This window comes from Eretmochelys imbricata, chromosome 1 (assembly GCF_965152235.1).
Source record: "Eretmochelys imbricata isolate rEreImb1 chromosome 1, rEreImb1.hap1, whole genome shotgun sequence".
Classification (NCBI taxonomy): domain Eukaryota; kingdom Metazoa; phylum Chordata; order Testudines; family Cheloniidae; genus Eretmochelys; species Eretmochelys imbricata.
In genome coordinates, this window is record NC_135572.1 from 100,912,818 (window position 1) to 101,489,533 (window position 576,716).

General features: G+C 41.9%; 6 protein-coding genes across 14 annotated transcripts in view; 4 read left to right on the forward strand and 2 right to left on the reverse strand.

The window, feature by feature from the left end:
* Positions 1-12,008: 12,008 nt before the first annotated feature.
* Positions 12,009-18,983, reverse strand: LOC144262756 (G-protein coupled receptor 183-like). Of its 2 annotated transcripts, none has more exons than XM_077812964.1 (2): positions 18,725-18,983; positions 12,009-15,650 (listed from the first exon to the last, which is right to left on the reverse strand). In XM_077812964.1, the coding sequence occupies exon 2, from the start codon at positions 15,637-15,639 to the stop codon at positions 14,572-14,574; it is 1,068 nt and encodes a 355-aa protein (XP_077669090.1). In that variant the 5' UTR covers positions 15,640-15,650; positions 18,725-18,983; the 3' UTR covers positions 12,009-14,571. The 2 variants fall into 2 exon arrangements, with proteins under 2 accessions (XP_077669090.1, XP_077669079.1); XM_077812953.1 differs by having other exon boundaries at positions 12,009-15,653.
* A 78,561-nt stretch (positions 18,984-97,544) lies between these two features.
* Positions 97,545-161,695, forward strand: TM9SF2 (transmembrane 9 superfamily member 2). The gene is made up of 17 exons (XM_077812990.1): positions 97,545-97,792; positions 105,512-105,579; positions 106,844-106,937; positions 107,995-108,122; positions 116,686-116,815; positions 123,923-124,047; positions 125,227-125,338; positions 131,343-131,422; positions 131,523-131,631; positions 139,886-140,018; positions 140,304-140,423; positions 141,758-141,815; positions 142,460-142,619; positions 144,176-144,327; positions 145,343-145,454; positions 146,056-146,227; positions 160,319-161,695. The coding sequence occupies exons 1-17, from the start codon at positions 97,574-97,576 to the stop codon at positions 160,384-160,386; spliced, it is 2,040 nt and encodes a 679-aa protein (XP_077669116.1). The 5' UTR covers positions 97,545-97,573; the 3' UTR covers positions 160,387-161,695.
* A 17,875-nt stretch (positions 161,696-179,570) lies between these two features.
* CLYBL (citramalyl-CoA lyase) lies at positions 179,571-410,326 on the forward strand. Of its 2 annotated transcripts, XR_013345626.1 has the most exons (10): positions 179,571-179,636; positions 231,166-231,246; positions 304,411-304,600; positions 380,124-380,312; positions 383,823-383,924; positions 385,875-385,968; positions 387,403-387,570; positions 392,804-392,928; positions 399,189-399,331; positions 409,685-409,820. XR_013345626.1 is itself a non-coding variant. In XM_077813002.1 (9 exons), exons 1-9 carry the CDS (start codon positions 179,572-179,574, stop codon positions 409,778-409,780), a joined length of 1,110 nt encoding a protein of 369 aa, XP_077669128.1. In that variant the 5' UTR covers position 179,571; the 3' UTR covers positions 409,781-410,326. The 2 variants fall into 2 exon arrangements, 1 of the variants encoding a protein (XP_077669128.1); XM_077813002.1 differs by lacking the exon at positions 399,189-399,331 and having other exon boundaries at positions 409,685-410,326.
* Positions 410,327-453,023: 42,697 nt separating this feature from the next.
* ZIC5 (Zic family zinc finger 5) lies at positions 453,024-459,869 on the reverse strand. Its single transcript, XM_077807048.1, has 2 exons — positions 458,642-459,869; positions 453,024-453,469 (listed from the first exon to the last, which is right to left on the reverse strand). Exons 1-2 carry the CDS (start codon positions 459,867-459,869, stop codon positions 453,024-453,026), a joined length of 1,674 nt encoding a protein of 557 aa, XP_077663174.1.
* Positions 459,870-469,820: 9,951 nt separating this feature from the next.
* Positions 469,821-473,209, forward strand: ZIC2 (Zic family zinc finger 2). 2 transcript variants are annotated; one of them, XM_077807050.1, is made up of 4 exons: positions 469,821-470,820; positions 472,486-472,649; positions 472,925-473,114; positions 473,154-473,209. In XM_077807050.1, exons 1-4 carry the CDS (start codon positions 469,821-469,823, stop codon positions 473,207-473,209), a joined length of 1,410 nt encoding a protein of 469 aa, XP_077663176.1. The 2 variants fall into 2 exon arrangements, with proteins under 2 accessions (XP_077663176.1, XP_077663175.1); XM_077807049.1 differs by having other exon boundaries at positions 472,925-473,209.
* A 37,251-nt stretch (positions 473,210-510,460) lies between these two features.
* Positions 510,461-576,716, forward strand: part of PCCA (propionyl-CoA carboxylase subunit alpha) — a 387,356-nt gene continuing 321,100 nt past the window's right edge. Inside the window, exons 1-7 of one of the 6 annotated variants that reach the window (XM_077813033.1) lie at positions 510,473-510,573; positions 511,888-512,049; positions 521,636-521,713; positions 523,707-523,754; positions 523,843-523,911; positions 558,780-558,893; positions 563,040-563,093. In XM_077813033.1, coding sequence (XP_077669159.1) covers positions 523,864-523,911; positions 558,780-558,893; positions 563,040-563,093 — 216 coding nt within the window. In that variant the 5' untranslated portion in view covers positions 510,473-510,573; positions 511,888-512,049; positions 521,636-521,713; positions 523,707-523,754; positions 523,843-523,863. Of the gene's footprint in view, positions 510,574-511,887; positions 512,050-514,839; positions 514,930-521,635; positions 521,714-523,409; positions 523,596-523,706; positions 523,755-523,842; positions 523,912-531,117; positions 531,166-558,779; positions 558,894-563,039; positions 563,094-576,716 lie in introns of those variants that run through there. The other 5 variants (XM_077813018.1, XM_077813024.1, XM_077813058.1 and 2 more) reach the window with 5 other exon arrangements.

The following is a 576,716-nucleotide window of genomic DNA, read 5'->3' on the forward strand; positions in this document are numbered from 1 at the left end:
GATTCTGAAGCACAAAATTGCAGCATGGGAGAGGAGTCAATATGCTACCCCACTGCATAACGGCCTAGTTGAACCCTACCTGTTGCCATTAACTAGTCACCTTTGCTTCCTCACCTAAACAGGATAACTCTCAGGTGTATTGTATAAAAATCAACTGCCTGTCTGTCAGTCACTAGTGAAACATCCCAGCTCTAAATTAATTTGATCAGATGACAAAAAAGATACTCTCTTTCTTCAGCCTTCTGCCTAAATAGCTATAACACCCTCTTGGAGGCCCTGTGGTACTACAAAGTACTTCTTGCCATTGTAATTTCTCCTTAGGTAGCCCTCAGTTTTATATTTCCCTCCATGACCACAAAGATTTTGGAGGGTCCCAACTTCTTTTTCCTCTTTTAAAAAACTCCTTTTGCTTCATCTGCTAGTCTACCATGCATGAGTTCGTTAAGTCATCTTTCATTTTAACTGTATCAAAGCAGTACAAATCATGTAACGCTGAAATGCCTCTTCGAGCATGAATTCCTCCAATGCGTTTGACTCCTCCTCATTTTCAATTTCATCCTATGAATACTGAGAGTCTGGTCAAAAACAGCACAAATGCTACATCTCCCTGCCTTAAAGTCTGTTCTGGATTGGTGTCTAAAAAGGCCAGTGAGAAAGCCAAACTGGATCTGCCTCCAAGCAACTTACTAGTTGACAGCTTCTTACCGGCTTTGCTGTCATGGTTGCATCAAGTGCAGGAAAAAGATCAGGAAACAGTTAGATTTATGTTGTGTTTGAAGTTGTTGGTGCATAAGAGTCATGCACGTGGACTCTCTCTGCGCAAATTTGCTAAAGGAAATATCAATTTGCACAATGTGTGCATATAAAATATATACAATTATATACGTCTATACACACACCCAAAAGTCTATGCTCTAACCTAATTTGAAAAACTACAATTTTTTCCTTCTTTCTGTTAAAACACAATTTAGTATTACAACAGGCTAGATCCTAACAAGTTAGTTTAGAAATGTCCAACTGCAACTGCAATATGACTTTATAACTTACAATTGTAAATTAATCTTAATATGAAAGTCATCAAATATCATTAATAATTGTTAATACTTTTTGAATACAGACTAGTAAATTTTAAAATTAAAGGGATACTGTCAACTTTAAAAATCACATTTTGTAGGGAGATTTTCAATAGGGGAATATTTATAACCTCAAAAAAGGGAAAGTGGTTGTAAAATCACAAATTTAGCAGGTGGAAGGTCTAATATCTGAATCTACTTTTTCTCTCTCTTTTTTTTAATTTCATTGACTAGATTTCATGTTGATGGCATGCCTTTTAAAACTCTTTCTTTTTTTGGTCATATTCTTGTCTGGATAAGAATTAAAGTTGATATAATTGGGATATTTTCTGGATGTGAGACCTGGGTTCTTTACAAGTAAATTTTGCAGTCTGTTCCATGAAAATCATGTTTAAGATATTTTGAATTCATACTGAGTAGCAATCATGGTTTTGGTAAGAACCTATTTTTCTGTCAGATTGCTATGATTAACTGTAAATTAGCAATTTTAAAAATGTTAAAAGAAAATGTACTCTGCATTCTCCAGTTAAAGAATTCTACTGTACTGTGCTGTGACTTAAAAGATTCACGCATGACCACTAGGTGGCAATACTGTTTTAGGGCTTAGTTCTGGAGGCATTGAAACATACAAATAATAGTTGTACTTCTATTTCAGGTTCACTACCTAGAAAAAACAAAGGTTTTAAAGGTAAACTGATATCTATATTAGGTTTTAATTAGCTCTTCCAGCATTCCACTCCCCATTCACCTTTACACATTGCTTCAGACCTTTGCAAAGCATACAAGCTTACAAGAAATGGAAGATTGGACAAATGACCAGGGAAGAGTATAAAAATATTGCTCGGGCATGCAGGAGTGAAATCAGGAAGGCCAAATCACACCTGGAGTTGCAGCTAGCAAGAGATGTCAAGAGTAACAAGAAGGGTTTCTTCAAGTATGTTAGCAACAAGAAGAAAGTCAAGGAAAGTGTGGGCCCCTTTCTGAATGCGGGAGGCAACCTAGTGACAGAGGATGTGTAAAAAGCTAATGTACTCAATGCTTTTTTTGCCTCTGTCTTCACGAACAAGGTCAGCTCCCAGACTGCTGCACTGGGCAGCACAGCATGGGGAGGAGGTGACCAGCCCTCAGTGGAGAAAGAAGTGGTTCGGGACTATGTAGAGAAGCTGGACGTGCACAAGTCCATGGGGCCGGATGCGCTGCATCCGAGAGTGCTAAAGGAGTTAGTGGATGTGATTGCAGAGCCATTGGCAATTATCTTTGAAAACTCATGGCAATCAGGGGAGGTCCCGGACGACTGGAAAAAGGCTAATATAGTGCCCATCTTTAAAAAAGGGAAGAAGGAGGATCCTGGGAACTATAGACCAGTCAGCCTCACCTCAGTCCCTGGAAAAATCATGGAGTAGGTCCTCAAGGAATCAATTCTGAAGCACTCAGAGGAGAGGAAAGTGATCAGGAACAGTCAGCATGGATTCACCAAGGGCAAGTCATGCCTGACTAATCTAATTGCCTTCTATGACGAGATACCTGGCTCTGTGGATGAGGGGAAAGCAGTGGACGTGTTGTTCCTTGACTTTAGCAAAGCTTTTGACACGGTCTCCCACAGTATTCTTGCCAGTAAGTTAAAGAAGTATGGGCTGGATGAATGGACGATAAAGTGGATAGAAAGTTGGCTAGATTGTCGGGCTCAACGGGTAGTGATCAATGGCTCCATGTCTAGTTGGCAGCCGGTGTCAAGTGGAGTGCCCCAAGGGTCGGTCCTGGGGCCAGTTTTGTTCAATATCTTCATAAATGATCTGGAGGATGGTGTGGATTGCACCCTCAGCAAGTTTGCAGATGATACTAAACTGGGGGGAGAGGCAGATATGCTGGAGGGTAGGGATAGGCTACAGAGGGCCCTAGACAAATTGGAGGATTGGGCCAAAAGAAATCTGATGAGGTTCAACAAGGACAAGTGCAGAGTCCTGCACTTAGGACAGAAGACTCCCATGCACCGCTACAGACTAGGGACCGAATGGCTTGGCAGCAGTTCTGCGGAAAAGGACCTAGGGGTTACAGTGGATGAGAAGCTGGTTATGAGTCAACAGTGTGCACTTGTTGCCAAGAAGGCCAATGGCATTTTGGGCTGTATAAGTAGGGGCATTGCCAGCAGATCGAGGGACGTGATCGTTCCCATCTATTGGACATAGGTGAGGCCTCATCTGGAGTACTGTATCCAGTTTTGGGCCCCACACTACAAGAAGGATGTGGAAAAATTGGAAAACATCCAGCTGAGGGCAACAAAAAAGATTAGGGGACTGGAACACATGACTTATTGGGAGAGGCTGAGGGAACTGGGATTGTTTAGTCTGCGGAAGAGAAGAATGAGGGGGGATTTGCTGCAACTTGAGACCATTACTCCTCGTTCTGTCATCTGCTACCATTGAGAACAGTCTAGAGCCATCCTCTTTGGAACCCCCTTTCAGGTAGTTGAAAGCAGCTATCAAATCCCTCCTCATTCTTCTCTTCTGCAGGCTAAACAATCCCAGCTCCCTCAGCCTCTCCTCATAAGTCATGTGTTCTAGACCCCTAATCATTTTTGTTGCCCTTCGCTGGACTCTCTCCAATTTATCCACATCCTTCTTGTAGTGTGGGGCCCAAAACTGGACACCATACTCCAGATGAGGCCTCACCAATGTCGAATAGAGGGGAACGATCACGTCCCTCGATCTGCTCGCTATGCCCCTACTTATACATCCCAAAATGCCATTGGCCTTCTTGGCAACAAGGGCACACTGCTGACTCATATCCAGCTTCTCGTCCACTGTCACCCCTAGGTCCTTTTCTGCAGAACTGCTGCCTAGCCATTCGGTCCCTAGTCTGTAGCGGTGCATTGGATTCTTCCATCCTAAGTGCAGGACCCTGCACTTATCCTTATTGAACCTCATCAGATTTCTTTTGGCCCAATCCTCCAATTTGTCTAGGTCCTTCTGTATCCTATCCCTCCCCTCCAGCGTATCTACCACTCCTCCCAGTTTAGTATCATCCGCAAATTTGCTGAGAGTGCAATCCACACCATCCTCCAGATCATTTATGAAGATATTGAACAAAACCGGCCCCAGGACCGACCCTTGGGGCACTCCACTTGATACCGGCTGCCAACTAGACATGGAGCCATTGATCACTACCCGTTGAGCCCGACAATCTAGCCAGCTTTCTACCCACCTTATAGTGCATTCATCCAGCCCATACTTCCTTAACTTGCTGACAAGAATACTGTGGGAGACCGTGTCAAAAGCTTTGCTAAAGTCAAGAAACAATACATCCACTGCTTTCCCTTCATCCACAGAACCAGTAATCTCATCATAAAAGGCAATTAGATTAGTCAGGCATGACCTTCCCTTGGTGAATCCATGCTGGCTGTTCCTGATCACTTTCCTCTCATGCAAGTGCTTCAGGATTGATTCTTTGAGGACCTGCTCCATGATTTTTCCAGGGACTGAGGTGAGGCTGACTGGCCTGTAGTTCCCTGGATCCTCCTTCTTCCCTTTTTTAAAGATGGGCACTACATTAGCCTTTTTCCAGTCATCCGGGACTTCCCCCGTTCGCCACGAGTTTTCAAAGATAATGGCCAATGGCTCTGCAATCACAGCCGCCAATTCCTTCAGCACTCTCGGATGCAACTCGTCCAGCCCCATGGACTTGTGCACGTCCAGCTTTTCTAAATAGTCCCTAACCACCTATATCTCCACAGAGGGCTGGCCATCTCTTCCCCATTTTGTGATGCCCAGCGCAGCAGTCTGGGAGCTGACCTTGTTAGTGAAAACAGAGGCAAAAAAAGCATTGAGTACATTAGCTTTTTCCACATCCTCTGTCACTAGGTTGCCTCCCTCATTCAGAAAGGGGCCCACACTTTCCTTGGCTTTCTTCTTGTTGCCAACATACCTGAAGAAACCCTTCTTGTTACTCTTGACATCTCTTGCTAGCTGCAGCTCCAGGTGCGATTTGGCCCTCCTGATATCATTCCTACATGCCCGAGCAATATTTTTATACTCTTCCCTGGTCATATGTCCAACCTTCCACTTCTTGTAAGCTTCTTCTTTATGTTTAAGATCCGCTAGGATTTCACCATTAAGCCAAGCTGGTCGCCTGCCATATTTACTATTCTTTCAACTCATCGGGATGGTTTGTCCCTGTAACCTCAAAAGGGATTCCTTGAAATACAGCCAGCTCTCCTGGACTCCTTTCCCCTTCAAGTTAGTCCCCCAGGGGATCCTGGCCATCCGTTCCCTGAGGGAGTCGAAGTCTGCTTTCCTGAAGTCCAGGGTCCGTATCCTGCTGCTTACCTTTCTTCCCTGCGTCAGGATCCTGAACTCAACCAACTCGTGGTCACTGCCTCCCAGATTCCCATCCACTTTTGCTTCCCCCACTAATTCTACCCGGTTTGTGAGCAGCAGGTCAAGAAAAGCGCCCCCCCCAGTTGGCTCCTCTAGCACTTGCGCCAGGAAATTGTCCCCTACGCTTTCCAAAAACTTCCTGGATTGTCTATGCACCGCTGTATTGCGCTCCCAGCAGATATCAGGAAAATTAAAGTCACCCATGAGAATCAGGGCATGCGATCTAGTAGCTTCCGTGAGCTGCCGGAAGAAAGCCTCATCTACCTCATCCCCCTGGTCCGGTGGTCTATAGCAGACTCCCACCACTGCATCACTCTTGTTGCACACACTTCTAAACTTAATCCAGAGACACTCAGGTTTTTCTACAGTTTCGTACCGGAGCTCTGAGCAGTCATACTGCTCCCTTACATACAGTGCTACTCCCCCACCTTTTCTGCCCTGCCTGTCCTTCCTGAACAGTTTATAACCATCCATGACAGTACTCCAGTCATGTGAGTTATCCCACCAAGTCTCTTTTATTCCAATCACGTCATAGTTCTTTGACATCACCAGGACCTCCAGTTCTCCCTGCTTGTTACCAAGGCTTTGTGCATTTGTATATAAGCACTTGAGATAACCTGTTGATCGCCCCTCATTCCCAGTATGAAGCAGGAGCCCTCCCCTCACTTCCTTAGAAGTTTTTAAGGTCAGGCTTGACAAAGCCCTGTCTGGGATGATTTAGTTGGGGATTGGTCCTGCTTTGAGCAGGGGGTTGGACTAGATGACCTCCTGAGGTCCCTTCCAACCCTGATATTCTATAATTCTATGATTCTATGAAATAAGATAATAAAATGCTCCATTCATACTGATTTTGCAAAAGGATGCTTACAGAGAAGAAATTTCTCTCTAGCTCCATCAAACCACAGCATAGGGAATGTAAAAAATGATTGGTGGAGGGTTAGACTGGCAGCTTATAAAGTCACTTAGTGAGTAAGGTGGCTGGGCACAGGTATTTAGACTTTATAAGTATGGTATGTATCTTGTTTTAAAACAGCTCAATTTTTTTCCCTGCAAGTGTGGGGTTTTTATATATGTATGCTATACATATAACCCTGTGGTTTACAAATTCCGAACATTGTTCTTCAGATGTTATCTCTGTGCTGCTTTAGTATGAGTGCTTTTGTATGCGTCCCTGTGCAGGTATCCTGTATCTAATCTCAGAATCTCAATGGTAATTTAAGGTATGTTTGCACTGAAAAATGTCAGGCTCAGAGCAAAAGCAGAAGAGATTCAGTTACATATAGTGGCTGATAAGAATAAGGATTAAATCAATTCTTAGTAAATATACTTACCCTACAAACTGAATAGCAGGAAATAGATTTCCACAGAATAACTGTTGTGCTAATGTGTTAACTGATTACACATTTTATGAGTGAATTATGACATATGAGGCAGATGAATGAAATACAGAAAAAGTTTATTGTGCCTAAAATTTTGTATACTCTTTACTATGTTGTTTTAAATTAATTTGCAACAGGATCATTTTTAATTTAAAAAAAAACCAAAAACACGTGGGCTGAAGCAGACCAATTGAAATGCAAAGGTTTTGTACAGGTTTATGTTGAGGCTCTATTATAGACAAGAGATCCCTCTTACCCACCAAAACATGTTCCAAACAGCTATTTGGGGTGGCTGAATCTCTTCCTGGACTACCTGAAGTCCACAGCAGGATCTAGCACCACTCACTACAAGGAGTTTTTGTTCTCTTTCTGCATAAAGATCAGCTGCAAGGGAGCAAAACACACAACTTTCACAGCAAGGACCATGGGACTCATTCCTACAAGATATATGGAGGAGCAATTTATGTATACACACACACACAGGCACACAACATACCAATTCGTTCACAAAATCCATGCACTAATCAATATCTCTCTTCTAAGAAGTGGAAGGGAAAGAGAGAGAGAGATGGTGATTTCTCATTTATGCATTTCAGTAGCTGGGAGGAGCTTAGTTGCCATGCAGCTGGAGACCGGATAAGTACCTCATTAGATATTTTCTGCTTTCCTGGGTGAAAACTATAATTTCTGGACATGACTAGAATGCAAAAAGTTTACTATATAAGTGTCAAAATGTAAACCTCCCAGTCTTTTACTTAACTGACGCTGAACTGCTCTGTTCACATTAATAACTATTGTGTGATATAAGAAATTGATCCCTCCTCACTCAGGGAGGCATTTAACATATTTATTAGTTCATTATTATAGAGGCATTTACTGTGGCTCCTTAGTTAGGGTTGTGTCCTGAGATGGGCTTAATATGGGTCATAATTTTAAATGCCTGTTTTTCTTTACATGGAGGTAGCCCTTCAGTGTGAAATTTCACCTAGTGTTAGCGTTTATGCCCTTTTGATTTTGCAAGTATTGTTTTTCTGATTTCTTTTCATAAACTTTTAATAAGATCTGTTTGAATTTGGTCTGCTGTTGAAATTTGTCCATGTTAGGTTGATCCTTTCCCCCCACTTTTTTATCCACTGATATATTCTAAAAAACTTTGCCTCTCTGAACACAAATGGACATACAAAAGAACCTTGAGTAGATCTGGTACACTTAATAGTCTTTGAGTAGAAATTATTAGAAATTAAATGCCTTTTTTTGCTGTTATTCAACCATTGAAAACTTATGCACCATGAATACCCAGTGCATAACATCATAAAAGCTGCATTCTTCTGTCGAATTTTATTCTACAACAAGAAGTTTTATGTTCAGCTTCTGACAAAGGAGATTTTAGTTGTTAAAGAAGTGCAGCTGCTGATGGATAATGTCTTTTTTTCCATCAGCTCACACACTTTTCCTCCTAGGCAGGGGATGGGAGAAAGGACAAACCACAAGTAACAGATGTTAGCTACATTGATTATGTCATTTCTGAAGGTGTTCAGATACCACAATGATGAGAGCAATAAAAGAACTTGAGTCAGATAAAATAGAATAGAGAAGAGCAACAAAAATGATCAAAGGTTTAAAAAACCTGGCCTACGAGGAAAGGTTAAAAAAACCTGGTTTTGTTTAGTCTTGAGAAAAGAAGACTGAGTGGGAACCCAGTAATAGTCTTCAAATATGTAAATGCTCTTATAAAGAGAACAGTTAACGATTGTTGTCCATGTCTTCTGAGGGTAGGATAAGAAGTAATGGTCTTAATTGGCAGCAAGAGAGATTTAGGTTTAGGAACACTGTCTAAGTATAAGGGTAGTTAAGCTCTGAAATAAGCTTCCAAGGGAGGTTTTTAAGAATAGGCTGGATAAACACCTGCCAGGGGTGTTCTAGATTTACTTGGTCCTGCCTCAGCCCAGGAGGCTGGACTTGATGGCTTCTCAAGGTCCTTTCCAGCCCTACATTTCTATGATGCTATACTTCTGTGGCACAGCTTCAGAACCAACCTCCAGGGCACCAGGGTCCTTTGTCGAGTCCCTCACAAGGCATTTGTAGACACCATAGGAAGTTAATACCTCAAGTGATAACAGCTTTTCATCATGTCCTCTACCAAACTACCCTATTCCAAGATACAAAAAATCTACAACTATTAGTGCTGGAAGGGCGTAGTTTGGTAAACGGAAGTGTGCAGGATGCATGCAGAATTGCGAGACCTGGGTTAAGGTTGTGCTGCATGCTTTTTGGTGTATGGTCGTTGCGGTAATGGTAAGAAGTATTGTGTGTCTGTGGGTGGAGTAGAGGATATGTACAGTTGAATGGCGTAACATTTCTTGGGTTTGTGGGTTTGTGCCAGGTATGTTATGCATGTAGCCACCTTGACTGCTTCTCAGCAAAGTGTTTTTGTACTTTAGTTATTTATTAGTTATTTGTTGAGAGCAGACCAGGATGGCAGTGCTGCGTTACATTTTTACAAATGAAAAAGGAAGACACAGCATGAATCCCAAAGCTCGTACCATCTAAACAGAGCTGGCTCTTGAATGGAATGATTTATGGAACTGATCCAAAGCCAATCTTTCCATAGATTTCAGTGAGCTTTGAATCAAGACCTAGGATTAAATTGTGATTACTATGGGGTAATCTTTATATTTACAATATGACAGGACAATTCATTGTGTTATCACACCATTATGTTACTTATTGTGGCCAATGTAATACCTTGAACAGGTGACATGTAGTCTATGTAGTATTCCTATCCCTTTCCTTTTGTCTGTTTGAATCTGAGCTCTTTGGGGCAGAAATAAATAATAAATAGGTGTTCTGATGTTATTGACATAAACTGTGACTGTATAGATCATTGTTGCAACCACTGTTATATATTTGCAGCAAATATTGTACAAAGGTTGTCATGTGAGGTGTCTATGGAAAGGTTATGATTTGCTGGTTATGATTATGCTATCTGTATGTGTGTATCATTTTTGTAGTTGAAGTTATTAATATTGGCTATGTACTTGTATCTCAATGTGTTTTGTGTTTTAAGTAGCCTCGGTGAAGCATTTGGTCAGCTTCTTCAGAAAGGAATATTCTCAGTAAGTGCCCAATCAAGAAATGCTTAACTGACAGTGAACTTTGAGAGATACTAATCCACATCTGAGCTTTCCTGGGAACGTTCAAACTAACATGTAAACAATGGCGTCGGCGTGTAAAGAACTGAGTCATGCATGGACATGTGACTTGCCCATGTGACTCAAAACTCCATCTTGTAGCTGTGATTCTGCAGAGGAAAAAAAGGGGTTTCTGCCCACAAGAGAGAGAATATAAAAGGCCAGGGAAACCCCTCAATTTTGTCTCCACCTGTCTCAAAAGATAGCCTCTCCACCCCAAAGAGATGCCTGAAAGAAACTGGAACAAAGGACAGTAACTACAGGGGTGTGAGTGATTTCTGGACCCAGACTAGGAAAGAGTCTAGTCTGTGTGAGAAGCTTATTGGAACATCTCTGAGGGTGAGATTTACCTGCATTTAGTTTCCAACTGTATTAGGCTTAGACTTGCGTGTTTTTGTTTTATTTTGCTTGGTAATTTACTTTGTTCTGTCTGTTATTACTAGGAACCACTTAAATCCTACTTTTTTATATTTAATAAAATCTTTTTTTTTGTCGAGTCCCCCGCAAGGCATTTGTAGACACCACAGGAAATTAATACACACCTCTACTGATGACAGCTTTTCATCATGTCTTCTACCAAACTACCCTATTCCAAGATACAAAAGATCTACAACTATTAGTGCTTGGAGGGTGTAGTTTGGTAAATGGAAGTGTGCAGGAGGCATGCAGAATTGAGAGACCTGGGTTAAGGTTGTGCGGCATGCTCTTTGGTGTATGTCTCAAGAATAACTTGAGACAATGAAACTGCTTTTGACCATTTTGAATGGGACAGAAATAGGGACCTGTTTTTTTTCTGAAAACCTTTAAATTGTGTTAAAATATTCCACACTTGACAATCCAACATATGCTTAGCCCCTAATATTCAAAATAAATTTACAATCTTAGACTTGAAAGTAGAATGAAAACATTTAGCTCCCCTCATGTCCAAATTTCTTTTTTTAGCAGCTCCTCACTGCTAATTATTAGATTACATTCACTTGTTACAGGAATTGTTGTGGCCAGTTGCAGTTCTGATTTGTCTTTTTCCACAGTACAGACATATCAAGCCACTAGGTAATCTGAAAAAAGAAAAGGAGTACTTGTGGCACCTTAGAGACTAACCAGTTTATTTGAGCATGAGCTTTCGTGAGCTACAGCTCACTTCATCAGAGAATCAGGTAATCTGAGAAATTTTGCTTATTAATTAACCCAGAGCAAGTATTAATACCTGGGGGAGCAAACAGCTGTGCATATCTCTCTATCAGTGTTATAGAGGGCGAACAATTTATGAGTTTACCCTGTATGAACTTTATACAGAGTAACACTGATTTATTTGGGGTTTGGACCCCATTGGGAACTGGGTATCTGGGTGCTGGAGACAGGAGCACTTCTTAAACTGTTTTCAGTTAAACCTGCAGCTTGTTGGGAGACGTAGTTCAGGCCTCGGTCTGTGTTTGCAGCAGGCTAGCGTGTCTGGCTCAACAAGACAGGGTACTGAAGTCACAAGCTGCGAGGGAAAACAGGCTCAAAGGTAGTCCCAGCACATCAGGTGGCAGTCCCAAGGGGGTTTCTGTGATCCAACCCGTCACAGGTGTGTTGTAATCTCAAATGTTTGCTCCAAAACAGGACATTCAGCTGTAACAAAACTCCAATGACTCCATCAGCAAGGTACAAAACACTTGAGGAGGAAAGTGCTGTCCTTACCTCACTGATTTTATGAGCTGAGGCTCAGTCTTGCAAGGTGCTGTTAGCTTCACTTCCCGTTGACTTCAGTGAGAATAGAGAGTGCCTCTTGCACAGGGTAATCATCACCTCAGTTTGGTTTGGTTTGTCATTTAGATCATGATCCTCTCAGGTGCTGATTGCAATTAAAAAAAATAAGTGTGTAACAGTGCTTCTAATTTAAGGGGATTAAATTTAGTAGGTTTGGTGGAAGAAGTGCATTTTAAGGAGGGTTTTTGTGCAAGAGCAATACATGGACACCAGATCTAACTACTGTTCCAACAACTGAGATCATTTTAAGAACACCTGGAAGCTTTATTACATGCAAAAATAAAGTTTACAATTCACAAGACAAAGTTTTTATTTGAAGAAGAAAATGCAATGAAGAACAGAACCAGTCTGAAAGACAAGGCTTCTTCTGGGGAAAAAAAATATTATCCTACTCATCACAAAGAATCATGGGGCAAAAGTCTTGTTTGACAAAGGAAAGTGTGTGTGAGGTTTTCCAAGAATTTTTAAAAGACTCTTTATTCCCTCAGCCTTCTTATAGTGTGTGTATGAGAGAAAATGGGTGCATTGGTTTGTGCTCTCTGTTGTACCCAACTATTTGAATGGATTTCCAAAGTAATTTAGTCACCAGATCTTATACAGAATCTGAAATTTCTAATGTAAAGTCTTGAAAAGCAGCTAGACATATACATTTTTAAAATATTGATGTTTGATAAAAATTGTAATGTTAATCTTCCACCTCCTCAGGAGAATGGTCATAAACTAACTCTATGGAGGAACTTCAAAGATCTCAATCACCCTCCTCCTTAAAAAGGTTAAAGATGGGCAATGTGCAAAGCATAAACTACTATCTATCCTCCTCTGTTCAGATTCTGAGATTGGGCCAAAATCTTTCTAGGGGGCTTATCCTCATAATGGGCATTTTAACCGGATTAGTTTAGACTTGGAAAAAAGACTGAGTGGAGACCTGATAACAGTCTTCAGATATGTTAAAAGGCTGTCATAAAGAGCACAGTGATCAATTGTCCTCCATGTTCACTGAAGGTTGGACAAGAAGTAATCTGTTTAATCTGCAGTGAGGGAGATTGAGGTTAGACATTAGGAAAAACTTTCAACTATAAGGATAGTTAAGCACTGGAATAGGTTACCTAGGGAGGTTGTGGAATCTCCATCATTGAAGTTTTTTAAGAACAGGTTAGACAAACTACCGTCAGGGATGGTCTTAGTATACTTAGTCCTGCCTCAGTGTGGGCTGGCCTCACTAAGTCCCTTCCAGACCTTCATTTTTATTCTTCTTCTGTTAATGATTATATACGTCTAGAACCATACGTAACCCACAAACTCTTTGTCTCTATTTCTTTGTCATAACTCTCATTTGCAAAGACATTTATAGCTTAAAATACCTTCCAACAAAATTAGCTGGCCAGTTTTACACCAAACAAAATGGAAAGTTATTCTGTAAGGTGAGCTCCTATCTTTGATGAATCCGTGACTCCAAATAATTTATAAAATCTACATTCTTCAGAATATTGCACTATGTTACCTCCTATTACATATGGTTTGTCTAAAATAACTTGAGACAACGAAACTGCTTTTGACCATTTTGAATGGGGCAGAAATAGGGACCTGTTTTTTTCTGAAAACCTTTAAATTGTGTTAAAATATTCCACACTTGACAATCCAATATATGCTTAGCCCCTAATATTCAAAATAAATTTACAATCTTAAATTTGAAAGTAGAATGAAAACATTTAGCTCCCCTCATGTCCAAACTTCTTTTTTTAGCAGCTCCTCACTGCTAATTATTAGATTACATTCACTTGTTACAGGAATTGTTGTGGCCAGTTGCAGTTCTGTTTTGTCTTTTTCCACAGTAAAGACATAACAAGCCACAAGATAATCTGAGAAATTTTGAGTCAGTTTCAGTTTTAAAATATACTGTAGATACTCTGGGATTATACAGATGAGGTCAGACTTTTGAAAGAGGGACATTCCTGCTACTGATTTCAGCCATCTCCCAGAGTCCAGTAGATGCTAATAAGTACAATTTCAATCACAAGACAGGAAAATGGAAGACTGGCTTCATGTCAAATAGCTATAGAACACTGGTGCGATTAGTTGTTTCATAGTGCTGCTTCATCACTTTAATTGAACTGGATTAATACCTGAATATTTACTATTTCAGAGCATCATTCCAGATTTAACAAACATACAGACTTTTTACCATTTTCAAGAAGCTGTGCTCTGTATAAAGCACAGTTTTGTGCATGCCATTTCCAAAGGACTATGAATATGTTTTAATTGTTTATTTTAATGACTATTGAGAAGATGAGGATCTCACTCTGTCCATTTGTTTGTACAGTTTGTACACCTACTGAATTCCAAGCCATAAACTTCTATAAGAAATACATGTTCAAATTGTAATGAATTTCTAATACCATGCTGTTATAACAAGTTTCAGAACTCATAAAATGGTGACTGCTCAGACTTCTGATATTGTGTGTGTGTGTGTGTGTGTGTGTGTGTGTGTGTGTGTAAAAATATATATCTTGGTCTAAGACCTTGTCGATACCGAACTCTTTTCTTAAGATTTCGACCCTTCTCCTGCCACAGGGTCAGCTCCATTGAATGGTGAGAGTATAAGTGTGGAAGAGGTGCTGGTGGTTTTACTACCATGCCATCTTGTTCTGGCGAGTGTTAGATGATACAGTGGCAAAGACACCAGCAACTTGTCTGTACTTATGCTCCCACCTTTGCTGCCACCTATGGAATTTCTCCAGTGCAACAATGGGTAATTTTAAGATAAGAACTCTGAGTAGACATGGACAAATTGAAAATGTTATAGCTAAGCTGAGGATGAGCAAACTCCTTGGTTGTGGCTGTTGCTGTTGCTTTCTGAATATGACTTTCCAGTGGAGGAGGATGGAACGGAGCCACTGGTTCTAAATAGTCTTAGGAGTCTTCTCTTATACCCTCTAAATGCAAAGAAGTAAATTATTGGATCAATGCAACAGTTCATGTTCATAAAAGCCACTGTGATTTGAAGAGACATCTTGAAGGCTTTCTGTGCTGAGCAAGATGGCTGGTATAGTATCTTTCTGATCATGAACTGAATGATATTTAAATGGTAAGGACTAAAGCAGATCACAACTGCAAGGAGCACAACCAGTATGATTGTGAAAGCCTTTCTGTGGTGCCCATTCTTATCTGTCAGGGGGTTTTCTTTGGCTGCTCTGCACAGTTTTAGGTTGATCTGCACATAACAAACTAATATAATCCCCACTGGTAGGCAGAATCCAATCATGCAAGCCCCCAGAAGGATAAATGGCAACTTAGGAATTTCTTCAAAGTTGAAATATTCCATGCAGGTCAGCTTATCTCCTATCTTCTTGGTCATGGGCCTGAAGAGTAATGATATTGTCTGCAGGAACACAATGAACCATATCAGCATGCAGATATACTTCACTCTGCTCACTTTCCTAAATCTGCCAAGCCGCCGGGTGTGGACCACGGCGATGTAGCGGTCGACACTCACACATGTCATAAAGTAGATGCCCACATACGTGTTCATGTAAAAGATGAATGCCGTCACCCTGCAGAACCAGTCTCCAAAAGGCCAGTTGAATTCTAAGATGTAATAAGCAATTCTTCCAGGCAGAGCAAGCGTGAAAAGGGCATCTGACACAGCAAGGTTGATTAAGTAGAGATCAGTTGAGTTGATTTTCTTCCCTCGGTGGAAGGTGACATAAAGGGCAAGGACGTTTCCACAAGAGCCAAAGACCAGCAGGACAGTGTAAAAGAATGAAAAAATTACTTTCGCTGCAAAGTGGTGGTTATACACGTCGCAGCTGCTTTCATTGCTGTAAGTGAAGACCGTTAGCTGAGATGCAACAGTAGCAGCAGTGGTAGCCATTCTGTGGACTTCTCCTTGGCAGAAGAAAAGACATGACATTAGCAGCTTACTAATAATGTGCACTATCTGTTTTGACAGATAACAAAACTACTTAGGCTTTGTACTTTAGTAGACTCTCATACAAAAGAAGTGAGAGTTCTCATTTGAACAGCGAATTTCCACACTCTGAGTATGTTCTGAGCCAAGATGAGCAGGTTTAGTCATTTGGGAAACTCAGTTCCTAGTGATCTTAGTGTAACATTCTGAACAAAGACTGTGACTTATTTTTTTCTTCAGAACCCTTTAGCTTGGAAACTAATAGCAGGGGGTGTTGTGTCACAGTGTGTCAGAAGTTGTTGCTGCCTGTTAAACACGTTTGGTGGATGAGACATGGTATCATTATAGAGAGGGAGATGTGGAATTTCAAATAGAAAATTACATGATAGAGGAGGGGAAATTTAGAAGGGGAAGGTCAATAAAATATAACTTTCTTTTGTTTTGACAGCCTGTGCCAGAAAAGGGAGCAAGGAGAAAAGTATCCATTTGAAGAACCATATCTCTGTATTTATTTGTGGCTGTTTAAAAACCTTTTACAATTACAAACTGTAATAGCTATAGATTATATCAACACTTTTCCTCAGGTGAGTGTATATGGCCAAATCCTGAATTCTCCACTCAGTTTGAATGCGGTCCTTACTCACCCAAGCACCCCAAGACAATAACGTTGTTCTGTAAACACAAGTCCCTGATTTCCCATTTGCTGCGCTAATACACCAGGGCTCCAGGTTGGCTTGGGAGTCAGTAGTTCCTACCTATACTTTTAGGCGTCAAATAAAACTAGTTGTTATCATTTTTCCAACACATAAAGGTAAGGAGACAAATTCAAATGTTGGTTACACCCAGTCTCCTATTGCTGCTAAAACATAATTACTGTAATTGCCATACTGCAGGGATATGTATTTTTTTGGTCCTTAACAATTGATTGGGTCCCAAGCCCACTGGAAAGGGGCAAACTAGTCATTGAACAAATTATCTTATATTGCATGTGCTTTCGCCTTGTGTTCTCAGTAGGCAGAGAGGGGATTGAACTGAAAACCTACAGCTAACCCCTCCCCCCCCCCCCCCGAATTTTGGGCCAGCAGTGTTCAGAATCTGAACCCAGATTTTTCACAACTCTTTTATCTTAGTAGTGTGCTAGCTCAAAACTCCAGATCTGTGCACCCCAAACTCTGAAGGTTGTAAATCCATATCCCAGTTTTGTAAGTTCCGCCCATCTCTAATTTTATGGGAGCAAATGTGAGGCATTAATATTGTTTTGTTTACTGTTGTTACTGCTACAGGAGGCAGCAATGTCAAGTGTATTGGGCACAGGATGGGGAGTCTTGCTACCTGAGTTCTTTTCTTGGCTCTTCCACTGACCTGTTCCCAGATCTTAGGGAAGTGGGTCACTTCGCCACTCTACACATCTGTATCTCCTCCCAGCATTGGTTTGGCTCATCTGTTATCATGACCACAGTGTCTTTGGGCCAGAGACTGTCTCTCACTACGTGTCTGTGCAGTATCTAGCACAATGGATCTCAGTTGGAACTCTAAGTACTATACAAATAAATACGAAAAATAAATCATCTTTCTGAGTGCCTCCGTGGGTGCTAGAAGGGTTGTTTCTTTGGTTCCTTCTCTTTAGCGCTGTTTCCTTATCTTTCTCCTTTTCAACAGGGAACTCTTAGGCACCGCTATTTTGTTTGTATTTACCCTTCATTTTATTCTCTCTCTCCTGCCTTTTTATATATTTAAATGTTGTCTCCTCAGTACTTATCTGGCATGTTACATAATATTAATGCTCATAGCACCCGTCCAAGGTAGGTAAGTATTATTTCCAGTTTCCACACAGGGAAACTGAGGTACACAAACTTGCCCAATGCCAAACAAGAAGTCTATGTCAGAGAAATGCATCTTTAAACTTGAATTCCACCCTTCGCCTCCCTCACTGTGCCAAAGCACACCGGCTTTACAATAGCACGTGTCTTTAGAAACCGTGTCTTGTCACAGAGGGTCTGTGCAGCAAAACATGAGCTCAGTGTGGAAGACGATACACAGAATGTGACCATTTCCTGACTTTGGTGGGATTAAATTAGATCCTTTTATCATGTCACACTTGTGGTTTGGTTTTCTGGTCTTATCACTTGCTAATGGTGCCGCACAGGGCTGCTGGGAAGCACCTCTGCAGCCAGGATGTCTGCTGCTGCCACTGCCACTGGCGTAGTGCATCCTTCCTCTGCCCCCCTGCTCCTAGCCTGACTCCACACGTAGATGCCCCAATTCAATCAATAGTGAGTAGGTGTGTACGTAACAGTGGCTAGGCATAGCAAAGGTAGGCGCGGTGCAAGCTAACCACACTGCTCTGCCAAAGCAACAGCCTCTCCAGAGCAGAGCTGGTGAATCGTGCTGAAGGCTATCGAACTCGATGGTTGTGAGGTGTGGACAAATGTTCAGACCATCCTGAGATGGAGCCCTGTACAGGCCTCCAAAGCCGACTGAAAATTCCCTGAAACATTTTGAAAACACGGCAGATCAGAGCTGACACTTTCCTGGTTACTTGGGAGGAGCAGTGTTGTACAGTAATTCACTTGCACTGTGGAATAGCACTCAAACTTCTTTCAATCCACATGAAGAAAAAGTCACTCGGAAAAGACAGAGCGTGCACACACACACACACCTCCAAGCAAAGATCAAACTGGGAGAAATGCTCTAGCAAAATCCCATGTATTCTAGCCTGTCCAAATGGAGCAGATTAAACTTTCCAGCAGTGTTACATAAATCATTTTGTAGGTAAATTTACCTCTTAATCGCAATGGTTACAGTACAGCCTAGTAGAAAACTTGTTTAAAGACATTCATTCTGCCGAAAATAGACACTGTACTGTCTTATTAAAACTAGATCTCTGTCTGTTCCCAAAAAAGCTAAAATACAATTAGTTAATTAGAGATGCTTTTCAGATAAGGTCCTATTTAAACAACCACTTAGTCATTTTTTTCCTTGCACTGCCAAATTCAGTCTCTGAAAGCACAACAACTGTAAGAAAATAAGACAAGGAGAGCTGGCTTACCAGGGGCTGATGAGGTGGTGGCCAAGAGGTGGTGGTGGCTGTTGAGAAGCTCTTGTCTCAGCTCTTTCTCCTGTGCTATATTAGTGGTACATTTATTAAATGTAATATTCTTCTAATAGTCCCTGAAAAAATCCCCTTCTAGTGCTTCAGTAAAAACCCTTCTGTGCCTTGCAGCGAGCAGGAACAGAGAGAGAAGACCAAAAACGAAGACTGCTCTGCCTTTCCTAATCTAGTCAGCATCGTATGGGTGGTGACTGAATGAGATCCATGTATCACTTGTCAGCCGTGAGATACCTGCTTCCTCCAGCAAAAAGTAGCTTCGTCTGTGTACTCCCCTTCCGCTTCATGCTGTGCAGAGGGCTGCACCTGACGAGGCAAGGTGGTGCTCTTTCATCTGGCTTCTCTTTGTAGCACAATAACATTTATGCAGTTCTTTGTTTGCAATTTGAGAAAGGAATGAAAAAACCCAGCAAATTCCCCAAGCTGAATATTTTGAAGATCTCACCATTCCCCCCCACTCCCACCTCCTTTTTCATATATTACAAGAAATAGATTTCGTTCTTGCTCACTAGTTAAGGAAGTGATTTATACCAGAACACTAAACCACAAGTATGTATTGTTTAGGGTGAGCAGACAGCAAATGTGAAAAATCGGGACAAGGGGTGGGGGGTAATAGGAGCCTATATAAGTAAAAGACACAAAGATCGGGACTGTCCCTATAAAATCGGGACATCTGGTCACCCTAGTGTTGTTAAAGGCTTTAAACTCACCAAAGTGAGAAAAGACTAAAATACTACATGTTATCTATAACACTGCTTGGGTTTTGCTTGCATGTGTGCTGTGTAAGACAATGATTGGAGACGTGCTGTATTTAGAAGATCAATGAACTGAATTAAAGGTGTAACTTGTGCCTTTATGCTGAATTTTCTGATAGTTGTGTTCTTAAATCACACCCTTAAATGTGATTGCCCCTAGAATTCCCTGATTCCCCTGACACTGCTGTGAGATGCCATTAGGACTGTGAGTCAGTAGAAAACTCTAGTGTTACACCAATGGAAAACCTGTGTGAAGAGAGAATCGGGATCAGTAGCTCTGGTTTAATCTGAAAAAATGGAAGAAGCACACACATGTGCATGTCCTTCAGATGCAATTGGGTTTGAGGTTCTTTTAAGGGATTCAAGTATGTTAGTAATTTTCCTGACTATTCGTTCACAGCACAAGACCACTACAGGGTCCATTCTTTGTACTAATAAAAGTGTGCAGTCTGTATTAACTTACTACACAGTGTGACAGGCATTTAGCTGCAAATGGTGTAGCGTTCTTGACGTGAATAACTTTTTGGGAAATAACTGTGCTTGCCCTGTAGTGGCCTTTAAAATCTGTACATCTTAGCCATTTTTTATTTTGAAGATACCAAAGGATGTCAACATCGTTCTTTGAGTGCTTGCTCATGTCCATTCCAGTGTGTGCATGTTAGAAAGTTTTCCCTCATTGGTAGCCGTTGGGTTGGTTTTGGTGCCCTGTGAAGTCGTGCCCTCATAGCACTGGTATATTGGGCCCTGCAGACCCATCTCCCCCTCAGTTCCTTTTTACTGTCCATGATAGTTGCTGGAACTTCAGCTTGTCCTTGTGTTCACGCAAGTATTTCTTTAAGTGGACTTTAGTTTTCTCTACCTGTATATAGTTAATTATAGTGGTTGGAATTTAGAATTTAGTTTGTTTAGTAGATTGGAACCCTGCTTACTGGGGTTCCCACTTACCCAGCATCAGGGTACGCCTTGGTCCTTGGAGTTTAAACTGTGTGCGGCTTGCCACAAGCCCAGGCCCATTAGTGAGCCCCATTCTAGCTGCCTTTGAGTCCCATTGACCGGCATGCTGCAGGATCTGTAAGGAGTTCAAGCCCCATACCAAGGACAGGGATCAAAGACTCAAATTCCTTCTTACGGAGGCAGCTCTCCATCCCCCCTCAGAGCCGAGCCATGCTGACTCAGCACTGAGCGCCTCCACCTTGGTGAGACGCTCTCTGGTTTCTCTGAGGGATGCACAGACAGTGCAGCTCTGCCAATCCGGCACCGAGGAAGGACTCTTCTTCCACGTCCTGGGACTCTCAGCATCATCAGGCATTTCCGGTGCAGAGGAGGTCCACACTGCAACGAGACTCTCAGCCTGCTCCCAATCATCGGTGCAGAGGAGGAAGCAGCAGAAGATGGACCGGGGTTGCTCACCAATTCCAAGGTCTGCTGCTCACAGGGAAGTCAGCTGAGTGCAAGCCATGCCAGGCCACTCAGACTCAACAGCTGCCAGCATAGTACCATTGACTCCAGCCCCAGGAAGAGACCGAGCCATCGGGATACAGCCCTGGCACTACCATCTATGCCAAAGGCAATCAAGGCAGCAAGGGAGCTACTATTACACCCGGTACTGCCATCCCCCAGGCATGAACTGGCACCAGAGGCAAGATCTCCTGGGGCACCGAGGCCTCAGGTGCCGTCGACAGGGAAACCAGCAATGATGGCAGAGAGCGGGTTGCCTCCCCCTGCTCTCCAGCACCGGCCAGTACTGGTCCACCATAGTCGCCAATAAACGACTCCTCTCAGTCAGACTCCGAGGCGGAGTCTTATATTTCCCACAGGAGCCAGCATTGATCTGACCGCCATTATCTGATGGCTGACATGAGCCAAGGGATCCCACCAATGGCCTGGCCAGCACAGTGGCAAATGCTGGTGCAATGTGGCCCTTCTTGAACCCCTAAGTATTTCAACCAGCTGAGGGATCACATTGGAGGAAATCGTACTCTATTGTTTTGGCAATGTGACATGGTTGTCACATTTCCCCCTTCAGTGATCACCACACTCCTTTGGTGGTTGGACCTGAGGACAGTAGGTGCAAGTATCCCATTCTCAAGACCACATCCATCAATATCTCTAGTCACCGACACATCTGCTCTGGGTTGGGGGTGCTCATCTAGGGGTACTCAAAACCCAGGGCCTCTCATCCCAGGCAGAGCTCTAGGTACACATCAATGTGAGGAAACTCAGAGCAGTGTGCCTTGCCTGCCAAGAGTTCCAGCCCCGCCCTGGAAGGCAAGTGCGCGTCGGCTCTTACTGACAACATGGCAGCGATATTCTATATAAACAGACAGGGTGGAGTGTGCTCCTCTCACCCATGCCATGAAGCCCTTCACCAGTGGGAATTCTGCATAACCCACTCAATCTACTTTGAAGCCTCTGATTTTCTGGGGGCACAGAATGAATTAGCGGATTGTCTCAGCAGATCCTTCTCCAATCACAAGTGGTCCATTTGCCCAGACATCGTGAAGGATGTTTTACAGAGGTGGGGAGCTCCCCAGATAGATTTGTTCGTGACGAGGCACAACAGGAAATATCTGCAGTTCTGCTCCTTCCTGAATCACAGCCCAGGCTTGCTCAGAGATTCATCTCTTCTCTCTTGGAAGGACCATCTCTTTTATGCATTCCCTCCCATTCCACTTTACACAAGGTCCTGCTGAAGGTCAGAAGGAACGAGCCTGATCATGATAGTCCTGGCCTGACCAGGTCAGCATTGGTTCACCACCCTTCTGGATCTCTCGGTGGAAACACCAATCAGCCTACCTCCATTTCCAGATCTGATCTCCCAGGACCACGGCTGCCTACGTCACCTGAACCTCCTCTGTCATGAGTCCCTTTATCTCATAGCCTGGACGGTCCATCGTTTGAAGGATCCCTTTTAGTGAGCAGCAAGGGCTGTCGGTGTTCAATCTATAGTCGTTTCCTCACGGGCCGGGACAGGCTGTATCCCCAAGTACAACAACCAATCCCTATTATCCAGGCTCATGGGTCCCCCTTTCAAACCTTTGGCAATGTGCTCTCTCCTCTACTTGTCTGGATGGTGCCTTTCTGGTGGCCATTACTTTGGCTAGAAGGGTCTCGGAGACTAAGGCCCTTACTTCAGAACCTCCTTGCATGGTATTCTTCAAGGACAAGGTCCAGCTGCGTCCTCACCCAGTCTTCCTTCTGAAGGTGGTTTCACAATTCCATTGTAACCAGGACATTTTTATGCCAGTCTTCTATCTGAAACCAATGCCTATAGCCAAGAACAGAGACTTCACTCACTAGATGTCAAATGAGTTCTTGACTTCTACGTAGAAAGGACTAAATCATCTTGGAAAACTACTCAGCTCTTTGTGGCAGACAGGATAAGAGGTCTTCCAATCTCATCCCAGAGAACCTCATTGTGGATCATTTCTTGTATCTGCACGTGCTACGACCTAACAAAGGTCCCTGCCCCAACCCTAACGGGACATTCCACAAGGCCACAAGCATCTCCAGCTGCATTCCTGGCACAGGTCCCAGTCCAGGGCATCTGTAGAGTGGCTACATGGTCGTCAGTCCACACGTTTGCATTGCACTATGCCATCGCTCAGCAGGCCAGAGATGAGGCTGGATTTGGCAGAGCAGTGCTACAGTCTGCTCATTAATGAACTCCAAACTTTACTCCTAGATCTGCTTGAGAGCCACCTACATTTGCATGGACAGGAGCAAGCACTCGAAGAAATAAAAACAGTTAATAACCTTCCATTAATGTTGTTCTTCGAGATGTGTAGCTCATGTCCATTCCAACCCCACCCCCTCCCCCACTGGAGTTAGCCAGCAAAAAGGAACTGAGGGGGAGGCGGTTCGGCAGGGCCCGATATACCGGTGCTATGAGGGCATGACTCCAGGGGGCACCAGAGCCAACCCGTCAGATGACACTGAGGGAAAACTTTCCGGCAGCAGTACATATGGCAGGCGCACACCTACATGGGAATGGAAATGAGCAACACATTTCGAAGAACAACAGTTATGGAAAGTTAATAACAGTTTTTTACAGGCTATTCAACTACAATATTTAACTTAAAAAGAAAGACATTTTTGAGTAAACTCTCAGCTGATATAAACTCACAAAGCTCCCTGGAGGATCTGGCCCTTTTGAGTACATGTTTGGGGATTGAATAATGAAAATGTGTTAAAACCCAGTCAAAATATTTTTAGAAAATGTAATAAACATAAACGAATGGCTGAGAATTTTTGCATGCCAAGTTTCACCCTGGAGAATATTTTTAGCAAATTGCAAACTCCTGAAAGAGGACTTGTAATGGAAATACCGACAAACTGTTGAGTATTAGGGGATCATAACATCTCTTTCCAGTATTACGGTGAAATGTATACCCATGCAAATAGTCAGCACAAGACTTGTGTACTACCTAAGTCCCATATAAGTCTTCAAAATAGGGTTTCAGTGGGATTTATCTGCTAAGTAAGCCTTGGCACTAGGCTACTTTCTTCAGTTATTCTAGTCCAATTGCGGTTACTCCTAATTATAGTGAAGCTAATTAGTGCTTCAGTTTCCCCATCTGTAAACTGGGGATAATAATCCTGACCCCTTTGCAAAGCGCTTTGAAAACTACTGATGAAAAGTGCTAGATACACGCCGGGTGTTATTAATTTTATTATTTTAGGAAGTGTGTGTCATCAACAGACCAAAGCAACCAGTACATTCAGAATGACAGGTAGCAAAATATGTTAGAGAAAAGAGAAAGAAGCAGCTAAAAGAGGCCGTGCAAATGGAGAGGAAACTTCACACAGCACTAAGTGGGCACTGCACTGTCCTGTTCACATAGAATAAATCACTGTGATGAGTGGTAATTCTTCAGAAATAGGACATGCTTTTGTGTTCCAAGGGAAAATTGACTTTGATTTGACAATTCTATTCTGCATAGGAGCAGAATGTTTGCATGTATGAGTGACAGCATGGTCTACTGGCTAATACATTAGACAGGAAGTCAGGAGACTTGGGAGGTATTCCTGGGTGTTCTACTGAACTGCTATTTGAGCTTGAGTAAATCACTGCACCTTTGGCTATTTTCCTTCCCACACTTAGTCTGACTTGCCTATTTAGATTGTAAGCTTTCTGAGGCAGGAACTGTGTCTGTGTTCTTTTGTACTGGACCTAGCACAACAGGGCCTGGATCTCTAGGTGCTGCCATAATACAAAAAAATCAAAATAATTTGGAGCAGGGCTTGTTGCTTTACTAATCATTGTCTCATTGCGCCCAGGGTTGTGGCTAATTTATCTGTGTAGTGAAAATTAAAATAATGAGGGGTTGGAGGGGCTGCTGCACATTGTATAAGGTGCGTGGAAGCTGAGGTGTGAGCTCTGAGGGCACTTCAAGAATGCTATCTTTAGGAACTGCATATCCTTTAAGGGGCAAGGGAGAGGATTTCTGTACCATTTATAAAAAGAAAAGGAGTACTTGTGGCACCTTAGAGACTAACCAATTTATCTGAGCATGAGCTTTCGTGAGCTACAGCTCACTTCATCGGATGTAGCTCACGAAAGCTCATGCTCAAATAAATTGGTTAGTCTCTAAGGTGCCAAAAGTACTCCTTTTCTTTTTGCGAATACAGACTAACACGGCTGTTACTCTGAAAAATGTACCATTTATAAGGCAGGCTGAAGGGAGACATCTTAGGAACCTGAGGCACCTTAGGACCTTTCCAGCTGAGGAGAGCACTTTCCACAGTTGTATACCTGTGAAAGTTTGCAGGAGAAGAAATCTTCCCCTTGGCTATGCTAAGGTGCATGCGAGCCGGGCATTCATGTGATGGCTAGCGAAATACTGCGATTCTAGAATTCTTGACAGGTCAGCAGAACTTTTGAAATTCAAACGAGTAAAACGCCTTCTCTTTATGTTTGTCTTATTTCTGTCCTTTGTCTTTAAAATCCTCCCTGCAAAGTAGGAAATTCTAGACAAAAAATTACATGGAGAGAACATTACGATTGCATGGTAAATACTCGAGTCATGAAATGTCAAAGTGAAGATTACAAATGCAACCTTCATTCTGCCCTTTTGTGCACATACAGCATGATACAGTTGTTAATTATATGCTCCACATTGCGTTTCTGAAATGCAATATGTCATTTTATGTACAAACTTAGATGCCTATATGTAACGTCTTTTACTACCAAGTACTAATCTGTCTATGCCAGGATCCATGAGTCATTTATATAAAAACTGAACAGTTAATGGTATTCGACACAAATTAATACAATGCAGGTTATCTGTTACCACTCAGAGTAATATCGAAAATTTGCTGCAGTGTATATTGCATCTACTTTATCTTCCTAACTAAGATGTTTTTGTAGTTAAATGCCTCATCATGGTATTGAATCTAAGAAAGAGTCTGCTGGTGGTTGATTAACTGCTGACTAAATTCTGAAAAACCCATATCTTAGTGAGAAGGAAACTTATCATATACAAATTCTGTCAATAAATATATTATTGTTTTTATTTGTACAGTGCTGTGATGTGTGAGAGACACTTTACATGGCAATGACAATACTGTAAGATAGAAGGATAAACAATTACAATGATGTTGTATAATAAATTATCTATTAGATTATATTTCAGAAGAAATCTGTGATATGATAACTAAAGTCTATTTTATACCGTACACACCCACCAGGAAACAGAGCTATGGGTGCACTTGAAACCATAACTTTGGCACTTACTGATTATCAGGTGATTAATTGTGCAGCGTTAATGTTTTGTTCACATAATGTGTTTTCAAAAGGTTGAAATTCTGGCGCCACTGAAGTCAATGTGGGTTTTGCCATTGACTTTGATACAGCCAGGGTTTCACTCACATTTCACAGCATAAACTGTGCTTTCCTTACTCAGGCAGTTAACGTTGATGGAGTAAAGAGGTTTGGTTCCATAAGTCAATGGGAGACAAGGAGTCTCAGCAGCTTACAAAAGTTGCTCAGTACCTTGCAAGATTGAACTTTGAGTAATGACAGCATGATTTCTCTTGCTCTCTGTAGAATATATAACTTTCATTTTGTGATACTGTGCAGTGGTAATTCGTAGTAGGAACTTTCTTGACATATGAAACCTTCCTGTTATAATTCAGTTATTCTGTGCACAACTAATATAAGAAAATATGTTTTTATAAAAGATTGCTATAAACCTGTGACGAGGAAGACCTGCTCACATTGTAACAATATTGATGTTAAACAAAAGCTCGTAAAGTTAGACGTTTTTAAATTAGCAGGTCCAGATAACTTGCATCCAAGAGTTTTAAAAGAGCTGATTGAGGAGATTACTGGACCATTAATGTTGATTTTCAATAAGTCTTGGTACACTGGGGAAGTTCCAGAAGACTGAGAAAAGCTATTGTTGTGCCAATTTTAAAAAAGGGTAAACAGGATGATCTGGGTAATTATAGGCCTTTCAGTCTGACATAAATCCTGGGCAAAATAGTGGAGCGACTGATACAACACTCAATTAATAAAGAAGTAGAGGAGGATAATGAAATTAATGCAAATCAACATGGGTATATGGAAAATAGATCATGTAAAACTAACTAGATATCTTTTTTTTATTTATGAGGCTACAAGTTTGATTGATAAAAGTAATAGTGTTGAAGTAATATATTTAGACTTCTGTAAAGTGTTTGAGAAGGTGCCACGCAACATTTTGATTACAAAACTAGAATGATATAAAATTAACATGGCACACACTAAATGGATTAAAAACTGGCTAAATGTAACTGTAAATGGGGAACCATCATTGAGTGGGTGTGTTTCCAGTGGGGTCCTGTAGGGATTGGTTTTTGGTCTACGTTATTTAACATTTTTATCAATGAGCTGGAAGAAAACGTAAAATCATCACTGGCAAATTTTCAGTTGATACAAAAGTTCGTAAATAATGAAGAGCACAGGTCACTGACTCAGAGCGATCTGGATCATTTGGTAAACGGCGCAAGCAAGCAATATGATTTTTAATAGGGCTAAATGTAAATGTATACATCTAGGAATAAAGAATGTAGGCCATTCTTACAGGATGGAGGACTCTACCCTGGAAAGCAGTGACTCTGAAAAAGATTTGTGGGTCGTGGTGGATAATCAGCTGAACATGAGCTCCCAACAAAGTGATATGGTGAAAAGAGCTAATGAGAGACCCTGGGATGCATAAACAGGGGAATCTTGAGTAGAAGTAGAGTGGTTATTTTACATCTGTATTTGGCACTGCTGGAATACTGTTCTGGTATCCACAACTGAAGAAGGAGATTGATAAATTTTAGAGGGTTCAGAGAAGAGCTATGAGAATGATTAAAGGATTAGAAAACATGCCTTACATTGATAGATTCAAAGAGCTCAATCTATTTAGCGTAATAAAAAAAAAAGAATAAGGGGTGACTTGATTACAGTCTATAAATTTCTGCATGGGAACAAATATTTAATAATGGGCTCTTCAATCTAGTGCAAAGATGTAACATGATTCAATGGTCAGAAGTTGAAGCTAGATAAATTCAGACTGAAAATGAGGGTAAATTTTTGACAGTGAATGCAAATGGCCATTGGAACAATTTACCAAGAGTTGTAATGGATTCTCCATCACTGACCATTTCTAAATTAATATTGGATATTTTTCTAATAGCTATGCTCTAGGAATTATTTTGGGGAAGTTCTATGGTTTGTGTTCTGTGGCTGGAGGTCAGACTAGATGATCACAATGGTCCCTTCTAGCCTTGGAATCTATGAATCTTTGATCTATGCTGCTAGTGGTATTGTTTAGTCCCACAATCACTGATTACTGAAAATGCCCCTTTGTGCTTGCTGAACACCACTGTGAACATTATGCTCTGTAGTACCTCTCTTATGGAGCGGTGTGCCTAGATCAGAAATCAGATGAAGATAAGATAGCAGAGATGAAATTGTGGTTTTAGCCTGTATTTATGAAATGCTTTCCTTTCAACAGGTGCAGGAGCAAAACAAGTTATCCATGTTTCAGATGGTATGGGAGGCACCTTTGTCAAGGGCAAGGAAGGCCCTAAGGCTCATGTGTTTGGGAACACTCAACCTAGAAAGTAGAATAACGAACTAAATGATGAGCAGAAGGAACTGTTCACGAGCACGTACACATACAATGTTGCCAGGCACTGAAGTAAAAGAGGAATTGCAAAAAAAAAAAAAAAAAAAGTTTTCTGCTTTATTAAAAAAATAAAGCAAGTCAAAGGAAGTGGCTTCTTCTTTTGAACAAAACATGGTCCTATGTGCCGATCAACAGGTACTTTGTTATAATAGTGAAAGTAAGCTCCACCTATTTGTGGCAGCCTCGCCAAAGTTCATAAAGTAAGGAGCACGTCTCATCATGAATAAACTTTGAGATATGTTACAAAAGGGCCAAATTCGGAGCTGGTGTAAAAAGGGTCAGTAACACTGTCTGACTTTTGGAACAGCTATTTGCACATCTGATCCTCCTGCTTGTGGTGGGTCACTCACTGAAAAGTGATGCCATCTATTATACTGTGAGAAGTCCTATGAAGGACACTGTAAGTCAGTTTCCAACCAATTCAATACCAATTTATCATTAAAAGAACTTCAGTGGAGATGATGGGATATGGCTCAAGATGATGGCCATGTACTCGGGTATTATGCAATGGTCTGACTGTTAGTGATCTGAACCTTTTGCCTCCAACTAGTTTTATCCATGTTCCAATTACTCTGATCTGATTTTTTAGCCCTTCTCTGAACTTGCGTAAGACAGTTACATTCTGCTACCTACGTTTTTTGTTGTTTCAATTTAGTGTGTGGTGTATTGAACACTGTGTTAGACGTATAAGCTATATAACTTTAATTTGTAGGAGTCCTGTTTGCAGACTATGGAATTCTGGGAAAGCCATGTGATCTGTATCTGTCTGGGGCATGGGCAGGCTGGAAAGAGCCAGCCTGGAGCAAGGTGAATTGCGTTGTGCCCATCTACTTTAGGCAGCAGCCAGCTACGTCTGTCTCTCTGTTGTGGTTGTTGTGGGTTAGGGTCCAGGATTCTAAGAAATAAAGTAATGCTATGTTGCAACCTTCCAGAAGAGTACTTTGTTCTATTTTCTCTGTGTGTATGCTGTGAACATAACATAATGCAATATTAACTGTTGCTGTTGTTCATCGCCTGTGGCTGTGCTTTATTGGTGGATGAAGAGAGTTTGTATAATCAGCTAGAAAAATATATAAAGTGCTTTGAGCTCCATGTGTACTGAAGACTAAATGTAAACATAAGATTAGCTTTATTGTACAAGTGGTTCCAGGCTGTAACTGTTAATATCAGAGTTGGTCCAAGGTACCATGTTGAGAAACAGATAAAGACTTCCCCTACATTTGGATGTGTTTTGACCCAGAATTTTGATTCAGACGACAGTGAATTAGTTCAGACCATTGTAGTGGGCAATCATGAAGTTCAAACAGGATTCCCCAAAACTCAGCGGTATTTTGGATCTGGGGGAATTGGCTCATACTCATCTCTAGCTAACTTGTCAAATACTATGGTAATACTGTGTACAAGAGACAGCTGGAAGTATGTACAAGATATTTTCCATCTTGGGGCATGGCTACACTTGCAGACCGCAGCAGGGAAAGCGCTCCCATGTGTTCACACTGTCAGCTGCAAGCACAGTGGCATGGCCACATTTGCGACACTTGCAGTGGCATTGGGAGCGGTGCATTATGGGCAGCTATCCCACAGAGCACCTCTTCCCATTCTGATGCTGTGGCTTGTGGGATGGGGGTGTGGGGCATTCTGGGTCCTGTCTCAATGCCCCGTGATGCATCGCTTGGCATCCCAGCAATCCCTGTGCTTCCGTCCATATTTGGCGCCATCTTTCAACGTTTTTTGTATTGCGCACTCTGTCTTCCCTTTCGGTCTGCAGGAATAGAGACTGAACTTGTGAGGAATATGCTGATGGGTCTCTCCAGCATGTCACAAATTGCAGTCAAGTTACTCCTTAAGCTACAAAGTGACAGTGACGAGTCTGACGATGATGTCAACTTGCGTAACTCATATGACACGAGATTGCTTGTGGTATTCACGGACATGCTCACCACCGTGGAACACCACTTTTGGGCTCGGGAAACAAGCAGTGAGTGGTGGGATCACATCGTCATGCAAATCTGGGATGAGGAGCAGTGGCTGCAGAACTTTCAAATGAGGAAAGCCACTTTCATGGGACTGTGTGCTGAGCTTGCCCCCACCCTGCGGCATAAGGACATGAGATTGAGAGCTGCCCTGCCAGTGGAGAAGCAGTGGTGGCTATTGCAATCTGAAAACTGGCAACTCCAGACAGCTACCAATTGGACCATTGGAATCGCGTTGATGTAAGTTTGCAGGGCCATTAATCGCATCCTGCTCAGAAGAACCGTGACTCTGGGCAACATGAGTGACATTGTGGCTGGCTTTGCAGAAATGGGTTTCGCTAACTGCAGAGGGGCGATAGATGGGACGCATATTCCAATTCTGGCACCAGACCACCGAGCCTCCGAGTACATAAATGGGAAGGGGTATTTCTCTGTGGTTCTCCAGGTGCTTTTGAATCACTGTTAGCATTTCATGGACATTAATGGAGGCTGGTCCAGAAAGGTGCATGACGCACGCATCTTTCGGAACACAGGCCTGTTCAGGAAGCTGCAAGCCGGGACTTCCTTCCCAGACCAGAAGATCACCAAAGGGGAAGTCAAAATGCCCATTGTGATCCTTGGAGACCACACTTACCCTTTAATGCCATGGCTCATGAAACCCTACACAGGGAGCCTTGAAAGCGGCAAAGAGCAGTTCAACAACAGGCTGAGTCGGTGCAGAATGACTCTTGAGTGTGCTTTTGGCCATTTAAAGGGCCACTGGTACTGTCTGTATGGGAAACTGTACCTGGCCGATGACAACATCCCCACGGTTATCGCCGTGTGCTGTACCCTCCATAACATTTGTGAAGGGAAGGTTGAAAGCTTCACTCAGGCATGGACCATGGAGGTTCAACACCTGGAGGCTGAATTTGAACAGCCAGAAACCAGGGCTACTAGAGGGGCCCAGAGCAGGGCTGCAAGGATTAGGGATGCCTTGAGGGAGCAATTTGATGCTGAAAGCCATAATGTTTGGTGCCCTGCATGGGAGTGAAGTGCAGTGGTTCCAATGCTAGTAGGCATTTGTGTTTGCTACATATGATGCACTGACTTGCAGTCCTGTTGCTTTCCTGGGCTACAGTATCTTTTACTTAGTGCAATAAAGTATGTTTTCAAAGCCAAAAAATTCATTTATTGAAACGAAACACAACTGCTTGGAAAATAGAAAGGGCATGACACATCTGTGCTGTGTGGGAGGGGGAAGGGGGCGGGGTGGGGAACGGGACAATCACAGATTTGCATATGTCCTGTTATCACACTCAGCCTTCCTGTCTGGAGTGCCGTGCAATGAGTGCTGCACTTCAGGCTGGCTATACTGCATGGTGACGGGGGTGGAGTGAAGTGGGTAAGGGTTGTAGTTTGCAGGGCTGGGTGGTGAAGCTACAGGTGTTGGAGGCAGCTGGTGGTGATAAGAACCCGGATGTGGGGGAAAGTGGGTTGGCGGTGACATGGGGGCACAAGGGAAAGAGTTTTGGGACAAGGGCTGTGGGAGTGGGGGGCGGGGGCGGATGTGCTCCGTCTGCAGTGCTACGAATGCCTGTATCGAGTCTGCTTGGCACTCCATAATGCTTAGGAGCCGCCCTGTGCTTTGGTGCCGGCGATCCACATTCTGCTGGCAGAGCCTCCTTTTGGTCTCCCGCCACTCCTGTACTTTTTGATTTTCAGTAAGGGAGTGCTGCATGGCTGCGTGACTTCTTGCAGCAGGTCCTCTTTGGTTTTTCGCGGACGCTTCCTGATTCTTTGGAATCTTTCAGCCATTGGTAACAAGGACTGCTGGGATCTCAAGGTTGCACCTATAAAGCCAAAATGCAACACTTAACAGAGGCAGCATTGTTCACATCAGACAGAGCAATGATTCCCCCATACTTAAAGGCAAGTACAATATACACAATAGCAGAAATTGCCCGTCCCAAAGCGAGTGCACATAACCCACAGGAGCCCCAAAATGGTGAGTAAGCACAGGGGCAAGGGGGACTGATTGTTTCATGGCTGTACTGTCCTCTGGGTTTCTGTGCCTTGGGGAGAGCTAACAGGGGGCCCCTATGCTGAACACCGTCCCCACATTTTCCACAGGAGTTTGTCCTGGAAGATATCTCGCTGCTGAGAGTGACCTGGGAAGCAAGGGAGGGTCTTCTACTACAATGCAGCTTCCACCCTGGCCCTTATGCCTCACGGCACAGTGGCGTGGACATGTTAGCCTGGGACAAGGAGCACAGTAGCTCTCCCAAGGAACTGCGCAAGGGCATTGCCCAGCTTCTGCATGAGACCTTTGAAGAGATCACTGAGGCCCAGTACCACAATGTGAGAGAGCACATCAATGCCCTATTCTGCATCTAGGCATGCATGCAGCCCTAACCCTTCTTTCTGCAACTCTCCTTGCCCCAAGAGCCCACACCAAACAACTATCTTCCCAAAATAAAAGCCACTTACCGGGCACCTCCTCTGCTGTTTGTTCTTCCCCAAGCACCGTCTGCTGCGACTGGCTACCTTCCTCCTGGCATGAAAATAGCTCCTGGCTGCATGCATCTAGGGATGCCGGGCTGTCCCCCTCCTCCTCAGCACCTTCGCTCCCGCTTTCCTCCTCCTGCCTTGTTGAACTCTTTGCTGCTACGGCCTCTGAAGTGTCCATGGTGGTACTCGGAGTGGAGGTGGGGTCACCCCCAAGTATCGCATCCAGTTCTTTGTAGAAACGGCAGCTCACGGGGGCAGCACTGGAGCACTGGTTTGCCTTGCAGGCTTTGCGGTGGGCATTCCGCAGCTCCTTCACTTTAACCCTTCATGGCAGTGTGTCCCGGTCATGGCCCCTTTCCATCATGGCCCTTGATATCTGCCCATAGGTATTGTAATTCCTATGGCTGGAGCGCAGCTGGGACTGGACAGCTTCTTCCCCCCAAACACTGATGAGGTCCAGCACCTCGCCATTGCTCCATACTGGGGATCGCCTGGCGGGTGGAGGCATGGTCACCTGGAAAGGTTTGCTGAGAGCACTCCACACCTTGCTGAGCAAACAGGAAGGGGATTTTCAAAATTCCCAGAGAATTTAAAGGGCAGGTCTGATGGTTGGTCACCTGAGGGCAGGGCAGTAGAGTTCAAAGTGATGACCAGAACGGCTAGAACAGGTTGTGGGATGCTTCTGGAGGCCGATCAGAGGACACTAACAGACCAGGGTGTCCACACTGGCACTGCAGCGCTCCAGACGGGGCGCAGCAAGCGTTATGCTTCTTGTGGAGGTGGAGTATCAGGAGTGCTCCAGCCGCCGAGTCCAGGCGCTCTACGTGACTTGCCAGTGTAGACACCTCAGGAGTTAGGGTGCCCAGGGCTGACTTAATATGCTCTAACTTGCAAGTGTAGCTAAACCCTTAGCCTCGTCTCTTCTTTCTCTTCCTCTTTCACTTTTTTACTTCTAACAAAAAACTTTTGCAGTAAATCTGGAGACTGGCCAGAATCAGAATCTCAAATCCAAATATTTTAAATTTCAAAGGGAAAGGACAAGGGTTTATCAGATTTGAAATTCTGGATCTGTGACAAAACCAAAACTCGAAGGCAGCTGTTTTTCAGATCTAGTTGGGACATTGCAGAAATAGTGGGAGGACAGTATCTGAGAGATTTTGGCTCAAGATAGTGGAAATTTCCCAAGAACAGCAGCTCTCATTGCCATTTGCTGACAAAAATCCCACTCGAACAGCTCCTGGGATTTTGGCACCATTGAAACCTAATCTGGATCCGGATCCAAATCCAAACATCGCAGCCTTAGACCATCTAGGAATAAAACATCTAAAATAAAGTTTTAAAAGTTGTTTCTATCCATCCTTTCTTTGTGTTTGCAGCAAAACTCTGAAAATTCTGATCAAAATCACAAGATTCAGCACCCTGCACTTTAAGCAGGGAGGGTTTTGTCTGGCTGGCCGGGAGAAGAAGGCAACAGCTTTCTGGTTTACAGGGGGAGGGGAGAGGTAAAACTCCTGGAAGAGCAGTCGGTGTGGTGGATGACTCACCACCCAGGAATGACAGGTTTCAGAGTAACAGCCCTGTTAGTCTGTATTCGCAAAAAGAAAAGGAGTACTTGTGGCACCTTAGAGACTAACCAATTTATTTGGATGCATCCGATGAAGTGAGCTGTAGCTCACGAAAGCTCATGCTCAAATAAATTGGTTAGTCTCTAAGGTGCCCCAAGTACTCCTTTTCTTTTTTCACCTAGGAATGAGGGGTTTAAAAGGTCAGTCTGGGGCTGGCCCCTCTCCTCATCCCTCGGAGCGGGCTGGGCCGCAGGCACCCAGGCTCCCTGCCTGGCTTGCTGCAGGGCCACGGGGAAGCCGATATGTGAAGCAGCCTGGCTCCAGAAAAGCAGCAACCAGGCTTGTGAAGCAGCCTGGCTCCTGCAGGGGCACGGAGAAGGGTGAGCTCGGGAAAACAGGGGGCTGTTACCCCCCCGGCCCCAGAGACAGGGAAGGGCAGGCAGAGGCAAATTACACAGAAAGGGGACAGTGGAAAGAAGGGGAACTAGCACCCCCCTGCCCCAGGTACTTCCACCCGCGGGCAGGCTGGAAGCTGCGATCTCGGGGGAGGGTGAATTTGCCAGCGATGCTAGTCAGCGTCTGATCCAGCCAAGGCGCTGGGGGGGGAGTGAGGCAAGGGAATGTCACTGTTACATGTACCAGCCACGCTGCAAGTGGCTGTATGAGGGGTTGCCGTTCTCTCGGGCTCAGGGGTTGCCGCTCAGGTGTCTGCACCTTTCCTGGAAAGGGGACCAGGAGGGGCAGCAGCTGCAGCGCAGGGCAGTCCCAGTGGAGCCCAAGGGCTGGAAGGGGACCCAAGGCAGACCGTACTGCAGCAGGAGCAAAGGGGGGCTCGCAAGTCCGGAGGCCGCTACTGCCCGGGGCGGTGGGCTTAATAACCCAAGGCATGATGCAGGGCAGCCTCATGGACTGAGGGAGGCAAATGACCGAGGGGAAGGGGGGGCAGGCTGTGTGCGTTAACGGGGTCGTCAGCAGAGCTGCGCAGCAAATGGTCAGTGAAGTTGTTTCTGAGGTTTTCTCCTCAGCATTACAGCGCTTCCAAAGGGCACAAGGTCACCTAGAACCAGGATGTTCTCTTCCACCGAACACAGGGGATGGCGGTAATGCCGATCCCAGGAGTGAGTGTGATCTGACCCACACAGAGATTGGGGGCATGGGTGGCACAGGTGGTATCTGGCCTTCCAGCCTGGCAAGGGGTGGCAGTTGCAGGGGCCACTGCCAGGTGCAGGGACTGTGCTCAACCAGTCACTCAGTGACTTCACCTGAGGGGGACAGGAGTCAGCTTATTGGGGTAGTAAATACTCGGGGCCCAGGAGTGGGAGGTCCAGAAGCCTGGGCAGACCCACCTTGGGGTGGCACCTTCAGTGGGGGCACAGATGGTATTACACAGCTGCTGCAAGCTTCTTTGAATTTACTACAGCAGCTTCAGGCAGCTAGGTGTGCGGGGTCTGCACAGGGTCACAGGGCAGGCCTAGCCTGGGCTCAAGTTTGGGCAGCAGGACAGGGACAGGCCTGTGGCAAGGGTAGCTAAGTCCGTATTGGAAATGAAGCCCCTGGGTGCATGGGGACTCATTGGCCACCAGGGCATGTAACCTCATGGGACAGAGTAGAGACTCCTGGGGGGCCGATGGGGGAGCAGAGCTCTGTGGAACTCCCTCCGTGCAGTCCTAGTACGGTTATGCCAGGGTGGCTAACCCATTGGGAGTTCACCTACTCAATACAACTAAATATAAAATCCTGAGAGGCGAATACATGGATATATTATCCCAAGTGCACAGGGAGGTGTTAATAGACAGTAAACATGGGCAAGGCAAGCAAAATAGCAAACTGCCCAAGAGGCCAAGGGTGCCTAGAACATGAGAAAATTGGGAGCCTGCCTTCCTCATCTATGTGGTGTTATAGTACAGGCCTCCCCACAGAGGAGCCCTGCTTTGGTTAAGTATATGGATATAATTAGGCGGCCACGCAATATGTTTGGGAGCATGTCCTGGTTTAATTATAATTAGCAGTTTTATTAAGGGCAGCAACACAAACTGGGTTAAGGTGGCATCACACGCTGTGGTTGCAGTGCATGAACACCAAGGGCGCCAGGGGTTTGTTCATACCGCAACAAGCTCAGGAAGGGCCCCAGGCACGTAATAGTATTTGCTGGGCATTTAATGATGGTGGTTGTTTTCGCAACCCCTGTAGATACAGGCATGTTTGCAAGACGACGCCTGCCGGCAATTCTGTTTCGACAAGGCTACACCCATGGGCTGTTCAGTCTCCTGGGCAGCTTTTCAGTAATTCTGTATAATGTTGCACTGGGCAGTGGTGCGGTCAGCGGGACTAAACCAAGGAGTGCATTATTTGGATAATTTTTTTTTTTGTTCACCTGGGACACCCTGAACTTTGCTTGCAGGGTTGTTGCCCAGTTTTGTGCCCGGCGGGCAGCAGCAATGGCCGGCATAGCCAGGTCACGCCATTGCATACCAGTCACTAGACGTCTGAAGGAACACGTGAGGGGGTGGAAAAGTTTTTGAGTCAATTTAAAGGGGTATCATTGTGGAGGTGGCAATGGTTATTACAAAGGGCATTAAAAATACACTCATGTGGCAGGGAGTGCAGGTTTTGGGGTGTTTTATCAAGGCAAATGGTGTGCACAAAATGGCCCACCACCTGGACACAAAAAGGGATTGTGCATGACATGACCTCCTTGGAATTTTTTCCCATTTTAGTTGCGGTGGTCATTTGGGGATCAGAGCTGGCTAATATAAGGGTGCACTTCTGGTGCAACAACCTGGCAGTGGTTCAGGTTATCAGTCGCCAAACTTCCAGATTGCACAGGGTTCTGAAGTTGGTAAGGGCGTTCTACAATGTTTAACCTTCAACATCTGTTTTTCTTCCAAGCACATGCCAGGCATGGATAATGGCATAGCAGACGCCTTATCTCATTTCCAGTTTGACAGATTTTGTGAGCTTGCAACAGGGGGCTAGCAGTGAACCCGAGCACATGCCTTGGGCTCTCTGGAACCTTGGAATGTGATGTGGTAGGCGGAATGGAGATTTTCAGCTCCAGCTTACAAGTTGTTTATTTCATTTACTTTTAAGGAGTCTTGTCAGCTCAAGGATCTTGAGAGTGAGTCGCCTATGCAGCCCTCCATGGAGGGAGGTTATTCCAGTACCGGGTCAAGGACAATGCAGCTGCTGGTGCCCCTCAATGATCACACATGAGACAATGGGTTCTTTCTCCCCAGTAGGGCTGCTAGGCAAAAGACCATTTAGAGATGTCTGGGAACCCGGCTGGGTGTGCGGAGGAGGCTGCCAAGCTAATGGCTGGCACCTCCTTGTGGCGGATGTTCAGTGCAGGTACTCCTTATTAAGGCAGAAAAGAACGGAAAAATGGCTTGGAAAAGGAATTAAGGAGAGGTGCTTGGTGACTGAGCAAGCTGGGGGCAGTTGTGGACTCCTGTGATTGGTACAGCAGAGCCAACCTCCCCATCATTATAGTCCACCTTAACCCCTCCTACAAGGGGGGTGGTTGGTAAAGTCCCTGCAAGAAAATTGCTGGAGGGACCTGGATGAAAAGGGTGGGGGGGGGAGCTGGTGAAAGTCATGGCAAGGAAATTGCTGGAGGGACCCAGATAAATGGTGAGGAGTTGTGGAAGGCCTCCCTCCCCCACAATTGGCTGGAATTGGTAAGGTCCCGGCTGTGACTCTGCTGGAGGGACATAAATTTTACACCTGCACTGAACGCATTTGATCTGCCGGGTTAGTCCCAGACATCTGTCTAATAATAAAGTTGCGGCCTGATTATAACCCATATCTAATGTCTCCTGCTGCAGTGCAACTCAAACAGTTTTACAATGTGGCCCTTAGCCTCTCTCACCTTTAGTACAGCTGTGTGGGCTGCAGAGAATGCAGGTCTGTGTTCTACCTGAGCATTAGCAGATAGGCATTATTGCATACTGGGACTTGTGATCTCCTTGCCTTTGTATTAGATAAAGGTGGCTGCAGTTGGCTCCATGTTATGCAAATTAGTGGCAGCCCTTAGTTAAGTAAAGTTTGGGCACCCCAGTTGTAGAAATACCAAAGACATTCATGTTATGAAATAACTTCTTCCTGTGAGCATGAAAGTTAGTCATTCCTGCACTGCAATAACACTTAGACACTCAGTTTTGATTCTATAGAAATAAGATGAAAGTTTCTCATTATCTGATTCCTGTGGTTTAAAAAATAGTTGAACCCACCTTACAAAGACAGTTAAATGCTTATTAACGGTGGAGGATTGAAGCCCTGTCTATACTAGGGGATTTTTTTTTCCCACCAGTGCTGTGTGCCCCGTATATGTATATATTACATCCAAAAAACTACTTTAAAAGCAATCCCAGGATGCAAAGGCAAGAATTCAAAATGCCAGTATTAAGGTCATCCCTGTGAGATTAGGTGGGATTATACCCATTTTACATCTGAGGAACAGAAGCACAGAAAGATGAAGATCAACACTGCAAATGTGTCCACTAATTTTGATTGCCCAGTTTGAGACCCCTAGAGTAGGATATTCCAGAGTACTTAGCATTTTTATAGCACTTTATATGTATAACTCCAATTGATTTCAGTTGCAATTGTGAGTGCTCAGCAGGGCTGGATTAACCCATCCTGGGCAAACAATGTTTGGGCCCCTACCTTCTCACGAATAACAATGAACAGTCATACAGTAACTCTCTGCGCCGGGACTGGCCTTGGTGTGAATCCGACACAACTGGCTGCTCTTCCTTCAGCTGTTCAGGGCGCTGCTCTCCATGACAGAGAGGCAGCTGGGCCAAACCTGAGTAGTGATGCTGCGATGCTGTGTACCAGGTTGTTATGCCATGCACTCAGATTTGGGGAATGTGCTCCAGTGGTTATAGACCGTTCTGCCCCTGTGGCCCCTATCTGTTCCATTCTTCTCCTATCTATCTGACCCATCCCAGCTCCTGACCCCTCTCCCTATGCTTCTGTCCCTACTTTGCTTTTGTGTGTCCCTAGTCTACCTACTGCCTCCTTCCCTGCTCAGTTCCTCTCCAACCATCCATTTTCGGGCACCAGACTCCCCTCCTCTTCTCTTCTCTTCTCTTCTCTTCTCTTCTCTTCTCCTTTCCAAATTCCCATCCCCTGGCTCCTGCCCCCTCCCCTTCCCGCTACTCTTGTCCAGCCCCCTCCCTCCACTGGCTCTTTCACCCCTCTGACCCTTGCTCGCTGGCTGCTACCCTCCCACTGGTTCCTGCCCACCCTGTCCCCATTCCCCACATCATTTCTGCCCCACCCTCATTTCTCATGTGTCTGCGTTTCAACCAGGCTGTTTTCTCCATTGCCTCCATGCTGCCTGAGCAGCAGCAGGAGAAGCACAAGAGAGACATTGTTCTTGCTCTCAGTTCCTGTGCCTGGCATCAAACCACTGCCCCCTCCTGCCCCTGCAATCACGCTGAAAGTCCTGCTCAACCTCTGAAGCTCTAGGATGGAGCTTGACTTTACAGGTGGAATCTTTGGGGAGTTAAACTGCCAAACTTTAACAAACTGTACCAAGCAATTTTTGTGAGCCTTATTACTTGGCCATGTTTGTGTTCACAGCAGGGGTACCCCTGCCAAACGTCAAGTCCCCGCATCAAAGCATAGAGGTGCAATATTTTCTCAAAAAATGGTTGGACAGATTTTTTAACCTGGATAAAACATTGTATTTCCCCCTAATCTTGGTCTCAGAAGTGGCTAAATAATTTTAGTGAAACTTTTCAAAAACATTCACCCTCAGGCATACACCCAGCACAGAAAATTTCAGCACATGCAGTCAAAGTCTGGCAAAGTTAGACACAACTGAAAACAGGTTCTTCTAATGGAAAGTGTTGTGCAATCTTAACAATAGGTGGTCCTATTAGTGTCACCTATAATGCTCACCAGAGTAAAATGGGGCATTCACAAACATGACTTACATGGAGCAAGCCCCATTTTGGCCAGGAGCAGTGGATCTACAATAGGGATTTACACTGCTATATCTACATGGGGACAAATTTCCCTAGTCTAGACAAGCACTAAGCATATGTTGGAAATGGAACAGAATCCACCATTTTAAAAGTGAACTGAAGCAAACTGAAAATCCAGTTAGACACAAAGTTTTCTAGGTACCAAAAGGATTTTGCATGGGAAAACTGGAATTAAAGTATTTTTCTATGCTAAATGGCTAAGAAACTACAGCTCAGAAATCTCCCACTTGTCATTTTTGCTTTGCAGTTCATACCAAAAAAAATCACTTCAAGAAAGCAAAGAAACTACTTGGCAGTTCTGCAGTCTGACTTTTCTGGGAATGTTAGTTTTATTTTGTTTAATATTTTTTCCAGTAAACTCTAAATAGGTTGGTATTCCTTTGTGTCTTGGAAAAGTTATTCTTACCTCTCCTTTTTCCTATTCACTACTGCAGTGAGCGACGGAGATCAAAATGTTTAGCATTCCTGATGGTACCAAAGCCTTAATTAGTTGTTGTCTCTTCTTCATGGTCCCTTGTTCTTCCACATCCCCCACTCCTCTCTGAGCCAGTCCTGTCCTTTTACTTCTGGCAGAACCTTTGTTCTGGTGTTTCCTCCTACCTCTTGCTTTAGGTCCCAGTGGTCTGCACCTTCCTCCAGCTTCCTCCTTTTACCCTAGCATCATGCGCCACTGAACTCTCCCCACAACCTCCCATGCTTTGCAGCTCCCTCTGAGTCCTCCTCTTTCCCCACTGCCAAACAGCAATCATATTTGACCCTTTCTCCAGGTTGCCTGTTCCCCATCCAACTCTCCCCACCTTCCCACTTGAATTTCACTTCCCATCCCATCCACCCCTTCCTCTCTGTTTCCCAGCTGCCACCTCATCTCACTCTCTTTCCACTTTTGTTCCACATAATCTCTCTCTCGTCCTCCAAGTTGTTGCTGGAGTCTAGCTCCTTGTTCCATTGCAATCAACAACCCTCCTGCTCCCCACCAGCTGCTATTTCAAGCACATGGAGCACACAGACATATACACTCCTGACTTATCAACCCCCTTCCTGCACTGACCTAAATGCACTTTCTCTGAGCTTTGAATGAATTACCTATAGCTATAAATTTCAGGCTTTTAAACATCAACTGGTTCCTTAAGGTCATCATCATTACTCCCCCCCGTAAATGTTTATGTACTGTAGCCATCTTCTCTATCTTCTGGTAGCTAACACCAGGGTCTTGTCAACGTGAAACACATTGCATCAATTTAAGTAAATTCATTTCAACTTAATCTAGTTAAACCAGTGCAACTGGTTTGACCCTGGCTTATAATCGATGTACTTTAATTCCATATTTTACCAACACAAGATAAACCAGCTTAAGTAAGAGTTAAATGATTTCAGAGCACCTTCATAGGAAGCTTGTGCCTAAAATCAGTTTAATTAAACTGGTGCAACTTTCTTGTATATACAAGGCCAAGGACTGGGATATGATTTACTGAATACAAACCATTAAAAAGTGATGCTTTAAATTACTGTATTGTACTGTCTAAGCAAACATTATAACAAACTATGCCTTTTAGGGCTCATTCATAAAGATGGCTTCAGTGGGATTTTAACTAATCTTAAATATCCAGGGATGTTATGGGAATTTGGCTAAATATTATGTTAAGACATGTCTTTACTCCCCCACTCTTATGTTCTGGGGCCTGGAGTGTTTTTTGGTCTCCCTCCTGATACTCCCAGAGCTTTAGCAGCCAAATTATGGGTGTTTCCGCCTAGGTTCCATGGGGGAAAGTAGTTTCCTGAGCCTGTCGTCACTTCTAGTGCACTCATATAGGGTGGCCAAATCTTAGCCCCATATTATTATTGTTGTGGGTTGGGTTAAACCTTGTTATTGTGGGGTGGGCTAAACCAGACCTTTTACTGAGGCTGACTGTAAAGAAGTGACTGAAATAATGTGACTGAAAGTGTAGACAGAAGCAAGACAGACTGAGATAGATACAGATGCAATGTGGACAAGCATGGTGTGTGACGTGAGAGAAGCCTGGTGAAGGGGCTTCTGAATCTGGTGCTGGCTAAAGAGGCTTGGGGCTGTAAGCAAAGTAACTCTCTCTCGTTGTTCTGGTTCCTCCTGTGTTTAAGGAAGCTGGACTTTGTACATTCTTTGTCAATAAACAGGACTGCACCAAAAGGGAACTGTCATATTACTGTAATCCCAAGCAAAGAAATTTCTGAATGCCCTATCAAAACTATAGAAGAAAATTGTAAGAGCCCCTGCATTGACATTTTCCTAGCATGTGACAGTTGAGAGAGATGGTTCTAAAGAAGAATGCAAAATTCAGCTTTTCTTGGTTGCATGAGCCTATGTTCAGAGAAGTGGAGCTGCACTCAGAAATCAAAACCACACAATATAATAAAACAAGGAACCCACATCCCATTCAGCAACAATGAAAAGCTGCAAACCTGACGCTGCAGTGGCTATGCAAGCTGAACATCCATTGACTTCAGTGGGAGCTATCAGCACGGAGCAGTTGCAGAGTCAGTGTTAGAGAGCTTATTCCTTCACTCTCCTACTTCCCTGATCCTTCTCGCATGAACAGAGAACAACAATACCCGAAGTCCAAAGGTGCAAACAATTAGATGTTTATTGGGGTGAACTTCCAGCAAGTTTAAATCCAAGTTCCTTTTTCCTTATTTTCGAATCCCAACTTACTTCCTGTTTGCCCCTAATTTATATAGTAATATTCTTAGCTATATCTTAACCAATCATTCTACTGAAATTTACCTAACGAATCCTAACATACTGTAACATGATTAGCTAACCAATTATATCCCACCACCTTAATTAGTTTACACCCAGCAAAATTAATTATACAGCAGACAGAAACAGACAGAGACCATGCAAATAAACAATAGCAAAGTGGGAACTATAATGACAAAACAATACAGAAGTGAGGATTTCACAACTACATCTATAAAGACATAAGGGTTTCCCAGCTGTGTCTATTGATAAGTGAGTTCTTACCAGACAGAAAACTAACAAACTAAATTTCCTTTTACATCTTCTAGGCTCTTCCCTTTCTCTGGAGATGATAGATCGGATCACCTTGCTAACAGCCCCATATTGACTAGTTTGGAATGTGAGGATATGACCATTCGCTTCCCAGCTGCTTAGCCAAAGGCATTGGCCTAAGAACAGGACCTCAGACTGTCACAGTGAGAGAAGGCCCTTACACAGATTCTTTTTTGTATACCTCTATTACTAGCTAAATGATAAACATATACCTAAATTCTTAAAGTATAGGCCTTTACAGGCAGGCCTGAATATCTATATCAGGGGTTGGCAACCTTTCAGCAGTGGTGTGCCGAGTCTTCATTTATTCACTTTAAGGTTTCACGTGCCAGTAATACATTTTAATGTTTTCTGGAAGGTCTCTCTCTCTAAGTCTATATATTATATAACTGAACTATTGTTGTATGTAAAGTAAACAAGATTTTCAAAATGTTTAAGAAGCTTCCTTTAAAATTAAATTTAAATGCTGATCTTACGCTGCTGGCCTGCTCAGCCCGCTGCCAGCCTGGGGTTCCGTTCACCTAGGCTGGCAGCAGGCTAAGCGGGGCTGGCGGCCGGGACCCCAGACTGGCAGTGGGCTGAGCGGCTCAGCCTGCTGACACTCAACCCGCTGCCGGTCTGGGGTTCAGTCTGCCGGCTCCTGCCAGCCAGGGTTCCAGCTGCTGGCCCTGCTCAGCCCGCTGCCAGTCTGGGATCCCGGCCCTGCCCACATAGAGTGGGTACCTGCCTTCTCCCTGGTTCTAGCCCATTCTCTTCCTCTCTCTCTGCACTGAGCTGAGGGTGGGAGTGCACTGAGCACAGGGCTGGGGGTGAAGGAGCAGGCTGGGGGTTGGGGTGCAGGGTCTGGCAAGGAGCTAGAATGAGGGAGGGGGCTCAGGGTTGGGGCAAGAGGTTTGGATGTGGAGTGCTTACCTGGGCAGCTCCCATTTGGTGTGAGGGGTGCAGGTGAGAATGTGGGGGGGGGTGCAGGAGCTCCTGTTTGGTGCTCAGGGTGGGAGTGGGAATGTGGGGGGTGCAAGAGTCAGGACATGGGGTTTGAGGGGGCTGGGTATGTTTGGGGGGGTGCAGGAGTCAGGGCATGGGGTATCGGGGGGTTGGGTATGTGTGGGGGGTACTGGGGTTGAAGGGGGTGCAGGGGTCAGGGCAGGAGGCTGGGGTGTGTGGGGGGTGCCGGGGTCAGGGCAGAGGGCTGGATGTGGGCTGGGGTCGTTCGGGTGCTCCCAGCCCCCTGCCCAGAGCGGCTCACAGCATGGGGCTGGAGGGGATATGCCCTGATTCCACCCGCCCTTCCCCAAGGCCCCATCCCCACCTCTTCTCTACCTCCTCCCCGGAGCAGCGAGTGCGCTGCGGCTCCGCTTCTCCCCCTCCCTCGCAAGGGCCATCAGCTGATCAGCGGCAGGGAGGGAGAGGAGGAGGGGCATGAACCCAGCACGCTGGGGGAAGAGGCGGGGGAGGGGAGAGCTTGCCTGCCCTGCAGCAGCAGCCACCAGGACCAAGTTTCTTCACCCTGCCGGAGGGGTGGGGTGGGGAGGAGGCGGAGAAGAGCGGGCCGGGGCGGTCAGGATTTTTAGTGGCGCACTGCTGCCTGCCAGGGTCCCGGCCTGGGTTCAGCAGCGGGCTCAGCGGGGCCAGCGGCTGGGACCCAGCAGGCAGAAGCGTGCCATTAAAAATCAGTTTGCATGCCATCTTTGGCTCACGTGCCATAGGTTGCCGACCCCTGATCTATATCCTAACACTCCACCCCTTTTTTTTAATTTTGGGATCCTCCTGCCCAGGGATCCGTGGAAAAGCATAGGACATAGGGCGACACACTTCCTGATAGGGCCAGGCATCAAGGTGGAAGGTGTTGATGCTCCATCTGTCCCACTGCCCCTTGTGTAGTACCGTGCTCTGCACCTTCTCTCACACGGGCATACTACACCTATTCCAATTCGTGTTCCAGACTTCCCATTATAGTGGGCCTGAGAAGGTTGGGTCCAGGTTGTCTAATACACTCCAGGGGGTGTTATAGGTTATAATTAGTGGCTGTTTTCTAGGGGGTTGTGCCCCCTTGATCGTTTCCATATGCAACGTAACACAAATATAGTTAACAATACACCAGCTGCTATGATAATCCACAGCAACACCGAGAGTCCTGACCACTGCAGTATGGTCCAACATCCTGGCCACCACCAAAAACACTGCTTCTCCTCCTTTGATAAGGTTAACATTTTGTCAGCGCCATCCTGTAGTGTTTTATTGTAAGTGTGTCCAACTGTTGGCGCTTGCAGCAAGTTGCTCTTGTAATCTTTGTGTACTTTTGTCCATATTGTGTGTCCATTGAATATCCACAGTGAAATCTGGTATTGTCCAAACCAATTCAACTACTTGGTATGGCATGGGGTAGTAGGTGCTGGTTCGATTGTTTACAACGATTAAGTCCACTGATCCATTGGTGCACCATAGTCCAGGTGGCAGTGTATAGAAGTTCATAATTTGGTCATACACTGGAAGGATTTTGCCTTCTAGTGTTATATTGCAGGATTGCATGCATTCCCAAGAGAATACACCATACCCCATATGCATTACCCCTAAATGCCACCCCTTTGCAATAGGCAATTGATCCTGCTCCTCCATAGTCTTAGGAGAGGGGCACATCCATATTCCTCCTCTGGATATACAACTGCTTAATGTGATGACAGTCCAATTTACCCCATTCCACCCCTCCCCCACCTATTTGCTCGAGGCTCCCAACGTGCTCCCTGTTCCTTAGTTACTCCCATAGGGTTCAAGGGAACCACCTTATTTGCATTTCCTTCCCATGGTATCATAGTAAGAATTACACAAGAACTGTCCCCACAGGTCGGGATGTTATTTTCCAGGTAGATGGGTATGTTTTTGCAATTGTGGATAAATATGAGCTAGCCTCCCGATTTAATACTGAAGGCCATTGTTCTGACCAAGCATCTCTCATAATATCCATTAACATTAACTGAGCATTTTGAATACCTACGCACACTTCTCCCCATGTTAGTCTTCTGAAGCCATCCCCAACCCATGTCACCAGGTCCCCTGCCCAATGAGTTAATTGCAAGTTTACCTCTACTGCTGTCCTCCATCCTGTGGCAACTGCCGATACTTGCTGTGCCATTAATTCATTAATTTGTTGTTGAAATTTCACATTTTGGCTTACTAATTGTTTGGTTACCCACTCGTCCCCCAGATTCCATGTACCCAGCATAGTGTTCCTCGCTGCCCACAATCCCCTTTTCTGACAACGATTCCAGGTGTGTCCCCTTACCCACCCATTGAATTGTTGTTTCAATCCTTTTATGTACCTACTACAATTAGGGTGAATTTGGTCCACCCACCATTCCTTGGGGCGTACCACCCATGTAATAGAGTGAAAGGACACGTTAAAAAGTGCTGGCTGCACCTGCTCCCACAATGGCTCCCATACATTTGCACGTCAGGGAATATTCTCGGCTCCAGGCTGTGGCCACTTTAAATTTGGATTCTTCCAACTTGGCATCCATATCACCTGTAGGGTTACATTCTGTAAAATGGTTAACTCATCATACACCCAGCGTCCCAAAGGGGATTTTACGCCTAATGTAATATGTACATAACAATCACACCTTCAGGGATTAACTTCCATGGAAGTACCATTGTGGTTACATATGGTAACATCACACCCTAAATGTGGGCCCTATTTTCCCAAGAGGGTTCATTTGCTCCAGGAGACCAGAGGATTATATTCTTTGGACCCTCTGTAACAAACCACATAGCTGGGTAACTGTGTTTTCCACTATCGTTAATCATGGCAGCACCTAGGGAGTACCATGCAATATTTTCTGATAAATTTGATATTCTCCACCTGGTTGGGATTCCCCTATCTAATCCATAAACCGGCACTGCCAAATTCCTGTTGAAGTATTAGTGGTACATCTTTCTATGGGGAGATTCTCATAGTCTTCATTAGCTTTATTACCACAGGTTGCATATGTAGCTGTCCATATGTTTCCTCCTTTTGACACTTCACATCGTGGAATCTGAATAGAATTTGTAAATGTGACAATTGTGATTAGCACTAGCAAGTGTTCCATCCAGGGCCAGGGAATTTTCATCCTTTTCTCCTTTTTGAATTAACCTGTAATACACACATAACAAAATTTACATGTCCCCTTTCCCCATCCCCTGTTTGTACCTTTTTATTTGCATGCAGTGAACCCACTCCCGTCCTCCATTCTCTGTACCCAGTAATAGCAGACTGGGTCCTAATTGGTCAAGGACAAGATAGGGGCCCTTCCATTTAGGAGCTGGGAATGGATGGTGTTGACCTGGAATCTTGTACATCACTAGATCTCCCACCTTGGGTAGATCACGCTCCCCAGGCAGGTGATACCATGCTTTGACTCTTGCTGCTCCTTGCTCGTCTCGCCAGGCCACCGCCTGCTGTACTTGTTTTACATGTTCGATGAGAGTTAAAATCCATTCTTGTGTTAAGCCGTGTGTAGTGACTTCCCCAGGTACTGGGGTAAGTAGATTTTCCCACCGTTCCATGGGCTTTCCCATGAGAGCTTCATATGGAGAAAATCCTATGCCCTTTGATTCTCGGGCCCTTATTCTCATTAAGACAAAGGGCAGTAACTGTGACCAGTTTTTTCCTCCCATTTCCACTCCCTTTCTTAGCTCACTTTTAATGGTGTGGTTCATGCGTTCCACCTGCCCCGCAGCCTGGGGGTGATAAGCAATATGGAACAACTGTGTGATTCCAGTGAGGGCCGAAAGCTCCCCTAACAGATCTGACCAAAAAGCAGCTCCTTGGTCTGAGTCAATCACCTTTGGGACCCCACAGCGAGTGAATACCTCATTTACCAGTATTTCAGAAGTTACCCGGGCAGTTTGATACTTTGTCGGGAAAGCTTCCACCCACCTGCTGAAAGCAACCACTACCACCAACATGAATCGGTTTTTCCTGTGATCTGGTGGTAGGGGTCCTGTGTAGTCAATTTGTATTCTTTCCCATGGTCCCCTTGGGGCTTGTCTCATTAATTCTCCCCTTAGCACCTTGTGAGGTGGGCTGTGCCTGGCACAGTCCAAACAACGTTCCAGATGTGATTTTAAATCAGCTGCCATTCCTGGCCACCAGCACAACCTTTTTAAAGTTCCCAGTGCCTCCTCAAACCCGGGGTGTCCCCCTGCCAAGCTCCCATGCACCCAACTTAAGAAAGCTGTCTGGCTTCCCTGAGGGCACAGCATTACTGGTCCCTCAGCTGTTAAGCCACAGCAAACCCCTTCCATTAGTTCCACCTTTGGCACATGCCTGTCCCCAAGTTTCATGATGCCTTCCAGTCCTGGGTCAGATTCTTGCAACTCTCTAATTCGCCTTCCCCGATCTGTATCCACCCCGCTTCTTGTTAACACTGCTACCGGCACACTCTCTTCTGGCTCCCAGGGCCATGGGGGTGCCTCTGTTGCAGCCCGCTTGGCCTCTACATTGGCCAGATTATTTCCTTTGCTGAGGGGTCCTGTTTTCTTGTGTGCCTTTACCTTTACCACATTGATCCGTGTAAAACAGAGACTGAGCTCCTCCACTTGCTTCCACCAGGTAGCATTGATTGTGGAGCCGTCTGTTGCCCTGAAATTATTATCTGTCAACCGTCTTAGTTGGGGATTGGTCCTGCTTTGAGCAGGGGGTTGGACAAAGCCTTGGAAACAAGCAGGGAGAACTAGTGGTCCTGGTGAAGGCAAGGAATTATGACGTGACTGGAATAACAGAGACTTGGTGGGATAACTCACATGACTGGAGTACTGTCATGGATGGTTATAAACTGTTCAGGAAGGACAGGCAGGGCAGAAAAGGTGGGGGAGTAGCACTGTATGTAAGGGAGCAGTATGACTGCTCAGAGCTCCGGTACGAAACTGCAGAAAAACCTGAGTGTCTCTGGATTAAGTTTAGAAGTGTGAGCAACAAGAGTGATGTAGTGGTGGGAGTCTGCTATAGACCACCGGACCAGGGGGATGAGGTGGATGAGGCTTTCTTCCAGCAACTCGCAGAAGCTACCAGATCGCACGCCCTGGTTCTCATGGGAGACTTTAATTTTCCTGATATCTGCTGGGAGAGCAATACAGCGGTGCATAGACAATCCAGGAAGTTTTTGGAAAATGTAGGGGACAATTTCCTGGTGCAAGTGCTAGAGGAGCCAACTAGGGGGGGAGCTTTTCTTGACCTGCTGCTCACAAACGGGGAAGAATTAGTGGGGAAAGCAAAAGTGGATGGGAATCTGGGAGGCAGTGACCATGAGTTGGTTGAGTTCAGGATCCTGACGCAGGGAAGAAAGGTAAGCAGCAGGATACGGACCCTGGACTTCAGGAAAGCAGACTTCGACTCCCTCAGGGAACGGATGGGTAGGATCCCCTGGGGGACTAACGTGAAGGGGAAAGGAGTCCAGGAGAGCTGGCTGTATTTCAAGGAATCCCTGTTGAGGTTACAGGGACAAACCATCCCGATGTGTCAAAGAATAGTAAATATGGCAGGCAACCAGCTTGGCTTAACGGTGAAATCCTAGCGGATCTTAAACATAAAAAAGAAGCTTACAAGAAGTGGAAGGTTGGACATATGACCAGGGAAGAGTATAAAAATATTGCTCGGGCATGTAGGAATGAAATCAGGAGGGCCAAATTGCACCTGGAGCTGCAGCTAGCAAGAGATGTCAAGAGTAACAAGAAGGGTTTCTTCAGGTATGTTGGCAACAAGAAGAAAGCCAAGGAAAGTGTGGGCCCCTTAATGAATGAGGGAGGCAACCTAGTGACAGAGGATGTGGAAAAAGCTAATGTACTCAATGCTTTTTTTGCCTCTGTCTTCACTAACAAGGTCCCAGACTGCTGCACTGGGCATCACAGCATGGGGAGTAGATGGCCAGCCCTCTGTGGAGAAAGAGGTGGTTAGGGACTATTTAGAAAAGCTGGACGTGCACAAGTCCATGGGGCCGGATGCGTTGCAACCGAGAGTGCTAAAGGAATTGGTGGCTGTGATTGCAGAGCCATTGGCCATTATCTTTGAAAACTCGTGGCGAACGGGGGAAGTCCCAGATGACTGGAAAAAGGCTAATGTAGTGCCAATCTTTAAAAAAGGGAAGAAGGAGGATCCTGGGAACTACAGGCCAGTCAGCCTCACCTCAGTCCCCGGAAAAATCATGGAGCAGGTCCTCAAGGAATCAATCCTGAAGCACTTACATGAGAGGAAAGTGATCAGGAACAGTCAGCATGGATTCACCAAGGGAAGGTCACGCCTGACTAATCTAATCGCCTTCTATGATGAGATTACTGGTTCTGTGGATGAAGGGAAAGCAGTGGATGTATTGTTTCTTGACTTTAGCAAAGCTTTTGACACGGTCTCCCACAGTATTCTTGTCAGCAAGTTAAAGAAGTATGGGCTGGATGAATGCACTATAAGGTGGGTTGAAAGTTGGCTAGATTGTCGGGCTCAGCGGGTAGTGATCAATGGCTCCATGTCTAGTTGGCAGCCGGTGTCAAGTGGAGTGCCCCAGTGGTCAGTCCTGGGGCCAGTTTTGTTCAATATCTTCATAAATGATCTGGAGGATGGTGTGGATTGCACTCTCAGCAAATTTGCGGATGATAGTAAACTAGGAGGAGTGGTAGATACGCTGGAGGGCAGGGATAGGATACAGAGGGACGTAGACAAATTGGAGGATTGGGCCAAAAGAAATCTGGTGAGGTTCAATAAGGATAAGTGCAGGGTCCTGCACTTAGGACAGAAGAACCCAATGCACCACTACAGACTAGGAACCGAATGGCTAGGCAGCAGTTCTGCGGAAAAGGACCTAGGGGTGACAGTGGACGAGAAGCTGGATATGAGTCAGCAGTGTGCCCTTGTTGCCAAGAAGGCCAATGGCATTTTGGGATGTATAAGTAGGGGCATAGCGAGCAGACTGAGGGACGTGATCGTCCCCCTCTATTCGACATTGGTGAGGCCTCATCTGGAATACTGTGTCCAGTTTTGGGCCCCACACTACAAGAAGGATGTGGATAAATTGGAGAGAGTCTAGCGAAGGGCAACAAAAATGATTAGGGGTCTGGAACACATGAGTTATGAGGAGAGGCTGAGGGAACTGGGATTGTTTAGTCTGCAGAAGAGAAAAATGAGAGGGGATTTGATAGCTGCTTTCAACTACCTGAGAGGTGGTTCCAGAGAGGATGGTTCTAGACTATTCTCAGTGGTAAAGAGGACAGGACAAGGAGTAATGGTCTCAAGTTGCAGTGGGGGAGGTTTAGGTTGGATATTAGGAAAAACTTTTTCACTAGGAGGGTGGTGAAACACTGGAATGCGTTACCTAGGGAAGTGGTAGAATCTACTTCCTTAGAAGTCTTTAAGGTCAGGCTTGACAAAGCCCTGGCTGGGATGATTTAATTGGGGATTGGTCCTGCTTTGAGCATGGGGTTGGACTAGATGACCTCCTGAGGTCCCTTCCAACCCTGATATTCTATGATTCTATGATCTCAGCATTAATGTGGCACCACGAAATACATAATCTGAATCTACCACTACCCAACATTCTGGCTCAAATTTGGGATCCACTTCATTTAAAGCTGTTAGCAAGGCTGCCAGTTCTGCTTCCTGAGCTGACCTTGCTTCTAGTGAGAAACCAATGGTGCTGACTGTCTCATTTCCTCTGATTCCAACAACAGCTTAGCCTGCAGTTTTCTGTCCCCCTTGATACCTACAACTTCCATCCAAAAACCATACCAGTGTCCCCTCCTTTACCTGATTGGGGTTAGCCGCCCGAAACACCTGATTTTGTGTTTTACCTGGGCTGGCTTCACATTGGTGTGGGGTGCCAGCCAGATGTAATCCAGCTACCCAGACTATGGGTTCCTTTAACACTTCTGCTTTAATGTTTTCTGCCTGTAGAGCCAGCAACCATTTGGCAATATGCTGCCCACTCACTTATCCCTGTAAGATAGCAGGCTCAATGTTTAAAACACTCAGTGTTGTGTTCGTCCCAGGTAGGGTGACCGTACATCCCATTTTAGCTGGGATGGTCCCTTTCTTTTAAGCCCGTCCCAACTTTTTTTTTTTTCTTTTTTCAAAAGCGGGCATTTGTCCTCTTTGCTCTGGCTGACTTGATCAGTTGGTGAGAGCAAACAAGACAAATGCCCACTTTTGTCAAAAAAAAGCGGGGTGCGGTGTGGAGGAACGTGCGGGGGTGGGGGTGAGTGGAGATGCTAGCCTCGGGCAGGGCCGGGGGGGGGGGGGGGGGGGCGGGAACAGGACTTGGTGGGGAAGCAGCGTTTCAGCATGCAGGGGGCCGGCAGGGTTCCAGCGACTGGCAACAGCCTAACGGGGGAGAGGGGACACTCAGGCAAGCAGCTAGGGGTGTCCCGTTTTCCCTTTGGGAAATATGATCACCTCAGTCCAAGGACATTAGAGAGACAAGGTGAGGGAGGTAATATCTATTATTGGACCAAATTATGTTGGTGAAAGAGGCAAGCTTTCAAACATAGAAACAGAAGTTGGTCCAATGAAATATATCAGCCCCCAGGCCCACCAACCTTGTCGCTCTAAAAAACTCAGCGCAGAATACTGACACTGACCTTGTTCTGGCAAGTCTATACTTACATGAGTACTCCTTATTATGTGAGAATTGCAAATGACTTCAATGACATTACTCACATGGGTAAAGAATATTGACATCAACCTGCCTAAGTACTTATATGGCATTCATCAGTATCATATCTGTGACGGGTTCAGTCACAGAGACCCCCTCGGCACTGTCACCTGACGTGCTGAGACTACCTCTAAGCCCATTTTCCTTGCCAGCTTGGGACTCCAGAACCCTGCCTTGTTGAGCAAGACATGCTAGCCGGCTGCAACACAGACCCAGGTCTGGGCCACGCCCCCAAAGCTGCAGACTTTTAACTAAAAACTGCTCAGCAGGTTACTTGACTCCAGCACTCAGACACTCAGCCCCCAATGGGATCCAAACCCCAAATAAATCCGTTTTCCTCTGTATAAAGCTTATATGGGGTAAACTCATAAATTTTCCACTCTCTATAACACTGATAGAGAGATATGCACAGTATTAATCACTTACTCTGGGTTTACTAATAAACAAAAGTGATTTTATTAAGTATAAAAAGTAGGATTTAAGTGGTTTCAAGTAATAATAGAGAGAACAAAGAACTGGTCCTATTGAGCGATTTACAAACTTTTTTGAAGAGATGTTTTTCTATGTATTTGTTATTCAACAGATATCACGGTCCGTTAAACTCTCCTATTAGCCCCATGTCCTGTGGTTTAGAGCACCATGGAAATTAGTTCAGGATTTTTGTGTTCTTGCTGTCTGCCAGCATTCATATTCTGTAGCAGATGTCCATGGTTGCTTGGCTACTATAGTGATGCATGACTAAGAAATATTCAATCAGATGGTTGTTTGTGCTTTATTTTTCACTCGTAGTTTATTCAAAGAATTTCACCACCAGACTCTCCAATATCAGAATTTAGCTTGCTGACATTGTAAATACTCTTGACATACAGACCCACCCCTTCACATCTAGTTCTGTTTCTATCTTTCTTGTATTTTCTCTATAAAAACAATTCCTTACTACAATCATATTTAATGGGATGTAACACTTCTGCATCTGGTCTAGTAACTTACATTGTTGATCAACCTCAAATGCATTTCAATAATTAATATTTGACTAGTAACTCTCATATTATATTTAGAAACCTTTATTAAAAGTGTGTATTATTACTGTCCACACTTGTTATCACCATTTAAAAAAAGATGTACTCACTCTGGAGTATCCAGATGTCCTTATTAGTCAGTGTTGGAATGAGTCATCTATTATCTCATAGAAAACGGGCATACAAAAAGACAAGCAGCAACGGGTAATGCTTTCACAGGTTGAGGTAAACGCAAAAGCCCCAGAAATTTCCCATCTCTCCAGTGCACTAGTCATCTGACTACTTGAACTGACCTTAAAAAATCATTTATTTAATCAGTTTCACTAGAGATGACCCAATTGTCATGATCTTATTAGATTTAAAAGAAACCATTCAACTGAGTTAACTGTAACTATAGATTCATTATCCTCAACAGATCTGACTTAAATACCAACTGCAAGTCAGTAAAAATAGCGTTTACTAGAATGGAGACAACTGTAGATTTCAATGGTTTAATAGCTAGTTTTGCTGCTATATGGAGGTGTTAGATAAAGATGCTTATTATATCCCCTTCTTTGACTTTGCGGCTGAATATTTGCAATCAGAATAAGGCCTACCTGAAACTCTTATTTTATTTTCTCCTCTTCTCTGCCCACCCTGCTGATATAACCTATAAGCTTGTCCTGGGACAGCCAGAGCGTACCTAGAGCCCCATTGCCTAGGCTCTATACAGAAATCCAGAGGCACAAAGAAGTTAAGTGACTTGTCAAAAGTCAAACAGCCGGTTAATTGCGGAGCCAGAAATAGAAACCAGGCAACAAGACTCCCAATCCACTAAATCCCTTTCTGCTTTCTTTTCCAGTACTATCAGTTTGATATCAGCCTCTCTGTGGTGCTGTATATCCTGCATATGAAGGGAGATGGACCCAGGGATCTAGCAGCACTTTCTCATCTCCAACTCTAACTTAGCACATGGTAAAATGTAAGATTAGATTAGTCTAAACATGCATGTAGGCTGTTTGTTTTTTAAATCATTTTCTCTAAGGCTCTGTTCCCTTTACTAATAAACATACTTGTTGTTAGAAGGCTGTTCATCACTATATAGCTCTGGTCACAGGCTCCTGAAGGGAAGAAATGTGGGTGTCAAGTTGGCTCTGCACAGTACCAAGTGGTTGGTATAGAGGGGGTATTGTATCCAGATCCTGGTCTGAGAGAGGGAGAATAGAAAAAACCCACCCCAAGACAGAGAACACCTAACCCCTGAGCACGTGCACTCAAGAGAGATCAGAAAGGGGACAGAAATGCGAGTAGCCTGTAACCATGACAAATATTAAAACAGTCACTGCCATCAGGCATTTAAAATGTAGAGATCTCATTCTTCTGTCACACTAGTTTTATAGGAGTATGTGGTAGTGGGGATTGTGCCTTTCAGGGCTAAGTTTCCCAGCCAGAGTCACGGCAGAGTGCTATGAAGCTTGTGGTGTTGTTACGCACAGCTGGTTGAAACCGTACACAGAATAAACCAGCTATCTTGCAAGCTCCTTAAGCAATGCACCAAGTGATCACTGAATATCACACAGTATCACCTCCAGGGATTGCAATAGAGTTATTCCTGATTTACACCGTCTCACCATATAGTAAGAGGCACATTAGCTTATAAGGGGAAAGCCATATTTCCTCCCTCTTGCCACCAATTTTGCCAACCTCAAAAGATCAATAATGAGATCCCCTCAAAATCATGAGAATTTTGTTTACAAAAATATTATGTTGTGGTTTTTAGTCTGGTTTTTTTTTTTTTTTTTTTACTTTTGTGCTCCCCCTGCCCATCCCAGTATGTATGTGTGACAGTTAGGGCTTGGCTACATGGGGATAAAGCCTGGACTAGCTAATGCAGAATAGCTATTCCATACTAGCTCTCCATGAGGACACTTATTCTGCACTAACTAGCTCTGCCCCTTCTGGCCGAGGCCCTGCCCTTCCACCCCGCCAGCGCAGCCCAGAGCCCCCCACTGCAGCTGCCAGCCTCTGCCCCAGGCTAGCGACCCCAGCCCCAGAGCGGCCTCAGTCTTGGAGTGCTGGGAGGGCGGGTGGCATGGCCTCCGCCCAAGAGTGCCAGGCAGGGGAGTGGGTGGTACGCACAGCCCCAGTGCCAGCCTGAGCCGGGGCCACTGCACAGTGGACCTGGGAAGAGAGGGCCAGAGTGGGAAGCAGGAGGGGAACTGGGGGCAGAATGTGGGCAGGGGCCATGCCTGGCTGCTTCGGAAGGCACAGCTTGCCTTGATAGCCGCCACCCATGCCCTTGTGTAGATTAGGTTAATCCATTTTGGCAGTGGATTATACTAAACCGCACATGGGCACTCTTAGTGAGGAATAAGAGCATCCAAACAGGGAGCTAGCACACAATAGCTATTGTACTTTAAATTCACAGCTTAGCTATTTTGTTTTACCTTCCCCAGGAACTTCCTGTGTACACAAGCCCTTAGAGCTGAGGAACACATCACACATGGAGCTGCACAAAACTTCACTCCTCCCAAACGTCAATGGCTACTGGTACTCCTGTCCCTCCAAAAAAAACAGTTAGTGTCCCCCTACTTTCTGTGGGCTCCGCTTCTGTCCCTGAGCCCGCTGGTCTCCTGCAAGAAGCCCTTGGTCAGTCAGCTAGGAAAGTCAGTGTCGGGGATTCCCTCAGCACCATGGGTTACCCCTGGAGGGAATCCCCACCCTGCTAAGACTGGGCTTTCCTGGCTCTGTCTTTAGCAGGCTGCGGTCTAGAGCTCAGCTGGGTCAGAGTGGGGGCTGGTTGTGCTGGCCCAGCAAGTGCAGAAGGGCCCCTCCCCAGTAACAAAGCTACTACAGTAGTACCTCAGAGTTACGAACACCTCAGGAATGGACGCTGAACAAAACATTATGGGTGTTCTTTCAAAAGTTTACAACTGAACAGTGACTTCATACAGCTTTGAAACTTCACTATGCAGAAGAAAAATGTTTCTTTTAACCAGCTTGATTTAAATGAAAGAAGCACAGAAACAGTTTCCTTGCCTTGTCAAATCTTTATTTTTAAACGTTCCCTTCATTTTTTAGTAGTTTGTTTAACGCAGTACTATGCTGTACACTATTTGCTTTTTGGTTCTGGTTTTGTGTCTGTGCTGCCTGACTGCGCAATTCCAGTTCCAAATGGGGGGTGTGGTTGATCCGTCAGCTTGCAACTCTGGTGTTTGTAACTCTGAGGTTCTACTGTATATCAGATTGGGGGGTCAGTGGTTCTCCTTGATGCAGAGCCATAACTAGGCATTTTGGTTGCCTGGGGTGAGCAAGCATATTTGCACCCCCTACTCGAGGTGATGAGTGGGGCAGGGGCACAAGTGCCCCCTGGATTTTTTGGTTTTACTTCCCCCAAGCCAGATAGGCTGGGTGGCCCACTGAGGTGAACCAGGGGGTGATGGTAGTGCTCCCTCCCCAAGCCCTGCCAAGCAGGGCTGCCTGGCCCCACCAAGCACCGGCACCCTGCCATGGGAGGCTGGTCTGACCAACCCCCACTGCACTGCTTGCCCCACCCTGGTTAAAGCCCTACAGGTGTCTCCCCACGGAAAGATGGGCATAGGCACTCCCAGAAGCGTACAGAGAGGAGGGGAGCATGTCAGTACCAACAGGCCCCCTCCAAGAAGGCTCCAGTGGATGGCAGGAGCAGTTTGGGGGTGAGGCAGGGGGGAGCTAGTGGGAATGGGGTGAGACAGATCCTGTCATAAATATAAAGGGAAGGGTAAACATCTTTAAATCTCTCCTGGCCAGAGAAAAAACCCTTTCACCTGTAAAGGGTTAAGAATCTAGGATAACCTCGCTGGCACCTGACCAAAATGACCAATGGGGAGACAAGATACTTTCAAAGCTGGAGGGGGGAGAAACAAAGGCTCTCTCTATCTGTGTGAGGCTTTTGCCGGGAACAGAAAAGGAATGGAGTCTTAGAACTTAGTAAGTAATCTAGCTAGATATGTGTTAGATTCTGTTTTGTTTAAATGGCTGATAAAATAAGCTGTGCTGAATGGAATGTATATTCCTGTTTTTGTGGCTTTTTGTAACTTAAGGTTTTGCCTAGAGGGATTCTCTATGTTTTGAATCTGATTACCCTGTAAGGTATTTACCATCCTGATTTTACAGAGGTGATTCTTTTACTTCAATTAAAATTCTTCTTTTAAGAACCTGATTGCTTTTTCATTGTTCTTAAGATCCAAGGGTTTGGGTCTGTGTTCACCTATGCAAATTGGTGAGGATTTTTATCAAGCCTTCCCCAGGAAAGGGGGTGTAGGATTTGGGAGGATTTTGGGGGGAAAGACATTTCCAAGCGGGCTCTTTCCCTGTTATATATTTGTTAGATGCTTGGTGGTGGCAGCAATAAAGTCCAAGGGCAAAAGGTAAAATAGTTTGTACCTTGGGGAAGTTTTAACCTAAGCTGCTAAAAATAAGCTTAGGAGGTTTTTCATGCAGGTCCCCACATCTGTACCCTAGAGTTCAGAGTGGGGATGGAACCTTGAAAGATGCTCTGAGGGTTTAGAGGAGCAAGTGGCTGCAGGAGGTGGGGAGGGCTCAGGGCAGCCAGTACCTTCCTGGAACCCAGAGTGGGGAGGGAAGGATCTGGGTAGTAGGGACCTGTCAGACCTGGTGGGGAGTGGTAAGGGTGGAGAGCAGAAACTGAAAATTGGGAGCCGGTATGGCTTGTGTGGAGGGAGGGGAAGGTAGCAGGTATCTGTCAGGGCTGGAAGTTGCATGCAGGGAGGTCTTAGAGCTGTGGGAGAGATGGGATGGAATTTAGGGGCCAGGTTTCGGGCATCTTCCTGGGCTGGGTCAGTGAGATGGAAGGGAGAGGAGAGAAGCAGAAGTGCTTGGGAGCTGGAGGGAAAAGACCATGTAGCCAGTACCAGCTGGGGCTGTAGTGCAGCAAGAGGACTAGGGGGAGAAGGAGCTCAAGGGAGCCATGAGTAGGGTGAGCTGGGGGCAGGGAAGCAGCTACTCACTGGGAGCAGGGAGGAGGAGGAGAGCAGATGGCTTCTGTAAACAGGCAGAGGGGAATCAGGTGGTTGCTGGAAGTGGGTGAGAGGAGCATGCAGCTACCTCCTCCCAAATTATGTGAGTGCAGGTGCTCTTCCTATCATCAAGAGAGCTCTTGCAGTAGGGGGCAAAATCACGTGCTTTTCAAGAGATGGCAATACTTTGCCATCCTTGTGGCATCTGGCCTTCTTGTGTATATTGCACCTGAGTACCCACTAGACAATGAAAAGTTGGCTCCTTCGTCGACTTTTACAACTTTGTGCTGATTGTGTGATAACTAACAGCTTCAAGCCCTGATCCAGCGAAAAGCTTACTCACCTGCTTTACTCTGAGCATGTGAGTGGTCGCATTAAAGTCAATGGGACTACTGACAGGCCCAAACTTAAGCATATGCTTAAGCAGTTTTCTGAAACAAATCCATGTTTCTTATGACCGTTACTTTTGCTCGACTTGTTTATGTTTGGGTGTTATGACAAGCTGCTGTCAACATTCCTTTTTGCAGATTCATGTTGACAGTGGGGAGAGGAAGTGGTTGCTTTGATCTGTCAATGATCCTCTGCAGGGCAATTATATAATTCTGTAGCGCAGCAGCACAAGACCGGCACTTTATAAATGTAGGGGGAGGGGAAGCCAATGGACCAAAATTAAATGAGCCAAACCAATTTTGTGGAAAAGAAGTATCCCATGTTAGGTGAGGATTTCAACCAGGTGTAAATGATCCTGGTGGCTTTTTACTGGGTACTGTTACACGCCCCCAGTGCAAAACCTAGCCATCAGAGAGCTCTATAATCTCTCTCCAGCATGAGAAAGGGACGTACTGCCAGAGGTGAGAGGGGACCCCACTCAGGAGGGAGCTCGAGGCTGCTGGTACTATCTGTAGTACTGGGACAGGTGGTCTATGCCCCCCATAACTAAAGGCCCTGCCCCCTCAGCTGGGGGGGAGAAACCACAAAGCCCAGATTACACTTAAGTTCTTGGGACAACACCTGAAAAAACAGGGGCTGGAGTGAGGTCAGGGGTTAAAAATGAGGAAGCCAGAGGGGGGCACCAAGCAGAGAACCCTAGACAGCGCCCACTGTTCCTCAAAGCCATCTAAGGAGTCGGTGGATAACGCCCAGAAGAACACTGCCTGGAGATGTGACTGAACCAGGGACTGGGGATAGACCCCATGGTCGCAGAACACCCCACCCCCCCATCCAGCTTCCTCCTCTTGGTATGATGCTGGCCCCTCTTGGCCAGAGCCAGGAGGAGGTTGATGAGGAGGTCCCCGGACTTTGTGGGGCCATGACTGGGGTGCTCTAGGATCAGGAGGTATGGGGAAAAGCACAGACAGATGCTCGTTGAGAGGTTCTGGGGGAGCTGGAAGAGTGGATGCAACTTGACACACCCTATGTAGAAGTGTGCCAGGGTCTCCTTGCTGCAAAAGGGACAGGCGTCGGGGGAGTTCATGAACCGTGCCAGGTACACGCCTGTGCTCACAGCTGCATGGAGGAGCTGCCACCTAATATCCCCTGTGGGCTGTGGAACCAGAGAGGAATGCTGGCTGACCTACTGGGGGTCCTTGCCCTCCTCAGATGGCAGCAGGTCCCACCACTTGGTGTCAGCACAGGACATGAGGGTGAGGAAATGGCTGGTATGCAGAACAAGAACGTACAGATGTTGTCTGGGCATGGTTCAGAGACGGAACCACTGGATGTCAAGCAGCCAGCTCACGTGGTGTGTCAGGGGCAGCCAGGGAGGTTTGTGAGGCAGGGGCCTGATGAGGAGCCCCAGAGGGCCAGGGTTAGGGGTGGGCAGGGAGCACCCTCCCACAGGTCCTGCTTGAGGAAAGCAAGAGAAGCAGGCAGCAGGGCTGCCCTCACCTTTGAAGCACATAACAGGGGTTGTGCAGGGTAGGCTGCCGGTGAGCAGGAGCAACAGGCCAGAGATAGCAGCCTGGGAGTTGACTGGAGGGGAAAAGGCTGAGCAGTTTAGGAGCGTGGACTGAAGAGCCAAGAGATGGGAAGCAGCCTGTTGCTTGCAAGGGAGCCATTGGCAGCCATGGCTGACGGAGTGTCAGGAGTAGCCTGCAAACAGGGGGGCTGAATGAGACTACAGGTGCCAGACATGGGAACTTGACTCCGGCTGGGGATCTGCAGGGCAGTGCATAATTGCCTGTGGGAGAGGAGTGGCTTGAAATGCGTATCACGGGTGCTAGGCCTGAGGACCTCTGTCTTCATACTCCCATCCTGAACTGGCCCTACGGGCTGAGTTAGGAACTGTCGGTTCATCATTTAAAGTCATCTTGCCTTGGGTAATTGCAATGTTTCTTTCTGGCAGGGCTAGTAAAGCAATCCTTGTTATTCCGCTGCAAGGAGTATTTAGGGGAGTCCACCAAAGGCTACAGCCTGCAAGGTCTAGTGCTTGAAGCACCTACACCGCTTGCCTCTGAGCGTGTGGTGCATCCAGAGTGGTACCAGCCAGCGACGGGACTGGTGTAGCACAGCACTCTCAGCGCTGCTCTCCTGTGGGGTCATTTACACAGGCTTGAGACCATCCACCCCCACCCACCCACAGAGGCTTTATAGTGTAGTATTAACAATCTTAACTGTTGTGGTACATCCAGTGCTGCTATAAAAATCTGTGGCAATCACAGGTGCAGGAACTAGGGGTGCTGCCATACCCCCTGGCTTGAAGTGGTTTCCATCATATACAGGGTTTACAGTTTGGTTCAATGGCTCTAGCACCCCCACTATTAAAACTGTTCCAGCAGCACTGGTTGCAACTGATATAGACAACAAACAAGTATTAATTAAACACCAGATGTTACTTTTAAATTCACATTTAAATATGTAAAATTCCTAACAGTAGATGACACGCTTATTATACATGTTTTTGAAAAAAATTAATTTTCCATAAACATGTATTCAAAGGAATCTGACCCTTGCACTCTTCTGTTTGCATATGTCTGAATGTTGTTAACCTCCAGCTACTGGAAGTGTAATGTTTGAGTCGTGTGTAAACCATCCAGGGGCCTGATTTCGCCTGCCACGGAATACCAGTAACTTCCATTACTGTACTTCTATCCTGAGCCAGGAGACTAGAGACCCAGATCTTGGTCAACTGGTTCCCCCATGACATGTTTTCTTTACTGTAGCAGATAACAAAAACATTCACTTCTCATCTGTATTTTATCATTATCTTACACTGTTTTGTGTCTATAAATACAACAAATTGTTCAGTAAGCTGTGTGACCATTTCAGCGTAATATTTTGTGCCTCAACTTTTGGGCAGCAAAAGTAAAAATAAAGCTCTTCCCTAATGCCACCAGAGCTCAGCATTTAAACAAATGATTGTGAGTGAAATTATGCAATTGGTTCCACCCTTTTTACAGGACTAAGGCTACAGAAATACAAAGAAAAAAAATCTATAACAGCAGGAAATAAATAAAATCTGTAAAATATAGAATCTCTTCTCTGTTTAAGTGCAGGACTTTTAACAAGTAGGGGCATATCCCCAATCTTTACAAATACTTACTCTGTGACTGGGCTGTTTAAATAAACATGGGGAGTAAGTTATTACTCAGTATGGTTAAGGGAGGCAGAACTGAGCCTTTATATTGTAAATTATTTGAGACCAGGGGCCTTATCTCCTCATTGTTCTTTACAGAGCCTGGTATGATTGGTGCTCAACAATTAACAGTCATTAATAGAGCTGCACAAACAAACAAAACCTAATTCTACTCCCCTGGTTGGAGATTTTGTTACAGATTCAAAACACAAACCAGATTCTCTGAACTTCTCAAGCCTGGGGCAACTTAAGAATGAAGGTAGGCCATTTTGTGGTTTGTGGAGGAAAGCCAAAAAACTCCTCTTCTTCTGCCACAGCCCCTAGCATCATCAGCTTTTCAAAATGTCTGAGCACTATGGAGTTACCAGCTCAAAATTGCTCAGTGTTCATCAGTTCTAATTGACAACAATGGGCACTGAGCACTTACGGAAATCTGGCCACTTCACTCAAGCACCCTGCCCCTTACTATACAAGGAGTGAGTTAAAATAAATGAAAGCAATACAATCATTAAGATATGCACCTGCTTAAAGAGGGTAAGTGTGTGATCATGTTGTTAGTTTTGTTTTACCTTATCATTTCCCCCCCCCTTACTTTTGTTTGTTTATTACTCTCATTTGTGCCTAAAATTTAGGTTGTAATCTCTTTGGGTCAGGGACCTGACATTTCCTTATTCTGTAAAATGCCTAACCTTTTTTGGGTAGTGTACAAATAAAAAAAAAAAAATTAAGTGACCGTGATAGTTTCAGGTAAGTTTCTACTTTGAATTTCAGGGTTAGGTCAAATGAACTCAAAACGAAACTGAGAAAAAAGTGTGGACTTGCCCCTATGAACTTAAACCTCGGACTTTCACACAGCTCTGCTAATTACTAGAACAAAATTATTCTAATACGTAAAGGGTGAGGGCCAAATCCTGCTGTCAGTGTAAATCTGGAGTAACTCCATTAACTTCAGTGGTAGAACTGAGATCAGAATTTGTTTTCAGGGGACTTACTCCACATTTACTGCGGTGGAAATGTAAACAAAATTTGATCTTCACGCTTAAACCACATACTCATTTTCTATATATTCATTCTCTTTCTCTCTCTCTCGCCTTAAGCTGTAATAGTGCAGGAGCTGGTTTTCTGCTTGGTAATATCGAGCGGTCTCTTTCTCACACAAGAACTTCTTTATGAAAGTGTAGAATTAAAGATCACCTTAAAGAAATATCTGGGAGGCTGGGGAGTGCTTGAAGAGCAATGGGAGCAGAAAAGGGTGGACTGGTTTGGGCAGTGTCAGAGAGAGCTGAGGGTATAACCAAGACTGCTGAGAAACCAGGGAGCACTCCAGAAAGCCAAAGAACAAGGAGGGTTGGGGACAAATGAGCAAGAACTAGTCCATATGATATGAACAGTGGGAAGCTGGCAGTGAACTGACTAAATCAGCGTGCAGTTAAGGAGTTCTGTACCTGTAAGAAGTCTCTTAGGAGGGTCCTTTCTTAATCCTGCATACAAAATGGCTTCAGAAACTTGGCTGGGTTCTATAAGTAAATGCTAATATCTGCAGTGCTGGTAAGCAAGACCCTAGGTTTGGGATGCATAAATCATTTTCCCTGTTATGTGGCCCATTAAGAAGTTGCACTGCTTGCATCACATTGGAGCATTTAAAGGGTGAGAGTTTTTTAATTTAGCAAATATTTGTTTATCCAGAAAAGCTTAATTCAGATGCAGCGTTCGGTTGTCATTGATATCTTTGTTTTTCACCTAGTTTCTCAGCTGAGTTGACTCAATCAGAGTAGGATAAGTTCAACTGTCTGGCCAAGGTCATACAGTTCCCACACTGGCGGAGTGTGTCAACCTGGATTAGAAGAGCCCAGTGTATGGCAGTCCTCACTCCCTTGGCACTAACTGTTGGACTGAAATTCACTGCTCAGCAGATTGGTCTAACAAATCTTTCTTAAGGCATAATGCTCAGCAAGTAGTGATCAGTTACTCAGAAGTAAGATGCTTATCAGGATGGTCACCACATAGTCACCTCCAGCAGCGGACAACACACTGCTTCAGCTTCCCTTAGTTTATGCTGAGCTATTTATAACTTTGTTATCTTTTCTCATTCATGTAGATTAGTTTCTCATTTTCATATCACTTCTCCACCTGTCAATAGGTAAGTTTTGTGCTCGTTCAAAACAGGTTTAGCTTTATGATTACTTGATCTTTTTGTTTTCCCCACAAACATGATTACTCTGCAATTTCTTACATATGCACAGTTGTTTCTACTTAAGCTTAAGCTGATAAACGTTATCAGAACAGACACTTAAAATCACAGCTGGCTTTTGTCCTATGCCTTGGATCCAAACTCTAACTACGAAACAACACAGCATCCCCTGGACTCTGCAAACGCTTCCAGCATTAATTTGCAAAAGTATTTGCACATGTATTCTTGAGCCTTGCTTTCTGGACACATTGTATCAAACAAACAATCACTTGCACAAGTGGTCTGGGAAACCAAAAAGTGGGTTGTGAATATCTCTGAAATGAATTCATGGTTTTTATTCATATTTTACTTTTTTGTAGTATTTGCCCAGATATTATCTTGGTGGTTATTGTGGGAAGGTTTTATTTGCTACTTCTGGGGCAAACATAAAGCTGCTGATGCACTTTCTATTAAGTATTATTAGAGGTTTTCAGTGTTGCAAAGATGAAAGCAGTAGCGTAGGCTGTAAGTTGAAAGAAATGTAGTCCTATTGACAAGCCAGATGCTTTCAGTATGTCAGCATGTTACATGAATACTCATCCATTTTCAGAATTCATGTGATCTTAAAAATAAAAGTTTACAGTTACAATAAATAGTACCTTTCATTCTAGGCACTTGACATTTTGCAATCATCATGAAATACTAATTATGTCCATTTGACAGATGGGAAATTTAATGCATGGAGAGATTAAAGCCTAGAATCTTCCCTTCTCAATATTTTATTCAGCAATTAGGTCCCAATTCAGAAGTCCATCTGTATTCATCCAAGCATTTAAATATGTGCTTAAATGCTTTGCTGAATTGGGGCTTTAGTCCTGTTGGTTTCAATGGGACTGCTCATGGAGTGGGTGCTACCTAAAGTGAATAATGGTGGCAGAATCTGGCTGTAAGCGACTTGGTTAAGGTCACACAGATTCAGTGTCAGAAGTGTGAATAGAACCCAGAAGTCTTGAACTCCAGCCACCTGTTGTGAGCAGCAGACCACATTTTATCCCCCCTTCCATGCTTAAAAGTAAGTTTCCTGCAGAGACTCAATAAGCAAACCTTGATAATAAACACTGTGTTTGATAGGAATAAACAACTTAGTGCAGCTTTATTGCACCGTATGTCAATTCAAAAAGATCTGTTTTTAATCTCCTTCTAAAGACATGTGACTAAGTAGATGAAAAGCAGGCTAGAAGAACTAGGAATGAAAAACCGAGCACAACTGGGGGACCTACTCCAGTATGGTAAAGGTAGGTATTTATTAGAGACTGTAAACACTTGAAAATAAACAAGAGGACAGAACAACGTGTGGAAAATCTATTTCACATAGAAATAGTATGAGAGGATGAATTGTTACTGACATAAGATTTCTTCTTGCACAAAATAGATACATCAGGTCTCTTTCACACACTGGCTGAAGTACAACAAGGCATGATTTGGGGGAGTATTTTACAGCAAGTGTTCATGTAGAGCCAGGTTCTGCATTCTTCTCACTTTCAGCTTTGTTTCACTCCTGGCCATAACATTGACAAGCAGTGTGGCAAGATTAAAGAAAGGGGAGGTGAGAGCGAATGTTTGTATGTTTTCTACCTTTCAAGACTTTAAAGTGAAACCTGGAAACCTTTAGTCTAGGTGTAATGCGAAATATTTTCAAAAAACCTTGAAATTACAAACTGGTCAAAGCAAATGTATGTAATAAAAATGCAAGAAATACCATCATCATATAGAAAGAGCAATGTGCTGGGAACATGTCACCAATGAGGTGAGGCAGTTGGCAGGAGAAGTTCCTGCCTTGCATGACCCATGCTAAGAGAAACAAACAATTCACGGTAAGCCATTGTTCGCAACCTTTGGAATGACGACCCCAGTGCAGGTCAGAAGACTATTTTTTAGGGATCACCAACATCTCTATAAAATCTAAACTTCCATTTATTACACACAGAAAGAAAGAAGCATTCCACCCCTTTGGCTTGCAGAGATACCTTTCCAAATGAAAAGCGCTTCAGTAATTAGAGTTATTGAATCTATTGTACTAGGGAATGTGCAGTTCATGACATTTTCAATAAGACTGTATGAATGTAAATTCCTCCTTTGGCAATCTATGTCAAAATGCACTTTTAAAAATTGACCATTTTAAATGTATTTATATTTTAATTTTTTTGACTGAAACAGTGCAAAAGATTCTAGGATAGAGACATCCAAGGATCTGGCATATTGGGTTGCAGAAGAAAATATAGGGTGGTTTGGGATCACAAAAGAAAAAAGTGAGTTGTCTGGGGGTTGTGGGTAGGAGAAAAAATAAAGAAACCATGAATTAGAGAAACCTTATTAGTAAAACCTGATTCTTTGGTCACCAAATTAAAAAAGGTTTCAGAGTAACAGCCGTGTTAGTCTGTATTCGCAAAAAGAAAAGGAGTACACAAGTACATCGGATGAAGTGAGCTGTAGCTCACGAAAGCTTATGCTCAAATAAATTGGTTAGTCTCTAAGGTGCCACAAGTACTCCTTTTCTTTTTGCAAATTAAAAAAGAACATTGATAAATTTGCTTTTATTTCATGGGTTTGCTCTCATTTATGTCAATGGAAGTTTTGCCATTGACTTCAATGGGAACAGAATCAGGCCCTTTGTCTACTCCAGACCTGGCTGGTTTATATTTTCTTTAGAAATATAACTTTTTAAGATGCACTTTTCTCATAAAATGTTAAAAAGTAGAGCAAGTAATTACATGAGGCTATATTTGAAGCTCCAGAGAAGTAATACAAAGGCTGCTTGGCTGGAGACAACTCTTACTATGACATTTTTACTAGTACCATATGCAGCACGACTTTACCTACTTGTTTCATTTAGGGAGCTTGCTTTTTTTTTTTTTTAAAGGAACATTTAATATATACCTAAAAGATACAGCTTCAGAGAGTGAGAACCAGCCTTGTGGCCCATGTGGTCATTGACTCGTAGAAGTTAGAGATGGAAAAGAGCTGTTAGTTCACAGCCTATCCCTTGCAAATACAGGATTGCTGCAGTTTTTCATGCTTTGTTCAGTGGTTAGTGCTGCTTAGTGTCATGTGAGAAAGACATTAAATCAGATTTCCTGTGTAATTCTGAGCAATTCCTATAGCCCAACATGGAGTGATTTTGAAGAGGTCAAAAAGACTCGCCCAGCGAACCTTGGCCAAGGGAAATTGGGGGTGAATTTGCTGAGCCCACAAGGGCAAAAGCTGAGGAAAGAGGTTTTTCTGACAAAAGTGAAGCTCCGATCCACATGAAGAGAAATTCTATCACCTGAGAAGATATAAATACATATTTGGCACCATCTAGAGATTAAACTAACAAATGCTTCACATAAAGATCAAGCCCAGTAATTATAACATATGTGTTTGCCTTCCCATTGTCTTTCACAGTGTTTGTAAGCATTGCATGTAATTGATTGAGCATCTAAGTTACATAGAACCACAAGTGACCCCCAATTATCTGTATTTGAGTAGACCCAAATAAAGCTGAATATTCTTGCATTTGTGTCTGCATTTTTCATAAGCTTACTGATGGTTTGATGGGCAAATTACAAAGTTAAAATAACCCTAGACATGGACTGTCTATGGAATTTTTACTCCAGGAATTTAAATATTGTGGTAAGACTAGATCTTGTATTATTTCAGTTCCATAACTGACCACCTGAAGCATTAAAAGTCTATGAAACAATGTGAATACAAATATCTGAAATAAAACCCCTAGATTTCATGCCTGCTCCTAGGGGAAATGCTACTGCCATAAGGACCACATTTTTCAAAACAATCTCTAAATTTGTGTACTCAATTTTGTGTACTAAAACATCCATACTGCTGGACCTCACTGTAACTTTTAAAACCACTGATTCTCCCCAAAACCTCCTGTGCCGCCACCAAGAAGCTTCAGTGGTGAACAGAAACACCCTGAAATAGATTAGATCTTTCCTCTAGGTATCTGAATATGTATACTTGGGAGAGTTAATGGCATAGTGAAACCCTGTGTTCTCTTGCTTCTTTGATTCATGTTAGAAGCTCAGCTTAACTGAAACACACAGTTTTATGTGCTCATTTCCTTTATAGTTTAACTCTTACTGTATGTTGCTCATTGATGTCGAGGGTGTACATGTTATAATAGGCTGATTTTTTTTTCATTGTACAGGTTACATAAGTTTAACAATTACAAATTACTTGCACGCTTTAGGTTTTAAACTTTTTTATAATGAGTCTGGAGGGTACTTTACATAAAAATAGTGACTTTATCTGGAAAGCTCTTTCCATCTTTATTAGAAATGTGGTTGACTTTACCCAGAGGGGAAAAAACAAGGAAACATTCAGCCTTAAAGTCTAGGGAAGTAGTTGCTCATGCAGTCAAAGTCCATAAATTTTAACTACATATAATTTATAAATTGAAAACATAGTACACACCAGATTTTTAAAGATTATTCTTCACAATTGGAAACTCGGCATAGGTGCAAGGTTCTCACTTGGTTTTTCTATCGGCATAAATTGGGTCTTCATAACTTGCTCATGCTCATTCCATGTTCTTGGCTAGAAGAAAAAAGAAAAAGAACTGTTTTTAAAAACTTTAAAATCTTTGAGTCTGATGTTTCTTAGTTATTAAACCAAACAAGATTTGTTTTTAATCTAGAATTTTGATCTAGAATTTCTAATGGTGAGAAACTTGTCCTTTCTGGAAACATCTGTTCTGGGATTAAATGCTGAGCTTCTTTCTCTGCAGCAGTATTAAGAGCCTGATTCTAATCTCGCACAATATCAACTCAGGACCAGCGGTTTAGAATCTATCCGAGCTCAGGGGAGGGTGGGAGGAGAGAAAGCTGCCCTCTTTCCCCTTCGACTCCAAACCCCCTAGCTGTTGATCCAGTCCTCATGAGCAACTTTGTTGGGCTAAGAGTTGTACAAGTTTATGAGCTACAATGTTCCCAAGGACAACTCCTACAGCTAGGATGGCTGGAGCTCAAGGATGCTCTGTCTGTGTCCACCAGGGACAGCTGGGAGGGGTAACACAGGAGCTGCTAGTCCTATACCACCCAGGGATTCCCCTATGGATGCTACGGCTGCCTTATGCCAATACTTTAATGGAGCCCATTGACTTCTGCAGAGTTACTGCTGATTTACGCTGGTATGAGATCAGGGTAATGAATCTGACACCTGAATATTATTTTTCAGAGCTGTTTAAAACGGGAATAAGTTTGCACTAAAATAAAGCATCAAGACTGCAAAACAAACACTTGTAATGATGCCTTTGATATTTTACCACTGAGTTTTCAAGTGTCTATGGACCAATCCTCCTGGCTTCTTTTAAAATAAGGACTCATTCCTGAAGTCCTTATTCATGTGAGTCATACAAATAGCTCCTCTGACTTCAGTAGGAGGGATTTCCAAGAACAGGCCCTAAATTAACTCTAAGTTTCAAGGTCCCCCCCCACAGTTATTTTTTTAATTAACAATAATTTTTACATTAAAAAATGATGTCAGTGGCACGCTAGCTGGTTCAGATGCCATACCTCACTAACAAATCCCTTTCAGATCTGAGAAGCAGCACATTCTAAGGAATTGAGCTCAGATCTAGAGCCAGATATGCCCAAATCCTGGCTTTCTCACTGTTTGCTGTGTGGCCTTAGGCAAGTATAAACAAAGACACTAATGCCTGCTGGCCTATGGGGAGTTGTGAAGTTTTGTTAATGTGTGTAAAGAGCTATCCTGTATTACTTGTATTTATTAAGTAACTGGTTTAAACATGGCCCAGACTGTTGGTGTCTGAGGCTGTGTCCACACTACAGGTGCTATAGTGGTTTAGCTACGGTGCTGTCATTCTGCTGCTGTAAACTGACAGCATAGTTGTAGCCTACAGTGCTGAAAGGGTTTTTTTTACCTCAAGTGACGATAGCTAGGTCGACAGAAGCATTCCACACCAGAGGTTAGGTCAACATAGCTACAGTACTCGGGAATGTCACACACACTGCTGAGCACCATAGCTATGTCGACCTACGTTTTAAGTGTAGACCAGACTTGAGGTTAGGTCTACACTATGGAGGTGATGCTGTAGCTATTCTAGCATAACCCCATGGTGTAAATGCCACCTACACTGACAGAAGGGGTTTTCCCGTCGGTGTAGGCATATCATCTACCCAAACAACACAAATTAAGTCTGCGAGAACATTATTCCATCAACATAGCTATGCCAACCTAACCCCCAGCGTAGACACATCTATGTCGGACCGGGTTATGGATTTTTCACACCCCAACCAACAAAGAGGGGCCTGAAAGTCACTATTATTTACTGGCAGTGTGGCACTCTCTGAGAAATGAGTTTGGAGTCTAGGGCTTGGTCTACACTTAAAATTTAGGTCAACATAGCTACAGCAGTCAGGGTGTGAAAAATCCACTACTGTAGCTATGCCGACATAACTCTAAGTGTACATGTAGTTTCCATCAAACTAGCTGCTGCCACTTAGGGAGGTGGTATTTCTACACCAACAGAAAAACCACTTCTACCACTGTGTTCTGTATTTATGCTATGGTGTTATGCCAGCATAGCTATGATGCTGTAACTATGCCCTTATAATCCCCGTAGTGTAGACATGGCCTATTTCTTTGAGTTTGTCCATAAGGTGCAAAATGGTAGCTTTAATTGACAATGCAGATGAGAAACCTAGTTGAGTGACCATGGAAATCAACCCAAGCTCCTCTTTCAGCTTCTCTTGCATATGTGCATATCTACACTTGGAGCTGGGAATCTCCCAGCTCCAGGAGACAGATTGAGCTAGCTCTCATCTTGCTAGTGTGCTAAAAATAAAGTTAGCCATGAGAACACAAGTGGTGGGATGGGTTAGTCGCTCTGAGTACCTAACCATCCAAGACCCCAGGCATGTACTTGGGGTGGCTAGCCTCTCATGCTGCTGTGGCTACACTCTACTTTTAGTATTCAGAATTGTCAGTCCATCACCTTTCATCAGCAGTAATTATACTTCACAGTTTTTTTTAAATACCAGAAAAAAATGGAGCAAAAATACAAGAATGATTTGCACACTACAAAGTTATACCCGGAACAGGCTGTCTAGCCTGAGAAATGTTGCTAACTTGCAAAAATTCTGGAACAGAAAGCCTTCAATTTGTTCTTTCCTTATCTCATTGTACTGTATGACATTTCTTTTCATGTGACAGTAAAACTGGCAAATACGGTTTTCTCTTTCTAGTCTGTTCAGGGTAACTTTTACAGATCTAAACCTTATATGAGAGAGTTTTTAAACCACAAGATTATCCTTTTACACATCTTGAGATTTGCCTGGCTAGTAGGATACAAACAAATTAAAGGATCATGTGAGATACTTTTAAACTACAGCCTCTATTTTCTGCTTCTTCTACCCATCATCATGCATTATATGTAAGCAGAAGCCCCAGATTTACTTTGTTTTTCAAAATCAGAGTTATCTCCATTATAAGAGCCATTATCATGTTGCAATATCCCCTCACCACAACATTCCCAAAGGTTTTCCATAGGGTTTGCAGCATTTTGTGGTGCGTGCCTCCCTTCCCTGTCTTATTTAAATACCCCACACTCATTCCCCCTCACCCAATTACCCTCCCCCCAACCAATCCTCTCCAAACGGTCAAATTCTGTTTATTTATAACCTGCACAATCTGATTTTGTGGGGTTACACCTGGTGTAAATCAGCACACAATTTAGTCCTATATATTAAAAGCCTGCAAACGTTTCCAAGATCACTTTAGTTTGTAATGAATTTCTTTAGTTAAAATGAATAATAATTGCTTTAGTTTTCTAATTACTATTTTATATAAAATCATGACATTCAAATTCTATGGGCTGTTTGGATTAAGAATGAGATCAATCCTACCACATTAATGTTTGGGACAAATTGGCACAAGATTTCTCAAGCCTGTAAAATAATGGCTGGAACAATGTCTCAGACCAGGTCTTACACACAAAAACCCAAAACACAAACTCTGCTTCTGGTGTATTTCTGCCTCCAATTGTCTAACTGGTGCTAATACAGTACTTTGGTGGGGTCAATGTTCACACCCAGCGAAGAGGTTTAGTGGTTTGCAAGAGGGCACACTAACCTGATCTAAACCATTTTCAATAGCATTGTTGGAACAGAATAACCATCAACTGTAAAAGCCAGAGAGTACATCCATTTTAAGAGTACAGTACCTCTTTAATTTAACAATTTGTTTTGTTGCTTAGAGATCTAATTTGTAGATTATTAATACTATCATTAAAGACAGAGAGATCCTCATTATTGATACAGTTTTCTGTTATTCTGCTTGGTTTCCTCACTTGTTTGGGTGAACAAAGAACTTAGTGCAAAGTTTTTTCAAACCTTTTTCTTAGTGTAGGCCTGTGATGTTGTATGATTAAAATATGACCACGTAGATTATTGTTGCTACCACTGTTATATAATCACAACAAATCTTATACAAACTGTGCCATGTAAGGTGTCAATGGAAAAGTCATGATTGCTTAATGTGATTCTATTTGTATGCATGTGTCATTTTATATCTAAAATTATGAATATTGACTGTAAATCTTTCTTTCAACAGTGTTCACTCCTGTGGTCACACCCACAAGGCAGCTTACTTCTCGTCTGGCCAGCACATTGTGAAGGGACTATTCAAGTTCATTGGCCCATCAAAGAACACTTAACTGACAGTGGATCATAGAAGAGGTGCATCCCTACCTGATGGACCTTCTTGTGGACATTCTAGCTAGAATATGGGTAATGGCCTCTGCTGTGACTCATCGAAGCATGCAAAGGCATGTGACTAGATCATGTGACCCAAAACTCCATGTTGTACCTGTACTTTCCCACAAACTGGGCTAAGAACTTTCTTTGGAACAATGAGTTTCCCTCCACATGGTAGAAGCTATAAAAGGACCTGGAAGCATCTCCATTTTGCCTCTTTCCTGCTCTAATCTCTGGACCAATGTTCCCTCTAATTTTTGACAGGCCGTGTGTGCAAAAAATTTCTTCTGTGCAAATTTTTGAAGCAAAGTTCAAATTTGTGCACCATCAGGCAAATGTGCCCAAGCAAGTAAAATGCTTATAAATTTAAAAATTTTAAATTTGCAATTAGTGTCAATTTATATGGGTTTTCAGACAGAGACATCATAAGTAAAAAAAGAAAAACAAGAGTTTGTGTTTTAAATTTAAAATTTTCCGAAAAAATATCAATAAATGATTATCAGACAAGAATAAGATATGTAATTACAAATGCATTTTAATTTCCATATTGGTCGAAATGTCAAAGGCTGCTAAACTAACCTTACTGTTTTTCCCTGCAATCTTTTTAATTTGCCCATTCAATATAAACTCTGTCCAGATCTGTCAGTCCTCCATCCAGCTGGTAACTCTTAATACACATGAGCATGACCAAATGATCTACTTGTAAACAATTCCGTAGTTTGTTTTTTAGAGTGTTCATTAAGCTAAAGCCACGCTCACAGTCTGCACTTGATGCTAGGAATGTTCCTCCAATATCCATCAACTTTGCAAGATCCTGAAACTGTTTGTTCTGATGAGCAAATGTCACCATATCCGGGAAACTTAAAACAAATTGGCTTTTGATTCTTTCGGCTACTGCAAACTTGAAGTCATTGTACTGACTGACTATAACAATCTCTTCAGCAAGAAAGTCTTTGTATTTTGAACATAGGGATGAGGCCTGATGAATTCCAAAATTGAAGTCACACTTAACTATTGCTGCACAATCAAAAGCGGACCACTCCTGGACTTCATCCTCTGGAAACCTGCCTGCCAAATGTGCACACAAGATGTTTATGAAAGTTATTATGGAACTGATATCAATTTCATTATTTTCTTGAGAGCTCATATCTAAGAGAGCCTTAACTTTGTCACTCCATAAGACTGAATCTCCAAGGTACTGTCTTCTGATCTTGCTCAGTTTACCTCGGGCAAGGTGAAATGCTTCAAGAGGTGTAAGGCTCCATTTCCGGAGCAGCGTGGCTACTGAAGCCAGCTCCCACAAAACATCATTCAAAACTTCTAATGTTATTTGGTATTCCATGGTATTCAGCTTTTTGTGGCAGTATTTAGAAACTGGATCAGTATCTTTGTCTTGCTCAAAATATTCCAGAAGACGATTATAGTTGCGAATAATTGCTCGAAGTGCAAAGTGCCTAGATAACCAGCGCACTTCATTGAGTGGCCTGAAAGCCACTGACTCACATTCAGAAGCATCCACTATTTCCTGAAATTTGCATTTTCTCCTGGATGACTGACAGAACACTGTGTAGGCAGTTCTCATTAAGGTTTCGATGTGTCTTATCAGCTTGACCTCTTTCCATGCATCGGAAATCTTCAAGTCTTCCTGGTGTGCAATGCAATGTTGCTGGACTAAGTGTGGAATATCACGTTTCAGCTGAGCTGCCACGCCATTGAGTTTGCCCCACAAAGGCATCATCAGATGTGAACATCACCATTTTCATTAGATCAAGTTGGTCTTTTTTATAAAACTCTTTGATTGCAGACACTACTGAAACAGCATCACATTCTTGCAATCACAATAGTCCACCAAAAGAAGTTTTATAGTTTGCAGAATTTATGGATCTATATTTAAAGTAGAGTATCCAGTAACTGTTAATAGATATATCAGTGCTTTCATCATCAGCTAGAGTATGAAACATTGCCAATGCTATTTCATGCATGAGGTCATTTTGAACAATGCAGTTGATAATTTCAAGAAATTCAAAAGCATAATTTTTACTTCTCCAGCTCGCTGGAGTATGCGCACATATTTTTCCATATGGTCTTTACTATCCTGAACAGAAAGCACTGAGCTGTTCATTTTAATAGCCAATAACACACTGTCAATAAGTGCCTTAATTTCTTCTGGGTTTGAGCGCTTGCGTTCAAGATTAATTTGCCTCCTCTTCTTTTCAGCTGGACTTTCAAGAATCATGCTAAGCAATCCGCTCCGTAACGTAGGATTTTTGTTTCTAAGTCTTGTTACACCATCTATATGAGACTTTCTTGACAGATGACGCTTTAAGAAATCCAACTTCCATACATCGTTCTACATTCTTCCTGTTGAAAATTCTTTCCCGAAGTTCTGGCATCTCAACAATATACACAAACCACTCTGTTGTCCTCATCATATGTGAATATTTCACGAAGTTTAACAGGCATTACCCTATGTGACTTTGGTGTAACCGTCTCCATAGTCTCATCCAGCCTTCCAGATTTAAATGAAGTCACTCGGGGGGAGGAACAGAGCCACACAGCTCCCCTGCCTTATACCCCCTGAACCCACTATACCCAGAGCCCCCCCAACCCTCCCCCCACATTTTCACCACAAATGCACAGTGCTGTGCACACCACCACCCCTGCCCAGTGCCCCCTGCCCACAGCCCCACCACAGCTGCCCAGCACCCCACACAGAACCCCCCGACTCGCTAGTTTCCCAATACACACAGATTTCTCTCCCTCCCTCCCTCCTTCCCAGTGCCCTTCCCCACAGCCCCACCACCACAACTACACAATGCCCCACACAGACCCCCACTGCCCAGTACCCTGACCCACACAGATCTTCCCCACTGACCAGCACCCCAAAACACACAAACCTCTCCCACTGCCCGGCGCCCTCCACACCCTTACAACCCAGCATCCCACCACAGACTTCCCAGACACTCACTCCATCTCGCCCTGCCCCCTTCCCTGGCCGCACTCACCAGCCCTGCTGGGAGGTCTCTGGCTTCTAGGGTCAGAGCGGCGAGGGTGGGGGTGTGTGTCTCCAGACTCTCCATGTGCTGTGCCCGCCACAAGTGAGAGCAGGGAAAGGCGCCGATGAGACCCTAAGAGCCAGCAGGTTCCTCTGTCTCCTAGGGTCAGGTTGGGTTGAGCGGGGGATTGGGGGCTGAGAGCTCTCTGCCTGCCGCTGGTGCCTGCAAGCCCCTCCCCTGCAGCTCTGATTGGGCAGGAGGGAGCCAGTGCAGCACACTGAGACCCGCTCCGTCTCTGTGCCTAGCGGCCACCCGCACTATAAGCTTCTGCCAGCGGGCGGGCGGGTGCGCCGCCGGGAGCTGCCCCAGGAAGCGCCACCATGCCGGCCCTGGGACTTTGGCGGTGATGGTGAGAGGTCCCCGATATCAGGCAAAGGGCGTCCCGACTGATGTGCAGTCAGGACGCGGGACAAATGTGCGTGCGGTGTTTCGCTGTGTGCGTGGGGTTTAGGATCTGTGTGCGCGCACACACGTGCACAGCTTAGAGGGAACAGTGCTCTGGACTATGGATTTATACTATTGGGAGCATTCTAACCAAGGGACTGAGGACCTTCCAATCATTGGGAGAAACCAGAGACTTAACTTAAGCCAGCAGTTTATGCCATCACTGCTTTAAACCTGATCCAAGAACTCTTCAATTATTGTATGTATTTGACCCGTTTAACCAATTTTGACTCTCACCCCTTTCTTACTTTTTATAAATAAATCTTTAGATATTAGATACTAAAAGACTGGCAACAGTGTGATTATTGGCTAAGATCTGAGTTATATGGGTATGTGGCTGATCCTTTGTGATCAGAAAAATCCTTTGTTTGACTAAATTGGTTTTAAATAACCACTCATCATTGACTTTAGTGTCTGTGTGTTGGATCTAGGACTGGAATACCTAAGGAGGCTGCATTTCTGACTTCTTGTTCGCCAGTGTGGTGAGACAGAAGTTTATTTTTGTTCCTGGTTTGGTATATCTTATGGAAGAATAACCACCAGTTTTGGGATGTGTCTTCCCTATTTCTCAGCAGCTAGTCCTGAATTTGGTATTCTCAGTTGTGACCCACTGAGGCCACATCCACATTTAATTGTCTTGCTTCCTTCCCAAACTCCCATTCACAGTCACACAATTGTTATTGTTTCACATAAACATTAGGCAAATATTGCTATATTTATTGTTAACTATGATAAGTGTTTTGCCCTTTTGGGAAAAAAAATCACACTATCTCCTTTTTGCTCTTCGTTTCATCTTCCCTTGCCCATATGTTCTGTTTCTCTCTCCTCATCTGTCCCTTCCGCATGCTTGTCTGTTTCCTGGTCTCTTTCTCCACATTATTCCTGCCCATAATTCCCTACCACGTTCCTCTGGTTTTCTCCCCATGCACACGTTGTTCAGCCCCTCAGCTGCCTAGTTCCCTACTACCCACTTCCCTTGACATTGCTCTCTCACTGGTGGCTTTGGTTTCATTGTCAACTCCTACTTCCTCTGGTGTAGATGGCTCCTGGGAGTAGCTGGCAGCTCTAGTCTCACTTCTAGTCCTATAGGGTATGTCTTCATTGCAGAGTGTACTTGGGTCTGTGTGCCCAGACATTGGCACCCAGGCTTTCCAGGCCCATCTGTAGAGCCACACATGACTCATTACTGCATAGCGGTGTCCACACTGGTGCTGCAGTTACCTAGGTTTGGTGCTAGGATTTCTGGAGGCATATCCTAGAGTTCTTAACATCACTTACCTGAGCCGTCCTAAGAATTATTTCATAGTGTGTTGTGGAAGAATTTGTCTGTCCTTCCAAGTACCCATGCAGGAGTGTTCCTAGTTCACAAACATATTCAACTGAGATGCTTCCAGCTCTGCATGTTCCTCACTTCTGTCAATTCCAGCCAGTGTCAAGGCATTGATCCAGCACAGGTTGGTGAGCTGTTCCTCCTTTGGGCTGCACTGTTGTCATGGCTAACTTGGAAGATAATTTCCTGACATTCTGAGTACATGTATCTGCACATGGCAAACTCACCATTTTCCTTGAGGACCTGATTAACCTCTTGAGCTTTTGGCGCTCAGGACTGTGACCCAGATAATAACAGATGTTTAAGACTCACTACCTAGCAAATAAAATCCTCAGCACACAACACATAAGAGTCCTACCAACTTACCCATTTTTGTCAGGTAAGAGCTTTAAGATACTATTTCAAATGTTTAAAAGAAGAATAGCATTTATCTGTTAGATTTTGCTAAACAGAAATCTTCTATACCCAGTTCCTTTAGTGGCTCAGGCCCTAACTTCGGTACAGGCAGTTTTCTCTTAATGTATAACATTTCAGACAGACCCCAGAGACAGTTAATATACTGAAGCAATAATTCTTTACAAACATTATGAATGGAATTCTCAAAAGTGTTCAGCTTGACCTAACTCTCCCATTTAATTCAATTCACCATTGACATGGCATACATTGAATTCAATGGAAGCAGAGTTAGGCCAACACTGAGTGTGTTTGAAAATTCCACCCTATATCACTCTGATTTCAGGAAGACAAATTTGGTCTTACAATTTGCATTATACTTAGTAATGCACTGCACGACGATCAATATATGAAAATACCTATAAGTTAGTGATGGGCTAAACCCAGTTATTAAAGCCAGTTATTTATCCATTCTGTTCCTCTAACTTTGAAATTTTGAAGGTTTAGATGAAATGGAACCCACATTTAAACCATCCTTGTTGTTGATTTTGATAACTAAAAGTAAACCAATCAAATTTTGCAAAATGAACACCACCCCAATTTTGATGATCCTTCAGTAGGGACACATAGGTGTAACTTGTCCTTCAGCTGGCATCCAATAGACAATTACTTAAGTAATTGGAGTTAAATATGCAGATGTATCTAATTTGGGGGGTTTTCATTTCTGGATGCCAAACTCTGGGTGACTATCACTGAAGTCAATGGGAACTGTGGATCCTTGACATCTCGGAAAATCACACACATTTTCACAAGTTTGGCACCAAAAACCTGAGGACTTCAAAATTAGTGAATGCTTCTGAAAATGTTGGCTGTAGAAAAATAGTAAAAAGGAATTTCTTATCTGGTAATTCCATCAGAGGCAAAGACATTGTTGTCCCTACTTGGCCGAAAGTGGAGGAAACTGTACTCCCTCTTCTAATTATGATCATGTCTTCATATCTTAATTTTAACATAAAATGCATTTTGGTAGTCCACTGAAACTTAATTCTAGGTGTACAATTCCACCAACGAAAGGGAGATATATGTTTTGGATTAGACATATAACAGGTACTGTATGGGCACTGGATGAGCAACCTTACTGTTTACTGTCCTAACTGTGCCTCAACAGTAATTTTGTGGCCAACCCCTAGAGTTTATAGGTCAGTTTCCAGGTCACTTTAAAGTGGTGTATTGAAATCTGTATTAAAATTATAAACTATCACTTTAAATGCTCAGGCAGTTTTCCTGGTCTTGCTTGCAGGCTAGGGCACTCTGTAGTGAAACATTTAATCTGGGCATAGCAGAGTGAGTCTGCAGACAGGCAGTTTAGAGCAAGGTGGGGTGAGTTGTGTGTTTTAGGGCGTAGCCTGCTTTATCTCTCTCTGTTTTGGGATTCTTATGCATTATCATTCTGAACTCTAAGAAACAAAGTAGTATTACATTACAACCTTCCAGAAAGAGTATTTTATGAGGTTTTTTAAAATCTAACTTCCCTGTTTGTATGCCATGAAACATAACAATTAGCCTCTTAGATAACAAAAGTGTCCACAAATGCTAATTATGAAAGTGGGTTTTTGGACACTTGTACACTGGGAAATGAACTGAGACTATTACATTCATTTCACATAGACTACTAAAGAGTTAACAAATGGCAATTAATTTTGGATTGTTTTAGTGCCTGGACAAAACAAAGCTTTCCCCTTGTCTCAGCCAAAAAAATACTCCACTTTCCCCTGTAAAAAATGGTTTCTTTATTTCAGTCTCATACTGCTGCTATTAATGCTAATTAAAATATAATTATAATATAATTGACATGCCCTGAGCTAAACTATCTCCAGGGTATGGGAAGAGTCAAGCAGAACAAGCAACATTACAGCCATCTTCCCTCCTTCTTGTTCTATGGTGGCAATGGCAGGTTTAAAATCCCCCCGAGACTCCACAGAAACCCTTCAAGTAGAAGCTGCTTAGATGATGCATTAATTCAGCACATCTTGTGAAGATGACTACTCCCCAGCCAGAGTCACTATTTTTTGGTCTGGATTAAGTTGTGTAGCTTGCCTCCTCCGCTCTGTAGGAGCAGTCACTGTAGCTTTTTTATGCCATTTCAACTTCCCCTTTGACATCTGACTTTGTGCTTTGAGGGCTCTGAATCATCATCTCCATGACAGGAAGCCAGCATAGGCCCTGGGGTGAATTTAGCCCTAAATATACAGCAATGGCAGTGTAATCTATTTATCACCTTTTTCATCTTCTTGGATGTAATTTAGCATCAGGCTTCACCCAACACAGCAGCACCTAGTTTGATTTGTCTGTTTTATTTAGATAGTCATTTCTCTTTTCTTCTCTTCTACATTTGGCATGTCAGATGGTCAGATGTATTACAGAATTCCAGAGGTGCATGAAGTAATATAACATAGGAAATATCCCTCGGCTTTTGTCTACTCGCATCCAAAACTAAATATAAGTAACGAGGTTAAATATTCATTTGAAGTCAGTCATAAACTTACAGAGATTCTGAATCATCCAACTGAACAAGGATTCATAAACCAATGGTGAATGCCATAAAACTACGCTAAGAAAAGTGACATTAACAGTTTGGTATATGTATGCTGCCTGACTCATCCAACTGGGCACAACTAATATTTACCTATTGAGTGAATGCAAAGTGCTTCTATTCAAAAGGACATGCTTCCCCTAAGTGGGTTTGAATACTATAGCAATGACAACAGTACACTTAAAAGCAAAAAAAGACATTTAGCCTTTCAGCTGCCACGACTTTATTTTGTAATATTGCTTTCCACTGCTTGGGGATTCTCTTTTGAGCCTTTGAAACCTTATCCTGTGAGGGTGCTGTGCAACCTCAACTCCAAATGAAATTCTCATAGACTACATGGGAAACTGGAGTTTCATGTTTGTGGAATGTATGAATTGTTGCTCTAATTTTCAATGTTAAAATTTTCCTGCAAAATAAATGCAACATATTTTTGCACTCTGACAGTGTTAAATTCCAGTCCTCCATTAAGGTATAATATTGTATCAGAGACTGATGCCTGGCATCAGTTAGAGCAATATGTAAGGAGAAGGAATACTTACCCTCCATCAAAACCAGCAGAGAGGATGTGGAGTTGCAAAGTGGACGCTGCAATAGCCTAACACTTGTCCCTTTGATTGTTGTGTGTGTGGGACAAGGACAATAGAATCTGTGTAGCAGCAGATTCTCTGGCACTGCTGCTATCTGCCCTTTGCGTGCTGATATGCAGAAAGCCACCATACTGCTGAGCTCTCCACAAGTTCTATATGCAGCAGAACTACATCAGTTCCACTGCCAAGAGAACTTCAGTGAAACTGGGAAAAGATGTCTCTAAGTGCCTGATTTTGATCATCATTAATGTGCCCTCATTGTGCCATCATTAATGTACCTTTACAGAAAGGCCAGTGGGTCCAGTGAATGGGATGATCTGTAATTAGAATACATCCAGTTTACTTCTGCTGTTTGCCAACAGTATTGTATTTCCAGAAATTTTCACCACAAGCCATCTAATTCTATAGTTACCAAATGCCACCATGCAATAAGCTGTGAGGGTTTGATTCCACAGCCTATTGGCAACTATCCTCATGGACTCTTCTGAGCAGCTGTTGGACATGCCATGAGGAGTGTATGCCCATAACATCATTTTCTGACCTCAGGCATTCAACTGCCATAATCTGAACTGATCAATGTTCAGGGGTCTCAATCTGATTTTTGTCATGAGTTCATTTCTCATTTAACCGCAAAACTCCTGAATAGACCCAGGAGTAATTTGTCTACACTGAAAAATTACATTATATTAGAATACAGACTTGAGCAGTCATAGTAACTAACATGAAATTAAACACTCAGGGTAGACAGGGACTGTCATGTTTAACATCATGTCACCAGGTCATGTGGTTGACCCTAGAGCTCATGACTGAGAACTACATTCTCTCTAACATTGTGTCAGTTACCACTACTCCTCAAGATTGCATGCTAACATGATATAATTTTCCAATGTAGACAAACCCTATGTGCGAGGAGAGCCTGGCTTTGTATTCCTTTCTCTACCAAACTTGTACAGTATTGTCAGCTCTTGTGATTTTATCAAGAGCCTTGCAATATTTGTTGTTTTTCTGTAAGTCCCAGATCTTGGAATCATAAGTATCTCAGCTTCCATTTAAAAGAAAGTTTCTGGCCCTCCTGGTTGCAGAGAAAAGCTGAAAACCATGAACCATGGGTATTCTGAAGGCTCAAAAACAAGAAGGCAAATAAAAAGAACCCAACATTTATTGTTTTTAAAATATCATAGGTATGGAACCAATCTGATGATTTTCTGAGGTTTTGACTCGTAACGATTTTGGAATGCTTGGGGCTGGTAGTACTGTTTACTTTTCAAAGGTTACAAGTTCTCATTAATTGAATCTCTTATATTCTTCTGCTCTCCTCATTTTCTTTCTATTGGAGTTTAGGGATTATCATTCTCTTTCCATCCTGTGTATGGTATAGTCATATATAGATATGTGGTACCTTTGCAGTATTTGCTGAGAATAAGAGGGATGGTTGGAGTACTCTCTGCCAAAGTTAAATCAGCTGGGAGCGGTTTTATTTTATGCCAACTGTTAAGACACTTTTCTACCATCATGCACTACCTCTAATTACTCCATTTTCATTCCCACCACTTACACACTACCTGTTATATGGGCTTATCCCGCTCTTATCCCAGTTATGTCAGTTCTGCCTCCTGTTTTTATACCTTGGCCCCACCTACATGAACATATGCCAGAAGGTGCACTCAATTGCACTAGCTCTCAATGTGGCCCTATGTTTGTATGATAAGAAGTTCCAGGGACTTTACACCTAACCTAATCTTACCACCACCTAATTAAGAGCCTGTTCCAAAGCCTAGTGAAGTCAATAGGAGTCTTGCTGTTGACTTCATGGGCTTTGGATATATCCCTAAATCAAGTATATATGTTAGTGTACATATTCCTGCAGGTGCAAACTGATGAAGCCCTAAAATCCATCTAATCTGACAACTCAAAATACAACCAGACAACTGTAGATTTTTACACAGATGTTTGACTCCTGAAATAATAACCAAAGGGGATAAACCTATTATGGGCCCTTCTGAAACAGCTGCGATGAAGGGGTATTCAGAAGATGACCTAATGCATAAAATTGGGTAATCCCCATCTGTGGTAGATGGGGATTCTCAACTATTTAAAGGAAAAACAAGAACTGAATATGAAGATAAACCCAATGCTCTGTCTAGAAGATCTCAAAAACCTCTCAAGCTTGCAAGATACTGTAGTCAGATACTCTGCAGTATGTTAAGTCAGTTGTTCAATGAGCTGCTAATGGAACAGAAGGTTTGGCTGTGCTCCTTTTTTAGGGAATGGTGAATTTGCTTGATAGAATACATAAGTTTGGCAGGAATTCTCTTCTAAAACCATCAGGACAGTCAAAGATTTCAAGCTATTATGCAGCAAAATGGTAGCACAGCCCATGAACTAAATGGAAGAAATGAGGAAATGTTATAGTTTGTAAAAGTACTTTGACTCTGAGCTTTATTTTGCATTGTTTTCTTTATTGTTCTCCATATACTTATATAAACTTCATTCTTAGAGACTGAACCTGTAGTGTTTGTACTGCAGCTAGACAGCTGACATCTTTTGTAAGCAGCAAATAAAATCAGTAGGTCATAAAAAAAAAAACAAACTTATGACTTGCCCATTACTAATGGGGTACAACTTCTAATATTGTTGAGGTTTTTTAGTTCTTTATATGTCCTTTATTGCCATATTAACTAGATTAAAATTTGTTTCCCCATGGAGAGACTGGAGATAAGCCCAGTGATTCCCAAGGTAGGCATAAACCAATAAATCAGGAGGTAATTGAAATGGCTTACAAAAAAGGAATAGTAAAAGTCAATCAGAAGAGTTTATAATAATAAAAAGGTAAATATTAAAACATTTTCAATTAGCTGAATTCTTCAGGTTTTTTTGGCCACTGTATGTTCTTGTTTTATGTATTTTATTACAAGGTTCTCTCATGAATAAATCTCAGGTCGTTCTTTTGCATTAGTTTCTGCTGATTTCTTCCATTTTGGAACAATAACATTTTCTGTGTTTTTATTTCATGTTGTTTTGTATAACCTTAAAGTCTCTCCTGATAAAGCCTGTGAGGCTTGTTCTGTTTGTTCTATAAAAACTCCTACAGACTTAGGACTACATCATAACCTCTGCTGTGAAACCCACAACTGGGGACTCTGAGAGAAAAATCATCAAGAGGATTCTCTGTGCAGATCCTCACTAATTGTTCCATGCAGGAAGACCGGTTTGACCCTTAACAGAACAAGCTGTAGACAGAGCCACCCAGGCAACCTGTGGATTCTGAAGACCATGATCATCTATTGGAGTTGCAATATTAGGGATTCCCATGGTGTGGCTTCCCAGGGGAGAGTGGCTGTATTGAAAAATATAATATAACCCATGAATTCTGCCTCAATTTCACAGAACCAGAGGAGGTGAGTTATGATGTTCAGCATAACGTTCATGGAAAACATGACACCTTTTTACTGGGTCTCCAAATTCTGACCCTTCTTTCACAGCAGAAATTTACAGGTTCTTCTTGGGTCAGGGCCTTTTGTGGTTGTAGAGGAAGGGGTAGGATTTGGCCCTACTTAAATCACAAAACACAGTAGCCATTAATAGGCACACCTGTTGGCAGTGTCAGTGGAGAGGCCAAGGACTAAATGGGCATAGAGTTTGAAATATCCTTTCATACAGAGAAATAGCAAGATTCATTAGTGGGATAATGTGTGGAGGCTTGCATGGCTGTTGTTGGTAAATTTATTTGATTGGAAAAAGAAGTCTTTAATCACCAGGGTTGTCAAGCCAGTTCCTTTCAAAAGCACTAAATTCACATAAAGAAAGCTTCTGTGAAAATATCATACAAGTATGATTTTTCCTGTACATTTTTCTTGGAATATTTTTCTGTAGGTGCTCATAAGACTTATGTATGACACTGTGTCATAGCATCTCAGGCTTTAGGATCTTCTGTAGTGGCACAAAGTTATCCTTCTGTTTACATCACATTGCAGCCATTTCACCAAGATAACAGGCTGATTGGCTTTATGAAGTAGGAGAAAGAGCTCAAGGAAGGGAACAGAAGAGGTTCTGAGCGTAAACCAGCCAGAAAAAAAATTTGGGCAATGGCCTGCATTGCCCTGTTTGTACATATGGTTCTCCCTTAGAGTGGTTACTTTTTTTATTTCTAAAGCTACAAAATATAAGGAAAGCCCAGAAAATAGATGAGTTTTCAATAAGAATCTTTCTGGATGTACTGTGTGGGAACCACACCCATTCAGAAAGCCACATTATATTGAACAGGAAGTCAATAAAATCCTCTCTCCTCCTTTACAGCTTCCTGTTAAGTGATCTTTATCAAAATACTGCAATCATTTTGTGAAATTGTAAACTTTATTCCTCGCAGTAATATCCTTGGGATTCCAGGTCTTTGACTAGATAATGTATAATACAAAAACTATTCTTTTACGATAGAGTAATAGACAGCAACTAGAAATGAGTCGTCCTGGTTGCTCTGAATATTAAGTATTAAATAGACATCCACTGCTAGACTGGGTATTTAACTACCTAGCCTACTATTGGCTTAGTTTAATTTGTGACCATCACAAATGGCTCTTGACTGGTACTCAGTTTCTAAACAACCCTAACTGCTGTCCTTAGCAAAAACCTTAGAGGGGAGAAATCAGAGAGAGAGAATAATTATTAAGCAGAGGCAGCCTTGTCTGGTTAGAAGTCAGGAAACCTGGATTCTACTCCCAACTCGGCAACTAGTTTGCCATGTGACCTTCAGCAGATGCTGTACATCTGTCTTCGAAAGGCAAAGCAGCTGAAGCATATAGGTGAATTTTGAATGTAAAGAGCTCCATTCACTACAAGTGTACCTTCTTGTGGTGAGGTCTGGGAATTAACTTTCATCCCATATGGTACCCCCTCTTGTTGGTTGCTCATGCTATGGTCCCCCTCTCTCTTGATGACTCAGCTGTCCAGCCAGATCACTGATACTCGGGATGAGGGAACTGTATAAAGTTCCACCAGAGAAGCTGTCCAGATGCCACCTCAGACAATCTTGCAGTCTGCCTCTAGCGCTTGTGCCACTTCCCAGTGGCTGGTAGGGAAACCCAGGCCCACTCACAATTCTGGGTTCCAGCCCAGGGGCCCTATGACTAGCAATCTAGCTCAGCTCATTCTCTGTTGTTGTTTCCCTGGACTCCTTCCTACCCAACCTCTCTATCTCTCCATTTACCCCTGGAGCGTCCTTTGCTCCCCATGCCTATTTTAGCCCCTCTCAGTCTTTTGCCAGACTCCTTAATATAGGGCCGGATCCCAGGGCTTACTCTTCCCCTGAACTTCCTTCTTGTCCCTCACCACCTCCCTTTCTCTCTAGAGAGTGATTGCAGACCCCTTCTCTGTAGCTTCCTCTTTTTTCTTTTTTTCGCACAGCAGCCTCATCATACGAGCCTACGACCAGCACTTTCTTCATTCATTTTAGCCAAGATGATGATTTATTATTATTATTAATTTTTTAATATCCTTTCACTTAGTCTAGTATCCTGAAGGAAATTAGCAAAGATCTTTTTGCACTATTCCATTTCCTGACATTCTCACAAGTCCTTTTAGGGAAAAATCTTTGATTCCAAGCCAACTCAATTTTTCAAAAATAAACTTTCTTTTCCATAGCATATTGCCCACAACGCCATGGAACATGATCAACAGTTTCTTTGTTGGAGGACAATGGAGGAGTTAAGAAGACTGCTAACTCAGCAGCAGCACAGCTCTGCTGAAACCTAGAGGGTACTAGCAGAAATCTGATATGATTTTCCCCAAGGCTTGAGGGACCAGCTTAGGAAATGCCAACAGGAGTTGGACAATGTAAGAACCTCACTGCGGAAAATCATCAGCGAACTTGTCTAGGTGGAACAAGAGTTGGCCCAGGAGGAATTGGCCCAGGAAGAATTGGCCAAGGTCCAGAGAGGGAAAACTCAGCAGGGACCCAGACAGAACCCCAGGCTACTGTGGGAACCCAAGTTGGACTACCCATTGAACAAGCTAGCAGACAAGACCTCTCCAATAGAGAGAGGCCCAAGACGGGGGCTGAGGCAGGCAACAGGACCCCAGGATGGGGAAAGAGGTAGTGCGGGCTTATTTTTATGGCCCCCCCTCCTCGGGGTTGACGAGCAGACAGAGTCACTGGAGTTAGCAGAAAGTGAATTGAAGTTACAGAAAGGATAGTTGGCCACAGATTTCTAGTTCACTGAGCAGGAAAAACAATGCTTACTCCTCATAGTTCATGAACTTGAGACTGAAGTAGAGGCTCTGTATGCAGGGGCGGACAAACCTAGGCATGCAGAGACCTCAAAGTCCAGGAGACTGAGATGAGGTGAAGAGATTGTTAAAAGCTCTCCAGGCAAGAGAGGCCTGAGCGAGAAGACCCTGGTCAAACCAGGACAGAAACTCGAAAAGGTCTCCAGGCAAGAGGGGCCTAGGAGAGAGACCTTGACTAACCAGGATAGAGTCTGAATAGCTCACCAGGTAGAGGGGCCTGGGAGAGAAGACCCTATCTAAGAAGGGCAAAAGGCTTGATAAAAGGAGATATAATCCTCACCAGAACCCTGTAGTGTGGCATTAGCCCAGCTCCTGAAAAAGGTAGGCTGATTGGCAAAGTGGGTGTGGCTGCAGCTGTGGCCAATCAGGCCACAGGGGGCCCTGGTAAAAGGGGCTGAGGGTGGAGCTGGGTTAAGTCTCTCTCTATCCTTGGAGGAAGGAGGACTTGGCTGCCTGGGAGCTCCGGGAACGGAGTAGTGCTGGGAAAAGGCAAGAGGAGCTGGGGAGCTCCAGCCTGGCAAACCCCCAGGCTGCAGGCCTTGAGAAAGGCCAAAGCAGATAGTGGGGTTGCAGAGGTGCAGCCTGGGGTTAGGCAGAGGCATCTGGTCCAAACCCCCCTTGCCAATGATGAGTGGCCATTACATTGCAGTCCCCCCCAGGGAAATGGGGGGGCTAGATGACTGGCAGTAGCCACTGAGGCAAGGTGGGTGTAGAGGGTTGGGGGTTCCCTTGGAGGGGAAACCCAGAGAAAGGGGGTACTGCTGGGGGCAGAACCCTGAGGTAAAGGGGCACCGGGGTCTGGGAGGGACATGGGGCCTTAGGCAGGCGAGACACTGGCCAGCAGAGGGTGTTCTGAGGCTGGAAAAGGGCTAAGTCCCAGATGACCATCAGGAGGTGCTGCACCAGTGAGTTGCGCTTCGCTGCAAACCCCCACCCCGAATCCTTTCTGCAATTTAGTTGGGGGGTGTTTGAGTGACCACAGCATCTGCTTGTTTACTGCTTGTCACTAGCATGGCATTGTAAGACACAGCTCAGGGAGGAGTGTTAAAGGGGCACAGGAGTCCCACAGTTCCATGCTGTACCCCAGGGATCCATCACAATCACCTGGATTCTAATGGCTGTAGCAAGAGATACCACTGCATAATGCGAGGGCTAAGATCCTTCATTGAGTTCAGCCAGGAGAGAGGTGCATGGTCAGTTATTAGGCAGAAGAGCTGCCCACACAAGTAATATTTTAGGTTAGAATCATAGAATATCAGGGTTGGAAGGGATCTCAGGAGGTCATCTAGTCCAACCCCCTGCTCAAAGCAGGACCAATCCCCAACTAAATCATCCCAGACAGGGCTTTGTCAATCCTGACCTTAAAAATATCTAAGGAAGGAGATTCCACCACCTCCCTAGGTAACGCATTCCAGTGTTTCACCACCCTCCTAGTGAAGAAGTTTTTCCTAATATCCAACCTAAACCTCCCCCACTGCAACTTGAGACCATTACTCCTTGTTCTGTCATCTGGTAGCACTGAGAACAGTCTAGATCCATCCTCTCTGGAACCACCTCTCAGGTAGTTGAAAGCAGCTATCAAATCCCCCCTCATTCTTCTCTTCTGCAGACTAAACAATCCCAGTTCCCTCAGCCTCTCCTCATAAGTCATGTGTTCCAGTCCCCTAATTATTTTTGTTGCCCTCCGCTGGACTCTTTTCCACATCCTTCTTGTAGTGTGGGGCCCAAAACTGTACACAGTACTCCAGATGAGGCCTCACCAATGTCCAATAGAGGGGAATGATCACGTCCCTTGATCTGCTGGCAATGCCCCTACTTATACAGCCCAAAATGCCATTGGCCTTCTTGGCAACAAGGGCACACTGTTGACTCATCCAGCTTCTCGTCCACTGTAACCTCTAGGTCCTTTTCTCCAGAACTGCTGCCGAGCCATTCAGTCCCTAGTCTGTAGCGGTGCATGGGATTCTTCCGTCCTAAGTGCAGGACAGCCCATTTTACTGCCAGGGCCTCCTTCTCAATGACCAAGTAGGCTACCTCCTGTGGGAACAACTTCCTGCTAAGATGGAGAGCAGCATATTCTTCACTGAATTCCTGAGATAACAGTGCCCTGAGTCTGACATCAGAGGCATCTGTTTGGAGAATAAAGGACTTCAAGAAATCTGGCTAGGATAGAACTGGTTCCTGGGTCAACTGGTCTTGAAGTGTCCTAAATGCCTCATCACAGCTATTGGTCCACCAGACACTTTTGGGGCCATCAAAGGGGCAGTGATGGTGGTAAAGTTTGGGATGAATAACCGATAGTACCCCACTAATTCTCAAAACTGCCAGTCTTGCCTCTTGGTGGAAGGGATGGGGCAGCCCACTAGGGCATGGACTTTGTCCACCAAAGGTTATAGCTGTCCCCATCCCTGAGCATGCCCTACACAGATGATGTGATGTTATCTGGTTAAAATATGACCATATAGATGGTTGTTGCAACCACTATTATATATTTGCAGCAAACCTTGTACAAAGGTTGTCAAGTGAGGTGTCTATGAAAAGGTTATGATTTGCTGGTTATGGTTATTCTATGTGTAAGTAGATTCAGAATGAGCTCTACCCTGACAGCTGGTGGTGAGCTGGGAAACTACTTCAGGGCTGATCTCGTTTGCATGGGCACACCTACCCTGCCTGACATGATGAACTGCCTGTCCAAATGGTCACTTTGGCTGCTGTGGGATTCCCAATCTCTTTGTTATTGGGACAGAAGTAATAAAGGGTTGTTATGTGAATCAAGGACAGTAGAACTGTACTTTAGCATTTTATGATGGAGGGACTCTCCCTCAACTAAGCAGCACTCGCTAGGCAAGGGACATGGGTTCCAAATCCCAGTGAATTGAGAGAGGCTGGGGACGGGTGGGTGTGTACGTACGTACATACATACGTACGTACACACACACACACACACACACACACACACACACACACACCTAGTAGTGTGGACCTGCTTTTGAGGGCCCTAAACACTACTTTAACCTCTTCACTGTGTAATAGAGCTAATTTTGGCTCTATTAGGAGTCTTGTTACATGCTGGAGAGCTGAAATCACTGATACCTTGGTCTAAGCATTAGTACCTACCAGCACTGAGGCTCCCCTACTACCAGCTTAAAATCATTGAGAGCTGTGTTAAGGGGGGCCATGAAGACAAGTTGGTGAGAGGACAGCAGGGCAGGGGTGGAGCAGATAGCACGGTGGCTGGCAGAGAGGTGCAGCTGGTGGTGAAGACTGCAGCAAAACCCCATGGAGAGGCGTGGCACTTGGACATTGACCCAAGCAGCAGAGCATATAAGATACCTCCCTCCGCTTCCACCCAGGCTGGGAGGTAAACTCTGCAAATGAACTTCTGAACTCTGGGGGGCTGCACTGAGCAAGGACAGAAATTGGGGTGGGGGGTGACTTTTGGGTTGCTGGTCTTAAGACCTTGAGGGGAAAAGGACACTGCCAAACTTACTTGGGGGTGGGTCTTTTGCTCATGCTTGGTGTTATGAATCCTGTTTCTGGTGTTTCCCCAACATAATTCCGCATTGTTTCCCTCCTTTATTAAAAGACTTTTGCTACACTCAGACTCTGCTCTTGCAAGAGGGGAAATATTGCCTCTTAGAGGTGCCCAGGAGGATGGTTTGTAATTGTCCCAGGTCACTGGGTGGGGACTTGAGCCGGTTTTGCATTGCGTTATTCAAACGGAACCCCTAGATACTGAACCCAGCCCTTGTTGCTGCCAACTCTGACGGGCAGAAGGGTTACATATGCATGTATCATTTTTATATTTGAAGTTATAAGTATTGGCTCTATAACTGGATTTCAAATGTTTGCTTCTGGGGTAATGCCCACAAGGTAGCTAGCCAGTACATCTTGGAGGGACTATTCAAATTGAGTGGCCCATCGAAAGAACATTTAAGTGACAATGGACCATGGGAGATGTCTATCTATACTTAATAGAATTTCCTGCTGTGACTAGGCAAAATGCATGGACATGGGACTTGCCAATGTGACTCCAAACTCCACTGTGTTTCTGTAATTTTCCACAGTAAGAACAATGGGAAGCCCTCCACATGGCAAAAGCTATAAAAGGCCCTGGAAACACCTCCATTTTGTCTTCAATCCTGCTTCTTACCTCTGGAGGAACTTTGCTACAACCTGAAGTTCTGAATAAAGGACTGAATGACCCATCCAAGTTGTGGAAGTATTCCAAAGACTTGACTTAAGCCAACAGTTTATTCTATCTTTGCTACAAGCCTGAACCAAGAACTTTGCAATTACTGTATATAATTCTTTTAACTAATTTTAACTGACTTTTCTCTTTATAAATAAACATTTTAGATACTAAAGAATTGGCATCAGCATGATTTTTGGGTAAAATCAAAGTTATATATTGACCTGGGTTTGTGGCTGGTCCTTTGGGATTGGAAGAACCTATTTGATCAGACTGGTTCTAAACAACCACTCATCTCTAAATCCAGTGTTTTTTGGTGGTGACATAAGAACTGGAATGCCAAAGGAAACTGCTTTTATGACTTGTTAGCCAGTGTGGTGAAACAGGAGTTCATTTTTGTTGCTGAGAGCCATCGTCTATGGGGGATTAGCCACCAGTCTTGGGGTGTGTCTGCCCTATTTCTCAGCAGTTTGTCCTGAATTTGGCATCCTGAGTTGTGACCCACTGAGGCACGGTTACAGATGACTTCTTGGGTGGCCAGTCAACACTTCCTTGAGTTGTCCATCAAACCTGCCTCTCTGAAAACCTGCAACATTGCAGCCATATGCTTCATATATTTTTTGGTCCAGCTCTTGCTGTAGATGATATCATTGTAGGTGGCTGCGTATATGCCATGTGGCCACAGCACTGAGTCCATCTGATGCTGGAAAGTGGTGGAAGCTCCATAAAATCTAAAGGGCCTGGTTTCAAACTGGTATAACCCCCACAGTGGGGGGAAGGCAGTTTTTTCTTTAGATTTAGGTGTCAAGGGGATTTGTCGGTATCTCCATCAAATCGAGGGTGGATATATACTTAGCAGCCCACAGTTTTTTCCAGTAGTTGGTCAAATGGCATTCATTTTCCAGAAGTCAATACAGAACAGTATTAACGCATCTGTGGATGTGCAGAATTCATTTGCTTCTCTTATGAACAACCCATGTATTCTCTCTCAGTGCCTCCGGAGTATATTATATCCTGGTATATTGAACACAGTTTACTTATCCCACACTTCTTGCACACACTACATCAGGCTTTATCTCCATTTCAAAGATGGCTTTCTTAAATTTCTTGTCCATGAATTATTAAACCTATATGCATTCCAGTAAAGGATCATTAAGACCATGTTATTTAAGATGTATTATTGCTTTCATTTAAAATGGTGTGAATGTGGTCTATCTTCAGATATATTTCTGCTGCTTTTGCTACAATTTTAATCATTTCATTTTTCCCCATCTGTAAGGTGCAGTTACTTTTGTAATGACCACTATGAGTTTCTCTTCAAGTAACACAGCATTTCCCATTCTACTCAGTCTCCTTCGTGACCAGAAATGTTTTCTGCTGGCCGGAACATCATTTCTCTTATTGAGTATTTTTTTTCTTCTATTTTCTGCAGTGGATATCTTATGGTAGCCTCCACATAGGATACCTTTTTGAATGCTAATTTTTTAAATTTCTGTAGCTTCTGCTATTGCACATTCTTTATAAGCTGCACTGTGCTTTCCCCCCCCCCCCCCCGCAATTGGTACATTTAGGTTCTGTTCCATCTCTGCACAGTTCTCAGAAAAATGATTTATTTTTCCCCCCTCCACAGTTACTGCCCCCACTGTTCCCTTACAAATGACTGCTGCATGTCCAAACCTTTGACAATTATAGCACTTCACAGGAGGAGAATATATGGTTTCTACCAGAAAGACTAGTACCTCATTTGGACCCTATCCAGCAGTGTCCCACCTTTAAGTATTATCATACAACCATAGATGTCTGGTTTTCTCCTCTCTCCTACTAAGTAGAGGGTTTAACAAACAATACTTTATCTTCCCTTGTATTCTTTTTTGATCTCCTCCTCAGACAATCCTAGTAGCACTCCCTACATAGCCCTTCTTGCTTCTGTCTGGAATTTAGGCAGTTGACAAGCAAGTTTCTTTTTCCCGAAAAGATACAAAAAGTTAAAAGAATGCAGGATGAAGATCTAGTGATTGAATGTACACATAAGGAGCAAGCTGGAAAAAAACTTGATAAAATTGTATGTCCCCAACACTGCTTTAATCCGGTCTGTCATTTTCAGGGGGTTAACATCTCCTATTTTCACATCTTTTGTCACTGATTTGACAACTTATAAAATGTTGACTTATCTTTTTTTATTATTTTCTATGTATTCCCTCAAATCATCACATATCAAGTCTTCCCCTTCCCCCCCCCCCCCCCGTCCAATCTGAGATCATGCCTCAGTCCCTGCTTCTTCTCTTTCATTGTCCAAGGCAACTTTCTCTTTCCCCCCCCATGTCAACTGGCAGTTTGCATTCAGTCTTGTTTCAACTGGGGGCAGTTGCAGCCAGCCCAGCCACCAACAGCTACGTCTCTGACCAGCCACCCCACTGGCTTCCAGCTCAGTCAGGTCAATTCAGCCTCCGCTCCAACTCAGCTGGTCCTCTCAGCCCAAACAACCCAAGTGCCAGTCAGTATTCTTTTCAGCCAGCCTCAGACCAGTTTAGCTCCTACTGCTCTCACTTCCTAGTTTTTATAATCTGTGTCAAGCTGTCTAGAGTGGCTAGGAGTATGAGTACCACCTCAGGACAGACTGTTTAAAAAATCATGGCACACCTCAAATTGATTGTGCATCTATACTTAGATTTTACCAACCAAGAATCAAGTGTGAATTCTTCAGGCACTACAACAGCCTTAACATGAAGTCAGACAGTCCCTTTGGGTAAGCTTGCCTTTCTGATCGATGGTCCCTTATCCCAAAAATCACAATATTCAAGTCACTCCCCCTACCAAAGGACCAGTCATTTACTCAATCAGTTGCACCTCAGATCTAACACCAAAGATGATGCTTGTAGCCAATTGGATAATAAATTAGTTAAATAATTAGTTAAGAAATTACCTGCTATAACCTAGTAAATAGCTTAACATACACACACAAATGAGTTACAGCCTTAGGTTTCAAAAGGTGATAGTAGCTCCTGGGCCCTGCAAGCTGTGTGGGTCCTTTAGGGCTAGCATAGGTTACACAGCTGGGGATCCTTTGCTTATACTTAGAAATCTTTACCACTCAGACTCCAAGCAACATAAAGAGATACAGTTCCTTCTTGTCAAGGATTTTTATTCCCTTTCCTCAGAGGTCAAGCTGATGGCATCAACCTGTACATCTCCCTTTCCTGGGCATAGGGGAAGCAATCAAGAAAATCTTTTGTCCTCTGATGCACCACAATGTCTTGTGGTGTCTATGGGCCTCCTTTTGTTGGGCAGATGACACCATATGGAAAACCATATTTCACTCTTGGTAATGCTTCTCTCCTGGCTGTAGTGCTTTACAGTTTCAGAGAAAACACTTATATCTATATTCCCATGGAAAGAAGTAGTATTTAAGTGAGATTAATGCATGCAGCAATTTACAAGCATTTCATAAAGTCTAAATGCATTTTTTATAAATCCAGTACCTATTTTAACAATACTAACACAAAGGTGAACCAGACTGGTTTCCAGCTATACCTTTGTCACTATTCAGTGAGCTGGCCTGAGCTGGTACCTAATCTGCCAGTGTCACAATTCTATCCTAGCTCCTGGGATTCTTCTAATATTGGGCATCATCAATTCCTGGCTCCTCTCCAGGTGCAGCATGTAAGGTTAGTTGCCCCTTTTGCACCCCATAACACTATGGCAATATGTTAGGTAGTGTCCTGCAAAATCTTTGGAAGATCTGATTTATGTATGATTGTAGGCCAGGAATTGTGTGTAATTCCTACAGGGAGAGTGTCCACAGCTCCTCCAGGAACTAAGAAGTGGGGAGCGATCAGGCAAATTCTTTCGGGCTGTAACACCTTCAGAGAGGTACCACCACTTGCAGAAACTCTGCTTCAAACTAGATTCCCCAGAGACCCACAAAGGACTTTTAGATTAAAAAAAAAAACCTGACTTTAAACTGACTCAGGGTCTTCTTTCTAATCCAGCAAATGCACAGGACCTTTTGTCCATGGGGGCAATCCTTATGGAAGGCTTAGAAGGACTGACCCCTGGCAGAGCTCAAGGTTGGAGCTGGGGTGATCTCAGACAAAATTACTCTTCAGAAGACAACAGGTTTCGTGAGTTGAAATCTCAAACGGGCCTGGGACGACGAATATTAAAACGGGCTCCGTGGAAGTGCCCTCCTTTATTTATGCTAAACTGTCTTTAGGGACCGGCTGCCCCATGACATCCCAGTATTAGGGGCTTTCTTATGTATGCAACTGTACCCCTGCAACCGTACCCCTGCCCCTGAAAAGCGTCCGGGTCGGTCACGCTTGCTTTCTGGTCACCCCATCTTGTTAATTGGCACTGGGCGTGACGCAGAGACAGGGAACGACAAACAGTTCAGTTCCCTCCTCCTTCTCCCCCCACCCCGGGGAGACACCGGCACGCCCAGGCAGCCGCTCCGCTCTTGCGCGTAATAACGGACAAGCCGAGCAGGGTGACAAGCGAGCACCAGTAAACGTCACCGGCCGCCCGGCTGCCCCGCCCCCCCCAGGGTGTGAGCGGCGGGCGGGATGAGCCTGTTACTATGGTAACTGGCGGGGACTGGGTGTGACCCGGAAGTAGTCTTTCAGCCCCCACCCCCAATGAGGGAGGGGCCGGGAGGTCAGCGCAGGGTGACGTGTCTGAGCCGGAAAACCGGAAGTCGCGGCTGCTGAGGGAACTGAGCCGCGATGCCGCTGCAAGGCCCACTGCAGGCTGCCCGGCGCCCCCGCCCTGCCCGGCCACCGCCGCTGCGTGTCCCCGGGGCCATGGGTCTCCCGCGACGGTGGCTGCTGCTGCTGCCTGTGGCGCTGCTGGTGGTGTGCGCGCCCCGCGGCGGAGCCTTCTACCTGCCGGGCCTGGCGCCCGTCAACTTCTGCGAGGAGGGCAAGGCGACTGCCGAGTGCAAGGTGAGCGGCGGGGCCGGTGGGAAGCCCGGGCCGGTCTCGTCTGCGCCCCGCGGTAGGGCTGAACGTGGTTCGCCGGCTGTGGGGCTGCGGCTGGGGCTGGGTATCGGGGATCGCTCCCCTGGCCTTGCCTCCTGCTAAGCGGGGCGAGGCGAGGCTCCCGCAGGAAACCTGCTTGGCCCCCGCCAGTGTTTGGGGTGGGGCTAGGGTTGCCAATCCTCCAGGATTGTCCAGGAGCCTCCAGGATTAAAGATTAATCTTTAATTAAAGATTGTCATGTGATGAAACCTCCAGGAATATGGACAATCAGAATTGGTAACCCTAGGTCTGGCTGAGGTGGCCCCTTGCCAGGTACTACTTCTCCTGAAGAAGAAAAGGAGTACTTGTGGCTCCTTAGAGACTAACCAGTTTATTTGAGCATGAGCTTTCGTGAGCTACAGCTCACTTCATCGATGAAGTGAGCTGTAGCTCATGAAAGCTCATGCTCAGATAAATTGGTTAGTCTCTAAGGTGCCACAAGTACTCCTTTTCTTTTTGTGAATACAGACTAACACGGCTGGTACTCTGAAACTTCTCCTTGAGGAGGGTCTTAATGAAGTGTCAGGCTGGTGACCGCCTGTGTGCTGGGGGGCTCCTGCCAGGGCCCTTGGGTGCCTCTGTGTCAGCCACATATAGGGTGGCATCTAATTTAGAGCTAGACTCCTTGGTAATTGCCCCTTCTTGGTAAGGGTTAATTATTACTTGCAGTTAAACTAAACAGTACAGCCTTTGAGATCTCCCCTCATTTCACTGCAGTGCCAGTGGAATTGGTGGTGCACTGTGAGCTCTCTGGATGATTGATCCTGGCGACCTAATGCTTCCTGCTGTCACAGCTCTGCTGGGGTGTGAGATTTTCCCCCCAGAAGTTCCTGTGATCCATGTCTTTTGTAGATTTTTTTTCTCTCCTTAACATGCTGTCTCTACTTCATTAGTATTTCTTCAACAGTAATGTTGTGCTAGGTGTGCTGCAAGACTGCTTTTAGGGTTGCCTATTCTCCAGGATTGTCCTGGAGGTTGCAGGACTACATCCAACCAAAACAGGCAACCCTACTAGCTAACCAGCGTACAATCAGGTGCAATGGGAGACAGCATTTTTACTGGCATAGATTAGTGTTTGGGCTTTGCAGTATTTGTGAAATGATAAGCAGACATACAATGCAGGAGATGTGGCTGTCACCACCTTGATCACTTTGATTGCATGGAATGAACTGCAGATTTTTTTTTTTTAATGAAGCCATTTTATAGCTGCTAGGAGTTCAGGCAAGGATGATTATGATGGGGGGAATATGTGAACAGCTTATTTTTTCTGTTTAGCTGTATAAATGTCAATGTTGTATTTCATATATATATATGTGTGTGTGTGTGTGTGTGTATACATATTAAAGATTTTTATCTGTCAAATATCAACACCGCAGTGGGGCTGTGATGGAAATGGTGGTACCATGATAAGAGTGAACAGATGGACTACTACTTCAGTGTATTATTCAGGAATATATTTTCAGTTCTGCCTGGTAGTTACTAATTTATAAGGGAATTATGAAACTTTCTTTTTTTTTTAACCATTTTGTTTTTCTTGATTTGTTTTCTCCAGCTGTCCTACAGACTTGCAACAAAAATTAATAGCATTCTGTATTATTATCCATTGAATTCTTTTATGCATTCCCTTCTAAACTAAATCTTAACAGAAGTTAATAAGTTAGTGACTTTTTTTTAAAACTGGAACTTTCTAAAATACATGCTTTGTCTCTTGAGTTCTAACTTCAAACTAACATCTATTATCAGTGATCCTCTTTTTGTAAAATTTTTGTTTAATCTGTGTCCAATTGTAGGGAAGAGATTTATCTTTATTACAAGTTTATGGTGATATCATGAGTTGAAATTACACTGGTCTGTGTTTTGAGACTAGAATAAGCAGACTGAGGAACCAGTATAGGCCTAACATAGTTTTAAGGTCTTGTATCTTACAAAGTCTCAGGGTTGGAAACTATTGTTTCTTTCTTGCTCGGGTCTCTGCTTTCTTATAGTATAAAGCACTAGACCATGGCCCTGTAAGGAAGCAGGCCTGTTATTTACAACTGCAATTCTGATTAGCATCTTTTACATCAAAAAAAATGTACATTTATTTGATCCAGTTGCTGCTGAGTCAGTGGATCAGGGAACAAACACATCCCTAGTTGAAGTAACTTTGACGTACCAAAATAGAATATAAAATTAAATTCATATGGACTGAGTAATTATCACAGAGGTGTAGTAATTTTATATTGTTGATATGCTGTAAAATACAAGCCATTAATAACCAGTTCATAAGGTCTAACAGGTACTTCAATATTTATCTTTTGTAGCATATCTTAGTTGTCAAAATATGGTAGGTCCTCTAAATATGTTGCAAAGCAGGACTGTGCCTTGAAGAGTTTACCATCTAAGACCCCAAGCTTCTAAATAACTCTCTAGGCAGACCCCTTTATCATAATGTGGACATACCCAGACACCCCTGCCGAGCCTCACCCAGTAGATCCTGAACCCCCTTAGCCCTCCTTACCTGAACCCCCACCCCACTGAACCTCAGCCCTGCCTCTGGACCCACCCTGCACCCAGGCGCCCTGCCTCCGGACCCCCATCCCTGCACCCAGACCACCCCCCGCTGAGCTCCCTGCACTCAAACCACCACCCCTTGCCCCATCCTGAGCTTGTACACCCAGACCCCTATGCCACTGCCCCCAACTAGCTGCATCCAGATCTCCACCCCACCAAGCTCCACACCCAGACCCCTCCGCTGAGCCCCAGCTACTTTCACCTGGAAGCCCCTGCTGATCCCAGTGCCCCTGCACCTGGAACCCCACAACGAGCCTCTGTGCATCCAGATCCCTCCACACCAAGACCCCCAACTGAGCTGCCTGCACTTGGATTGTCCCACACACAATCTTCTCACCCCACATCTGGATCCCCCCACACTTGGATCCTGCCTACCCCACACCTGGTGTGCCTGGCGCAGAGGGGCAGGGCCCCAGGGTGTTTCTGGGGCAGGCCCAGGCCTTGTGCTATGTCAAAGTCAGGTGCATCCTCGCAGCTGAGTCGGTGTCCGGGGGTGGAGGGGCTGCAGGGTGATCTCCCACCTTCGTGCAGCCAGTGGCCTATGCTAACCACTGCCATGCTGGAGCCTCTGCATTTATTTATTGACAAATAAAACTTTCAGAATTTTAAAATATTGTTCGCAGAATTTTTAATTTTTTGGCGCAGAATGCCTTCAAAGTAATTCTCCAGATATGGTGCATTTGCAACACTATACTTGAAATTGCTAATAATTGTACCCTACAGCAACATTATAATATTCTTTCATTTAGTTTTATATCTGTTTACCACACACTGCCCATTTGTTTATTCCTTTCATTCCATATTACATAAAAAAAACCCTACCCTGAAAGCATGTTAAGGTTGCAAAGTCAGGTACTCAGCAACTAGCAAGTGCCAGAATTAAGGCTGTTTCCAACTTCTATTCAGCTCCCTCTATGTTTGCTTTCTGATGCAGTCTATAGTTACAGAATTGTTACTATTTTCCCCCCACAGGACTCCTGCTTCATTTAGTGAATGGGTAGCTATTCAATATTTCTTTAGTCTCCTCATTCAGTGCATGGTTCTAAGCCTAGTTTAATGCAAACCCTGTACTGAATACAGAACTATGAATTTCCTCTAGGATGTTTCTCAGGTGCTGTCACCACACTGTGCTTCACAAACATTAGTACGTTTATCTTTCCTGTGAGATTCGATTGGCGTATTCCCATTTTACAGGTGGGTACTGAGGCTCAGCGAAATTAAGGTCAATATTGTCAAAAGTGTCTACTAATTTTGGGTGCCCCCGGTGAGACACCTTAGGGCATGGTTTTTCAGAGTACTTAACATTTTTATAGCACTGCGTGTGTTTAAGGCATAGCTACGATTGACTTCAGTTGCAGTTATGAGTGCTCAGCACTTGTGCGTATCTAATGCTTGGGTATATCAAGGTGGGTATGCAGAAAATGAAGACCATGGAGTTAGTGGCCAGCTGTGAACATTTTGGTTTGTGAGTGTCCCAACATCACATAGGAACTCTGCTTGTTGCAGGAATAGAATCCAGTTCCCCAAAGTGGCATTCAGCTTCCTTAACCAGGAGGCCATCCTTTCACTTACTGTATTCCCCTGTCTCATTCACTACACATCTTCCAACTTCTGCAGCAAATGAGGCTGATGTCCTACAAACAGCCTAATTCACTATCCAGCTATTCATTTCCAGAGTGTCATCTAATCTGTACGCTGAATGAGGCAGGGATACAGGCTGGATGGGTATGTGGTTATGTAATAAGACTGTATCATTCATACAAGGGAGTGGAATTAAGGGTGCACAGGCAACCTTAATTTTGGCACTTCCTACCTTTTTTGAGTTCTTGACTTTGCAACCTCAACGTTCTTTTAACATAGTCTGTCTACGTTGCCCCTCAGTTCAGACTACAAGGTGTGAATAGCAGTGTGCACCTCAGTGCTGCGCTATAACTCTCCCATGCGGACGCTGCGAGTGCAAACGTAAAGGTGCCTTGTTCACGCTAATGTAGTTGTGTTTGAAGAGGCGGAGTTCACATGAGGGATTTACATCTCAGCACTTCGGTATGTGCCCTGTAATCTGAACTGCAGAACAGTGTAGACATACCCATCGTTTCTTGTTTTTGTGAATTTCTGAATTCAAAACAAAACTGAAAAACAGAAATTCTGTCTTGTGAATACCCAGCTTGGGTCATCAGCAGGTTTCAGGTGTTCAGATCCACAGCATAAATCCCTAACTGGTACCATTAGTAGGCTGCTATCATCTATGTGGATGAGCACTAGAGAGGAGATGTGACACACTTTGCCTGTGAACGTCACAGCTATTTGCTGACCGCAAAGAAATATTGAGACTCTCTCCTGGGTTCAATTCCAGATTCTGTATGGGGGAGTGTGCTCTAGTAGCCACCCACCTTTCTGCTTCTACCCTGTCTCCCCTCTTAACTATTATCTCTCCAGCTTCTGCCCATGCTTTCCCTCTATCTTGCTTCCCAGGCTTAAATTCTTGCCGCTTTGCATTCCAGTGTGGTTGCTTTCTCCTCATCTTCAATGCCTGGGTGCCAGCTGGAAGAGCATTCAGAATATAGGGTAGAGCAGGGGCGTGCAAACTATGGCCCGTGGGCCGGATGCAGCCCACCAGCCATTTTATTCTGGCCCTCGAGTGCCTGCTGGGGAGTGGGGTCTGGGGCTTGCCCCACTCCGATTCTTGGGTTGGGGGCTGCTCAGCATGTGATATGACCCCCTCCAGCTCCTACATGTAGGGGCAGCCAGGGGGCTCTGTTCCGCATGCTGCCCCGCCCCAGGTGCCGCCCCTGCATCTCCCATTGACTGGGAACCGCAGCCAATGGGAGCTGCAGGGATGCCTGTGGATGGGGCGGCTTGCAGGCAGAGCTGCCTGGCTGCGTCTCCACGTAGGACCCGAAGGGGGGACATATCGCTGCTTCCAGGAGCCAATTGAGGTAAGCGCTGCCCCGAGCCTGGAGCCCTGCCCCACCCCCAACCCTCTGCCCCAGCCTGATTCCCCTCCGAACCCCTTGGTCCCAGCCTGGAATGCCCTCCTTCACCCCAAACCCCTCATCCTCAGCTGGAGCCCTCACGTGCTCTCCCCTCCCCCTCCCCCCGCTGCTGCCTGGAGCCCCCTCTTGCACCCTGAACTCCTCATTTCTGGACCCACCCCAGAGCCCATACCCCCAGCCAGAGCCCTCACCCCCAACCCCAATTTTGTGAGCATTCATGGCCTGCCATGTAATTTCTATACCCAGATGTGGCCATCAAGCCAAAAAATTTGCCCAACCCTGGGGTAGAGTCTCTTTGGCACATGTGAAGTCTGCTTAGTGTGTAGGAGCTGTGAGGGGATGGAGCATGGTCGGTACAGATGGAATCTTCAGAGAATTTAGCTGCCATGTTCTAACAAACCTTTACTGTGTGTGAGATCTGTGATTCTCACACCCCATCCTCCAGGGGCTTCTAGCTTGGCCAAACTTGGGGGAGTGTTCATGGGAATGGCAAAAAGTGCAACCCTCCTAATAAATTTGATATTCCTGCTGCAAAGCAGCTTTTCAGTGAAACTTTTGTAAGAATTTCTTTAACGTGGGCAAAACAATGTACTTTTTCTGTGCCACATTCTTTGAAATGTCTGGTGCTAAGTTGAAACTTTAAACAAGCAGGAAAAACAAAGCCCCAATCTCTGCCTCTTGCAGGCTCCTGGAATGGAAAATTTTAGCTCAAGTGGTTAGTTTGGCAAAGTTTTATACGGTAACTCCTCACTTAACGTTGTAGTTATGTTCCGGAAAAATGCAGCTTTAAGCGAAACAATGTTAAGCGAATCCAATTTCCCCATAAGATGAATGTAAATGGGCGGGGGTTAGGTTTCAGGGAAAATTTTTTTTGCCATACAGTACTATAGTTGGGAGATGCCCCCCGCCTTACCCCACACAGGCACAGCCCACTGGCACTGGAGGACAGTGAGGCAGGCAAGGCGGCTGAAGGTGCTGTAAGCTAGGAGAACCATGTTGCGCAGCAGCAGCTTCCCCTACTCTGCAAGCACCAGGGGTGGAGGGCTTAACCCTCGGCCTACCACTCCACCCTTTCCCCCAAGCCTGCACCCTTAACCCGCCGCCTCTTCTCCCCCGCCTTTACTTTGCATGCTGCTTCCTCGCTCCTGCCCCCTCCTTCCCCCTGCCTGCTGCCAGTGGCAATCAGCTGGCTTGTGGCGTTCAGGGGGTAGGAGGAAGGGAGGGAGGTGCGAGGACTTGGCGCGCAGCCTCCCCCTTCCCTCCCCTGCCTCTTGCCCGCAGCAGTCAGCTAGTTTGCGGGGTTCAAGAGGGAGGGGGAGCCTGCGTGCTGAGTCCTCGCTCCTCCCCCTCCCTCCTGAACGCCGCAAGCCAGCTGATTGCCAGAGGAAGGGGGTAAGGTGCTAATCCTCGGGGTCTGCCGGCGGGCGAGAGGCGCTGTGTGTGGGGGCTTAGGAGAGTTGATGTGGGGGCTGTCAGCTGTGGACAAAGCAGGCAGCCAGATGACATTATAGGAAAACATTGCACAACTTGAAATGGAGCATGTTCTATAATTGAGCAGGGACATAAGATCGAAACAACGTTAAGCGAGAGGACGTTAAGTGGGGTGTTACTGTAAGTACCTGAAAACAGGGTCTTATAATGGAAAGTATTGGGCAGCCTTAGCTATGGGCAGTGCTTCCAGGTCAGTCTGTAATCATGCGTGTTCTTTTAAGGCTTTATTCAGCAAAAGTTGTCTTTATGTTTGCAAATTTTGCTTCTTCCTGTATTTTGAATGTAATTTGTTAGTGAGATAGTAATAGTTTAACTAATCAGTTAAATCAACATGTATTTGTCATTCTAATTCAGAGGTACCACTCCTGAGCATGATTTTCTGCTCCCTTGAACTTTGGGTAGTCACAGCTGTGCAGAGTGGATATGAAATGCTATCTTTCTGTGATATTGGAGAGCTTTACATTCACTTTGGGCAGGTGTAATTAAATACAAAGTGCAAGGCAACTTTTTTTTGTAACTTTGATAGTGGTCATTAAACTTAACCCCAAGTCATACCTAGTGATATAATTTTAGTGTAATTTTGCTAATTGTGTCTTAACTTTTTCAGTCTGTGATAGAGCTGTTTGTGAACAGACTTGACTCTGTGGAATCTGTTCTTCCCTATGAATATACTGCGTAAGTGTACTAAACTTTGTTTTATGTGTAACTTCATTTGCCAACTCTTGCAAAAGGCAGTCTCTGAATGGTTTTCTTAAAACATTGTGAACAGAGATCCAATTTCTAGCATTTCTCCAGTGCATAGAAACCATTTATTCTGTTGAACAGGTTCCATTTGTGAGTATTTTGTAACCTAAACTATATTTGTGAATACCGTTAGTTAGAAAAGAATTTTTTACTTTCTAGTGCTAGTAGTAGTCATTGTGTAGGTCAAAGCACTGCTGCTGTCTTGATTAGCCTGCAGCCAGATGAATTAAAATTGTAATAACAAATGATATGGGATGGGGGATAGCAACAATTATTTTAACGAAGTATTAACTTTAAACATTTCCGTGCTATGTATCTTAGTAGTACAGGATGGAAAATGTGTGCAAACTGTGTTAATGCCATCACTTCAAAGAATGCTGCAGTGATTATTCATAGAATCATAGAATATCAGGGTTGGAAGGGACCCCTGAAGGTCATCTAGTCCAACCCCCTGCTCGAAGCAGGACCAATTCCCAGTTAAATCATCCCAGCCAGGGCTTTGTCAAGCCTGACCTTAAAAACTTCCAAGGAAGGAGATTCCACCACCTCCCTAGGCAACGCATTCCAGTGTTTCACCACCCTCTTAGTGAAAAAGTTTTTCCTAATATCCAATCTAAACCTCCCCCACTGCAACTATTATCGAAGGGGGTTAAGTGTTAGTTAGTTTTTGCATTTTAATGGGTGCAAGTATGGTGCATTGTGATTCAGCCATGGCAATTCTGGGAATTTCCCAGTTAAATCCAGGGGTCAATAAAAGCATAATAACCTTGATTTTAATTGGTTCCCATGTGCCAAAGGGGTCCTCCATATATATATTTTCAAGTAGCAGTCCAGTGTTGTCCTTTTCTTAAAGCAGTTATAGATTTCTAAATGTGTAGATTTAATAAATTCCTGGCTAAAATCCTAATGTGTACACTGATCTTCCAATGCATTTAAGTAAGTGTATTATTAAAGTATCTGTGTTTAATTTAAACTGAATTCTGAAATATTTGAAAGAGGCATTTTTAAAATAGCAGGTGTTGATTTTACACCTAGAGTCGCTCAGATTTTGGTAAGAAAACACTGAACTCTGACCAAAACCAAAAAAAAACCTGCAGATGTTTGTCTTAGATTTGGCTGGATGGGAAGATTAGGCTTTGTTTGTACTATGTTTACATTTCAATCCTTGCTACAGCTTGCATATTCTCTAATTTAGGTTTGATTTTTGCCAAGCAGCAGATGAGAAACGTCCATCTGAAAATCTTGGTCAAGTATTGTTTGGAGAGAGAATAGAACCATCACCATATAAGGTTTGTGCTCGGCTAAAGGGTTTTCTGCAATAGAAAACAGAAAATTTGAAAGTCAATAAATTAAACAATTGTTCCTGATTTTAAGATACGTAATAGAAATTTGTAAACATAACATAGAATTAAAATACATGCTTCTCTTTCTGAATGTTTTTTTAAATAACATGTGACAGAAGGTATAATGTGTCTAACGGTGTAGATAAAATTGAATATGTGGGGATCTCCGTTACACAATTCTGTAGCTGTGGTATTCATTTCTTGTGTTCCTGAATCTATATAATTAATTTTTTCTAGCCCTTATGGTTGTAGAGAGAATCTTGAAAACTTGAATCAAGTGTCAACTGAAGCGATGTTGTCTTCCTGTATTTTCAGAGAGCGTGAAACAATAGTTTTGATGGCTGTGAACAGTTTTGTTAATCTCTGGCAGGGTCTTGTGGCTGCCACTTTTGTTGAGCTGCAGAATTTGGCAAATTCCTGAGACCCCGAGTGCAGGCTTTTTTTTTTTTTAATTTGTCATTTTGTTGAAATGTCTCCTTTTCCTGCTGGGTCCTGCCTGTATCTGACTCTTGCTCTCCAGCTTTCCTCAAAAAGCAGGAGTCCTGCTTGAAGCTGTAGAGTGGATAAACTATCAGTGTAGGTTCCGACCTACCTGCTCAACATTGCCACTGCTCAGATCCATGGAACATTTAAATAAAAAGTCTAAAATCATTGATGAAAACAGTCAATGAATCTTACATCAATTTATATATTTCAGTATTGAGGGTGTGTGTCTGTGTCTGCGAGGAAGGTAGAAATAAAATATATTATTACAAGGAAGTCCAGGGATTCTTGCTGTAGAGTACACAGAACCTGATTATATTATATTTTTAAAATAGTATGGGATAATAAACATAGACATACAAAATACCAAGGTGTTAGGGTTGTCTGCTTGTGGGTTAACCACATAATTATAATATGTTAAGTTTTTATGGGATATGTTTTGTTTAGTTTAATTTTAGTATAGAACAATACAGATTCTGTTGAAAGACTATTCAACTCAAATCCTGTCTCATTTTCTTAGTTTACGTTTAAGAAGGAAGAGAAATGTAAATCTGTTTGCACAAAAGTGTATGACACAAAAAAATCAGAGGACAAGCAAAAATTGGACTTTCTGAAAAAAAGCATGTTGTTGAACTATCAGCATCATTGGTAAGTTAACTTTTTTAAGATTTAAGAGCAAATTGGTTTATTTATTAACAGTAATACAATTGTATTAACTATTGTAAAATGATGGTGCAAATTCAGCACTTCATGTTAACTGATGGAAATGGGAATTCTTCTGGTCTGTTCTCATGCAGGGTTGGGGTGAGGAATTAATGTCATGTTACTTCCTCTGCTTTTATTGAAACATGCCACTCATAAATAGAATAGCTCAGCTGTAAAGCTTATGGTTCTCACTGTACTTTCTGTCTGAAGTCTTCATGCTAAAACAGCGTGATTGTTAGATATGATTGTTGGTTTAAACCTGCAGCACTGTATGCTACTCTATGTAGAGGTCATGTTCCCTCTTTCTTGAGGGAAAACTTTAATTAAAGGACCTCCATGCTCTTTCTGTGGCTCCCCTTTTGTCCTGGTTGGGAATACTTGTGCTGGAATCCATGTGTTCTGGAAGGAGTGGGTTCTGTTGAGGGGATGAACAGGCGGAAAATGTAATTTGTAAACTTTAATGCAGAGGTTCTCCAACCAGTGGTCCGTGAGCTCCATTCAGGTGGTCCGCAGATAGTTCCCTCTAAGGTGAGCTCCTGGGCGGCTGCACACAAGACAATGAAGGGCCACCACCTAATTAGTGGAGGCGTGCACATGTAAAGTGAGGTGGTGGCCTCGGGGGGGGGGGGGAAATAGGGGGCAAGTGGGAGGGGGGTAGTGGGGTGAGAAGAGGGGGAGGGGGGAATTTGGGGTACACAGGGCTGTGGCGGCCAGAGAAAGAGGTGACTTTCCCCAGCTCCAGAGTTGCGGCTGCTAGGGAGAGACGGCCCTCCTTCCCAGCCTCAGCTCTGTGGCTGCTGTTGTGGGGGAGAGACCCTCTTTCCCAGCCTCAGCTTGGGGGCTGCTGCGGTGGTGGAGAGAGGCCACAGCCATCGCATTTGAAAGGTAAGACTACTGATATTAAAATATGAGTTTTGTGCTTTTATTTGTAGAACAAAAAATGTTTATTAATCGTTTCTTTTATATAGCACTTTCCATCCAAAGCGCTTTACAGTAGTTAACTAACGGTACAAACAGCATTTGGAAAGATCATTAAGTGGTCTGCTGAGACCCTCAGCAATTTTCGAGTGGTCCATGGAAGAGAAGTTTGAGAACCACTGCTTTAATAACAGGAAACGTACAGCCAGTAAAAGTTAAGTGACAGATGGTCAATGAAAATTACAGATTTATCTTTATATTCTATAGTTTGGAGGAAGAAGGAGGATCTCTGACTTGGGACAATCACATAGTCTATGTAGCCAGTTGTTTCACCCTTCAATTCCCTCTGTTTATCTATCTATTTTTCTCATTGTGTGTATTTCCACAGGATCTTAAATGATAGGCCCATGACCCGAATGGAAGCCTCTTGGTGCAACTGTAATAATAATAAAAAACCCCTATGCATTGCAGCTATCAAAACACTTTTAAAAATTTATTTATTCGTTTTTACAGTGAATAGGAAAGAGTACACTATAAAAGTAGTGCATGAACCTAATAATTAAGGCTACGATTTAGTTGCAGAAGTCACAGAATCTCATGACTTCCAGAATCTCAAACTCTGTGACTTCAATGGTTGGGAGGTGCAGGGTCCCCTGCAGGGGCAGGAGCTGTGGCTGCCGAGTTGTGGGGGCTGCCAGAGGTGGTGGGGGCACTCCTGCGCAGCTGCCCCACTTCAGGCAGTGTGGGGATCTGCGGATCCCCATTTTGTCCCAAATATTTTTAGTAAAAATCAGACAGGTCACAAGCTAAAAAGAAAAATTCACGAAAACCATGACCTTTCTTTTTTGCCTGTGACCTATTTTACTAAAAATATCCGACACAAAATCTTAGCCTTGCTAATGATTACATATTGCTTACCTGGGTTCAATAGTGCCTGCCAGACTCAGAGGTCCTTGTCTTGAGGAACTTACATGGACATATTAACAAAAGGGCAGATAGTGTTAAGAGTAAATGTTACAGGTGTGATAGTAAGCATGTTTCTTGTTCCTTTATTATTGTATTTTTTTTATTATTTTTAAAAGGCTGAATCCAACTCTTAATGAAGTGAACAAGAGTTTTTCAGCTGTGTTCGTGGGAACTGGGTAGGGCCAGTGGGGTGGAATAGGACTTACAGAAGTTAGCTTTTAGGCAATATTTGAAAAAAGGAGTAGGTCAGAACATGGTGGACCAAGTCAAGGATGGGTGCCACATGCTAGTGCAAATGAACTAGGAAGCATACATAAACTGTGAAAGACAAATTAATTTTATGAAGACTGAAGTTTTACATTTGTAAAGTAAGAGTACCAAGTAAAATTTGAGAGGGGGTTTAATGTGACTTGGTACTTCTAAATCTGAGTGTAAATTTGGTGTATGTTTAATAATATTTGCAGTCTGGATCTTGCTTTCAAAACTTTGTAGGACTGAATTATGTTGGTCTGGCACAATCAAAGATGCAGCCTGGAAAAGTGTGTGTCTTCTGTGTCTAAATGAAAGAGTTAATTTTCTGGGGCTGTCATTCTAGCACTTTCTAAAACATTAAATTCACTTGTTGCTAAAACATTTTCAAGTGTTGTCATTTGAGCCATAAGAATGATGAGCTACTAAGTGTAATTGCAGACTTTCCTTTTTGCAACTTCAGAGTTAGTTAGTATAATTAACTACTCATTGTTCATGGAATCTGAAGTAGGATTGTTTAACAAACTATTTTTCAAATTTGAATGCAGTGGAGTGCTTCCCCCCTCAAATTAAATATTTGAGTAAATTAACCTGTATTTTTCAACTGTAGTGCTGATATCACCAGTACGTTTGATGGTACAAATAATTTGGTAGAATTTTTTTAGCCCAAACAAGATGCAGCTCCACGGTTCAGTAAAATTTTTCCTTTATAACATTATCCTCTCTTTTTTTTTTTTTTTAAATTGTCAGTTTAGTCTATTTATTGCCTGTTACTAATTAGTCTGCGGGCCTAGTTCAACCCTCTGTCACTGTCTTAGAATTGCAGGGAAATTCACCTGGATATCTCTCATGGTAGTGCAAGGTGCCCACAACTACAACTCCACAAAAATGGCTAGTGCAGCTTCAAATGGCAGTGGCACCAGCAATGAACAAGGCGTGACCAGGGTATACAACTGATGTGGAAGCTGCACAGGAAATAAACTGGATTAGCATCAGCACTGTTACCTTTATCAAACAAACCTGTAATCTCATCAGAGAAAGACATTTAAGTTAGTTTGATAGGATCTATTTTCCAGGTTGATTTGCATTAATATTAATAGAGTCCCATTTCAGCCAGGCCATTTTTTTTGCACAGGACTGTTGTCAGGCTGACAGGACTATAATTATCCGGGTCACTATGTTTACCTTTTAAAAATATTGGCACAACATTAGCTGTCTTCTGGAACTTCTCCTGTGTTCCAAGAGTTATTGAAAATCAGTGTTAACAGTCCAGCAAGCGCCTCAGCCAGCTCTTCTAAAAACTCTTAGATGAAAGTTATTTGGACCTTCTAATTTAAGTATCTAACTTTAGTAACTGCTGTTTAACACTCTCCTGAGCTACTGTTGGAATGAAAAAGGATATCATATTATATGACTACATCATCTGTCTTTTCCAAATACAGAGGAGAAATATTTATTGAACCCTTTTTTGCTTTTCCTGCATTACCAACAATTTGGATATCCATTTAATAATGGACCAGTAGCACTGTTGAGTCGTCTTGTTTTTCATACACTTAAGCAACCTGCTTTTTGTCATTACCTCTCCTGGTCATAGGTTTCTCCTTGTGTCCTTATGTTTCCCTTATCAATTCTCTACTTAAGCTCCTTCTGAACTCTTGGATGTATACCGTCTGGGCCTACTGGTGTAGTGTTTTTTTTGTTTGCTTGTTTTTTGTTTTTTGAAATAAATTTGTTTCAGTATTGCTACTTCTGATGCATCAATCTTTGATGGTACTTCATCTTTATTACCAGAAGAAAGTTAGACTACGTCATCTGCAGGAAAAACTGTTGTTTCACTTATCCTAGCCCTTTCAAGTGAGGGGAAGAACAAACTAAAGCATAATCTGATTTCTAGCATTGAGGGTTGTGAAGATAACCTAACCTGCCAAATGTGAACAAAGTGTAGGAAGATGTAATGTTGTCTTCTGAGGTCTGTAAATGGATCACTTTTAATCATTTGCCATTGATATCTGCCCAGCAGCAACAACATGGTGAAATGAATAGGACTCTGGTCAGTTTCACAGCTGCTCTTCAGAGCCCTGTGGGAATCTGGAAACTGTTCACAATCCTGCCAAGTACATGTTGTTGCTGTAGGCATTAAACGTTTACTTGCGGGGAAATAGGACCACCCTAAAAGCACTCCTCTTCCCAGTATCTGGGGCAGAAGAGGGGAAAGCACCTTGTTGCTCCACAACATTGGTGGGTATCCCACCCTTGTTCTGGCCAGAAACTGATAGTAGGAGATAAGGTTTTTTGGTTTTGGTTTTCCCCGGTCCTGGCTTCCTACCTACTTACTGTTGGAGGTTATTCTCCAAGCTGCTAATGGTCTTTTGGGGGTGGGAGAGATATGCTGGCTAGTAAGAGTCCTCTTTTGCTTCTGCTCTGTGTCAACATCAACATGGAGCTGCGGGCTAGAGACTTTCCTTTATACCTGAGATCAGAGAGAGCAGGATGGGAAGAAGAACCTGCTTGGTCTGCTCTTAGGAATGGAGGACTGTGTAGCAGTGAAGAGGAACCTGCTAAGTGATACAGGGAGAGAATTAAATTGATTTATTGAGATGTGGTTTTGGGGAGGGCATGGTGATGCAGGAAATTTTCTCTAGGACTTTTAGATTTAGTGCTTGGGTGAGTAGGTGTTGGTGACCCTTTCTTTTTTTCCTCCCTCATACCCTGATTACCTGACTTCTCAGGTTGGAGCAGCCAGTTTCTGGTGCCTTGGGAGCAGCAAATTGAATCTCCTGATAGCAGTCCATGGGTGAATTAAACCTTAAGTACTTTTTTTTACCCAAAATGGTTTAATGTCAGTGTAATGCAAAGAAAATATATGGAAGATACTAAAGCATATACCTATTGTATTGGCTTTACCAGGGCTTCCTGGAGAATTGGTCCATGAAATCTCTCTTCCATAACTTTTGTTTTACTGGGTATCTTGGGACACTGTGTTTGTTAACATTTCTGGCCCACTAACAATAAGACACTTAATGGTAAAGGTGATTCAATAACTCAGTGCATTTGTACCAATATGTAGCATTAAGACACAACAGGACGTTTTATTTGTCCAGTGATGCAAATAAAGTGACTGCAGCCTTGTGTCTTCAGCCACTTAAGACATATTAATGGACCAGTAAAACGTACCCTGGAGTGTTTTAATGGTGTTCTAATTACAGCTATTGAATTTTTTAAAATTCTTTTAAATGATTTCTTTTTGGACTTATCCTTCCACTATGGAAAAAACTTCATAGTGGAAAGAGGGGTGGTGGTAGACAACTTTTTTTTTAAAATGTATATTTTTGTTGTTGACATTTTTCGTTTCCATTTATGTTAGCTCTCCTGCCATATCCTGCTGTCTTGTCTTCTCCTCCTGCAGCTCCTCACAGGGGGCTGGGCTGCTTTCAAGATTTATCTATTAAGCCTAAATTGGAAACTTACTGTGCTCTTGATTTTTAGCCTTTTTAACAATAAAACAATCTTGTGAAGAGCTGCTGGAGGGAGGTGTGAAAGCAGCTGCTTTTCACCTAACTATAGTAGCTCTCAACTTTTTACCCCATGTAAACTCACTAGTTAAAATAGTTCCTACCATCAGGGAAGCACAGTTGAGCATGGTGGTCAGGAATGCACTTCAGTAAGGAAAAACACTGCCTACTCTGAGCTGCCATACTTTTTTCCATTTAACTTTAATAGGACTTCCTCATTTGTGGCAGTTTTTTACTAGAAAAGCTGATGCTGAAGTGGGAATTCATCTGAAACGCTCAATTCAGCTTTCTTTAGAAAGTAGAAGTTGAAATGTGCCAAGGAAGCCCTATTGTGGACAGTGAGGAGGGGGAAAAGATCCATGGGGAACAGAGTGACGGTTGTGCATCGTGTACTGTGGTAGTGATAATGGCAAGGTTTGTGTCTGAGGGTATGTCTACACTACGGAATAAGGTCGAATTTATAGAAGTCGTTTTTTTAGAAATCGGTTTTATATATTCGAGTGTGTGTGTCCCCACAGAAAATGCTCCAAGTGCATTAAATGCATTAACTCGGCGGAGTGCTTCCACAGTACCGAGGCTAGAGTCGACTTCCAGAGCATTGCACTGTGGATAGCTATCCCACAGTTCCCGCAGTCTCCGCTGCCCATTGGAATTCTGGGTTGAGATCCCAATGCCTGATGGGGCTAAAACATTGTCGTGGGTGGTTCTGGATACATATCGTCAGGCCTTCGTTCCCTCCCTCCCTCCGTGAAAGCAAGGGCAGACAATCGTTTCGCGCCTTTTTTCCTGAGTTACCTGTGCAGACGCCATACCACGGCAAGCATGGAGCCCGCTCAGGTAACCGTCACCCTATGTCTCCTGGGCGCTGGCAGACGCGGTACGGCATTGCTACACAGTAGCAGCAACCCATTGCCTTCTGGCAGCAGATGGTGCAGTACGACTGGTAGCCGTTCTCGTCGTGTCCGAGGTGCTCCTGGTCACGTCGGCTGGGAGCGCCTGGACAGACATGGGCGCAGGGACTAAATTTGGAGTGACTTGACCAGGTCATTCTCTTTAGTCCTGCAGTCAGTCCTATTGAACCATCTTATGGTGAGCAGGCAGGCGATACGGATTGCTAGCAGTCGTACTGTACCATCTCTTGCCGGGCAGGCAAGAGATGAGGATGGCTAGCAGTCGTACTGTGCCATCTTCTGCCGAGCAGCCATGAGATGTGGATGGCATGCAGTCCTTCTGCACCGTCTGCTGCCAGCCAAAGATGTAAAAGATAGATGGAGTGGATTAAAACAAGAAATAGACCAGATTTGTTTTGTATTCATTTGCTTGCCCCCCACCCCCGTCTAGGGGACTCATTCCTCTAGGTCGCACTGCAGTCACTCACAAGAGAAGATGCAGCGAGGTAAATCTAGCCATGTATCAGAGGCCAGGCTAACTCCTTGTTCCAATAAGAACAATAACTTAGGTGCACCATTTCTTATTGGAACCCTTCGTGAAGTCCTGCCTGAAATACTCCTTGATGTAAAGCCACCCCCTTTGTTGATTTTAGCTCCCTGAAGCCAACCCTGTAAGCCGTGTCCTCAGTCGCCCCTCCCTGCGTCAGAGCAACGGCAAACAATCGTGCATCTGAGTTGAGAGCGCTGTCCAGAGCGGTCACAATGGAGCACTCTGGGATAGCTCCCGGAGGCCAATACCGTTGAATTGTGTCCACAGCACCCCAAATTCGAGCCGGCAAGGCCGATTTAAGCGCTAATCCACTTGTCAGGGGTGGAGTAAGGAAATCGATTTTAAGAGCCTTTTAAGTTGCAATAAAGGGCTTCATCGTGTGGACGGGTGCAGGTTTACATCGATTTAATGCTGCTAAATTCGACCTAAAGTCCTAGTGTAGACCAGGACTGAGTGGAGAAGAAGGTATGTAGTGTAAGGTGACTTCATTCTTCTTGTGTGTGGGGGGGTGGGTTGTCAGGTGTGTAACTGCTTCACTGCAAAGTTCTTTCGTGTACTACCTTCCGAGTGTGTGTTAATGAGTAAGCACAATTGAGGAGGTCTGGCAAGGTAGAAGTGAAGCTGCTGCTACTTTTGCCCTTAGAAGCCTTCTTTGTGAGATGAAATCTGACCGAAAAATACAGACTTCATTGGAGGAGGTTTTTATCAGATGGAGATGACTTATGTGCATGCAGGAGGCTTCAGGCTTAACTGATGTGTTATACACCAACTGTTACGATGAATACTAGCTAAAACTAACACAATTATTTTCCCAGAAACTTACATATTGCACCCGGTCTATTCAGGATACACCTGTCTACCACATTTTGTGAAGAAAGGCAATTAATGTCCTTGGCAATATAGCCTAATTTCATGAAAGTCCAATTTCAAGTGACACATTAATTTTTACAAAGAGAAATAAACTAAATTACACAGAAAATTCAAAGGACACAAAACTAATGCTGTGTGAAATTTCACAGCAGTAGGCTTTCAACTTCTAGAGAAACTGAAAGTTCCCTCTTTTTAGGATCTGCTTTACCTGTACGGCTGTCACCAGGCACCTCCATTATCTGGAAATTGAGTTAACTGTCCTTGGTGCAATCCCAGCAGTTAAAGTCTTAAAGGAATGTTATTGCTACTTTCACACTTGTATAATTTCCAGGAGGAACACACAATAGTCATGTTGTTCTTTTTTATAAAGAATATGAATCCTTCAGAATTCTAGGAATTTAAAGTAGTGTTGAAGATGCAATCTGTGTTCAGTGACTCCCCCTCCCCCCCCCCCAAATGCAAATAATTACTGCAGGTTAAATAGATCTAGGACTTTTATTTTTATGTTACTATGAGCTCTGTCTCTAATTCTATTAGTGTTTTGTTTATAGGATTGTGGACAACATGCCTGTAACTTGGTGCTATGATGTTGACAACAACCAGAAGTTTTGCAATCCTGGATTTCCTATTGGCTGTTTTACTACAGAAAAAGGTCATCCAAAGGATGCCTGTGTCATTAATGTAAGTTTAAAGTATTTTTTACTGATGTGTCAATTTCTGTATTGAGTGATTATCCATATGCATGTTCCATTAATGGTAAATGTGCATCCCACATGCTCGTTTTCTGAATCTTTTGGTCAACAGGGTCCATATGGTATGTATCCACCCTCAGAGTCCTTGTGCTCTGTACAGAGGACATAAAAGGACAGAGCAGCTCAACTGCTGCTCAGTTTTTATCACTGCCTCTTGGCTTTGAGAGAGAGAGAGGCTTGCTGTCTGTGCTTTCACTGCTAGCAATCTCTTGTTCTTACCACTTCTTTTAACTAGTTGACATTTCCTTTAAATTTTCAAACTGTTCTGATTTGCCCAAATTAGACTTCAGGCTCCAGGGTGGCCTCTGCTTTTGTCCTCCAGATTTAAATATTGACCCTTGTGTGAGGAAGCTGTGCCTGTGAATGGTCACTTCAAATGACAAGACTGCCTGGGGGTGTCTCACGTTTTGGAAAAATGTGACCTCTGCAAGTCTCTCACTTCCAGAACCCAAAAAGACAGTGACTGCAGTTATTCCTCATGAACCAATCCATGAAATCAGCATCTGACCCAGCTTCTCTGTGTCTCCCTGAACATGGCCCCAAAAGGTGCAAGCACTGGTTCAGTGACTCATAGAGCCTCCTCTTCAATCCTGGCACTGAGATGGACCAAACCCATTAAGAGACCATCACCTGAGAAGGTACAGGGAGTGAGGAGTTGCAGTGGTAGATCATCTACCACTAAAAATCTCACCTCCAGCACCACTTTTCCTCTGAGATTTCACAGCCCTTGTAGTTCCTGCCACAGCTCACTACCTCACTTCTGTGCCTCCTCAGTCAGGAACTTGACACCTTCAACTTCCTGCTCTGCAGCCTCTGGTATCACAGGCCGTGGCACTGTCCTCCAGTCTGGTGCTTGAATTCTCACCATTGCTTACTGAGGTTTTGGCACTGTTTTTGCTATCCATTTCACAACACCAGCTGGGACCGATGACATTCGGGGCACTGATCGACTTAATGGTTTTGCAGGAGCTGGTATCGCCTTTGATAGTCGCCTCCATTTCCCTAGCTATAGTGGAACTTTCCTTTAGCATGCATCATATACTTCTGTAACCTTGCTGGTTCCACCGACGTCAAATACACCACCTAATGCAAAGTCTAATGCTCCTTTAATTCAGCCTCATCATTAGCATGAAATAGTAGCGGGGACTCAGAGCACCAACATACATACTCCCCAGAACATTTGCACCACCTGCTTCAACCTCATAAGGAGACTGAGCCTCATTCTAGAACAGTTATTGGGATGTTTGCCAGACAGGACGCACGCTTCGCTGACTTTATGGCCCTCGGGACCATATTTATCCATGCAGATGTGGCCATAATGTGGACCATGGTCCACTCAAAGTAGAGTCAACTACCAGGATAAATCTCACCATCTTAAAGTGCCTTTCCTGATGGCCTCAGCTACCCAGGCTGTCCCCAAACCTCCACAATAGCACAAGGATAAACCAGAAGATGTTTCACCTCTGTGGAGACTTTCTAGGGCCTGTGGCACTCTCATCATCCTCACCTGAGGAGGTAGTTATCCTACTGTCCCCTAGTTGGACAACTTTAGCGGTTTCCAAGAGCTCCTCAAAGAATTGTACAGGCCCTGCAGGTTCGAATGGAAGAGGTCCAGGTGTAGACCCACCAATTTGTGGATCTCTTACAATTCACCTCACCAACTACCAGGCCTTAATGGCCAGTTATGACTTTCAGATTGACAAAAACTCATCTTTCACCAACAGTCTTCCACCTTTTATCTCCAAGGACTGATTAATGGCCTAAACTGGCTTCCAGCCTGCACTGGATGTGGCAGACTGTTTATATTTTGATGGTCACAAGGCGATCTCTGTGGCTACAGAGGTCAGGCTTCCTTCAAAATACATTTGATGGTAGAGGGCGTGCCCTTTGAGGGGTGGTAATTATAGTTCAAAAATGGATGAGGCCCATTGCACACTGACGGACTCCAGAGCAACTGTCCAATACCTTGGGATCTACATGATAAATCCTAAAAGGAAATGTATCAGTAGTCATATGACCTACGTAGGTCAGATCCATCGCTGTTTCTCTGTGAAAGCCCTGCTGAGCTTCAGGGAAAAAAAGAGGCAACGCTTCCACAGATGGACACAGTCCACTGCTGTTGCCCACTCTTCTCAATTTTCATCAGTCCAGTAGCACTCTTCTAATGGGACTCTGAGGCAGTTCAGACTCTCTCCTGTGACACCATACCTAACAATCTGTTCCATTTGGGAACTGACGAGCCTCCATCACCATGGGTCAGTTGGTCATAAACATAATAACTTCAGGATATTGCATCCAGTTTCACACAGTGCCTGCAACCAACTGCCTTTTCCCCTCCTCTTCTGGGATCCTTCTCATGAGAATCAACTATGGCAAGCGATCCTTGTTTCTTTTTTTCCAAGCAATAGAGTCCCTCCTCTGTATCATGGTAACAGGTTTTAAAGCAAGTACAGTAGAACTCCATTTGTCTGACTTTCCCTTAACCAGCTCTCCACATTTACCGAACAGCTGGGACTCCAGGGCCAGAAGCAGACGATCTTTCCTGTGGCTGCTAGATAGCACTGCAGCATCGCGTTTTCCCATTCTCCAGTTTATCTGGAGGTTTGATTATCTGATCTGGCCCTGGCCCTGGTCCTGATCCTAATTAGACTGGAAAATGGGGCTTTACTGTACTTCCATATTCCTAAAAAGAAATGAGGCTGGCGATCCATCCTGAAACTGAGGAAACGTTCATATGCCGTTGAAGTTCAGGATGGTGTGACAAAGTTCCTGCTCTACCTTGGTGGGTCTTGTGCTTATTGATGGATTTGCTCGCCTTGGAGCTTCACGGCAGCCATCAGCTTGGCCATTTTTCTGAACCCACAGTCCAGGTTGACTCCTCCTGTGTCTGACCAGGAGTTGGGAGGATTTGGGGGGAACCCGGGCCCCCCTCTATTCCGGGTTCCAGCCCAGGACCCTGTGGAATGCAGCTGTCTAGAGTGCCTCCTAGAACAGCTGTGCGACAGCTACAACTCCCTGGGCTATTTCCCCGTGGCCTCCTCCCAACACCTTCTTTATCCTCACCATAGGACCTTCCTCCTGGTGTCTGATAATGCTTGTACACCTCAGTTCTCCAACAGTCCGCGTTCTCACTCTCAGCTCCTAGTGCCTCTTGCTCCCAGCTCCTCGCATGCACACCACAAACTGAAGTGAGCTCCTTTTTAAAACCCAGGTGCCCTGATTAGCCTACCTTAATTGATTCTAGCACCTTCTTAATTGGCTGCAGGTGTTCTAATCAGCCTATCTTAATTGTCTTCAGAAGGTTCCTGATTGTTCTGGAATCTTCCGTGTTACCTTACCCAGGGAAAAGGGACCTACTTAGCCTGGGGCTAATATAGCTGCCTTCTATTACTCTCCTATAAGCCCTCTGGCCCGACCCTGTCACAGTGGTCACCCTCACCTTAATTCCCTTTCTAAATTCAAGGTACTGGATTGCATCTCTCGCCCTCAAGATGCATACTTCAACATATATTGATGATCCCATCCTGCAGGAAGTACCTTAGGTTCATGGTAGGCCTGACCATTACCCTGAAGAGTAGAGCCCAATACACTACTGAGGATATTCATTAACATGCATGTAGTAGTGGTAGAACTCTTAAGGAAATCTTGGTGTGTACCCTGGCATGGAAAGTTAACTGGTACTGAGGAAATATTGTCCGCTCTCAAAATCTGTTCATCACATGCTTGATCTGCTCCCTAAGCCTGAAAGTCACTAGGCAGAAATCCAACTTGACTTCTGTCCATAGACTCAAATTGATTGGAATGGTTCTGCACTCCACCAAGTCTGTGGCTTATCTTCTCTAGGATAGTTTTGAGAATTCTATAGCTCTTATTATACAGTTGGAGTCAAGTCTAAGCATCACGGTAAGGACTTTTCTTGCTCTGCAAGGATGTGAGGCTTCATGCACCTTTATCATGCCTCGTGTCAGACTACACCTTCAGTGCATACAAGACTGGCTAAGGCTGGTGTACACCCTGATTTAAGCATCATGTGGACGTGCCCTTCTGGATGCCTCCATTAGTACTGTTACCTCTGAAATGGTGGAAGGACTCTTCAGATATCTAAAGCGATGTGCAAAAGGAACTCCTGCTGTCTAAAACTGTAGTGACAGATGTCTTGTTCTTGGGGTGGGGAGCTCACATGCAAGATCTTCAGGTGAAAAGCCTTTAGACAACATGAGAAGTATGGATGCATATCAATCTCCCAGAATGCAGAGCTGTGTGCAAAGCTTACGAGTCCTTACTGCATTGCCTCAAGGAACAGATGATCCAAATCAGCAATACAATTGCCATGTTCTATATCAACAAACAACGTGGGGTAGAAGTCTTCTCCCTTATGCCAGAGGAGGCATGAGCCTAGGTCTCTCTCAGATAACATTTTAATCTTGTGGACAAAAAGGCCTGGTGCGTGCCTATGCTGTGGTTCCATTGCTGCCCAGGGTGCTCTCCAAGATCAGGAAGGACTTGGACAAGATGATTTTGGTTGAAATTTAGAGGCAAATCTTAATTTTTTTTTTCCCCTCTCCAGAGGAGAAAATGCTAGTAATCTTTCTCTTCACCATTCTTTCTTCCTCCTGAATCTGTGTTAGGGAACCACTTGCAGTCTCCCATAAAAGAAACACGTTTGTAATTTCACTTAAAGGACACCGTCAACTTAAATTGCACTTGTCTAAGCGTTGTTTAGGGCAATATAAAGAGAACTCTTAAGATTACTGTAATTGAATTATAGAAAAGAGCTCTCCATTTGTTTGTATTTCATTTTATAGTGCATTCTACTGTTTTCTCAGTATAGTTAGCCCTTTTTTTGGTATATGGGGGTCTTTTTTAAAAAAAAGGGGGGAGAGACATTAGATTTGGAAAATGTGACTGCAAAAATTAGTACCTGGTATGACTTCTAACTCTCTGTAACTGACTAATTTTCAAGTTGATGTGTGTCCCTTCAGCAGTAATAGTCACTGGGGTTACATTCAATATTTTTTTGAGTGCTGGCTGCGATGCATCCTTTGGCATCAGTGGATTTGCATATCTGAGCATGTTCCTGTCAACAGATGGCAGTTAACTACATCCTCTGTTTTGGAAAAATGTTTTGGGGCTTCTAGTGTTAATCCCACCACATTTGTGCTCACACAAACTGACCATTTTAGGTGCAGTTTTTCAGACCGTTGAGAGATTGTCACTGCCTGCCCTGTAACACTGGGTGCTTTAAATGCTCTGCTGCTGTTGCTGACAGCCCAGACACCAACAGCCAGCAGACAAGCATGTGGTTTCCCGAGCGTGTCTGTGCTATTCAGCCCTTGCTCTGTACTCTGACCCCAACAGCCTCCCTACAACACAGTATCCCCACGCTAGTCTACTCCAGACTTGGTTACTATTTACAGGGTGACCCAACTCTCTTAGTTCTGAATTTTCCCAAAACTGTCTGCTCTGAAGTGTCCAGGCCTCTCCTGGAACACTCAGACGTAATAAGTTTCATTAGAGTACATTGGGATGTTCAGACCAGCTGAAACTCACAGCTACGTATCAGGGTGTTCCTTGCCATTGGGCGCTGGGGTACTCGTAGGGTCTCTTACGCTTCCATGGAACTGTAAAGACTCTCTGCTGCCTCCCATCCATCAGTTTAGTGATGTCATACTTAACTAAATATTGAGAGACTTTCAATGTCTGATAAATGACTCCTCTCTATAGCTGGGTATCAGCAAGTCCAAAAGAGAATTTTAAAGACCATCAGTTTCAGCTTTTGCTTCAGTATAATCAATTTATTACATTTTTATTTCACTTCAGTATTAAAGAAATTGTTATAAATAAGGCTTTCTACTTCATAGCCAGCCCACTTCTTGAATGAAATAAAAATATTATTCTTTAAAGCTGCCATAGTGCCTGGATTTTAAAATTCTGCAGTGTAGACCTCTCCTAAGCCCCGGTAACTGGTCTCTGAATGAGTCTGGCCTGACACTGTCTCTCAAAGGGTGAAAAATCTCTGAAAGCTAGGGGAGTCCCAGTCTCTTGCCTGGAGAGTGGAGATCCAAGAGTAGGAATCCAGTCAGAGAAGCAGAACTACAGGAGGACATAAGTATCTCTTTCTGACTTGCGTTCTTTTCCAATAGCACACAAATAGCTATGATATCAGCACAGTGGTATTATTGGGTCAGTCAAACAGGAGAAATGGGATGCCTGGATAATAGTTAAAACACAAATGTTTTCAAAATATGAGTACTACAGAGAAAAATAGAGCTGTTTAAATTTGTATGTATTAACACACCACTTCTTGATGATCTTTGAAATTGACAACTATGAACAGCAGTAAAACCTGATATTAACTAAATAAGTTTTTGATCCTGTTGAAACACCACTAGCAGTTGGAGGCAGCTGTATACTGTCATATGAGCTCTGAGAGCAAACAGCTCTTTGAAAGAGACATTTTGAAACCAACTGAAAATGGTCCATTCAAGGTTTCTCTCTAACAGTTGAACCAGGCATGGCATTCAGTTCCGTCATAATCTGTGGGAGGGATGTGCAACTGATGTTGAATTGAGGTGGTGTTTGTGAAGCATTTGTTTAAAAATATTTTGGTTGTGTGTTCTCAATTGCTGTCACAGGAGTTTATTTAGTTTATTTGTTCCTGTATATAACCTCTTTGTAAAATTGGTCCACTTGGAAGTCCCCAATAGTCCAATATTTTTCTTCAGTTAAGATTCATTTGGGAATGGTGATCTGGATACTTTGTGTAAAGCTCACATACTCTTGAAGTGCTCTGTGCAGTTCTTTAAGCTTTACTTCAGTACCTCCATTAAAAAGGTAACACAGGAAAAAGTGCTTGCTTATGTATTCCCACAACCCTCAATATATGTTGTAAGAGAATTTGGGGACTTTTAACTTTGGCAGTATATCCCTTTAAAAAACAGTGAATACAATTCTGTATGAAATTCAGTTTTGAGCTTCTGTTTTTTAAATTGTAGAATAGTCATATATCTTTTGTTTCTTGTATTTTGGTCCACAGGCAGAATTTCGTGAAGAAGATACCTTTTACATATTTAACCATGTAGATATTAAGATATTCTACCATGTTGTAGAAAAGGAGGCGGTAGGAGCAAGACTAGTAGCTGCTAAACTTGAACCGAAAAGGTGAGTGCATTTAAAATGGATTTTAAAAATTACTTGTTAAACAAATGATTTAGGGCTTATAACAAGAACTAAGTCAGTGCTCTAGTCCAGTTTGTGTTTAAAACTGGGCTTGTTAAACTTTGAAATCCATAGCAAATCCTGAGTATCAACCACAGGAAACTTATTCCACATCGTGGACCTGTTATAGGTGCAGGACGTGTGTGTGTTTGTATATATATATATCGTTCAAATTGGCTTTCTTGGTAACCAAGGTGACCTGACCTAATGTGTTTTAACTGACTTAGTGTCATTCTACTGACAAGGAACCTTAATTTGCTATTTCTGTCTCCAGTGTATTGAAGATATCTGATGGTAGTGGTATACTCCCAGTGTGGGATTCTCCATTTGCCAGTTGGGGGGGTGGAGGGGGGGAACAAGGTTGCATTTTATTGTATGATTGAACACATTACCCCTGCCCTGGATGCTGGTGAATCAGTATAGTTCAACTTTTGACGTCATAAGTGTTAGATATTCTAATATAGTGGTGCCTCCTCTAAACTACTTTAAATTTCTTGTTTTCTATGAACAGCAGTATGAAGAAGCATGTATTTCAATTCTGTGACCCTCCAACAACTTAGTGTTCTCTTCTCCTTCTTCCCGTGGTGTATTTTTGTTGCTTTCCTTTTCCCTGTTAATATAATGGAACTTGCTGCCTTGTAGGTCAAATCCTAAAAAATTTTTTTTTGTTTTTGTTTTTTGTTCTGGGCCACCTAGCTGTTTTGACAGCAAAGTTAGGAAGTCCTATCTTGTACAACATAACTAAGTGACCTTTTCTTTCTATTTTCTATTCAGAAAAATAAAATGTTTTGTAAACCTTACTCTTTCACAGAGTGTAGGTTAAAGAAATGATGGCTTGTAGTCTTAAAACTTTTGAATCAATTTAACAAAACAGTTTTTAGGTAGTAAAAAGTACCACACTTGTGTATGTATGTACTTGCTCCTTGCATCTGCTGTAACTTTTTTTTTTAATTTGGTTTAAAATCTGATTCAAAAGAAGAATCCTAAATGAGGTTGATAATTGAATGTCTTTAAAAATACAAAATATGTAACGTTAAATGAATGTTCTTGTAAGACTGTTGCTAATTAGATTAAATTTATAAGAAGTTACATAAATATCTGTGTATATTTTTCTTCCCACAGCTTCAAACATACGCATATAGATAACCCTGACTGCTCAGGACCACCTATGGGTATAAGTAACAAGGCTAATGGGGAGATCAAAATTGCTTACACATACTCAGTTAGCTTTCAGGTGAGTGTTTGTTTTCTGTTTTGGAGACCACACTCAGATTGCTTACAATGATATTTTAGGAGCTCTAAAAGATGAGTGTCTAAAATTACTGCAAAATATTATCAGGCTCTTTTTAATAGCATGGTTCAAAAATAAAACTCCTTTCAGATTAGGATCTTGTGGTCTTTCATTGAGATTTTCATAGCTGACATGGGGATTTAGCTACCCAACTCCCATTAATTTAAATGGGGATTGAGAACTAAAAGTGTGGCAGATATGTCAGGGCTGATGGTTCTCTTCTCCAGCTAGCTCTTAGGGCAGGTCTATACTACGGGGTTAAGTCGACATAAGTTACGCAACTCCAGTGACATGAATAATGTAGCTGAAGTCGACGTAGCTTCGGTCGACTTACTGCAGTGTCTGTGCTGCTCTGGGTTGACGGGAGAGCGATCGGCGGTCGATTTTTAGCAGTTCTTCACTAGACCCGCTGAATTGACCCCCGGTGGATCGATCGCCGCAGCGTTGATTCACGGTAAGTGTAGACAAGCCCTTAGTTTTCTTTCCTCCCATGCCTTTTCTCACGTGTACAACTACAAAGAATCAGGCAACTATTTTGTGTTACCTCTGCTCTCCTTTTGAGAGCGCAAGTCCAGCCACAGGAATGTCCTTGATGGGGGCAGGGTGATGGCACAAGACATGGCTTTTGATGTAACCTATTGAAGGAAGGTTCCTCAAAGTATTGGAATGTAAAGGATTTCTAAGGTCCCTCTTACTGTGGTGTGTAAGAGCTAATAAAATAGAGAGGGGTTGCTGGGAAGACTGGAGATCATCCTTATCTTCACATATTAATCACCTTAAGTAGGCACTTGTCAAGTTTCATTTTTCTAGCCTTAAATTCCTCTGTTTGGACTCTTCCCAAATGCATACACCTTTATGTATTCAAATGAGCAACTATCACTGTCATGCTGTGGATATCTATTTTAGAATCTTGGAAAAAATAAGAGGAAAATTTTAATTTTTGTATTTTCCGCTATTAATTTTTTAAAAACTAGCTATACCAAATTTATTCTAAGAGCAGCATAATACCTTGGTATATTACACCATTGCCTGATTGAACAAATGTGCTTGAATAAATTCCTTTAAAATTTACACAGCTTGTTGCAGGGTTTAGTTCCAATATAGTAAAATGAAGCTGTATATGAAAGTGAGTCCTTATTCTTTAAAATTTAGTTGAAACATGGGTTCTGTACCCATTACACACACCATTTTCCACGAACTTCATGGAGATACATATATAATATATATTAATAGTCTAATAATATTGTAGAAATACATGCTCTGTTAAATGGCCACGTTGGAAATAAAACCCACAAGAACTCTGAAGATGAGGATGAACACTTGGCTTGTAAGAGTACAATATAAACAAAAGTATTGGATCACTCTCACCATATATGTAAACATTCTGATGTTCACTTGGTACAGACTGTAAATGGACATTCAAACTGAACTTGAAGTAAATTTTATGCTTATTGAAAAAAGCTGAAAAACATATTTTCTCCTCTGTTCCTAAGGGTTTTAAACATTTGGCCAGGAATGCTTGATCAGAGCTGAAATTTAACATATAAAATTGTCAATGAGGCATTCTCAGACTTTTGCTGTTAGTATGGCTTCCCTTTTTTTGTGTGTTTTTTTTTAAACAAAGGGGGTTTTTTAGTGTCAAGAGGTACATGTTTTGAACTCATTACAAATGGATAGTTTTAAGTTTCGTAGGATTAGTCCATAATACTGTTTCTAAAATGTTCAGTTCATTGTTGAAAAGCTAACTGAGATGCTAATTACTTTGAAATTTGTAAGTGAGACAAGTAGATGTATCTGGTGTATTTTAAATACATACCATGGATTAAATAAGATTGGTCCCAAGACCGATCCCTGAGGAACACCACTACTAACCTGCTTCCAGCCTGGCAGTTCACCTTTCAGTATGACCAGTTATAGTATAACCAGTTCCTTATCCACTTTTCAGTTCTCCTATTAATCCCCATCTTATCCAGTTAAACTAAAATTTCCCATGTGGAACTGTATCAAATGCCTTACTGAAATCCAGGTAGATTAGATCCACTGCATTTCCTTTGTCTAAAAAAAAAGTTATCTTCTCATAGTAGGAGATCAGGTTGGTCTGGCATGATCTACCTTTTGTAAAACCATGTTGTACTTTATTCCAGTTACCATTCATTTCTGTGTCCTGTGATAGGGTCAGGCCAGATGGCTACAGAAGGCAGATACATTAGTCCCAGATTAAGTAGATCCCTGTTCCCAGGATAAGGTAACAGGGGCAGTTCCAGAACAAGGAGGAACTTGCTGGAACCAGTGAAGGCAGGCAGGCTAATTAGGACATCTGGAGCCAATTAAGAAGAAGCTGCTAGAATTGATTAGGACAGGTTGGCTAATCAGGGCACCTGGGTTTAAAAAGGACCTCCCTTCAGTTAGGGAGAGGCACGTAAGGAGCTGGGAGTCAGAGGATGTGCTGCTGGAGGGCTGAGGAGTACAAGCATTGTCAGACACCAGGAGGAAGGTCCTGTGGTGAGGATAAAAAAGGTGTTGGGAGGAGGCCACAGGGAAGTAGCTTAGGGAGTTAAAGCTGTTACGTAACTGTTACAAGAGGCACTCTAGACAGCTACAATCCATAGGGCCCTGGGCTGGAACCGGGAGTACAGGGCAGGCCCGGGTTCCCCCCAAACCTCCCAGACACAAGAGGAGTTGACCTGGACTTTGGGTTCCACCAGAGGGGAAGGTCTCTGGGCTGTTCCCTGACCCACATGGTGGATCAGCAGAGACTGTGGGGGTTGTTCGTCTCCTTTTCCCCATGCTGGCCAGTGATGAGGTTGTCTGAGCGAACGGCAGATTTAGCCACAAAAGCAGCCAAACTGAGGGCTGCTGTGAATCTCTGAGGCGAGCAAATTCACCAGTAAGCACGGGACCCACCAAGGTAGAGGAGGAACTTTGTCACAATCCTTAACAACTTTTTCTTTCAAAATTTGTTCCAAGACTTTGCATGCAATTGAGGTCAAACTAACTGCCCTGTAGTTTCCTGGGTCACTTTTTTCCCTTTCTTAAAAATAGGAACTATATTAGCAATTCTCCATTCATAGGGTATGACCCCCAAGTGTATAGATTCATTAAAAGTCCTTCCTAGGGTTTGCAATTTCATGTGCCAGTTCCTTTAATATTATTAATGGAGATTATCCAAGCCCCCTGAGTTAGTCCCATTAAGATGTTTGAGCTTGACTTCCACCTCAAATGTGATAATTTCTATATCCATATCCTCATTCCCATTAGCCACTCTGCCTCAGTTTTCAGTAAGATTAATTAAGATCTTGAAGGTAGTGACAAAGTATTTGTTTACGTGTTAGGCCATGCCCGGATTATCTTTAATCTCTACCCTGTCTTCAGTGGTTAGCAGTTCCACTTCTTGTTTTCTTTTTATTTATATGCTATGGAACCTTTTACTATTGGTTTTAATTGCCTTTGCAAGGTCCAACACTGCTTGGCATTTGATCATCATAATCTTGCCTTCATTCTTCCTCTCTAGGAACAGGCAGAATCCCACTGAAATCACTTGACACTCCATTTCCTTAAGTGTTTTCCACAGCTTCCCTTGATACGTTCCAGAGAGAATTTAGCTGTATCATTTGATCCCACAATGAAGGATAATCAGTGGATTCTTTCCTGCTCCCATTAGGATCCTCTTCAGCCTCAGGTCCACATCCTGTATCTTAGCTCCTAGCAGATAGCACACCCTTCTGTTCTCCGGATCAGCTCTGGTGACAGGCCTGTCTGTTCTTAGGGAGTCTGCAATCACGTAGACCTGCCTTTTCCTGGTGATGGTGTGATTCTCCGGCCTTCCTCCTGTTCTTTCTGGCTGCAAGTTCTCTTGTCTTTTATTCTCCCTTGCAATCTTCTGCGAGTCTTCCTGTATCATGCTAGGGCCCTGAACTCTGGGTATCTCCATTGGCTCTTCTTATAGAAATAGCTACTTGTGACGGTTTCCACCCAGCTCCACCTGGGGCTGTGGTACCATTGAGCTCGCTTGACCCACCAGCCTGGGCTCCCTTTCACCCTGTAATGCTGTGGCTTGCTGCAGACACGCTCCTAGTCTCGCCTTTCACCAGCATACAGGTAGGGAGACACCCAGCTGCAGAAACACAGAGACTGAAATCAGCTCTACATGGGAAGGCTCAGCTAAGGATTTGCCTAGTACTCAAGTGCACACACCCCTCTAGAGAATAAACCCAAAATTATACCGTCTTGCACTGCACAGAGAACTATACAGTGCAAGCTCATGAAATTCACCACCTCCCAAAGCGTGGAGGGGAATATACACAGCTTTCTGCCCTAAGTTAGAATTTCCACACACTAGTTTAACACCAAACAAAAGCAAGTTTATTAACGACAAAAGAGAGATTTTTAAGTGATTATAAGGGATAGCAAACCAATCAAAGATTACACAGCAAATAAAACAAAACAATCTAAAATTAATATACTAAAGAAATTGGTTACAAGTAGCAAATTCACACCCTAAATGATGTTTTAGGCAGATTGCAGAGACTTGCTTGCAGCTTAAAACTCCAGATATTCCTTTCACAGATCAGACACCTTCTAGCCTGGGCTCAGCTCTTTCCCCTCCCACCCCCAGCTCAATCTCTTTGTTCCTCAGATGTTTCCAGAAACCTTCTCTCTTGGGGAGGGAGGTAGTGATGAATGAACCACGATGATGTCACTCCCCTGCCTTAAATAGTTTTTCCATATAGCAGGTATCCTTTGTTTCCCAGTTTGATCCTCACCATTGGTCAGTGGAAAAATACTAGTATTATCATGGAGTCCAGTACCAGGTGACTTGGTCACATGACCCTGCATCCATAACTCAGAGACTTTTTATAGTGTCCCCAGGAAGACTTCTCAGTGGGTGATTAGTATCTTCAAAGGCCTATTGTTTTCACGAATGGCTCTTCCTAGTGAGACATCTAGACTGATTGCATTCTGCCTAGTGGGCTTTCCCCAGTTGTAAACAAATTTGCAATAGATGCCTAGACAATATTACTAACTTCAGATACCAAAATGATATGTGCATACAAATAGGATAATCATATTCAGTAAATCATAACCTTTCCAATGATATATCAGATGCCTTATTTAGTATAAAATACATCATAATTATGCCATAATCATAACAATATCTTTATACAAATATGGGGACATAATACCACATCACTTCTCTTCTTTGTTCTCCCACCTTCTGTTACTGCCTGCTGTGCCCCTTCTTCATTCTCCAACTCAGTAAACCTATTCCTGAGCTCTTTCTCCTTCACTTTGCTTGGTTCTCATAGTTACATGCTTTCACTAGCCACTTTCCTTACCCAGCAGTCTCCCCTCAGAGTTCTTCAGTCCAGCTTGCATCTGCAAGTCTTGACTTTTTTTTTTCTCTTCAGCCTTCTCCCTCACCTGCTCGAATCCCCTTCAAAACTCAATCACCGGCATCTCTAAAACTCAGGTCTTCTCTTCCATCAGCTCTGGCAGGTGGCACTTCATACAAACAAAGCTTTTTTCAGGTACCTGCTCCAGGATCATGTTCATCCCGCAGCTTCCACATCTGGTCATCTTCATTTTCTCTTCCATTGCTTGGGTCACTACCACTGCTGCCTCTGTGTCTGTCCTAGCCTTCCCGCTTAATGTCCTCTCAAGGGGGAAACAAAGGAAAAAAACCAAACAAAACCCAAGCAACAAAACCTTGAATAGAAAAACAGGTGACTTTGTACTCGGAGCTATAAATTGAAGGTTGTATTGGTTATGGCTTGTTAGATAATTTATATAGCAACCTATGTTTTATATAGTTCTTTTCAAAAAGTGAAACTCTTTGATCCCCTGAGGACCTTATGGTGCTAAACATTCAATCAAAATGTTCAGATGAAGTTTATTAGGAAACACATTTGTTTTCTGTGTACAAACTTACATAATGTTTCATTTTCAGGAAGAAGAAAAGATAAAATGGGCATCCAGATGGGATTACATTTTGGAATCTATGCCACACACCCATATTCAATGGTTTAGGTGAGTAGAAAGTTTTAGCCTTCAAATGCTATATACTGGATCGTTTTTTAGGAGCACTAGATGTTGGTTTTTGACAGAGGATTTTTTTTCTTTTATGTAGCATCATGAATTCCCTGGTGATTGTCCTTTTCCTATCTGGGATGGTAGCTATGATCATGTTAAGGACACTGCATAAAGACATTGCAAGATATAATCAAATGGATTCCACTGTAAGTCTGGCCTTTCTAAAAATCACTATTCTATGGCGGGGGTAGGATGTAAATTTTTAGAGCTTGAATTTCTTCTATTGAGTGTGTAACTGCTGTGTTAATACCTGTCATTCTTGAATTTATGTGTTAGCTAGTGTTCTTCTAGGATTCTTGTGTGTGTATATGTGTATAAGACTTTAAATAACATAGGCTCAGTCTTGAGGAATCATTTGCTGTTATAGCATTTGAGATTGGGGTTGGAACTTCCACTGCTCCAAGATACAATCTTGTAGATGAAAGTTAGGCCCTTCTCTGAGAGACTGCAGCTTGTTTGAGTCATGTTGCCTTCCTTGTAAATCTTATTTCTTCTTCTAGTGCTATTCCCTATGTATATTTGACACATGGGTATGCCTGCACGACATGTGCTGAGTCTGGAAGTTTTTCCAAGTAGTATCCGTTGACCCACACATGCACGGTATCTTTCCTCATGTTTCCAACCGAAAGTATAAGGGACCATGGTGACACCAATCCAGTTACCTCTTACTGCCATGTGACCCGAGTTGGAACCCTGTCCTCATTCACTCTTCTTATCTGTATCCCCTATACAGTGGTGTCAGCAGTGCACCTTTAAGTATGAGCCATGGAGCAGAGCCATCAGCACTGAAGCCCCAGGACTCGGGTTACAGGGCACCCCATGAGAGCAAGGGAGACCCTTGTAGGCATAAGGGCAGATCCCTACAGTGCCAGATTGGGTGAGATGTCGCATATGGATTCCACAGAACTGGTGTCAAAGGTCCCCCGGCTGGAGAGTAAGGCAAAGGAGAAAAGGGATCTCATGATACCAGGGCACAAACAGGTTAATTCCATCCACTAGCATGGGCCTGGATGTACCATCAGTACTACCTCAAATATATGGAGACTGGTCAGCTTCAGTGGTCACACCGTGTCCCTCCAGTGTCTTGATGGGAACCCTGCAGACTGTGGCCATATGGAGACTTTTCTGGCATCAGAAGAGGTCTTCCTCCCTTTCCCGCAGCCTCCACTTCTGTAGGGCCCAGTGGTTCTCAGGGAGGTTCCTACCCTGAAAGATGAACCACTGTTGCAGGAGAGGTCCCTTGCCTATCCATCGGGCAGGGGCCTCTTGGTACTGACAGTACCACTGTTTCCAAAGACATAATCATCATACTCGGAGGAGTCAGAGGAAATAGCCCCACTGATGTCTACGGTACAGTACAGGGTTGCTGCAGCTGTCTGTCTGGGCTCCCATCTGCCTGGCTGTGACACCACCCCCTCCCCCGTAGTGATGCCTGGTATTGCTTCCTGTGGGGACCACTGTATCCAATGGATCCCTCTTTTGGACATACTGGGCCCCTGGGACGATTATAGCAGGTGCCTGGCATCATTGCAAGAGTCCTACTGCGCTTCCTCTTCTTGCCAGCCAGTTCCATTGGTGTACGAGGAGGAAGCTGTTGAGCTGGTAATGCTGGTTCCAGCCGGAGCTGCCTCATCACTGGATAATGCTGTCATTCTCTTGCCATCCCGCCAGCCAAATGAGCACTGGCGCTATCAAGATCTACTCCAGTGGGTGGCTGGTTACCTGCAAATTTCATTGGAGAAGGTACGGGACCCTCAACACCATCTCCAGGACATCTTACAGCCACAGGGATCATACAGGGTGGCCCTTCCCATAAATGAGGCCATACTGGAACTGACCAGAGCAGTTTGGCACACACCCGCATTGTATGTCCCAACCGTGAAGCAAGACGAGGGACTCTATATTTTGTGCTGGCCAAAGGGTCCAATTTCATCTTCACTCACCCTGTCCCTAATACACTGGTGGTGCAAGCAGCTGTAGAGAGGGCTCAGCAATACCCACAGAAGTTCCAACCAGATAAAGGGTTGGAGAGGCTGGATCTCCTGGACAGGAAGGTCTTCTCCTCCACAGGCCTTTATATAGCAAACTACCAGGTATTTAACTTTAATACCTACACCTGGCTGGTGGAGTTTAAGACAAACTTCCTGGGGAAGATCAGGTCCAGTTCCAGTCCCAGTCCTTGGTGGACGAGAGGAGGCTGGTGGCAAAGGTGGCTCTCCAGGTTGCGGTGGATACTGCGGTGATACTGTATCCCAGTCGTTGGCTACAAAGTTAGTCCTGCTCAGAGATTCTTGGTTCCTCTCTTGGGAAACCCAATGACTGGTCCAAACTACTATTCAGGACCTCTCTTTCAACAAGGCCAATCTGGTCAGTGACCGAATGGATCAGTCTCTGAATTCCCTAAGGACTCGAGATCCACCCTGTGGTTCTTGGGGATCTACACTCCAGCCCAGGGCCGTCCTCAGGATTTATGAGGCCCTATGCATTATTAAACTGGTATCCCTATGCCCGATGGCAGCCCAGCCTCGCATGTGTGTTTTAGATAAGGGTGGTCTTTTGAAGGATTTATTTAAAAAAATCCTTGCACAGATTTTTAGATGCACAATCTGAGTATTGATCTTTAGCCTTAAATGCTTGGATCTTCAGACAGTTTTTTAGAGATGTACTTTTATAATCTTCAGTAACATACTAATGACATATTTTTAAAGCAAATTTTAAACTAAGGTCCTGTAGACTAGCATGTTCTGAGTAAATATTACAATAATGCACAACTATTTTTGTCAGTAAAGTCAGAAACTGACAGTATATATTTGGGGGTTAGCAAATGACTGTTAAATGGTTTCATTACCACTTGAATGGCTCTTTAACAGTTTGTGTTGTGCTAATAGGTCTGGTAGGCTGGAAGGCTTTTTCACTTTTAAGTTCTAAATCCCCTCAGAGGAAGGGTCACCAGGCTGCAGCAGCCAGCTGTGGTGGGAGCCTGCAGGAAGGGTCAGAACAGGGATAGGAAGAGGCAAGAGGGTGGACACTAAGACCCAAGGGTGCCCCAAATTTTTGGGTGCCCTACACAGTCGTGTATGCGTAAGGATGGCCCTGCTCTGGCCCCCCACAGAGAAAACAACATAAAAAACCAGCTCTTCAGACCGTGGTCATCTTCCTCCTTATCCCTCCTACTACCAAAGTCCACTGGAACCTCCTTGCAAGTGACCAGGATCCCAGAGAGCCTGTTTCCCAGCTCCAACCGCAACCATATCTTCCATGCACTCACAGCCACTGGCCGAAAGCCACTTTTCACATATAGTCAGAGACCCAGGCACCACCACCAATGCCATCTACTTTGCCACACATTATCTTTGGCGACCGCTTCACCACCTTTGCTCACAGTTGGAGCAGGATCACCATGGACAGTTGGATTCTGGAGATTATCTATCACAGATACTCCATAGAGTTCCTTTCCTCCTCACAATCCTTCCTCCCTTCCCCAGGAACCCTTCCAACCCATTGATTCTTCAACAGAAGCAGACTCCCTACTCCTCAGAGGTGTGATAGACCCCTGCCTCAATAACAGGGAGGAGGGTTCTACTCCCCATATTTCCTCATCTTAGGGGAGAGGCCTATCTTGGACCTTTGACAGCTCAATATTTTCATCAGGAAGCTGAAATTCAGGATAATTACAGTGGCATCCATATTCCCCTTCCTTCAGAAGGGAGTGTGGTATGCATCTTTCATGTCTAGAACTGCAAATTTTCCATGTAGACATTCAGCCATCACGAGGAAGTTCCTATGGTTCAGAATTGGACAGCAGCACTACCAGTTTCGTGTCCTCCCCTTTGGTATTGCAACAGCACTAAGGACTGTCATAAAGCTGTTTGTGGTAATAGTGACCCAGATGCGACGTCAGGGACATACAGTGTTCCCATATTGGATGACTGGCTTCTGGTAGGACAATCCCAACAAGAAGTTGTCTTCACAATAGTCTCTTCAATGCCTCCTTTGGCTACTTAGGTGTTTGCATAAATGAAGAAAAGTCCATTTTGTTGTCCACACAGACAACTACATTTCATGGGAGTAAGGCTTGACTCTGTGGACAGATTTTATACTATGGGCATCCTGATCGCTTTCATTACCCGTAAGCCCCGCACTGTGGTGTGTCAATTCCTTTCCCTCTGGGGTCATATGGCCACATGCACCTATGTGTCACCTTTCTCCAAGCTTCAGCTGCGATGCCTACAGTTCAGGCTCCATTTGACTTACGGGCCAACCAGTGACTTCAATTCCAGAATCACCATTCTCTTAAGAATTCTCACTTCTCTTGCTTGGTAGTCCAACTTGACCAAGGTCATGGTGAGGACCCCATTCAGCCCTTCCATACCGAGGGCCACTTCAGTATGTGGTGCCCACTTGGACCGCCACAGAGCCCAAGATACATGGATCACACGGGAAGCCAGGCTGCACATAAATGTCCTGGAGCTCAGAGCAGTCCACCTAGCCCTCAAGGCTTTCCTTCCTTCTCGTATGTTCCCTCCGCGTGCAAATCCTATTGGACACTATCACTATGGTGGGGTGTGTGTGTGTGTGTGTATATGTGTATATATAAAAAACAAGGAAGAGCGATTATTTCATCCTCTCTGCTTGAAGTCAGTCAGATTGTGGAACTGGTGTGTTAGAAATCTGGTTACCATACAGCCCTCATACCTCCCAGGTACTCAGAACAGACTGTGCAGAAGTCTGCATAGACAACAAATGGGAAATACACAACACAACATCTTTGTGCAGTGGTGTACTGTCCTATGAGATCTTTGTGTCCCAGACAGTTTCCCATGTGCTGCTCCAGGGGGCCATAGGCAGCGACTTCCAGGGCATATTATCCTGCTTCCCTGGATGGCCAAGCTCTGTTATGCCTTTTCCCCCCCATTCCCCTCAGACCTCTAATTCTCAGGAAGATTTGCCAAGACAGAGCCTCCATCATCCTTCTAGCACCCTGTTGGCCCTGACAGTGTTGGTTCTCTGATCTCCTATGGCTGTCTGCATGCCTACCCATCAGCATCCGCCCATTCCCCAATTTTCTAACACAAGACCACAGGAGGCTCAGGCAGGCCAACCTGACCTCACTCTGCCTCATGGTCTGGTATTTGGATGGGTGTTGGACATATAACACTTCTGCTCTGTCTAGGTCCAGGAGATCCTTAACCAAAGCAGGAAGGAGTCAACTGGAACACGGTACCAGGCTAAATGGTGCCACTTCTCAGCTTGGGTGCACTGCCACCATCAATCATTCCCTTGCCATGGTTCCAATTATTCTCTAATATCTTCTTGCCTTAAAAACATTGGGTTTAGCCCTGAGCTCTCTTTGTGTACCCCCAGCAGCACCTTCCCCTGGCAGAGGAACACTCATTTTTATGCACCCAGTAACAGTTTGCTTTATAAAGGGCTTGATCAGGACCTTCCCAGCAGTCATAAAACCCATGCCCCACTGGGATCTTCACCTCGTCATGTCAACTTTCACAGACCCGCCCTTTGAACCTTTGGCACCATGTGCCATGACCTACTTCTGTGGTGTTCCTAGTAGATATCACTTTGGCCAGAAGGGTCAGTGAGTTTGCAGCCATGATGGCAGGCCCTCCTTACACAGTATTCCACAAGGAGAAGGTCTCCCTCCAGCTACATCCCAAATTCCTCCCCAAAATTAGCTGATACGGAATTCAGACAATCAATTCACTTGCCTGTATTTTTTCCCAAAACCTCATGCCTCTCCTGGGTACAAGAAATTGCACTCCCTTGACATCAGACATGCCCTGGCGTTCTACCTGTAGCAAACCAAACCCATTAGAAAGTCTCCAAGAGTCTTTGTCACCATAGCTGAAAGATCGAGGGGCCAAGCCATATTCTCATAGAGAATTGCTAAGTGGGTCTCAGGATGCATTCTAGAATGCTATAAGAGAGCAAACCTTCGCCCTCCTGGGAGTGTTACAGTTCATTCCATGCAAGCACAAGCAGCCTCCATGGTATCCTTATTTGACGTCCCGCTACAAAACATTTGTAAAGCTGCAACTTGGCAATCTGTGTATACACTTTCGGCACATTACACCGTGACTCAAGTGAGAGCTGTGAATGCAACAGTAGGAATGGCTGTATTACAAATAGCTCTGCTGCCAGCCTCCGCACCTAACTCCACACTGATCACTGCTTGCAAGTCACCCATGTGTGGAATACACATAGGAACTAGCACTTGAAGAGGCGGTTACTTACTGTAACTGGAGGCTCTTTAAGATGTGTGGTCCCTGTCTGTATTCCACTACCCACCATACTTTCCATCTGCTTTGGTTACAATGCTCTAAGAAGAGGAATTGGAGTGGTGTCAACTTGCACGGCCTCTTATTCCCTTTGTTGGGAACACAAGGGAAGATAATGTGCATGGGCGGGTCAACAGCTGCTTCTTGAAAAAACTTTCGGATTCATGCGCATAATCCACATGTGTGCCCACCCAGATAAGAACTACACCTGTTGCAAGACCTTCAGTTACAATAAGTAACCTCCTCTTTTATGTAGGTGTCAGAGGACTCTTACCTTTGGACTTTTCCCTTTTGAATTATACGTTTTTCTTTTCATGTTGCTGTGCACAACTTTTTTAACCAAATAGCATATTTCCAGTCCAAATAATTCAATAACTCTATGGAAAACCATTAATTGGTAAAAACATTACTATAAAGAGTGTATATACTACCAAAAAAGTACAGAAATTAAATTTATTTTGAGATGCTTATATTTAAGATTAATTTACATAATTTGCTCTTGTTTTTAGGAATTTGCCTATTAAAAATTTTAGATTAATTTTTAATCAAGGAGACATTTTCTCAACTTTGAAAGAAAATATAAGATGCAACTCTTAAGCTAGACAACGATATTTAAAACTTTTAATTCTCCAGTCATCAAGGGCCAGAGTCTAATATTAAATATGACACTAGTCATGATGGCACTTTAGCAGATTGAAATCTAAATGATATACCAGTTTGCTGCCTTGGCTATGTAATTTTTTAAACAGACTAATAACCTTTTTGTGATTTCAGATACGATAGCCAGCTCACTGAACTCATTTCAGTTGAGATGGATCAACCTCGACTCCATTAATGAGGGTGGAAGAACAAAATAACTGAACTATTTTAAAAAGAAAAGAGAGGTCCTAGGAAAACAGACTTCAGTAAAGCATAAATATTTAGAAAATCTTGCCCTGTTGTGTCCTTGTCTGTTTTTGCTGTAGCTGAAGTTTCTTGGTTTTACATGCTTTTGCCAGATCCCTAACATTTTTTTTTTCCAATATTGCTGCTGAAAATCTGGCTCAAAGACATTCCACTGTTGTAAATTATGTAAAATGTTGTCTCTTTGGGGTTTAACACACTTGAAGTTTATTTGCAGAATTGCTGCCTCTTATTACAATATTGCAATTCTAGGGGAACTGCATTTCAAAACCTCTCATGATTTGGACCAAACTTGTAAAATTTGCCTTTTTCAAAATGGCTGCTCATTTCCATTACTTATAAGGGCTGGAGTAGCAATGGGTCTTCAGTCACAATGAACATCACTTGCACGTTGCAGAAAGGATACCTGTGGTAACGATGACTGCTGTCTACCATTATTTCCAATGGAACTGAAGCTAGACTGCCTTCAGCAAAGATGGCTGCTTTTCTGGTCTTTTTTGGAACTTGGTATTGGGGAATGTAGAGGAACACAGTGTAAAGACTGTAGGTAGGGGAAGGAAGTGGCAAGGATGGGGGCAAGTGAATGCAGAGTGAAGAATAAAAGCTGTGTGCTGAAGCCTGCAGGGAGAATGTGAATGGGGATGGAGACTAGGGTCCTAATCCTGCAGTTTGGCTACAATAAGTCTGTTCATGTGAATGCAGCTGTGAGATTGGGGCCTCAGTGGGGCAGGAAGGAAACACAATATTGATGTGTGCGGTTGGAGATAGGGTAGAATGTCATCTGTCCCCAACCCAGTGATAAGAAAAGTTTCCTCCCAGGTAACTAAGGGGAAGGAGTGCATTTTTTAAGGTTGAATTTTGAAGCTGAAATGATGCATACAATTTAGTTAGGGGTGAATGACTTCCCCCTAAATAGTCAAATCAAAGGGCAGATGGAAAAACTATATAATCTTTTTTTAATCTTTCTCTTTTAGGTTGCACATGACTTTTTGAAGGGGGTCTGACTTGTGACTTTTGAATGCCCGCACATGTTCACACTGTATTTGTTTTTTGTGTTAGCACTAACTAGTACAAATTTACTATGTATTAATAGCTTATGTTTCTTAGGTATCAAATACAATTTAGACAATTAAATATTTTTTTAACCAAATAGCATTTTTGAAAAGGGATTTAATGCATTAAACTGGCTATATTTCCTTTTCAGGAAGATGCCCAGGAGGAATTTGGCTGGAAACTGGTTCATGGAGACATATTCCGACCCCCAAGAAAAGGAATGCTACTCTCTGTTTTTCTAGGCTCTGGGACACAGATCTTAATTATGACTTTTGTTACTCTGTGTAAGTGGTGGGGAGTGGGGGGAAGAGTAAATTTCCCAAAAAAAAACCAAAAACAAACCCTTAACTTCTAATTGCATAAAACTAATTAAGTGGAGATGAAAGAAACATTTCTAGATAACATTTAAAAAACTGGAATTGGAAAACCATCTGTATTTCCTGGTTGGTGTATACAGTCAATATGGACACTAAGCTGTATAAAGTTACAGGAGATAAATTATACATTAGCTGTAGAAAACTCAGATATAATTTTAAGAACCTTCTAAAATTGTGCATCTGTGCTTGTAGTTTTTGCTTGCCTGGGATTTTTGTCACCTGCTAACCGAGGAGCATTGATGACCTGTGCTGTGGTTTTGTGGGTGCTGCTTGGAACTCCAGCAGGTTACGTTGCTGCAAGATTCTACAAATGTAAGTAAAAGTTACTTAAGGTGACAGGTCTTAAGTTCATTAGTTTAAATTATCATCACAGTAGTGGCTCTCCCCACCCCCTATTGTTCGGTATCTCTTTCCCCTCAGGACAAAACAAAAAACTGAACAATCTAACCATGTTCATGTTCTGTGTTCTGAAGCCTGAGAGTAAGCTGCTTAAAAATATTCTCAAAGCAGGTATCCTGTGAGTCTTTTCATAATGTGAATTAATTTCACTTCTATACATTTACAGGAAGGGTTAGGGTTAGGGTAGAAATGTAGAGCTATATACAGTTTAAAAATATGAACTAGACATTGTTTAAATTAATTTAATTAGAAGACTTGAGCCCAAGCTGAGACTAGTTAGTGTTAATAGACTCTACCAGTTCCTACCAAGATACTAAATAAGGATGGAAACTTAATTAGGACAATCTAATTGTAATAGTACCTGACTCGTGAAATAAAAAAACTATTATTATTATGATGATGATGATGACAAAGCTCAGATGAAATTGCCATCTTCGCTGTATTCAAACAAGAAGTTTGGCGCGTATAACTATAATTCTTATAAATTTGGCACACCTTTAAGTCCGTCTAAACCAAGCTGATTTAGTATTTGGATATCACTCTTTTCTTATTATTTCTAGGATTCATAAGGAGCACTAATGTTGGCTCTTTAATCATTATTGGTAAACTCTCTATCCAAAATTTTAAACTCATATCTTTTTAAAAGATTCCTATCTATAAGTTTTGTTTGCATCAGTATGGTTGCAAATATGTAAAAATACCTTGAATCTGAATTTATATTGCTAGTTTATTTTAATCAAACTTTCATCTGAATGTTAAATAAGCTAGTGTAAACCTTGAGTGATCAAAAAGTTTAATTCTCTAAGATGACTTGAGTATGCTGCAAATCAAGCTCCCTTTTTAACATAGTAAATACACTATGGATGACTAAGCACCTAATTCTGCTTACCTTACTTATGTGAGCGTTTCTACTTCACATCGAGTTTGGCATTTAGCTTTGTAGGGCAGAGGGGAAAAATGTGTATATATAATATAATTTGACCCCTACTTTATTTTCATTTTCAAGATGTAGTCTTAAATATTTCTTTTGATAGGAAGGTGTGTAATTGAGGAGCAAAGCAATAAAGCAAAATCAGTTTTCCATAACTAAATATTTTTAGTTTAATGCTTTAATCTTAATTTAGTAGAGTTGAAATAATGTTCTGCTGGCCTGCTTAAGTATAACTGTTAAATAATATACTATTAAAATAAACTGTAATCTGTGCACTTAATGCATATTTTGATAGTTATCAAATATTTTAATACAGCTTTTGGTGGTGAGAAATGGAAAACAAATGTCCTGCTGACATCATTCCTTTGTCCTGGGTAAGTTAAATCTCTAAATGACTATTCATACTTGAATTAAATTTCTGACATAACTAATTTTTAAAGCTTCAGTTATACCTATAAACCTACTACATCTTCTTTTCATGGCAGAAGATGCCACGTGAACAGCAAGGTGCATTTGACAAAGACAAATGTGCTAATTGCGCACACTATCTTTTTCTGTACATTTTGTTTTCTCTCACCATGTGAAAAGGTTGATTATGTAGTAGTAGCATGACAGTAGTAAGTTTTTGAACAGGCACACTTTTTTTCATGTATTTGTTTTTACTCTAGGCTGTTTCTCAGACCACACTGTAGTTGGTCTTATATGGTGTCATATATTGTACAACCCTTGTGTAAATTTTTTCTACTTAATCACAGCAAGCAGTCTTCCCTGAAGTGCAATTACGACAGGCATATATTTGAAACTGGTTAGTTGGAACGTCAGCTCCTGCTGGAGTTGAATCCCACTAGGCTACGGAAGAAAGACTAGCTTGATCTCTTCATTTGATATTTTCTGTGTCAATTGATTTTAATGTATATTAACACTAAGATATTAATACAGTAATATGGTTTCAGTAATGTTAATATAAATATTATTGAGCATTTCTGTTTCTTTTTTAAGCATGTTGTATATTTTTCAGAATTGTGTTTGCGGATTTCTTTATCATGAACCTCATTCTTTGGGGAGAAGGATCTTCAGCAGCTATTCCCTTTGGAACTTTGGTTGCTATTTTGGCACTTTGGTTTTGCATATCTGTGCCATTGACATTTATTGGTGCCTACTTTGGTTTTAAGAAAAATGTAAGTGATTATGTGGGTGTAAACTGCATGTATTGTGGCTGTTGAGGTAACAGGATCCAAAAGTTCCATCGGGATATAAAACATGATCTACCTCCAGCCCTGTTCAGTTTCTTTAGCATGATCTTGAGATTCCACTGACAATTTCTCAAGTCCCTTTAGACATTTGATAATGAATAGGGGTCTCTTAGTTTCATGTTTAGTGTTAATTACTCTGATCAGTGCATTTGACTCCCGAGGCTTCTTTAGATTTAAGCAGTGGTTTGGGGCATTCTGGGTGTTGATGGACCTCTCTATAATTCCTAGTGAGTTTTGTTGATTGAATCAGATATGAGGGTAACCACTTACTGGATTTCCTTAATTATTCCTTCCTTGCCTTCCTCAGATTCTGAAATGGAATTAAGAACCATGGGAAGAAAGCATGAGGCCTGTGATGGAATCTTTTTGTATTCCACTTCCCTAAGTGAGACACTATGGAAGGCCATTTCTCATGTGGCAAAGATAGATATCTTAAAAAGGAAGACTTCATGGGCTATAGAGCATAATCATTTGTGTTGCCTTTATTTTTATGTGGATTTATGCAAAAATAAAAAAGAACTCCTATCCAAAACTGTTGGTGCCCTTGATGAGTTAGTTACAAGAACAAAAATTAAACTAAATACCACTCAACCACCCTGCAAAACTGTCCTCACCCTATGCAGACCTAATTCCTACAGGCCTTATTCTCAGCAGCTCCTACTACCAAAGTCTCCTTGCAGCATGCCCTGAAAGTTGACCGAACAGGGCTATTTTAGATTGGGAAGAGCAGTTTATTCCAGAGCTGAGAGTTCCTCTCTCAAATCAAGGGGGTTCTCTTTCAGTGCCTGAGCTGATAAAAACTGTGGCAGTATGAGACTAGGAGAGTAGCAAGTTGCTACATCTTCATTAACAGTAATCTTTCAAGAAGTCTATTACCTATTTTTTTAGGGCTGTCAATCGCAATTAACTCACTTGATTAACTCAAAATTAATCACAAATAAAAAATTAATTGCAATTAATCACTGTTAAACAGTAGAATACCAGTTGAAATTTAATAAATATTTTTGGATGTTTTCTACATTTTCAAATATGTCTGTTTCAGTTACAACACAGAATACAAAGTATACAGTGCTCACTTTAAATTTTTTATTACAAATGTTTGCACTATAAAAATATTTCTTTTGGCTTTTTATAGTGTAAATATTTGTAATAAATATAAAGTGAGCACTGTACACTTTCTATTCTGTGTTGTAAATAAAATCAATATGTTGGAAAATGTAGACAACATCCAAAAATATTTAAATAAATGGTATTCTATTGTTTAACAGCATGATTAATAGCTATTAATTTTTTAATCGCTTGACAACCCTATTGTTTTCATTTGCTCTGAGGCTGTTGGGCTGCTAGAAACAATGACCGCATGGTACTAAGCAGCCACCAGTTTGTTAAATACAAATTTATGTAGATTTTTTTTTCTACTGCTAGTGTCAAATGTATTTAATTATTACCTATTTAGGAATCTATCTTTCTTTTCTTTAAAGGCTATTGAACACCCAGTTCGTACCAATCAGATTCCTCGTCAGATTCCTGAACAATCATTCTACACAAAACCATTACCTGGCATTGTCATGGGAGGGATTCTGCCCTTTGGGTGCATCTTCATACAACTCTTCTTCATTCTAAATAGTATTTGGTAAGTTAACTTATTTGAACTCCCACAACATATAAGCTGTAATTTTTCTCTTTGAACCTTTTCTTCTCTAGAGAGCTTGACCCTGCCCGTAGTGTTTTCTAAAGTATTGATCATTTCACAAGAAATGAAAATGTTCGTCATTTAATATTCTGCTACTCAGAAAGCACTCCATGCTTTTATTTTTGCCCATGTGTGTAGAGAAATAACTCATTCTTACCAGCATGCAGCTGACCTGCACTAAGTTTTATGCACTACACCTTTGACTTCATAAAAATGCCTCTGAAACTGACATTATGGTAGATATTTGAAAGAAGTGAACAGTATATTACATTGGATTTATTAATTTAGCCTTTATAGAACAGTATTCTTGCTTCAGGAAAACAGATTTTTTCCTTTTCCCAAATCTTCATATAGGCATTAGGAAGTAATTCCTTTAACCATTCAAAATAACCCACTAAATACTCGTCCAGCATCAGTGAATTCAGATGTGTACTCTGAGTATGCTAACAAATTACTCTACTATGAAAAATCTGCCATCCTTCTGGCACAATCTAGTTATCCAATCTCTCTAAGCTGTTTCTAAAGTATTGACACTTTTTTACCACTCTGCCACTTTCTGATTGAAATGTTGAGTAAAATCCTCGCTCTACTGAAGTCAGAGGGAGCTTTGCCATTCAGTGGACTTCAGTGGAGCTAGGATTTCGCTGGTGATGTGTTCGGTCGTCCTAAACCTCCAAATCTGAGAGAAATTTTAGGTTTTGAGCTTCTTTGCTTGCCATTTTAGAGTAGAGCTGCTGAATCATGCATTCCTGTTTGAAAAGCAAAGGACGAGTTAACTTCCATTTGTGTCTGCACCAATAACACTCTACCCTTGTGAGAAGGAGAAAATGTTGTTTAAGCTTCAGACTATACTAAAAATGAACATCTTGTGCTAGTGCTGCTTTTTCATATTGAGAGATTTATTTTGGAGGAAAGTGGCATTTTATCTTATTTTAATCCTCTGGTTTGATTGTAGGTCCCATCAGATGTATTATATGTTTGGCTTCCTATTTCTTGTGTTCATTATTTTGGTCATTACATGTTCTGAGGCCACTATACTGCTTTGCTATTTCCATCTGTGTGCGGAGGTAAGAAATATTCTTCAGTATTCACACTTTATACAATATCCAGGACATTTTCACAAAATCCAACTTCTATATCTGGAAATATTATCATTCCAGAATTTATCCAGAACTACTAGGATAACTAAGATCTTATTAAGACCAACTTTAAAATGTCATTGCTCCTTTCTGATAAGGGTTCTCATTACAAATATTATTTTGAATGCGTTTGTACCCAAATTCAGTACCAGTAAGATATAGCTCATCTTCATTTATCCATCTCACTATTTTCAGTAGAAGTCAGTTGATTAGACAGACGCTTTTGCTTTGTCAAAAGTATTTTCTTTTTGATGCATGTGCTTCACCTACACAAGTTCATATTTGCATGTACCCTTAAAAATGTGGCTCTTGTTACTTGGGCTTGTAGATTTTTGCCTTTGTGGTGTAGATCTTTGACTTTCTGATTCATGGTATGAACTGTGATTAAGTGATCCAAAGTAATAAAATTTTATCTTTAGCTGTTTAATGTTAAATACCCAATAGGAAAAGTTCACTTGTAATTTTGCATCTAGTAATTAGCCAAGTTCAGGTTTCAGGAAATATTACTTAAGTTTTTCTTTTCTTCTAGGATTATCACTGGCAGTGGCGTTCATTCCTTACCAGTGGTTTTACTGCAGTTTATTTTCTGATATATGCAATACACTATTTCTTTTCTAAACTGCAAATCACAGGAACAGCAAGCACCATTTTGTACTTCGGTTACACCATGATAATGGTTTTGATCTTCTTTCTTTTCACGGGTAAGTGTATTGAATCGTTGGTTCTTGATATTGCTAGCTCTAATTTTAGTTGCATCTGCAGTGGAACGCTAAAAAGATCATAAATAGAAATATCTGAATCTTTCTGTGAAACCATAACTGAACGTTAAATCCTTGATTTCAGGTCAGCTATTATGCTAATGTATTTTGCTATAAACTCTGTGTTGGAAATCTTAGCCTCTGACTTCAAAGGATTAAAATAGTATCTGAAGACTCATAGGTTAGTTGTACCTAGTACGATACACTAACAAATTATTTGTATTTACCTAATATTGCTATTGGTAACTCCTGCTGTTGAAACTAGGCTGCATTTAAGCACGTGCCTGAAATTGTCTTCCAAACATTTAAGGTTAGCTATAGTTGTGCAAATTGTTTAATGTGATATTACATCCCACTCACAGAATGATACATACATATTTAACAGAGTTTAAACTGAAGGACATAAGCTGGAAGCTATGAAAGGGTCCATGATCACATGAGTTCTAAAACATGCTTTTATGCAGAGGATAATTGAGACATGGAACTACCAAACGTAGTCAAAAATTGTGAGTGTAGGCTTAAATTGCAGCAAGGGTGGTTTAGGTTGGACATTAGGAGAAACTTCCTAACTGTCAGGTTAGTTAAGCACTGGAATAAATTGTCTACGGATGTTGTGGAATCTCTGTCATTGGAGATTTTTAAGAACGGGTGAGGCAAACACCTGTCAGAGATGATCTAGATAATACTTAGTCCTGCCTTGAGTGCAGGGGAGTGGACTAGAAGACCTCTTGAGGTCCCTTCCAGTCCTATGATTCTATGATATAAGCATATTTTAAAATGTTAAACGGAGGGGGTGCATTGCAAGGTATAAATGTTATATGGGTGGTCAGGTGGTCCTAGATTGAGCTGCAGAGCAGAATTTTAATCCAGAAATATTACTGGACTACAGGTGATGATGGTATGTTCTAGAAATAAAGATGGTACTATGGTGTAGTGGGTTTTGGTTTTTGAAGTGTGATGTTCTTGCAAAATTTGAAGCTTAAAGTATTGAATATCCTGCAGATAGTTCTGTTGCCCGAGTGTTACCTTGTTTCTTGGAGATGTGGGCTTTTCAGAGCAGTGTTGTGATGAAGTCATATTAATAACTCCCTTGTAAGACTACTTCCATTATAAGCTTTACAAAATTGACCTTTTTACCTATTAGGCTTCAGTAAGAACTGAAAACAAGGGTTTAGGTGTCTTTTACAAAGATGGAGTTTAATCTTTGTGTTAACTTCCATGAGGTCTGGTGCTCATTTACATACACCGATGGGAGAAGCTCTTCCATTGTTGTAGGTAAAAAGAAAAGGAGTACTTGTGGCACCTTAGAGACTAACCAATTTATTTGAGCATAAGCTTTCATGAGCTACAGCTCACTTCATCGGATGCATACTGTGGAAAATACAGAAGATGTTTTTATACACACTAACCATGAAAAAATGGGTGTTTATCACTACAAAAGGTTTTCTCTCCCCCCCCACCTTACTCTCCTGCTGGTAATAGCTTATCTAAAGTGATCACTCTCCTTACAATGTGTATGATAATCAAGGTGGGCCATTTCTAGCACAAACCCAGGGTTTAACAAGAACGTCTGAGGGACAGTGGGGGGGGGGGGGAATAAACATGGGGAAATAGGTTATTTTTTATAATGACTCAAACATTCCCGGTCTCTATTCAAGCCTAAGTTAATTGTATCCAATTTGCAAATTAATTCCAATTCAACAGTCTCTCGTTGGAGTCTGTTTTTGAAGTTTTTTTGTTGAAGGATAGTCACTTTGAGATCAGAAATCGAGTGACGGGAGAGATTGAAGTGTTCTCCGACTGGTTTTTGAATGTTATAATTCTTGACATCTGATTTGTATCCATTGATTCTTTTACGTAGAGACTGTCCAGTTTGCCCAATGTACATGGCAAAGGGGCATTGCTGGCACATGATGGCATATATCACATTGGTGGATGTGCAGGTGAACGAGGCTTTGATAGTGTGGCTGATGTTATTAGGCCCTGTGATGGTATCCCCTGAATAGATATGTGGGCACAGTTGGCAACGGGCTTTGTTGCAAGGATAGGTTCCTGGGTTAGTGGTTCTGTTGTGTGGTGTGTGGTTGCTGGTGAGTATTCGCTTCAGGTTGGGGGGCTGTCTGTAGGCAAGGACTGGCGTGTCTCCCAAGATTTGTGAGAGTGTTGGGTCATCCTTCAGGATAGATTGTACATCCTCGATAATGCGTTGGAGGGGTTTTAGTTGGGGGCTGAAGGTGACAGCTAGTGGTGTTCTGTTGTTTTCTTTGTTGGGCCTGTCCTGTAGTAGGTGACTTCTGGGAACTCTTCTGGCTCTATCAGTCCATTTCTTCACTTCTGCAGGTGGGTATTGTAGTTGTAAGAATGCTTGATAGAGATCTTGTAGGTGTTTGTCTCTGTCTGAGGGGTTTGATTATCATACACATTGTAAGGAGAATGATCACTTTAGATAAGCTATTACCAGCAGGAGAGTAGGATGGGGGGAGAGAAAACCTTTTGTAGTGATAAACACCCATTTTTTCATGGTCTGTGTGTATAAAAACATCTTCTGTATTTTCCAGAGTATGCATCCGATGAAGTGAGCTGTAGCTCACGAAAGCTTATGCTCAAATAAATTGGTTAGTCTCTAAGGTGCCACAAGTACTCCTTTTCTTTTTGCAAATACAGACTAACACGGCTGTTACTCTGAAATTGTTGTAGGTAGTGTCTTCACGAAGTGGTACAGCAGTGTAAGTGTAGACGTACCCTAAAAAAGGTTTGAAATGTGGAGGGCTTTCCAAGCTTATAAGCACCAGAAGTTGTGCTGGAGGGAGAGGCTTAATACTTCCCTGTGGCTTGTGATATGGATCTGCTTTTGGCGGATACAAGTTTACAGGCCCAAGGGCTTCAGAGAAATTAAACTCCCCGCCATCAAAATTTTTAACTAAAGTTGTGAGCAAAGTCATTTCAGCTGTATTTGACTTAAATGAGCATGGCTGGTGGGGGGAAATCTTTTTTGCATTTTAAAAAGAAAACTAGGGAAAACAAGAACCTAAGTTTCAGAATATTGTCCTTTTAAAATCGTAACAATATTAGTTACAAAAAAAAATTAAAAACCTTCATCTATTAACTGCACATTTTCTGCATTTGTAACCTGCTATTCCCTGCCACCTGGAAGTTAAATACCTTCACCTAATCAATATGTATTTCTGTAAATCACAATTTACTACTTCAGTATTCATATTCTATATACTAATAGGTTAATCACTCCCAACATACAAGCTAGAAGTTCTGCTCTCCTTTATTCTGCCATCCTGCTTCTAGACCATGCATGAGGGGTAGAGACAGTCAGCATCTCAGACTGAGATAGAGAACTCTAAGCTTGGTTATATTAGAAAAATTGCATTGCTCTAACTAGATGTAATTACATTGATTTAAACTCCTAATATAGATGCATTTACACCTGCTTAAGCCTTCCTTAGATACACTGATTTTTAAATTAACTCTTTTTTTAGTTCAAACCAGACCTCTGTCTGTCTTAATGATATTGTAATGGCCAGAAACTAAAGGATATGAGCTTCTCTGATGGTCTAGAGAAGTCTTTTAACCAGTCCATTCTAGTCATGCTGTTTATAGACCCCAGAATACGGCATACAGTCAGGTAGGGACTTTACTTCAGCTCTCTTCTCCATGGAGGGAAGAGGATTTAGTGTAGTAGGCCCAGCATAACAGCCTCTTTGCACCTCAGGCAACATGCATCTGCCGGATTCCACTTGCCCTCCTTCCCTCAGGTCAGTTAACATGTCATAAAATGTAATCTGAGGGCATTAAAATATATCCAGTGCATCTCCTGTTCCCTTGCCCACTCAGCCTGGGTCATGAATGTTGCACCAGCAGCTGACTATCAGCAATCGGCTGTGCAGTGTCTGATGACAATTATGGGCTCAGGACAGAAGATACAAGTATCTTACCCTTTATCTGCCATGACACTGTCGCCACTAGCCCTTCGTACCTGATACTGGGCTCAAGGGTATGTGAGTTATATTAGACAACTAAAATATACTTCTGAAGTTCATGTGCTTAGTTTTATGTGGTACTTGGTCAGTGTCTCTAACTTGAAGTTCAGTGAGGATACAGGCAGAGTTAAAATTGGTATTGAAACTTTAACTGAACATTTCCTGTTTATAGTGTTCAGATTTTCTGAAACTATATAATCCTTGAATGTTGTAAAAGGACATCAAACAACTCAACCATATTTCTAAATTCACTCTTGGTCTCAGAATAACATCCATACTATAACAGATTTCAGTTTGCTGTTTCTTCCAATAATTAGACGCACTTTAAAGTCTATGGAGTTACTGAAATATTTTAGGGATAAGTGTTTATATAAAGAGGGCGAGTTAAGGGATATGTTCCTCTCAGAACTCTTAAATGAAACAGCTATTTACCAAAATCTGCTCCTAAAGGCAAGTAGCTTCCTGTGCCAAGATGATATAGAAGCTAAAAAGAAAAAATTGTAATTGTTGTATCAAAACTGTTCTGCTACTGCTTACTCATCCGTTAAAAATTGTCACTATCAGGAAGGGTTTTGACGGTGCCCTGCTGCTATGTCAGTGTAACACATGCTTCAGGCACTTGCTTCCATGCTGCATTCCAGGTCACTGATCAAACTCAGTAGGCAGGATACTGGGAGCCACATGACAAATCTTTGTGATTCACAGCTGGGCCCACAACTACGTATCATAGTAAATGAGTCAGTTAAACATCACTAGTTTAGCAAGCGTGAAAAAAATTACCATGATATCATTCATGATTCTTCACAGGATTTTACAGCATATGAGTTATTTGCTGAATTTCGATAATGTTCCTTATCAAAACATGTTGTCTTAAATAATTAGTTATTGGCCCTTACACAAGTTAAAGCTACAATAATACTAGGTATAGTAAGGCAAAATCAGCTATCTGCATGGCTTTTGTGCTGGCCTAATTTTTCTGGGAAACAAAGGTTCTCATAACAGATGCTATGAAAGCCATCTATATGAACCATTTTTCTGATTTTTAGCTGTAGTTTGAAGGAATAATGTTAACGTGGTCAGTGTAGCTTCATCAGCATAGCTTTTGTGCCCATCAGTATATTTTTGGTATATCTCTCACACCTCACCAGAAAAGGATGGACAGAACTATTCTCAATGTCAAATGAAAGAGCTGTCTCCAAGAAATCAAGGAAGCAATCTTTGTCTTTAAACTTCAGTTCAATTGTGTCTTGATAATTAAACCTCTTTGACTGTATGATTAAACTATCTTTAAAAATATATATTTGTTAAAGCATGTGGCATGAAAATATTTCTACCATCGCAACTTTGGCAAAGACTGAAATTATATAAACTTGTAACTTGCTTAAACAGGACTATACCTGTGACTTTTGGGTGCCTTTTTAGTCTTCAGTGTCTCTGAACATTTTTAACATTATAACCTTAACAGAACAGCAGTTAAACTTAAATTCTGAACTACAGTGTTGAAAAATCCAAGCCACGTTTTTGAATTACAGATGTTAAACAATGAGCTATGAAATCCTTAAGTGCACTCAGGAAGTAGGTGTCAATTAAGAGTTTTGTAAATAATCCTTATTTATATTAGATCAGTAGTGTAAAAATCCACCCTGCTTGATGTTCGTGTCCTGTATAGCATACTTAAATTCTGCAGAATCTAAGCTGCCTCTTCAAGTGGAGTGCCCAGAGGGATACTACTTCAGGCACACATGCACCCTGTGTCTTGACTGGAGATTTTTGGTAGCAGTACCCGTTCGGACGGTGCATTTTTCCTACGCTTCCTCATGCCCCCTACAGAGGTGCTATAGGGCTCTTTCGGTGAACCACCCTCAATTCCTTTTCAACAGCCTTCAGCCAGACAAGGAATTTCATGTGTGCCTGTTTTCTCTTTAGAGTTAAAATAGTATATAGGGTTAGTTCTTTTGTACTTTATAGTTGTTGGAATGGAACAGTTCCTGTTTTCTCCCCCCTTCCCCACCCCCCCCACCCGCATATTTAGGGGTCTAAATTTGTTTATTGGATCTGGGATGCCAGGCTCCCTGGGTGTTAAAAGGTGTCTCCAATGTCAAGAAGCAATTCCCATCAGCAATGGGCATTCTTCACAGATATGTTGCTTGGGAGACTCACATATTCCCAACAAGTGCAAGATTTGCACTTCGTTTAAGGGAAGATCCCCTAAAAACAGAGGAATTAAGTATGCACTATTGATGACGGAGGAAGCCTTGTGACCAGCTTTGGGTCTGGGTACAGAGAACCCCCTGTCCAAGTGACCCTCTTCTTCTGTTAATGCCCCTTCTACAATGAGATCAGTCACAGAGAGCTTCCAAGGTGAAAGCAGTGTCAAGATCCCCAATGCTCTCCATGCGTGAAGTACCTATAACGCTGCCAGTGGTACTTAGAGCTTCCCACTCAAAGATGGAGGGGGATAAGAGGACCAGAGCAGAGTTCCTCAAAGAAGATTCAGTACAGGAGACCTCAGGCCCGAAGAGGACTGCTATTGAGTCTCCGAATACTTTGGGTATCATGAAACAATCTAAGACTTCATCTGAGTCCCATATCTTGGTGGTAAAGGTAACGAAGACCACTACTGCCACCATCAAAGGAGCGGCCTCATTGGAGTTTGTGGTACCCTTGGTACTGGCACCACTGCCTCAGACAGCAGCATCAGGAGCAACCTTGAGGCCCATGCCAAGTTTTGTTGTGCTCCCAGTACTGCAGGAGGTTCAGAATCTTAAAGACCTCATGATACTGAAGGAGCCTCCTTGCAACCTCCGGACACCTCTCCATACCAAGATCTGCTGGATCACTGACTACTCATGTTGTAGTGAGATCTACCACTTCTTCAGCTCTTACCATTCAGGAAGATGGATTGTCATCTGTACAATACCTAAAGGAGCATTTGGACTCAGAGCTTTCAGTTCAAGGCTCTCCAGTTTACTCCAAGGAGACATGCATTTCCTCTGCAAATGCAAGAAAGGCAAGATTACAAGACCTCTGCCTCTTAAAAATTGGGATGACCAACAATTGCTACCTCTCTCCCAATGCTTATGGTCCTCTTCCTTTGCCTTATTGTGATCCATGGGCAGTGTATTGCCAGCTGTTTTGAGGGTACCCAGTGGAATTTCATAAAGAACATAAGACCTTGTTCCCTGGTACCATCCATTCCTCCTCTCCGCTCTGAATTGGCAGCGGCAAGGAGGAGGCAGTAATGCCGCCGCCACCACCATTGTTAGCTGATGACTTTTGGCAGTTCCAGGACCTGATGAGGCAAGTCGCGGACACACTTCAAATTCCTCTGGAAGAAGTCCAGGATTCCTATCACAAATCCCTTGACGTATTCATAGAATCATAGGACTGGAAGGGATCTTGAGAGGTCTTCTAGTCTAGTCCTCTGCACTCAAGGCCAGACTAAATATTATCTAGATCATCCCTGACAGGTATTTGTCTAATCTGTTCTTTATATTGCATACCTCCATTTCAGCATGGGTGGTATTGCTGATTAAAGATGCTCTTCTTGAGGTAGCTAAGACCAGCTGGCAAACTCCAACAGCAATCCGTACATGCAAGCATGCCGATTAAAAAAACAAAACAACAAAAAACCCTACGTTCTGGCCAGGGATTCGAAAACTTTGTTTTCACATCCGGCACTAAATTCTCTGGTTGTGGACACAGTTAATGAAAGGGGGAGCGAGCATATTAAGAAAGCTACCCCACATAATAAGGACCAGAAGTGTCTGGGATCTTTTCAGTCATAAAAACTAGTCTTCATGGATATTACATTTCAGGATAGCTAATCACCTAGTGCTGGTATCAAAATAGGACTACCTGAACTATGAGAACTTTAATGCTTTTATTGACCCTTTATCCCAGAAATATCAGTTTAGTGCCATAATAAAGGAGGGTCAGCTCTTGAAGAAGACTTATTTGCAGGCTTCACGTAATGTCGCCAATGTTGCAATAAAAGAGAAGTTAGCAAGTCTTGGTCAGTGCAAAGATTCTGTCCTGCTCAATTTTCCACCTTCTATAGGCCATCTGAACTACTGGCTAATAAGTCAAATTTTTTTAAAAAGAAACCAATGACTACCTCAGCTGCGTCATCCCAGCCATCAACATCTTCCAAATGCCAGTTCAAGTCATGTCCTTGGAGCACCCATAGGGGGACACATCTTGAAGAACCACAGTTACTGTACAGGGTGAGTAACCTTTTTTTTTTTTAGTGGTTTGGTCGAGAGTCTAAACCACCTGATAGTCAGGGTTTCTCAGTTGCACTATACTACCCCTCTTCCTCAATTTGTACACCGCCTCTCTCTATCCCAATAGGCATGGGAGGCTATAACATTGGACAAATGGTATTGGAGGCCATTACTTCTGGTTATGTGATACAGTTTACCTCTCTCCTGCCCACCCCGCCCCTTCCTTGTCCCACTTCAGGGAGCACCATCGTGATCAATTCCTGAGACAAGAGATCACATCACTCTTAAGTCTAGGTGCATTGAACTAGTTTCACTTCAACACAGAGGAAAAGTGTTTTATTCATGGTATCTTCTGATACCCAAGGAAATGGGAGTAGGAGGCCAATTCTAGATCTCTGACAGCTGAACAGCGCGTCAGATATCTGAAATTCCAGGTGGCATTCCTAGCAGGTGTAATTTCCCTCCCTGGAGTCCAAGGACTGGTTTGCAATTCTTGACCTCAAAGGTGCTGCTTCCATGTAGCAATTCATCGCGCTCTCAAAAAGATTTTTTTCACATTTGATCACAATCAAGACCAGTATTGGGTTCTACCTTTTGGCCTTTCTTCCACCCCAAGGGTTTACTCAAAAATCATAGCAGTTGTAACTGCCCACCTCTGTCATCTAGAAATAAATCTTTCCGTATTTCAGTGACTGACTCCTCAAGGATCAGTCTTATTGGGAGGTGCTGTCAGCAGTTCAGACAACTTATTCCATAGTTTAGTCCTACAAATAAATATCAAGAAATTGGCTTTGACCCCTACACAGTGAATAATTTTTATAGGAGTTTTTTCTGGATGCAATGACTGGCAGGGCTTATCTCCCTCCTGTCAGGTTCCTCGCTCTAAAGAACCTTATCCAGAGAATGCACCTCAGTCCTCAAATTCCAGCAAGGATGTATCTGCAGCTTCTGGGACATAGGGTAGCTTGTGTTTTTTGTAACAGAAAATGTCAAGTTACATATTTGATATCAACAATTTACATACCCAACACAGTCTGAATAAGCGGGTGTCCGTATCCAGCCGGGTCTGACAGTCACTCACATGGTAGAAGGTTTTGAAGGAATCCCATTCATTAAGAATCCTCCTAAGATCATAACATTGAATGCTTCCCTCTTGAGATGGGGAGCACAACTAGGTCCTCATGCAGCCCAGTGCAAATGGGAATACTTGCATATCATTCTGCTGGAGTTAAAAGTTACCAGAAATGCTTGTCTCCACATTCTTCCCCTAATCAAAAACAAGTCGATCAAGATCATGATAGACAACATACCTTGTATATATTATATCAGTGGTCAGGGAGGAGCCCATTCCCCCTCACTCTGCATCAGTGATAGAGCTCTGGAATTAGTGCATCGGTCATTTTGGCTTCTTACCTCCTGGGTGTAAAACACCATGGCAGACATTTTTCGCTAAATTACAAATGGGAGTTGGACTCTTGAACCCACGCAAAAAATTTTTTGCTTGGGGATTTTCTGAGGTCTGTCCTTTCACCACTGCAACCAGGAAGATGTGCACAAAATCTTCGTCCAGAGGAGGACTCGATCCCCAATCTCTAGGAGATGCCTTTTTCATTACGTGGACAAAGGGTCTTTTTATGTATATCCACCAACTCCATTGCTTTCAAAGGTTTTAAACAATATCAAGCAAGACCAAGCCAGGGTCATTTTGACTGCACCAACTTGGCCAAGACAAGTTTGGTTTCCTTACATCATCAGACTCACCTCTCTCCCTCTGTCGCAGCTCCCAGTCAGTTTTCAACTGTTGTCTCAGAATGTGGATTGAACACTTCACCCCAATCTGAATGTTCTGCAACTCCAATCATGGCTCCTCAGTGGTTCTTGGGACTAGAAGCATCCTGTTCATTTGGGAGTAAAACATGTGGTGTTAAATAGCAGGAATTTACAAGACACACCGTCAGAAAGGGAAAAGACTTCATCTTTGATGTAATCACCATAATCTTTCACCTGTCCAGTTATCTCTTTCCATAACCTTGGATTACCTGTTGGAATTGAAAACATCCAGTCTCTCTCTGAGTTCCATCAAGTTTCATTCAGTGTCAATAACAGCTTTCTACTTGCCAGTACACAGTTTCTCCATTTTCGCACATCTGAGCATGATGAGTTTCCTGAATGGTCTTACGAAACTTCTTCTGCAATTTAGAGCTCCTATTCCACTTAGGGTCTCAACCTTATTTTTAACAGTCTCCTGAGAAAGCCTTTTGAGCCACTAGCTGTGTGTTGTCTGTTACATTTTTCTATGAAGATGGTCTTCTTGGTGGCTTTCACTTCTGCACAAAGGGTTGGGGAGATTGGGGCTCTGATGGCATGCTCTGTATTTACTGTGTGCTCCACGGAGAATGTATCATTATAATCCTATCCAAAAATTTTACCTAAAGTTTCTTCTGAGTTTCATGTTAACCAGACTATTTACCTTCCAGTTTTCTTTTCTTAGCTGCATCAGTCTACAGAAGAAGAGACCTTCCATAAACTAAATGTTAAGAGGGCATTGGCCTTTTACTTGGACAGAGCCAGAGCATTCATGAAGTCCTCTAGACTTTGTCCCTATTTTGGATAGGTCTAGGGCAGGAGTGGGCAAACTTTTTGGCCTAAGGGCCACATCTTGGAATAGAAGTTGTATGGTGGGCTATGAATACTCTCAAAAATGGGGTTGGGAGGGGGTGAGGGCTCTGGTTGGGGGTGTGGGATCCAGGGTAGGGCCAGAAATGAGGAGTTCAGGGTGCAGGAGGGGGCTCCGTGCTGAGGTGGGATGCAGGGCAGGAGGCTGGTGATGAGGAGCTTGGGATGTAGGAGGGTGCTCCGGGCTGGGACTGAGGGGTTTGGAGAGTGAGCAGGGCTGGGGCAGGGGGTTGGAGTGCAGGCTCTGGCTGGGGTTGTGGGCTCTGGGGCTGGGGATGAGGAGTTTGGAGTGTAGGAGGGTGCTCCGGGCTGGGACCAAGGGGTTTGGAGGGCGGGAGGGGGATCAGAGCTGTGGCAGGGGGTTGAGGCATGGGGGGTGAGGGCTCCGGCTGGGGGTGCGGGCTGGGGATGAGCGGTTTGGGGTGCAGGAGGGTGCTCTGGCCTGGGATCAAAGGGTTTGGAGGGCGGGGGGGGGGGGATCAGGGCTGGGGCAGAGGGTTGGGGCGTGAGGAGAGGCTCAGGGGTGCAGGCTCTGGGTGGCACTTACCTTAAGGGGCTCCCAGAAGCAGCAGTATGTCCCTTCTCCAGCTCCTACAGAGGCGTGACCAGGCAGTTCTGTGCGCTGTCCGGTCCGCAGGCACTGCCCCTGCAGCTCCCATTGGCCGCAGTTCCCAGGAGAATGGGGGCGATGCTTGGGGCAGGGGCAGCATGCAGAGCAGAGCCCCCTAGCTGTCCCTATGTGTAGGAGCCGGAGGGGGGCCATGCCGCTGCTTCCAGGAGCCACGTGGAGCAGCCCCCGACCTTGCTCCCCGGCTGGAGTGGGACAAGCCCCAGACCCTGCTCCCCAGCGGGAGCTCGAGGGCTGGATTAAAACAAGCTGGCAGGCCGGATTCGGCCTACGGGCCATAGTTTGCCCACCCCAGTCTAGGGGATCATGAAAAGACACTCTCTCTATCGATCTGTGTATATATTACCTGTTACGGTTTGGCTTATGCTCAGCCTCCCATGTGAGTGACTGCACATTCTATCTACTAGATCAGTCTACATCTGTAGCCCTACTCAGGGATGTTCCAGTTGCTGAGATCTGCAAAGCTGCAATGTGGATTTCAGTGCATACTTTCTCCAGGCATTGATTATGCTTTGGTTCACTCTGCTAGATTGGAGGCTGCAAGAAGGCAATACCATTCTCTCTTCAGTGCTGGACTCTGTTCCGAACCTCCCACCTCCTTAAGGGGATCACTGTTGGGGAGTCACCTGAAGTGGAGCACTCACAGGGACGCTAATCAGAGAAGGAGAGGTTACTCTGTTACCCACACAATTTAGGGTTCTCTCACACACCCCTTTGGGTACTCAGGAAATAAGGGAAGCAACTCTATCCTTCCGTGGGCCAACACCCATTCCCAGTGAACTCAGGGCTGTAAAGGTCTGTAGGGCCTTTTACCAGTGAAAGAGCCTTACACAGTAATATCCTTAACCTCTATTAACAGTTACCAAAACAGAATACGCATGCTAAGCATACAATGCTCACCACTCCCAGTAAGGCAGATGAACTTTTCTTGATGGCTGGTCAAGATTAGGTCATTCGGAGCTCCAGCTTCTGCACGGTATTATCAGCAGGGTGTTGAGGTCTGGCAGCTCTGATCCTGGGCTGTGTCCTGGTGTTAGGGTCCAAAGAACTTCCCTTTGAACCCCAGTTCATATAGTTAAAATTTGGGTCCTGCTTAGTTTTGCCTAACTAATCATTTTAAACTAAAGTGCTACAATACTGTTTTTCACCAATCCTAGCCGATTTTACAAAACTATAATCAGGCCCCACCACCTTCATTGATTTAAACTTTGAAAAATTAAATATGCAACAGACAAACAATAAAGAATCAGACAGAGACCATACAGATAGAGAAGTAGGGACCATAAAGGCAAAACAATATAGATTTCACAATCACAACTGTTAAGTGGTTTCTTGCGAGACAGAATATTAGCAAAGTTTTCTTTAAACATATTAGGATCTATTGCTTTATCTGGTGATGGTAGATTCTGTTAGAACAGGCTCGCCTTCTTAACAGCCTGATAGGACATTGCTTTGGTGCAATAGATGGAATGTGAGGATGTGACTCTGCAACTTAGTACATGGCTGCTGTTTCTCACTCTGGCTGCTGCTTTTACTGCAGAAAGAGGCCTCAGACCTTACAACTCACCTTGTGTAGTAACAAGTTCTTTGAGATGTGTCCCTCTGTAGGTGCTCTGCTACCTGCCCTCCTTCCCCTCTGCTTAGGAGTTTCCTACTATGGTAGGGAAGAAACTGAGGCCGATTCGCCCAGGCAGCCCTATGAAGCCTGAGTGTGGGGCACAAGGATGTGTGGGCTGAACGACCAATGCTACCAAAAATCGGTGATCAAAGGCTTGGGTGCATGTGCACCTGAAGTGGAGCACCCATAGGGGGACACCTCTCAAACTCCAGTTATTGCACAAAGTGAATAACCTCTCCTTTCATTTAAAAAAAAATCTTTCTACCGCTTGCTTGCCGAATTTGGAAAGGGTTTTTAATGTGTATGTAAATCAGTGCAGTACTATCTTCCTAAGTTTGCCCACAGTAATTGAGGTGTCAACTGAACAGTGTAATGACACTATTAATGTCATACATAGCTGATCACTTGAGCGGATGCAGTTGGGAAAGGTGTGGTTGTGAACCTGATAGGGAAATGCTTAAAGGAGGGAAATGAAAGACTTGGGGTGGAGATGGCAGGGGGAGAGAAAAGAGAAACAAAGAACAGAAATAGCTCTGGTCTTAAAGGTGAGTGATTTCTTCCACTGAGTGATGCTGAATGTAATGAAGCATTAATAAATAAAAATTTGATTAAAGTTCAGTTACTATATAAATACCATATTCTATCTTTATGTAAACTTTCCATTGACACTGGTAGGTGATCAGCTGTGGAGGGTAATATGTCGTCCTAAACTTATATCCTGGTGTACAGAAAAATGTAATTTGGTCCTACACACAGAGAGAGTTTCTAATTTCTGTGTTAGACCCTATACTAGTTGTGCTAATGTGTAACTCTTTGTTTTGAAAGAAGAATTCTGTCTACGTGTACATTTCCATATTTGTGAATCTTTTTGAAAAAAAATTTTTTTTTTTATAGGGACAATTGGATTCTTTGCATGCTTTTGGTTTGTGACCAAAATTTACAGCGTGGTGAAAGTTGACTGACTAAAGAAAACCCAGTGTGTGAAACTTGGCACAGAAGAGATTTAATCTTCATTAACATAATTTAAAGACCTGTTCTTGGTGGTGAACTTGAGCTTTATCAGAAGTAATGACATCTTGTTCCTTGGGAATGATACTGAATATACACCCTCCTCAAAACACTTTTTGTATTGTGATTTAACAATCTGTTTTCATTCAGATCTTCTTAATGAAGACCAGAGTTAAATATTGTAAGCATTTGTAAATATAACTATACTGAAATAGAAACATTAAATTCTAATGGCAGAATAGAAGTGGCTGTAATACACAATTTGATACTGCTGAATAAAGTACAATTGTAAATAGGATTTTCTAGGCTTGGTAGGAGGGATGAATTATTTTTCTTTTGAAGGAAATGAGAACTTTTTATCATGCTAACTTTAAAGGATGTCTCCAAGGTGGGTTGCTGTTTTGGATGTGGTTTTTATTTCGTACTAGTGATATGTCCATAAATATTCCAATTTCTGTGACTTCATTGGTTTCAGTGTTGTTGGCCTTTTAAACTATGTGCCTCTGAGTCTTTGAATTTATAAATTCATAATCTTGTTGTAAAAATGTCTTCAGTGGGTCATTACATATTAGACGTTTATGAAGTTATGTAAATACAAATATATTGACAAGGGCGGTTTTAAAATTATGTGGAGTCTTTTATTGCGTTTTACTGTATTTGGTTAATGTATATTGACACTCCTTTTGATCTGGGAAAAAATCAGTTATTTGTCCTAAATGACTAATGCTTAAAATGTGATAGTGGTGCATGAGAATGAAATTAGACATTACACGTATGCACTACAGGATTAATCCAGCCCTTAACCAAGCTACTTTTTCTGAGACTAAATCATATGTGGAGAAGATCTTAATATATGTGCAGCATTCACTGCTGATCTTTTTTTAACTGATCTTAATGATGCATATTCCATAAAGCAACTGTGGCTAGATCTATTTAAGCAAAAAAAAAAAACCACTGTTTTTGCCTCATGTTCAGAGAAACTATCAGTTCCAGGTGACTAACTGACTAGAATTAATTATTCCACAGTACCTGTGAACAAAATTGAAATGTTACCTTGTTCAATAATTTAGATTCATAACTGTTCATCTGTCAACAAGGGCAGCATGTTTCCCACAGTCTGATAAAATTTTATTAAACTGCATGTACTAGTTGTCAGTCATAAATTAAATTTCTTTTGTCTGATTTTTCTAATGGTATGCTTTTCTAAAAGACCTTAATCTAATGATGCTCGAATACTGAATCAATAAAAATATTGTTGGTTAAGGTAACTTGTCATTATTAAGATCTCCAAGCTATGTAAAGTACTTACTTACATCTCCATGCATCTGAAGAAGTGAGGTTTTTACCCACAAAAGCTTATGCTCAAATAAATCTGTTAGTTTTTAAGGTGCCACCAGATTCCTTGTTACTTAAGATAAAGCACTTTTCCAAGTTTTTTGTTCAAAAACAGAAAAACACAAGTTTGGGTAACTTTTGTATTCTTGGTTTATCTGGTTAGAGCTTAATTCTGAACTCTTAACTATTCAGACCCCCCAAAATCTTCATTTATGAAACTGGATATATTTGCAAAGTGACAAGTGTGCATACCTATCACATCTACAAAACTCAGACATTTTGATTCAGTGAAATTGGACTCTGCCCACAACAATAATCAGTATTTACTTAAAAGTATAAATACTTGGCTTGTCACAACATAATCCTAACTCTGATCCCTGGATTGTTTATGTATTTTGTTACTTTGATTTAGGTATATTTTAAATGGATAATTTAAAAGTATTAATGGAAAGATTTTTTTCTAAAATATTTAAAAGTAGAGCCCATCAGAAATTTGCCAGTGAAACCAGTTTTCCATCAAAAATGCCAGTTCATCAAAAGTAGTATGCTTCTGTGGAACCCAGGTCACTTTCACCATGCTATGTGCACCATACAGGGGCAAATCTGTCAAATCATGTCAATTTCAGTCTGGACTAATTTACACTACGGTGCTACATCAGCGCAGCTGCACCGATGCAGCTATGCTGCTGTAGTGTGTCTGCTGAAGACACGCTATGCCTGTGGCAGAGCATCTCCCACCAACATAGTGCAATGCAGACACCATTTTAAGTTGATGTGACTTATGTCACTTGGGGGATGGCTTTTTCACACTCCTGTTGACTTAAGTGGTAGTGTAGATGAGCCCTGAGTAGCTGCAGGGGATCCTACAGAGCATACCTTACTTTGGAAACAACGCCATGTTTGGTTGTTTTTTAAAATGAAAATCTCATGGAATTTTGAGTTCAGGGGAAATATCAGAAAAATTGTTTGGTCTGAATTAAAACAAACTGAAATGTTAAAATTTGCTGCAAAATGCAAACTCCCAAGTTTTGATCAGTACTACTTATGATTGGTTTTTCTTGAGAATTTCAGTTTAATGGAAGTGTGATGTTACAGTGAAGTAATCTTGACAGTATGTATGCAGACACTGTATTTGCGGCTGATCACTATAATTTTTTTCAGAATAGTATAGTTTCCAAATAACAACCTCTTAAACCTTTTACTACTCCTGCTCTTAAAAGTCCATTGTATGACCTAATGCCTCTGTGTGTTTGATGCTACAATCAATGCCTTACAATGTGCAATATGTGTTTTAAAGTGGAGACTGCCTGTAAAATCAGTTTCAGACTTTGAAAACTTGATTTCAGTGGACTAATAAGTCCCTCCCAAAAAAAGTTAAATGCATCACAAGTTTCAAAAAAAGCCATTTTAGAGCTGTATAACCTCAAGACTTAACTTATTCCAAAGTTCAAAACAAATTCTACATCTCAATGTGATTAAGTCTAAATAACTGAAAGCCGACGCTATGTTTTGGAGTTACAGGGCATCAAAATCGCTCTACTCTAGTGAATATACCATGTCTCCCTAATAACATACTTGGAAGAACTGGGACTAGAACCCTTGTCCACTGCTCCAAAATATTTGGTTCTGCATGTGAGACAACGGGAGATTAGTTCACGGTTATGGAAGTGTCTCTGTTGGGGTAGCTGATCACAGGTTAGAAAAAACAGTGTGCTCATACACCTGTACCTACTGAAGTAAACAGCAAAAAAAACCTTACTCTTTATGCCACTTGGAGTAGCATTCGTGCCGTAACTGCCATTGAAATTAGGGGGAACAGTATGTGGTCCTCACTTATCTACAACAACAAAAATTCAAATTTGCTTAATGTCAGGCTGTTTTGAAATGTAGCCAATGCATGGGTTCCCGGGCAACTTAACTGAATGGAAAGGTTGAAGGAGTAGGAACAAGCTAGTGAGCTATCACAAAACAAAGCAATGTTGGACAAAACTCAGTTTCAAATCTTTGTCAAATTGTAGTGAGGTGGGCACAAACTGATTCTGTGAAGCTTGAAGGAAATACAAAATTCTCCTTTGAACTCTGAAAGCAATCTTCAAGCCAAACCCATTTTTCAAGCCGGTATAGGGATGGTTAAAATAGAGTTCCATAATGGAAACTTGTTCTGCTCTGAATTAGAGAGAGGCTACTTCTACATCGAGGTAGTTTCTCTGTACAGTTTTCAGGTGTATGTTTTGCTTGGTATTTTGATTCTATATGTCCAGCTACATATAAGCAGCCACAGGTATCTTAATCTGCAACCCACTATCTCCCACAGTTCTGAACATCTGGGCTGCTTTCCTTTCTGTGCAGCTTTACAGAGAGAGATCAGTTGTTTGGATCTGCGTGTTCTGGCCACCCCCACTCTGCTCCTACTTATCTCCAGATTCCCAGCCTGCATGACAGCAAACAGTGGTGGGATCCACAGAAAGAGTCCTTACCCTGCCATGTGAACTGTTTCAGCCCAGCTTTTGGGCAGGTATGAGCAGACCTCTCCCTCTCCAATGTTTCTCCTCCCTTGGTCAGTTAACCCCTCAGGTGTATAACCCTCCCTCTGACTCCACTTCAGCATCTCCCTGTGGGCCCCTCTGTTCCTTGCAGACATAGAGCAGCCAAGAAGGCACAGGGTTAAATCCTCCCTATGTGGAAGGCAGCCTCCTAGGCTTTCCAGAGGGTGAGTTGTGCCCAGCCTGCACCCACCTTCCTTACCTGATTCTGGTATGGTACGGTAGCTGTGAGAGAGACAGGCAGCTGGGGTCCCCACCCCACCAAAGCAGCTGTCACTCCAACGGGGGGGAAATGGGTTAGGAACCCCAGTACTCTACTCGTTTCTGCCCTTTCCACTACTGAGGTATGTGGACCAGAAAATAAGATGAGACCAGGCAACAGTAATTCTTATAATTCCTCAGTGGCCAAGGAGACCTTGGATCTCTGACCTGTTGGAGCAGAAACTGGAATTCCCCGCTCCAGCTTCCATGGCGACTGGACATCCTCTCACAAGGTCCTCTTCTTAATCCAGCTGCAAAATGGCTTCAACTAACGTGTATTATTCATTCACACTATACCCTTTGGATGCTTGCAGAAAAGGGTGTAAAAGAGGTATTGCTACACAGATACCTCTCCCCTGGTAAATCTCACTTAAACACTACCCTTCCCTACAATCCATCTCCCATTTCCTTTCTTTTCTTTCAACATTCTGCTGTCTTCCTTATACCATACCCTGTGTGACTGTCTATTCCCTGCTTGTCGTCTGCTTACCACCACCTCCGGAATTCATTGTCACCATCATCACCTCACTTGGTCTCTTATACAAGGCTTTTATGGGGAGTTCGCAAGAAACGTTTCCTGTGGACAGATTGTTCTACAGTTGTCCACTATAGGCTTCCTTTCATTTTTATCAGAAGCACTGGGAACTAACCCCTGTTGCAGAGAGAATGTGGTAGTCTCAAATCATGTGGAAGTCAGACATGCCACAAAATACTGGAATACTATAAATTAAACTTGTAGGGTTGAATTTCAGTTCATCCTTCCAGCCCTACGGTATTCCAGCACTTGTTAAAAATGCGCAGCTTAGATTCTGTCTTATCCTTAACCAAGTGCTCTAGCATCACCTGTGGGCAAAAGCGCTTACAAGTTAGTATAAACCATCGGAGCAGAGTTAACTGTTTCCTAACTTACCAGAACTTTCTGTTAATGTAGATTTTTACCTTCAACATATTTCCTTTATACGCTGAATTACTACTTACTATAGACACTACATTTTTGAAAATATTTTTAACCAAAAATCTCTAACTACCAAAGCTAGCAACAACTAATTTGTAACATCATGGCTGAACTATCACTTATGCTGGGTCTGGGGATACAGCTACACAAGAGCCCGTTTGTATGAAATATAACTTTCACTCTTACGGTGTAGCTTTAGTACAGATTAAGTGTTCTGCTAACCTGGTCTACGTGCCCATTGTCCATGTTTTCAGTTCACAAATAAAAGGGTGGGTTCAGAAGTGGACCTGCACGGAGTTCTGAAGTGTTTGCAGCCCTGGCTGGGTGACTGGCTGAATGCAGCACATTCACTGCTGCCGGGCTTCTGGCTCTTAGAAGTGTCAAGGCCTCACTCTGTAATAGAAAATCAGTTACCTGAGATTTACTACAAGTTTGCTGCTTTTTTTTTTTTTTTTTTTTTTAACCTCAATAAAGAAGGGCCCATAAGTTTACTCTGAATTTTCTACTTGCAGGGTATTTTTAGGCAGTCCTGTTATCTTTTTCATTATTAAATTAATTGAAATATTACTTGTGATGCTTTTCTATTTTTATTTCTCTCTGCAGTCTGTCCTATCATATTTATTGTGATTTGTCAAAAACCACCTGTTTAAATTCTGGGCACTTATAGTGTCTATAAGAATATGTAAGTCACCATAAATGTGATTGTCAGGGTGGAGTGAGGAAGTGACCTTCGTGAGCTCCCACTTTCCCCTTCCTTAATTACCAGTGTGTGTGTTTGTGTTTGCTTCTTGACTGAAGTATGTAGTGCAGTCTGTTTGTATGGGGGACCATGTGCTGAGCCTAACAGTCTGCTCCGCAAGACTGAGAGCGTCTTAATGAGGCTTTGATCCCTAAGCCCTTTAGCACCCTTAACCACGGGGTGGGGCTACTAAGGGAGAACAGGGGTTTAAAAATGTTATATGGGGATTTCAGAAGTTTAAAGTATCATGAAAAGTATGATACAGTGGTGGGTATGCCACAGTTACTCCTCTAAGGCTTCTTCAAATGTCTCTTTCATTTATCCTTATGTTACATCAAAGCAAGTATTTTACAGAGTGTAATGATTTGAAGCTAGCAGTGGCTGTACTCAAAATGCTAGCAGCGTAGGACTAAATTAAAAGGGTTTAAAAATGAAGAAAAGTTAAAAACTAAGTTTTACAAGCTTTTAGTTTAGGATTAAGTAAAAACAGGAGTATTTCTTGAAAGTCCATCTTAGAAAGCTGTGTGGGGATAAGTACTAGTCAAAGTTCACAAGCTTTATTCCAAAATTTTCGTTCAAGTTTCAGAGACCTGATTGAGTCTTCGAATACAACATCCTTCAGAGCTTAACTTCAAGACTTTCAACTATCTTTCCACAATCCCTACAGACCTACAACTTAAGTTTAAAAATATTAATGCTTCCATTTTGAAAACCACTATCTGGCAGCTGAGTTTGCTGTAGAAGTGGTCATAATTTGCAGGCAGAACAAACATTTCAGAATGTAACTCATCTCTGTATTTGGAGTATTGCTTCACAGACACATGGTGTCACAACTTCTACAAGTTGTGCCCATCTGCATCATGATTTCATAAGCTTCTTTAACAGGGCCTCCAGGATGGCAGGGAAGGGGCAGTTTGCCCCGGGTCCCCCATTTGCGAGGGCGCCTTAAATTGAGTGGCATTGTGACCTGGAATGCAGGGTTGCAGCATTACTCAGGTTTGGCCTGGCCATCCCTGCATCTTAGTGGGAGGGGCAGCTGGGCTAAATTTGAGTGAGTGGTGGTGTGACCTGGCATGTGGGGTGATAATGCCTGGCGCACTCACGAGACAGGAGTCACTGCTGCGGGGGTTAATGCGGGTGGGCTGTCTTTCCAACCCCTCTCCCCCTTCTCAGCCTCCCCTCAGTAGTAATATTTTTTGAAAGGGTAGAGACCTCAGTTTCCCATTTTGTGTCGGGCCCTCAAAAGCATCTGTGCAGCCCTGTTCTTTAGAAATCACATCATCAGATGCACAGGCGTTAAAAAGATGTGGGAAGTAGATCTTCAAACTTGCATACGTCAGGGCCTAATGAGATGAGGTATCGTCCAACAGGAGAGAAATTTCTAATATTTTAGCTTTCACAGACTTAATTTTATTTACTTTACATAGAACTATCTAGACCGCAGTTAGCCTTTCCAGTATAAAAGTATGTCATGTGTGTAATGGGAAAGTGAACCAGGGTGGACAATGGTTTTCAACAGTAAGTGCGCATGGAACGGGAGTTGAAAACAGCTTAAGTGTTAGTGTAAGACCGAATACAACTGATTTCAATGTCATTTATAGCATGGCTGAACTTTGGTTCTGACAAGTTCCTTCTTGAAAAAAATGACTTGATTATATCAAATCTCTATCAAGCATTCTAAAATGTTATTGCAAATGACTGTGTTCTCTTCACACTAGCACTTAAACTGTTTTTATTAATGGTTGAGCAAGAGTTCAATTTCCAGATAGAGACAGGGCTTTAGAAACAATTATCGGTGGCAGACTTGTAAACAAAACCAAGTGACACATCTATACCTTTTATATGAATGCCGTTCCCTGCCCCCCACCCTCTTCCATCTCATAAACAGCTTCTGGCTGCAGATTTGGTCCTTCATAGAAGAGATTTTGAAGATCCCAGCTGACATGTACAGCAGCCTGGTAATCCTCTAATCGTCTGTTCTCTGAACTAGTCTGGAGATGTCACTGAAAAGGCTTGTTGACAACCTTCTGTCTATAGCATTAAAGATAATTCTGGCAAAACTGTGACTATCTTAGTCAGCTGGACTTTAACACATGGCTGACATGTTGTGGTGACAAATTCAAAAAGACCGTTGACAGAAAAAAAATTGCATGGAAAAATACTTCTGTTTTCCAGTTCGCTCTGGGTTAAATTGACTAAATCAGGTTACTGAATAAAACTTTGTAACCTCTTTTTAATCTATTTCCAATTTTTTTTGTGTTTTTTAAAACAATGTCTTATTGTAAAGAGTTATATACACACAATTGTACTTTCCATACCGATTGCTATGCTCTATGCTATTTTCGTATATGTGTTGAAATATTATTTCTTGTATAAGTGTATATTCATAAATACTGTAAGAAATAATACAGATTTAATCAGTTTAACTTTTCGCAGACACAGTTATAGGCTTTGATTTGACAGGAAACAAAATGGAAATGCAATGATCAAATACATTAGTAAGTGTCTTATAAGTTGTTATATCAGTTTCAAGCAGTCCTTGCTAGAATAGTTAAAATGTTTTTTGTATTGTAAAATGAATACTAAGCCCAACTACACTGTTTTGTTACATATGGAACATAATCTGATCCTGAAGAGCTGCTTAATCCACTATTTTAATAATAGTAGATTAAGAGATCTATACTCCACAGTGACACAATATATTGAGTTAAAGATCTGCAGAGGAACATTTATATGATCCATTGTAATAGCAAAAGGAAACATAATGTTGCAGTGTCAACAGTCTGAAGATTGCCTGCACTGTTTCAATGCATGCGACAATGAATCAAACCTTAATGAGCACCCTTAAATTTAAAAGCATTGTAAAATTTACTGAAAGAGAGGTATCTGGAATAAAAGGGGAGGGTACATAAATACAAATTAACATTTCAACAAAATGTAATGTTAAAGACCTAGAATGAATTATGTTTAAAGGTGTTAAAATAATGTTTGTGACACAAGCTAAAAAAGCCAAAGTATTCCAAATTAAGACCCCCTCACCCAAAATGGTATTTGCAGTTTTGCAAGCTAACATTATTATAAAAAGACCCTCAGACTTCAGAACATGGGAGTCTCAAGCTTTTTCCCTGCAACTCCCTCTCCCCCCAACCAACCCTCTCTTGTCCTCCTCAACTACTAAGCACCCACGTTTTTTATCTTGTGGCCCCAATTCTCACTATCACAGTTGCCACAAGTACTCCAAATAGTTTAAAAAGTAATCAGTATGGATTGTATAAATCAAGATGGATTGCTTCAAGGAGGTTTTAATCTGTTTAGAAGAAAATAAATTTTAAAAAATCAGCGGAATACAGGATGACTTCACTGACACAGAAAATTCTAAACCAAACCAAGAAACATCAATTTCTCTGACTGCCATAAAGCAGATCTCTGCTCTTCTTGGCTGGTGAGAGACCAACCAGACCCACCACTAACAATCAATCAACATTTCTTTTATGTGAACCTGCCAGTGTCAGGTCCTGAAAATAGCTAGCCAACCCTGAAAACAATTCTTGATGCAGGAAATCTCTACAACTACTGCCCAGTCCCAAACCCTCTCTCATTAGGTAGATGACTTAGAAAGTAGTGACAAAGGATCTAAAGCAACAAATAACATATTCTGACATATTGTGTCATTTGTTATTAGGATTTAAACTGGATCATGGTACAGGGACATCCAGAGTAGCATTAATGGACAACTTCCTCATGAAGAAAAGGAGTACTCGTGGCACCTTAGAGACTAACCAATTTATTTGAGCATGAGCTTTCGTGAGCTACAGCTCACTTCATCGGATGTAGCTCACGAAAGCTCATGCTCAAATAAATTGGTTAGTCTCTAAGGTGCCACAAGTACTCCTTTTCTTTTTGCGAATACAGACTAACACGGCTGTTACTCTGAAACTTCCTCATGGAAACAGGTAATGTTCAAATCTCAGTGATCATAACAGGACTGACTGCAGCTTTCAACATAAATGAAATTCCTGGGGTCAGAAGAAAAGTACTGTCATATATTACAAATTGGCTAAGAGACAATTGTATTCCTATTTTTATTTAATTTCTTTAAATGTATGTGAAAGTACAAAAGGGAGCCATCCCAGGTTCTAGGTGCCCCTGCTATAAATAATAAAAACAAAGTATTAAATTAAATGGGGAACAGAACACAAATTCCCATTCCCACATTTATAGCCCCATTAAAACCAATCCAACCATGCAGATAGATGCACCTTACAGCATTCCATGAAGGTAAGCAAAACAGGGCTATTTTGGGCCCATGGGAGATGGGTGTGTGGGGGGAGTTTGTTCCTGAATTGACAAGCCCTTATCGAGAATGAATACTCCACTGCCAGCCCCCTTTCCCTTAAATCAAAGGGATCCAGGTCAAGCACATCCACTGATTACAACTACAGCAGAATGGCACGAGTAGGAAACTCACTCAAATAGGTTCTGAGCCATTTAGCATTTAAACTAAAACCTTAAATTCAGTCTGGAAACTGATAGGCAGCCAGTACAAATCATGGAGCAGACCTGTGACCTTCTGCCACTGAGCATTGCTTGATAGGCAAAGAAGTAGACCTGAATGATAAATTTTCAACATGGCAAAAGGTTAACACTGGGGTGTCCCAGGGACCTGTATTAGGGAATGTGCTATTTATTACATTCATCTGTGATATGTGAAAGGGTTGGACAAGGACAGTTCAAAATTGCAGGTGACATAATATTATTTAGAATAATCAAGATCAGAGCTAAATGAGGTGGATGGACACCACAATTCATTTTATTTGTTTTCTTTAAACGTTTAATATATGATGGGTGTCTACTCAGTGCCCTGGGTGCCTACCCTATACATTACAAACCACAACATAAACATAAATGAAGGGCTGCCCAAATATATAGATAGCCACATTAGCACCCTCCTCAACAGCCTTAAAGCAAAGGAAAAGATGGGTTTTGTAGCATGCCTGGATTTTGTAGCTGTATCCCCACACTTGTGCTGGGTGTGGGGATACAGCTACACAAGAACAAAAATATCTTTAATTTGATATTTAATTTAATTTAATAATTTAATATCCGGTGTCAAGTGGAGTGCCCCAGGGGTCGGTTCTGGGGCCGATTTTGTTCAATATCTTCATAAATGATCTGGAGGATGGTGTGGATTGCACTCTCAGCAAATTTGCGGATGATACTAAACTGGGAGGAGTGGTTGATACGCTGGAGGGCAGGGATAGGATACAGAGGGACCTAGACAAATTGGAGGATTGGGCCAAAAGAAATCTGATGAGGTTCAATAAGGATAAATGCAGGGTCCTGCACTTAGGACGGAAGAACCCAATGCACAGCTACAGACTAGGGACCGAATTGCTAGGCAGCAGTTCTGCGGAAAAGGACCTACGGGTGACAGTGGACGAGAAGCTGGATATGAGTCAGCAGTGTACCCTCGTTGCCAAGAAGGCCAATGACATTTTGAGATGTATAAGTAGGGCATAGCGAGCAGATTGAGGGACGTGATCGTTCCCCTCTATTCAACATTGGTGAGGCCTCATCTGGAGTACTGTGTCCAGTTTTGGGCCCCACACTACAAGAAGGATGTGGATAAATTGGAGAGAGTCCAGCGGAGGGCAACAAAAATGATTAGGGGTCTGGAACACATGACTTATGAGGAGAGGCTGAGGGAACTGGGATTGTTTAGTCTGCAGAAGAGAAGAATGAGAGGGGATTTGATAGCTGCTTTCAACTACCTGAGAGGTGGTTCCAGAGAGGATGGTTCTAGACTATTCTCAGTGGTAGAAGAGGACAGGACAAGGAGTAATGGTCTCAAGTTGCAGTGGGGGAGGTTTAGGTTGGATATTAGGAAAAACTTTTTCACTCGGAGGGTGGTGAAACACTGGAATGCGTTACCTAGGGAGGTGGTAGAATCTCCTTCCTTAGAAGTTTTTAAGGTCAGGCTTGACAAAGCCCTGGCTGGGATGATTTAATTGGGGATTGGTCCTGCTTTGAGCAGGGGGTTGGACTAGATGACCTCCTGAGGTCCCTTCCAACCCTGATACTCTATGATTCTATGATTCTATCTGGGCGCTGACAGACTAAGGTGGGGGAGTGCATTCCAAAATCAACCCCTGAAGAACAGTTTACACTACTCATCTGTATTGCTGGGTGTTAAATGAAGAGTTCGCACTCATGAAAAAGATCTGTGCCTCACAGTGTAAAATTCAATGAAAACATCTGCACAGTGTACAGTAGAAGTCCAAAAGCAAACAAAATGTGAGTATGTATAAAGAATGAGGTAGAAAATAATACAGAAAATATTAGGATGCCACTATCTAAATCAGAGGTATACTCTCGTCTGGAATACTGTAGTCAATTCTGGTCATCAGACCTCAAAACAATATAACAGAAGTAGAAGTGGCCCAGGGATGGCTGATAAAAATAATTAGAGGCATGGTAACATTTCTGTATGCGGAGAAATCAAAAAGATTGAGATTATTTAGTTTAGAGAGGAGGTGAATAAAAGGAAACATGATATAAAATAATGAATAGTCTATAAAAAGATAAGTTTACCCCATTTATCCCTTCTCATAACACAAAAACCAGTTTAATAAAAAAACCGTTTCAATTATATTGAAAGGCAACATTTAAAATTCATAAAAGGAAATATTTTTATACAACATAAAATTAACCTGTGGGACACATGGCCATTGGACATTACTGAAGCCAAGAACTTATTAGGATATTTTTAAAAAAGGATTATTCATGTAAGGGTGGGATTTTCAAAAGTGCCCTGAAGTCAATTCACTGAAGTCAATTGGAGCAGTTAGGCCAATGCTAAGCACTTTTGAAAACCTCACCTTTATATAGATAATGAAAACACCCACAATTACATCATTATAACTATAACGAGGGAATAGAAATCGTCCAGATCCAGGACATAAGCCTGACTTGTAGCTGTTTGCTACAGGGTTTCTTGCACCTTCCTCTGAACCAGCTGGTGTTATTAGGGTCCTACATTATTTTATTCAATGTTTTATGTGTAAAATGTGTACTGTATAACCTGTCATTGTAAAAAGGGACACTGTTTAGGTGAAAAGAGCATTGTCATAGGCAAGTGTGGTGAAGTTGTAAATGCATCCCCCTGCTCCCCTCTTATTCCATTATTTCTTACGGGGAAAAAATTCCCCAGGATATGTTGTTTTGGTATCCATTGCCCTTTTCAAGAACGCAACCCCAGTGTATACAGGGGAACCCCTGTAAGAGGTAACAGAATTATTATTTGTCTTACAATAGTAATGAGAGACCACTCAAGCAAACTCAGAGTGACACTGTGCTAAGCCCTGTACAAACACATGGTAATAGATAGTACTTGCCCTAAAGAACCTACAATCTAAATAGACAAGACAGGCAAAGAAAGCATGATTATTCTCTCTTTACAGGTAGGCAACTCTAGCTAGAAGGAGCAGAAGAAACCAAAGCCCCAGGAACTGCTGTACGAGAGTGAGGGGGCAAAATGGGGGCCAGTCAGAGCCATCTTTTCACTCAACTCCCCCTGGAGTAGGGAGACCATTTGTCCAGCTTGGAACAGGATAGAGCTCTTTTGCAGTGGTTTGGCCCCCGTCTGGTACAAGGAGAAGTGAGAAAAATTGTTCTCCTTAACCTCTGAGATTAGGACAAGAAGAAATGGGTTTAAATTGCAGCAAGGGCAGTTAAGGTTGAACATTAGGAGAAACTTCCTAACTGTCAGGTTAGTTAAGCACTGAAATAAATTGCCTAGGGAGGTTGTGGAATCTCCATCATGGGAGATTTTTAAGAGAAGGTTAGAAAAACTCCTGTCAGGGATGGTCTAGATGATAATTAGTCCTGTCTTGAGTGCAGGGGACTGGACTAGATGACCTCTCAAGGTCTCTTCCGGTCCTACAGTTCTACGATTCTTTGTCTGTAGTTCATGATTCTCCGCCACACAAGTACTTATACTGCTGCCCAGGCAGAGTGGAGAGCCGCAGTTGCTGGCCAGTTGCCCAGCTCCGAAGGCAGTGCCATATCAGCAGCAGTGCAGAAATAAGGTTGGGGTGGTAATTTGAAATATGATATTTGTCAATATCACTTTTCACAGCAGACTTAGCACCCCATTGCTACCTTTACTTCTGCACTGTTGCTGTCTCCCTGATGCTGCCTCCAGGTGAGGGCTTGAGGTGGGGGCGGGGGAGAGGATGGCCCAGCTCAGGCTGCCTCCTGGTGAGAGACTGAGATGCAGGGAGGGAAGGAGAACCCAAGCCTGGACAGTGGGGTTGGACTGCCAGCCCCTGGTGGCAGGGCTCCGGGGTGTGCGCGGCCCTTCTGCATGAGCCCAGCTGCCCGGGACTGACAACTGGAGCTCTTTAAAAAAAAAAAATGCACACAGCTCACACCTCCCTTGACACATTCCCACTCCTCCCCTGGGAGGCCCGCCCCGCTGGTTTAGATCAGTTGTCTGGAGAGAAGAGTAAGTTGTGCGTATTCTAGGGAGTGGGGGAGAGAGTGCCTCACTGCCTGTTCCTTCTTCTTCTACCATCATTTAGTTTTTATTAGAAGTTCCCAGCAGTGTTATGAAGTCACATTTGTCTAAAACTGCAGGGATATTCCAGTCCAGTAAGATGGTGGTAGAGGGGGCTCCTTTCCCTACAAGTGGAGAAGGATGCATTCTGCTATTGCAGGCACCAAGTTGCAGGGGCTTGAGGCTCAGGGAGATGGCAGTAGTGGTAAGAGAGGGTTCCTTGTTTTATAAAATGACTGATAATATGCATCCTTCAGAAGGCTTCATTTTAATTTTCCTCCTGTTTTCTACAAGCAACCTAACTTAAGCTGATCATGCTGTATTCCTTTGCAGTTAATACTCTGCTCACTCATGGGGCTCTGGCTTGGGGCAGAGGATGGGAGGAAAAGATCATTACAATAAAAGACATGTATTGTTAGCAGCCAGAATCTGTAAAAAAAGAATAAGAATGCAGCTTAATTTTCATAATCATTGCTGACCTAGAACTGAAAAGTATGGGAAAATATTAGCATTTGTAAACTGAGCAAATCATGTAAGTCAGTCAATGAACTTGAAATCTTCCATGTGAAGAGGTCATTCTTAAAAGGGCCCAATCCTGCAAGGTGCTGAGCACCCTCAACCCCCACTGAAGTCAATGGGAGTTGAATGTGCTCAGAAGTTCATGGAAACACTCTGCCCCTTACAGGATCAGGCCCAAAGTTACATTTTCACCAGAGGAAACTTTAATGCCATTGGCCATCAAAAGTGATTTCCCATCTCAGGGAGACACACAAATATTTCCAGGATTGATGTAGACAGATATCTATTTCCCAATTTCACACAATAAACCAAGGACAGCATCCACTTGTATCCAGAAAATCAAAATCAAAATCATCATTCTTTGACTGCTAAGAAATCAAAGTAAATGAACATCAAGAGGTCACCGATATGAAGTAGCCTGAAGTCATCCTAAGGCAGCAAGAGGTCATTTCTTTTTATATTCAAAGCATGGATTCCTATAAAAAACAATTTACTTTTACCTCCAATGGTCATTAACAGTTCTGTATTATCTCAATAGTTTTCGGTCAGTCCCCATAACCCTTCTTTACAGTTGTACAAATACCTTATTCCTAGTGATATAGCATTAATATAATGTTATGAGACCTGAGAAGTGCAAAACTGCTCTCTATCCCTTATTTTGCATTATTGCTCGCACTGTTTCAGCTGAACCAGTGTTATCAACATTAGGAGCTCAGGTCTACATTAGTGACGTTTGCCAGTAATGGCGGTTAAGGGAATGATTTTGTTCATGACATTGCTATACTGGCAAGGGAGTGGAATCCCCGTCATTGGCGGGTTTTAAGAACAGGTTGATCAAACACCTGTTAGGGATGGACTACATATACTTGGACCTGCCCCAGCAAGGTGGGCTCGACTAAATGGCCTCTCAAGATCCCTTCCAGTCCTGTATTTCTATGGCCACGTCTACACTACCCACCTGATCCGCAGGTAGTGATCGATCTATCGGGGATCACTTTATCGTGACTAGTGTAGACGCAATAAATTGATCCCCGATCTCTCTGCTGTCGACTCTGGAACTCCACCAGGGCGAGAGGCAGAAGCGGAGCCAACGGGGGAGTGGCAGCCGTCGATCCCGCGCCACGAGGATGCGAAGTAAGTGATTCTAAGTCAATCTAAGATACGTCAACCTCAGCTACGCTATTCTCATAGCTGAAGTTGCGTATCTTAGCTCGATCCCCCCCACCAGTGTAGACCAGGCCTATGACTCTAAGCCCTAGCCTGGATGCAGCTAAACTGGCATAAATCTGCCAGTATAGCTTATTTTACTCAGGAACAGGTATAAGCTATCCTGGCAAAAACATTTTTGCCTGTGTAAACTGCGCCTATACTAGTGGAGTTTGCCAGTATAACTAGTAAACCTTTTCTGGTGTAAACTAGGTTTGCCTGCAGACACCTTTTTCATCACCATTATGATTAGCTGTACTGCAGTAGAACCTACAGGCTCCAGCTGAGATCAGGGGAGAAGTTAGGCCCAGCTCAGACCCAAGCCCAGCCGACCCAACCAAGTCATTTTCTGACCCGACCAAACCCTTCCCCTTGAACCTGAGTCAGTGCCCCTGCTGCCTCCTGCCCATTGTGTCAGTACAGTGGTGGATTCATGACCTGCTCGTGCTGTCTGCCATCCCCTGCTGCACTGTATATGAGCTGCAGAGTGAAGGGCACTGCAACTTCTCAGCACATTCACTCTGCAGCACACACAGAGCAATGAGCTGGTGGCAGCTGGGATGAGTGGGTCACACAGCCGCCACTGTGCTGACCCCATAAGCAGGAAAGCCGAGCTGAAAGGGGCCAATTGCTTTCCCATGCAACCTGGACCTGACACTTGTAGTCAGGTCCTATCGGGTTTGGGTTGGGTTGCAGGGCTCTAGATCATGGCCCCTTTATTCTAGCCTCTGTACATACATTTAAGGGCAGATTTTTTCACCCTTATTCATGCCCTCCTCCACAAATGGCCCCAAGAAGACTGCTTGTGGAGCCATGTGCTACTAAATGTTAGTAACAGAATCTGGCCCACAGTTAAAAGAATCCCTGCCCCAAAGAACTTCCGATTTAAATAGTCAAGACAAGCCAAAGATGGGGAGAAAGGACATAGTATTATCCCCATTTTGCAGTTGGGAAACTGAGGCTTGGTCTACACTAGAGTTAGGTCGACATAAGGCAGCTTACGTCGACCTAATTATGTCAGTGTACACACTACAGCCTTGCTCCCGCCAATGTAAGTGCCCTACTACATCGACATAATAAATCCACCTCCAGAGAGGCATAGGGCTTATGTTGGTGTAGTTAAGGCAACAGTGTCCGGGTAGACTGTGTACACTGCATTACTTACATGAGCTGTTGGCTGTCATTCTTTTCTATTTCAGGACTCTATGCATGGAGCCATGAACTTGACAAGAGAGCTGTCCCCAGGGCAGGTGGGGGACTCCAGTTAGAGCCTAGTTGACCCTGGGTTCCCTGCTCCAGCTGGGCTGGGCCCAACCCGTTCCGAGCCTGGCTGCTCCCTGGCTTCCAGCCCAGCTGCTGCCTGGAAGTCCAAGTCTGACCCAGAATGGGGCTTCCTTGGCTCCCTGCTGACAACAGGGCTGCTGCCTGGAGGCTCCCCGTGTGGAGTCCTGGTGCTGCACAGATGCTCCTTGCCACCAGGAGCCCTGCTGCACCCCAGGCTCTTGGTTCCATGCCTGGAGTTTGGGTGGCTGAGGGGAGCTGAGAGCCTTGGGGCAGCCAACAGGCTCCCAGTGGGGATCCCAGGCCACAGCCTGGCTGGGAGTAGGGAGCTGGGCAGGCACATCCCGGTTCAGAGCTGGGAGTGAGTTCAGCGACTGCACTGAGGTTCCCAGGAGCTGCCCGGACCATGGACGCAGACCTTGCAGCTGGGAGCAGAGAGCTGGGGGAGGTCAGCCGAGGTCCCAGTAGTGGGGAGCCAAGAGCTGGGGAGCAGTCAGGCTCTGGGCAGGCTCTCAGCTCCCCGCACTGCCCCTCTAAGTCGGCGGAAGCATTCCTCGTGAGGACATGCACCCTCGACAGAAAGAGAGTAGCGTGGACATGAATCACTGCAGTAATTAGTGTGGTGTTGTAAGTCGACCTGAGTTGGAAAGATTAAGTGACCTCCCCATGTCATCCAGCCCCAGGTCTGATTCACACGCTGCAGAAAACCAGTAGCCAACTACAATAGGGCTCCTAATAGTGGTTTAGACAAAGCCTTTGTTTCTCCGCTAATTACATGTTGTCACTGCAGGCCTGTCTGCAGCAGGAAGCAGCGCTGCTTTGAGGGGGGTATTGTTGAAGCAGCACAAGTCCTGGGAGGGTATAGCTGTACCCACCACCATGCTTGCTATTGCCATGAAGGCTGGGAATAAGCCGTGGCTCATAAGGGCATGTCACCCCCTGGAGCTGTGTCCACACGATGAGGCGGGGTCAGGGGACCCACTGGGAGTGGCTCAAACACCTCTACAAGCTCCAGATGAGGGGCCAAGCCAGTGACACGGTACCAAGGTGTGAGTGGACCAGGCCTAGCAGCACCTGCTTTGTGGCCGCAACCTCAAGGGCACCAAGGGACCCACCATCAGCCCCACAGCGCTGCCCCTTCCCGCTGCGTGTTTCCCCACAAACTGAAATTGTGGGGCGGCTAGAAAACGACTAACTTAACAACACTAGTAACTAGTTGACACTGGGGGGACGGGGGAGTTCGGGGGATGGGGGGTAGGGAAATCCCGAGGGGCCTAGGAGACCACGGCCAGGGGGCCCGGTTCAGGCTTGGGGCTCGCTGCCCCGCTCCTCAGGGGAGGCGGCTGCGGCAGGAGGGAGAGCCATGGCGCTTCCGGCAGGCGACGGTGGGGGGAGGGGGGGCAGCAGGGAGCGGAGCAGGCCCGGCCCGCCGGCCGCGCAGAGCACAGCGGGACCCGAGGCGCGCCCCTGGGCCGGCCAGGGGCAAGGAGCCCTGGGGGGCGGGGCGGCGCGGGGCCCGGCCGGGGGGATTTGTCGCGTTCGCGGCCCAGGATCCTGTGTCCCAACCCAGAAAGGCAAAGAGCCCCCAGAAGACCCTCGGGCCCACGTGTCGGGCAGAAGCGGGACCCACGTGACGACACCGCCCCCTCCTACGAGCCAATCAGCGCGCGCGGGCGTTTGCGCTGTTTCGTTCGGAGCTCTACTTTTGGGCCAATCGGCGGCGGGGGCGGGGTTAAGACGACGATGGCGGCAGCGGCAGGGGCGCTGCGGCTCTTGCTGGCTGGGCAGGGTCTGAGGAGGCGGAGACTGTGAGTGACGCTACTGAGCCGTGGGGGAGGGGGCGCTGCGCTCACCCCACCGCCCCCACAAGCCCCGCCCCGCGAGAGCGAGACCCCGGGGCGCGGGCGCCGCCGTGCTGCGCTCACAACCCCCCACCCGCCCCTCCCCAACGGCTCCGGAGTGACAGAGCCACACAGGCTCCGCAGCGCCCGTGATCGGCTCCCCTAGGGCCCCCGCCCCTCCCCTCCCCTCTAGTGCCTCCGCCTAGCCCCGGCCCCCTACAGCCCCCCACTCACCCCTAGTGCCTCTGCCTAGCCTCCCCCCCAAACCCCCCCCCCTCACCCCTAGTGCCTCCGCCTAGCCCCGGCCCCCTACAGCCCCCCCTCACCCCTAGTGCCTCTGCCTAGCCCCGGCCCCCTACAGCCCCCCACTCACCCCTAGTGCCTCTGCCTAGCCCCGGCCCCCTACAGCCCCCCACTCACCCCTAGTGCCTCTGCCTAGCCCCGGCCCCCTACAGCCCCCCACTCACCCCTAGTGCCTCTGCCTAGCCCCGGCCCCCTACAGCCCCCCACTCACCCCTAGTGCCTCTGCCTAGCCCCGGCCCCCTACAGCCCCCCACTCACCCCTAGTGCCTCTGCCTAGCCCCGGCCCCCTACAGCCCCCCACTCACCCTTAATGCCTCTGCTTAGCCCCGGCCCCCTACAGCCCCCCACTCACCCTTAATGCCTCTGCTTAGCCCCGGCCCCCTACAGCCCCTCCACTCACCCTTAATGCCTCTGCTTAGCCCCGGCCCCCTACAGCCCCTCCACTCACCCCTAGTGCCTCTGCTTAGCCCCGGCCCCCTACAGCCCCCCCACTCACCCCTAGTGCCTCCGCCTAGCCCCCCCCCTCCACTCACCCCTAGTGCCTCTGCTTAGCCCCGGCCCCCTACAGCCCCTCCACTCACCCCTAGTGCCTCTGCTTAGCCCCGGCCCCCTACAGCCCCTCCACTCACCCCTAGTGCCTCTGCTTAGCCCCGGCCCCCTACAGCCCCTCCACTCACCCTTAATGCCTCTGCTTAGCCCCGGCCCCCTACAGCCCCTCCACTCACCCCTAGTGCCTCTGCTTAGCCCCGGCCCCCTACAGCCCCCCCACTCACCCCTAGTGCCTCCGCCTAGCCCCCCCCCCTCCACTCACCCCTAGTGCCTCTGCTTAGCCCCGGCCCCCTACAGCCCCTCCACTCACCCCTAGTGCCTCTGCTTAGCCCCGGCCCCCTACAGCCCCTCCACTCACCCCTAGTGCCTCTGCTTAGCCCCGGCCCCCTACAGCCCCTCCACTCACCCCTAGTGCCTCTGCTTAGCCCCGGCCCCCTACAGCCCCTCCACTCACCCCTAGTGCCTCTGCTTAGCCCCGGCCCCCTACAGCCCCTCCACTCACCCCTAGTGCCTCTGCTTAGCCCTGGCCCCCTACAGCCCCCCCACTCACCCCTAGTGCCTCCGCCTAGCCTTGGCCCCCTACAGCCCCTCCACTCACCCCTAGTGCCTCCGCCTAGCCCCCCCCCCCACTCACCCCTAGTGCCTCTGCCTAGTCCCGGCCCCCTACAGCCCCTCCACTCACCCCTAGTGCCTCCGCCTAGCCCTGGCCCCCCACAGCCCCCCACTCACCCTTAATGCCTCCGCCTAGCCCCCCCCACAGCCCCCCACTCACCCTTAATGCCTCCGCCTAGCCCCCCCCACAGCCCCCCACTCACCCTTAATGCCTCCGCCTAGCCCCCCCCACAGCCCCCCACTCACCCTTAATGCCTCCGCCTAGCCCCCCCCACAGCCCCCCACTCACCCTTAGTGCCTCCGCCTAGCCTCCCCCACTCTCACCCCTAGTGCCTCCGCCTAGCCCCGGCCCCCTACAGCCCCTCCACTCACCCCTAGTGCCTCCGCCTAGCCCCCCCCCCCACAGCCCCCCACTCACCCCTAGTGCCTCCGCCTAGCCCTGGCCCCCTACAGCCCCCACTCATCCCTAGTGCCTCCGCCTAGCCCTGGCCCCCTACAGCCCCCCACTCACCCTTAATGCCTCCGCCTAGCCCCCCTACAGCCCCCCACTGACCCCGAGTGCCTCTGCATAGCCCCATCCCCAGAGCCCCCTGCCCCCAACCTCTCCTTCCCCCACACTCACCCCTAGTGCCCCACATAGCTCCGCCCACTTTGCCCCCACCCAGCCCCGCACTCACGTCCAAAGCCCCCTCTGCCTCCACACAGACCCCCTGACTACCCTCACAGCCCCCACTGCGTCCCAACCCTCCACACAGCCCTCCAGAGCCCCCTGACCACCTTTGCCTACATACAGCCCCCACTCACTCCCTAAGGCCCCCAGTTCCCGCTCCCTGACTGACCTGACCCCTCCTGCTGCAGGAACACATGTGAGGACTCTCCTTTCCGTCATTCAGAGCTGCCCTCTCATTCAGGTGACAGTCAGTGACGCCCCCACCTTCAAATTTAGTGTCCTTCCAGGTTCACTTGCAATAGCCCCCACACAGCTACCTTCTGGCTGCAGCACCTCTGAGGGCGAGGAGCGTGGCTGCTCTGATGTGCTGTGACTGAGATTTGTCAGTTGGTCTGTTTGCAACTTGTAAGTTTGAAAATCCCAGCAGCAAAACTGGTCTATGCAACTAAAAAGAAAACATGTTTACTAGCTAACCAGGTTTATTTCTCAGTAAGCTGATGGTTGTCACTGAGGCAATCGCTCCGGGCCCTGCGCTTTGCGCGGCCCCATGCTTCAGGGGGACGTGGGGTCCAGGGCAGCCTGAAAGGTTAGTGGGGGGCCTGGTGTCAGCAGCAGCAAGCGACCTGGCCCCAGCCCGCCCCACTGGCTCTCAGCGTCGCTCAGGGGAGGAGGTGGAAGCCAGAAAGGGGCAGGGGCTTGGGGAAAGAGGATGAATGGGGGCGGATCGGGGGTGGGCTGAAGCTGGGTCACTTGCTCCTGCCGGCGCCAGGCCCCCCACTAACCTCCCAGGCTGCCCTGGACTATAAGATGGACTGGGGTAACTGCCCCCACACTTTGGGGGTCCCACGCTTCAGGGGGATGCAGGGTCCAGAACAGCCTGTGGGTTTAGTGGGGGGCATGGTGCCATCAGCAGCGAGTGACCCATCCCCATCCTGCCCCTGCTCCCATTCCACTCCTTCCCCCAAGCCCCCACCCTGCCTCTTTCTCGCTTCTGCCCCCTCCCCTGAGTGATGCCGGGAGCCAGTGGGGTGGGCTGGGGCTGGGTTGTTTGCTGCTGCCAGTGCCAGGCCCCCTGCTTATCCCCTAGGCCGCCCTGGACCCTGCATCCCCCTGAAGTGTGGGGCCCACCCAAAGCGCAGTAAGGCCAAATATTAGTGGAGCCAGGCCCACATTCCTAAATATTAGTGGGGCGCGGGCACCATGGGCCCATATAAGTCGCTGCCTATGCCGAGTGGTGGGATTGGATTGTGGGGTGGGATGGCAAGTAGTAGCTTCAGAACTTTAGAACTCACCTCCTGCCCCGAAGTGCAATGACACGAAAATGAGAGCTGCTGTAATGGTGGAAAAGTGTGTGGCAATCACTTTGTGAAGCCTGGCAATTCCAGACTGCTACTGGTCAGTCACAAATCAGTTTGGAGTTGGAAAGTCCACTTTGGGGTTGCGGTGATGTAAGTGTGTAAGGCCATTAATTTCTTCCTGCTATGAAGGACTGTGACTCAGTCTCTGAGCAATTTGCAGGTAATAATAGATGTCTTCGCGACAATGGGATTCCCTAACTGCAGTGGGATGATAGATGGCACGCGTATCCCAATTTTGGCCCCAATCTTGCAACGGAGTACATCAACAGATAGGGCTACTTCTCTATGGTATTGCAGGCACTGGTGGATCACTGGGGTCGTTTCACTGACATCAGTGCAGGATGGCCAGGGAAGGTGCATGATGCAGGCATCTTCAGGAACACGGTCCTGTATAGAAAGCTGCATACAGGAATTTTCTTTCCAGATCAGAAGGGCATAGGCACTGACTCTTAGAGTGCTTTGGGGCTGGAGCAGCCACAGGAAAAAAATAGTGGATGCTGAGCACCCATCAGCAGCCCCACCAATCAGCTCCTCCCCTCCCCCCACAGCGCTTCCCATCCACTAGCAAGCCCCGTCGATCAGCTCCTCCCTCTCCTTCCCAGCGCCTCCTGCCTGCCATGATCAGCTGTTCAGCAGTGAACAGGAGGTGCTGAGGGAGAGGGGAGGGGGTGTAACAAGGCAGGAAGAGGTCAGGGGGGTGGAGCTTGGGGGAAGGGGTGGAGTGGCGGCTGGGCCTGGGACGGAGCGGGGGTCGAGCACCGCCCAGGAACTCACAAAGTCAGTGCCTGTGCAAAAGGGGATGTGGAAATACACATAGTGTTCCTGGGAGACTCAGCCTACCCCTTACAACTGTGACTCATGAAGCCATACAGTAGAAATCTTGTGAGCAGCAAGGAGCGCTTCAGCACTGTAGAATGACTGTAGAATGTGTGTTTGGTAAAGGTTTGCTGGTGCTGCCTTTTTGGTAGGTTAGACCTCACTGAGGAAAATATTCTCATCACAGTCACCGACTTTGTGAGTTCCTGAAGCTGCTCAATCCCCATCCCAGGCCCTGCCCACACTCCACCCCTTCCTCCAAGCACCACCCCTGCCCTGCTCCCACCCGGCTTCTTCCCATTTTGTTCTGCCCCCTCCCCTGAGCACGCCCCGCTCCTCCTTCCCCCACCAGTGTCTCCTGTATGCTGCTGAACAGCTGATCATGGCGGACAGGAGGTGCTGGGAGGGTGGGGGAGGAGCTGATTGGTGGGGCCAGCCAGTGAGTGGGTGGCGCTGCTCCAACCATGGAGCACCCACAGAGTCAGTGCCTATGATTCTCATGGTCACAGCAGCCTGCTGTGCTCTGCATAACATTTGTGAAGCCAAGGTGGAAAACTTTCCCTGGGGTGGAGCATTGAGGTGGATTGCCTGGTGGCTGATTTTGATCAGCTAGACATCCCATCCCTTTGCCTGTGTACCCGGTAGCTGCTGAACTGCGCTTAGAGAACAGGGGGATCCTCTCTTCTGTTGCTGCTGGCTCAGGAATGAGTCCTGCAATGTGTTCAGGCTCCTGCATGCTCTGATTAAAGAGACAGCACTCCCCAACATGCACTCAGTCGCAAACCAAAATCTGAAATGGCATCCCTGGTGAGCCAGGAGTGCCCAGAGGGCTGGGGGATGGCTATGGGCTCTGGCAAGATGCAGCTCCCATGTGACAGCACAGAGCCCACCTTGAGCTGCAGGCCAAGTGCCAGGCACAACAAGCTGCAGCAGCACAGAAGTAAGTAAGTAACATCCAAAAATATTTAAATTCTGTTATTGTTTAATGGTGTGATTAAAACGGCAATTCATCGTGATTCTTTTTTTAATCTCATTTGACAGCCCTATATATCAGTATTAAACCCATTACAATTTTAGTTTTTATTTGTAGAACCCTAAATTACTTTACAACTCTACTGCCTTTATGTAACCACAATTTGAATATGTAACTAAAAATGTGTAATGTGGAATGCATTAATGAAACAATTTTTAAAATAGATAATGCCTTAAACTGGGACTAACGAGTTTTTCCCAGGGTCATAAAAACCTTTATAAATACCATGCTATCCGTCCTAAATCACTACCAATCTGCAATGGATCAAAGAGGGGACCTAGAAGTGAAAGGTCCTGTATCCCATCCCCTGGGCCATCCAGTCCCAGGGTTTTGGGACCAGGCTGAAAACAGACCTTTAATTTATGCCTTGCCTTTATGGAGCAGGGCTGAACAGATTAATCAGATATTTGAATGGATTTGAGGGATGGTTAGCCTTCTCAAAAGCCTTCTAAATGAGCTGTAGACATATTTTCTCAAACACCTAACAGAAAAGGCCCTCACATAGTAGGATAGTTAATTTTAATATTTTTTACAGACCTTGCTTTAGCAAACCTTGGAACAGCACTTATGGAAGGCAAGCAGAGTTTTAGCACCAGAGTGGGATAGGTAGTCAAGGGTCAATTGACTTTAATAATTAAAATTAAAAATACTTGCAGTTCTGTCTGAGAGCATAATGCAGTAAATATTTTAAAGTTTATTAATGAAAGAGTGTGCAATACAAAAGTAATTGAAACCTAGAAGGTTATATGAATGCACAACAGGGACTCTGGTGCTATTATGGTAACTACAAGAGCAAAACTAGAGTGGTTTGTGCTGCACAAGAGAGAAATGCTATGAACTGACACAGCCAAAATTAATCCCTTGTAGTTTAAGTAGCATTGTCCTAAAGAAAACCCAGGAGGACGCTTTCTATACTGATCCAGTAACCGTGACTTTTTCAACTTCTACTCCCTGTTTCAGAGAGGGCAATAAAACACTTTTAGTGTGCAGAACTGTAAATGCCAAGATTTCGAACAGCCAAACATGAAGGGTTTGAGTATTTATACTGTACAATGAAGGGGTCAAAAGTCCACTTGGAGGCTGTAAGTTTATAAGCATGAACCAATTGATGAAAGAAGTCTATAATATTTGTAGGCCAATAGCAATACTACCATGGGCAGGCCAGGAGTTGCTCTTGCCTTTATCAGCCTCTTCCTACCCCTGCATCTGGGCAATGAGGCTCCCTCACTTGACTCCCTCAGCCAGGAGACCAGTGACCAGACTTATTCAGTCCCTAAACCAGCACTAAAGTTTTGTTTAAGCTAGCAGCAGTAATGCTAATAAATAACATACAAGTCCCTGAAAGGGACACAACAGCAGCTCTGGGAGTTTCTTATTTACTCCATCACTACTTTCCTGTCTCTGTTTACACTAGGGCTTTAACTTAATGTTCTTTTGGAAAGGAATCCTCCTTCCTATCTATATTGTGCCCTGTACTTTTTTCATTCTTGCCTCAGCTGATTACTGGGTGCTTCCTTTCAGCAAGGTGCATATAAATGGTCAGTCTCTCCTAGCCAGCAGTGACTCCCTCCAGCATCCTCTCTCTAGAGCTGCCTGTTTCTAGGGCAAAGACTATTCACTGCTAGATGAACTGCATGGCATAGCAACTGCTGGGAATGGCAGAAAAATTGAATTGAGCCTTGCATGGAGAGGGCTTAATCCAAGGGGAGTCAAGAGCTAGAAGGAAAGACCCTTTTAGTGGGGCTAGAGGTGAAGAGGTCTTCTAAGCCATTGTTGCTGAGATGAGCATAGGTAGAGTTAATGGACCTGATTCAGCTTGCTAGATGCCCCTCCTATTGCTGAGATGAAAGGGTGGTTTTGCTAAACTTGAGAGACAAATGTTGAGCCCAGACTGCTCCCCAAGATCTGATTCAGTACAGTTGACTGATGTGGAGGAGCAAAAAGTCCTTGCTGTGCAATAAGTTAGCCAAATGGGAGTGAGAAGAGAAAACAGAGGGACAACTTAAAAAGTGTACAGTCCATGCATGTGTTCACTGAATTTAATTCCATGTTTCCTGGTCTTTGTTTAATGGGAGTCTGTGTAGTTGTGGAAATAATGATAGCAGGTGCTTTATGGGCTTTCTGCATAATGGCTGTCTAGAATTTTTTCAGGAAGTGGCAGGGTAAGGCTAGGTGCTCCTGGTGATGAATAAGGGGTAAATGCTGAACTGGATGGTCGGGTTAGCAGGTTATAGAGAGTAATTTCTTCTACAGACACGGGTTCTTCTGATCTGGTGGCATTCTTTTCAGCTGTCACAGAAACTGTTCTTTGTGTTACTGTGACATCATTGCATCACTAAGAATCTGCTTTTTAGAGATGCCATCAGAATACTAAGGAATGAGGGTATCTTTATGTACATAGGAGGAGACCCTGTGTTCAGACCTGCAAAACTATTTTTACCTGTTTTCTCTTGTTCATAATGTTTCAAAGCTTTCATCTTTTGGACTGGAATTTTCTATAATTGGTATCTTCCCAAAGATGATTTTTTTTTTTGAAAGTTTGAACAAAATCCTTCTAAATATTTTTTCGAATTTGGCTAAGGTAAACTATGTACTATTCGTGTTTTTAAAAACTTTAACACCACCTTTTTAGGCAGGGTTATAGTGAAAACAGCTGGCGTTTGAAGCTTGGCATGGACGTAGTCCTTGTTGAGGGCTAGTGCATTTGCTTGGTTTGAAGAAAAAATTTAGTTTAACCCTTTGAAATTGTGTACTAAGCACATCCCACAGGAAATCTCCTTTACCCTCTATATTGCACCTTTAAACATAGATGAACTGCATTTGACTGCTCAGCTGTTTGAGAGCCCATTAACTTTAAGGATGTGTGTAAGTGTTTTCAGGATTATGGCGTAAACCTGTTTTATATCAAGTGCACAGAGTCAGATCAGTTTCTCTATCAATAAAATGCGTGTAACAGCATATGAAGTGTTGTGAGGCTTAATAAGTGTTTAAAAGTGGCATAGGAGTGTAAGCTATTACTTTTGTTAATAATTCCGTTTCAGACCAAGTATACTTGGTCTAATACTTTTACACTTGGGATAAGACTAATTTATAGCATTGAGGGTTTACTCGTTTTTTAGCTCCTACTTATGCTCAAATAAGTTGGTTAGTCTCTAAGGTGCCACAAGTACTCCTTTTCCTTTTCTTTTTGCGAATACAGACTAACACGGCTGTTACTCTGAAACCTGTTCTGTATCTCAGTGGTTCTCAACCTTTCCAGATTACTGTACCCTTTTTAGGAGTCTGATTTGTCCTGTGTGCCCCAAGTTTCACCTCAGGTAAAAACTACTTGCTTACAACATCAGACATAAAAATACAAGTGTCACAGCACACTATTACTGAAAATTGCTTACTTCCTCATTTTGTCTGTATGAAATTTTAGTTTGTACTGACTTTGCTAGTGCATTTTATATAGCCTGTTGAAAAAGTAGTAAAATATCTAGATCAGTTGATGTACCCCCTAGAAGACCTCTTCATACCCCCAGGGGTATGCATGCTCCTGGTTGAGAGCCACTGCTCTATCTCCACGGCAGGAAAGTGCTGCATCTTTACTGTTTGTCAAGAAATGCAGGTTTGTGGCTACTTGGAAACTATTTCCCCATGTTTATTTCCACTCCCCACTGTTCCTCAGACGTTCTTGTCAACTGCTGGAAATGGCCCACCTTGCTTATCACTACAAAAGGTTCCCCCCCCCCCCCCCGCTGATAATAGCTCACTACAAAAGAAAAGGAGTACTTGTGGCACCTTAGAGACTAACCAATTTATTTGAGCATGAGCTTTCGTGAGCTACAGCTCACTTCATCAGATGCATACCGTGGAAACTGCAGCAGACTTTATATATACACAGAGAATATGAAACAATACCTCCTCCCACCCCACTGTCCTGCTGGTAATAGCTTATCTAAAGTAATCATCAGGTTAGGCCATTTCCAGCACAAATCCAGGTTTTCTCACCCTCCACCCCCCCACACAAATTCACTCTCCTGCTGGTGATAGCCCATCCAAAGTGACAACTCTTTATACAATGTGCATGATAATGAAGTTAGGCCATTTCCTGCACAAATCCAGGTTCTCTCACTCCCTCACCCCCCTCCAAAAACCCACCCCCATACACACACAGACTCACTCTCCTGCTGGTAATAGCTCATCAGCGAATACAGACTAACACGGCTGTTACTCTGAGCAGGAGAGTGAATTTGTGTGGGGGGGTGGAGGGTGAGAAAACCTGGATTTGTGCTGGAAATGGCCTAACCTGATGATTACTTTAGATAAGCTATTACCAGCAGGACAGTGGGGTGGGAGGAGGTATTGTTTCATATTCTCTGTGTATATATAAAGTCTGCTGCAGTTTCCACGGTATGCATCTGATGAAGTGAGCTGTAGCTCACGAAAGCTCATGCTCAAATAAATTGGTTAGTCTCTAAGGTGCCACAAGTACTCCTTTTCTTTTTGCGAATACAGACTAACACGGCTGTTACTCTGAAACCTGTCACTACAAAAGGTTTTCTTCCTCCCCCCCCCCCCCATTGCTGGTAATAATCACCTTAAGTGATCACTCTCGTTAACAGTGTGTATAGTAACACCCATTGTTTCATGTTCTCTATGTATATAAATCTCCCCACTGTATATTCCAGGGAATGCATCCAATGAAGTGAGCTGTAGCTCACGAAAGCTTATGCTCAAGTAAATTTGTTAGTCTCTAAGGTGCCACAAGTCCTCCTTTTCTTTTTGCGAATACAGACTAACACGGCTGCTACTCTGAAACCTTGGAAAGCTAGTATCAATGTTGTTTTTCTTAGACTGGACACTGGAGGGTGCTAACGCAATGGGAGCCGAAATTATCCTAGGAAATTAAAAGGTTCTCCCTGTATAGTTTGGTACTTTGTTGCAACATTTATGTGAGCATGTATAGAGTAATTCCTCACTGGCAGCAAATTTTGTTGATACGTATTGTTTTTACAATCTTAACTGAAAGCATCAGTGAAGTGTTAAGAGTATCTGTGCAGATGAGGTATCCCTTTCCTAACCCTTTAGTGAAAATAACTAGTTCTGGGTTTTTCAGATTTTTAAAATGTTCTGTTCAGGATTCGGGGTTGAATTGTGTTTGCAAGTGTGATTTTCTAATGGCAAAAACATTTTAAACTGGCAAAACAGAGAATATTCACTTTTACCATGTTATTTTGATCCATTTAAATTAATTTTATCACAAACTGGAGATGGTAAAAGCCACATAATGGTTCATTTTGGGGAAAATATTTTTAAACAGCTGTAAATACCGGTAATGGTCCTGAGCCTTTTACTGTATTTTTATGCTTGGATCTTTGTGCCTCTGTGGAGCCAACTGAAGTCAAGACACAAAGGGCCTGCCCAGTTGGATCCAGTCGCAGGACCGGCGCAAGTATTAATAATGAAGATGGACAGAATTATGGTAACCATATTTCCCTATGCTGAATATGGGACACCTGGTAAAATTACTTGTATTCAAGCAAATTCAATGTCAATCACTCAGAACTATACAGTACAAATATTCAAATTAACATCAAGTTGACTGAGCCCCTGTTAAAAAGAAATGTTGCATAGTTGGATTCTTTTTATTTACCTTTTTATCTTTAAGGCTTTATGGTGCACATGGGGAGAGGTGCACACGCACGCACACTCCCATACACCCCTCTCACATGGCAGGGGGGTGCGGTGCGGGCGGTGACCAACTGACCCTCCCGTCCCTGCCCGGCGCTCTCCGCCCTCCATGCCTGGCTGGGCCCCCAGGATGATCCCGCCTCTTCTGGTACCTGGCATCATGTCTTCCCCAGGCAACACGTGGGGGGACATGCAGGGTCACATGCCATCTCTCCCCAGATTTCTGCCAGGGTTCACACCAGAATGTGGCCAGCAGCAGCCCTTTAGCACTGTGTGGGAGGGAAGGGATGGGAGCTGCTTCCAGCTGCAGGGGAAAGGGTGGGGGGGAAGGGATGACTTGGCCTTTGTCTTTGCAGAGCTCATCTCTTCCTCTCACCCGCCCCCCCACCGCTCCCCGTCGCAGGAAGCAGATTGTCCCTTCCTGCCTGCACAGCGTTGAAAGGCAGCTGACATCTCCAAGCCACCGGCATAATCCAGCTGCCTCCTGTTCCCCAGCTACAGCATGGGCAGGAAGGAGTTAAGCCCTAAAAATGCATTGTGCACCAGGGCCCAGGGAACCTGACTGCAGAGGCTTCAGCGAACCTGGCCAGAGAGGTGGCTCAGCAGGGGAGCGTGCCTAGGGGATAGAGCAGCCCCATGCTCCCTGGCGGTAGGACCCACGGAGGGAGGGGCAGGTGAAGAAGGTGCTAAGCTTCTCCCTGGGAGGCTGCTGTGGAGTCTGCAGGTTTGGGGCAGGAACAGGCTGGAAATTGCTTCCCCCCCCCGCCCCCGGCCACTCCAGAGGTTAGCTGAGGGTGGAGAGGCTTCCCCATGCCTGTGCAGGGTGTGGGCACATGCAGGTCTTGGCTCCTCCTGGCCAGCATCCCAGGCCGGAGGGTCTTGGGTTTTCCTGAGGCGCTGGCCCAGCCACAGGTGGGGAGATGGGGAGGAAGGAAGGAGCCTGCCAGCTAGGCTCCAATGAGGGACTGGTTCTCCCCACAGCGCTGGGAGTGAGATGCATCCTGCCAGGGAGAAGGGAGTATGGAGGAGCAGTGGGGCTGGGTGGTGGAGGGGTAAAGAAGGGAGAGGACAGCAAGAGGGGGAGCATGTAAAGGGCAGATGAGTGGGCAGCAGAGGTGACACATAACCAGCTGCCGCCTGCCCATACTCACCAGCTACTGCAGCTCACAGTGTGCAGCCAGCGCTGGTGTAGCGGCACAAACTGCTCCATGGCAGAATTTCAGGATAGCAAAGGATAGCAAATTGTATTGGGTAAGCAAAGAAGGACATCCTTACATGGTGGTAACTGCTACTGGTGGGAAAATGCTGGTTGCAGTTTGTGCCACTTCACCGGCCGGAAACAGGACAGAGGGCAGGACCTCCGAGAGCTAGCACACAGCGGGGGCCGGCCCCCGTGCTACAGCTTTCCCCTACCACCAGCCTTGCACACCCACCCCCATTGTTGGCCAGTGGACTCCCCGCACCCCCCACTCACCACTAGTGGGCAGGTGGCTGGTGAGCAGGGATCTGGCAGCAGCAGGACCTGCCAGTACTGATTGGGGGCGGGAGGAACAGAAAATATGGGACACTTTGCCTGTTAAGAAAAAGTCGGGACACCTGCTGGAGGGCTTAAATATGGGGCTGTCCCTTTAAAAATGGAACATCTGGTTACCCTACCCAGAATGTGTCTAGATTAAGTAGAATTTTGTACAAATGCATTTTCCCTAACCAATTGTTCCCAACCTCTTTTTTTCTTTTCTCGGGGTGTGTGGGTGTAGTTATGGGGTTGGCATAAGAACATAAAAACAGCCATACTGAGTCAGACCAATGGTCCATCTAGCCCGGTATCCTGTCTTCTGACAGTGGCCAACACCAGGTGCTTCACAGGGAATGAACAGAACAGGTAATCGTCAAGTGATCCATTCCCTGTCACCCATTCCCAGCTTCTGGCAACTGGGTAACTACTTCTCCCCTTCCCAAACATGTCTTCCTGCTGTGTCCTGCATTGTGATGCCAAACAGTTTTTCAGTTCAGTTTGTGTAGTTTGTGCCCTCTTTTATCCTGAGAGACTTTGCACTATTACGTGCAACCCTGTTAAACTCAAATATTATAGTACCTTAGAGACTAACCAATTTATTTGAGCATGAGCTTTCGTGAGCTACAGCTCACTTCATCAGATGCAGCTCACGAAAGCTCATGCTCAAATAAATTGGTTAGTCTCTAAGGTGCCACAAGTACTCCTTTTCTTTTTGCAAATACAGACTAACACGGCTTTTACTCTGAAACCTGTCAAATATTATAATTGCCTATTGTATGGTGGATGAATGGGCCCTATAGCAAATATACAGGATCATATTGAGTTTGATCCTACAGGTTGCTGAGTGTCTTATGCAAGTACAAAGTACCCTCTATTCTAGTGACTTCAGTGGAGAAGGAGGGCCCTAAATTCTTCACAGGAAGTGCTAAGCACTACAGCTTCTGGGATTGAGCCTCAAGCCTGTGTTCTTTGCACTGGTTGTTTGTAAAGTGGTGAACTGATTTTAAGTCCACTCTGTAGGTTCTTAAATCCCTTAATGGGAAGCACTGGGCAATATTTAGAAGTTCCCTGTAAGCTGCATCCTGGCAGGCAAATGTGCCCTGACATTTGCAACTTTTTAGGAGTTCCACTTTTGATCAGAGGGTAATTGAGTTTCAGTGTCTGCTCCTCAGCTTATCCCTCCCTACTTGTAAGTAAAACATATGAACACTTTCTTTTTTCTGAGGTGTTTTTAGTTTTAACCTCCCTCGGTCCCTGTGCAGGACACCTCTCACTCACCCCTTTCTGAATTAAGCCACCTTGGTTGGCATGTTAAAATGTTTTATTTAGCATTCTTGTGTTTGTTTGAACAGGACCCCAAGCATCTCGGTGGGATGGCAGCAATTTCTAAATATTATTAGAGAAAAGAATACTCTTCCCTCTTCTACCTCACATGGATGTGAAGCCTAAGAAGTTTGCAGAATGTCCACACACAAATAGCGGTGGAAATTGACTTGCTATTATTGACCCCAATATGTGCTAAACTTGAACTGAAGTCCCCTGTTAATTTTCCCCTCTTTTCCTTAAACACTGCTGTATTATCTCACAGTTCTCCTGTAACCCCTTTCGCCTCTGACTGTAGCTAACATAAGTTTGAATTACCTGTTATCATGGGATAGACAAGACTCTAGTGATCTCTGTCTTCCCTTGTTTGTCCCTACAGGACTGGATCAATGTACTACCATGGACTGAGTAGCTGAACTTCCTTGCCTTTATTCTATTATTTTAATTAAACACGGTTAGCATCAGGAGCTCTGCAGTGATGAAAGGGAAATGATGAAACTTTGAAGAATTTGGGATATAGAGTTGATCTCTAAATTTTAATGTACTCTTTGCATTAAAGTAGTTAATAGCTACATTTTATATTGAGCTTTCAGGTGACCTAATTTCCCTTAGTACTGTACATTTAGCTTTACACATCTGCACCTAATTTGTAAAAAGGACTTAATGAGAAACTTCAAACAGTTTAAATGTCAATTACAAAGAAAGCGAGGTTTTAAAGTTCCAGTAATCTGTCCATATTGGTCATCGAAACATGATCCCAGGTGGATGTAATTCAAGACAGACGGCATTCCAGAGGCACAATTACAAAGAGCTTATATATTTTCAACACTAACAAGCTGTCATGCTATGTTGTAGCTACACTTGCAGTACTGTATGACTACAATTACTGTTTTATCTGGTGTGGACTTGATATTAAGAGTTTTAATTCACCACTCCTTAAACCAGCGGTGTCCAATAGAAATTTGATGCTAGCCACACTGCTAGCTACACTTGTGGTTTTGAATTTTTCTTATTAGCCACATTATAAAAAAGCCACATGCATTAGCCACAATTCAATAGCCTATTAGCCACATGTAGCTAGTGGCGAACATATTGGACACCACTGCCTTAAACCGTCAGTGGGTGTTTTAAGGTGCACGGGGCAGGGAGGAGAAGAATATTTTGTAGGATTAATTTAGATTGATTGGTCCTGTTGTTATCCTAAAAGCTGTTATGCACAAAAAAGGGAAGAAAAATGGAGCATGTATTGGAAATTTTGTTTTATAAACTAGCTCATCACAGAATTATTTTTATTTCCTTTTATTTCCAAATTATTGTATTTGTATTGATTCCTAGGAAATAGCTATGAAGAATTGCTAAAAGTCCACAACATTCAAGATGTTTTCAGATTACTTTTCTAACTGAGAACCTATGAAATAAAGCTCCATTTATTTGGAAAAATAAAGCTAAAGGGATTGATTATTATCACTTGCACTGGTAAATCAGAAGTAACTCCTACTGAGGTAAATCTGGAGTCACATGCCCAATGTGTAAAGTTAGTTTTGAATTATATGTAAGGTTGAGGTTGGACCCAAGTTTTAGGGCAGAGCTAATCATACTGAACAGAAAATAAATGAAGGATTTATTTTTGATTGAAATCATTAGCTGTGTGCTATATTCTTAGACATTTAAAAGTTATAAAATTAAATATATTTAGCAGTTTAGACAAATTAATTTTGTGGCCCTTAGTACTGTCCAATAAAACATGACTGCCTATATAATTTTCATTTGCATTGTTTTTTGTTTTTGTTAGCATTGAAACAAGGAAACAAAAGTGTTTAAACCGCTAATTAGAATTTTATTTATATATGACAGGTTTCAGAGTAACAGCCGTGTTAGTCTGTATTCGCAAAAAGAAAAGGAGTACTTGTGGCACCTTAGAGACTAACCAATTTATTTGAGCATAAGCTTTCGTGAGCTACAGCTCACTTCAGCTCACGAAAGCTTATGCTCAAATAAATTGGTTAGTCTCTAAGGTGCCACAAGTACTCCTTTTTTTTTTTTAATTTATATATGATTCTCTTTAAGGTTTTATAGAGTATTAGTGGTCAAAATTTAAGATGTCTTCCTGCATTCAGACTTTTTTTTTTGTTACATTAAACATACAAACACACATACAGCAGAACCTGTGAAGGGGCATGTGTATTGAAGAACACACATTTTATTCTAATTCAGCTACCTCTCAAGTAAGAATGTAGAGGAATGGAGAAGGGCTAAGATGCTTGTTGCTTGAAATGTCTGATTTAAGTGGTGAGCTTTTTGCCCATTACTTTTTAAAAAAATCAAAGTATGTTGTAAAATGTTCTCAAAACATCTTAATCTGTTTTCCTGCTTGGAAAAATGCAAGTGCTCTGTTGACGCACAAAGCCCTCCAAGAAACAAGTTGGCCTTCAGAGCCATACTTGAAATAAAACACCAATTTTACTAGTTTTCCCATTTTATGTAGTGGCATTTGAATGGCCTCTAGTAATTGGTTTGTTTTTTTTTTTAGCAAAAAACCAAAGCTCATTTGCACTATATTTGGCATGTCATGAATCATTAAATCTTTATATAAATTCAGAAGTAATTTGTAGCATACAAAATCCTCTGATATATATTTCTCCCTCATCTGGGCTGCTGGGTTGTGATCAGTTTTCAAAGCATAGCATGTCAGTTCCAATAGACTGTGAACAAATACTTGTTAGTTCAGAAATTGTGTATAATTCTGTGGGTGTAGAAAAATTCTTTTCTTATTGTGGACATTGTTCAATATAGAGGAATTCTCCCTCTGACCCACTCCCAGTCTTTGTATGGGTAACATACTGTGGTCAGGTTTCAGAGTAGCAGCCATGTTAGTCTGTATTCGCAAAAAGAAAAGGAGTACTTGTGGCACCTTGGAGATTAACCAATTTATTTGAGCATAAGCTTTCGTGAACTACAGCTCACTTCATCGGATGCATTCAGTGGAAAATACAGTGAGGAGATTTATATACACACAGAACATGAAAAAATGGGTGTTATACACACTGTAGCTCATGAAAGCTTATGCTCAAATAAATTGGTTAGTCTCTAAGGTGCCACAAGTACTCCTTTTCTTTATACTGTGGTCATATGTTTGAATCAAGCTTCACTTTAAGACTTAAACTAGTCATTAAAGACTGAGTGGGAAAGTTCCTTGCACCTGGGAAATTAGGAGAGCAGAAGCAAGAGACATGTCCGCATCCTTTCCCTGGTGGTTCTTCACCTGTGAATTTGAACTGTGGTGGTAATAAAAGTTTTCTGGACCTCATTTTATGTGAGACCATTAAGCAACATGAGAATTTGAGACTAGCTACCCTTCATATTTCAGGACACTGAAAGGTGCCATTTATAAGTTGAAAGTGCCTGCAGGAAGGCAAAACAGGCTTGTAAACTTAAACTCTAGACTCCAGACGGTAACAGGTTTGTAGTGTGGGCTACATACTTAGATTATCAAAATTGCAAATGTGCTTTATGGTGGTTTTTTTTTTAAATTGAAAAACATCTGCCTATAAAAAGCTATATCCACTTTTTATACTTCTCACTGGTGGTGTTGCTATCTCTTATGTCATAGAAAACACATGATTGTGAATGGCCCTGCTACAAACCCTAAATTGCTGTTACAGCACCAGCTGCCAGAGCTTAAGGCCTGTTATCATTCTCATTATAACCTACTATTTTGCTGAGCTACTAATTTAGCTATTCAGATTTGTTTCTGAAAGATGGGGAGGAAGTTGATCTGTTTAGGAATATTTTGCAATCTTGAAGCTGCTTATATGGAGGTGGCCTTTTTGTATATTTATATAAAAATATATTTATATTAAATATTTCAAACTTTTTTATTGTTTGAAAATTAACAGTGTATGTATAACATTTTCAATGATTTAAGTATGATTTCTGTATTAGTATTGACAATGGTCTGCAGTAGAGCAACATACTACGAAGTTAAATGTCTATCCATGCAATAGACTCTAATGATTCTAAAGTAGTGAGCACAGTCTACTGAATAAAGAATATTCTGAGTTTTTGTAAGTGAATTTAGAGACCATGAAAGATGCTAGAATGGCAGCCAAGGGAAACTGAAGTTCACTATTTGTTTACAGAACAGGTATAGCTTTCCCCACCGAGCTCAACCATTATACTTCAACCCAGACCTTGTGGGTGCTATCACCTCTAGAATATGATGGAAACTTGTTCTTGCCCTGTGCTAAGCCCCTCTCTGGGACTGTCAGTTTTGATGGTGATTTTTGTGATTTGATCCACTGAGCTCAAAATTTCAAAATGCCTAAAATTAGGCACTTGAATCTATATTTATTCACTTAAATAAGTGGGACATTTTTCAAAAGTGATGGGAACTCAGAGTTCCCATTAGTTGTAATTGACTACTCTCAGCTTCCATTGACTGGATTGAGATTACTCATGGGAGTAAAGTTACTCAAATGCATGTTTATAGGCTCAGACCCGAAATTTCATGGACAACAGGAGGCCTGCACAGGAGTAACTGGGAGTAGAATTTGGCATTTATAATCTTTATTCTATTTTCTAAGTGCAAGGGGTTAATTAAATACTTAGATGAGTCTGCCTGATTTAAAATAAGGGTGATTATGAATACTTTTGTCAGCAGTTACTGATGGGGGTATTTCTAAAATAATATAATTCAATGTGTAAACCAGTGTCTAAGGATATAATTCTTCTAGAGGGTCTCAATATTAAAAACAATAATGATTCAGAAATTATTTTCTCACTTGGCTCTGTCTTCCTGGAATTTTTCTGTTGTTACATAGGTTGATCCACTTGGTCCCCAATCCTGCATTGAGCTGGATGTTTGCAGAGCTGATTGCAGGATTCAGACCTTGATATCTACTTTTAAAAGTCAGTTGTGCGACTGTTTATGTTAGAGCCAGCTGCTTTGATGCTGTAGATACGTTGCTAGTTGACAAGATTGAAATTATTTTTCTTTATGGTCAGACTGTGTTACCCTTACTCATATTGGGTAGTACCTTACTCTTTACAAGTTGACTCATTGACTTATGTGGACTACTCAGTGTTTCATATTAATATCACAATCTGCCTCTCAGTGTGTTGGCTTTTCAGTATTTTGTAGCGACATGTATATGGTAGCTGTCTTGCAGAGACATACAAAAATAAACTATATTTCCCTTGTAAAATAAGTACAATTTCTAGATGGCATTTAATAAATAATTTAAAATTTCTTTACTTTTGTCTTTTTTAACTTTAAACCTAAAATCCGTAATGATATTTCATCGTAGTCTCTTTGTGTTAATTTATCTAGCCTTTAAATACAAACTTATGTGTTTAGGATTTGTGCATTAAATATGGGGTGGTGGGTTGTTTTTTTTTGTTAAATCTGCAACTTATTACTCAAAGCATTTAAAATTGTTGGGTCAGTGCAAAATATTGACTTCAGCATATTGAAAGCATAAAAACTCTTTTTTGTTGGTAACTACTCTTTGGAGAAGTTGATAGATGTGAAAAACATTTAGCAGTGTTTTTTTTCCCCTTCCCATGAAACTAAGCTACTGAGGAAATCTTCCTACTGCTGTATGCTGCAATATGTCAGAAACACCGTTACGTTATAGATGCATCATCATCTAAAAGGAAAAATTGAGTGTGGGTTTGAAGTCGACAAGTGATGAAAGTAGCCCTGAGGTTGTCAATTAGAAAGCCAAGGCCTGGAACTGATAAGTTAATGGGCATTCCCCCTCCCCACCTCTGTTCCACCTCCTCCGCACCCCCCCCTCCTTTTTTTTTTTTCCAAGTCTGCAAGATCTTTATGCTCAGGATATAAAAAAAGTCATGTTGGTCTATGTCCCAAAAATATATCCTCCTAATAGTATTCACTTAAATACCTGTTGCCTTTGTTTGGCTTATTACAAGTTTCTTCATATAAGTAGATGAGCAGTGAGAAATGGAAACATGGCAAATAGAAAATTATCCCTCTCTCTAGTTGTGTTCTATGCTGATTTTTTTTTTTCTTTTTAACATTAACAGACCACTCCAGGGACCATGTAATAATGTTCAACAGTGTTGCAGGATTTGTTTTCTAGCATGTATTTGCTTGCAGGTTTTAAGATGTGGAATTTAATTTTTGAGTCTGAAAATTATGTCTTCCTCTGGAAAGGTGAAATGGCAGCATATTGTTTTCTTCTTGAAGTGGCTATTAGTTCTCCAAACATGTTTTTTAGTATTAAAAAAGTTTAAATTAGTTGATTTTATCAGTTTATGCAGATTTTAATGTTTTTAGGTTAAGGAAGAGAACAAGAATAAACAAATGAAATCAGTTTTAAAGTGCTAACAGATGCAGACTGCAGCTGAGACTTGCACTCTTCTGTGAAGAAGAACTTTTAGTCCATTTTTATTTTTTTAAATTAACATTTGTGTAACTTTTTAGCATTTGTAAAAGGTTTCATATTGACAGCCCCAAAGTCTGGAGTCCTCTATCCATAGCACAGCTACCACAAGGGCAGTATCAATACAGATTTTCCACATAACCCTGCCTCACACCAGAACAGAGAGAGTAATTCTAAGCGTGAGAAGGTAGTTCAGTCTCCATACATGTTCAGTCCTTGATCTCCTCTATTTAGACTACCAACAGCTATGATATTTCTTAGTGATCGCTGCACACCTGTTGAAGGGCAATGATTTGCAGTCACTACTCACCTGTGGCCATCAAGTGCAATGGCGAGTTCTTTTTAAGAACTGATGGCATGATATGACCTCCAGGTCTGAATTTGGGCTGGTGACATGGAGCTATAATCAATAGCTTGAGCTGCTGCCTTTCCTCTCCTCTTCCACCCCTGATTTTTAAGAAAAATAAAATACAGCTTAATTGAAATAATTCACACCAAAAATTGAGCTGAAAGATATGTTACTGTGTAATGGATTTCACTTAGAACTATTCACCTGATAGATTTATTAATTTTCCCTGACATGGTGAGCAGTAGCTCTTGTCCAATATTTTCTCAGAAGTTTAGACAGGTTGGAGACTTAAACCTTAAATAATCTTCTGTTCTTCCCACACCCTATTTTAACTTGTTTCCTGAAATGGTAGTGTCTTATAGTTTTATCCATAATAATGAAAATACACCATTGATGGAATAGTGTATCCTGTTGCACAACATGGCTGAAATGCTGACCTGTTATAAGGAAAATGATGTCAAGGAGGTGTAATGATGATGCTCTTGGGCTAGTCTGTAATTCTTTTTCTACTCTCATTTCACCTCTTCCAAAATAGCCTAATCCCTGTATGTTCTTTGGAGTGGAACCTTTACCTCAATTGAAATCTTACATTTATGGGAAGAAGAAACTCTCCTTTCTGTGCATCCCTACTACTACTACTGACAGTCTGTGAATCCACTGAATTTATTTCCTGAATGTCTTTGTGTAAAGCCAACAGACCCTGGTAGTCGGCGGGTGGGATTGAATTTGGGACCTCTGGAGCGTAGTGTATGAGTTTCTACTGCATGAGTTTAAAAAGCCACGTGCTTCTGAGCTAAGGCTGTAGAGCAGACTCATTAATCTCTAAGTGGTCTTGGTGCCACTAAAGGGGACAGAGCACCACACCCAGGAGGTGTGTGGGTTACACTTGCACAAGTGTATCATGTCAAATCAACAAAGTACATATTTCAGGAAAATGGTTATATCTTTCCAAACTTCTTTATTTCTTTTTTACATACTTTTTACATCTGTACATGTACCAGTCTAGCAGCACTGTTGAGCATTATGCCAGATGGATGCAGTTTAGCTAAACCACTTTAGTGTTTACAGTCACTTTCACTGTAAAAGGTAGACTTATGCAAGAAATCCCCAAACTGTTTGTCAGTTTGAGCAGCAGCATGTTGCTGTCTTCTCTTGTCTTTGTTAAACAACTTTTCTTCACTGTTAGTAATCTTGCTTGTGTCAGCATAAAGTCTGTAGCTCTGTCCCAGCCAGAGAGTGGTTTATGGAACTGATACTTTTGGCAATTTTTAAGTACACCTCCCTCCCTCCTCCTTGTGAAAGGAGCCTTGCCATTTTTGCCATTTTTGCCATCTATTCACCCAGTGTATGGTGGTTCAGGAGAAGTGATCTGTACCACTTATTTTGCACCACACAAAATTGCACTTAGTCTCCTATGCTTTGGTCATCTATGTCCAAGAACTGATCTGGGGAGACTGCCAAATGAAGGTGGTATGGAGCCCCACAGAGAGATCAATGACATTTTTCCGCCTTCCCACAATTCCACTCACTTTGTAGTACAAGACTTCTGAATTGAGGGAAGCTTCTCACCTCCCAACAAGGCTAAGTCTAAAGCAGGTTCTTCTTATAAAGTCTGCCACACATGTAAATCTAGTCAGCACTTGTATCTTTCCCACTCTAAACAAATAACAGCAAGAGGTCAATCTATATTTAAATTAAATGTTTTTTCTCCCTACTATCTGCCTTGCCTCTCATGGCTAAGATAACAGTGACAGCCCCTCTGTCTTTTCTAGAAGTTGTCATGAGCATCCTCTAGCTCGGATCTTTAATATTTAAAAAAACTGAACTAAGAGAAAACAAGCAATAGAAAACTATAAACGAGTATAGGTTATTCTCTAAAAGATTGTGAGTTCTCATAATTGTGTGGCTCTTCAGATGAGGAGTCTGAAAATAAGGGGAGCAGCTTGTTCAGCTTTGATGACTTGGAATATTTTAGTTCTAAAAGATTCATATGCAATAGAAATCAAGAAAATAAAAGAAAAATCTCTGACCTGTTTCAAAGACTCACTGAAAGTGAAGTGTGGCAAAGAGGTCTAGGTATTCCCAGGTCTTGAGTCCTTAAAAGAAATACAGTAGTGGACTTAGGCTTTACACCGATAAGAAAGGTCTGTTAAATTAATTATACAGGACTCACTAAAGTCAACACAGTCCCTAAAACACATTATCTCAGCCTTAACTAAAGGACTGTCATCCTGCTGGAAAAAGCAGCTGTGCTTTTCCTACAGGAAAAAAACAACTTGAATGTGTCAGGAAAAGGAAGCATTCCTTGGGACAGCCATAGTCTATTTGTCAATCTCCGTGGCTGTCCTATTCAGGCAAAGCATCTACTAGTATTAAAAAAAATGGTAAGTTCAGAGAATTGAAACAATAAAGACATTTAGCATTAGCAGTAACATCCTGTAATTACATATATGTGTACATACATGTGTTACTGAATGATAGTGTTGAATTAAATGCTATATAAAATAAAATTCTGTATTCTTCCCAGCTGTGTTCTAACAGTTGGAGTTTAGATGCAAATACAATTTCCGTGAGACGTGATCTAGTCACCTCTCAGTTGAATTGTACTCTTCAGAGAAACCCTAAAAAAGGAATAAAAGAAGCAATTGACTTAACCAAACTATAGCTGCTCTTAGACAAAACAGAGACAATTTCAAACCAAATTTAGATTATTCTGGAAATCTAACAATCCTTTGGGTGGTCCCTTTTGATACTCTAGGCCTCAAAGCTATTTTGAGGGGTTGCTTCTTAGAGGACCACCTGAATGCGCCCGCTTCCTGACTCTCCCATTCTAAACAAATAACAAGGAAGGTCTACAGGTGGGAAGGGGAGATTAGTAAGTATGCTCATATCAAGAGCTGATAAAGGAAGCAGTAAAAAATGTTATGAAGATTCTTTGCCAGTTGTCTTGAATTTTTCAAAATTTAATCAAAAAAGTTCAAAAACATAGCAGTGGGGAAAAATCTGAAATAAAAAACCTGACAAAAAGTCTATCCAGAATCAAAATTCGCAAATTTTTTTGCATCTCTATTCACACTAATATGCACATTGCAAGACCAGGTCACTAGGAAAATAAAATAAAATCTTATCATGGGCCAATCCACAGTCAAGGAGCTTATGTCTCTGACAAGCGACAATAAGGCTTCCATGGGTGAAAAACATACGTATCTCAGTCACATGTGTGCAGTGCAAACTTGACAAAAGGGTCCACAGATTCAGCCAAGAATCCTGGAACCAAGCCAATGAGAAATCAGATTCTCTCTCCTGTCCATAAATATTCAGCATATGGGACAGCACACAGTAAATTTAGTTTTCTCTTCCAACAGATAAGAAATTCCAGAAAAGTTGCTCCAAGTACTGAGAACGTAAGGTATAGAGGATGCACTCCCCTATCATCTCACTACTGAGAAGTCGACTTCCATGATTGGCTGATAATGCCAGCCTCCATCACTCACTTGTTAAATTTTCAGATGCTTTCGTGCTTTCTCCCATGCTGCCCCTCGTGCTTTCTCCCATGCTGCCCCTCATGCTTTGCAGGAACTTCTTGTAAACGTCATCAAAACTAAAACATTATTCTCTTTCAAATCACCCCTTAAAACTCTCTTTGCCATCATGCCTACAAAAAACTTGGCAACAGTTAGTCTACTGATGTGCTGAGGCCACTACTTATCATGCTGAGCAGTACTGTCGCATTGTTTCTTTGTACTCCCCTGTCTGTATCTATCTGTTGTCTCTTGTCTTATACTTTGATCATAATGTTTTTGTAATCTTTTTGTTCTGTGTTTGTACAGCACCTTGAACAACCTAAGGACCCTAGACATTGCAGTAATATTACTAATATATAATTTTCAGAGACATGCATTGGGGCATGGGAATATGCCTCCTTCGCTCCCTCATCAAGGCCCTGATTAGTGCCCATTGACATCAGTGGGAATCTTACCATTGACTTCAATGGGTTTTGTATAAGTTCCTTAGCCAAGATAGCCTGAGTGTTGAGCAAGACCAAGGCAAATTAATTCTCTCCATATTACACCAGCCATGCAGATGATACTTCATTTAATTGAACCCTCATCCACAGAGCCAGTTATCTCGTCATAGAAGGCAATTAGATTAGTCAGGCATGACTTGCCCTTGGTGAATCCATGCTGACTGTTCCTGATCACTTTCCTCTCCTCTAAGGGTATGTCTACACTATGAAATTAGGTCAGTATAATAGAAGTCGATTTTTAGAAATTGATTTTATACAGTCGATTGCCTATGTCCACACTGAGCTCATAAAGTCGGCGGAGTGCGTCCTCACTACCGTGGCTAGCATCGACTTACGGAGTGGTGCACTGTGGGTAGCTATCCCACAGTTCCTGCAGTCTCCGCCGCCCATTGGAATCCTGGGTTAAGCTTCCAATGCTTGATGGGGCAAAAACATTGTCGCGGGTGGTTTTGGGAACATGTCGTCAGTCACCCCTCCCTCCATGAAAGCAACGTCAGACAATCGTTTCGTGCCTTTTTTCTGTGCGGACGCCATACTGCTTTCAGCAGACGGTGCAGTAGGACTGCTAACTGTCGTCATCCACCGCTTCCGCTGCAACTTTGCTGCGATTGTCTCAGTAGCGAATTTCTCCATGTTGTCTGTCATGGGCTCCCGGGTACATGTGTTCTTCCTCGGGAAATGTGTGCGGTGCTAACTGTCATCATCCACCACTTCCACTACAACTCTGCTCTCATGAATCCACCTCGCAGGTCCTCTCATTGTTCTCTATAAATATCTATTCTCGTGGCACCCATTGTCAGCCACTGCTTCCGCTGCAACTCTGCTCTCCTGCAGACGCCATACCATGGCAAGCATGGAGCCTGCTCAGATCACTGCGGCAGTTATGAGCATTGTAAACACCTCGCGCATTATCCTTCAGTATGTGCAGAACCAGAACCTGCAAAAGCAGGCGAGGAGGCGACGGCAGCATGGTGACCAGAGTGATGAGGACATAGACACAGACTTCTCTCAAAGTACGGGCCCCAGCAATTTGGATATCCTGGTGGCAATGGGGCAGACTCATGCTGTGGAACGCCAATTCTGGGCCCAGGAAACAAGCACAGACTGGTGGCATTGCACACTGTTGCAGGTCTGGGATGATTCCCAGTGGCTGCAAAACTTTTGCATGCATAAGGCTACTTTCCTGGAACTCTGTGAGTTGCTTTTCCCTGCCTTGAAGCATAGGAATACCAAGATGAGAACTGCCCTGACAGTTGAGAAGCAAGTGGTGATAGCCCTGTGGAAGCTTGCAACGCCAGACACCTATCGGTCAGTCGGGAATCAATTTGGAGTGGGCAGATCTACTGTGGGGGCTGCTGCGATCCAAGTAGCCAATGCAATCACTGAGCTGCTGCTGTCAAGGGTAGTGACTCTGGGAAATGTGCAGGTCATAATGGATGGCTTTGCTGCAATGGGATTCCCTAACTGTGGAATCCCATTGCAGCAAATGAAACGCATATCCCTATCTTGGGACCAGACCACCTTGGCAGCCAGTACGTAAACCACAAGGGGTACTTTTCAATGGTGCTGCAAGCACTGGTGGATCACAAGGGATGTTTCACCTACATCAACGTGGGATGGCCAGGAAAGGTACATGACGCTCGCCTCTTCAGGAGCTCTGGTCTGTTTGAACAGCTGCAGGAAGGAACTTACTTCCCAGACCAGAAAATAACTGTTGGGGATGTTGAAATGCCTATAGTTATCCTTGGGGACCCAGCCTACTCCTTAATGCCATGGCTCATGAAGCCATACACAGACACCCTGGACATTAGTAAGGAGCAGTTCAACTATAGGCTCAGCAAGTGCAGAATGGTGGTAGAATGTTCATTTGGACGTTTAACAGCGTGCTGGCGCAGTTTACTGACTCAGTTAGACCTCAGCGAAACCAGTATTCCCATTGTTATTGCTGCTTGCTGTGTGCTCCACAATATCTGTGAGAGTAAGGGGGAGATGTTTATGGTGGGGTGGGAGGTTGAAGCCAATCTCCTGGCCACTGATTACGCGCAGCCAGACACCAGAGTGATTAGAAGAGCACAGCAGGGCCTGCTGCGCATCAGAGAAGCTTTGAAAACCAGTTTCATGACTGGCCAGGCTACGGTGTGACAGTTCTGTTTGTTTCTCCTTGATGAAAACCCGCCCCCTTGGTTCACTCTACTTCCCTGTAAGCAATGTTCCCTCTAATTTTTAAGAGGCCGTGTGTGCAAAAAATTTCTTCTGTGCTGCTTCCGAAGCGCAAAAAAAAAAAAAAAGCTGCCACCGAGGCCAAAGTGTGCACGGTGTTTTGCTGTGTGCGTGAGGTTTAAGATCTGTGTGCGTGTGCACAGCTTAGAGGGAACAGTGCCTGTAAGCCAACCACCCTCCCCCCTTTGATCACCGCTTGCAGGGGCAATAAAGTCATTGTTGTTTCAAAATTATGCATTCTTTATTAATTCATCATACAAATAGGGGGATAACTACCAAGGTAGCCCGGGAGGGGTGGGGGAGCAGGGAAGCACCGGATCGGGTGGTGGATGAGGGGAGGAGGGAGGGACAAAGCCACACTGCACTTCAAAACTTATTGAATGCCAGCCTTCTGTTGCTTGGGCAGTCCTCTAGGGTGGAGTGGTTGAGTGCCCAGAGCCCCCCGCCCCACATTCTTGGGCATCAGGGTGAGGGGGCTATGGAATTTTGGGAGGAGCATGGGCAGCGGTCTGTGCTCCTGCTGCCTTTCCTGCGGCTCCACCAGCCGCCAGAGCATATCAGTTTGATCCCCCAGTAGCCTCAGCATTGCATCCTGCCTCCTCTCATCACGCTGCCGCCACCTCTCCTCTTGCTCCCGCAACCTCTCATCTTGCTCGTCCCTCCTGTCCTCATGTTCATTTTGTGCTTTCCTGGACTCTGCCATTGTTTACCTCCACGCATTCTGCTGAGCTCTTTCAGTGCAGGAGGACTGCATGAGCTCAGAGAACATTTCATCGTGAGTGCGGTGTTTTGTTTTTGTTTTTTGTTTTTCTTTTTGCCTTTTAACTGCGCTAGCCTCTGGGACAGATGATAAGGGGAGCATTGAAACATTTGCAGCTGCAGGAGGGGAAAAAAGGGAGAGTAGTATTTAAAGAGACACGAGAACAATGGGTAGATTCTTTCACGGTGAACCAAGCTGTTAACATTACATAGCACGTGCTTTTGGTACAAGGTTGCATTTTGCCTCTTATATTGAGGGCCTGCCAGTTTGGTGTGAGAGATCACACACACACAGGGCCGGGCAACAGAATTCGGCTTGCAGGCAGCCATGGTAAGCCACAGTCTTTCGGCTTCTTCAACCTTCATAACATGTGGGAATGGTTTCAAACAGCAGCACCCTTCTTTCCCATACCAAGCACCCATTGGGTTGGCCATTTAAAAAGAGAGGCTGCAGTTTTCGGTTTAACGTGGAGCACAAACCCAACTAACCCTCCCCCGCCCCCAATTCTCTGGGATGATCGCTTCACACCTCCTCCCACTGTGTGACTATTATCAGGGAGGATCCCTGTCAGCCAAATGCAAACAGCTCAGTGTGAACGCCCCGTCCCCAACCACGTGGCTAAAAGCGGGGATGATTTCTTTTCAGCCACAGATAAACAGCCCAGCAGGAACGTCCACCTCTGAGTGTCCCCTTAATAATGTCCCTGGAGGATTTCCGCTCCATCCCCAGACACTTTAACAGACTTTTCCAGTAGCTGTACTGGCCACAAATGCATCCCAAGTCTTCAGGGCAAATGAATAATTAAACACGTTTGCTTTTAAATCATGTATTATATTTACAAAGGTACACTCACCAGAGGTGCCTTCTCCAGCTTCATGGCCCGGGAGCCTGCCTTGGGAGGGTATTGGCTCCAGGGTGATAAACAGTTCCTGGCGGTCGAGGAGAACAGTTTCTCCACTTGCCTGTTGTGAGCTATCCTCCACCTCCTCCTCCTCATCTTCCTCATTCCCAAAAACCTCATCCCTGTTGTGTGAGACCACCCTTGCAGGTGTCCACGGACAGGGGTGGGTTAGTGGTCAGGGCACCCCCTAGAACTGCATGCAGCTCATCATAGAAGCGGCATTTCTGGGGCTCTGACCCGGAGCAGCCATTTGCCTCTTTGGTTTTTTGGTAGGCTTGCCTGAGCTCCTTAATTTTCACGCGGCACTGCTGCAGGTCCCTGTTATAGCCTCTGTCCATCATGCCCTTGGAGATTTTTTCAAATATTTTGGCATTTCGTCTTTTGGAACAGAGTTCTGATAGCATGGATTCGTCTCCCCATACAGTGATCAGATCCAGTACCTCTCGTTCGGTCCATGCTGGAGCTCTTTTGCAATTCTGGGACTGCATGGTCAACTCTGCTGATGAGCTCGCCATGTTGGCCAAACAGAAAATGAAATTCAAAAGTTCCCGTTGCTTTTCCTCTGTACCTGGCTAGTGCATCTGAGTTGAAAATGCTGTCCAGAGCGGTCACAACGGAGCACTCTGGGATAGCTCCCAGAGGCCAATACCGTCGAATTACGTCCACACTACCCCAAATTCGACCTGGCGATGTCGATTTCGGTGCTAATCCCCTCGTTGGGGAGGAATACAGAAATCGATTTTAAGAGCCTTTAAGTCGACAAAAATGGCTTTGTCGTGTGGATGGGTGCAGGGTTAAATCGATCTAACCCTGCTAATTTCGACCTAACTCATAGTGTAGACCAGGGCTAAATGCTTCAGAATTGATTCCTTGAGAACCAGCTTCATGATTTTTCCAGGGACTGAGGTGGCTTGTCATTCCCCAGATCTCCTCCTTCCCTTTTTTAAAGATGAGCACTACATTAGCCTTTTTTCAGTCTTCCGGGACCTCCCCCAATCGCCATGAGTTTTCAAAGATAATGGCCAATGGCTCTGCAATCACATCCGCCAACTCCCTGATGCAGCACATCCGACCCCATGGACTTGTGCTTGTCCAGCTTTTCTAAACAGTCCTGAACCACTTCTTTCTCCACAGAGGGCTGGTCACCTCCTCCCCATGCTGTGCTGCCCAGTGCAATGGTCTGGAAACTGACTTTGTTCATGAAGACAGAGGCAAAAAAGCATTGAGTACATTAGCTTTTTCCACATCCTCTGTCACTAGGTTGCCTACCTCATTCAGTAAGGGGCCCGCACTTTCCTTGACTTTCTTCCTGTTGCTAACATACCTGAAGAAACGCTTCTTGTTACTCTTGACATCTTTTGCTAGCTGCAACTCCAAGTGTGATTTGGCCTTCCTGATTTCACTGCTGCATGCCTGAGCAATATTTTTATACTCCTCCCTGGTCATTTGTCCAATCTTCCACTTCTTGTAAGCTTCTTTTTTGTGTTTAAGATCAGCAAGGATTTCACTGTTAAGCCAAACTGGTCGCCTGCCATATTTACTATTCTTTCTACACATCGGGATGGTTTGTTCCTGTAACCTCAATAAGGATTCTTTAGACTCTGGTTATGAGACTCTGGCTGCTGTTAATGTTATTATCCAATTACATAAATGCTTATTGAGACAGTAATCCCTACTATATAGAATTGACTACATAACTAGATATGTAGACTGTTTTTATAAGCATATGGAGTAATATATAGTGCATGCATATTAGTTATCACTTTGTAAAGTAAAATATTATGGCACATTCCTCCCCACCCCCATCACAGCCTGAGGATTCTTTCTTTCTCTGCTAAAATGCTGAGAATCTTGTATTTTTGGAGCCCCATGTCAATCACACTTTTTCCTGCTGTAGACTGAAGAGGACATCCTTCATAGGCCATCAATTCTGCTTCTTAATTGGCCGGAAGGTTAACTATTGAATGAGGCAAAGGGTGCATAATGAGTGGAAAAGCTAAAACAACCTTTCTTATATATAAAATGTAATTATAGGGGAAAATACCCCAACAAACAAACAAATTTGGAATTAACATAATTTGTTCTGTGCCACCCAGGCAGCCCCACGGCCTTTTTCTGTGTGTTCCTCCAATCTCCTTGCCTGTTATTTCCCTTGACTTGCAGCGGATCAGTTTACTTTTTACAGTTTACTCAGTTTACTTAAGCACTTCAGAGCAGTGCTTGTGTCTTACTTTTTAGGTAAAGTACAATGCACACCTATGATGGTATATACAAATATTAAATAATGACAACATAGTATGAACATTGTTGCATAAGGGTACCCTCAGGTTGTCTTTGTGCTCTGCATATTCAGTTAAATGTATTCATTTTTCCTAGTCTTACACAACTTCTACATTAAACACCGTATATGGCTGGAATCTGTGGTCTTTAGATGTATTAATTCTGTCCAGCCCTGCTGAAGTAGAAATCCAGACTGTCTTCCTCCTCCTCATGCGTGTATGCCTAATAAAATTAGCTTAGTTTATTTCCAGGATGACTGAGACCATTTTGTTCCCTGTGATGTGTCAAAGCTCTCAGGGTAAGAAACTTATTCTGAATAAACCACAAGAAGTACTTTAAAATAAAGATTTTTTTTTAAATTGAGCTAGTGCTTGTAAAAGGTGCCAGATTTTAATTACAGTTGGCATTTCTGAGCATACTGCTGGCAATGGTGAACATCTTGCTGAAAAAAGGCATACATTTTGACACTGGCAATATGGGAGTCCATTGTAAGAGACAGTAAACCTAGTTCCATTCTGCTTTAATAAACTAGCTAAAGGGTAGAACATGAATGGTTAATATTTAAGTAAAATGTTCAGTGTTAAATGTAAAGTTGTACTAATTTCAGATCAAATTGTATAGCGATTCAGATTGTTAGAGAGCAGCATATGTAATAGCTTCTATCAAACAGTCTTTAAATAAGCATGCTTAAAGTGGGAAAATAGGATGCTTCATTACAAGAAATGAGGTTGGCATCTACCAGGTTTTCCATTAAGTTCCAGGTCACAGACAAATAAAGAAAGTATGTTAGGAAAAAAACCCTTTTTAAAAATAATTAGGGAGATGTCTGTTTTGTTCACCAGATGGAAAATCAGTGGTTGTGGGTGGTCTGTGCTGGATGGGGCATCTCACAATTGGCAGAACTATGCATTTAACTTTTAAAGTCCTGGGACAAAATGTGAAAGTAATTGACTGTTCAAAATGCTCCCTCTCTGGATACATATCAGTCCTTTTAAAACCAAGATTGGTGAGTTTTTGTCATTTCTTACAAAAACGCTCAGGCTATTGAATCCAGGCCTATTTGTTATTTTTGGTAGCTATTTATTAGGGACGTTTTATTGTGATTATACATGCATGCTCGTGTACTTGAATGCACACAGTAGCCCTACCAAGAGCTTTAGAATTCTTCATCAACATGTTCTGCTCATGCTTTTCATAATACTGTCAATGTTTGCAGTGTCCAGGGCATTTTGTAAACTGTTGGTTAACATGCTTTTGTTTTCTGAGCTCATTTCTTTTTAAAATCCAAACCAAAAGATGTACCATATGCCAACACTCCACTGCTTCAGAAGACTAAATTGCCTCCCTTTATTTGGAAGCAATTTTTAAAAAAAATTTAAGAATAATCTCCAAATAATATACAAGAATATTAAGGAATAGGACACTTCTTGTTAAACCAGTTCACTTCTTTTTTAATTTAAAAACAAATTCAAACAAATACAGTATATGTAATATGAGGATGTAAATATATTTTAAGCCCTTTTCTTTGGCCATCTGTAACTTTGATAGCTGATCATGAACAAGACATCTCATCATCGCTACTTCCTAGCTACCACATTAATTTGAAAAAACAGATATAATTTCAACATTTGGAGTAAGCGTTAGAATCGCTTTTTGCTGATTTAGATCAAGAGTAACATAATTTATTATCTGAATCGTGTGAAGATTTTTTTGTGTTGAGATCACCACTTAACAAGTTTTAACACCATCCATTTGTGTGAGAACAAGCAACTGCTTTATTGGTTGGCTTACTTTATGGACAAGTTATTTGTAGTTATCTGTGTAATTGGATATAGAGGTGTGTGTGTGTGAGAAAACTGATCCTCTCATTACTTACAGTGAAAGGGAGGATAAATTCCTTTGCCTTGCACAAGTATTTATGAAAGTAAAGGGGACACTCCACTTGGTACACTCTATAGAATGTATATATAAAATGTATTTTACTATGCATGCAATGCTCTTTGTATTTTTCCCTGTAAATTATTAAGCTTGTTCACTTTTCTCAAAGCTGCCTCCTAGAAAACACACACAGCCTTATAACAGTAGCCTTGAGAACCATGAATTGCATGCACTGTAAAGCGGTGTTTTCATGGCAGGGATAACTGTGGTATGGATTAATGTTGCTACCAACCCAGAAGGAGAGAGAGTTGAATGTAGTTAAGGATACATACTTATTGCATTTATTCTTTTTACTCTAATACTTACTTATTGCATTTAGGGATAAACTTAATCTAGGTGTTTTAGGAGAATTACACTGAATCTTAGGGTTAATCTTAGTGTTTCTCCTGACTCCTTTGAGGGGGAGTTTTCAGAATGAGTAGTATATTAGTTTTTACTTTAATTTTTTCAAATTGTATTCCTTGATTCTAAAAAGATTGATTGTAAAACAATTTTAAAAAATGTAGTGTGCGTGAGGTACAAATCTCAAATGAGTTTAAGAAATCCAAACTGAAACACAAATTGGTTCTTCCTAGGCAGCAAACATGCTTGGCTGTTGATATGCTGTAATTTTCTGCTTTCCTTAGTAAAAACAGCAATTACTTATTTGTTCCATATTCCCCCCCACCCACCCCCAAAAGCACAGATGCTACTCAGTCTGTCCATTTTCTGGGCACTGCATTTTTTTAACATAATTTAACTCAAGTTTTCCACTTGCCTACTGTACTATTAATAGCATCTATTTTCAGGCTCATGCCAGTACTACTAGCACAAGACAATGGTGTGTTGGAACTAACCATGACTGTGAAAATATTGTTTATCACCCTCTACATTGTAGTGTACAAATGTTTGCTTCCAAGTGCAGTTTTGTGAAGAAGTGAGCTAATCTTAGAAATCAGTACAAGAATTGAAAAACCTACATGGTCACAGTAGTTAAGATAGTAACCTAGCTGAACTAACAGCTTGTTGTCTTTTCTTTAACATCATGTTTGTTGTAAACACTTTTTTGTAGACTCGTTGTGGTTTTTGTACATTTTATCTGTTAGTAAAATGTACATATTTCAAAGCAAAAATTTCAGGTGAAGTCCTGGTGCTATTAAAGCCAATGGCAAGCTCCCATTTTACCCTTTGTTTCAAAATCAGTTAAGGTTGTTAAGTGACAAAGATGTAGTTACCTATCGCATAATTTACAAAACTAAGTACATAAAACCAAATAAATAGTTCAGAACATCATAAATCGTTTGCCCACATAATAAACACATTATTTCATATCAAATACAAAGAAATGCATAGTTTATTACAACACAACCACCTTAACTCTCTGACCTATGGATTTTTTGTTTGCAATCTTGAATTCAGTATCTAAACATTTTCTTTTAAGGACTACTGTTAACTGAGAAGTATGTTCATTAATTGGCATTAGAATTTTTGTTAAGGTGCTTAATTGCCATTTTTAGTTTAATATTGTAGATGTAGTTTAATAGAAAAGTAAGAGGGCCTGTTAGGCAGGCAGAACTGCAGGGTCTCAATGTGTGGATGAGATGATGGTGTAGGGAGGAGGGGTTAGATTTATTAGAAACTGGGGAAACTTTTGGGAAAGGGGGAGCCTATACAGGAAGGATGGGCTCCACCTAAACCAAAATGGAACCAGATTGCTAGCACTTAAAATTAAAAAGGTCCTAGAGCAGTTTTTAAACTAAGGGCTGGGGGAAAGCCAACAGGTGTGGAGAAGCATGTGGTTCGGACAGAGGCATCCCTTAGGGACGATCTATTAATGGAGATTCTCTATGTCTGAGTAAAGAGGAAAGACTGGATGATGATAAAATATGTGTAGGATCTGATGAGAAACAGTCTAGTGAAAAAGAGTACCGTTCAATTACATCATGTAATGGCACACAGCTAAAAAGTGACAAGTTTTTAAAGTGCTTATATACCAATGCTAGAAATGTAAATAATAAGATGGGTGAACTAGAGTGCCTCATATTAAATGAGGATATTGATATAATAAGAATATAGCAGTAGGAATATATTACCGAGCACCTGACCAGGATGGTGATAGTGACTGAAATGCTCAGGGAGATCAGAGAGGCTATTAAAATTAAAAAGTCAATAATAATAATAGGGGATTTCAACTATCCCTATATTGGCTGGGTACATGTCACCTCAGGATGAGATGCAGAGATAAAGTTTCTTGACACCTTAAATGACTGCTTCGTGGAGCAGCTAGTCCTGGAACCCACAAGAGGAGAGACAATTCTTGATTTAAGTCCTAAGTGCAGCACAGGATCTGGTCCAAGAGGTGAATATAGCTGGACCACTTGGTAATAGTGACCATAATATAATTAAATTTAACATCTCTGTGGTGGAGAAAATACCACAGCAGCCCAGCACTATAGCATTTAATTTCAGAAAAGGACTACACAAAAATTAGGAAGTTAGTTAAACAGAAATTAAAAGGTACTGTGCCAAAAGTGAAATCCCTGCAAGCTGCATGGAAACTTTTTAAAGACACTGTAATAGAGGCTCAACTTAAATGTATACCCCAAATTAAAAAATACAGGAAGAGAACTAAAAAAGTGCCATTGTGGCTAAACAACAAAGTGAAAGAAGCAGTGAGAGGCAAAAAGACATCCTTTAAAAAGTGGAAGTTAAATCCTAGTGAGGAAAATAAAAAGGAGCATAAACTCTGGCAAATGAAGTGTAAAATATAATTAGGATGGACAAAAAAGAATTTGAAGAACAGTTAGCCAAAGACTGAAAAAGCAATAGCAAAAAAAATGTTAAGTAGATGAGAAGCACGAAGCCTGCTAAACAACCAGTGGGACCACTGGACGATTGAGATGGTAAAGGAGCACTCAAGGACAATAAGGCCATTGTGGAGAAACTAAATTAATTCTTTGCATCGGTCTCCACAGCCATAACTGCCGACTTCCCCTCTTTCACGTGGGTGTCCGACCCCTGCCCCAGGCCCCTCTCCCACTCCACCCCTTCCATGAGGCCCCGCCCCTTCCCTGCCTCAATTCTGCCCCCTCCCTGGCAATATTCCAATTCCTTCCCCAAATCCCCACCTCTTCCCTGACTCCTCCCCTGAGCACGCCACGTTCCCGCTCCTCCCCCACTTCCTGGAGTGTGCTAACGCTGCCAAACAGCTGTTTGGTGGCAGCCAGGCGGGAAATGTTGGGAGATAGGCGGAGGAGTAGGGACGCGGCACACTCCGGGGAGGGGGAGGAGGAGGTGGGGCGGGGCAGGTGGGAGGAGGGGAGCTTGGCTGCTGGTGGGTGCAGAGCATCCACTTATTTTTCCCCCTGGGTGCTCCAGCCCCAGAGTACCCACGGAGTTGGCACCTGTGTTCACAGCTGAGGATGTGAGGGAACTTCCTAAACCTGAGCCATTCTTTTTAGGTGACAAATCTGAGGAACTGTTGCAGATTGAGGTGTCATTAGAGGAGGTTTTGGAACAAATTGATAAACTAAACAGTAATAAGTCACCAGGACCAGATGGTATTCACCCAAGAGTTCTGAAGGAACTTAAATGTGAAATTGCAGAACTACTAACTGTAGTCTGTAACCTATCATTTATATTAGCTTCTGTACCAAATGACTGAAGGATAGCTAATATGATGCCAATTTTTAAAAGGGGCTCCAGAGGTGATCCTGTCAATTGCAGACACCGGTAAGCCTGACTTCAGTACCAGGCAAACTGGTTGAAACTATAGTAAAGAACAAAATTGTCAGATACATATATGAACATAATTTGTTGGGGAAGAGTCAACATGGTTTTTGTAAAGGGAAATAATGCCTCACCAATCTACTAGAATTCTTTGAGGGGGTCAACAAGCATGTGGACAAGAAAAATCCAGTGGATATAGTGTACTTAGATTTTCAGAAAGCCTTTGACAAGGTCCCTCACCAAAGGCTCTTAAGCATAGTAAGCTATTATAGGATAAGAGAGAAGGTCCTCTTATGGATCAGTAACTGGTTAAAAGGTAGGAAACAAAGGGTAGGAATAAATCATCAATTTTCAGAATGGAGAGTGATGAATAGTTGTGTCCCTGAGGGGTAAGTACTGGGACCAGTCCTATTCAACATATTCATAAATGATCTGGAGAAAAGGGCAAACAGTGAGGTGGCAACATTTGCAGATGATACAAAACTACTCATCGATTAGAAGTAATGGAGGAGGAGAAGGACCTTGGAATATTGGTTGACCACAGGATGACTCTGAGCCGCCAATGTGATATGGCCATGAAAAAAGCTAATGCAGTCTTGGGATGCATCAGGCGAGGTATTTCCAGTAGAGATAAGGAGGTGTTAGTACTGTTATACAAGGCACTGGTGAGACCTCACCTGGAATATTGTGTGCATTTCTGGTCTCCCATGTTTAAGAAGGATGAATTCAAACTGGAACAGGTACAGAGAAGGGCTACTAGGATGATCCGAGGAATGGAAAACCTGTTTTATGAAAGGAGACTCAAGGAGCTTGGCTTGTTTAGCCTAACCAAAAGAAGGTTGAGGGGAGATATGATTGCTCTCTAGAAATATATCATAAAATAAATACCGGAGAGGGAGAGGAATTATTTAAGCTCAGTACCAATGTGGACACAAGAACAAAAGGATATACACTGGCCATCGGGAAGTTTAGACTTGAAATTAGACAAAGGTTTCTAACCATCAAAGGACTGAAGTTCTGGAATAGTCTTCCAAGGGAAGCAGTGGGGGCAAAAGACCTATCTGGCTTCAAGATTAAACTTGGTAAATTTATGGAGGAGATGGTACAATGGCATAACATGATTTTGGCAATTAATTGATCTTTAATTATTAATGGTAAATAATCCCAATGGCCTGTGATGGGATGTTAGATGGGGTGGGATCTCAGTTACTGCAGAGAATTCTTTTCTGGGTATCTGGCTGGTGAATCTTGCCCACATGCTCAAGGTTCAGCTGATTGCCATATTTTGGCAATCAAAACAAAAGGAAGTATTTTTTCACACAACGCACAGTCAACCTGTGGAACTCCTTGCCAGACGATGTTGTGAAGGCCAAGATTATAACAGGGTTCAAAAAAGAACTAGATAAGTTCATGGAGCATAGGTCCATTAATGGCTATTAGCCAGGATGGGCAGAGAGGTGTCCCTAGTCTCTGTTTGCCAGAAGCTAGGAAGATCACTTGATGATTACCTGTTCTGTTCGTTCCCTCTGGGGCACCTGGCATTGGCCACTGTCAGAATACATGATTCTGGGCTAGATGGACTTTTGATCTGACCCAGTGTGGCCAGTCTCATGTTCTTATGTTGTTATATAACACTGATTTATGGTAAAATCATGAATATATGTGTGTGGACTTTCATTTGAGGTTTCCTTATGACCATCTAGTCTTAGTTAATAACTATCTACTTCCTTGCTCTGAAGTCAGTGGGATTTTTTTTTACTGAGCTAGGGCTACAAGATTGGTCCTTAAATTAGTACTGGAGATAACCTCTATGTAGAAAATTTTCAACACAAATCTTTCTGTGTAGACAGATTTACATGCAGAAACAGGTATTAAAATATAATCTTTATGCTTCTGCACAACTTAAAAACTCTTCAGGAGGGAGTATTTTTTTTTCTGCAAAGCTTGTAAATGCAAGCCAATAACTACGTTCAAGGATCTTACGTGTACCTCTGGCGAAACGAGCAGAATTTATAATTTCTCATATGCAATAGCTCTGGATTTTTCCATATTTTTCCTTTATCTTGGTGGAATGAGAAGATACATTTAAAATAAAAAAATCTTAGGTTATGAATGTAGATGTTCAAAAGCCAGGAAATGAAAAATGTCAAGTTCTCTAGTAACTTTAACTCAGCTATGTTCCACGGATGTTGTGTTGTGGTGTTTGGTTTTCAACAACTGTTTATTTAGGAAGTTTTAAGAAGTTTGGAAATTATTACTATGTACTTTTTATTTAGAGTATGTGGGTGCTGGAGTATTTCAAAGAAAAGTTTCAAGAATTTTTTAACATGCGTAAAACACTGTATTTTTCCCTAGCAGAAATTCAGTTTGAGGCAGACATCTGCCATGGGAAATTTCAATCCAAATGGTTAAAGTCTGGCAAAGATATAAGCAACTGTAAAAATGAAGTTTTTAATAATAGGCAGTGCTACCAGCCTTGTGTAAGTGTATGTGTCTATATATATATATATATATATATAGACAGTCTGATTATGTAGATTCCAAGGCCAGAAGGCACCATTATGCTCATCTAGTCTGATCTCCTATATAACACAGGCTATAGAACTTCTACAAAATAATTCCTAGAGCATATCTTTTAGAAAAACATGCAATCTCTATTCTCAAGGGAGAATCCACCATGACCCTTGGTAAGTAGTCCGAATGGTTAATTACCCTCACTGTTGTAAATTTACATCTTATTTCCAATCTGAATTTGTCTAGCTTCAACTTCCAGCCATTGGATCTAGTTACACCTTTCTCTACTAGACTGAAGAGCCCATTATCAACTCTTTGTTCCCCGCGTAGGTTCTTATAGACTGTAATCAATTCACCCATAACCTTCTCTTTGTTAATCTAAATAAACTCAAGGAGCTCATGCACTATATGATTTATGGATTTCCTTGTCCTCCATTCTCGTAGCTTTTCTCTGAGCCCTCTCCAATTTATCAATGTCCTTCATAAATTGTGGATACCAGAACTGACCACAGTATTCCAGCAGTGGTCACACCAATGCCAAATACAGACATAAAATAACCTCTCTACTTCTGAGTTTCCCCTTTCTGTGCATCCAAGGATCGCATTCGCTCTTTTGGATGTTGCACTGCGAGTTCATGTTCAGCTGATTATCCACCCTCACCTAAAAATCTTTTCCAGGGTCACCGCTTCCCAGGGTAGAGTCCACCATCCTGTAAGCATGCCCTTATGTTCTTTGTTCCTAGATGTATACATTTATATTTAGCTGTATTAAAATGCATATTGTTTGCACCTAGCTTACCAAGTGATACAGATTGCTCTGTATCAGTCATCTGTCATCTTTATTATTTACCACTCACCCAGTTTTTTTGGATCATCTGTAAATTTTGTCACTGATGATTTTATTTTTTCTTCCAGGTTATTGATAAAAAGGTTAAATAGCATAGGGCCAAGAATCAGTCCCTGCAGGATCCCTCTAGAAACACACCCATTCAATGATGATTCCTTGTTTACATTTTGAGACCTATCATTTTGCCAGCTTTTAATCCATTTAACATGTGACATGTTAACTTTATATCTTTCTTGTTTTTTTTAATTAAAATGTACCAAGTCAAATGCCTAACAGAAGTCTCACTGTATTGTGTCAACACTACCAACCAAACCGGTAACCTTATAAAAAAATTAATTATATTGACAGGATCTATTTTCCATAAAGCCATGTGGATTGGCATTAATTATATTACCCTCCTTTAATTCTTTATTAATTGAGTCCCATATCAGCCATTCCATTATCTTGCCTGGAAACTATGTCGGACTGACAGGCCTATAATTATCCAGATCATCCCATTTACCCTTTTTAAATACTGCAACAAACTTAGCTTTCTTCCAGTCTTCTAGAGCTGCCCCAGTGTTCCAAGACTTATTGAAAATTAACATTATGAGAGAAAGAGAATTAGCAGACTGATGTAACATTATTTGGAATGCTAATGGAAGATTGAAATTGGGTCAGACTTTCACAGGCTCCTTACAGAACAAATTTTAGAGGCTGTTGAGGAAAAAAAATTCTCATTAAATTTTGTCTAGAATGAGTATGTTAGCATACGACTCAGAAGCAGCCTGTAAGCTATACCAGCACTTCTCTTAACCATCATCTTTTTGCCCTCCTCTATTGGTGGCAGTGTAGTGGCACTAAAATTCACAAGTGTAGCTGCCTGTGACTGGTTTAACAACCCCAACTTAGATAGCTGCTTCCCCACCAACCTGTAAGGGACTGTATGTGGTCTGGCCTAGCAGTCACAGCTGGGCTGGAGTCTACACATCAGGGACAGTAATCAGTCAGCAGGTGTCAGAGGAATCGCTAGAGCTGAGCTCAATAAGAAAGAGTCAGGGTCAAAGTCAGGCTGGGGTTGAAGACTGGAGATCAGAGGTAGTACCAGGCTGGAATCAGGAGGCAAGAATCAGGGTTACAGTCCGGCTGGAGTCAGAGACAGGAGATCAGAGGGAGTACAAGTCTAGATACAGGAGACGAGTAAAGGAGTCAGGCAGGGATTGGAGGTTGGAGATCAGGAGATGAGGTGAGGTCTGGACTCACGCAGGGCTGGATTACCCAATAGGCAGACTAAGCACGTGCTTAGGGAACCAGCAAAGCAGGGGGCACCAAAAAAATGAGAGTTTTTTTTTGAAAAAATTTGATATTTCAAAAAAAGCATCGAAGTAGTCATCATGGGAAAAATCAGAACTTTGTTAGACTTCCTTACGCTCCACTACACTCTTCCCCTGTTTTTCTGTTGTCTTTTTATTACTTATCCTCACCTAAACCAGGGGGGCATCCTACTAGCGTAGATCGAAATAATGGGAGGAAATCAGATCCTGTCATGTATTGCAATAAATTTGTTTTATTGATATATTCTTCTGAGTTATACATACTTGATTAGTTTTTTTCTTTCTTTTATTTATATATATATATATAAAAAATAAAGTACGTTGTGTCATTTGTTTTTTTTTAAGTTCAGATAACTGAGATACGGGGCAGGATGAAATGTAACCAACTGAGTGGAGCACAGAAACGTAAACTGGTGGAAGAAAAGAAACAAAAAACTAGTGAAGTTTTCCAAAATCTTCCAAAGCTGACATAATTTTTCAAAGCGAATCCATCAGAAACAACATCTTCTCTCAGTAGCACAGACATCATTTCAAAACCTGTAGGTGTTTCAGAGACTGACTCTTCTTCTGTTGATGAAACAAACACCGTTCCACAACATGTGGATGTGTCAGAGACTGTAACTGATCATCCTGCTCCTGGTGGTAAAACAGACATTGTTCTAGAAGGTGTGGATGTGTCAGAGACTGAACCTGCTCATGCTGTAAATAATAGGAGAAAAGATCCTGGTATGTGGGTTGATTTCAGTACTGATGATGTAGCTTACTGGATAGATCGTGGACCAAATGACTGTCAACACCACACTGGGCCATTTGAGAAATCACGTTGGATTTTTACCAATTGCAAACAAACAAGATATTGTCCACAAAAAATATTTTTCGTCATGAAAGCGAACGGTGAGAAATACACTCAAGAATGGCTACTGTATTCACCATCAGCAGGGTCTGTGTACTGTTTTGTTTGAAAACTTTTTGCATATAAACCTTCAACATCCCAGTTTGCTGCAGATGGATTTAGTGACTGGCGGAATACTGTTTTAATTGAACAACAAGAAAATAGCACTACTCACAGAGACTCAATGTTGACATATTTAAATCAAAGACAGGGCTTTGGATTGACACAAAAATTGGAAGGACAAATTAGAGGGGAGTGTGAATACTGGCAACATGTCTTGCAGCATGTTATAACTGTTATTCAAACATTAGCTGAACATGGTCTGGTTTCCGGGGATCAAATGATACATTTGGATCATTGCAGAATGGAAATTTCTTGAGATTGTGGGAGCTTGTGGCTCAGTTTGACCCATTTTTAGCAGGCCATATCTCAAAATATGGGAGTGCTGGCAAAGGTAACCCATCATACTTATCCAAGACAATATGTGATGAACTCATTCGTCTAATGAGTGACAAAGTTCATTTCAGCTATTGTGGATGAAATAAGTACTGCTGGATACTTCAGTTTATCTGTTGACTCTACACCTGATCTTTCACATATTGATCAGTTGAGTATTGTACTAAGATATGTGTCTCCCACAGATGGAAAAAAAACAGTTGAACGATTTATAACATTCCTCAATTTGAAAAGCCACACTGGTGAAGAAATGGCAAATCAAGTACTGCATTATTTGTGCCAAGTTTGCAAAATAGATTTCTCAAAGTGCAGAGGTCAATCTTATGACAACGCTGCCAACATGTCAGGGTGTTATCAAGGAATGCAGAAGAAGCTTTTAGAACAGAACAAATATGCTATATTCATACCATGTGCTGCACACTCTCTCAGTCTTGCTGGCCGCAGTGCTGTTGATTGTTGTCCAGTGGCAGTAAGTTTTTTCTCAACAGTCCAGTTACTTTACGTTTTACTCTGCCTCAGCACACTGATGGGCAGTTCTTAAAACATATTTTGGCAATGATCCTGTGTTGAAATCTCTTTCTAATACTCTCTGGGAAGCATGCAGTGGCAACAAGTGCAATTCTGGAGACCTACTCAAAGATTGTGGATGCATTAGAATGTATAGCTGAAGACCAATCACAAAAGGGAGAAACTATACGAGAGGCAGAAAACATTGCAAACAAGATGCAAGAACTAGAGTTTGTATTCATGTTGACCATGTGGAATGAAATTTTACAACACTTTTATCACACAAGTCAAGCTCTCCAAGAAAAAGAATTGGATTTGAAAACATGTGCAGACCTCTGTCAATCATTAGCAGACCACTTACACGCTTTGAGGAATGATTTTGAAAGATTTGAAGACCTATCGAAAGATATCTTGCCTGATACTAACTACAAAGAAGCCCAGTCCCGCAAGCAACTCAGGAAGAAACAAGCAAATGATAGCAGTGCAACAGAAACAGCATTGAATCCTAGAGACAAATTTTGCGTATCTACTTACTACGCTATAATTGATACACTTGAAGCTCATATGAAGAAGAGAGGTGAAGTGTACAAAGAAGTATCACGTAGATTTTCTTATCTAAATGATATGGACTTATCTGACTAACTATTCCCCAGGTTCCCAAAAGCTAGTTGACTCATACCCTGTTGAGTTGAACATGAATCTCTTTGGAGAAGTACAGCAGTTCCGCTGTTATATGCGCTCAAAGTTTAATGAAACAGGAAAAATAAAATTCAGTCACATTGATCTTCATGACACAGTATTGAAAGACGGAATACAAAGTGTATTTCCAAATGTAGAGATCGCACTATGTATTTTCCAACATGGATGATTACTAACTGCTCCACAGAACACTCTTTTTCTCAGCTGAAAAGAATAAAAAACCCTCAGAGAACAACAATGTGTTAGGACAGACTTTGATTCACTTTCCCTATTGTGTATGGAAGCAGACATGCTTCATCGAGTCAGCTTCGATGAACTTATCCAGAATTTTGCAATCAGATTTTGCAATCAGAAAATCTAGAAAGAAGCTATTTTAATTTCAGCATACATGTAAGTTTTTGTGTCATTTCAAAAAAATAAAATTTTATTTTATGGTATAGTATTGTTTTTATTTTGAATTACATATGGGGGGACACCATAATCTTTTCAGTGCTTAGGGCCTCTAAAGGTCTTAATCCGGCCCTGGACTCACGGTAGACCCAAAGTCTCTGTCGTTGCCCAGACAACTTCCTGGGGCACCCTCCAAGGTAAAATAGGGTGGTTAGCCAAACAGAGGGCCGCAGGGTACTGTCACTGTGGCAGTCTTGGGCAGGCCTTCCTGTGGCGCCTATTCTCCACAATGCTTCCTTGCTGTGGCTCTGCATGGCCTTCTGGTGGCACTGTGGGAACATCAGCCATCCCAGGCTCTGCAGACAGGGATTCTAGTCCTTGCATCCTTCCATAGCCATCAGCAGAGGAGCAACTCCCAACTTGGAGTTGCCACTATGGGGGAATTGCAGGAGCTTTTGATACCAGAATCTGGGCTCTGGAGGAGCAGGTCTGAGGAGCTCTTGCTGATGCATCAGCTGGTTAGGAGTACCTGCTGCATGCCTGCAGCTGGGAGGAGTGGCAGTTGCCACAAAAGGGAAGCTCATATCAGCACAAATCAGTGGAAGACCCTAGACCACAGCAAGGGACTCTAGCAAACCCCAGTTATAGACCTAAGTGAAGGACTCCAGACTGCGATCTTAGCACACCCCAGTGCATTGGAAAAGTAAAACGGCAAAACTCCAAATTTCCAATAAGTTATTGGAGTGTCCTGGGGACAGATTTTTATTTCATAAAGTGGAGAAAGTAAACAAGGGGAAAGCCATTTTAGACTTGCTTCTGACCAAACAGGAGGGAATTGGTTGTGAATCTGAAGTTGGAAGGCAATTTTGGTGAACGTGATCAAGCAATGATAAGATTTCATGATGCTAAGGAAAAGAAGGAATGGGAGAAGCAGAATAATGACATGGTCTTCAAAAAAGCAGACTTTAACAGACTCCGAGAACTGGTAGGCAAGGTCCCCTGGGAAGAAAATCTAAGGGAAAATGAGTTCATTACAGCTGACAGTTTCTCAGGGACAATATTAAAGGTACAACTGCAAACTGTCCTGATATGAAGGAAATATAGGAAGAATAATGAGAGGCCAATGTGGCTCTAGTAGGAGCTCTTTAATTACCTGAAAATCAAAAAGGAATCCTATAAAAAGTGGAAATATGGAAGAATTGCTAAGGAGTTGTACAAAAGAATAGCCTAAGCATATAGGGACAAAATCAGAAAGGCTAAGGCACAAAATGAATTACACCTATCAAGAGACATAAAAGGCAATTGGAAGAGGTTCTATAGATCTATTACAAGCAAGAGAAAGACAAAGGAAAGTGTAGGACCTCTACTTAGTGGGCAAGGAGAAGTAATTATGGTCGACATCAAGAAGGCTGAGGTGGTTAATGCCTATTTTCTTCAGTTTTCACTAAAAAAGTGAATGGTGACCAGATACTTCATACATTTAATCTTAGTAACAAGGGGAAAGGAAAGGCGTGCAAGCTAAAATAGGGAAAGAACAGGCTAAAGAATATTTAGATAAGTTACGTGTATTCAAGATGGCATAGCCAGATGAAATTAATCCTAAAATATTTACAGACTGGAGAAGGCAAACATAGTAACTATTTTTTTAAAAGAAGTCTTTTACTTGTATCTGGGGTGTCTCAATGGGATCCCACACAGGATTCTGGAGAGTACAGGGGTCCTGCACTGCAGTCTAGAAGTATCACTTCAGGGCTTAGGGTCCTGCATGGAAAAAACAGAATCATAGACATGTAGGGCTGGAAGGGACATTGAGAGATCATGTCCAGCCTCTTGCGCTGAAGCAGAAACAAGTAAACTAGACTATCCCTGACAGGTATTTGTTTCCACCCTGTTTGTTTCCACCTCAGATGATGGGGATTCCACAACCTCCCTTGGAAACCTATTCCAGTGCTTCACTATTCTTGTAGTTAGAAAGTTTTTCCTAATGTCTAACCTCAATCTCCCTTGCTGCAAATTAAGGCCATTACTCCTTGGCCTTCCTTCAGTGGACATAGAGAGCAATTGATCACAGTTCTTTTTATATCAGCCCTTAACATATTTGAAGACTGTTATTGGGTCCCCACTCTGTCTTCTTTTCTCAAGACTAAACATGCCCAGTTTTTTTAACCTTATCTCTTGAGTCATGTTTTCTAAACCTTTTATAATTTTTGTTGCTCTCCTCTGGACTCTCCAGTTTGTCCACATCTTTCTTAAAGTGTAGTGTCCAGAACTGGACACAGTACTCTGGCTGAAGCCTCATTGGTGCTAAGCAGAGCAGGACAGTTACCTCCTATATCTTACAAATGACACGTCCGTTAATACAACCCAGAATATTAGCCTTTTTCTCAACTGCATCACATAGTAGAGTCATATTCCATTTTTGATCCACTATAACCTCCAAATCCTTTTCAGCACTACTACTACTACCTAGCCAATTATTCACCATTTTGTGTGTTTGATTTTTTCCTTCCTAAGTGTAGTACTTTGAACTTATCTTTATTGAATTTCATCTTTGTGGTTTCAGACCAATTCTTCAATTTGTCAAGGTCATTTTGAATTCTAATCCTGGACTTCAAAAGTGCTTGCAATATCTCCAGCTTGGTATCCTTTGTAAATTTTATAAGCATACTCTCCAGTCCATTATCCAAGACAGAAAATATTGAACAGTACTACACCCAGGACTGATCTGCTATCTACACACTTCCATCTACACACTATCTACACACTTCCAGTTTGACAGTGAAACATTGATAACTACTCTTTGAGTAGCTGAGCCTTTCAACCAGTTGTGCACTCACGTTATACAAATTTCATCTAGACCATGTTTCCTTAGTTTGCTTACAAGAATGTCACGTGCAACTGTGTCAAAAGCCTTACTAACATCCAAGATATATCACATCTACTGCTTCCTACCTATCCATTAGGCCAGTAACCCTATAAAAGAAGGAAATTAGATTGATTTGGCATGATTTGTTTTTTGACAAATCCATGCTGGCTATTCCTTATAACCCTGTTATCTCCTAGGTGCTTTTTAGTGAAGACTGAGGAAAATAGGTGTTGAACACCTCCGCCTTCTTGATGTCGACAGTTATTATTTCTTGCCCACTAAGTAGAGGACCTACACTTTTCTTTGTCTATCTCTTGCTTGTAATGTATTTGTAGAATCTCTTCCTATTGCCTTTTATGTCCCTCGATAGGTGTAACTCATTTGTGCCTTAGCCTTTCTGATTTTGTCCCTACATTCTTGTGTTATTCTTTTGTACTCCTCCTTAGCAATTCTTCCATGCTTCCATTTTTTGCAGGATTCCTTTTTGATTTTCAGGTCATTAAAGAGCTCTTACTGGAACCCTATTGGCCTCTTACTATTCTTCCTGTCTTTCCTTCTGTCACCATGCCTCAGTGGGTCACAACTGAGAATACTAAATTCAGGACACATGCCAAGAATTAGAATAACGATCAGTTTGGGGTGAGTCTGCCCTATCATTAGATTATACGAAGCAAGTAACAAAAGTATACTTCTATATCACTGCACTGGTTAACAAGAAGTCAAAAATGCAGTCGTCTTAGGCATTCCAGCCCTGGTTTCACCACCCAGACACTGGACTGTGATGAGCAGTTACTGAAAACCAATTTAATCAAATATAGGGTTCTTCTAATCCCAAGAGATCAGCCACTTAGCCAGGTCAATATACAGCTCAGATCTTACCCAGTAATCATGCTGAAGTAGATAAAAACTAAAAGTTTAATAAAGAAAAGAAGAAGAGACACAAATAATTGCAAAGTCCTTACATCAGGTTTATAGCAGTGATGGAATAGACTGCTGGCTTGTAAAGAATCTCTGACTTCCAAAAGATTGGAAGGTCCTCGGTCCATAGTTCAAAATGCTTCTTTTTCGTTGTAAATCCACAGTCCAGAGACTCAAGGCAAGAAAGAGGAAAAATGGAGATATCTCAGGGGTCTTTTATGGCCTTTGTCATGTGCCTGGAAATTTACTGTCTCAAACAAAGCTCGCAGCCAGTGTTCCCTCTAATTTTTGACAGGCCGTGTGCACAAAAAATTTCTTCTGTGCAAATTGTTCTGCTTCTGTGCAAATTTTTGTGTGTGCGGTGTTTTGCCATGTGTGTGTGGGGTTTAGGATCTGTGTGCGCGCACACACATGCACAGCTTAGAGGGAACAGTGCTCACAGCCCAGGTACACGGAAAATGGAGATGGAGTCCAGGGTCACATGAGCATATCACATGTCTTGATGTCTCACAGGGAGTAGCTATTGCCAATATTCTTGCTGAGGCATCCACAGGAAAAGGTACCTGGGAAGAATGAGTTTCTTCTATCAATACATAGCTGTCTGGCCTTAATGTAAATTTTACCCAGTGGTTGTTACCCGGGAATTAGGGCTGTCAAGCAATTAAAAAAAATAATCGCGTGACTAATAGCACTGTTAAACAATAATAGAATAACATTTATTTAAATATTTTTGTATGTTTTCTACATTTTCAAATATATTGATTTCAATTACAACAGAATACAGTTACAGAATACAAAGTGTACAGTGCTCACTTTACATTTATTTTGTATTATAAATATTTGCACTCTAAAAAACAAAATAAATAGTATTTTTCAATTCACCTAATACAAGTACTGTAGTGCAATCTCTTTATCATGAAAGTTGAACTTACAAATATAGAATTTTATGTGCAAAAAATAACTGCATTCAGCTTGGAAGCAGGTGGCTCCTCCTCCTCCTCCTCCACCTTTGGGGGTCTGCTCCTCAACTCCTGTAGCCTGTACAGCATGCTGGTTCTTCACGTTGGTGGACGAGGGACCTGGGTGGGGGATGGAGCACTTTTCACTGGCCAAGGTGGCCAGCAACCAGTCTCCTCCCCACAGAGCAGCCAGTTCTCCTTCCTCCTCTGGTGCCGCTGTAGCCATCTGTAATTGGCTAGCATTCTTTGTCTCCATGTGCATCCTGTGAATTAAACAGTCATGTTCCTGATGGTATGTAGATAAGCCACCTCCTTCGGAGCTCTCTCTTATGTGCTTTCTGAGGGACTCCAGCAAAACCACCTCTCACACTGGGTGGTTCCCCTTGCCTAAATTTCTTCATCAGGCACATGCAGGCTGCATTCACAGCAAGTCAAGACCAGGATCCGGGTAGAAGCCTCCAGGGTTAGGATGCCTGTGTGGCCTGGGCCCCCACAGGTGCAGGCAGAGGAAGAGTCAGCAATGGTGTTGGCAATGTGCTATTTTCCTCCCGTTGCAGGTTTTTTCCTTGTAGAGTACCTGAAAGTTAAGGAGGGGATGGGGGAACCCTATCTCTTTGCCTTCTTCTGCTGGTGAACTCAGCTGGCTAACTCCATTAGTCTCTCAGCTGCCTCTGTCTCACCAGCTATATGTCGCAATTAAATATGGGAGATAGGATCAATTTCTCTGTAGTAAAAATCTACAAACAGAACTGACTGTTAGGCCAGGCCTCTTGCATTTGGGTGTGACCCTGTTGTAATAAGTAGGATTGCATGATGGGTTTGCCTGTAGACAGTGGTGGTGGAGCTGGGCTCAGTGGCCCAGGGAGTCCCTTGTAGTCCTATGTCTTTATCTCCCTAAATCTCATGTTCCAGCACTTTAGGCAGTCACTTGTAGGGGTCAGGAAGGAAACATTTTCCTCCTGATGTATTTGGGGGGGGTAGTTGTATCTCCTTCCTCTGAAGCATCAAAGATGGCCACAGGTTGAGATGGGACATCAGGCAGAGTTGACTGGTGCTCTGAGACGGTACAGAGAATTCACTTTTTTCTCATGCTTGGCTGGCTGGTTCTTGCTCATTGCCATTTTTGGGATCTGTAAGGAATTTTACCCCAGGTCAGATTGACAGTGACCCTGGCATGTTTTCACCTTCCTATGCAGCATGAGGCATGGCTCATTTGCTAGGATCATTTGAGCATCTCACTAAATCGGTTCCCTGCCACTGCCTCAGGAACTGGAGCACCTTGGTCCCTTCTTTTCAATGTCTGTGGCACACAATAGTTTTGTCTCCTGTGGGCTGTAATACTTTAGTCTAAGCCAGATCGCGGGGCTCAATAGAGGTAATTGGGTGTGGTTTAGTGGCCTGTGATGTTCAGGAGCTCAGACTAGATGATCACGTGGTCTCTTCTGGCATTAAACTCTATGACTCTATTGAGTTTACTTTGGAGAACCATGCCCCTTAATGTCCTCTGCTGTTGGTTGTTCTAGCTACAGGACCTCTTCATCGTGTACAGAGTTGTTCTGATGCTACTTTCAAACAGAGAAGGCTTTTAATCTTTGTCAGGATGGAGATACTGCAAATAGCAAGCTAAACAAATAGTGAGATTTAATTATAATATCAAATAGACTGAGATAGAATCCAGTTTCCTGGCTAGCAAGGGAGAATTAAGAATGTAGGTGTCATTCAAAGAAATTGAAATCCATTCAGTTCACTGCCTGTATAGTCAAGAGAGAGGGTATTAAAAAGGTAGTAGTATAAACTTAACTGGTTGAGTTACATAAAACTGGTTTAGAGGCTGGGCTGTATGTGAGGGGGAACGAAATTGTGAGAGAGGATGCTTGGAGCCTTCTCTTCACTTTTGTCTCTGTGGTGTTGATAGACGCAATCTGGTCCTTGCATTCCGTGGACTGCATGGACGTCACAAGCCGTACTAGTCTATGTAACATGGGCAGGATATGGAGGAGAAATGACCTGCCTGTCTCTCCTCCACCTCCTCACTGGCCAGTGAAGCAGATCCTGTGCAAGGCAGAGTGTATTCCACGTGTCTGAAGAGTGGCACAGCCTAGAACTCTAGAAGCCATTGTGCCTGAGCTGAGCACAATGCATCTGGATGCTCCCAATAGGGAAGTATGCCTCTGCACCACCTGTAACACGGGTGTCTGCTTTTTAAGACACAATATAACCACCTGTCATAATGGCACAGACAGAAGAAGACAGATTCTCAGAGGGTGCCCTTAGGAATACCAAAATGTGATGAGGAAATATGAAATTGGAAGAGGTCAAATAGAGGAAAATATTTCTGGGTGGATCATTTGGGGTGGGTGGGGTGTAGGAAGAGGCCTCCAAAGTGTGCGTGTTTCTCCTATTTAATCTTTGAAAATGGGCTGCCAGTATTTCCCTTTTAAAATTGCAAATATTCTAATTCAGAGAGAGAGTTATGGGTTTTCAAAAAATTGAGTAAAAGACTGTCCTTGGCCATATTAATAATGAGTTGCAAGACTGTTTTACTTTGTTTTGGGAAAAAGTGAGGAAAATCAAAACAGACTCAATAGGTGAGATCCTCAGCTAGTGTAAATTCACTGAAGCAAATAAAGCTACTCTATTTGACATCAGCTGAGGATCTGCCCCAATGTTTTTTCTGTCTATCTTGCAGAAAGAAGTTTGTGATAACCTTTCCTAGAGTGAAAATGACTTCTGAGCACATGAGGAATCTCAGCCAACTGGGAAACCAGAAGTAATAACATGACTTAAACCATGTGATGAATTCCAAGAAATCAGGGACAGAGCTCTAATGCACAGCAAAAATTTGCACTAAAATTCTGGAAGCACAGAAACCCTTAAATGTTAACAGAAGCTCCACAGATTGTAAAAGGCACAAATTTGTGAAATATCCATTGTAAAACTGAAAATAGTCCACAGTTCTAATATTCATTCTTTATTGTTGATCCATATGCATTTCCTATTCATTAATCAAAACTGACAGTTATTTGTGTGGTTTTTAAAAAATTCTTTAAAGCAGAATAAATGGTGCATAAAAAGCATAAATGATGTCATTGTTAGCTGGCCACTAGATGGCAATCATACCTTACTGTTAAAACAAGGTCTAATATGTAGATGTAATACTGTTGGAAATTTTCACATGGTTCTAGCGAAAGCTTTGGTGCTTTTGATCACTAATGATAACTCTGCACTGATATTTATATTTAGTGACCTTGAGGAAACTAAATGCAAAAATAACAAAATACCTTCAAATCCTCTCATTTAGTTGATATAGCATACTTTACCATTAGCCAAAATAAATATTTACATGGCAATTTATGCATTTGTAAAGTAATTGATGGGGCAAATGGGCACTTTTCTTCTATTCTGACATTAGCATGTTGACAATAAAAGAAAAGGGGTGGGGCTGAAAGACAAAAAGCCCTCCCCCCCACCTTTAAATGTATTTGGTAAAGCAGTGTTATTCAGCACACAAAGTGTATGTAATACTTGGCTCTTTTTTCACAATCAGCAGAGCCGGTCAAGAGCCCAAACTGTACTTACCAGCTGTCTTTTAGCTGAGCATAATCATCCCTAATATCCAGACATAATCCTAAAATAAGTAACTACAATTACAAAACAAAAAAGCATCTCTTTAAATAAATATATAGGTTCTGGTTGGTTTATGTTAGTTTTACAACTAAAACAGCCCTATTTTTTTTTTTTGCAAGAGATCAGTATTATTGTACAAACAATAACTGGCATAGATGCTGTATTGTTTAAAATTCTTTATTAAATGTAAATAAATTGTCCATAATTAGATCATGTAACTAGTAGCAGTTAACATTCATATTTTTATCAAGTTATTGCATTTTTTTTATCACCAGCAATGCAGAAATGGATACAGAGAATGTCTGAGAAAATACACTGGTTGAGGGAGCAAGGGAGAGCATATCAAAATACAGCCTGGAAACAGTGGGCCAAATTCTCTGTTGGAATAAAGTGATGCAACTCCATTTACCTCAAAGAAGCTTTGCCAGTAGAAAATTTAGCCCAATAATTTGGTATGGGATCATAGCTGACATATCTTTCTTTCACAAAAGCTGCATAAGATGAAAGGAAATGTATATTTTTGTGTAATTTAGTGTTATGTTGTACCAAGAATAAGTGAGAGGGTCTCTGTTTCAACCGTGCTCCATGAAGATTAATCTGATTGTTGTCTGATGCAGTTCTACTTTTGCTTCTTGGTGAGCTGTTCAGAGCATACATGCAAAAGTGATTCATCTCTGCACTTCTTAGCTGAGATAACAACATTGCAAACCCTACTGTTAAGGTTAACCTGTGCACTGCATAAGGACAGCAGATGGAAATTCTGGTTTGCAGCCACTGCAAAAAAATAAAAACATGTTCCAAAGGGAAAAGGATCTTGTATTTCTGTGTTTGAACCTTTGATCTTCATTCACATCTGAAGGAAAGAGTAGACCTTTTGCTGAAGACACATGGCTTTGCATCTGTGAAAACACAGCTGTATATAACAAAACAAAACTGGTGAAAAATACAATGGTTTTGCTGTGTCAGTTTGGTTGCTAATGTTCAAATTCTTTACAAATATTGTCTTTTGATGGATCTTTCAGAAACTCTTTCTGACTTTACGCCATAGTTTACTGAAGTTTTATTCTGCAGAGTTTGAAGTTCATAGGAATGATTGAGATATCTGCTCTACAGCCTTTTTTAAAAGTGAGTTTTATAAAATAGTTTGGCACTTGGTCAAGAATAGTATTTTCCTAACCATGTCCTGAATAAGTTAAATGAAGAGTATGAAAACCTATGGCGGAAACTCAAATTGACAAAGTAGTCCTAAGAAAGCGAGCCTTGACTCAAGAAGAAATATCTTAAGCAGCAGCATTATTATTGTAGTTGTGAATGTATTATAATTGTTGTTTTTCCTGAAGTATCTCAAAGCACTTTCCATTCGTAGAAGTATATTCTTCAGTGCCTTTATTCAAATCTCATTACATATGAGCACTGCAGCAGAACGGCTGGTAGGCATGTTTCTGTTGTCCCCTGTCTTCTCTAGCACATGCAGTGAAATGTGACCACATTAGCCTCACCTTCAAACAAACTCTACTGGATGCATATTCATTTCATAATCCAGTTCAAAATTGTCCCTCTCTCATGAGTTTATCATGAGTCTCACAATTTTTTTTCTTAAAACCCGAGTAACTAGAATCAGGTTATTACATGAGAATCTCAACTTCGATTTTAAAAAAGAAAGAAACTAGCCCTCATGGCTGAAGAGAAAAGCTTGAAAACATGAATTCTAAATGCTCAAAGATCAGAAGACAAATAAAAAGAACCCCAGCATTGTTATTTTTATAATCTCATGATTTTAACCCAATTTCATAATTGGCGGGGGGGCCCAACTCATGATGTTTGATCTTTTGAGGTTGGTAATATTGCTTCTTGTTCTTAAAACTCTTCCTGGGGTTACAACAACCTAATTCGGGAATCATAGGCCAGATTCTTGAAGGTATTTAGGTGCCTATAGGTGCAGATAGGCACTTCATGAGGCTGTCAAAAGCACCTAAGTAGGTTAGGATTGTTTTCAGTGGGACTTAAGTGAGGAACCTGCTTAGACTCTGAAAATCTCACTAGGTGCCTATCTGCATCTTTAGACATCTAAAAACCTTCGAAAATCTGGCCTCCTGTCTCGAGTCTCCTCCATACTTTCTCAGTTCTTCTAACATTTGTCTCTTTTTTGTCTCTCCATACAGTCTGGCTATTATTGGTGCAGGAACCTTTTCCTTTGCAGCTCTTACTGTCAGGAACATCCTTCTAGTGTCCCTCTGCCAAACTGACTCATCTGTTTTCAAATCTTACCTGAACAGCTATGTCCCCTTGTCCATATCTGTTATTTTCTCTCTCCTGATGTTACTTAATTCTTTAATTGTATTGTAAGGCATTTTGGAATACAGGTTGTTTAAAAATACACAATATAAAATAAGCATGCTTGTGACCGTGAGTTGCATTATCGTCATCTATCTCTAGGATGAATATAAGGGATGAGGAATTCATTCCTTTATTGTTTCCTCTCTGTGCCTTGTGTTTTGTACTGGAAGGGTATACTGTTTATTGTCTCCACAAACAATGAAATTATCCCCGATAATGTCACGGCAAACCTGGTGGCTGAACTTTGTGACTTTGTCCTCACCCATAACTATTTCACATTTGGGGACAATGTGTACCTTCAAATCAGCGGCACTGCTATGGGTACCTGCATGGCCCCACAGTATGCCAACATTTTTATGGCTGACTTAGAACAACGCTTCCTCGACTCTTGTCCCCTAATGCCCCTACTCTACTTGCGCTACATTGATGACATCTTCATCATCTGCACCCATGGAAAAGAAGCCCTTGAGGAATTCCACCATGATTTTAACAATTTCCATCCCACCATCAACCTCAGCGTGGACCAGTCCACACAAGAGATCCACTTCCTGGACACTGTGGTGCTAATAAGCGATGGTCACATAAACACCACCCTATACCGGAAACCTACTGACCGCTATTCCTACCTACATGCTTCCAGCTTTCATCCAGACCACATCACAAGATCCATTGTCTACAGCCAAGCTCTACGATACAACCTCATTTGCTCCAACCCCTCAGACAGAGACAAACACCTACAAGATCTCTATCAAGCATTCTTACAACTACAATACCTATGTGCTGAAGTGGAGAAACAGATTGACAGAGCCAGAAGAGTACCCAGAAGTCACCTACTACAGGACAGGGCCAACAAAGAAAATAACAGAACACCACTAGCTATCACCTTCAGCCCCCAACTAAAACCTCTCCAATGCATCATCAAGGATCTACAACCTATCCTGAAGGACGACCCATCACTCTCACAGATCTTGGGAGACAGGCCAGTATGTGCTTACAGACAGCCCCCCAACCTGAAGCAAATACTCACCAGCAACCACAAACCTCACAACAGAACCACTAACCCAGGAATCTATCCTTGCAACAAAGCCAGTTGCCAACTGTGTCCACATATCTATTCAGGGGACACCATCATAGGGCCTAATCACATCAGCCACACTATCAGAGGTTCGTTCACCTGCACATCTACCAATGTGATATATGCCATCATGTGCCAGCAATGCCCCTCTGCCATGTACATTGGCCAAACTGGACAGTCTCTACGTAAAAGAATCAGTGGACACAAATCAGACGTCAAGAATTATAATATTCAAAAACCAGTGGGAGAACACTTTAATCTCTTTCGTCACTCGATTACAGACTTAAAAGTTGCAATTCTTCAACAAAAAAACTTCAAAAAAAAAGACTCCAAAGAGAGACTGCTGAATTGGAATTAATTTGCAAACTGGATACAATTAACTTAGGCTTGAATAGAGACTGGGAGTGGATGGGTCATTACACAAAGTAAAACTATTTCCCCTTGTTCATTTCCTCCCCCCCCCCCCCGCCACTGTTCCTCAGACGTTCTTGTCAACTGCTGGAAATGGCCCACCTTGATCATCACTACCAATGGTTTCCACCATCCCCCCCTCCCCTCCCCCCGCCACCCTGCTGCTGGTAATAGCTCACCTTACCTGATCAGTCTCGTTACAGTGGTATGGTAACACCCATTGTTTCGTGTTCCCTGTGTATATAAATCTCCCCGCTCTATTTTCCACTGAATGTATCCGATGAAGTGAGGCGTAGCTCACGAAAGCTTATGCTCAAATAAATTTGTTAGTCTCTAAGGTGCCACAAGTCCTCCTTTTCTTTTGCGAATACAGACTAACACGGCTGCTACTGTGAAACCAATGAAAGAAAGGTTTGCAAAAAGAAAGTATGGCTGTTTTTGTGTTTAAAGCACATGGCATGCAGTCAGGAGATTAACATTTTATTCCTCACTCTGCCATAGACTTTCTGTGAGATCTTGCGTGAGTCACCAACTTCTCTGTGCATCCTGAATCTGTAAAATGGGGCTATTTCCCTACTTTTCAGGCGTGCTAAGGATAAATTAATTAATGTTTGCATAGTGCTTTGAAATTTTCAGATGGAAGATGATCGATTACTGCAGAATGTTATCCTGTGACTGAATAGATGCACCCCAGAATTCCATAATGCATACATGCCACAGGGTGGGGAATGCTAATTGAGAAAGCAAGAAGACTGCCCACTGTAATTTTTTGTCATAGATATTTTCCTTTTCTTCAGAGGGAACAAATTGGAAAGGGAACTGCTGGTGTGCACACGCCTCCCTCACCATGCATTGCCTCCTAGTTTTCCTCAATAGTAATAACAACAGCTTCATTAGCAAGCTGACAAAAAGAATAATAGGATTTTAAAATAATAATAATAATAATTAATAATTAATTAATAATACTGACAACAGTGAGACAACAACTTTGTCTCTGTCTCTGCACCAAGCAGAAAGTTTCCTCTTTGAAGTGATTGCTTCCCTCCTCATTCCAGGAGGGAAGGGGAAAAAAAACAATTGTAAAGATCTAAAGCAACTGAGGAATGCTAAGCTGATGTCTTTCCTCTCTCTTGCTTTCCCCTCCCCCTAGGAACAGTGAGTTTGCCCTGCTGTTTAGAGGAGCTTACTGTAACATGGTAATCTTGCTTTGTGGCCAGTGGGTGGTGATATAGATAGAAAAACAAGTAAAGGGGGAAGAAATAAGGGGTGCTGGGGTGAATATGAGGATGGGGACAACATCCTCTGTAAAGGCACAGCTGATGATTTTTAAAGAAACAAAAAACACAGCTGCATTTTGTTCCTGGAACAGTGGGTGTCACCACAGCCTCTGTTTTTAACGCCTTGAATCTATAATAGTAGAGTTGTAAGTCTATTAATTTTTCAGGTAAAATGAATCAAGATTTCCTTTTGATGTGGCAACTGCTTAATTTTATATTCAGGGAGAAAAATTCTATCCTGCCCTCTGCCCCCCCTTCCATAGTTTAAAAAGAAATATTTCTGATGTAGATACCTAAACAACTTGCATATGGTGAGTCCCTTTAAAAACTAGACTCAGTTTAAGTTTTTAAACATTGTGATAATCCCGTTTTAGTTATATGAAAAATCACAAATGGTAAAAGCAAAGTATACATCTTTTTAAATGCAGCCACTCTGGAAGTGTGTGTGTATTATCTCTAATAGAGGTAACAAATATTTCCATTCAACTATATATTTCTTCTGAATGACATAATCTCATAACATTAACTGGCTTTGACCATCAATTGAGGAGGCTATAAATGACTGTTCAGTCTTTTTTTCTATATATACTTTTGCCTATATCATTTTCCTTTAAGGTATATTGAACATATTGATTTATACAATCTCTTGCTAGTTCAGGAATATTTAACTGTTAGAATCAAGATATTTCCTCTTCTGTTTTTTTTAAAAAAATATTTATTCTTAACATCTTCCAAAATTATGGGATGGTCATGTTCCCATAGTGCCACTTTGCAGTGTATTCACAACAATTTGCAACTTTTGAAAGCAATTCAGAGTTTCTTCTGAACTTATTGAAATGCATAGATATGTTAAGCAGGAAAAAAAGTGTCTTCTGTTTCACTGCATATGCTAAAAGCACAGCTTGACTTTTCCCCCAGCATTTGTTAGTCACATCCTGTTGTCCATTGTTTTGTTGTTTGTTGGTGGTAGTGAATGCAATTATTTAATGTTAAAGTGCCAGTGTTTCTATTTCTTATGATATCACAGAAATCACATAAGGCTTCTTAAAAATTACAGTATAAAATTGATTTTCATAATGAATACGAATTGCAAAAGTGAGTGCATAGAAGAAATCTGTAGGATTATACCAGCTAAGTAATCTTTGAAAATGCGTCTGAGCGCTTTGCAATTGAATGCATAGAAATTTACTGTATTTCACATAATAGGTTACATGTACAGTACTTTTTTTCCTTTTTGTAAGCATTAAAAGAGTGACCACTGGCCACTATAGATGAATTATTTATTTTAAAAACATGATCTGAAGACCACAGGAAAGCTATTTATGACAGACCTATTTCCAGCACTGGAAAGGAGGAGGTGGTTACATTATTTTCAGATTATGAGCTTCTTAGGGAAACAGAAACAAATAGACTCCTTTAGAAAAAGGTGAACTGAATATATGGAGAAACTGTACTGGCTATCGTAGCATTAGTGTTCAAAAATCATTTTATTAAGAAGGATTCAGAGAACAAATTTATGATGTTGTTATGGCAACTGAAATACTTAGCTGAAATGTGCGTATCTAGAACATAAGATTGTAAAAAGCCAGTAAAACAAGAACCATATTGTATTTGGGAATACAGATTGAACAGTGGTATCCAAATATGATTCCTCTTACATCTACCATTCAAGATTACTGCAGCAATCGCTATTTTTGCATGTCTTATCATGGTGATGCTCTAATGAAACTGGCTATAAGGAATTACAATGTTAACTACCATTAAATGTAGTTTAGGGTTTGGTTTTTGTTTTTTTTTTTTTTGCCATTTGATCTGTTGGAGGGTGATGTTTCATTAGATATTGTATTTGCTTTTTTATAACACACAGCTTAATGTTATATTGCTATATTCTCACATGTTAATGGTCCCTTTTGTCTGTTATATATCTCCTCCTTGCCTCCCTCAGGAATATCAGAACTGGTAGGAGTGAAAATAGCAGAACACTCCCCTTAAACCTTTAAACTATTAAATTTTCACCCTCTTTTGAGAATATGATTACATTTTATTTTTGGTTATGAAGCCATAAAATGCACACTACATTTTCAGTCTCAAGTCTTTTAAAAACAGTGGCAGAAATATTTGTGACCAACATTTGTTGAATTCTACTGTAACATGCTTAAGAAACAAAAAGTCTTATACAACATCTGAAATGCATGAATTTGCCAAGTGTCAAATTTCAGTGGATTTGTAGGTTGTTGGTTTTGTTATTTTGTTCTTTGTTTTGCAACTTCTTAAAAAAAATTACATTAAAAAAAGAGATGGGTGTTACATTAAACAATTTTATAGATGTTGTTAATCCACTATGAAAAAAGACAAATGAAATTGCACTACTTGAAATCTCAAAAGTTTGCTATCACTTATTTATAAATTGTGCAATCCTTATTCAGTGGGAGTTATTTCTGAGTAAGTAGAGACCCTGTATTTGCAAAAATTAAAATTTTTTCTTGTTTAAAATATTTTCTGTAGTTGTGCATTGATAATTGTGCTTTAGATTTTCCCTGCAATTGCTCTGTTATTAAAATATTCTTGACATGAAAAACTGGGGGAGGAAGGGAAATCAAGGTTTTTAAGTAATATTAGTTTTTATTTGTTTAAAAAAACACCTCCCACCTGAGAATCTGGTCTTAATTACAATTACAAATTTAAAAAATTCTGAAAAATTAAATCTTATTTCCCTAATATTTTGAGCCTAAATTTTAGTATTCTAATACATAAAATTACATGACATTATTTAATTGGACATGAGAGTGTGATAAAAGAATTTCCGTTATGTGATGGATTAATTGTTTTCCTAATACTTTAAAGGCTGAGATCCAAACATTTTTCCATTCTATTGCAAAATTAACTGCAATAAATCTGTCAGACCTAATTATTCATTTAAAACATTCCACACTGATTAAATCTGCACATTTGTTTGTGTGTGTGCATGGGTGGGGGTGAGGGGAAGAGAGAGGTGTGTATGTAAGGGGAATTCCAGTTTTATTTTGTTTCCTTTTAAAAAATTATAGTAGTTGCAAACAAATTTGGTCTGGAAAAATATGTTTAGCTAAATATTCTAACATGATAAACGAGATATGTTTAGACTCATGCATCTAAATCTCATGGATATTTTTTCATGTTTTAAGATTTAAGGGAAGGAAAGTTATAATATTTTGATGTGAGATGCTACCTGAATAGATCATATTTTACTTCTCGTGGGTCTTTCAATAGTTTGTTGATGTTTTTAAGGTCTCTAAACAAAGTCAGATGTGTTAACAGTCTTATTAACAATGTTAAAATGGAATTAACAGCTTGTGGATACTTCTAGAGCACAATAGCATGTCAGGCTACTCTGTCCCCTTATAAATTGTACCCTGCTGGCTTTTCTTTGTTTCATGTCCAATCAGCAAACTAAAGTTTTGTTGAGACAGAAGGCAGTTCAAGTGTTTCTGCTCCATCTGAGGGGAGGAGCTAATGTGGAATTTATCATTAGACCAATCCAGGCACAGCTAGATAGAAGAATGATCCTCAAATTTGGAAGAAGGGCTTTCTTGACCTGCTTGGCTCTCTGACCTCTGGCTTGCCATTTTGTCAGTTTAAAAGGCTTTTCCTATGTTGTAGCTTACTTTTATGGTCCTTTCAGTGGAACAACAAAAGCTTTTGTTTATTTAAGATGTACTTTAGTTTAGATTTCTGTTTATCTTTGTGACTTTTGTAATTCTGCTGTTTTGTAAAGATTTATCACTGAAATAGTATTGAATCTGACTTTATGTAGATAACTTTGATTAGAATTTTACAATTCATTTTAGACCACTTAGAAATATTTCTGAATTTAATTGCTTTTAATTTTTAAAAATAAGAAAATTGTCAGCTATTGTTAGACTTGAGTTCACCATATTTAGATCTGGTGCTAGGGAAAAGACTTCTATTTTATTTTTGACTCTCTTGGATTTACTTCATGCAGTCCTTGCTGAACTCCTCAGAAATGCCATCTGTCAAAGAATGGCTGTTTATGTCTAAAACTAACTGTTCAATTAAATCTTAATTTTTGTTTGGTATGACTAGAGTAACCATGGATTAATTCTCTTAGGAAATTTATTTTAAGTGGAGTGGTTGTAACAAGTGAGGAAACTATTAAACATCTTGTATTAGCTATGATAATTATACTTTGCACTTCTATACCAGCTTCCATTCAATGATTTCAAAGCCCTTTACAATTCCTAACTGAGCCAAATAACACTCTGTGAGATAGAGAAGTATTATTATGCCCATTCGGTAGATAAGAAAACTGTCAGGCACAGAGATGTTGTAACTTGCCCACGGTCATACTGCAAGTCAGTGGCAGAGCTAGAATATACCACCAGATTCCTGACACTCCATCTTATTCTCTAACCACGTAATCATATTTATTAGTGTAATAAATTATTTAACTGGATAGCAAATGTTGAAAATATTTATAAATGTGTTCAGTAACTGCATCACATTAAGGAACTTTGTTGCTTTTTCTAGATAAAGTGCTGTGAATATTTTGCAAAATAAAACGTTCTTTCAAGAATGTTTAAAATTCTTGCCTGGCAAATGATACTTTTAACCTTCGTGTTTGTGTGTGTGTGTGTGTGTGTGTGTTTGTTTAAATTAAAGAAATATGACCATTCAACTGGATATGCTGTTGATACATTATATAGAAGTAGCATTAATGCATAAAAACTTTTCCAAATATAAGCATATATAAAAATAAAACCATTATTGCTGTCAAATTCTAGAGGTAAGATTCGCATTAAGGCTAGCCATTATTAAAATAATCTTATTAATCTACACAAAAGAGGTATGAGGTGTTAACTAATTATTAGGAAAAAAATACTGTCTTTAAGTAAGATTAAACAACTCTCTTCTACCTTGAGAGCTGCAAATATTAGCATTCATTGATTCTTCAATGTCTAACTTTTGCATGTAGAACTACAGTGTCTCATTTATTTATAAATAGCTTTGTGTTATGTACACATAGTTGTAATAATGTTTTTCAGTCATTGTCTTTGAAAGCTGGCTATCCTGTAGGGTTATTTTCTATGGCTCTGTGGCTATTGCACCACAGCAATAATGGCATGTAATGGCTTCCCACCTGCAGAATTCCCTGTGGACTAAAAACTTGCTAACAAACCTTAGCTTTTCATCATCCTGTGGCAGACACATTACCCATCTACAGAGTTTATTGTCATCATTTCAGCATGTCAATTGGATGGATGGATAGTTATGTGAAATTAGAGACATGCCAAATACTGTATGTCATGATACACAAAAAACTGTTAGAAATGGATGATGTGAGAGGGATTGCATTTGTCAGGACACTAAAAAGATTAAGAAATAGCATACTGCCCCCACCTCCATTGAGAAATACATCAGCATTTCATGTGGAGAACAGTAGGCTCTGACTGTGATTTCTGTTTTGGCTGGTGATGATCATTATGACTTACAATATTTCAGAACATCAGGACAAATTCAGGCCTTATTTGTTTTTGTTTTTGACACAGATACATGAACATTAATACTCTAAAAGCAGCAGTATCTGAGAGTGAATTTTGATAGTCTGTGTGCTGACCAGCCTCTCTACCCAGAACAACTGCTTTGTCTGCGAGGATCAGTGTAGCGTGAACTCTGTGGGTTTTGAAGTAACTTAAAACAGTTGTGCCCTGCTGAACTGCCCCTTTCCTTTTGTTCACATATGCAGATGAAGCTCCCTGACTTTGGACCATCATGTTCTCATGTGTCTCCTCTAACCATCAGGAAGAGAAGAGCCAGCCAAATGTTATTTGTTTGTTTTGTTTTAGGTAGAGGGATGTTTTACTTCTAATTTAAGAACCTTTTAAATATCATAAACTCCACTGTGCTTTGCAGTTTAATTGTGTTTTGTACTGTCAGCCTGAAAAGTGTCATGACCAGATATCATTGTGTGCACGCTTATCTCCTCTACTGATCTAAATATAATTTAGACTCTCTTCTTTTTTCCACATACCCTCTCCATTTTGCAAGGTATAACAAGTGACACAAATAGGTAACTTCTACTGTTGTATCAAACAGTTTGTTTCATGCCATTCCTGTGTCCCCATACAGCCAGGCTATGTCCAGCAAGATGGTTTCATCTGCATTATATGTAGGGTTAAATACATTTACTTCTGTTTATTTATTTTTATTTCATCTTCCGAAATAGTTATGCACAAGCTTTTAAATGTTTTTCATAACTATGCTACATGTCTTTGTCTATGTGGTAGAAGATAAGATTTTAAATCAAAAGAGTTTTTTTGTAAAATACAAACTAATGAAAGAAGCTTGTACACAATGTCCATGCATTTAGGGATCATCCTGACAGGTGCTGAACATCCTCAACTTCCACTGAAGTTCGAATTGTTGAGCATGTTCAGCCCCTAATATGACCAGGTCCTTAAAGAGATGTCTAATTAATAAGATTAAGTACAACTTGTTATTCCTTCAACTCATCAATACTATAACACTCAGGTTATTTTATATCAGTTTTATACAAGGAAAATGCAATATTTAATTCATATGTAACTATCCCTTAATAATGCAGGTGCTGGATTAAGAAGTGCTGGATTTTAGGTTATTTACAGGAATATTTCAATATTATGTAATGGACATATAAAACATAATAGAATATCCAGGTCATTTAACCTACTACAATGTAAAATGTGAATGTTATATACATATTTGTATTTTACAAAATGAAGTGGTATAATAGCTGGAGAATACTCTGAAATGGAACTAAAATGTCTCCTTCAGTTTAAGACTATAAAAGATGACAGACTAAGTTATTGAACAGGAGTACTTGTGGCACCTTAGAGACTAACAAATTTATTAGAGCATAAGCTTTCGTGAGCTACAGCTCACTTCATCGGATCCATAGAATGGAAATATAGTAAGATTATATATATATATAATATATACACACACACACACATACACATATAAGTTGGAAGTTACCATACAAACTGAGAGAGGCTAATTAGTTAAGATGAGCTGCTATTAGCAGGAGAAAAAAACTTTTGTAGTGATAATCAAGATGGCCCATTTAGACAGTTGACAAGGTCAGCTACTCTGAAACCAGACTAAGTAACTGTGTGCAATACTATTATGTATGATAAAAATGTGCATTGCGTGTTTGGTATGAATCTTCTGGTACTGAGAGGTGCATTGTTTCTGCTTATCTCTAATACACTTCTGCAGAGTGAATAGTTGATAACTAGATCTCAAGTCCTTTTTTAAAATTGTTTTTTTTACTAATAAAGGGACAGTTGTAGTGAGAACCAGTAATGGGATTTAAACTTGTTAAGAGAATGTCTTGTGTTCATGAAAACTCTGTATTACAATAATACTTTGCATTTTTATTTTACTTTCCAGTGGAGGTCTCAAAGGATTTTACAAACATTAAGAGCTAGCTTTTGCCACCCTTACTCACATTAAACAAAACCTCAGTCTGCAAGCGGTCCCATTGATTTAAGTGGGAATACTTACACAGACATTACTATTTGGTGTGAGCGAAGGTGGCAAAAAAATATAAGTTAGGGCTCTGTCCTGCTCCCATTGCAACCAATGGAAATTTTTTAATTGATTCAAAAAATTCAGTATTGGGTCATTGAGCCTGATCATTTGAGCAGTTGAGAAACTGCTGCAAGGGGACTCAATGGCAGTTTAATGTGCTTTAACCATTATAATTATACAGGGTTACCATTGCTATTAGTTATTTACTGAAAAAAGAATTAAGAGGGTACTGAATTTCTTTTTTCCTTTTCCTTTCAGTTTCTTTTTAAGTTTTAAGAGTACAGAAGCCTATATTAAAGTTTACACTCTTGGTGAAGCATAGCATGGCCTATATAATTTAGCATCTGATAATGTTATATACAAAACTGTGAATAATATCATTAAATAATGTATTAATTTCTTGGTGAACACAAATAACCCCCATTAATATTTGTAAAAGTTGCATGAGTGTATTGCAAGAAAACAAATCCCACAAGTTAAACCACAAAAAGTTAAGAAATCGAAATGTACATTAGTACTTTAAAAACAAAACATAACTGAATTATAAGAGCACATTAAATCCAAAAGAATACTAAGCCGTGATACCTTAAAAGGCTTACACACATGCTTAACTTTACTCACAATGAGGAGTCCCACTGAAGCTAAAGTTAAGCATGAGAGTAAGCACTACTTTCTGGAATGCCTTTTCTGTTTTAGCTAGCCATATTACGGAGCTATGGCAATGGATACATATACAAACTAGAAAATGCTATCTAAAAGAATACTGTGCATTCACATTAGGCACTTTGAATGTTAAACTAAAAAATAATAATAATAACAAGAAACCCTAACATGCATTTTGGACCAATACCAAATTTAATTTTAAAAAATTACCAGTTGGCTTTGAATTTTGGGAAATTGGGAAAACCTCTTAAATAAGAAAGCGGGTTTATTTATTTATTTTTGCAGTCCTGTAACAGAAAAATGGCCAAAATGTTGGACTAATTCATTTTAGATAAAACAGATGGGATTCTCGGATCATGCACCGTTAAGCCTTTCTTTGGAATTGGCGCCACTGTGACCAGAGAGCCCAGATGGCGCTTAAATCTGTCATTTTTTAACAACCCTACGTTTTTGATTTTATACCCAAACACACTGAGCTATTTGTGATTAATTACTGTCCAGATATGCTTGTGCTACAGTAACTTACTTAGATACGCTTAAAGTAATTTTATTTAGAGAAGCTAGCTAAAAAAAGGCTAAGCAGGTGAAGAAGGACTCTCTGGAAGATATCTCAGCTAGAGGTGGAGTGTCAGAAACTTGGATCTTCAAATACTTACACTGCATTCTAGAACAATGGTGGGCTTTGCTAATGGTTTCTATAAATAAAACAGAATTTTTTTAGGAGGTGCATTTTGGTGCATGATAATATTTTGAAGCTTATGATGGAGGCTTTTGCCTACTGCCTTACAAGTTTAAATTTCACCAAGTCTTCCACTTGCAGAGATTAGATCACAGCAGAGAGACAAACTGGTTATTTGACAGATATCAATGTTGCCTTTGAAGAATTTTTATCTGTTTTATGTCTGGACAATAGTGATGTGTTTGACATGGTAGTGGACAATTAATTAGAGGTAGCAGAGCTGTCAGTCAGAGAGCCAGCTCTTACTTGATGAGCCTATTCCCGTGTGGTCTGGAAGGAGACCATTAAAACGTCATAAATCCTTGGGAAAAGACATGGGTTTCTACTCATTCTTTAATTTTAAATTAATCATGCTTCTTATTTCATTGGAAGCTTTTAATTGTTTTATTCTGGAATTTGACCTCTACATGAATTGGCACACTCATAGTGGACTGATTTCTATCCCTGTCATTGTGGGGAAAAAAGAGGAAGGAAGTGATGGCCCATGTTTTCTTTGGCTTTAATGTAGATATCAAAATATGTGGTCAGTAGGCTTGAAATGCTGCTGCCCATATTAGCTAGACTAGTTCAGGTTAATTAGAAACAAATACTGTGAAGAGAATCACCTGAGGGGATATTATTTCTTTTCCTAAGTTAAACAAAGTTTGATGCAGCTTTGGAATAATTGAATATAGAGAAAGTGTTTGACCAGATGAGTTGGAGCTTTCTCTTTTGAACCTGAAATCACTCTAGAATTTCAGGGCTCTCCTGCGCTTTGTGAAGAAATTGTACTGCACTTGTAACATGAGAATGGTAACGCCAATGGGTATATTTCTAATTCCTTTCCACGGTTAAGGGCACTCAGTAGTGTGATCTATATCACCCATGCTTTACACATTTATAATCCAGCTGTTAGCCCCACAAACAAAAACAGCCAGTAATGTTAAAGATATCACTGTATCCAAGCTCACTCAAAGGATATTGCTTTTTGCAGATGATATACTATTGTTCCTAACTGAGGCTGAAATAACCTTACCTCATATGAGGCAGGAAGCCTAAGAATCTCTGGTGACACAGTAAATTTGAATCAATCTGTGGTACTTTCTTTTTCATATAAAGTCTCTAAGGAGGTGTTTGTCAATGAAGGTTTAAATTGTCTCTGAGGAAAATTAAACATTTTGGTACCTGCTGACTGCAGAGAATCTATTTTGAGTTAACATTCAATCAATGAAGCAATGCTGGGTACTTATTTGAATAGAGAAGTAGATCTCCCTTTGGTTCTGTAAGGTTGCATTGCCACAGTTTAAATGAATATGTTCTTCAAAATTGTTATATCTCTTCCAGATGGTTCTGGGATGGGTTCCACTGGTGATGTACACTCACATGAATAGCTTGGTGACATGGTTTATTTGGAGTAAAAACAGTCAGGTTGGCCAAGGCGATTTGGAATTACCTGAGAAATGAGGTTTGGCATTCCTTAATTTTTAGTTGAATTTTATGGCTCCTTGGAATACTTTAAGGATTCTACCTAGGTTTGAATGGAAAGTTCCCACTAAATTTACACCCCTTACCTTTATTTCCTTTTGGGGCCAATTGTAGGCATTTAACAAAATCCACTATTTTATTTTTTTCATGTAATCTGTATGGAACAGGATAGGGAAGTTAGGTGCTGATAGGCAAACAGTCAACAGAAACTGATAGGGAAAACCTCTTTTAAAATGGAAACTTACTGCTTTCATGACACAAACAAAATGTCAAGAGTGGGACAGTCAAACTCTATTGGCGGGGGGGACGGGGACACAGGGACGGGGACACGACATTCTGGAATTGTAAGACTAGTTCAGATTTTATGTTTCCATGCATCACATTTTCCATTGTTTAACATGAGTGAAAATCTTGCAGAAATCTCCAGTCATCACATACCACGGAATGGTGCATTGATATATTTTTTTCATTTCTTTAATAACCAAATTAATCTGTGTATATTGTTGCCTGTAGCAGTTTACGACTTCACTGAACCAAGCTTTTATGTAGGGACAGAGCACAAGATCCAGAGATGGGTAAGGCTCTGGTAAAACAGAATTGCTACTGGGGGGTCATTGACAGGGGCTCTGAGTACTCCGAGTGATATATTTAGCACCATTTCAACTGTCCAGAATGAAACTTAAACCCATAATGATGATCTGTGCTAATATTTCTGGCACTGGGAATCTTCTAGGGCTTCTGATATGGCATCACTATAATTATAACAGCCATTTTGGTATAAAGTTTACCATATTGCACATCTCCAATGTAAAATTCCTAATGATCAGCTTGTTTGGATTCGGCTGGAGAATGGTGGGGGGTGGGAGGTGTGGATGTGTGTGTGTGTGTGTGTGTGTGTGTGAGTGAGAGAGAGAGAGATATGTCACTCCATAAATATTTGCTGGAGAAGTAGTAGCAGCCAGGAGATATGTTCAGTGAAATGGAAATCTTCAGGGCCTCCTTAATTGTTGCAAATGGAAGAATGTTGAGAATGAATACTTTAGATCTAACTTAAAAGACAAAAATCCCCACTCTGAAACATGAGACACATCAAAAGTTAATGTGAAGTAATTGTTTTCTGGACTTATGTGGTCCAGTGTAGTCTTAGAAGCAGTGATGAGTTAAAAGTTAGGTTAAATTTAACCTCACCTAAGCTCTAACTTTCCTTCCTAATTGTTATGCAACCTATGAGGTCTTACTTACAGCAATTATATTAACTTGTGTCAATAGGTTAACATTTGTTTTTGTTTTATGATTTAATGATAAGTTGGGAGAACATTGAATGGTTTCTGGTTTTTTAGGAGAATAGATTTATTGGCTTTCAGGAAAAAGGAGTCTGGCTATTGTCTGCTTCATCACTCTGTGAAACTGATGTTTGTATCTAGTACATTATAATGCTGGACAAAATGAAAATTGTATATTTATGAATATTTTTCCTTTTCCCAGTTTATACTATAATATGTACTACAAAGAAAGTGTACATAAAATATCAAACTTCAGTATCATATTGCCGTGTGGCGATAATTTTTATGTTCAAGTTATAAACCTGAAATAGGAGTTCATCGTGAAAGAAATAATAGGCCCTTATCCTTAGTGCCACTGGCAGGCCTCTCTGTAATAAACAAACAGGGGGTACTTCATCTGTTTCAGGCTGTTGGAATCCTGGTTAGAAATGGCAATTGGATGCTTTTTCCTCCTGATGAATAATTCTGTTTGGTAACAACTCAATTGGCATTTAATGATAAAGTCTCACAAGATGATGCTTAAATGAGTCAGAATGATACTGTTGTGGTTTATCACTTCATTCTGAACCTTAGAAGGCTCTCTGTTATTTCACTTTCTCTCTCATTCAAGGCTACCTAATTACATGAAACACCATTAAAATCACTTTAGCAACAACAAGAATCTGTATCTTCTAGATTCCCCTTAAACTTAATTCATAATCACAGCTTCTTAGACAATGGGGCCACAGTTTTACATCTCATTTGTTAACTACAAATACTGTACACCATATTAAAATTTGCATTTAGAAAACCAACACTCTTTTTTTTTGACTTTGCCATATACAGTGAAGCTTCTTAAGGTCCATTCGAAAGTTACCGTGGAAGTCCTATCACTGCTGACCAGAGTCGGCAAATTGTACTACTATCTCTTGAATTTTCAACATACTTTAGGATAGTTATACCTGTGAGCAAACTAGTGTGTTCAGCTAAAAGAAAAGGAGTACTTGTGGCACCTTAGAGACTAACCAATTTATTTGAGCATGAGCTTTCGTGAGCTACAGCTCAGCTAGACAGTTAACACTAGAGTGCTATCTCTTTGTTTTTTAGCATACTTTTTTCTGGGGCTCTCAGAAATTAAATACCCTCCGCTGGCCTGGGCCAGTTGACTCGGACTGCAGGGCTGTAAAATTGTTGCATAGATGTTCAAGCTCGGGCTGGAGTCTGGGCTCTGGAACCCTGCAAGGGGGAGAAGGGTCCCAGACCTTGGGCTCCACCCTGAGCCGGATCATCTACACAGCAATTTTCATCCCTGTGAGTCCGAGTCAGCTGACCCGGGCCTCCTATGGTGTGCTGTGGGTCTTTTATTCCAGTGTAGTTGTACCATCTGTGTACAATTCCTCTTAAACCTCCTCTTCAAGTGAAGAGGACCCATCTCCTATTTTGAGCCTTTTAAGACTTCAAACACTCAAGAGGTTAGCCTCTTAATCAGCTTTACTGCTGGCAAAATCCAGGTATTTGATATGACTGAACTTTACCAATGCATTGAATAAGTAACAGTTCAACCATTTTAAGTAGCCAAAACACCAAACATAAAATAACAACAAAAAGCCTTTACCTTTAAATTTATATTGATTGGTTTTTTCCTCATTTCCTCCAACCAGGGTGGACTTTTTGAGTAATACAGGCTACATTCCCAGTTTTCATTGATCAAGCCCTGCATCACCCAAGTTCATTGTTTAAATTTTCCTAGGCAAAATCCCAAAATGAATTCCCCTATTTCTCACAGCTAACTTAATTGTAGAGATAAAATGCCAGTGTTGGATGAGGAAGAAGGGACAAACATTGTTATAGCTCTTCCTTCTATGGTTCCTCTGGGAATAGTTCTTCATAACACCCCAAATGTTTGGCTCTTCAAGATGTTCTAATCAGAAGAAAAAAATAATCTTATCTTGAGGGAGGTTTTTTTTAACCTCTTCATAATGAATTCCCAAGTGCTTTTTGGCTATAGATATTAAAGCTTGTATGTTTGCAATTTCTCTGGCAAACTGCCTTAACTAGAGAGGATATAGTGTTTTCTTGGTACTTTGCCCAAAGTAATTTTGCGAAAGACTGTGACTGTATTTAGTACATCTCATTCACTTGAGACAAGTCATTGTAATTGCATTTGATCACAATCAGTTTAAGGTTGTTTTATCATGTTTTCATGGTGCATATCTACTCAAACATCATAGCAAAACTTAATGGCTACTGTTTTACTTCTATATAAAATATTTTATGGCCTTTTTGTGCAGTAGACATCAGGTTTCAATCATCATTGCCCAGTAGAGAGAGAAAAAAGTTGGATGAAGAACTATCAAAAAACTTTAACTACATAAAATTTTATTTCAGGTCAACTTCTCATAAAAGATATTAAATGTATTTTTGTGGTTTATTCTGCATGTTAACAATTTTAGAAGGGCAACAGTATTTTGGGGAAACTGTATGAAACAGAGAAGTTAATTCACATAAGATGTTTTGGGTTAGTTTTCCATTGTAAATGTACATAATAACATCTTGAATTGCACCTGGATAGCACCATGTCCACATTCTCAGAACTCTTTTAAAACCTTAGAATTGCATTTACAAAATTGAATGTCTGACGTACAATAGTTGACTTTTAAACATTACACATTGTGATGAGACATCAAATACACAAACACAGGACAATTCGTGTTCCTTACATAATATATTTTGGTGTCTAAGCACTGCTGAAGTTCTCAGCTGAAAAGTTTAATTAAAGGGGAAACTTTGACATGCTGCTGAGAAGATTAATTCACATTAAAAAGGTGAGAGAAAAGAAAATTTAGTTCTAATCTAATTAACACCAATTAAAAGTTGTAAAAGAATTTGCACCAGTAAATTGTTAATTATGCATCAATTTGCCTTTTCTGTGGACCATCCCCCCACCCCCCCGCCCTCCCCTCACACACACACATAGGAAAAAGAAAAAGAAAATCATGTTGCATTTTGGTTTAGGATATGTATAATGTGATGATGATGCCACTATCATTTTTCATATGACATGAGCAAGATGGTAACACTTACTCAGTGTCTTTACAGTGTTTTGGTTTGTGCTTGGATTTTAGCAGAATAAAACTTCAGTTTAGTTTTGTTGTAGTTTGAGGACAAGTACAAGTGATAGAACTGTAAATAGAAATTTAAGGTTTTACAGAAAACTGTTGAGCATATATGCCTCATGTTTCCTACTAACAATATATATATCACAGATTATTTTATCTGTTGAATTTTTCTGATATGGTATTCAGAAGAGAATCTTGCAGATTTTACAGGAACCCCACAAAAGTATCTCTGGTACCGATAGACTTCTTTTAAAGGTATTATGCATTTCCTCAGATGAGTGAGCTGAGAAGCTGTGTTGTGGATTGTAATGCAAAGGTCTGTATATCTGTAAACTACACATTGTACGATTTCAGAGTAGCAGCCATGTTAGTCTGTATTTGCAAAAAGAAAAGGAGTACTTGTGGCACCTTAGAGGCTAACCAATTTATTTGAGCATAAGCTTTCGTGAGCTACAGCTGCTGTAGCTCACGGAAGCTTATGCTCAAATAAATTGGTTAGTCGCTAAGGTGCCACAAGTACTCCTTCTCATTGTACGATTTGCATGCTGGCAGTAACATTGCACAGTGTGCAGGTACACGCCACTTTATAAACTGGGGTCCTTGCATCCTGCGAAAAGCCACTGTTTTTGCTGATTGTTCTAAAGTTAAACTTTTTAAGGCCTTTAACTCTGCTGTTGAAGATTTAGAATGTAAATGAACTATTAAGATTTTAAACTGCAGAATTTTGAGTCCTATTTAGAAAAAGTGCTGGGGAGGTCCAACAGTTGGACTCTCATAAGCATTTTATTTTGTATTAATAGTTTAGTGAGATTGTGCATGAGATTATATGGTAATAAATAACATTTTAGTCCTCGTGCATCAGCTCTGTGTAGACATTTTAACAATAGGAAGTCTCAATATCCATTTTTCACTGCTTTAGCTGATAACAAAATGGTTATAATACAGTATTTTACTCTCTGCTGTGTTAGTGGGTAACGCCCACTAACTGAAACTGATTTGCCAGTGGAAGATACGGCAGCACCCGTAACAACAACAAATGGGCAACTACTCCATTATCTTCGTACCTACTTTTCCCCTTGACTAACTAAAGAAAATGTAACACAGATTTTGGCAGATTTTTGCACCATTTTTTACACTTTCCCTATTGCATACCTGGGAAGTATATCCTGGGGATTGAGACTGCACTTCAAACCTTATTAGGTTAAGTAAAAGCTTGGATTTGCTGAGGTTGATGGCAATGTTAGGATTCCAAAACTTATTTGCTATGGGGAGGTGCAGGCCATGCCTTTGCGCTAAGAGAATAACTTGCATCATTGTTGGCATGGAAGAAATATGAACTTGGGTTTGGGTTAACGGGAGAGATGGCCATGAAGGAGAATTCAGGTGTTATTGTTCATAGACAGAAATGTAGGTCTTAGAGTTACAAAATTAAGATAACTAAAAATGACTAAAAAATCATACAAATAAATTACATTTAATATAGAATTTGTAAGTCAAATTGTACATATTGGGAGGAAAAAAGAAGAGAGATCATGCTGAAGGAACAGAAATATTAATATTACTCTGTTTTGTTTTGTTTTTGGTATCAAACATTACAATTAGGTTATAAAACTATTTTTGTCATAATATCCTGTTTTCACTTGGTCATAACCCTACATAAATTAGATAGTACTATAACTATTGGAAACTGTTATTCTTCCATATGCCCATTCCTTCACTCTATGCCATGCCATGCAATTCTGTATTCTTATAATTTCTTTTTACAAAGTGTTACAAAGGTATTTTACAAAGAAAACAAACCAGGAGCTAGATTATTAAGAGTGTATTACCGATTTGGCCAATCATTTTATAAAGTCTGATAAAAGCTTTTAAACATAATCTTAGATCTTTGGAGAATACTTTAGTTTTTAATATGTCTGTGACCTTCTTAAGGGGACTGAACAATTACTTAGAAGTGTCAAAGTGGTGCCTGGAGTTTTAGCTGTGTGATTCCCATTAAAGTCAGTAGGAGCCAGGTAGCTAAAACTCAACACAACTCTGAAAGCATACTCCTTGTGTAGTTCTAAGTAGTAAGGCAATTCTCTGAACATGGCCATGGTATTTCTAGTGCATTTGCTGGCGTTGTATATCTCTCCAGGGTTTGTATTTTATACTGAAGTTTCACTATTCTGTGAAGATTAAAAAATATACACTTATGTTTAGACTAGTCTAAAGGTACAGTTGTATTGAAAAGGCAATTTTTAATATATTTCTGTAATAAAATGTAATATTGCAAAAACTATTTTACACTAATTTGTAGCTGCAAATCCATTCAGAGGCGGTCTTATCACCAGTCCTTTTGGGGGACAAGGTAGGTATGGTGACATCTTTTATTGGACCAACTTTGGTTGATCAGAGAGACAAGGGACTGACAGAGCTACAACTACTCTGGTCCTATAGTCTTTACAGGTGCCAGAAAATACTTTCCATACTATCACTAATGGTGCCAATCTCAACCCTCCTTTGGTAGCAACATTGGAAGACCACAAGGTCCAATCTAAGAGTAAGGCTGAAGTAATTCTTCTTACACTGTGTTGATTCTGTTTCTGACAAATGGGTCCTAGAGGTAATCCAGAAGGGCATCCTAATCAAGTTTACAGATTTTTTTTCCTCTTTTTTTCCCCAAACAAATTCTTTGATTTTGAGGTGCCTGTAAATCTGACAAATTCATCTTCAGAACAAAAGCAATGAGGAGTCCTTGTGGCACCTTATAGACTAACAAATTTATTTGTGCATAAGCTTTTGTGGGATATAACCCACTTCATCAGATGCATGGAATGGAAAATGCAGTAAGCAGGTAGAAACATACAGCACATGAAAAGATGAAAGTATATGTGCTGTATATTTATACCTGCTTACTGTATTTTCCACTCCATGCACCTGATGAAGTGGGTTATATCCCACAAAAGCTTATGCACAGATAAATTTGTTAGTCTCTAAGGTGCCATAGGGACTCCTTGCTGTTCTTACTGATACAGACTAACACGGCTACCCCTCTGAAACCTATCTTCAGAACAGACGTCATGGCTTTGAGTCTTGTGCTTCCCTAAGCAAAGAAAGAACAGGTTTTGTTTAAGGTTTTTGGCATCTCCAAGAAGACAAGAAGTTTCCATTTGTTAAAAGAAAAGGAGTACTTGTGGCACCTTAGAGACTAACCAATTTATCTGAGCATAAGCTTTCGTGAGCTACAGCTCACTTCATCGGGTGCATAAAAGTGGAAAATGCAGTATCCTCACTCTCTAAGTCCTCAGTCTCTAAGGTGCCACAAGTACTCCTTTTCTTTTTGCGAATACAGACTAACATGGCTGCTACTCTGAAACCTTTCCATTTGTTGTTACTCCACCTATCTCTCTGGAAGATCAGATTTTTGGATGGAAACCGCCCTCTATGTTGAGGAGGTGTCCCTTGAGTACTCTGTACTGGATTCAGAGTAACAGCCGTGTTAGTCTGTATTCGCAAAAAGAAAAGGAGTACTTGTGGCACCTTAGAGACTAACCAATTTATTTGAGCATGAGCTTTCGTGAGCTACAGCTCAAGCTCATGCTCATGCTCAAATAAATTGTTTAGTCTCTAAGGTGCCACAAGTACTCCTTTTCTCTGTACTGGATAGATCTCAGCACATCCTAACCAGATCTTATCACACTGATAATTCTTCCAATGTGCAATAGCAGGCCTTCACTTTCAGTTTGTGACAATGGCTTTTGGGTTATCATCAGCATCCAAGGTATCTCTAAATAGGGAGCAGAGATTTCTAATATGTCCCTCACCAAAGGAAATAGTTCTGTATAGTATACAAACTATATACCTTCTCCATAAATCAGTGCTTTTGCTTTCACCTGGACAATCTATCCTATATCTGTCCCACTTCTAGCAAAGGTAGACCTGAAAATCAGAGGCCTCGGTCATCTTCATTGTCCCCATTTTGTCCTCTTCTGGACTCCCAGGCCTTGGTATTCTTATCCAGTAAGAATGCCTGTGAAAAACTTATGGGAACTCCCTTTTACAGAGGATTCTCCACTGGGCTCTCTATGCATTCGGACCTGCCAAACTTACACTTGATTGATGGCCTGGAATTGAAAAGGCAAGCTTGCTTGCTTATTGAAAATGAAAAGTTTTTTCTCTGAGATCCTATAAAAGAACTTGGAACGTTTAATTTATATGATATGCTGGGGAAGAGAGAAATTTCATGTAATCTTCAGTCAGAAATGTTTCTAGAACGCTGTCATTTAAAGTTGCTTGTTACAGTATTGCATGCATATTTTGCAATGCATACTTGGTTCATCATACAAAACTGAAGTACATTTCAAGTGAACAAGAGAGTACATTTTCAGTGAACTAAACAAAGACATTTCAAGAAGCAAGAGAAAGGATATTGGCACACAACAAAGAAATTGGTTTATCTCCAGTGTACCAACAGACATAATTCAAATATTGATCTGATAAAAGAATAAATCAGAGTGGGTGTCTGTATCAAGCTTTATAGCATTCAAGAGTTTCATCATCAGCATGTTTTCCTAGTGATGAGGAAAAAAACATTTTAGAATGGAATGTGGATAGAAAACTAACCAATATTAAACTATGTACAGAGAGGTGACCAGAGTCTATGGGAATAGTCTGTACTAGATGCCCAAAATGTGGTCTTAGTGACAACTTATCAGGAGCCCAAGTGTCCCCACTCAATTTTCATAAAAATGAGCAGATTGCAGCAAATCAGCTTTAATGTGGGTGGGTGGCTCCCAGAGACTACAGGTATCAGCATGTAAGAATGCTCCATCTTGATCCAAACTGCTGCATCCTGTCGTCTGTTGCAGAGATCACACCTCCATATTAACGGTGCATCTTTTAGAACTCTAAACCACATTTAGCATTCACATCATTGACTACATCAGTTTATAATTTATATGAATTAGATTCCTTGAGTTTCCTTGTATCACTCCCACAGTCCTGTGTTGAAAGGTCACACCTTTTAAAACAGGCTCTTTATGGAACTACTGACCTAAATCACATGATACAGCCTTACGGTCAAGTTCCTCCTGGAATATCCAATCTGCCTGTCCCATGCACATTAGTATTGCCCTGTTGGAAAATGTATGATGATCTTAATTACAGTGTGACAGTAGAGAATGCCTTTTGTGACATAGAATCATAGAATCTCAGGGTTGGAAGGGACTTTAGGAAGTCATCTAATCCAACCCCCTGCTCAAAGCAGGACCAATCCCCAACTAAATCATCCCAGACAGGGCTTTGTCAAGCCTGACCTTAAAAACATCAAAGGAAGGAGATTCCACCACCTCCCTAGGTAACGCATTCCAGTGTTTCACCACTCTTCTAGTGAAAAAGTTTTTCCTAATATCCAACCTAAACCTCCCCCACTGCAACTTGAGACCATTACTCCTTGTTCTGTCATCTGCTACCACTGAGAACAGTCTAGATCCATCCTCTTTGGAACCTCTTTTCAGGTAGTTGAAAGCAGCTATCAAATCTCCCCTCATTCTTCTCTTCCCCAGACTAAATAATCCCAGTTCCCTCAGCCTCTCCTCATAAATCATGTGTTCCAGTCCCCTAATCATTTTTGTTGCCTTCCGCTGGACGCTTTCCAATTTTTCCACATTCTTCTTGTAGTGTGGAGCCCAAAACTGGACACAGTCCTCCAGATGAAGCCTCACCAATGTCCAATAGAGGGGAATGATCACGTCCCTCGATCTGCTGGCAATGCCCCTACTTATACAGCCCAAAATGCCATTAGTCTTCTTGGCAACAAGGGCACACTGTTGACTCATATCCAGCTTCTCATCCACTGTAACCCATAGGTCCTTTTCTGCAGAACTGCTGCCTAGCCATTCGGTCCCTAGTCTGTAGCGGTGCATGGGATTCTTCCGTCCTAAGTGCAGGACTCTGCACTTGTCCTTGTTGAACCGCATCAGATTTCTTTTGGCCCAATCCTCTAATTTGTCTAGGTCCCTCTGTATCCTATCCCTACCCTCCGGCATATCTACCACTCCTCCCAGTTTAGCGTCATCTGCAAACTTGCTGAGGGTGCAGTCCATGCCATCTTCCAGATCATTAATGAAGATATTGAACAAAACCCGCTTCAGGACTGACCCTTGGGGCACTCTGCTTGATACTGGCTGCCAACTAGACATGGAGCCATTGTTCACTGCCCTGAGCCTGACGATCTAGCCATAGTTAATCAGTGGTGGTGTGTGTGGAATTGTTGGCATCATAGTAAAAATATGTATCTAGTTACAGAAAAGACCATTAGGAAAATTCTCATCCTTTCTTTACAGTAAGTAGCAGGCTGCTTGTGAGCAGTAGAAGAAATAAGAGAATCGTGACATTGCTTTTAATAGACTTTTTAAATTTAAAGACATAATGAATTATGTTTATGTTTCTTTAATTGAGAAATATTTGAAGTATATGGAGACTTAATCAAATCTTCATTATGTACCTGGTCAGGGACCAGGCTAAATGGTTATAGGTTTCTTTAAGCAGTTTGCAGGGGGGCAGGGAACCAACTCATTGATGACTTGTTAAGTTGTGTGAGAATATGTATTGAATGCATATCTCTCTTGTGGGTATCTAGGTATCAGATACTTGCTTTACTGTGTGAGGTTTAATGCTTTTCTTCTAATTTCTAATGAACTTTACCACCAGACTACTTGATCATGACTAAGCCTATGAACAATGCAAATGGAATTGCCCCCTGATGGTGAGGAATGGGGCCCAGATGGCCCTTAAAAGGTGATAATTAGGAAATATAGCATATCTGAGTAGCTAGAAAGAGGGGAATTTGTTAAAGACAGTCAATCTGTTTGAAGTAATGGTCTTTCCCTTAATTGTATAGATTTTCATTTTGGATTGCTTTAAAGTAAATTTTCCCAGAAAATGTTTTTTTTTGTGACTGAAAACTAGAAACCACTGATTTTATTACTTTTTGTTTCAAATTATTTTGGAAATTATTTCTTTTTATATTGTTTTCTAAAATGAGTATCAGACTTGCTGTGTGTGTGATGGCAATGTTTTAGGTCATATTTGCTCTTATGTTGTAAAATTGTAATGAAAGTGGGAAATACCGTGGAGGGTAGGCGTGTGTTGTGCAATATATATTTTATCCAGTTTTTGAAACACAAATATAAATAATAAAATATTGCAGTTTAGGACTTTGTGTGGAAAGATTGGACAATGTTGTTGGTTTCATTGCCTTTCTGGGTTTACAATGCCCAGATTTATGTTTCTTTGTTTAACTTCTTGATTATGAAAATGCTACATGCCAGAAATATTCTTGTGTTTTAAGAAAAGTTTCCTATGTTAGCTGCAAATTGTATGAAACAATGTAAGTTTTAAATTATAGCTCAAGTGCTAATGACAACTATAATAAAGGTATTTAATGGTTTCTGTTATAGCTCCCCTTTTAAAGTTGCCTTATGAAATTATATTCTACATTCTGACTATATTTGTCCTGTTTAGTGCAAGAATAATGCCACTAAGATGGGACGTAGCATTCAGACTGTTGCCTTCTAGGTGGAGATTGAGGGGAAGAGGGAGGGGAACCACTTATTAAATCACTGCCACTTCAATAATTTAATGAATGAAAAACTGATTGCTTTGGTTAGTACAGCTATGAATTTCACAGAAGGAAACTATAAAGACTATTATTTCATTTTGAACACTGAATTCAAGCTTGAATTGAAGTGGGAAATTATCATTCAAAAAATTTCAGCAATAAAATTTCACAGAATTATTTTGTTTTGCTGAAATTTACATAATTCATATTGTTAGAAATGCTCTTTGAAACAGAGGAAAGTTATGCCTTAGATTCTCTATTCTTGGAGTCTAGCTGACAAAATATTTGGAAAGGCTCTTAACCAGAGCATTTCTTCCATAGCGCCTCTTTTGAAATACTTCATTTTAATCTAGATTCTGGCATCCATGAAAGTGGTATATAAGAGGGTCCACGTTCCACTCCATGATCCCGATTCTGTCTATGAGGAGTCCCATTGAAATCTCCCCAGTAGAGGGACCCATAGCAATGGATTGTATTATGTGGTTGGGGCCCATAAGCGCTTTGATCCTCATGAATTACGTTAAGCAGTAAATTATGCTGTCCTCTATTTCTATATGGTTCAGATTTTGACACTTTCAGTTTGCAGATTGGAATTGTGATAAGTAGAAACTAACATCAAATTTTTAAATCTATGCACATCAATATCCTGATGAGTGATAAAGTGGGGAGTTATAGGGCTCTCTTTTCATAATGAACACTTTTCCTGGGAGGAAAAGGAGAAACAGAGTACAAGGGAATAAGGGTAAAGAAAGATTACTCTGTGCTACAGTCTTTCTGTTACTAGTAAAAACAGGTAGTAAAGAAGTGCCAAGGGAAGAGAGAACATTAAGAGATGAACTGAAAGAAAACAATTTCTCCAAGTCGTCCTATGTTTTAATTTTGTAAATGTGTATGGGATACTATGACATATTCAAAATCCGTGCAATCATATATGTTTGTTTTAATTATCACTTTTAATTTGCATCGGTGTTAATTCACTCAAAAAGCATCCCTCCAATACTTTGGGTGCCCTTTTAACACTTACAGTTCCCCATATCATCACTCTTTAAGATGGTGGCTATAAAATTATTTTGAAATGTACTGTTTAAAAAGTAATCTTGATTGACTGTTTACTGTAAATATGTTCATGCTGAAATCCGTTAAACATGTCCGTGTGTTAGTCTTCAATACTCAGCTTTTTTTGCAGTTGTAGACCCCAGTTCAGGAAAGCATTGAAGCACATGCTTAAGTGCTTTCCTGAATTTGGACCTGAAGTGTGAGAACAAAGGTTGGGAAAAATATTCTACACATTTTCAGAAGATACAAAACACATTAGAAATTAGATTTAAAAAATTATATATAAATTTAATGAAGTTGAATTGTTCTAGCATAGTGTCATTTAAATCAAGTCAATAGAGATTTAGGAAATGTGTGTACTTACTATTAAGTGGAAACAAAAGGGTCAGAACCTAAATATGGTCTAGAGATTTTTCAAGCCTCCTTCATAAGGAGTAATACCCTACTCCACTGAAGACAGCGGGGTTGCCTGAGGAGCAAGGCCCCCTTCCTAGAACTGGCTCAAAACAGACAGACCCTTGCATCCTGCGCAAAGCCATTTGCAGGATCAGTACTAAATATAGAAGGATCTGGACATATGTGGAAAGTAGTTGCAAAACACCTAACTAATTCCTTTTGGTCTGCATATATTTTATATTTTATTGTGTGAGGTTTTGGAATAGCAATTGTGATAGACCCAGGCCAGTTGGCTACAACAAAGTAGTCATATTGGGATCCAGGAAGTGGGCAGGCTACAACAAAGTAGTCTTATTTGGATCCAGGAAGTGGGCAGGCTACAACAAAGTAGTCTTATTTGGATCCAGGAAGTGGGCAGGCTACAACAAAGTAGTAGAAGGCAGATATACTGGCCACTGGATTAGCAGTTTTCTGTTCCCTGACTGACTAGAGCTGGGGCTGCTCCAGGCTAATGAGAACACCTGACTTCAATTAACCTGCAAAGAGTCAGGTGAGGCCATTAAGGTAATGTGAACACCTGACTCTAATTAAGGCCCTTCTGATACTATAAAAGGGCTCACTCCAGTCTGGCTGAGGAGAGCTAGAGGAGAGGAAGTGCGGCTGAAGGGCTGGTTAATGAACACACACTCAAGCCATAGGTAAAGGAGCCCTAAGGTAAGGGTGAAGAAGAGAGAAGTGGGAGAGCTGTGGGGAAGTGGCCCAGGGAAATGTAGCAACTCTGGCAGGAAAAGGTCGGCTGCCAACAGCTGCTACCATTAGGGTCCCTAGGCCAGAACCCAGGGTAGAGGGCGGGCCTGGGTTCCCTCCAGCCTGCCACTACAGAAATACCTCTTGGGAGGTGAAGACAGGCCCCTGTCAGGACAGGAGGCGAAACTGTTTTGAAATAAGCCCATAGGGACAACAGAGACTGTGGGAGTTCTCTCGCCAACCTCCTTGCTGGCTTATGATGAAAAGAGCTCAGTAGACTGGCCCTAGAGAGAGAAGGGCTACGTGGAGGGTCACAGTGAGCCACTGAGGCTAGCATAAACTGCCAAGAAGCACAGGACTCACGGGGACAAGGTCGGAGCTCTGCCACACAATATATATTTTAAAAAACAAACGGGCTGCATTTAGTCTGCAGTCCTGTACCTACAAACACTTATGTACATGCCTAACTTTTCCCACAGAAATCAATGGGACTGCCCTTGTGGGTGACGTTACATGCATGTGTATGTGTTTGCAGCACTAGGGCCAAAATTGATGTGTAGTTAATGACTGTGTAGAGCATCCATGGGGCTCAGGAGCTCTCTCAATTTGATAAAATAGTGTGAATGTCTTTCAGATATTCTTATATTTACTTTCTTTGTACGCATGTGCTTTCTACTTCAGAAGGTTTTACCCACTTTCTTGCCTTAAAGGAAGGCTTTCTTTCATCTTGTCACTTGGCTAACTCTCGGAAGTCTCTTGAGTGCCATATTCCTTTTTGTTCTAGCCACTGTAAGTCAAATAAGCAAGTCTTGTCTGCTGGTTACAATTGAGCTACTTCCTATATTTTCTGTTGTGTAAGGATTTTGAGTTCCTTTCTGTTTTATGCAGAATGTTTTGGTTTATTTCATTCCTCCTTAGCAGTTGATTAAAAAAAACTCTTTGATGTCATTAATTTTGTTTAGGTTATTAAGAGGTGGGGTTTTTAGTTTCTCTGTTCCTACCAAAAACCACCCAGAACATTCCATCCTTTATGATTTTACAAGTAATTTAAGAATCAGTTTAATTTTGCACAGCTTGAAGGACTTGGATGATGACTTCATTATGGATTGATGGAATTATTAGTGTGTCAGTTCTATTTATTATAATGATTTGGGGATAGTTAAAGTACCTAAGAGCTGAACACTGCATTGTGCTGCTATTTATATGGTGCTTTTTATACTCCGTCTGTCTGAAACCAGAAGCACAAAGCGTTTCCAAATAATTGATATAAACCTTGTAAAATTGTGGAGTTTATAGTGATTTCTTCAGCACAGATATTTTTGTTTTAACTGGGTGGATGCTACTCAAAAACAAGCTCACAATGTTTCTTATATTTTCCTTCTGTGCTTCTTCAGAGAAAAAGCTGTTTCTGGAGAAGAAGAAAACTAAAAATCCTTTTCTTTTACTGAGACAAAGGTGGTATTGTAACTTTGTAAGTGGGCTGACATCTCAGGATATGTCTACATAGTAACTAAACACCCTTGGCAGGCCCATGCTAGCTGACTCAGGCTGGGGCTGCACGGCTGTTTCATTGCTGTGTAGACTTCTGGGCTAGGGCTGGCGCCCAGGCTCTTAAGACCTTGTGAGGTGGGAGGGTCCCAGAGCTCGGGCTCCAGCCCAAGCTGTGAAATCTACACAGCAATGAAACAACCCCATGAGCTCAAGTCAGCTGGCACGGGCCACCGTGGGTTTTTCTTTGCTGTGTAGACATACCCTCAGGTGGGCAGACTAACTTGGGATAGGGTGACCAGATGTCCCGATTTTGGGGTCTTATATAGGCTCCTATTCTCCCCCATCCCGATTTTTCACATTTGCTGTCTGGTCACCCTAACTTGGCACCTAATAATAATGGTGCATGACTCCCTTATAAGTACCTTATATTGATAGATTACCCTTCTCTATATTGATAGAGTACCCTTATATTGATAGATTACCAACCTCTTTTCTGAGAGCTACCTTTTGTTCCTAGTTAACCCTTTAATACCTCTCCTACACTTTTTTCCAACAACCAACGTAAAGGCCCTATCCATGAGGCCACACCTAAGAATACCATGATTCCCATTTGGTTGATGCTGTCACAACTCAGGGGCGAGCTGCACCTATGTTCTCTTCCCCAGTCTTTTCCATGTGCACTCTTTCCAAGATATAGGCATAGGCCTGTGTTCCCACCGGGTGACAGGCCTCTATCTGCAGTCTTTCCAGAGTCAAACTTTGTGATTCTCCGATGTTAGACTGGATCCTCAGGCTACAGCATTCCCTGTTCCCACTGTCCTGCCATGCTTACAGGGTGAGTGGTGCCTTATATTCGCAGTCCCTCACAAGTGCACCCCTTCAGGTTTCGCTACTTTCATCTCTCTTCATGTGTACACCCAGTGGTTCTTGCACTCTTAGACTGGGTCCCAGGATGGCAGCCCCCCTGTTTCCAACCATGTTAACATGACAGGCCCAACTGCAGTTGGTACCTGCAAGGTCCCCCTCTTCAGGGGCCTGTGACTAGTGGCTGATTAAAGCGACTCAAAATAACTCCTTCTGAACAGACTTTATTGTCCGTTCGCCCAAAGGTACGTGGCAAACAGGGAGGAGGGTTAAACTCATGACAAGCCAGAACATCTGAGACTTGCCTGCTCCTTATCACTTCTCTCAAAGCTTAGGGGAGCCCAGCTGTCTCAAGCACCTCCTGTGAAGCCCCTACCTTAGTTCTCCAGCACTGATGCATGCTCTCCCTATTTCAGTGATTTTCCCCAAGAGCTGATACCCACTCCCTCCTTTTTCTTTAGGCAGTTGTTGTTTTTACAGCTTAGTGTTCTTTTGATCTGAGTCTCAAATTTGGAAAAATAGGCCTGTCAGCGTGGCTGGCAACAGGTGGGTAGGGATTTCCCAATGACTAGCTCACCCCTTGTTTCTCTTAAGGACCCATGGAATGCTCCCTGGAGATAATTTGTTTGTTGCTGTTTTGTTTCCTGCTGACTTGTGCTCCCTAGGAGCCTCCGTTGATTTAACTCTGTGAAGTCATCTTGAATAATATCACACAGGTAAACTGAGGCACACATACTGTTCATACAAAATAATGCAGATATCTTCTTTGTTCTCCACAAATGCACCGGTTGGGGAAGATTAAATAGCATGTTGCCTTGTTTCTCCTTTGTCTCCTCCTCAAGGAAAATTACAAATCCATTTCCTTCGTGACACACACGTGAAGGCCGCTTCTCTGGGGTGTGAGAGTTCTAACAATAGAAGTCCCCATCCAGGGGCTCTGATATGGCAGTGTATTCTAGGGAACAGATGTAACTTGGACAATTTGCCTTACAGGGCCTAAAGGGGAGTAAGAACCTTTGTTACACCACGTGAGAATTATCCAGACCTTGGATGGAGCCTTGATTTTCCCCCTCTACATCCCCAGTGTACCAACCAGTACAGCTGACCTGACACGGGATGTTGTAATTTACTTCTGGTTTAAGCCAGCAGCAATTTTTGACACTGCCCATCCCATCCTCCCTAACTCTTCCCACAGCAAGGAGAAAGCAGGGAGGGTACTGTGCCTTGGTTGGATGCTTCAAGTCCCAGTGTCTCCAGGTGGGAAAGATTATTTACCAGCCCTTGCTCAGGGCAGTGCTTAAAGCTAGAAGCTCAAGTGTTTTTATGTGCTTTTATGTTCTGTTACATATTCAGTATTGCCAACCCCATGCATTTAAAAAAATGGATTTTAAAAATTATAATTCACTTTGCATTTTTTTATTCACTTCTGTTTTTTTAACCTTTGGACTTCACATTTTCAAGCTTTTTTTCTGAAACCATGAGGGCTTGAAACTTACTTTTTTCAAAAAATTGAAAATTATCACATATGCACATGTCTCCAGGAGCTGAGGCTTTAGAAAAACATCAAAAATTGAAGACTGTAATTTTGATGTACTTAAAGGCCAAAGGCAGTATATTAAAATTTCACAAGGCAGAGAGGTGCAAGTGCCCATGCTGGTGTGGCTGCTTGGGACAGTGTCTTACATTTATTTTTATAGGGGAGCTGTTTCTCTGCCCAAATGTATGCCTGCAGTAGTGGATGTCCTTTGTCACCCTCCTGGCATTACACAAAGTCCATACAGTATATTCTTTCCTGGATGTATGCAAATGAATACTATTAATGGAAATGTATCCAGGAAAGAACAGACCACTCTGCATAAGTGCCATGCCTTGCATGTGACTGAGGTTTTGGATCCTCAGCCCTTGTTATGTTCCACAAAAATATAAATGACCATACTTTTGACTTGTGCTGAAGGTTTAAAGCAGATTATTTTCAGAACCATTGAAACACGAAGCAGCAGATTTCTGATTATAGTCCTAGTCTGCAGTGAACATAGTGCAGTAATGATTTCTAACATCTATTTTAGTTTGGATTTAGAGAGAGAGCCAACCTACACTGAAATGTATTACCATGCTCTGACTTGTGAGCATTGTGTAGGAGGTTTAAGACAGATTATTTTAAGAACTCTACAAGCCTGAAACAGCATTTCTGTGATTATAGCTTTTTTTTTTTAAATCCTTTACACATAGAGCAGTAGTGAATACTAACATCTCTTTTAGTTTGAGTTTAGAGAGAGAGAGCCAACCTACACTGAATTGGCCTCTTTTGATGCTACAGTATTGACTGAGGGGAGGGACAGATGGGACAAAAGTCTTAATTGCCCAAATTTACAATAGATTCCCAGGAGTAGCCATCACAAAAGAAACGTTAATGCAGTAAAAGGCAAATGGAAGGAAGCTAAGCCCAGTTTATGGACCATTCAAAACCTGTATCAATTTATTTTAAACTTCTTCTTGCAAATTGTGAACACCTCACTTGTCATAGTAGGATTTATTTGTTTTAACATTAGTCATCACTCTGCATGTCTTACTGTACTTTCACGATTTGTGAAATAAACTGGAAAATGTAACCAAGCATTTGGGACAAAATGTTTCCTATGGCCTTGGATGAACATTCTTGAAGTTATCTGATGAAAATGATCAATTTCTCATGCATGTTCATTACAGCTGCAACTGGAACATTAATTTTTCTCATGATAGGAGTTGGGGGATATCTGCAAATACAACAGATGGCTGTAGTGTTTCCATGCTTCAGCCATGAAGTGAGGGGCAAAATATCACCCACCGTCTATCCAGTAACAGCTCTGATAAAATGTCAGTAATCACATTCATGATTGCCCCTTTTCTTTTCTATTTCCATGTACACATACACTTACTTGTATCTCTGTTATATTCCTATTTTAAAATCCATCTCTCATGTTTGATATTGTAGTTAGTTAGGAGCGCACACTAAACTGAAATTACTTTGCAAGAAATGTGTCCCTGTTCCATGCTGTGAGATCTCTCCCTAGTTGAACACATTTTAAGAATTCATATATTCCATATATGCGCTTATCATCATTACCTTTTATGATAAAGGGTATAATTGGGAATTGCCATTTCAGCTCTTAAACTTATATTTTTATTATTATATTTATTATCTATTTTATTATTTGTATTGCAGCAGCATCTGGCCAGTTATGGGCCAGGAGTCCACTGAGCTTTGTGTTGTACAAACAGAACAAAAAGACGGTTTGACCCTCAAAGAGCTTACAGTCTAAGGGCTTGTCTACATTACCCACTGGATCGACGGGCAGCAATCGATCCAGCGGGGGTCGATTTATTGCGTTTAGTCTAGACACGATAAATCGAGCGCTCTCCCGTCTACTCCGGTACTCCACCAAGGCGAGAGGCGCAGGTGGAGTCGATGGGGGAACATCTGCTGTTGACTCACCACAGTGAAGACACCGCGGTGAGTAGATCTAAGTATGTCGGCTTCAGCTATGTTATTCACGTATCTGAAGTTGCGTAACTTAGTTTGATCCCTCCTCCCCCTGTGTAGACCAGGCCTAAGTAATTAGTACTTAATTCTTTTGTTTAACTTTTACTTGGGGTGGTTGCTTCTCAAACTGATCAGATGCTTTTGCTATATAATTGGTGGATACTTAGGATGACACTTTGCTGAGAAGTGAGTAATACTGCCTTTTAAGATTTAAGCAAGTAGGAAATTGTTGTCTATTTAGAGTAAATTTTCTTCTCCTCTTTTTGACCCTTGTAATCAAAATTGATAATGGCAACTTTGTAAGGGTCACATCCTGAGCTGAAGCCAATGAGGGTTGAAAGGGTATAGTGCCTTGTAGGATCAGGCCTGAAGGTTCCAGAACTGAAAACTTTTACACACATGCACAACTTTTGCACCAATGAGACTATTCACATGAGTAAAGTTCTGCACATGCACAAGTGTTTGCAGGATCAGGCCCTTAATCAATAAGCCATGATAGACAAAAGTTAGATGTGTACACATTGGTCATGAATTTAAAATCAACCAGTTCCTAGCAGTGTAACTTAATAAACCTCACCATCACCTTAACTTAAAGAAAAAGGGGGAAAAAAGCTACTCCAGTACTTGTCTTAATGTGCACAGCTGTAGGGTCCCACTGTGTGAGGTGCTGAGCGCTGCCTGCCAGGTGTTGAGGGCTCTCTGTGCCTGGCAGGAGGCATTCAACACCTTGGAGGCATAGACCTTTAATGTGGTAGATATTGTTTGAATTATATATTTAAATGTTGCTTGATACCCTCTGTTTTATTATACTATATAATAAAAGTAAGTACATTGTTTTTCATAAATAATCATAGAAGTTAGGAATGGCAAAGACCAGTGCAGGATTTTTTTCTTACAGTATATCTATGAGGACTTTGTCAGGTGTAAAAGTGCCAAGTAATAAGTTTTCCAGCACTTCCTCTGGGAGACTGTGCCAAGGACTATTAGACATTTCCTCCCCTCCCCCCGTTCTGATATTCAACTTATATTTTCCATTGCTCATTTTTATCACATTACTACTAGTTAGAGATGATTGAAAAAAATCCCAATTTTATTTTCAAATTTGAAATCATTCAGGAGGTTTTCAAAAGGAACTTTTTTTGTTCAATTTTTTTGTCTTATTTTAATTGAAAATGTTTGGTTCTTTTCTCCACTTTTTTTTTTTTTATTATTCAGTTTTGCCACTGAAAAGGGAGACTGGAAAAAAGTTCTAACATTTTCACTTTCCAGTTTTGTAATAAATAAATGGAAAATTTGGAAAAAATATTTTTGTTGTGAAAATTCCTGATTTAGAAAAGTCCATTTTCAACCCAATTTTTTTTCCAGAAAAATTCAACCAGCTCTACTAGTAGTTACATTGCAAATAATCCCTCTCCCGGCTCAACTGCTATACACTGTTGTTGTATCCAGTGGCTTTTTCCATCTATATTCTGTTCCAGGCTGATATCTAATTGGCTTCCCATTTATCCTTATCCTTCTTCAGCATTACTGGTTTCCAAGGAACTTTTTTTTACTGACTCTGAGTTCCACTTCTCTTTCTTCATCTGTAGTAGCCTGCATTTATTTTGTTGTTTCTTGTCCATATTTCTATCCTCTAGATCTCTCTCTATTATTTTTCTGCCCTTATTGGTTTATGCATCAGACAGCTGTCTGTCTCAATGTAGATTTTACTAGCATGCCTGTCACTGTGGTATCACAGCATCTTCATATCTGCTTGGGTGAACTGAGAGGAAAGGTAGAAAGAGTTTTGGGAGCCTCCCCTCAATTACCTAACACACCTGTGCTGCAGCAGCAGCAAGAATCCCACCTTCTACTAAGAAGTAAGCTCAGATACTAAACAAGCCACCACTCAATAGGCTGCCCCAAGGGATATGATCAGACTCCTAGCAAGGTAGCGCCTCTGAAGTAGTGTGAAGCCTGCTCTAGCCAGTAGCGCACCCCACTCCTCTTTTAAAGGAGTTTCTTCCATGTGTTCCAGCCATGAGCCATCTTTCCCTGTGCCAGATGGATGGCTCCAGTAATCAATGTGTAGCTGGCAGTGTTTCTCTCTCTTCTCTGTCCTCCTCCAGCACAGCTCCAGTAGACAAAGCAGGATTTAGTCTGTAATTATAAAGGACTGTTATCACCTCTTCCAGATCATTAACCTGTTCTGTGCTGACTGCTTATACCTATGCTTAAATAGCATTTGTCAAAGGAACATATCCATGTGCCTGTGGTAGCACTCTGAGTGTTGTAGGCATCATGCACTAAAGTGTGGTGTTATGCAGCAGAGGAGTAGTTAACAAAGATATTAAAACCCATTCCCTCCTCCCATTTTGGTTGTTAGCCCTTTCTCCAGATTAAAAGTTTTGTATAGAAATTTCAGTTCTCGTGAACCAAATTATATTTTTAAAAATAGCTGTTAAATGCTGTACAGTGTCTAGTTTCCATGCCTTGAAGTGGTGTCACTTATTGGTCCTCTGCTAGATAACAATTCAAGGTCTGTACATTTAGTTATGAAAAGTCAAAGGTTAAATGATTTGGGAATAAAATGTCATTTGATGTGACAGCAATGAACCCTTCTGATGTTTGCATTACTCCTGGGATTTTCTTTTCACTTACAGGTTTAGTGTAAAGTCATAATTTTATTAACTGATGAGGAAAAAAACATTATTTGCTGACATTTTTATCCTAGTTGCTAAATTTATTGTGTGTTGCTTTGTAAATATTTTAAATAGTGAGATTGAGAAGGCAATGAAAATAAAAATTGAACTTGTTTTTCTTTTGTAGGTGTTGTTTAAAACATTGTTTGAATAGTTGAGATTAATTGTTGCTTGCAGCTAAACAGATGATAAATTTTAAAACTATATTATTACAGTGTGTCAGCATAAAAGCTGTGTCCCCCAAGCGTGTCACCTTTTTGTGTTTCTGTTGACAAGGTTCACATTTTATAGCACACCATCAGAAAGTGTTGACACATATTTAGATCACTGATTAAATGTTTTAAAAACGTGCCACTCAGAAACTAACCCTGATGATCTTCGAAACAGGCATTTTGAGAGTTTGAATGCATTTTCCTTCATCATGCAGGCTCTAGGAACAGTAATATTAATTAACAATGCTTTTTTTGTTGTTTTTGAACATTGCTATTTTAAGTACAGAACTATGGATAAAATATGCCCTCAGTTACATACATACTTCTGTTTTCTAACAAAAGGAAGTTGCTAGATTACTTACTAAGCTAGCTAGTGAAACTGAAATGTAAGAAAACTGATTAGTTTTTTTGGTATTTTGACTCCATCATGTTTGAACCATGGGAATGTGTCACAATGAATAATAAATTACTTCACTGTTACATCATTTATTTTGTCTAAAAGATAGCACTATGTATTAAAATTTCACTGTTGGGATTTAGGTCCAACTCCTGCAATCCATTCTCCTAAATCCGAAACCTGCACCTGTTTAGAGCCTCTCTGAAATCAATGAAGTCAGTGAGGCTCCATACAGGGACAGGAATCTGACTATGTGGATCAGGGCTTTAGGGCTCGATCTTGCTGAGCACTTCCGATAAGTACCAAGCAGCCTCAGTTCCCACTGACTTTGGACTTGTCTGCATGGTGAGATAATGCATGCAAACCAGGGTGTGAATCTATAGCACCTCCTGTGTGGTCACTTTAGACTTTAGTTCTAGAAATGACTCTGGTAATTTGTCTGGGCTTTTTTATATCTGAGAGTAAGTTTCTGTATTTTAACCAGAAGAAGAAGAAGAAGAAGAGAGAGAATCTTCATCAAGTTTGCCCTGACCTAAAAAGCATAATCCTGCAGAAGTTATGAATGGCTGTTTGGCTAAATTCAGTAGCTGAAAGGCCTGTATTTGAGTTGTCTCCAGCTGTGACAATGACTTTTTTTAAAGCATTCCAGGGATCACACTGAACTTTTAGCTACCAGTGTTTCTTTCTCCCCGCAAAAGGAAAAAAAGTTAAAGGGCCTGCTCTTGCTTTCACTGAAGTCAGTGGAAGTTTGTATCTTTTCAAATGTCAGGCTTTTATTTTGTAGGCTCTTTTTGGACTGCTACAAACACATTTCCTGTTTTTATGAAATTTTACGGTAACATTGAGTTGTTGGCTTTTACAAGACAGCACACACAAATTCTGGGGAGAGGGGTTCTTAGTGGAAAAATGTTTGCAAATGATAAAAGCAGCATGGGATTTAGCTTCAAATGAAAACTACACAATGCCTATACTCAGTAGAATTACCCATGTTCCTAACTTTTTAGTTTTATAATTTAAATACATTATTTATAGAACAAACTTTTCATCTTCAGTGGTAAGGAAATATTTATTCTGAAAGCCTGGGTGTTCTGGCATTTCAGTAATGCAACAGCAAATTTCTAATCTGTTTCCATAACTGTATCCTCCATTTGTTTTCTCAGTATCATTGGACTAGATTCTGTAAATGACCCTCTCTCTTCAGCTGCTCTTCCAGTACCCCTCTGCTGGCTTCTCCTCCCATTTCCTCCTCTCTGTAAACATCCCTCAGGGCTCTGTCCTTTGTTCGCTTCTCTTATTCCTTTTCATTCTGTTTTGCATCACCTCATTCACTTCTATGTGAACCATCTCTATGCTGAGGACTTACAATTCTAACTCCACACTTCTCCCTGTGTGCTGTCCTACATAACTGACTCTCTTGACATATTCTTCAGCTCAAGCTTACCATGGCCAAAAGTGAGATTTTTTTCTTATTCTTCTCAGACTTTCTCAGCTCTGTGGAAAACACCACCATCCTCCCTGCCATTGGATCATCTTTGACTCTTGTCTTTGCACAGTCAGGTGGCTACCAAGTTTTGCAGCTTCTTCCTCCACAACATTTGGAGAGTCTGATACATTGTTTTCTATGCCAATGACTAAAATGACTGTCCGCCCTGTTGATATATATTCTAAATAGCAAAGTATGCTAGTTATCATATGAACAAATAAAGCGACATGGTCCCTGTGCTGAAAAATTTACAATATACATATCAATAAGACAGGCAATATGGAGAATGGGAAAAGGGGAGCAAGAGTTCCAGCGAAGAGATTGTTTTAGAAAACAATAGTGTATTAAAGAACGAAAGTGATGAAATGGTGTGAGCGAGTAAAAGAGGGGAAAGAATCAGAGGAGGACACGGGGAGGGGAAGAGGCGGAATGAGGTTGGTGAGGGAATGAGGATGAAAGTAAGGAAGGGAGAGGAGGGTGAGGTAGATAGAGGACTAACAATGTTGCCTTCAGTATAGAACAAAATGAACAATTTAAACATATGATTCAAGCACTTCACTCTTGATATACTCCTCCAGGCAGTTTTATATCCATTATTAGATACGACAAGTGAAGAGAGAGAGAAAAAAATAAAGGAAGAACTAAAAGAATCAACACTGACATTGATGCAAGATACTTGTTGAAGACAGGAAATGTCCCATTAATAGCTCCAAGACAGGAATAATGTGTTCCTGCTTCCTGCTATTGATCCTATGTCCAGAAAGAAAACTGCGGAATATTGTTTCCAGACTGCTGAGGATGCCATCTAACGGTGCAGAGAACAGTATAACAAGGGAGGTCTTTGCCATCTGCTCAGACAGTGAAAAAGATGAGAGCATGTCTCAGGTGCAATCATCCTGAACTTTTTATGAATGGATGTTCAGTACACTGTTTCAACTGAGAAAGAGGTAACAGCTAACAGTCATAAAGTATATTGTGAAAATACAAAACCTCTTCTGCAGCTATGAGACAGGGCAACTTCCCCTGTAGGCTAGAAAGCCTGGGGCTAACCAACCCTGATTACGGAATAAGAAAAGGAGTACTTGTGGCACCTTAGAGACTAACCAATTTATTTGAGCATAAGCTTTCATGAGCTACAGCTCACTTCATCGGATGCATCTGATGAAGTGAGCTGTAGCTCACGAAAGCTTATGCTCAAATAAATTGGTTAGTCTCTAAGGTGCCACAAGTCCTCCTTTTCTTTTTGCGAATACAGACTAACACGGCTGCTACTCTGAAACCTGTGATTACGGAATGTGCCCCACCTGAGGGGCATCAGGCAATTACCTATAATGTGGAGAAGGTGGCTGCGGTGAAAGGGGGAAGCCCAGGGAGCTGCAGCTCTGCTGGTGAGCACTGCAGGGAGGGGGAAAAAGCCTGTTGCAGGACGGTGACACCAAGAAGCTTGGAGGATAAAGCCCAGTGAGCAGGAGGCTCCTGGGAGGCAGGAAACTCTGACTTAGATGGGACTGGATGTCAGAGTCCCAGTGAGGGAAAGCTGTGAGGTCTGGCTGGAAGATCAGACCAGGGTAGAAGTAGAGCCCTGGGGATGAGAGAAAATGCCAGAGCTAACTGGACTTTTTCTTTGTGTTATAGAATCATAGAAATATAGGATTGGAAGGGACCTTGAGAAGTCATGAAGTCCAGCCCCCTGTGCCAAAGCAGGACCTTGTAAATCTAGACTATCTCTGACAAGTGTTTGTCCAACCTGTTCTTAATTTTTTTTTTTTTTTTAAGTTCTTGGAAGGGAGATAAACCCTCAGGCCTTTAATCACCTCTACTCAGGGCTCTAGGTTTTTTGCTGCCCCAAGCAAAAAAATTTGCCATCCCAAGCTCCGAGAGCACAACTGCCCAAGGAAAAAAAAAAAAGGATGGCCAGAATGCCACCCCTGGAATTGTGCTGCCCCTACCACGTGCTTGCTTTGCTGTTGCCTAGAGCCGGACCTGCCTCTACTTAAAGGTGTTAAGACTAATCTTCTCCTGTGGGCAGTTATTCTGCAATTGCAAACTATGGGGATTTCTTGCACCTTTCTTGAAAGCATCTGGTACTGAGCATTTTTAGAGACTGGACTCCAGACTAAATGGACCAATGGTCTAGTCTGTTCTGGCAACTGTACTAAGACTGGACAATTGAATTCAGAATGTGGATTTTTAGAAGACCTATAATCTTGTGATCCAGCTCAGCACTAGTTGAGTGTATTTTTACTCACATTTGATTTGGTTGAAACTTTACAACAGGCTAGGTCCTCAAGAGTGAAAATGCCCATTTTTAAAAATCTTTCCTCATAGGTCAGGTTTTCTAAAACTTTTATCATTTTTGCTGCTGTTCTCTGGACACTCTTCAATTGTCCCTATATTTCCTGAAATGTGGTGCCCAAAATTGGACACAGTACCCCAGTGGAGGCATCACCACTGCTGAGCAGAGCAGGACAATTACCATCTGGGTCTTAACATACAACACTGCTCTTAACACAGCCCAGAATGCTATTTTCTCAACTGCATCACATTGTTGACTCCCATTCAATTTGGGATCCACTGTGATCTGCCACCTGGCCACTTATTTCCCATTTGTAACTGTGCATTTGATTTTTCTTTCCTAAGTGAAGTACTTTGCACTTGTCTTTATTGAATTTCATCTTGCTGAATTCAGACCAATTCTCCTATTTGTCAGGGTCATTTTGAATTTTAATCCTGGCCTCCAAAGTGGTTGCAACCCCTTCCAGATTGGTGTCATCTGCAAATTTTATAAGCATACTCTCCACTTTATTATCTAAGTCATTAATGAAAATTTTGAATAGAACCAGATCCTAGACTGTTCCCCTTTGGGACCTCACTAGACATGCCCTCCCAGTTTGACAGCGAATCATTGATAACTACTCTTTGAGTATGGGCTTTTAATCAGCTGTGCACCCACCTTATAGTAAATTCATCAGGATCACATTGCTCCAGTTTGCTTTTGAGGATGTCAAGTGGAATTGTGCCAGAAGCCTTACTAAAATCAAAATATATCACGTCTACTTCTTTTCACCTATTTGCTAGCCAGTAACCTTGTCAAAGAAATCTATTGTATGTATGCTTTTGTATGCTTGAGGAATAAGTATGTTTTAAGAAGGGAATCACATACTTTTGTGCTTTCTGTTTAATTTCATAAAAATGTGGGAGTGTTATGTTAGTGGTTTTTCTTGAGCTGGGGAAAATCTTAAGCCCTCTGTCTTGTAGAGATACTTCAGTGTGTTTTCCCTACACAAAGAGCAATCGAGTACTTTAAATATGATTACATTTATTTTTTGGTAGATTATTTAAACAAAAAAGAGAGAACAAATATAACATCTCCAAGAGACCGCATAATGTGTAAGAGACTTGCTTTGCAACAGAAGCCATTTTGACCCAACTTAAAAGGTGTGTTCTACAGAAAAGCTAGGCAGCCCACTTTACTCCTAAAGGTGCAATGCAGAGGAATCAGTCTTATGACTACAAACACCATGCTGTTAAACTTGTTTTCCTTTTCTTTGAGGGCCCCCTGTGCATAATTTTGGAAGGCCTAATGAGCCCTCTTTTTTCCTGTTTTAATGCTGCTTTGAAGCCTTATTTTGTGTCTCTCTCACACACAGTCCTTCTAGTTGATGAAGAATGGAATGGCCTCCCTTCAGAACTCATCAGTGCCCCTTCTTCACTCTCCAGATGGGTTAAGTGTTGGATAAGCATCACAAGTTGATTCCTTTTCCCTCATCCCTACCCCATGGGGGGCTGAGTGGCCTGCCTTTGCAACACGCCTGTTTTTCTTTTTCTAAGAGTCTTTGCCGCAGTTGCTGGCTCAGTTGGCTGACTTTAAATGTAGGAAGGTATAACAAGTAGACAATTACGGCAAACATTTCAGGTTTAAAAAAAACAAATAATCTGTACAGTATATGGAGTTTAATTATAAAGAATCTTGTTTAAAAATTATTTACACTCATGCATCAAGCACAAAAGGCAACCTGCCTTTTGCTTTAGTGCTAAACACCAGCAGCACAACCAGCAGTGGCTGCAATAGTATCCTGTTGAAGAGGGCATTGGGTGCAAGCAAAATTTACGTTTCTCTGAGAACATACCGGTAGAGAGTTCACAGTGATAAAATGAAGAGAGCATAGGACTTCTTTAATGGGTAAAGAAGTGGGAGGATAATGGAGTCATTTAACTGCCCCACATTACTTGATGTATGAAGGTGGATTCATGAGTAGTTCCCATAACGTTTTGCTGGTGGTTTAGTACACAGCATCATTACCAAGAGAAAAGACTAAAGAACTGCAGAGGACAGGACACTGGGCTCGTTTTTTTCCTTCTGTTTTTAAGAAAAGCTTGTCTTTGATGAGGTATAGCTGCAGGGTATCGTTTTACATTTTATGTCAGCTACCTTTTGTCAGAGACTCATTATTGATGCTGTACTCTGTTTTAATTCACACTTCTCTGCTAATCAATTACAGCGTTTATCCATTAATCAGGTATTCTGACAGGGTCAATAACTACTTTTCAGTTTTGTGGGCTGATGCATGTTATCAAGCAAATAGCAACAGTCAGTAGATTAGTTTGAAACAGTATTATTTTCACAGGCTGTTGGACATCCAGAGGGGTAAACATCTAATGCGGCTTTTGGCGATTATCCTGTTGTTGGACTCCCTATCGAAAACCTAAACTGCAGAACTCAACTTCACTGGGGCATGGGTGTGCATGCATATCTTCCTTTCTATTCGTCTGTCTAATCTGGATCTGTGTGCGTATATATCTTATATAATGTGCCCACTCAACTATATAATTTATAACCGATTCAGATGTGGTAAATTATCACAGGAATTAAAGGTTTTCATTTTAGCAAGTGGTGTAGATAACAGAGGGGGCAACATTTAATTGGACAGTTACAGTTTTGGTAGTTAAGTTACCATCTATAAGATGGTAACAGGTTTCAATTATCTTTTTTATGACAGATGTACCAACATTTAATTGTTTCTCATCAAGTGTGGAAAGAAAAGACACTTCTGTAGATTTTTCAATTCTTCTACGTGTCACTTAGCTGTCTGCACCATTGTTTGAGCTCCTTTCTCTCATCCTTTTTGCAGCAATGAGTTGTGTCATTCCCTCATGATCAGCACTTTTGTTGTCTTTGTTTTTTGCTGTACCTCAGAAGTCCATCTTTTCTTTCATCTCCTTTCTATTCATGCATGAGGGAACAGTTGTGCTCTGTTGTGGGGATGTTCCGCTGGATTTCAAACAGTAGGGTTTCTTTTTATTCTGTTCTAAGTAGTACAATAGGGCTGAATGTCTGTTGCAGAATGCACACACTAATATGCCAGGTTATTTGGTTTCTAAGAAGTCAATAAAAATGCTACATTTAGGCTCAGTACTTGGCTTGCTTTTTTGCTGTTTGCCTTTCAGTCTTCAGTTATAAATCTGTTTGTTTGCTTCTGATTATAAAATATAATCCTCCATATTAAATCCAAGCGTGGAATCAACAAACACTTAAGAAAAAATGTTACTGGCGTTTGAGTTTTTCACATTAGCAGATTTGGCATCCCTGATAGGGAAGTGAAAACTGCCGCCAGATCTAATTAATGAGGACTATAATGGGGGGGGGAGAGGGGAGGGAAATGTGATCATGAGTTGGTCTTGGCAAAACTTTCCTGTTTTTGGAGACTTAACAAGTCTTTGCATTTAGAAAAGGTAGCTTTAATGAATTTAGTTGTTCAGGATTGTTTTTTTTCCCTTATATCTGTACTTGATTTATAAATTCTCAAAAGCCATCTCAACAGCAAAAGGCTAAAGATGTAAAAAGCTAGATATATCTTGAGACACTTTGTTCTCATATTCAGGAACAGTCTTCAAAATCCTTCTTAATGAGGTCATAAAAGAAAAAAAATCGAACAAGTGGTACTTGTGTACCTCTCTAGGATGTGTCATCGAGGTCACTTGCCACTAGGTTATCCTATTTAAAAAGGGATTGGGATAGTTCAATCAAGCATTGCATTAAGAGAGAGACTTTGATTAATTCCTTCTCTTCTGTATTGTGCTATGGATAATTTCAGTAAATTTGTGGTACTTTCTTCTTAGTCAGTGTTGAGGCTTAAAGTTCTTGATGCATCATGCTGAGTATTAGCATTTATTGGTCCTATTTGGCTCTACTAAAGAGGAGAGTAGGCTGCAGACAGCCCTCTAATCTTTGACAAGTGAGGCCATTCTTTCAACATTACTGTTATCTCTGGTCATAGAGAGAAAGTGTTCTGTTACAGGTTTGCTGCAGGACCAAATATTGCATGTAAAGGAAGGGGAAAAATAAACAGTAAGTAGGCTAATGATTTATTGCAGATTCTTTTTTTTAAATTAGAGACTGCTTTTATTTAGAAAGTCACAGTCTAAACTTTTTTGGTTTCTTGCACACTAGGACAAAAGTAAGGAAATGCAATGTTAAGCTGCAACCTTAACTTTTGCCGATGTGGGAGAATCAAAGTAGAGCAGAGCAACGTAAGACTCCTAATTATTATGATTTTATTATGATTCTCTGTGACCTTAATTTATTTAAAATGTAGTGAGTTTTGGTTTTTAATTTCCTTGTTTGCTTTAATTCTCTTTTTTTAAAAGTAAAAATATCTTTTGCAACAATGTCTAAAACCATGTATCTGAGAGAGTGGGAGAGTTTCTTAGCTAAACATGCGCTTTTTAGGCTTGTTAGAAGTCTTTTTAATGTTACATTTTTCATAATCTAAATATGAATATTTATTTTAAACATTTTAAAAATTATATATTTACTTTACTTTGCTCTCTTTCAAAATGCTCATTTTGAAAATGTGTGGTAGTTACTCTGGAGACCCAAGGCCTATTGGGTATACACATATTTAAGCGCTCTTTAAAAAGTGGATTTTTGACCTGATAGACCATAACGGCTCCCAGGGAGCCACTATGGTCATTGTGTAAATCCTTCTTAGTTTTCAGTTTACTCACTTGATATACCGTAACGACTCTTAGGGCCGTTATGGTCTATTGTGTTTAATCCAATTGCTGCACATGCGCACAAAGCCTTTGTGCCTAAAAATCCTCAGGAAGTTTTGTTGGGAGAGTAGTATCCATGCACAGGATTTCTTCCTTTCTAACTGCAAAAAGTGCTGGCTTTTCCTCATTTGCTTATGACAATAGCCAAAAGCACTAGCACACATTACAGACAAATGGACAGCCAAGTATTAGATTTTAAAATGAGCTCCTTTGAAGTTATAGACATTCAAAAAATCATCTGAAATCCCAATATTAAATAAACATATTAATAACTTAAAAAGAGACATGCTGATTTTTTTTTTAATTTTACACCTAATATGTAGTATGTCTAGCTTCTGCCCAGAGGGATTTTTTGACAACTGAGTTATTGACCCTTGAAAACAGGGAGTTGTAAGTGAAAGGCTGATGCAGTCGTAACTATAGCAACACTGTCAGTGTTGCTGTAATTGTTAATTATTGTAAATAGAAAAATTAAGGAGCCTTTCTTTTTCTAAAAAAACCCACACTTTTATTGCAAAGTGATGATATCACCATACAAATGTAGTATATTTCATTCTCTGAATGGTGTTAATATATGTTAATGAAAATACTTGGAAGAGTACTGAAGAGGGAAAGCACACAAAACATTAAATATCACTTGATACTTTGAACATAGTAGCTCAGTTCAAAATGCACATTAGAACCTATTAAAACCTAGTAGATAGTATAAACAATTTCTTTGTACTGTCTAGGTCAGACTGAAAGTTATGTTTACATATCTCATGTAATTTTCATTTTAGGTGTGGTGCATTGAAAGAGTAATATTCCTGCTAGAGAAGGTCCTTCCATTTATATGGAATTGGAGTTAATTCTTTAGTGCATGGAGGGGAATGGTTTAATTTATAAATGGCTTTGCTTTGACCATAGATACGGGGTTTTGTTGTTTGTTTTCTGTGTCTTTCGCACAACTATATTTCTGTGAAAGGCTGATTGGTGCTTAGATTCCATGATAATGAGCACCTTAGACATTCAGACCGCCTCTGAACTGTGACAGTGTCCATAACACCTTCCAGAAGCTCAGGAAAACTAGCCTACGTTAAGCATTGCTTCAATTGAGGGCCCCGTGGGATGTCAGGATCCTCAGCACATCCAGGGCCATCTTTTTGTATAGCAACGTTTATTGTCTGTGATATCATTTTGGGTTGCTGTTCACAACTTTCTTTACAAGCTTGACCAGTAGTGAAAGAACTGAAAGAACATCAATTGAAAGAACTTCAAAAGTAGAATGATCCCAGAAAATATAGCTATTTCTATTTGTGGATAATTCTTAGCTCATTTGGGAATGTGATCAAGGTATTAGCCCTCTCATCCACAAAGGATATTTTCAGGATTTTCTGTGGCTAGGATAAAATGAGAGAAAAAGGACTTTGTTACCATCACGTGGGATGTCTTTTGTGCTCCGGTTGCTTACAGGATCCCGTCTTGATCTTGAGAGTCTGGATACTTTTTTGATCCAGTTTTGCTCCTTTTAATCCATTTTCCAACAGGAATTGTAAATGCCTGTTATATATAAATTAGGTCCTCCTTAATATTTAATGTGAGCACAGTAGGTATTTAATATAGCCATAAATGACAGTAGTTCTCTTATCCTTTGGAATGCCTAAAACATGGATATTTTTGTATCTAATCTAGCTTTCTGTTTCAACTCAACGGTCAGTTGCTAAGCTTTCCTTGGCCAGTTTTTTAGATAATAGTTTTGTTTTACTTTTTTCTCTGGTCTCCACCCAACCCAGAGTTTTGACAAAATGGCTCTCTTGGGTTTTCTAGCTAAAATTTCTTTTATTCATTTCCTATAGTTGAATACTTATGCCATCATAATTTTAAGCATTCCATGGGCATAATTGCCAGCTACTACAGAGGAGTTCAGAATCAGTGGTTCTGCATCACAAGGGGGTATCACAAAGTTGGTACCTTTTTAGCAAAGGACTGAACAAACAGATACTTTTATTTTTTTAGCTTTATTCCCACCCCCGCTGACACACTGATGTTGATGTCAAAAGGAAAGATTGTTACCAGCAAATAACTGTGTGGGGCAACTGGGTATTTAGAGCAAAGCTCTAGGATTTCACAAAAACATTCTCTTGGATCAGCATCCAAGCTCCCACTTCAGTTCACGTATTGAACTTTCATTCATTTCCTGGGGTTTACTCCTCCTCCTTCTCCTTCTCCCCAGTCATTGCCTGTGAACTCACTCACATTGGGCCCTAATTCAGCAAGGTACTTCAGCGTATTACTTCACTGGGACTACATACGCTTAATATTAAGTATGTGCTTAAGTATCCCTTGTCCTTGCCTTCACTCTGAAACTCTCCCTTCTTTCTAACTCCTTTCCCAGCGTGTATAAAAATACTTTTGGTTTCTCCCATCCTTAAAGTACCTATCCATGACCTTTCCTGTTTCTTCAACTATTAGTCTATTTCCTTCTTTTTATCTTTTAACTCGTTTAGCTGGATGCTTATTACTATTGCCTTTCCTTCTTCTCTTCTAACAGTCCTTGTTTCCACCCTTTGTGCTTCACTGAATCATCTCTGACCAAAATCTCTATTGACTTCATTAGGCTTTGGGACCTTTACACCATCCTCACCCTCCTTGACTTTCCCCTGCCTTTGGCACTGTTGAGCCCTCCTTCCCCCTTGACATTCTGTTCTCGTTTGTTTCTCCTGGTTCTTCTTCTGCCTCTCTGACTGCTGATCCCTAAGAGTGTCTTTCACTGGTTCCTCCTCCATTCTACTCCCCCTCTCCTATGGGAATTTGCCAGGGCTCCATCCTTGACCCTCTTCTCTTTCCTATCTGCACTGTATGACTTCTCCCTTTCTTCTCCCTCCTATCAGGTTGTAATGAAGACCTGCTGCTTTCTCCTGCACAATATCTCTAAATTTCAGCCTTTCCTCTCCATCCTAACCATTACATCACTGGTTTATGCCTTTGTCATCTCCTGCTTGACTACTGACAGCCTCCTTTTCTGGGGTCTTTTGGGTACTAGCTTTGCTCCTTCCAGTATATCCAAAAGGTTGCTGCCACAATCATGTGTTTTGCTTCTCCCTTTGAATCACTTCCATGGCTCCCCATTGTGTTGCGCATCAAATTCAGACTTCTTGTCCTTACTCTCTAGGTCCTACATCTTGCACACCAAACCCCACAGACTTGGTTTCCTTGAAGGTTGCTTCTGTCCTCTGTGTTCTATCAGTGATGCCAGCATCAATACTCTCCATGTCCTCCTCTTACAAATGTCTTTATGCTTTCTTCTACATTGCCCATTCAACTTGAATGGTCCTTGCCTCATTCAAAGCACTCCTGACTACCCCATGCTGCAGCAGCATCTACAAAGAATACTAAGTGTTCCCAGTGTAATAAAAGTGGGTTGAATTGCCAAGATATAGGTATACCCCTCAACATCCTGGTATCCTCACTTTTCACTTGTTTCCATCACTTACATTGTAAGTTGTTTGAGTTAGGAGACTGACTTCTATATGGTTTGTTCGAGGCATGTAGCACACCTGTGGATTCTAGAAAATAATAAAATATCATATTTTAAGAATAATAAATGAGTCTAATATTTCCCTTTTAAAATGTACCCAGTGATTTTTTTTCTAATTGTTAGAATACCTTCCTGAGGCAGGAGTAAATGTTACTATTAATGTTTAAAATCAGCCTTGTGTAAGGCTGTCTAAAGACATGAATGAATCATGTGAAAGCCACTCCTATCATGGAGAAAACATCTTGCATTATAACTCTTTTATCATAAGAGCAACCCACAACAGGAGCAGAAAGTAGGGCATCGTAGCTTAAAGGTAACTTCTTCCCTTAAAGGAGAAGGGGGGAGAAGGACTTCCAGGCCAAATTGTGCCAAGGTCCTTTAGAGCGGTAACTCCGCCCTCGCTCCCCCAGGATTCAGAACCCAAGTTCCAGCCCAAGCTGCACCATCTACACAGCTATTTTTAGTGTGTTAGAATGAGGCCTGCTCTTGTTGATGGGTGACTGCCCAATACTAGCCCTTCAGTCCATAATCCCCACCTCAACAGCATAGGCACATTTCATCATATTGCGAATGAAGAAATCAATGCACCTACCTCAAGGAAGTTTTCTACTTACATTTGTTGTGGTTTACTCCTTGTCCGGCCTGTACTTAAGTATTATACTGGATTGAGTACTATGGTTTTGGGGCCAAAATTTGGGTCTTTACTTTTTACATGTGTCTGATTTAAATGTGTAAGTCTGGGTTGCGCACATGCATATCACAATAGAACTTTCTACCATAAGGGTAAAACTCATCTGCTCAAGTTTCTCTGGGGCTGGTCTAAGACGGCATTATTAACTCCTGCAGGAACTAAGAACCATTACAAACCCCACCTCCTTCTGCTCCAAGTGCAAGGCGCACTTCTTCAACCTGCCTTCTCTAATATAAACATAGAGCAACATGTGTATGTATAAAATCACCCTACCAAAACAAAAAACTCCATTGGACACACAATTCTCCCCTTGGAGAGACGATCGGAGAGTAAGAGTGAGAATAAACCACACGTGACAGATGATAGTCACATTGCTTAATGCATTACTGGAAAGTGGTCAGATACTATGGTGGTGAAGGTGTATAAGAACCTGAACAGAATAGAATAGAACCCCCTAAGGTTGCTTGCACACTTTGTGGACTTGTGTCTTCAAAGAAGGTGAATGCAAAAGTGCATGCTCACATATCATGGAAAATTTGAGCTTTCATCAAAATAAAAAAGCCTCTGGTCTGTGCACCTTTTACTTCCTACCAGATTACCCAGCCAAGAACCATAGGGAATACATTAAATATCAGTTAAATAATTGGTGGTCTTGGGCTTGATCAGTACTATGTAAACTGTACAGGAGTGCACAATGTGCTCCCTGAAGCACAACAGAATGTGTGGTTTTGGCTTAGTAAACTAGAGGGAAGACTTTCATTGTGCACTTCAGGGAACAAAGGGAATTGTTATCACCTGTTACTGTGTCAGTCTATTTCCTACTCTCCCGAATGTACAGATTTCTTGTTGGAGAGGGAGACAGTTGGCTGGGCTTTTTTGAAACTGGTCTGTGGCTTAACAAGTATCATTTTAGCAAAATTGCAAGCCTGCCTGTTTTCTTTGGGTATTTCTGAATTTATGACCATGTAGATACAGGCCAGACAAATCTTGCCTGTACAGGGATTATGTCTCAATGCTTTTAGAAATGTTGTTTCAGTATCTCTGTAACTCTGAAGAGTGCTCATGTCCTTTGGGGCAGTGCTTCTCAACCAGGGGTACTCATACTCTTCGGGGTATGCAGAGGTCTTCCAGAAGGTACTTAACTCATCTAGATATTTGCCTAGTTTTAAAACAGGCTACATAAAAAGCACCAACAAAGTCAGTACAAATTAAACTTTCATACAGACGATGACTTGTTTATACTGCTCTATATACTATACACTGAAATGTAAGTACAATATTTATATTCCAATTGATTTTTTTACAATATGGTAAAAATGAAAAGGCAAGCAATTTTTCAGTAATAGTGTGCTTTGACACTTTTGTATTTTTATGTCTGATGTTGTAAGCAAGTAGTTTTTAAGTGAGATGAAACTTGGGGATACACAAGACAAATCAGACTCCTGAAAGGGGTACAGTATTCTGGAAAGGTTGAGACCCACTGCTTTGGGGTGTCTACATTAAGGACTAGTGTGTAATTTTTAAGGAGTGGTGCATAGCCCCAGGAACAGACCAGAGAACAAGTTCTAACACAGAATGACAGTTCTCTCTTTGCTTCCCTCTTGCTCTGTTGGGGGGACTGAGGAATAAATTACTTCACCCTTTTGTGGAAGCTGTGTACAGCTCCCTTGGCACCTAACCAGCTACTTTGGTTGGCAAATAGGGTGGCAGAGCCAGGGGTTCCTCCCACTCTCCACTCCTTTCCCCGCTTCCCACCTGTAGAGGGAGTGTTCTGAACAAATAACCCCTATTGCCCACCCAGGGCCAAAACTGGAATCTGAGCAAGGGCAAAGAGAGGGAGTAAGGGGTCTTTTCTCTCCTTTACTATCCTGCATGGCCAAATGAGGGCTGAAACAATCTAGCTCCGAGTCTAAGATGAACCTCAAAGGCTCCAGTTGCATGAAATAACAGGTAGCTTTACATTTCCTTACAAGGGTTCAGTGAAGACACACAGCAATAACATTTGTGACAGAACTGTGTTGGCTAATCCACACTTAGGACCAGACCTCTGCTGCAATAAGCCAGTGCAGCTACACAGATACTTGGAAGACACTTGGGGTGGATGCAAGATGTGCCAACATTACAAACTGAAGTCATTCCAATCAGTAATGGGTGTTGCCACACCCTTCTGTCTAGTGTACATAAGGCCTCAATAAGACTTGCTATATTATGGAAACTTTCCAGGCTAATGACACTATTTGAGGCCAGGAAGGAGCAGGTTTACATTGCAAAGTATGGGGAATTCTGGAGACTTGTAAACTTGTTGTAAAGGCAAGTTCTATCATTTATTTGATTTTGTTGGGGTTAATATAAGAGTAGTGTAATATTTACATGTATAGGTTCTGTTAGTATGTATCTAATTTGTATGCTTTGAAATGCTGAGTTGCTCTTCCTGTATCTCAAGCTGTCAAAGTGCTTTCCAGCTTCACTGTTATTTATTTCTATTATATGTAAGAGACTTTTAAATATAGTGATTCACTCTTTGCATCTAGACATAGTCGTGTATGTTATGTTACGTTTTCCCCTTTAATGGAAAGAAGAAAAGAATTTTCACAACTGAAAAAGCATTTTGCAGAGAGAGGTGTACATGCCACAATTTTATTTTCCAGCAAAGCTAATATTAATCACTGACAACAAAGCTTATTGAGATTATCTAAAATATTATTGGAAGAAATCAGAACTGAAAACCTCATGACAGTTACTATCAGCAAGGAATCAGACGATGGACAATGGATAATGTGAGACTAAGACAGAATGATATTTGAAAGCACCCGAATGACACATAGATTGACTCAGTTTCAAACTCCAGACTTAATATGAACATTTGAATTTGGTCCACAACTTGTTTTCATGCTGAAATGACTGTTTATGATCCCCTTCCTTTTGTCCTTTATTGCATGCTACTGGTGTGCTATGTATCAATATTAAAAGAGATCTTGATAGTACTATTTCACTCATAATAAAGCATGGATATTATTATTTATTTGTATAATGATAAATCAGGGTCTATTGTTCTGTACAGATAAATGGATATCCTCCTCACACCACTCAAGTTAAAATATATAAAGATTGAAGGGCGATAAAAAGTTGTAGAAATTGTGTTGACAGGTGAGATTTTATGCACATATGGCGGGCATGTCCAGTCATTAGAAAATGTTGAGATGCAATCCATAATCAGATATGGCAAATTGGTAGATATTTATTATTGAATGATCCTTTGGTAATTCTCCTGGGTCTTCCTAGAGGAAACGGTAACACAAAAGGAAATGAATTAATCTTTCATCTGCTAGTAGCTGCTCAGCTACGGATAGCCTCTCCCTGGAAAATGAAAAATAATCCAACTCCAGAGAATGATTCAAAAAAAATATGGGAGGTGGTTGTCATGGAAAAATTCACACACCAATTATGTACCCACCAAAATAGACAAAGAACAAATGCATATTTAGCTATTTCATTACCTTTTATTAATACTCAGAGGAAGCACATTCACCTGCAAAAAAACCCCACACACCTGTCCAGTTTTTTAAATATTAACTTTTGATAGACATGCCTTGTCTGTTAAATGTTTAATCAGAGATTTCACTCAATCTAATAAAATCACTAGAAGCAACGTCATAGGTGTTGTAATGATGCTTACTCTGTAATATGGTAACACCCTAATAGAGAGCTCTGATCAGAGGTGAAAGTAAGCCAGTTCGGTACGGCGTACCGGCAAGAGCCAGTACGCCATGCCGGACCGGACTGGCTTCCCCAGGCTGGCACTTTAAAGGGCCTTGGGGCTCCAACCAGGGGCTCCGGCAGCAGGGCTCGGGGGCACTTTAAAGGGCCCGGGGCTCCCTGCAGCGGCCAGAACCCCTGGCCCTTTAAAGTACCGCCGGAGCCCCTGGGGTAGCGGCGGCAGGGCTCCAGCAGTGATTTAAAGGCCCAAAGCTCCGCTGTGGTAGTGGTGGCTGGGGCCCTTTAAATTGCCCCTGAGCCCCGGGTCTCCCAGGCGGCTCTGCAGCTGGGAGCTCTCGGGGTGATTTAAAGGCCCCGCAGCTGGAGTCCTGTGGCCTTTAAATCATGATTTAAAGGGCCCGGCCCCGCCTCTTCTGGTCGAGGCTGCGGCCCCCCTGCTCAGGACTCTGGATACTGGTAAGTCCTTTAAGTTACTTTCACCCCTGGATCTGATGACTATTACTGTAGAATGTCACTTTAAACACATCAGTGTTAAAACGATTAGTGTTTTATTTCTGATATTTACATGGCAGAAATCTGTAAACCTGTTAGTACTTCCTAAAATAAATGAATAAGTTGTTAAAAACAAAAATGGGTCCCTGTGGCAAATTGCCGGCGCTACTATGATGGTCTCACACTTTCTTTTCTTGGGTGGGGGTTCAGGGCACCGTTTCTTGCCCCTGAACTGGGGTATTAACTGCCCCACTAGTGTCCTAGAGGAGGGGAGTGGAGAGGGAGGGACCTGGGCCCGCCCTGTACTTCAGGTCCCAGCCCAGGGATAGCGGTAAGCCACTAGAAGTAGCAGTTCCTTCCCGTCGGCTACTTCCCTCTCCTGCCCTTCAGCTTGTGGGGCTTCCTATCCTCCCTCTGCACAAACCAGGTGTCCCTTTACCTAGGGTCTTGGTCTTCTTAGCCCACCACAGCGCTTCTCCAAACTCTCTTCTGCTTCCCTCCAAACTGCTCTCTGCTCTAACACCAATCTACTCTGCTTCAACTTCTCCTCTTGTCTGATTGAAGCAGGGGGGTTTTATCATGTGACTGGCTTCAGGTGCTTTAATTGGCTTCAGATGCTTTAATTAATTTTTAGCAAACTTTCTTCCCTGTACAGGGAATAAGGCTCCCTTCTAACACTTTCCTCCTGCCCTCTGGCCATGCTGTACCACAGTACCCAAACCAAAAAGTAGACAGCTCAAAGCACAGGACACTTTTCTCCTTAATAAAGTTGGGGGTAGACACTACAGTATATAATTGTTTACTTTGCCCGGTAAATGTTTATCTGAACATACGATCATGGCAGAGGTGGGCTTTAAGGAGGTGGGACTTGAAGGAGAATAATGTGGTGGCTTTATAGATTTCCACAGGGAGATTTTTGCCATGTTTAGGAAGCAATGTGGGAGAAAGTGCAAAGAGCCTAGATATTGTTAGAGTTTTATACTGCTGCCCATCACCATAGTATCTGAGCACAATGGTGGTGCTAGGTGTACATAGACTATGCAGTTGCTTTGGGCCCCAAACAGCTCAAGTGGGCCTTATTTAGTATTACTCCCGAAAATACTGTTCATTTTATTTAACATGGACTTTTAAACAAATGTATTAGTTTGTATTGTTTTGGTGTATAAATATAATTAGTATTTTTAGGACAGGGTAAGGGGCCCTGCAAAATATTCCTGCTTAGGGGTCCCAGTGGATTAGCACCACCTCTGTCTAAGCACAGAGCAATAGGCACTCAAAGTTGGTATATTTAAATAACAAGAAAAATTGTTAAGTGGGCATAAACCTGATCCTGTTTCTCCTTCTTGTTTATTATAGAACACAGAGCACCTACTTACCAATTATTTGCAAAATAACAATATTTAGTTAGTTAGTTATGTGTAGCCACAAACTGAAGAAAACAAGAAGATTAAACATCTCTTTTTAATTGTATTTGAGTAAGCATCAATCACAAAGTCTTTTCTTGCATAAAGTATGTGCTTTTGTGATCTACTGCCCTTTTTTCTTTGTTTCCCACACCTTCAGCCAAGTCCAAAAATATGAAACACATTAAAGGGGTAAGAGGCTGATTTCAAAAAAATATTTTTAAGAAAGAGGAGGATTTTGAATGTTTTGTTGTGAAATATTGATATAATAATCTGTATATTATTGATATAATAATCTGCAATAAACTGGGGCCGGTTGGGAGGAGCACAACTCTGGCTCCTAGAATATACACAAGTTTCAGTTTGGCTTTATAGTGTTGTGCAGTAACCAAAAGAATGTATACTATAGCTGCGATAACCACATAATGTAATGTCACCTGTAAAATACAGATAAGAAACTCCCCCTGTGTCTATATCATGAGCATTTGCACTTTGCACTGTGTAGTTCCAGTCGAATGGGTCTTAGTAAACCAGTAGGTTTTTTTTCCCCCCATTTTTTAATAATGTCTTGTTTTGCCAAATCTTATTTTTGTCCTCATTGTTCTTTCCATGTTATTTTTTTTAAATCAAATCTTTGAAGTTCAAATGTACATTTTGGAGGTGATGCTGGCTGCAGGGGACTTGTGGAAATTTAGAATGAGGAGAGAGGGGCTTCTTTCATGTGATTGTTTTGTTAGTCCTGTGAGAAGGTAGCAAAGTCAATCAACAGATTAGTCACAGTATTTAAATATAATTTAAAGATAGATTATTCCTCCCCATTGTTTATTCAGAGCATTAGAACACTTAATACTGAATTTTGTCTCTTAACCACTGTTTCCTCCATCGGTCTCTCTGTCCCGTCCCCCCCCACCATTCCCTCCCGCGCCTCACACACACACACTGTTGCCCTTGGATGTTGAGCTGGTCTATCTGTAGCTATGTAGTGAAAAGATCCTTGAATTCTTTGCTATGTAAATGAATTGCCAAGTTTCGCAATTTTATTGTGAGTTTCACAATATTTGGCATTTCAGTGTAGAGAAAGCTAGTTTCTATCCCTTGTTAGGGAGAAAAGCTTGAAAATGTGAAACCTGAAGGTTCAAAAACCAGAAAGCAAATAAAAGAAACCCACAATTTATTGTTTTTTTTTAAATGTTATGACTTTTAACTCCACCTCATGTTTTTGGGGGGGCTGGCTCATGAATTTTGAATGCTTGAGGTTGGTAATAATTAAATGGGCTGAGGCTCTGGGGTGGGGCCGGGGATGAGGGGTTTGAGGTGCAGGACAGGGCTCCAGGCTGCGGGGTGGGGTTGAGGGATTCGGAGTGCGGGAGGGGGGCTGTGGGTTGAGGCAAGGGATTGGGGTGCAAGAGGGTGTGAGGGCTCTTGGATGGGGCTGGGGATGGGGGGGTAAGGGTATGGGAGGGAACTCTGGGCTGGGGTAGGGGGTTCAGGTGCAGAGGGGTTGAAGCTCTGGGGTGCAGGGGGGGCTGTGGGTTTGGGGGGGTTCAGGGCTGTGGGTTGGGGCTCGGGGTTGGGGTATGGGTTTATCTCAGGCAGGTCCCAGTCAGCGGTGCAGCAGGGCTAAGGCAGGCTACCTGCTTGTCCTGGGGCACCGTGCTCTGCCCTGGAAGCGGCCAGCAGGTCAGGCTCCTAGGCTGGGGGTGGGGGGTGCAGGAGGCTCTATGGCACGCGGTGCTCTCGCCCACAGGCACCGATCCCACTCCCAGCTCCCATTTGTTGGCAAAGAGCAGAGCTGGTGCTCAGGGCAGGGGCAGCGCGCAGAGCCCCGTGGCCCCCCTGCCTAGGAGCCAGACCTGCTGGCCACTTCTGGGGTACAGCTCAGTTCCCTAGCCCAGGACAGGTAGGGACTAGCCTGCCTTGGCTCCGCAGCACCCCTGACTGAACTTTCAAAAGCCTGCTTGGCGGTGCTGACCAGAGTCCCCAGGGTTCCTTTTCGACCTGGTGTTCCGGTCGAAAACCAGTCACCTGGTCACCCTAGATTGAAGTTAAGGGAGAATTTTTTTTATTGCTTATCAAGATGCCTTTGGGACATTTTAAGAAAATGTTACACTGGACTTGAACATTATACTAAAAATAAGAGTGATATTTCTTTAATTAAAACAGTATGGATATTGCTTAATGAACGCTTTCTTATCTGAGTGCGTAGGCATTAAGGATTCAGGTTGTTGCATTTTATTAACTTGTAGGGATAGTTAAAGAGCTGGTTAAAACAGTGAGTCCGTATCAGGCTGCTATAAAATACTTATGCAGACATCTCATTGCTCTTATAAATCTGACTAGTTAAAAAATAAATACCAAGGCTTGTTTTGTGCCATTCTGAGCAATATTTCCATATAATTCTCTGCATTCAACCAGTTGCTGAACTAAGCGAAGCGCTGGTTCGAGCAAAGTGTTATTTGCAGGCCATTTTTCGTTCCAAACTTTTTATCCAGCTACATATTTTTAATGTTTCTGTCATCTTGAATGCAGACAGAGGTTATATATCACTTTGTGTAGATAGACTCATGTTGAACCAATCCAAATACTGCATTATCATTCTTTCAATCTATCAGGTTCAAACACTCATTACATTACATTTCAGAGTTATAAATGTATAAGCTATACTTCAGAAATTCAATATTTACTAATAACTTCTTTTCAAATATTCTTCAATATCTAATGATTTAGAATGTAAACTATCTTAAATGTGTTTAATGGAGTCTACAATAGTTCCGCAGCCTAAAACTCTTAACTAAGTAGAGTCAGGGTTCTGCTTTTCAGCTTATCGAAAATATCATGCAATATTTTTTCTCCACTTAGTGCTAAGTGTTTTTATTTCCTGTGAAAGACATTTTCCAACTACATTGCATGAGCATGCTTCTAACACTCAATTTTGCACCAGTCCGTGTATTTCACATCTATAATGACAGGTTTCAGAATAGCAGCCGTGTTAGTCTGTATTCGCAAACAGAAAAGGAGGACTTGTGGCACCTTAGAGACTAACCAATTTATTTGAGCATAAGCTTTCGTGAGCTACAGCTCACTTCATTGGATGCTCAAATAAATTGGTTAGTCTCTAAGGTGCCACAAGTCCTCCTTTTCTTTTCCCATCTATAATGTATACAGAACTTGAAAAAAAAGGCAGGTTGGCCTGGATACATTCCAAAACAGTTAGAAATTGAACTGTTTCAGAATTCAAAATGAGCCACAATTCTGCAGATATTGAAGCACATGCTTAACTTTAAGCATGTGAGTAGTCCCATTGAAATCAACACATATACTTAAGTGTTTACAGGATTGGAGCATAAATCCAGATAAAAGACTGTATTGTTTTTGCTTTTCTTGGTGCAAAAATAAGTAGGCTTTATTCATCCACATAACTAACCCATATGTCTAAGTAAGTATACAAGAATTATAGGGCCAAATCATGCCTTGACTAACAGTAGGATGACCGGTTGCTTATGCTCAAATAAATTGGTTAGTCTCTAAGGTGCCACAAGTACTCCTTTTCTTTTTAGTAGAATGACCAAAGTTGCAAGCCAAGGCAGAATGTGCCCTCCTATATATGAGTCTCAAGAGTATACAAGATTCCTCAAAATAGTTAACAAATTTGTTCCTTCTTATGCCTTCCACAATACTGGCGCCTTTGTATACATTTTGGCTTTTAGTCATGTTTTTGTTTCATTTAATAATTTATTTTTTCTGAAGATTCTCAACTTATTCAAAATAAATCTGTTTTGACCATAACTTGCAACATAAATTAAAGTTGCTATGTTTTAAGGTCTGCAACATTGTCCTTTTGTCTTGTACCATGTGTGTATGAATAACTAACCTGCATACATTTGCGGGGGGAAATAGTCACTTTCTGCCAGCATTGTGGTTTAGCAAGCTGGAATGGCACTTTATAGGTTCTGCTGAATGTGTTGCGGGTTCTGTTTGTTTGTTTTTTAATTCGTAAGTAGGTCCCTCCTAAACTCTATTGGAGGCTTTGGCTGCTTGAGACCCAGATTGTAATCACAGTAATTAGCACTGAATTTTCAAATCTTGATATTGACCTTGCCAATGTGTACACAGCTGGATCAATGGCAGGAATTGAAAGAGCTCTGTAACGTGTTATGGGGACTAGCTTTGATTAAACAGAGAAGTACAGTGTAGAAAAGAGAGGGAAAGTATAAATATATATACTCGTAGGTGTAAAAATATTGTTAACAGAATTTTTAAAGAGAAGTATCAGAAAACTGACCAGAGTAGAGAATTTAAATCCTTTTTTCACAATGAACTAATTGGGTTTTTTTTGATAGCAGATACACAAAGGAAATACCTCCTCAAAACTCACTACTTCTGCTGAGTCAACAAACATGAACCATTTTCAGGGGAAATGCAACCATTTATATCTCTGCATTTATTATAGATCAACATTCTATAAAGATAGAACTTTATAGTGGATCTTTCCGTGCATTCTGTGATTGTTCTGCCTTCTAAGATTCCAGGGTTCTTGGGGTAGGAAGTCATGTTGTTGTCTTTGTGTTGTAGGGCTTTGAGCACAATGTTGGTGTACAATAAATAACAACAATAGAATATATTCAAAATAATTCTTCTTTTATTGCTAAAAGTTTTTATATATTATTTTTTGAGGTAACTTGCATATAATCCTTTGATTGGTGGCTGTTGTCTTTAACTTTAAATAACAAAAAACATTTATAATTAAAAATGTTGTACCCTGTCACAAACTACTGAGATCAAACTGTATTATATCATGCAGCAATTTCTTCCAAGAAAATACTCTCTAATGTTTCATTATAATGGTATAGGTAAAATTACATGTAGAGTGACATTAATAAAATATGGAGAGAGGCAGACATATTGTATAAACAAACACTTTTAAAAGTTTAATTTTATATTGTATATGATGAGAAATGAAGCTCAAATATGCCAGTCAAGTAAGTAAATGATTATTCTAATTGCACCTTCCTTTATTTAATACGTCTCCGTGTGAATGTCAGTCTGTGACAGACAAATGCAGAGTTTTTGCATTGCAGTTCAGTGATTCTGGTTTCATTAAGTAGCAGTTAGCGTCCCAAGGAGCCTAAAACTTCAGTAATGCTAAAAGTGAAAGGAATGAACAGTTCAACTCAGTGATATTTTATTGGCATGGCAAGTTATTCAAAGATTGGCATAGCTATAAAGAGAGCGAATGCTCAGGTATACATCAGAAGTGTGATTTTTTTTTTTTAATTACCAGTAATTTATTTAGCAGTTTTAAACTGATAAGGGGGGAAAACTGGTCTTCAGTCCAAACTACTGAAGTATGGTGGAGCCCTGAATGTTCATGAACAACAGGGTCAATGTAGTTGAAAGAACATGATGGGGTAAATAAAAGGTCATTTTTTAGGTTTGGGGCTGGTGGGAGGAGTAGGTTTGGTTAACTATTTAACCTATGATACCCTTTTATCATTTTATGGTTCAGGGGTCTATTATTTTAAGCCTTTGTCAGTCAGCTTCTGGTTTGTGCTCAATCTTTTTTTCTTTCTCGGTAAGGTTCTGTTTTCTGTTTTACGTGATTTATGTTGGATTTATTGTGAGATAGAAAAAAGTTATAAGTAGCAACTAAAATCAAAATTCTGCACTAAAGTGACTTGCACTTAGCATTTGATTTTTATTAATTGTCCAATTTAAACACTAACCTGCCTTGTTTCCACACATTTCTACATGACAACTTTTTTTAACAGCAAGATTTTCCTTTCCTATTTTATTTACCTCTCTGGTTTTTTATATATACTGTGGTGTGCACTATCAGTTCTAGCAACTGCTTGCAGAAGTTTACTTGAAAGTCCCCTTTTCATTTCTCCTCACTACAGTTTTTTCAATGGGTAACTGCTCTACAGGGTGACTCCGTCCAAACCGTTTTTTTGAGATCCAGAGGTGCTTGCTATGAGGGTTAAATTTCTAAATTCACTAGGTAGCTGGGAGCTGGTTTTTCAGCCCACGGTGGTGTCTCCATCACTGTGCACACATCTCCTGTATAGGTTTCAGAGTAGCAGCCATGTTAGTCTCTATCCCCAAAAAGAAAAGGAGTACTTGTGGCACCTGAGAGACTAACAAATTTATTTGAATATAAGCTTTCATGAGCTAAAGCTCAATTCAAAGTGAGCTGTAGCTCATGAAAGCTTATGCTCAAATAAATTTGTTAGTCTCTAAGGTGCCACAAGTACTCCTTTTATTTTTATCTCGTGTATAGTTATTGGTTTGGTAGAAATGTTTAACGTTTATAGTTTAAACATCTTAAAGCTTAAGGATCAGCTGGGTCTGATTCTGATCTTGCTTACCGTGGTTTTACAACTGTATAACTCCAACTACTTAAGTGGAATTAATTTTAATTTACATCAGTGTGAGATCAAATCAGGCCTATTGATGTGTTAGAATCAAATCATGTATGTTTCAAAATATTTTTTTTCTTATAAGGAAAGATTACTTTTCCAAAGTTTTGAAACTGCAAAATCTAGTCTCTCTTAATTTTTCATAGCAAGTAGCTATTGGCTTACATTTTGAGGGAGGAAAAAGTGTATTCTTTATTTAAAAAAAAACAGCAAGGAAATGCCCTTATCTGTTTAAGAACAAAGGAAGAAATCAAAATGTAAAGCTGTGTGTTTCATATGTTGATAGCCCTTAGTTTTGATTTAAGCATAATTGGATCTCTATTAGTGGCATTTGTTAAGTAAAATACCTTAGGAAAGTTCTGAATGTATTTGGAAGTAAATATCACACATGTTGCCTTTTTAACTTAATAACTTTTTAAAAAAACTTACTCTGAATTTCCTTACATTAGGACAAATGTGGATTTTCAGAGGTCCTATATTCTGATTTTATAGCTTGTAAAGTGATCTTCTGTTTCCCATTAAAGAGAGCTTTTTTTTTTCTTTTGCATGTTCACTTTTAACAATTGCAGGAAATTTGTTTTTCTTTAAAACTTTACTCCTTTTCTTTCTCCTTTCCTTTTCTCTCTTCTTGATATTTTTATTTTCCTTTTATATGGAGAGTTGTAGATTTTGTCACTTCAAACGTTAACTGTTCCTCTTTTCTTTTGCTTTACAATACACACTAGGAGAGATTTATTTTTTGCATATTCCTCCCCTTCCTCTGTGAGATATTGTAGTGGACCAAATTTAAAACACTACAGTATTTAGAATCCCTGCAGTGCAATTTTAAGTATTTGGACCTGGAAAGTGCCCCAAGCAATAACTACCTGAATTGCTTTTAATTACACAATATAGCTGCATCATTTTACTTCAGATTCTTTTTGATTGATGCTGTAAGGCAATTGTAACCATGGATGATGGGATTAAGTGCCTCTTGAAGTGACTTTAGCTTCTTGTGGGAACAAAGGCAAAGAAGAGAACACTTAGCCCCTTTTTGAGCAAGCAACCTTTTTTCACTTGCTATATAAAGAAATACAATTAACAAACATTATCCCCAGAGGTAAATTGAAATGTACATGCAGACAAGAACGGCTCTTGACTGCAATTAGACATATATGATCTGAGGTATTCTGGCCATTCATTAGTGCTAATTGTTTGAGAAACAAGCCTGCAGAACAAATGATTAAAATGTTAGTACCATAACTGGGATTATTAGCATGTGTGATAAAATTCATGCTCTGCAGCTGTACCAATAAAACTCTTTGAAAAGTAGTTTTGATTAGACAAATACTTAGCTTGGCTCAGTTGTGAGCTGTTAGTGTTTGCACAAGGCACAACCGGTGTTTATAACAAACAATTTATATCTTCTTTTCCTAATTAGAAGGAATTACTATGCAAATTGCAGTGTTTTGTAATTTCATATCACTTTCCTTTGTTTGTGCCTTTGGTAGATTATTTGCCAGCTAGTTCCTGTAAATTAAACAAAGTAAAAATAGTAATAGAATATTTATTTGAGGGGAGGGGGTTCACATTTATTTTTATTCTGTATTTTTTTAAAAACAGAAAGGGGGAAAATGTAAGTGTTTGCTTCTTAGACTGCCTAGATTATACCAGATTTTTTTATCATGGGTCTCAGAACCTCTCTTAATTTGACCATCACGAATATATAGGATTGCATATAGCCAATAGAAAAGGAGTACTTTTTGCGAATACGGACTAACACGGCTGTTACTCTGAAACCTGTCATATAGCCAATGATCATGTCTCTAGGGGTTCAGAAACATGCATTGAGATTGCTGAATGTGACTCCTTTTTTGTGAATTATCTCATCCAGGCCTGTAGATATGCTCTTCCGAAACAGTATCCTAAACTTAGACCAGCATTGGTGCCCCGTCTTACAGAACTAGAGGTTTGCCATTTCAATCTGTCATTTGTTAGACACATTATAGCATAGCAGCCCTTCTGGAATTACTTTGGTCTAGAATAATAAACATGGGAAAGAACTGGAAACAGAGTACAGCCATGATCCTAAAAAGACTTATGCACATGCTTAACTTTATGTACTGTGAGTAGTGCCGTTGACTTTAATGAGACTACACACCATGCGTAAAGTTAACTATGTACGGAAGCTTGTGTGTGATCAGCACCTGGAAACATACTACAGTATGTTTCCGGGAGATTTTATATCATCTTTTAAACTCACTAATTTCAGTAAAAAGAAAAGGAGTACTTGTGGCACCTTAGAGACTAACAAATGTATTTGAGCATAAGCTTTTGTGAGCTACAGCTGCCACAAGTACTCCTTTTCTTTTTGCGAATTCAGACTAACACGGCTGCTACTCTGAAACTAATTTCAGTGACATTATACAGTGGAAAGTGCAGCATCTTTCAATAAACAGAAAAGATTTGTTTCCCTTGTTCAGAAGAATGAAATATTTTTGTTGAGGTGAAATTATGTAGAGTGAATATGGGTGCTTTTCACTTGGCCATTTTTTTTTTATTTAATATTTGGAGAAGAGATATGTATAGTGCTACAAATCTTAAGAAAACCTAGATACAATTCCAAGACCTCATTGAATACCAACATGCTGCAAAACTATATGATATGAATGAATACAGCATGCAGCAAAACAATTAAATGGCTAATACCTAATATTCTATTACTCATTTTTATATACTTAAAAGAAATAGCAGTTCATTAGCCAACCTCCTCTTGGAGTATGTTCATTTGTTTGGTTTAAGCTCAATCACACATAGTTTTACATAATTAAGAAAATATCTACCCATTCAAAGAGACACATGTGAAGCAATTTTCTTGGTGCTAACAATAGGACTCAGATTTTATTATGATAAATATTATTATTATTCACAGTTAAAGAGATTTATGTTAATTCAAAACACCAACAAAAATGGAGATAAGTGAGACTATGTTAATAGAACACCAAAATGTTAATATATGTAATGTTCTGGGTCTAACTCTTGCCATTGTCTCTTTTAAAGAAATCCATAGGTAGATCCCCTAATGAAGGGTGTCCGGTTATTCCTCAAAATTTCACCATCTTTTTAGGTAGCATAAAATGAATCTGTGATTACGCAGAAGAGGAATTTACTGGAGAGGAAAAATCCCAAACCTATGCACTGTACATCAGAAAGAATAGTGTGAAAATGCTTATTGTAGTCATGCCTAAATATATTTGTAACAAGCTCTTATTTTACATTTTGGCCATGTTATCTTTTTAAAAGAAAATAGGAAAAAGAATCTGTAATTATGCCTGTCAAGTGAGACCATTTTCCTGCAACAGCTTTTAAAAGAAAAAATGGATGATTTTGTTTTAGATTTACTAAGCCTAAACAACTTGACAAATTGACCGTATATCTGTAATAGTATGAGTTCTAAGAAACACATACAGAGCCAATGGGGTTCCAAGGTTGAGGAGTTTAAGGGAAATTTCCAGTGGTCCCTGGTTAATATTCTTCTCAGTCTTAAACCTATGAGCTGATGATATTTTAATGGATCAACTCCACTGCTTCTTTAGATTCAGATATTCCTTTAGTGGAGTCACACTGCTGAACTGTCTAAATGAAAGTTTACACTTGTAAGTGGTGACAGCTGACTCATGATTTCTAAATCTGGACTGAAGGTCATGACAGTTTTTCCTTTCAGAAGCTATATCATTGTGTGTTGGATTCAGAGAATCAGTGCTGAATAACAAACAGTGTCTGCAGATATAAAGGGAAGCTGGTTGGTCCTGTAGCTTTCAGTTTAATTACAGCTAGCAAGAAGTCTTATGTAACATGTTTTACAGGTGATACATCTCATCTTGGCGTGCTCTGGGATTATGGTTTTATTCACATCTATCAAATTACTCTAGGTTAGACAATTAGTAATAGACAGTCATCAAGGATGCTTCAGAGGCTACTTGTCTGTACTATTAGAGTTAGCTATTAAGAAACCGAGTTCTGGTAATAGATCGCCTTAAGTGATCACTCTGGTTACAGTGTGTATGGTAACACCCATTGTTTCATGTTCTATGTATATAAATCTCCCCATGTATTTTCCACTGAATGCATCTGATGAAGTGAGCTGTAGCGCACAAAAGCTTATACTCAAATAAATTTGATAGTCTCTAAGGTGCCACAAGTACTCCTTTTCTTTTTGTGAATACAGACTAATACAGCTGCTACTCTGAAACTTGACTTCTTTGTGTCTTTGAGAGCTACAGGTGGAAGCCATCAGAGAAAGAGAATAGAAACTAATTGCTTTGTCCCCTCATATATGTTTAGTGAAGGACTGCAGACTTCTTCACTGACCTCTGTGTCACACTGAAAAAGACTCTCTCCAATCTTCATTTAAAAGAAACGTCTCTTCCTCCTCCTCCTCCCCCCTCCTGAATATAGTGCACAAAAGTGGAATTAAATTAAATTAACTACCCCCAGCCACGCTAGTTGTCACAATTTCCATTATCATTAGCACTTCACCATAAGACAAGGAACATTAGCCGTTAAACAAAAAAATTGGCAGAGGGGTATGAATCTCAGTAGTACGTCGTGTAGGTCCCGAGTATCAAGATCCCCACTGCATGTGTCTTGAAGCAGTTACAGTCATAGATGAAGAAGATTTATTAATAAGGATAGTACTGGCACTTCTAATAAATAATGCATAATTTTTATTTATCAGCAAAACTGCCCTGTTGATTAGGCCCCATTTAGTATTACCAGTCAATAGAACAGCAGCAGTTTCTTCCATGCTACCAAAGCGGGTCCACCAAGGACACTTACATAACTGGCAAGGGAGGTCATAGTATAGTTGTAATTTTCAGGTTGGTCCATAGAGTTAAAACCCCAGCAGATCTTTCTTAACACTTTTTTTTATTAAATCTATTTTTAATTTTGAATATAACAACCTTGAGGTGAAGAAATCCATTCTTGACAGGGACTTAATTATTCATTGGAAGTATTGCATCTCTCTGCCATTGTCGTACTTGAAATTGATTGTATTCATTTTCAAGCATTTGGAAGGTTTGGTCATATATAATTTGAAGCAAACTGTTTCGGCACATTAGAGCTTTGGTGTGATCAGAAAGTAACAATATGGAAGATATTAGGTTAATGGAAATATAAAAGTATATGTTCAATGACATTCATGTGTAGATTATGTATTCTGCGTTAAATGTGGATGACTTCACGTTATTCTTACATGCTGTATATGTGTATGATAATCCATACTTGTGTGATGTGGCAGAAATGGCATGAAGTTAATTATGGAGGTCATCCCAAAGGAATGCCATTAAAACCTTTATTCCACATTATGTCATGTGTTCTGTACAGGCCACATATTTTACATGAAGAAAAGGAGTACTTATGGCACCTTAGTGACTGACAGCTCATGAAAGCTTATGCTCAAATAAATTTGTTAGTCTCTAAAGTACTCCTTTTCTTTTTGCGAATACAGACTAACATGGCTGCTACTCTGAAACCTGTCATATTTTACATGGTTTCTCAAACTTTTTCAAAGCATGGAGCACATCTTGCTAGAGGTCTAATATGTCTCCTGGAGGACTCCCTCTCATTCATCTTTCCTTCGCTTCACAATTGCCTAACATCATTGTGGAAACTACAGCAATTGCTTACGCAGAGGAGGAATACTTTTTATTCTGTCCTATTCAGGTTCTTATGCCATGCCCATCACTATGGTATCTGAGAATCATCTATTAGGTGACATGATTAGCAACTGTCACCTGTGGTTCTCTCTCTCTTTGTCTCACTCTATTTGAATTTTTCTTTTATTTCATAAATTTGTAGATTCCAAGGCCAGAAGTGGCCATTGTGATCATATACTCTACCTCCAGTATAACACAGGCCATAGAACTTCCCCAAAGTAATTCCAAGAGAATATATTTTAGAAAAACATCCAATCTTGATTTTTAAATTGACAGTAATGGAGAATCCACCATGATCCTTTGTAACAGTTCCAGTGGTTAATTACTCTCACTATTTTTTCATCAGATACAGAACAGAAATATTGATTGATGTATGTATGGAATGCCATGCAGGAAAACATTTAATATATTTTAGCTGTATTCAAATACAGCTTAACAGCTAGAAACAGGCAATGACTGGTGACATTTTTTCAGTGAGTCCTAGTAAGCATGAAGTTCCCCCTCCCCAAAATCTTATAACCAAAGCAAGACTAGAGAACTAATCTTCTTGCCTCATTATTCATAGTTTTTTCTTTAAAAGAAAGAGCGAAGTTCTTACTCACCGCCATTATAAATTATTTCATCTTAATAAAGCCATCATTTATAGAAGGCCAACAACACAAACCCAAATATTTTTTTCCTCAAGCTTGCAAATGCAAATCCCATTGTAGGTATAAGAAAGTCAGACGCCTGCCTGCCTGGTCACATGGGTAAAATTGAACACCTCAATCGTGCTCCATCTAATGAGAAAGATCCCAGCTCCAGAGATTTCCTCCTTCTAATAAAAACAGGCACATTTTATACAAGCAGTATATACACCCTTTCAAAAAAATAAAATCTGTTTGAAGCAGTGTTTAGACAAATACATGCACTAGCTCTTTGATAGAGAGAACTGGAATGTTTGTTCTGATGAGTGAAGCCCTGTTTACATAGCGTTGATACCATGTTTAAAAACTGTTTTTGTTAGCGTTGTTTTCCTGACCAGTATGGACATGTTTGGGGCTTTTTTGTCTGAGACGATTTTATTAAACTATGTTCTAGAACAATCACTCATCTAGTCATGTTTTGGCTAATATAGTTGCAAGAAACACAAAACTCGGGTCCACGATGGTCAGGAATTCTTGTTACACCACTTGCAGAGTGGCCAGCTGCTATTTATATTTATATTACATAATATATACTTTTTTGCTTTCAGTCTCTCTAAAATTTATGTTTAAAGAGATAGTTGTGTGCTTATAGTTTAAGGTTTTTTTATTATAGGTGACTGGCAGCATGTCCAGTCATTAAGGTTGTCTAAAACTTTCCAGCATAAATCCCAGTTTTCACCGAACTGTTGAGGCTGATTTTGTTTTTCCCATGCAGATGTCCTCCTCAGGTTAATTAATTTGGAAAGTTTTAGCTAAAATGGTTCAGCTATTTCCGAGAACAATGTTAAGGGGAAAATGTGTTTTGCCCATGTTAAAAAATGTGTGACTATCACTTTTTCACATTGCCACCCTTTCTTTTGTGGTGCTGCTGACACAGCACTACCTTCAGAGCTCGGCACCCAGCCAGCAGCCACTGCTCTCCGCTCAGCTGGATGGTAGTATATGTATTTGCGGGGGTGGGTGTAAACCAGGGGTCTCAAACACATGGCCCGCAGGCCACATGCGGCCTGCAGGGTTATTTCCTGCAGCCCACCAAGCTCCCTGTGCCCCCCCCGCACATGCACTCCCGGAGTTATTTTCTGCTGTCCGCCAAGCTCCCCTCCCGCCAGCGCATCACGTCCCTGCTCCTCTGCCTACCTCCAGGCGCTTAGCACTTTCCAAGAGGGAAGTGGGAGGAGCGGGGAGCCGTGTCCTCAGGGGAGGAGGCGGAGAAGAGGCAGGGATTTGGGGAAGGAGTTGGAATAGGGGCAGGGAGGGGGCGGGGTTGGGGTGGGAAGAGGCAGGGAAGGGGTGGGGCCTCATGGAAGCAGTGGGGGTGGGGCCAGGGCAGAGGGTGTCAGTGATGCGGCCCTCGGGCCAATGTACTAGTCCTCATGTGGCCCTCCTGGTGATTTGAGTTTGAGATCCCTGGCGTAAATGATTACAGACACAAAGAAGTGGGGCCCGATCAAAGAAGCTTGAGAACCGTCACGCTAGTGTCATAGATGTTCCTTGTGGTGTCCCCGTGAAAATCCACTCGAGTTTGCCAAGTCTTAAGCCTTTGAAAATTGCAGCTTGCACACACTCAGTAGATGTTTGTTGGAGGCTAGCAGCGTTGTACTCTGAAGATTCCATCTGCAGTGTGTGACCATGCTCCCACAGATCTTATGTGCTAACTGGACTGAGCATGCTCCATCCTGAGCTGCAGTGGCTGAGCAGGGCTTTTCCTGCATTTCCATCAGGGGCCACAACTGGGAGTAGAGAGACTATCTCCATTATTTATTGATTTGATTTGATTACCGTTGTGCTCTCACTGCTCCCACTGCTGGCACCCAGGCAATATGGAGGAGAAGGAGGAATCAGCCTGATTTGTTGGAATAGGGGCAGACTCAAGGGTGCATTCTGTGGGGCATAGGAATGTGGAGAACCGGGACAGACTAAGAGTGGGAAGCAGAGGGAGACAGGAATAGAAGAAGACAGTCTGGGTGCGGACTCACTAAAGGATGGAGCAAAGCTGGCAGGCTGGAGTAACCTTAACTCTGGCATTTCCTAACTTTTGAGTGTTGGACTTTGCAGCCTTAATGTTCTTTCAATGTAGTTTTTTTTTTAATCTATTTCATTGAAAGATAGATTTCTTGTGACACAGATTCTGGTTTCAATAGTTGAGAGGTTCCTCAGTAGGAATGTCCTCTTTTAAAAAAAATAAACAAAAAAAACCAAACCCCACATTAAAATATTTTTAAAAATTATAATCAGGAATGTAACTTCAATTCCCTTTTTTACAGGACAAGCTCCTCACTGTCAGCTGGTGTTCCTAAACTTGATTATCACTCCAAGTCTTCTCACAAGTATGTACCTAGGAGAGCTGTGCTATATGTACCTGCAGACGATGAAAGGAAGATACAAAAAATTGCATCTCTAAATGTAGATTGTGCTGTATTGGACTGTGAAGATGGTGTGGCTCTGAACAGAAAGGTAATTAATAAATTATTTGTTGAGTGCCATGCAGTCAATGCTGTACAGAACACATACAGGAAGACACCATCCCGGCTCTGGGGACTTTACGTGCTGGAGACAGACAGTGGTTAAGACACACAAAGCACTTAATGACCATGAGAGAGATTCCTCAGACAGTAGTGACGTTTGCATTTATTAGGTGGCAAGCTGACATTGATGAGCTTTATGCAGGCTTTGAGAAAACCTGCTTGCTTACAGGGCAAGTGGGAATTTTTGGACAAGCATGTGAGCAGCAGCTGCTGAAGATATAAGGAGCTAGGAATAAGTCCTGGCCATGGAAAAGTGGAAGATATGAGGTTTTCTGTAGAAAAGGAGGAAGCAGGACAGAAGGAAAGGTGCAAAAAGGAAGGAGGCAGGTCAGAACCACTAACTATTTTGTTGCGGTAAAGGTTTTACAGATTGTGAGGAGCACATATAGCAAATATGTTATGGGCTTGAGGTTAGAAGGTATTACTTCTTGGGCTTGGGTAAATTTTTCAAGCCTTGGCTCCATGGAAGAGGTGTAGTTTGAGGGAGGTATTTGAAAGAGGAAGAAGGTAGATGGTTGGTGCACCAGCGCCCGGAGGACATTCTAGACATATGAAGGCATCAAGATGAGTGTTGGAGAAGGATACAAAGGAAGTAGTAATGTGATTACCGAAGTTCACTTTATGTCAGTGTGTGGTAGTGTTTTAAGAGTTCCTCCTTGAAAGCAAAGGTTGAATTTTAATATTATTTATGTCTCAGTGTGTCTGTAAGAGCTGACATAAATTCACATACATTTTTGTCGGCAACTTTTGTAAGGATCTCAATTTTGTCATTTCCCTTTTAAAAAAAAAAAATAAAATCTTCCGTACCTTGAACAAAGTACATCATTAACTGCCTCAAAATGAGGCGTATGTTAGGACTGGAACATTTAACTCCAACAGTACTATCTTCATATTCCTCGGTTCCCTACATCATTTTCACACATTCCACATTACAGCATGTCTCCATTTAGAGTTTCTGGTTCTGGGCATGTTGTCTTGGAGCAGGGAGAACAGTCTTGATTTCCCATATGATTTCAGAACCTCTGTCCTGCAAGTTCATCCTTTCCAACCAAGACTCAGAATAACTCTTATATATTCTACTTAACCTTTAAGATGTTACAGGTCTCTCAGAAACCCTTGAGCATAATGGCTTTCTCGTGTTGTTAGAAGTCTAGTACTGAAACTTGAAATTAGTATTGCTAAGTGCGCCAGTGCATCAATATACAGTACTTGAGAGATTCTTGCCAACCAGTGGAATTGCATATGAAAGTCTCACCTGGGAGAGATTATGAATCAATCTTTAGTAGCAGACTTAGATTGTTTATTTCATATTTGGGAGACATCAAAATAGACATAATCATGTTAAACGATCAGTTTTATGTGCGCTTTGACTATGAAATTCTGGCCCCATTGAAATCAGTGGGATTATTGCCATTAACTTTTTTGGAGGCCAAGATTTCACACTTAACCTTTATCAGTTATGTAGAATTGATGGAAAATTCTGTAAGAAAAATTTAACAGCACAGATGATTTTGTAGCAAAATATAGTTCAAGGGAATCTGAAGATTTGGGTTCTCTGTCCAGCTTTGCCACAGACATCCTGTATGACCTTGACCCTCAGTGTCCCTAGTTGTGAAACTGGGAGTATAATACTTTCTTGTTATTTTCATTAATGTTTGTGAAGCATTTTGAGATCTTTTGATGAAAGATAGTATAGAGTATGCATTGTCAGTATAATATTCAGTGGCACACTGAAAACTGAACCTTTATGGGTAGCATAAAATCAATTGAAAAACAACAGAGCTCAATTTTATATTGAATTTACTATTGAAATAAATAATACAAAAATTCATGTACTGATTTTATTATTCATTCTCATACTTAATACAGTAAAAAACCTCCGTGTTTGAATTTTATTGCAGCTGAATATCAGTGTTTTGCAGAAAGCAAGGAGCTTAGAGCTTAGCTTTAGTAGCTGGGTGCTGTTTGCTACATACTGCTTAGGCCAAGCTTATATGAGCTTGACCCTCATCTTGTCAAAGCAATTTTACAATATATATGGTGTGTCATGGAGTCGCAGTCTGCCTGGAGTGAATCCGTTAGTGTGCTGGGGCCCAAGGACCCACACGGTTCCACACAGCAGGCCTCTGGCCTTCAAGACTCCAAAACTGAGCCAGTTTTGTGTACCCTGTGTTTCCTGTCTCTCTCTATGGCTCCCTGCAGCAAATTCAGCCATGCTAAACTCCTGCAGGAGGTTTGCACTGTGCCCCTCAGCGTGCTCTCAGTGAGCATTCACAGTGACACAGGCTGCCTTTCTAAAACAAGGTACCATTTATTAGTCACCTGGCATACAGAATCTTACAGTCCTTAAGTTAACACAGAGATGCAGAAGTTAAGCTGAAGTCTACCCTGGTCAAACCAGTGCCCTGATGGGCTAGCCTGGTGGGCTAGCCAAGCTGTGTTGGGCTCCATCTCTGGTGCTCGCGCGCGCGCTCTCTCTCTCTCTCTCTCTCTCTCTCTCTCTCCCCAGTTCAGGTTCCTAAGTCCCTCCAAAAAACCCCTCCTTCCAGTTGCCTGATACCTTGTTCTGGCATTTCCTAACTTTTGAGTGTTTGACGTTGTAACCTATATAAAGTTATTTTAAAGTAGTTTTTTTTGTACATAATTAACAAACATATTAAACAGTATCAGCCCTGGTATAGAACCTCATATCATGCAATTGCTAAAGTTTTGTCATTATTAAAAATGACCATTCATTCTTAATGTTTCTTTCTGTCTCTTAGCCAAATTCTGCTCCATGACACTACAGTGCTTCTTAGTTCTGGTTATTTATTTGCTAAAGAAACTAACTACTTGTAAAGATCTTTGTCAAAGCCTTTGAAAATTCAAATAAAAGTATGTCAACCAGTTCTTCTTTATCTTAGTGTCTTATAATTATTATTTAAACCAATTTCCCAGGTATACAAGTCTTACTGCCCAATAATGCCCCAGCTCAATCCCTATGCATTTTTTTAAATATAAGTGCAACATTTGCTACTCTCCAATCCATCAGTATATTAGCTGATTTTAATGACGTTGTGGATTTTTGTTAGCTGCTCAGCTACCTCGTTCTCAAGTTCCTTCAGAACTCTTGAGTGTATGCCAACTAGGCCTAGTGACTTGTTGCTTTTCTATTTATCAATATGTTCCCCAATCTCTGGCAGTACCTTATCTGAATATTTTAACCTCTACTGCAGTTGGTTATTCTGCTTCCTGAGTCTGGGGCTCTCTCTACACTACTTTGGTAAGTCGACCTAAGCTACGCAACTGCAGCTACGTAGGGTATGTCTAATTAGGTCAATTTTATAGAAGTCGATTTTTAGAAATGGATTTTATACAGTTGATTGTGTATGTCCACACTAAGCACATTAAGTTGGCAGAGTGCGTCCTGACTACAGTGGCTAGTGTCGACTTACAGAGCGGTGCACTGTCGGTAGCTATCCCACAGTTCCCGCAATCTCTGCCACCCATTGGAATTCTGGGTTAAGCTCCCAGTGTCTGATGGGGCAAAAACATTGTCGTGGGTGGTTTTGAGTACATGTTGTCAGTCACCCTTCCCCTCGTGAAAGCAATGGCAGACAATCGTTTTGCGCCTTTTTTCCGTGCAGACGCCATACCACGGCAATCATGGAGCCCACTCAGGTCAGCTCACCATCACTGCTGCTGTTGTGTCCTGGGTGCTGCTGTCAGCAGATGGTGCAGTACGACTGCTAACCGTCATCATCCACTGCTTCCGCTGCAACTCTGTTGTCCTGGTGCCATGAATCCATGTAGCAGGTTCTCTTGTCGTTCTGTATAAATATCTATTCTCATAGCATCCGTCGTCATCCACCGCTTCCGCTGCAACTCTGCTCTCCTGCAGATACCATACCACAGCAAGCATGGAGCCCACTCAGCTCACCGCTGCTGTTGTGAGCATTGTGGACACCTTGCCCATTATCCTGGAGTATATGCAGAACCGGGCTAAGAGACGCCAGCACAAGGATGATTTTGATGAGGACATGGACACAGACTTCATGTGGCTTGGGCTGTGACAATTGGGACATTATCATGGCAGTGGGGCTGGTTGATACAGTGGAATGCCAATTATGGGCCCGGCAAACAAGCACAGACTGGTGGGACTGCATAGTGTTGCAGGTATGAGATGATTCACAGTGGCTGCAAAACTTTTGCATACATAAGGCTACTTTCCTGGAACTCTGTGAGTTGCTTTTCCGTGCCCTGAAGCATAGGAATACCAAGATGAGAGCTGCCCTGACAGATGGGAAGCGAGTGGCGATAGCTCTGTGGAAGCTTGCAACTCCAGACATCTACCGGTCAGTCGGAAATCAATTTGGAGTGGGCAAATCTGCTGTGGGTGCTGCTGTGATCCGAGTAGCCAATGCAATCATTGACGTTCTGTTATCAAGGGTAGTGACTCTGGAAAATGTGCAGGTCATAGTGGATGGCTTTGCTGCAATGGGATTCCCTAACTGTGGAATCCCATTGCAGCAATGGAACGCATATCCCTATCTTGGGAGCGGACCACCTTGTTAGCCAGTACGTTAACTGCAAGGGATACTTCTCAATGGTGCTGCAAGCACCGGTGGATCACAAGGGACGTTTCACCGACATCAAAGTGGGATGGCTGGGAAAGGTGCATGACACTCACATCTTTAGGAACTCCGGGCTGTTCGAGCAGCTGTAAGAAGGGACTTACTTCCCAGACCAGAAAATTACCGTTGGGGATGTTGAAATGCCAATAGTTATCCTTGGGGACCCAGCCTACCCCTTGCTCCCATGGCTCATGAAGTCGTACACAGGCAGCCTGGACAGTAGTAAGGAGCAGTTCAACTATAGGCTGAGCAAGTGCAGAATGGTGGTAGAATGTGCCTTTGGATGTTTAAAAGCTCGCTGGTGCTGTTTGCTAACTAGGTCAGACCTCAGCGCAACCAGCATTCCCACTGTTATTGCTGCTTGCTGTGTGCTCCAAAATATCTGTGAGAATAAGGGGGAGATGTTTATGGTGGGGTGGGAGGTTGAAGCAAATCGCCTGGCTTCCAATTTTGAGCAGCCAGACACCAGGGTGATTAGAAGACCACAGCAAGGTGCGCTGTGCATCAGAGAGGCTTTGAAAACTAGTTGCATAACTGGCCAGGCTTCGGTGTGACAGTTGTGTGTATTTCTCCTTGATGCAAACCCGCCCCCTTTGTTGATTTTAATTCCCTGTAAGCCAATCACCCTCTCCGCTTTGAAATAAAGTAACTATTGTTTTGAAACCATGCATTCTTTCTTTCTTAATTAAAAAAAAAAGGGGGGGGAGATAACTGACAAGATAGCCCGGGTGGGGTGGGGTGGGGTGGGGTGGGGTGGAGGAGAAGAGAAGGACAAGGCCACATTGCATATTGTAGCCACACTACAAACCAAACTGTTTGAATGACAGCCTTCTGTTGCTTGGGCCATCCTCTGGAGTGGAGTGGCTGGGTGCCTGGAGCCTCCAGTTTTTTCACATCCTTCGTCTAGTTTTGGGCCCCACACTACAAGAAGGATGTGAAAAAATTGGAAAGCATGCAGCAGAGGGCAACAAAAATGACTGGTGGACTGGAACACATGACTTATGAGGAGAGGCTGAGGGAACTGGGATTGTTTAGTCTGCGGTAGAGAAGAATGAGGGGGGATTTGATAGCTGCTTTCAATTACCTGAAAGGGGGTTCCAAAGAGGATGGATCTAGACTGTTCTCAGTGGTAGCTGATGACAGAACAAGGAGTAATGGTCTCAAGTTGCAGTGGGGGAGGTTTAGGTTGGATATTAGGAAAAACTTTTTCACTAGGAGGGTGGTGAAGCACTGGAATGGGTTACTAGGGAGGTGGTGAAATCTCTTTCCTTTGAGGTTTTTAAGGTCAGGCTTGACAAAGTTTTGGCTGGGATGATTTAGTTGGGGATTGGTCCTGCTTTGAGCAGGGGTTGGACTCAATGCCCTCTTGAGGTCCCTTCCAACCCTGATATTCTATGATTTCCGCCCACCCTCCCGCTTGTTCTTGGGCATCTGAGTGAGGAGGATATGGAACTTGGGGGGGGAGATCAGCTGGTTGTACAATGGATGCAGTGGGGGATTGTGCTCTTGTTGGTTTTCCTGCAGCTGCACCAGACGCTTCATCTTGTCCGTTTGCTCCCCCATTAGCTTTAGCATTGCCTCCTGCCTCTGCTCTTCGTGTTCCTACCTCTGCTCTTTGCGCTCACTTAATGCTTTCCTAGCCTCTAACACTGATGGCCTCCATGCATTCAGCTTTGCCCTATCAGTGCGGGAGGACTGCATGAGCTTGGAAAACATGTCACTGCAAGTGTGTTTTTTTTCGCCTTCTAATCTGTGATAACCTCAGGGACGGAGATGATAGGGGGAGCCTAGAAACATTTGCACCTGGGGGGAGATAAAAAGGGAGAGTAACATTTAAGATGATAAAAAGAAAAGGAGTACTTGTGGCACCTTAGAGACTAACCAATTTATTTGAGCATAAGCTTTCGTGAGCTACAGCTCACTTCATCGGATGCATACTGTGGAAAGTGTAGAAGATCTTTTTATACACATAAAGCATGAAAAAATACCTCCCCCCACCCCACTATCCTGCTGGTAATAGCTTATCCAAAGTGATCGCTCTCCTTACAATGACAGGTTTCAGAGTAACAGCCGTGTTAGTCTGTATTCGCAAAAAGAAAAGGAGTACTTGTGGCACCTTAGAGGCTAACCAATTTATTTGAGCATAAGCTTTCGTGTGCCACAAGTACTCCTTTTCTTTCTCCTTACAATGTGTATCATAATCAAGTTGGGCCATTTCCAGCACAAATCCAGGTTTTCTCACCCCCCCCACCCCCACACAAACCCACTCTCCTGCTGGTAATAGCTTATCTAAAGTGACCACTCTCCTTACAATGTGTATGATAATCAAGGTGGGCCATTTCCAAACGTCTGAGGGGGGAGGGTGGGGGTAGGAAAAAACAAGGGGAAATAGGTTACCTTGCATAATGACTTAGCCACTCCCAGTCTCTATTCAAGCCTAAGTTAATTGTATCCAATTTGCAAATGAATTCCAATTCAACAGTTTCTCGCTGGAGTCTGGATTTGAAGTTTTTTTGTTGTAATATCGCAACTTTCATGTCTGTAATCGCGTGACCAGAGAGATTGAAGTGTTCTCTGACTGGTTTATGAACGTTATAATTCTTGACATCTGATTTGTGTCCATTTATTCTTAAGATGATACATTTCTGAGAACAAAAGGGAGAATCTTTCACAGTGAATCAAGCAATTCACAGCAGGCAGCACATGTGCTTTAGGTACAAGGTCGCATTTTGCCTTTTATGTTGAGCGCCTGCCCCTATAGTGACACATCACACGTGGCTGGGCAACGGAATTCGGTTTCCATGCAGCCACGGTAAGGCAAAGGGTCTGTGGGATTGGCTTCTTACACATAACATGTGGGAATGGTTTCAAACTGCAGCGCCATCCTTTCCCATAGCAAGCAATGCTGGTTGGGTTTCACATTTAAAAGAAGGGGCTGCAGTTTTCGGGTGGATGTGCAGCACACACCTCCCCCCACCCCACCACATGGCTATTCTCTGGGATGATCCCTTTTAGCCAAGTGCAAACAGCCCAGCATGAACGGTGTCCTTTTACTGTTCCCTTACAAAAATTCCCCTATTTCAACCAAGTGACCATGAATGATATCACTCTCCTGAGGCTAGCACAGAAAGATGTAGACCAAATGTTGCTTGAATGCGACCAAAACCCAGGAACATTCGCTGCCATGCTTTGTGCTGCAATGATTCCAGAATACTTTCAGAGTACCTCCAGGAAATCTTCAAGGAGATGTCCCTGGAGGATTCCCGCTCCATCCCCAGACATGTGAACAGACTTTTCCAGTAGCTGTACTGTCCGCGAATGTATCCCAATTCCTCAGGGCAAATCAAACAAACACTGTTGCTTTTAAACCTTGTACTGTAGTTACAAATGTGCACTCACCGGAGGTGTCTTCTGCAGCTTCAGGGTTGGGGATCCCGCCTTTGGAGGGCATTGGCTCCAGGGTGATGAAAAGGTCGTGGCTGCTGGGGAGAATGGATTCACCGCTTGCCTGCTGCACATCCTCCTCCCTGTTGTGTGAGAATCCTCCCTTGCAGGTGTCCACGGACAGTGGTGGGGTAGTGGAAGGGTCCTCTCCTAGAATGGCATGCAGCTGATCATAGAAGTGGCATGTATGGGCTCTGACCTGGGGTGACCGTTTGCCTCCTTTGTCTTTTGGGAGGCTTGCCTCAGCTCCTTAACTTCCATGCGGCACTGCTGTGTCCCCCTGTTGTAGCCTCTCTCCAACATACCCTGTGATATTTTGGCAAATATATTTGCATTTCTTCTTTTGATCAGAGTTCTGCCTGCACAGATGCTTCTCCCCATACAGCAATTGGATCCAGTGTCTCCCTTTCAGTCCATGCTGGAGGTCGTTTGCGATTCTGGGGGGACTGCATGGTCACCTGTACTGCTGAGTTTGCCATGCTGACCAACAGGAAATGAAATTCAAAAGTTCCCGGGGCTTTTCCTGTGTACCTGGCTAGTGCATCGGAGTTCAAAGCGCTGTCCAGAGCAGTCACAATGGAGCACTCTGGGATAGCTCCCGAAGGCCACTACCATCTATTTGTGTCCGCACTACCCCAAATTCGACCTAGCAAGGTCAATTTTAGCGCTACTCCCCTCGCTGGGGAGAAGTACAGAACTCGATTTTAAGAGCCCTTTAAGTCGACAGAATGGGGTTGGTTGTGTGGGCGCTTTCATTTTTAAATCGACCTAGTGCGGCTAAATTCAACCTAACCCCGTAGTGTAGACCAGGCCATAAATAACGTAGCTGGAGCCGACGTAGCTTAGGTCGACTTACCGCGGAGTCCACGCTACTTTGGGTCAACAGGGGACACTCTCCCGTCAACTGACCTTACTCTTCTCATTCGGGGTAGAGTAACGGGGTCGACTGGAAAGCGATTTGCAGTGAATTTGGCGGGTCTTCACTAGACCCGTCAAATCAACACTTGCGCATTGATCTCCGGAGCGTCAATCCATGGGGTAGTGTAGGCATAGCCTGAGTCTATTCTCCTACAATGGTATAAACATAAACTTTGAATTAGTTGAGTTTGTAAACAATTTATTGTGTGCGAATAGTATGACTAAATATTGTAGGATTCATCTCTGGAAGTCTCAGCTACCAACAGGACATTGCAGAGAACACTAAACAAAGAACAGGCACAGATGGTGAACTGTAGTTGCTATTACTGTCTGTCTGCTGAAGTTAGACATTTTTAAATTAGGAGGTTCAGATAGCTCATATCCAAGAGTTTTAAAAAAGCTGGCTGAGGAGCTCACTAGACTGTTAATCTTGATTTTCAACAAGACTTGGAACACTGGGGAAGTTCCAGAAGATGGTAAGAAAGCTAACGTTGTGCCAATGTTTAAAAAGGTATATGGAATGATCCAGGTAATTGTAGTTAGGGCCCTACCAAATTCATGGCCATGAAAAATGCGTCATGGACCGTGGTCTCCCCTTCCCCACTGTGAAATTTGGTCTTTGGTGTGCTTTTACCTTATACTATACAGATTCCACAGGGGAGACCAGCATTTCTCAAACTGGGGATCCCAACCCAAAAGGGAGTTGCAGGGGGGTCACAAGGTTATTTTAGGGGGGTCGCAATATTGCCACCCTTACTTCTGCACTGTCTTCAGAGCTGGGCAGCCGGAGAGCAGCAGCTGTTGGCCAGGCACCCAGCTCTGCAAGCAGCAGCGTAGAAGTAAGAGTGGCAATACCACACTATGCCATCCTTACTTCTGCACTGCTGCTGGTGGCGGCTCTGTCTTCAGAGCTGGGATCCCGGCCAGCAGCCGCCGCTCTCCAGCCACCCAGCTCTGAAGGCAGCACCACCACCAGCAGCAGCGCAGAAGTAAGAGTTACATTATCACAACCCCCACTATAATAACCTTGTGACACCCCCGCACCAACTCCTTTTTGGATCAACACCCCTACAATTACACCACCAGGAAATTTCAGATTTTAGTAGCTGAAATCATGAAATTTATTATTTTTAAAATCCTATGACCATAAAATTGACCAAAATGGACTGTGAATTTGGTAGGGCCCTAATTATAGTCCTGCCATTTTGACATAAATCCTGGGCAAGATAATGGAGCGGCTGATATGAGACTCAATTAATAAAGAATTAAAGGAGGGTTATACAGTATAATTAATGTGAATCAACATGGTTCTATGGAAAATAGATCTTATCAAACTAACCTGATAACTTTTAAAATCAGACTGTAAAGTTGGTTATGAAGGTAATAAGACTGATTTAATATACTTAGATTTTGGTAAGGTGTTTGACTTGGTACCACAGGACAGTTGATTTAACAAAAAACTAGAACAATCTCAAATCAACATAGCACATATTAAATGGATTAAACTGGCTAACTAGTAGGTCTCAAAATGTTGTTTACAGTATTGCTGTAGCCATGTTGGTCCCAGGATATGAGAGAGATGTGGTGGGTGAGATAATATCTTTCACTCGACCAACATCGTTGGTGAAAAAGATAAGCTTTCAAGCTTCACAGAGCTATTCTTCAGGTCTGGGAAAGGTAATCAGAGTGTCACAGCTAAATACAAGGTGAAACAGATTGTTAAACATAAGGAGTTAACACATTGCAAGAAACCATTCAAAATGAAGTGTGCAATTAACACCTCCACAGTCATAGGGCAAAAGAGAGTTTGCCTGCATCGATACTTAGAACGCTACAACAGCATATCTGGGGCACACTTCTCCCATCTCTGTAGTTAATCCTCCTCCCCGAGAGGTGGTAGCTAGGTCAACGGAAGAATTTTACACCAGAGGTTAGTGCTGTCTACACCAGCGATTAGGTCTGTTTAACTTCATCACTCAGGGGTATGGATATTTCACACTCCTGAACGACATAGCTGGGTCGACTTAACTTTTTAGTGTAGACCTGACCTTAGTGGGTTATAGATTGTTGTAATGAGACATAAAACCAGTGCGTCTGTTGAGTCCATGGTTTTTGGAGTCTAGTAGAGTTATGAATTTAAGCTCCCAGGCTCATCTTTTGAAGGTGTTGTAAAGGTTTCCTTTAGGGATGAGGACTGAAAGGTCAGATATGGAGTGATCATTTTGTGAAAAGTATTTGCCCATTGGTGAAATGGTGATTTTTGTCTTTTATCATTTTTATGTGTGAGTTCATGCAAAAGTGTAGTGATTGTCTAATTTCACCCACATAGGTGGTGTTGGGGCATTTGATATACTGGATGAGGTACACCATATGTTGTGCTAGGCATGTGTAGAACTTATGGATATTGAATGGTGTGTTGTGGGTTGTATAGATCATTGTACCAGTGGACATATGGCTGCAGGTTTTGCATCTGTTGTTCTGGTGGGGTCTGGTACTGCTTTGAATTGGTGTGTCCTGGTCTGTGGGGAGCTTGTTTCTGATGATGATCTTGGCAAAGTTGTTGGGGGTGTTTGTAGGCCAGAACAAGGGGTTTGGGAAAGATTTCTTTCAGGATGTGTTCCTCATCAAGTATGGATTGTAATTGTTTGATGATGCCCCATATGGGATCAAGTATCAGATGATAGGTGATTTCTAGGGGTGTGCAGTAGGTTGTGCTTTTTTTTTCTGTACTGAAGCAGGTTCTCTTGGAGAAAAGTAGCTTGCTTTGAACAACTGGCAGAAAATCTATACAAGGGAAAACTTCCATATTTGGTTTTGGTAGAGAAGCTATAATTTTTGTATGTCTCCAGAGTCATACATCTAATTGAGTCAACACCAGAACTTATGCTTTTATCTTGTTTTGTTGTTTTTTAAAACAAATGTCACATTTAACTGCAGCCAACAGACGCTGCCTTGAAGGGGCTTTTCATTTTGAACCAACCAGTTACTCACTTATTGTACCAGATATACCCCATATATGTGTAGTACTGTACTGGAACATTCAAAAATATAGTGGGATCTTGCCTGATGAAGTCAACGTTCTCTGACATGGTTGTCTTTATTCTGTTGCACACACAATTTTTCTATGTTTGCAATTGATTACATACTGAAAGATTCTTCCTCCAATTGTAGAGAGGAAATTAAGATCTCAGTCCAATACTTTCCATTCCATCCCAGGAAAAAGACAGAGACCTCACTGTTATTTCCCTTGGGGATTCAGGCTGCCACTCTTATTTGACTGTTTTCTATACTATTGTATTTCTTCTTCAATAGGATGCTATCTTTAGTATATCAATTCTTTAGAGCAGCAGAGAAGTTGTGCCTTCAGGTCAGCATAAAGAGAACCTGATTAGAGACCTTACTTTGGTACTAATGCTTTGCTGGCACTTCTTTTTGTGCTCTTGAGGAAAATCTCAGAACATTTTGTCACCTTCAAACAATTTTTACTACTGGCCCGGTATTCATCTAGGTCAGTGGGTCTGTTGCAGGCCTTGTTGTACAGAGAATTTTATTTAGTCACATTATTTAGTATTCCATTGGGACAATGTATCTATCAAAGTGGTACGACACTTTCTGTCAAAGGTTATCTTTGAGGTTCATCTCAGTCAAGATTAGAGTTTTGTTGAAACTTGGAATTTTGGTTCTATTGGAAATTCCAACATTTCCAAATTTGCTTTCATTCTGAATTGGAACAATATCAAAAAATGTTGACATTTCTTATTAAACAAATTTTTGAAGTTCGTTTGTTTCAGGTCAATCAAAATGTTCCATTTCAATAATATCAAAATGTTTTCCCTATATAATCTTTTAAAAGTTTATAATTATTTTATAATTTGTAAAATACCATACATTTTTGGAAAATAATTTCAGAATGAAAAATTGAAACATTCCATTCCAAAAATGTCAAAATAAAAAAAACAAGTCAAATGAAGCACTTTGATAATGTTGAAAATTTCTAAACAAAACTTTGTTGAAATCTGTTTATTCCCACGGAAATTTTCAATTTTGACAAAATGAGTTTTTCCAATATAGAAACGTTTTTTCAGAAAATTTTCAACTAGCTCTAGTCAAGATGTGGTTCTTTTGGGTGAAACCCTGGTCCCATTAAAGTCTATGGCAAAACTTCCATTAACTTCAGTGTGGCCAGGATTTTACACACACATGCACGCATGTGCTCTGGCTCACTCACTCTCTCTCCCCTGCTCCCAGAAATAATAAAACAAAGGTTAACTATCTATCTTTTTGTCAAGAGGGCTCTTCAGATATATCGCCAAAATACTGGCCAGAGTGTGAAGGCTGGGGGGGGGGGGGGAGGCAAATCCACAGCTCCGCCCTTATAAAGTCCAGCAAATCAAATTGATTACAAGAGTGGTGAATGAAAAATGTACCTAGCTGTGGGGACATTGTACTCGACTAATGACTGACCTTGTAGACAGAGGGAATGAATGGCTCTTGGCCATGGCTGAGAGCCAGCTATGGAGTGTTTTCCTCACACCTTTTTTTAGACACTGCAGATTGGATGGAGTAGTATCTTTAGTTACGGCACCTGAGACTGCTAGGAAAATGCAACTGGTTGCCAGCACAGTAGAAGTACATAATTAAACTGGAAAATTTTCACCTGCTCAAAGGATGAAGCCATAGCCCATTGTCTGGGATGGCGTACAAGTATACTGAGAAACTAAGGGTATGTCTGCACCCGTGCCTGGCTTGTATCAGCTGACTCGGACTCTCGGGTCTTTGGCTCTGGGGCTGTAAAACTCTGAGCTCTGGCTGGAACCTGAGCTCTGGGACCCTCCCCATTTGTGAAGTGTCTGAGTTTAGGCTTCAGCCTGAGCCCAAACATCTACACCGCGATTTTAGAGGCCCATAGCACAGGCCCTGTGAGCCCAAGTCAGCTGAGCTAGCCACGGGTATTTAATTGTAGTGTAAGCATACCCTAAATAATCAGGTAGGTACCCTACAAAATAGTGTTTTAAGGTAAGATGTTTGTGGAAGGTTCAATTTACTCGGTTTATCATTGGGCAAGTCCACAGCCTAACTTTCCCTTTCTTGGACTCCCAAATAATTGGCACACAGACTCAAGTCATTTATATGTTTCCCTGACTTGGGATTCTGGTTTATTAAGCTGACAACTCAATGTCAATTCAAATCAAGCTCATCTTTTCCAGACTCATCAGAGATTGTTCAGCTACTTGCTAGGCTCCTTTCCAAACTTCAGGTCCTGCTGCCTGACTTTTCCTAATGTTTCTTCCTCTTATGGCTTCCGACACGTCCATCATAGCAGATGACAGTCTTTCTTTGATGATACCGTTCCATTAGCCCCTTGCTGCACTCAGTCATTCTTTCCTATCTGGCTTGTAGGCAGAGCCCCTTCCTGGTTCTCTCTGGGTACATCTACATTTTGAGCTGGGGGTGTGATCCCCAGGTTCAGGAGACATATTCGTGCTAGCTCTGATCAAGCTAACATGCTAAAACTAGAGTGTAAATATAGCAGTATGACCAGAAAGGGGAGCTAGCAGCTCCATATACTTACCAGACTGAGACCATAGCATGTATTTGGGACGGCTAGCCCTTCCTGCTGCTTGCACTGCCATGGCTATCCTTTATTTTTAGCAGCTAGCAAGAGCATGTCATCTCAAGCTGGGATTTACACCCCCGGCTCGAAGTGTAGACATACCCTCTGACCCTGGGTCCCCAGCAGGAGGTCTCTCCTCCTCTGACTGTGGAGGCATGACTGGGCTACTGTCATGTAATTCTTGGTCACCTGACCCAGCTGCCAGCCCAAACCTCGAAACAGGGTGCTGGGTCATGCAGGTGTGCCCCAGGATCAGTGCCCTGTTACAATGCTGAACACGGTTAAATAAAGGCTTTCCCCTTAATATCTTTTTGGTGAGACGTAAAATTGAGCCCCGACTACTTCATAGTTGCCAGGGCACCTTCTGAAATAATATAGGTGCTAATCCTAATTGCATTACTAAATTCCAGCTCAGGTAGGTAAATTTGGCCTGGCCAAAATCAAGCATTATTTTGCACTTCCTCTCCTGAAAGCTGTTATGTAGGAAGTTGTATTGCTGCTGTTTTTCATTTCACAGGTGAAAAAGCAATCCCCTACGAGCTGGCAGGCATTTGGGGAAGCGCTTCGGGTTCCTGTTAATAAATTGTATTGTTCTCTCTGTCTAACCAGAGACTATTTAACCAGTAAAATGGACTAGCATTCAGAGTTACACTTCAAAAACAACCTGGGGCTGGATTGAGCCTCAAGGCTGCTCCCTGAGCAAGGAGCCATGCATGACTATGCTGCCCCAAAAAGAGTCCCAGTCCCTTCTTGTTCTGGGCAAGTATTAGGTTATTTTACTTATTACAGTTACTGCTTCACCTTGCACCTGCGCATCTATGCTGGCTAGAGTGTGAAGGCTGGGGGGAAGGCAAATCCTTTGCACAAGGGAGGGGAGTCATTGCTGTGCTGTGTCCTGAAAAAGAATCAATTAGTTCTTTTGAATTGTCTGTTTAAAAAAATAGGATTAAAACCCCCACATTTCTCTAACTGTTCCATTATGAATAGCACATACAGAAGAAATGACTCTGGGTTTATTACAGTTAAGAGCAGATCATCCACATACATGCTGATTTGACAGTGATTTCACTCCACGGGAATGCCTTCTACATCACTCTCATGATCTGATCATGGGGTCAGAACAAACAGCATACTGGAAAGAGAGCAACCTTGTGTTGCACTTTTGCCTAATTTGAGGCCCTCTGCATTTTTCATTTCTTATCACTGATGAAAAGAGCCTCTTGTATGTAGAGTAGTACTATGACTAAATGTGGTATAGGAGATGAATTCATAAAATGGGTCAATGTGGCATATAAAAAAATCCCAGACTAGTTTATTAACGGCTTTTGCAGCATCATAGAAAAAACTGCAGTGGATTTCCATAAATCTCGGGCTACTTCAATTACAATCAACAGTTTTTCTGTTTTATGTATGATACTCTGTTTTTAATAAAGCTGGCTTAGTCAGTATTTATCAAGGTAGCAGGTATTTCTCTAGGCTCATAGTGAGAATTTTAGCTAGAGCTTTACAGTCACAGTTATGAGAGACATTGATAACTAGCGTGTTTTACAAGGTCTTTGCTTTATTTATAATAAATTAGTGCAGTAGCTAATTGCATTTCTCCTACAGGGAAAAAGCTTGCTGACAAGTGTATAAGCAAATGATTAAATCTACACAGGCGCATAGTGGGTTACGTCTCTTCAAAAGATGTGCAAAATTAGAATGGGAATGCTGCTTTCCCAGGTGTCTTGCCATTATTAAAAGACTCAATAGCCTGGGAAATTTCTTCAATAGGAATTGGGGAGTCCAAGAGTCCCTCTAGTTTAGTGTAGGGAGGCTGAACTGTACAGAAAAACTCTGCCAGATCAGAAAGATCTTTGAAGGGTTCCGATGAATATAGATTTTTTTTTATTAAAGTTGTAAAGTGTTTTCATTCCCCTATTTATCCCTCCACAGTTCTAGAATATCCACCACTCCTGAACAGTAATAGTGGCAATCAAAGTTTTTTGTTCATATTGTTTTACAGTACAAGCAATCATCTCCTTCATCTGATGATTCTCCTTATCTGTAGGAAGGTCACAATATTCAGCAGTTTTCTTCTTTATTGAGCTCAATAAAACTGGTCTTTTAGCACAGAGACTTTGAATTGCCAGTTATTGCTTTTCCTGCAATTCAGATGTATCCAGTTAAGTTTGACTTGGACATATTCTGATGTAACTCACTGACAGAATAGTGTCTAGAAACGTAGGGAAAAATATCTTGGCTCAAAATTAACAAAAATTTTATGCTGGAATGTATTAATGGACCTGGGGAATAATTTTGTTTTTAGCTTAGCTAATGTTCATACAGCACTTTAAATATTCCAAGTACTGGCTAAGTCCGTGATCTGGCAATTTACTGTGTAAGGGTGCAGTGGTGCGCCCAGACACAGTGCATTGCAGGGCTAAAGCATGAGTATTGTTTTGTGTACAAGTGTATATTTTAAAAATTTTTTATTAACTTTCTTAACACAAAGGACCTAATTTTCGGAGGGGCCGAGCACCCAGAATTCTCAAAATGAAGTCAAGAGGAATCGTGTCTATGCAACACTTCTGAAAATCAGGCCCAAGCAATATACATAGTACACACCTACCATTAAAAACAATAGCCATACTACAGTGAGGCAAATACACTGAAGTACAGTGTCAAAACTATAATGAACAATGTAATGTATTTACAGGTTAAGTCCTGGATCCAGCAATTGGATCAGTACAGGCGAACCCTTGTGCCCACATAGATCCAACTGCAGAATCCAATATCGGATTACTATTCAGTGTAACTGGAGAGTGGAGATTTTATGCCTCTGGGTTGCAAAGTAGAAAATTTTCAAAATTTTGGTCCGTTATTGGTCTCAATCCTGTTTTGGCCATTTGTGGTGCTCAGGCAGCTGAAAGCAGCCTGAAAGATGTCCTAAAGGGAGAGCAGGGGCTTTCCCCAATGTATAGGCATATTGGGTAGCATAAAGACAGCATAGCTAGCTGCTGTTGTTACTTATTATTTATATTGCAGTAGCATCTAGGAGCCCTAGTCATGGAATGGGACCCCATTGTGCTAAGTGCTGTGCAAACACAGAACAAAAAACGATCCGTGCCCCAAATAGTTTACAATCTACATTCTTACTATTCCCCACTTCATAGGGGGCATATAGAGGTGTGCCAGGCATGAAATGTCAGGGCTAGAGTACACAGCACTCTGACCAGTTCGTGGCCACTGTAATGGGACCACTGAAGAACATGAAACTGCTCTTTTGGCTGTTTCAGCCCCTGGTGGCTCCAGGATCAGGGAGGGTAGAAAGGTGACTTAGAACCACTTTCCCTCCCCTCCCCTGAGCTGCAATGAGGCTGAGCTCAGCATAGCTGAAGATTAGACCCACTGAGTATGTTTAAGACTTGCTGGATAGTTTTGATTTATTTAATCCAGATGTTTGAATATTAAATATTTTAGAAGAAGTTACATTACATACTTATCATAGAAAGTGGATGGGAGTAACATTATTAGTAGCAAGAACATGTACAGTGGGATACTGGATGAGAAATCTGTGCCTTTGATGTCAGAATGGATAAAAGTGGCTACAAGGGTGAAACAACACCACTGTATACTGGGACTATGGAGCAGAGGGGCTATGGTTTGAGGGGCTATGGTTCATATAGTCATAGAAATGTAGAGCTGGAAAGGACCTCAAAAGTTCCCCCAATGCTGAGGCAAGATTAAGTATAACAGACCATCCCTGACAGCTGTTTGTCTAACATGTTCTTAAAAACCTCCAGTGGTGGGGATGCCACAGCCTCCCAAGGCAACCTATTCCAGTGCTTACACATCCTTATAGTTAGAAAACTTTTCCTAATATCTAACCTGAATCTCCCTTGCACAGACTAAACCAATTATTTCTTGTCCTACCCTTGGTGGACATAGAGAACCATTGATCACTGTCCTCTTTATAACAGCCCTTTTACATGCTTCAGAACTGTTATTGTGTCCCCCCTCCACCTTCCGTTCTCTAGACTAAACATGCTCTGTGCTTTCAAACTTTCCTCAGAGCTCATGTTTTCTAAACTTATCATTTTTGTTATTTGATGCTGTGGTAGTTGGCAAGGGGAGACAAGGTTATAATACATTTCAAGGAAATGGTGTGAACCAGGAACAAGACATTTAATTTCTGTTCCTTTGGTTTCACGTTCTTCCAGTGGTGTCAGGATTCTCAGCCTGCAATTCATGATGATTAACATTTAGTTGGTGGGAAATAAATCATCAGCCACCTGTGATTTAATAAAAGATGAGGCCCTCAGCTTTGTATGTATTACAGAAATCTGGTTGGATGCTGCGGCTGTGCTATGTTTGGCACAGTTCTCACTGGGTGGGTATTTGGTACCTCATGAACCAAGGGGGGGCCAGTGGAAAGGAAGTGTGGACATGCTGATTTCATCCAGCCTAAAATGTATGAAGTCTCCCTCTCCAACACTGGATCTGATAATGTGTCCATAAAGAGAAAGTAAGATGGGACTGTTTTCATGATACCTCTTGCCCCTGCTGCATTTCCACGTCCCTTCATGAGCTGACTAAATTCTTCATTACCGTGGTATTGGAAACACAGAGGTTGATATCAGTGATTTTAAGTTGCATGTAGATGATGAATCTTCTGAATCAGTTTAGGATCTCCTGACTACTACTTGGGCCTATCCTAGGTAGTTAATGGCGCAAGTCATACAGCCAGCTACTATTTAGACTTGGTTTTAGGTTACGATTGGAAGTTAGGCAACTGGATCTTAAACCTATGTCATGGACTGGTCATTACCTTCTTCACTTTGAGGTTGGAACTCCTCTCCCGTTGGGGTGTGGGACCTGTTTTGATCGTCCATCCTAGGAGATTAATGGAACCAGTGTCAGGGATCAGGGCTTGCAGCAGTGTCAATCTCCTGGCAACCCAACCAGCACAGCTGGCCTGCAGGAGGCTACCTGATTGACTGCACCACCTGACTGGTCGGGAAGGGCAGGTTGGCTGGCTTTTAAACCCAGCAGAAGCTCCGTGGCCACTCAAATACATTCACACCTACAGCTGAAATCCTTCCTGTGTCTGATGCTCCTCACTTTGCTCCTGTCTTGCTCTAGCTGTGCTCCTAGGCTTGTTCCTGCCTTGTTCCCCCCACCTTGCTCCTCCTCAGTCCCTGCTACCTCACCTTGCTCCTGATTCTGGCTTCCTCACCCTGACCCTAGTTAATTGACACTTAATTCAAAGCATTTCCTCCCAGTGTCTGTTCAGATAAAGTGGAGCTTGAATCTGAGTCACTGCTAGAGGCGAGTTTCATTATCCAAAACTAAAACCTAACCATGGTTTTGCAAACCCATTGACTCCAGGTCTGACCCTTGGCATGTCTACTGGTTCCTGATTCTGGCTCTGACCTAGGCTTGCCTATTAGTTTGTAGTTCCAGCTCTGACTCCTGGCATGGTTACTGGTTCCTGACTCCAGCCCTGACTCATGGTTTGGATCCACTACCCAGCTCCTGCTCTGCCCACTAGGCACGACAGTCCACAGCCTAGTCTCTAACAACCAAAGAGTTCTGAATTAAACTCCATGATTCAACACAACAAACCATTCCCAAGATAGAGAATAGAACCCCTCAAAAAACAGCTTTTTATTTCCATCTCCAACTGAGCGCTCACCATGATCTCTTCAATTCCGAGTGAAGTAACGTATCTCTTTTCAGCAGAAGACAACATTGGTTACTCACTACTGTTTAAAGCCCTAGTTCTTACATAAGCTAACAGAATGTTTTTCCCATCTGAATCATGAAAAGACCTTACATTAAACAATTTATATAGAAAAACAGACACTTGTGTTGAACAGACTGAATCTGAGGTACCCAAAATAATTGTGAAGCCATGTCTGGTTTACTACAACTAGAGCATGCCTAGAACTATGCATGTATTGCACATTAAAATCCCAGTTCAGATTGAACTTCACAAAATTGCATGTGTCTATCTGGTCTGTGCCTTAGAACAAAAAGACACACCAAATGGTGTCCAAAATGTTAGGGAAGTGCAAGCGGAGTAGCAGTGTGGCTTCCGCACTTAGCGTTAGAATCACACAGCTGCCTAGAACTGTAATACTAGTGCTGGTTCTGGAAACACAGATAAGTAACTAGTGTGCTCCAATGTCAGCCACTGCTATAAAATCACATTTCATGCTAACCAAAGAATTGTTTTACAAGACAACCTAAAACGTACAGGTTTCTTTCCTGCTTTAAACTACTTTCATAAGTTAAAAACTGAATAAATGAAACATTTTCAATCTACCACATTTTGACACCACTTTCAACACATTAATATGCACAGTTATTTGCCCACATACATGTTGGCACATGTTCAGGATATTTCTGTTCCCATATACAAGTGCATGAATTTTCAAAATCCAACATGTTACAATGATAGGTTTTCATATTACTGGAACCCTGTACTCCAAGGCTGCCAGCATTTTCTTTCGGCTACCAATACTACACAGGAAAATTACAGCCTAACTGTCTTCCTGTTTATTGATAAACAAAGTGGCCAGCCTAGTGGTGGAGTCTTATTAGCACTTTGCACCCTTTGTGAAAGGATAAACAGAACCCCTCTGTTTTGTGTATTTGACTGCAATTTGCATCTTTAAAGAGGCTTGACTGCTCCAGGATTCATGTTGAACTTCTGAATGGATGGATATACTTTGATATGTTACATATTATTTTATAAGCCTATTACATCTTTTTTTTTTTTTTACTGCTTTTTTTTAGTGTTTTTCTGTTCCCATCTCCAGAACAATCTACATTACTATCAAGTATCTGTCCAAAATGAAAAAAAATGTAACCTATACTTGTTTTCCCTCCATTTCCGATCACTGTAACACCAGAATACCACGAGTCCTGCTAATGTTGCTTCTAGACTGTTTCCCACTTGGAAGCAACGTAGGCATGATGACTATGACTTCACATGTTAGGACCATTGTTTAAAAAAAGGGGGGTGGAGGGGAAGCTTGCCTCATTCTCTCCCCATATGTCTTTAAGTGTGGTATTAGGTTGCCCCAAAACACCCATATTGGGGCACATACATACCAAAACTAAGAAAGCTCACATATATTGTATTCCAAGGATTCCAAATATGATCATACATAAAGAGAGTGATGTTCTGCAGGTGTGCATTTTCTTTTAGCTGAACATGGTTAGATTAAATTTTAAACTTTGGTAACAACCAGACGGAGTCAATATTTTACTAGTTAACTGTAAGATGACTTCAGCAATTATTTTTAAATACAAGAAATGTAGGTCATTTTAATTGTATTTCCATTGTCAAAGGGAGAACTAATACATGTAAACACGGATTAATCTATTTAAATAAACTTTCCACATAATCCTTACAATATGTAAGCAACATTTGTTATGCCTTAGTGATAGCATATGATTGGACTCATGAGACCCCATTTATCTTGCAGAACAGTTTCCTTTATAACTTCAAAGGGAATTTTATATATTTATAGTGGTAGCAGGGTGTTAAGTGTAGCTAGACAGAAATTGTACCTCAGCTATTTGATTAATGCCAATAGAGATTAAATTAGATTTTATAGCTGTTAGTAGAAGTCTGTTTTGTAGCTAACAAGTGGGATTTTTAAATCCTGGAAAGCATAATCCTATTATAAAACTGGCAGCTGAATTAACATTATCTAGGAAGCAAGTCTTCACGGATTAACGTTTTTGACATTAACAAAGAAAAACTAATGCTACATGGATATTAGATGCTTTTCCCAAAAGTAGGAAAAAAGGGAATGTGAATATAGGACAAAATGGCACAAATACTGCAGCTAAGAAGCACCTAGGAAAAATGGGGAAGGGAAATGGAATCAAGAAATGAAATCTGGAATTGGCATTGTGCTTCCTGTAATATGAAGCCAATGCACTGGATCTGAAAAGGCTCTGCAACCTTCACTTCATATGTTAACCTTGTGCATAATTTTGTATGTGCCTTGTGTTAATTCAGAACTTTCTATGTTACTAAGAGGTGAGACCTTATCCTGTGAGGTTCTCAGACACCTCAATTCTTACTAGATGTAAGGAGAGTTGAGGGATCTCAGCATCCCACAGTAGAACTCATCACTTCAAAGGAACCAGCCTATAGATACCAGACCCTTAGATACCTTGATTATGCTTCCAGGATTGGTTTGGAGAATAGTTGTAAAACAACCTGTATAGGTCAGTTGTAGCCCTCTTGAGACAATCAAGGGTTCACTTCAATTTAAAATTTTGGAATACCTTATTCTATATATTAATAAATTGGGAGACATTGGCTAGAGATGAACTACTAGGATAAGTAGCATCCATGTGTGTCGACTAAAAGCCTTCATCACAGAGAGTCTTATTTCAAGTTACAAAGAACAAAACATTTTCGGTAGCATTTATTAATATATTTACAGTATGAGTTGTTATCCACAAATACAGCAGAAATCTTGACAATGAAAGTGATATTTTAAAATAACTTTTTAAGAGGAATGCAACTGCTAAATATGCCACAATTACAAATAATTTCAGAATAAGTGAATAAGTTCTTTAGTAATATTGTATCCAATGTCCAATATGATTCTCATTGTAACAATCTCTTTTGTCTGCCATCTTTTCTTGCAAAATTCTTCACTTTTTCCAAAAAGCAAGTCTCAGTTATGATGCTGGACTATGTTTAATTCCTAATGATGGGACAAAACTGGAACACTTAATTCAAAGCATTTCCTCCCAGTGTCTGTTCAGATAAAGTGGAGCTTGAATCTGAGTCACTGTTAGAGGCGAGTTTCATTATCCAAAACTAAAACCTAACCATGGTTTTGCAAACTCAAAACATAACCTTGCTGGTCCATATCCGTTCATTGCTAATCATACCAACCATATTACCAATTCTATCTGTTCAATATTCACTAATGCTGGATACACAATATATTATGAGTATGGGAGTGACTAATGCTTGTGTTTAAGCCTTTGAGGATTCCAGTATGAACTGTGTGTTTCCAGAAGCTTCAGCCTATTTAAATTTTGTGCAGTTGAAATGCTGTCTTCTCTCCTGACAAACACAACACACGAGTACTCACTATACTAACCATTACAATATACGCTTGAAAAACTTTCTGCTTAGATTACATTTTCAGAGGGCCTCCATTTTGTGCATGCAAAACGTTTCTGTGTGCATGTGTACATCAAGAATTTACATGTGTAAATCAATCATTGAAGTAATTGGAGCAACTTGCTTTTTTAAAATTAAACACGTGTTTAAGTGTTTTGCTGGACTGAGGCCCAAATACTTGGTTTCACACTTATCTAACAGGTCAGTGTACAAGGCTTTTATGTACCCAGAATGCAGGCCTGGTTTCAAAATTAGTCCTATTTGTCTAGTTCAGGCTTTACCACAAGAAGGACATGTTAACATATAAACTACAGAAATAGTATAAATTTAGTAAATTGCCTAGTCTCAAACTCTTCTCTTGGTATTTGAGGGTTTTAGTCCAAGAGGATGAAATCTTTACTCCACTGAAGTCAGTGGCAAAACTCCCATTGACTTCATTTGGGCCAGGATTTCATGCATAGTACATGTTGTGCACATCTACCACAACAATAATGACCTCTTACTAGAGGCAGTGGTATTTACTGGCCGCTATAATGGTTCTGTCTAAAAAGCTGTGCTCCAACTCATCTTCTAAATGTTTTTCTCTTCTATACATTGAGGATTATTGCCACCTGTAAGGATGCTATTAACAAACGGTGCTTTAAAATGTGCTAATATCACCTAATTATTGTCCTAGTTCTATGAAGTGGGGAATACCTCCTGAGAAGTGAGTGTGGAGGGTATTCATCCCCGGCAGGATTAGTCCCTTCATTAGGAAAGTTGCATATTTCATGTTTCTAGCAATGCATGGAAACAGGCTTCATAAAGCTTTCCTTGTCCTTTAAATTATTAAGGTAACTACCAGCCCCTTTAGCAGTTCAGAGTTTGTTTCTAATTGTGCTTTGTGTGTTGGCCTCTAAGCCTGGATTGTTTTAAAATATGTAGCTACGTCTTCAGCTGGTGTAAATTGGTTTAGTTCCATTGATTTCATCTGACGGTATGGCCCAGAGTATCTAAAGCAATTCTCAATTTAGAATAAAAAAAAATTCCTTGCCTGTGATAGAGTGGTTTCTGAGATCAGTGGCTGCTGCCTGATTTTGAAAGTAAAAAATTTCTCTTAATGAGACCTGGGAAGCGAAAGATGCTTGTCTTGTTGGGGTACTTCTTCAGGGCCAGACTATAGCGACAATAAAACAGTTTCAGACCAATCATGGTTGAGAACTGGGCTCCATTTTTATCCCAAACTGACTTATAACTGTATCACTGTTGATGTAGAATGTCCCTCACCAGTGAGGACCTGGTAAGAGACAGAGATACAAGACCGCTGCTTCTGAGGACAGGTCAGAGGTTCATTACTTGAGGTTTCTGCCAGAGGGTGTTACCTTCATGCATATTTTTTTTTAACCACTCCTGTTCAAGGAAACAGGATTCATTAACATCTTGTAAATATGCAAATTACTCTTAGGAAACACCTAACTCCCCATCATCAATTGCCAAAAAGGAAACTGACATGCAAGACCCTGAATTCTGCAACCATACAGCAAAGGGGCAACAACAATATATATTGAAGACCAGTTATTGCTATATATATTTTTTTCCAATGAGAAACTGCTGAGCTTGAATTAATATGCGAACTAGATACCATTAACTTGGGTTTGAATAGAGACTGGGAGTGGCTGGGTCATTACACATTGAATCTATTTCCCCATGTTAAGTATCCTCACACCTTCTTGTCAACTGTCTAAATGGGCCATCTTGATTATCACTACAAAAGTTTTTTTTCTCCTGCTGATAATAGCTCATCTTAATTAATTAGCCTCTCACAGTTTGTATGGCAACTTCCACCTCCTCTGTGTGTGTGTGTGTATGTATATGTATATGTGTGTGTGCGTGTATATATATATATATATATATACACACACACAATCTTCTTACTATATGTTCCATTCTAGGCACCGATGAAGTGGGCTGTAGCCCACGAAAGCTTATGTTCTAATAAATTTGTTAGTCTCTAAGGTGCCACAAGTATTACTCCTGTTCTTTTTGCGGATACAGACTAACATGGCTGCTACTCTGAAACCTGCTATATGACTTGATTATCTGCAAGTAAGTGATGTAGAGCATTTGTGGAGTTATTTTGTTTTTACTCTGGTAATGTTTGGCCTCTGAACAGATCAAATGAGTCGTGACATGGGAGTGGTGAAAGTGAAACATCGATTGTGAAATCATTAATCACATATTTGTCTTCCACTCAGTTCACTTCCAAAAAACAACTTTAAATTGATGGAATTTCTGGAATTAATTTGGGTTAGAGATCAAAGGACCTGATTCTCATTTCACTAAGGCCCCTTTACACACTCTGGTGGTGTAAAGGGATCTTAAATGGGAGTAAATTACCAATCTAATCTAGGGGCCAGCTCCTCAAAAGGCATAAACCAGCCTAGCTCCATTGAAGTCAATGGGTTATCTGGGATGGTGCCATGGAAATGTAGGTTTCTCTTTGCTTAATGTTAATGCAGCCTGAATTGCCACTACTTTTTTAAAAAAAGAAAACTTCCTTTTTTCATCTTGATAATTTACTCTATATTTCTTGCTTGTGTAACTCAAGGGGGGAAATCATATGTTTTATTTACAGCTAATACAGTTGTGTATCCACAATGTTGTCTTTTCTTTTTCACCATTTCCCCCTCATTTATTTTTTATAATAGTCTTATCCCATCCTATTTAGCATGCTTGCCTCATCCCTCTTCACTTCACACTGCTGTCTTCAGCAGTATGCAATCAGCAATGGTTATCTGACAAGAGACATACAATCTCTTTGCAGTTATTTTGTTGAGTACAGTATTAGTCCTACAACATTTGCTGTGCTTTCCTTTCATATGAAATGGAGCCATTGTTGCCTGTGCTTCCCCAGGGGTGCTACTCTCACCCTAATGTTCGGTGTTCTTCCTTCTGCTGGGAGAGTGTGGCTATGGCCCAGCTATTCGCCTTGCAAAGCACAGTTCAACTTCTCTGACTGTTGGCCTAAGACTCGTGCTGCCTTTGATAATAAATAACGCGTGTCCACTTATATTGTTAATAAATTTAAGGGGAGATTTTCAGAGGCACGTTTGGGGAGTTAGGCACCTAGGTTCCATTGGCTTTCAATAGGAGTTGGGTGCCTAACTTCCCTTTGTGCCTTTGAAGATCTCCCCCTAAAATTAGCTATGTTAATTGTTGTTACATAATCCAAAATGCTGGTTATCTATAGATATAGATATTGAAAGCCTTAATCTACAATATTAGGTAAAGAAAAGCTTCCTATAGTTCATTTACTCTTGAGCCAGAAATTAGAAATGCAGAGTACTGGATTATTTCCTTAATTGCATTGACCTATATATGCGGGTCTCTAATCACAACATTCTTCTGGTCCAGCTATATAAGGTTTAGGAGAAGGGGCAGCTCTAAACAATTAAGAACTGTAGGCGGGCTAAATAGGGGCTCTTGGCTACCCTGCTGCTATCGTTGTTGATTAGCTTTTTTCAGTAATTATGTATTTCCATCAGGGATGCAACGGTTATCACTACTGCTAATGAGATTAGTCCCATTTCATACAAGTGCAATGTTCTGCTGGTTCCCTTTTGGCACTTTACATGTTTTCTTTCACTGATACTCGCCACACTTACCAAGATTGTTCACCATAGTCTCTTCTCTGGAGTCATCGAACTGCACAAACTGATTCTTCATCATTCCTGTAGCCATGAACCAATATGAATAGGGTGACCAGATAGCAAGTGTGAAAAATCAGGACAGGGGTGGGGGAGGGCAGGGTAATAGGCACCTATATAAGACAAAGCCCCAAATATCGGGACAGTCCCTATAATATCAGGATATCTGGTCACCCTAAATACAAATATCACAGCCTATAATATGTTGCTTTCTTAGCAGCAGCAACAGTTGTGGAGTAGTTCAATTCTTGTGCTTCAAAGCAGACACAGCTCATCATTGCTAGAAGAAAGTTTTTCCATGTGCCACTAAACTGTGCCACAGTAAGCTATCGGAGAAGCTTAGAGAAAGGAAACACACATGCTCTACTTGTGTGAGCAATTTCTGTAACCTAAATAGCAAGAGTTATTTATCCCTGGCTTCACATCCCATTTCCTACAGAAAGAAAGCTTGATAAGACATCCTTTCATTCTAATATTGAAAAACTTGTAGTTTTGTGCTGGGATTCTCCAAATGCAGAGCACTGTTCTCCCGAGCAACGTTAAAAGTTGTGTTGCCGTCCAAACGATAAGGTAGAAAAGTGGATGATGTTGTGGTGTCTTATTTGTACAAAGAAATTCTCCCTTCTCCTGGCGGGATGTAATCACCCTAGAAATTCTTTTAATAAGAAGGGAGATGAGTCGCCAAATAGGGCAAATGTATCATGAACTTTCTTGAAGGAGTGACCAAATATTAATGCATGTTGTTAGAGTATAACAGAGAGGAAAGTTATGGGGTGAAACATTGCACAGAAAGAAGCTGCAGATTCCAGGCATTCCTTTTGACCGAGCATGTGAAGTTAAAAAACAGACAGGACTGTGCATCCCCTTTGAGACAACTTTACAGGTCATAGATATGGCCTAAACAAAAGTAGTTTTCCAAGCTACTCCTTTTATTCTTCTAACCCTCATGTCAGAGCTCCAGCAGAGTCCTGTAAGCAGTGCAGAGAGCCATTCTGACAATGAAAGAAAAGGAGTACTTGTGGCACCTTAGAGACTAACATTTATTTGAGCATAAGCTTTCATGAGCTACAGCTCACTTCATCGGATGCATTCAGTGGAAAAACTGAATTCCACTGAATGCATCCGATGAAGTGAGCTGTAGCTCACGAAAGCTTATGCTCAAATAAATTTGTTAGTCTCTAAGGTGCCACGAGTCCTCCTTTTCTTTTTGCGAATACAGACTAACACGGCTGCTACTCTGAAACCTGTCATTCTGACAATGCTTCACCCTCCTTCCTCTAGAGACAGATTACTCAAATTCCAGGCCGTAGATCACAGTAAAAGTATCTGAAAGGTATTCTTTGTAGAATTCCCTGTCTCCCTTATCTGTCCTTGAATAGTTATTTCTTTCCTTCCAGAGTGTACCAGGAAACGGGCAACTCTGTAGCTTACCACTTACTCAAAATCCATTAATAAAGTCTCCTTAATGTAGAGATTCCAGAGAGTGTATTCAGTGTATTATATGGTGCTAAAACAGACAGGTGGCTTTCACCTATACTGAAAATCATGTGGCTGAATGAACCTGTCTGTTGCCAAGAACTATAAATGCAAGTGCTGTACTCTGTTTCACTGCAGCCCTGGAGCACAGAGACTTCCTTGACTTCATGCAACTCAAGGGCCACACAACAAGTCCCTTCTACTCTTTCTCTTATCCCACTAGAATCAGTCTAAGGGTCCCAAAGACAGACTAACGAGAATCCCCAATAATGGAAATGATCAGTGGTCAAAGGTAAGGGATCTCCTCAAGAAACCAGAATGCAATTCCAGCTTACTAGACATGAAGCTGGTGAGAAAAGCTTTATCATCCTTCAGGAAAGTCCTCAACCAGGTAGTACTCATAAAACTGCATAATGCCTTGGTGTTAACATACACTCACAATTTCTTGGAGGAAAGAGACTAAAATCACTTCCCTTTTTCAAAAATCAATATCCCTGCTAACTTGGGCAGAAAATTATTTGACAGATCTGGACTCCTGCCATCAGGCCAGAAAGGTAAATCTGGGAGCTCATCACTTGGTGGAAATTTGGGTTGAGGGATCGCAATCAAGAGATTTCATTAGAGAGACAAGGTGGGTGAGGTAATATCTTATATTAGGTCAACTTGCGTTGGTGAGAGAGACACTCTTTTGAGCTTACACAGAGCTCCTCTTCAGCTCTGTGTAAGATCAAAAACTCTCACACCAACAGAACTTGGTCCAATAAAAGTATTACCTCACCCACCTTGTCAATGTAATCTCCTGGGACCAGCTTGGCTACAACAATACTTCATACAAGATGTCAAGGTTCCTTCCCCACTCTGAACTCTAGGGTACAGATGTGGGGACCTGCATGAAAAACCTCCTAAGCTTATCTTTACCAGCTTAGGTCAAAACTTCCCCAAGGTACAAAATATTCCACCCGTTGTCCTTGGACTGGCCGCTACCACCACCAAACTAATACTGGTTACTGGGGAAGAGCTGTTTGGACACGTCCTTCCCCCCAAAATACTTCCCAAAACCTTGCACCTCACTTCCTGGACAAGGTTTGGTAAAAAGCCTCACCAATTTGCCTAGGTGACTACAGACCCAGACCCTTGGATCTTAAGAACAATGAACAATCCTCCCAACACTTGCACCCCCCCTTTCCTGGGAAATGTTGGATAAAAAGCCTCACCAATTTGCATAGGTGACCACAGACCCAAACCCTTGGACCTGAGAACAATGAAAAAGCATTCAGTTTTCTTACAAGAAGACTTTTAATAAAAATAGAAGTAAATAGAAATAAAGAAATCCCCCCTGTAAAATCAGGATGGTAGATATCTTACAGGGTAATTAGATTCAAAAACATAGAGAACCCCTCTAGGCAAAACCTTAAGTTACAAAAAAGATACACAGACAGAAATAGTTATTCTATTCAGCACAATTCTTTTCTCAGCCATTTAAAGAAATCATAATCTAACACATACCTAGCTAGATTACTTACTAAAAGTTCTAAGACTCCATTCCTGGTCTATCCCCGGCAGAAACCAGCATATATACAGACACACAGACCCTTTGTTTCTCTTCCTCCTCCCAGCTTTTGAAAGTATCTTGTCTCCTCATTGGTCATTTTGGTCAGGTGCCAGCGAGGTTACCTTTAGCTTCTTAACCCTTTACAGGTGAGAGGAGCTTTCCCCTGGCCAGCAGGGATTTCAAGGGGGTTTACCCTTCCCTTTATATTTATGACACGCCCCCCAAATCTCAGCTAGGGTGAAACACTGGCTGGGGTTTCTTTCTGGAGCTCTAGGAAAAACAGAGTTAATAAGACACATGCATCTCTAAATATACTACCAAGTACATAAAGACTAACAATATTTTCCACATCTCAAGGACGATTTTAACCAGTTGATTCTGGGAAACTTTCACGGGAGAGTGCATCAGCCACTTTGTTAGAAGCTCCTGAGATGTGTTGGATGTCGAAATCAAAATCTTGGAGAGCTAAACTCCACCAAAGAAGTTTTTTGTTAGTTTCCTTGACGGTGTGAAGCCACTTCAGTGCAGCATGGTCGGTTTGTAGGTGGAAACGCCGTCCCCAAACATATGGGCGTAGCTTTTCCAGAGCGTAGACAATGGCATAACATTCTTTTTCAGTTACTGACCAGTTGCTTTCCCTCTCAGACAGTTTTTTGCTGAGAAACACTACAGGGTGGAATTCTTGATCAGGTCCTTTCTGCATTAAAACTGCTCCCACACCACGCTCGGATGCATCTGTGGTTACTAGGAACGGTTTGTCAAAGTCTGGGGCCCTTAGTACAGGGTCAGACATGAGTGTCGCTTTAAGCTTGTTAAAGGCCTTCTGACACTTTCCGGTCCACTGAACAGCATTTGGCTGTTTCTTTTTGGTTAGGTCTGTCAGTGGCGCAGCGATTTGGCTGTAGTGCGGTACAAATCGTCTGTAATAACCGGCCAAGCCTAAGAAGGATTGAACCTGTTTCTTTGACTTTGGGACAGGCCACTTTTGGATAGCATCCACTTTGGCCTGTAGGGGACTGATAGTTCCTTGACCCACCTGGTGTCCAAGGTAAGTCACTCTGTTTAGGCCTATTTGACACTTCTTAGCCTTAACAGTTAGTCCTGCCTCCCTTATGCGCTCAAGGACTTTTTGTAGATGTTCCAGGTGGTCTGCCCAGGAATCCAAAAATATGGCCACATCGTCAAGGTAGGCGACTGCATATTCTCCTAATCCCGCTAGGAGACCATCTACAAGTCTTTGGAAAGTGGCGGGTGCATTTCGCAGCCCGAAAGGGAGTACATTAAATTCATACAGCCCGAGATGTGTGATGAAGGCTGACCTTTCCTTGGCAGATTCATCTAGCGGTACCTGCCAGTACCCCTTGGTTAAGTCCAAGGTAGAGATGAACTGGGCCCGTCCCAGTTTCTCTAATAGTTCATCTGTGCGTGGCATTGGATAGTTGTCTGGGCGAGTTACAGCATTTAGCTTACGGTAGTCCACGCAAAAACGTATTTCCCCATCTGGTTTGGGAACTAGAACCACTGGAGATGCCCATGCACTTTCAGAGGGGCGGATTACACCCATCTGTAACATATCCTGGATCTCCCGTTCTATAGCAGTTTTAGCTTGAGGAGACACCCGGTAAGGTTGGACCCTAATTGGGTGAGCATTACCTGTGTCAATGGAGTGGTATGCCCGTTCAGTCAGTCCTGGGGTGGCTGAGAACGTTGGCGCGTAGCTAGTGCACAGCTCCTGGATCTGCTGTCGCTGCATACGCCCAAGAGTCATGGAGAGGTTCACCTCTTCCACACCACCACCACATTTCCCTTCGTAGTAGACACCTTCGGGCCACTCAGCGTCGTCTCCTCCGTGGGCTGTAAACTGGCAAACCTTTAATTCTCTGGATCGATTAGAAGAGCTGAGAGGCGGTGGGTTGCTCCGTGCCGCTGTCCAAGCTCTCTGGAGGCTTTCATCTGCTTCCTGTTCGGTCTGGAACTGTTCCCTTGATGCTGGAGACATCAGTTCCTCATTGGATTGGGGACCTAGGCTTGGTCCCTCGGGAAGCGATATAGGGGATGGAGCTGTTTCTGTTGACTGTGAACTGCTCTCCGCTGGTGCACTATGTTGGGATTCAGGCTACGGCTGAGCCTCTTGTGTAGGGTTATCGGCTGCTGCCAGTTCAGGTTCGGTGGGGCCCTCTGGTGTTGAGGTTGCAAGTACTGGATTCAGTGCTGACACGGGGTCTGGTGTTGGTTGTTCGGCTGGTTCCGGTTCTGGGACTGGTTCCGTCTGGGACTGGATCCACTACTGCTGTTGCAGACATTGGCCTGGGGTCCGGGTCCATCACCTCTGACCAGGTCCTGATAGAAGTTTCCGGAACAGAGCTAGGCCTCACGGCTTGTTTAGCCTGGCTGCGGGTGACCGTTCCCACCCTCTTGGCCTGCTTCACATGCTTGGCCAAGTCTTCCCCCAACAGCATGGGGATGGGATAATCATCATAGACTGCAAAAGTCCTCATTCCTGACCAGCCCTTGTACTGGACAGGCAACTTGGCTGTAGGCAAATTGAAAGAGTTGGACTTGAAGGGTTGAATCGTCACTTGGATCTCTGGGTTGATTAAATTGGGGTCCACTAAGGAAGCATGGATAGCTGACACTTGTGCTCTGGTGTCCCTCCACCCCGTGACCTTCTTCCCGCCCACACTCACAGTTTCCCTCTGCTCCAAGGGTATCTGGGAGGTATCTGGGCCTGTGGACCTCTGGTGTGATTCCGGTGCAATGAACTGTAATCTGTTGGGGTTCTTGGGGCAGTTGGCCTTTACATGCCCCAGCTCGTTACATTTAAAACATCGTCCAGCTGACGGGTCCCTGGGGCGAGGAGGGTTGCTGGAGAACGGGGTGGCGGGACGATAAGGGGTCTGGAGGGTTCTTTGGGAAGTAGGTGGGGCCTTGGGCGGCCCCTGGTAATAGGGTGTGGTCTGGGGTGGTCCCTTCTAGTCTCCGCTCCAACTGCGACCAGTTTTCTTCTTCTCTGCCACCTCCACCCATCTGGCTCCAATCTCTCCTGCCTCGATTACAGTTTTGGGTTTCCCATCTAGGATGTATCTTTCTATTTCCTCAGGAACACCCTCTAAGAATTGTTCCATTTGCATTAGGAAGGGCAAATTTTCTGGAGATTCAACACTTGCTCCTGATATCCAGGCATCCCAATGTTTCACAATGTGGTAGGCATGTCGGGTAAATGACATGTCTGGTTTCCACCTTAGGGCTCTGAACCTCCGACGAGACTGCTCGGGTGTTATCCCCATTCTGACTCTCGCCTTGGATTTAAACAGTTCATACTTGTTCATGTGTTCTTTAGGCATTTCAGCTGCCACCTCAGCTAAGGGTCCACTGAGCTGCGGCCTCAGCTCTACCATGTATTGGTCAGTAGAGATGTTGTACCCAAGGCAGGCCCTTTCGAAGTTTTCTAAGAAGGCCTCAGTATCATCACCTGCCTTGTAGGTGGGGAACTTTCTGGGATGGGAAGTGGTACCTGGAGAAGGATTGCTAGGGTTTGTTGGTATATTCTGCCGGGCCTTTATCCTCTCCACCTCCTCCACATGCTTCCTCTCTTTTTCCTTCTCCTACTTCACATGCTTCCTCTCTTCTTCCTTCTCCTCCTTCTTCAGCCGCATGAGTTCTATCTGTCTTTCATGTTCCCTTTGTTTTTCCTCAGCCTGAAATTTGGCTAATTCCAGCTGTAGTCGAGCTGCAGATTTGGTCATTCTAACCTCTCTGTTTTTAACTAACTTTACACCCGAGGTTTAGAAATAAACAAACAAAACTTGGCTGTAAAATTTTGCTGTGCTGGAATAGAATACCTATTCTCTGATAGTGATTGTCAGCCTACAGAAAAAGACAATTCCCTTGTCTCTGCTCTGGGCCCAAATTAAAGCAAAAAACCTCCAACTACTTGGAAACCTGCTTACCCAGCCCAAAGAAAAAGCAAATGGGTAGAACACACACCCCCTATTTACTTTTAGGAAGAAAAGAAAAAAAAAACTCTGGGTTGGAAGACTGTGAATTTCCCTGCAGGAGTTAAGTACCCTGCCTCCAGGCAAAGAAAACCTACAATTCACAAAGATAATCCCCTTTTGTCTCTGCTTGGCCACAAAGCAGAGAAAAAACAAGCTGCTTTCAGTTTCAGCTGCTTTCTGGACTTCCTTTCCAAAGGAAAAAAAAATTTCCTTTTTAAAATCTGTATTTCTAGTTCAAAAAATCTCAACTGGATCTCAAAATGATTTCAGGTTAATCCCACCACTATGCCACCATGTCAAGGTTCCTCCCCCACTCTGAACTCTAGGGTACAGATGTGGGGACCTGCATGAAAAACCTCCTAAGCTTATCTTTACCAGCTTAGGTCAAAACTTCCCCAAGGTACAAAATATTCCACCCGTTGTCCTTGGACTGGCTGCTACCACCACCAAACTAATACTGGTTACTGGGGAAGAGCTGTTTGGACACGTCCTTCCCCCCAAAATACTTCCCAAAACCTTGCACCTCACTTCCTGGACAAGGTTTGGTAAAAAGCCTCACCAATTTGCCTAGGTGACTACAGACCCAGACCCTTGGATCTTAAGAACAATGAACAATCCTCCCAACACTTGCACCCCCCCTTTCCTGGGAAATGTTGGATAAAAAGCCTCACCAATTTGCATAGGTGACCACAGACCCAAACCCTTGGACCTGAGAACAATGAAAAAGCATTCAGTTTTCTTACAAGAAGACTTTTAATAAAAATAGAAGTAAATAGAAATAAAGAAATCCCCCCTGTAAAATCAGGATGGTAGATATCTTACAGGGTAATTAGATTCAAAAACATAGAGAACCCCTCTAGGCAAAACCTTAAGTTACAAAAAAGATACACAGACAGAAATAGTTATTCTATTCAGCACAATTCTTTTCTCAGCCATTTAAAGAAATCATAATCTAACACATACCTAGCCAGATTACTTACTAAAAGTTCTAAGACTCCATTCCTGTTCTATCCCCGGCAAAAGCAGCATACCGACAGACACACAGACCCTTTGTTTCTCTCCCTCCTCCCAGCTTTTGAAAGTATCTTGTCTCCTCATTGGTCATTTTGGTCAGGTGCCAGCGAGGTTACCTTTAGCTTCTTAACCCTTTACAGGTGAGAGGAGCTTTCCCCTGGCCAGCAGGGATTTCAAGGGGGTTTACCCTTCCCTTTATATTTATGACACAAGAGATTTCACAGAACAGGAGGGCCCATGTGTCCTGCAACAAGTACAGAGAAAAAAGAGCTGCTACTTAAAGAATACTTCTCCTGGAGGAAACTGTTTTCTTCTGACATTTCAGTTTATCCTTTCTCATCTATGTCTCTATTTTCAAAGTGCTGACGAGAGACAGGCTGTGTTAATTCTGTTCACTCTCTTCAGGCTTTGAAGAGCCTGGATCTTGGAACTGAAACACCAGCAGCAAAGTTAAATCAATGAGATTTACATTGCATCGCAATAAACCATGCAACTCTTCCTTGAGAAGTCAAAATTTCTGTTCCTGGCAAGCTACTTCCTAAAGGAAGGTTTTACTGTCTATCTTAAACCAGTCTAATCTCCCCAATCTAATGTTATGTTCATTTCTACTCTAGTCCAAGAGAATAGCAACATTAAAAACATTACTAAATTTGGAATATTTTTCCAATGTTGTATAAGGTCAGTAATCTCAGACCATGTAAATGCTCTGTATGGGACACCCTGAAATTTCAATAGAAAGGGTTTAATATGGGATATATATAATACTACAGGGAAATGAGCTCAGCAATTCCTCTATATCTGATCTATCTGGCCTCATCCTCAAAGGAAACCTGTGCAACACCTTCAAAAGATGAGCCTGGTTGTTTACATTCATAACTTTGCTAGACACTTAAAAATCATGGTCTTAATGAAGTCACTGGATTTATGACTTACTACAACAATCTGTAACCCCCTAACAACCTCCCTTTTTGTCCTACGACTACAGGAGTGTTAATGGGGCCACTTCACCTTGAATGGTCCCTTAGAATATATGCTAACCACTTATGTTAAACAATCTGTTCAACCCTGCATTTAGCTGTGACACTCTTTACCTTACCTGGACCTGAAGAACAGTTTGGTGTAGCTTGAAAGCTACAGAAGTTGGTCCAATAAAAGATATTACCTCATCTACCTTGTCTCTCCACTACCTTGGGACCGACACGGCTACAGTAACACTGGATACATCTCTAGAACCCTGTTACTTCATAGAAAGCAGTATAACTACAAAAATTCATTTCTTATTTTCTTGGAAAGTGGGCAATGGGAGAACATATTTAGCTAGAAACCATATTACTAGTTAAGAAATTATTCTTTCAGATCTCAGTGTAATTCAGTGATATCGAAACACAGCTGTATGGCAAAAGTGCCAATATTGGCACAAAATGCATCTGAGAAAATTTCCTATTGTGCCAAGACTGTGATATTACATTCTGCTGGAAATCTATTTGGCTCAGTTTCATGCGTACCTAGCAGATTTAGCAGATTGTGAAAATGAATGTTTCCCATTCTCATGGCTGATTTTTGCACGCATCTGTTCACTCATCTAAATCTTAGTTACATGCTGCTATAAGAATGAAAGGCTGTAATTTTTTTCTTTGGAAATTGGGAGTGTATCATGCACCACAATTTCTGCTTAAAAGTCCTGCACAGAAATTATGAAACACTTGTCTTACTATTGTTTTAGAAAAATCAAAGTGATAGGGGCATATTTTCCCCTTGTTCTGCATACATATCCACTCTTGATTTTAATAGGAGTTTTGCATGTGGATCGAGGAGCGAGTATGCTCCCTAGAATGTAAAATAACTTTTGCCATGTACTGTAAACATAAATATTTAAACATGACATTTGCATGTGACATTAATAATCCCTTACAGATTGTCACAAATCCTCTAGTTTAATTATGGTACTAGCATCAATTGTCGAGCTACTATAAGTGTACAATTAGTTTGTCTGAACGTGTACATGTGTGAATGTTGTATCATTTTTATATTACAGAAATGATGTAGGTAGGCATATATATGCTGAACATTTCTTTTTTGTTTATTAAAAACAGCCCTCGGCTGGCAACTAGCAATATAATGGATTTAAACATTAGTTTATGTATGTGACACTCCAAAAGCATCAATAGCACTAGAAAATTTAAAAAACTTTACATTTATGACATCATAGCTTTTTTCTGACATAATTTCACCGTGAAAATTTACAATTCTGTGGTAACTTTTTAAAAATACTAATGTTTTCTACAGCATCTTCCATCTAAAGGTATCTAAACGTTTTGCAAACATTCATGTATCGAACCTCAACTATATAATCTCTGTTTTATAAAGAAGGAACCTGAGGCAGAGAGAACTTAAGTGTCTTAACAACCATCTCACAGAAAAACTGTGGCAAAGTTAAGAATAAGACCGAGCTGACCCACAAAACCATCCTTCCAACCCTTGTAATGCTTTGCAATAACTACCTTATGTAGCTGCTCTCCCCAAATTATTAGTGCTGTGTATGTTTTTATTCCCTTCTCTGTTGTTAAGATTTGTTGCTTTATCTGAGCCCCATCTTCATGGCACCATAATTATTTAAAATGCCCCATCTAACAGGAAAAGACGATAAGGCAAAGGGAGAAATGGCATCAGTAGTAACATTGTGCCCCTGGGACACTAACTGTTTGTGCATCCAAAGCATCAATTAAGCCTATGGCTTTTATATTATTCATCATCATCTCTTATTCTGTGAGGTAATATTTATGGTTCTTCCAGAGGTGAAAGTAAGCCGGTACCAGGGTGGATTGGCTTTCCCAGTCGCAATTTAAAGGGCCTGCGGCTCCCAGTAGCAGTTGGAGCCCCCAGCCCTTTAAATTGCTGCCAGAGCCCTGCTGCCGGAGCCCTGGGGTAGAGGCGGCAGGGCTGGGGCGGCGATTTAAAGGGCCCAGGGTGGTGGTGGTGGCCGAGCACTGGGCCCTTTAAATCATCCCCGGAGCCCCGCCGCCGCTTCCCCGGGCCTCCAGCAGGCTCCGGGAACGATTTAAAGGGCCCAGGGCGGTAGTGGCAGCCGGAGCCCTGGGGAAGCGGTGGCGGGGCTCCGGGGACGATTTAAACGGCCCAGGGCTCCAGCCGCTACTGGGAGCCGCAGGCCCTTTAAACCGCTGCCGGGGTCCCCGGCTGCCGCTGTTACCCCGGGGTGGGGGAAGGAGGCACTTGCCGGTACAGGGTGGGTCGGGGCTGGCTCTGAACCCAGCCCTGCCCCTTCCTTCAGAGACCCCACCCCTTCTGGGGTCCAGAGCCGGCCCCAGCCCAGGCCCTTACCAATAAGTCCCTAGACTTACTTTCACCCCTGGCTTCTTCACTTCACTTCACTTCTCTAAGTCAACCTCTGTGCTGACTGGTGTCACAAACCGAATAGTGGCCCAGAAGGAATAAAGATAAAAGGTGAGTTGTTGGTCATCCTGTGAAAGGTCCAATGAAGTAGATTCCAATTATTACTTATTTATTCAGGGTTAAATAGTTGCACTTCCTGAGGGCCAGGAGCAGGGGGCAATGCAGAGCCACACCAACCCAACAGGTGTTCAGTGATATACAATTTAATTTACTCCTGGGGGAATTCTGCGCCACTATACAATGCAGAATTTTGCAGAAATTAGTGTTGTGCTTGCAGAATTTCATTTTTTCCCCACAGAAGTGGGCATTAGAGATGTTGGCCACTACTAGGGGTCACTGGACGTGGCAGAGCCCAGCTCACAAATAGAAGACAAGGCCCTGGGGAGGGGGAGGGAACTTGAGGGTTCCCAGCAGCTGTGGTTCCCAGCATGCCCCGAAGGAAGGAGGTGGCAGCACGCAGGAAACTCCATGCAAGCCCGGTACCCAGCATCAGGCTGTTTCTCCCTCTGTATCCCTGGGGCCTAGGAGGGTAGGGTCTGTGACTGTCTAGGTTGGGGGAGCGCAGTTGGGCTCTGGGGGTAGAGGCTGCGTGAGTGTCTAGGCCGGGGGATGGGGGGCAGCTAACCTCTGGGCAGGTAGAGATGGGGCTGTGAGTGTCTGGGCTCGGGGGGGGTGCACTGGGGCTCTGGCGGGAGGGGTGTGAGTGTCTGGACTGGGGAGGCCACGGCTGGGCTCTGGGAGTAGGGGTAGGGGCTGTGAGTGTCTGGGCCAGAGGGGCTCCGTGGCTGGACTTTAGGGGAAAGAAGGTGTTAGTGTCTGGACCCCAGCTGGGCTCAGGGGTGGGGGAGAGGCAGAGAAACAGGAACTGGGTTGTTGTAGGTGTTTCTTTAACTCCTGAGGGAATTTTTATGTGTGTCTTTATTGTTACAGACATACTTGCTGACAGGTATTTTGAAATAAATTATCAAAATAATTGAAACTGGCGTGATTATGTAGTGTTGTTTTGACGAATAAAATTTGCAGAATTTTAAAATATTGGGCACAGAATTTTTAATTTTTTGGTGCAGAATTCCCCCAGGAGTAGAAATGTCTCCAGCTGCAAAAGACAAGTATGATAGCTGCACCATACTGGGACTGGGTTCAGTACATGCTCTTGCAGACACACATGCAAAGCTAGCTCCACTGGCTTGGTGAAGGAAGAGGTGAGACATGGTGCTTCTCCCACTTTCTGGAGACTCTAGTGAGACTCCAGAGAGGCACTGGGCCAGATTTGAGCAGTTGTGCTTAGAGGAACATGAGGTTATTGTAACTGGTCGCTGCATAGTGGCATTCAGGATCTCTGCACAGCTCTGGTGTTATGGTATTCAGAATCTAGAATCTAAGTCTGCATTGACACATTATCTGTTACAGACACACCTAGGCTAAATCCTGCCCTGTTGCATGGGTGTTCTGGCAAGGAGAAGACAGCAAAGAGTGTATTTCTTCTCACCCACCCCCCTGTGCACCCATATAACAACACACCAGGATACCTGCAATACTTTGTGCTCAAACATGCCCTATGAGTGGCCCTGACTAATGTGCCATGTCTGCTAGCATGTACGTTCAAGACCTCAGTCATCTAGCATGTGCTAGCTGGGCTCGTATCCTGTCATATTTGTGTAGCCTCCACCTGCACTGACAGCATGACTCTCATAACCATTACAAGTCCGGTATTGCTCAGTTCCCCCACCATCTCCCCCATATACCCACATCCATGGCTCCAGCAAGTGAGGGCACAGAAATTCAAACAAAAATTCTGTGTAAGGTCCACTCATCTCCAAGTTGATCAGGACTATCTGAATAGCCAGTAGAGGAAATGTATTAATATATATTTATTTGGAGTTCCTTTATATCTTGTCTACAGAAATGAACAATAAATAATTATATTTTTATGAGTGGACTTCATAGCTGGAACTAGCAGAACATTGAACGAAACTGCTCTGGCACTGATTTACAGCTGCACAGAGGTGGGTGAGAAGAACCTGTTGTTTTTATCAAACTTGTTCCATTTCTGATTTTAAAATTTGGGTTTCCAAATGTCGCTGGCCTTGGAATCAGTCAGCCCATGCTCTCCCTGTTAGCTATGTTTCTTTCCGTGGTAGGGATCTTGTCTTCTTACTGCAGGAGAGTTCAAATGCTCATTTGGGTGATAGCTGGCAATATATAGTGGCCTTTAGGAGTCTACCAAAGGCAGTAGGTGGGATTTTCAGGGGACTTAGCCACTCCTGCACTGCTTTGAAAATCTCAACCAGTGTGTCTTTACCTCTGAATATGAAGCACCTAACAATACATTGCTCCTGAGCAGCTTCCTCTGGTCAATGCAGAGTAGCATTGACAGAACCAGTTCTTGTTTGAGGGTCCCAACCTCCCATGCCAGAAGGAAAAAATGGATAACATACAATCAAAATTGTGGGCATCCTATTTGCCATAGTGCATGCTAATAAAACAGGTGATTTTTAACCCTTTACAGGCTGGAACTAATCATTCTAACTCCTGCAGTACTGATTTAAAATTGACATTCTATTGAAACCAAAGGAACATTAGAATATAGGAAATATCGCTATTAAAATATAGCATTCTTGCAACTCCTTGGATTCCTGCATCAAATCATGCTACCTGAGTGTTTTCTGTATAGCAACTGCAAATGCCTCCAGTCAGGATAATCAATTGTAGCGAGGGCAGTTTCTGGGTCATATTTTTTACAAATGCATATTTGAACATTTAAGCCATGATGCACTTCAATTTCAACTAATTTGTTTCTATTTTAATTTTTGGTGGAATTGCACATACTTTGTTTTAGCAGAATTTTTTTAAATGTTCACATTGATATCACACTTCTGTGAAAGTCTGTGAATTCTGCTTAAATTTTCTGTTTAGTATGAAAGTTTTGCTAAATTGGAATATTAGAGCATTCTTTGGTTATGCTGTTATTTGTATACTGGATGTGTCGGACTACTTTCTTGTTTATGTGTTCCTTTCTTTACTGCTTTTTTTCCTAGGCAGAGAGAACTACAAAGTAATTAGAAATGATAATTTTCTTTTGGCAAGTAAAAACTGTTAATAGTTGGAAAGTTATGTTTTCAGCATTGATTGCTAATAAAGCACACCTCTTTCTGCCAAAATCATACAATCCAATTATCAACATTTCCCCAGTCTCTCTTTCTGTCTCTGCATGAGCCTTTCTCAGAGAACTGGATTCACTTCTGGCTGTTTTGTTCGTGCGCTCTGTCAAAAAATATTTTCTGCATCTCTAATTTCATCAATATATGCTTGATTGGGATCATCAAAATCACTAAGTAGTAGTGTTTTAATTCAGAGTTCACCAGGTCTGTTCAGTTGAATAACTGAAAAGTCACCTAGGAATTATGTCCCAGTGGTTTGTCAAAATTCTGAATTACTCTTTACATAGGAGACTGCTGTAAACGGAGGGTTCTCGTGAAATTGCCAATTCTTAAATTTAGCGGTTAACACCTACTAAATAATTTATTCATATCTGTAAGTCCATAAATATGTCACATAGACTTATAGAATAGGCCGTATCCCATTTACAATTATTCATATTAGAGAAGACCCAGAGATATGTCCAGATTCTGTTGTTGTTCCTGTTTTGGGAGACATGTGGCATACTTTGAGAAATCCTGGTTTAAGTATAATGATAATAAAGGTCTCTTTTTATTGCGTTGATAGTAGTAACAATACATTATCAGATGAGAGCTCCTATTTGGATACAATCTCATCTATCAAATTTTTAAGGTGCATATCACCCTAGTATACAATCCGTGGTATCATGGCTAACACCAATTTAGTGGTCTGAGAGACAAATGTGGATAGACCAGACTATGGATTTAGAGAGCAAAGGAATGAATGAAAAGGAAAGAGAAAAGTGTTAAGGAAAGGAGTGAGGATGTCCATGTACCTCTCAAATGTACCTCATTTTTGGGAACATCATTCATTTCAGTCCCAAAGCCACGTCTCTTCCATCCAAGTTTGATTTCCCTTTACTTTTATTGTTGAAAACTGTTTACATCAGATACAAAGAATCATGAAACTGAGGTTATAGAAAGAGTTATTTACACAAAATAAACACTAAATTACACTAAAGGAAGGTATCCCCCAGGATTTTCAGTTTCCTGCATAAATAATTAGTTTGTGTCCTTCACTTTGGGTCTTTGTCACACACAGTGTCCCACATTTGGGCCTTGGCAGATTGAGGGGTACAGAGGCCTAGAATAAAATGTAAATTAAATTAAGATCCTGTGCTTTTAAAACACATTGAAGTCTCAGTGGGCTTGCAGACATGGCCTCATGTGATCAAGGAGTATTGGTAGACTGCTACAGTCTGTAGTAGACCTTTAGCTGACTGGCTAAGGCAGGGTCTACACTACAAACTTATATTGGTATAACTGTCACCCAGGGATGTAAAAAATCCACAGGAGAGCTTCTCCGATGAGCATAGCTATCTTCTCTTGTGGAAATGGATTAACTACACCCAGGAGAGCTCTCCCGTCAGTGGAGTAGTGTCTTCACTAAACCACTATCGTGGATTTTTAAGTGTAGACCTGCCCTAAATTTGTACAGTTGCAGCAAGTATTAACCTTTATGAGTAAAAGTGCTTTCTACATGTAATTCATTTCGTTGCTCATAGTGTTCTTCCAGGTTAAAATTTAGCAGGGAAGCTGCGTATGAAAAATTGACAAAAAATTGAACTGTCTTTTATTAGGGGGGAAGATGTGAAGGACTCAAAGTAATCATTAAGATTCATTAATGTCAGTGCTGGTGCGGAGTTGTGCTAGTGACAGAATGCGGGCCAATGAGCCAAATTCATCCTTGGTGTAACTCCAGTGGTTTTCAGTATGGTTACACCAGGGATGAATTTGGCTAAACATGTTTAGCCAGGGAATTCGGATTAGTGGATGATTGTTTTGAATGTTTGTGATGAGCTGTTCATTATATTGGTTTCCCTTGGCTGCTGATATAAAAAAATTGACAGATGAAATGTGAGATACAAAATTCTGCTCTCATATGCTTGGATCCATTTTATTTTGTACTACATGTTACACAGTTGGAAATAGGCTAGAATCTTATTTACTGCTTCAGTAGCATAAACACAGAATACAAAACCTTTTGGTGTAATTAATGTTATAACATCAGGTCCACGATGAGGTCATTTCCATCAAAGACCAAAAAAGCTAGTCAGAGGAGAGGTTAAAAGTGGGCAGTCTAAATCTTCAAAATTGGACCATCTGAACCAACGGGTTAGTAATAATACATAGAGTCTTCCAACAATAGTTCTTGGGTTCAGATTCATCCCTGGTTGGTGTGATCAAAGGTTTTAACCATCTGATAGCAGCTTTGATGCACTACGTCCAGTGAGTTTGTTGTTCTCAGTCCAGTTCACAAGGAGTAATGCTGCTGAGCATAAAAAATAGCAACACAATTAATGCTTGTTGGTAGTCTTTTTTGCGGTCTAAGCAGAGTGCCAAAGGTTGATTGGGGTAGTAGCTGGCATGGTCAAAATGCAGATAGGCCTTCCAGTATAGATGGAACTGACGTCTGTTAAACCGTGTTCTTGAAATGTGCTACAGGTTTGGACTTTTCAGGATTATAGCACAGATCAGTCCTGTGTGCTGTAAGACCAAATTATTGTTTTAATAACGTCAATATTAATGTTTTGTAACTAAGCCCCAAAACACAGAAGACTTTTGTGATGTAGATGAGATCTTAGTCACAATGGCTGCCACTCTGGCCTGTTCACCAACCCCTTCTTCCCCACCCCGGCAAAAAAAAACCAAACAAAAAATAACAAAACAAACAAACAAACAAAAAGCCACACCCAGAAAACAGCACCATGAACCTAAAACCTGGATGCTATTTTTAAACAAATCTAAAATTCGAGCTTTGTTGAATTAGCAAAGCTGAGGCTGCAAGTTTGTTTAGTGCATGCTCTGATAAGGTGTCAGCTTTAACGAAGTCCTAATTAGAAAAACAAAGATTTTTCACAACAAAATTTGAAAAGAAAAATTGTCCTTTGAATGATTAAAAATGTCAAAATTCTTAATTTTTCTAACAGCTCCAGACCAAAAGTCGATAGTGTGGGTTAGGGGTCCTTTTTATTTACAGTGACCGTAATGAAGATAGCCTAATGGTTTGTATTCCAAGTTTGTATTTGTGCTACATAAGCTGACTATTATTATTCTTTATTACAATTCCAAATCCTGGTGCTTGTTTTTCAGACAGGAGGTGCTGAGAGAGAGTAGTGAGGGTAGTCTGAGCTAGGTCTTTCAGGGTATGTCTACACTGCATGGGCCTGGCTCTGCTGACCCAGGCTTGCAGGGCTCAGGCTGAACAGCTAAAAATTGCTGTGTAGCTGTTCAGGCTCGGGCTGGAGTCCAAGCTCTGAAACACCCTGAGGGGGGTGGGTCTCCAAGCCTGGGCTCAACCTGAGACCGAACAGCTACACTCCAAACTTTATCCCCACAGCCACGCCCTGCAAGCCCCAGTCAGTTGCCCCAGGCTCCGAGACTCAGTGCCGTGGGGTTTTTATTGCAGTGTAGACATAACCTTAGAACAGAGAGTGTCTTGTGTCTCAGCAATAACCACTCCAGCCAACTGATGGGCTCCAGAGGGAGTCCTAGACAGTCCTTCATGGACAGAAGTTGGCAATAACACAGGGCCTTAAGGATTGGATATATCAAGTTGGAAAGAATTCCCCTCCTGTGACTCAAGACCTTGGCTGGAAAGACAATGGCCTTGCACAAGAATTGGATGGAACTCCCTTAAGAGCCTGTCAGTCCCTTTCATTAATCAGCAAGAGGGGTTGCTGCTGAATGACACAAGGCGCTGCTTTCCCGCAAGGGCTGAGTGTGCTGCTTCCTCAGGGTGCTCTCATTCCGGGCCAGCCAGAGGAACAAGAGGCTGGAATTGGAACTAAAACTCTGGTTTTCTGCATGACTGGGCAGAGAGTACTAACATTAGAGTCTTTTTATAAATATTATATATTTGGTTTTCCCAGCATTAGAGGTTTTGTTCTTACTCTTCATCCCTCTCCCTTCTTTCTTTGCCAGAGGCATTGGGTATACAAGGAATTCTCTTCTACATGAGCAGAAGCCTGGATGTGGGTTTTGAGGTTTGTCCATCTCATTACAGTGAATGCATCACCTGCATGACTCAGCCGTTCTCTGGCTGCCTGGGGAGCGAGACCTACAAGGGCAGCCCTAATGAGAATCCTTTCTCATTATGGTGCCTACATAGTGTTGCTGCTGTGAGGGAAGGCAAGCTAGTCAACAACAGGTTTTTAAAGCTGTGTATAGAAACGTTGTCACTTTTTAACCAAACTTTTTATCATAAGGTTCTATAGGCAGTATAAATTCAATTACATGAATAATAAAAAACGTTGCCAGAAAGATAAATATGAATTTTCTCTGCCTATGCAGTATTTTGAAAAATATAAAAATGCAGCAAGTAATTGTATACAGTAACAAAAATTGGTTTATACAACCAGTAGAAAGACACACGTAATACTTGTAATAAAAAGAACACTTTATATTTTGTCTAGTGGTACCTATTTTCTTGTGTTCCAGGAAAGATACTGAAACTAAGTAATATTCACTAAGTCCTACTTTGTCATGAGTCTGTTTTTCCATAGTTATAGTGTCCCACACTGTTTTTAAACAAGGGTCCATTTTCTGGGTTTTTTTTTCATTCCCATCATTCTTTAATAATAGGGGTAAAATAGGTCTTGGATATTTTACTAAGTAAATCTCTTTCATGAGCAATCCTAACAGTACCACCATGAGCTGCATCAGGAGTTTTATCCTTGTAAATATGTTTTAGATTTAATATCATTCAAAATTCTTTTACTCCTGGGGCAATAACGCCATATGTTCAAGTGTATGTCTTACTTACCACACTCGCTCACCCTGCATTACAGGAGTGGAGTAAATATGCTTTGAGGAAGATGGGGTAAGATAACTAGTGAACAAAAGTTTATTGTGATTTATTTTTTGTATAGTATATAAAGGAAAATGGCAGCTGCATGCCAAATTGAGGCCCAATGGTCAAAGGAGACCTCCTTTCCCAAAAACGTCTCTCATGTCACATAGTTGCATTTATCTTCCATATCCAGAATGGTGGGTTCCAGGTAAAGCCCTTTAGTGTTTATTTCCTGAGTATTTATCCTTTCTATGGGCCCCATTCTTCCATCTTTTGTGTGCAAGTAGTTCCAGTGAAACCTAGGGGACAACTCAGAGAATATGATATTATTCAATGTGAGAAAGAGTGGGAAGTATTAGAGAGAGGTCTTTGGAGTCATAATGAATCAGTAATATTAGCAGCATAATATTCTATCAATATAGAGGGGTTTCGGCATGTTTAAACAGTGTACCCAAGGCCTCTGTATTTAAAATCTTTCCATCTTTAAAAATGTGACCTATCCTTTTCTCAGAGTTTAAAGATGAGGGTTGCATTTCCTGGGGAATCTTTGGATTGTTTCTAATGAGCATCAATGATTTTCATCTCATAAATTACATATGAGCATCACACTTGGGTGTGGGCTAATCTGCAGCACACTTTGCTGTTGGGGGGGGGTGGAATCAAAGATTGTAGTGGAAGCCAAAGTCAGTTTGTTCTATACAACCGCAGGCCGTGGGGTGGATCTCCTGAAACCCATACCACAAGAGAGAGCAGTTGTGCTGCCCTGTACTGTTTAATGATATTAGGAGATGCAATTCTTCTGCTTGATACGGGTCTATACGGAATGTGCCTGTTAAAACAGCAAAGTTCTGTTCTCTGATAAAATGAATAACAGAGCATTGTAAAAGCTCTCTGTGGTCTTTTTGGGATCTCTATTGGGAGAGTTGGAAAAAAGAAACAAATTTTAAGTACAAGATTTACCTTTCCTTGCGTGATTTTACATTGTTGTCTCATATTTGGTTTCAAAGTCCTCTTTAGTGCACTTCAGCAGAGGGACCTAATTAGCCCCATAGAAGTTGTTCCAGTAAAAGACTTCTTTTATTTATTTATTTTTAAATGGGTCCACCCAAAACTCTAGATACTCACTTTTTTTTTTAAACATTTAATAAAACATACCGATTTGGACCAGTGTCCTGTTATCAGGTGCTTGAAGCCTGCATGAAGTTTAATGTAATTACTGCTGAGTCATGGATACCATGATCCTATCAGCAAGTAAACACACCTGAATAACATGAACCTGATCGCCTATCCTGTGAGAAAATCCGCAGTACAGGCCTAAATGGGAGGAAAACTCCTGGTTCTCCTGGAGATATTTTTCTCCCATTATTCTGTTAGGAAACTCCCTCCATGAAAGAGAGCACAAGACTTAGCCCCCAAACCCTTTGGATCCTCCAGGATCTGCATAGATCCTAGGAGGCTATGGGACACTAGGCCAAAGAGGCCTCTGGCTTTTTGCTGGATCTGGATCTCTGGTGACCCCCTTTCTATCCTGGTGGTGCAGCTCCACCAAAGTCATGTTGACAGATTCTGCAGCCAGTTGCTATCCCTGAGATCACCCTATAAGGGAGAGAACTAGGCAATGGGGATGGAAATATTATGTGACCTGGGGCAACATTTCTTCCCCACTCTCCTGAGCTCTACAAGGCTAGTCTGAGGATTATGTTACCTCCACACAGATCCTTCTCATCCTGCCCTGATCTGGCTCCTGTCGCCTCTCCTTCCCCCCAGATTGCTGAACTCATGGAGCTCTCTCAGCAGGGAGGGTGCAAGGGAAATAAAGAATGCCTCCACAGAGGTGACCAATTCCTTCACCCCTAACCCCCACTTTACTCTCCATAGCTGGAGGCTCCATAAGCATCTCTCAGAGGGTACAATTTGGCTCTCTGTTCTTGTTTCTGATGGGAGGACAAAGCAGTATGACCATATTTTAGAGGGTTCCCTCCAAGACCCTCTCTCTGAATGACAGATGTCCCTGCTAGAGCAGGGCTAGTCAAGCTTATGTTTGGTGTATGAAAAATGTTACATAAATGATTGGATTTTTTTCTCAAATACTCTCAATTTAAAAAACACCAAAACATTCAATAGTATTTTTTTCTTACATATGTCTGTGTAGTTACAATAGAATGAAAGGGAAATGGGTCTTCCTCCCCCCTCCCACCTCTGAAGAGTAAAATTTATACACTTTAATAACAAGATGTTCTCAGTAGGGAGCAGGAGTCTATCATTGGCTCTTACTGCAGGCAACACAAAATGAAAATCTGAAAGGAAAAACTACAGCACAGAGAGGAAGAACTGACTTTGAGATGCAGAGGGAGAATACAAGTATTTAGACCGTATCTGTAGCTATAAAGCCAGTAATAAAAGGCTCTCTCCTTTATATTTTCCTTTTTTATTTCATTTTTTTTTACAGTGGAATACAATACAAACATTACAACCTGGCTGACTCCTGCAGAGATGCCAGGCACTAGCACGGTGTCCAAAAAATTAGCTTTATACATATGCTGAATTAAAGATTGGCAGCAGTAGCAGCAGCACAAATCCCATATTGACAGCAGTTTTCAAGTCCCGTATTGGCAGTCTTCTCAACATGAAAGAAGAGAGGAAATACAAAGGGCAAAAAGCCCAAGAGACTCTATCGAATAGCAGCAAGTGCAGCTTACAAAATATATGTATGAAAAATCCCCAAACTACTTAAAATAAGAGGGTAAATTTTTATCTGCAGGTAGCCCAATTTAGGTAAAGAGTTCAAAGGGTCCATTCCCTATTTCTGGAGAAAAGCCCTTTTTCTCAATTGCTCTTAGTGATCCAAATTTAGCTCTGGTATTAGTGGTTGTAGGTACACCGTCTTGAGTGGGATTGCACACACTTACGCACCAGGAATGAAGCGGACCCAGAGGGCCAGATTATCCTTTCAGTTACATCAGTGTGAATCATGAGTAACTCTATTGAAGTCATTGGGGTTACACCATTGTAATACTGATGTAAGTATAACAGCATCAGGCCAGATTTTATTCAATTACTCCTTTTAATAAAATGTATATTGGTCTGGCTATCCATGGAAAGCCTTTTTTTGTATTGAGGTGACTTGGGCCCATTACACACTAATCTAAAATTCTATTTTTTTGTTTTGTTTTTCCAAGTTATTTCCAGTTATTATTTTTGAAGAAAGTTTTGGAGCAGACAACAGTTTTGTTTATATACATGTATGTATGGCAACAATTTCTCCTGCATATGTACATTCTGGACTAATACTTAGCTCCTTTCACCAGTCTGCCTAGGTTATTAATTCTAAACAGCATTGCTCCAGTTTACTTCCTGAGAAGTTATTGAAGTTTGCAATTTATCATTACTGGCATATATTTTTGCCTAGATTCAGCTGCTGCCTACACTTTAGTAATCATGTGTTCAATATGAAAACAGGTGTTGCCCCTTTTTGCCCAAAGAAAGGTGTCAATATTCAGAGCCTTGTTGGGCTGTTTCCATTAGGAGGAAAAATTGATGATAATTAGGTATTTCTTTGATGCAAGCTGTGATGGGGTCCACTCACTGCAAGCAGCGCCTCCTGCTGGCCATCGCAGGGATTAGCTCTGCCTCAGTCCAGGAACCACAGCATTCTTTTCATGACTCAGCCCTCTGGTCGGGTCACCATCTCTATTTCCCCCTTCAAGGGTTCATCAAAGTCTAATATTTAAGCCACTTCCTCAATGGCAAATGCGGGAGCGGGGACCTGGACCTGCCCATTATTCTGGGTCCCGACTCAGAGACCCTGTAGATAACCACCTCCTGGTGCATCTCTTTAACGTCCCTCAATTCCCTTGCTTCAGTTCCTTAAGCCACTTTTCCACACCCCAGCATCTTCTTCACCCTTACCTCAAGGCTTTCAGCCGGTAAGACCCAGCAGCCAGCCAGGAGCTCCCTCTTGCTCCCCCAGTGCCTGCCAGCAACTGCTCTGTGCAAGGTGCTACTCTTCCTGCAGCCTACTAGGAATGCAATCCTCGCTCCTTTGGCTCCCTGCAGCAACTGACCCTGCTCTGCCCTGCAGCTCCTTTCATTCTAGCCCACTAGGTCTTGACTGGCTGCTCCGTGCAGCCTCCCTAGTCTGCTAGGAGGACTCACCTTCCCTTCTCCTTTCTGGGTTGGGGTGTGGCAGGCCCCCTAGGCCTCCATTACCCCTTCCTCTTGGGTTTGGGTTAAACACTCCATCACACAAGCCTTCAGAGATTGAACACAAAGTCCTGTTTCCCTGAACACACAATAGGATGCAGTTTACTTGCTCACAATTCCTGGCCTGCTTTTTGAGCCAGCACCCTGCCCAGAAGAAGCTCTCTTTCTTGGTTTCCTCTCAGGGCCATGCTACCAGTGCTTCTCGGCTTTCTAGTGGCTTTTCAGGCTCCTTTCTGCTGACTTTCTGGCAATCAGTCCCAGGGAAATGCCACTTATTTTCTTAGTAAGTTCTTGCTCAGGCCTTCCATGTGATCAGTGCTTTGGATGGTGGCTTCTGTTTGTTATTGGACACCATAAAGGAGCTTAATTTCTTCTTCCATGTCCTCGCCCCTTCACCAACTTCAAAGAAATCTGCCTGCCCATAGATCAGCACTCTCCATCATGACAGTGGGTATTCTAGCATAGATACCTGAGTTTGAACAAAGACATGGTGGCGGTGGGGGAAAGGGATGGGAGCAGACTTCAAAGTAGTCACTTCAGACTTGGCCCTAATACAGGGCTGTATCAACAGGTGATTCCCAAGATGCCACAATGCAGGAATACAGAGGGTGAGCATGTTTGAACAACTGGCCTTTTCCTGTTCATAAAGTGTCTTTTGTTTTTGCAGGCATGAGTTCCTCATGCATCATCCTGGTATCACACTCCCTACTCGCTTGCTCACACTAAATTTGGAACTTCACCTCCACAAGCCTCCTCCTGTTTTCCCTCTTTCACCAGCACTGACAGCATTTTCTTCAGTCTCAAGAGCTCTCACAAACTTCTCTTCAGTAACTTTGATTTAGGCTATCTTTGCAGAATTTTTCAGACTCTCACATCTCTCTCTTCAGCACACAAAAAAAGAAAAAGTGAGTTACTTGAGACTGGCTAATTCCTTATCTGGGAAAGATTTCCCTTTTGCTCCATGTATTGTTTTATATGGCTATGAACACCTGTTACATTAAGTCAAAGAATTTGACAGAAATAATCTCCTCAACCTACTGCGGCTACAAAAGATACATCAAGAGCACAGGGATTTTCTGGTTGGTGTTGTTTTCATGTTTTTTTATTTCATGTTGCCAGCTTTCACAAAATGTTCATGACTCCCATGATTCTGGAGCATTTTTACTGCCTTCTTATGAGAAGTGCCTAGCAGCTCAGGGGTTCAGGCTGTGCAGGAACGGAGGCTGCAGTTTTGGCTTCAGTTACTAGATACCTGCGGTGGCAGACTGAATTGTAAATTTTTGGCGGCCTCTCAGCCTGCCACCACCAAAACTGCTGCAGAGCTTGCTTCCTTTCTGTTTGGAGTCTACTCTCCTGTTCGCCCAGCCTCTAAAGAGCAGGGAAGCAGCAGCCCATGGAGCAGGCAGGTGGAGCAGGCAGGAGCTGGCCTAGGGCAGGCAGGCAGAGTCAGGTTTAACCACCCTCTTCATTTCCTGGTTAGTGCTGCACTTGGAAGGAGCATAGGTGACTCGGAAAATGGACAAAAGAAGAGTCTCCATTGCCCCTTACTAACTGAACTCTCCCTGCTCCTCCATTGCTGCTGGGATCCAGAGAGCCAGGACAGTGGGCCAAGGGAGCTAGATAGAGGGCAGAAACAGTACAGTGGGGCCAGAGATGGATAGGGACAATATAGCACAGCAGGCACAAAGACAGGCATGGTCAAGGTGGAGGGAGCTAAGCAGGGATAGTGTCTGGGACACTGTGGGAGAATAGGGGAAGGAGTTGGTGAACAGGAAGTGTTGTTGGGGAAATACCTAACGTCCTTTCTATGAGTCAAAGGTTAAAGGCAGGAGAGAAGTGGGTTATAAATACACATGCCCTCTGAGAGCTCAAAAATCAGAAAACACATCAAAATAAATAGGATTTAAAAAAGAAACCTCATTATTTTTAAGGTAATTTCATGATTTTTTTACTGTCTGTCTCTTGATTTTTGAATTTTTGTGGTTAGCAATACTATTTCTTTAAGGTGTAGCTATTTTCAGCCATAACTGCACTTTAAAATTTTGTGAGCACCTATCAGATAAAAGACTAATGTAAAAGATCAGTAGTAAAATCCCTTACTCAGATAGCAGTCCTAAGAGTTGTTCTTCAAGCTTTGCAGACGATGAGCTGCATAAATCTAAATTCCATTTAGCATTGTGTAGCACTACAAATCCTCTTTCTTCTGAAGCTGATAAATTAGTGCTATGTTACTCATTAACCACAGTGCCATAGAGTGGTGTTGGTGAGTAAGGGAAGAGAGTGGCCTGAAGTAGAGCTCTGTATAAGCTCAAAAGCTTATCTCTCTCACCAACATAAGTTGGTCCGATAAAATATATTGCTTCAACCACCTTGTCTCTCAAGTACACAACAAGACATTATTTCAACATTATGGAAAAACAGGGTCATTAGAATCTGCCCCGATCTGCCTCAGACTTTCTCGCTCTCAATACCAGAACATGGAGAAGTAGATGAATAGATGCTATGTCACCTCTTTCCTTTAGGGTGTGAGGATTATGTTGGATACACCTGAGTCCCTTCTATTTGCCCTAATGGTATAGAGTTCCTCATTCCAGTACTTGTTCTGAAGATTCTTTAGCACATGTCGGGTAGTGAAAGTAAATTATATTTCTCTGGATTTTTCACAGCTCTGTTTTTGTTCGGTTTTTAAACCTTTGACCCCAAAAGGATATTAAAATATCTCACTAAGAAAAGGAGTTCTTGTGGCACCTTAGAGACTAGCAAATTTATTTGAGCATAAGCTTTCGTGAGCTACGTATATATATATATTTGAGCATACGCTCACGAAAGCTTATGCTCAAATAAATTTGTTAGTCTCTAAGGTGCCACAAGTACTCCTTTTCTTTAGCGGATACGGTCTAACACAGCTGCTACTCTGAAAAATATCTCACTGTGTTCCAAACCTGAATCTTGATTGTATCACAAGATAAATTCTTTCTTGACACTTCAGAGATGACCACTTATTAGGTCAGCCAGTCCATCTCCCTGCCAGTACAGGACTGTATATTATACACATTATTTTATCCAGTTTAGTTTTAAATGCACCATGCAATCAGTTTCAACCATTTCTCTTAGCAGACTATTGTACAGACCAATCAGTCTTACTTTTAGGATTTTTTTTCCTGCTATTCATCCAAAATGTTCACATTCTTGAATGTATCCCATTATATTACTTATACCCTCTTTCTACTATGCCAAATAATTCCTCCCCCTTAGTGTTTGTTCAGATATTAGTACATCTTTATCATGACTTCTGAGTCATAGTTTAGCCAAGATATACATATTTAACTCTTTTAATCTTTCCTCTTTACATCTATCCTTCCAACTCATCTTTCTTGCTCTTTTATGAACTCCTTCTAATTTATCAATTTCTTTCTGTTAATGAGGTGCCTAGAATTCGGGAGAGGGGGAAATTACTGCAGGTGCTATTGCACCAAAACTGTACAGAGAAAGGGAGATGTTTACCTCTCCATTATGTGTCATGATGCATCCTCACTGGGTTTTTTTGCTACCATGTCACATTGTAAATTCTTATCTAATTTGACACCCGTGTCAGCCCTAAGTCCTTTTTTGCATTATTGCTTTGCTGGCTTATCTTCCTCATTGGTTATCTGTGGTTTTGGATTTTGTTTCTAATCTCTGAGTTCCTTTGTATTATTTCTCATTCTTTACTGGTATTTACAGTTCATCGTATTTTAATGTAATTTGTGAGTTTCATTAACATGCTGTTTACTTCCTCTTCCAGATCAATTAGTGAAGATGTAAATAAGAACAAACATAGATGCCTACTGGAACACAATAGGCATTTCTCTCACTATTTTGCCGTTTATAAGTGTTTTGTCATTTATTTTTGTTTATGGTCCACGTGACAGTTTTGCTATCCAAGACAACTTCAAGTCCTGTTTTCCCCTTCAAAATTAATTTTAATTAAAACAGAGATCTGGAATCAAATAAACAAGGAAGTCTTGAAGGCTTAAAATTTCGTACAGCGTGCAATTGCTTAAATTGTCATTCCAACCCCATACCCATTTTTCTATCCTAATTCCATTTTGCAATAGCTTGATATTGTAAGAATATATGATTACTATTCTATAAATTGGGAGTGCTGATTGTCAACTCCAGTGTCCTGTCAATCTTTTCATCTCAGATCAGTGCCTGAGGGCTTGGGAGTGGAAGGGGTTCACACTGCAGATACCAAGTCTGATTCTGTAACCTTTTTACTCAGTAGATCTGGTCCTTCTGTGTATTCAAAAGCAGATCTGTTCTCCAGAATGACAAAAATAGTTTTTATTACTTTTTACTCCTGTTAGCCCTGCAGTACGAGTTCACCTCTGAGTGAGAGAGAGAGCTGGATTCTGTTACGGCTCATCCATCATCAATCGAATTTTTAACTAATTTTCAGTAATATGGCCAAATTCTGCTTCTGGTTACACCTGCTGCACAATCCGATGAGGTGAGCTGTAGCTCACGAAAGCTTATGCTCAAATAAATTGGTTACTTTCTAAGGTGCCACAATTACTCCTTTTTTTTTTTAACAACCCTATAAGAGATCATGGATTTGCCCATGCATAACCAACGTCAGAATTTGAAGAGAATTTGAACATGGTCTGTGGTATCTATATTACTGGTGATGCCAGTAATTCAAACCAGAAAGAACATAGCTTGTGTTTGCTGGAATCCCAGGTTTGCAGTGCTGGCAGTTAGAAGAAAATTTTCTTTCTTGTAAATGGAGAAAATTTGATCTGGAAGTCATTGAATAACAATAATCATGAAGCCTCACAGTGCAGTCTATACAGAGTGTCTTTTCAGAGTAATGACAGGTTTCAGAGTAGCAGCCGTGTTAGTCTGTATTCGCAAAAAGAAAAGGAGTACTTGTGGCACCTTAGTTAGAAATTTGTTCGTCTCTAAGGTGCCACAAGTACTCCTTTTCTTTTTTCAGAGTAAGTTTATTCAGGAATTTTATTGATTTTGTTTGTTTTGACTTATTTAAAATGCATCCATTCAGAGCTCTGGAAGTATTTAAAATAAGTTTAAATAAATAAATAGTTCTTAATCAGTAAGCAGTAGAGCATGAAATCTCCTTCCTATGTTCAGCTCATCAAAAATATTAGTCTAACATGATATTCAGCTTTATTCTGAAGATCCACTATTGTTAGCGTAATTTTCTTATGATGATAAATGTTGAGATTCTCCACAGTAAGAAAGGATTTTGGATTCTGTATGTGGTGGGAGCTACTAGCTAGGAAGATACTTGGTGCACAAGACATTTTACTACCGTGATGCGGTGGAGAACATTTTGGCCACAAATATTGGGGCATACTCTTATTTGTTCAATAAGTGCCATGGGGTCTTTGAAACCATGCTGTGGAAATGGAACTTCACCACTAGGGTTTGTTCAAATGATTACATATACAGAAGAGTCCATGGAACACAATACATCTTCCTTGGAAGAAGGAAGGGCTGAATCAAGTCTGCTAGGATTAGAACCTGTAGATGCAGAATCTCTAGGTAATCAGGTAAATAGAAGTCTCAAGTAAGGTTTGTCTAAACGGCACCACATTCCAGACTATCCAGGGAGGTGGGAAACTGTAGTGTGGTCTAACATATTGTGCTCTAACAGCTCCATGTAAACCCTTGCTGGTGAAAACTAAAAGATATCTGGTTCATGTTGATGTAGTCCCGTTTCAAACAGGACTATGTTAACATGAAGTAACTACCTTTTAATTTGCACCATCAGGTTCTACATGGGGCAGTTAGAGTGCAATACATTAGAGCACTCTACGATTCACGCCCCCATAGCAGCACCATGTAGACAAGTCACAAGATACTTAGTTGACAGAAATTGCCTGTCTCTAATGCAAAGGCTCCATTGCTAAGGGCTGCAGTTGTTCAGTCCTTCTGAAAATCAAACCACTTTATTTAGGTGCCTAAACATGGATTTAGGAGCCTCAATTTAAGCAACAAGGCTTGAAAATGTTGTCCATAATTACTTCCTAACTGGATATATTTTTCTTCCTTATTTTCTCATTAAAGACAGATTTTGAAAGACATTTCAGTAGCTCAGCTATTTTCAACTCATTGCTGAATTTGCTTCTTAATAGTAGGCATAGACGTATTACCATGAAATCTGAACATGACATTAGCCAATATCGTGAGTAAAATAATTAACACATCATGCAAATTAGAGCTAATTTGTGTATGCTTATTAGTTAAGATAAATATCACAATTCAGCTGAAAATAAGTATTACATCATTCTAGATCATTATATCTATAAGCCTCATTCTCCACTGTCTTGCACCTTGTATAGTAATTTACACCTGTGCACAGTGAGTGCAAAGTGGGTGTGAAATGCTGTCAAATCAGAATAGTAGAATTTAAACCGACTTTGCGCAAGTGTAAATGACAAATAAGGTGCAAGGCAGTGGTGATTCAGTGGATATATTTTTACACTACAATTTTAACTGCAGAATCTGATCCTCAGAATTCTGGCACATATTGCACAGACCTTTATATCTTCTTCATCTAAAAGTGATATTCATTTTTATATATTTAAAAACACATAGCTAAAAAAAAACTATAGTCCTGCATGTATCATGTAAACCTGGGTTGCACATGAATAGAGAAGAGGAATTTATACTGCACTATCCAGCTACGTGCTATATTGGACTGAGAACATTTCTATGAAAGTTAAATATGACCCACCAAGTATAACAGAATCTAAATTTAGAAGGAAAAACAAAAGAAAAGTAAAAGATATAAGGAAAGGAGGTGATACTGAGGGTCATTACTTTATTATGACCCTCATATCTAGGTTTGAGAGCCCAAGGTCCAGTCCAAGTCACAATGTCTCAAGCTAGTGTGAGCCCCACTACCACAAGTCTATTAGTCCAGGCTAGAAGGCTCACTCCCAGATGCAGTGCAGATATACAGAACTAAAATCCCATGCTGTCATACTTTATTAGTTGAGTTTAGTCTCCAATAAGTCACTCTTTCTTATGGGCCAGTTGAATTTTCTGTTTTTGTTTTTTTTAATTTATTTTTTGCTTAAATATTTTCCAACTCTGACAGAACGACATTTTAAAAATGAGCCCCTTTTAAATTTCCCCTCAAATTATAATGTTTTTCAGACTCCTCTAGTTAAAGAATCACAATCCCTAAAAGCACCCACGCACATTCATTCCCATAACATCTCACACTTAGGCCCCTCTTAAAATGTATACATAAGAACTGTTACTTTCCCTTTCTACATGGAAAAGCTGAGCTAACTGACAGGTTCGGCCAGCTGCTTCTACCCTTCAGTGCTGCTAGACTGGCTCCCTGGGAAACAGCCTGGGCACTAAGGAGTACGGGGGCAGGGAACTGGAGGATTGTTGAGGACAAAGGGGTCTTTGAGACAGTATGGAGGGCCTGGGGGGAGAATGGGGAGCACGCAGGGATCAGGAGGAAGGAGAAGCAAAGTTCAGTGCTGCTGCTGCCTTGGCTCCTTGGGGCACCATGCAGCAGCCCTGTTGAGAGCCAAGAGAAGTGAGGGCCGTGTATCAAGGGAAGCCTGGGTTTTCAGGACTCACGTAGGGTGAGTGGAGCGTTGGAAAGGCAGGGCCATTGAATGGGGGTGTAGAGGGGATCTGAGGAAATAGTTGCATGCTGGGGTGAGAGGTCTGGTGTGGAAGACCCCAGAGCTCCTTCTTGAGCCTTCAGTGGGGAACAGTCCTCGCCCTCTGCACCCAGCATCAGCACTTGAAGCACTTCTTCAGCACTGATGCCTTGAATCCCTCTTGCACTGAGACAGCAGTATCAGCGGAGCTGAGTTTTTGGGTACAGAGCCATAGGATCATCAAAGTCTCCTCATGATGCTATAACCCCAGGTGTGTCAGAAAGTGGAGGCTGAAGGAGCCCATCAATTGCTGGTGGCTTGACACATTGGGACAGAGCCCACTTGCCACTCCCACTACACAATCCTGATGATATCAACCCAGATCTCACCCGCACACATCCCTGCTCACTCCCCTGCTCCTGGAGTTTAACCAGCCCGGTTGGAGTTTAACACTGTGTGGGGGAGGTGGGGTGAGCGACTAAGGGGAGGCAGGTGGATGAGAAGGGATGGGGTGCAGCAAAGGAGAGAGAGCGGGAATGTAGGAGGGCAGCTGCATCCATCCATGCCCCTCATTAATGTCCCTCTCCCACCCTGGTCCATGGAGATCTTCACTTTCTCCACTTTTAGTCCTGGTATGGCAGACCTGCTCAGATAAAGTAGTCTGTGCACTCCTCCAGGAGGGGCATGAACAGTGTATTCATAGATATGCTCCTCTCTTGACTTGACCCTTATCCCCAAGGAAACCTGACATGCTGGCAGATAGGGAGCCCTCATACAGCTATACGCCATTGCATACGGGGTGCTGGCCACCTGCATTGGTTTCCCAAAGTCAGCCCCCAACTCTATGCAGTAGAACCACACTCCATGCCCCTGGAGTAGGGGGAAAGGTTTCCTCTTGAAACAGAGACTGCCACTGGACACTTTCCAACCAGAGTGCTATAAGCTGCTGGTTATGGTAAGTTCATATTCTCTTTTTGGGGATGGGATGTTTTACTTTTTTACAGTAGACAATGAGGTGAGGTTTGACCAGAAGAAAATACTAGCCATAGTTTGTTTACGTGGGAGGTCAATGGTATGTCTGTATGTGGGTTTTTATGTACATACATAATTTTTACTGAGGGTGAATATGGACTGAGGAAGAAGTATACAAGCTGGGTCTTCATTCTGGCTATGACTGGCACTTCATTTTGCCTCATTGTTTCCTGGTAGTTACCACGGTTTGTCAGACATTTTTGCTGTAGGATGATGAGGGAGAAGAAAACTCTGGCAAACACAATCACTAGCATATAATTTTCCTGTATAAAGAAGGGATAACAATGGAGTGTTGTGAAATAAGATGGCTCTTTACATAACATTTAAATATTAATACATTAAATATTTAACATCAGTGTTAGTATCTCATTTGCAGTAATTATTTTTTGCTCTCCTTTTATGGCTGCTGCTACATCTTCAACTCCAGAAAATACCAACAAACTTTGTAAATATACCCTCCTCCCCAGTATGCACACACACACACACACACACAGCCACTAGAAACGACATCATACACTCTAGTGGTAGATGTGAGTAGATCTTTCCCATGGAAGTCTGCCTTGCCTTGCAGTGACTCCATTATTTAGTAAGTCACACAATACCATGATTGCTGTTGTTTTTCAAACCCGTTTATACTTTTTTGGTGACAAACATAATTGCAGAAATGAGAAATCAGACTGCAAACGGTCCAAATTTAAATATAATCACCCCCACACTAGACCATAAGAGTGGCAGATGGACAAAGGAAGAAAGTGTACATAGTCATATTTTCTCCCATTATAATATAGACCCTTCAAACTTCAGCCAGGAACTTACCATCTGCAAATTTGAGTCTTTCCATTTCTACTGAGGCACTGATTCAAAATTCATGATTTTTTAAGTTTGAGTTCAAGTATTAAATTGATTGTTTTATATTTTAAAGGCACTGTATCTCATGCTACCCCTTACACCCAGGGAAAACGACTTGAAAAACTCCATACAACTGCTAGTTATCTTCCTTCACATCTCTCTTTAAGACTCACTTCTGCTGTGATACCTACAGAACCTGCCAGCTGATCACAGCTAGGCAGGGGGTGAGCTAATATTACTGCTACTTACTTGCTTATGACACCTATGGATTGTGCACACAACTAGTCTTTCTAAAACATTCTCTTCTACTTGTTCCCTCCACTTGTTTCTGTCACTCTTTAGGGAAGGACTGTCTGTCTTTTATTATATATGTCTATACAGTGCTTAGAGCCTCTATAGGACCGGTGCTACTATAATAGAAATAATAACAGTGATAGCAAGTTAGTCCTAATTTTGTTCTTGTGATTAAATTAAGAATTTCTGTGCTGCTCCAGTGTGTAATTTATTTCTAAGGGCCAGATCCTCAGCTCATGTAAATTGCTGTAGCTCCGTTGTATGCTGATTTATGTCAGCTGGCCCTTAATCTTTCAATATTTCCCACTTAGAATATAATCACAAAACAAAAGCCATGTTCGTTAAATAACCTATTCTGAAAGGCTGCATTTCACATGGTCCTTTACCACCATTGTGTCTAGGAACTCTGACCCTAAATTTTAAATTTAATAACCATCCTATTAGTAACCTAAACCTTACCTTAGCGTGGAGCACCTTTATGAGTGCAGGCTAATCTTTGACCTGGGATGTAGTTCAATCTGGCAAATCTTTTTCAAGGCACATAAGTGCTGCAGCACTAAGTATGTTTGTCAGATTTCTACTGAATCAGGATTGGTCGCTGCAGGGGATAAGATAGAAAAAGAGATGCTTCTTTTGTGTGTTGTAAACATAAGCTCCATAAACAAAATAAAGCAATAAGCGTAGTAATTATTTAAAAATATTTTACAATATTTCTGCTCAGTACAGCTATGAAAAGTCTAAAAGAAGCAAAATAAAAACAATTTTTCAGTGAAGAAATTGAAGTTCAGAAGTCACCAATAATGGTAAAAAGATCCTAGAAGCCAGTTTAATACCTTGCTCTTCTGTTAAGGAATACTTTCTGCACTAGACTAGTGGAATAGTAGGACTTTTACCTGGCTCTTGTATATGGCATACAGATTTCACTTGGAAGCGTAATTTTTACAAACTGTTTAGTGTTCATGTGTCACTACCACTGTTGTGCCAGATTGCACCTGGCATCGATATAAACAAAGCTTTGGCAAGAATTCTTTCCTTTGGGATGGAGACATCTGATATTCAAGCTGAAAACATGTCAGTGTTTCAAGACACTCCAAATAGCCTGATTTACCAGTATAGTAAATTAACCCGCCTGGTGGAGTGTTAAATGCTTTATTAACGTCAACTGGAGGCGAGGGGGGAAATGGCAAAAACAAACAAAAACACTTCAATAACTTGTTTGTCTAGTATTGGTGAAAGAAATATAGCTAAAGCATGTGAAGATTATGAGATGCTTGGGAGTCAAGAAGGCAGAAGAGAAAAATGGAAACAAGACATTTCTAATACTTTGTTTGCATTCTTTCCATAGAATATACGGTGCCAGAGACCAAAAAGTAGAACTGGCAGGTACTGAATAAAACAAGTTCTATATAAAATGGAAAGGAATCCCCTCAACAAAAATATCTGCCTGAAAGTTAAATTGGGTTAACTAACAAGCCCTGAAAATACTCAACACATCATTGTCTTTAAGAGGAAGGTTCACTAAAACCACTTAAATTCAAGTGGATTTCCTTTAATGGTGAAAGCCATCTCTAGATAAAGAGAATCTAGACAAAAAGGCGATAAACTACTCATATAACCTCCCGAGGCAAAATAGCTGAGCTGAGTATTTGACACACAGAATTCATAGATGGTAAGCTTTTTGAGGCAGGGTCTATCATTCATTATAGATTTAAACAGCACCTAGAAAGTAGGGCTCAAACTGGTTGTGGCTGTTTGGTGCTGTTGCCATTGTTGTTTAACATTTATATAACTATCACTAGAATAGGCACTTACAAACAAACTGGAGTGGAACAGGAGTGTGTATATGCTGTCTGAGAAAATACAGCATTTGTTCCTTGGAAAAAATTGCTCTTTGTGAATAAATGGACTAAAGCTGTGCCATTTTATTAATTTAATATACATTTATGTTCAAATCCTATTCTACAGTTTACTGTAAATAAAATAGACTACCGTAATTTATTATTATTTCTGACCACTTGGAAATTGTTACAAAGCTTGTGTTTGAGTGGATGATAATTATTTTTTAGTTGGAAAGGTTGACTGATTTTTATTTGAACGGAGATGGAGGACTTAGCTTATATTCAGACAGAAATTACAGCTGGTCAATGGGAAATGAAAGCTGGCCAAGAAACTGCCAACACAGAATTGAAAGCTGTGAAACCTGGTCAAGAAGATATAAAGCCAAATAAGCAACATATGAAAGATGATCTTAAAGCATAGATCAAATCACTCAGATGGAAATGAGAATTATATTAAAAGAGGCTAGCTGAAGATCATGAAGAGACAAACAAGCAGTGAAATAAGAAAAAGAAGTTGACTGCAGTGACCAAGACCACTAATTTGAAAATAATAGACCTTAACATTTCCAAGAAATAAAAAAGAAAGAAATCTTTGACCATCCTGAAATTTTCTAACAGAGAAATATCCAAGAGGTCCTTCAGATATTCTATTCAAAGTGATTTGCCAGGTTCTTAAGTTTTCAGAACGCTTTGGAAGTTAACAATTTGAATGAGGGATGGGAAAAGAAAGAGACTTTGCAAAAGGCACACATTTTACAAGGCTTTTCTATGCTGTAACACAGTGTCCTTGGATGTGAGAGCATTCTGCAGGGCTCAGAGAGGGGAGACCAGACTGTCCCGTCTCAAAGTGCTGCAGAAACTTACTGCCTTTGAGGGGAGGTCTTCCTCCGAAGTTTGAGCCTAATGTAACATTGCATGCCAAATTAATGGGTGGGGGGTGGAAGAGGGTGAGGAGTTATCTGGTAACAAGTGGACTAGGTCTGATACTGTTGCAGATTTTATCCACAGAAAAAAAACTGAGTTCTCCAGACTTAGTGCAAGCCCTTGATAAAATGGTCTGAGGGCCAGTCATCAGGTTCAGTTGGTCAGAGTCCAGCTAAGAGCAAGGAGGAGGAGGAAAGAAGTTCACCTGAGCTATCAGAGAACCTGTACAGATTGATGTAGCTGACAGCATAACTACATACCAGAGCATCTACCTGGGATGGACTAGCAATGGGCCGATATATTGGTGCCCAACTGGAAGAGGACTACAAATTAAAATTGACAAATGGAGGCAGAGGAACTTTGTGAGACTGTGCAGCTTACTACAGAACTAGAATTATACAGCAGGACAGAGGTAAAAACAACCACTTCTGAGGAAAGTGGAAGGAAAATCTCCTGAATCTTATTAGTATAATTCTGAATCTAATACTCGTGATGAGAAAAGGGACTCTAATTAGATGCAGGAAATATCTGAGAAGTTTGGAAAAAATGTCACATGCAGTTTGCAAAATAAAATACAATATCAGTTCTGCAATAAAGGGCAATCCTGTCAAATGCTAGTACAGCAATACTGGTTGCCATAAAAGGAAAGCATGCTGATGCATTTAAGGAAAATCAGGACAGATCTTACAGGTGTCTATTGGCAACCCTTCCCCAAGTTCAAGGAACAAGTTAAAATCAAGTCAAAGGGGCAGATCTTTAGTTAGCTGGTATGGCTAGTCCTATAATTTTTGTTTAAATCTAGGTGATTAAACAACAATAAAGGGAGTTTGAAACTGAAAATATGAATTATGCCAGACTTGTGAACACTGACTTGAATTTAAGAACTGGTCTGCAGTTTTTGTACCTGTTTTACCTAAATTGGTTTAAAACCAATATAATTAAATTGAAGCAACCCTATAGAGTGTAAAAAGTTCTTTATATAAAGGTGCTCATATAAATTTACAAGAATAAACTATATTGCTATAAGCAACTCCTAACAGTATAACTGTAACCCCACTAGGGGATTGTACTGATTTAACTATTCTGGCTTCTAAACCAATATATTTAAATACATACAAAACTTCTATATAGATGAGTCCTAAGATTTATTAGCACAGATTTGCTACAAATGTTAGAATCCAAAATTGATTGGTGACATTAGTCTCTTATTGACACTGATTTGCAAAGAAGCACCAGCCCATAAATGGAGGAAAATATAGCTTAAAAGCTGAACCTGTGAAATTTGAGTCTGAGGTGTGAGGGACTGATACAATAAATGAAATTAATATATTTTGGGATTTCAATGTATCTAACACCGCCAGTATAAGGTTCTGCAAATGCCAGTAAAAGGTTCTGCAAATTCAGTCCCGGGAAATTCCCATGAAAGGAGTGATACAGATGATACAAAAATTGTATAAGTAACTAATCAGCAGTTTAGCTAGTTGTCCTACTCCTGGGGCCAAAAGCATCTTCTAAGTACTGTGTATGCTTAAGTAACTTTCCAGCAAAGGAAAAATAGTAGCTGGGGAGGCCTGTTTTGAAACACAGACTCCTAGTGATTAGTGATTCTAGCTGCTAAAGTTGAAACAAGCGAGAATTCTAATGATGGTAACAACTGTAAGAGAATCTGAAGTGACTCTAATGGGTTCACTCTGGTGAAACCAGAAGCTGGGCTTTCTTAGTAGCAAGATCATACTTCTGGAATTCACTCTGATCTACATTTAACTCTGAACCTGGCTGCTTTTACAAACATATTCAAAACACACATTTTTGCATTAAATCTGAAATCTCAGGTACTTAAATGACTGGCCAGGTATCTCATTCTACTGTGACTTACAACTGTGGGATGTAGATTGAGAACAATAGTTTATCTACTTCATTTACTAGGACAGGTACATAAACCTATCTTTAAGCCATGTAAAGTATGTCCAGATGCTATAGTAACTAATGCCCTGTAAAACAATGTAATAATTTAAAATAATAGATTCCATCAAAAGGAAATTCACAGTTAAGATAATTCCTGAGGAAAAAAGGGATGAAGTAAAGCTCAAAGAATTTACTGGATTTATTCCAGTGCAGAGAGGAATACTTAAATGAGGACCAGCAGAAAGTTTTGAAAAACTGTCAGATAAACAATCAAAATTTGTTACCTCCTAGTCCATAAGATGTATGTAATTCTGCCCTGCTAATATACAACACACAAAATTGGCACTGGGGAGAGTTGTCCTATCAAGCAGTTACCTCATCAGCTGCCAGTCTCTTATAGGAGAAGGCTTTCAATCGGTTCTTAGGCTTTGCTTATAGTTCTAGGCAGGGAAAGAGATTGCATCATCAGATTTTGTTTGGTGTATAGAAAACCAAATGAAATTGTAATGAGAGATTCTTACCCTTTGCCATGAATGGTGAACGATAGGATTAATTTTGTTTTATACACTAGAGGCTCAGATTGTCACTGCTTGTTTAGGGAGATGCAGTTTGCTGCATCCCCGAGATGTTCATGACAGTGAAGGGTGGATGGCACTGGCCCTGTAGTCCCTCCATTCAGAGGTTCTATGAGGGGAGAGCAATTTTAAGTTGTCAGTGGAAGTCTGTAGGAGCCCTGTCAGCAGAGGCTGCCCAGAGGATGTGCTAAACCTAATGTTTCGGATGCACTGGCTCATAGCAAATGGAACTTGTGGATTCCTTGCATCACCACAACCCCTCTCCAAGTGGATTTTCCACCATATGGAACCCTGCACCCTGGATTACTGAGGTAGAATCCAGCTCAGTCTGAATCTGGCCCTGAATCTTCATTAAAGTAACTATTAACAGAGAAGTAGATCCATAAGGCAGAGAGAAGTCTTCTTTTGAAGCAAGAGAAAGGCTAAGCAGTTTAAAGTAATGCTCTCTAGATCAGTTTCCCACACTATGGTCAGTGGAGAGCTGACTAGTCACATGGTACTGGCTTCTACTTATTTCAAGATTCTAAACTGAATTAAGACAACTAAAATTATGTTAAATACTTTCCTAATATTACTCTTCCATGTAAGCAATTACTGTAGTTGTCACAAGGATGTTATGAGACTGTGAAAGGAAATTCAGGTGAATTATGTGATCACAAAAAGGAGAGCGAGTGGTCCATGAGAAAATCTCTGTATTAAAATGTTGGCCATACAATGAAAATCCTGTTCTAGATTGTACAACATTCCTTCTGCTTTTGAACAGCTCTTGCAGGGAGTACTGCATAGTAAGCCTCTGTCAGCCTATTATATCCAAAAGACCTGTTGGTGTTTGCTAAATCCTTTGAACAAGACTCACACATTTACAGATTGACAGTGATAAACTTACAAATGTGAATTTGAAATTGAACCAAGAAAATAGGAACAGTTTGAGACAGATGTGATTTCCCTTGGCCACTTATCAGGAAGAAAAATATGTCCTCTGATTAAAAATAACAATAGAGGCAATTCAGAGCTGACTGCCTCCCTAAACACTCAGATGTAAGGAGTTTTATAGGGCTCTGCTCCTGTTATTAATTGTCATTACACAGTTTGCCAATATAGAAAAACCATTGCATAAATTAATAGAGTAAGGAAAACTGTTTGGTTGTTCACAGAAGTGTGAATCAGCATTTGTAGAGTTCAGAAAAGCACATGTGACTGGTCCAAGTGTTGGCTTCACTTTGTTTCAAAACACCTTACTTGATAGAGACAGATTTAAGTATTTATACATTAGTGGGAGTTTTGTTTCAAGAAAGAGAAGGAATGGGAAAAGTAGTGGGTTAATACAGCCAGGCTTAATACAGCTGCAGAGAGAAATGTTTGTGCCACCTGGAATAGTTTTTTGGCAACTATTAAAGCTATTGACCATTTTCGTGTATGAGAGGAAATTGTAATCAGAGAACATGCATCTGTACAATGGTTTCTTTACATTCAAGAATTTTAAAGATAGTAAACTAAACGGTTATGGAAATTACATAAGGATGGTGGACAAATCAAACACAGGCGGAAGCATGCTGACATTTTGTCTAAAGCTAGGTGTTGTGTGGAATATTTCAGCTATTGCTTTTGGCAAGAAAGCATTATATTGGACCAGGGCTGATCCCAGTTTTTACCAGATATTATGTCCACCATGTGTGACACACAGATCAAGAGCAAAATAATAGCTCAAAGGCAAGATACTAGGTATCCACAATCTCTCCTGAAATACCCCAAACTGAACTGTCAGCTAGAGAGTTAGGAACCTACAAGAAGTAGATTTTCCCAACCCCAAGCAAACATCTCTGAAATCATCCCCTGCAGGGTATGATATGTTCTTGGGATTTCAAGAGGATAGCATCCCATCCTGATTCTCTCTCACCCTTGCACAAGGGGATAGTGTGGCCCTAGGGCGGTAGTAATCACTGCAGCCCCAGCAGAGAGAGAGAGAGCAGGTCTGGGATGAATGATGGACTGATTGGGCATTCAGGATGCCCATCACTTGGGTCTCCCCACCACTGATCAGCTCCATGGCTCCAGCCTGCAGAATGGGTGCAGGTTCCCTCCTCCCGTCGCTTCTGCAGCAGGCCGACTCTTCCTCAGCATCGGTTAGTCTGGTCGACAGAGGGTTCTGCAGCGCTTGTTAGCGCTGATGGGCTGGCTATTGCTGAATAAACAGGGATAAGGACTTTGACCCTCTGTGTTCTCTGCTTATGGTTTGAGGAGAATCACGGAAGCATCTACCTTTTTTTGTAACAGATGCGTCGTATAATTCTAGTTTCGCAGTTGCTGTATTTCCCCTTCCATCTAGTATTTTATTGGCCTTTAATTATTTCCTTCACACTGTGTTTTCCTCATTTGCCTATATTTATTATTTCTTTTTGGTTTTGAACATTTTATTAAAATAATGGAAGAGATGACTAAATGGCTGTTTAGAACATAATCCTTCCCTGGTCTTTGAGACAGTTGATCTGTCCTTCACTTAAAATAATTGCATCAACAACCAGCCCGTGGAGCAAGTCACTTTTCTCCTGCTAACATTTAATTTAGCTAGAGTGCCAAGTACTCTGATATATTTATTAACAGTGTCAACAACAAAAAATGCATTTTTAATTCACAGTAACTGATTTTAAAAAGCCTAGTTGTAAACATTTTCATTTTTAACTTGTTATATATTATACCAAGGCAATATTTTTTAAATAAAAATAATTCATGAGGACATATGGTTGAGTTCCTGTGTCACTGTAAATAAACATGTTGCCATGTTTCATTATTGATTACATCAGACAGAATTTTTTGTTGCATCATTCCATCATGCAGCAGCTCATTCATACTGTCCAGGAAGACTAATTAACACTAATGCTTGTAAAGAATTTTCGTTTGTGATGCTAATCTGTCACACAGTGAAAACCATCCTCAGAAAGCTGGAAAAAAAGTAAAGAGAGTACATCTTGCAGCCACCTGAAATTAGTGTTAGTTTGATTTGTTTTAATTGAAAGGTTGTTTACATCTCTTTCATAAGTGTTTATAAAAGTTGGCATATAGAATCTCGTCCATGAACGAGGAGGCTATTCTAGCTTATTGGACCTATCATACATAGAAGTTTATTACAAAACTGGTCAATATTGTTGGTACACACAGTCTAAATGCATAAACCAAAATATATACAATGTGCACACACACAAAAAGTGCTATATGAGAGCAAAGTATTGTTATTATTACACATAAAGAGAGATTTAGGCTACGTCTTAAGACTACTGGCATGTTTGTATACACCTCATCATAGTGATCTCTAGTTAAAAGGCCACATAGCTTTGATTATATGAAATATATAAAAGTCTGAAAAACTATTTTACACACAATTTGTAAAAATATTTAAATCACTTGCAGTAGTTCTCTCATCAGCAACTATCCTGGCTCTGCAGAGTTTCAGCAAACTTACATAGTCCAGCATCCATGAAGCTTAATCAGGATTCATAAGCCCTGGGTTCTGGGCTGCTGGCCTTGTGGAATTTAGATTCTAATTTTCTGGTTCCCTCACTTTTGTGGAGGCTCAAGCCAAGCCACCTCCTGACAGTCATATATGGAAGTTGTCCAACTCTGATGATGTCAGGTGGATTCCACTGGGTATCTTCAGGGAGTCCACTCATGTACACACTGGGGGGGAGGCTCAGTGAGGCTAAATGGCAGCAAGCAGCTGCCAATCAGCCATAGAGAGCTTTAAAATATATTGTCCTTTTAAAAAAAGAAAAAAGTATGAAAAATGCTGTTCAAGAGCGTATTGTTGGATCATTAGAAAGAAAAACCATTTTAACAAAATGCTGTGTGCCTAAGGGCTTTAAATTTCCTAGCAAAGCACAGTTAACTTTACAAGTTAGTCCATAATGCTGGTTATTTCAATAATTTGCTTCAGTTTTCAAGTTGATAGACCACAGAGAGCATATAAAGACACTTAGCAGAGCAGAGAGAAAGAGAGTCAGATACTATAGATGCATACAGTAAGAAGAATCACTGTGTTCTGAAGAATATCGCGATCAGAAAAGCGAAAGGGACAGTGTAAAAGAGGAAGGGCTTGAAAAAACAAATGATTAGAAAAAAGGCTTTTAAGGCTTCAGGGAAGAGGATCTAAGAGAGAACGCAGAGTATTGTAATTATCAGTAATTATCTAAATCTTTATTTGCCTAAACTGCAAAGGAAGAATAGAAATGCATAGATTCATAGATTCCAAGGCCAGAAGGGACCATTGTGATCATCTAATCTGACCTCCTGTGTAAAACATACAGTAGAGGTCCTTTCTCCTCTTACAAGCCTGGCAATGAAAATTTATTCTTTCAGAGGTTGTTCAAATCTTGGACTGGTGCAAAATAGAAAATAGGTATTATGAACTATGTCTACTGTTTTCAGAAACATTCAGCAGATAAACAAATTGTTCTGCATTGATGTTTTTCTTTGCTTCCTTGAAAATGAATATGATTTTCCGTTCTACTCCATTCTCTGCTGTAAACCAGAAACCAAGAGGCCTAATGTTTCATTTTATACAACTATCACCTCTGTCAAGGAGTCATGGCTTGTAAAGAAATTCAAGTTTTCCATTTACATAAACTAATTTTGCCAGAGTAACATTCATTATTATGAATATTCAAGGACAGTTCGGCGAGTCAAATCTGGAGAAAGACAAAATCCAGATTTGTGCGGCATGCACTAATGAAAGTAACAAAAGATTCCGCAATGTCAAGTTGTATGAACAAACCACTACAGGGAAGTAAGGTTAAATCATAATTGCATGTTTTTAACCATGTCAATAGTGTCACAAAACATAACTCTAACTGTGACTATAGTGTTTAATTTTTCTGTTGCTGTGTGAAACATACAAAGTTATTATGACTGTCGTGAGGATGACACATTCTGGTCTGCCATTGTAGCAGATCAGATTTTTGCATTTCAGTATGAAGCGTTACAGCGAAGAGATGGTAACAGAATAATGTCTCAGACATCAGTTTTAACATATTTTCATGTTTTTCTTTGACTTTAACCTCTTCTTCATTTTATTTTATATTTATATACATATTCTATCTTTACATTGAGGGCTGGAGGTCTTGAGAAAAACTGACGAGGGTGTCCAGGAAGATGAAGTGAAATAGAGATACAACTCACAAACAACAAGACATATTTATATGGATACATGTCTTTTCCCCCAACCTCCCAAGATGATGCAACTCTAACAATTATAATAATGGAAAATTTGCTTGCAGAATACATTATCAAATTCAAAAGAATATAGAAAATATAACTCTTCACCTTGTTGTCCTAGTACCAAAATTTCCATAATCCAAATATCTTTGTTTCATTATTTCTTTATTAATGTTGTATCCAGGGTTTGGGGTGGTTTTTTTTTTTGTTTTTGTTTTTAGTTCCATGACATTTCTCCCATTTCAAAGCTGAAATTTCTATACGTTGACATATAACTTAAAATACATAAAATAAAAAAGGGTACTAATTCAGATGTTCTGAAACTGTGATAATGCTATTATATAAGTCGTTTTATTTAGGTGTGTTTATACTTTATAGTTTTATAAATAAGCCCAAGGGGCTCCTTCTTAGTTGTCACATTCTTCCTTGAATCTCGTATTCTGTCTGTCTTATCCTGTCCGACAGTAGAATTGATGCCGCACTAATCCCTGGAAGTTTGGAACTAATGAACTAACTGCTGAGCTGCCGCCACGGAGCTTGGTCCCAAACTATACTGTACTTCACACTCGATTTATTCTCCAGATGGCGAGACTGTGCAGCCCTGCCGCGAGGGACCACCTCTTCCACTGGAGTGTAAAAGTGGACGGATGTTGTTTTCTTTGCAGATTTGATAATTCAGAGCTAGAAACTTGTGAAGATGATTAGTTATTAGCTTTAATGGGTGCCAATTGAACCAACTGCACGCATATTCCCTTCTTTAATTTCAATGTCTCTGTGTCTTGGTGATGGTTGATTTATCTGCAGTACTACATCACTGAAACCTTTATCTTCCCAATTTGGTAGCAATACACGGCAACAAAAATCAAACTGCCCTATGGAGAGTCAAATATTAGAACAAATATAATAATGTGCTTATTAGCCACTGTCTCTACATTTAAATATGCACAGAATAGATTATCAAATGAAAGTCGTAACTCTGATATACTCTAGTAATATCATTGTTTACAAGAAGGAGTGTCAGTCATCTTTCTGTCTCTCTCTGGTTTATAAAACACCCAATCAGTGTGGAATCCAGATACTAATTGGGCTACAATAATCTCAGACTACCTTGGGAGGGAATAATCCATTAAATGATCAGGTTTTCTCCTTTTTTATGCATTCATTCATTGAAGAGAATTATCTTATGGTATAGCGCTGACATAAAGAACAGAGCAAATTTATTTAACTAGTCTGACCATTTGTAGTAGGGGATTGGTGAAGTCTTTGGAAGCAGATTTATTGTTGCATCAAGGGCCTATGTATAACCTGTATGTATGTATATTATTGCATCAAGTACAAAAGTTTTTCTCTATTATTAAAAATTGAGAGTAGTTTAACTAAAAGGTTGAGCTTTTGCATATATTATGTAACAATATTAGAGACTATTTTAATGCATAATGATGCAGTAAAAACTCTTCCCTTTTTCATCCATATGTTTTATGCTCTTTTTTTTCTTCTTCCCCCCCCCCCCCCATTTACCCATGAAACATTTTGTAGTAATCCTGTCTATGGGCCTGATCCTACACTACTGAAGTCAGTGGGAGCTTTTCCATTGTTTTAAGTAGGGATAGGGTATCCTGTTTGGGACTGGCTGTAATATCTGGAATCTTCTGGGTAGTTGGTACCTATCAGTCTGGTCCATAATTAAAATGTACATGATTGAATCATGATTTGGAGACCATGAAGGCCAGATGTATTTCATCAAGGGAGAGAATCTTCTTCATTGCTGGGGAATCTCTGTCTCTGAAGCAGACAGTAATAAAATGTAATGGTTCTAAGAAAGTGAATCTGTTCTCAACCCAACAGATGGCACGCCTGTGTTAGCAAAACTGTAACATATTTCTCTATTACAATATGAAAAAATAACATCCTTGTTGGTTGGTATAAATTCAGTGATGTTATTGGTTATTTTGGGATATGTACCAAAGGGCTGCACACTTAGTTTATGTAAATTACGAAAAGCAACAGCCTGTTAATAAGTGTTTTGTGTGGAAATATACCTAGAAGGACATGATCTGTCTTTTTATGGGATGGGTGTTTACAGCCTGAGCAGAAAAACAACTAACAAGAATGCCTACTGCTCATTATTGTAATTTGGAAAAAAATAATAATCAGATTGTATAGTTTTCCTGTAATATGCCCTCATTTAAAATTGGATGCTTCTTTAGTGGACAGTTTTGGAAGATCTTTATTTTGCAAAGTGGATCATTATGTACTGAAACTGTGATAATCTTATCTGACATTAGTCAAGAGCATAAATTGGTTTGGAGAATGTGTTTTTAAACTATCACTCTGCACCAAATCCCAAAACTTTCAGACCAGCTAAGAAACCAACTCTTGCTGCTCTGACAGTGAGAATTTAGTGGGGTTTGTATTAGCCAGTGATGACATCACATAACGCAATTTGAAGAAGACAAACAATTATAGGTGTCTTTTGGAGCTCTCTTTCAGCTGAATATGTTTTAATAAACTGTGTGTACCTGTGCATTAATTTCATAATGGCAGCAGCTAGAATTAATTCACAATAGCAGTAACATTTCTGATTGTATTTATATTTTAATGAAATGACCTCTGAATGTAGTCTTGTATCATAGCATAGGGTCTCGGTCTGTATATATTGTCCTTTTCTGTCCTGCTGATGATGGGCATATGTTAAAATCTTTGGAGAAATGTGGATGATAGTACCAAGCTGAAAGCTGTTTGATTCAAGTTTCATTAACCTTCAACTTCATTATTCTTTCACTTTAACTGGTGAGAGTAATCACTTGCTTCTGTCTAAACTTATCCTAATTATTGGCAGTCCAAGCCTTGTAAATCAGTACACTGCAGTGCTGTCTTAAACTGGTTTTGAAGACCTATTCTGATCTGACCTGACAACTGGAAGCTACTGTTTCCTCACACTCTTTAACTCGGACCACATTTTGAAATTTCTTCTGCCTCTACTCACAGGCAGAGATTTGTATCCGTCTGGTTTAAATCTACTGTCATGTGTTGTCTCGCTGATTGGTATTAGTCTCGTTATTAACTTTGATGATTTTTTTCTGAGTTTGCCTGTTTTCTAGATAAGTATTTCTGCTCAAATGGCTGTATTATTGTTAAAACTGTTTTTTTTAAACAATCATGAGTCAGAAGCTTTAAAGTTTTATTAGTACCATAAAAACTCTTCACAAATGAAACTACTTTTGATAAGTGTTCATTTGGACAATGAGAATTTGTTAAGGGCTGTTGGCAAGTTGAAAGAATTTGTTTTTGAAACTGAAATTGGCAGGAAGTAGTGAGCTCAAGTGCTTTCTTTTTTTTCTCCTTCCCTTTTTTCTTGACGCCAATAGAAGTGTTTCATTTCAGCAAAGGATTTAAGCATTCTGAATGCAAATCAAGTATTCAACAGATTTATAAACTTTCCTTCCTTCACCATTTTGTGAGCAGTGTGTCAATTAGAAAATGTGTGTTTGGAATTTTTATTTTTGCTGATAATATGGAGTATTTTCTTATTATCAGTCACAGTTTCCAGAAAAATCTGCATATTATTTTGGGTTACATGGTATTATTTTCATGTCTGAGCTGTCTACTCAATTGCAAGCATTAATACAGTTTAATGGATAAAAAGGGTGATTATACAGCAAGACAAAAGAAATATACATATAAGTCCTTATATACTGATAACCATGATTTTATTATGGTCCATAAGAAGAATACAGGTGTTAATTGGAAATATTATTATTTTATGCAATTCTCTTATTCCATTTTTGGCTATGTGGAAAGTATGGGTGTAAAAAGATGCCAGTTTAAGGATCTATGTTCGTTAGACACATTGCAATACCTTTAAACATGAATGTGATATTTTCTTCAAGTACTGTAGTAGTCCTATTATTAATCAGATCTGAAAATTGGATATTTACTGTTAGTTGTAAAGAAAGTGCTAAAACTAAAATTCTGAGGTACTGGCTATGAAAGGTTTAACAAAAGGCAAACAGTAATGGATATTGTGGAAAAAATAGATTTTTATATTGTTGGTTCTATTTTTTTCATCAGTTTGACATGTTTTCTGTTCGGCGGGTTTTTCTGTCAATAGAAAATAAGCTTAATTTTTTTAAACATTTATATTCTAGGCAGAAGCAAGGCTGACAGTTGTGAAAACACTCAAAGAGGTTGAGTTTGGCCAGACTGAAAAGTGTGTTAGGATCAATTCAGTGTCCAGTGGTCTTGCAGAACAAGATCTTGAGGTGCTTTTGAAGTCCAGTGTTCTTCCTTCAAGCCTGATGCTGCCAAAAGTTAAAAATGCTGAGGAAATAAGATGGGTGAGTAGTTACCAAATTGTCATAATCTTAGCTTTTGATTGAAGACCTTGGGCCAATTTAGGAGGAACCATTGGGACCAATGAGCTAGCATTCTGAAGAATGTTGCTGTTATCATGGGACAGTGTTGGTGTCTGGCTAAGAAAACGGTGTAACATTTCCATTAAAATGTGCATAGGCTGGAGTTGCACACCGAGCATACATAGCAACGTTAGTTTTTAAGGAAAACTAGTTTTCTTAGTACTTCAATCAATAAAAAAATCAATATCGATGTTACAGTATATTATCAAAACACAGAAGAAAATGTATAATAATTTAACTTTTTCCATTGTACCAAACTCTGAACCTTCACTGATACCTTAAAAGATTGTCTATGCCAATATGTTTTATGTACATGCCTGGAAAGTTATAGATGGAGAAAACATGTTAGCAACATATGAAAAAATGGAGTGGGGGAGGAAAAGGTCACTTCTTTGGGGCAACTAGAGGAACAAACAGGAAGCTTTTAACTAGTGTTTTTAATTACCACAGATATTATTTCCTGAACAGTTCTCTATTTCTTCCTTTTTAATTGCTGACAGGTGTGTTTGTGTTTCATGAATGACTTTTCAGCCAATAAAAACCTGAAATGTAAATGGCTGGCATGTCAAATTACTTAAGAAAACTTTGAAATAGGTCTAATTATGCTATAATTGTTTTAATTGTTAAGAAGAGGTGCATTTTATTTAGAGATATCATTATTTCTGCAAAACATCACTAAAGGAGTAACGTTTCATTATGCAGTTCTGTACTTTTAAAAACCACAAGTGTACGGAATATCTAAAATGTATGTGAGCTGTGATGAAAGATGTATTGGTACCTAGTTTAATCTCAGCATCTAACTTTGATCAAGCCTTTAACATAGTATATGTAAATACAACTAAACAAATATGTTAGCTATATTACAGTACTTGTCCATTTGTAATAGTGTACCGTCAGTCTCCCCTGTTTCCAGTGGAGGTTATGTCCCCTTACACCACCATTTAGTTAAAGTAACTAGAGAATACCTCTCAGGATTTACAACCATGTAAGTGTTAGACATAGCTTGTCATTTATGAATATTCATGCTTCCAAAATGGCAGGGCTCTCACTAGCACCTAATATGTTTTACATTGGTATGAAATCTGAAGACTTTGTCCCTCCCATCCCCCAACTTTTCAAATGGCTAATTTTCATACCTAATATCATCCTGTTCGAAAATAAAATAGCACTAGCTTACATCTTACTGTCTGTACTTTGTTCTGTTGCATTTTGATAAATCTTTGAACACAGAGGATTTGTTGGATTTAATAACACAATTTAATATAATGTTTAATTTTTTTAAATAACAGAAGCCTTTCACTGTTTATTTTTCTGCTCATTCTTTTTACATGAAACATAAAACCTGGAGGCTGGTGCACAACTAAAAGATGGGCTTACTTGTTTTCTTTTGTGTGAGAATCTCTTGCTTTCCTTTTGTCCCTAGTATGGGTACTTGTTTGACTGGCATGGCTTATTGGACTATAACAAGCGTAACTCTCCCTCCTTTGTCATGGGACAATTCTCCCACAAATCCTGAACAGTGTGCATTCTTCCCAACACACTATTGGGTGTGCACTGGAATTGAAAGAATTGCTGAGGCCTGCTACTTCATCCCCTCCCCAATCTTTGTTTCCCCCCACTCTCTCCTTTTTTCCCCTCCCACCCTCCCTGAAATGAACACTTTACCAGGCCGGAAACATTTAATCGTCTCCTTTTGAAAAAATTAATTGAAACTTCTCCACTAGTTACCTTTTGTATTGGTGCTTATAACAAATTATAAAAAGAAAGAGGAAGGGGACAGTATTTAATTAAAAATTCTCTCTCTTTTTTTTTAATCTTCAAAACAAAAGATATTAAAATGGAGCGGGTTTTTTTTTAAAGAAACCTAACAAGGTGACTATTAAAATGTTTTAAATCTAAAAAGAGTTCTTCCATTTAAACCTTCAGCTAAGTTATAAAACCCTAGCATCCATTAATATTTTTTTATTTAAAAAAATCAAAATCATATAGAGATCTTCAGAACTAAAGCTGAAATGATTTTAATACACTGCTGCCAGTGTTCATGCTCTGACCTGTATGAAGTTTACTATTTTCTGTTGCTCTACCTAAGACACTGTACACGTATGCATTTGAATTGCAGTGATTTTCTTAATGCTATATATTTTAGCTGACTTCTTTTCTCTGGGGAAAAGTTACAGAAAAGATGATGATGATGCACAGAAAAATGTGGGGATGGCAGAATTCTTCATCGTGAAAAGCTGTGATTTATTTTGGCTTAATTGTAAAGTTACTGCAAATTGCTCGAAAGCTTTTTAAAGATCTCAGTGATTAGATTTTCCTTTCTTTTGGGGAGGGGTGAAGCGGGGGGGGAAGCTAAAAGGGGAAATAACACCTCTAATCCAGCTTCTGGTAAATAGGCTGCCAGCTTTTAAAATGAGTTTCCTTTCTATTAGTCAGAATATTATGCTAAGCCTTAAGCATTAGTTTTTTATGTTGCCATAGCAGCCTTATTCCTGCAGGGTTGTGACCTGTGATGATTACAGTACAAAGCTTATAGGGTCTTGAAACCCCCTTTGAAGATGAAAAGTCTTTGATGGTTTATATTTATGCAAATCTCTTAGATATGATTTACCCAACTGAGACTGAATGGAGAGATGATTAAAATTCCCTTTTCCTTTGATATCCATTAATGGTTGCATATTCCTTAAATTTAAAATGGATGTATGTGTTATTTTTGTCTTTATTTACTAAAATATCTTCTACCATACCTGTGATATGTTTATCTCCTCACAAATTACTAGATCTAGAGAGACATAATAGATTTACAATATACGGGGTTTTTTTTCTTTTGAAAGGAGAAAAATCTGTGCAAGAGCTTTTGTATGTTTCCAGATGATAGATTTTGGAATTTGGGCTACCCCACTGACAGCTCAGAGCTAGCTGTGAACTGGTCTCATGGAAAAAATTGGAAAGCTTTGGTCTTCAAAGAATTAAACTTCCTTTTTAAGGCCTTCCTAGGTAAGCTAAAAATTATGAAGAAAAGCCTACTGAACAAAGGGTAACGGTGCCGTAATGAATAATATGGATGCCACTTAGAAATCTGCAGAACAGTTACAGTGATGTTAGTATTAGACATGAAACAAAACAGGACATCAGGTATATCAATACTTCATTGTTTTTAAGGGCCTACTGATTTGCATCTAGCTACATTAGGTGTTAAGCAAATATTTTTACAATTAAACCTTTAAACTTCAAAATATATGATAATGTTGCAATTCAGAATTGTAGGCCTCATAACAGGCCTGGTTAAAAGCCTGAAGGTTTTTTATTACAGTTCTGGTTTTGTTTGTTTTGTCATTGCAGCCAGGTGAAAGATCTGAAAAGGTGCGCGTACATGTGGATATTTGTAAATGAATTTTTCTCTGGTCACTTATAATATTGTTCTGGTTTTAGTTTTCAGACAAATTTTTACGTCACTTAAAAGGCCGAACACTTGTAGAACCAATGAATTTAATCCCTTTTGTGGAGACTGCAATGGGGTTGCTCAATTTTGAGGTAAGGAACTTTGATGTGGTAAAGAGTTCATATTTTATCCTATCAGCAACCTAGGTATATGCTAAATAGTTTATGTCCTTTAAATAAGAAATTTATCTAAATAGGAGAGGTGAAAATAAATAAAGGAATTACAGTCCCGTAAAAAGTTAGTATTTTTATTTCTCATGTTATTATGTAAAGGCCTTGACAAAATCCAAAATATGTCCATGATATGCCAGTTCCAGATAACACATACAGACCATGTAATAAAACCCTATGGAGTAATTTTTATCTTATTTTTACATTTAATTGGTTTTAAAATATGAGATATGCTTTGAAATGATCTGGAGAGCTCAAATTGTTGTTGTAAAATTGACTATTTAGTAACTATCATAGTTGACTTTGTATAAGCCTGTATTTATAAATAATCTTTTCATCATTTCAGTGGTAGTATCATGGTGTTTTTATAATGGATTCTCTTCATAAAATACTTCCAAATTTCGTATTATAGCTCTGAGAACAAATAATCGTTTTTCATATTTGTGTTCATAGGGGTGTGTTCTGCGCTTGGAAGTGTCGCTGGAGCTCTAAGCTACCCAACGCCTGAACCCCTGATTTTTTTTATTCTCAGGTTCCCTTAAGCTCAAAATGTATTTTTTCCTCTGCCTTGTATAAAGATTGTTTCTTTATAAAGCTTCCTAAATATTCTTTACACATTGACTGACCTGATGCTCACGAAATACAAATGGGCCCCAGTCTCAGTATCCAGCCTGTGTTTCTACAGGGGACAGATACCAATGATCATGAAATGGAAAATCAAATGCACTAACTGGAAATGCAATATTATTCTCCTAAAGCTTCAGAGAAAAGTGTCAGAGTAATTCAGGACTTGTACATTTGAGGTGTTTCAAGAACTGTTGAGAGGCCTCATTGTCTATATGTGTATATAAAGCAAAAACATTTATTCTTACTGAGGATCTTAAATATATCTTGGAACATAATTTACAACTTTACTAGATGCACACATTCATGTTCAGTGTCAGTACCCAGAGAGAGATCTGATTTTAAATTTTAAAAATTTTTAGAATTTTTTCACTGTGATATTTTGTAGAAGAATTCTTAATAAATACTGTAGTTCTTGGTGTTGACAGGAGAGTTGCTGCTTAAAGTATACTGTATAATCATAATAATTTCTTATCCCACCAGCTCTCCCATATGGATGCCCAGTAGTACAAGTTGTAATTACATCTGTCTCTCTAGGCATACCGTATGTTTCAAGACTATTAATATCAAAATCTTCTTATATAAAATAGTAATAATGTTGGCATGCATTTCTTTATATATAATACCTTTAAGTGCTGCTTGTTTTTACATTAATATACCTCTGCACTACTTGTTGCACTTTTGACTTCCTGTACCTATCTTTTAGTTGTATTTGACCGTATTAAAGATTTTAAATTCTCCAGTAAGGAATTCTTCCAGTAAGGAATTCACGACATGTTGAAACATCCAACTATTATTTATTTAATAAAAGATATTCTGGTCTTTGTTTCTGATGCAAAATCATTACATGCCAAAGCATAAACTACTGAGGTAAAGTGCATGTGCTTATTTTGGACAGTATTTAATAAGTACTTGGTTTACTGTAATTACATGTATTTCTAAAGTGCCAAGCACAGTGGTATCCATGGCATTATGGTAAGCTCATTCATATTTAACGGGGGAAAAAAGAGTAGGAAATCCAGTATTGCATGCTGTAGCTGCAGTGTATATATTCATATGCACACATATTGTTTTAGATTCTGCTATGGGTCATTTTAAGACATTCTGTGCAGTACAATAGTGACAGTACTTTGTTTAGTAGGAGCAATTTTAGCTGAAAGATTTCCAGATTTTGACAATAAGATGAGTTTGTGTAACATGTCTCTGTTATCCCTGCATTCCAAATTCATGTTGTGTTCTTATTTGAAGGCAGTCTGTGAAGAAACATTAAGCATAGGATCCCAAGTTGGCCTTCATTTGGATGCAGTAGTCTTTGGAGGAGAGGATTTTCGAGCCAGCATAGGTTCTGACCTGTTTGTTTATTATAAATGTTACTGTATGACATCTGTAGTTGAGAATACTGATGGTATTTTATCCACTTGTTTTGACTGCAATAACTAAAGAACTCTAAACGTATGATTCTGCACTTACTTATATTGGTACATTTCCCCATCTTTCTGCATAATTTTTATTAATGTAAATTATGTCATTGGTATTTTGCAATTCAGAGCTTGATAAAATGATGACTTACAAAACACTGGCTTTTCCCTATTCTTCTTGTCACACTGTAGCTAAAATAAAAAATAAACCTGTTGAATCAGTACACTTATTTTAAACTGTAATACTCATATGACCAACTATCTGTATATTCTCTTAAGAACCATATTTCAAGTCAAATTTTCATATGTCTGTTTTTAACGTTATTTACAATGAAATGTATTTTGATATCATTCACAATACTTCCTTGTTAAGTTTTGCTTTAATAAATGCATTATAAACATTTCCTAGGTCAAAACAGTCATATCTCCTCGTAGACCTGTGTTACACTGATAATGCCATTCCTCCAAAACCAGAAATATTTCAAAATCCCTTTTGTAAATTATTTGCTTAACAGAGACATTATCTGCTAAAAGCCTCTTTTTAATCTGATTCAGCTATAAACTCCTTAAAGGCAACAAGTACAGTTCAGAAGTATCAGTTTCTTAATGAAGTATATACATAATCTAATGTAACAATTAACAAGAAGTTATTCTATACAAATTGATAATCCATATCTGGACAGTCATCCTAAGGAAAAGAGAACAGATTATTATTTTTTCACACCAGGATTCATGTGAGAATGTTTTTATCTGATAGACTGTGGACTCGTGAATTCTTGTGAATGCTTTTGGCCCCTCTCAAAAGTCATCTGCCATAATTTTTCAAATTTTCCAATCCAAAGCTTAAACATTTGGCTTAGGACATCGGTTGTGACAAGAATCGCAACCAAGGAAAGTGCAATTCTGTTCCCAGTGTGAGGTTTTTAACCATTTCCTTGTACACAGTATATCCATCTGTGTAATGTTTTTCTTGGTGTAATGCTTTTCAGTGCCATTGCAATAAGTAATAGAAGCAAATGATTACTGAAGGTGGATTCCTGCAGCCCTTCCTCAGCCAACATTCCCATTGACTTCAATCTCAGGATCTATTATTTGAACCAAATCATACCCTAAATTTCAGAAACTAAGACACGAAGAAAATATTTTTTCTGGATGAGCTTAATGTTTTCCCAACTAAACTATTTAAATTATCTCTTTACAACATTTGGTCAGTTAACCTTTGTATCCCTCAATTATTTTCTTTTTTTTTTTAATGATGTAAACAAGAACACAAAGAAATTTTGTTTTATGTTAAAAAAGTTTCAAATGAGAAGATTTTAAAAACAAAGTTAACTTCTTTCTATTCATTGTTTTCTTAGGTGCTACAAGTAGTAAAGAAACTCATGATATTCTATACGCCAGGCAAAAAATTATTGTCACAGCAAAGGCTTTTGGCCTACAAGCTATAGACCTTGTGTACATTGATTTCCAAGATGAAGATGGGCTCCGTAGGCAGTCAAGAGAGGGTGCCCTAATGGGATTCACTGGTATGGTTATGTGACAATGTCTACAAAAATTATGCATTTTCCTTACAAAATATAGGCACATTTTATATCACTTAGACTGCAAACTAGTTTGTGTTCACAGAGCAATTGTTGATCAGTCAGTGCTGTCAAATGCATCCCCAATTACTTATGCTTTTAAAATTGCAGATAAAAAATTCAGACTGCAAAATCAGAAGCTGCTTTTCCAAAATCACATCAAGTATATCACTATTTTTGTAAGGGAAGCCTGGGTATAAGATGTATAGTATGTGATTCTTCCTGACAGACCGTTCAAGTGAGATGTGATATTGTGCTTTGTGATGAACGGTTTATTTTTTTATTACTTTTTTGTATTTTTAAACAATTGCTAATATTTTTAAATGTATTTATTTATTTATTGATATGGTGAAAAAGTGGATAACCCCCCTTTTCCCAGATATGCTAATTCATATATGAAAGTTATTGTCATGTTGTTTTCTTTGATTTGATTTTCCATATTCTGGCTCCCCTCCCAGTAAGTGTTTGTGCACCTGGTGACACCTACAGGTACTGGCAGACGGCAAGACCAACAGGCTCCTTGCAACAGAGTCCTGTGACACTGATGGTTATCCAGTAATTGGTATACCACATTACTGACTATTACCAGTGAGACATCGCAGCAACCAAAAGATGGTGCTTTTGCAATAGAAATGTACCATTTGCTATACATTCTAGAATTCTAGAAATTAGTACTAACACTTTAAATGATTTCTCTCAAAAATTATAATTCAAGTTAGAGTCAAGACAGTTGTATATGTGTTAGCTATTCATTATTGAAAGAATATATCCTGAGGTAGTGATATAACAAGAGAAGACACTTTTCAAAGTAAAAGTAATGGCATATGGTACTTCAAATTACTTTCATTATCTGAACAAAAATATCAAATGAAAATTAAAGTTAGTCTAAACGTTTCACACTTTGATGTTAAAAACAACATAGAATGACTGAAGAAAGGCTTTGTGTAAACTCAAAAGTTTGTCTCTTTCACCAGCAGAAGTTGGTTCCAATAAAAAATATTACCTCCCCCACCCTGTCTTTCATTTAATTAATAGTAATTCTAGACTCTCTTCAGGACAGATTCTGCCCTATTCCCTGTTGAACCTGGTACAGTACTTGCAAAATCTGAATCTAGATTCAGAGACAAAATTGTAACTGTACCAGAGCTATGGAATATTATTTATGTCCCTGTGGACTTTCAGGGCCCAATGCTATTTCTGCTCAAGTCAAAAGGAATATGACAGGGCTCTTTGACTTCACCACCTGCTGAAGGCTAAGACACACAGGCCAATATTTTCTAATTTAGGCACCTAAATAAAATAACTTCTTTTTTAAAGGTCTTGAGCATCTGCAGCTCCTGTTGAAGTCCGTTGGTGTTGCAGGTGCTAAGCATCTTTGAAAATTAGGCTATTTTATTTAGTGTATAAATTAGAAAAATGTGGCCATCACTAACATTGATGACATTTGGGTCCAACTGATTGTGTATAGGAAGTCATCTGACATCAGTATGGTGGGGTTTTGGAGAGGTAACAGTGGAATTGGCAGTACCTAGCTGCAAATCATTTAAAAATACAAAAATGTGACTGAAGTTGTTAGACTCAGATATGGCATAAGTAGAAAGGCTACATCTGACAATTCAGGGTGTCAAGGGCAGTTCATTCCTAACTCAGCTGTGGAGGGTCTTTGGACTTTCTATATTAGATTTAAAGATTTGCAGAAGGGGCTGAGCTCATTAACATGAACTCGCAGCTTTTGCCTTTTCCCTGTGTCTCTCCGTGGCTAGAATCAGGAAATCTCAAAAAATAGAATGTCCCAGCATATAATCTGATAAATAGTCCAATCAGATGTGAAGTCATAGTCCATGATCTTCCTCTGGGCAGAAGGCTGTGGATCGTTTTTGCTTAATGAGCCCCTTATTTCATACAGCTGTCTAGTAGTGTGGTAATAAAATCTTGATGTTATTACGTTAATAGAAGTTCTGAATACTTATCTTGTATTTTAAAGTTTTTTGGGTCAAATCCTGCTAGTTTTACTCACAACTAATGCCACTGAAGACAACAGATGTGACTAAAATGAGCTAAATCTTTTACACAGCTAAAGTAATGATTAATCAATTAATTGGCAAGATACACAGAAAATAGATACAGTACTTATTTGGGACTCATCGGGCCAAATTCGCTGTCTTCCTAAACTGATGCAACTCCAGAATACTCAACAAAGTTGTATATATTTACATAGGCCTGCAGTGAATTGTAACCCTTAATGTAAAGTAATCAAAATATGTTTATTGAAGTTTAAATAGTGTGCACATCTCAGAAATATAATTACTCAATATAAAATGGTTTTTCTATTTATTTAAATGCTTATCGGACCATCACCACCATAGTATCTACGTTTTCTTCTCATTTTCTTTTAAATTAGACATTGTAAGCAGCCTATTGTTTCTGCAATAAATGTGCATGTATGTACTGAATGTTTTCAATCATCATTTAGCCAGTGTAGATTATTTTAAAATAGGTTTTCTTTTACAGCAGCATATGTTTTACAGTACCATAAAATATGGACTTTAAATCAATGCATTGTCTATATAAATGGTCATCAGCTTTCGGAAAGTTTGTATCCAAAAATAAGTAAACCTGGGAATAAAGCTTTAACAGCTGACTTAGTCATTATAGCTACTGCAGTGCTACATGCTGAGAAGCTAGATATAAATATGAAACACTATAGGTTTTCCTCTCTCTTTTTGCAGTCTTTTGTAGAAGACAAAAATGACACCATCATATAGTTACCTAAAGACTTGACAGGTATTGATTTAAAGCACAATATATCAAGTGGTACTGTAAAAAGGATTTCATGGTCATAAATTTTAATGTCTTCCAATTTTGCACCCTCTCAGTAACTCGTCAATAACAACAGTTCAGTTTAAAATATTTGCTTCATTCCTGCATGGCATTAAAGTCTATTATACAGTTGTTTGGATACATAAGATGTGACAAAAGGCAACTCAGGCCACAAAACAAATGCTACATTATATTTTCTATAATCTGTTCTCCAATGGGAATGCTAAACAAATTGCAGATTTTCACTATAAATACATTTTTAAAAACTAATTTTAATATAGAAATGCAGTTGCCTTTTAAAAAATAATGTATATTGAGCTTTTGATTTTTTTAATTGTAATTTAAGTCTTTGTTATAATTTTACATACATAATTTTCAGGAAAGATATTTTCATTAAGCTTTGTAGGCATCACTATGAATTATGTACACAATCTTCAATTTCAGAATTACCAGTTTAACTATTAAAAATAAAGCAAATTAAAACCAAGAATAATAGTAATTTACTCACTTATTGCTATCTTTTGATTTCATTAAAAATTCTCTTTAAATACAATTAATATTAAATATATTAGCAAAAGAAATTTTCTGTTCATTTAATTTCTTTCCAACAAAATAGTCCTTAAAGTATTTAAAGTTTTAAACTACAATTTTAAATTATTTTTTTCTGTAGTGGATTGGAGTATCAGAACCTGAATATGTGGATGCCCTGAGGATTGTAAATAAAGGATTGTGTAACAGGAAATAAAATAAAATTGAGCTTCTATGGCAAATTCTTCTAACAAATGTGATAATTCTGAACAATTCTTAGTTGTTTATAAAATACGTCTTCAGCTAAATTGGTTCACAAATGTATTTTTATGTACAACTAAATTTTATATTATATTGCTGATGATTGCAAATATTTTTTTCGAATTGTTAAATCATTTAAAAATGAATGCTTAATTTCCATAGTAATGCATATGAATTATTACATGAAATAATTTATTTATATACAATGTATCCAACTTTTAGTTTAAATAGGAATTTTAAAAAATAGCTTTTCTACCTGGAAAAACACAGTTAGGAACCAAAACCACAAACTTTTACTTACATGTGCCCTGATCCTTCACTGAGATCCACTAGCATGGACCTCTGCACTCATCCAGAGTCCCATTGGATCAGTTGGATACCAGATGGTGCGGGGGATCCTGACACAGGTTTAGGGCCCTGAATAGTATTTATGGACACAGGTAGTCTGACTGAGCAGCCCTTACTCACGTGAGAGATTCCAATCTTGAGTGGTTCTGTGCATGTGAGTAACATGGGACCACTTCTGTGAGGAAGGACTATTCATTTGACTAACGGTTTGCAGGATCAGTCCCCGAATTGGTAACTATACTTATTTGATGTAAAAGAAAATTAAAGTCTCCACCATGAACATTTAAGTAAACAGGGATATTACAGTATAATTGCTTTATAATGAACATTTTAAAATAATTTAAATAAAAAACCATGCAAAATCACACCACCATGTGAAAATTCCTTTTGAAAAAATTAAGAATGTAAAATGCTATTTTAAAAAATGTAAAACAAATAATATAGACATTGTTTAATTTAAGCATATACAGTATGAATTAAAACTTAATACTTGACTCAGCAAGCAAATATGAAAATCTATACTAAAATTAACAGGGAAAATATGATTTCTTTTTATTATATTTTTATATATATTTATGCAAGAAAGGATAAAAAGATGTCCATCTAAGCCTCTAGGTACTTTTAAGTTCACTAATATAACAAATAACAAAAAGAAAAGTGTTATGCACCAGCAGTAACTAACTAATCATTAAGGCGGGGGAAGAATTTTGAATATTTTTTAGTTGCTAAACAAATTATGGGAATGTAGGGACTAATCCTTTTGTAGAATTAAAAAAGCTATCAATGAAATATAGCTTGTTTTGTTGTTTAAATATCATTTTCAGGTTGTTTAATTTTTCAATAAAACAGTAATTGTCAGTTTCTGATGCTATTATTTATACAGCTAGAATGTAAAGATATATATTATACTTAAATTGTTATTGATAAGATTTGTCTAACACTTACACCTGTAATGACAAAAGGAAGATGAATGGATTGAAATGGAAGGAAAGAATTGTATTTTTTGAATGGTAACAAATACAGCTTCTGTTTTAGTTCTATTTGTTCATATAGTATCTAGCAAAAGATTGTTATTCAGTTTAATAATACAAGAAATCTCGTCAAATAATTAGTTATTTAACATAAAGTCTATGAGGCGTTTAACAGCCTCAAGTGGTTGGAACATTTTGTTGAACATCTGTTTGTTGATGCATGATTCTAGTGTTATTAATCTTCTTTGTAGGTAAGCAGGTGATTCACCCTAACCAAATTGCTGTTGTCCAGGAACAGTTCTCTCCAAGCCCTGAAAAAATAAAGTGGGCACAAGAACTGATTTCTGCTTTTGAAGACCATCAGCGATTAGGAAAGGTAAATATTTTATTTATACCACATATAGAATACCAGTTAGAGTAATATTTAAATTTGAGGAAAAATTGAAGCATGTAGTGGGGAGTGTTTGTTTTTACAATAAAAAGTATATAGTAACTTATGATTTTATTAGCAAAATGTATGTCAGGGCAGCATAAAGCTAGAAAATTCACAATAAATATGGAACTTCTCAAATACATTTACAAATACACTTTCTTTATTTTCCTGCCTGTCTTAACTTTTATCCTTTAAATAAAATTATTTGCTGCTTAGAAAATTAAAAATACTCTTAAATTATTTCACAAAAATCATGATGATATTGTCATATGAAAATAATTTGCAATCAAAGGACAGGTAGCATGGAAGAAAAAAATACATCCTGCTTGCTTTGGTATTACTTGTGGAAAGAAATTAATAGATTTGAAATTCTTTATTTTTAAAAAATATCTGATACAATGTATTTAGTTATGGGGGTCCAATTCTGCAATTGCTTACATGTGTGAATAAAGTTACTTATGTGCATAACTGTTTGCCAAATGTGGCTCTTAATAATTAAAAGTGGGAATGTTTTCTATGTATTTGTACCAATTTCTGGACCTGAGATTTGGATAGAGTGGAAAGCAAATTAACACTAGAATATGATTGTTCCTAATTTAGTGCATCATTGAGTCTCACGTTTCCTGCTCTGTGGGTTTCTGCTATGTAAATATTGCGGTGGTGATGCACAATCTGTCTCCACTTTGTGCCAGTAATACTTAAATTAGGGGTCGCCTGAAGGAAGATTTTATGCTAGTTGCAGCATTGTCAGTTAATTATCTTAAAGGTTATTTGCTATAATCCAGTTTGCCTCTTTTTGAAAGAAAAAAGTTGCAGCTAAGTATGTTTATCTTAGTTACAGCCAAACCTGATCATGTTAAAAAGCCTGGGGAGTTTTGATGTTCCCAACATTTAGTTGCACACAAACTGAAATGCCTGAAGTGTGTTTGTACAAAATGTAAGTGAAAAATAATCATAATTATAAGTAAAAAAATCTTCTGTAGTAAAGCTGAGGACGCAAGGCTATGTACAGATCTGTACTTTTTACTGGTAGTGTATAAATATTCCCAATAAATTCCTTTACTTTATGATGTGTGGATATACATTGGAAGTTAGATCTTCCCCGTTTGCACACATTTCTAATGCAGGAAAGATTGCATATTAGACATTCTAGAAAGATCAGAGCAGATTTGTGATTCATTTATACCTACATTTCAGAATAAGGCTATTAGAATAATAATTTATTATTATAATACAGTTACTGGTCTGCCCTTCACTGTCTACGGTATCTACTAACATGTCCATCACTGTGATATTTGGGTGCCAGCCTGGATAATTGTTTCAGGTCACCATCATATGTTATCTTCCTGTGTCTCTTTGTTCTGTTCACCTTATGTCTATGCTTAATGTAAGTAACAGAGAGAGAACATGCATGCATGATTTTTCACATTTTTCTGATTCATACACGCTACATATCTTACAAATGCATTTTGCTGGGTATACACAATGCCAGTGGTGGGTTTTTTCAGGGAAATAAGAAGCAGATACATAATAAACATTCAAAGGACAGACTCAATAGAATATTTGTTTATGTTTATGCCTTGTACCTCATGAGCCCATATAAATTTAATTTCAAAACCCTATCAAAAGAGTACACCTGTAAGTTGTATAACTGGTGAGGGATATATGGTAATTTACAGTATTCGTAGCATAAAATTACAAAAACCTTACAGATATGGCATTTAGAGATCCTGCATTATGGAAGCATTACTTTTCTAATTTGTTTTAAACGTGTTATTTTAATGGCACTTTGTCCCCAGAATGCTGGTTTCTTGATTAGATCAGCACTTTATGAAAGTTTTATTGTAACAAGTGCTTTCTAGTTAGATTAGAAGCTTCTATAACTCTTTGGCAAATAAAGATTTGCTGCTTTACTAACCAGTTTCCACATTTCTACATGTTTTGTGAATAAAGATCTATCCAAAAAACAGACAAACAAACCCACCACCCTTGGATAAGCAAGTTATTTTGTGACTTGGCTGGAATTCTTAACATTTATATACTACTACTTTTTCATAACAAAAAAATTAGTAAATAGATTTCTGTGTGCAATGTTTCCTGCAAAGTTCTTCACTGAGTTTCTATGGCTGTATTATAAATGTGTAGCCAAGAAAAGCCTGAACAATCTGATTACTTAATTTTTCCAAAGCAAAGGTGTCTCACAGGAGGGATCTCACGCTGTGTGTCCTAGAGAGATGTTAAAATTACAATAATAACTCTTCCCATCCCATCTAATAAGAAATATTCCATATATTGCTTTTAGAAATCCTAATGTGCAGATAGTGAAACACCACTCCTGCTTTTCTTTTTATTTTATTAAATTAGAACTTGCATGTCAGTAGGTCCAAAAATATAGCTTTGGTTCATACTGTTCAGTCTTGCATGTTTTTTGTTATGTTATTAATTAAAATTGAAAGCCTGGAAAAAATAAATGCAAGGGATTTGAGTGGCTAGGTTGCTCACAGATAAATTATTGGTCTTCAGCCTCTAGGATCACAGTTTGTTGTTAATTGGTTTCAAAGTTTGATGCCCTTAGTCAACAATAGTTTGCATTAAAATACAATAATCAGCTCTCATAATTTATCACAGTTTGACAGATACAACAGTCATAGTAATCTTTGTTTGAGAAAAGGCTGAAATCAGACTACTATATCTTGGAGACTAAAATGCTTTGACATAGTGGTCCCTGCATTTGAGAACAGAGGTTAGTAAGAATTAGGATCACAGGTGGACTCTAGGGTATTTTAGACACTCCTATAGTCCCTAGGGAGAATAAAAGATTCTGCTTGCCCAAATTATTTGGAATAACATTATGGGCATGGTCCTGTTTGCACTGAAGCCAACGACAAAACTTTCATTAACTTTTTAATAGTAGCAGGATTGGGGCCTATGCATAGGTAATGAAAAAAGGGAATGACTAACACAATATATACACCACTGATCCAAAAACTGGACCTCCACCTGGTGTGTCATTTGTGTTTGTACTTTATTGTTTGTGTCTGATTTGGACATTGTTGAACTAAATCACCATTCTTTGTAAAGGGCTTTGAGATCTGCAGATGAAAAGTGCTGTATGAAAGCAAAGTATTACTATAATACAGCTTCAGTAATTTTTCAAAGAGAAGTGCATTGTACAATTGCTGTAACGTATGATTCTTGGGACTAAATTCAGGTACAACCCCCATGAAAATCTAAAAGTGGCATAAAATAGATCTTGATCATAGACTGGGTTCAAGAAGCAAGATAGTGTATCTTGCACTTATGTGGCATTTAGTAGGCCAGATTTTGCTCTCACTCTGGTTTAAATCTGGAGTAGCTCCACTGCAGTAAATGGAGATAATAAAGTGATACAAATCTAAATTAAATGAGGACAGAAATTGGTCCACATGGCTTACAAAATGAATAACTTACACTCCAAAAAAGCAAGCTGAAGGTAGCAGGAAAAGCTATTAATAGGGTATAAGAAAAAACAGCTCTCCTTTTAATGTAACTACATTACACTTTACCGTGTACCCTCATTTTCTCAGCCAAAATGCAACTTACTCCACCATTACATGACTGATAAATTTGACCCAAAAGTACTTTAAAAACCAAAGAAGCTTTTTGTTGTTTATATATAATACAAATAGTAAATTAGTTTTAAAATATATTCAGATTGAGTATTCTTGTGCAATCTGAGTTTAAAGTATTATATTAGGTACAATATCATTTCTGTAAGGGTCTTTACCAGTCGTCTGAGTTGGGTTTTTAAATCTGATATCAAGCAAAAATGACAAATGGAGTGCAAAAAGATAAAATAAAAGTGTAATTAAGTTTTTACATAAATAATAAGTTGTAAATATTTTAAAGGAACCTGATTGGTCAACAGAAAAGAAAGAGCTAAATATTGCCTCAAAAATCACATGTAAATTAAGCGAAATTTAAAGTTAGGGTTAGTAATTCACAGTTCAAAACTGTAACTTTGGTTGAGTGCTTTAGGCTCCACCAGGCTAAGCTGAAAGAATGATATATATGGTGCTATGTATGGATAATATTCTTAGCAGGCCTTTGGCATCTGAATGATATGTGAACTCAAGTGATTTGGCAAACTATGTAGTAGCTTTTGTGGTCCTTCCTGGAATCCTTTTATTTACACAGTATCTGGTCTGCAAGGGAATTGCTCACAAAGGCCCTGTCATAACAGTCTTTGTTTAGAAAAGTCTGAACCCAGGCTGCTGTATCTTAGAAACAATCTTCATGCTAGGACTTGTAATTGGGAGTGCCCCAACTCCCCCTGAGGTCAGTTAGTGTCTTTCCCCTTATTGCAGTGGGAGTGGGATCCAGCCCTCAGTAAGGATTCTATCTGTCTGTAGCATCTGGCTCCCACTGCCTTCCCAAGGGGCTGTTGTTCTGGGAGAGGGCTCCTTAGCACCTGTGCCAATGTGTGTGTGTAGTCAGGAAACACTGCCCCCAAGCTCTTCCTTCATTCTGGGCTTGTCTATACTTACGACGCTGCAGCAGGGCAGCTCTAGCGCTTCAGTGAGACACTACCTGAGCCGACGGGAGGGATTCTCCCGCTGGCTTAGGTACTCCACCTCCCCTAGAGGTGGTAGCGAGGTCTCTAGTCAACCCAGCACGGTCTATGCCGGGGGTCAGGTTGGTTTAACTGCATTGCTCAGGGGTGTGGATTTTTCACATAAAATATAGTCAATATTATTACAAAAGTAGCTGTTATTCAGAAGAGAGATCAAAGAAGTGTGCTATAGCATAACTGGTGGATTTCCTCCCATAGAAAAGACTATTTGGGGGAAAATTGTGAACTTTTGTTATGCAGCGGTAAGGGGCACATTAGCTTGTTATTCCTGCATATGCTGACTCCACACTGGTATGACCAATCCTGTGCACAGTTGGGGTAGGTGTGAGGCAGAAAGGTCTGAACTGCAAAGCAGGCAAAGAGCCTGCAGAAGCTCATGAGAGCTCTGGGAGCTCGTACAAATGATTTGCTTGCCCCTTCTGTCCCCAAGCAGGCCCTCTGTGGATCTTGATCCTTTTCCCTCCTGTCACTGAAGCCCTGGGGCTAAAGCACAGGGAGGCTAATACAAGCTGCAGCCTGGGCCCAAATGTCAACACTGCAGTTAAACAGCCCCTTAGCCTGAATCAGCTGGCACGGGTCAGTCACAGGTTTTTAATTGCACCGTAGATGTACCCAAAGAGTCCAACATCAGTTTAAAGGATACTTTGGATAAGAAAAGGAGGTCTGTCTCTACAAATATTCTATTTGAGTGCCTCACTGTTTCTAGCATCTGTGTATTCTGTATATCTTGTGCATCCAGGTTAGTTATTTGATAGCTGCCAGTTCCTGCCTTCCCAGAAAGGAGTTAAGAAAAGAACGTACCCAAGAATCCTGGATAGATTTGGATTGGGGGGTTCATTTGTAAATACTCTGCTGGGAAGAGAGGAACAGGAAACTTCATCTTTTTGTAAACTGAAAGATATTGACCAGGACCATCTCAAGCTTTCCCAAACTCCCTCAGCTAGTCTTTAGTGACTTACTAAGCTGTAGAGAATCATCAGTGAAAAGGGGCAGGGGCCTTGTCCCAGCTCATTATGATAACTTTTCCCTTTGAAAAGGGGTTTTTAGAAGAAAACCTGATTCAAGGGTACCTGGCCTGTCGGGCAACTTCAGTGTTGACTTCTCTGAAAATAATCCTAAAACCTTTTCTGCAGGAAAAATCACCTGTTTGTAGTCAGGAGGTTCCCTGACAAGCATAAGCATAGTTCCAGTTTTTGGAAAAAGGAGTGCTCGTTTCTTTCGTTTCTGTACCTGGAAGTAAACCCAAGCCATTCTCCTGAGCCCCTCAGCAGAGGAGCAAAGGTTTCAGGCAGTCAACTTTTTCCCTCCATGGACTTTGCCGAAGGATTTTTTCTTAATCCCAGTGGGAAGTTATCTTTTTGAATTCCTGGGTCTTTTTCCATAGTTTCCTGTGGGTGTCCTTTTAATATCCTCCTGCTTCTTCCCCTTCCCAGAACAGTGGTCTTCCCTTCCTTTCTCTGTAAACTGGGTAACAGTTTGTGGGGTTGGGAACAGTGTTCCCAGGCCCAGGCAAACAGACTTTGATGGATTTATTCCACATTCTTTGTGGCCTCAGAGAAGGAGATATCAGACCTTTTTCTTTTTCTTTTAGGATTTGGAAGTGAGTGAACAATTTCATAAAACCTCAGAGGATTAAAATGGAATCTTTCAACTAGCAATGGATCAGGAATATCCTAGACTTGACTATGCCTGCTTACACATCACCTACTTTCCTTCCCGTCAGAAGTACACAAGGTTTGCATTGGCTAGCTGATATTTCCAGTTCAGCACTTCTCCATTTAGTCTGCCTGAGCGTGTTCACAGTCAGCCCTCCATTGAAAGGATCTTACATAATTACTTATTTCGACAACAGGTTTACTCTCTCACGGTCTCTGGACTAGGTTACCCAAGCAGTATGGGAGCTTTGTTCAACTTACTGGGTCTCATAATGAATGATGGGGGAAGACGATGAATGCTCCAAATCCTGGACTAACTACATGTTTCCTCAGATGTGACCCTGTCAGGGTGAGGAGCTAACACACAGGCCCAAAGAGAGAGAGAAATTAACCTTCTTAGTGTTCAGAAGGCTAATCCGAGGGAAGCACATCTTTTATAAAGTCCATCTGCCCAGCAGTATTTGTGTACCTAGACCATGAAAAACATAATGCTGCTAGGGAAGTCTGTTCCTTTATTTTTGTTCATCTGAGTAGAGATGATGTGTAGAGAGAAGAGGTCATCATCCTCTTACTTGGGCCATATTGGGTCCAGGTCACCTTAACTATATAGCAGACTGGCTAAAGCAATAAAAGAGTATTCTAGAAGAATTGTCCTAAAGGCAGAAGCCTTTCAGCAAGAATTGGGGAGTCCCCATCATATACCCATTTGCAACAAAATGTAGTACCAGGTGTTCCCCTTTAGGCAGCATTTCATGGAACTTTCCCCTGGCTTGCAATTTTATCTTCTTCCACTAATTGGAGTGTCCTAAAGAAAACTGAAGGTCACAAAACTGCTTTCATCCTAGTTACCCTGAACTGGCCAAAGTGATCTTGGTGTGCAGAGTTCATATAAGACTCCTTCTATACTTAAGCCAAGACCTTACTCAGCAGGACCCAGTAACACCCCATACCTGGGTCCCACTTGACCTGGTTCATAGTAGGGTATTCCTGAAGTCCTGAACTTCTCTGACATGGTGGCCCAGACTATGCTGTACACACACACAAAGAATAATTATTTTGCTTCCTGGTGGGTGTGGACAGTTTTTTTTCCATGTGGTACAGGGCAATTTTTTTCCCAACTAGACAGGCCAGAAGCCAGGTTTAGTTTTTCTACAGGTTTTTGTCAAAGGCCTATCCCTTAGCTCCATTGGGATTGAAGCCTTTGCACGAAGTACCTTACAGAAGAGACAAAGAGGACATCAAACCTAGGGGCCATTAGCCAGAGCTCATCTGCTGATTAATGATCTAGACAGTAAATAGTGGAAAAGACAGTTTTTCAGGAAGCTGGTTCCCAAAACACAATTTAGGACTTTGATGATCAATAGAAACAACTTGAATTTCATTTGAAACCAGAGAGAAAACCAGTACAATAATTGGAGCTGATGTGTAATATGCTTGCTACAGCTTAGGAAAGCAGATCTCCATGTTCTGTACCTGCCGTAGCTTGAGAGTGGTTTTCAGTAGCATCCCTCATATCAAGAGCATTACAGTAATCCAGATGGGTGGTCACAAAGGCATGGATAATCATGAAAAGACCAAATGCAGATGAAAAAAGAACTTCTGGCCACCTAAGCCATATGCTCTCAGAGATCAGGGAGTATCCCTAAATTGCAAATCTTGTTAACAAAGCATGAGCAAACTCCTTCAGTAATGGGGCCAGTCACTATCCCACATACCTCCAAACAATTAGGACTCTATGTTATCTGGATTGGCATTAGTCCCAAATCACATTCCTCCAAGCCTCAATCTCTTGTCTCAATTAGGTAAAAGGAAATAAAATACCACACTATCTGGGTTAAGTGAAAGACACACACAGCTGCAAGATGTCTGCATACTGATAGTCTTGGAATCATAGAAGATTAAGGTTGGAAGAGACCTCAGGAGTCCTCTAGTCCAGCCCCCTACTCAAAGCAGGACCAGCCCCAACCTAAATCATCTTGCCCAAACTGTTTAATTATCTTATCCAAGGGTACATGTAGAACAAGAGAATTGAAAGAATAAACCCCTTTAGAACACCACATACTGTATGAGAGGTCTCAGTGTGCATGAGCAATTGTGCAACACCACCTTCTGGTATCTTTCTGGGGGAAAAAATGGAATGGAACCATTCACATGCAATCCTGTCCATCCCTGCCATAGTCCAGTCAACAAAACATTGCTGGCATATTTAAAGGAGTCAGCATGGATACCGTCACTGAGGAAGGCCACCAAGTCCATTGTAGGGTCTCTGTATCATACCTCAGTTGTTTGAGAGAGATCAAGGAAGCGTGAAGACTCTGGATTATATGAGAACTGTCCTGCACTACCTTCTCAATAACCTTGTAAAAACAGCAGTTTAGAGGCCAGGAATAATTAACAAGATCAGAGTTCAAGGTAGGATTTCTTGAGCAGAGGTCTAATGAAGACTTATTTGATGGAAGGTGGCATTTTACCATCCTTCTTAAGGTAAGCATTGATTACCAGACCCAGTATCTGCCTGACTGGTTTTATTTTCCATGAGGGAAATAGGTCCAACTCACAGTTACTTTCCAAAGTTGCTCTGGGACCTCAAGAAGCAAAATTGATTGAAACTGAACCACAGAGGATTTTTGTCCCCTCCAGGTACAGATTTGCTCTCAACAGAATGGCAATCCAATCTGAGTCCAGTCAAACTAACCTGCAAAAAAGGATAGAGTATTTCTGACAGTAAGAAATTTTTATGATGTTTCCGTGAGGTGGAAATCTGAATTTACCAAGCTATTTACCAAACCAAAGTATTTCATAAGGTAAAACTTCTTAGATGCTATTGTGGTAGAGAAGAAAACCTTCACTTCCCCAAGAGCATAAGACTAAAGTCTTCTATCAGGAAATCTTTTAGTCTTGGACCACAATGGACCAACACTGGATCTCTTTATGCTGCTCCATATATTTCGTTTGTCACAAGTTAAGAAAATCTTTGAGGAAGACATATTGGGACAGAATATCCAGAAGCCACTGTACCAGCGTTCAAGAACCACAGACGGTCATAGTGTCCTACCATTTGCACATTATTCTTTTTCAGAAACCAATGATATCAGCTCAGGTCTATGTCTCCATGAATGGCATAATGAAATGGGTCCTCTGTCCTAATAAGAACAAACATAAACCCAAACTGATGTGTTGTGAAGTTGAGTCCTGAATATCTTTGATGGCAACTCCACTGGATCTTGACGCTTTATTCCATTAGGTTTTTCTAAAATGTCATTTAAATTGTCCCCCTGCTGCAAAAATTTTGTTCCTTTTTGTTTTGACAGCGAGTAGTGAGAATAATTGCTCTCTGTCCTCTTTATAATATCCCTCTGCCTATTCGTAGTCTGTCACTTTTGTCTCTGTATTATTTTAGACTCACCATGCTCAATTCTTTTTTTCACAGTCGTTATTTTCCAAACCTTATCATTTTTGTTGGTCTCCTCTGAGAACTTGCGACAATTAGTCTCTCTTTTTAAAAATTCCTTTCCAGCTTTGTTTCCTCTTGGTACCTGCTGAGTGTATCCTGCACTCCATCCTCCTAGTCACTTTGGGCTAGTGTTGAATACAAAGTAGATCTACTAGGATCCCATTCGCCACTGCACACTTGACACACAAATTACTGTTGTTTTTTAAAACATTTTATCTATTTGAGAGAATCTAAAATTTCATTATAAATTCATTGGGCCCAAATGTAGGCCCAGTTTACAGAATGGGATGGGGCACATAAGCTCCAACAGGCTCTGTAGTGCAGGCAATTCCCATTGCAGTCTAGGAACACTGACCTGAGGTATAAGGATGTGAGGAGGGGAATATACCTGCTTTGCAGGCATGAGTTGTGGAGCTTCTCAGGAGACAGGGACGCCAACTAAATAATCTCCCTGTTCCCATCCACGCAGCCCTGTATGTATCAATAACCTCATCCATCCCCCCTGCAGCTGGAGCTGCAGAGGACTTAACAATTATGTCAACCTCTGTGCAGCTCCGGTAGGCAGGGAGAGAGGGGAGTAACCAAGTCGCCCCCCTTCTCTCTCTGTCTGAGTTGTTATAGACCTGTCAGCAAGGGAAAGATCTTTGAGACATGGAGGGCCACGCAGTCTTTCCCCAGCTGTTAGTCTGTTAGGGACAAACTGCCTCCACTCCCTGTGAGTGGGACATCAAGGAAGAGCTGCCTATACTCTGCTCCCTGATACTTCCCAGTGCCTGAATGCCACATGTGACACTCAGGCTGAGCAGAGTCAGAGACTCCGCCTTTGGGAAGGGGAACACATGCTACCCCTCCCCCAAGATCTGCTTCCACAGCTGGTCAACCCAGGCAGGATGAGGAGCTCCTGCAGCTTTGACTTGGTAGAAGCTGCTGGGTGCAGACTGTGTCCCACTCTTTGTAATACCACACCTTTAGGACATTCAGAATGTTGTTACTCTAATGAGAGGTTTTGGTAATGAAAATGAAATGTATACGGTATTGTTTGAAATGGACACAGTGAAGGAAATTCCAAAAAGGTCATATGACCCTACCTAAAATTTGTAGCCAACCACATTTCTCCTACATCTGGCCATAAGACTTTTGGGTAATCCTGTAAAATACACCCATGTTTAAATACTCTGGAAAGAAATAGGATATTTGTTTATGATGTGTTTTCATCATTTCACAATCATTCATGATCTGACCTTGGCAGAATGAGCATGACCCTACTTCTCTGTTTTGTCTTGGTTTTTTTCTTTTTATTTTCCTTCCCCCTATTCCAGTGTAAAATGTATGGGAAATATTCTGGGGACTAATTTACTGAAGCTTTAGGCACTCTCTGCTTTCCACAGGTGTTATTAAATATCACTTCTGCTTAAAGAATCACATCAACTCTCCAAAAGTGAGATTTGGATAATCAGGAAATCCTGGGTTGACTCCCAGGTTATAGAGCAGGGAGAGCTGAGGAAAAGGGGACAAAGGCATGGGAGTGAGCCAAGGAAGTGAGCCATTTTGCTGAGAGCCCAATCCAAGATGTTCAGTGTCCTAAAATACCATGGAAGTCAATGAGAATTGAGGGTGCCCAGCACTTTGCATCTGACTCTCAGCACCTTAAAGGGTCAGGCCTTAAATCAGCCTAGCTAAAGTGCCTGAATGAGGAGTCAGTGATGTTCTGTGACTGGCAGAAAAGTAGCACAACACCAGCCAGTTCTGACCCAGACACCAGTTCTGATGCTGCGAGCAGGAATAGTCTGTGTTGCATTCCCAGCTTGCCAGTGGGGAAATCCCGTGACAGACCTGCCAGCATTGTTGCTTCCCTAGCTCCACACCCAAAAGGCTTCAGAGCTGACAAAACTATGTTTCACAGCACTTCTCTACACTGCATACAGACTCTTCCAAGTGGGCCCAGAAGAGTGGTGATGTGAGCAAGTCTAGTACATGGAATCGGCAAATGGAAAGTGTTGGACCAGGCATGTGTTGGGTGTTGTGCCAAAACAGCACCACCTGTGATGGGACGTTTTCTGATAGATAAAATGGAAGTGTAACATCACCACTTTTGACCTGTGCATCAGTAAGAACATGGCAGTTAATTTCAGAGAAGGAAGGTGAAAATGTTAGTGAATTTCCAGTGGAAAAATGTATAAGACAAAGGAAATTTATAAACAGGGACTAAGGGAGAACAATAAAAACTATGAAGCTTGCACAAGTATGGAAGCAGAAAAGCTGCCACGCTTGTGAAAGCAACCAGAAAATGTCTGTTAGCTGCTTAGAAATAGGAAAAAAGAGAAAGAGAATGATTTACCTCCTGAAAGAAAACAATAGACTTTCTCTACACACTGGAACTGAAATTGTATCACGTTTGCCTTACATGCAGTTGGGCTCACTTTTTTAGGTCCTAGTTTCTGTGATCTTATGGCGAGTCCAAGGTCCCTGTTGTGATGCGTGCAGGAATTCTGAACACATGTAGGGTGAGATTATGACTTGTCCCTTGCCTGGGTGATCAGTAGGAGGAAGGAGCCAGGAGTCTCTTCATCCTTCTCCCTCTTCTCACACAGCCCGTGTAAAGTCTACCAACGGTTGCAATCATTGCATTCAGGGCAATGTTAAAACATGCATTCTGGCCCTTGCATTGTAATCCTTTCAGGCTAGGGATCTTGACTTATCCATCTATACATCACCATGCTCACCAGGAATGATATAGCAGTAGTAAGCCTGCCCAGCATGGCTGTAGTTCTGTCCCTGACAAAGTGCAAGCGATGTACAGATATGCGTTTTGTAAGCATGCACTTGAAGGCCTTGTTCTCTCTGCTCAGTTTTACTAGTGTAACTCCATTATCTTCACAGGTGTGAGAGGAGAATTAGGCCCTGAATTTTTAAGACTATGTGCACTGAATATGAAACAAACACATGAAATCGCCAGAGGATGTCACCATATGGCTTGAGTTCCTTGTGCCTAGAACTGGTGTCTCATCTGTATGAATTGTTTAAACAAAACTATGGTATATATTGTAAACTAATAGTTCTTGGGCTCCCAGTGACACACCCACTCTTCAAAAAGCCTGTGGCTGTAACCCATCACACAACTGTAACTACTACTGTAGTCCCCCACTCCGTCCTTCTAAGATGCTATGGCGTCCACCCTATGGTTGCCCCCACACCTCACCAACTGAAGATTTGCTCCCTAATTTTGGAAGATCCTGTTACTTGTCCCAGCAATTCTTTGATCTTATTGCTGCTGACATCAAGTATCCCATGCCCAGATGCATCCATAATTTGAGTGTAGAGGTAGCTCAGTAGAAATATTGCTGAGCCCTGCAATAGGATACATCATGCATTGGGCAAGAAGGAAGAATCCTATTGCAGGGTTGTGGAAATGAGGGAATGTGACGATAGCAAGCATAGGGTTTCAGGAAAGGAGAGGGCAAAGGCTCATGGAAAGAGCGAGACTAAGGGACTAGGGCATGCTATCGGAGGGATGCAGAGAAAGAGAGGACTCCAAAGGCTATTGAAGGGGGAAAAAAGGAGAAATGCTCAAATTCCAAGAGACAGCTCCACTGAATCTCCAAACCTTAAAGGTTTCCCCAGCACTATCACCAAGTGACCTTTTGGAATCTATTTATGCTAAAAATTATAAACTTATCTCACTCAGATACTGGGGAAAGACTGAATGGCTTATTCTGGCTCTGTGGAGGGTGTGGAATGTATCGTAGAACACGAACAATCTGAAGCCCCACTTGTCACCAGTGATTTAAGGATATTTCAATTCTTGCTAAAATGTTGATTAAGAATTGTATTCTGATAGAGCATTTTAACTACTAGAAAACTAAGTACAGACTAGAAATGCAATCTTATTAGGAATGTTTGCCAGTAAGAAGATTCAGATCTGGGACTAAATGAATCCGTAGTGTAACTTCAACTAAGTCAATGGTGTTTAAGATAAAGACAAGATTTTTTTATAATGTGAAGGAAAATAAAAGGTTGGGTTTTTTTTAAAGGCAAATTCCATCTAATGGAATTAGAAAGGCTAATGTAGGGTAATACCATAATTACTGGTATTGCCGGTCTGCAGAAAACTGGAGGTGGAAAGAGCTATGGTGAATAGAATATATTCAAACTGGTTGCTTTTTCTGGATTTTAGCTCACTATTGCAAATTAGCAGGATGAAATTAAACCTCAGAGTGAATAAACAAAGAAATCAGCTTGCCTCTGCTCCCGCTTCATGTAGGAAAAACAGACATTTCCCTCTGGATGTATGTGTAGAATTCTGATAGATATATATCAGTTACCTATGCACATAGAGAGGACTGCACACCGTCATGTTTTCATGTGCCTCTGTGCTGTTTTCTTGTTTTCCCTCTTTAAATCTCTAACCTATTATTTTAGTGATAACAGGGCAAGCGTGCTGTTTACTAAATTGGTCCCTTCTAAAAGAACACATAATATAAGTCCAGTTATCACTATTATGCTACATGTGAATTAATCTTTGGAACACTGACTTTTTTCCAAACTATTATTAAACTGACCCCTTATAGCCAAATAGATACAGTTGTAACATAAGCTTTCATTTAACAAAAATATATTTTGCATAAATTAGTACCCCAACCACTCCATAGCATTATGCTGAACCAGTAGTTAAATAATAAACTATAAATCTTAAAATGTTTGCTTCATTTCTAATTCTTGCTTTCAACAGTTGACAAACTTAAGTTATGGTTATCTAAGTATGTTCTTTTAAAAATAGCTAATAATGAAGCTGTAAGTGACTGCAATGTTGTTAATAGATTGTTTATTATTTACACAGGGCCTACAGAGCTCTAGGCAATTTGTAAAGACATTTTTGAAGCATTTTTCATCTGAATTTCTGCTTGATTTGAATGATGATGTCATATCATCAGCCTATTCTTCACCAAATCCTGCTAAAATTCCAGGATAATGTACAGGATATTAAACCCTGAATAGAATAGACTAGAATAATTGGACTAATAGTTCAGAAATTGGTTGTGTCGACTTATAGAAGGATGATATACTTTATAAGTGACTGTGTCCAAGGATGAAATTTTGCTTTGTTATGCCCTAATTTGATGAGATATTTAATTTAATTTAATACTGCTTGAATGAGTTAAAGGTATGAGGCTGGGATCCACTGGAACAATGCATTTCCATAATCATTTTTGGAAAATGTTAGATGTTATCATTTGACTTACTGGATTTCTCAATTTCATTATCCCTCTGTATCTTGTAACTAGAAAATAATACGCAGTAGTTTGTTTCACTCTCAACTCCTCTGGCTGCCCCCAAACACAACCAAACAGAAATGTCTTTCCTCACTCTATCCCCTCCCTGGTGTGGCTCTCATTAGTCAAAATCTAAAATGAGTTCATGGTCCTGTATTAATTTCAGTGGAGCTCCAAGTGCATGCAGCAGCAACATCCACACACCGCCCACTACACAACGCAAGACCAGAGCCTTTACATGTAAGATCTTCTGGGAAGGGGCTACATCCTTTAATTTGTTGTGTGAAATGCCCAGCTCACTTTTGGCCATTGTAAAAGGTAGAAATAATCCTGCTGGCTTGTTTTGTCTAAGTAAAAAAAAAATGTCAGAAGTGCCTTTGACAGATGCAGGAGGCATCTTCTGCAATATCACTTGGGGCGGGCTTGCTGCAAAGCTTTTTAGTTTTGAAATCCTATTTCTTCAACTCAAAATGTTAGAATTTACTGATGGCTTTAATAAAATGAAAAGGAGATTAAAACATCCAAAGTGGGGGGGGGGTCAGGTTTGGGGCTCAAGGTTTAATACAAGATTTCTTTTAGTTGAGATGTAACTACAGCTTGTTCATCTCATATTAACACTAAGCGTAACATGAGCTAAGTACTGATAAAAATGAAAAGTTACTCAAAAATCTGTTCTGACTCTGGGAGAATCACTGTTCAGACACTCTTGGTCAATCCTGTGCAGACCATAGTCTGGTAAATTCTCCAGTAGTACACAATAGGCAAATACAGCATGCTCTACATTGTTAGAAATCCATTCTCTGAACATGGACATAATCTGCTAGGCCTATGGAAAGGAGGAAAAGGAGAAAGGAACAATGCCAGCAGCTCTGGAAAGGCAACACAAGGCCCTGAAAACTAACCGTCTTTACCTATGGCGCTCTAACTGGAAGAGATCCCCCCCCCCAAAAAAAAAAGTCTAGGGCCCAAGACCTCCGTTTCAGTTTCCCCAAAGGGTAATAATGCCTCCCCCACACTTGTAACCAGCTCTGAGTTCTAGGTATGGGAAAATGTGAGACCTGGGCACAGGATTGTTGCATTGCACTTTGTGAAATGAAAAGTGAAGGGGGCTTGGTGTTGGTATCACTATTTGCCAGAGCCAGGGAAAGAATTACTGGTATGGTGCTATAATGAGTGAGAAATTCTCCAATCTCAAGCCTTGCTGAACGTAGACTAAGGCTCTTAGCTGCTCCAGCTCACTTTTGTGTGATGAGTGAGGACGGTCTGATCTCTTCTATAAAAGGGGCCCAATTCCGTGCTGCTAGCTTGTCGTCTTGTACCAAGCTTCCACTTCTGTGAGAGCTCGTAAGGGCTATTTTCCCATGTCAATCCATATTGTCTGTGCTAACTGGCAGCATGCCCTGAAATACACCTGTCCCACTATGTGGCTCTTTTCTGCTCTCTGCCTGTTTTTCAGATTGGGAGTTAAATACATACGCTCTTTCCCCCACAGTGTGATCAAGTGCGTTTTTTTTCCTCCTCCTTTTCACATTGAACTCCCTCTCGCCCGCCTCCCCCTCCCCTCCTTTAGTTTGGCTCTTTCTGAAGGCTATACAAGAAGAATCAGTTCCTTGTTTTACAGATGGATGTTAAAAAAAAAAAAAACCCAAGCAAAATAACCTATCATTTTAAAGGTTCTTTCATGAAGTTTGTATTTTCTGTTTTCCAGGGAACCTTTACTTTCCAGGGGAGTATGATAGACATGCCGTTACTGAAGCAGGCACAGAACATTGTTACGCTTGCCACAGCCATCAAGAAAAAATGATCTATTAAATGAAGCTCTCACCATGTGGGCAGAGAAGCCGTTTTAAAGAACGACTATAGTAGTTCGGGAAAATGTAAATACATCAGAGTTAAGCAGAACTCCATTTACATTTCCGCAGATCTGACGTCATTTGTCTTGCCAGACTTGCTAATTGCCACGACTGTGTATGATCTCAATTAGTGCTCGCGCCAGTGCAGCCCAACGTGCTTGTCCTGCTGGATCCTGGAGTGAAGTCACAGTGCTGGGTATGACATCACAGTAACGATTACAAGACAGGATTATGACTTCACTGGCGGACAGCAGCGACAGCTGGGCTGTGAGGAAAACAAGCTCTTCTAAAATAACAAATGAAACAAAAATCAGGTCAAATGCTTCTGTTTTGTCTGTGCCTTTCGCCGCCCCCATGGTATTTGCGGCAAAGTAGAAGTCTTCTTCCGAAGGGCAAACTCGTGCATAATTATTAAATAGTGGAAACTGTAGTTATGAAAATCATTTAATCCCTGTGTGGGCTCCCCCCCCCCGCTATAAATGTACAACAATCATTAAAAAGTGAATATAGCGTATTGCGAGACTCTTGATTTCTTTTTTTAAGTGTTTGCTATTCAGCCCATTTCCTCCTGGAGACGTAAAGACCGGGACGGGTTGGGCGGCAATAAACTTGTCGAGTTTTCGAAGACACAATGCGGCAGAACTTGTGCATATGGTCTCGAGTCAGATTTGCATCACATTAGAGATACTGCTGCAGGTCATATGGGCCGCGTGGTTAACGGGCTTAGCAAAGCTGTTTTGAAGAGGTTAACCCAGCTTGTAGTAAGGGTAAATAAACATAACAACCAGCCATTGTTCTCTATTCAGCATGTACTCTTATATCGACGGCGAAAGGGTATTGAAGCTGCAGAGGATCAACTTGTGGTTGCCAGAGGACTCCAATGAAGTTTGAAACACCAACAATCAGAGATTTTGTTTCTGTTCCTCATTAAATCATGAGCTTTTGTGTTCGGACTATGAACGACTGGTCTTTAAGAAATTACCAGAATGGGAAGTTTTAAACTATGCACCACCCTTTTCATGACCTACCCAGCAGCAACGCTGCTGCACTTAGACAAACACCGCGGGGAAGGCTGTTCTGTTTATTTAAATGTGTAAATAGAAAACAGTTGTTTTTAGTTTCATTTTTCATCGCCTCCATCGCCCGTTTACTGCTGGCGCGGGCGGGCACCGTTGCTTTTTCCTCCCCTACGCTCGGGCTTTTCCCTTCCCTCCGACAGCTTTTCCCCGCTTCGCGGTAAACATGTTTTTAAATGTGCTGCTTGGTGTTTAAGCAGCTGGCTCGGGCGATGCAAGCGCGCCAGGGCAAAGCCCAGCCGGGGAGCGGCTCTGATCGCTTCAGCCCCCAGCCAGGGCGCGGGCGCCAGAGCCGCTGGCTGGAAAGGGCCGGGCAGGAGCAGCCCCCGGGCCTCGGCCGCTCCGACGGAAATGCCAGAACCGGCCCGGTCCGCTCCCGGCCAGCGGGGCTGGGGCGCTGCAGCCCGGAAGCAGGAGCAGGCCCGGTGCAGCGCCCGGCTGGGGCACCAACCTGCCCCGCGCTGGGGACGCGCCGCTTAGATGAACGCAGCCCAGCTGCTCCCGCCTCCGAGCCCTGCCGGCACCAGGGAGCCCAAAGCCCCCCCCAGAGCCGGCTCAGCCCCCGGCCGCTGCGCTGCGATCCTTGGCCAGGCCGGGGGGAGACATAACCCGCTGCCCCCAGAGCGCCTCGCCCGCTGCCCCGGGCCCTGAGCGCTGCGGGCCCGGCCCGGGAGCTGAGTCCTGGCCCGCCGGCGGAGCGCTGCTTACACCGGGGCCCCGCTCGCTTGTTCCCAGGCCAGCCGGGGAGCTCCGCGGTCTGCCCCGGGCCCGCCCCTGGCTCCAACTAAAACCCTCCCGGCGGCCGGGCCAGTTCTCCAGGGCTGGGCCATAACGGACTAAACCCGCCTGGTCACGCCGGAGGAAGAAGCCCCAGGGCCCGAGCCGGGCTGTGCTGGGGGTACCGGCGCTCCCCGACCCCCACCCCCGCGGGGCTGACTCGGGCCAGAGGAGCCCGGCGGAGACACGGGCAGTGGCTGGGAGGCTGCCCCGGTGCGCGCGGAAGGGGGCTGCAGGGGCCGGGGCTGCTGTTCCCCAGGCAGCCGCCCCCGGGGACACAGGCAGGGAGGGATCGAGCCAGACCTGGTTAGGGAGGGAGGCGAGGAAACCACAGCGAGCTCCCTGCCCCTGGCACTAACAGAGCGAGTGGGGCAGGCTGGAGGGAAAGAGCCCTGCCCTGGGCAGAAACCTGCCAGGGACACACACAGCCCCTGGCTGGGAGGGTGACTGAGCCTGTCCCGAGGTTGGGAGAGCTTCGGGGAGCTGCTGAGTGTACAGGAGAAACTGCAGGACTCGAGGAGATGCTGCGAGAAAGCTGGAGCCGAGCCGGTCCTGGCTGCAGGGCAGCGGGAGCTGCCTGGGGTGACAGAGCCAGTCCAGAGGCTTGGGGAGCTGCGGGCGGCGAGCTGGCTGGGGATGGTAACGACTGTCTCGCGGATGGCAAAGATGCAGGGCCTGGCCGCTGGCTGGGAGGCGATAGAGCCCGGCCAGGGGAGAGGGAGCTGCAAGCCAGGGAGGGGGAGGGGGCGATAGAGCCCGGCCAAGGAAGCGGGAGCTGCAAGCCAGGGAGGGGGAGGGGGATGGGGCGATAGAGCCCGGCCAGGGGAGCGGGAGCTGCAAGCCGGGGAGGGGGATGGGGCGATAGAGCCCGGCCAAGGGAGCGGGAGCTGCAAGCCAGGGAGGGGGAGGGGGCGATAGAGCCCGGCCAGGGGAGCGGGAGCTGCAAGCCAGGGCGGTGGCTGGTCCCTCTCCTGTCTCCCAGCCCCTGGCTCGGCCACTCCCCGCTCCACGAAGATTCGCCCTTTTCCGGCTAAACCCCCTAACCTGGTGCTCCCCGCCCCAGCGCCGGGAGCTGCCCGAGGCTGCCCGGCCGCTCTGCAATGGCTCCAGCCCCGGGGCGCCCAGGGCCGGCGGCGCTGCGCGGGGGCTGGGCAGAGCCGCAGGGGGCTTGGAGCCCGAGCAGAGCCCCGCCCCGCCCCGCCCCGCCCCAGGCTATAGCGCCCCCTGCGGGGCGGGGCGGGGCGGGGCTGGGCAGGGAGGGCGGCGCTGGCTTGGGCTGAAGAGCTGGCGGGATTTCAGCCCCTACTTGGTGCGGGCTGATCTATTGCCGCGCCAGGCGCTGGAGGCTAATCTGATTAATTAAAGACTACCTGCTTCCAGTCCGCGGAGCAGCCCCCTTTGCCCGGCCCCCTCCGTTATTAATTCTTGGATGGCTATATTATGGGTAATACTATTAAAACATTATCCAAACTAATGAGAAACAATTACTTAGGAAATGAGCGGGGACAAGATTGAGCGGCGGACGTCGGCGGTTATCCCCGCAGATTGCTTCAATAAATCAGCCGGCGCAATGCGCGGCGGGCTGCAAAGCCCTGGCCCAGGGAAATGAACAAGAGCGAGTTTTTAGCTGTTTGCATAATTTTTTCATTAATCTCAATAGGAGCCGTGCGGCGCAGATTGTTTTATTCCCCTAACGCCTCGCCTGCGGGGGGGGGGGGGGGAGCTCAAACTAATGTCTTCATTGTTTTACTGGAGGCTTCGTGACAGCCTGGGCCCGCCCCCGTCGGTTGCGGGGAGGCTCCTCTCAAGGCACCCGGGCACTGGGCGAGGCGGCTGGGAAGCCCGGCTGGCGCTGTCCTTCGGTGGGCTGGAGTGAGGCAGGTCGGGGCGCCTGGAAACGCCCCCTCCCGCCGCCCCCAAGCCCGGCCGATGCAGCGCGCTTCCAAGTGCCCCCCCCCCGCCTCCTTCGCAAAACCCATCGGCCCGGCCGCGGATGTTCAGCCCCCGACTACTTGCGCTGCAGCGGGTCGTTTTAGTCACTTCCTCTCATGCCACCTTTCCGGAGAAGTAACCTATGCAAATCTTTGCCTTTCTTTCTGCGGGGGGATGCAGCCTGGTTGCCGCTGAGGGTCTGCTGATTTTATTCCCTCCCCCAGGAAAATCCGGCTCCCACTTCGGTGTTTCAGGGGTTTTCTCGTTATCGAAAATCCGCTCTGCTCTTTCTCCTTTGACTTGAAGTGCTCTAAGGAAGCTTTAAGTGTTTGCCGTTTCCCTTCCTTCCTTTCTGCCTTGTGCTCGGAAGGCCATTGACGAAACAAACCCCAGGATAAGCTTAGCCGCGGGATTTTGTGCATATTAATGACAGCAAAGGGCACCTCATGGCTTTGTAATTGCAGAGCGCTTGGGCTCCGGCCTGGGAACTGCAGCCCTGCCCCAGCAAACCCCCGGGAGGTTTCCCCGTTGGAATTAGGGGGAAAGTGAAAAAGTAATTACCCGAGCACCACTCTGAACTGCGAAAGCCCCTTTCTTCCTCCCTCCCTTCCTTTCTTTCAGCGCTCCGATTTAAAGGGGGGAACGGACAACCCGGAAAATAAATTACTGTCCAATCAGTAGGTTAGCTCCTGAATGCTACGGCGCATTTTCCTTTTCTACGTTTTAGCAATTAGCCGGGCGTTTGCCCCTGAGCCCACCCTCCAAAGGCTGGGGGAAGCGGAGCCCAGGAGGCGAGGGGAAAGCAGCCTGCGAGGTTTTTACAAAGCAAACCCGCCGCTTCTCCCAAGCTACCGGGTGACATTTGCAGGGAATTTTTTTTTTTTTTGGACCGCTTCTACCAAAAGGAGCGCTTGGGTTCCTCCCCCACCGTACCCCGCAAGGGGCCGCCTGGCAGTAACCCCAAATCCCGACTCTCATTAACGATGCCTCCCCCGTGTGTTGGCCGGGTTCGCTTTCCCCTGCCCAGATTTCCACGCCTGGGATTCGGATTTTGCGCACCGGCGTTTCGAACCCCTCCCTCCGAAACGGGGCCCAGTTTCACTCCCACGCGTCGGTGTTTGGTCTTTGAATGCCACTCTACGCGGGGCTCACTCGGGAAAGTCCCTCGATCGGAGCAACAAACCCAAGCGCCTTTGGATCTTCACTTTCTCCCGGGCCCTCGCAATGGGAACTCCATGGGCCGGGCTGAAACGGGGCTTTGGAAACTTTGACAAGCCGAGCAAAGGGGATATCTGCTCCTGGGGCGCTCACAGCCTGGGCAGGCACCTTTCCTTGTGCCCTGGCCCATCCGATCACTGCACAGCTCGGGTTTTCTCCCGCACCCCGCCGCCGCTGGGATGATTCAGAGCCTGTCAAAGATTCGATCGAATATTTTAGGGGCAGGGCGAAAACAGCTGTTCGGAGCCTGGAGAAACGGATCCGGTTTGGTTCTTTGTTCCCCCGCCCCCCAGGAACACATGGGCCTTGTGCACTCATAAGGAGTGATGGAGACAAACCGGAAAGCAAACGAATCAAGTTGCCCATGGCCAGGTCTGGCCTGTGGGCCGGGGCCAGGGACTGGTTGAGGAATTGCCAGCCAGGGAAGCCAGCCTGGACTTTGTGAAGTCAGACAGCTGGGGCTGGAGCCAGCAAAGGGGTAATTCCAGACCCAGGCACTGCACTGAAAGGGGACAGGGAGAGCTAGCTGCTTTTGTAAGGGACAGAAGGAAACAGTAGCCCCCAGATGTGACTTAGGGGGAGGTTGGTTGGGTTGGAGGAGCCTGGTTTTTAATCGAGCTTCCTCCCCAGTAGGCAAAGACCAGAGGCCTGTTTGCTGGTCAAGGTGTGTTGCTTTTGGCTGGGGCAGGTGAGCAGTAGGAGGCTGAATAATTTTTTTGTGACAATCAGAACAAGCCCCCCCCCCCCCCCCGCCAAGAATTCAAAGACTGGTAACTACACACCCTGGTCGGCTGGCGAGCACCTGAGCTTGCCTGCTCACTAAGGACTGGTGCCAACCTGCGAAAAGCAGAAGGCCTTAGGGCAAGAGGGCAGGTGGGGTTGGCACTGCCTTGACTCCCCTTCTCCTGGGCCAGGATGAACAGCAAGACCCTTCCTGGGCAAAGTCTAGGGCAGTGAGTCTCAACCTCTGGGGGCTCAGGGCCCATTTGTCAAACCCTGATGGCCTGTCGCAAATCAGGAAATAGCTTGAGTGCAAAAACCATCTGGCTTACTAACTATTTCTCACCCACACTTTCTAATCACCACATGAAGGTGATAAGTACTAAATAAATACACCCTGTGTACCACAGCAGCAGATCCCAGGGCTCCTGTCCCCATTCGAGGTGTTGTAATCTGCAGGGCTGCTGAGGTTTGGCCTGGCCTGGCCATCTGGCACATGGGACTCACAGCCCCACTCACTCAAATTTGGCATGCCCAGCCCCCAGCATCATTACAGAGGGGCAGTTGGGCCAGACCCAAGCAGCATTGCGACCCTGTGCTCAAGGTCACAAGGCCTGGAGCTGAGCCCAGCCAGCCCCTCAGGAGCTGCCTTTATGGTGTGAGTGCAGGGCGGGCTCTGAAAGGTCCCACTAGGCCTCCAACCCACCCTCAGGGACTGGACCCAACCTCCCCGGGTCTCCCATGCAACCCTTTGACACATTTTGGGGACCCAATTCTGGGTCATGCCCAATGGGTTGAGAAGCCCAGGACTCCAGGCTCTGCAACAGAACTGTCCTGCAGACAAATTCATCCCCACGGATGTGAAGATGCCAGCTTTAGAAAAAGACTGCCTCCACAGGGGAAAGGGCTGAGTTACTGGAGTCTGGGACCAATGGGTCTCTGCCAGCTAGAGAATCTGGCAAATCTGTTTCACGAGCCCAGGAGTTAGTGGGAGCCACCCGCTCCCACGCAGGTTTGGTACCAACAGCCCACTTCTGTGCCTGACCACTCTAGGGGCAGGAGGCGAGCTGGGGCGTGGGGCAGCTGTACCATTTTAAACAGAGATGTTCAGGTTGCTGCTGGCTTTCTAGTGTGCCAGCCTGTGTGTGTGTGTCTGTCGGTCTGTCTGACTGTAATGGTGGCAGATCAAAGGCTGCCCCGTGTCCCGCGGAGCCCAGGACAATCCCACCCCTTTGTCTGCTGTTGCTAGGAGCCCAGGAAACTAAGAGAAAGTGTAAGGAGCACGTTAATCAGACGCGTTACAGTACAACAATAACGTCTCTCTCTGACAGCCAGCCCAGAACCCCCAAACGCCCCGTCAGGCACTGGGGCCAGCAGCACCTGCACTGGAGAGGCCAACCTGTGCACAGCAATGTGATGTGCTCAGGGCTCTCACAGTCACGCCTCTCTTCTCCCCAAAGGTCAGCACCCTGTTCCCATTCCCCACAGCAGATGCCATGCGACAGCCTGAAAGTGCCAGGCTCTCTTCCACAGATCAGCCCAGCCACTCAGCATCGCCTCTGCATTCAGCCTGTGGGGCCTTTCCCTGGGTGAAAGGGAAGAGCTGGAAGGTTCCCCCTTAGCCTCAGTGCCAGAAGAGGGTGTAACACAGCATTTGAGTGAACTTTCTGGAGGGAGCAGCAATTTCAGAGGCTGTGGAGGGGAGAGAGCCAGCGCTGAAATGCCCCTCGGGTTTGTCATGTTCCGAAGCCAAAGGAATTCTGCTAGTATTGAAAATAATGCAAAGTTTTACTCACACGAGTGACCTTCATAATGCAAAATGCTCTGTGATAGTCTCACGGGGCCCCACCTGGGTGAGGGACCTCTAGGCATGCCTGGAATACAGCACTGCTGCTGCCAATAGTAAGATTGTTAGCTCAAGGGCTAGTCAGCAGCTCCCAAAGTCAAGCTTGCCTGCAGGTCACATATAGCTACAATACCTGGGTAACACCTTCCACTGAACTAGGCTACATTTATTAAGTGCGGTAAATTAACACTGCCAACCAGAACAGCCTTGATGGTTGGCATGCTTGTTTTGTGTGCTTTAGTTTGGGAGAATTTTGGCCCAAGGCCTGTGCCCTCTTTTATGTTTGTGCAGCACCTAGCACACTATAGGCTACCATCAGCAACAAACAACAATAATTGTATACTTGTGCTCGTGATATTTAAGGCCACAGATCAGATTCATGCAATGGTGGGGATGCAAAAGTCTGCTTACATCCTTGAAAATATGTCCCACTGGTTCTATTCTGATGACCAAGTTTTGTCACAAAGAATGCCATGACTTAGAGCTTTGATACATGCAACTTCATACGGAAATAGTCCCTGAGGAAGAGGTAACTCTCTGCTTAGTTGAGGAGGAGAGGCAGGGGTTGGGGAAAGACATTTTTAAAAAGTTATATGTGGTTGTAAAATCACTTCCTAGCATGCTCAAAACCCCTTTTTTAGCAGATTTATGAAATCCCACCCCTTTTGTGACATCATTGGAGGGAAGGGAGCGAGAAGAATTCTCTCTGCCCACCCTGGGAGCCTGAGAGCTGCTGAAGGGAGAGTTTGCACAACAGAGATCTAGCCAGTGGTTCTCAGCCAGGGGTATGCGTTCCCTTGCAGGTACACAGAGGTCTTCCAGAGGGTACATCAACTGACCTACGTCAGTGTTTCTCAGCCTGGGGGGGTTGCAAGCCCGAAGGGGGTATGGGATGGGTTGAGGGGGGTTGCAAGTGCAGGGGTGGCTAGCAGAACAATTGCCTGGGACCCCCACGCCACAGGGGGGCCCCGCAAAGCTAAGTTACATGCTTCAGCCCTGGACGGTGGGACTCGGGCTTCAGACTCCTGAAAGGGGTACACTAGCCTGTAGAAATAACATACCCATGTTCCAGCACTTGTGAGCTATATTAGAACTAGCACCAGTGTGTCCCTAGTGTAATTCAGATCAGGTATTTGCAGCCTCACGTCACCAAACATGGCTCTGACACCGTTTAAAAGTTAGCATCGTTAGCCGTGGGCAAATTCATTTAGTGCTTTACTGTCTTTCTTGGGGAAAATACCCTGAATGAAATGTAAAACCTATTCATGTCCTACTGAGGTTTTACAATGCCAATTAAAAGGCAAGAAATCTGAATGTTGAGATTGACGTGCATTCACATCCACATTGACGTGCATTCACTTCATGTTGCATGAAGAGAAGATAGTTTGCTTGGTTTTACTTTGTTTTGTATTTAATAGATACCAAATGTGCACAGAGCCCCAGAGCAATGGCAGAAGACACAGTAACGACAGTAATCAACACCTGTATGTCCCCTACACTATGTACTTAGCAGATGGTTACAGCTTCTGGCCTCTTATGGGTTTTAACAATGTGTGTAAGTCAGAGTGGGAACATGAGGGATATGGGTACATAAGGAAGCATATGCGGGGGGCAGGGGGAGGTATGACTGTATTGATGGGGTGCAGGGGTGCTGGAATAATTTGCACAGTGGGGGTGCTGAGAGCCATTGAACCAAACCATAAACCCTGTATATAATGGAAAGCACTTCAAGCCAGGCGGTGCGGGGCACGCCCTGCACCCGAGTCCCATCACCTATGATGGGGTGTGCAGGTTTAGGGGCGTATGCAGAGAGAGGTAATCGTTCCGCAGGAAGCTGCATTTGCTGGAGATGTACAGACCCGTCCGCTCTGTCTCTGCGTGTGTGTGTGTGCACGCTTGTTTTTGTTAGTGTAACGTTTCATTTGAGGGGGGAGAGGCACATAAGCTTCTTTTGATTGCCTCCTTGGCTATAAATTACCCCACATTGGGGTAGACTTGCCCTTGGAAGTAAGCACAATTGAGAGCAGGGCTGAGGGGACGGGGGAGGGGGGCCCCAGGGCCCTCTCCCTGTGTATTAAAACTGAGCAGGAGGCCTCTGCTGTGCCTCAAGAGGTGATGAGCACAGACAACAACAACTCCACGATAGGGATTGTTACATTGCACTGACTGTTTTTGCAGCTGCACTTTAGGCATCTCGCCCAACCCCCAACAAATACATTATTTCATGTAAGAATGTTGTTTGAAAAATACACCAACACTGGCTCTCCTTGCACAACGAGTCTGCCAGCAGCAGCCCAGAAATCATTTCAGGCCCTTTTAGCATTAATTTATTCATTTACACTTACAAGTTTGTGGCTCTCAGTAACCATATGTGCAGCGTCATAAATTGCGTCTCACTGGGAGGACGCTGCAGGCCATGTTTTGTTTCAGTTAGCACAGCTGGGAAGATGGGTCCAAAACACACAGGATGCATTTCAGCCCAGTTCTAGTTTCTTTGCATCCCACAAATTCCCAGTGAAGTTTCAGGAGGAGCCAACAGAGCTAAGTGGGCACTAGTTTCCCACTTGTCCAGCAAACTAGCTAAGCTTTTCTCCTTTGGGTGCTTGCAGTTCAGTCCAAGCACAAAAGTGACTTCCTGGAACCAGATGATCCCTTCCCATGGGAAGGGGAATTCACTCTGGAACTGTTGCCAGTGACTATCTAGGCTCATCATTGTGTGGAGCAATGGTGCAATCACTGGGATGGATGAGGAGTGGACCATGTGTCCCTGAAAACCAAGGATGCCCCTGCTTCCAGAGCTGATTCCTATTGGCTTTCCACAAAACATTGTTTTGTCATGATTCTGGTGAACACCGCAGTGTGGTAAGTTGAAGAAAACTGGCCTCAGGCTGGCTGAATGCATTGCACATCCACTCCCTGCCAAACCTGTCACATGTTGCTGGTCAGCCGTCCCACACCTATGAAGTCTCCCAGCGAGCACCTCTCTGGGACCTGATTTTCCCCCACACAGAATGAGCTCAGTGTAGCGTTAGAGACTCTCTGGGCTGTGCTGCAATTGGTGAGTTTCTCGCCTTCTCAGCTGCCCAGCTGGCTGTAGCAAGGCACAGACCAAAGGACTAAGCATGTGACAGAGAGAGAAACAATAAGTGTGGCAGTGAGGGGAAGCTCTACCCTGGAGGGGGAGACAGGATTGAAGGATGGAGAGGGAAGGACCAAAGGAGCAGAGAAGCAAGTAAAGAAAAGGGAGAAAACAGAAGCCAAACCTGTAGAAAATGTAAGGCAGATAAACAGCTTTCTCTTCCCCTCGACCCGCGCTGGTACAATTCTCCTGTGCCTGCCTGTCTAGCCCTCACCGAAATATCCATCAGAGTGTCTCATTTCTCACCTTGAAAATACGGTCACACTATGAGACAGTCACGGGCCTCCCCCACCCCCAGCATTTTACTAGCCGATCACTGAGGGCTTGTGCATTTTCATATCCGGTCTCCCCACATCCCCCACAACTTTTCTTACGTGGTCACACACCTGCCTGGGGGGGGGGGGGGGCACGTGTGTGGCCTTTTAAAACACGCCCATGTTCCCAATAGTTCAGGACAGCCTTGTGGCTAGCCTGCCTGCTGCAGGACTCACCACCCCACTGCTAAGGTGTCGTGCGGCCAGGGACTCCTCCATGATGGCTCACTACCCGCCCATCAGAGGGGGAGAAGAGCCAAGCCGCAATTAATGCTGAAATTGTGAGTATTCCACACCATGGGCAATTCTTTAAGGGGACGTCATGTAGGACGACTGGCCTGTGACTCAACCCCTTGTCCTGATGTGCTCACTCAAAAATCCAGCCAATCCCAACCAGGTCATGCGTCCACTGAGAGGCATTCACAGGCCAGTGTGAAGAAGTGTGCACAGCACCTGTCTGGGCTTACCAAAGGATATGGCTGGTATTTATTCAAGCTTCACCCTCTATGACCACAAAGCAGCTGATCTGTAGCATAGAAATTAATAATGGTGCAAGAAATAGATGCCCCCTTGCCCATCATCACAATCCTTTCCACACACAGAGCTCCCACTGACACCAGTTACAGAGGTAAAAGGCCAACAGACTTTCATCTCACTCTAATAACAACACTCCCCTGCTACAGCAATTTTCATCTGAGATTCTCAGAGGCCTTCACAAACATTAGTAAATCAATCCTCAAGCCTCTCTGTGGAGCAGGGCTCATCCTTTCCATTGTACAGATGGGAAAGCACGGAAAGGTTAAGAAACTTGCCAAGGTCCCTCAGGAAGTCTGTGGGAGACCTGGGCATAGAGCCCAAAAGCCTGACCTTCAGCCCCCCTGCACTAACCACTAGAGTAAACTGTCTCCTCTATTCTCTCACAGAATCTCTTTCAATGATGTAAATTTAGTGATTCCTGCATGGGACTAGATTTCAGAGATTGCTGACTTGTGCACAGCCACATAACTAGGTTTATAGCTGGAGGCTCTTTCCCTTAGTCATTCCCTTTTTGCTGCTGTGGCTCTGGAATTAGGCTTTTTCCTGACAAAAATACCTAATATGGGACGGTTACTAACACGAGTGGAATTTGTCCTTGTGCAGAAAGAATGGGCTTCAACTTCTGTTATTCAGAGTAACAGCCATGTTAGTCTGTATTCGCAAAAAGAAAAGGAGTACTTGTGGCACCTTAGAGACTAACCAATTTATCTGAGCATAAGCTTTCGTGAGCTACAGCTCACTTCATCGGATGCATACTGTGAAAAGTGTAGAAGATCTTTTTATATACACACAAAGCATGAAAAAATACCTCCTCCCACCCCACTCTCCTGCTGGTAATAGCTTATCTAAAGTGATCACTCTCCTTACAATGTGTATGATAATCAAGCTGGGCCATTTCCAGCACAAATCCAGGTTTTCACACACACACACACAAACCCACTCTCCTGCTGGTAATAGCTTATCTAAAGTGACCACTCTCCTTACAATGTGTATGATAATCAAGGTGGGCCATTTCCAGCACAAATCCGGGGTTTAACAAGAACTGAGGAGGCAAGGGGGTAGGAAAAAACAAGGGGAAATAGGTTACCTTGCATAATGACTTAGCCACTCCCAGTCTCTATTCAAGCCTAAGTTAATTATATCCAATTTGCAAATGAATTCCAATTCAACAGTCTCTCGCTGGAGTCTAGATTTGACTTTTTTTGTTGTAATATAGCAACTTTCATGTCTGTAATCATGTGACCAGGGAGATTGAAGTGTTCTCCGACTGGTTTATGAATGTTATAATTCTTGACATCTGATTTGTGTCCATTTATTCTTTTACGTAGAGACTGTCCAGTTTGGCCAGTGTACATGGCAGAGGGGCATTGCTGGCACATGCTGGCATATATCACATTGGTGGATGTGCAGGTGAACGAGCCTCTGATAGTGTGGCTGATGTGATTAGGCCCTATGATGGTGTCCCCTGAATAGATATATGGGCACAGTTGGCAACGGACTCTGTTGCAAGGATAGGTTCCTGGGTTAGTGGTTCTGTTGTGTGGTATGTGGCTGGTGGTGAGTATTTGCTTGGTTGGGGGGCTGTCTGTAGGCAAGGACTGGCCTGTCTCCCAAGATTTGTGAGAGTGTTGGGTCATCCTTCAGGATAGGTTGTAGATCCCTAATAATGCGTTGGAGGGGTTTTAGTTGGGGGGCTGAAGGTGACGGCTAGTGGCGTTCTGTTATTTTCTTTGTTAGGCCTGTCCTGTAGTAGGTAACTTCTGGGAACTCTTCTGGCTCTATCAATCTGTTTCTTCACTTCCGCAGGTGGGTATTGTAGTTGTAAGAATGCTTGATCGAGATCTTGTAGGTGTTTGTCTCTGTCTGAGGGGTTGGAGCAAATGCGGTTGTATCGCAGAGCTTGGCTGTAGACGATGGATCGTGTGGTGTGGTCAGGGTGAAAGCTGGAGGCATGTAGGTAGGAATAGCGGTCAGTAGGTTTCCGGTATAGGGTGGTGTTTATTTGACCATCATTTATTAGCACTGTAGTATCCAGTAACTTCTGTTATTGGTACAGTGACAAATTACTCTGCAGCTGACTGTTAGCCTCCATTCACTAGGCAGTCAGCTGTATCTCTTGCGTTACTGACATTAGTCAGTGCAGATTTAGACTTTGTCTTATGTTAAAGTAGAGACCCTATTCCACACTGTTTGAACGTCAGTGACTCAGCGATAAATCCAATAGCACCAGCCACAATGACCTGACCTCTTCCTGTCACTGCAGTTAAGGCTCTGCCAATGTTTATAGTCCATAAGGCTCTTGTAGATTATATCTTAATAACAAACCCACTACAGGCTGAAACTTCTTTTACAAGGAGCAAACATTTCTTTCTTCACTAAGACACAGGCAGGAATACTCTTCCAAAAACATTAAATCACTAACCTTTCGGCCACTTTCTGTCTAACGTTGTGTTTATTTGATGAGGCCAAGTCGAGCCATTAATTGTTGGTAGTATCTTAGGTGATTTATGTCATGTTTTTATCTACGGTAATCTATTAAAGTGGCATAAAATGTTGAGTCAATAGAATTACAAAAAGTGCTTTGGGGGCATTGCTGGATGTGAAAGGTGTTATCCAAATTGAAATGCGTTCTGTTCAGAGCAGTGGCTGGGGTGGCCAGGTGGCAAGAAGCACTTTTCACCATGGAAAAACTGTGAATTGTATTTGGAATTAAGTTTTTTGATTAAAATCTGCATTGCTGAGACTCCTGCTGGTGGCCACCATTTTTCTGAAAAGTGACATCGTCTCTGGCACTGATACTATGAGAGCTCACTATCACAGACTGTAAATCAATTTCCTAGTGCTATTTAGAAATCAGATTTTTTATAATGAGCATTAAGGGCCATCCCCTACATTCTCTGCATACTTACATGGCAGACGGAGTGCAGCGTTTTTCAAGGAACACACACTTGGGTCCTTGCATGTTTTAATGAGTAAAGTTATCTTCTTCGTATAAGGAAGGAAACAGTTTTTAAAACTGACATTAAGACTCACTATTGCTGATGTCACAACTTATGTCATTTTTCAGCAAGCTGTTAGGTACCATTAGGAGACTCCGTGATCCCAATCTGAGTTCACAGCTGGTGGACCAATCACCCAAAACTCGCACTGAAGTCAACTCTGTGCTGCGTGGCTCCAGGACCTGGCTGTCTATTTGCAAATTATATAAAAGATTCTCCCTACATGAACTTTCAGCCAATGCACTGAGGGGAATGAGTACAGCTTAATATATATACCGCTTGAAGGGCTGATGGTGGTCAGTGGATCTTCTTTATAAACCTATTTCTATTGCCTCCTAGCCTTTAGAACTGATTATTCTTAATCCAATCCTACGGTCATTTCACACACAGAACTCCCATTGAAGGCAGTGAAGTCCCATTGAAGTTAGAGAGTTTTGCATAAAAAAGGAATGCAAGATGGGCCCAGTCCCTTCATCTTTTAAAATTAGATTTTTTTTTGTTTATGTTCATTTAACACAAAACCAGCTTTGCTTTTATAACTATACATAAAGAGATTCCTCCATAGCACAGGCTGATCGTTTTTCATCTTTTGAGAAATAAAATCACAAAAACATATTAATAAGTGTTTAATCAGTAAAACAAATCAGCTCTTTGGAGGCACTGGCCTGTCTGTTTGGTAAACAATATTCTTAAGAACTGCCTCACTGCATATTAACTCATTAGTGTGGAATAATCCATCATATTCTTCCTGGGTACACCCAGGAGATAGGACCATCTAGGCTCGGGGAGAAATAATATGCATTACATGACCTGAGGTTGTGCGCCACACCAAGAGAAGGGATGAAATTCAGAGCGAAAGGTGACAGTCGCATCGTGTGCTTCCCCCCCCACCACCACCACCACCACAACGGTGTGAGCCAAAGGTGGAGCGTTAAGCCTCTGCTTTGGATTTCCTGACTTTTCTCAGCGTCTGTCACTACCGTAAGGGTACAATTGCACAGTGGCAGAGATATGGATTAGACAACAGAACAGGTCTCTGCCATCTCTAAGCTCTCTGATTAATATGATTCAAAGATGACTATTTATTTACTTACGGAGATGGGTCTAGTGGTCTCTGATGGAAATGGTGCTGCAGCAATGGATTGGCTTCTCCTCTCGAGTAAATCCTTGCCTTAGTTACTACGACAGTCACACTCTAGTAGCTGAACAAGAAACATTTTCACGATTACAGGATTAGAATTACTGGGCCTTCTCCCAGACGACATGATGGTGACATAACATAGCATTTCCTTCTGGTAAAGTGGCATTGGCACCTTTGAAAACTACTGTGACCTCAGGCATCTGTACATCAAAGGCCATTTCCACAACCTGAGCTTCATTAGCTTTCACAGTTGAAGTTACAGGAACAGTACTTCCTCAGCAGCTAATGGAAAACACGCTGCTCCATTTGCTGCTGAAGTGTTAAAAGTCCCTCTTAACATCAGTTACAGTGCTGGGGCTTCATTGGTATCCTAGTAAAATAAAATGACTTGTGGAGTGGGAGCTGAGTTCAAGCCAATGTACTCCTTACTCCAGCAAACCTCATTGGCGTTAATGGGAGTTCCACGTGAGTAAGGATGACAACACAGGGCCCTTTGGGTCATTCCCTGAGAACCCATTGCTTGACAGGACCAGGCCCTTAGTCGAGGACTGTGCTTGCAGCTCCTGAGGACTGAAGGGAAGATTTCATGCTTCTGTAACAATGGCTTAAGCAAAGGGACTGGGTTGTCTGACGGGAGCTCTGGGTCCAATGGTCTCACTGCAGTAGGAGACATGGAAGGCCACACCGGATCCTGAAGAGAGAGAGGCTGATCAGAGAGGAGGGATGCTCTTGTGTTTAGGGTATTAGGCAGGAGAACAGGAGATTTAGGTTCAATTCCTGGCTCTACGACAGCCTTTGTGTGTGATTTTAGGTGAGCCACGTAATGTCTTTGTGCCTCATCTCCCCCTCTGTAAATATGTGATGAAAATACTTCCTTTCTCTGCCTTCTCTATGTAGCGTGTAAGCTCTTTGGGTCAGGGTCTTTTTGCCTTACAGAGGGATTTAGAAAGGCATGTTTATTTCTCATGAAGCTGCTACTGGAATTTTGTAAATTAAGGTAATCGGGTTCCAAAGAAATCCTAAATTAAGACCCTCCTTATAGTCTATATTTTTCAAGGACTCCTGACTCTTTCTGCTCTTTCCCTTCACCACACTCATAAGTCAATGGCACACGGCTCACATGATACAACAGTAGTCTGACATGACAATTTAAAAGCATATCAAAAGTGAATGTTGTTGCTTCAACATTTTCTATTCTTAACCTGAGCACTTTCGTTTGCAATCTCTTAAAATATATAACATTGGTCAGTAACAATAGCGCTTCTCACTTACTCAAGTGTGTGTGTGTGTGAGAGAGAGAGAGAGAGAGAGATGAAGTCAGAGTAACAGGGCACTGGAAAGTGAATCACCCTAGTGTTTGGTTGTTTTTGTTAATGTGGGAGTACTGTTCTTTAGAGTTAGTACACACAAAAGTGTGTTAAAGAGTGTGACAGATTGCATTTTGTCACTTGATTTGGACTACAGTCCCAATGCTCAGCGTGCTGCAGGATCAAGTCCGCAGGGCTAGCTCCAAAGCCCATTGAAGTTAAGGTGAGCTTTACATTTGCAAGGGAGACAATGTACTTGATGTCTAAAAAAATTGGAAATACTAAATCGCCTCTCTCAAATAATTAAAAGAAAACTTCGTCTGTGTTGCCAGCCAGGTTTGACTGAAATGAAGGGAGGTGATCCCAAGAATACTTATACTTGGCTCATGCTCCGTGCCAAACCTGTCAAACTCCAAGAGCTGCTGGGGTTTACGGACTTCCCTCAGCTACCCCAAGCAAAACCACATTTCCATAAAGAAACCTTTTCAGTAAAACCGTCTGCCAGGAGCCTTAAGCCAACAAATTAGTTATTTTAAACATATTTCCATTTTTAATTTAGCGCTGCCCCCTACCCCCCATCGTGGTGCTCCCTAGGAGTGATGTATTATCAAAGACAAGCTTCTACAGAGATCTCCCACTGAAATACTTGACAGCAGGCTAAAACCTTCATTCCTTACTCAGACCCAACTCCTGCTGAGTCAAGGAGAGCTTGGTCTGCATAAGGACAGCTGGAGTGGCCCAAAGTTTCCAAGCTGGTTTCAGAATTGGAAAAGGTTCAGAAAGGGGCAACACAAATGGTTAGGGGTATGGAATGGCTTTTCTGGGACTTTTCAGCTTGAAAAAGAGATGGTTAAGGGGGGATATAATAGAGGTCTATTAAAATCATGACTGGTGTGGAGTAAGTAAATAAGGAAGTGTTATTTACTCCTTCTCATAACACAAGAACTAGGGGTCACCAAATGAAATTAACAGATAGCAAGTTTAAAACAAACCAAAGGAAGTATTTCTTCACACAACGGACAGTCAGCCTGCGGAACTCTTTGCCAGAGGATGTTGTGAAGGCCAAGACTATAACAGGGTTCAAAAAAGAACTAGATAAATTCATGGAGGATAGGTCCATCAGTGGCTATTAGCCAGGATGGGCAGGGACTGTGTCCATAGCCTCTGTTTGCCAGAAGTTGGGAATGGACAATAGGGGATGGATCACTTGATGATTACCTGTTCTGTTCATTCCCTCTGGGGCACCTGGCACTGGCCACAGTTGAAAGACAGGATTCTGAGTTAGATGGACCTTTGGTCTGACCCAGTATGGCCGTTCTTATGTTCTTGTGATTGAAGCCACAATGCAACCAGAGCAGAGCATGGGCCATCCATCTTTGCTTCACAGAATCTTCCCTGTCACTCTGCTCCTCAAGGACACTTGCTGTCCTGCCATGTGGCCCCTGCTACACTCAGGTCACCACAGGTTTCAATGCTACCACTCCTGCCATGGCTACATGGTGCCAGATCACGCTACCCCAAAACCAGCTGAATAATTTCTGCTAATACAGTGGCAGAGATTAAGAGGAAGCTGTGGGCCCTATTCAGTAGCTGTAATAAAGGATGGGCTCACAGCTACCCAGGTGATCCCTTCTAGCTGTTACCTTTACCCCTTCATTCTCACATCTCTAAGAAGAGGCAGTAAGCATGAGATTAGGGACAGGGCCCAGAAACCGTGCTGGTCTTACATGGGTAAGAAGTATGAGAATCACTGGGTCAGTGGGCTTGCGCTTCCTTCAGTCTCCCGCCTTCTCTTCCCACCGGGAGTTTCTTCCTGCTCATCCTGTCCCCATGACCCTCACACTGCTCTCCATCCTTCTATTAAAACAGCTCATTTTAGTGCTGCCATTCCCAGCCCTGGCTTTCATGCCTGACCAACCCCCTACCCACCACCCCTCAGCCTCTGAATTCATCTGCTCCCATCACAGACCAACATGTGGCTGATGAAAAACAATCCTGCAGCTGATAAAAGTCTCCAGTCAGCCACACCATGGATCCCTACATTTCTTGAGGCCAGTGCCTAGCCAGCCAGTTGATGACACTAACACCATTATTATACCTATACCCAAGCTGGGGTGGGATGCTAGAGGGGTAGGAGCCATTTTTGCCTCCCTCACTTTCAAAGGCTTCTAGGAATTCCTGCTTTTGAGGGTAATGTCGTTGATTTTACATTATTCAATTGCAGGGCCAAGTTCTGCCCTGACTCACAAACCTGGCCATGGACCCGTCAACCATTTTTCAGCTTCATTTTGTGCTTGTCCCCACTGGTGAGTGCCTTTGGCAATCATCGCACTGAATTAACATAGCAGTGGGTAGAACTGCATCATGTTAGAGGATGCGTCACCATAATCCTTTCAGATGAATTCTGTGAAGACCATAATCAGTCCTTACGTGTTCACGGTGATGGGACCCTAGAAACGCTTAGATAAATAGTTGATTACTTTTTAAAATCTAGAAAACAGGTGGCAACCTCAGGGTACAATTTATTCAGTATAGATGTGACATGCTTGGCAATTGGTAAGCCCCAGAATTGTCAATAACGCCAGAAATAAATCAAAATGATTTTCTACTTAAAATATTGGAATGACTAATATAGCTGAAGAAAAATTCTGCTGTGGTTACAGTAAGTGATAATCTCATCAAGATAAAAGCAGAGCTTTAAAAAAGACCTATAATGAAATACAGATTTGAAACCTAAAACCTACTGTAAACTGAAATCCTGTTATATTGTATGTCCATTTTAATTCAAATTGAATAAACGTATCATCAAATTGGTAACCCAAAGCATATTTAGGGCCTGATCTTGCAAAGATTTATGCACATGAGCCCATGTAGCTCCTTGCTGGGTCTTCAACGTCCTTGGAAATAGGATAGAATACTGTAGCAGAGGGACTAGTGCTTATTGTACTGGGGGCAGGGGGGAGAATGACTAGTAAATTACCTTGGTTGAATACTAAATCTGACTTTCTCTCTGCTGGAGTGTGGAGTCTAGGAAGCAAAGCTGAAGAAATGGAAAAAATTGGCTGTGCTATCATGGGATGTAGGCCTCAAAAACAGACCTCTTACCAGAGACAAATGAAAGTATCATAAAAGAAAACAAACAGCTAGAAAATAAACAGCTACCAGCAAGGTACAGGACCAGAACTCCGTGGGCTGGGAACTCCCAGAAGGGAAAAGGACTGAAAGTACAGCATTAAAAAAATGGCTCCAAAAGCATTCGGCCATATTTAGGAGTGTCATAAATGGTGGAAACCATGAGGAGTCCTTGTGGCACCTTAGAGACTAACAAATTTATTTGGGCATAAACTTTTGTGGACTAAAACCCACTTCATCAGATGCATAAATGGTGGAGTGTCTCATAGATCAGAAAAAGAGTGTGATTCACTTGCTTGCTGATAGTGTGTGTATAGCAGAGCAGGGATATAACAGAGAAAACAACCAACTGGGGTGTGTAAAATAAACTCAGCAGGCCTGTTGTATTTACCTGACACCTTCTTGTTTCTTCTTGTTAGCTGCTTTTTCTGCTACACCTCCATCACTTTCACCCCATCACACAAACATACACTCACCAAATGCCCTTTGGAGCCCCTACAGAAAGGGCATTCATCTCAAGGGAGAACGACAAGTATTTTCATTACCTGCCTTCCTTCAAGGTTTCTGTTCTGGAGAGGCAGCTTCAAAGTTCTCCAGAAACTGCCTAAGAGCTCTGCTAGCAGAAAAGCCTGAAAGTATGTTCTGAATCAGCACATTCCCTGACTAGGCTAACAGCAGCCCTTGTGTGGCAAGAATTTGAGTCTTTGAATATTTATTACTGGTGGCGATGAAGAAGCCAGAAAGAACGTAGTTTGACTTTCAGAGTCTAGGCTGAGTCTGCAGCTCTAGTAGTTAGAAAAACTCTTCAGTGTAACCTGACTGAGCTTGTATTGTGCGGCATCCCTGAGACACAAGAAAATGGAACTCCATGCTGACATGCTTCATGAGTCATGTTTAAGAGTAGGGCCTATCTTAAAGGCACATGAGAAAATGGTAGAAGCAAAATAAATACATACATAAAATTGAAAAATTACATCCTTTAAGATAAATGGGGAAATGTCCTCAAGATTCTACCCACTAGAAAAAAATATCCAGGGGTTTATCTCAGTTTAAGAAGAAGCAGCCCCCAGTTTTGTCTGACACACCAAAAACAATGTGCAAGCTCCCCTGCTCGTGGCTGGCTATGGAGCACTAGTCCCAGAGCTGTGCATTTTGATGCTAACAGAATTGATTATCACGGTGCAGGAATAGTTGGTATAAACACAAGGCAGCCATTTAGGCTTCTGCTCCATTGGAAAAAGGAAAGAAATGTTTACCAAATGGATATAGAAAACATTGGCAGGGAGAGAACTTTAATTTCCAAGCTTCAATGAGAGCATCACAAACACTGAAGATTAAAAATAATTTTCACATGGACTCTCCCCTCATGGCCCTTGATTTAGTGCGGGGATTCCCACACATTGTACTCTGGGAACTAATTTCCATGCAAGAGGCAAAATGCAAGCCCAGAACCAACTTCTTACTCTGTGAATGGAAAAAGGCAGATACATAAATGTGTGCCTGTCATTGGATGGATTAGAAAAGGATCTGTCAGAGCCTTTCAGGCAGAAGATGATCCACACTCCATTGGATGTGCCAATCACCAGGGCCCAGGTCTGAGGCTGGTATGCTGGGTTTAGCACACGTGTCAGAATTCAGCCTTTTTACAGTTTATCCAAAAGAGCAATCCTTACTGAGGAAGAGAAAGACCAAGGGAGAGATCCCATTGGCTAGCCTAAAGCCTTTCCCTGAAGGCTATAGTAGAGTCCCCAAGGAAAAGACAGAGACGGAGACAGCCGGGGCAGGGTACAGACTGCAGAGTTGGTTCCCTGCAGACTGCATCACTAAAACAGAGACCAGAGCACTTTCCTCTGGTTGAGATCTCCTCTCAGTCCAGGAGCCAGGAATGAGGCCAGGAGTTCTGATGATTAACCACCTTCCACAAAACCCCGTGGTGGCAGAATGGTAGCATTGATGTCGCCAGCTGAGACTAATGGAAAACTGCAGATGCTAGTTTGGGTGCTTTTTTAAAAAAATCTTTCCTTCTTTTTGTTTTCTTTTCTCAGTTTTTCATGACGGAATGGTTTGGGGACGCCTTATTCCCTGCTGGTCAGAGAAGGCTGCCGAGGCAGGTTGTTTTAAGAGCTTAAAACACACACACGCAATGTTGCAGGGTAAATATGGGGAAAGTGGGAGGGGGGTGATTGGGTGAAACTCAAAATGATGGAGCTGGTTCAAAATGCTTGTCTCCAGGCATTAGGCAATGTAGTTATGCCAAGACTCAATTTAGCCCAGACCTCTGTAAAGGGCCAGAGCTTCAGGATTCTTCCAAAGGGGATATTGTCCCCTGAACCTGTATCTATTGAGTCAATCCAGTAGTTTTCATGGAATTGGAAATAAAAACACACTTTTAAACATATAAAATCAAATCCTCAATGGGCTCCATGCTTCCTCCTTGCACTAAACCAAGGATCAGACCATACTATGAGGCCAGTGGATCAGGGCACCCAGCACACAACAAGATTCCAGTCTGAGGTGTAGATGGAACAGTAACCATGATCCATATAGGAGATAACACCTTGGCCATCTCTTTGGACACAGTTGATCCACTACTATACATTGTAGCCATGTCCGGGCTGTATTTATAGTACAAATGTGCCCTACCAGCCACAGTTCCCATTGCCCATGCTACAGGGGCAGTGTGACAGCTTGATTTGATGTGCTATATTTGGGAAATTTCCCTTCTAGCATCTGGCAAAAAATCATTACCAGATGCTGAAAATGTGGCCTCCCACACATACACCTTGAGCCCAAGTACCAGAAAAAAAGTCATGTTTTGACACCCACCTCTACTCAAGGGCTGGTGGAGCCAGAATGACAAGTCTGTAGCTACAGGGGATTCCAGATCAGAGAGGGAAGGTTGTCTCCCCCCTTGCAATTAGCCTAATTTTTGTTGAAGCTACAGGTGGCCCAGCGACCGTACCAGCAGCGCCTTGCCCCCTGTAAGCTTGGTGATCCCATCTAGCTTTAAAAACAGTTTGACCACGTTGTGGGGAATCAGAAGGGGATCAATAAGCCCTGTGCTACCCACTAGATCACATGGAGTAGACACAGATCCTTTGGGGAGCCCACTTGCCACCTCGAGGTGCTGCAAAAGTGTTAATGGAAGTAGTCATATATAGCCCAGTACATGCTCAGGCTTTAAACAAGGAATGGCCAATTCTTATGGGCCATTTAACTATATCTGTAACACAGAGGTGATATTGGCTTACTGCCACAATTACACATAGTCAAAACTCCACTACACGGCTATCACTATCTGTCCTCCATTTGCCACAACTAGTGACATAAAGACCCAATATTTATAGATTGCTTCTGAATGGAACCATCTGAAAAGGGAGTCCATATTTGCTACAGCTTACTCTTTTAGTGTAAATATTATAATTTATATTACAGTAGGGCCTAAGAGTCCTTACTGAGATGGGGGCACTTTGCAGACGGAGTAAGAGAGAGTCCTGCCCCAAAGAGCTTACCATCTAACTAGACAAGACAGACAAAGACCCGGAGAGGAAACAGACTTGCCCCAGGTCATAGAGCAGGCCAGTGGGAGAGCTGGGAATAAAACCCAGGCCGCCTGAGTCCCAATCTATTGCCCTGATTCTGGCCTCCACTGCCTCTCTGATAGAACCTTGCTCACATCTTCATGGCCATCAGCTCAGCTATAACTGTTTTGGGGGCAGCACTCTTCTGCGTGGTGTTTTATAGTGGAGGAGCGGTGAGTCCTGGGAGTTGTGCTTGAGTAATATCACTGGTTTTCTTAGGCTGGCATTCAGCAATGACACACCACACTGTTTTATCAGAGGTGTTGTTTGGCTGGACAGTTCCCCAGTGACACGCCCACAGCAGCAGCAGCCTGGTAGAGTTATCATCTCTCTCAGGTCTGATGGCTATTACAGACACATGGAAGTGGTAGCCAGATTAGTGCATATAGCCCACTTTCTCTTTGGATTTAACGTCCTTTATTGTGTTTGAATCTCAAGTCTTTGTGCTTTGTGTTTCAGACTAAAAATCAAAAGTATTTCTCTCCTGTTTGCTCCCTGACAGTTCTTCAATATATTAGCGTTTTAAAAAACTCTCCAAGGACAAAAATGCACTTTCAAGTGCTGTTTAGGCGTTTACCATTTTTCCCTTCTCTTCATCCCTAGGTCTGCTGGATGCTTTTTGAAAGGTGTGGGGGGAAAGCACCTAAAAGTGCTGCTTTTGTATTCAGTTTACATTGCTTCTTATACAGACACCTGCCTGGAATGAGACAGGTGCACATCCCATGATGTCGTGATGCAGCATCCCTAGCACGATTATTGCTTTCTATTCCAACAGCTGCACTAGCTCGGGAACTTTCAAAAGTATCAATTTTCTGTCAGATTTAGACTTTTTATAAAAAACATTTTGAGGCTAATGGGGAGACTCCAAAGTGAGCCCACCAGGCAAATAGCAGTAAGCTCACAAGCATGAAGACATCTGTTTGCCAGGAGGCCAAGAGGTTTACTGCAGCTCTTAAAAAAATTTAAAAAGCTATTTTGTGCTTGAAATTAAGGAAAACAAAGGATGCCTCCGACATGGCTATACATGAGATTCTGGAATATTACATTCTTGTATAAAATGTATGCCAGCCAAACTGTAATAGCAGCAAAATACCTAGGACTACAATGTTGCAAACTGGCTGCAATAATATGTGCATACATACGTAGCTGCCTTTACTCTTCTACCAGCTTTAAAAATATTCAGCAACCTATGGAGGCCCTGTGAGGGAAAGAGGTAGTTCATATTATATCCATTTTACAGATGTAGCAAGTGAGGTTGGAGTGCTTTGCCAAAAAGGGAATCAGTGTTAGAGCTGGGATTAGAATTTGGAGGGGGGGGGGCAGCACTCAATTCAATGCACAGATCATTAGATTCCCCCTCTCTGAATACATATTTGATAGAAGATTTTTATTTCCCTGATGTGGGCAGGAGAGAGGGGGAAATGGTCCAGCTTCTGATTAAGGGAATTATTTCCTTAGGAAAGGGCTCATTAAACATCCTTCCAATGCTGTGTTGTTCTGTTGAGGGCACTGTTAGGATTAGCTGGGTTTAAAATTCCCACTGTTGACTGAAATCTAATGTTCCAAAGTGGCCTTACATAAGACATGCATTTCCAAGTAGGGAATAACATAGATAGTAAATAATCATCAGTAACATAAAGGATCAGATAGAAAATGGGGACACACTGCCTGATAAATGATCACATTCTGTTCTGGGGGGCACTCCCATAAATCCATGTGCCTGCAGGGGTTAGGTTTTAAAACTCCTTTCAAATGTTGCTCTTATATTGGACTTTCTCACCTTCCTCTCTATTTCTAGCCCCCCAGCTCCAGCATGGAGAAACCAATCTAGCTTCCATTGAAGTCTAAGTCAGAACTCCCTTTGACTTCAGTGGGAGAAAGAATGGGTCCTGGCATCTCAACCCATTGCCGTCTGTCCCTGCCCTCCCAAAGACAGAGGCAGTCTCCCTAGGAAGTGGGCACAAAATCCAGACTATGTAGAATATGGAGGAGAGGGGAAATGTTATCTTCCCTCCCTCTTCCCTGCCCACAAGCTCTCACTGCAAGTTACTTTTCCACTTTTGAGATCAGCCAGCAATTCTCCTGAGTGGAAAATAAGTGTTGTAAGGGCAGATAAGGCTGACAATCCTATCCACAACTGCCTCTTTCCCCATATCTCCAGAGCTGACTATGCCACTTCTTCAGCACTCCCTCCAAGGTTGCAGAATGAGAAAGAGTGTCCCCTGGTTGGCACAATGGTACCTCCCAAGCATCGTGCCAGCTGGATTGCCCCTTTAAGAGGTAATGTCAGATAGTGATTGAAGTGGTGATTGAAGTGATTGAAGATGGATGTTACTTTGTGCTGCCTTTTCATCTCAGGTCTGGAAGATTTCTGAGAACATGACAGAAATATGAGATTGTAATTTGGCAATACAGACCTCTCCCTCAAATGTAGGAGGGCCATTTATAATGGCTGTACTGTAAAACATGTGGATTATGTAATCCTTGTATTCCAGACAGCCTGACAGCAGTCGAATTTGTTTCCGCTTTAATAGTGTTCTGTGAATATTGTAGTTTTAGACCCATACTGGTAAGGTGAGATCTCCTCCCGTCACCTGGCTTGTTGATTTAACACTGCCTCGGTTTCTAACACCTGCTGGTGAGACAGCATAGCTTGGCAAAGTAGTCCTCAGGAGTCAATGTCTGAATCTATATAGAGTGCATCCCTAATCATTAATGAAGGGCACACCCTTGCTGGTCATTTAACACATATTATTAGCCAAAAAAGAATTGATGTGTTGGTTTAAGTTTTGCATTAGAGCTTCAAAGTCTTCAAAACTCTTGAAGAACAAAAGAATGATTATGCAGCACACTACAAAAGTGTGTGTGTGTGTGTGTGTGTGCTTTGTGTAGACATATATTTAAAACGACCAGTGAGGGCTATATATATTTGTATAGGTTTCTCCTCGCTGCATTATATTGTGGAGTTTCTCACTTTCCACACGAATTCTTGCTCCACTGTATCGTACAAATTGCTTATGAAAGGGTATGTTCCTGTTTTAATCCTATGTTCTCATCAAGCATTTATCTACTTGTCATCTCTTCCCAGCTTTATACAGTTACACTTTTCACTACCCAGACGCCTTGATTAGTGTGTTATAGTTTGTTATATCCGTCAACAAAAATATCTTCCCGTGATTTTTGTTTCCTTGCCGGAGTCTGGGTTATTCAGGATTACAAAACAAAGGATTATTTTCTAAATTCCTCTGCGTGCAGACTTTAGACAAATCCTCACAAGGCAAACGTGGAAAGCCAACCCAGTGCGTGGACTGGGAAACGGATGAGTCTCTTGCCCCTGCAGCAATCACAGATGTTCAGGCGCTATTTAGCCAAGACTTGGCTTAGCCCCGTTTCTAAAGCTGCCAACTTGATAAACACCCTGGGTTCCTGGAATAATTGGCCTGAGGCACCCACCGCAAATCCACCCCAAACCAGGCATCCCAACCAGTAAAGAGTCTGTGCGTTTGGACTGTATTGATCCGCTTTGGGTTCCCGTGTAAGAAACTGACAACAACGTGCCTTGGGCCCGCCTTTCCCCGGTTGTTCCTCTTTCTTGGGGTGTCCCGGCCTGGGCAGCGGGACTGCGGCACACAGCAGACAATAACGCTGTTCTTCGCAAGCCGGGTGCGCGCAGGGCCAGGGATCCTGAGCAGAAGGGAAGGGTCCCCAGTGCATCCTCCCGCCTCGGGCAGCACCGGCCGGGTCCCCGGGAAAGGTGGCAGCCCGATTTAGGCATAGGAGCAGAGCAGGAAGGACTATACATTAATGAATACGCTCCGGCCCTCCTGGCCTGCGCAAAACCTTTGGGCCCAAGGCAGCTGCCCCTAGCCAGGCAATGGGAGTAAGGAGGGCAAGGCTTGGCCCTTGGTTTTCGGAAGCGCTGGGACCAATGTCCCCCCAAACAGCGGCGCGACTGGCTCTCTTGCGGTGCTGGAAAGTTTGCTTTTGCGGCCCCCCTGCCTGAGGGCGGTTCTTGAGCCAGGAGCCCCCTTTGCTCGGCGCCTGGGCCGCCTGGGGTGGGATCCGTGCCTGGACCTTCCCTAGCGCGGCCAGGGCCAGGGAAAGGAGCAGCCGGGCCCAGCTGGTCGTGCCCGTGCCGGCTCAGGTGAGGGGCGGGAGGAAGAGAGCAATTGTCTCGTCCCAGCCGTGTTTTCTCGCTTTCTTTCACTCCCCGTTCTCCAGGCGCTGGCCTGTGCCTGGAGCAGACTTTCAAAGCCAGTTTCTTTTTTATTTCGAACCCAGCTCACAGCCAGGCAAGTGCGTTGCAAAACACGTGCTTCTTCGGCAACTGGGTGAGAGGGGTGCCCTGCCCCACGAGTGACTTGGTTTATTCAACAGGGGAGTAAAAACAAAGCCAGCTGTGCAGAACCAGCCAAACCAACTACAGGTCTATCTGCCCTGAAATAGCCATTCCCCGCCCCCAAGGACTCTTTCTGCTGAGGTCTGCCCCAGCCACAGGGGCCGCCGATGGGGATATTGAATGCCCGCCTTTACTCAGTGTGGATGCATCCCGGAGGAAAATCGCCACGATTATACTTCTCCAATGAACATGAGCCTGAAGATTTTTGTATCATGGGCGACGATTCTGCTAATCATAAATATGGGGGGGGGTTAAGTTGTGATCACACAAATAGATACTTTAGGGAAGAATATTAAACAAAACTGTAGCAAAGGCGGGAGGAGGGGGGAAATCTCTTGTTTCTACTGTGGTTTAAGGGGAGAAATGAAACACCGTTTAAACAAGTTCCATAGTTAAGAAAAGCTGCTAAATCCTTACATCTCCAACTGATTGAGGTCTCCAAGTACCTTGGGCATATGCTCCAATATTTGGTTATCCCTCAGGAACTTGACTGGGTCTTCGCTTTCATTTTTTAAAAATATCTTCTTAGGGTTTGTGTGTGTGTGTGTGTGACCTTAATAGTGTTCTGCTTAAGATCATAATAATGTTGGGTTCCATCAATGAATCCCTAAAACTTCACCTGTCAGCCCCCTCTGCCAGGCTTGTATCCATGGGAACGTGGTTCATTGTCAAGTACACGGAATTTAAGTGTCAAATAATACAGGGACACGACTAACAATCAATGAAGGTTAGGTTCAGTTGTAGAACCGATAATTGGTTACATTTCTCCAACCTCTGCAGGATATAACAAACGGCAAACGCACCTGGCATATGAACATTGCCAACTAGAGAACAGAAATGTAAGTGATGACAAAGTAAATGGAAAAAGCAGGGCTCAGTAATATCCTTGTGCAGCTTGTTCTGTGCTCTGACTGGGGAGATGGAGTCGCATAAAATAGTCAAAGATCCCCAGTGAACGGATGATGGACAGTTTAGAGAGAGACTTTTCCTGTGGCATGGAAGAGGAAACAAAATCCAAGGGCTGTCCCTGGAAATTAGCCTCTGTTGGCAGTGCTGTTTAAAACACCGGCTGGGGCTCTTTCCTGGCGAAACACCAGAAAACTTTAACTCAGAAGAGTTGGTTTAGTTTAATACTCCCTGAATCCCGTTAAAAAAAATCCCTCTTGAGAGGCAGGAATTATTTGGTTTTAAAGACTCTACTCTTGAGCCCGTCCATAATTCTCGGGGTTTTGCCCATGATTTGAAAGAAGTTTTATGTCGCCTCCAAGACTCTCTGCCTTTCGGGGGGAGTCAAAATATTCCTTAATTAGCTGTTGTCTCTTAACAGAAAGCCAAGGCGGCTTTTATTTCATTTTACTTTGCCATTTTAATTTACTCCCTTTCGCGTTTAAGAACTGGGCAGGAGACTGCTCGACAGCTGCCCTCAAACCCCGCATCTCTCCTTACTCGTAACGCAACTTTCCAACCTGCTCTCCCGGCTCAGGGAGCGGAAGGGAACAGGAGAAGCGCGGAGGGCTAGTCTTCGATGTGTCCGGGAGCTGTCTGAAAACTCCCTTTTAAAAAAACCCGCGTGGTGTGGGAGCCAACCTTCCTTGTGCCTTACTAAAGGTGGAAGCCTAAGGTGATGAAACGGCCAGTAAATACATATTAACTCCATGTAACCCATTTGCTCCCTCTAGTAATAGCGCTAACTTCACAGACTTCGGAATAGTTTGCTCGCAAGCGAGCAGACTCACGCGTTAATTCAGCAGAGAGGTGGGGTAGACGGTGAGAAAACCACCAGAATAAGCAGAAATGACACCCCCCCCCAAAAAAAATAGACGTTCATCTTTAGCATTGCGTGAAATCCTTTGCATGTTTCATAACATCTTTATAACAGCACCTGGGGAGGTACCAGGGGGAAAACCCGCTCCAGGAGCTGCAGCTTTGATGTACCAGAACCCTGGCACTTTTGCTCCCAGAGATTCCCCACCTGGTTTGGAGACAACGTTAAAAACTAATTTGTTAGTAAAGGGTCGCTGAGTTGTGTTCAAGCCTTTGGAACCCGGAGCACAGTTCGTTTATACCGGGCGCGAAAGCAATATGAAACCAGGGCTCCGCCAGGCGTGCTGGGGAGGTGGGGGTGCGCGCGCGCCCTTCTGGCGAACGCACCTACCATAAAATCCAATATTGACTGTAAAACAAACCAGGGCTTTGAAAGCGCTCGCGCCCGACGTTTTCATAAAACCCTCCCGGCACGTGCACAACCTGCTTTGGATAACGGCATTAGCGTGTGAACGGTTCCGCCGCGACGCTTTAGACATTATTTAGGATTAGGGACAGGAAAGCGTACGCACAGCCTAGGGTGTGTGTGCATGTGGCCAGCGAATTAAGGAAGGGTTAGTTGCTGCGTTGCTTTGGTTTTTGTCTTAGTCCTGAGACAGTCTAGCTCGTTTCACTTACGAAATTTGATACACCGAATTCCTGGCTTGTAGCCAAACGTCTTTTCTGGCGCTGGGCTATATAACATTTTACCTGCCTTCTCTATAAAATCAGACCAGCATAAACTCTATTAACGCCACAAAATTCTTTGGAAACACTGACGCTGAACTGATCTATACCGTTGTTCACACATAAAAATAATGCCCGAAGGACCAAGGAAGAGGAATAGTTTCAAGTTTTTGCAACTTCCACAATTAGAAAGATGTGTGTGAAAACTCGCAGCATTTGGAAAGGTCAACTCCATGGACTTGTATAGCCCAGCAATGTAATACTTTGCAACAGGACGCCAAAAGCTGAAGCAAAAAGTGTCTGGTAGCAGATCCTAAAGGATAATTCTGGCCAGGCCTCCTTGGTTGTTATACCTCACCTTTGTGATTTAGACAAAAATAGCCCTTTCTTGCCAGTCTGAAAGGTTTAGTTTCTGCAAATGCCTTTTCAATGAAAGTCGCCTTGCACATTTGAATGAAACTGTTGGAGAAACCTTTGCCAAATATTCAGTAACTATTTTATCTTCTAAAAGACTTGGTCTGATTTATGCTTCGGTAATAGGTTTGGCGTTTAAACAGAGCACACTAAAATGCGTTTTAATTGTAAGCTGTATGTTTTCCTCTTTCAAGAGTTCTCGAGCAAAATGAACTTTATTTCACTGAACACGATGCCCTCACTGGCTGCAGTCGTGTGCGCTCCTTGTTAATACCGCATGTTACCATATTCTCCTTACAAAAAGAATGGTTCGGCATTGCAATCCTTGCGATCTTGACAAAGTAACTTCGGTTTGTATAGTAGTTTTGAGAATTATATTGTTTGGATTTGTAACCAAGGGTTTTCGACAAAAGGTGTCAGGCGAGGCTTGTCCCTTCTTCCTTCACCATTTATTAAAATAAAACAATATGTAATTATTAGTCTCTTCTGAATTTTTAATAGATTAGAACACGTATGCAAAGTGAATAATGAAAGTCATATTTTGGCTACTCTCAATCCACCATGATTTTTTCCCCAAAAACTGATCATTTCCCTCAAAAATGATGTGAAACTACTAAAATACTGGCATATACACAGCTCCCAAACAGCATTTACCATTTTTATATGTACAGTATTTTCTGTTTTATGTTATAAATAGCCGTGTAACGATATTCCAAATATTCCAGCATCTCAATGTATGTCTTTTGGTTTGCATTTGGGGAAATAATGTAAAATATCCCCCCCCCCATTTGAAATATTTTCTGAATATGTGCAGTCATATAACTTTATATTTATATTTATTTTTAACATGACTATTGTATTTTTACTTTAAGTATTTTCTTTCCTAATAAATAATGATGGAACCGTACTTGATCGAATGCTGCTTTTCTTATTCAGATCCCTTTAACTGGAGCGATAGTTTGAGGAAGGCGAGTAGGAATTGGGTTTTATACACAGAAGAGCACAGATTTTGTTACTGTGCACGGAGGTGATCACAAAGTTCCTCAAGGCAGGCGGAACTCTGAAACGGAGTTTGATTAGGACCAGACTCTGGGGCTTTTACTCTGCAACCCTGAAAAAGAGGTGTTCGGGCTGCATATTTATAAAGCGGTTAGATACACAGCTGTCATGTATGAAATACAACCGAAGAAATGTTTGGACAGCCAACTCATAGTCAGAGTAGGCTTTAAAAGCAATTAGGTCAGAAAGTAAAGATAATGAACATTACATCACACCTCAGTGATAAAAAAAAATCGTCCCCTGTTCATTGCAATGTTTTAAGAAGGTCAAAGTCTCATTAACCCTGTCGATTTTAAGTAGCTAAGGGCTGAGCTCCTCAGCCTGGGGAAAAAAGCACTTGTATGGGTAAAGATTAATCGTTTCAACATGGGCAACACCTGAAGAATAGTGTGGCTAATAGCAGGGTGAGGCTATATACACACCTATACGCTCAGTCCGCCCTGGCTTTGAAATGTTTTGTATTTTTCATAAATTAATATTTCTCGTTACGGGTGCACCTGATTTTGAGTCGGGAGTCTTCTGATTGACTACGGTTTTCAGTAACACGCCTTTTCAGGTTAGTGCGGGGGTGGGTGGGTTATTTTATGAGTTGGTCAATGGTCTATTTCGAGCGTGCAGAGATCGAGCGAAATATGCAGCATTACGATAGATCAATACGGCTCTTCCTGGCCAGGGACACGTTTGTGGCCCCTGAGTTACCGCTGTTTGTTCTGACCCCGCCTCCCTCCACATACACCCCCAGCACCACGGACCTCCTCGCTATTACGCTGAACCTGCCTCTGAGCGTTTCTCCTTGCAGGAGCGCACGGGAAAGATGCGCTCCCGGGGCCGGGGAAGGGGCGATGTTATTGCGTGTAGCGCGGTGTGGCGGGTTCTAGATATGTTTTTCTTTACAATCTGCTAAAAAGGGAAATGTTAAAATGCACGGGGCTGGGGCGGGGGGGGGGGGTTTCCGTGCTGAACCCAGCTCCTTCCTCGCCAGCCGGGTCTGCCAGGCTGGCCGAGCTGAGCGATCGTGTCACCAGGCTTTGAGAAGGCGTGTGAATTCTCCGGGTTACCAGCCGCGCTGGAGGGAAAGGCAGCTCTCCTAAGTGCTTTGCACACACACACACACACACACACACACACACACACACACACACACACACACACACACACACACACACACACACACACACACACACACACACACACACACACACACACACAGAGGCACGGCTAGACAAACCGACAGACACATGCGCACAGCGATGGCAACGACAGACAAGCACAGGCTTAGAGAAAAAGTCCCAGTGGGTGCCAAAAACAGGCGTCCAGCCAGCCAGATGCCTGCAAAGCCACCCAGCTCACATATGTAAAAACACACGCCCAGAGCCAGCCACCGAGTCAGTGTCTGGCACGCACACACACAGAGACACACGATGAAGTGAGCTGTAGTTCACGAAAGCTTATGCTCAAATAAATGGGTTAGTCTCTAAGGTGCCCCAAGTCCTCCTTTTCTTTTTGGGAATACAGACTAACACGGCTGCTACTCTGAAACACACACACTTACATGCCCTTGCACGCAAACATCTATGCAAAGAAATCCAACGCCCCCCGCCCAACACACGTACCCCCCACCCCACACAGACGGCTCAGCCACACATGGGCAGTGACTACAGCCTGCCTCTAACCCCCCCCCTCCCCCTGTCACCAGCACTCCGCTCCTTGCAGCAGCCCGCAGCAACCCTTTCCTTTTCCCTCCTGTTCCGGAGCAGTTTGAAGTTGAACTTTGATTCACTCGGAAAGTTTCTCCTTTCCGGAGAGGCAGGCGCGTCCCGCTGAACGCCTGGAAAGCTGGGGGGGGGTCCCTAGGGTACATCAGAAACAGAATCGCCGCCTGGAGAGCCTCTTGAGACCTTGTGCCATTCCTGTGGGGAGGGGGGTTAGCTCTTCCCCACGAGCGAAACCAGAACACCCGAGGGAACTAGCTTACACCCAGAGAATATCTGCTACTTACAGGGGAAAGAGCACACACCCGCGCGCCCACACACACACACACACGTGCACTGCCGAGAAAGCACCATGTTGCCTCTCCCACACCGGGCTCTCCCTCTCCTCTGTTGCTCTCGCTTCTGACACACACTCTCTCCCTGGCTCCGGCTTGCAGCCGCGATGCTTATTCCATGCTCCTCGGGGCCCCTCGCTGCTCCCTTTCGTCCTGAGTCTGGATGACCCATTTCCCTCGCCCCTCTTCGCTTTGTTCCCCCCCTGCTTTTCCCTTTCCCCTCCATTTTCCTCTCGCCACCTCTCTGTCCTCTCCCACTGCTTCCCCTGCTCTTCCCGTCCCCTTACTCCTGTCCCCCCTTCCTCTGCTCCAGGCGCTCCCTGCCCCACGCCTTGGGCTGCCTAGCTGGGTGGGGTGGGGTGGGGACGGGTGGGGGTTGGAATGGCCTCCTCGCCCGCGCCTTGTTTGTTGTCCTTTCCCCCCGGAAAGCTGGATGAAGACGTGAGGCTCACACACTCTTAGTGTGACGGCCGAGTAATACCACGAGTCCACACACCCAGCCAACAAAAGTGCTTGTAGTACATGGCCAACCCCGCTGGGAACCGGGGCTGCGGTCTGCTGCAAAAATCAAGCTCTTCAGTGCTAATTACCAATAAATGATGATGTGCTCACTAAGTAATTGATTTAATGAAGTTCCTATGAAACTATTAAAACCGGGTAGAGGTCAGGCTGGGGACGCCCCAGAGCGCCCATTGTGGGATGTTTAACTCCACCAATCTCCTCGGAAAGACATCGGGGCTAATAGGTGAAGTCACAGCTGTTCCAGGCTGACTTCTGGAGCATCAGGACCCGCTCCCCGAACATCCCAAGCAGCCGGCCCCAGCCCCCTTGCAGGAAGCGCGGGCAGTAACACCGGAGCACCGGCTGAGCTCTTCCACTGCGGCCCGTGGCCCGCTTCGGCTGCGAGGTCCCTCCCCAAGCCCCCCAGCGCATCCCGCCCAGTCCCCCCAGTTCAGGCAGGCAGTGCTGACGGGTACTCACTCAAACCTCCAGCCTGGCTGGCTCGCAACTGGGCGCCTTCCACAGAGATCCCGAGTCTCGTTCGAGAGGGGGGAGCTGAGCACTGAACTTGTCTCAACTACTACAAGTCGACTGTAATTTCCCCCACTTCTTCAAGAAACTTAAGCTAGTATGCCAGGTAGGGTGCTTGGAAGATTTTGGCAAGGTGCCTGGAATGGGAATGTGTGCCCGTTTTTCCTTGAAGGGCTTTCTTTTTGGAAGGCCACTAGGAGCTCTTAAAGGAGTGAACGGCCAGTTGTGTGAAAGTAGGAGAGGGAGGGAAACAGAAATTAAAAAAACAAAACAAACAAAAAAACAAAACAAAAAAACCCAGCGATTTCATTTGAAGACCCATGTTTGGCTTTTCCTTCCTGCTACTCTGGCGGGACAGAAGGGGCTTGGCAGATTAGCACTGTTTGCCTCCCCCCCTCCCTTTTTTTAAACACCAAGTTTACAAAAAGTTAGTTTTGAAGTGGAGCCCTCGCCGATGTTTGTGATCCTAGTTGCATTTTTTTATTTTCTTCTAAAGCTGCCCCAGCTCTCGCACTCTGCGCGGCACAAAGACCCTCTAGTGCCCCTTTCTCTTAACAATCAATATCTATCTCCTTTGTGGGTGTGAAAACCAGAGTTAGAGAGGAAGAAAGAAATGTCCTTGAGTTCTAACATCGTCTGTTTGTATTTGTTTAGCACGCAGGCGATGCCTCAGAAAGGGAGGACTGATTGGCATGTCCCTTTCATCCTCGTCTAGTGCTTCCTCCAACAAGGGATATAACCCTGCACTTTGCCCTTTTTTGCTGGACACTTTATATTCTATAGGACTGTGGGATGCTGCTGTGTCTGTCGCCCTATATTTGCAGTCTACTTTATATCTCTCCCATCTACCTCTGTATTCAGATTTAGGTTGGATATTTATAGACTAAGCCTCACTTTTGTGTGAGAGCATACTAGTTTACACTAAACTGGCAGTTCGTTTTGTTCAGGTTTTTAGAGGGTGCCTCACGGAAACAATACTTTCTTATATTTGATGATGACTCGCCCTGTTCCTCCAAACTCTCTTTGGAGCGCTGGTTGCGCGATTGCTTCTTATGTAAAACAAGACGGGTCGCGGTCCGGGGGGCGGGGAATAACGCGTTTTCTCCTGGTCCACAACAACTTATTCCAAACACTGCCCAGATCGTTTTGAGTTGGTGACACCCCAAGCCTACAGCTTTCACTCTGAAAATCATCTCCAGCCTCTTCTGTTTCCCTGCACAACAGACGAGCTGATTCTCTGACTGCCCATGGTCGCATAGGGGTGGACTGTTTGGGACACCGAATCCTTTAGCGCATTCTTTCAGATTTGTTTCCATTATCTGGGGAGGGACATTTCTGACGATTAATTTGAAACAAATTAAGCCCGCATGTCTCTTGTTTGCCAAACAGGCTCTTGAAAATGTGCAAACACAGCCATTCACTTCGGCTTTCTGCGCCCACTACGCCATTTGCTGCTGTTTGACTTCAGCTCAGGACCTAACACCATCCAATCTTCCCCCTCGCTCACTCTCCCCCCACCCCACTCCCGCCCTAATATTCCTATAATACCCGTTGATTACTAGATCCAGGCTCTCTTCAATGTACGACGCGGGTTTCTCTTCAGCTTCACAATCAGAAGTGACACACGCACCGCGAAACCGACGTGTGAGGAGAGCTCTGGGTGCAGAGGGCTAGTGACAGGAATTCTGCAAGGAGACAAAGCTGGAGTCTAGTGGAATCAGGCGCAGCCTTAATTAACACCATCTTAAATAGTCCAGCAGGCACCGACGACAAAGTTGAAGAAAGACTTTAAGGCTGAGTGCCCCTCGACAAGCTCTTTTTTCCCCCTCCTGCCATTCAATATTTAATGCACTGTGCTCGTAAGGCTACCACTGGTGCTCCTTTCTCAGCGAGTACATTATTTTTTCACGGTGCCCATAGCCAGGGAAAGCCCTTTAGGCAAAGAAAATCAAAATGTTTGTTGTTTTGGATGACTTATAACTCTTGTTTAACACAAGCACTTGCAAGGAAGGATAACAGGCGCAGCCTCCAAAGCAAACAACGGCATCCTTGTGACAGAGCCCAGCACAAAAAGCACATTGTGCGAGGGACCATTCCTTTTCTCTGGGGCTAGATGGGTGCCTGTAGGAGAGGGAACGCCACGGTGCCATTTTACTTTTGAACTATTGTTTCTGAGTTATGCCATGTGGTCAAAAGGAGCGAAGGGGAGGCTGTTGCCAAGCTCCTAAGACAAACGAGTTGCCTTTCATTGAACTACCCCGGCGCTCCTCTACAACGAGGTTTAAATGTCACCTCCATGTTTTTAATGGACACAGGGCTTCAGGGGCCACCCTTCAAAGCGCCTTCATAATAAACGACCCTTATTAAATATGGCTCTGCCTGGGAAAATCACTGGGCAGAAAAAGGGGGTCGGGGTGGGGAGTACAGAGAGCGCCTTGCGAGAGACCTGGTGGAGTTCTTCCTGCTGCACTCCGGGTTGGGATGGAGAGAAAGCTGGGTCCCGTTTTCTCTCTGTGTGTGTGTGTGTGTGTGTGTGTTTGGTTGAGGGAGGGGTCTGGTGTGTATGGAGGGAAGGGGGGTGTGCGCGCCGGGGGGGGGGCGAATTGTAACACAACCTCCTTCTCCTCCCCTCATTCCCAACCCCCCCAAAAAAGAAGCTGAGTGAAAGGTTGGGGTGTTTTCCTCCTGACTTCTTTTTGTCCTTAGGAGAGTGGCGTCTGCAAGTCTGAGCTGGGAAGTTACTGATTTGCAGGCTGCATGTTAAGGCAGCCCCATGTAAGTAATTTCTACGGGCATCCCAGCAAAGGAGAACAAATCGTTGACAAAGGCGAGCCCTTTCAATTCAGCAGCGTCGTTAGGGCAACCAAAAAGTATTCCTCCTATAATAAGTTCCACTTCAAAGGATTTCTCATTCAACGGTGACTGCTTCGCACTTTTATTAAGTCCGGGCTTTTTCACTCGGAGGAATCATCTGTTTGGTTATTTTTCATCGTGTTTATTTTTCACCATTCACACAGTACTTGTATTAAATAAACAAAGAACAATCGCTCTGCAAATAAAAGTGCTTAGGTGGGGGGGGGGGGGGAAGAGGAGCTAGGGACGGCGCTTTCTTTCCATTTGTTTGTTTGTTTGTTTATTTAAGCCGGCCACGATTGTGAAGGGCCTCAGAAAGAGTAGGATGGAAGCCAAAAAAATATGAGAGGTTCTGATCAAGTGAAAATTGACTGAACTAACACGGCATGAAACGAAAGGTCAATGCAACTGTATCTTAATAGAGTGTCTCGAATCGAGGTGGACTGTTTTCAATGCAGCCTGCTTTTGCTGTCCTCATTGCCATAGCAATCCTAACGCTCCATGTTGATGTACCATAAAAGCAGTAGTTTGAATTTCAAAGAACCTGCCTTTGAACTTCTCCCTGCCTGATTAGGCGCTTGCGCTGTGAGTGTGTTTGTGTGTGTGTGTGTGTTCATGTCAGGATACGGGGGTGGGGGGTGTAAGGGGCTCAGATTCTCCGGTAATGGGGTCGGGGGCATATAAGTAGCGAGGTGGGCAGATAGGAAGAAGTGGGTTTGGAATTAGTGTGGAAACGACAAGACGACCGTGTGCCTGAGTAGGGTTGTAGCACTTTGTGTGCGTTGACGTGTGTGTGTTTCCTGGAATACTTTCCAGCCTTCTTTCGAGGGAGTACCTGAAGTATTTTCCTTGAGGCAACAGCAGGCCATGTTCCCAAGTGTATTGACAGCGTCTTGTCTTAACAGTCCTGCCTACACAATGTGTAAAGGAAGCGCTGGCTATTTCTCCCCTGAAACCAAAGCCATATTCTTCCACCAAACTGGACGTGGATGTGGTGAGAGTGCCACACATGTACACATGCGCGTGAGTTTGTAACAGCTATACCTCATGGCCAATGCCGCTACTATGTTGTACGTGATTATCAAAGGCACCCGCCCCCATAACGTCTTAACACGTAATTTCCCACACTCAAGAATTTTCGAACTTTGTTAAAGTTTGGTGTCACTGCTTTACCTCTCAAAGAACTGAACAACCTCTGCAAATAATAATGTGTGGTGAAATGTCTCACAGATCTGAATACAAAGGTAGATGATTTAAACAGTGTTTGTTAGGAACACGTTTTGCCTAGAAAAGATGAAGTCTTTGATGATGGCCAACTTAGTGTCAATAAGTGGCTTTCTTTGAGACATATTCAGATGGGAACGTCTTGCTTGCCAATTGCCATAGAAATCTTAACACACCATGAAGATTGTCCAAGCGCCAAGCCTTCCGTTCTGGGCTAAATTACTTTGAAGTGGCGCAGGACGTGCACTGGTCAATTTTAACTCTATACACTGGACAGAGAACACTAGGAGTGGGAGATTGTGCGTTTTAAAGCAGAAAATAAGAAGGGGAAACTTGTTTTATACTCTCTATACAAGATTCTGCTCATTGTCAGATATCTTTTATCTTTTATATTTCCCATGAATGATTCATGTCTTGGTGGCTTTGTGTTGCCCTCCTTTTCACAAGAAACTTCATTAGAGAGCTATAAGTTTTCCCATTGATTGGAGCTCTCATTTATGAGTGTTTTTCTGCTTCGTATGTTGGTTATTGTCATTCTGCTTGAAACAACTCTTTGCAACCTGTTTCACCTTTACCACATTTAACAAAACTGACTTTAAAAAAACACTATAACCTTTTGGTGAAACTGTTATTGACATTTTAACCAGTCATGTTCAAGTATTGGGACATCACATTCAAAATTCCTGAGCTAGCTTTAAAAAAAATAAAAACAGAGAAAAAAATCTCCAATAATATTTACGTACAGATAGAATAGTTTTATCAAGGTTTTTTCCTACAGTAGCTTTCACTCAGTTTTCATTTTCTGCACAGAAACTCATTGAAATACAGCGATATATTTTATACAGCTTGCTAGAAGTTTCTTTGACCTAATCCTATAGCATTATATAATATATAAATATATTTAATATAATGTTATGAGAATATTTATATAGTCCAGAATAATTTGCTGTAGCACCATTTTTATGCCAGGATAGCTAATAATTAAACCATTCGATACTCTGCATGCATTATTTGTCATGAGTGTCAGAAAGGCCCAGCAAGCTATAACAAAATAAATATTAGTATTTTAACTGCTTGGAATAGTCAATTTTGATTAGCTGTCACTGCAGAAGCGAGATGTAACATAGTATATAGTGCATATAATCTATCTATCGTTCTAGCTATCTATCTATATATCCTGTCTCTGCACGTAAAGATATTCGTAGGATGTGTCATTGTTTCATTATTAGAAGCCAAATCCTGCAATTCTTCTCCCTTTATTCAAGCGATTAGCCCGGTTGGCTTAAGTGGGAAACTACTCAGGAGAGTAAATATAGCAGAAATTGACGATGAAAAATGGATATATATAGTTAGAACCTCCCTGTTTATACACATATTTGTTGACTGAAATTCGACTCTAAATAACAAAAAGAAACATTCTTTACTTGTGTTTTTGTTGAATATAATCACAGTATCTCACAAGACCAAGAAAAATATCCTAACCATTTATATTATTGTTCTTCACTGGCGTGCTATGACCTTAAGTACAAAAGTATCTACCTATCTGTCTACACACTGTATGTGTGTGATTGCTCTCTAGTTCTCTCTCATCTATCAGTAAAGCACGTGCAATACATAGAAAGAATATTTTTATTTATTTGCTTGAGGATCATTCTTGATTTCTTATGGTCGGGTTTACAGAGATGGAAGGGCGTTTTTATTTAGGAGGCATCATGTGTCATAAAATGAACGGGCAAGTGTGTGACCTTATGTGTGGCATAGTACATAAAAATAGTTGTTTATCCCTCAGTTTCATATTTTAAAACCCCTGTAATGTAGTAATGTATAGTGCAATCTATTGTTGAAAATTTGTATAAATTAAACAATTCGTTATAAATCAGTAAGAAAATTATTTCTAACAAGATTATATTACATAAATTATCCTTAAAAAGTCCATACCTTACTTTATCATTTTCTATTTATTTGAACGGGCTTTGAACGTGAAAAAAGCAAATAAAATAAACTTTAAAAATTATTTTCTATTCAAGTTTTCTTGTTGCTTTTTAAGGAATGTCTGTATCTTTAAATTCACCATAACAATATGAAGACAACGTTTAAAGGCTTCCAGATTGACAGCACCATGCACTGTACTAATAATATAATATCTCTATAAACTATATATATCATCACCAACACACTGCACAGAAGACATGCAGGAAGAGCTTGTTTTCACATTACATTGTTCATTCAAGTAAGCTGAAAAATATAATGATTTTTTTAAACAAACCACGGAATCATAAACAACAATCTATCACCAAAATTAATAATATAATTCTTTGGTGTGTTCTGTACTCTTCCAGAAAAGGATGATGTCCGAAAATAAATTAATTCAACTGTACAAAATAATAGCAGTCAGATACAAGTTATTAACAATGACAAGACTACATCAACCAGTCACAGCACACAAAACAAATTTCTACAAACCCTGTGGGAGGGGAGGCTACCTGTTTATGTATTCAGGGTCTCTGAGGATAAATTAGTGCTCTTTAGTTTATTTGTATGATGTTTATGATGGACTAACATTTTGCATGGGAAATGTGTCGTACCAACCGCAAATAAATTGACTAAGAGTTATCGTCATAGTTCCCTGACCTTTTTCTTTAATAGCTTGACAGCTATGCCAAAGGTCATGCACTCATCAGTTTTGGTTTTTTGTTGTTGGTTTTTTGTTTTTTTTGCTCCAACTACAAACCTTTTAGATTTTAATATTTGTGACAATTGTTTTCCTCTTTTAATGTAACTGACCACGACACATGGTCATTTGAGGATTGCATGGGAGGGGGCAGAATGAATACAATCATGGTTTTAGATGTTGAAAAAAATAAAGCATTTTCAAATGAGTATCCACAATGGTATAAAAGGAGATTGATCGGACTAAAATATCTGCTTTCACAACAGTGTCACAGCTTCTCATACTTGAAGATTTTGAAGTAATAATGGCTCTGATGTCCAAAGCTCTTTTGACCTAACAACAAACTCTACTACACACATGGTCTGACATAGCAAGATGCAGGATCTTCTCTTTTAAACAAACTTTGCTAAAGGGGACTGAATTCACTTTTGAATTTTGTGTGCTATATTTAAAAAAAATCACACTATCACAGTTGTCAGATAGCAGCGGTTTTCTTTTATTCTCCATTTTAGTCTCAAGACTCATAACGGTACAAAATTGTGGAGAAATGTTAAGAGAAATGCTGCATCTTTTTTTTTTTTTTTTTTTTTAAAAACCATTTTCACATCGTATACAGCTAAGGGATAAGGAAACAAGCCTAGGTATAAAATATCAGATTTGGGTGAAACCTAAGGACTCAGAAGAAAAAGCAAAAATTACAAAAGATCTGAACTGAAAGCAGGGGAAAAAACACATTTTTTAATATGTAACCAGTCCACGATTTGTTGGAAATTCAGCAGGCAGTGGTGGTTTACAATTAAGAGGCCATTGCGGAATTGGGGCCTACTCAAGCTGTTAAGAAGCCCCCAGAATGATATCTAAAGTATTTAAGAGCCACTCCAGGAAATGGAGAGGCCCTATCAGCTTGCAGGCTACATAATGAACACGCTTCCTCTCTCTCTTTTTGGAACTATTGCGTTGGCATTGGCAGTGTATAATCTTGATGAACTGATCTGTCCATTGAGTTCCCTTGGCATCTTCCCCATACCTGCAAACATGCAACTTGGTTCACTGAGATAGTCCAGCTTGGTATTTTCATTTATTATTTTTTATAAAAAGGTCCAAGTGTCTTAATTAAATTAGTTAAGTGTACAAACACCATAGGGTTTTATATACTGAATAAATAGTGGTGATTCAACATGATGGCAATTCTATGCCATCCATTTATTTCAAGCTTTGTGTCATTACAGTTCAGGAGAATGGTCCAAGTACTCCCAAGTCAGAAACTTCTTCTTGTTGTTTTTCTTCTAATGGATAGTTCTGGTATCAGAGTTTCTATAAGCCTCTTCATCTTCAGATCCAGACGATGTTACATTGCTGGAAGGTGTATGAAGGTTATTAGAAGCCCCACTGGCCTGACAGACGTACCACTCATTGAGGTTGGTGACCTGAGGGGAAAGATTGGCAGAGCGGCCCCTGGCTGAGTCCTGGGCAGGGGACAGGGGAGCACCTAGGGGGGTTCCTGCAGACTGATAACCGTGAGATCCAGGGGTAGGAGAAAGTGGTGGAGACTTGCAGTGTATCTTCATGTGTTTTCTTAAAGAGCTGGGATGCGTGTAAGATTTATCACAGCCTCTGACTTTGCAGTAATATGGCTTATCACTCGTGTGGACGTGGGAGTGTTTCTTTCTGTCACTGCTATTGGCAAACTTCCTGTCGCAGCCATCAAATTCGCATTTAAAAGGCTTCTCTCCTACAATTGAAAACATTAATAATTATCTTCTGGGGGAGAAATCCCAAATCTTGGTCATTTAAATTTCAGGTCAGAGCTATGGTTAGTTTAAAAACAAACAACAACAGCACTAAGTGGAACATTTCACAGCTCTTATAAAACACGGTCCCCATGGAAAAATTCACTGCAAATCGTTTCTGTGCTTGTCATGAGGAGACTCGTGATATGGCTGGGAAATAAGGTTATACCTGCCGGAGAGTTCAAGCTGCACTGGTGTCAAATGAATAATATTTTGTAAACGGTGAAATGTTAACTATGATTTTCAAAAAGCCTCAGACAGCACCATAAAGTGTCTACTTTTTTCATGCACAAAATTCTCTTGCAAATGAAAAATTCAAATGATACATATAACAAACAAAACTACCCCCATCAATACATTTATCATCTAGGGGTGGCTTTGTCTATAGACTGGCACATCTTGTCCTAATCCTTTCACAATGCTTTATAGTATGTGGAGAATCTTTCCTGTTCGGAATTACAAATAACACCTGTTTAAGCACATAACCATAACGTCGGATTTTTGCAGACCATACTTTAAATGTAGACCAATATCTATCAACCTTTATTCACAACCTGCACGTTAGTGAGAATAATATACTGTAATAGCAATAGACAGTAATAATGACAACCGTGGACTGCTATTACGGTATCTATTTACCTGAGGCTAATTTGTGTCTAAAAATCTATAGCAAATCTATTTTAATAGCTTTACGCATTGCTTAACAGTTAAAGTGGTTGTGAAAATCTGCCTCAGGCCTTTTTGTCTGGCATACCTTTAAGTTCCACCGGGTCCTGTAATACAATACTTTGGTTCATGTGTATTTTGTTACATATAGCTGTGCTCCAGATAAACTCTTTCCCATAGTTCTTGAATCAGGGATGTGTAAATGCCTATTATTGAGATAACAGGGAAAAATGTGCCATATCATTTTATTACAAATGGAATATAATTTAGAAGAGTAACTTTTTTTCTCTGTCATATTACAGGTGAATCTGATATCTCTAAAATGCATAACACCATTACTGCAAACATTTATTTAAAACGCTGAAGTTTTATGCCATATTATTTCTAATGCATACTTTCATATGTATTTTGTTCCACATTTTCAAAAATAACAATGTACTCTAGCCCCCGCAATGGAAGCACTTCGAGTTTTATTGGAGAAAACCTTGTTAGTCAGTACTTTGTGTATAATTATAGAATCTTACAATAAAATATGAATTGAAAACAAGCACACTTTTGATAGTCTTTTTGTTTTGTTTTGGTTTTTTTGCTAATGCTATGCAAACATTTCTTTCTATATTCTAATTCCAAATCAAGTTATTCAGTTTGAAATCGTTCCGATACATTTGCGCTTAGTCACAATTATCAGCAAATATCTAGCTCCACACAAAACAAACACTACTATCTCTCTCCTACCCCAGAAATTATGTTGATTAAGAAAACCACGCTGGTACTTTTTAAATGCAGTCTTCCTCTACACATAAGCGCTCACACTTCCCACTGAAAAGGATCTCACAACATAGATGAAGTCACTTTATCTGTTCATTTTATCTGAAAAATAGTGAATCTATTGGAAAATTTCGCTACATCTGTATTGTTTTACAAAACTATTAGGGTTACATAGCCGACTGTAATGTGCATTCCGGAAATTCTTAAGAAAAGCTATTTGACAGATAAACTGATTTGTACTATTTGCATCAGACACAGAAATAGTTATTAAAAATTGGTTCCATCGGTGTTTCAAAAAAAGAAAATGGTTCTTTCAAGGACACCTAGATTGCCGTGATCAAATATATTTGGTGCTCTGACGGAGACTTTACGTCAGAGTTTAACCATTTGCAGATTGCTCCAGTTTAACACTGCTAGCTGAAAAGGATTTGAAGATACACAAGTGCATCTTTGCAAAGTTCTTTCTGTGCAAAAAACACAGTTGTGAAAACATTTGTTTATTTTTTTGCCAAAGAGTGATAATGCTAAACACTTTCCTGCTGAGGGGCCACCGTTTTTTTAATCCATATGTTCCATTAACATGATGAAGCAAACATCTTCGGGGATCAATAAAATATTTTGTTTGAGATAATGGATTAGTTACGCTTTACAGTGTTAAGCTATTAGACCGAAATAGTTTGGGATCATATTGTCCAGTGCAGCTTAAGAAGGGCGGGGGGGAAACCAAATTATAGGCATATTTCTCCTGTCTGGGGGCCTATAAGAAAAGCACAAAATCCACTAATAATGAAACATAAAAATACTGTGGTTATTTTAAACAATGACACTAAGAATGAATAATTTGTAAATCCTTAGAGCACTTTACATTGCTGAATTAGAGCTAAGTGGTAAAACACAAGGCTACGGTAATTATCTGATCTTTTCATTTGACTTTCAGATTTAGGTCTTTAAAACAGGTCAATATATCTTCTGTGCAGACATGTGTGTGCACGTTATGAGATGCTTCTGCCAAAGAGCAGCCTGGCCCGAGTGCCCTGAAAACCACCCCTTCCTCCTTCCCTGGGCCGGGCGTCAGCATGCTGGAGGGAAGATTTTCTTTCTCTGCTGCAGCCCAGAAGGGGCAGTTTGTCTGTTGCATCCTCCTTCTTCCGTTCCCGAAGGCTGCTGGTCTGCAATGGCCTCCCCGGTGGCTTCTGTGTATGTGTGTCAGTCTCTCTCTCTCTCTCTCTCTGTGCCACTGTTCGGTGCGAGCCAGTATCTGAGCTGCTCGCACGCGCTCTCTGTCTCCACGTCTCTGGGTGTGGGGCTCGGTATCTGTTTGTATCTCTGGGTGTGCTTTTAGGGTATATTTATTTATATCGATCTCTCCCTCTGTCTCTCTCCCAGTGTGCGTGTATGTGTATATTTATTTATATCGATCTCTGTGTGTCTTTGTATCTGTGTATATTTATGCACGGTTACGTGCCACTCGGTATCTATAGAGACCAGTCTCTCTGTGTATCTTTGTATTTACTTCTGCACGCGTGTGTGAGAGCTGCTACACCGCACCGTGTGCATCTCTGCGGACTGGAGTGCACAGAGATCAGTGATCGTGCGTGTTTCCCACTCTGCGGCTCCCTCCCTAAGTTTCTACAGCTGCATTTGGATGTCTCTCTGCTCTGCATTGGGGGCCACTATCCAGAGAAGCTGCAAGAGCCAAGGCCCAGCCGCCTCTATCTTCAGCCGTGGCCCGCTCCCCCATCCGCTGCGGACCGTCGGACCAGACAGAGAAGGGGCCTCATCCTTGGGCTCAACAGTTAGGGAGAGCGGACACCGAAAATCGCCCCTTGCTTTGTAAACAAGACGCCAGAGTGGGAATTAAACCCAGCGGAACCCAGCATTTAACCGGTCCCGGTAGCAGCGAAGGGGTTCAAGTCCCCAAACTCGATGTTTCCAGCGGCGTTGTATTTTGTGCACTGTCGACCGTTACTCTCGGGGCTCCCACCCGTGGAAAGTTGAGAGCAGCCGTAGGAAAGGGAATGCGCTTCCCGAGTCATAAATCTGAGCGCCCTTTTAATTGCAAAAGGGGAAACGTGCTCTGTGGGCAGCCCTTTGTTGTTGTTTAGGGTTTCTTTTTACAAAGATAAATGAATAAGCCTGCTCCGCTCTCTCTCCCTGCCTCCCCAACCGCACTCCAACCTTCTGCTCACTGCACTGGAAATATGAGAAGGCTCCCGAGCTGCAAATCATATTTTTAGAATTTGGCACCATTCCCTTTTAACATGCAGGGGCCATCCCCACCGGCTTGCACTGTGACAGGGACAAGGAGCTAGTGGGGTGCTGTAAGTGTCGGGTTTAAGTTTTGTTTTCCAAACCATCGCGACAGATGGATACAGATACATTACAGAAACATGGTAGGGAAACAAGGATTCTTGGAAATGCCTCCAGCATTTCACTCGGGCCGCAATGCCATTAACAAAAAGCTGTCAGCCTGCCTGCAGGAGCAATCCTTCCTGGCTCGAAACTGAACTGCCAGGGCAGGGAGAGCTAGCTGTCCTCATCTCTCTGCGCATACATCTGGGCTTCTGCCTGACATATTCTGTAGATAAAATCTATAATCCTTTCAGCCATGGGCCATTTGGCTTTACATTGAAACAACACGTTGCACGTTGTCCGCTTTTCTCTTTGCAGCAACACACAATAAATCAAGAAAGCAATTATGTAAACTCCATTTCCTTAACTATCCTCCAAGGAATAATATTTGTCTACAACTATCAATCCCAACTTCGTTCATTTTCCTCGGAGGTTTGTTTTTTTTTAACCTAAACCAAAATGTCTATATGTAAACCAACACAAGTCCCATAAACAAAACCCTAGTGAGGGACCCAGTCTGACTGGGCATTTCCTTACAAGTGAAGGCTGTCCGTTTCCCCACGTTTAGCTTAGGCTTCTTCTTAAAATCACAACTTGCGCTGTGAAGAAATGAAGGCTGCTTTGAAGTTTCCTCCTCAAAACTACAATAAGAAACTTCCTTACACACACACACACACAAAACCAAACTGCACCAAATGTTACTCATCTTGGAACCTTCAAACGATCAGCATTTAACCAGTGAAACTCCCTATAGTCAAGTCTTTTTCACCGCTCCTAGCAAACACGTTGGCTTAATTTAAAGAGGAACTGCGCTCCCCCTGAACCCCCAGCCCCCACTTCAAATGAAACTCTGTCTGGGACAACCCACCCATGTGTCCTTCGGTTGAAACCCTGCCTGGGACAAGCCCCCCTCCTCCCTCCAGAAGCGCAGAAGCGGAAACCCCACCCGGTATTTTCGGGTGGGGTGGGGTTTGGTCTGCAGTGGGAGACCCCCTCTCCCCATATTCCACGCGGGGCCTGGCTAGACTGGCCTTGGTCTTCACCTCCTCCTTCCGGGCCTGCTGTTTCCCAGGCCCTGCTTAATTTCCTAGCTGTAGGTGTTTATCGGCTTAAACCTTTTGCTGCAGGTCTAGGGTTTGGCTATGCGGTTGTGTGTGTGTGCGCGAGAGAGACAGTGTGTGTGTGTGTGTGTGTGTGTGTGTGTGTGTGAACGTGCCCTGGGTGCTCCTGAATTACTTATTCATGAAAAAAGTCACATGTTTGAATGGCCGTGTGATGAGAGGAGGAAAAGAAAACAACCCCACCGAAGGAGCGGGGGAAATACCCACCTGTATGAGTGCGCTTGTGAATCTTGAGGTTCTCGGAGCGGGCGAAGACCTTGCCGCAGCCCGGGAAGGGGCAGGGGAAGGGCTTCTCCCCGGTGTGCACGCGGATGTGGTTGATCAGTTTGTACTTGGCCTTGAAAGGTTTCCCTTCCCGGGGACACTCCTCCCAGTAGCACACGTGGCTGCTCTGCTCCGGCCCGCCGACGTGCTCCACGGTGACATGGTTCACCAGCTCGTGCATGGTGCTGAAAGTTTTCGAGCAGGGCTTCCCGGCGGCGCTGGGCGGCGGCGGCGGCTGCGGCGGCTCCTGCTCCAGCCACTTGCAGATGAGCTCCTGCTTGATGGGCTGCCGCATGTACCGGAGGAAGGCCGCCGCCGCCGCCCCCGGGTGGTGGTGGTGGGGGGCCGGGTGGTGCCCGTGGCTGGCCGCCGCCAGGCTGACGTTCAAGCCCAGGGAGCCGTAGCCGTGCAGCGAGGAGGCGGCCCCGTAGGGCTCGGCCCGGCCGTACAGCTCCGCGGCCGCCAGCCCCAGGCGCATCTGGCCGTTCAGCGGGTGGTGCCCGCCGGGGGCCGGCTGCTCGTGCAGCGCCGGGAAGACCGGGTGGGCCGCGGCCCCGTCCGACGGGCCGTAGGTGCCGGCGGCGGAGATGAACACGCCGTGGTGGGGGTGCGGGTGGGGGGAGCTGGCCGCGGGGTGCGGCTCCCCCAGCGCCCCGTGCATGGCCGCGCCGGGCAGCTCCCTCCGCAGGATGAAGTCCCTGGCGCTGCTGGTGCCGGCGCTGCTGGCGGCGTAGCCCGGGTGGGGAGCCGGGGGAGCCGCGCCGGCCGGGTAGCTGCTGACCGCGGCGGCGGCGGCGGCGCTCTGGGCAGCCGGCGAGGCAAAGGCGGCCGCTGTCTGCGCCTCGGGATGCGCCGCGAGAGGCTGCGCGGGGCTGAGTTTGAGGACGCTCGCTTGGGCCATGTGCTCGGGTCCGAATGGCGTGAGGGCCACGCCGGGGTCACTCCCCATCTCCCCAGGGTGGAGGTGAGCGGCGGGGTGGGAGTGGACGTGGTGGCTCCCCAGCCCCGGGAAGCCTGTCATAGTCTGATGAGGATGGGGCTGAGCCGCTGCCAAATCCGCTAATCTCAGTGTCGGGTTCCTCTTGCTCAAAGGGGGCTCCATAACTACACAATCCAGCCCATCTACACTCACTGTTGTTATTTTTTTCCCTCTGCCCGCCTTCAAAAACATGTATATATTAAGCGGCTCTTTAACTTCTTTTGTCTCCGCTCCTAACTCCGCTTATTCCTTTCCCCACTCTGTCCTCCAGCGATTGGCAGAGCGCTCACCACATTTGAGCGGCACAGCGGGAACTAGAGTTTGGAAATGGCGCTGGTGGGATTGGAGGGAGCCGAGTGATTGGCAGAGGCCAGGGCAGCGCGATTGGCTCCCTTTCAGGCCGGCGGCTCAGCGGGAACCCGCCCTCACGCGCTCTCCCCCTCCGGTGTCTTTCCCAAAGTTGGGCGGGCCGAAAGTTCGCGCTGAACCTGGGAGTGCCAGCCGGCGTGCCAAAGCCAAGCGTCTCATGCCGGCTACTCGCCTTGTAGAAATAAGGCCCTGGGATCAAACACGCTCTCACACACACTTGCTCAATCACGGGACACTGGGCTTCCCAGCCATTCTGGGAAAGAGATTTTACAACTTACACACACACCCCCCCTTACGGCTCATTCGGCTCCCTCAGCAATGTGCTTCTGTGTTTATTTTCAGGCTGCAGGCGTTTGTACTCGTGGGTTCTTCTGTTCAGCACAACGCTGCCAATTGGAACGGTGATTCGGGCAACTGTTTAAAGAAGCCAAGCCATTCGTTGAATAGGAGATTGTTAAATTCCGGGGAAATAATGTCCTGATGCAGCACTGGAAGACAAAACCTACACTCTAAGTACCGATTACAGAATAAAGCACAGTATTTAAGACATTAACTGCAGAAGCGGCACATATTAAAACTGTAATTTCTTTCATTAAAAATAAAATAAAAGGCATGTTGCACATGGTAGAAGCGAGTTTTGGAAGGGTCTGCTCAACGTGTATTCTCGAGCTTTATACAGAGATATAGAACACTTACTATTCACCATCAGGCAACATAACTGCGCGGTACATCTCTCAGATAACGTGGCTGGAAAGATACAAGCGGATCTGAGACTCTTTTCACTTACACATGGCTCTACAGAGAAACCACAATCAGCATATTGTATAGAAAACGCTAGATCGGTCCCTTCATTTCTCACCATTTCAGTAAAACTCCCAAATACATGAAGAGTCGATGAAAAAACAGCCGATAAAGTCAACAGATAATAAAATAATGATATATCTTAGTTTTTTCTCTAGGGCGTTAAAAGTTTAATAGAATGGATAAATTACATGATGCTTGTTCTTAATTTAAAAGCCTCAGACCTTCTGCAGGTTGTGCTGTATACAATCTGTGAAACCTTCCAAAGGGAAGCTATTAACTGGTTGTTCTTATCGATTTTTATAAACAGGTGCACAACAGTCGAAGAAGATATTGAAAGTTTCCTTGAGGTTGAAACGTTGTGGTTGTGTTAATCAGATGGCTCTTTTACGTAATTTGGCCGAGATGGCAAACATTTTTATAGTGGTCCTCGAAAGTGAAGCGAAGTTGAGACATATTCGCTGCTAGGCTATCTGTTAACTTTGTCTTAATAAATCATAAAGTGAAAAGACTATCCTTTGAACAGGAAAGGTTGATGTCCCTATTTTGGTGTGCTACAAGGAAAGCTGTGCTGAATTCTTCTGCAAACCAAATAAAATTAAGAAGTTACTGTCTTCTAAAGCAGAGAGATATAAAATAGCAAGAACTAGCATGACTGTGATACTCGGTGCTAAACTTGGCGTACATTCTGTACTCAGTGTAATTTGCTTTCTTTAGTGACCTGTCCCTGCGGAAGCTAAGCGCAATGAAGCGGTCATTAGATACAGAAATCAAATAAACGAAAACATTGCACGTAACCTTCAGTTTTCTGTACACGTACAAGTAAGAAACTCTCCTTTTGAACGTTATGAGAGAAAACTTTGAACTGGGGATCACATGAGAACTGTCATCTTAGTTCAGAGTATCCCTATCTAACCAGTGCTACTGACAAAAGTGATCTCGATGAGGTAATCATTCGGGTTATGTTGCTTGTTTATTTTTCGCACATGTTTAAGAAAAGCCTGTGGTGATTCTGCGATTCCTGCTTGAGGGTGGGCAAGGGGAGCGCAATTTGGACCATAATCACTTCAGAAACACAAGGGTTCACTTTACATTTCACTACATCAGACCGGCGCTTGCACTGTATTGCAGCTTTGTTTCACTCAGGAATACCTGCAAAAAGCGTTTGTAACCTGCCCCAAAAACGAGCTTCAGCACTTGCCTGAAGATCTTTCGGGATTTTAGTCAGGTTAGAAGAAAAGAACAAAAATAAACAACCCCTCGCTTTTAAAATGGGCTACTTGGTGTTTTTACTATGCAATAAAACCTTTTCTCTTCAAAATAGCTTTTTACAAAAATTCTAAGCACTTTGTTTTATTGAATTACTGAGATTTAATGGTTTAATGGGCGAATGCATGGAGGAGAAGCTGCAAACGTGAATAATGGTATCGCAACTATGCGGTATCTTGTACACGCCTCCTTGTACAACTCTTGTTAAACACAGCATGATATGTATCTGTCATCGATTTAATATGTCTTAATTCAAATATATCTCCCTGATCAATTTCTTTTTACGGGGTCTGTAAAATAAAGAAAATATTTTATGGTTAAACAATCGTCAGAAAAACGCCGATAGACAAGAAAGACGTTTAAATGATCACATGAAAATTCTCTGAGTCAATCTCTGAGTAAACATAAACCATGGAAGATGTAGGCGACTGCTCAGGTACTTTGATTTTGGACGCAGGAACTGAAAAAAATAAAAATAATTAATTACCATCCAGGACGACGCACATGATTTCATACGAGGCCTAAATTGTCCTCAAGATACATATTGTGCTATATTTATCTATATGTGTGTGAGTACACAGAAAATCACGAAGACACAGCATGTTGGTGGGTATACACATATCCATACACACGCACAGCTCCATCTCCAGAGAGTTTTAGAACCCCAAAAGGCCCTTTAAACTCTGGTGAACAGGTGAATCACTAGTCCAGTACAAATATTACACATAAACGTTCAGATGGCAATTTATAAAAGTCATAATGAACTCTATTAGGCCTTGAAGCATTTTTTAAAGACTCCACTTCAAAATATATCACTACCTTGGCTTTTTTAATGTTTCCTTTAATTTTTTTGTTTATCGTTGCATTATGTAAATATATGCTAATGAGCACGAGCACCGTTTATAAACGATCGCCTTTAGCGCACATCTTATTGATATTTAGGGAAAAGAGAGCAATATTTTATAACATATAAACCTTCTGGGGAACACTTAACATTAAAGCTTTTCTCAACAAGTCCTTAAAACCTGTTAGTAGACCAAAACCAAAGTAGATTACCCCTTCTCCCCCCCCCCAAATTGGATTACTTTTTAGCAAAACAGTCAACAAGACACCCCAAAACTTTCCTCAGCCCCAGATTTGCTTAAACCGCTGCAAGTTTTATACACATGCGGTGGTGTGTCTGTCAGGGCGGCCCCACGTTCCTATAAGGTGCTCCCCCGCTCCATTACCTCGCGCCTTGTAAGGCTGTATTCACAGAGACGCCAGCATAACGCTTGATTGCACGCCCTTAGTTATTGAACAGATACAAGTTTCTTTCCGATGGATGTAGGTAATTAATAAACGATAAAGGAAGTGAACAGGACGGCTTCCTGGCAGCTTTGCTTTGTTTGTAGTTTTGTTCTTGATCTAAGGGAAAAGACGTTCAGAATGGAAAATCCATGTTTATTGCAACGCAAATCCCCCGATCGTCAGTCAGGCGTGCTTTATGCCAGGTTTATTTTCTGACAGGCAAGATATTGAAAATGCGACAGAATGTATCTGCGAGGGGAGACTAAGATTGGAAATGGTTTCAAGTATTAATTCCATGGTAGATTCTTCACACTAATAATGGTGGAGTCCTCAGAGTTCAAGGCTGATGCACCAATGGTTTCAAAACTCTTATCAGAAAACGTGTGTGTGCAGGAAGAGTCACAGCCCCATTATGGGTGAAGTATATGGGTAATCATTATTTGAGACCAACAGAACAAGTGGAAAGAACCCTGACAAGCACATATGTGGCAATAAACGGAAAGTATTTGTTGACATGAAGATTATCCATGCGCTCACACATGCCTTGTTTCACACCCCATCACTTCCCCGAAATTCAGATAGCAGACTAAAAGAAGCCAAGGTATGATTTGTTTGTACATTATACCTACGATTACACATTTATACATGACAGGCCCTTCTGCTTCTTTCAGAACAGGATTCCCTTTACACACGCCTTTTTATTATTAAATGTTGTATTGGTTGGTATTGCAAGGTCGTGAAAATGCGATCAAACTGATTGCTCGCTGGTGCTACAGAATGGATGTATATGTGGAATGCACAGTACAGTCAGTCATTGAAAGGACTCTGTTAGCAATGATTTCTGGAAGTACGACTTCTTTGGTTACCACAAAAGAGTAAGGAACATGGAGGATTTACTTTTGGTCACACTGCCGTGCGAGGGTTTAAAATTAAACGTCATATGTTCTTGCAATAAATACATGGTAGTGAAATGACCTAAAGGTAAAAAAGCAGCAGACTTTGGGATTCTAGATTTTTCCCCCTGCTGCAGTGCTCAACTGGATATAGTTTACACATGCTGTGTCTCTTTTAAACTTCAGCTGTTAACAATAAACGCCAACTTTCCATAGCCTCTTTTTCATATATCCAACTGAAGGTAGAAGTCATCATTATGGTACAATACAAATTGAGTGTATTTAATTGACTAGTATCCACTTAGTCCTAAATGCTTTTGTGATAAAGGATTGATGATATTCTTTGAAAAATCGAGAGAATTTATAATATAAACATATTGTGAATGAACTACAATGATATTTTTAAAATAAATTTTTATATGGCAACAAAACTTGAAAAGCAATCATTTTCAATACACTACCAGTTAGTAAAAGCATGTAATAGTTCTAATAGTCTGATTTATTCCCTAAGACTTTTTTTTTTTAATAGTAAATCGTGTTTTACATGGCACAGTGTCTATTAAATTTAGTCAAAAATTTGGCGTATTTTTCTCTATATCTGAACGTCAACGTTTGAAGAAGCTGTTGAGATAAATCAAATGGTGACATTTTGACGGCTTTACTTGTATAAGCAATATGGTTACCATATGGCATTGTTATTTATGAATGACAGCATAAATTGTATTACAAAGTCTATCGCAATAACAGTGCAGTTTATTGGAAAGCTGCTCTGCTGTCACTAGCATTTATAAGGCAACCTCCATGTGAAAAAGGTATGTCAGTCAAATTACACATTCATGTTTAACGTCTTGCTTTTAGTGTTTTTGGTGTTTTTATTTTTACTGTTACAAAAATACTCCTAGTCTGGTCGGGAATTCAGAGTGTCTCCTGTGACAAAATAAATCTTCAGTGTGATTCAGTAGCACAATAACAACTGTAAAAATATTGTCCAAGTATTCGCTGTTCCTTGGCCGATTCTTCATTCCTAAAAAAAAATCCACTGTACTCTGCATCACTAAATCACTGGCAAATTCATTTTTATATAGGAACTTTTTATAAGTACAACTGAGAGAACAATAAATTTTAATGGTATGAAAGAAAGGTGCTCCTTTGTAGGTTCCCTGTACGTTGTAGTGGGTTTTAAGAAATGGCATTTAAAAGTTACAACTTTGGCTGAGATTTTCATTATTTCCCTTTTCTTTTACATTACACTTCTATTAAACTCTGACAAAGAACTTTTGTTCCAAAGTGTGTTTTACAGAGGGAGGCTACAACACAACACATGTGGTCTTCACGGGTCATAGGTCGAACGGCCTAGAAGTGGCTAAGATCGGCAAAATCAAAGGTAACCTGCAACTTAATATCCTGTTGATGATCTTGTTGAATTTATGAGTGTCTGTGATACAGACAACGGTGCAAGTGATTCTGTTAAATTGCTCTGTTCTTTTCAGGTTAAACAGAGCATCATTCCCCTCTCTACACTCCTTCTCTTCCCTCCATACGGAAACAAAGCTTGGATTTTATACTGAATTTTGCTCATTTTATCTCTATTTTAAATCACTAATTCCATTTTTCTTAACCCTAGTATATATGCATTTAAATAGACGGTACAGGCACGCCTTTAAATTGATCTTCACACAACCACACATTCTATGCACATGTCCAGATCAACTTTTATAATACAACTAGTCCACACTTCCCAGCATAGACAGCAATCTAGTGGGGGTGGGGGGGGGGAATCTAGCGGAGTTTAAGTTCTAATACTCAACTGTCCTCTTTAACCTTGGTACCTAGGAAGAGAAGATTATAAAAGACGAAGACAATACACAAAGTTAGGAAAAATCCCTTGCTCTCACACCCTATCTGCATAAGCAATCGGTAATAGTAAGAGCAGTGCAGTTTTAAAGAGAAATACGTAAAACTTACAAAGAGGGAAACGTGAAGCGGCTGTTTGTTCTGCGGGTCTGACACCACTGCTCTGCGGGCACCTCCGCAAACCTGTTGAAAAACTTATTTAACTGAAACAGTTTAGAAGGGAGTTTGACTGGCCGCTGTCTTCCCCCTAAGAATGAGCTTAAGTCTGCATTTCTGGCAATGGCCCTGAAAGCGATTGCAGGGGTTTTTCCCTCTCTCTCTCTCTCTTTCTCTTTTTCCCTTTTCACCCTATGACATGGGGGAAAGGGGTTTTGCGGTTCGTAGAGAAATAAAGCACTTCTCAGAGGGGACGGCGACATGACTTTGAACTTGGATCAGCTCCTGTGTTTCCTGCAGAGACTGTAGAACTGGAGCCCTGAAAGAATAGCAAAGAGAGTCCAGCCTGCGGGGTCTCCGGCTGGAATTAACGAATTCTCCCCAAACTGTCCCAATGCAGCCGTCTGAAGCCGCAGAGTCAGCATACAGCAGCAGGGTGATCTGGGAATGGGAAAGAAAGAAAGAAAGAAAGAAAGAAAGAAAGAAAGAAAGAAAGAAAGAAAGAAAGAAAGAAAGAAAGAAAGAAAGAAAGAAAGAAAGAAAGAAAGAGAAAAGTAGGCATTTGGATATGTTAACGTTATTTTTCTATGCAACATGTTTAACACAATATTTTTTCTTGGACCTTTTTGGGGGCTCTTCCTTTCTGAGATGCAGAATCTTCCTTTAAACTCTTCTGCTGAAAAGTGGTCTAAATAAGTAAGCATATGTGGCTATCAGTGTTTATGATTATTTGGTTTTCCGGAGGCAGACACTGTAGATGACTACGACCTCCAAGTTGTACTCTATCTCCCTTGCTCTGATTCAGGGGGCAACCCTCAAATCCTCGTTTCTGAAATGTTGTCGAGAAAGGACAATATAATCTGTTCGCTGTCTGGCCATATAGGCTGTAGGGTCATCACAAGGACAGCAAATGCACGAATTCTGCAGTCTGGAAAGAGAATTTCGGGGAGCAGCACTCCTACGTAAGACGACATGACCAAGGGACGGCTTGGAAGAAGGGCTGGCGGTTTTAGCTAACAGAGGGGTATGTCTAGATTCATTTGGAGTTTGTGGGTTTTAACGATCATTTTAGATTAGAAGGAATTCCTGTTATTCATAAAGGAAACCCTCTCGTTTTACGAAGAGTAATAAACCCAGCGATATTTTTATGTTTCAGTTTGTTCCAAGGCAGGCTTTTAATTGTTTTTAACCATTTAGTGGAGGGGGGAGGATCCTAATCTAAGCAAATCAGGGGAGAAAAGCTATTTGCAACATTCTGATTTCACATATCTTTAGACACTGTAATATCATCTATCTAATCTAATATCTATCTATCTATCAACCGAGCATTATAAAACCCTCCCCCCCTCCCTGCAAAGTCCACTTGTGTTTGGTGCAGTTCACAATAACGTGAGGAGTGACAGGAATGTCGCTGGTAAGAGTATTTATTCCGCCTCTTTAAAAAAAAAACAAAACACTACATTTTGGGTTGATTCTCTCTTGTGAGCACAGAGATGATTAGAGTGAAAACGTCAGGTTGAGTGTAGAAAGGTCAGTATTACAAATATATTTTTTAAAAGGGCCTGGTTTATTGGATACTGGCCCCAACATGATTATTTTCCAGCCACTGCAAAACAAACCCAACCAGGGGCCAGACGTGGAGGGGGAGGGGAAGCGGACTTGTTTGTTGTGTCTAGTAATTTTTATTATTATTAATTAATTATTATTATTATTCCTGCCCTCTAATCATAGGGTTTTCAAACCACAGCAGCAAGTTTTGTTGTTCCGGTTATTGTTAGAAATTAGAAAGGAACCATCAAACCCTATCGCCCCTGCTCTTCAATGCACATGCATAGGCAGTCTGATCCCTCTGCTCTAGACAAGTGGTTTAAAACACCAAAGAGCTTTTTTCTCTCCCCTCCCCCAGCCCCGCCGACGAAATTGCACCGATATCAATAGTGTGTTTGACTTTTCTGTGTCCCTTTCGATGATTTGGCGGATTTGCTTTTGCAGCAGAGGAGAGAAAAGGGGGAGGGGGGCGGCAGTATTGGCAGGTCGGTCCCTCGTGTTCATGTTTTAAGCGCCTTGTTTTGCTCGTTTGTTTCCCCCAAGAAGGAAGACCGGAACGGGCAGCTGCAGGCTGGCTCCGGCGGCTCCCCTGCCTCTTCCCCCGATCCCTTCCCCCCCAGCAAAAAGAAACGGCGAAAAAAGGGTTTCAGTACAACCCCCGTTTCCAGCCTCGCTTGCACTTGGTGGCTGGAGCTGCGGCAGCCCCGCTCTGCCTCTCCCTGTGGCCGAGCTCCGGGGTGGGGTTGTGCTGGGGGTGGGGAGGGATAGAGCCCGGCGCTGCTGCTGCTGCTCGCTGCTGCTGCCGCCGCCCAGCCTCAGTGCTGGAGGGGGAGGCGGGAAGGGCCCGGGGAAGCGCGAGCCGCTATTAGGGGGACGCCAGGATGGATGAGGCCAGTTTGACCAATGAGCGGGCGCCTGGCGAATGACCGGGCTGCTGTTAAAGGGGGCGTTTGAAGAGGAGCTGCCAGTCCAGTCAGAGAGTGAGAGAGAGAGGCTGGGAGAAGGGGGAGGGGGGGAATAAAAGCAGCAGCAGCAGCAGCGGCGGCAGCCGCAGCGCCCACCGAAATAAACAGAGGCGGAGAGACACGGGAGGAAAATAAAACCCCGCACTGAGGGAGCAGCCAGGCGCAGGAGGCGAAGGGGTCACTGCCCCCAGCCAGCTCCAGAGAGGCTTGAGCATCTGCAGGGGCTGCGTGTCCTGCTGCCGAGCCCCCCACCCCCGCTCGGCTCGGAGACCCGGAGAGGGAGATCACTTTTTTTTTTTTTTTATTGTTGTTATTGTTTTTAATCCGCATCTCCCCCCGCCTTCCTCCTCCTCCTCCCCTCCCCCCATTCCCCCTCCCCCCAGCTCAGACCCAACTTAAAGAAAGAGAGGAGGCTACAGAGCGAGGACAGAGACGCGTCCGATTCCTTCATCTGTGGGAATTCGTTCCTGCGAGTTTACTACGTGAGCCACATCTCATGCCAAGCCGAGAAGAAGAGGAATAAAAAAAAAGGGGGGGGGGAGGGGACACCCCAGCCACAGCCGCAGGAGGAGCGGGGGGGAAGCCAGCGAGGTGTGGGGGAGCAGGGAGGCATAAAAGGGGCCAGCTCTTCTGGGGGTGCGGGGCTCAGGGCGGAGGTTGGCGGCAGTGACATTTCCTTGGCAGGGTGTGAGTGTGTGTGTGTGTGTGTGTTGCAGGGAAAGGCAACGCGATTGCCCCCCCTTCCTTCCTTCCCTCCCCCCCCGCTCCCCCTCCTCTGCCCTGCCCGCCCGCCCCCGCCTCAGCTCCTTTAATACACTTTGGTTCTCCGCCCGGCTGTGGACACTTCTCTCTGTGGCTCGCTCGCTCGGCGGCTGCTGCTGCGGCTCGGTGCAGCCGGGGGGAAGCCTGGTGCCTGGATCCTCCTGCTGCTGCCGGGTGGTGCCCGGGAAGGAAGAGGCGCAGCCGCGGGGGAGGAAGCGGAGCGGAGCGGCAGGACCATGCTGCTGGACGCCGGACCCCAGTTCCCTGCCATTGGAGTGGGCACTTTCGCGCGGCACCATCACTCGGCCGCCGCCGAGATGCAGGACCGGGAGCTGAGCCTGGCGGCGCAGAACACCTTTGTGGACTCGGCAGCCCACATGGGGGCTTTTAAACTCAACCCCGGGGCCCACGATCTGTCCCCCGGCCAGAGCTCGGCTTTCACCTCGCAGGCTCCCGGCTACCCGGCGGCAGCGTTGGGTCCCCATGCCGCCCACGTCAGCTCCTATTCCGGGGCGCCTTTCAACTCCACCCGGGACTTCTTGTTTCGCAGCCGGGGCTTTGGGGACTCGTCTCCGGCCGGCGGCCAGCACGGGATCTTTGGCCCTGCGGCCGGGACCCTCCATCACCCGCACACGGACGCTCAGAGCCACATCCTCTTCCCCGCCATTCACGACCAGCACGGCCCCCACGCCTCCCAAAATGTCCTGAACGGGCAGATGCGCCTCGGTTTGCCCGGGGAGGTCTTCGCCCGATCGGATCAATACCGCCAGGTCTCTAGCCCCAGGACTGATCCCTATTCGGCGGCTCAGCTGCACAACCAGTATGGCCCCATGAATATGAATATGGGCATGAACATGGCAGCCCACCACCATCACCACCCAGGTGCCTTTTTTCGATACATGAGACAACAGTGCATCAAGCAAGAGCTGATCTGCAAGTGGATCGACCCCGAGCAGCTGAGCAACCCCAAAAAGAGCTGCAATAAAACTTTTAGCACCATGCACGAGCTGGTCACCCACGTCTCGGTGGAGCACGTTGGGGGACCCGAGCAGAGCAACCATATCTGTTATTGGGAGGAGTGTCCCCGGGAAGGCAAACCTTTCAAAGCCAAATACAAACTGGTCAATCATATCCGAGTGCACACGGGAGAGAAGCCGTTCCCCTGTCCTTTTCCTGGCTGTGGGAAAGTTTTCGCCAGATCAGAAAACCTAAAAATCCACAAAAGGACACACACAGGTAATTATGTTTGGTTTCGAAGATTTAAAAATGGCTTATTTGTTTAAAAAAATGCACTTAAAGATGCTCCCGTGTGTAAAGACTTCCATTTTCAGCGTGCTGCAGCGTTTCACGGGGTGTTTTCTCCGGCTCTTTCAGTTTGAAAGGATTTTTTTTTTAACTAATTGCTTTATTTCTGTGGTCATTTATTAATGTGGAAACATGTCAAGACTTGACTGCACTCTTTCCCTTTCAAAGTAAAATACAGGCGAGATATATTCATTAATACTATTAAAATATGGATTGACATAATTATCTATATGTAAGTAATGTACATATTTATATATGACTTCGGTGTATGTGCGTGCATAGGTATTTAAAACATAAAAAATCTCGTAGTAAGTGGCGAAATGTCCCTTTCTGGGAATGCTTTTCATTACATTTAAATGGTGTGAGTGAGGGCAATAAAATTTTCTAATTTTGAAAGTGTTTTTAAAGTCTCACGTGAGGTTGTTTAAGCTGGTGTTGCAACAGTTTATTAAATTATGTAATAGGTAGCAGAGGATTTGAGGTTCAGAAACTTACACAAAAATCAGCTCAGATATGAGAGAAGGACACAGCACTTCCTGGTTGTAAACTGCATGAGTTGAACAGTCACAAAACAAACGCATCATCCTGCTTCATAGATTATTCATTTACTATTACTCCAGGTTTCGAATTGTGCCAGAGTATTTCAGAAAAGACAGCCAAATATTTTAGCATCTTCGACTATAAATATTTACTTGAGTACGGGTAAGATCTATAGGCCAATTGTTTTCTTAAGTGTTAAGAATGAAGCTAGGTGCGAGACGAGCTTTAACAAGGTTTAAAATTTGAGAAATGTATTTGCATGAAATGCCCGCATTTAAGTCATTGTGTCTGAGCGGATGTCTTTAAGAAACAATTTAGGTGCTAATGGCATTTAATATTAAATGGTTCCCCCTCCAAATGGGTGGATGTTTGAGTTCTCACCTCCAAATTACTCTGAGCATTTGGAATTCTGGCAACAGGGTGAAGAAATTGTATGAAACTTAACTGGAGTATTTTACAGACATTTAGTTTCCCCCAGCGGATATGTGTTTACTTCTAAGATCCATACATGAAATAAAATGTGTCAAGCCTTAACTCTTTTGTTAATGGTTTATAGTTTAGCAGGATATTGGATTTTATATGAAGGTGCAAACGTCTAGATTTTTTAAAATATGCTTTCGAGCCGATTGTGGGATAGCACCAGTTGAAACCAAACCAAATCCGTAAATTCACTGGAGCCATATCGTTTCACCAGTTTTGACGGAGAACTCCCTTCTGGTTTCACTGGGGTGTCCTGCTTAAAAAGCCATGGCGAGATATGGCTCCAATATTTTTGTATTTTATGATAAAATATCTTGTTAGTAACGAAGTGGTTAGTTCATAGCTGCACATCAAGGCGTCATCAGAAAACAATCCACACAGTGACATCAATCATTTGTTAACCATTTTAGTGAATTTGACATTGGTACAAAGCATTAGAAATTTTAAAGAGGGGGAAAAAATCTTCCTATGTACCCCTATTTTAAGGCAGGCATTTGTGGGTTATTGTGCAATAAGCAGGGGAGAAGTCCAAGTTGATTGTTTACTATAACCAATTCCTCATTGTTTATCTTCCAGGAGAAAAGCCTTTCCAGTGTGAATTTGAAGGCTGTGACAGACGTTTTGCCAACAGCAGCGATAGGAAGAAGCACATGCATGTCCACACTTCAGATAAGCCCTATCTGTGCAAAATGTGCGACAAATCCTACACCCACCCCAGCTCTCTGCGGAAGCACATGAAGGTATAACACATTGCCGTGTTGCCAGCTGACATCCTCTGAGGGGGTCGGTCTGGGAGAAGGGTTTAGCTCTCGTTTTCTTTATTGGGAAGGGAAATAAAAACAGGAGCCGCCTCACCACCAGGTTGTAAAGCCCGGGAGCCTTTGCTTGGCACAGGAGGCCGGATCTGGGTGCCTGGGAGTGCGCTGGCCCTGCGAGGGAGGTGTGAGCTCTGGCTGGGAGTGCCTTGCGCACAGGGACACTTACTCCACCCTGTCTTGTTGCATTTGCTTTCCAGGTCCATGAATCTTCCCCTCAAGGCTCCGAATCGTCCCCGGCTGCCAGCTCGGGCTATGAGTCCTCCACCCCCCCGGGCCTGGTGTCCCCCAGCGCCGAGACTCAGAGCACCACCAACCTGTCCCCGGCGGCGGCGGCTGCAGCGGCGGCGGCGGCGGCCGCGGTGTCTGCGGTGCACAGAGGCAGCGGCGGTGGGGGAGGCAGCGGCAGTGGAGCCGGCGGGGGTGGAGGAGCCAGCGGGAGCCACAGCGGCCTCTCCTCCAACTTCAACGAATGGTACGTGTAGGGCCCTGCCGGACTGCTGAGCGAGGCCCCCACGCCTGCCCTCCCCGCCGCGGAGGAGGGAGAAGCAGACACACACCGGGAAGGTGCTGGATCCTGTTTGGTTTGGGTTTAATTCTTAGCCAGCGAAAGGATTAACAACTCAAACGGCTCTAGAGCCCAGGAGAGCAAATCCCCGCCAGAGCCTCCAAAACAAAAAAATCCGCCACAGCTAAACTCTTCTTGTCCGTCCCGTCCCGTTCCCTCGCCCCCGCCCCTTCCCTCTGCCCCAGCACCGTCCAGCCCGACCAGCTGTGTCTATAGAGGACTCCTCCTTCCTCCTTCAAGGTGGTAAACGAAGTTTTATTCGATTCTTGGTGTATAGAAGTTCGTCCCATTTGTAAACTACGGATTGATTCTCTCCCATCCCCACCCCCAAAAAGTGATGGACCTTTTTCGTTTCTTTTCTCTTTTTAGTTCATCCATTTAAAAAAAAAGTAACGTGGAAGAAAATGGTTTCTTTTGTAATTGTGATAATGGATATTGTGTTCTTTTTAAAGAGGCAATTTGATTGTAAACTTAATTCAACTATAGACTGGGGGGAAAACTGTGCCAAAGTCTCCATTCTGTTACACACACACACACACACACACACACACCAACAACGCTTGTGAATGTATTTTTCTGTTAGCTGGGTTTACATGTGATGTTTTAGTGCTTTTGCAAGTTCAATTTGTTAGTTCCTGTTTGGAAGATTGTGAGGAAAAATAAACGTCGTGCTGTTAGCTTTTCCCTAATAACACCCTTCCTTCTGTAAATACCTGTTACCATATTTATCCATTTGTAATTAAATTATGGTATTAACTTGCTACAGAGGAAACAGTATTTATAAAGAATGTTTCTTAACTATAAATATGTACAATTGTGAGCATAAACTGTTTCAGATTTTTTATTTGAAGGTTTAAGTGGTTTCATCATTTCTTGTGATATGTTTTGAGAGTAATGCATACAGAAATATAATAAAATGTGTTGAAACTGCATGTACTGGTTCTTTTTACGTCCAAAGGCTTTCTTTAACTGTGTAGGTTGCACCTAAAGAATGAAAATCAATGTGGCTAGAATATGCAAAACAGTTTTTAAAAACTAGCAAAATCACCTTAGAGTAAATTTTTTGAAATCCTAAAATTTCTTCAGTTATGATAGCGTTAATTATCCCCCAAAAGATCCCTTTAAAAAACAAACAAACCCCCACATTATGTGCCAGTAAAACAATAACATTTTGGAAAGCCCTGTGGTGACAATAAGAGTGAGCTTTTCAAATATTCTACAGTATATACCCTTGGGTATATGTTTACATTGAATATAAGATACCTCCAGCTTTCCTCAGGAAAGTACACATTTGTCATCTGTTTTACTCAATATTATATTTATGTTCTACATTATTTGTTTTTGTAGAAGGTACCAAAAATAGTGCATACTGGAATGCTGGTGGATTAGACATTCCCAAACATAGATCTAAAGTTGTTCCTTTGGTCGTGACATTTGAAATTTACGTTCATTCTTTAAATCCTTAAAATATTTTTTACAGCTTATATACACCACTGAAGAAGTGAAAGAGACAGCATAAGGTAGCTTCATTTTCTCTTAAAGAAAATTTTTAAATAAAGTTTTAAAAGCCCATATACTGACTTCACTTAAAATGTATTAAATGAGTAATCAACACAAACAAATCTACAAATATTAGTAGTGGGGTTTGCAAGGAAAAAGAATAAATCTTGATCTTAACTCTTGCTTACCGCTGGATTTTAGTAAGAGGCTGAAAGGGTGTGGACCAGCATCCGGGCTTTCTTAATGAATTAGACATCAAATAAAATAGGGGATTTTCCCCTTTAATAGGCAGGAAGCGGCTTTCTAGGAATACCGAAATAATCTAGACACCCAAGGCCTGTGTGGCACAGCTTGGGAATCTTGGAAAGCTTGGACTTTGCCAAACCGATTTCTAGCCACCTAAAATATTGAAAACAGGCAGATCGAAGAGCCAACTCCTTGGAATAGGACTCCTAGCGCCCGATTGTGGCTACACTGTTTTCAGCAAAAACAGGTACAGATAGGTTTGCCTCTCAAACGCAGCCAACCACATCAGCTTTCTTTTCTTCCAGTTATTGTTTTGTTCTCCGAGTTTAAATGACAATAGAAGTGTCCCACGATGGCTGGGGAGCTCTGTGTTTGTGGGATCCTGTTCTCTTTTTGAATGGGACTGACACACGGCTGGGAATGAACGATACATGCTCAGCAGCAGAAGACTGAATCACATGGGGGATGGGGAGAAAGGGAAGAACTCGGGACAATCTCCCCCCAAATGCTGCTCCAGGAGCAAAGTTTTGGTACGATTCAGAGACTGCCTTTTCTATGCTGAGCTCTTCTGAGGGTTGGAGTCTGGCGTTCATTCATGTTGCATAATGTAAGACCCTGAAGTAATCAAACAGCTATTAAAATCTAATTTATGTTCTGTAATAATATTACGCAAAATTATTAAAGCCTTTGGCATACGCCGCCGATCCCTTGGAGAGACCACTGGAAAAGGCAGCTTGAGTAAAGTTCCTTTCCTGTTGAAAAATGTAACCTCATAAAATAGGGCTTGTTTCAGAGCAAAATGTGTTCGAAGTGTAGTTGAAATTCGGGTTATTTTTGGTAACCATCCTCCCCATCGCGACCCTATTGCTACCCTGTTTCCGAGGGGGTTAAAGTTAGCGCGGGGGACCCCAGGAATTAACGCCCAGCTCCGGAGACGCATTCCCCTTTAAGAGCAATCGCCCGGCTGTGGGTTAGCTTGGTTGTCTCCAGTGCACAGGAGGCAGGTCCCCGGCCCCGGCGGGAGGGAAAGCAAGCCTGTGGAGGAAGAGGCATCCCCAGGCGCCTCGGAGTTAGCCGAAGTGGCCGGCCTGTGTTAGCCCAGCCCGGCTGAAGGGAGCGGCCTCGGGGCTCTGGCTGGCTCGCCCGCTGGTTCCCCGCTCCGTGGCTGGCCAGAGCGCGCAGGAGTTACCGATGGCCGCTCCGCGCTCCGCTCCGCTCCCGTCCGCCGGGAGAAGTTTGTACTTCGCTTGCTGTCGACTGTGGTTTCCCTTCCCCGGCCCTGGAACCGGAGCCTCCGCCGCCCCCGCCCCCCAGCCGGAGTTGTGTTTTCATTCCTTGGAGCCTAATCTCTGGCTTGGCGTGAGATCCCTGCCGTAGGACCCACTCCCTATATTTTACCATAACCGCCCCAAAGCCTCATCGCCACCAGAACCGCAGCGGGGCTGGGCTCTCTCCCGGCCATTATTTAGCAGCAGCAGATACAGAAAAGTGAAACAAGTCCCCGCCGCCTGGCTAACAAAGCGGCCTTTTCACGATGGGCCCTGGGGAAGGGAGGGCAACAACCGTGATCATGAGAATGGCTTCCCCCCCCCTCGCCAGACTGGCCATGAACTTGAACTTGAATTTGACTTGGCTCGCCCGCTGCCTGAAGTAAAGCAATCGCCTCCCCGCTCCAGGCTGCCCGGCTTTCCCAGGACCCAGGCGGGGCCACACCGCCTCTGTTGTTAGTAATAGTTCATAATACATTTAAACCGTCTTTCCTTTCTGAGCCCAGTGATTCCTATGGCGATTGCCAGCCTAGCAGGGCTCCCAGCGGACTTTGTATACAGCCACACCCGGCTCGACAGCACAAACACACACGCATGCATCCGTGGGGCTGAAGGGTTCTCCGGGGACGGGAAGCAATGGGCAGTACACAGCCGTCTGGGCTGGGCAGATGCAGCTCTGCGAGCAAGACCTCCGTCTCTAGCGCCGCAGCTCTTTCTCTTCGTCCGTCTCCTCTCTCCCACCTTGCTTCCCTTCCCCCCTTCTCTCACTTTTCCCTTTGTCTCTCAGGTTGAGCCTGGTGTTTCCAAACCTGGAGTGTCTTGCTCGCTGCACTTAGGCACACTCAGAAAGGGAAACCAAGGACAAACCGGAGGCAAGGCCCTACTGCATCCGCACCCCTCCTCCCACCCGCACCCGCACACCAAGGACTTGGAGAGAGAGAGCTCTGTTCCCCAGCGGACAAACTGAAGGCCAGGACAGCACTGAGGTCTGCAGAAGACCAGAAGAGCCCCAGTGGCCTCTCTGTCTCGCACACACCTAGTGCCAGTGAAATAACAAAAGGGGGGCAGGATTTCACAGCTAAAACGGCAGCATTCACTTTGAAAAGCACAATATATCAAAAAGGACGCACAGATTACATGTATTTATCGCAAAATTGCAGCTTCTTTTGCAATGAGACAGCTGTAGATTACACTGAAAATCAATATCAGGCAGTACTGTTCTTTTTATCACTTCTCCTAAGTTTGGATTTTGACCCTTTCTTCATATGCCCTGTGGAGTACATTTAACGATTTTACTTTTAGCTGGTTTCCTAAAACTTTGTTCCCAAAGATGCAAACTCAGATTTAATTTATAAAAGAGTTTAGATGGTTTCTCCTGATTTCTCCCTGCCTATACGCAATATAGATTGTATCGCCTAATTTGCTAAAATATCCTATCTTTACCTGTAGCTTTATTTGACACGACTGTAACAAATCAAACATTTTTAAACTATTTAAGCTTCCCTAGGGGAAAAAACTCCATGTGCCAGGGAGGCTAGCATTAAAGTTATATATTTAATACGGTGTGAGTCATTTTATGATTTAATACCCAGAACAGGCTCCCTTCTGCCCAGCAAAATAAAAATACAACATAAAATACAAGCTAAAGGTCAGCTTGCCTGGGATCAGCCCCGCAGAGGATTCATATGGAGAGTCTCCAAGACTGTTCAGTTTCATTCTGTCTAGACTCCACTAAGCCTATAGCAGCCTTTTAAGTTTCTCCTTTGTTTTCAGAAACTCACACACTCTTTTTTCTACCAAATATGAAGACAGCAAGCGACACAAAACTGCTACCCAACTGCATGTGCACACTGGACATGCTAATTGGTACAGCGAGGTACGTATATTTTTCATCTACAACTTTTGGGGTTTGGGGGCTGGCTTCCCCCCCTCCGGCCCCCCGAAACACATGAACTGGAGGGCTTCTCATTTTACACGCCGAGACCCCGGTATTGTAGTGCAAACGTAAGTGGCAACGATTAAAACCCACTCTAGGGCACCAGGACTCCCTCGCTCCGAAAGCGCAATTTAACTCAAGTTCGGTGGGTTTTTACTTCCTTCATTCTGAAGCCCGCCCCCGAACACGCTGAAAGATTTCACTGCACAAAATGTCCGTGTTTAGTGCCAGGGGTTTCATGTCTTTATTTAATCATACTTCAAAGTAATTGCTGCTATACTGTTGTCCTAAGGAGAGGAAGCATAACACAAAACGCACCGGCGATCTAACTTCCTACCAGGGAGTTGCACCGGGCAGTAAACAATAACAGGTTATTCCAAATACCTACCATCCCCTCACATTTTAACATGTTTCAAATAGCTTTTTAATGACGCCCTCGGTGGGAATGTTTATGGCCGTGCTATACATTTCCTAGCTGCAAGAAGTTGTTAGTTTACCATTTTTAGAACAACCCTCCTCATTCTTGGTGTAACCCCAGGTGTGGGAGCCATCTGTTGCTTCCTATATGGGAAAACAATTTCTTAATTAACAAGACACTTCACCTTTTTTGCCACGATCCACACAGACAGAGGGTTGAGTTTTGATGCAAATGTCACCTCTTTAAAATATGGTATACCTGTTAACGATCGCGTTTTCATGGGCGTATGTGTAGGCTGAGGCTAGGAGCAATTTGTAGTTTTATATTTAGAGACCATTTTCTAGAGATGACAAATATGTGGGGAACACAGGTTCTGTGTGAAACATGGAAAATACACCTGGAGGGTCAGATTGCAACGGTCAATATTTTCTGCCCAAATCTCTTTCCAGCGGTTTCCAAGATGCAGCAGTTTGATCGCTACTGTCTAGCTCCCCGCCTCTCCCTTTGATTATTGGGGTACTGATATCGGGCAGCCAGCGAAGGTGCTAGGTTCTGGACCGTGAGGAAACGCTTGTTGCTCTGGTCAGGAATATAATGTGGGTGGTTACTGTGAGGGCTCCTCCTTGCACCAGTTACAATTACCAGATACAGATATGGACGGTATAGTTCACACACAAGGGACCCACTTCAACATAGCAACTTCATCAAAACTGGGCTGGTGAATAACCATTTCTGTGAGAGTCTCTGCGGAGTTATCTTTGGATGTTAGTGGAGGTCTGGCAGAAGAGCGATTGTTTTGTTTTGTTTTGTTTGGATCTTGATTTAAGCCAGTTGCTTGTGGCGGAGAAAAGAGCAGTGTCCATTCCAACTTTTAAAGTAACAATTCCGCAGTGTGTGTAAACAGCCCTTCCTCGCTTTCTAGTCCTAGTCGCAGGTTGTAGATTAAATAACTGTTTTAATGAGAGCGCTGGCTATTGCTGCATTAGGTGATGCTAGTTATGAAGATGATCTGACCTGTTTTGATGAAGATGATCTGACCTGTAGGGAGAGAGTGAAAGGTCAGCTGCATGCAGTGACCAGATTTCTGCTCATTCCTGGCACATGCTGCTACGATATTGATCCATGGAGAAAGATAAACATAAAAGCCAGATCCTATGTCATGAATACTAATGAATGTTGGTTCCAGATTTTAATTGGTGTTGACTTCTTTTTTTTTTTCCCCACGGTAAACATTTATTGCAGACCTCCGTGAAGCAAATCTTCGCTGGTTTTCCTTTTTCCCTGTATCTCTCTCTCTTGTTGCAAATCTTCGCAGCAATTTACTTTCCCGAACAGCGAATGTATAATCCCAGAGACGCCATTGCCTGCACTCATTTCCATATCACAGTTCACAGGGAGAGATATTACTGAATTCATTAAAACTTGAAATGCAGAAACGTTCTTATAAAATGCACTATTTCGACCAGGACCCATATTTCGACCTTCCGGTTATTTATTCAATATATTTCCTTCTGTCATTACGCAGTGAACTTGTTCTTCTTTATTAGTATAAATAGGCGAGTGATTTCTGGTTAGAGACATCCTAGTTCCTGAAATGTTATGAGGCTAGTCATCCCTATACTAGTCAATTAGCGCATAAATATTACAATTATCCCGGAGAAGCGCTCCTTTTAAATTAACTTTCCTCTCTCGTTTTACCTGTTCTGTGTGTGTAAAATGGATATGGCAACACACGGAAGAGAGTTCAGAAATGTTGCCAGCAATACCTCTCTTACGAATTTACTTGTTAAAAATCACTTTATCTGCAAACTAGTATCCGAATGGTTTTGTCTTATGAAATTGGAGGACTTGTGGCACCTTAGAGACTAACCAATTTATTTGAGCATAAGCTTTCGTGATCTACAGCTCACTGCATCGGATGTAATTGACTCATTTAGCTGGGAACCAGGTGAAGCTGTGTGTGCAATACCGATAGTAACACATCCGCTTCATACGGCTGTTAACAGATCCAGACGAGCTGTGTACAAGGGGCACAATCCGCTGTACTAAAACAATTACCTTTGCTGACATTTTTGAAAAAGTTAAACTGATAGGTCACATGGTTACAAATCATTTACAAGCAAGGAACTCCTCGAAAGATTTTTTTCCCTCCCTTGCACTTTTCAGGGTATTTTTTTTTTAAATCCCGGGAGTGATTTATTATGTAAGTAATTTTAGGGGATACAGTTTACAGCCTGAATTATTAGACTGAACACCTCTGGCTGACACCACAGTGCATTTTTTTCCTGCCTGCAGCTGTGAGTCACAACCCCATTTTCATACCAAACCTCTGCACATTCCTTTACAATGTAGACTTCCTTCTTGCGAAGATCAAACATGCTTCAGCCAATGTGTTTATTTTAAAATACAGGAAAATTAAAACTAAACATGGGCTTACAAGAAAAACAAATGCATCATTTCTTTCCCTGTCCTCTTCCCCCCACCGCCCACCCCCCAAAAAAAATTAACCATGGAGCTGAATAGGCCTCTGAAATAAAACATTATTACAGCAGAGCCAACACAACTGATTTCAAGCGAAATGCTGAAAGAGGAATGGATCCCTTTGTTTTGTATTGCGGGTATGTTTTTAATTATATGTGGAAATGTGAGGGGGAAATGCTGTAACCCTAGTCTCCCCCTAGCACACTTTCCCTGGTTATTTAACTTCAATACAAGCCCAAATCAGACATACTTAGCAGAATAATCTTAGTATTCTGCTGAATGGTTTGCAAACGGGACTCTGGATTTGGATAGCTGCTCAGGGCCTGGTCCACTGAAAGGCCTCACAGAATCGGGCCCTGTACAGAGGAGATTTCACAACTGCCTATTATTTCAGAGTTGTTGTCTCTTGTTTGTTTGCTAATGAAGGTGACAAGTTCCAATTGCCGGCCCTACTTCTAAACCACTTCAAAGCCTTCAACATGGTGGTGATTTAAAAACCGCCTTGCAGCTTAGCTGCTCCTACGCTTAGCAATCTTCCTCCATATTTAACATCTACTTTAGGTATAGATGGGGATGGATTTTAGCTGTCTGCTTTTAAGGCAATTTACTCCCCACCTCTCAAAACACCTTCATGGAAACTGCTAAACTTCTTTTTCTCTCTTCAATACAAACCTGATTCTAGCTCCTCTTTCCTCCTGCCTTTTGCCCTGAGATGGATTTCGGCTCGTCTTTTCTCCATTCATCCATGCGTTCTTCATTCATCTCTTTACACACACAGTCAAAGAATGAAATTTCAATACCAGGGAATAGGACAGCTCTTTCACTTAGTAGCTAATCTTTATTGCCCATACGTCCAAAAAAGACGATTCCCTGGAAAACAGATCAAAAACTTTGGGAAACTGATCAAAAACTTACTGAAACTTTGAGTAATTGAATTAAAGCTAATAATCGCAGTGCGGTGTTTCTGCAGGTGAAAGGCTGGAAAGGTTTATGACCTTGTTTCACTGGAACAATTCCAGCTTCCCTAAATTATTCACCAGGACACACGGATCACTTTTCGAGAAAACGAATCATCTCTTGGATCCCTTGTGATTGCAGGGTAACATCTGGTTAAAATTTAACGCATAAAGTATATATAATTGGTTAATAATTCAATGCTTTTGTATATAAATATATTACCAGCACAATCGTAAAGACACTGAATTAAGCTGCAAAAAGAAAAGGAGTACTTGTGGCACCTTGGAGACTAACAAATTTATTTGAGCATAAGCTTTCCTGAGCTACAGCTCACTTCATCGAAAAGCTTATGCTCAAATAAATTGGTTAGTCTCTAAGGTGCCACAAGTCCTCCTTTTCTTTTTGCGGATACAGACTAACAGGGCTGCTACTCTGAAACCTGAATTAAGCTGCTCACTCAATTTTTAGTATTGTAAAGATGAGCAAAGTGACTAATTAGATGAGTGTACAGGTGACTTGTTTTTCTCCCTTAGAGCTGGACATGATGGTGTGAGCTGGTTGTTTGCCAAGTGTTTGACTTTTATTCAAAGTCTGAAAACCTGAACTTCAGCCTTTTTAGGAGGAGTGGGGGAGAGAAGGACTCAGTCCGTCGTATTGTCCGTTTTGGACTGCTAAAAGTCAGCAAAGACAACAAAGAAATCTTTAGGCAGCCAGTTTCGGGTTTTGAAACTGTCTATTCCTGGGGCGGATTTACTGAATATCTGGATGTACTTGGTAATGTGATTTTGTTTCTTCAGTTTCACCTGGACAGTATAGGAGGCTTTCGATTCCATCCCGCTCTCAGATCCCATTGACCGATCTGGCAGGATCGGGCCGCTTTTGACTTACCTTATTACTATTTGTAAGTACTTTTGACGCGCATTTCTGTATTTGAATGAAGTAGGGCAAGAAGAGGTGAATTGTGCAGTATACACTACACATCACGGAGAGGGCACTTGTTTTACACGGGACAGCACGGCTTCTCCATCAGACTGTGAGTCTTTATCTTTACTGCACCAGAAACCCACCATATATGTGCATACCTTTTGAATGAATCCTTTGGAAAAGATTTGTGATCTGCTGATACATTGTCAGGAAGAAAAGCTCCACAACTGTGAATCTCTCTCTCGAGCTAGACATTTACTATATATCAAAAGTGATTAGCTGACAAATTGATCTTGATCTTTGAAGATTCTCCAGCTGACTAGGCGGTTGGAAGTTTCAAATTGTGGATTTGGCTCGTTCCTTTGAACAGAACTCCTGCGCTATTTCTCTTGGCACTGAGTTCTTGATAGACATTTTCTATAATTTCTTGTATCACTTCAGCACTTAAACCGATCACTGAAACGTTTGCAGGCGAGAATGAGCGTCAAAACGTGCTGCAGTTGGCTTGGTTTGTCTGCCCCAAAGGGGATGTCGCACTTTGAGAGCTGATGCTTTGGGATGGGAGGCAGAAAACGCCGCGACAAATTAGCCTTTATATGGGCAGCTAAAATTTCTCCCAGGTTCGTGGTCCCACGGTTGTTCGTACAGTGTATGCCATAATTTATTTAGTAACAATTTTAAAGTGGCTCTTGACTTGTGTTTTTGGTTTGGATTCTTTAACCAGTTGAGGCAGGTGCAATGTAACAAGACTAACCGAACCGAAGGAAGAATTTACCAAGAAAATCAATTTATTAAGCGTTTGCCTTTGCAAAAACGCTGTATTCAAGGCAACAATAATTATTTGGCTCTGATCTTCGCGTTTCATTTGGTTCCTTAACCCCCGTTATACTTCGAAGAACTAAAAATCAGCCCCTTTATAGGTAAATCATCAGTTATACTCTGAGTAGTATTTGGTTTCACAATAGTTTTAGGAAAGAACAAACAAATACTGAAAATATGTATTGGATAGATTCAAAACACAGCCGGGAGATCATTAGCTTTCCCTTACATCTTCCTGTCATAATTACCCAACTTCGCTATTGTTTTTGGTTTAACGTAATACACGCATATCAAATCCCTTGAATTCCCCATTGTGCTTCTGCAGAATGGTTCCTAATTAAATGTGCTATTTTGTGTTTCCCATCTGCAAACAAAAATACCTACTCTGCTGGATTTTTAAGTCCCGTGTATCACTCTCTAACCAGAGCGTGTTCTGCTGTCCAGCCCTTGATGATCTAGTTGAATGTCTGGACATTGTGCCAAGGAGCGTATTTGAAGCAGATAAGTACGTATAATACAAATGCGTTTTGTTAGACCTGATGGATGCTATTTTTCCTTTAATAGGTTTGTAGCAAACTAACACAATGACACAATGTATTCCTTTTCAAGGTGCATTGTTAATCAGGTCTATTAAGAGTGCGTTGAGCTATTTCTCGCTCCTATTGAACAGTCTGTTGCTCAAACACAACAGCCAACAAGCGCCAGCTGCCTCAACAAAAGTAGAAACCTAACCCCTTTATGGAATGTTTTAACAGAAAGGGGTAGCTGTGTTTAATTAAAAACATTGATGTTTCACTGAAACAATGGAAACTCAAGTTCAAGTGGTGCTCTATTGATTTAAGATGATTTTACTAGCTATGGGTATAATTCCTTCTTTCTGCTTTCACTCGTGCTAAAGGGACCCTTCTTTCGGCATTATTTGGGTGAATGGTAAAAGACAGAGATGGCGATTGCCTTAGAAACCTGATTAACGCCACTTTGCTCCAGGAGAAGGTGTTTAATTTCTGAGCGCACCCCATATTTTTTGTCAGTTTATTCACCGTAGGGAAGCTTTGAAAGTCGCTCCTCTCAGCAGGTTAAAAAGTGAAATATGCGTCCTGGCATTTAAATGTCTTTGTTATTGTGGCAAGGGTAGTTGTTGGGAGCTGCACGACCGGAATACTAACGGTTTGCAGCGAGTGGTGGGAAGTTCCTTTGTGTGTGTGTCCACACTTCTCACTTCGGCAACAACTGGATCACTCTGCTGGGCTTTCAGCCCTGGGGCTTGTCTGGGAAAGCCACTCTCCGAAGGGATACTTCCGCTCTGGGGCTTTTCAGGCTTTCGTCGTACACTGAAGAAAGGAAGTCGCTCGCTCTTGCCCCGGGGAAATAGAATTTAGCCCCGTACATGTCTGGCCACGTGGAATAAAATAAATGTTACCGCAAATAAATGTGTCTAAGCCTGCTGCTCCTTAGCGCACTGGCATGTGTTGCTTTATATTTCCGCATCCAGGGCATGCACTCAAATCCGTAACCCGCCCACGAGCCCACCACTAGGGTGGTATAAATCACAGCCTTGAGCCCCTCCACAGTGTAGGGAGCACATGCTTCTCCTGCGGGTTCGGGGTCTGGTTTCTTTTCCAGCCATCGGAATCATAAGAAATCCACGCCCCGGCTTTCCCATCGGGTTTAAAGGGAAGGCAGCGCACTCCCCACCTCCACCCCGGACAAGGCGTGGCTGTGAAAGGACACAAAGCACGCGCCCCCGCGGCTGGCTTGAAGGAAACCCCAAGGATACACCCGCACACACCGTCGCGCCTTGCGGTGCATCAGCCGCTCTCCGAAGCAAACCCGTGTCAGGAGCTAGGGAGTTAAACATTCAACTCTAACCTGAAGTCTCTAATCTGCCAGCTGCATCCAAACCCGCTCGGAGACAGACGGGCCGGGGAGAGGATTCTCCTGTGCCGGGGACGGGCGGGGAGGGAGAATCCTGTCCTCGCTTTTACTCCGGATTGCAGTGAGTGGGTACATTGCCCACTGGATCAGGCGCCTTTCAAACAGGTGCTTTTTACACGGTGCTGGAAACTAGCGGTCCCCCTCGCTGGCAGAGTGAGCGAGGAGCGCTCCTGACGGAGAGGCCTGGGGAGACCGAGAGGACTCCCTTCCCCTTCTCCTGCCCCTCACCAGGCTGTTGTCCAGACTCCTTGGCACAACCCCTTAGGACGCGTGGACTCTATTTCTTTCAAGAAAAAGTAAACAGGTTGGGGTGTCTCTTCCCTGTTTTCATAGGCAACTCAAAATAAGTTATGTCAGCCCCTCCTGCTCTTTCCACTCCAGCCTACAGGATCCTGGTTTCCAATGTAGCCACTTTTAGAAAGGGAGATCTCTGGAACTTATGTTTTGTGGGGGAAGAATGGAACACAGAGTGTCTTATAATGCACGAGGAATCCCAGGGTCTTTTCCTTACTGCTGGATCCCATGGGTAATCACACCTTGAGGATGAAAGCTATTGGGGTCTAGCTGAAAAGAAACCTGGCAGATCATACATGGAATCATAGGTGATCAGTGGCTTATTTATCGGGAGATGAGAGAGAGTACTTCTTCCCAGGCTAACCACCAAGCAACCTGCCTAATGACTAAATTTTGGTGGAGTATTTTTCTCTTTTCCTCATTGTATATTGTCTGTGGTTTACATTATTTAGTAATTCTATTAGGAAATGGCTACTTCCCTCCACAGCTTCCTGTGTGGCCTTCCACAGCCACTCTAGTCCTTTCATAAATGAATCCAGGCTAGACCGCGACAACATTACTCAGGACCCTAGCATTTGAGTAATCCCCCAGAAGAAAATGGAACTGCTTGTGGGGTGACATACCATTTAGGGTGACTAAAGGGATCACAGTGAGTCTGGCCCCATTTTATTAATTAAAAGCAAAACTGTAGGTAGAGGGAAAGTCTGTTTTCTCTGCACTGAGTCTGGGAACCACACCTGTATATCTAGGAGAGCTTTACAAATACAGAATCTTGGTTCAAATGCAGAGCTGTATACTTAGTTAGGTTATTTCAGATCCTGTCCACAGCTACAAAGGTGTATTATTCAAGTGTTTAAGAAAATTTGTAATCTGTAAAGAATATTACAAAATATGGGGCAGCATTGGCTCCTTCAGCATATTATTATTTTTTAAAATTTATTCAGGACCAATATTACCAATATTTTCAAAGAATGAAGAGCTTCTTTTAAGTGTTTAAATGTGTTAATGTCTTCTAAATAAGTCAAAGTGAGAGAAAATAGTGTCAGTTTTTGTAAATTATTATAATTTGCTGTTTGCATTATGGTAGCATCTAGGGGTTCCAATCAGGGATCAGAGCCCCATTGAGTAACTAACCATTGGAACAGTTTATCAAGAGTTGTGGTGGATTCTCCATCATGGACAATTTTTAATTCAGGATTGACATTTTCCTAAAAGCTATGCTGTAGGAATTATTCTGGGGAAGTTCTGTGCTATACAGGAGGTCAAAACTAGATGATTACGCTGGTCCCTTCTGGCCTTCAAATCTGTGAATTATACAAGGCACTGTATACACACATAACAAAAGGAACCCCTGCCCTGAAAAGCTTACAATCTAGATAACTGGTATGTGGCAAATGTCCTATTAAGATATTACTAATATTTTGCAGTTGAGCTAGAACATTATAACAGGGTGACTTTCCTTTTAAGGTCTAGAGGCCTAGGGCCAACCAAGCCTAGTGACTAAGTAGGTGCACCTGAGCAGAGGTCAGCTGATTCCTCTATAAGAGCAGCAGAAAACTGGAGTGGGAGAGTGGGGGGAGGAAACAGCATCAGCTCATCCCAGAAGGAGGACTGGGGACTCCTTATCTAAGAGAGACATTTACTGGACTTGGGGCCTGGAGGGCCAATGAGTGTCAGAACTAAATAAACTGGGCTCCAAGAAGGTGTTTTAATTACCTTTCGGACTGTGATCTGGAGTTTTGAGAAGTTCAAGAAGGGAAATCGAGGCAGGGTGGTGCAGAGTGACCTCCAGCCACAAAGGGGCTCATAGGAGGTGGCTGACTCTGATACAAGCAGAAAAATAGTTCTCTTGAGATTCCTCTGGGAAGAGAAGAAAACTACTCTTGAATGTTCTGTCCATCCATGCATGATACATAAATATGCTATATACGTAGAGAAATTTAGATGCAGATAATATCTGATTTATAGGTTCTGTAGGAACAATGTATATACACATTACATATAAAAAATATGCTGAAAGAACATTAAGGGGCAGGTCAAGTACCCAAAAGTTAGGAATGCCAGAATTAAGGTTGTGCCATGCAAACTTAATTTGATCCCCTTATGCACAGACATTATACTAGTCTTGTCCTATATCCACATGAGAAGTCTGTGGCACAGCTAAGTTTAGAACCCTGCTCTCCTGGATCCCCATCCTGTGTCTTACGTACAAAAGAATAGCCTTTCTGTCTTTGGAAACCTCTGCCTCATTCTGAGTCTCCTGAGCACTGAATGAGGCTAGGACTCTGAGAAACAAAGAGAATAGTTTAATTACAAATAGTGTAATTAAAGACTACATCACTGTATTTGATCTCCTAGGTAAAAAAAATAAACAGCAAAATGAGAAATTCCATCATGTGGCACCATACTGGCTTCCCACATTGCTACAGCAACTGAGCTAATGGGGTAACTGGTAGCAGTAGTAGACTGTTATTGTCAAAGTAGACCAGCCACCAGAGGGAAGCAACTGACGGAGAAGTCACTATTTTACAGTCATTTTCCTCCACATCCTCTAGGATATCTAAGAAGGGTTGATGTTGTTCAATGGCTACAAGAAAAGGCAAGGAACTTGAAGGATCCAAATCCAAGGGGAGCCACTCCAACACTGCTGTAGTTACTCCAAGTGCAGATATTGGGCTAAAGAAGCAGGTCCCATCAATAGTCAGTAAACAACTACTGACTGCATCTTCTTCTGATAAATACATTTCAAATATTGTCTGTAAAACAACTGTGTGTGTTAATTCATGTCCAAGTTCAGTGGTGATCGTTTAAAAGAAGGTACACCTGAGGAGCCAAAGTTTACTTGCCTTGCTCACACAGGCAGTTCCATTGACGCCTTGTGTGAGGAAGGCAAGAAGGATTTGACCCCGGGATAACTTATACTAGCAGTTATTTTTTCGGAATGTGCACATTCTGAACCCATTTCACCCTCACATCCCCCCAGACACACCACAGTGTCTTCCTGCTCCTCCTCACCTCTGAGATTACCTGATGCACCCCATCTTGCCCACAGCAGAGGCTCTCTAATGTGTTCCTATTTATTCCCCCTCCTGGGACATGCGATAACCCCCACGGAAGTCAATGGAAAGACTCCCATTGACTTCAATAGAGGTGGATCCAGCTGCAATGAGACCTCTTGTCCACCCTGTCTGTTTGTAGAGGAAGTGCTCATCCTCCACGTGTAAAATGGATCTTTTGGGTTTTTTAAACAATTGAGAGCAATAGACTTGCATTGACCTGAAAAGGTGGGAAACAAACAAATAATGCTATCTTTGTTCTGACGGTTGTTTGTGGGGGTTGAGTATTGTTCAGAAGCCCTTATGCTTTCATTTTCTTTAATTTGTGTTTACATGGATTACATTTTTGAGGCACTGGAAGAACACCTACACAGGAAGCGATCCTTAGCATAGCACAAACATCTCCTCTGAGAGCTTAACAAAGGCTCTGTTGTACAGAGCTATAGTAACAGAAACAGTCTTGCCAGAAGAATGAATGTCCAGCACACCAAACCATATGCATATTGAAGTATGTATTTCAATTGATACCCGTTGAAGAAATAAGCATGTTTAAGGAATAATCCTCTACTGCACACAAGTTACAATGAAGTGTAATGTTAACCTAGTATTGGAACTGCTATGTGAAATGACTTTTTCTGAGTGCTACACCAATCATTTCCTTCCAATGAAGTTCTGTTACATATTATAGACAAAGGGAGTTTTGCGACTGAATGATCACACCCTAAAAAATTATAAAAATTCTAAAATATTTTGTTTGTGTTCAGTGGATTTGTATATTCAATGTGTTGTTACTGTCCCAAAAAGCCTCAAGAAAGTCTCAGTTAGACTAGGCAGTAGCAATGCTCTGCTGTAATGTGTATTCTGATAGCTGTCTCTTTTCTGCAGTTGTTAAAATAGATTTATGGTGCAATGGAGGGGAATTTGTTTGAACCATAAACCACTCAAGATATTAAGTATCAGTCTCTATCAGTTATTGTTTGCAGTTATTACTGTATACAGTCATAAGAGGTTGCCCCTCTATTTAGACCACTTTAAGGTATTATCAACCACATGAAATACAAGTGTTCAGTTTGCTATTAAAGAAATAGTTTATTACACCTAAGTTGTGATTACATCAAAGTTAATTCATTTACTTTTTCTCTACAGTTTGTATCTCCGTGAGAGAATGAAGAAGCAAAGATTCTAGTAGCCACATACATTATGGACCTGATCCAAAGCTCACTGAAGTCAATGGGAATCTTACAGCTTACTTGTATACAGAGGTACCCATGATCTTATTAGGAGGCAACAGAAACCAAGAAGGTATTTTTATCCTTAAATATATTCCATTGCTATCCTTAATTAATCCTTACATATATTTCCTATTCCATTAGTAGGGTTTAAGCATATCTTAAGTGATGCAGAGACCTTGGGTGGCCCCTCTTACAGAGGAATATATTTTACCCACTGTGCCTAGATATTTTGCCAAGTAACTCTTGGGTAGGTGCATCAGAAATATTTAGATAGACAATACAATCCTATGTGATATCAGACTTAGTTGCTGAAATGATTTGCAGTAAAGAGACTGAAAATAAGGAATGAGCAGCAGGAAGAGATGAACTTCTAAGGGTGTGGCTACACTGTGAAGTTGTCGACAAAACTTTTGTCTTTCACGGTACTTAAAAAAGCCCTCCCATGAAAGACAAAAGTTTTGCCGACGCAAGTGGCAGTGTGAACGTGGCTTTGTCGGCAGGAGCGCTCTCCTGCCGACAAAGCTAATGCCACTCGCGGGGCTGGAAGTATTTTGTTGGCAAAAGTGCCAACAAAGAGTGTTTACACATGCTGACTTTTAGCAACAAGACTGTGTCAAGTAAAAAAAGAGCTTCTTTTCAAGAATGAGAGAAGACAAATACAGAAAATATTTGATACTTCAGCAGAAATGTTTTGTCAGAGAATGGTTTCCATGATATGTCAACAGCCCTTTAAGCATACAGCATTTAAGAATATTTACTTTTCTAGTTGTTATTCAGAAGTGTTTTGACATATGTTTCATTCGATCCATCCTGATTCTTTGCCATTTTCTGCCTGTAGGCATCTCACATTACTGCATTTCTACATCCTCTACAATCAGTCTCTTCATTTATTAGTGTTGTCTCTTGAGCAGATTGGGCAAAAGGAACACTGAGCTATGTGATTTGACCAGCAGACTAGAGCATCTAGTGTAAGGGCCCAGTCCTGTCCCCCTTGAACTCAATGGCAAAAGTCTGATGGGAGCAGGATCAGACTTTCTGTAGAAGATGTCAGGGTCAGGAGAGTATATAAATAATCCAAAATATTGGATCATCATTTATTTTTCCAGATTTTAAATCCAGATTTTAAAAACAATGCAGAAATATTCAGACTGGAATTCTACATATAGTTATGAGGTAACATCTCCTCCACAAAATGATGTTTTAATATGCTGCCTCTCTGTGCTTGACTGTGACTGGCTGTGACAGTGACTTAAAATTTTATCAGTGAAGTAGATGAATAAGGATATCAGAAACATTTTTCTGGATCTGTCCTTACAAAATATAAATGTTAGGTTAAAATTATTAAGCTTGATTATAATCTGTGTAAACCTATTTAAAAGACCGAATTTAAAAAAAATCAGTTAGGACCTGATTTTTAGATTGTTTCCTAGGAAAAATTCTATTTGAGACAAATCCTGGTTCCAGTTAAGTTATAAGGAAAGCTTCTGTTGATTTAAATAGAACCAGAATTTGGCCAACTGATTTTAAAGAGAGTTTTCTGCATATAATCATAAAAGGATATTACTCCTAGTCAACTATACAGTCTCAAGCCATTTCCCAGTGAGCAGGTGTCCCCATCTCTCACTCACTCATGCGCCCCCCCCCCCAAAAAAAACAAAACAAAACCAACACCAGGAATATCACTATTTTATAGGCTTGTGGGCAATCTCAGTGAGGAAGTCCATGACTGACTAGGCATGGAAATTGAACTACCTTCTCTCCCCTACCAGTGGTTCCTCCAGGCCAGGATTAAAGAAAATAGGTGGAGCAGGATGAGGAAGGACTGTCTATCTAGCAGCTTTCATGAACACTAAAGGCAGATGCACAAAATTGCAAGTAAAGAAAAACGTATTTCTACATTCTGCAGAGAGACGATACAACTGCATGCTCCTTGCAACATCATCATATGCCCATTTAGAAAAAAATACAATGCTGATGCTTATAGATATAAAATTTAGAAATATGTCCAAAACATTCACTTTTTCAGCATGTAAATAAAATCATTTGTCAAAGTATTTTTTTTTATATTGAAGTTGGAACCATTTGGAATACAGCATTTGAGCTCTTAGCTTTTATTTTTTAAAATACTAAGTAGGGATATTTACTCCACTTTCACAAAGACTGGATTACAATTTCCCATGATCAAAATTGATGAAACTCCATAATCGTTATGGGACTCTAACTACCACTATGGAACTTGAGAAATAAAGTCCAACATGAGACACAGTGGATAGATGTTTGTACTACACCTTCTAACCAACATTTAAGATGGAGTCAATTTTCAGACTCCTACACAAGCAGTTATGGGTGGTATATAAGATATTTTCAAGCTGATGGCCACAGGGGCGGGAGCAGAGGCACAGGTGGAGTGTAGCTCTGGGCTCCAGTGGAGGAAGGATGGGTTCCCAGGTAGAAGAAGGGGTGCGCCGGGCCAGGGACTAACCTCCCTGAACCTGCGGTTCACCCGCCACCCATGCCAGGGACACAAGGCCATACTCTGAGTGCCACTAAACCTTCAATGGCCAGAAGCTGGGGCTGAGAGTGGACTACAGGGGATGGATCAATCAAAATTAGCCTGTTCTATTCATTCCCACTAAAGCATCTGGCACTGGTCACTGTCAGGGACAGAATACTAGCTAGATGGACCACTGTCTGACCCTGTATGCCCATTCTTAAGTTCTTACTTTATGGTCTTATAGTATGGACTTTACATTAGTGCCAAATCCTCAGATGGTGTAAACTGGCATAGCTCTATGAGCTGAGGCTGTTCTAAGTAACCCTGTGGGTTGAATCAACCTCTGACAACGCTGAAGAACAGAGGAATGCAAGTGTAGCATTCAAGCGCCTTTGCCCAACCCCCATAGGTCCACAGGTTGGCTGGACAGACCCAAGGATCAGGGCCGTTATGTTTCAGCAGTGGCAACTGTCTCTGTAGAGTGAGTCCTTTGCTAGTATTATTACTAGCACCAGTATTATCATTAGCGGTAGTGTTATTACTGTTTTATTAGTAGCTTTGCATTTGTATTACCTTGGGTTTTCTTTTCTTTAACTCTCTCTCAAGATATATAGAGTCTGGTCTGCACAGTACTTGGATGGGAATCTCTAAAGAAAACCCAGTTGTAAGAGGCACTCTTCTATTTGGGTCACCAGTAAAATAATATCCCAGCATGGTTAAAATAAGATAGTGAGCTGCTGTTTTAGGTGAGAAGTGATCGTTATAGTTCCATAGAGCTTTCCACACTGTTAGATTGTAACCCTAGAATACTGGGTTGTTATTTTCTACCTACCTAAACTGTTCCTTAATTTTCAATTGGATAGCCTTTTCTAATTTTCCCTCCTAAAAATCTGTTGTGTGATGTTACAGAACAGCTGTTGTATTCTACCTTATCAGTAGATGAGTGTTCACTCCATATCCAGGCCTGCATCATCCCCTAGGGATCTGCAGGCAGAAAGGATACTCCTGGTATGATTCTCCCTGCCTGAAAAGAAGCATCCCCCACTCCCTTGATCCTTATGGAAACCACTGTGCTGTCGCTCCTCACCTAATGGGTTCTCTGTGGTAAGCCTTAGGAGGAGGAGAAGGGGACTGGCCATACTGTATTACCATTCTGTGTTGTCCTGTAGGACTTCCTCATGGATATCCAGCAGAATGTTTGTACTGTTGGAAGCTGTATTAGTTCCCATGGGGCCTTCTCTATGGCTGCTTCTGAGCAGTCACCATAGGGATACCAAGCCAATAATAGCAGACTCGAGGGACTAGAGAAACAGCATGGATACTCCAATTTCTTCTGAAGGGAGGAGTAATTCCTCAGGAAACCCCAGGAGCCATGGGGTTAGGACAACTCCCTCACTTAATCCCAAAAATCTTGCTTGTTTTATGATCTACTAGAATGTTGCCACCCCCCAAAGACCACAGACATTCTATTCACCGGTTCCCGGCATTTGTGCTCATGCATCTTTGAAAAGGTTTGTTTTAGGTAAAAATTGTCAAATTACAAAAATTCTGAAGTTCCTTGTATACTACTTTCCTTTGCAGGAGAATATGGAACCAGTCACTGATGTATACATGTATACATTTTATATATGTGAGTAGACTGTGCATTGTGTGAAGAAGGTATAGACAGAGTTGAGGAAGAGACAGGTGCATCTGCTCCTGCCTCTTCCGCCCTTTCTCACTGGTAACTCAGTTATTCTGGGGGGAAATGTCTTGGAATTGCATCATGCCCCCTAAAATGCAGTTTCATTACTATTAAAGATATGGAGAAAGGGTTAGATCATACAAAGAAGAATTTAACATTTGCAACTATGGAAATTAATGTTAATGTATGTCAGAGTGCTGTGCGCATGGAGTGCGAAAGTATGCATCTATACTGAAAAGCTGCATTTAAAAGCAGCCCCCAAGTGCTCTCCTGTCAACTTCTGTACTCCAGCACCGCGAGACGCGCAGGCAGAGTCGATGGGGGAGCGGCAGCAGTCAACTGACCGCGGTGAAGATACCACGGTAAGTCGATCTAAGTATATCGACTTCAGCTACGTGATTCACGTAGCTGAAGTTGTGTAACTTAGATCAACCCCTCCCCCCCCGTGTAGACCAGGGCTAAGAGAGAAACCTCTTCCTGCATTTACTGACTTTTGTGGCCACTTAAGGCTCTCTTAGAGAATGGGGGAGAAGTTTGCAGTGCCAGGCTCTTCTGGAAGGAGAAAAAGAGTGATTATTCACACTATAGTAACAACTGGGTAAAGATGGCTAGTGCTAGCATAACTATAACATGATTTTAGTCTGGTGCAAGGCCAAGGGTGAAAAGGGACTTTTCCCCTGAAAACTGTGTGTATAAAGCTAGGCTACACTCCATGCTGGGAGAATATTATGGTTTCACTAGTATGGTTCTCAGACAAAACATGTGTCCATATTGATCAGAGCCCTCCTGTACTACAATTATGCCAGCAGCAACTTTTTTTAGACAAGAACAGAAGAACGGCCACACTGGGTCAGGCCAAGGGTCCATCCAGCCCAGCGTCCTGTCCTCCGACTGTGGCCAGTGCCAGGTGCCCCAGAGGGAATGAACAGAACAGGGTATCGTCAAGTGATCCATCCCCTGTCACCCATTCCCAGCTTCTGGCAAACAGAGGCTAGGGACACCATCCCTGCCTGGCCTGGCTAATAGACAGTGATGGACCTACCCTCCATGAATTTATCGAGTTCTTTTTTGAGCCCTGTTATAGTCTTGGCCGTCACAACATCTGCTGGCAAGGAGTTCCACAGGTTAACTGAGCGTTGTGTGAAAAAATACTTCCTTTTGTTTGTTTTACACCTGCTGCCTATTCATTTCATTGGGTGACCCCTAGTTCTTGTGTTATGAGAAGGTGTAAATAACACTTCTTTATTTACTTTCTCCACACCAGTCATGATTTTATAGACCTCTATCATATTCCCCCTTAGTCATCTTTTTTCCAAGCTGAAAAGTCCCAGTCTTATTAATCTCTCCTCATACGGCAGATGCTCCACAGCCCTAATGACTTTTGTTGCCCTTTTCTGAACCTTTTCCAATTCCAATATATTTGTTTGAGATGGGGTGACCACATCTGTATGCAGTATTCAAGATGTGGGCATACCATGGATTTATATAGTGGCAACAGGATATTTTCTATCTTATTATCTAGCCCTTTCTTAATGATTCCCAACATTCTGTTTGCTTTTTTGACTGCTGCTGCACATTGAGTGGATGTTTTCAGAGAACTATCCACGACTCCAAGATCTCTTTCTTGAGTGGTAACGCTAATTTAAACCCCATCATTTTATACGTATAGTTGGGATTATGTTTTCCAGTGTGCATTACTTTGCATTTATCAACACTGAATTTCATCTGCCATTTTGTTGCCCAGTCACACAGTTCTGAGAGATCCTTTTGTAGCTCTTTGCAGTCTGCCTGGGACTGAACTATCTTGAGTAGTTTTGTATAATCTGTTTACTCCTTTTTCCAGATCATTTATGAATATGTTGAATAGGACTGGGCCCAGTACGGACCCCTGGGGAACACCACTATTTACATCTCTCCATTCTGAAAACTGACCATTTATTCCTACCCTTTGTTTCCTATCTTTTAACCAGTTACTAATCCATGAGATGACCTTCCCTCTTATCCCATGACTGCTTACTTTGCTTTATAGCCTTTGGTGAAGAATCTTGTTGAAGGCTTTCTGAAAATCTAAATACACTACATCCACTGGATTGGCCCTGTTCACATGCTTGTTGATCTCATCAAATAATTCTAGTAGATTGGTGAGGCATGATTTCCCTTTACAAAAACCAAGCTGACGCTTCCCCAACAAATTATGTTCATCTATGTATCTGACAATTTTGTTCTTTATAGTTTCAACCAGTTTGCCTGGTACTGAAGTTAGGTTTACCAGTCTGTAATTTCCCGGGTCACATCTGGAGCCCTTTTTAAAAATTGGCGTCACATTAGCTATCCTCCAGTCATTTGGTACAGAAGCTGATTTAAATGATAGGTTACAGACTATGGTTAGTAGTCCTGCAATTTCACTTTTGGGTTCCTTCAGAACTCTTGGGTGAATACCATCTGGTCCTGGTGACTTATTACTGTTTAGTTTATCAATTTGTTCCAAAACCTCCTCTAATGACACCTCAATCTGGGATAGTTCCTCAGATTTGTCACCTAAAAAGAATGGCTCAGGTTTGGGAATCTCCCTCACATCCTCAACTGTGAAGACCGATGCAAAGAATTCATTTAGTTTCTCCGCAATGGCCTTATCGTCCTTGAGTGCTCCTTTAGCATCTCAATCGCCCAGTAGCCCCCCTGGTTGTTTAGCAGGCTTCCTGATTCTGATGTACTTAAAAAATTTTTTGCTATTACTTTTTGAGTCTTTGGCTAGCTGTTCTTCAAATTCTTTTTTGGCCTTCCTAACTATATTTTGACACTTCATTTGCCTGAGTTTATGCTCCTTTCTATTTCCACACTAGCACTGAACTTCCACTTTTTAAAAGATGCCTTTTGCCTCTCACTGCTTCTTTTACTTTGTTGTTCAGCCATGGTGGCTCTTTTTTGGTTCTCTTACTATGTTTTTTAATTTGGGGTATACATTTAAGTTGAACCTTTATTATGGTGTCTTTACAAAAGTTTCCATGCAGCTTTCAGGGATTTTATTTTTGGCGCTGTACCTTTTAATTTCTGTTTAACTAACCTCTTCATTTTTGCGTAGTTCCCCTTTCTGAAATTAAATGCTACAGTGTTGGGCTGCTGTGGTGTTTTCCCCCCTCAGGGATGTTAAATTTAATTATATTATGGTCACTATTACAAAGCAGTCCAGCTATATTCACCTCTTGGACCAGATCCTGTGCTCCACTTAGGACGAAATCAAGAATTGCCTCTCCTCTTGTGGGTTCCAGGACTAGCTGCTCCAAGAAGCAATCATTTATCTCTGCATCCCATCCTGAGATGATATGTACCCAGTAAATATGGGGATAGTTGAAATCCCCCATTATTATTGAGCTTTTTATTTTAATATCCTCTCTAATCTCCCTGAGCATTTCACAGTCACTATCACCGTGCTGGTCATGTGGTCAGTAATATAACTGTACTGCTATATTCTTCTTCGAGCATGGAATAACTATCCATAGAGATTCTATGGTACAGTTTGGTTCATTTAAAATTTTTACTTCATTTGATTCTATGCTTTCTTTCATATATAGTGCCACTCCCCCACCAGCAGGACCTGTTCTGTCCTTCCGATATATTTTGTACCCTGGTATTACTGCGTCCCATTCATTAGCCTCATTCCACCAAGTTTCGGTGATGCCTATTATATTGATATCATCATTTATATGAGGCACTCTAGTTCACCCATCTTATTATTTAGACTTCTAGCACTGGTATATAAGCACTTCAAAAGCTTGTCACTTTGTAGCTGTCTCCCATTGCATGATGTAATTGAATGAGACTTTTTTTCATTTGACTGTTTCTCATCAGATCCTACCTGTATTTTATCATCTTCCATCCTCTCCTCCTTACTAGTGACATAGACAATCTCCATTAATAGATCCTCCCCTAATCCCCTCCTCCGCACCTGTTGGCTTTCCCTCAGCCCTTAGTTTAAAAACTGCTCTATGACCTTTTTAAGTGACAGCAATCTGGTTCCATTTTGGCTTAGGTGGAGCCCATCCTTCCTGTATAGGCTCCCTATAACAAGGTTGTTGCTATCATGGTTTGAGATATAGACTAGACTGGACCAGACTGTAGACATGTACATCTCTCCCCTCAGTCCCAAAAAGAAGGTACAGCAAATATGGAGCTCTTGAAGGACTGTATCTTTGAGGATTAGTTTTTCCCTTTCCATGTACTTCTACCTGGGAGTATCCAGCCCTACATACATAACAGCATGTGACATGTCAAGCAAGGAAAGTTAACTATATCAATTTTATGTAATACATCCTGAATTGTAATTTGCACTCTGCTACAGACTCTCTGCCTGACCTTGTTACAGTCATTTAACTGCTCTGTGTCTAGTTTTCCTCATCTGTAAGTAAAACCAAGATACTATTACTTACTCTTTTACATCAGATGGGCTTTGTAAGGATTGATTAAAGTATATACATCACTATCACAATGTTAAGGGCTATGTTTAATTAATAATTTCATTTATTATCTATGTCATAATTTATATGATGGCAGGGGGTGACAAGACGAAAACTGTAAATTAATCCATAACTCAGTAGTGGTACAATGGCAGAGTACAGTGATGTACTTATATGTCAAACATTAGAAATACATATTGTTTTAAGCTCTTCACAAAGTGATTATGTTGTATTGTTATAAGCTGTAGTTGCTTCAGTGAATCTGATTTTTTGTGTCAGTCTCTTGTCATTATTTTGTAATTTATAAACAAGTCTCAGAATAGGTATAAAGCATGCTTTAATGCAGTAGTTCAGTAGTATAAAACAATAGTACCTCTGTCTCCATATATTTTCCACTGTGTTCAGTCTCTTCCCTGAGGTGTTGGACTTCAGACATGTTTTATTAACATTCTACAGTTGTACCCTTCTGACTAACCAGCCATTAGCTGGCTCACTGATCCTTAACTGCAGATCACTCTCTCTTATATAGGCTGCATTTCCCTTAGGTTCCAAAATAATTAGTCTCACGGCTATGGATGTGATTTCCGTTTAAAGGAATGTAGAAGCAGCACCTCAGTCACCGCTGGTGAGTATCCTTATTCATGTTATGTGCCTTTTGTGGTTAGTATTTACAGAATACTATATTCTAATTCTACTTAACAATTAGACTAACACCAGAGAGGGTTACATTTGCCTTCCAGCACAATTTTCAGCACAGTGAGCAAGGAGTTACACATACAGAGCTCCCATAGCAACATGTTATTGTTAACTGAAGTTGTGTGCATAGCTCCATGTACTAAAAATTCGCTAAAGAACAACTCAGCCGTCAGATTGGACACCGGTGAAGTATCTGAGGGCAGAATACTCCTGTAACCACATAAGAGTATTCTATGGTAATGGAATAGCCCCAGCACTGCAATATTACTATTGTAAGTTGTAGTGTTTTGAACCATTACTAAAGAATAATGTGCGCCTTTTTTTGTAAGGAGCGAACCTAAAGTCTTCATTATTACAGAACATTTGAGTATCACTTCTCAAATAGTAGTGTATTGAAAGCCTATCAATCTTCAGGTATTTAATGTCAAAATGAAATTTTTAATCCACTACAACATCCCCCACTGAATGTATTGCTACCAGAAAAAAAGCAGTACCTTTATTTCAGAATACGGGTGGAGAGGGGGGAATGTAATCAGATACTGATGTCTCCTTTCAGTCAGCATCTACATGAATTCATCTTAAATGTCATTATTAAAGGGAAAGAAGTGAGATCCATTAAAAAAATCCTGACATTGATGGAATAGCAAAATCAATAGGTGTATTATTTACATAACCCACCTTCTTCTGGGATCAAAAGAAAAAAATGAAAGAGAGTAAAAATACCTGATAGCTGAAGAGTTTCATTTAATATAGTCACTTTAACAAAGATTCAAGTACGTCCAGAGGTCCTAAGTAAATTAATTAGATGCCATAAATGTTTAGCTATTATCATCTTTTACATTTTATCCAGTGGTTTTCATCATACTGGACACATCAGAAGTAGTCATCTACCAACAGTCAGAGACTATCTAATTATTATACAATAAAAAGGATCAACTGTCCCAATAGAGGCTACTTATTGTGTCTCTTATTCCCTGGCCTACCAGGGTCCACAATTTTTGAAGAGAAATAAGGCAACATATTTTAACAGAAGTAAATAGGCATCGTGTATGATTGAGGCACTAAAGAAGCATTAAGGATATGGCCCAGATCCTCAAAGGTAGTAGGCCGCTACCATTGAAAATTAGGCTCCTCAATACTTTTGACGATCTGGGCCATATATGTAAAACAAGAAAACTGCAACCAGTTTAAGGATCTGATCCTGCAACATGTTGAGTCCCGCTTGAGAAGTGCTGAGTGTCTTCAACTCCTACTGAGTTCAGTAGAGGAGGGGGTGCTTTGTTTAAGAAAGCTACCAGTGCTCACTGTCCCCTCTTACTGCCTTTAGAGGCACGCATCATCCTAAAAGGAGGAGAGAGGAGGCATGGAGAGCCCCATGGAGTGGTGCAACTCTGCCCCAGAGTTGTAATTGTAAATTACACAATCTGACCTAGTAGTATGCCTAACATTTAGGGCCTAATTTGATAGAAATAACTTGCTTTTTTCACATGTAATGTTTCATGCACAGTTAACTTTAGGTGCAAATTATAGGATTTAGATGTCTGCTTTGCTTGCAGATGCAGCCACCTGTTTAGACGTGTCAATACTAGCATTTGCACCTTCAGAATGGTAGGCTGACTGATGCCCCTTTAAAAATCAGATTTTTCAATTGCAGTACATATTACTTTGCTAAGGATATGTGAACCTGTGAAAATCTTGATTAGATCGATAAATACAAAGCAGTTTTAGTTAGGAAATAATAAATTAGAAATTATTATCTCATTTTGGAGGATAAAAGCAATCTCCTCTTTGTCTCTCTCTTTCTTTCTGTGCATATGTATGTGCCAGGTCTGACATACTAACTTGTTACAAATGTGACTGTTTTTTCTTTTCCTTAATGTGAATCACATATAGCAAGAGTCTTTTTATCTCTCTGGGTGGGAAACACTGGGACAATTTGCATATTTACTTTTTTTTATTAAACTGCATCTTCCTTGATAACTCATTTTAAAATGCCCATTTAAAACATTGGCTTTGATCTGGTTTCCTGGTAATTAAATTGCTTGCCTTTAAACTTCCATCATTTAAAATAATCCTTATTAAGACAATTTTCCCAAACTTCAAATATTGGTTTTCAATTCTAGTGTGAAGGGAATGAATAATGGTTCTGGATATATTTACTTAAACACAGGCTGGTTATACCAAACTAGGAAATTGATTTCTTTGCCTCTTGTATTAACTAAGGGCATGATCCAACAAATTCTTACCTTGTCAAAGGCCTTAGTCACACTGTAGTCCCATTTGTTTCACTGGAACAACTTACATTGATAAAATCTACTCAAATGAGTAAGGATTTCTAGGATTGGATCCTAAGACATGCTACTATTCTTCTAGGCAGAATGAAATAAGCAGTCCCATGCTGGTCTTTTAGAAAATGTTCATTGTGAAATAACTTCAGTTCTCAAATACAATATAAGTAAAGATTTATAATTATATCTGTGTAGATAAAATATAAATAATCACCACATATTCATCTAATACAATAACCTATACATCCTGTTGCCTGACTGAACTGCTTCTGATTTGAACTTCACCTGGTCTGTGAGGTTCTGATCAGATGTTCCAGCTGTGTGTATCTACACTCATAAGAGAATAAAATACATACATAGTAAGTAATTAAATAAAATCTATAAATCTTTGTTTTAATCTGATATAAATATAATTACATATTTCATTATATTTTAAAATATCAATCTCTTCCTTCTCTAATTACACATTTGAATATATGGTAATTATTTTGATTGTGAGGTGGTTAAAAATCTGTGCCATACAATATTAAAAAGAGATTAAAAGGCCTTTTGTTCATATGGAAATACCAAAAACAACATTTTGTTTAAGTGGGATTTTATATTTCTCTAGTCAAGTGATGACAGGGCTTTTGTAAAGAAAACCTTTCATCTTAAACATTCAGTACTCCATCACAACATAATTACCCTAATTTGTATTCCACTGTAGAAACAGGCTTTTTCAGTTTAAACAAATTAAGCAACAATCACTAAGCATACATGGCCAGCATTTTTTCAGCTAACCTGTTATCTACTCTAGTTACAGCTTTATCTTTATAAACTAGAAATCGTGTTTTGTTTTCCTGATTTTTCTGAGGATTATGTTAGTCAGATTGTCTAAAGAGGCATTGTGGCTCACTGGTTAGGGCAGTGGATTGGAAATCAAGAGGTTATGCCCCACTCTTTCCTTACTCTTATAATCTTGAGCAAGGCACTTTGGGCCAAATCCTTCCCTCATTTAGGCTCCAGTTCAGGAAAACACTTATGCACATTCTTGACTTTAAGTGCATGAGTAATCCCATCCTTCTTCAGCAAAGCACTCAAGCACAGGTTTAAGAGCATTGCTGAATCAAGGTTGTTCATTCCATTGACGTCAGCAGATGATATATGACCAGAAGTGTGACAATTTATATCTCTTACAAATTGGGATAGTGATATTCTCTCTCTATGTAACTATGGATGTTTTTGCTGTCTATATAAATGTGTCAGTGCATGAACCAACCTCTAACTGTGATGACGGTCTGAAGAAACTTCCCCTATGGGCAGTTTATTTCAAAATGATCTACTACAGAGTTTCTTGTGCCTTCCTCTGAAGCATCTGGCACTAGCCACTGTCAGAGACAGGGTACTGAACTAGATGGGCCACAGGTATGACTATTCCTGTGAAATCAGTAGCGTCAAACTGGTTTAAAATAGGTATAACATCAAAATCAGACCCATTACATTCAGGCCCCAATTCAGCTACACACTTTAAAGTGTAAAGCACATGCTTAAGTGCTTTGCTGAATGGGGCCTCAAAAAAAAAGTAAGAGAGAGAAGTGAGGAGTCTTTGGGTATGTCTACTCTGCAATAAAAAATCGGTAACACTGAGTCTTAGAGCCCAGTCAATTGATTCAGACTTGCAGGGCTCGAGTTTCCAGGGGGGTGCGTCTTGGAGCCCAGATTGCAGCCCCAGCCCAAACATTTACTCTGCAATTTTTAGTCCTGCACCCTGAGCCCCGCAAGCTCGAGTCAGCTGACCCAGCTCAGCCACAGCCATGCTGCAGGTCTTTTATTGCAGTGTAGGTGTCTAAGGGACAAGTTCAGACCTTGTGCAAGCAGTTACAACTGCACATGTAGTTCACAGAGTTCTCACTTACATGAGGTCTGAATATGGTCCTAGATCTTTTATATAACAGAAAAAAGAGTGGTACTGATTTAGAGACATCAGCACTGAACTATACAGAATGATGATTCATAGCATGATGTGGAGGGAGGGGGAAGTGGGAAAAGAAGGAATTTAATATGAATAGCTCAAGGAGAAGCAAATTTAATGAGAAAGAGCTTAGTATTTGTCAAGGTTCCTTCCCCACTCAGAACTCTAGGGTACAGATGTGGGGACCAGCATGAAAGACCCCCTAAGCTTATTCTTATCAGCTTAGGTTAAAAACTTCCCCAAGGTACAAACTTTGCCTTGTCCTTGAACCGTACACTGCCACCACCAAGCGTCTTACACAAAGATCAGGGAAAGAGCCCACTTGGAGACATCTTCCCCCAAAATATCCCCCCAAGCCCTACACCCCCTTTCCTGGGGAAGGCTTGATAAGAATCCTCCACAATTTGTACAGGTGAACACAGACCCAAACCCTTGGATCTTAAGAACAATGAAAAATCAATCAGGTTCTTAAAAGAAGAATTTTAATTAAAGAAAAGATAAAAGAATCACCTCTGTAAAATCAGGATGGTAAATTACAGGGTAATCAGATTCAAAACATAGAGAATCCCTCTAGGCAAAACCTTAAGTTACAAAAAGACACAAAAACAGGAATATACATTCCATCCAGCACAGCTTATTTTACCAGCCATTAAACAAAAGGGAATCTAATGCATTTTTAGCTAGATTACTTACTAACTAACAGTTGTAAGGCTGCATTCCTGATCTGTTCCCGGCAAAAGCATCACACAGACAGACGAACACTTTGTTCCCCCCTCCAGCTTTGAAAGTATCTTGTCTCCTCATTGGTCATTTTGGTCAGGTGCCAGTGAGGTTATCTTAGCTTCTTAACCCTTTACAGGTGAAAGAGTTTTGCCTCTGGCCAGGTGGGATTTTATAGCACTGTATACAGAAAGGTGGTTACCCTTCCCTTTATATTTATGACAGTATTATATTTCAGTGATGTGAGATTCCAATGATAGGTGACTATAGCATTTAGAGCCAAATTCAGAACTGATACAAATGGATGGTGTAAGTTATTCATTTAGGGCCAGATTCATCACTGTGTTCCAGCTGCTTTGCACCTTTGATGTAATGCAAAATACCCATAAAGCTGGTTTATCCAGCAAATAAACTGAATTTACAACTACTTAGCATTGCTTAAGCAGTGTGGAACACCAAAGGGCAATGATAAATCTAGTCTCCAAGGGACATTGGTTGAAAGTGAGTGTAAGTAGGCTTAAATGGTGAAACAGCATAACTTGTGTGGGTGTGCAAAAAACACTCAAACAAAACAATATAATTTATACTGATTTGCTATATTTATTGGGACAAAATTCAGCCTTAGCATAAAAGGTACAACTGAATTTGGCTCTGATACTGTTAGTTTGCATTATTTTTCACCTCCCTCTTGGTTCTTAATCTTTGTGAGACAAACATGGCATGGCATTTAAGTTACATTAATTTTGCATATGCATTGAATCCAGGTTAGTGCAAGTTACACTACGGTGTCACTTTACACGTTTTTGACCAATATACATTTAACGTGTAACATATATGTCACTCTGAATTTGGTTCAGAAAATTCCAGGAATTGCCCCTGCTTACTAGGTTGCATTTAGATGAATTTGGTCCTACATATCTTTGATGCTGTTCCAGATCTCTCGTAAATAACTTAATAGATAGATGTATTGGCTGACTGGAAGATTGAATCTGTCTCTCATAGACCATTGAATAGAATGCTAATAGAAGGGAACATGGATTACAGAGTATGTAACACACACTTAAAGTTTCTTCTAGCTTTGAGTCATTTAGGCACAGACTTTTCTGTTAAGGTTTTTACATCCTATAAATCTCATATTCTATTTTCTTTGTTAGATAAGGTACAGACATGAAGATTACAATTACACTATGAATTTTCCTTTCCTGAGTTGTAACTTAAAATTAAATCATTCTACAGCAGTTTAAATTTTTCTGGATAAATTCAGGGTTATGTTCGAAGACAAAAGCTCACCAATTCTCTGATTAGGAAGAAGCAAGTCGATTTATAATATCTAAAATTTAGGAGTTTTTTTGCAACCAATGGGCATACTGAGAAAATGATATGGGTCCCAGTCTGGCAGACACTTTTGAACATGCAGAACTTTATGAATGTGAATAGCCCCAATAACTGATTCTGTTCTCATGAGTAGAGTTACACATGTTCTAAAGTGTTTGCAGGATTAGGGCCTAGATTTTACAATTTTAAAAAACTATTTATTTAGGAAGTTTTAACAGGTTTATAAATCCATCACATGTAAATATCAAAAACAAAACAATAATCATTACTACAATAAGCTTTGGTTTAAAGAGACATTCTACAGTAATATAGTAATCAGATCTCTTTATTTTACAAGGTGTTACCATATTAGAGTGAACATCATTACAACATCTGGGACATATTGTTTCCAGTGATTTTATGAACTTGAATGAAATCTGCTATTACACATATTTAATAGACCAGGCATGTCTATGAAATGTTATTTTTTAGATTTTATAAACAAATTTGATATCCTTGACTTTGAATGGTACTTTTTAAAATTCATGCCTTTAACGAGTGGGAAGTTTTTACAAGAGTTGACCCCCTATAGTTCTTGTAAATTTGGCAACAATAACTGTATAATTTTAATCAATTATGTATTTTTTCTTTTTTATTTATGTACAATTAGTCTTTTTTAGAAAGACTATGCATGTAGCTTATGATATAAAATTTTATAAATAAAAAAATACAAAAAAAATATAGGCAGAAAGCCGAAGTTAAATCACTCTAAAAAGCAGAAAGGCTTGAAATACAGATAGAACTGACTGGGATTCTTCTACACTTTCTCTCTTGTCCCTTCCATAAGTAAAGTGTTCCTGCCCTTGCTGCAGAAGAAAAAGGACTTGCACTAGTCAGTTTCCTACTGCATCAAGTTCTTTATACACCCAGCTGACTGCAAAGTTTCTCTTTGCAGCCATACCTCTGTGTAATCCTAGTCAGTTTCCCTTTGCAACTGTGGGGTGCCTCCTTTGATGTGGCACTGTAGGAGGTTGCCTATGCTTAAAGGAGGGCCTGCAAACAGAACCCCTTCTGTGGAGCAAAAGAAAACACCAGTGTGATGTCATGTGACTCTTTTTTTAATATATACTGAGGAGGAACTCACATCCATGTCTCAGAATTTTGTTATATAGTTTAATGACATTATACGGTGGTGTAGATTAGATAGAAATAGATATCTCATTTAAACCCTGAAGTGAGGGACATTTACTCTAGACCTCTCTTCTGCGGCTGGTCTAATTCAGGGACTTTCGGACTTTCCAGGGAAAGTGGGTGGAAGAAATTGGAGTGGTTGTTTGCAGGGTATTTTTAGTGGAATCTTTATTGTTAAATGGATTTATCTGTGACACTGATGGATTAAATATATTATGACATGCTTTTAGACAATAAAGGTTTTTTGCGATTAGATTATTTACATCTGTATGGCTTGAGTAAGCATTTTTAATAATATAAATATGAAACATGAAATAGCAACAATGAAATGTCAGTTTTATTCTAACAGCTCAATTTATATGAGGAAGAGGCACATAACTCATCTCTGTCTTTTAGTAAGCAGCAGGGATAAAACTAGTATTCTACTGTCCACCATTCTGCGTCTTCTTTGTCTGTGCAATTTCAGTAAATTTATTGCCATGAGAAGTTAGAAAAGAGATGACAAAATTAATAAATCTAGGCCAAAGTTTTTAACATCCTGGGTAGGTACAAACAGGTGTTTGAGCATCCATTTAGAGGCACAAACTGGAGTTAAAAGTCCTGGAGGGAATTTACAAAGGTTGTGTCTGGTTGAACCCAAATATATCTGAGCACTCCAAAGGCCTGGGAAAAGGGCATGGTCTGGACTGAGTGTCCAAAAAGAAGTTCCAGAAGGGCTCAGATGCACTCAGCAGCTGCTGTTGGTGCTCATATCTGAATTGTCAGAGGAAGCACAGGTTAGATATTCAAGCAGCACCCCCTCATTGGTTATTCTCGAGTCTCTGCACTCTGAAAAAAGATAGCATGAAGGCAGGATTTGATTCTATGTACATTTGAGAGAAACAGAGAATTTACTATAAATTTATAGGATTAGTACATAGGAATTAGTATTATGTACCAGATCAATCCATCGGTCCATCTAGCCTAGTAGCCTGTGTCCAACCGTGGCAGATGTGTCAGAGAAAAGTGAAAGTATGCAATGATCTGACTATAAAGGAAGTTTTTTCCTTAACCCTCTCAAAGAGAGGTTGGTTTGTGTCTAGAAGCATGAGGGTTTAATCTGTTCTAAGCTTTTTAGACCCATTAAATATAACTATGTATCTATCTATATTTTCTGAATAAATGTCCATTTTTGTGCTGTTCTAGGCTAAACATTATCTTGTGGCAATAAGTTCCACAGATTAATTTCATAATGCACACAAAAGTATTTTCTTTTCTCTGTTTTACATTAGTTGCCTTTCACATTTACTGAATATGCCCTTGTTTTTTTATTAGGGGAAAGAGTAAATACATGCAGCCCAGTTATCCTCTCTACTCTTTACCATTACTGCACTTATTTTTATACCGCTAATTAATGAATCAGTATTACTTCCATTCTATTTTGGAAATTCCCATTCTGTCTGAGTGCACAAATGTGGGGACCCAGGCCTTTTACAGAGCCCCCCACCTGAGGCCCTTTGGAAATGTTTCCCATAGTGATTCCAGTGATAATGGAATCATAGAACCATAGGGTTAGAAGGGACTGCAAGGGTCATCTAGTCTAACCCCCTCCCAAGATGCAGGATTTGTTGTGTCTTAGCCAGTGATACTAAGACTCAGGTTCACAAGTGTCCCCTGAGGCTCTTTGCAGCACATATTAAAACACCGTGTGATCTAATTATTAACCAACCGGGATGATTTTACCTTGTTATTAACTAATTGTAGTTGATAAAATAATACTCATTTTGCTCTCAGAATAATATATATCAGCATAACAAGCAAATATTTCCCATCATACTGTTTAAATAAGAATATATAGTACTATTGTAAATGAAACAATGAATTTACACTACTGTGGCTCTTTTGGGTGATATTGATCGCTAATTTGGCTCTTGAATCACTTAGGTGTGAGTTGTTTCAGAGTAGCAGCCATATTAGTCTGTATTCGCAATAAGAAGAGGAGGACTTGTGGCACCTTAGAGACTAACCAATTTATTTGAGCATAAGCTTTCGTGAGCTAGAGCTCACTTCATTGGATGCATGAGTATCACTGGTCTAAACCACCCAAAACTGGTGGCTATCCAATCCAGCCTCTTTTTGAAAACTTCTAGTGAAGGTGCTTACAAGGCCTCCCTAGGCAGTCTGTTCCATTGTTCTACTGTTCTTACAGTTAGGAAGTTTTTTCCTGAGATTTAATCTAAAGGTGCTGTGCTGCAGTTTGTGGCAGAAGAGAACAACTTTTTTCCATCTTTTTATGGCAGCCTTTGAAGTATTTGAAGACCACTATCATATACCCCTTAATCTCCTCTTTTACAAACTAAACATACCCAGTTCATTCAGCCTTTGCTCATAGGGCTTGCATTCCATCCCTTTGATCATCTTTGTCCCTCGCCTCTGGATCCTTTCCAGTTTCTCTACAGCCTTTCTATCTGTTGGTGACCAAAACTGGACACAGTTCTGCCGGCTGAGGCCTAACCAGTGCTGAGTAGGGTGGTACTATCACCTCCCAGAGGGGGGTGGATGAAGGGTTTTATACTATTATTTAGGCTAGAAAACTCTCTAACTAGCAGCCAGACTAGTGACACTCAAGCAGCGCTGGATGTACAAAATGTACCTTACTGGCTGTGGTGGACACGGTGTGGATTGGGAGGGGGAACAGCACCCAGGGCTAATACCGCGTGACCAGTCCCGAGGTGCTGCCCTCCCTCGCGGGGGAAGAGAAGCCAGCAGCTCCTAGGCAGCGTTCACAGTGGGTCGGAGGGGCAGGATGCTTTCCTGGGCTTGCATTGCCCGACGCCCTCACAGCCGGGCGGTCCCAGGCAGGGCACTCGCCAACACCACTCCCAAGCCCGCCCGGGCTGGCTCGGGGCTCCCCGCGCTGGGGACGCGGCTGCAAGAGCCGCCGGCGGAGTCTGACCTCGGTGCCCAGGCGACGGACCGCGAGCCCGGGGAAGAAAGCGCAGCCTCGCCCCGGCGCGCGGCCAAGTCACGCTCGCGGCGCCTGTGGCCGGAGCGCCGGGTCCAGCGGGGCAGGGGGTGGCAGTGACCTGTGGGCGGGGCAGCTCTGGGCTGCCGGGAGCGCGCAGCAGCCCCGCGCTCTCGGGGAATCCCCGCGTACCCGGCTCCTCCGAGGCACGAGGATGACGGGCGCGAGGCGGGGAAGGAGCGGCGCGCGCTCTCCCTGACTCTTTCCCACAGCCTGAGTGCCGGCCTGGCGCGGGGGCGGAGCGAGGGAAGACGGCGCTCCTGATTGGCTGAGCGCGGACCGCTGACCCCCCCCTCCCCCCAGTCGCCGAGGTGAAAGGGCAACCAGGGCTCCGGCTAGCAGCGGCGATGGCGGCGTCCTTGCGCCAAATGGTGGTGGGCGCCTGGCGGCGGCCGGACCGACACCTGCTCGCGCTGCAGGTGAGCGGGGAGCCGGGTCCCAGCGCCCTTCCGGCGCCTCTCGGAGCCGTCCGCGCGGGATGCGCTGGGGCGGTGAGCCGAGCTCTGCGCCCCAGCGGGCGGCGGCGGCGGGAGCAGGCGTTACGGGCTGTGGCAGGAGCCCGGGGGAGCAGCGCCGAGCGAGCCCGTCGCCGCCCTTGCCTGGGGCCGGTGAGAGACCAGCGTAGAGAACTTGGTACCTGTCCAATGGAGCGTGAAGCGCCACAGAAGCCTATGAGCTTCCAAGGGCAGGCACCTTCCAACGACGGTGAAAATTTATTTATAAGAAAAAAAAATCAAGTTAATAGTTTACATTTAATGAGAACTTTTATTGAAGTGCATAGTGTGAATTCTTACAAAGATCTCATACTTTAAGATACAGATTCATGATATTAAGTATATAACTAGTGAGGCACATAACGAGAAACTAGACTGTCACTGACATTTTAAAAATAGGATCTTAAGCAAAAGAGGAGGACTTTGGAGACTTTAGTTTCTTGCTCTAGATGTTGACATATAGTATAACTGATAGTATTAGGTCAATAAGGATAATGGAGGGTAACCTGTACTTGAAGGTGAAATGCCTTATGGATTGGCAGTAGCTTGCCATAATTAAGATTGATGTTTATAAGCTACAAAGTCCATTTACAAATCCAGTTTTCAAACACTACTTCCAAAAATCTATCTTTTTTTTTTTTTCTTCCCCTGCCCTCAATCTTGGTGTATTTTATTCCCCCTCCCCCATCTGTATTTCCAAAATGGCTTGATCTTAGAGATTCCAAATTTTCATTGTATAACTCCACAGCAATGATTCTCCACCACCCCCTTTTAGAAATTATTTTGCAGTTATTGTATTCTTCCTGATAATTTTGGGGATAGTATATTGGCATAGCTACATAAAAATCAGTGTAGATGCTACTCAGTTAATAACTGGAACAAGACTCTTTGCTCAAAAGATTATACAAACATTAACATCTTTGCAGTACCTCAGTTAGATATGAAAATGGCAGACAGCTTACGCTAAACTTTTAAAGAAGCATAACTTTTGTCCCTTTTATGTAGATACAAATTAAAACGTTGTTAGAATTCTCTGGCTTCATCTTTGAACTTAATTATCTGCATGTCTTGTGGGAAGGTGAGTTGGTCTAAAATCTTGTGTTGCACTTTGGATAAATACTTAAGCCATTGGCCCAGAGAGAGAGAGTGACTCTGTAGCCTGATGGTTAGGGCACCCACTGGGTGAGACTATGGTCCAACTCCCCTGGTCCAGTAACTTTTTTTTTTTTAAATCCTCAGTGGAACAGCTTTAACAGGAGAGATTGAGGAAGCCCCACATCAGAATGTTCCGTAGATCAGTGCTTAGTGCACTCTGAGAGATGGGAGACCAAATCCTCTTCTTCCCTCCCCCTTCTCCCTTGGCAGATGGGGAGAATTTAACTTGCATCTTCCATATCCCAGGTGAGTGCTCTAACCACTGGGCTAAGTTATAACATGGGCACTGCCGCCTCCTACTCCAGCTGGGTTTTTGAATGGGACCTGATCTGGTAGGTGGCCTCTGGGCCCTGTATGTGTGATAGGCATGCTACATCTATTTTCCCCCAGTTTGTGGATTGATCTGGGGCTTGGGGGGAGATTGCAGTGCACATGCCCAGAGGGAGCTCTTGAGGCGCCACTGAGTTTTGTGGATTGCAGTGGAGCCTAAGGCCATATTTGTGCTAGAAACCTTGGTTGATACAAGTTATGCGGTAGAGCTTCTGCAGGTAGTAATTGCTCATGCATTCTTGGTTCATTGAATTGGTGCTGTGAGACTCCCCAGGAGTGCCTGTGTTGATGCACCATGGGTAGGTATTCCAGTGTGCAACTTGCCATTGTCTGGCACATAGTCTCTTGAGAAATTTTGGCATGCATGGTGGGACAGAAGCGAGTTGTGTGGGAGTGATTGGGAGCAAGGAGTCAAGTTCCTATTATGCAACTTCATCTATTTCATAATTTTCATGCCTCTTTAAAAAAAATCCTGTGAAACTGCACAGCACTTCTTGCTGTCAGTCCTCTCTAAAAGAACTATGGAGCTCACACAGCTCTGCTCTGTTGTCATGAGTATTGCAAACACAGGACAGACAATCCTCCAGTATTTGTAGAGCCATAGAAAGTAATGTCCTTTGCTGCTAAGGTTTTGTTTCATAGAGGATAGATTGCTGAGGGACACAGTGAAAACCAATTCAAGGTTGTTGATGGCATTGTAGATCAGCTGCAAGTGGAGAAGAGCTGCTTCTGAGCCTGAGAAACAAGCATTAACTGGTGGGATTGCATTGTAAAGCAGGCTTGGGATGATGAGCATTGGCTGCAGAACTTCCAGACACAAAATGCCATGTTCCTGTGCCTGTCCCTGTGCTTGGGACTGTACCAAGCTTGCTGCTGCCCTCCAGCTCCAGGACACCAGACTGAGAGCTGCACTGGCAGTGGAGAAGTGAGTGGCGATCACTCTGTGGAAGTTTGATTGCAACCCTGGATTTCTATCAGTGGGAAATCATTTTGGATTTGGAAAATCCACAGTGGGGACCCTTGTCATGCAAGTGTGTAGGGAGGGCTATTAATCGTTTCCTGCGCCTGCTATACAAGAGTGTCTGTTTTGGTAGTGTGCAGGAGATGGTGGATGGATTTGCTGAAGTGGGATTCCTGAACTGAGATGGGGTGATAGAAGGTGCACACATCCCTATTTTAGCACCAGCCTACCTTGCACAGAGTGCATCAACAGAAAGGGTTACTCTTCTATGGATATGCAAGTGCTGATGGATCACTGGGGATGCTTTGCCAGTGATCAGTGCTGGTTGGTCAGGGAAGGTGCATGATGCTCTCATCTTTAAGAATGCAGGACTGTTCAGAAAGCTGCAAACAGGGATGTTCTTTCCTGACCAGCAGATTTGGCATTTCAGTATTGTCAGTGCTACAGTGATCATGGGGGATCTGGCTTACCCCTTGTTTCCCTGGTTCATGATGCTGCACACTGGCCACCTCAGTAGCATCAAGGAAAAGATTCAACTGCTAGCTCAACAGGTGCAGAATAACCACTGAATGTGGTTTTGGTAGATTGAACTCTCCCTGTACAGTAACATTTTGGCTCTTAAAATAATAAATCATAAAATAAAATTTTGGCTCTTATTCCCAGGGGTATGAGTGTAGGGCAGTGGCCCGGAGCACTGGCACTGTTTTTTCCACAGGTGGTGGTGGTTTTAGCTGATACCTTGCTCTTAAGGGTAACAAAGATGTAGAAAACACAGCTGCTGCTGGCATCCTGAAGCCACCTGGCCCTATATGCTGCTGGCTTGTTTACTTCAAAGGTGGCATCCCAAGTCATTGTGGACTGGCACATTACTTTTGAGGAAGAAATAAGGTTACCATCCCTAGAAACCTTTGGCAGAGGATTGCAGTGTAGCTCTATGAAAGTTTTATCAAGATCTCTCAAGGGATGTCCTTGTGTACATAAGCAAACTTCTCTGCATTGCCTCCCGGCTAACTTTATGTGAGAAAGCAAATACCAACTCTGCCTCTGTTGTACTGCTACCTGTTCTAGTATGAGTATGTTAATGAAGTCAGTACTCGTGCCCTGCTATGTAGGGGTTCGGTGTCATCTGTACACTTAAACATTGTAACATGCAGGGTGGATTTGATTTAAATCACTAGTCAGGAAGACTTGGTTTAATTATGGATTTTTATATAAAAGTGCATACTTATTGGTTGGTATAACCTTAATACATATTCTTCACAACTCAGAGGTACATTCCTTTTTTAAAAGGTACACACTGTACATTTTTAAAGTGATTTATTTTGAAAACTTTTCAGATTAGTTTTACAGCTATATTAGAAAATGAATGATTGTTCGGTTATATTCATTTACCAAAGGTAATTGAAGCAGATATTTATGAAGTCATTGGGAGGTGAACTATCTCCAGTTCAACAGGTTAATCATTAATATTTGGAGGATTTTGTTGCCATTAACAAAACAAAGGTATGAATTTTAGAGTTCAGTTAAATGTTCAAGTTTTTTAAAATAGGTTTGTTTTTGTTAAAATTGTTAACTAAAATAGTTAAATGAAATATTAAAAAAAAAATTTAAATCGACTAGGTCAGCCAGGTCAATACGATAAATTTTAAAATATTGGCTTCTGCAGTTAACTCAATCGACTTCACCTTAATTTTCCTGTTTGTTCATAATCTGGAAAAGAAAAACAAGCTTTCCTGCTTTTTCAGGTCCCAAACGATTTCTCAATTTGGAATGAATTAGTCCAAAGGAAGAAAATATTCTTTCTACACCGGCAGAAGAAGCTACTGCTGTTAAAAGTGAGATTATCACTTCAACAGTCTCTGAATCCAAGTGCTTAAGTGACTTCCACCAGTTCACTTGTGTGACTTTCTTTAAAACATCATCAGCAGACATATTTCTTGAATGGTTCACCCTTAGCTCTAAAGTTTCTTATAGTTGGCATTATGGAGGGATGATTGCTGGATGTCCATGTCATAGCCAATTCCTCTTCTTCAGCAGTTAAGGTTTCATCCTGGTACCAAGTATTGAGAGTATTTGCAAGAAAATGAGCTAGAGATAGTGCTTGTCCCATTTGTTTTTTTTTTTTTTTTTTTTAATGCTTGTAATTTAACTCTGTAAGATTGGGTCCCTAATCCATGAACTCATTTACAAAACTTTTCTTAAACATTACATGAATATATTGTCTCATACAATAGAATTAGAATTTATAATCCCTATTCCACGATGTGAGAGGTTTTTTCCTCAAAGCATTTTATTAAAAAATCCGATTTAAATAAAAAATATCCGATTTTTTTTTTTAAACTGATTTTTATCCACCCTGGTAACAAGAAATGGATTCACAAACTTTTCCTGCGGTTTCTTCCCCTGCATTGGGCTTGGCTGCCGGAACTGACCAAACTGTGGTGGAGTCTGGAATGGATCCTGGCTCCTGGTGTAGCTGGACCTCCCTGATTGTATGTCCCCTGTCTCCCCTCTTCCTTCTCCTTGCTGTACACAGAAGGAGTCTTCATCCTGGGCTCTTCAGAGGAACCCATGGTGCTCTGCAGTGTGTTGGTGGGGTTTCCGCCAAGCGTGCCATGCACATTGTATTAAAAGCAACAGATCTGGGGCTCAGCACCAGATCGACTGTTGGGCCTGACTGGCCTTCTGGTATGCCTGCTGCAGTTCCTTTGCTTTCACGCAGCACTGCTGCTGATCCCTGTTGTACCCCTTTGCCTGCATCCTCTGTGCAATCTGTCTGTCAATGTCCATATTTCCAGAACTGCTCTGTAGCTGTGCTTGCACAGACTATTCTTCCCACAGGCCCAAGAAATCCAGTGCTTCCTGTGTACTCCAGGCATGTGCACGTCTGGAACATGTAGCCAGCATGGTCTATTGGTCAGTTGTGTGCTCATCAAACTGGGGAATCAGGAAAAGGCATTTTAAAAATGTGGGCTTCGTAAAAGGTGGGTGTGGCTCCGGTCTCTGTGACTCCTGGGCAGTTGTGGCCAGTGCCCAGCATTATGGGACAGCTGCTGGAGAACTGGTAGGATCAACCTAGGCCACGGTGTCTGTACTTGCATTGCGTCAATCGTGATAGGCCGACCTCCCTGAACAACGTTGAGCAATGGTAGGAGTCCTGCGGAAATGTTGAGTGTAGACACAGGCATAATGAGGCTGATGCAAGGTGACTCACATAGACCTAACTTTGTAGTGTAGTGTAGACCAAGCGTCTATCTATATATATGTGGCTCTGGGCCAAGGCCCTGTTAAATGCATTGTAAAATGTCATCTTGTTGAAGTGTTTCCAACTTGTTTTATAGATACCTCGGATAGCACAGAGTTGTCAAACTCTGGTCCTATCAATACAAGCTCAACCAACTACCTTTTTTTTTTTTTGTTTTTTTTTAAAAAAACAAAAAAAATCATGGTTTCATTTCCAGTTGAAGCAAATTTGACTTAAACCTTTGAGTGGGTTGTTAAAAACACAACTAACTGCAACACACTGAGATTGCAACTCTGTGTACTTAGGCACTTAGTCTGACAAACTATACAGAATTTGAGTTTTATTCTCTAAGTATTTTCAATACAGGAAAAAGAGGAAGATAGTTGTGATTTATTTAATGTAGAAACTTTGTATATGGATTAGGTTATTTTCGTAAAACTAAGATGAAGTTCCTGTCAATTTATATTTAAAACAGTTGAATAAGGTTTCTCTAACTGCATGACAGGTTTCCTCTTCTGATGTTAAAAGGTGTTTTTAATAAATCCCAAGGCCTTAAATCCATCTTAATTACCACTGTCTGTAACTTTTCTATTTCTTCCCTTCTAACTTGCTTCTTTAGCACAAAAATCTTCTGGCTTCTCCTGTGCCTTCAGAGTTAAATGGCTTTGTATTGCGGTCTTTAGATGACAGTTCGGTAGCCTCTTTCTAAATTAGCTGTACACACTTGGTTCAGCCACTATGAGCCCTCAGAAGCTTTTTTTTCCAGTGAATTATATTAACTTGCAAAGATTTTGTTGAATGTGTGATTGAGCTCTTGTGGGTTTCCCTACCCTTCTGTAGTAGTGTATGAAAAGGAGATGGTGTCTTTCTGTTGGGAGGTGGTGGTGGTGATGGAAGGAGGGGGTGTGTGTGTGTGTGTGTGTGTGTGTGTGTGTGTATAATATCCCCTTCTCCCTCCCCTGCCCCCCCCCCCTCAGTCCAGCCAAAATGTGGTGTCCATTTTTTTTTATTTCACATGCAGAAGTAGGAATATATAGCCCACTCCTGCACCCATCTAGTATCCTTACTCATGTTCTCTGGTTTGTCCTTTCCAGAATAGAATACAAAATTTTACCTTCTACCCTTCAGTCTTCCATGTAGTTGTCCCTCTCTTTGCACAACCCCACTTAGTTTGGCCTCCAAACATACTCCTCCCCCCGCCCCCACCAGCTTCATTTTTCCTCCTTTTCTTTAGCCCAGTATGTCTGTGTCACTCACTCACTCATCCCCTCTTCAGATAGCAGTTCCTTGTGGTACGTATAGAGCTTGTTTATATGGAAACAAACAACATAAGGGCGGGAAGTTGGAAAAACTCAACTTGATAGTGCAATTATTTATGACCCTCCCCCCGCCTCCCCCCTTTTCTATTTGAATCCTGTGTAATCTTCCTGGGTCTAGGGGTCTATATTTCCTTTGTGTCCTAATCTTTCTCTGTATTCCATACAGCTTTAGACTGTCCCAGTCACTTTTGCAGTTTGGTTTTGTCCTTCTGTGTATATTTGCTGCTACTTTAATTTTAGTGTTGTCTGAACCTGATCATTCTTGTGCTCCAACTGGAGGAGAAAAAAAAATCCCTGGGTGGGGTGGGAGAAGTTATGAAGCAGCCATGCAGGTTTTAGAGAAATGACTGGGAGGGGGTGGTGCATGTGTGCCTTTAAAAATAAATAAATAAAAAAATACCTCTTTGCCCCTTGGTAGTCTTGGACTGCGCTACAATTAGTAAAGCTTAAGCCATTGGAACAGGAATAGCTCTGCACACTTCCTGGCACAGCTTTGTGGGCCACAGCCTGAGAACCACTGCATCACCCTATCCCCATCTCTTCTCAAACACTATAGATTTTATTTTATTTTTTTTTGGTTGGGTCCGCATCTCTCTAATGGGTAGCTGCCCTTTTCCCATTCAGCCCCCATTCTTTAGGAAATGCCTCTGATTCTTCACCATACTGGTTCACTTCAGATTCTAGGTCAAGAGATTCTAGGTCTTCTCTCTGGCTTAAATCCTGCTCCACTGATTTCACTGAAGCCAGAGAAGCCAGGATTTCTCCCTCTTTCTCTGGCCATATGTATCTCCAAAGTAATTAGATTCTACTCTGACTCCCTAGCTTCCACATGCTCTATCATGTCCCCTTAAGCTTGACCTTTATACTTCGCCTGTGCCCTATAGTGACAACTCAGGAGCGCTGGAACAATTTGTATAGTGGGGGTGCGGAGCCATTTAACCAAACTGTAAACCCTGTATATAATAGAAACCACTTCAAGCCAAGGGGTTCAGCAGCACCCTCGGCACCACTAGTTCCTGCACCTACATGGACACCTGTATTTGTGACAACTGACATAGTGTGTGTTGCCTGAAAGTGTAACTACTCTGCAATAAACTTAAAATAGACCTGTCCAGTAAATTTACCATGGGATAGCTGTACTTTCATGTGACAACCCCCTTGTTGTTTGAGATTTTTATGTGGCTCTGAAGCAGTTTACGCTGCCACATCTTTAGATGGGGAGACTTCAAAAATGGTATCTTAGATGTGTGAGTAAAAGCTTCAGAGCATTTACTGATCTACAGTTTTTCTGAGTGTTTCTGAACCTGTTGCTGATAACAGCTATTTTTAAATTTTTTTAAAGTGACACTATCAAAGGGAAGCCTATTATAAGAGATCAGACACCTGTTTATCTGAATGTTGCTTTCATAATTAAACTTGGAAACAATCTAAATCGACAAAACACTTTTTTGAGAATTTAGTCTTGACTATTTGGACAATATGCACTCTGGCTGACATTGGCAGTAAGTATGTATGTGGGGGAAGTCTTAGGAACTTGCTGAGCAAAACACATAGTATCTTCCTGTAAACACACAGTATCTTCATTGTTGTCTGAGGGTTTATATCCCTATCAACTCTCATTTTCTTTGGTATTTACTGCTAAAACTCTGGATATTCTTGTTGTTTCTGTATAAATGTCCTATCCTGCTTACCCCTTGGGCTCACTCGTAACTTGTGATAATGAGTTCTATGGGATTATTGCAGACTGTGAAAAGTATTTTCATAGGAATTGCCACAGTAGCTCAGACCATTGATCATGCTATCTGATAGCTACCATTGACTTATAAGATACATAAGACATGGTAAATATTGTAATGCTAATACTTCGCTATTTTGAGTCTTGCTGTACATTCAGCAGAGGTCTCAATTAAGTTGTCAACATTAGTGCTCGGATATCTTTCCTGAGTTGATATGCTTAATTTAGAAACCAGTAAGGCGTAGGAGTAGTTCAAATCACTCCATCCAGTGTGAGTGACTTTATTTGTTAACAATGAATTTCATCTGCTATTTGTTGAGGAGTAAGCTAACTTAAACAGGTCCCTTTTTGAAGTCTGTTTCCTCCCCTCCTGTCTAGCCTAAATAATTTTCTTACAGGAACTATTTGCAGCTTTGTCCAGATAATTAATTATTTTAACTTATTAAACTCAGCTACTACTGTGACACACTGCATTTTTAGGCTATGTCTACATTACATTTTTGTTGGTAAAACTTTTTTTGGTCAGGAGGTGTGTTCCCCCCCTGCCCCTCCCCCACCTCTGACCGACACAAGTTTTACTGACAAAAAGCACTGGTGTGCTCTTCTGCCGACAAAGGTACCACCTCTCATTGCGGGTGTTTTTATTTTGTTGGTAGGAGAGCTGTCTCCCAGCTACAAAGAGCGGTTACACCACTTACCTTACAGCAGCACAGCTGTAAGGTGCGCAGTGTAGACCTAGCCTTTTTCACTGTGGGAGCTCGGCTTTTAGCAGAATTAGTAGTAGTTTAAATTTATAAGCCACATCAGTTGACACACAAGTTAATTCACCACAGTTGTTGAGAGATTATATGTAGTAGCTTTTGCAGACTTTAATCTTTGTTCCACTAGACCGTCTTCCATAAGATGGCAGTTTCAGTAGATACCTGTGTCCTAGGAAAAGATGAGTGATGCACAAACAGTATCTCTGAGCTTTTGCTTCCTCCTGTAAGTTCGTCACTCTTGTGGGTGCTTTCAGAGATCGTCCAAAATTGCTGCCTGGAGACTCAAAATGACATTTCAAGTAATCTGACATACTGGTCAAATAGACTACCAAATCTTTCCACTTTACCAGCTTTAAAGAATACACTTAGAAGTGCTTATAAAGAGTTGTTTGATGAAGGGAAACTAATTATTTGGCTTTTGTTGTTTTAAACTACATGAAATGGAAAAACTTGGATATTTAAGCTGTGAACTGCTAACAATCCTTTTGTAAACAAATTCCAAAATCATTGAGGATGGACATGTGTTGGTGGATATATAAGGGAGTAAGACAGTAGATGAAAATGTACTGTCCTTTTTAGTTCTGGACACTTAAATTCAAATTAGCATTTTGGCCAGAAGAAAACTTAGGCTATGGCTACACTGGCACTTCACAGCGCTGCAACTTTTTCGCTCGGGGTGTGAAAAAACACCCCCCTGAGTGCAGCAAGTTCCAGTGCTGTAAAGCACCAGTGTAAGCTGTGCCATGGCAGCGCTTTGAAGTTTCAAGTGTAGCCATGCCCTTAGTCTTCACCTGGTCCTTTAGTAGTTTCTTAGCCACATAAAATCACTTTTTGCTTGCTTGGTAGTTTCTGCCTCAGAAGCACATAATCCCAGGGGATATAGCATTTCAGGTCTGAGATGTACTGCTAGACCAGTGTGGTGTGTTCAAGCTTTTCTATCAGAACTAAACTCTTACATTGAGAGAGAACTTGGATCTCTTGTGAGAGGCACTCAATTCTTCTCCCCCCTTTTTAAATTAAAACCAAGACCCCTGCCGCCAACCTAAAATCATATGGAGAAAAGCTACCCTTTTAAAAAGAAAAGAAGAAAAAAAAAAAACAGGAGGGGGTGAGAATGTGGCAGTAAAAGAACAGTCAAGGCTTATAATTTATGGTACTTTTGCAATTTTAACTTTAATCACTGATCAAGCCATGAAGAATCAGTGCTCTTGTTTGGCCGTGGAGTAAGTTTTATATCGACTACAATACATAGGGAGAAGTTTTTCATATCTAGTATTTAATTAATAACTTTTTCCTGAAACTTCTGGAATTATTTTAGATTTAAATGTAAGAAGTTTCAAGTGTGGGGGGTGTGTGGAGGTTGTTTTTTGTACTTCCTTGTAGCTTAAAATAATAAAGTTTCTTCAGGAAACTTTATGTAAATTCTTTTAATTAACCAAACATCTGTAATTTGAATCCTTATCCCCTCTGTGTTTTTTGTAGTGTGCAACACGCCATTCAAGATGGTGCCTTATAACTTCACATACATTGTATACAGCTGAATATGATCCCAATGAAAAGGTAAGTTTTTTATAAAATTGTTTGACTATACTGTACCAAAACATATATTTGAAAGCCAGAAGTCCATCTTTTCTTCAGTACTTATGGTAACACTAGCAGTTTTAGTGAGACTACCTGTCACTAGCAAAAAAACCATAGTATGATCAACTAGTGTGTGTTACTTTATTGATCCTGGTTCTGAATTCATGTTTATCTTAAATGTTGGATTTAAAAAAAAAAAAACACACACCTCACTCTTTGGCAAATACACTCCCAAGAATAAGGATATTTATTTGCCGATGCCCTGACATACTGTACATTTCTTTTACATTCCAAAACACATTTAAAATAGTTATTTACATTACACTTAGTCATTGTTTTTGAAGAGGTGAAGTCCCCATTTCTTGAGACTCTTTAAAGCTAGATTGCACAAAACACTGCACATTACTATAGACAGCAACTCTGCATTAGCAGCAGGACATTTATTAAATGACCTAACGTCTTCCAAATCTAATGTTTACAAACAGTTTACATGCTAGGGAGTGGTAAAGATGAGACTTTATAGGGCTAGCAGAGAAGAGTAAATCCTCAAGTATGAGGAGGTTGCCAGCTTTTTTCCCCTGTGTCTGGCCCATTAATTGACTCAGGAAGTAGCAATCTCGGTCTGCAGCTACAGGCCAAGCAAAACTTTTTCTAGTAGGAGGTTTATTCACTTGGCTTCCCTCTAAAGTAAATCTGCTTGGATGATTGCAGATACTGTGGCTGGATGTGCTCTGGTATTAAGGGGAAAGTATGGGAGCTGTGTTTTATTCTGGGGAATACAAGCCATAGATCTACATGTCAGCATAAAAGCAACTGACAAGGGATGATCGCTATATTAGAAAATGAAGGGTGGTGGGAACAGGAGTTGTAGAACAGTTTCTTAAAAGTAACTTCATTCTTGGTGAATTTGATCATGAATTTGCAGTTGCAACATTTCCTACAAGTCTCAACTGTCACTTACTCAAAGACTGCTCCTCTGTCTCCCACTATGGTTAATTTCCTCTCTGTCATGAGGATAGCTCTGTATTGACAGTGAAACAGGGTGCTTAGCTTCCCTCAGTCTGTTAATTGGAAGTCCTCTGAGTACATGCAGGGGGTAGTGGGTGTCAATGGAGCTCAAACTCAGTTATCTGAACATTATTTAAAAAAACCAAAACAACTGAATTTCAAGATCCCCCACTAATTAGGGGAAATGACCTACTCAGGAAAGACAGCATGTTGCTCAAAAGCAGTGTGTGATGTTTCTTGCTGGATGTAAAACATGTTCCCTGCAAAATCAGGAACAAGAGTTCAGTGTCTCCTCCTGTTAGTGTGTGTATTGCAGAATTGACTTACCTTATTTCACATAACTATACTCAGATTTAGCTCTCTCTGTGACCACTCTTATTTCGAAATAAGTGGCTTATTTTTTTTTTTTTTTAAATTTGGCCTAAACACTTCCCAAAGTGGTCTAAGAAACTGAGGGTGGGGAGGCACTGCTATATTGAAACAAGTGTTTCCACACAAGAAGACCTAATAGTATAACTACAATGTCTTAAATTCATACCTTGGCTTACAGTACTGTAACTTTACTGTGTCGACAGGCCTGTATTCTAGTATAACTGTATCTGCACTGGGAAGGCACTTCCTCTTCATTATGCCAGCGTAAAGTGACAAAACTCCTAAATGTGGACAAAGCGAAAGAGTTCAAGCCTGATGGATCAGCAAATTCCAGTTCAGAGTTGGCAAAATTACATGGAAGGACCAATTTGATCACTGCTGATCTGAATTGATTGTCTTCCTCTCAGTCAGAATAATCAAGATTAGACTGTGGTACGAACGAAGGGTTTTTCTTCTCTTTTACACAAGGCCTACCTCATAGGTGTGGTTTTTTTTTTTTTTTCTTTTTACTGAAGTGTGTTTGTTTTTTTTTAGGTATATTTGTCTTTAAAAAGAAAAATGTTGATTTATAATATCTATCTTCCCCCTTCAGACATTTGAGAAACTCCTTATTGCCAACAGAGGAGAGATTGCATGCAGGGTAAGTTATAACTTTAAAGCATTTATCATTCTTGAACTCTTTTGCTATAAGATTATTTAAATACTGAAAACTCTCTCTTTATAAATAGGTGATTAAAACATGCAAGAAGATGGGCATTAAAACTGTCGCTATACATAGCGATGTTGATTCCAGTGCTGTAAGTATTGTCTGTTCATTTTGTTCTCTCCCCCCGCCCCCTTCCCCTTTTTTTTTTAATTTTATTTGACTCTGACCAACTGGAAATAGTAGGTAACTAGTAACAGTGTTTATAAAATCCAGTTTATACAAATGGGGAAGGGAGAATGAAGCAGTATAAGAATGATGGAAGCAAAAGTTGTGTTTCTAGGAGGTAGGTAGGCTAACGGGAAAGTCTTTTGTGGGGTGAAATTATGGGGCAAAAGTTGGTGTCCCTAAAAAATATTGTCAAGGACTGTTGAAAATCATCCCTCACTGCGTGTCGATAATGGTGTAAATCTGTCTTTGGTACTTATAGCCCCATTGCCATCGTATCTGAGCACCTCAGTCTCTGCTATATTTCTCCTCTCAACATCCCTTGTGAGGTAGGGTGTACTCTTGCCAATTTTTGTAGATGGGGGAACTGAAGCACAGAATTTAAGGGCTTATCTACAGTGCCACAACCAGATTACAGAGCTGTGAATTGTAGAGCTCTCTGACTGCCCCATGTAATACCCTACTGGCATAAACTTAAAGGTATCTACTTCATGTTAACATAGTCTTGTTCGTTCACACTGTTGTAGTCCCTATTTCAAAGTACCTTTGAGTTCACACCAGCAGGGTCTACATGGAGCATTTAGAGTGCATCACTTCAGGGCACTCTGCAATTCATATCTCTGTAGTCTGGACCAGCCACTAATGACTTGCCTGAGGTCACCCATGAAGACTGTAGGAGAGCAGGGGATTGACCCTGGGTTTCAAAACCCAGGTTAGTGTCCAAATCCCTGAGAAGAATAGAGTACCTTCATAACCTCTGACTGAAATTCAGTCGAGGCCAGTGGTAATTGGAAGATATTGCTGTTCAGTGTACTGTAAAAATGAGTTTTTTGGTCTCTTCATTTTCTAGTGGGCAGGTGTCAGTGTTATAGTTATCATCAGTAATGGTGCTTTTACCAGTTTAGTTGGAAGCCAAGGATTAAGTGAGAATAGCCTACTGTTTCACTAGGGGTATGCCTACAACACAGCAGGGAGCATGCCTGCTAAGTATAGAAGAGCATGGGAAAATGAGTTAGTTAGCATGAAGATAAGTTCAAGATAGTAAGATGGGAAAATTGAAGCTAGCAAGGACATAACCCAGGGTTATGCTGTAGCTATATTTTGATTATAACTGGTTTTAGCATGGTTTTTAGTGAGTGTTTTTGAGAATTGTAAATGTTTATTAATACGCTGTCTATATTGATAACGTGGGAAGGGCACTGGTGCAGATGTTAGTTTAAACTATGTATAATGTAAAAAGCCAATAAAGAAGTGGCAGAAATGTGAATATGGTAAAGCATAGGTTTAAGGCACTTACCAGTAGGCTCATTGTTCAGACCGCAGCAGCTCCATCTTGCTCCTGAGCCCTGTCTCTCCTCCCCATCTCTGCAGAGTTGGGCTACATGGGCAGAGGGGAGGGAGACACCCTGACATCAGTGCTTCTCCCCCCTTTACCCTCTTTCTCTCCCCTTCTTCCCCCTCCCTCCCCCCCCGCATCTGCACATTAAGCAGGAGGATCCTGGGAGCAGCTGGCCAGGGGCTCCAAAGCAGAGGGCAGGAGGAATGCATCTGCAGAGCCACAGGGGGAGGGGCAGCTGAACACACGGCGCGGATGTACCTGGCTCTGCTAATCAAGTATGCAGCACTTGATTGACTCTTGGGTGGCCTTGCGACCGCGCAGCTTAGAGAGAACACAGCTTCCAGCCATCATCAATTAACCCTATTTCCCTTAGCTTTACACATACCGTGAGGATGAAAATACTAGAGAGAATATGTCCAGAATGAAGCAGGAAACAATTTACAGTCATCCTTTATTTTAGCTGAGAATATACTGCTTTAAAATGGTTCCTTAAATCGAAAAGTAACAGAAGTGGAATTTAGGAAGTCACAAAGACCTTGACAATAGAACTGCTAAAGAACAGAGTGGTAGGTCATGATACACACTCTATATGGTCTTAAAACACTTGGTTAACGTTTTAACTACAAGGAGTTGTTTGAAGAAGCCCAGGAAATATTTTATTGTGAATTACTTGAATGCAGTATAAGCACATGAAAAGTATAACTGGAAAGAAGATTCATTTGCCACTTGGATAATTAACAATTGGGCCAGTGGGATTTTGCCAGATGTTTTAATTAAAAACAGAAAGAAATAAACCAAAAGTTGCTGAATTTGACTGAGAATAAACAAAGATGTTTCAGCCCCAAAGCAATCTTACTTTTTAAAGTGCTTGAAAATAGGGATTTAGGTTGAAAGTACCCCCTCAACCATAGGTATAGGCTTGCTAGAATAAACACTATAAAGAAAAGCTAAAGAAATATTGTAATGCCTAACAACATAATGAGCTAAAAGCTTCTGATAAATGGACAGGCTTACAATAATTAGATCTGAACAAAAGAAGATATAGCATAAAGCAGTGAATAAAATATAATTTTATTTGGCATTTTTAACACAGCAGGGATTCTATAGCCATAGAATGTAATGAACTATAAATGACTAGAAAAATCCCATGGGGAAAGTCATGTAAGTCACTGGAAATCTGTGAAGTAAAAGATGACTAGTTATACCTTAATGTAGGCTAATTATTGATATTGGTCTTTTTTCAGTTGAAGTGAGGACTCCAGGTGTGATCTGCTTTTGTATCAAACCCAAACGTTTCTCATGTTCATAACTCTGTGGATTGGATATTTATGTTTACTGGCCATTAAAACATACTTTCCCTTGAGCAAAACTAAAGCTGACCAAATACATGTGCCAGAGTTGTTTCTAAATTTACAGATACTTTGCTTGTATAAAAGCAATTGCACTGGACTCAAATGTACTGTAGGAAAAATCCTCCAGTGGTATAGGGGGATGGAAGGAGAAAGTGGATGATCTAAAACTGTAGGTAACTTCTCTGACCGTCTTGTGGCTTTTTTTGAAATTCAGTAAATTTCAAAATAATTTAGACAATAAAAAATGACTCCTCTTTGGAAGGCTATAGACAGTATTTAAAAAATGTTAACTTCTAATCTAGAAACAAGTAACTCAGTCGAGTATATTTGTCCCGATTAGTCCACTCTTTTGAAGAAGCACTGTGATTGCTTCTAGTTTTGTTGATGATTACCATGCAATTAAAAGGGATGCTGTCAAACCTGTATTCCTGACTTCTTAATTCTACTTTGGCAAAAGTAGATAACACAAATGTGGGAGTAGAGTTGGTTAATTGCTTGGATTCAGACTATTAATCTTCCCACTTTGGAAATATTTGTTGTTTGTTTCTCACTTTCTGAAAAATGGAGGCTAACACAAAGTATGCTGTTAAGTGTCTAGTTTTGATAAAAGCAGCAAAGAGTCCTGTGGCACCTTATAGACTACCAGACGTATTGGAGCATACGCTTTCGTGGGTGAATACCCACTGCGTCAAATGCATGTAGTGGAAATTTCCAGAGGCAGGTATAAATATGCAAGCAAGAATCAGGCTAGGGATAACGAGGTTAGTTCAATCAGGGAGGATGAGGCCCTTGTTATCCCTTGCCTGATTCTTGCTTACATATTTATACCTGGCTCTGGAAATTTCCACTACATGCATTCAACGCAGTGGGTATTCGCCCACGAAAGCGTATGCTCCAATACGTCTTAGTCTGTATGGTGCCACAGGACTCTTTCCCGCTTTTACAGATCCAGACTAACATGGCTACCCCTCTGATAGTTTTGATAAAGTATACAAATGTAGAGGCCTAATAGTAAACAGGCAGCAGGCAAACTTAAAACATACCTGCCTCAAAATACACCCAAGATCCCTTCAGATATAACAATATAGTTACATTCTATGTAGAAATGTAAATGTCTTGATGGCACAGAAATATTCTAGTGTGTATCCAGGAGGAGGGTATTCTGGAACTTCAGGCTTCGTTATTACGGCGAGGATTAGGCATCTTGGCATCAAGATGCCAATATGGGAGAATCTGCCCACCACAACGTAATCTCAAAGGGGGGCAGTTCCACATCATAGGCACTGTGGTGAGATGGAGAATGTTTATTCAACTTATGAGTTCTGGTTGCTATTATAAGATTAAGAAAATTGCTGTATCATTGAATACATCTGTGCTTATGCTTTCCACCTCTGTTGACAAGAACTGTGTGTCATCCCTCCCAGACCAGGTACAAAGGGAGTTTTTAGAACTCCACTAGCTCTCATTCAGGTGGAAACACCTTGGGACAATGGATTAGCTCAAGCCTAAAAGAATCAGTTTTATCCTACTTCTCTGCAAGGGGCTGGGGAAGTTGGGAGAGTGGAAAATTCTCAAACAGCATAAAGGGACTGGTGACAAAGCAAGGGCTTAAGAAGGACTCAGCGGGAAGCCTTTGGACATAGTTACAAAGTTTTGGGCAGGAGAGGCAGAGGCAAGCCGGCACTTTTTTTTTTTTTTTTTGGGAGGGGGAAGCTGGGGGGAAGGGGCTCAGTTTAGCTATGGGACCAACCAAAGTCAAAGCAAACTGACCTGGAAAGAGGGTGGAGGGACCTCCATGGTTGAGAAGAGAAGCCATGTGATACAGAAGAAGGATCCTGGATATCCCCAGAGGACTCTGACCCAAGCCCAAAGAATGTTCTGGAGGGAAATGCATGTAGGGTTTAATGCTTTTGAAGAGAATTGCATTTCTTGTGCTTTTAAGTAAAGAACAGTGGTGTGTTAGAATTCTGTGCTCTGTGTGTGTGTGTGTGGGGGGGGGGGGTGACACCCACTATGTGCCTTTGAAGAGCTAACCTCTGAATTCCGAGAATCTATATGGCTGGACTTCAGGGAGAGGGTGTGCTTAAGCTGCAGAGGACCCATGAGGTCCCAGCTCTCAGTGCAGGTGCTAGACAGAGGATCTGTACCCCCAAAATTGTGCCTAGAAACCTTACGCCAGGGCCAGTGCCTGGCTCAGTTCAGACTCTGGAGTATTAAAGCACATAAGGCCGAAGTTGTGGGCCCCTTTACAGCAGTCTAGTGAGTGTCCAGTTATGGTAGCTCTGTTAGTTCTGTGCCACGCTGCTATCAGTAGGTGTGGTCAGAAGTTCCAGTTCAGTGGCTGCAGTTGCTATGTGGTATCCTAAGGCAGCAGTTACTCCCTTAGGTTGGTCTTGTATTGCTTAAGGTTTTACATACTAATAGTAAGGCCTTGAAAGCACCTGTTTGGTAAAGTCCTTTATAAAACAGTCCCATCTACAATACTGTGAAGAGCAAGAGTTGAAGTTCATAAACAGCTCTCTGAATCTTCAGGTGGGCATAGAAAATATGCCTGCCCACTTAACACTGTCTTGTTACACCCAACAACCAGTTTATTAAGCTGTCTATTTTACTGTCTATTGGAGAGATGATCTCCTGTACAGACAATGATTTTGGTAAATACAGTTTTGATAGTCACTATGTGGTGCATTTCTGTACGGGTGGATGGAAACAGATAAACAGCAAGATGTCCATGAGGCAGAGTGTTACACAACTTCTTGAATTACTTGTTGAAAATTTTTTGAACACAGTTGGGTAGCTCCGAACTGGATGAAGTGCTGATGCCTAGAGAGTTCAAGGAATTCATTTATATTGTGTGAAGTTTGTTGCATACTTACTGCTCTGGTTTATCCTGCATGTGATTAAATTTTCAGAGATTGATATCTGGTTCTGATTACGAGATGAGAACACTACATCTGTTATTGTGAGCCTTATCTTTCATAACATAAAAACGCATGCATGACTCTATTCATAATGGAAATGTTTGTTTATCCAAATGATTACAAAATATCAGTACAGTACTTTGTCCTCCATTATCTTATATGAGGTATGGAGAGTGGTGCTCATGATCGGCTGTAAATAATATCATTAGACATTGTGAGTGTGGGGTTTAGACACACTATATAAATTTCCCTGTATGACTTTGCCAATGCACCTTAGTCCTGAGTTGCAAAAAGCCACCCTTTTTCTGAAGCTAATATTGTGCTAAACCAGTGGTCTCTAACTTTTTTTTTTACACACAAGATAACTTTTTTTTTTTTAATTTAAGTGCAACCCAGGATCTACCCCACCCCTTCCCTGAGTCCCTGCCCTGCTCACTCCATCCCCCCTCTTCCTCTGTTGCTTACTCTCCTGCACCCTCACTCACTCTCACCAGGCTGAGGCATGGGTTTGGGAGGGGGTGCAGGCTCTGGGCTGGGGCTGAGGGGTTCGGAGTGTGGGAGGGGGCTCTGGGCTGAGCTTAGGGTATGGGGGGGAGGGGTGCAAGCTCTGGGAAGGAGTTTGCCCCAGCTCAGAGTCCCCTCCTAAATCCAGAGTGTTGGGGTGCAGGAGGGGATCTGGGGTGCTGGCTCTGGGAGGGGCTAAGGGTTACAGGGTGCTGTATGGGGTGCTGGTTCTGGGAGCAGGCTCAGGGCTGGGGCAGAGGGTTTGGGCTCCGGCTGGGTGACACTTAACTTGGGAAGCTCCCGGTCAGTGGCACAGCAGGGCTAAGGCAGGCTCCCTGCCTGTCCTGGCCCCACGCTGCTCCCAGAAGTGGCCAGCATGCCCTTGCGGCCCCTGGGGGAGGGTGGGAGGGAGGGAATGTGGCTCCACACACTGCTCCTGCCTGCAAGCACTGCCTGTGCAGCTCCCATTGCCCCGTGTTCCCGGCCAATGGAAGCTGTGCTGCTGGACTTCTAGCAGCCAGCCAGAGATCGTGATCAACTGTCAGAGGCTCCAGGATTGACCAGTCGATCGCAATCTACCGGTTGGTGACCGCTGTGCTAAACTCTGCTGGCTTAATGATGACCACTAGAGTCTGGGATAAGACCATCAAGCTTGCTTTCACTTATGGATATACATATTTGACATGGTACAAAAAGTCAAGAATCAGTTAAATCCTATTTCAAAATGTATGCCTTTGTAAAAAGGCATCCACACTACTCTGTCTAGATCTGCAGGAACTATAAACTCATAAGAACTTTGCTAGACCATTATTATGAAAAAAAAATTTAACACACAAATCTTGGTAAGGAGGAAAAGTGCACATCAACATTTTTTGTATCACTCCAGATATAATTCACAATATTAACAGATGTATACGGGGTAAAAAAAAGAATGTTTAGGGACATATTGCATCTTTATGTTGAAGTGCACAGTAATACAAAGGTTTAAAGTATGGCCTTTTTAACCCACATTTCAGGTGCTACTGGATCCTTCCTGGGAAGGGATAATGGACATCACCTAAAAGGTCTGGTGTATAATGGTCTTTATGCAGTTGCACAAAAGGCATAACTTTACTTTTTTTTTGTCGTGTTGCTACAAAAATATACAAACATTTCTGCTCTCATCTTCCTCTTTAGTATTTTGGAATGATTCCATTAAAAATTGTGACACTCTTAGATGGCTTTTCCATCCAGAATTTCTTCTGGACATCTTGACTGCTCCATCTGCCCTGTGGCCAGTCATGTGCCTCAACATTTTGTATGGGCTAGCTCTGGTTTGGTCTCTAGTTCTTGGGTTTCGGGAGTCTGCACCAGCTCCCTACTGCTTCTTGTCCAGTTCATTTGCTGTCATGGTGTTAGGTTAATTTGAGTTTGGATTCTGCTTTCTACCCCGGAAGCTTTCTGTGGCAGGAAAATTCTGCATGGTGCATTTTGACCTCACTGCTTCCTCAGTGTAAGCAGGGGCTATGCATGCTCCAAAATGTTATCTGTCTTGATGCAAAGTTCCTGGGAAGCCTGTGAACCTGGAATAATCTTTTACATTGCCTGTGCAGGTGTGAAGTCATAATAAGATGTCAGCTGAAGGTAATATCTTATTTCTGAGTTTGCTTCCAGAACCCCCTCAGTCTCTAACCTTCCAATTAGAACTGGCTGTAAGGTAGAATTCACTTCCTGTGAATTTAAAAAATAAAAAAATCAAAGCTCAGCCTTGGCAGAAAATTTCCAAATAGCTCAATTCCTAAACTTTGCATTAATTTTTACTACTTCAGCAGTTGTGCCCAAGGTATACTAATTACTGTATAAACATATTAAAAAAAAAAAAAATCATCCAAAGCACAGGACTTGGTGGTGATGGGGAACTTCAGCTACCCAGACATCTGTTGGGAAAATAATACAGCAGGACACAGATTAACCAACAAGTTCTTGGAATGCATTGGAGACCATTTTTATTTCAGACAATGGAGAAAGCAACTAAGGGAGAGGTTGTTCTAGATTCTATTTTGACAGATAGGGAGGAACTTACTGAGATCTTGAAAATGGAAGGTAGCTTGGGTAAAAGTGATCGTGAAATTATAAGAGTTCGTGATTCTAAGGAATGGTAGGAGGGAAAATAGAATTAAGATAATAGATTTGAAGAGGGCAGACTGTAGCAAACTCAGGGAGTTGGTTTCCTAGGGAATCCTACTTACAAGTGTTGGGGGAAAAACAGTTTGAGGGAGCTGGCAGTTTTTTCAGAGTTGTTAAGGGCACGAGCAAACTATCCCACTTCATAGGAAAGATAAGAAGTATGGCAAGCGACCATCCTGGTGTAACCAGGATATCTTCAATGATCTGAAACTCAAAAAAATCCCCCAAAGTGGAAAATAAGTCAAATTCCAAAGAATCAATATCAACAAACAACTTGTAAGGACAAAATTAGAAAGGCCAAGGCACAAAACAAGATTAACCTAGCTAGAGACATAAAAGCTAATAAGAAAACATTCTACAAATACATTAGAAGAAAGAGGAAGACCAAGGACAGGGTAGGTCGATTACTCAATGAGTGAGGGGAAAGACAATAACTGGAAATGGCAGTAGTGCTAAATGACTTTCTTGTTTCACTTTTCACCAAAAAGGTTAGTAGCAACTGGATGTCTAACATACTAAATGCCAATGAAAATGAGGTATAATTTGAGGCAAAAATAGGGAAAACAAGTTAAAAATTATTTAGGTAAGTTAGATGTCTTCAGGTTGTTAGAGCCTGATGAAATACATCCTAGAACATTCAAAGAGCTGACTGAGGAGATATCTGAGCCATTGGTGATTATCTTTGAAAACTCGTGGAAGACGAGAGATTCCAGAGGACTGGAAGAAGGCAAATATGGGAGCACGTGGTTCAGCATCCTTTGCAGGAGGATCTATTAATGGAGATTCTCTATGTCCTAGTAAGGAGGAGAGGATGGAAGACTATAAAATATAGGTCAGATCTGATGAGAAACAGTCAAATGGAAAAAAAAAAAAAGTCCCATTCAATTACATCATGTAATGGGAGACAGCTCAAAAGTGACAAGTTTTTAAAGTGCTTATATACCAATGCTAGAAGTCTAAATAATATGATGGGTGAACTAGAGTGCCTCATATTAAATGAGGATATTGATAATAGGCATCATCAAAACTTGGTGGAATGAGGATAATGAATGGGACACAGTATTACCAGGGTACAAAAATATATCAGAAGGGCAGAACGGTCGTGCTGGTGGGGGAATGGCACTATATGTGAAAAAGTGTAGAATCAAATGAAGTAAAAATTTTAAATGAACCAAACTGTACCATAGATTCTCCAAGGGATGTGTCTGTCTGAACCACGTGCTCCTCAGCACCTGTTGGCTTTCCACTAGCCTTTAGTTTAAAAAGTGCTCTAGGACCCTTTTTAAGTGCCAGGAATCTGGTTCCATTTTGGTGTAGTTGGAGCCCATTCTTCCTGTATAGGCTCCCCCTTTCCCAAAAGTTAAAATATATTTAATAATACATTTTAACTTCTCCATATCCCTTCTGTTCTGCTGTGATCTTGGGTGCATACACTAGAGTTTTGTGGGGTCCATCTCTAGATTCTCAGATTGTTTGACTCTATGCAGAATCTAATACTTTTTAAATGGAACACCTTACTGCTGAAATACTTAGACTTCTTTAGTTCTGTTTTTGCCAGCAAGAAATACAAACTGTCAATCTGATTAACAGCACTTTTGTGTGTGTGATGGAGAGGGAAAAAAACATGGTGACACTGGGAGGTCAGCTAAGGAAAAGTCTTTCTTTATTTTTCTATACTATAGCTTAGTAATAGAACACCTTTATAGTCTTTAATGAAATGATGATAAAAGGTGCATCAAGCTCTCCCTTAAATGATATTATTAGCTGGGCATTATTAGCTGCTTTTGCCATAATTATAGCTATTGGTCATTTTCAGGCTGGATATTACACCTTGGGCAAAAGTAACCCAGCTTTTTGCCAAGAAAATATTTAGAATAACTAAAGGGATGCTTGATGAACAAGCATGGAGTGGGGGGACTTAAGTTCGTTGGTCTGGAATCTTGATAGCATGACCTTTTTTCACACCCTGGTGTAATCTTTCAATAAAACATATATTGATGTACCATGTTGCTTATTTAGTTGTGAACATGAGAGAACTACTTTCACTGGATTCCTGATTTTCTTTTTAACCCTTTCCCTCATTTCCCCATACTGGTGGATCTAATACTGCACTGAGCATCTCTGCTCAACACTTATGTACTATGGAAATGCACATAGAGCATATTTTCAATGTGTTTTGCAAATATTAAGTTTTGTGACCTTTTGGTGAGTGACTAGTATTTGTTTGCTTTGACCTGTTGACCTTGTGGGTTCCATGCCTGGGTGAGCTAGGACAGGGTCTTAAGGTCCCTTGATAGAGAGGAAAGGACCTACCCCCTCCACCTATTTGGCAAGAGTGTCTTACTTGGGTTTATTAGTTAGCTGTTCTATGAACAAGTGGGCAGTTTAATCTAATCTAAAACGGTGTGTTCCTTATTTGCTCATGTCTGTAGCAATGTAGCATTTTGTTTCCAAAGATGAATGCTGGAAAACTGCATTAATGAGACTTACTTTTTACATTGTTCTTGCCTTTTTTGCCACTTTTTAAAGTTTTCTTGCAATGTGTTTGCACAGCTTCTCCTTACCTCTTCCTCCATTCCTTTTTCCTTCTGACATACAAGAAATAAATTTCAGTGCTGACCTATTGTTCTTGTCTCCTGTTGTCCAATTGGGTGGGCCCTGGGTGCATGGGCAATGATGGGGGAGCAGATCTGGCTGCCTCTTCCCCACCCCTACCTCCAGCCGGCCTTGCAGGGAGGGTTGGGGAGATAGATGCTCTGACCCAGGGTTCCCGAAAAAATGGTAGGCCCTGTAAAAATGTGCACCCCTTCCCCTACTGCTCCATACCCCCACCCCATCGCCCAGTGCTCAGGGCTTGTCCCACTCCACCCCATGCTCCTGCCAGGGAGTGAGATCAGGGCGCTTGGGGCTTGGAAGCCCCTGTGGCCTGACTCTGCTTCCTGGCAGGAGGGTCAGTTGAGCGGAGTGGGGCAAGCCCCCTGACCCAGCTCTGCAGCTGGAGCGCCGGAGCTGGGCGAGCCCCTGTGCCCTGCTCCCACTCCTCAGCTAGAGCGCTAGGCAGCTGGTGTGGAGCAAGCACTGGGGCGGGAGCAGAGCTGGGACTGGGGGTTTGGGCCTGGATGTTAAGTGAGTGGGCCGCAGCCCACCCATGGCTATGCATATCTGTCGCTCATCAATTGGGGAATGTGTTCCAATGGTCCCAATCCGCATATCTGTCATTTGCTATTTACCATACACTACCGCAAATGACGGATATGCGGATTGAGACCAGCATGAGTTGGAACATGTTCCCCTATTGATGAATGATGGATATGCAAAACAGATAACGGGGAGATATATATTGGGGGACCCCCTATATAGACATTTTGGCTCAGGCTGGAACCCAGACTCTAGGCCCCTCCCCTTTTGCTGGGTTTCAGAGTTGGTGATCCAGCCTCGGCCTGAATGTCTAGGCTGTTATCTTTAGCCCTCTAGCACAGGGGTGGGCAAACTTTTTGGCCCAGTGGCCACATCTAGGTATAGAAATTGTATGGTGGGCCATGAATGCTCACAAAATTGGGGGTTGGGGTGCAGGCTTGGGTGAGGGCTCCAGCTGGGGGTGCAGGCTCTGAGATGGGGCTGGGGTGAGGGGTTGGGAGTGCAGGAGGGTGCTCCAGGCTGGGACTGAGGGGTTTGACTGGTGGGAGGGGGATCAGGGCTGGGGCAGGGGGTTGGGGCACAAGAGGGGGGTCAGAGGTGCAGGCTCTGGGTGGCGCTTACCTCAAGCAGCTGCCAGAAGCAGCGGCACGTCCCCCCTCCAGCTTCTTTGCGGAGGCATGGCCAGGTGGCTCTGTGCACTTTGCCACACCAGGCTGTGGTTCCTGGCCAATGGGAGCTGCAGGGGCAGCACTTGAGGTAGGGGCAGTGTGTGGAGCCCCCTGGCTGACCCCTCCGTGTAGAAGCTGGAGGGAGGACATGCTGCTGCTGCTTCTGGGAGCTGTGCAGAGCGGGGCAAGCCAGATTAAAATGTCTGGAGGGCTAAATGCAGGCTGTAGTTTGCCCAGCTCTGCTCTAGCACAAGCCTTGCCAGCCCAAATCAGTTGACCTGGACTTTGAGACTCACTGACCTTGAGTTGTTTTTTGCAGTTTAGATTTACAATCTTAGGGTATGATTGTCAAGGCAAAGACAAAGCCTGCCTTTATTTCTGTGTATTGCCTAGCACAATAAGATGCTGAACAGGAGCTGAGTACTACCATAGTATAGCTACTCGTATACTGAAATGTAGGAGAGAGGCTGCTAAGGAGATGTAGTCCATACAGATCATACCTACCACCAGTGATGAGCATGTCACAAGGTTACGAGTATCACACTCTGGCACACAAGCCATCTACGTCTGGCATATCCTGGTGGTGGTTCACCTGGTGCCATGGGTGGTTGCACCTATCTTCATGTTTGGTTTAGCCCATCTGTCAATGCTGACTATTGGCACTTGTATAAGTGCTGTGCATTCCCTCTTCAACCTCTTAGGGCTAGTCCTACACCTGTTCTCTAGTAGACCGGGGTCACGCTTACATTGAGTGCCATAGATTTTTTTCATTCCTCCTCTTCCCCCCTCCCCCCCACGCCTTGTTAGGTGTCATCACCAAAAACATAAAAATAGTACTTAATTTATTTCTGTATAAGTGATTTCCTCCCCATCATCTTGGTCCCAAACAGTGTAATGGCTGGAGATCTGTGAAGTATCAGAAACCATAGGCCATTTTTTTTAGCTCGTACTTAAATTGATGGTCCTGGGACACTATAGCAAACTGGTGGTTGGGATTTTAGTGAATTGGAATAGAGTGGCTTGAAGTCCCTGTGATTTTTTTTTTATATGGATGACTATGTTCGGAAGGTATAAATGATGAGCTCAAGCAGAAATATGTCTCTACTGGGGATATGATGCCCATATATTACAATATTTTGTTAACTGAACATCTAGGAAGCATTGTTGCTTATATTAATCCATTCAACTATTTGAGCTATAATCTAACATCTACTCCACATCAGGCTTTTGCTCAATTGTACTGAATGCTAGTGGCAAATGACAAAACACCTTGAATGAATAAATATAATTAAAACATTAAATCCCTGCTTTGTTTAAAACCCATTAGCAAACATCCTCAATTTAGTCCAAAAACTGGCATCAAAAGACTAATACAAAAAGTTGGTTATCTTTTATCCAAGTAAAACTGAATAAACTATTAATGTATATGACAAAATATTACAGGCCCGATGAGTCTACAATCTATGGCTGAATGCCACAGTGGAAGTTTCAGAATGCGTGATCATCTCTCAGTGATTGTAGCAGCTTGTTACCAGTATCAGAAAACAAACGCCTTTCCCTCATGCATAACTTAAATCTTAGCTACAGAAGTGCAGCATCTGCTCCTTTTGTAATAAAGGATGTCTTCAAACCCTCAATCATCCTTCATTGAGTCACAGGGCTCCAGTTCAGGAAAAAGAACACTTTATTTTCCTCTGAACAAATTTTCTGGGCATGGGTTGCTCTCATAATAGTGGCAATCATGGAAGTTGGAGAGGGTGGTGGTAATAGTGCCAGTAGGCCTAAAGTTCTTAGTGCTTTTCATTATAACTGTTAGTAAACAAAGGATTAGATTTTAATATTGGTGTCCAGAGCGGTAGATAAGCTCTCCATTTAAGATGGAAGGTCCTCTTGATGTATATATTTTAGGCTCTCTGCTCAGCATGCTTCCAAGCTACATGGACTTTGCAGCTTGGTAAAGATACATATAGGGCAGATCTTCACTACCTGCCGGATCGGCGGGTAGTCCTCCATCTATCAGGGATTGATTTATCGTGTCTCATTTAGATGAGGAAAATCGATCCCTGAACGTGCTCCCGATCGACTCCGGAACTCCAGCTCGCGAGAGGCGGAAGTGGAGTTGACGGGGGAGTGGCAGTGGTCAACTTGCCACCGTCCTCACGGCCAGGTAAATCGATTTTAAGATACGCCGACTTCAGCTACGCTATTGGCATAGCTGAAGTTGCGTATCTTAGGTCAACCTCTTCCCCTCCCCTCCCCCCCCCCCAGTGTAGACGAGGGCATAGAGAGCAGAAGTGGCTTTAGAAGGGGTTCATGGGTTCAGTTGCATCCATAGAAATCATGAAACCAAGGGTGCAAACACACCCTTTGCGGGGAGAAAGGCAGGGAGCCGTGTTCACTCCTTTGCATGAGAAGCCATGTGTGGCTCTATAGCCTGGATCCTTTGTCATGGTGCTGCTATTCCTGGCCATGTTCACTGTGCAGTGATATCAGCTGCATGCTGCTATGAAGGCCAGAAGGGCAAAAATCTGCCAGAGGGGAGTTGTGGGGGGTGCTGTGGTGTGGATGATTGCCTCCATGTGTCCAGATCTCCAGGTAGCAGGAAAAGGGGTGCAGGGGACTGAGGCCTTTTCCTGCTCTGAGCAGCTGCATCTGGATGCTGAGCAGATACGCCTCCCCCTATAATCCTGGGCGGGGTCTCTTGTCACCGTGAGTAATTGGGATCAGCCCTTAGGTGACTGTGCAACAGGCCCTGCGCTTAGTTGGGTGCCGGATGCTCCTCTTGCGCTGGTACTCTGCTTGTATCATAGTCTTTTTGTATTTACTTTTTGTTTGTTTCAATGTAATATGATTATATTAGAGTTTAATATGGTGCACCCACTGAATTGGGAGGCTCCATCCACCACTGGCAGAGTTCATCTCGCACAGAATTCATAAGCTGTACAGATAGATTACCCAGATCATCACAGCTTGTACAAGAAGGACCGCCATGATATGTGTTAACTTTGTGCGAGAGCAAATGTCACCCTGAAGATCTATTGTATACTCTGGTGGTGGTGGGAAGTGGCAATGTCAGAGTGGACATGCCAGCATGTCTATGCATCAGCTGTGCTATGGGAGGGGTATCCATGACTTCTCTGGGTAGGATACAGATTGAGTGGGTGAGTGGTGGTGTCAGGGTGACCAGATGATGTCCCCATATTATTGGGACCATCCCAGTATTAGGGGATTTGTTTTATATGGGCAACTATGGTCTCCTCCCCCCCCACCCCACCCAAAAAAAAAAAAAAAAAAAAGGTGTCCTGATTTTTCACATTTGCTATCTGGTCACCCTAGGAAGTGTGTATGTGTGCACTAAAATCCATGCTCACATCAGTCTAGTGGCTGAATACCTTGTGTAGAAAGGGGTAGGGATGAGAACTGAGTGAATTTTTTCTGTCATAATTTATTTGCTGAAAAATGCGGTATTTCACTATTTGTGCATTTGGGTTGCATTTGGGGAATGGTTTTGGTTCCCCCTTCCCCCAAAAGTCAAAACCATTTCTTTTTGACACTTTTTAAATGATTCAACGTTTCATTTTGATATTGAGCAAATTTTTTTCATTTATTTTTATACTTTTTTTAAATAAGCGAAACATTTAATTTCATGTGAAGTAATCTAAAACAATTTTTTGGAGGTTTGTGTTTTTTGTTGTGTCGTCCCCATCTCCCCCCCCCCTGCGGTTTGACCACCAAATTGAAAAATTAATTATTCGCTCAACTCTAGTAGAACCATAATAGCTACTATTCCAGTTAGCCACGGAGGGGCTGTGATTCCCGATGGTTTAACGTGAATTCTATTTTTTCTATTAAACTTTAAATGGAAAGATGTTGTGGTTTGATATGTTCAGAACTACTTGAAACTATACTGCCGTCTTCTCTTGTTCAGATGGAAAAATAAGATTAAGGGTCACACTTGAATCCATAAAATGCAACAGCAAGGTTGTCAGTTGTTTTCATTTTCTGCCATACTGGGCCTACAGATATCTAGGGCTAGCTTCATAATCTGTACCTGGATATCTGTAGACTAGAGGTTGTTGAAAATTTTCAAATGAAATAGGACCAATCCCGAACTAAATTTTCAGATTTAGTTGGGGATTGGTCCTGCTTTGAGCAGGGGGTTGGACTAGATGACCTCCTGAGGTTCCTTCCAACTCTGATATTCTATGATTCTTCGAAACTAAGTTTTTGTCAGCAAATGCTGTTCTGATAAAGTGAAAAGTTTGTTGGATCTGTTTACAGATCCAAGAAAATGTCTTTGTTTCTATTTGATAACCTCAGTTTCAAGGTTTCAGTTTCACAGCAGCAGTGACACTGACAAAAATGTCAATTTCACATATTTTTATTTTGGGAACACCAGGTTTTGGTGTTTTCAATGAAATTTTCAGTTCTTGAGAAATTTCAGTAAACTCAGTGTCATTGCCAATTGGAAAGAGAACAAATTTTTTGTGAACCAAATCCCCTGAGTTTCAGCTAGCTGTGTTGTAGACACAATACAGCAGAAAATGAAAAGAATTGTATATAGTAGGTGTATAGACTTCTGACTTCCACTGATTTCCGGCTTCTAAATATCTTGGTGGATCTGGACCTAACAGTCTTTCTTCTGAATTTTGTGGTTTAGTGGTTGACACTTAATCTTGTTCACTCGAAAAAACAAAACATAAAGTCACATTTCTCAAGTAACTTGCTGAGAAATTAATTGGAAGAAGCAATAGTGTTAGAAGCTGACTAGTGGATAGGGAGGCAAAAATTAGTGCATGTTTTTGTGGCAAACTTTAGGGGCCTCCGTACAAGTAAAGGAAATTTGTGTACTAGCTGATTTTAAAAGCAGTTTCTACTTCTGAAGAACAAAAATTAATAAAACCGAGTATAGAATCCAAATAAAAAACATGCTATATATTTTATAGAATGTTGCATCTTTACTTCATAAACATAGTTTATATAGGTAGTATTTATTTATTAACTAGTATACTAAAGTATATAGGGAATATTCTACAGAGACATTGAGTAGATATGACAGTTGACTTCTGTGGAGTTTTTTGTTTTTCTTAGCAGATTCAATTACTATTCATGAAGATTGTCCGTAATATTATTTTTGCTTTTCTACATTTTTTGTATGCTATGTATTCAGTTATTTAAGGTGACTGTATTGCTTCATTATGAAACTAGAGACCAATTTTTAAATGTACAGTATTTCTTTTGCCATTTACTGTGCAAAGATTACATTATATGAACATCATATAACAAGGCATACTCCAAATTAAAGTCTAATGAAATCCTAATTCTCTGTGAACATGGTCATGACAATGGTGATTATTTTGAATAAAGAGACTGAGTGACTACTTTCCTTCGATCTTTGTTTTCCACATTATGTAGTGGGTTTTAATTAAACTGCATAAACTGTTATAACGTAGTATTTATTTTTGTTTGAACTGTCACATGGGGGGTAAATCATATAATACAGCATACTCATATATTCCAGGCTGGTTGTGGTATGTGGGTTGTTGTGTTTTTGTTTTTTGTTTGTTTGTTTCTTTAAACTTACCAGAACAGTAATGAATTAAAAGCTTTACTTGTCCAAAACTTTAAATGTAGATTTAATTTTCATATTTTTATTTTATCACTAAAGACATTATCTTAGTGGTGAATTTATTTGCCTTTGTTATGACTAATACATCTTTAATTTATAGAGCTACGTAGGCACCCTGAATTTGAAGTACCATGATTTTCTATCTGTGAAGCATAACTTAAAAAAGAACATGGAAGATATTTTTGCGATCTTTCATTATTCTAGAATTTTCACTTGATCTTCATTGCATAATAATTTGATGAATGTTAATGCTAAATTCAGTTTGATTTTCCCATAATGCAGTTTGCACTCAAAGTCTAACCTGTATTTCACTTCCACTTGTGGAAGGTTTTGAGGATAGGTAAGCTCTCAAATGAATATGGAAAATTGGTTACTCAAAGTGACAAGAAAAGAAAATACATTTTATTTTTGTTTAACACTGGAAGATCTCCGTACAGGCAAGCAGATGGACCAGTGGGTATCATGAACTTTCCTGCTAAAATGGCACCAGCTGTACTTGATGAGAAAACTTCCCATTTAATTTCTTTCTATAATTGTGGAAAAACCTTCTTTATACTGAAAGACCATTGCTACAATAACTTATTAGGCTAATGAGATTTAAGTAGTATAGGTTGCTGTAATATACTCATGGGGGAATTCTATGCCCCCCCCCAAAAAATTCTATGCACAATATGCTAAAATTCTGCAAAATTCTGCCTATTTTATTTGTCAAAATAATACTTATCAGCCAAGCTGCCACCTCTCTCAGAAACCTGACACAATGAGTTTTTCCTCTCTCCACTGGCTTCTTCATTGTCATTGGCTCACCTTTCTGGGTTTCAGGTGGCTTTCAGCCCAAAATGCAGGTGTGCTTGTAGCTGACCCACTTCAATGGTGGGTCAAGGGGTAGCTCAGGCTACAAATTAGTGAGGCGTTTCTAGCAGCTGGATGTAGGACAGGATTTTCTCTAGTCGAGTCCTCGCTTTCCTAAAGTCAGGATTCCTTCTACACCAACTTCGTCCTTTTAAAAATCCTTATAAATATCTAGTAGTCCTAGCTGTTATCTACTGGGAAATTAACCATTTTCAAAAGTATTAAGGGAAAGTGTGGAGTAGGGTAGTAGTGGGAGGAGGAAGGGAAATTGGACTGAGGGAGCTAGTAGGTGAGTGTGTTCCATTCCTGGGTAGGAATTGACTTGAGGGGTAAGGAAGGTTGCTGCTGTGATCTTCATTTGCTAATAGGCAAGTGCTTGCCATACTCTTGACTTCAATAGTTTATAAATTTTGTCGAAGTTTCTATTCACCTTCCGTGTTGAACTGGGATGGAGAACACTGAATTTGTGGTTGTCTACTTTTCTGCATTGTAGAAGGCCAAACTGCATCTCTGATGTTAATCGTCATAAATTTTTATTTGCATTTTACTTTCAAATCTGTTGAGTGTCTTGGGGACAAAAATATCCTTGTAAACTTTCAAAGTTTAAACAAGTTTTAGTTTATTAATTTTCAGTTACAATAACTATTAGACTTCTGAAAAACTTGATATTTGTCTCTTGTTTGACCTCTTAAAAATGAATTGTATCTTTTTAGGCATGTCCTTCCTCCCTCCAGTGTATTGTACGCATGTTAAAATGTATAAATATTTGACATTTATCATGTTAAAACAAAAAGTCAACAAAATTCATGAAAATCTCTACTGAGAGCTGCATCTTACGCAGGTGTCCTGCTGCTTGAAATATGACTCCTGGTGTGTATTGTACTCTTAGCCCTAGGATTCAGTAATGAGATTGAGTGGTATCTTGCGTGAGCACTCCTGAATGATTGACAGTGAGGTGATGTGAATCATCATTTATCAAGATATTATCGTGCCTACCCTTGATAATTTCTCCCTGCTGTCTGGGGAGGTGGTGAGGAAGGATATGACTTTGTGATGTCAAAGTAATTAGTGTGTGTTGGTTTCCAGCTGAACAAACTGGAAGCTAATGATCAGGTAAATGAAGATAGACTACATTAGTGTAGACAAAGTAGCAAGGACCTTGGGGAAGAGTTTATCAAAATTTCATGGGGGTTATTTGAATGTTTTACATCTAATGGTTCAGTTTTATTCATTCAGTTATGAGCCATAGGTAAAATTCCTAACATAAGAATACTTCACCAACTATCCATTTTGTTTCCATGGCATTTGTTGATTTCTACATTTGGTTGAAGTGTGCCTGCTTTAGGATTAGAGATATCTTACTGTTTTCATAAAATTTGGATACTTGCATACAACAGAGGGAACTGCTAGTTAAATTGTATTAAAGAATCATAGCAAGGGTTGTAAGGGGTTTTATATATGTGATAAAGTACTGAAAATCACCTATACTTTTCGCTTTCCCTGTATTTCCATCTCACACTTGGTCATTTATTCTCTTAAATATTTTTGGGTTGCTAGAACACTGAACGCACATGGATAGTCTTGGATATCTCTGTGGCCTTTGTAATCTGCATCTGCAGTGTCACAGCAGGTACTTAACAAAGATAGTGGTTTCCTAATGCAATTTAAAAGTAATGGGATGCATAAGTCATTACTGAAATATTTATTTCTAAAAACCTATTGTGTGCATATTTATCATAATGTTTCACATGACAGTGAAGTTACAAAACCGGCTGAATATAATTTAGCTACACAATCCCTTAAATCATTGGCTGGTGGCCACAGTGTGGTACTCTTACTGTTAGCAATTAATCTCCATGTTAATTAACTTACTGCAAAATTATCAAATATGCTTGCTTTTAAAAATGTCTTAAATTTACTCCTATCCATTTATCAATAAACATGTATTAACAGTATGTCAAGCCTCAAATTTCTTCATGACTAACCAGCATTATTCAAGGTAAATGATCTAACTAAATGCAAACAGAATTTAAGTAACTTTAAGAATAGATTCCTGTTTTTTCTCTCCAAGATTTCCTTCATTAATTTAATCAAACCATCATTGCAAAATCATTAGGCAGGCTAGAATTTAAATATATGGCTTTAGTGTATGTTTGTATTTTACTTTTTTGTGTCCCATTCATCCCCCTCCTCCTCCCCAATTCTTTGATGAAAGTGAGTAGGCTAGAATCCCTGTCAGGAATTTGTCCACATTAATATGGCTCATCAGAGACATTATATTTAATTGGAGAGCCTGTGGTATAGTAGCAGGAGGCTGAAGGGAATTATTTAGCATTAGCAATGGCTCATCTGGGAGTTGTGCACTAATCAAGGAGCTTGTGTGTTAGCTGTGGGGATGATGGGAATTATGACGATTATGACATGTTAGCACATGTCTGTATGAGAACTGGACAGGCAATGAGTTAATCAAGAAGTATATTAAATGGCTCTCATGCTGTTTCCTTATTACTCTGTATCCTGTCTGTCAGGTTGTGTACTTCAAAAACCGACAAAATTGAATATATAGTTTTTGCAGGTAAAGTAGTTACCGTTGTTTCCCCCACAACCCCCAAAAAAAGAAAAAAAAAAACAAAACCCTTCTCGCCATGCTTTTGAAGCATATGCATATAGACTTTTTAACCCTTTTTAAAATGGAAAGCAATTCACATATTTCAGTAAACTATTAATATTTAGCACTTGGCAGCTACAGGCAAATAAAAGCATTAATCTTTTCCACCATCAAAATGCTCCAAACCTTGCGAAAAAAATTCCCCTTAGCTGTAGAGGGTGGTCTGTTTGTGTGCCAGGTAGACCCATTCTGTGCCCAGCATGGGTAGAGGCATCCATTTCATATCTGTCATGAAACTATCAGTTAGAAATGCTAGAAATGTACATGTTTCCAGGAAATAGAACTAATAAATTGAGTTCATTTTAAAAAATAAATTGAAATGTTGTCTAAATCCGCAAGCGGACTGGATTAAATCTGTAGGCAAACTTATCTTAGAGTTACTGTAGAGATGAGCTCACACAATTTTTTTTATTATTGTAAGCACTGCCAAATTTAATAAAACTTTCTACCAAACTGTGACCTTCATGTATTAACTTAATTAAAGCAGTATCATGGATAGTACTCAAAGTGTTAACCTGTAGGAGGTTGTTATTGAAATCCATTATCTATGGAGTCAGTATTAGTGGTCAGCAGCATCAGAAGTAAAACTGCAAGTAAGACACTCCCTTGGGTGCTGTGAGCTCAGCAGGTTAAACTGTCAAAGCTTCTTAAAGGACTGATAGTTAAACCCCCTGGAGTTATAGGTAAACCAATCATTTGCCATCAGCAGGGAATATGACTTTATTTAGCAGGCAGAAAAAAATTAAATGGTAACAGGAAAGAGGATTTAGTCAGAACCCTCATATTTGCAATACTAGGTTATGTATATACTGTGTACTTTGGCAAATCTTCCTTAGAATTCCAGGTTTCTTTTTTTCTTCAACAGGAAATTAGTTATTTTAGCAATGTTTTATAAAATAGATTGAATAAGCTGTTAAGTCATATATAGCATTTTAAAAGTCTATGCATGTTGTAAAAAAGGAAGAAAAAATCGCCTTTTTAAAAAGGGGGGGAGTCGTCAATATGTAGAAGTCCTAATTTATAGGAAATTGTTACAGAAAGGAAAATAGTATAAATTTGCAGAAATAGGTTTACTGAAGTTTGTATATATCCTCTTTATGAAATGTTGAACACGTTATTTATTGATATTTTTTGTACATGTTTTAAATATATAAATGCTATTCTGTACATGCCATAAAACATACATGATAAATATCACAAAGAAGGTAACATTCTTACTAAAATTTTTGTATTTCCACCTTTATTTTTTATGTTTTAAACATGCAACCTTATGGTCCCATAGGAAGGCAGTTGTTTTGCATTTATGTTCCTTGTTTCTCTCTTTTTGTAAAGGAAAATGATTTTTTTAAACTGAACTGTAATATTTTAGATGGTCCCAATTAATCTATAAAGCTAACACTTCTGATCTGAAGTGTGTAAATGGAAATGAGAGCTGAGCACATGCTTTTGTGATGACTAGTAAGAGGTTGGATCTGGGACTATGCTAAACTCTAATAATCTTGGCAATTGTCTGCTGGGAATGCTCCAAGTGATTCTCTACCTCCCCCCACCCGTGATTTTATGACACTTTAAACTGACCGTTTTCATTTTTTATACTTCACTGTTGGATTATATAGTATTCCAAAATGAACACTGTTCAAATATCAATGACCTGTTTCTGCACCACTTTCAGAGTGGTGCAATTCTGTTGAGCCATACCAGCGAGATTAGATAATGCAATGGACAATAAGGCTCAGCTGTTCTTGAGCTGAGTCTGCTGAGGCACAACTATGTGACAATATTTTTACCTTGGGGAATTGTTCAAAAAGCAAGTGAAAAGGGGGAGGTTCGGGTTTATAATGGAAACTGCTCAATAAACTTAGTTGTATTAACTGTAACACTGACTGCAAAATGAATACAGTATTTTTTGGCAACTTTGGAGTTTCATTGTAGTCATGATCAGAGAATCTCAAAAATTTGCTGCTCTTGCAATGACCACAGGACTTATAATGTGGGGAAGGAGGATTGGAAAATTCTTTTTTTGTAAAGGCTCTGTTGTCTGGTGCAGAAGGGGCTGGGCCCTGGCCTCTCCCGGGCCCTGGCTCATCTGACCTCTGTTAGGGCATCTTGTGCCACTGTACAGGGTAGACTCACCCAGTGGTGGTACTAGCACAGCAAGGACCAGAATTTGGAGAGAGGACAGTGGGCCCCAGGCACTGTCCCTCCACATGTGCTCAGCAGAAGATAATTCAGTCTGGCCCTAAAATTTGAGGTTGTGGTAATGATCAACTAGTGATCTGTAAACCCGTTTCACCAGTGTTCCGTTACACAGCAATTACAGCATTACATGTAACTCCAGATACAGGCTTGCTTGTTGACTTTTAGGTCTACGGAGAGATGGCCGTGTGTGTTTGGGCAGCATAGCGCAAACTCTGTAAGTTCTGCGGTGTTTTGGGTGAAACAGAGTCCAGTATAATGATATAACTAGCATTGTTTAGCTACTATATGTTGCTTATAAAACTAGAAAAAATAAAATAATACTGCATGAAACAGCGTTGTTTGTCGTGTCCCTCCCCTCCCCCCCCCCCCCAACCCCCGTTTTCTAAGGCTCTGTCTGCACTACAGCTTTTATCCATGTTTGTAGCTGGTTGGTGACATGGTTGACTGAAAATGGTTTGTCCCGGCTAACTTACATGACTCCGTTAATAACTATGACAGTGAACCGTGTTTTCCCTTCTTGCGCAACTACGTGGGCTGTAGCATGATGGTTATCCTGTAGCTTGGTTTTAAAGCTGTTGTTTCCTAGGAGAAAGGGGATCCCCTAACTGACCATGTAACTGGTGAGTCTGGTTCTTCCCCTCTCATATCTGGTAGAGATTCCAGGATGCATTTCCCCATATGATGCTCTGTGTGCTTGACTGCTAGGTGCTCTGTGGTCACCTCCTGGAAGGCGCTGTGCAACAGCTACCTAGCCTGTAGTGGAGTACGCTGGTGCAAATACAGTTAGATCCTGTGGTAAAATCAGACCACATATACTGAATTGTGTTGACTTCTTAGCTGCATGTCTCTGCCAGCTATGAAACTCTACTCCTGTAAAATATTTACTTTTTTTAGAATGTGGTTCTACTGTGAAAAGTTACTCCAAAAACAGCATGCCACCCGGTTCCTGGTTTACCGTGCTCCAGTGTCTTCCAAAGCACATTTACTCGGTTGACAAGTATAAAGATGGTTTTTGTAACAGCCAGTGTTGCAAACTCTTTTTGGGATCTGAAAGTCAAGCTGTGTTCTTTCTTGCTTTTACATCAGCACTAGTAATGAAGATTCTGCAGGCCTATATCTGCCCTCAGAATGCTATATGGAACTCCATTACCTTCAAATTCGCCCGCTAACTTCATTAACAATTCTGATGCTTCATGAGCCAGAAAAGAACTCAGCCCAGTCTCCTGTAATTCTGTTGGTTCTGCAGGACTAAAGAAGTGAAGAGTATCAAAATAACTGAAAACACATATGGAACAAATCTTTTGAATGAGAAGGTAACTTTTCAGAGTAGAACGACTCTTTGAGCACCATAAATGCTAAGCTTCAGTGAAAATTGTATTGTGAGGTCATAGTTTAATAAGACATTTAGATATCGGCTTTAAGATTTTGGTTTAAGAAGAATGACAATATACTGAAGCACAGGAAAAGTTTTTATATGAAGTACATTTAATGAATCAAAAGTTTGTATAGACCGCTGTGGAACAATGGCTTTCCTATTTAAAAAACAGTGTACTTGTATGAATATAGTTTTGGATGGCATTCATCTTTAAACATGAGAACAAACTGGTTTACTATTTAAATTGAATATTATATATAAAAGACATCACAAATATTCATTCACTGAACGCCAAAAAGGATGCCAGGTGCTACTACACGCCTGGTAGAAAATGTCCTGGACCATGCCCAAAAAGCTTATAATCAAAGGCACTGATTCTGTAATTTAGTCTGTGTGAGCTGACCCTCCATTTAACTCACTGGTGCTTTGAGAATGAGTGCAGGGGTCTGCCTGAGAACAACTTGTAGCATCGGGGGGCTAAATTTTTGTGGAAATTTTCTGGTGGGTGTTTGTGGGTGGGTGTTTGTTTTGTTTTTAATTGCCCTAGTTTACATAGACCATCTCAATCTGTGCTCAGGCAGCGTGACTGCAATACTACAAGGTGGGATCACACTTATTACTGAAACATCTCAGGCAAAAGTCATGGGATAATTGATAGGATAGAACTAGCTTTGTTATGCAGTACTGTTATTGATGACATTGGGTAAGCATTCTGTGATAAAGAGTGAGCTTGGCTACAGTGCTCTAGAAGGTCATGTTGCTGCTTATGAATTAGTTCTGACACAGGCATGAGCATAACCTGATGCAGGCTTTCTTCCCTTCCAAAGAACCACTGTGTCAAATATGATTAATTTTAAGACCGTTGCTTTATTCACTCTACTAAATATTCATATTTATTTAAATAAAATAAACCATTTTTATATCAGACTTCACTAAAGAATCCAAAAGTTGGAATGTTTTTTTCCCCATATGAAACAGGACATTTCTGTCACAAGTAGCTTGGGATGTTCACCCTTTTTTGACTTGCATGCATTTAAAGTGCATATCTGTTCAAAAGAATAACAGTCCTGCCATGCAGAAGGTATAGGCTCTCAATATGAAGCAGAAGCACAGTGTTTCTTCCCTACTTATTGTATCTTCCTTTTTAAAGAAGGATGACTCCAAATTGGGCATTCCATCTACTCTCATAGTTGAAATCTGTGGGTTTTGGCCCCTCTCTAAAATCTGGACGCACCACTAAGCCAGCCTGAACTATGGGATAAGAAAACTGGTTTTACTTTCCTGACTATTTGGTGTGAGACTGCTAATCAAGGACCTGCTCCTTAAGACTACTGGGCATATTGTCTTTTATTGAGTAGTGCCATTGGCTTGGATGGGACTACTCGCATAAATAAACGCTGTGCACCAAATAAGTGCTTGCAGGACTGGGCCCTTGAAAACCAATTTTATTAAAATTACACACACCTTTTTTGTGTGCAGACTCTCAGTTTAGATTGTTTACACTTCAAAATAGCACTGCAGTTTGATCTACTCATGATGACTTCAGGCTTGACTTGTTTTATATGCATAAATGAATTTTATGTAGGTTTTTTGAAATGCTGACTGAAAGTAAGTGTGGAATATGTGCGATATTTGTACTAGTAGTCTTTCACAGTTCAGCTTCTCACAGAGTTTAGAAATAATTCCAGTATTTCATGTTAGGGTTAAATACCACCACACAATTGAAGAAGAGCTCTGTGTAAGGTTGAAAGCTTCTCTCTCACACGAACAGAAGTTAGTCCAATAAAAGATATTACCACACAATTATGGCATTTATCTCAGTGGATAGATAGGGCTTTAAAAACTATTTAGTATTCTAGACTGTATTTTCTTTGTGTGTGTGAGACAGAGAGAAATGAGGTATATTTTTTGCAAAGAAGGGAATTCAAACTTAATTTGCATTGTTTATTATTTTGGAGTTTTCCATGCCCATTTTTTTTTTAAGCTACCTTACAAAGGGTTTACTCATTAGCCCCATTTTATTATTTGAATTAATTGTAGTTTGTCTTGCTGAGCTGTATTACTCAGTTTGGGTCAATTGAGTGAACCCACTTATGTTGGAACAACATCCGTTGGCGCGTAATACTGATTTGAACTAAAAAGGAGTATGACTTGTTTGATTAGATTTTTGTCCAAACAACAGTCAAGATCCCATTTATTTAGCATACCAAACAGAAGTGTTCTGATAGAATTATCGTTACTTTTCAGATCTGGCAAAGACTGACTATGTATACAAATATGAAATATGGTAGTAAACTATAGAATCCAATATGGACAGAGGGAGTGGAAAAACTAGCAGCCACTTAGTGTAACCGTGTGTCCTTCAGCAGCATAAAATTCCGCATACGAAGACCTGCGGATACAAAGGGTGACGTAGTCTGAAAAGCTGGGACACTCAGGAAGCCCAGACATTTATCTCCTGAGGGATTGGGTGGGTGTGGGTGTTTTTTTTAAAATTTTTTTAATTAGGCATTTGCACTCAAATAATTGGCATCTGTCATATGGTAAACATCAGCAGCTGTCTGAAGTGCAAGACTTGTGTGAAAGCAATGCAGGTGATATTGGCACTTTGGATTAAAAAGCTGATCAGATATGTGTTTTCCCTCTTTTCCACCCTCCCTGCAAATTAACTTCCACTTTTTACAAAGAGTAGGTGGGAATTACCCTAAGGAGAATGAAGAAGACACTTCTGTGGCATGCCATGCCACCTATATAAATAAATATGAGCTGTGTGAAAGAAATGAAGGCCTTTATAGTCAATGTATACTTGTTGTATTATAAGCTATAATTTACATTAGGCATCTGACTTTAAAAGTATTTTCATTTTATAGACCATAAACAGTGTTGAAGTCAAGTTGCAAGTGTTTCCATTAAGTTGAAGTGTTCACATTATATATATGTACACCCACTTATCCCCAAAAGTTTCCATATTTAGAAAAATAGTTTTGATCGCTGGTTTTGAAAACACTGTGCTGGGGGGTGTGTGTGTGCACACATTAGTCATTTGGAGCAACTGAATGACTTAATGGTGAAGAAGACTACATTTATTCTGCAAAGTTAAACTCTAAATCTCAAGAGATAGTACATAAATCCTGGACATAAAACCTGCCACTTGTGACCCCCTATCCTATTGTGTTTCTGTAAATAAGATCTATAAATAAGGGGCTATCTGCAGATATGAAACAAGGAAAAACAAACCATTCTCCTTTTCCAAGACAAGTCACTGGGACAATTAGTCAACACAGATTGGGTATGGCATAGCTGGACAACAGTGTGTACTGGCATCAAATCATACAAATATTTTAGTACCTTCTATTAACAGTAACTAGCCACGACAACCTAGAAAGTTATCCAGATGAACTGTGCCAGTTACTTCATCATAGATTTTTTGGATCAGATTAAGTGTCTTCAGTATCACTTTCTGGAATTTTGGAAACAGTGCTTCCTGAGTTTTCTGCAAAAGAATATTCGGTCATTAAAGAATTTCATCTTTGAAGAAGTCTTTGTTTAGTAATCAAAGGCTGTGCTTTCTATTTAACCTTACTGGATGTTATGCACCCTCGTTGGCTGCACTTGCTGTTCGTGGCACCTTGTCTTGGTTGCTCTGGGGATTAGCACTGACGAGGTGTTTTGCCCTCCTTTGATGGTGTCTCTCCTGTCGTCCTCTGGCCAGCTGCCACGCAAGGGGCTTCCTCTTTTTGACTTGGCCCTCTGGTCTGGTCATCATGTATGTTTCCCCTCCCGGGTGGTGTATCAAAGTCCCTCCATACAAAATAGCAGTCTTCCCTTTACTACTCTGACCGTGCCATTCCTGCAGTGGTTAGTAGGGGAACCCAGATCCACCTTCTACTCCAGGTCCCAGCTCAGGAGCCCCCCGCCACATGCTCCCTGAGCACCGGGCCGGGCTGAGCCAGTGCGGTGCCCCCCCCCCCCACCCCCCCTGGCCAGAGTTTAGCTGGGCCTAGAGTTACGGGCAGCCTCCCCGAGCACCAGCTCCTCCTGATCCTGAGGGCCTGCTGAGCAGCCAGCCCTAGCAGTGCGGCGAGTAGCGGGGAACCTTTGGGGGTGGGGAGTGGAGTGGAGGAGGCGGTGGGGGTCTCCAGTTGTCCAGCAGCGGGTCAGCGGCAGCGCCAGGGAAGGCTATTATAGCTGCTGCCCGTGTGTAGTGTCCTGCTGCTGGAGCTTTTCCCCGCCACAGGGAAGGACTCTCTGACGGTGGGGAAACGCTCTGGTGAGGGGGGTGTGTGTGTGTGTGTGTGTGTGTTGGGAAGGGGATGGGGGTGTGGGAAGGGAGGCAGCGGGGAAAGGCTCAGGCAACTCTCTACTCCTGAAGCCTTTCCCCAAACCAGGGCCTTTCCTTACTGCCATGAGGGGCTCCAGCAGTGTGGGAGCTGCTGAATCCTTTCCTCATTGCTTCCTTCTCTGCCAGAGCCTTTCACTGACACATGTAGCTACTACAGACTCCTGCCAGTGGTGTATAGGGTAGATGTAGCTTTATTGGCTGAGTAAACAAGGAACTTTGTCTTCTGAAGAGGAATTGTATTTATGGCCTTTTCATCATGACAGTGCTGCTGTTGTGAGATTTATGGCGCCATGCTCTTTATAACATGAAGACTAGTGGGAATAAACGCATAGATTGTAGTTCTTTTCTAGCGTCTAAAGTATCTTATTGCATACGTGGCTGCTCTCATGAGTTCTTAACTATAAAGATGTGATATGTCCAAAAGTTGTTTGTTCTGGAGGATGGCAATTCAACTTGGAGTTGTTGCAAGATCAGAATTCCAGAGAAGTGAGCTGTAGCTCATGAAAGCTTATGCTTAAACAAATTTGTTAGTCTCTAAGGTGCTACAAGTACTCCTTTTCTTTTTTAGAGATCAATACGTGGCCATGACAAACTTTCACAAGATCAGTTTTTCCCCTTGTGTGGTGATGGGGCATGCCTCACAAGCTGCATTTTTGGCTGTGACATGGTACAGTTCAGGTGGCATGCTTTTTTAAAAAAATAAAAAGAACATACTTTACACTGTAAGAAAAGGCAAGTTATGCTTCATGTCTTTGGCCCTACCAAATTCACGGTCCATTCTGGTCAATTTCCCAGCCATAGGATTTTTAAAATTGTAAATTTCATGATTTCAGCTATATAAATCTGAAATTTCATGGTTGTTACAATCTTACTTCAAGATTTGTAAAAGCATTTTCCATTCGGATGTTTCTTGGATACTTAATTAAAAAACATTTAAATAGAATGATTATGCCTAAATAAACTTCTCTTATGGTTGAACTACTAATTAAATATAGAATATTTTCCATAATGGATTTGTCATGGATGTGGGGATTGGGAAGAAATAATACTGTGGTTGAGTATAATCTGTTGATTGATGTATGGATCCACACTCACAGGAGTATCACAAACCCACATGGTGTCACAGGTTGCTAAATTTTGCCTTTAAATCTGAGTTAGCTGAAAGATGTGTGGTATCACATGTTGCTAGATCTTTTAGCTACCCTTTTGAAGAAACTCTAGTGTCTTATGCCAACCATGACACGAAATATTTAGTCATTATGAAACGTGTTCTAGATATGTTAATTTTGGAGAGTATAAGCAGCTTGTACATAGGTGTAAGACATGACTTGGTAACGTATCATTTTGTTTTTTTGTTATGTTTTGTTTTGTGTCCCCCCTCACCCCCATTAGCATCTTAGGACCCTGTATCTATTTGAAATACATAGGTTGGAGGGAGGATAGTTCAACATTGTTAAAGTGTAGAGCAGAAACCGTCAGGCACCTCAAAAACATACATTCTTCCACTTGTTGGTACTGTCCACCTGTAGAGCTGAGATTAAATTGATGTTCTAATAATTTAAACTAATCAAAGTCCAAACAGTTTCAACAGTTGTTTAAAAACCAGGTTTTTTTTTTTCATTTGAAAGTAAATGAAGGGAAACAATTACTCCCTTGCAAAGTTTAGCATGAAATAAGTTATGGCTAAATTTAAAAAAGAAAACCAAACACACACTCAGTATAGGCATTTATAACTGACAAGCTAAAGCAACTTGAATTTCAGAGGAGACTGCTGAAATTCACAATGCTTACAAAGAGAAAAGTATTGGATTCTTCAAGAAATGTAGAAAATCTGCATGTATGTATGTTTCTGGTTTCTTCAGAGAGGGGACCTTGCAGTGTTACCGTGCATGTCTTTGCTCATCATTGTGTGGTAACTTGAAAGGTGCTATTGTAATGTAGATACAAATAATGACTTTGTAATAATTACCTGTAATTGTGGGTACTCTGTAGGTTTAGATATTACTATCATATTTCAATATAACTTGCCATATGTTATGTAATTTATTCATGGTACACTACATGAACAAATTCATCATGATCCAGTGTGTTACATAATAAGTAAAATGCCTGCCTTAACAGGTATTAGAGGGATAGCACATGAATGCTAGTATGAAATTGGTCTTTAAAGTTGGATGACTAGAGCCAGTAAATAATCAGCTATATAAAAGGTTCATGCCCCTTCAGTTACTCAATTCCTTCAGTTACTCAAGCGGCTGCCATTAAAGTCAACAAATGCTGACATTCATGCCAGAGGGTGGCATGAAAAGCTCTTTGGCTTCGCATGCAGAGAGCCTCTGCTTTGTGCGCCATGCCAGAGCAGAACAGGCAAAATGAAACTAATAAAGGATGTTGTCAATTCTACTTTTTTGCTATGCCTACACATGGGGTAGAGCAAAGGAGGGGGAGGACTGAATTGATGCTGAACTCTGAGCAAGGGATGGGGAAGATGCCAGCAATTAGGGAAAATTTGGGGGAGGTGGAGGGAGAAGGGAAACAACCAGAAAACAAGGGGGAGGGGGAAAAAGAAGTGAGCAGGGAATGCTAAGGGAGGAGAGGAGCTGAAAGAAGAGAAGAAAAAAGGAGAAATAAACACAGAAATGTCACTTTTGACTCAGTTCACAGTAGTTCTAATGAATGCAGTTCAGTGTTTGAGTGTCTGTATCGCTTTTGTGGTTTTTTTTTTTTTTTCCTTTTTGGTATTCAAAAAAATGATCATCTAACTTTTTGTCATAAGATTATATGTTACTGTAAGGAAAGCCTCAATCCTGCCAACATTTACCTGCTTAACTTCACTCACCTGAATAGTCTCATTTAAGTCAGTAAGATTACATATGTTCTTGAAGTTTTAAACTTTGTACATCTTGACAAACTGGAGAAATGGTTGAAAATAAATAGAATGAAGTTCAATAAGGACAAATGCAAAATACTGCACTTAAGAAGGAATAATCAATTGCACAGATACAAAATAGAAATGACTGCCTAGGAAGGAGTACTGCAGAAAATGGATCTGGGGGTTATAGCGGTTCACAAAATAAATAAAAGTCAAAAATGTAATGCAGTACTATTGCGAAAGAAACAAACATCATTCTGGGCTGTATTAGCAAGAAGAAGGAAGGAAGAGTCAAGAAATAATTCATCCACTCTATTCAGCACTGATCAGGCCACAACTAAAGTAAATACGTCCAGTTCTGCGCACCACACGTTGGGAAAGATGTGGACAAATTGGAGACAGTCCAGAGAGAGAAAAATGATTAAAGGTCTAGGAAACAAGACCTATGAGGAAAGGGGGGGGGGGGAATTGGATTTGTTTAGTTTGGAAAATAGAAGAAAAGGCTGAGGGGGCACATGATAACATCTTCAACTATGTAAAAGGTTGTTGTAAAGAGAAGGGTGATAAATTGTTCTTTCTCCACCAGGACAGGATAAGAAGTAATGGACTTAAATTTCAGCAAGAAAGATGTAGATTAGACATTAGTAAAAAGTTCCTAACTGTAATAATAATTAAGCACTGGAACAAATTACCAAGGGAGGCTGTGGAATCTCGGTCACTGGAAATTTTAAGAACAGGGTAGACAAACACCTGTCAGGAATGTTTGTGCAGGGGACTGGACTAGATGACCTATTAAGGTACCTTCCAGTCTATGGTTCTATGGTAAGGATGCATGCAGGTTTTGGACCTTAAAATGTTCTTGCTCTTAGTGCTTAATGAAACCTAGTGCATAAATTAATTTTGGCAGTGTTTGTTCAAAATAATATATTACAATCTAAGAATTGTTTTCTGTGTGTTCAAATAGACATTATTAAAATCTCCTCCATAAAGACTTTATTTATAAAAAAGGAAAAAAAATAGGTATAGTTGAATAACTACATAGTAAAACTTAAGTATTTGTCAGAAGTTGTGATGGTTCACATGTGGTAGATTAGAGATTCCAGAAAGTGAGGTGTGTTTGTAGATCCTGATTCAGGGAAGTATTTAAGTGCATGCCTAATTTTAAGCATGTGATTAGCCCTACTAATTACAATGGGACAAATCATATGCTTAAAATTAAGCATGAATTTAAGCACCTTGTTGAATCTGGGAATTAGGGTTTAATTCTCCAAACTAACTCTTAAAAGCCTGACTAAAAATGAGAAACAAAACTCAGGTTCAGAACAAACGCCCCTCTTACGTCAGGAGATTGTGCTTCTGCTAGAAATGTTTTTACCACTTCTTCTTGAATGTTTGCTTCTCAAGCAAAATTTTGTGCCATTAAAGTATTTTTCCTGCCTCTCTTGTTTTATATATATCTTCATGTATGTGTGCATTTCTCTACCATCTTTTTCCTTGAATAATCCTGTAATATGCAGAGGCAACATAAAAAGCAAACTGTTTTTATACATCACCATGTGAATTGACAACTTCATACTCTATTTACAATATAACATTATCATGCTGTTGGAGTAAGACTCCTAAAAGAAAATAAATCAAGGAACTGAAAGTATTCTAAATTTTGCTACTTACTTTCATGTATTTTAATGCCAGTGTCCAACAGCTAACTGTAATGTGTTAATTTAAAAAAAAATATTTTGGCTGTGGTGTTTTTAAAATATTACCTGGAAGAAATAACAAACAGGTCTTCAGGTGTGTTGGATTTGTACTAATGCTGGAATGCCAGAACTGATATGTTAACATAGACACTGGGTTAAAAAAAATAATATTTTAATCATTTTACAAATTGCAATTAAACGTTTCTCATTTATCAAATGTATGTATTTTTTTGAAAAAGAAAATATGTAGTTAAAAATCTTGGGACTCCCAAAGCAATGCAAAGATCACTGCTTAGTTGCAGTTTTATAACTTCTCTCCCAACCAAACGAAAACAACCTAGTGTGTTATGCAGATGACCCATTTACATTTCTCCAAAACATTTCTATTTAATTATTCCTATAAAATGTGGGGAAAACTTTCTTAGACTTCTGTATGTTAATATTTGACTTAAAAATGTATTTGACAATTGTACACGTGAATAAGGATACAATGGATCAGGAATCAAATATGAGCCTGCTTAAATAATTTTCAAGATTTTCTGGTTCACGTGTAGTGATATTGAACTCTTTAGTCATAGGCTTTAATTTGTGCATGGTGCTGACCTGATGCTGTGCAGGGACACTCACTGCATCCCTTCATTCAATTCACTCTAATTATCCCCAACTTCCTGGGGAGCCTGCTTGGAACTGGCCATGAATGTTTGTTGTTAAGTATTAAGATATTAGGCTACCCTGGTTACATGTAACAAAGTAGTTTTAGGCAGTGAATTTACATATAGATGATCAGTACAGGAAGCTGAAATTATATTTGTCATGATTTTATTTAATCAAATACAAAGTATATATTGAAATAATAAAACATTTTGACAGTGACTTAAGCTTGGATCAAATGAAATGTGATTTAATGTTACTTTGAGTTCTTGTACATTGATGTTTAATTTCAGTGCACATTTTAGAAGTGGCTATGGTATGTTAATTATCTTTGAAACAATCAGATTTGTGTGCATATTTCAGGGTGGTGGTAATTATTTGTGCTGGGAGCATCTGTTAATGCAGAATTTTGCCTCTTCAGGTTCATGTGAAAATGGCGGATGAGGCTGTCTGTGTTGGCCCAGCTCCCACCAGCAAAAGCTACCTCAACATGGATGCCATCATGGAAGCCATTAAGAAAACCAGGGCCCAAGCTGTGAGTCTGAATGAGTCTATCTGCTGCAGCTGTTTCATATATAGAAAGCAGAAAAGCCAGAGTTTGTATTTAAAAAAAAAAAAAAGTGATTGAATATGCTATTCCAGTTAGTTCATGTCACATGAGTTAAATGTGGCCGAAATCGCTACTGGAAATCAAAGGCTTTGTAGCATCTGGCAGTTCTGGTCGCTGATCCTGCAGGTGGCTGCTGGATTCAGCTTTCACACCAGGGAGCAGCTTCAGTTCATTCCCAAATTTGCTTGGGGAAAAAAAACCCAATTAGTTTTGAGCACTAACCCTTTCCATGCCATAACAGCTTTTTTCTGATGTTTTTATAAATTGTGTCCAAAAAAGGCTTTTGTTTAAATTTGTTTTTAATCATTTTTAAAATTACACACACAATTACACTTGCGAAAAGGTAAATGGTGCATCCAATAATTATTTTTGTTGTTTCATAGTGTTCCACAAAATGCACATTAGCATAGACGGGTAAATATGGCTCCTGTTGTCTGCCCCCCTCCCATCCCAATGGGCTAGAGATCCAAAGTTTAACAGGGATTATATTGGAAAAACAAACATACATATAACTGATTGGAATAATGCTTTTTGCTGTGGTACCAGTGAATTAAATGCATTACTATGTACAAAAACATCTTTAAATAAAATTTGATGGATGGAATCAGTCAACACCAGTAATTACCCTGGAGTGGCTCAGTTAAGTATTACTGTTTCTTTTGAAATAAATGTGTTTCAGTATGGTGCTTGCAAAAAAACCAAAACAAAAACCCTTTGAAATTAAATTTACAAATAGTACAGATGCTTACACTGTTTGAGACAATGAAGATAAAAATAGTTTATTCTATAATCTTTAGTCTGTCGGAATGTTTCTTTAGTTGACAGTTTATATAAAATAAAAAGTGCTCTTTTTGTGTAAATATGCAGAATTTATATTAGAGTGGGGATAGCACGTGGGGATACATAATTTTGATCTGAGGACACGTTGCTTTCGTCCCTGCTGAAAAAGCAGAGCACATTATCCCATTGATCACTAGCAGTGCTAGGAACATGAGAGGTGGTAGAACTTTTAATGGTAGACACTAGAACTACTGTTAACATCTTATGCTAAAACAATTTTTGGGAGGGAATAGGTGGGGCGGGTGGTTTAAAGAGGAATAGAAAGGGTGTGGTTGAGGATACATGTTGAGATATCTGTAGTAGGAGAAGTGTGGCAAAAAAAGAAACAAAAAAGATCATAGAATATCAGGGTTGGAAGGGACCTCAGGTGGTCATCTGGTCCAGCCCTCTGCTCAAAGCAGGACCAATCCCCAACTAAATCATCCCAGCCAGGGCTTTGTCAAGCCTGACCTTAAAAACCTTAAAGGAAGGAGATTCCGCCACCTCCCTAGGTAACGCATTCCATTGCCTCTGTCACTAGGTTGCCTCCCTCATTCAGTAAGGGGCCCACGCTTTCCTTGACTTTCTTCTTGTTGCTAACATACCTGAAGAAACCCTTCTTGTTACTCGTAACACCTCTTGCTAGCTGCAACTGCAAGTGTGATTTGGCCTTCCCAATTTCACTCCTGCATGCCTGAGCAATATTTTTATACTCCTCCCTGGTCATTTGTCCAATCATCCACTTCTTCTAACTTCTTCTTTGTGTTTAAGATCAGCAAGGATTTCACAGTTAAGCCAAGCTGGTCACCTGCCATACTTATTATTCTTTCTACACCTCGGGATGGTTTGTTCTTGTAACCTCAATAAGGATTCTTTAAACTACAGCCAGCTCTCCTGGACTCCTTTCCCCCTCATGTTGTTCTCCCAGGGGATCCTGTCCATCAGTTCCCTGATGCTTTTCAAAGTCTGCTTTTCTGAAGTCCAGGGTCTGTATTCTGCTGAGCTCCTTTCTTCCTTGTGTCAGGATCCTGAACTCGACAATCTCATGGTCACTGCCTCCCCAGTTCCCATCCCTTACTTTTACTTCCCCTACTAATTCTTCCCGGTTTGTGAGCAGCATGTCAAGAAGAGCTCTGCCCCTAGTTGGTTTCTCCAGGACTTGCACCAGGAAATTGTCCCCAACACTTTCCAAAAACTTCTTGGATTGTCTGTGCACCGCTGTATTGCTCTCACAGCAGATATCAGGATGATTGAAGTCTCCCATGAGAACCAGGGTCTGCAAGCTAGTAACTTCCATTAGTTGCCAGAAGAAAGCCTCGTCCACCTCATCCCCCTGGTCTGGTGGTCTATAGCAGACTCCCACCACGACACCACCCTTGTTGCTCACACTTCTAAACTTAATCCAGAGACTCTCAGGTTTTTCTGCAGTTTCATACCGGAGCTCTGAGCAGTCATACTGCTCTTTTACATACAATGCAACTCCCCTACCTTTTCTGCCCTGCCTGTCCTTCATGAACAGTTTATATCCATCCATCCATGACAGTACTCCAGTCATGTGAGTTATCCCACCAAGTCTCTGTTATTCTAATCACATCATAATTCCTTGACTGTGCCAGGACTTCCAGTTCTCCCTGCTTGTTTCCCAGGCTTCTTGCATTTGTGTATAGGCACTTAAGATGACTCGCTGATCGTTCCACTTTCTCAGTATGAGACAGGAGCCCTCCCCTCTTAAGCTCTCCTGTTCGTGCTTCCTCCCGGTATCCCACTTCCCCACTTACTTCAGGGCTTTGGTCTCCTTCCCCTGGTGAACCTAGTTTAAAGCTCTCCTCACTAGGTTAGCCAGCCTGCTTGCGAAGATGCTCTTCCCTCTCTTTGTTAGGCAGAGCCCGTCTCTGCTTAGCACTCCTCCTTCTTGGAACACCATCCTGTGGTCAAATAATCCAAAGCCTTCTCTCTGACACCACCTGCGTAGCCATTCGTTGATCCACGATTCAACGGTCTCTATCCGGGCCTTTTCCTTCACAGGGAGGATGGACGAGAACACCACTTGCGCCTCAAAGTCCTTTGTCCTTCTTCCCAGAGCCACGTAGTATGCAGTGATCCACTCAAGGTCATTCTTGGCAGTATCATTGGTGCCCACATGGAGAAATTGGAAGGGGTAGCAATCCGAGGGCTTGATGAGTCTCGGCAGTCTCTCCATCACATTGTGAATCCTAGCTCCTGGCAAGCAGCAGACTTCTTGGTTTTCCCAGTTGGGGCTGCAGATAGATGACTCAGTCCCCCTGAGGAGGGAGTCCCCGACCACCACCACCTGCCTCCTTCTCTTGGGAGCGGTAGTCGTGGAACCCTCATCCCTAGGACAGTACATCTCATGCCTTCCAATCGGCGGAGTCTCCTTCTGCACCCTTCCCGCAGATGTATCATCTAGTCCACTCTCCGCATTAGTACCTGTGGAGAGAACATGAAAATGGTTGCTTATCTGTATCTGCATTGCTGGTACATGGATGCTCTCCTTTCTTCTTCTTCTGGAGGTCACATGCTGCCAAACTTCTTCACCGTCCTTCTGTACCCACTGCGCAGCCTGCTCTGAATCTTCAGAATGTTGTGTCCGGAGAAGCATATCCTGATGTCCATCCAGGAAATCTTCAATTTCTCTGGTGCAACGCAGGGTCAGTACTTGTTTCTCCAGACCTTGAACCTTCTCTTCCAATATGGAGACCAGCGTGCACTTTGTACAGACAAAGTTGCTTCTGTCCTGTGGAAGAAAGACAGACAAACATGGCACATCCTGTGGAGGTAACAACAGCTGAACACTCCCCATCCATATTACCTTCCTTCTAAGAGCTTCTTCAGGTGCTGTAGTAACTACTCAGAGAAGCCTGCAAGATGAAAGCCTAAGTGGGCTCTCCTCTCTTAGCATCTCCACTGTTCACCGCTCAGCTGGTTCGCAGCTGACTGGCTTTTTATTCTCTGATCATATCTGTGCCTCTGGAGACAGTGCCTCCCTTCTGTCAAAGACAAGCCGTGCTGCCTCCAGAAAAGCCAGTTCAGACAATGCATGTTAACAGATGTGATTTAGGAGACCCAAATCACTTAACCTATGCTGAGGACAATCAATCTTGAAATGTTGAACTAATTTAAATAATTGGTGAGACACTGTCTCACCTTGACATGTCCAACTGTCTGTGTATTGATTTCTAGTCTTTGAAACCTAACAAATTTTAAAACTCACCTTGGTTTTTATTTTCAAAGGTCCACCCAGGATATGGATTTCTTTCAGAAAACAAAGAATTTGCCAGGCGTCTGGTAAGGTGTTTTTTGTTTTTTGTTCATGAATCTTTTGCAAAGCACTGGCATGGGAAGGTGTCATAAATGCAGTACATTAATTGGGAACCAGTGTCTTAGAAGACTGAGAACATTGTTGCAGCATATTTAGAGATTAAACGGCACATATTCCAGAACAGCACTCTAACATGAAGAGATGGATTGTGATTGAACATACCTGAAATATCAAAATATCAATTCATAGAACACTTAAAGGTTATATTAAAATAAAGGGATTCTGTCACTGGGGGAGGGGGGCATTTTAATGGTATGTCTGGATTTTTGTGTTCTGAGAAGTGGATGGTGAGGATGTTGAAAGGATTTTCCCATTATAAATTTGAATTTTATAATATTACTGAAAAGTATACATTTTCACATGTAATTAACTATGTTTTTATAATACAAAAGCTGACTGAATTTATTAAATTTATTTTAATGATTGAACCAAGGACTTAGTTCTGCCAATACTTTTATTAGGACTATTCAGTTGCATAAGAGTTTTTATGATTGGGCCTAGAATGAAAGAGCCAAATTCACGGTGAGGAGCTTGATTCTGCATCCACTGAAGACAATGGTAAATCCCACATTGTTTCTAGTGGTGTAGGATCTGGTAATTTAGTTTTATTATAGTCTGCTTCTCAACTTTCAGTAGAAAATTGTTCTTGTCTCCTTGGACCCAGAGAGTCATTAGAGCCAATGGGCAGAAGCTTCACTGTTCTTTACAAGCAATTCCTGTCTCAGACTTGACAAATTCACTACCCCTAATACACCACTCATAATTATTATTGGACGCATGTACATGTAATATGTCAGGAATGATGTAACTATACTTAAAACTATGCCTTAAGGTCTTGTCGGGAAAGTGAGTTATCGGCAATCATGTGTCTCTTTGCTGGCCAATTCAAGCAGGAGGGAGTTGACGCTCCTCTCTGCCTAGCTGTTTATGTAATGTTGCAATGGTAGACAATTGAGCAATACAACACAGAAAAGTCAATGGAAAACCATCAAAGATAAACTATATACATTAAAACCATTTGGAGGTGAAAAGGGAACATTATAACAGTCAGGGGATTTCCCTGCTTAGGAATAAAGACAAAAGACCGCTGCAGTATATCCGGGGAGAAGGACACTGCATCCATTCACCGAGGAGACATCTTGTTGAGCGGAGGTTTTTCATGAAAAATTGGATCCTGGTTCCTGAGAAACCAGCCAACTTTGCAACAGACTGAACCTTTGGAGAGAGAACCTATTTTATTAGACAGGAAAGATAACTATTAATAAATGTAAGCCCTAGTTCACATTTTATGATTTTGTTTTGTATTTTAACCATTTCCTTCCTTCACTCTCTCGTTTTTAGTGGAGTTTGTTCTTTTGTAAATAAACCTACTTTTGTATTATAACTGCTGATAAGTGCTGTGCATTATACAGGAGTGGTAACCTCAGGTAAAACTGGTAAACAGGGGTACCATGTTCCTTTGGGAGTCGAGGTTTGGGAATTTCTGAGAGTAGCCAGTCTCAAGGGGCTGCATATCACAGGAGAATACTTCAAGGGACTTTGGGGAGTGGGGTGCACCTATTGTTAATCTGCAAGGCAAAAGCAAGCTGGCATAGCCCAGAGGAAAGTGCTTGAGAGGCTCACAAGCTGGTGGTGTTAGGGACCTAACCCCAGCTATCACAGGCAAGACTCCCTCTTGCTGGAGGCAGGAAGTAACAAGGTGACTCTCAGTCCTGGGTACCCTGAGAACCATCACATCTCCAACCATGTAACTTGATTACGTTTTAATTGAAAAGTATGACTTGTTTAAAGCTCACATATTTTAAGTAGTAAGGAATATTTGTTACCATTTTGAAATAAGTAATTAAGAGTATTTGTACCCTATTATTCATGTTTGAAGCATGAGTGTAAGGAAAATACAAGAATGGAGAAAAGTGTTGTGACATTACAGAGGATATTGGTAAATAGTCCTTGGTTTCCCTTGTCTTACCTGGTCTGTGCTCATTTTGTTCAGGATTCCAGCTGTAAGGTGGGGGAGGGGAAGGGCGGGGCTTAGTTGCCCTGGGTATCCAGCTTTAATGGATGCCATCCCCCTAGTAAGAAAACTTTAGTTGTAAGTGGCATACAGAACCCTTGCTATCTTTAATCACCATGCTGCAAAAAGCAGACAAATAAACAAGAGCCCAGATTCTGCATGATGCTAAATGCATCCTGAAAGTTGCTGAGCATCATAGAATCATAGAATATCAGGGTTGGAAGGGACCTCAGGAGGTCATCTAGTCCAACCCCCTGCTCAAAGCAGGACCAATCCCCAATTAAATCATCCCAGCCAGGGCTTTGTCAAGCCTGACCTTAAAAACTTCTAAGGAAGGAGATTCCACTGCCTCCCTAGGTAGTGCATTCCAGTGTTTCACCACCCTCCTAGTGAAAAAGTTTTTCCTAATATCCAACCTAAATCTCCGCCACTGCAACTTGAGACCATTACTCCTTGTTCTGTCATCTGCTACCACCGAGAACAGTCTAGATCCATCCTCTTTGGAACCCCCTTTCAGGTAGTTGAAAGCAGCTATCAAATCCCCCCTCATTGTTCTCTTCCGTAGACTAAACATTGCCAGTTCCCTCAGCCTCTCCTCATAAGTCATGTGTTCAAGTCCCCTAATCATTTTTGTTGCCCTCCGCTGGACTCTTTCCAATTTTTCCACATTCTTCTTGTTTTATATAAACTAAAGTTGGAAGGAGTTGTGTCTACTTGGTACCTTCCTGGTTTGCCCCCCAGATCTGGTAAAACATCTTAAGTTTTAACTTTGTACAGCTAGCAGTTTGTCCATTCTAATTGCTCTGACTGTGTGAAGAACAGTATGTTGGCCAGAGCTCAAAATGACTCCTTTTACTCATTTTGTTTTTAACTGTAAGTGAATTCTGTTCCCACTGGATTACTCTAGTATGATAGCTAGTTTTAGTTAGCAGTTTCCTTAAAAATATAAAAAGAAACAAAAGTATTTGCTCATGTTGTATAACTATTATGTTGTATATTTTGCTGTCAAACTTTGAAATTTGATAGTCATTATCCCAAACTGGGCACATTTCCTAGTAATCTGGTGGTTATTTGGTGGTGTGGATTACACTCTGGGTGACAATCTGGAACATTCTTTGGGCAGAACTGAGTAGAACGAAACAAAGGGGATTTCCCTCCCCCTCAGAATATCTGCCGATTCTCATTTGTATCTGTGAGATAAAATGTCTAGAAGCGTATTCAGATCTGGCTGGTGCGATAAATTTAAAATATTTTTTAAATTGTTTTTCACAAATTTGCTCACTCTGTTATATAAAACCAGAATACAATTTATAATGCTTTAAATTAATGTTTACTTTTTAAAAATGCTCTACATAAAGGTTGCATTTAAGGCCCAGTCCTGCTCCCATTGGGTGCAGAATCATGCTCTCAGAGAACTACTTAATGTAATGATTCCTTGTCTTTCTTACTGAGCATTTTTGGTATTTCTCATCCATATATTTAGGCTGGAAACTGAAGGCTCATACATTTCTCTTCATTCCGATCTATCACAACTGTCATGAATTAATGCTAGGGCTGTCAATTAATCGCAGTTAGTGCCTGCGATTAACTGAAAACAAAAATAACACAATTTTTTTAATGGTGTTAATCATATGTCTCTGGGCGGGGAGGGAGGCATTAGCTGCAGAGGGACCTAACTGTGTCAGAACAGGTGTAAAAAGAAAAGGAGTACTTGTGGCACCTCAGAGACCAATATGCCTCCAGAGGGTGGGAAGAGGAGAGAAAAGGAAGTGGCTTCCATCCTGGCTCCAGTAGAGATATAGGGATCCTGCTCCACCATGCCCCATTGCCCCCGTACAGCTCCTTGCTCCGGGTGGGGGGGGGGTCCCCCATGGAGAACAGGGGCCTGGTAAGCTCAGCCTCCCTGCACCAGCCTCTCCTCCCTGCCACATGCTGAGTCCCTGAGGTAAAATCCACCCTCCCTTGCAAACAACTGAAGGGAGCCCACCTAGCTCAGTAAAAGGAGGTGAGCCTGGTGAGCCCAGTACCAGAAACCACTCTTCTAGCAGCTGCAAGACACTTCCTCGTCCTGCACCAGACATGGCTTGCTTCACCTCTTTCCCCCCTCCCCTCCCCCCCCCCAATTCTTCCTGCCCATCCTCATAGTCACCCCTGTCCTCTTGGACTCTCCTCCTGCACAAGTCATTGCTTGCTAATGCTCCCTGAACACTGAATGCAGATTTCTAAGATGAAACTGCCTTCCTCTTTGGACAGGAGATGCATCTGGTGAGCTCAGAAACCCAGCTCAACAGGAGCAGCATCAAGAATTCACCTTTCTCCTGCACAAAACCCCTCCCATCTCCAGAATACTGACTTTCTGAGATTAAAAAAATCTTGTTCCTTCAATAATCCAAGACTCCTCTGGAGACGCATACATAATAAAGGCTAACCCAGCTGCAGCAGGGGAAAAAAAGCCTCTTGTACAATTCACTCTCCCACTGAATGCTAAAATCCTGAGGTAAAATTTTTCCATATCCGCGACAAGGACTGAGTGGATTTGCAGGCTCTAAAGTTTTATATTATTTTATTTTTGAGTGAGTTATATTAAAAGAAAAAAGTTCTACCTTTGTAAGTTCAACTTTCATAATAAAGAGCTTGCATAACAGTAGTTGTACGAGGTGAATTGAAATACTATTTTTTGTTTTTTGAAGTGCAAATATTTGTAATAAAATATATAGTGAACAGTGTACACTTTGTATTCTGTATTGTAACTGAAATCAATATATTTGAAAATAGAAAACATCAAAAATATTTAAATGGTACTCTATTGTTTAACAGTGTGATTAAAGCCGCAATAAATCGTGATTAATTTTTTTAATCTCACGATTAATCACGATTACTCTTTTTAGTCGCTTGGCAGCCCTAATTAATACACAGTAGCATGGGTTGGGTTTTTTTTATTTTGGGGTTTTTCTTTTTTTTTGCTCTCATTGGTTGCTCTTCATACTTTAAAGTAATGATAAAATACATTTATGCCCTGATGCAGCCATGTACATCAGAAGCTATTCCACACAGTTCCACAAAGGTAAAAAGGAAATATACTAAACATTATAAAGTCTCTGCTCTGTCTATAAGAGCAATAATGAGCTGAAAGCAGAGCTTTGTCTTTAATTAACACATGGAAGGTCAGTTCGCATGTAATCCTATTGTGTGTGATTTGAACAAAAACATGTCGTCTTGGTCATTATTGCTGAAATGCTTCATGGAAAAACACACAGTGACAAACAGTTCTACTAAAGGAAAGTAATCTGCAATGGTTTTAACGCGCTGATCAAATAATCTGTTTGCCAAATTATTTTCCCTTTTTTCCCTGCTTGGTTTCTCTTATTCCCTTTAGCAAATAAATGAAATGCAAGAGCATATGCACAGTCGGGATTTTAAAAAAATCCTGTGAGTTTTGACAAAGTATCTTTTGAAAAGTGAAATTTACTTGCACTTAAAAATCTGAGGTGGTGTTTGAAAGGATCCTATCAAAGCCCGTTTCTAAGAGTCCACTCAGTCACCTCTCTAGGTTTATCCATTCCATTTTCCTCTGGTGACTTAGAAATGTAGTGGACCATTTTTTTTTCTGTATTGAAGTGAGGCTCTATTGTGGATTTCATAATCCAAATTTAAGGTCAATGTCTCAGATATTAAGACTTTTTTTTTAAATGTTTTATGATCTTGTAATTTTAAATAAACCAGTGAGGTAAATAACACTGAAGTTTGACGTACACTGGATACTTAAATTCTATTTTAATAAACTGATAAAATGTACATCATCAAGCAAGTGTGTTGGGTACCTGAGAACCCTATTTTACATTCTAATGTTTCACAGGTTTGAGATTTCCAGCCTATAACTCTGTTAATGCCTTATGTAGAGAGAATGATTTATTAACTGAGGCTACTTAATTCAATGCACAAATAAGTCATTACTTGTAAATGCAATTATAAGCATAAACTACGAGTAATCAACTTGAGTTTTGCTGGTGGAATAATTGAATAACATCCTGTATTGACAGAAATCTAAAGATGGAGTTGTCAAATTTCATTTCCTAATAAAAATAGATTTTGAATATGTTTTACTGTATGTCATGGAAAAGATTTTCAAAGGCATAAATGACAGCTAGGAGTCTAATTTCAGTAAAGGTAAATGAGTTAGGTGCCCAACAACTATTTATGCCCTTGAAATCTGTCTCTGTGTTGTAGAGGGAGTGGTTGTGACCCCCGATGTTTAGGTCGCATAACACTTCCAGTATAAAATGGAAAGTGTTCTTCTGATCTTTTTGAGAAGCTGTAACATCTGCATTGTTTGGAACAAGCCTTTGAAATCTGGCCAGGGGAATGCTCTGTGGCTAGAGAGATTTCTTCTTGACCCATGGATCAGTTATTAATTTTTTAAAAATAGCCATTTCTCTTTCCTTGCTGACATTTGTCAGGAAAATTTTGGCAGCATGCCAAAGTAATAACTGATCGAAAACAGTCTAATGAGCCAGGACCACACAGTAGCACCACCGTCACCACCATCCTATACACTGCACTAGGAATGCCTGGGAGTTACCAGATCAACTATAGCAGTGCAGGTGGAGAGAGTAGGGGCAGGCCCATACTTGGAGCATCCCTTTACACTTGCATGTTGTCTCAGTGGCCCATTCCTCTCTGGGGGCACCACATAAGGCAGGAGTTTCCCCAGCTCCTGGTGGATGGGGGAGAGAACAGGTGACGGGCTGGTCTACTTCAACCACCCTCTAGACTCAGCACCTGGCTCCAGCAGCTCATCTATTCCCTTTCCGGGATTACCAGCCTTCTCCTGTTACCAGCTAATACTTGTTTGTTAGTCCTGAAGCTCAAGTGGCACAAGTTTGAAGATCAGGGTTCAAACCGTGATGATGATGCATGATGGGGTAGTGTGTGTTGCACATAATGTCTGTTTTTACCTTTTTAATTAAACTAAACAAAACTAGAAAATCACTATGAAAAATCTGTTAAAAGAACATTATTTAGATTACAAAGTTAAATGCTTGAAAATTAGGAAATGCTATACTATTTTTTTCCACTGGAATACTGTTCCATTCAGTGTATGGGAATATATACACCAAAGGGAAGAAATAAGATTGCACATGCAACCTTAAATTTAGCATTTTCTTAATTTTTGAGTGCTTGACTTTGCAACCTAAATAATATGGTTTTAACAGGACTTTTTGGTATGTAATCTACAGTAGTAGACATGGATGAAGATCTTGGTTCCATTCTGATGGTGAGATACGGATCTTCACTTTTGCAGTACTTTGACATTTTCATTAAACCCTTTTTTTTGTTTCTTTAGTGCTCTTCTAGTAATTAATGTACAACATGGCTAAGAAAAGAACAAAGCAGACAGTGCTATTTTTTTTAACCTTTGAAGGCTATATTGAGATTCTTGGTGGAATTAAATTAAAAAAAAAAAAAAACCCTTAGCAAAATAACTGAAGAAACAAGATATGTATGGAAGTAACTAATATAAGTCTTGTTTTTCCTGTTACCTCAAACTACTCTAATTCTTTGTGTGGCATTCTGTGTAATAAGAATCTGAAGCCTGTGCCTACAATGAACTCAGTGCAGGTGGACCCATGTCTCCACAGACATGGAGAGCTAACTGCAGAATTCTCACCTTTAAAGTGTAAGCTTTGGTGGTAGGGAGTAGAGACTTCCCTTTGTGTTACAGCACGTCATGTACACTTAATGGCACTGTGTAAATAAGTAGGGGGATTTAATTTTGCTTGAAGGACTCTGTCTTGTTTTGACTCAGTCTTGACAAATTTGTGATATGTGGCGATGAGGGTGCTATCATGCTGGCACAGTCCTAGCGAGACACTGTATGCAGATTTTTCTCAAAGCCTAAAAATGAAAGGAAGGAAAACTGACAACCACTTATTTGCTTTGACCCTTATCTTTCTTTAGTTGTTCTTCAAAATACACTATTTAAGCTTGAAATATAATGGGTTGAAATTAGTTCTATTTTGGGAAATGTTGGGTATGAACTAGGGCTGTCCAGCGATTTAAAAAATTAATCGTGATTAATCATACTGTTAAACAACAATAGAATACCATTTTATTTAAATACTTTTTGATGTTTTCTACGCTTTCAAATATATTGATTTCAATTACAAGACAGAATACAAAGTGTACAGCACTCATTTTATATTTATTTTTGATTTACAAATACTTACAAATATTTGCACTTAAAAAACAAAAGAAATAGTATTTTTCAGTTCACCTGATACAAGTACTGTAGTGCAATCTTTGTTATGAAATTTGAACTTAAAAATGTAGGATTATGTACAAAAAAATAACTGCACTCACAAATAAAACATTGTAAAACTTTAGAGCCTACAAGTCCGCTCAGTCCTACTTCTTGTTCAGCCAGTCTAGTTTGTTTACATTTGTGGGAGATAATGTTGCCTGCTTCTTGTTTACAACGTCACCTGAAAGTGAGAACAGGCATTCACATGGCACTGTTGTAGCTGGTGTCGCAAGATATTTTTACGTGCCAGATGCGCTAAAGAGCCATATGTCCCTTTATGCTTCAACCACCATTCCAGACATGTGTCCATGCTGATGACGGGTTCTGCTCAACAGTGATCCAAAGCAGTGTGGACCAACACGTGTTCATTTTCATCATCTGAGTCAGATGCCACCAGCAGAAGTTTGGGGTTTTTTTTTTTGGGTCGTTCGGGTTCTGTAGTTTCTGCATCAGTGTTGCTCTTTTAAAACTTCTGCAAGCATGCTCCACACCTTGTCCCTCTCAGATTTTGGAAGGCACTTCACATTCTTAAACCTTGGATTGAGTGCTGTAGCTATCTTTAGAAATCTCACGTTGGTACCTTCTTTGTGTTTTGTCAAATCCGCAGTGAGAGTGTTCTTGAAAAGAACAACATGTGCTAGGTTATCATCTGAGACTGCTATAATATGAAATATATGGTAGAATGTGGGTAACACAGAGCAGGAGACATACAAGTCCCCCACACGGAGTTCAGTCACAAATATCATTAACGCATAATTTTTTTTTTTAATAATCATCATCAGCATGGAAGCATGTCCTCTGGAATGGTGGCTGAAGCATGAAGGGGCATATGAATGTTTAGCATATCTGGCACATAAATACCTTGCAATGCCGGCTACAAAAGTGCCACGTGAACACCTATTCTCACTTTCAAGTGACATTGTAAATAAGAAGTGGGCAGCAGTATCTCCCGTAAATGTAAACGAACTTGTTTGGGTGAAGGAGAAGTAGGACTGAGTGGACTTGTAGGCTCTAAAGCTTTACATTGCTTTGTTTTTGAGTACAATTATGTAACAAACAAAAAAAACTACACTTGTAAGTTGCACTTTCACGATAAAGAGACTGCACTACCCTACTTATATGAGGTGAATTGAAAAATACCGTTTCTTTTGTTTGTTACTTTTACAGTGCGAATATTTGGAATAAAAAATAATATAAAATGAGCAATGTACACCTTGTATTCTGTTTTGTAATTGAAATCAATGTATTTGAAAATGTAGAACATCCAAAAATATTTAATAAATCTCATTTGGTATTCTATTGTTTAGCAGTGTGATTAAAACTGTGATTAATCGCGATTAACTTTTTTGAGTTAATCGTGTAAGTTAACTATGATTAATCGACAGCTCTAGTATGACAATGATAAAAGTATGTGGAATAGGCAGATATTTGTGCCATTCACATTTGGGGAGCCCATTGTTTGAAAAAGAGCCTCTGGCACCAGCCCCTGCAGACTCCTTTCTGAGCAAGCCCATTCTTCAAATGGCAAGGAAGACAGGAGGTGTTCACATAGGTTCTTCTCCTAGGCCCTGATCTTATGAGGTGCTGAATGCCTTGGACTGCCATAGAGATCAGTAGTAGATAAGGCTGTTCGGTGTTCATTAGAATTGGATCCCTCGTGAAGCCCATCCCCTGATTAGTGGTAAAACAGAGCAGACATTCCTGTTCAGATTAAGCAGGTCCCCAAACCACCCTATGGAAGAGGAAGTATTGAATATACCTCATTAGGCTTATTTGGATGTAATAAGCCATGTGTTTGGGTTACCTTCATAAACATGCTGAACAAAAAAGTAGCATGCTAAACCTGCTCTCTGACACATGAGTAGCTCTGGTCAAAATACTGACATCAAATCTTAAAATGAGAACAAACTTTTTATTTTCTCTACTGTTTATTTAAAGGGATAGTGTCAGGTGGTTTAGGCTCAAGATTTAGGTTTTGTAATTCTTCCCCTTGCCCCTCAGTATGTACAAAACTAATTTTTTATGAGGTTATATGTTTAACTTACAGAATAAATGGGTGTGGGGGGGGAGAAAATAGTGTTTTGTTTGAGTTTAAACATTCACCTGCAGTATTTGCAACTCAGATGTTGCAGTGCTGTGCCAGTGCATGAGATCCAGAAAGTGAAACTTACTAGTCTTTTTTTTTTCCATAGGAATGAAATACAAAAAGTAAACAGTGTTTGCTTTTAAATAAGTAGTCAAAAGTAAATTAGAATTGTAAAACTTTTAGTTAAGGTGGTATTGATAAATAGCCTAGGAAATCCATTTTTAAAATACTTTTAACCTGACAGCATCATTTTAAAACATACGCTCTTTTTGGTAACATAATTTAAACATATTCACATTGTTCTGTACTCTGTGGAGCATATTTCAGTCACCCATTTCTACAAGTTTTAGGAAGTAACAGTTGTTTTCATTAACTATCTGCTTAAAAAGTCCTAATAGTAGAGTAGAAAAATGGTGTTAGTCTTTCTCTGGAGGACATTAGAATACATTGGCAAATACCAGTACAATATCAGGGTTCAGTGCTTTAAAGATTGACTAGGGTAAATAGTAATGAATGCCGTTTATACATTTTGTACGATATCTTCCAAAATCCCACGTTTCTGCAAGTAGATTGGGTACACCGTTACTTTGACTAGCACTTGCAAATACTTTTTTTCATGTATTCATACATCGAACTTCAAAATTTTCAGGTATGTTTTTTAGAGGCTGTCTGGAAAACTCAGTCTGTTAAATAGATAATCTGTATAGTTGGAAAGAATGGCATGGTTTGTGAAGAAAATGCACACCTTTGTCTTCTGTATATATAACTTGATAATATTTGCTGTGACCCTGTGCTTTGTATGTTTGGTTTTCTTGTTGACCTTGTGCATACAGGACACTTTTCTCCTCTTATGTGACAGAATCTAAATATATGTCATTTACCTTTTATTTACAAAATATATCCTTGTTTTTAAACTCCATATTCTCTTGAAACGTGGTGTCAGCCAAATTCTTCAACCTGTGCGATTCCTGTGGAACCTCTTGATTAAGTAGAAACGATACATTAGTTTAGGATCATTTGTCACTATGTATCATGGGACAGCCTGACTTTTTAAATGATTTAACTGTATGTATGGGATAGGAAAAATGTCTTTCTTTAATATGGGTCATGTAATTTTTCCCATGAGGTGCTTTTCAACAGCAGTTCTGGCACATTTAATGAGGTGTGTGGTACTGTAGACGAGTGGATTTGTGGAATTCTGATTTGTAAAATTCATTATTTTTTGACCTGCTGTGTAACCACAATAGTTTTTGTTTTGTTTGTTTTCTCCCCCTCCAGGCTTTCCATAAACCTTTCAGTTGCTTCTGAAATGTTGTTTTCCTTCTTCCCTGCCCTCTTCTTCAAGCCATATTTGGTTTATAGTATAAAATCAAGATTTTTTTTCCTAATTATTTGGAAAATTGCATCTTGTGGTCTACTTGTGTGTGTGTGTGTGTGGGGGATTTTGCAAACAAATCACCAGAAAATTTCCTTGTTTGATACTGGTAATACTATTACTGCTCACATTGGCTGGCTCACTTTTCAATTATTGATTGGGATGACACAAACAAGCTTGCCTTGTTTACAATAAGCTCCCCATCTGTCCATTCTCTATCTAATACACTTGTTAACTTGTAGTGTTCTGGCATAATTGATATACATTTTTGTACAGTAACTTTGAAACTGTGTGATTATGGGCCTGCTTCTTCTCGTAAACCATTTAAGTCAAAGGCAAAATTCTCATTGACTTCAGTGTAATAGGATTGGGCCTGAAATTTATATTACAAAGATATTTCCATTTCTTTACAGTTTAAAACAGATCATATGCCTTTAAATAAGAGCTCCTGTTGCCATGTGGATTAATTCATTACACGCAGAGGCAGATGGAATTTCAACTTAGAATTCAACAAAGGCAGTGCCTGCTTATAATTAATAGATACTTGATATTTTTGTTTTTGTTTAGGGCATAGGAGAACTTACACACTATAACAGTAGGTGGGTTTTCTACAAAGTCCATCTCTTAGAACACCGAATGCAGCTTAAGGTGTATGTGCTTGCTTTCTGAAATGTGCATGTGGGCAGAAGTAATTAGATGTTTCTCATGAAAGCTTATGCTCAAATAAATTGGTTAGTCTCTAAAGTGCCACAAGTACTCCTTTTCTTATCACGGTTTAGTTATAGGACTGGATGTTACCTACAAAGTTACAAAGTTCTTTAAACACTGTATTGAAGTATGGTGTTTGTGATCTGCTAATTTACTACGTGGAAAATATTCTTTTTATGTGCCCCAAACTCTTATCCCATTATGTGACTGTCTTGGAAGTTTACTTAGTCTCTCTTATGTGCTATAGTTGCTTTCTAACCATTAATCTTCAAGAACTGGCAAAATAAAGCTGAATAAAATAACATTCATGCTTTCTGCAATAGATGTTTATTAGTAAATAGTTTTTGTGAAAACTTTTAGCATGCTATTTCTGGTTAGTGTCAGAAGGCTTATTGTTTGAAAGAACGGCACATTATAAAGAATTTGATCTACTGTTACCTCTGCACATAGCTGTCAACACTGAGCTACAAACTTAATACAGTACGTCTTGATGGCAGAAATTTTCGGAAGTGAATGACTAAAGCTCCTAGATGGATAGATTTGTCTAATTGCTACTGCATCTACATAGATCAGTGGTGGCAACCTGTGGCCCATCAGGGTAATTTGATTGCGGGCTGCGAGACATTTTGCTAACATTGACTGTCTGAAGGCACAGCCCCTTGCAGTTCCCAGTGGCCACGATTTGCCATTTTTTTTTCACGTCACTGAAGGAAGGGCACTATGAAACTCCATGAGGTAACTACACAGGCCTTGCTGAGAGGTGCAGCCTATGAGTATGTGGCCTACATCTTCTAACTGATCACAGCAACAAAGGGGGGAATTACAAAGGCCCCACTTATAGTCAGCCATACATCTGATCACTCCGCATCTGAGGTGATCTGAGCTTTACCCAACTGTGGCACAGAAGGTCAAAACCAGTGGGTTGGGTTGTTGGATCTGTCATGTGATAGGCATGGCTATAATTGAAGCTTATTCTTGTCACCTAATATGCCAACTGGAGGAAATACTGAGATTGCTTAGGAGACTTGTCCAAATTGGGCGTCTTGAGTTGAGATGACGGCTCAGTGGATTAAACATATCTTTAAACAGAGGTAGATGTGGCAAG

What these genes read in the sequence shown, in the direction of transcription:
- LOC144262756 (XM_077812964.1), bottom strand. Translation starts at nt 15,639, where the DNA reads ATGGCTACCACTGCTGCTACTGTTGCATCTCAGCTAACGGTCTTCACT.
- TM9SF2 (XM_077812990.1), top strand. Translation starts at nt 97,574, where the DNA reads ATGCCGCTGCAAGGCCCACTGCAGGCTGCCCGGCGCCCCCGCCCTGCC. An exon ending in TTGAACTATCAGCATCATTG is followed by an intron (nt 108,123 to 116,685) that starts GTAAGTTAACTT and finishes TTTTGTTTATAG; the next exon opens with GATTGTGGACAACATGCCTG. An exon ending in ACCCATATTCAATGGTTTAG is followed by an intron (nt 131,423 to 131,522) that starts GTGAGTAGAAAG and finishes TCTTTTATGTAG; the next exon opens with CATCATGAATTCCCTGGTGA.
- CLYBL (XM_077813002.1), top strand. Translation starts at nt 179,572, where the DNA reads ATGGCGGCAGCGGCAGGGGCGCTGCGGCTCTTGCTGGCTGGGCAGGGT. An exon ending in GGTCTGAGGAGGCGGAGACT is followed by an intron (nt 179,637 to 231,165) that starts GTGAGTGACGCT and finishes TCTATCTTGCAG; the next exon opens with AAAGAAGTTTGTGATAACCT. An exon ending in ACCATCAGCGATTAGGAAAG is followed by an intron (nt 392,929 to 409,684) that starts GTAAATATTTTA and finishes TCTGTTTTCCAG; the next exon opens with GGAACCTTTACTTTCCAGGG.
- ZIC5 (XM_077807048.1), bottom strand. Translation starts at nt 459,869, where the DNA reads ATGTTTTTGAAGGCGGGCAGAGGGAAAAAAATAACAACAGTGAGTGTA. An exon ending in TCACAAGCGCACTCATACAG is followed by an intron (nt 453,470 to 458,641) that starts GTGGGTATTTCC and finishes TTTCAATTGTAG; the next exon opens with GAGAGAAGCCTTTTAAATGC.
- ZIC2 (XM_077807049.1), top strand. Translation starts at nt 469,821, where the DNA reads ATGCTGCTGGACGCCGGACCCCAGTTCCCTGCCATTGGAGTGGGCACT. An exon ending in CCACAAAAGGACACACACAG is followed by an intron (nt 470,821 to 472,485) that starts GTAATTATGTTT and finishes TTTATCTTCCAG; the next exon opens with GAGAAAAGCCTTTCCAGTGT. An exon ending in CTCTGCGGAAGCACATGAAG is followed by an intron (nt 472,650 to 472,924) that starts GTATAACACATT and finishes TTTGCTTTCCAG; the next exon opens with GTCCATGAATCTTCCCCTCA.